This window comes from Oryzias latipes, chromosome 10 (genome assembly GCF_053564925.1).
Source record: "Oryzias latipes strain Hd-rR chromosome 10, Olatipes_Hd-rR_3.1".
Taxonomy (NCBI): Eukaryota; Metazoa; Chordata; class Actinopteri; order Beloniformes; family Adrianichthyidae; genus Oryzias; species Oryzias latipes.
The window spans coordinates 11,402,171-11,978,886 of record NC_136246.1 but is presented as its reverse complement, the minus strand read 5'-3'; the positions used below and the strand labels follow the sequence as shown (position 1 = coordinate 11,978,886).

The 576,716-nt window shown below is 38.7% G+C and overlaps 1 protein-coding gene and 2 long non-coding RNA genes across 14 annotated transcripts in view; all 3 read right to left on the bottom strand.

Moving 5' to 3' along the window:
• LOC144994853 (uncharacterized) overlaps positions 1 to 2,670 on the bottom strand; it is a 12,927-nt gene extending 10,257 nt beyond the window's left edge. Inside the window, exon 1 of the long non-coding RNA XR_013658509.1 lies at positions 2,488 to 2,670. This is a non-coding gene — a long non-coding RNA (uncharacterized LOC144994853). The remainder of the gene's footprint in view (positions 1 to 2,487) is intronic.
• A 114,955-nt stretch (positions 2,671 to 117,625) lies between these two features.
• Positions 117,626 to 119,841, bottom strand: LOC144994723 (uncharacterized). The gene is made up of 3 exons (XR_013658329.1): positions 119,777 to 119,841; positions 118,896 to 118,947; positions 117,626 to 118,827 (listed from the first exon to the last, which is right to left on the bottom strand). It is a non-coding gene; the product is annotated as an uncharacterized LOC144994723 (long non-coding RNA).
• A 23,449-nt stretch (positions 119,842 to 143,290) lies between these two features.
• diaph2 (diaphanous-related formin 2) lies at positions 143,291 to 569,761 on the bottom strand. 12 transcript variants are annotated; one of them, XM_078953946.1, is made up of 31 exons: positions 569,629 to 569,761; positions 568,612 to 568,991; positions 553,552 to 553,584; positions 552,374 to 552,550; positions 540,104 to 540,208; positions 535,320 to 535,340; positions 451,098 to 451,237; positions 437,305 to 437,379; positions 437,134 to 437,203; positions 436,107 to 436,243; positions 431,787 to 431,895; positions 429,174 to 429,284; positions 427,850 to 427,962; positions 422,629 to 422,745; positions 418,302 to 418,420; positions 414,951 to 415,015; positions 414,107 to 414,211; positions 408,396 to 408,458; positions 404,339 to 404,689; positions 398,096 to 398,210; positions 335,097 to 335,198; positions 332,067 to 332,161; positions 309,327 to 309,428; positions 305,476 to 305,715; positions 296,349 to 296,478; positions 265,457 to 265,580; positions 225,373 to 225,538; positions 217,132 to 217,267; positions 202,538 to 202,630; positions 200,495 to 200,560; positions 143,291 to 146,665 (listed from the first exon to the last, which is right to left on the bottom strand). In XM_078953946.1, exons 2-31 carry the CDS (start codon positions 568,693 to 568,695, stop codon positions 146,601 to 146,603), a joined length of 3,429 nt encoding a protein of 1,142 aa, XP_078810072.1. In that variant the 5' UTR covers positions 568,696 to 568,991; positions 569,629 to 569,761; the 3' UTR covers positions 143,291 to 146,600. The 12 variants fall into 12 exon arrangements, with proteins under 12 accessions (XP_078810072.1, XP_078810074.1, XP_078810073.1 ...); XM_078953948.1 differs by having other exon boundaries at positions 200,510 to 200,560; XM_078953947.1 differs by lacking the exon at positions 569,629 to 569,761 and adding an exon at positions 569,477 to 569,619.
• Positions 569,762 to 576,716: the final 6,955 nt, after the last annotated feature.

Sequence of the window (576,716 nt, the reverse complement as noted above, 5' to 3'; positions counted from 1 at the left end):
ACTGTATAAAATTAGAGATATTGCCATTATAGTCTCACTGAGGCTGTCTCATTCAGTCAGCATAACATGGAAACCACCCAAAATGCCAATTTATTAAAAGATTACACAAACATTTCAATGGATTATTGTTAGTTATGCCTTTTCATTCATAGTATTACGTATAACCATCCAAAATAAAATTTGGTACAAAGGTGACGCCAAACATTTAACATATTATTGTTGGAAGTGTTGTTCACTAACTACACGGCAAGTTTAAACAAATTTGACTGAAGAATATAAGAAAGTCAAGTTATAGACCACTTCACAGTCATAGTGTAATATTTAAACCTTACAAAATACCCTTTTTTCAAAGGTGACGCTAAACGTTCACTGGATTATTGTTAGTAATGGTGTCCATGATCATCACAGCAAGTTTGAAGAAGAATGACTGTAGAAAAGTAAAGATATTGACATAATAGACCAATTCAGGCCTCCTTATTCATAGTATAAAATGTTTATAAACCGGTTAAAGTGGCATTTTGGGTGGATCAAATGTTCTTTAACTATGAAGGCAGGATGCCTAGGAGAATTAAACTTTAATATCTGTAATTTTCTCCTGTCAATATTCTTCAAAATTGCTGAGATTATCATGAACATTATTACCAACAATAATCCAGTGACTTTTTTGTGTAATCTTTTAATAAATTGGCATTTTGGGTGGTTTCCATGTTATATGCTGACTGAAGGAGACAGCCTGAATGAGACTATAATATCAATATCTCTAATTTTATACAGTAAATCTTCTTCAGGCTTGCTGTTATATTAGTGAACATCATTAACAACAATAATCCACTGAAAGTTTTGTGTAATCTTGGACAGAAGCCACTTTAGAATGAATTGACATGACTGGACCAGATGTGTCATTTTACGTGGAGAATCTTTATTTCTGTTTCATTCCATGCCGTGCTCAACAACACACAAAACACTCTTGTTAGTGTTCAAACTCACTTTTACATTCTGTCTGATTGCATATATTTCAAACACACACATTCTTGGTAGTTGATTATAGAATGGTCAGACATGCAATAAAGGAATAAATCTGTACATCAAAAGACAATCTAGAGCTGCAATATCTCTCATTGATTTCTGAGCACAGTACATGTTATTTGATGAGTAACTGACATGGGTGATATTAACACTTTATACCGTCTTTTCAGCTCGCTGGCGGTGTGCACCGTAAACTATGATGTAAACTATGATGTAAACTATGATGTCAACGCGCATGCAAAAAGTCAGTGACGGCTAGCGAGACCGCACTTCCACAGATGTCGACCGCGGTGTTTAAAAAGTATTATGTGAACTGCTATATATTTGATCAATTAGAAAGGAGTTTCACTACTTAATGTGGTTTAAAAACTGTAAAAACTACGTTCGAATTCCAAGAACTATAAAGATGGCGGAATGACTACAAAAACCGATCTCTGAAACGGATAGAAAGTTGTTGTTTGTCGATCAGTATCGATTCTACGTGTCATTTTGTACATTTGTGTCCGTTAAAAAGAAAATTCGTCGGTTGGTTTGCTTTAAAAAGTATTTTAAAAATTACGTTCGAATCAAATTGCCATGACCACTTCCGGTTCAACGAAGGAAAAGTTCAAATCATTTACGTTCGTCCTATCGATTTTAAACTTGTACGGTTTTTATTCAAAAAAATTGTTTATCAGAGGGTGAGTAGTGTTGTCTTAAGGCCTGTTCACACCGGGACGAATTTCGCCGGCGATTTTCGCCGACGTTTAACGCCTCGTGACTAAACAAAGGCCACCAACGAGAGTGTGCACACCGACGCGAAAAAACGCCAGGCGTTAAAGCGTCAAAAAAAAAAAACGCCTCGGGTTCGTTTTTTTTTTCGACGCGTCGCGTCGAAATCTACTCGACCAATGAGAACGGCGCTTTTGCTCACGTGTCTGGAGCTTCTGAAGTTACAGTAAAACACAACTTGGGGGCGCTCAAACACAAAACTGCCTTGCTGAGCACACATACCAGCGAAGAAGATAGACGCCAAGTAGCGTCTACACAGCCGCGAAGCAATAATGACGGACATTCTAAAACATCCCCGAACCAAGCACCAGTTGGAGCTACTGGTGCTTGAAATATTCATGTTTTCTTTGTTTGATTCTGACAAGCGTGTAAATACTTGCTCTCTTCTTCTGAGGGAAAAGCGAGTTTAAGAAGCGTAAAGTTGCGCAGCGCCACCTTGTGTACAGGAGTATTTCTGTTTTACATTAAGCGCCATCTAATGTCAGGGAATGAAATTGCATGTTCACTCCACTCATCGTCAGCGAAAATCGCCTGGGTGTGAACACAAAAAACGTGGCGAAAAACGCTGGCGAATAACGCCTGGCGAATATTCGTCCCGGTGTGTACGGGCCTTTAGTGTGAAAAAGGTCGTTGATTTACAGTAACGGTCCTTTTAAAGTCGCGGGAAAATTCATAATGGTCGTGACTAACCTCGAGTAAAGTTGAAGACCTCCTCCTTCTTCTCACTGGGGGTCCGGTGGTCTTCCTTGCTGGTCAGGAGCGTCGAAGATCGAAGTGTAGTAGAAATGAGGAAAGCCCTTAAAAGAGCTGTTTTTGCTCTAGTTCGGCAACCTTGAGTGAAATTCTCCGTGGGGTGTGGTTCTCCAGTCGTCCAGCAGGGGTCGAGTAGAGGGAAGATTGATATGAAAATCCCCTGGGGTGATTGGCTTGACCAGCTGCTTGACTCAAGGTTTCCCTTTTCTCGTTCGTATTTGATGAAGTAGGTTGATTACATGTTATTTTTTCATGAAATAATAGAAGTTCTACTTAGTTTAGTTCCTTATGTATGTGTAGAACATTTTATAGTAATTATTGTATTGATCATTAATCCGTTGTTGAACATTCTAGCTATTGAGTTTGTTCTCATTTGCATGAGCTCTCCCATGGACCAATCAGACAGCTCCGTTTTTAGTTTGACTCCCAAGGGTTGAAATCTAATAAAATTACATTCCAATCCCAAAGTGGTGGTGTGCTGTCTTCTTTGTGTTATGTCTGTGTGTTTTGTGGGTGATTCTGTTAGATAATTCTCACAAGAAACGTGTGCTATTCCGGGGTCGTGACGTCATACTTCCCATGATGCTTTGCTGGTGGGGGAAATTTCAAAAGAACTCTCTTTTTAATCCCTTGGAGAGTTTGTTTCCAATAAGCAATAATTTTACAGTACTGTTGAGATGTGCTTTGTATGATGTGAAGGGTAGAGTTCCAAAATATTTTTTAACTTAAAAACCATAACTTTGGGTGGTGTTGCCAACAAAGGTGTTCCAAGATACAGGCTGGTTCAACTTAACGTCAGTTCATTCTGAATAGAGTCAGTCTCCTGCAAAACAGTTGATCATCAAGTGATCCTCAGAAGACTCAGACTTTGTCAGAATTCCTGTTCTCTCCTGTAACTCCTGGAAAGCCTTCAAAGATCGGCATCATGCAGTTCCCTGAATTTCATAACAATTTGGACACCCCGTGCTTTCTACTTTTCTATCTCAGGTGTTTACATAAAGCGCTTGACACGAAACAAAAGTGGCGCATTACCGCCACCACCTAGTCTGGAGGGGAACTACTACTATTTAACACGGAGAATGACACCTATTTGTCAAAGTACAAACATAATACATATGAACATTTTACAAAGACTATTTATGAATCTGCTATGTTTTGACCATGGAAAACGTGGCCGATTTTCTAAATAATAAAATTACAAACACTTTGGTGGCGATTTAATGTATTTGTTCAGAAATAAACCCTCAAGTCATTAGTCTATGGCAATATTTTTTTTTTTTGCCGCTGAACGATTTACAGGGTCTTGCGAGGAGGCTTTTTTTCAGTAGTTTTCTCTTCCGTCTTACTGAAAATAGCTTTGAATATGAATCTGACCCTGTTCCTGTTGGCAATAATTCAACCATTTCTTGTGAGATCAAACCGAAAACGAGCAGATATGCAGCATCACAGGACAGCAAGGAGGAGAAGTTGACGTCTCAGAAGATTTCCTCTGGATGGCCTGGCCAGACATGAACAACCTGTGAGTCAAACTTAAAGTTTTTTTTTTTTTTAGTTTAACTTTTTTAGTTAAAGCATTTGTCACTAATTGTTCTTAAGGTTACACAATCTGCTGGGTAAGAGTTTAACATTCTTTTTCAACATTGAGTTGTATAGTCTAACTACATGAAACACTTGACACCTGAGTTCAAAGTTTAGTATTTTTTATTCAGAGTCAAACCATATCACTTGTTTGAAAACAAAAATACTTTCATTTATTAAATACTTTCATTTTTCACCCAGTAAAAAAAAAACACAAGATTTTTCAGCATTTAAAAATACTTCATAAACTAAAATGTAAGACATCAAAAATAAATAGAAACATTCAAAAAATGAGATTTAATTTCCTCAATGAAATACATTAATGTTCCATTTTACAGAGTCTTCCACGTCTCTACTGCTTTGCCAACAGAATAGGGTGATTAAGGTGGTTAAATGTTTCTCGTAGACCCTATAGTGCTGCTTATCAAACGTGGAGCTTTGTTAGATGCATCTAACTCTGAAATCTCAGCTTCCTGAGACAAACAGCTGAAAGGTTTTTTATCAGAGTAAACTTATACCCTTGTGAGGATCTCCTGTTGTAATTTTGTGAACATCGGACAAAGCACAGAGAAAATACAGGGCAGAATGTGCCCCATGCAATAACTAGGTGGCGCTATAGAGCTCGTCCAAAGTTGTCATATCCATGGGTTAAGAATGGAAGCTTCATCATATCCATTGATTTTCAGTGAGATCGGACAAGGAATGTGCACGTGAGAGCAACATTTGGGCATGGCGAGACGCCCAACTTTGCCGCTCTGTCACGACCACACCCCCGCTTTGAAAGTTATGGTTTTTTATCAGAGTAAACTTCAATGGTTTTTCAACAGGTGGACGTCATTTTGAGGTGTGTTTGCTCATCCTACTTGGAGCAGTGATGCTCCAAGTAAAACATGTCATTTCCTGTTGCCAACAGGTGGCGCTACACCTTTTCCGGATTCTTCCACCTCTGATGTGTTCAGAGTCAGACTACAATCATGCACATAAACTTTGGATCAGATTGGATTATGCATGGCTGAGTAATGGCCATTTTTCTTTTCATGGCGTGTTTTCGAAATGACCTCCATTTTCGACGCGCGCCACGGTTACAAACAACCGTAAAAACTTAAAAGCTTCGCAATTTAACATCGGACATGTGTTTAGTTTACAAAACCAAAGTTTGGAGTAATTATTCACAAATCTCTAGGAGGAGTTCGTTCTAGAAGGAGGCCTGCGAATGACCAAAATACACCAAAAATGACATATTGACACCAATATAGCAGACTTCCTGTGCAACTGACAGCTTGGTCCCAAGAGACTTTTTTGTAGGTTTGCATCTGATGAACATGTCCTGTAAATATCAAGCTTGTATGTTAAAGAACATGGCGGGGCTCGCGAAAACAAACATTGTAGGTGGCGCTATCGAGCCGTTTTTGTGCACTTATGCAAGTGCTGTCTATATAAGTTGGAGATATGTAAGAGGCATCTCATTCTGAAATCTCAGCCTCGTGATACAAACGGCTGATTTTTTATGAATTTTTAATTATCTGACTGCAACGCAATCAACCACTTCCTGTTTGGCGGTGGCTTGCGCAGGCACCATCAGGTGTACACCCATGAAACTTTAAACGATGAGAGAAAACCCTTGTGAGTATCTCCTGTTGTAATTTTATGAACATCGGAAAAAGCACAGAGAAAAGATAGGTCAGAATGCGACAAAAACTGTGTTTTTCAATAACTAGGTGGCGCTATAGAGCTCGTCCAAGATTGTCATATCCATTGGTTCAAAATGGAAGCCTCATCACCTCCATCGAATTTCAGTGAGATTAGACAAGGAATGTGCACGTGAGAGCAACTCTTCTGTGCACGGCGAGACGCCCAACTTAGCCGCTCTGTCACGACCACACCCCTGCGTTGAAAGTTATGGTTTTTTATGAGAGTAAACTTCAATGGCTTTTCAACAGGTGGACGTCATTTTCAAGTGTGTCGGCTCATCCTACTTGGAGCAGTGATGCTCCAAGTCAAACATGTCATTTCCTTTTGCCAGCAGGTGGCGCTACACTTTTTCCAGATTCTTTCACTGCAGATGTGTTCAGAGTCAGACTACAATCATGCATATCAATTTTGGATCAGATTGGATTATGCATGGCTGAGTAATGGCCATTTGTCTTTTCATGGCGTGTTTTCGAAATGACCTTGAAATCCGACGCGCCGCCACGGTCACAAACATCCGTAAAAACTTAAAAGCTTCGCAATTTAACATCGGACATGTGTTTAGTTTACAAAACCAAAGTTTGGAGTAATTATTCACAAATCTCTAGGAGGAGTTCGTTCTAGAAGGAGGCCTACAAATGTCCAAAATAGAGCAAAAATGACATATTGACACCAATATAGCAGACTTCCTGTGCGACTGACAGCTTGGTACCAAGAGACTTTTTTGTAGGTTTCCATCTGATGAACATGTCCTGAAAAAATCAAGCTTGTATGTTAAAGCATATGCGGGGGCTCGGGACAAATGTCACTGTAGGTGGCGCTGTCGAGCCATTTTTGTGCGCCCATGCCAATCTCCTGTAAAATACGAAATTTTTCGCGACTCCTGAGGTGTGTGCCAAATTTGGTGAGTTTTGGGGTATGTTAAAGGCCTCAAAAAGGCGATTCTTCCGTCGGAAGAAAAAGAATAATAATAATAATAATAATAATAATAATTAAAGCTACAAGTAGCATTTAGCGGGCCCGAGCACGTGCGACCGCATGGCACGAGCGACCGCCCCGTGAGCAACGCCCTGCTCGAGCCATTCTCGTCGTTTTTTCTTGTCCATTCTGGAGCTCCAAGCTAATGTTAATACGACAGCAGCCTGGGGGGGGGGGGCTGTAATCTGTTGCCTTAAGGGACAAAGACTTTTGCATATAGCATGAAAAAAATTCAAGCAATGATGATAATTGCTATCACTGTCCCTAAGGATGAGAACAATAGAACTCATTCAATTTCCACTACAATGTCTAGATGAGTGTCAGCTGTGTCTGATAACTTGGCCAATTAGCTGGACCGGGATCTTGCAAAGTGCAGGTGGTTAACGTCCAGTGTGATGAGTCTGTGGACGGCAACAGTACAGCATAGCTTTTGGTTTCCACAAGAGAAGAACTCCTGACACATCTGCCCTAACAGACAACTACAAGAGGAGTTGAAATGTATAACACTGTGAAGGAGTTTTTGTGCAGAAAAAGGTACAATTAGAAAAGCTGGTAGCAGTGACTGCAGATGGGACTCCTGCTATGATCAATAGACAAACAGGTTTCATCACTCACTGTAAAGCTGACCCAGACTTTCCAAAATGTCTGCATTACTGCTGCGTCATTCACCAGCAGGCCTTATGTGCAGAAGTGATTGGCTCTGGACATATAATGACTCTTATTCTGAAAATCGTAAACAACCTCAGCTGCAAAGCTAAACAGCACAGGATTTTTAAGGTGCTATTGGAGGAGATGTCTGTTGAATATGGTGAATATGAACATTGTGAATCTGAACTTGCATTCTTGACTGACATTACTGGAAAACTAAACCACTTGATCTGCGAGCTTCAAGACATTGGTAAAACTATATTTTTTTATTGACCAGCCTGCCTGAGCCAGTGTTTTTCTTGTGGGGATCTTTTCTGCCAGGGCTTGTCAGCTTGGTCAGTGGATGTTGCTGCAGTTGTCTCCCTTGCTGGGACAGCTGGAGTTAAACATAGCAGCCTCACAGCTGTGAAGTGGACCCCGTTGCTGTCCCAGTCTGGATGGGCACTGTGGTGATGTTCCAATGTTCAGGCTGGCTCCTGGTATGAAGAGATTCCCAAGTACCATTTCCTAACCGCAGAGCCAAGGATGTGTTTACATGTTTAGGTCAAAAATGTGATGAACAGCTTCATGTTGTCTATTGATGTAAGTTTAAGCCTAAACATGTTTCCCTGTTACTAATCCAGTTGATATGGTTCTCCATCTGTGTCTAGGTGATAGAAAAGCATTTTTTTTATATTTAGAGCTCCAAGCAAACAAACAGTTGTCTATATAAGAGCTTTTACAATTGTGGACTTTTAGCAGGTCTCTGAATACATGTGACCAATGTATGGTGGATTTTCACAGACTTTGTGTAAAACTGAAGGTGACAGAGACTTTGGAGAAGTGGCTACATTGCTCTGGACTTCTTTGTTTCATCCACAGAAGAGTAAAATATGTGATTGATTTTGAAAAGCTGCTGAAAAATGTATCTTTTTAAAATTGCAATTTCTAATTTGGGTTTTACATTTTGTGTTCCATTTTTTGTGATTGTATTAGAAAAAAAAGATTATTTATTTGGTGTTTAAAGGTGGTACATAATGTATATACACAATCTTCTTAGAGACATTTGCTATATGTTGTGTTTGTTGTCGTTGTAGTTTAATTTCTTTGGATGTATTGAAAGGAAATGAAAAGAAGTTGCAGCATTGATTAAAAAAGCATAAAAGAGACATTTACTGTCTGATGTTACATCTGTAGGAGTGTACTGAGACTGGGTTTTGTTTTGGAGCACATTCATATATTTTGTTTGTAAAAAAAAAAAAAGATAAAATATAAAGTTAATTGTATTTTGGATGAATAAAAAAGCAATGATTAGTGCTAAGGATGTATAAAAGACAAACAAAACAAAGGAAATTGCTGTATTTTAGTGTTGAACCTGGCTTTCTAACTGTTCTACTTTCTGTCTGCCACTCCTGGCTAATTTACATGTGAGCACACAGCCGGGGGGGGGGGGGGGGGGGGCTAACTCCACTCCTGCAGCAGGGGAGACTGATGAAAAGCTTGAGGATGTAAGATTGAATAAATAAAATCCTAGAGTTGACCAGTTCATTTTATAAATGTAAATATTTTTTATTTTGGTGCTGATAAACTAAACAGACGTTATGATAAAAATATTTGCTCGAGTCAAAATGTCCAAAAATTTGCTTTCAGCACAATAGGGTGATTAAGGTGGTTAAATGTTTCTCGTACGTATAGTGCTGCTTTTCAAACGTGGAGCTTTGTAAGACGCATCTAATTCTGAAATCTCAGCTTCCTGAGACAAACGGCTGATTTCCTATGAAGCTTGATTATATGATCATGCTTCATGATCATTTATGAACATATATAGCTCGTCCAAAATTGTCATATCCATGGGTTCAGAATGGAAGTTTCATCAAATCTATTTAATTTCAGTGAGATCAGACAAGGAATGTGAACGTGAGAGCAACATTTGTGCATGGCGAGACGCCCAACTTCGCCGCTCTGTCACGACCACACCCCCGCGTTGAAAGATTTGTTTTTCATCAGAGTAAACTTCAGTGGTTTTTCAACAGGTGGACGTCATTTTGAGGTGTGTTTGCTCATCCTACTTGGAGCAGTGATGCTCCAAGTAAAACATGTCATTTCCTGTTGCCAACAGGTGGCGCTACACCTGTTTCGGATTTTTCCACTGCAGATGTGTTCAAAGTCAGACTACAATCATGCACAACAAATTTGGATCAGATTAGATTATTTATGGCTGAGTAATGGCCATTTTTCTTTTCACGGCGTGATTGCGAAACGACCTCAAATTTTGACGCGCCGCCACGGTCACAAACAACCGTAAAAACTTAAAAGCTTCGCAATTTAAGATCGGACATGTGTTTAGTTTACAAAACCAAAGTTTGGAGTCATTGTTCAAAAATCTCTAGGAGGAGTTCGTTCTAGAACGAGGCCTGCAAATGACCAAAATACAGCAAAAATGACATATTGACATCAATATAGCAGACTTCCTGTGCGACTGACAGCTTGGTCCCAAGAGACTTTTTTGTAGGTTTCCATCTGATGCACATGTCCTGTAAATATCAAGCTTGTATGTTAAAGAACATGGCGGGGCTCTCAAAAAAAAACATGGTAGGTGGCGCTATTGAGCCGTTTTTTGTTCACCCATGCAAGTGCTGTGTATCTAAGTTGGAGATATGTAAGAGGCCTCTCATTCTGAAATCTCAGCCTCGTGATACAAACGGCTGATTTTTTATGAATTTTTAATTATCTGACTGCAACGCAATCAACCACTTCCTGTTTGGTGGTGGCTTGCGCAGGCACCGTCAGGTGTACACCCATGAAACTTTAGACGATGAGAGAAGACCCTTATGAGTATCTCCTGTTGTAATTTTATGAATGTCGGACAAAGCACAGAGAAAAGATAGGTGAGAATGTGACATAAAATGTATTTGTCAATATCTAGGTGGCGCTATGGAGCTCGTCCAAGATTGTCATATCCATTGGTTCAGAATGGAAGCCTCATCACCTCTATTGAATTTCAGTGAGATTGGACAAGGAATGTGCACGTGAGAGCAACTTTTGTGTGCATGGCGAGACGCCCAACTTCGCCGCTCTGTCACGACCACACCCCCGCATTGAAAGTTATGGCTTTTTATCAGAGTAAACATCAATGGCTTTTCAACAGGTGGACATCATTTTGAGGTGTGTCGGCTCATCCTACTTGGAGCAGTGATGCTCCAAGTAAAACATGTCATTTCCTTTTACCAGCAGGTGGCGCTACACCTATTCCAGATTCTTCCACTGCAGATGTGTTCAAAGTCAGACTACAATCATGCATATCAACTTTGGATCATATTGGATTTTGCATGGCTGAGTAATGGCCATTTTTCTTTTCATGGCGTGTTTTCAAAATGACCTCCATTTTCGACGCGCCGCCACGGTCACAAACATCCGTAAAAACTTAAAAGCTTCGCAATTTAACATCGGACATGTGTCTAGTTTACAAAACCAAAGTTTGGAGTCATTATTCACAAATCTCTAGGAGGAGTTCGTTCTAGAGCGAGGCCTGCAAATGTCCAAAATGAAGCAAAAATGACATATTGACCTCAATATATCAGACTTCCTGTGCGAGTGACAGGTGGGTCCTTTCAGACTTTTTTGTAGGTCTCCATCTGAAGAACATGCCCTGTAAAAATCAAGCTTGTACGTTAAAGCGTATGCGGGGCGTCGGGACAAAAGTCACTGTAGGTGGCGCTGTCGAGCCATTTTTGCGCACCCATGCCAATTTCCAATAAAATACGAAATTTTTCGCGACTCCTGATGTGTGTGCCAAATTTGGTGAGTTTTGGGGTATGTTAAAGGCCTCAAAAAGGCGACTCTTCCGGTAGAATAATAATAATAATAATAATAATAATAAACATTCGAATTACAATAGGGTCCTTGCACTCCGTGCTCGGGCCCTAATAATAACTCTTACAGATACAATAGGGTCCTTGCACTCCGTGCTCGGGCCCTAATAACTCTTACAGATACAATAGGGTCCTTGCACTCCGTGCTCGGGCCCTAATAATAATAACTCTAACAGATACAATAGGGTCCTTGCACTCCGTGCTCGGGCCCTAATAATAATAATAATAATAATAACTCTAACAGATACAATAGGGTCCTTGCACTCCGTGCTCGGGCCCTAATAACTCTAACAGATACAATAGGGTCCTTGCACTCCGTGCTCGGGCCCTAATAATAATAACTCTAACAGATACAATAGGGTCCTTGCACTCCGTGCTCGGGCCCTAATAATAAACCTAACAGATACAATAGGGTCCTTGCACTCCGTGCTCGGGCCCTAATAATAAACCTAACAGATACAATAGGGTCCTTGCACTCCGTGCTCGGGCCCTAATAATAAACCTAACAGATACAATAGGGTCCTTGCACTCCGTGCTCGGGCCCTAATAAACCTAACAGATACAATAGGGTCCTTGCACTCCGTGCTCGGGCCCTAATAAACATTCGAATTACAATAGGGTCCTTGCACTCCGTGCTCGGGCCCTAATAATAAACCTAACAGATACAATAGGGTCCTTGCACTCCGTGCTCGGGCCCTAATAAACATTCGAATTACAATAGGGTCCTTGCACTCCGTGCTCGGGCCCTAATAATAACTCTAACAGATACAATAGGGTCCTTGCACTCCGTGCTCGGGCCCTAATAATGCAAAAGGAGCTCCGCTGTTGACAACACTGTTGTTGACATCCATTGTTAACGTCAGCTACTTCTGCAAACAAGAAGCAACTTCATTCACCGTTGAGTACTATTCTGCGCATGCGGGTCAATTCTTGGTCATTTAAAAAAAATCAGATTTTTTCAAGAACTCGGAATTGAGCATTATGCCCTGCAGTGTGAACGTAGCCTTATTTATGGGTACGCTGGGTTGCTGATTCCTCATTCTGTACCACTAGCTAAAATGCCAACTTTCTTCACAGCCAATCACAATCAAGTTCCTGACTTTAAATTCATTATGTTTGTTCATCAGCATTGCACACTTTTTCGCCAGCCCTCTTCCACCCTGTTCTTCTCCTGGCTCTATGCTTTGGCACAGTCTGTTCTCCATCACCATCAAAGTGTCTAGGCTCTGGTTTTTTTCACCATGGTCAGAGGTTTTCCCATGCATGCAAGACATCATCTGCCTAGAGTCTAACCGCCAAAGACTATAGACTTATTTTATGCACATTTTCTATCTACTAATAAGTCTTTCAGTCATATTACCAGGATCTCTTTTTATCAAAATATCTATATGAACTTTTTAAGCACCATTTTAGCTGTCATGCAGATTAGGAGAAAAGGTCAAACATGTTGACTTGCACTGGATCGCAGTTTTGATGCGGGACTCGGCTGACAAACCAGATTACACTAGAATTACAGAGTTCGTTGCACTGAGTGTCCTTATTCAAAGTAATTAAAGTGGTAGCGTGGGGAGGACGCAGAAGGGGGTTTTGAGTGATCTTATTGTCCACTGTTCCATCAGTGTGAGGTGCTGATGATTCCCTGCATTTGGTGGAATTGTTGCAGAAAACACTAATCAGCTTTGGCCACACTCCCTAACTTAACTCTCATTAAAGTTGGCAAGTGACATTTAACTGCGGCGCCAGGGACTTCACAATGCAAGTAAATGGCAACTTCAGTGTAAGAATTATAATGGCCCTCTTACTCTACTTTTAATGACCCATTTTCATTCTCAAAGTCACCTCCTCAAGAATCTGTAGCTTCTCTGCTCCTACAAGCCTTATTATTGGCTAATAGGGAGCAAACGATGTCAGCTTAACCGTTGAGGGATTCAGTGGGGGGAGGGGGAGGCTAAAAGCTCAATCAGTTTTTAACTCCTTCACTTTTCCCATCTCCAAACGTTGGCTTTACTCATTTGGATATTTTCATGCTACATTTCATACAGGGGTCTGTCTAATCCCCAGGTCCACTTAATGAGGAGGTAATGAAAAGTTAATCCACATATCTCGTCTCCACCTAGCCTTTAGCTAATGCAGCTTTTAACTCCAGTTCTCATTAACTTTTAAAACATAAGCCATTAACAACAGGTCTGTAGACTAACCACCATGCATTCACTCCACCCCACCCCAACCACTCACTGTGTATAAACTTTAACACACTCTTGGGTGAGCAAGAGACAGAAAGTCCCGCTGCAAATGGGCCTCATAATTAGGATACAGTGGGGATTTTCTGATGATCAACTGTCAGTTTATTGATTCCTCTACAGGATTCTAGTGCTCATGTAGCGCTTACCTTTGGCACAAACCCCCGCTGACATGAGTTTAGAAAATGCAAGTATGTTTGGCTATAATCCTTTGCTTTTTTCATGGGCGGGAACAAAAACCTAATTTCCCGCACCTGAAGGCTCTTCTTTAAACTGAATTTTAAAAATATTGATTAGTGCCATCTATTATCAGCGACAAAATATGAATTATTAAAGAGGATGATTAAAAATGAATCACATCATACACACATCATAGGCTTTAGGGGGAGGTCTAGGGAAATGAAAAAGACAACCCTCTTCAACACACCTCTCCATTTTCTCTCAAGAGTTTAATGTTGTCTCTAATAAGGACTGTCATCTCCCTGCCTTTATATGACAACATTCCATCATAAAACATCTCTAACTGAGGCAACCATAAATACTGATTTGATTACAAACGGTTAATGCAAGGGCAAACAAGTGCATACATTTTGCATTCCTGGGGCTTTCTTGACAGCTCTCAACTGATTACAGATTCATCATTTCTGCAGTGTGGTGACAGTTAGTTCTACGGCACTGTTGCTCTGGAGAATGAGAATGAGGTTAATGAATGTAGATCAGGCTAATTCCTCTGTCCTTGCCAGACCGCAGGACTATAAAATACCCATATATACAGGCCCGAAAGGGTGAGATGGTTTGTTGCAAATTAGAAATGCTCAGCAAACTCAAGGGACATTAATCCAGAATGAGGAAACAAAGATAAACACAAAGTGCTGTCAATGTACTTTCTGACTGAGATTATTTATTTAAGATGTAGAAAGAATAATGTTGCAAAAATGATATAAAAATTTGTTGTTGTTTTTTTTCTTTGTTTTTTCAAGCAAGAAAAGTTGCAGGACATCTAAGTAACGAAAGAAAAAAAACTTAGATGGCGTTAGGTAAAGGTTTAAATTTCCCAAATACAGAAAAGTTTCCATCAAAGTTTCCCTATGATCATATTTTGATGTAGTTCAAAGTGTTCCCAGTGGTCTTTTAATTATAATTATGCCATTTTTAGCCAAAATCCAAAAATTCTGCAGATTGGCAGCAGTTTATTAGAGATTAACTGAGTTGTGGGTAGAAATGGGTACCGAGCCCCGGTATTGCACGAGCCCTGGGGCAGCATTCTTCAAGACCACAGCATTGGTAAGTATCGGTACTGGAGAAGTCGAATCTTTTTAGTGTCCCACAAGATATAAACGTTATCTGCCATATTTAACTCACCAAGTCAGTCAATTTTACGTAAATTAATGATGATATTAATTTCGCTATTCTCGCTGAAGAGGAGAGGTCTGTCTGGCTATTTGTGTGCAAGGAGGGGTGGGGCTGTTGTTAAGACAGCACGTGGCGCACGAACACAGGAATGATACCTAAGATATACGATGGCGGAAAGAGCTAAAAGGTCCGAAATGCAGCTCTTTCCTCCCTTTGCTGCAGCTCTCTGTGTTTTTGTAAAATAACGATCATGTCCTCAGATTGTCGTGGTGCCTATAACCCTTGTGCTATCTTAGATGACCCCACCCTTGCATTGACGTGTTCTTCCTACCATGACAAAGGTGGATAAAGGTGGAAAGATTTCATGTAATCCATGGACACCAGTGAAGATTACAAATTATTGAAGAAAAAAGGTTCAGCGCACTGTCTAGTGGGTCTAGATGACCCAACTCCCAATGTTAAAGTGCCTAGGATAGCACAAGATTTAACACCGTCAGTTAGAGCAAGCAGGCACGAGGGATAATAGTGTGAGCTGCAGGAGGGGGTGTGTCTGCAGTTGTGTGCGCCGACCAGAGTCTGTTATGGGATTGAAAGTTTTTCTAAAAAGACAGTCAGGACACATGAGGACACATAAGCGCCTCCCCCCCAAAAAAAATCCTTTTATCCCCCTAGATTAAGACCACCCATTTCCGCATAAAATGAGTTAAATTTGCGTCAGGGCGCCCCTACCATCCTGTCACCTTGTTGCTACGATGATCGTATGTTGTGCTGTCTGTGTAGTCCACGCTGGAGGGGGGGTTGCACGCGGGGGGAAACAAAGGCAGGGCCAGGGGTTAGATTCCCTGCTTATCATTCCAGACAAACTAACAGCTGTTTCCTAATGAAAAATAGTTGTCATCCATAAAATTAATTTGATTTATTGGGTTTTACTGGATTTAAAGAAAAAAAAATAGAAAGGAGTCTGCATCAAAGTGAAATTGTTTCCATCATCTCACTCATCTTAACTATGGGTGTTTGACAGACAGAAAAGTCTATTCAAGGTTGTGGAAAATGGACAAAAGATCAAAGGAAACATTACGCTCATAAAAAATAACAATTATTAAATGAAATAATTAAATAAATATCCTGACAGCATTTTGAATCAATACAAGTGTTGCCAAATAAAGTATTGCGTATATCGGCAAAAAATTTTTTTAACACATCTAGTGTTGTGGCTCCCTGTGCTTTCGTCTCAGTGGGAAACTGATCCAAATGGCTCTTTGAGAGATACAGGTTAGACCCCTGGTCTAGCACATCCACGTGCATTTATTGTAACATTATCATGTATAAAGTAAAATGTTTTGTTTAAAAAACAATGTTGTTGCATAATGAGGAAATAAAACACTTCATGTTCTTAATTTGTTATATATTTATTTACAAAGACGTACATGGATCTAGTTGTCTGAAGTTGTCTGAGAGAGGGATGTAAGAGAGGGGGGGGGGTAGGAGGGTGGTCGGGGGGAGGTGGGTAAAACCATGAAGCAGCATAAAGCAACAAGCTACTGGATGTTTATCATTACGGTAAGGTACAGATAGAATACAAATCTCAATCTCTTTTTTAATGTATCAGTATATTTTTTCCTGAGTTTTTGTGTTTGAAAATCACAGTTATTTGGTCATTTTTTAATTTCATAAATAGTGTTATTTATTTTATTAAAATGAATTAGTAAAACTTCATTATAAAGCTTTACAATAAAAGAAAGATAAAAGAAGTTTAAAGAAAAAAGGTTATTGTGGTCCTCACAAGAAAAAGTTTGGGGACTCCGCTCTAGCATCCATGTGGTTTTGGAAGATTTGTTGTTTTTCATTCTTCCCATCATTCAAACACCACATGAATGCAGCATTTCTCTAAGTTTTACACGAGGTACATCAAGCCGTTGGTGCAATTGGCTCTAAATTGAGAACAAAAGTTTTAACCTAAAAACTCTAAAGTGCTCTGTTATAAAAGATCATTTTCAATCCAAATGTTTTCATCCAGATTCAATGTTATTTCTTTCTTACTCCACGCATCTGCTCCTGGTCCAGCCCTTCTATCCAATTTTAGAACCCTATGTGCCCCGCGTGTCAAAACAATTGCCCACCCCTGCCGTAACCCTTGTTCTATCCTAGGCACTTTAACATTGGGAGTTGGGTCATCTAGACCCACTAGACAGTGCTCTGAACCTTTTTTCTTCAATGATTTGTGATCTTCACTGGTGTCCATGGATTACATGAAATCTTTCCACCTTTATCCACCTTTGTCATGGTAGGGAGGACACGTCAATGTAAGGGTGGGGTCATCTAAGATAGCATAAGGGTTAAAAGATACTTTAATGCAGTTACCAAGTCCTCCAAACAGACTACATTTTGTAAATGTACAACAAATTATGTGCAATTGCAATTATGTGCAAAAATATAGCTTTAAAGACAAGAATCTCTTTCAGATATAGTGATGTTGATCAGAGCTGCAGTGGTTCCAGCTGTTGCAGGAAGGGTATTCGTCAGGATGTAGGGAATAGTTTTTGTCAAAATTTAAGCATACTTTATACTCTTGCTAACTAATTATGTGTCAGCACAGCGCAAAAACACAGTCTGTTTTCTATTTTTAGATAAATGGATATTTACTTTTACATCAAGACGGACTTGTTTTCAAGTACCAAAAAAGATGTAACAAAGATTTAAAATGAGATGCAATTAGTTTGCCTTAAATAAGTATTGTATAAAGCTGGTTGTCATGGCAATTATCAAACGTAGAAAACATTAACCACAAAAACATTTAAAAAAACATGTTTTGAATTGGCTTCAATAAGCCTCCCTTTTAAATTTCATTTACATGTTAAATTATACTTTCAAAAAAAAAAAAACATAACATCAGGGACCGGTCTAATTATGCAAAAGCACAAACTCCCCTTTAATCAATGCAACTATGTTCAATGACACAACCTTCACTGATGAATCGAAGCTTGTGTTGTAATAAAAAAAGGAACCAGGGGCTTGTGATGATAACCTGGATCCTACGTTAAGCATGAACAAAACTGGATGAGTTGTGTGAACAGAATCTGGCTGTGATGATTAGCAAAAGAGTTGCATAATCGTGTGAGCTGCTTCCTGTATGTGAACCACGTTTGCAACAAGTCATGAGGCAGAATAATATATAGACAGGGTGTTGGCAGGATGGCCTCTGGAGACGATAGAATACAATCCACCAAGGACTTTAAAGGGTGTTATAACCCTACAGCAAACGCTCCATTATATCTCCGAAAGAAAAGAGGGGAGGAAGCTATTCATGTGCATTATGTTGCCAGACAAAACCATTTGCTATGTGCACCATTTAAGAGACATGACCTCCATCAGACTGTTAGGTTATGTGGTAGCATCATTTAAATGCAGGAGGTCAGGAGTATTTTTCCCCATCAGTAATCAGAGCAATGACCAAACAGCTGCAGAGTAAACAGGACTCATTACAGACGGATGATCTCTATAGTTAGTGTGGAGGCCGGCTAGAAAGAATTACTGAAGGGCTAACAAAACTGGGTTTGTCTCGCACTCCATGATTAATTAATTATAATTTTTCTTCTTGATGGCTCTCTGAGTGCCATAGTGCATCGCCATTATACCGCCGTCAGCATTTGAAGCTTATTACTTTTGCCAACCCGTGTAAACTTTGTGAAACACCCGGCAAATTCATATCTCAATCCTTTTTTCACAGTGAAATGACTAATAGTACAATCCTACAAACTAGAACAGTTTATAAAACATATGCAGCTCCATAACTAAGGTTTATTTGATAGATTTCTGGTCTTTTCATGCATGCGTTTCATCCTTTTATTGTTCAGGTCTTGACAGTGTCTCTCAGAAGGCAGGACTTAGGACAATTCCCACAACTGTACGTCGAGCAGAGCAATTAATTTAGCTGAACATAATTTTTGAGTGAGAACAGATAATACATCGACAGGGATTTAACTTTAAAAACTGTAATTACTGAATAGAAAAGGGAGGGGGGAAAAGCAACAAAAAAAGAGACAGAAGCACATTTCATTTTCACTTTTGTTTTTTTACTGAACAGTCTCAGAGGAGTTAGATGTTCGTTCATTATAGCAGAAATCAGTTTGATCTTTCCAAAATGGATGTCTGAAACGCGACACATGGCGACACGGTGAAATCAGAGCTTTTTATAATTTTCTTATGAGATATTTGTCAGCACACATTTCATTTGTTACAGAGTTGTGAAATGAAGTCCTCTGTGAGCGTCTTGCCCATCTAACAGACTGGATGAAATATTGGAAAAGTTTCTTGTGGCCAGATTGAAAGCTGTGCTTGCACATGCGCTCATGCATGGCCTTTGGGGGCACTTTGGCACATAAAAGCTATTCTTCTAACAGCCTAATTTGGGTCATTTCACTAGACTGGTCTCCCAAACAAGCTAACAGGCCCACTGAGGTCTGCTCACAGCAGCTTCACTGTTTCCTCAAACTAAATTTGAAAGAATTTTCCTTCTTACATTTCATAGTATTTTTCGGAGACTCAGAAAGTCTACTTTCTGGTCTTTCTGATTGAAACTTTCTAACTAAAGTATTACACAAAATAAAGGTTTGAGCAGTTGTGACTACAAACTGGTCTATAAAAATTCTTTACTCTATGTAAAGAATTTCTTTAAAGTTTAAAAGTTTTAGGACAGCTAAATCTAACCATCCAAAAGGTTCAAGCAGTCACAAAGTGATACATCAAGTTGGTGTAAGGGGATGTTGTATTCAAACCAGGGGTGTCCAACTTTGTCTTAAATGTGATTTAATTATTTGCAGACAGTTTAGGGTGTTTATGGAGGCCTGATCTATGGTAGGGTTGATAAAAACAATTTATCGATCAGAATTGATCCAAGCTTAACATATCAATATTCGATCTATAAACACAGAGATAGATTTTTTTATGCCTTTCCTTTTCCAGTGCATAACAGCAGTAAAGCCAAAGTCTGCTATCTTAATGCTATCTCATTGATTTATTAATGTACTAATATTTTTAAAGTATGTAAACTGTTTCAGATTATTATGAATACCTTGAAAACATATACAGATTATTATTGTACTTTATACAAATATGTCTATATGTGTAAACCACGTAAATTCAAAATTAAATCGAATGGAGTGGATCGAAGGAATCACGAAAAATTTAAATCGATCCAGGCACTGCTGAATCGAATCAAATCTGGAAATTTTGGTGATACCCCGCCCTAGCTTGATCATGTCAGATGGTTGCTTCCCTAAGTCCATTAATTTCTGATAATTCACACCTTGAAGCGCATTTTCTCTCTTACACCATGGTCACTTACGAAAGAAATACATATGAAATTATTTTTTTAGTAATCTAATCTTGTTATTTTTTAGGATTAAATTGTTTTTCACAAGAAGCAGACTATTTAAAACACATTGCAACATGTCATGTTTACGGCTACAGTGTCTGCACCAACTCCACTCTGCAGTTCTTCTAAACATCATAAGTTATAATCAAACAATAAAAATAAGGCTTTTCACAACATTTATTAAGTCAATAAGGCAGATAGGTCAATAAAAAGCATGGGAGCATCAGAGAAACAAAGAGAATAGTCAGGATCCAGACGAGAGTTGGGGCAGGCGGCAGGCAACCAGAGTCAGAGACAAAACAAGGTCAGGAAACCAGAAAATCCAGTCTGGTTGTAACGCTCAGTAATGCAGACTGAGTAAGAAAAAACAACACTTCATAGTGAGTGAGTCGCAGTGCTTAAGGATACTGTGAGTGATTGCAAATGAAGGCAGGTGTGTGCCATCCAGAAACTGTGCACTGGGGTTGCTGGGAGATTTAGTGCATTTAGAACTCTGGAGAGGGTTCCAGCTGGTGACCAGAGGGGGAGACAGAGCTCTGACTACTGACAAGGTTAGAGTAAAAATTAATTAACTATTGGTCATAATTTATTAATCGCACAAAAAAAAATAATCAGACAGCACAAATTCAAGCAATAAGCAAAAATAAGGCTTACGGTTCCGGGTTACAGCACGGAAGTGTGTGGCTCACGGCGGCGAACAACTAACTTCAAGTGACTTAAAGGTTGATTTTGTCCAAAAAAAAGAAAGAAAGCTGACCATGGCCCCTAAGAAAAACCATTACTACGAAGACCTTAAAAAGATTCTTTATGATATCCAAGCAACGTAGTATCCTTTGATGGAGCATGTGACCGCTACGCTAGCTCCTCTCAGGGAACTAATGGAATACTTCCGAAGATTCCGAGCTCAAAACGTGCAAAGAGAAAACCGGGTCAACATTCTGGAGAAAAGACTGGACGATGTGGAACAACAAGCAAGGATGAATAATGTCGTTCTCACTGGACTACCAATTAAACCTCGGGCAAAGCTAAATGCAGCTGGAGTTAGCATTGCTAATACTAATAGCGCTAGCATTGCTAGCAGTTCTTCTGAAATGGGGAGCGATGGAGTGTCTCTGGAACACCACGTGGAATCATTTCTCACGTCTAAAGGGATTTCCCTGGATCTCAATACCATCGAGACCTGCCACCCGCTCCCCAGGAGAAAGGAGACGGATAAACCAGCGATCTTTATCAGATTTGTGAATCAAAAACACAAGCTAGCTCTGAAGAATCTGAAGGGATCTGCTACTTATCTGAACGACCATCTGACCAGAAGGAATGCTGAAATGGCCAAACATGCCAGGCTTCTCAGGAAGCGTAAGCAGATTGAGAACACTTGGGTTAAAGGCTGCAGGATTTACCTCAAACCACTCGGTCCACCGGACTGGTCCAAGGTTCTGGTTGTGAGCACCATGAAGGATCTTGGGAAGTGTTTGATGACGGTCGCCTGAACCAACATGCAGTAATAAATCAAAGAGTCAAATTTCATTTCAAGAAAAAAGGCGCCTGGATTCATCGCTTTCTACAAAAGTATGAAGTGACCCTGATTTTCAGCAAAGTTCTGACCTGCAGACAACTTGATGTCAACTTTCAGCGCCGCTGATATCAGCTTAAGAAGGATATGGACCTGAATCTAATGTCTGCAGACATAACATCGAAGCGAAACTCTGTTTAAACCCAGAACAACGACCGTTAATCAGCAGAAGAAGGAACACCAACCTTGGCCATTCTACAGATTATGGACCCTTTTTTTTATTTTATTTCACAGCATTAACTTATTATATAAAAAAAAATAATGTTAAAAAAAGCTTAATCAATTATTGAAAATGGTTAAATTGATTGATTTCTAATGATATTAATTCACTTGCTACAAAAATTGAAAAAATGATTCACAATTTTTCCTAATGTAAAATAATTTTGCACATATTTTAACTTTTGATACTTGGTCAGTTTTTGCTATGAAGACTTTTGAAACAGTGTTATGTCTATTTTACTGATATAGTATTATTTTTTTAATCATATTCATGACCTTTATAAATAATAATTATTATATATATTTTAGACAACTGATCTGCATTTGCCATGTTGATTTCTAAAATAGTTATTTTTTACATAATAATTAGAGTAATTCATATTTGTCATGTGCTTTATTGATACTTAATGATTCTTAATTCTGTCTGATAAAAGCTAGGAACCGAATAATGATAAATCATGTAATAAAATGGGTACAGTAGAACTGGGGTGGGATTAAATAAATTCGCTTCCTTCCACTCCCTTTCTAGCAATATTTATTGATATGTCAAATTATCTTAAGTTTGATTCGTCATTGTATGAATGTATAATCGAGGATTCTATTGTTTTTGTGTATTATTCTTATTTGATTGCTTGAAATAAACCATTTCAAATAATAAAATCAAATCAGAAAATTATCATAAACAAACCTCTTTAGATGCTGTTACGTCTGTGCTGAAATTATCTGATATTTGTGGATTGTGGTCAAATAAAGACTTCGGGCATTCCATTACTTTATGCAATTATTTACTTCATCAAGATGAACAGGGGAATAATGTGAGAATACTGAACACTCCAAAAATCAACATACTTTGTAACTTTCTCTTGAGCTGGAATTTCCAGTGAGACTTCCAAAGTATCTCAATCACTGACTTTCTTGAAATAGATTTTTAGTTTAAAGTCACTTTCATCTTATTCTTTGACTTTCAGCAACACTGGTTAAAGGCTGTGTCACACAGCTCACTACGTACATTCTGCACATTTTCTTCGCATTAAATTTTGGTCTTTCATGGTACATGCGTAATATATGTAATTAAATGTTTCTTGCGTTTGTCGTTCGTCGATGTGTGCAGATGTAGGTCAAGGGTTTCAGGAGTCGGGTCTTTATGTCAGTTTTACTCATGTCACCAATGTATAGCTTTTATATCATGTATACAGCGCACAACACATTAAAATTACGCAATTGACGCACAAATCACTAATGAATAGCAAATAAACATCACAATAATCATGCATTGTTCATGTTCCACATATGTTGCTTTATGTGTTTTGGCTGACTTATTTGTACTTCTGGGATTTTAACCACAACTTTTCTCACTTTTTCTCACATATATTCATGTATGACTAATTTGTGCAATATGCGCAAAATTTAAGTAGTGCCTGTGTGACATGGCCTTAAGGTCTTTGCAGTACTTTATCCTTTATGCAGTGTTTTAGAGTGCATATGATCATATGCATATGAAGTTTATTTCCAAACATAATTCTAGGTGGTAACTTTAGCAAACTCCTCTCTGGTTTGTTCTAACATATTTTAGCAAAGTTGAAATTATGTGTTCTTTTGAAATCTAAGAGACTCTCTTGAAACAGTTTCAAAATTGGGGCCCTTTTTTTCAAATGTAACAGAGTTTTACCTTAAGGTACATTTGGAGCAACATTATCTCCAGAGAAGATTGGTAGTTGTTCTGTGTTAGACATCTCCCTCACTGCAGAACAATGGATGCCAGGTTGCTTCCCAGCTTGATAAATGGAAACAATTTCTTCTTTTAAGACGATTGCTCGTCTTACACGTAGTTAAATGCCTCAAAACAACCCACTGGCCAATTGTTGCTTTTAAAGGGGTCTGCAAATATGCATGAAGATAAGAATAAAGGTACAGGTACTAATCAATGCAAGTGATGTGGCACAATAGTAGCTATTCTATTACACAGCTTCATGCTCCTTTAGTGAAACAGTTAACTAATTTGTAACAGTGACAGCACTGGAGACTCGTGTCCCAGTGGTCAGCTGGAAAAAGACAGCTTTACAAAATCATAAGTATCTGCTTTAAAGGTGCGGTAACGTGGCTCTGCAATGGACTGACAACTTATCCAGGATGTATTCTGGCCTCCTGCTTGATTGCAACTTAGTCTGACCCACCAGGCTGAAGGGACATTAGAAAATAAATGGAAGTGTTAAGAGATTTTATAGTTTTATTAGCTCTGGTACATTATCTTGTTTTCTTAGTTGCTGGCACATCTTGATCCCTTGACTTGGCAGGTTGTGTAGTGATAAAAAGATTTTAATCAGGCATGCACAATTTCTGTGCATGCAAGCGAAAGACAGAAGGTAAAGTGTGAAAGGGAGATTGCACCTAAAGAGAATCCAGGCAGCAGGTGAGGATTCTCTATTGACTGTTGAAAGGGGAAAAAAATCCATAATGCAATGAGCACCGAAATTTGTGAAGAGAGAATGTGCAAATGCATTTGGAATGCATTTCCGCCTGTTTTCAGCATTTTGAGAAACAAGACAGCAATCCTGGTTTTCCAGTTGGTGAAGAGTGTAGTCAACACTAGGAACTTTACTCGACTAAATTCGAAATCAATATTGCAATCTAATCTAAATAATCTCACATCCTGGCTTTCCTGGTTATTTCAGCTGGATCATAATGCTATTGAAGCAATGCTGTAGAAAACAAATGCAGATAAGTCTGATTTTATGAAGAACGTTCTAGAATGCATACATGTTATTCAGAGTAATAACATATTTGAAAGACACAGAGGTGCATATCTGACACTTTTTTTTTTAATTTAGTTGGCTATCTTAACAAAATAAAACTGCAGCTATTATTTCTCCACTCTGTATTTTTGAGCTATTTTCTGAACATTTCTCTGGAATATGAACAATACAAAATTGACATGGCTCCAATTTCAAAATAACTAAACCTACTTTGTGTATGTTGTTCTTGACTAAAACTCAAGTTTCGTTAAAATAAAAGTAAAATAAAATATAAAAGAAACAGCACCATCCCTTCTACACTCTGTGTTTTATAATTGTTTGGATTTTTAAAGTAAAGAAATGTCATCACCGTTCTCTGCTGTGAAAATTAGCTGGAAAATCTCAGGCTTAAGTCATTTTGCACTGATAAGAGGCATTGCTTTGGAGTTTTCATCTGCTAAAGTTTCAATCTTTCAATAAACAACAAACAAATAAAAAGGTAGTGACACAACAAAAAAACTCAAGTGCAGTGTCCCGTTCCAGCATGGGTGAGTAAGTCCAGGACTAAAGGGTTGGTGTGTCTGCATGTTTTCCAGATATCATTACCCTGATTACATGAATCAGGTGTGTCTGGCCAGCTAGAACATGGCAAAGCAGGATATGTTGGAAACTAAGCAGGAATATGGCCCTTGTGGGTACCGGATGTTCTCGGGTTGCCGTATGTTCTCGGGGTCCTTCGGGGTCCTTCGACCAATGATGACGTCACACTATTTGATTGGCTGTAAGTTGCCACGACCAATGAGTTAACGTCGCTAAGTTTTTTTAAAAACTTTATTGACAATTGCGGTATCATACATTAACAATGACATAAACGTTAACAACGAACAATAACGATGTAATCAATATTGCCTCGAAGATCAGTCACCATTGCCAAATATAACATATTGACATAGAAAATAAAGAATAGAGGGGAAAAAAAGAAACAATGAACATAACACACAAATAAATAAAAACATAAGTAAAATAAAATAAAGGAACATAGAAAAAATCTAAGTAGTCTAATACTAGTTAAGTTAGGGGTACTCGTGAAGTTTTTATTTCTGAACAAAACTAAGCAATTTCAAGCCATTCTTCTTTTTCATATAATGAAGTGATTGAAAGCAAAAACAGAGCTCTTTATTAAATGTTATAAAAGTGGTTTGGTCTTCAAAACTTGACCTCACCAAGATGGCGGTGCTCTCCTCCCATGAGGAACTACGTGATGTCTCCTCTAGTGATATAACTCATTGGAAGGACCCTGAAGGACCCCGAGAACATGCGGCAACCCGAGAACATCCGGTACCTACACCCTCAGTCGGAGGGGACTCAGGGCCCTGAGGGGAGGGGACTCAGAAAATTCTCACTACTATTTCATAGGAAAAGATTCAGTCTCTTCATGTTTTAGTGGCGAGTCTTCACATAGATAAGTGTCTATTGACAGGCTGGATGTTGTACTCTGCATAACACTAATGTGATGTCAATTAGCCATTAATACAAATGTCTTGCCCTTTTCTGTAAATGTCTGATTTGACTCAGCAGTTAATATGCAGCCGCTATGAGCCTGCACACAGAGAGCTTGTTGAGGACATTGACTTGTTCTGCATGACATTAACAGCAAGCCAATGGCCAAGCTAGAGGCACAACACACTTTTTTATTTCTTTTTTATTTTTTGCCTGACAATCAGTGATACCCGACTTTGTAAAAGGTGTTTTCACTATAAGCTAGCCATCTGCTAATGCCATAAATACACTGTCCATCTTTAAAAACACCACTCTATTGCCCAATAACATTGTTGTCCAAGAGCTTGTCAAATGCTTGTCACTTTTAGTTCTTGTGGTGTAAAAAAAAAGCCATTCCCATGCCAAAAACACTGTATGGAGGACAGGTGGCAGCTGTGCTCATAAAGTGCTGCACAATGGCGTGGAACAATGATAGAAGCAGAGTCATTGACCATTGGGGAGTGCCATGAAATAGCTACCATGTCATTGCACAAAGCCATTGGCCCATTCAGCCTTTATAGCACCAGGAAGGGCAATCAGCTTTTTACTTGCAAACAGAACCTGAACTCAAGAAACTACTACTCATAAAAAAGTCATTTGTTGTGTTATTTCTTTTAAAAATAATTGCTCTATGGTGTTAGCACTACTGAAACCAATACATTTTAAAATAGTTTGAAAATTCAAGACAATTATTTACCAACATAAGGTCATGTTTGGGATGTTTGCTATCAGCACATGGTAATGTGCCAGTTGGAATAAAGGTCAGGATTTGGAAAGAATGAATAAATTACCACCTCCTTTTATCTCCTTCTTGCCAGCTGTTTGTAAGATGACTCCAAAGGCTTTTCACTCCTTCAAAGGTATTTTATTCAGAAATATTTGACTTTACATATAGGTGGAGCATTAATTTCTGACAGATTGCCCTTCATTAAGGCCAATTAACCTTCACTGTACACACAATTAATTCCAAAAGTAGCTTGAAGCAGCAGGCTGTCAACATCTGCACTCTGATTAAGATATACAAAGCAATTAAAAAGTAATGCGGTTTTCTGGAGAACTCCGCTGTAAGTTTGAAAAGTTGAGGATGCTTGTCCAACCGAAGTGGTGTACAGTGAAGCAAATGGCCAAAAACACAGTCTGTGTAAGCTGAGCCTGCATCCCAAAAGACTCATGTGAAACACTGAAATGTTTACATCCACAAAACCTTTGGAAGCTTACAGTGTCATATTTTCCCTATCAAAGGCCAAGCACAACGAACCGCATCTTGACAATAATCAAAGACATGGCCTGTCTAAGTTGTTGCTAGAAACAAAGTCCAAAGTTCTTTAGAGCTATGTCTACATGGAATGATATGCTTTGCATTTCCAATAAACGTTTGCTTCTTACTTTCTAATAGAACACAATGTTGAGCAAAACTGTAGCTTCTGATGGAAGCTTAGGTCATAATAACAATAAAAAAACAAGTAGGCCATCTCATTAATCATAATCTTTTTCTGTCCAGACTGGGGTGCAATGATAGAGGAATATGCTGCTTTACATCAATGCATCAGTAACTCCAAATTGCAACTGAATTGGACATATCCCCCTTTGGTAGTGAACTTATTCACCCTAAAAGTGAAAACCCTCAAATCGCATGATTCATTCTGACAGTGGGATATAGTCACTGTCATAAGTCACATATTCCAGTTTCTCTCCACTTTCACTTTGTAGTTTAAAATGTGTCTCCCTTGTATTTTTGCCACTGCATTATACACCTCGTGCTGGTGTAATTTACTATCACAGGTCCAATCAAACATGTTGTTAAAGCATGTAAAATATTTATGCTAATAACATGATTAGTTGCTTTTAAACGCAGTTTTACAATAAAAAGACATTCTGGTTGGGGTCACTTCACTTTGAGGAACTGGGAAGGAATTCAGAATTGTTAGCATGTCAACGAAAAATTACAATCATTAAAACGTTTGAATCAAAGAACAAACCAGATACATAAAAATACAGTTTTGCTACCTTTAAAAAGAGGAAAAACCATGTTTCCTGCTGGTTACATAAGAAAGGAAATTATGTGAGAAAGCATAATCCAACTCGTTACATCATAAGTGCATGCATAAACACAATGTGTGAGGTTAGAAAGAATGGAAACCTGGTAACCTTTATAATTACTCCATTTATACATCTTCTACCCACTTTGTCCTTTGTTGGGTTATGGGGATGCTGGAGCCTAAGCTATTTTTAGGGGAAAGGTGGGTCCAACCTCAGGGTGCCAGACTTTTGCAGGGCTACACAATTCATACCTATGGAGCAGTTTAGAGCGACCAATCAATCTATGATTCATGTTAGCTTATTTTTTTCACAAAAAACAGACTTTCTCCAGGAAACCTTTTAAACCCAAGTGCATGGAATTCTACGTGGTGACTTTATGGTTTGGTCCAGGAGTTAATGGGACCTCAAATTTGAAAGCTTTAAAGGCCTATTTTAACTGGTTTAACCTTATCCATAAGCCTGAAAATCAAAACCTTTTTTTTACTGTCATCCCTTCCAAGTTAAAAAAGTAAGCTTCTATATGATTGAGTTCACACTAGACCACTGTGTCCACACAAGATTTTCTTTTCACAGAGTGTCAATACTGCACCAAAATCAGGATTTGTTTTAACTGCGTCACTTTCTCTGGTGGGTTGGTTGGCCAAAGTATAAAAATAAAAATAAATCAAGACAAGATTTTTTGACGTTTTTTAGCCACACACACTAAATTGACAGTAATGTTGTATTGTGAGAACTCCCTTAGAGGTCTCACATAAACCTATTCTTAGATTGCGCTCTTCGGATTAGAACACCTCCAAATATTAAACATGTATAATTTTTCTCAATTTGTTGAATAAGCAAAAACATTGATGCCTGTGTTTTACAATCTACCCGGAGGAGTACGTATTATGTATATGTATTTTATAATATGAGTATAACATAAAATGCCTTCCAGTCTGTAACAAAGCACAGGGTGTAAATGTTCAAATGCTTCAGCTTGGGGTTATGCAGCAGCTGTGCTGATATTATTCCGTTTGTGATTCAAGGCAAGCTCTTAACTTACACACTAAATTAGGGGCCATCAGTGAATTGCAAAGCACAACATGGCATAAGACACACTGCACATCCTGTGATGGGGATGTAAGGCCCTGACCAAATACTTCAAAGGAAACTTTTTTGAGAAATCTGAGGCTAATTAGGTGGCGGTAGAACTTGTGAGTCTTTTGACCACAAACCCGTGCCGAGAAACACTCTGGAAGGGGCTACACCTCAAAGAGAAGGCATTGTGATCCATTTCCTTGGAGTCATTTTTTTTTATTCTAATTTACTCCAAGTTTATGCTTCATTTTTGTATATAATAATAAAAATGATCTCAGACTATTATAGAAAGATTTGTTCATGTATTTGTTGCTTGAAGATTGTGCAACTTAAATTCCTTATATTCCAAACTATCAGGCTGTATAGAAAATGGTTGAACCATGAGTTCTGATGAGAATTGGTTGAAAAGATTGTGCTAGAACAATTTTAACTTCTTTGTATGTTAACTTGTCAAGTACAGACTAAAACTGTCTTGTCTTACTTACTTGAAATGCATATCCTTTATCATGTCTTACAAGAATTCACATTTATCGCATATTTTTTTACACTGTGCATGTCTTACTGAGTCTGCAGGGTTATTTATTGTCCCTAGAAGTTTTTAAATGTAGATTGGAAGGTAAAGCCTTCAGCTATTTGTCTCCTCTCTTCTGGAACCAAATTTCATCTTCTGTTCAAGAGACAAACTCCCCCTTAAGGTTCGATTTGAAACATGACTTTTTTTTGACAAAGCTCATAGTTGTGTGATGTCTGTGTTATTCACTTAAAAAAAATGCTTTAACCTCATGAAGCCTGGCGTCCACACATGAGGACATCACATTGTGGTTTTTTTTACCACTGTAGTTAACTCTGATTACCTGTGTCCCTGTGATGCATATCAAACAAGAGCTCGGTCTCAAGAGGTTAATGTTGTTTTTTTCACAATAGCTGAGGTTAAATAGTTAATGTATCAATTTAGTTTGATGTATTTCTGAGTATGACTTTGACATTTTTGTCCAATCCTAAAACAAAACAAAAAACTAATTTTAGAATCATCTTATTTCTTAGTTAACCCTTGTGCTATCCTAGGCACTTTACCATTGGGAGTTGGGTCATCTAGACCCACTAGACAGTGCACTGAACCTTTTTCTTCAATGATTTATGATCTTCACTGGTGTCCATGGATTACATGAAATCTTGCCACCTTTATCCACCTTTGTCTTGGTAGGGAGAACACGTCAATGAAAGGGTGGGGTCATCTAAGATAGCACAAGGGTTAAAGGACATTCTAAACCTCTGATGTCAAGGAATCCCAGACTCTAAGAGACAAGCAGGTCACATGGGGAGCGATGTAGCAGTGCACAATTAAAATTGCTTGTTGTGGCTATTGGCCGGTGAAATTTGAAAGAGTTTTTGCTGTGCTGTTTAGGAAAATAACATTTAACTAGGGCTGGGAGATGTAATTGCTATACCCAACAGATTTTGAAACCCTTGATATGAAGTGTATAAAATGAGAATATCGTAAGCTCTTTTCATACACTGTCACAATAGTGTTTTAAGATATCTCCTGTACATGTGATCTACATGTGATCTAGAACTTTTGTAACATGTTTCACGCTAGCCACGTCAGAAGCGTTGGTGTATTCACAATACCTGTTACTTCCAACCTTGTTTGCAACATGTAAAAAACAGACTGATGCAGGTAAAACAACGAACTGGCAACCTTTTCAAGTACAGTACATAAAAAACCACAGTCTGACACTATACACAACAAGTGTATTTTCAATAATACTGAATCTTATTTGAAGCAGAATTAATCCACATATAAGACGCTCCAGATCTTAAGGCGCACAGAGGTTTTTTGAAAAGAATTGGCTTTTTTGCCATGTAGAGGGGAAAATGAACAGTTCAAGGAATCAGCTCAAAGTAGAAGTTTATTGACATTATCTTGATTGTAATTTATCCCTATTGAGTCTTTTCGTACATAGTAAAGCTTACTAACGCTTTATTTTCTTAATGTAGAAAATACAAAACTACAAGAGAAAACGTGGGCTTAAAGTTTTTTGTTTTAGAACATTTGTTTTTTGTTGTGACATTGACTGTTTGTTTTTTTTCTTGGATCCATATCCTGTTTGTCATTTTATTTTCTTGGGCCTAAAGTTAAGCTCTCATAAGCTGTAAGCCAACTTCATTTTTGCCAACTTGACACTTCTGTATTTAATGCACTTTGCTGCATTCGTACTTTTTTATTCACATGAGATGAATTTTACAAACCTAACCACCAATAGACAGTTTTCTCAAACTTGACTGCCATTCTTTGTATTTATCTTTCATATTTGACTGGGGGTCAAAGCCTGGTATATTCTATTGAGAAATAAGAAATAAAAAAATCTTTTAAAGTTAAAAGAAACTTCTAACAGCACACAAATTGTCTGTGTTACACCTGACTGAAGTTAACAGCTTCTATCTAAAAAATGATGAGCCACAAACCTTTTGTTTAGAAAAGAACGAAGATGCACAGTGATTCTGCTGATGCCTCTAAATGGCTGTGGCAGAATTTCATCCAACTGCAGCACTGCAGGTCAAGGCAATGCAATAAAGAGTGAATGGACAGCCAGGCAGACAAAAAGGCAAAAGATCAAAGAAACTATACTTTAACAACAGAAGGTATTCAAATTTTTGACAGGCGGGTTGCAGTTCCACTGGTTGCAGCAATCTGGAAAACACCCCGTTTAAAAAAAATGACAGTGTAGTAATTGCTCCGAGAAGTCATGGCTAAGGTTTTGAACGGCATCAAAACACCAGCTACTTCCCCATCAGGCTCACCATCACACTTGGCAACCTGTCTATTTGTAGGGAAGCGCCATTTCCAACGTCTTTGGTTCACTCAACCATGAGGCTTTTTTGGAATTGTTCCACCGCAGTTTCTTTTTTTCTCTTTTTTTAGCAGGCCTTCAGATCACCTAAATCTTTTCTTTGTGTGTGTGTGTGTGGGGGGGGGGGTGGGGGGTGTTGGTGTGTGTAATCAGACACATAAGTGTGGTTATACTCACATCAATTTTCAAATATGATGTTTGATAAGCTCTGCCCAGTCTGTAAAAGCTGAGATAATTTCATTTTTCTCCAAATCCAAATCCAGTATTCAATCCTCTTAAAAAATGAGAATATTTTAAATTCCATATGGAATGTCACATTAAGCCTTTATCATTTGGCAAAGTAACTGATGCTATAAAAAGCCTTTTTGAGATTTGGTTTGTGTCCACAATAAACTTACCGGATGTAGCCTAGAAATAATTGTTGTAGAGAGTAAATAAATGTGTTTCTAAAGAAATGTCAATTAACGAAAAGCAGCCGCATGCAACATTAATGTTTATTTGTTGTAAAGAAAATGTTTGTGAGCAAAATAAGAATTTAAGAAGAGTTTTAGATATCAATCTCTGCTTAAGCATTTTTTGCAGTTCTGGGTCAATATTGTCCCAGAGAGCAAAACATAAAAGAAGGCTGTGTTTTTGTTTTTTTAAGTGTTTTTTGGAGTCTTGCATGAATGTCACAAAGCATAACTAAGATCAGATTCTCTATATCTGAAAGATCTCAGGTCTTGATACATTAGTTAAGCTGATGGCAGATGTCTAACCGCAAAAGAATTCTGTATCCTGCAACAGCTCATTTGAATGTAGTATATTTATAATAACATTTGTTGAGTTCTTTGAAAGTAATGAGGGCAAAGTATTCATCTGGTATACATCAGAAGTTTAACTAGGACACTCCCATATTTACATCCTTAATATTTCTCATTTCTCTAGAGAAATGTTGCAACTCTGCTGAGCTTCAAAACAAAGTTCATTTGCAGCCAGAGTGATGATCTCTGTCAGAGCACAGCAGAGGGCTGCCTGCAGAGAGCACATTAACCAGCAGACAAAGGTTCTTGTGTGGAAGTCACAGAACATAAATCAGGTTCAGCTCAACTAAACTAAACCAAAGCCGGGTAAAGTAACAATCTGTGCCACATAAACACATAAAACCCCAAAATTTTTAGGGGGTACAGAGGGAGTAAATATGTGCCTCAAGCTCTGTTAGTGTCAGAGCCACGGTCAAGACAACCAATCAAACCAATCTCAATTTAACTTAGTTTAATAACTACTAGTAATTTCTTGGTGTACAGACAATAAGAGGGAATCCCAATCTACCTGTAAATTGCTGTACAACAGTTAAAGGAACAAGGCTGTCTATTCTGGAAAAAAAGTTGGAGAAAAGCAGAAGGGCACTTCAGATGTAGAACTCTAAAGAACCAAAGGCATACAGTATAGTTTTCTTTAGAAATCAAAAATGCTGTTTGGTACTGTGCCGCCCACTTGAAAAATTATGTTATTTCTTATAATCATACAAAAAAAAAGTTAAACTATTCTCTTTAAAAAAAAAAGTATTCTTACAATCAATGAGAAAACCAGTCGTTGTACTGATTGTTTCATGTTTTTACAGAATCTTAAACACGAAGGCTTCAATGACCAGATTCAACTAAAGTCAAGAACGAACAAACCAACATAGGGCCTCTGGTCATTGGTACATGGTCTATTCTTTCATTCAGTCTCATACCTGACCATGTACAAGATTTTGTTTACCTTTTTTAAAAGATTGGAACATTTGCTAATGTTAGCATTTCAGGATAGGGAATTAGTTGTATTGGGGTAACAGACACACCTCATTTTGTTTTTTTCACAATGTTCTCACTGTGTACAGTAAGTCTTACTTATTAGGGATAAACAAAAACTTGTAAAAGAAAAGCCTTTTCAATCAATTTCAAATTTCTGTGGGTATAAAAAGCTGATTTTGTCAGTAAGTCATTAGAAGTTCACCATTCAAACATCCATGAACACACAACATCACGTAATGGACAGGCAGCGCCACCTGGCCACAGTGCTGTTGGGTTGGTAGTAGACAGTCAGACGTTGCAGGTGAACTTGGTGAGTCTCAAATTGTCATCAGCAGACCTGGACCAAGACACAGAACTACTGGCAGAGTTTTTGGCAGACCCAGGAGTTACAGACTATAACCATGACCAGTATCTAAGGACCTCTGCATTCAGACATGGTTTAGTGAATGTCGCACAGCTTCAGGCCCATTTACCAGATGTCAAGGGTACTAGGGTATCAAGACAAACCATTCACAACAACTTCCACCGCTTTGACTCAAATGCCAGACAACCATTGCAGGTGACTTTGCCGACACCAAGACACCGCTGTGAATGTTTACAGTGTGCACAAGCACATGTGACCTGTACAATCCAGTACAATTCTACCGTCTGTTCACTGATGAGTGTCGGGTCACTTTGCACAGAAATGATAGACATCCACGTTGCTGGAGAAGGCGAGGTGTGCGATATGCTGAGGTCAACATGGTCTCTAGCGTTGGCTTTCGAGGAGGTGCAACAGTCTGGGCAGGCATCGCCAGCCAATGCAAAACCAATTAGGTTATCATAGATGGTCCAGTCACTGTATCATAGAACCATCATCATCCCCCAGTTCTACCAGACCACCCCCAACTTTCTGTTCATGGATGATGATGCTCCACCGCATTCGGCCAGAATTTTCACAGCTGGACTTCAGCAAGTCGAAGTGTCCCATTTGGTATTTGGTATGACTAGCAATGTCCCCTGACCTGAACCCCGCAGAACACGTCTGGGACCAGCTTACACAAAGACTGAATGATCATACCTCACCCTCAAGTGACCTGCCAGAACTGCACTTGTTAAAGAGTAGAAGACATATCCTCAGAACAACATCATGAGGCTATTGAAGAGCATGAGATTGCAAATGGTTTTAAATTTGTGTTTTTATTATATATAAGTAATATCAAAGGGAACTTTTCTGTATTTCTTTAAAATTTAAACCAAAAAGGAAAAGCACTCATGTAAATAACAATACCCCTATCTTATTATAAGTACTATACTTTTAAATCAGGAAAGCCTGAAGGTGGATTCACTTCTGCAACAAAAAAGACTAAATCTGAACTTCTGGTCTTTACATTTCTAATTCTATATCAAGGACTAGTGTGTGTGTGTGCAATAGAGTTTATTTTTCGTAGAGACATTACCATCAGATATATAGAAATATGCCAAGCTAGACACTATCCAGATAAACATGCTATTTTTGACAATGAACGATTAAGCTTTTTAAAAGGACTAAATGCTTGAGCTGTGCACTACTTGTAAACTGATACTCAAATGACATTTTAAACATCAAACCACAGGGTGGACACCTGGAACGTTCAGTCCCCTTAAATGAGCTCACCTGCATCTCTTACTGATCTTGACCAGTACCTACAGTTCTTTAGAAACAAAGATTTTCCATCCCATCTGTCTTGGCAAACGAACTGCTAAACTATTTCATCACCTCTGCTAAGGAGGTTCTCTTGACCAGACAACCTGGGATCAGTACAGTTTCCTGCCCCTTACTTGTGCATGAGCATCTGTGACATGGGTTTTTGGAGCAAAAGATGAGTATAAAGGGACCATTAACATGACAGTACTGATGTAAAAAAAATTTGCATGTGTTTTTCATGTTTTATGGAGTCAAACATACCGCAATTTATTTCAATGTCCACAAGTTTCTCCTGTGTTGGTTAGGTTATGAAGTCTACTGAAATGACATATGATGGTGTCTATAAACAACCCTGAAACATTGGGATGGATGATGATATAGGAGAAGCTGGTGAGTTGACAGCCTACTTAAAAAAGAATAAGCCTAGAGGCTACAGACAACCATGTTGATATTCAGTGCTGTCAAACTGACTCATTTCTGTTCATGACACACAAAAAAAGAAAATAAAGTCAGAATTCTTCACTTCATCGCTTCATAATTTAGTCATTATTATAGCAATCTATTTTTCACTTGTACAACATGATGAAAAGTTAGACATAAAAGCTATAACTTGAATGAACTGCATGCTGCACTAAATTTTTGAGAACATAACAGTTTTTTTTTTTAAATAATGTTGGACTTTTCCTGTCCCGTTCTGTTTTTGTTTCATGCTAAACCCCTTACTTATTGGCATTTTGGTTCTTAATGTTTTTTTCCTAAACCTAGGTCACATATCCCTAAATGCCACCGTGAAGCAGATACATGCAAGTTTTTCTGCAAATTCGGCAGGTGGCCGCATGTCAACATTTTTAAACGCTGCGCGGCGGCTGCAGAGGTTTTAAGAAGAAGTTACAACCAAATGTCCACTGGGCAATTTTTTGTCATAGGTCAGTGGACACCCGAGTACATTTGGAGGTTGCCCGGTGGCAGTCCAGTAACAGCCAGCCCCGCAATAATTGACTGATAGGAAGGTCCCCAAGGTCCTCAAAATCATCGGATGTGTTCAAACTAGTGGAGTTTTCATGCTCAGGTTGTTTAGCTTAGTTCAGACTGCTTCTTTTAAAATTGTGTTCTGGCCCTTATGTTCTGTGTTAGTTTCATTGTCCGTCTGTGCTCACACCTGGTTTTTGTTAATTGCCTCAGCTGTGTCCTTTACTTAATTACTCCCTCAGTGTATACAGTAAATGGCGGTTTAGTTTAAGTTAGTTTTAGATGTTTGTTGTTTTCATCTTTCTGAGTTCTCTTGCATGTTGTCTTGTTGGTAAGGTTCAGAATTCCAAGTTTAGTTTCATATCTGTTAGGAAATAAACCAAAGGTGGTGTGCACACCCTGTCAGTTACTTTTAAAATATTTCAGTCTCCATCTGTCTGCCATTGAGGATGTCCCCCTGAACAACATTTCACATGTGTCTTGCTTGTATTTGTTTCCTTTGTTAGGCTGTAAGCTCTGTGGAGACACTGTGCAGGTGCTGATTCTGAGGAAGGGGACTTCTAGTTTTCCGCCCAGGGAAGTAGCTTGAAAACAATGGGGCTTCAAATAGTAAGCATTGTAGTCAGAGCACCACCAGCCACAATAGGGAGAGTCTCTGACACTCTGTGTCCTAGTACTTATAATTTGCTACAGTTCCCCTATACTATTTATATCATCTAACATGAATGTGAAAATTATAGGAGTAGCGATATTTTTAAACAAAAACAAAAAACACACACACACACAAGGACACACACATCTTAAACCATAAGATGCCACGTAATAAATGAGTTTAAATTTCAACTGACTACATGAAATTAATACATGTATGAAATAGTAATAAAATGTAAATGCAAAATGTAAATAAAATGTAAATAAATCGTATAAAATAACCATAATCGACTCAATCGAACAATCTGCCTTGGACAAGTTGTTAATCAAATCAACCTATACCATTATAAAATCATTTTAAAATGAAATCAAATATATCGATTCTGGAAAATACTATTTGGATAGAGGTATGGTAGGTTTATTTTACTATAACATAAAAACAACCAAGCGCATCACATTGGACAAGACACATGTGATGTAGAAAAAAAAATGATCAAGCCATCATTCAAGTCCAATTTTTGTTACTCACTTAGAATTTAGCCAAGTCATGTGACCATACAGTGTGGTAGAATGTTCTAATCATGTTCCCTTTGGATTATTTTGATGTGGATAAACAACAGTGGACTGAACTTTATGAAACTAAAATGTGAATGGGTTTACCATTAATAATAACGTATTTAATTTACACTTGACTATCTTGCAAGAAATAGAAGGAATCTGAAAAACCTCACCTGCACTGTGCAGTACCTAGGTTTTTATGTCTGAGTCACATGGTTGATTTTTTGGCTAAATAGGTCCAAGTCGAAGTTCAGTGAAATGGATGTTTGAGAATAACCAAAAACCAAGAATCATAATAATGAATCATATCATCAACCGTAAATTATGATATGAATTGAATCGTTGACACAAATCATCACACCCCAAATACACAATATACAAAATAACCACTCCCCAACTGCTGAGTTGAAGTCACCGTGAAGTCACATTAAAGTCGGCGTGTTTTTTTTTTCTACTGTTCTTATCTGCATTCTCGTGCAAGTTCAAGGGCCATCGTAATGATAAAAATACTAATAAGAAAAGAAAAAGATTAAGCTTTACATAGTCCCACTGAAGGTTGAACATTGTTGTCCTTTTGGAGATGGTCTCAGAGGACTTCAACAAATAGCATTCACTTTACATCTACACAACTTCAGTGGAACTGGGAGGTAAGGCCAAAATGTGAATAGGGGTTAGATTAAGGTTGCGTTGGCAAAAAACTAGTTGTGGTTTGTGTTTGGCTGTAAAATAAATCTAGTTGGCAAAATTATTACAAACAGTTTGTTTCTGTTCACAAGTTTGAGACACTTCCGTGGTGGTACAATTATTAAACGAGAAAAAGTGAAGTTTTTAATACACCAAAGTGATTAAAAGTATGAATGGGTTTTGATTGGCATGTATTTCCCAGAATTCTTTGGATGTAGCAATTTGCTTTTCTTGAGAGACATTATCAATGTAATTGCCTTATGAGTTGTTGAATTCTGGATATTTCTTTCACCCACTCATCTTTTCAGAAATTTCCTGTAAAAAGCAATCAGTTTACCTCATTTGATACAATCTTTTTTTTCTCTAATAACACTATGTGGATAAAAGTCCCTCTTTTTTCTGAAATGCTGGCGGTAGCAAATGTAATTAGATGGAGAGAATTCCTCCAGGTGTTAGATAGCTGCTCTCAAGGTCAGCACAGTCATGTTTAGGATGCCATTCATGCGTGAAGAGGAGGAGCGAGGCGCAGTTGACTACGGGTGTGAGCACTGCCGTCCCCTCAGGTGACATGAGTTCCAGCCTCTCCCCACTTTATTTATGTAAAGTTTGACAGAAAATCACAGGAGAATGTTCTGTCTGAAGGCATTACAGGTCCACAGTGCTGGTTACAAAGAAGATCTGCCTTTGTTCATTCCATAACACCGCCTGTGAGATATACGGTCAATTTTCAAGGCTTATGGGTGCATCCCGGCATGGACAACCACAGTGATTACCCTCGACGGTTGGGGGCTGAATTCTACTCTAGGTGAAAGAATGAAGAACAATGGTGTCAAAATGTAAATAAATCAGATCTGGTGAGGGGACCAGGAGAGGATCAGGTCTGTAAGTTGAATTTAGAGGGAATCTTATAGCAAGCAGTTTGGTTCGGCTTCATGGAAGTCACTCTTCCCATCTGTCCAATTCTCACCTTGGCCACTGTCTGCAAGCAGATCACATTTGAATTGTTGCCATGAGACTGGTCCACCGAGACCCTGTCAGAGACCACAGGGAACCAAGGCTCTATCATCAATCATACAACACACACTACTAGAATGTCTCTTTAACAGCCACCAAAGATCTGTGTCCCTATCACATGTATATGAATGCTGGGGAGAGAAATATTATTGTAACTAGTGAAAGAGGGGCCTCTTGTCATCTATTTGCTCATTGGAGAACATCATGCATCATGCAGGAAAGGCCTATATGTTGAGCCCAACTTTTTCTTTTTATTTGTTTTTTACAGAACAACAAACCTAAATGGCTCTGAAATGCCTCTGCATGACATTTTAAAGGTTGTCACAAACACCACCTCAAAGCTATATTAAATTAGAGCCACTATTCCACAGTTGTCAATCTTGAGTTTTGATCAACGTTCTTTGACCAGCAAATACACACATTGATGTTGTGATGTACAATACAAACCAAAAGTTTGGACACACCTTCCCATTCATTTGAATGAGAAGGTGAGTCCAAACTTATGGTATGGTTATGGTATGGACTGAAAGTATGTCAAAATATGATTAATCTGCCCTTGTCAAAAGCTACCTCAAACAAATTTGAGCTTATGACATATTTTTACATAATAATAGGAAGTTCAAATCAATGTTAAGGGAAGAAAAATCACTTCTTTCTGCTTATTTTAAGCAAATCCTTTTATTCAAGTAAAGAAATAAAATACAACACAAATTTACATATTAAACTCTATTATGTCACTATCCCAAATAAAAAGATCAGTTAAAATGATCCAATGTTGCTTCTTTTGCAGAAATTTGTTTCTTCAATTTGTGAATTCAGTGGTTTGGAGGCCAGAGGCCATGAACTAAAAACACAGTGTTCCAGCTATGGACTAATGGAACTCATGCTGAATCACCTGAGAGCATGGTGAGATAATTGCCATCTAGGAGTCACTAAGACCATGTAAAGATAATAAAATCTTGAGCTCGGAAGGTTTGCTACTCTGTGGTAATTGCAGAGCAAAATGCCACAGGACTTGGCCACGCATCAGGCAAAGAACCCAAAGATTTTATTCACAGGAACCATTACAGGAAGGTATGAGCTTGCTTGGTTTAACAGGAGGTCAATTACAATGGAGCAATGCTTAGGTTGTCTCTGCAAAGTGCATAATCAAGGGTTACCGCTGAGCTAACCTCTAATCCATAGCGGTGCACTTAAACGTGCAGGACTTGTAGCCATGTTTTGTTACTCAATGTGCAGCCATGGTTTTGGTCTACATAATAGAGCTCTGATTCCTCAAACTGTGGCTGCACAGATGTGCTTCTATGTATTAACGTGCAAGTTTTAAAGCATGCATATTGAACACCAGCAGTCGGTAAATCAGACTGTGAGCATAGTGTTGGCCTACAACAATTATCAACAATGACTAAAGAGCATTTACATTTAAAAAAAGCCATAAAAGTAGTTTCAGAGATAAGCTGAGTATAATTATGTAAACCTTTGTAAGAACCACTTAAAAAGATAGGATCAGCATTAATTTTGATACTAAAACATCTCTCTTAAAGATGCAATACGTCATTTTTTTTTAATTTAAGGTTTGCTTACGTAAAATATTTAAAACATCTTTTAGCAATAAAAGATGAAAATCTGTCATCTGAACATTGTCAGCTCTGAACTAAAATTCAATTGAAGCTGGAAGAATAAAAGCTGCTTTTGTGGTTGAATTTTTTAACGATTAATTACTAAATGTTCAAAGACCTCGTTGGTAAGAACTTTTTTTTTTGCTTTACATGTTATAAGCAATAAATTCTTTACAATTTGACACATAAACCAACAGATAAACTGAATTTATTATGACTTGTTCCGCTAGAAGTAATCAGTCTTACTTAAACACCATAGCAACAGTTTTCATCTTAATTGGATGCATCCATCAAGTAGGGATCAAACAAATTCAAAAACAAGTATCAACTTAAAAATATTGTGATTTTCTTTCTTTTCATGATTAAAAAATCTTACCATCAGAAACATTCCAACTTTATTGATTACACTACATAATATGACAGAGGTTAAAAGTACAGGTTTTGTGCCATCTCTCAGTGAAAAGGCTGCATTGTTTGTGTGTAGTTATTGAACTCTGTGCACACAGTTAAGCTTTTCTTTGAAAACTCTAAATGTTTAACGTTTTTTATGCTTGTACATGTTCCATCGGCTCATCTGGTTGTACGTCGGCCATGTAGGACTATGAAAGACAAAAAGGAAGCCTAAAACTACGTACACACCAGGCATGTGATGTGCGTTCAAGCACGCGTTGAACGCAGGTTCTTCAACACATTTTTGGCATACGGTGCTCGCACTTGACTGTCGCTACCCGATGCTAGCGGATGTACTCACAGTTGGACGAGGCTTGGTGCGACATGAAAAAGGAGTGCAAATCTGGTGAACCTTTCTCCAGGCTTTCTCTTTTACAGCTCCATTGTGATTTATGAAAGACTTAGTGTCAAAATTTTCAATTGGGCAAAACCACGATTATTAATTGCTTCTCCATCATCAATTTACAAACGGTTGGCACTTCTGTGTTTTTAAAAGGACACTACCCATATGTCACTACCAAATCAGGGTACTTTATTAAGCAAAGTTCAACTGGTTTACTTTTCAATGCACATTCAGAGGGCACGTGTTTTTTACATAGAGCCCAAAAACGAACTTAAAACCGTGTGCGGTGACACATGAACAGGAGGATTATGAATGCAGAAGCCTGAAACGCCAGTGTGATCACAGTATTAGGTAATAAGGGCAAATCAACAACTGTTTATCCAGCCTTAATAAATAACATAGCAAAATGGTGAAATTATATGGGATTAAGTGAGAGTTAACCAGAGTCGCCCATGGATTCAGTCAACCAACTGTGAAATAAAAGTAAATCTGTTAGCGCAAAAATAGGTCACACTGCTTAAGGAACCCTACGAATTGCTCTGGGTCTCTGTCAAACCAGTCCAGAAGCACCATTCCCAGTCCCAGTGCATGAGTGGGAGAGGTAGGCTAGGCGTGCCACTTTGGCGGTTGTTGACAGAGCAAGATGATGACAGAGCGATCGGAGGAGTCACGGCAGATGCGTCACTGACAAGCGGGTTGATTTGCAGGCGCAACATAATGGCATCAGTCGCAGAGGTTAGACGTTGGAGATGTCAACTGTGCTCCAGCAACAAAGAAGCAAACTTCGCCGGGGTATCAGAGACAAAACAGGATCAGAAAACAGAAGATCAGATCCAGATATAAGTGTACTGTGAGTGATTGCAAATGAAAGTCAGGTGTTTGACATCCAGAAACTCTGCGGTGGGGTTGCTGGGAGACGCAGTGCATTCAGTACTCTGAAGACGGTTCTCGCCGCTGACCAGAGGTCAGACTTTTAACACAAACTATGCAAACATTATTAATGACAAAAAAGTCAAATAGAGTTTTCTAAAAATAATAAGGAAAAATGGAAAATTTCAAAATCTACATATAAAAAACTGATGTGAAACAGTATGAATTTATTAAAGGAAGCCAACTAATTGGAGTGATTCTACATGAAGGGATTGCTGTGATGAGAGTGATCTGTACTGGTCTGCTGCACACACAACCCCTCCTGCAGTGCTGTCTCTTAAGTTGTGCATTGCATGCATCACCTTTTTGTGCACTCTGTTCCAGAGCAGTTATCTAAGACATCTCTTATTTCTTGCTTTAAAAAAATAATGGTACTGTGTCAATGAGGAAGACTTTTAAAAATATGTCAGATGTCCTTATTTTGGTTTTCTTTTTAATCAAAATGATTAAATATGCTTTCTTAACACCACATACAAAAGGGAAAAAAATGACTAAATAAAGTTTATTCAAAATATCTGACTGTGATAAATTTCTATTTCCTCACTTACGGTAAAAAAAGACTGTGCTTGAATTGTAGAATATAAATGATTTAAAGTGTTAATAGATCAAATCAACTTATTTTTAGTTCACTTTTGAAAATAATGCATGAAGGCATTCTAAACATTCTCAGATACATATATTTTTTTTCTAAATAGTAAAATAAAACTTTAATTGTTTTGTTTAATCAACCAGAAAGCAAGTTTTATTTCCAGTGTGAGCAAAAGCTGTCTTGGAGGACGCATCTGCATAATCCACACAGAAATTGCTCTGATCTTTCTCCATTTTCAATCTCCACCCTGCAGACTGGATTACAATCCAAGTCTGTGCTACATAACTTCCTATCTCTTACAGACTGGCCAAAAAGCCTAAGAATCCTAGATTTTGTACTTGTCTTTCTATTTTTACAGAAAATCTGTCTCGCTTTATCATCATCATCATCATCCTGCTCATGCTCACAAAGTCTCTCCCTAAATCTGACATACATAATACAGTCTAAATGGGTCACCACCCTGCCCGAGTTCAGGTTGTTCACGGTGATGATAGAAAAACACGAGTGTTTGAAGAATGTTTCTTAAAGGTTTTAAATATGTCTAAACACAAATGAGGTCAGCATTTTTATAGGATTGCATACTGAAAAGAAATTTCTCAAACCAGCTTTCCAAGGTCTCTATGTGAATGTGATGTTGCACAGATTTAGGTACGCTCTTCGAAATGCTTTCTTTTATTTACTGTTGTGTTTAGTCAGTAGCCTCCAGTGTTGCCTGAAAATATATTAATTTCATATACAGATTCTCCAGACATTACAAACTTGCTGGCCATGTTGCATCATCTGGATTAGGTAGCTAGAGGTTTGTGGCTGTCAACATATAACTTTTCACCAATTCCCTCTTTTTATGGCAGAACACAGTTTCTTGTGCTGCTGCTGAGTCCCATAAGGCATGGGTGTACTGGATATGTTGATTCCCCATGCTATTTTGACTCAGACACATCGTGACCTATTTCTTACCATGTCAACAGTATTGATTTTGCTGTTCACCCCAATGAGTAGGATTTGAGCATGTCGGAATTTGATTTGCAATTGCTGTGGTTTACTCTCAGCATTTGCGACTACATGAAAAAAAAACAAAAAACAACACTTATTATTATCAAGGGGAGCCGCAAATGTAAAATTGTGACTTCATAAGATAGACATGTGCAGAAACGACAGAACTGATGTAAAAATAAGGTGTTTGTGTATGAAATTGTGGAAAAAGTACTATACTTTTTGGACTACAAGTCAGTCTGGAGTATGGGTCACAGATGCCCAAAAAGGCAAAATAAAGAAGAAAATACAAGTCACACTTTTGGAAAAAAATTATTTAACAGAATATAGGACCAAGACCAAACATTTCATGTGCAAAGACAAATCATAATAAATTAATGGAGACTAATATTAGATGGATTATGTGAATGTTTTAATACCATCACCATACTTACGACAACATATGAACAATTATTCTGATAACCATAGTATAAAGAAATTGCAAGAGCCACAGTCCTGTCTGTTTTCCAGCTCTCCTTGATCATCTTTTTGCTGACTCAAGTGAGTTTACATCCTGATTGACTGAACACACCTTATGAAGGTGGTCAGCATTAAGCAATCCAGGGAGAGATGGAAACCAGGTAGGGTTGAGGCTCTTGATGACCAGGGTTGGCCAGCCTGTCCTGATCTCTTTAAATCATGTAATGTACATTTACGCTGGGCTCAGAAACATGCATTTGAGCAACCGCTTCCATTGAAAAGTCTATGCAAACGAGCACATATGCTTGTTATGGGCTTCCTGTTCAAAACTCTTATGTTCACGTGTTGCTACGCAAGTTTTTAAGTTTGTTTTCAAGCTCTACATACAAAATGTGCTGCTACTGAACGTGTGCTGAAAGTCAAACCAGTTGAACTTTGACCAGTCAGGGAAAGGTCAACCATTTGAAAATTGATCATGAAGGAGAAATTGTTATAATTGCAGTTTGTGTCTGGACGGATTTCTGTGACAACTAGTCTTTCATACAGTATATCAGAATAGAACTGTGAAAGAAAAAGCCTGGAGCAAGACTCACAAGATTTGCACCACTTCAACATTTTGAAGTGAGTGTGAGTACATTTTCTAGCATTGGGTAGCGACAGTCCATTGTGAACACCATATGAAAAAGCACATTCAAAACCAGGGCATGAACGTGCCAGACATGCCCAATGTGTACTTACTGTAGCTTAAGACTAAGTGGCGTTTCTTCTTCTTCTGTGTTGCTTTTAGAAGGAAATACTGACGCACACATCCACTTCTGCCCTAAAAAAAAGGGTCCTTGTTTTGTTGCCTTATGCAATTTGCCGGAGAGTATTAATTGCTACACAAAAAAATCTTTTTCTTTCCAAAGCACAACTCAAAAATATTTTTTGTGTGAATTCTGTTTGGCAAATTGTTTCCTTACACATATTTCTTTTTCGTACAAACTGTATTTTACTTTACAGTGTAACCTCAGCACCCCAACAAATAGCTTTATCACAGGTTGGGTTTTCTACTTATCCACCAATGAGACTGAACTGCTGCATGCTCTAAATTTGAGGAATATGGCAGTGAGTAGAAAGCTAAGCCAAAGCTGGTGTTAGTCTTCTGTCTTTCCTCTCCCGCGATGTGCTATTAAAATCTCAGACCCACAGATCTAGTAATCATTAGTTTCTACAGGTCTCGCTGTAGCACCTTATCAGATTAGCTGAACTATCTCTTGACCAATATGGGGTCTCAGTATCTCCAAAACCAATAATGAGAAAACCTAGATTGAATTGGAAACTCAGTGTGACCGGAAGGATTAGTGTGCTGCCCGAGACTTCTCCTGCCTCAAAGATGTCAGTTGAATTTGAGCTGGAGGGGGGTTGAAGGTTTGTCAGAGGTGGATTTCCCATGATGACCTACATTTTTCCTAAAGCACTCACTGCAACGGGACTTAGAATTTGGGCATTTCGACCGCCTTCAGAAATGAAACTACTCGTATTTGGTCAGCACTAATTTTCCACAGCTATAGGCAAGGAAACAATTACATTCTGTTATCAGCCTGTTTGGGTCAGCAGCAAAAACTTAATGCCACTTTGAGTGAAGTAGTTAAACCTAATTATACAACCAATTTGTAGAAACAAACTAATTATTAGAGCTGTAACGAACAATTCGATTCATGTCATAATTTGTGGTTGACAAAACGATTCATTATTGATATTTTAATTTTGAACGATCCGATTCGCTGACACAAAATCGAACCAGCTATAAAATTCAACCAGTGTGAGTCAGAGATAAATACTTAGGTACTGAACAGTGCAGGTGAAGTTTTCCAGCACCCTTGTATTTCTTGCAAGGCAATCAAGTGAAAAACTAAATATTTTGAATTTTTTTTTATAATGGTAAAGGTCGATTAGAAGAAAATCTAGCCTCAGACAGATCGATCTGGTTGAATCATAGGAATGTAAATTCATTAATTGATTGAGTCGATTAATTGTTACACCGCTATTAAATATGCAGATGCTCCCAGAGTGATAAATACCAGGTAACAACTACAGATGAAAAGATTATTTCATTTTTTAATTATTCATTACTTACTCAGGGTCTTTTTTGTGTCAGTGGTCAAAAAATGTCAAGGTAATCAACATCTTTACATTTCAAAAAGCAAATACCCTTCGTATGTACAAGGAAGACAAAAAGAATTGGATTGCCCCGCTATTCATTACTTCTCGGTCTGGCCTTGAGCTCTGTCAGCCTTGCAGCACATCTTTTTGAGAAGCACAAGAACGTTCCCATCAAACGTCCCCATCTCCTCCACAGAAAGAATATAAAAAATGGTTCATCTCCATCAGTAATTGAAAGTCTTCCATACAAACAAGCATTCTTCTTTATATTGAATAAATAATCAAGTAGTTAGTGTTGCCTAGCAATCAATATCATCAGTACCTGGATTGTTTTTTTTTTACAAACTGAATGGTAGATGACTGGAGTCTAAGCACATAGACTGTTGTAGATCGTGATTTTCAAGGCTTGTTAAAAACATTGTTGCCAGGTGTATTATTTTTCTTAGAAATATAAAAGTATGTGTTTGATTAACACTGTGATTAGCAGAAGCAGCAAATATGCCTTGATTATGTGGCTTTTGCCATCCACACTTGAGCATTATTGATTAGTAAGATCTCCAAGATTAAGACACATTAATCGGATAAAATTGAGAGGATTGCATCAGGAAGGGCATACGGCGTAAAACATTGCCAAGTTAATCATGCGACTCATCCTCGGAGGAGAGGTTGTTTCGCTGTGGCGACCCTTGATAGGATAAGCCGAAAGTGAAAGAAGAATCGGATAATAATTTGATAAGCAAATCTCTTATGGATTTCTGATTTTCACCTGCTTTTCCATGATGCCCAGTTCATTAGTACCAGACTAAATGATTGTGTTAATTTGCAGTACCATTGTTTTTTTGTGCGAACAGCAGCACAAGGAGAGGACCTTTGGCAGTGTCTCAAATACATCCTGTGCCCTTGGAAAATCAAGAATGGCCTACTCCCACAGCAACTTATCTCCCAAAGTGAGGCTGACGTCTAATCAACACCTGCAAGCCGCTCCTTTGCAGCGTGTCCAAGTGAGACTTCAAAACTTGTGCCAAGCATCAGGATCCCTGCTGCGTGCGAGGCAGCGGTGACGGGAAGGGAAAGGAAGAGCGAGATTTCTTATCAAAGCCTCCCAGAAGCTGATGTTATTTGCACAGAGTTCAGTGGATAGTACCTGTGATGTGATGCTGAAGCTTCGTGTTCTTTTGAATTGTTAGGTGGCCCTTCTCATGCCTTTCCCCCCCTGATTGATTGAGTCCCACACTGTGAGATGGCTCAGATTTAACACTGAAGGAATCTTTTTTATGCCTCTTATACAAGTAAAAGGGAAAGGTGTGCCTGTTACATGTCTGATCTGAACCTTCATTCATTTTTTTCATTGGCTTTACTGGAAAAAGACTCGCTTTAAGCTCAATTGACCACAATGAACTCCTGCTGTAATTCTGAGTCGATGTGTTATTCATCCAGACATATCAGCACAATCCTTTATGTGTGACTTGAGATTTCATAGTAAATACCTGCTGTCATACCATTTGAGGTGGCATTATTAATGGACTATACCTCTTTGGTCAGCAATCAACAGCAATCAACAATGAAGTGTGTTGAAATGAGGAAAATGGCTTATCAGCCTGGTTCTGCTCGCTTGTAATAATCAATTACAGATATAAGTGACCTTGAAACATACTGAATCTGCAGAAATACAATGAGAGGATTTGAATTGCACACACACTTGTGTAATGCCACCAAGGATTGTTGACACACTGTGCTGGAAGTGGACTCAATAGGATCTGTGTGGATTTGTTTTTTCCTCCTTACCAAACCTAATATCTTCCTGAAAAGCCTCGCCTCCCCGGGTGTTATCTCGCTCGTCTCTCTCCGCTGTAATTGTCAGTGAGATGCTTTTGGTGTTGCTGATCCACCAGCTATAGCATGCAGAACGTGTATCCATCAATCTGTTCAGTTCTCCCTGAGCAGCTCCCTCACTAAAATCCGTTTAGGGGTTTTTCATATTGAGTGGAGTGTAGTGGAGTCCTTCTGAGGCTTCAGCTCTCTAACCTCGTTCCCCCTGTCTCTTCAATGAACCCATTCCCACTTGTAAGGACATGTGGTTTCTACACAGAAACAGACCAGGGATAAAGGATATTATTAAATGTGAATATCCACTGTCACACACACTAGCTGTGATGTATACACAAGGGTTAATTTGGAATTTATTGCGCCTGTGTGTATGTTGGTCTAATAAGTGAGTAGGTGGGGATTTTATGTGGTTTTGGCTACATGTTTGTGCATGGACGGCAAAATCATTGTAACGTTATTTAAAAAAACTATAAAAATACTCCATACCTCCTTCCCACCATTCATTACTCTTATACATACATACCCTAGATTTAGGATTAATATTTAAACACATCTTAATATGCTCCTTTATTGACCTGTTGCATCAACTTCAGGTTTTTGAGGAGAACAAATGTATTGATACCACTTCATTATTATTGTTATTACAAAGTCCTGATAAATTACACATGTAGCTGTAATAAGAAAAATAAAGGGAAATAAATACAGAAAGGATCTAATTTATTTAAATTCCCAAAGTAAAGGTGTTTAGAAGTGTGCAGAAGCGGTCTCCTAAAGATCAATGCAACTATGTAGAAACAGCTAGTAGAAATATTATGCAAGTTATTATTCATCTGCCTTATGCTACATACACACCGCTCTCTGTAGCGTGCATTCAAGTGGCCACTTCCAGTGAAAAGTGGATCCAAACGTATGTAAATGCTTTAGATCGGCTTTCCTGTTCAAAACTCTCACATTCACACAAAACTACACAAGTTGTACAGGCATTTCTGGACTTTATGTACAAAACCAGAAGCCATTGGACCTGCGATGAAACTAGGTCAAACTTTCACCAATCAGAAATTAATCATTGTGGTTTGTGCTTGGCCAGAATTCTATGATACCACGTCTTTCATCTATCGGAACAGAGCTGTGAAAGAAAAAATTTGAAGCAAGATTCGTCATATCTGAACAACTCCGTGCTGTATTATTGGGCAGCCAAGTCAAAATACTACATGTTAAATGTGTTTTCAAGAACCCCTATCCAGCGTGTTCTCGAACACAGGCCCAGTGTAAGCTTAGCAGTATTGTTAAATGTTCATTCACACCGGCCTCAGCAATTCACGTTTAAGCCATCGCTTTCAATGAAAAGTCCATGTATAACCCTGTGAACCTACGTTTTGGGGTTCTGTGTTCAAAACTTACGCTACGCAAGTTTTTAAGTCTGTTCTCGGGCTCTATGTAAAAACTGGGCCTTCAATGAACGCACGTTGGAAGTTCATCCAGCTGAACTTAGGACTGCTTGAATGTCAAGCAGCTGAACTTTAACCAATGAGTCAGATTTAGTAGTGACGTTTGGAGAGTGTTTTTTTCTAAACACTGAAGTGCCAACCGGTTAAAACAGTGATCATGAAGGAGAAATTAATAATTGCGGTATGTGCCCGACCTGATTTCTTCAGAACAAAGCTGTGAAAGAAAGAGCCTGGAGCAAGATTCCTGAGATCCACATTGCTTTGACATTTCACACAAAGCCTGTTCTAACTGTAGGTAGCAGACAAGCGCTAGTAAACAGTAAAAAAAAAAGCCCTTCCGCTTGTCCGGTTCTGGTCCGGTATGAACACCACCAAATGAATGCACGTTAATAAAACCTCCTATAGCACGATTTCGATTGCACAACACATACCCGGTGTGAATGTAGCGTTAGACATGCAGTTTGCTCTGTATCTTCAGCACACAGCGAGAATCAAATGGTAGGGTTGTTTTTGCCTAACGTGCTAAAAACTTAAAGAAAGCATGCATGTAATTGACGATGTGTAAAGCTGAAATTCTATGAAGACAAGTATGATTGTACTTCCCTTAACTGGTATCACTTACTGTTATGGCTGTAAACAGGTTCAGAGTAGAGCCTAAAAACCCCTTGCATGCAGCAGCAGATAGCAGGGGTCTGATAATGCAATCATCACATTTATCTCTGGGAAATGCACAGAGATAACCCACACTTTGAACAACTCACAGCCCCTTATGTAACCATCATGCTCTAACCCACTCATTTGGGTATGATACCTGCATTTCTATTATTCATCTGAATTTATTCCCTGTTCTGTTGGGATATAATGTTAAAATATGAATGCCCTTGAATTTGGCACAGATTTGAAGTGTTTGTGAAAGTGCACAAGCTGTCCCAAGGAATTTAAAAGCACGGTAATCTTAAATAATTGAAAACATGGCAGGATAAACACGTGCTTGCCGAACACAAAGTTTGTGTTTATATTCATGGAAAATTAAGTTACTGTAAGTAGATTGATACACAACCTTTTGTAAAATAGATTGTTTTCGGTTTCTCATATGCAGGAAATACAACAATGGAGATTAGCTGTTTGCAAGGTAATGATGTTTAAAAGGAGATCATCAAAAAGGCTCCACCACTGAGGCAGAACTGCTGTAAGTCTTGTTTCAGTATAAGACTTTGATCCAATTAAATGCAATACCAGCAGGTAGAGTTGGGAGCTTTATTATTGATAATAATGTTATCTCTGTAAACTGAAAAAGATGAAAAACTGGATCCCAGTATTTGTATTTGTCTCAGTGTCTTTAATCAAAAGAAATGTTAGACATAGTCCCCATTTTTTAAAACCAATTAGTCAGACCTCTACCCACTTAGTCACATTTTCAAACCAAACTGGTCCTAAATATGAAGCCAACCCAACAATTTATTTGTGAATCATTTGTTTTGATTAGAGTTTGAGTTGGTTCTTAATTGGGTGTGGTTCATTTTCAAAAAGACAGGTTGCTGTCGTTTCTAGAAAAGATGGTAAACCAGGAGCTTTAAAATTGGATTTAAATGATACAAACCAGTCACCAACTGTAACATAACAATGGAATTTAAATGGGCCTAATTTACTTGAAGTGTAAATTGTGTGCATAAAAATTAATCGCAAAGGCAAAGAATCCTTAATTTGTCAACCGTGATCTATCTTTTTAAATTCCAAAATGGTCCATGCCTAGTGCTGGATAAAGACACACACAAATAAAGTATAACTTTCATATATACCCTTTTCATTTTCTAAATAAATTCAAAACAAATAGTGGATCATTTAAACAAATCTTTCTTTCATCTTGCAGTCTTTCTGTGTGGAAAACTAATTAAAACTTTAACATCTCACTGCCAAAAAGAGGTAGAACAGAGTCACTGCACTAGGTTTTTGCTGACATTTTGTTTTATAATTGATACAATTATTTCAAATTGAACTGAATTGAAATGAAGTCTTAACATAACAGTAAATTAATGTTGGGAAGGTTTCAAAATTTAGTACAATTTGACAGTTAGAAGAACAAGTTCATTGCAAAGATAGAACACTTGATCGAAAGAGCAGTATTTTGTTTTTATTCTGTTGCCTGTTTTTACCTTTAAAGCTTATGTTTAAAAAATTGCACAAATTTACTTTAAGTACAATAAGCTCTCCTCAAGAAAAAAAATTCTTACACATTACTGTTTCTGAAGTTTCACACCATATTTTGATATCTGTGAATTTTAATGCAGAAGTTTTAAAAAACAGTATGTCTGTGCAATTCTCTGACATAAAAGCAACAAAAAACCAAGAAATAATGGGATCATATTGGTTCACATTTCCATAGAAGGAAGAGCATTATGGGTAAAAGACTTTCATATGAAAAACAAATCAGGTTTACATGAAACAACGGCGCCTGCACATTTCAATGGCTCTCTGCTGAGGTGAAAGCGCATTCTGCTGAGTTTATGTGAGCAAGATTTGTTTTACAGGAGCGTATTCTGATATCTAAGCATACATCAGAAAATCTGTAATTTCGGAACAATTTAATTTCATGATTACCTAGCACCTGCATTTTTTCTAGTGTGTTGTGCATGTTTATTGTTTTGTGCTTATATTGCATTGTTCTATATTAAAGCTGAAAACTAGACAAGTACAAGTTGACTCATTAAGTTCATATCTGCAGCTGTTACAGTGGTGGACAAAATTGTTGTTACCCCTCAGTTAAAGAAAGAAAAGTCCACAATGCTCACTGAAATGACTTGAAACGTTCAAAAGTAACAATAAATTAAAATTAATTGAAAATTAAATAATCAAAATTAGCCATTACTTTTGAGTTGTTGATTAGCAGAATTATTTTTAAAAAAAAACTAATGAAATAGGGCTGGACAAAAATGATGGTACCCTTAACTTAATATTTTGTTGCACAACCTTTTGAGGTAATCACTGCAATGAAACGGTTTTTTGTATTTGTCAATGAGCCTTCTGCACCTGTCCACAGGTATTTTGGCCCACTCCTCATGAGCAAACTGCTCCAGTTGTCTCAGGTTTGACGGGTTTCTTCTCCAAATAGCATGTTTCAGCTCCTTCCACAGATGTTCAATGGGATTCAGATCTGGGCTCATAGAAGGCCACTTCAGAATAGTCCAATGCTTTTCTCTTAGCCATTCTTGGGGGTTTTTTGGCTGTGTGTTTTGGGTCGTTGTTCTTTTGGAAGACCCTACTTGCGACTGAGACCAAGCTTTCTGACACTAGGCAGCACATTTCTATCCAGAATGCCTTGATAATCTTGAGATTTCATCTTACTTTGCACAACTTCAAGACACCCTGTGCCAGATGCAGCAAAGCAGCCCCAAAACAGAACTGAGCCTCCTCCATGTTTCACAGTAGGGACAGTGTTCTTTTGGTTGCATGCTTCATTTTTGAGTCTACATAGAGCTAATGTGTCTTACCAAAAAGCTCCAGTTTTGTCTCATTTGTCCAAAGGACATTTTCCCAGAAGCTCAGTGGCTTGTCAACATGCATTTTTGCAAATTCCAGTCTGGCTTTTTTATGATTTCCTGTTGTTTTTTATTTTATGATTTTTTCTTTTCTTTTCAGGATCTTCTTGTCGCTTTTGGAAAACCTGCACACAAATTAATAACTTTTGGACCCTGATAACTATTTTTGCAAAGGAAAAAATCCAATTCAGCCAAACATTTAATCAGTTAGGTTTAATTGCCCAGTTAGTTTGTCAGATTTGACTTTTACACATTACCTTAAACTCTGGAAAAAAATATTTTTGCATACTGACGGTCACAAAATGCATCATTGGTTAAAATTACAATTATTATGATACACTAAATAATACAGCACTAATGTCAACCATGGAGGATTGGAGAGATGTTTAAGCACTTTGATATTTTCCTTTTTCAACCAACCTTAACATGAAGAAAAACTAAAGATCCATGCTTACAACACACAATGTTTGGCGTTACTATAAACTCATTAAACAGAACCAGCAGGAATGTATAAGTTGACTTTTTTTTAACAGGAGGGGTGTTGATTGTAATGACATTTTAGTCAAATGTGTCATTTGCAATAGAATAAGTATTTAAAACTGTTTAGTGGTTGACAGTAGTATTTGCAATTGAATTACATTTTTTGTCTACTGGAGAACTACTGGATTCTCCACCACATCAGACTCATTCTTGACACATTTCAAGTTGCTTGGTCATGTGTCCATCCAAATCCATATGCTTCCTTCTTAAAGTGGATGCGCCAACTACTAAATTGACCCCCCCCCCTCCCCATGCTAGCAAAGTTGACAAAAAACAAACATATTTGGAAAGTTTCTCCTAGCAGAAAAGAGCCAATGAGGAAAAAGAAGTAGAGCAAACGTTTTTTTTAAATCTGCATTTACCAGACAAAAACCGGGAGTCTTTACCCGGAATATGGATTTACTGTGACTGTCATTCCCACAGACCATGATAATAATGCATCATATTCAGCAATCTGCTGTCAATTGTAACAATGATGCTGCCAATAAAGTTTAGCAAACGGTGGATTCATGTATACCAGTTTTAGTAATTTTTGTTTTTTGTTAATCCTTCACACCATAAGAGTTGGACGAGGCTGAAGTTGGCGTCTGATTTTTTAGCTTTAACCCTTGTACTATCTTAGATGACCCCACCCTTACATTGACGTGTTCTCCCTACCATGACAAAGGTAGATAAAGGTGGAAAGATTTCATGTAATCCATGGACACCAGTGAAGATCACAAATCATTGAAGAAAAAAGGTTCAAAGCACTGTCTAGTGGGTCTAGATGACCCCACTACCAATGTTAAAGTGCCTATGATAGCACAAGGGTTAAGGAAGATTCCATATCACATTTTATTGGTTGATACACAAAACCTCGTGTTTGAATAAAGTTTAAACCAGCTGCAGATATTTCACGGAGAATGGACACTTTACCCTCAAACATCCTAGTTTTAACTTTTTGAGTTTTATAACTGACAAAATGCAATTGTACAGGCAATTTATCTGATGCAATGATGATAATAAGTTGGGTGGTGGTGGGGTGCTCGTCTGGGGCTGTGGGCGTCCTTCTCCGGTGGGGCCCTGCGTTGGGTTCTCCCGGCGCGGCGGGGGGGCTGCTCTCCTGGTTGGGCTGGGGCGGCGCCCTCTTTCCCTCCGTGCCTCCCTGCTCTCTGGCTCTGGGGGCCTTGCGGCGGCCCTGCTGGCCCTGGCCTGGGTGGCGGGCTTGGTCGCCCGGGCGGCGGTTGTTCCCTGCCGGTTCCCGTGTGGCGTTGGGGGGATTCCGGCTGCCGCTGCTGGTGCGGTGGGGGTCTTGGGGTGGGGATGGCTGGGCACTCTCCCTCCTTCTTTTCACGTTCCACCATCCATTTTAGAAGAACATAAACACTCACCTGAGCACAGGTGTTAGCTCAACAGACTGAATGACTGAAATATTTCACACTAGTTGGTTTTAAGGCATAAGTATGCGTGTGAACACTATCTGTTTTGTGTACATGTCGACAGGTGGACATTTTTGCAACTAACAGGTGTGTTTATAACATTTGAGTGTGTGTGTGGACAGGCTCCGCCCTTTTTTTTTTGTTTTTTTTTACATTTGAACCTTACCATAATGATTAACAACCAGTAAACTTGCTGCTTTATGCTGCTTCATGGTCTTATCCCCCTTCCCCTCCTATTATCACCCCCTACCCCCCCTCTCTCTAACGTCCCTCTCTCTTCTTCCCCTCTTTCCTTTTCCGTCCGGTCCAACACCAAAGATTTTCAGACATGTTTGAAATTAATAAAGTTTGGCCTCAATTACAAAAGGGGTTTATTCAGACATACCTTTGGTTTGTCTGAAGATTAATAACCCCTCTTGTTAAAGTAAAATATGTCCAACCCAAGAGGCCCTCAGCTCTCATCTGTCTGCCTAGCTGTTGGACAGGACAAGTTTAGAAAAAAAAAAAAAAAAAAAAAAAAAAAATGATGATAATAAGTTAAAGACAATCTAGTTTTGATTTTTTTTTAAAGTAATAAAATGTTAAAGTTTTTTCTTGTGTTTGCTATTTGATCAATACATTTTTTTTAGGGCTTAACCCTTGTGGTATCTTAGATGACCCCACCCTTACATTGACGTGTTCTCCCTACCATGACAAAGGTGGATAAAGGTGGAAAGATTTCATGTAATCCATGGACACCAGTGAAGATCACAAATCATTGAAGAAAAAAGGTTCAGCGCACTGTCTAGTGGGTCTAGATGACCCAACTCCCAATGTTAGAGTGCCTAGGATAGCACGAGGGTTACGGAACAAGACATGTATGTATCATTATAATGGACATTTCCTTCAGTTTTTCTTACAAAACACATACATTTATCCTAAAAAAAAACCCTGCAACTAAAATTGTTCCACTACATGGTGGGCGTAGATGACGGTCTAAGGTAAACTTTGAAAGTCACTTTCAGTCAAGGCTACCTTCAAATGTTATTTGAGGCTTGGCAGCAGACTTCCACGACAGGTTGTGCCCCTGCTGCCCTGGTTGCTACTTGGCCCTCCTTTACTCTGTGTGCTGAAATCACCGCTTGTTACTGGCATGCCTGCAGAGAGGCTATATGTGGGGGGTCATGGGAGGGTGCAGGCTGCTATGTTTGCTGTGGGTGGGTCAAAAACATCCAATCAAAAAACACTGTTTATGTTTTCTTTTTTCCAACTTAATAGTGAAGACATTTCAAATAGATGCGTTTGTTGGTGACAGCAACACCATGTTCAAACAGCAAAAAAAAAAAAAAAAAGTTCCACCACGTTTGTTGATCAATTGTGTAAATGAACTGTCTTTTTAAGGTTTTGTTTTTAGCTTCTAAACGCTTAAAAGGAAGTATTTTTAAATCCATTATAATGCACCCTCGCAATTTCTGCCCAACGGGGGATGACGGCACAGCCAGCGCCTGCCATTACTGCAAGACATTGCTGATACTGAGGCTATTAAGCCTCGTTCTGAAACCAAAATGAGGACTGACACTGTAACAGTGCTACATGCTACTGTATGACACACTGCATCTTCATCCGTCCTCTCTGAATGCCCGTTTCAGATAGGAAACCATAAGCCTAACAGACTTTGTCACTTCAGGGGTGGATTTAGGATGGGGAGGCATGCGGCCCCGTAGTCGTCTTCCGACACATAAAATTCACACCTATATGCTTGTCATGTGTGTGTGCACTTGCTGACAGGTTTGCATGGCAGAATGCATTGGCAACAGAACAGCAGAGACGGTGCCAAGTGTTTTTACCAAGACTCAGTTACGTTTTACTATTCTTGTGCCATCCTTACACCACAGCTTTTCTTAAACAGCTTAGATACACATTACATTTGATTCGTTTTATTTAACTTTTACTCAACCAAAGGAAAACTGGTTTTAAATTATTTTACAACAGCAGCAGAGCATTAAAATATAGTCATTATTCAAATAAAGGATTTTCAGTTTAGCACAAGGCAGGAAACGATAGCTAAGGCCTGAAGCACAGTGGGGGAGCTAGAACATTTTATACAGGGGGGTGGGAGGTGGCATTACAAATTAAAGGTTAAAAAAAGATGCATTCCAAACAGTTTTATTGTTATTGATATTAAAACAGCAGTTCTCTTAGCTTAGCTGATATTACTTATGTAAAGCAGTTGCAAAACCTAAAAAAGGTGTAGAAATTCTTGAAAGCCCAGATGGGTCAGCATACACAATACAGGGGAAAAGCAAATAATTTTAAAAATGTTGCTTTTATTTTTCTGTAATGCTTAAAGAAGCTTAAATTGATGATTTCTTAATTTTTGTCATTTATGATACTATTTCTGACCCCAAAATTGGGGGACAAGTGGACAGGCACAGCTTCCTGCAGGGGGCAGCTGTCCCCATGTTACCTCCATAGCTCTGCCCATGTTTAAGTGTATAACAACAGGAAACATATATATAAAAAACATAGAAAATGGTTTTCTTCTGGCTTCAACAAATAAAGTCAATTCAGTCACCATTTCTTTTGTGAGTGTGTGTGTGTGTGGGGGGGGGGGGGGGGGGTGTACAAACGCCGCCATGTTGGAGCCAGATGATAGCAGTGAGCACTGATTAGTTGAGTTGGTTTGAGTCAATGCTGCTCTGATTCTTGCCCTCGCCAATCAGGAATGAGCTTGTTGGAAGTCCACACCCCTCAGGCTCAACATAATCTGTCAATCAAACATTTCAACATTCGGGGTGGTGGCCAGTGGGCACCATATACTTTTATGGCATCTAATTGGTCAGTTTACAACTTTTATAACTAGAAATAAAGAAAAGTATTTTAAAAAATAGGATTGTCAAAAACATGTTAAAAAACCAAAATAGTCAGAATAGTCTGTAATAGATTTTGGCTTCTTAGAACCAGCAGGTACTTCCTGTTGAGAATGCGACGGGGGAGGAGTCACTCAGTCTAGTTCTTTTGTACATTTAATGGGTGAAACCGTCACTTTCGGAATTCACATATTTCCATATTGATAAATAACTTGTTAGCATGTACCAATTAAGGTTTGATCACTTTTATGGCATTCAGTTTCCTGTTTTGTTGTCAGACAAACTTCCACATGGAGAACTAAAGGCCTGAGATAAAAGCTCTTTGAATATAAATGCATAATGTGAAACGAACTAATGAAAACCAGCTGTGGTTAACACATTCATGCATATTTAAAGACTTGCCAACTTTAGTTGCTGACACAAAAACTGCACACGCAGTCGCTCACAGGGACAGAGTGAGCACCTGCTGGGGACGTCTGTGGGTCTGGACATGACCTTGTCAAAAGTCTGAGGAGATTAATTTTCCAGGCCTGTTTTCTTAGATAAAATATCGAAATTAAAGGCAGAAGACACAGGGAATAACTCGGAAAATGATACACTTTTCAGAGGGATTAAATAAATCGGCCCATTTCTCTCTCCCTTCATTTGCCCTTTGTTTCAAGCCCGTATTTTTTATGGAAATTAGACTGCTAGTCTTGTCGGAAGGTATGGCCGCCGCGAGAATATCCAGTAGGAGACACTTGGTGGAGGAAAAAAAGTCAATGCAAAGGTAATCAGGGCAAAAACAGGAAGCTATCTGAGTAATGTATCCTTCAAAGTAATTTCAGTATTTATGGGATTCACCTTCAAAATGTAATGTGGCGTGCAGGTAAAAAAACATGGGAAATGAGAAATCCACTGAGGACAAGCGTAGGGAAGAGAGACAGCGAGAGAAAAATCCAAGGAGGGAGTCATAAAGTAAGTCATCTCTGCAGCCCGTCACCCAGACAGGTCTCCCATGACCTCCAGCACCGCTGCCCTTCACATCTGACATAGCTAGGAGGACATGCTGGAAATAGGAGGCTGTTTCAGCGCTCTCCGCATTTGAATGCGCTTATAATGTCTCTGTCTGGATGAGAGCATCTGTTAAATGACTGAATAGTAAGTTGTGTGCTGAGGACAGCGCGGTAGCAGGGCAGATAAAGGAGCTTTGTCTTAGTTACATTTCAGCAGGTAGCAGCATGGCTTAGACTGCCAACAGGTTTTGCTACTGTGCAAGCCTAATGGTGGATGACTGAGGGGAGGAGAGAGAGTCGCCGGTGGAGGAGATGCGATTTTCCACTTGTCCAAACAGTTTTCTGTGAAATCATGACTTGCCTCTGATGTTTTCCAGCAAATGCATTTTCACATACAAAAATATGCATTATTTGTCAAATGGCAGTTATTCTTCTGATGACTAAAAATTCATGCTTTCTCACAATGACGGCTGTGTTTATGCTTTGTATGTACAATAATGCTTCTTTGTGCTTTTTCTCTCTAATATTATCTGACATAGTTTGGGAAGATGGATTTATTGTGCTGACAGAAAGACAGAAATGGAACACGTGTTAAATGTTTAGTTTAAAAGCAAAATGATGCCACCTGTCAAGTGAATGAATATGTCACTCTTCGTGGCAGGTGGAGAGGTAATTTTCTTTCAGCGTAAAAAAAGATTTCTGATAAGTGGCTGCTGAATGGTACTTACTTGAAATTTCTTGTAAACAGTAAAGAGGCAGGTTTACTTTGAGTGTCACCATTTCCACAAATCATCCTCAGCGCTTAGAACATTATGGTTACTTTTCATTTCTCAAATGTTCTTGCATTTGCTGTGCTGCTGAAATGTAAGTTGTTGTTCTTTCTAATTTCTGAAACCATCACTAAGCACTAAGTGCCTCTACTGATGTCCTAAATGATGGATCTTTGTTTTTAAGTGGATGGATCAGCTTTATAGCTACAATGTAAGCTTTTGAAAGCACTGTAATCCTCCTGCAATTTATTTGTCATTGTTTGTTCTGTAAGTGATCTGGGTCCCAAACTCTAGGTAACTCATATAAATGACATGTGGAGAGAAAAATTGGACATGAAGCTCTATCTGTGGACATAGAAAATTCTGCACTCACCAGAAATTCTTAATGCTTTTATCTTGCATGATTTGATTTATTGCAAAAACTTACCGAGTGTTTTTTTTTTTATATGAGTATGCTATTTTTAGCACAAACCAAAAAACCTGTGTAGTTTTCTAGGACATAGTTTCTGCAGAGCGCCAATAGTTGAAATTCAGTAGTAGTAGAAATTCACCTCTGAGTTGTGGGTGGGATTGTTTGCATGGAGTAACATTATTTCCTATCAGGCTGACAGCTATGTCTGGGAGACTCATTTCATTTTTGAAAATGCTGTTAGTTTAATTTTTGCAAAAAAAAAATGCACATAGGGGAATAGAGATGGAGATGAGCTTAAAAAGCTATAATTTTACATATTTGCATTTTTGAAAGATATCTTTATATAATCTCCCTGTCTAAAATAAACAAACAAACTATAAAGTGGTGTGTCTATGTTCATTACAAATTACTTAATAGTAGAAAATAGTACATTTGACATTTTCTAGTAAAAATGATCCATCCATCCATTCATTTTTCTAACCAGTTATATTCATGTAGGGTCACAGAGTGGCCAAAGCCTGCCCTGCTAATGTTGGGGGGGCGGCGGGGTACACCCTGGACAGATCAGTCTGTTGCGGAGCACACAATCACTCCCAGACATTCACACCTAGGGAAACTTAACCAATTAACATATGAAGCATGAGTTTGGACTGTGGGGGGAAGCTGGATTAAAAACCATACATGCATTAGAAGAACATGCAAAATCCACACAGAAAGGTCCTAGCCGGAATTTTAAACAGGGCCTTCTTGCTGCGAGGCAAGAATGCTAACCACTGCACCACGTGCAGCTCCCCAATATTTGTGCAGAAAAATTAAATGAAAAGTTTGCATTTTAATTAATGCTGCACCTTTTTCTAACCTCAAGTAATTAAAGTAAATTGATTTTTTTTCCCCTTAAATTTGTCTCAAATAGTTAAATCAAATGAAGAAAAGAAAAAACAAGTATATTTGTGATAAGTTGTATGCACCTAAACTGAACTACAAGAAAACCAAAAGTTCCAGGTGAGGATCAACAAGAGTTGTAAAAGGAAAATGAGATTTTGCTGTTTTTTTCTCTTTGGTACTACAGAGAATTTTGGGTTTGCATTGGAATGGCATCCAGAGCAGTTTTCTTGCAGCTGATCAGAATTCTTGGCTCGACTTTCCCACTTTTAAATCTGCTATTTAAGGATTGCACCCCCTCCAACCTATTGTACCAGTGCCACTGTACTAATCAATCATAGACTACACTGTGTGTGAGCGCCTGCGCATATGCATGCATGCACAATTTTGAATGGGTTTTTAGTTAATGCTAATCAAATGATTGTGAGTCCTTAAACATCAGACCTATTGCCAAATTGCCCTCGACACACACACACACAAAAAAAAATTGTTAGCAAAGATAATGTGCTGCCCATTATTTTAAACAGCAGTGGTTTGCCAGAATGCAGGATTATCTGCTTCTTGTGCAGCAGATGCACATCATAGAACAGGGTGAATCTTCACTTCTATGCTGCTAGTTATAGAGACAAGTCTTTGAACTATATATCAAACTTTAAAGCTGAACAAAATGTGCTTTCTTGATGCAATACACAATATTTTGACACATAAAAGCTAAACACCTCAAGATGGACTTTTTTTCATTCTGGTCCCACAATTTCTGTAAACCCTTAATATTGTAGATTTCTGGTATTACTATATTACTAACACAGATTTAATAATTGCCGTTCATGTTTTTTCATACATCCATTGGAAAATAATTATCTGTTTTGTTCTCTGTGTTTAGATGGATCTTTTTCTTTTAGTTATTCTTTTTTTAAAAAGCACTTAAAGAAAGTTTCATTTAAACACAATAATTCAATTAAGTGGAATTCATAGCTTATTTATTTAAATTAAAACACAATTTTTGCTACTTGACCTAAAAGGCTAAACCTGACAAGTAGAAACAACAAATTAATGGCTGAAAATGTTTTTATTCTTTTTTCGTATTTGGTTATTATGCTTCTGTTTTTAAAACATTAACTTTGCTTCTATTTTAGATGTTTTTAGTCATTCTGGTGCCTACATCCCTATGGACTAATTTGTCCATCTGAAAGGAAGCGTCCTTGCCTTTGGCAAACATAGATTTACTTTTTAATAGTAAAATTTGTAACAAGTAAAATCCAAATATGTGTAATACATATACATCTGATAATATGTATTATGGTACTTGCATTATTTAATTTATTTATTTATCATGTGTTAATGAGGTAATCTGTAATTTAGGCTTTTTGTGACACTATTTAAGTGTATTTAAATTAAGAAAGTTAATTTGAGGAAGTTCTGATAAGGGATGGAGAAAAAGCAGTTTGTGATCAAAATGTTTCAAAAATATCAGATCAGTTGAAATCTGTTGATTAGTGTCTCAGTTGTTTGACGTTTGGTTATTTTTGCACTGACATTATGCATGCCCAAAATAGAATAGCTTTAGAAATAAATTTAAACATCCTAAAAATTTGCATGCATCTGTTCTATAACTTTATGATGAGACTGTGGAATAAACTTGCTTTGAAGTGTCTCTCTATAAAGATGATTTGGACGGGCAGCTTGTTTTTCATTTCAAACACAAATTACACAGAGCAATCTGTTACATATCTGTTGTATAAAGCTGTAAAATGATCATAGTGCATCATCAGATGTGAAGGAACAGGCAGCGTTTGAAAAATGTATTGTTTTTATTCTAGCAGCCAAGCACTTTCAAGGCACCCCCACACAGCTGTTTTGAATGCCCCTCAGTTGCCAGATTTGAGAATAATTATCATGGCAAATGCACAGGTGCTGCAGAGACAGAAGAGGGTGAGCAAACTGGTTCAGTAGATGGCCTAACTGATTTTACTCGTCGGCATATTTCTTAGAAGGTCCGTAGCAAGAAACATTGTAAAACTAGGACAAGTCTTGGAAACGGTTTTTAAAACAGAAAGTTTTAGGAGTTGACTTGTTACCTGATTAGCCAAGTCAATTGAAAAATACAAAATAAAAGTCATTTAACTATTACTGGTTCAGTACGCTATGTCCAAGTGGTGAATAACAGGTGTTAGCATACAACTATTGTTGCAGTGTTATCTGACTGCTTGCATCACCCAAGTCTTTTCAATTTCTAGAGGAACAAAATTGAAAAAGATATATATATATATATATATATGAATTTATTTATTTTTTTGTAATTTTTTTGTAATTTGTGTTTGAAATGAAAAACAATAATATATATATATATATATATATATATATATATATATATATATATATACATGTCCAAACCTTTGGTCTGTACTATATATATATATATATATGGAATGGAATGGAATGGAAACAAGTTTATTTCGAATATATGTTAAAAAAACAAAACAAAATATATATATATATATATATATATATATATATATATATATATGTACATTTATATATATATATGTATATATATGTATGTGTATGAAAAAAAAAAAAAAACGCCCCTCTCACCCTCCGCGGGTGGTTTCTCCTCCAAGCTCGGGTCCTCTACCAGAGGCCTGGGAGCTTGAGGGTCCTGCGCAGTATCTTAGCTGTTCCTAGCACTGCGCTTTTCTGGACTGAGAGGTCTGAGGTCTTTCCAGGTATCTGTTGTAGCCACTCCTCCAGCTTGGGGGTTACTGCCCCGAGTGCTCCAATTACCACAGGCACCACTGTCTCCTTCACTTTCCAGGCTTTCTCCAGTTCTTCTCTGAGTCCCTGGTATTTCTCCAGTTTCTCATGTTCCTTCTTCCTGATGTTTCCATCGCTTGGCACTGCCACATCCACCACAACGGCTTTCCTCTGTTCTTTATCCACCACTACAATGTCTGGTTGGTTTGCCATTACCATTCAGTCTGGATCTGGAAGTCCCACAGGATCTTTACCCTCTCATTCTCTACCACCTTCGGAGGTGTTTCCCATTTTGACCGTGGGGTTTCCAGTTCATATTCTGCACACATGTTCCTGTATATTATTCCAGCCACTTGATTGTGGCGCTCCATGTATGCTTTACCTGCCAGCATCTTACATCCTGCAGTTATGTGCTGGATTGTTTCAGGGGCCTCTTTGCACAGCCTACACCTTGGGTCTTGTCTGGTGTGGTAGATCTGAGCCTCTATCGCTCTGGTGCTCAGGGCTTGTTCCTGAGCTGCCAGGATGAGCGCTTCAGTACTGTCCTGTAGGCCAGCCCTTTCTAGCCATTGGTAGGACTTCTTGATATCAGCCACTTCAGTTATGGTCCGGTGGTACATCCCATGCAGGGGTTTGTCCTCCCATGAGGATCTGTCCTCCAGCACTGTGTCCTCTGCTCTCCATTGCCTGAGACATTCACTGAGCACACTGTCATTTGGGGCCTTGAGCTTGATGTACTCATGCATCTTGGATGTTTCATCCTGGATAGTGGCTTCTACACTCACTAGTCCTCGGCCTCCTTCCTTGCGGCTAGCATACCGTCTCCGTGTGCTGGATTTGGGATGGAACCCTCCATGCATGGTGAGCAGCTTTTGTGTTTTAACATCCGTGCTCTGTATCTCTTCCTTTGGCCATCTTATTATTCCTGCAGGGTATCTGATAACTGGCAGTGCGTAGCTGTTTATTGCCCGGGTCTTATTTTTGCCATTGAGCTGGCTTCTCAGGACTTGCCTTACTCGTTGGAGGTATTTAGCTGTTGCAGCTTTCCTTGTTGCCTGCTCCAGGTTGCCATTTGCCTGGGGAATTCCAAGGTACTTGTAACTGTCCTCGATGTCTGCTATTGTTCCTTCTGGGAGTGAGACCCCTCCTGTGTGGACTACCTTGCCTCTCTTTGTCACCATCCGGCTGCATTTCTCGAGCCCGAATGACATCCCAATGTCAGTACTGTAGATCCTGGTGGTGTGGATCAGGGAGTCAATGTCACGCTCGCTCTTAGCATATAGCTTGATGTCATCCATGTAGAGGAGGTGACTGATGTTGGCCCCATTTCTGAGTCGGTATCCGTAGCCAGTCTTGTTGATTATTTGGCTGAGGGGGTTCAGACCTATGCAGAACAGCAGTGGGGACAGAGCATCACCTTGGTATATCCCCGATTTGATGGACACTTGTGCAAGTGGCTTCCCATTGGCTTCAAGGGTGGTTTTCCACAGCTTCATCGAGTTTCCTATGAAGGCTCTTAGAGTCCTGTTGATGTTGTACAGCTCCAAGCATTCAGTGATCCATGTGTGTGGCATTGAGTCATAGGCCTTCTTGTAATCAATCCAGGCTGTGCACAGGTTGGTGTGTCGTGACTTGCAGTCTTGGGCGACTGTTCTGTCGACCAGGAGTTGGTGTTTGGCTCCTCTGGAGTCTCTACCAATGCCCCTTCTGTGTGTTACTCATGAATTGATCCATGTGCCTGTTTATCTTGGTTGCAATGATGCCTGACATAGACCACTTCTCTTTACCTAAACACCGCTAGCCTTAGCTTAAAACCTAGCATGGCCACCACTCCTTCCGCCTCTCCTCCTCTCTCCTGCCCCATGTGCCATATGTTTAGTGATGATCCTGCCTCCTTTAGTGAAAATAGCGGTAGGTGTGTTAAGTGTAGTCTTGTGTTAGACTTGGAGGCCAGGCTGGAGCAGTTAGAAGCGCGGCTCCGCACAGTGGAAGCTAAGCCGGCTAGCCAGGTCGTTACTCGTAGCGCGGGCCGCGCTACCAGGGCTAACTTAGCTAGCACCCCAGCGCCCTCCCAACAGCCGGGAGACAGTCAGGGGTTTGTACCGGTTGGGAGGAAACATAGTGCTAAACGCAAAATCTTAGAGCACCCGAGACTCCACGTTAGTAATAGGTTCTCCCCCCTCGGCGACACACCCGCTGAACACTCAACTCTGGTTATAGGCTCTTCTGAAGTTAGAAACGTGGAGCTCCCAGCGGCTACAGTCAGGTGTTATCCGGGGGCCAGAGTTGGTGACATCGAGGGGAACCTTAGGATGTTAGCTCAGAATAAGTCCAGGTTCCGTCGAGTCGTGATTCACGCAGGCGGTAATGATGCCCGACGGAGACAGTCAGAGGTGGTTAAGTTAAACGTAACTTCGGTGTGTAAACTGGCTAAGACGATGTCCGACACTGTAATTTTCTCTGGTCCCCTGCCGAACTTAGTCAGTGATGAAATGTACAGCCGCTTTTCATCATTTAACCGCTGGCTTTCTAGATGGTGCCCAGAAAACGGCGTTGGTTTTGTGGATAACTGGAGCGCGTTTTGGGGGAAGCCCGGTCTCATGCGGAGAGACGGCGTCCATCCCACCCGGGACGGTGCCGCTCTTCTTTCTAGAAACATTTCTGCTAGCCTTAGTCTGTTAACCTGACAATCCAGAGACGAGACCCGGGCGCAGAGCAGCAGTGTAAAACGCTCCTCTGAGCCTCCCTTAGGGTTAGTGCCAGTGCAAAACCCATGCAGGGAAAGTCAAGCAGGTCCGAGCTTTAGCTTATGTGCTGAAAGACAAATGAAAGGAGCGCGTCTTAGAAACCTTAAAGTGACAGACAGCAGTTCTCACAAGCAGAATTATGATGTAATTAAATGCGGTTTATTAAACATTAGATCCATTTCCTCCAAGTCCCTCTTAGTCAACGAGTTAATTACTGATAAAAACCTTAGTCTTTTAGCCTTAACAGAAACTTGGCTCCATCAGGATGACTATGTTAGATTGAATGAAGCAACCCCCCCCCACTTATGCTAACTATCAGAAATCCAGGATTTCAGGTAAAGGAGGTGGTTTGGCAGTAATATCACAGTCTAGCTTACTTCTCAGCCCTAAAGTTAAAAATGCTTATAATTCATTTGAAAACATCATATGTCTTTAAGTCGCCCAAACAGGAAAACTCCAAAACCTGTTTTATAATTATTTATCGCCCCCCCGGCCCATATTCAGAATTTTTAACTGAGTTTTCCGACTTCCTATCGACTATTGTCTTAGATTCTGATCAAACTATAATATTAGGGGATTTTAATATTCATGTTGATGACCCCAGTGACTGCCTAGGAAAGGCTTTTGCAGCTTTACTAGATGATGTTGGTTTCACCCAAAGTTTGAATGAACCCACTCACTGTCATAAGCACACCCTGGACCTTGTTCTAACCCATGGTATAGAGATCAGCCAGCTGAGTGTCCTTCCTCTTAACCCCATCATTTCTGATCACTTTATGATTACCTTCCAGCTTACACTGGAACATCCTTCTGCACCAGTGAATAAGAAACAGCTTAGAAGAACCTTAACTGACCGTTCTGTGTCTGAGTTTAAACACACAGTTCAGCCAGTACTTAGTGATATTCTGAGAAAATACTCTGAGACCAGCTCCCATAGCATCAGTCCTAGTATAAATGACCACTTTGTTAATGATGCCTTACAAGCCCTCAGGAGTACACTCGATGTTGTTGCCCCCTTGAAACCTAAGTTCGTCAGACAAAACCGAGTAGCACCGTGGTTTAACGCTGAAACACGTTCTCTTAAACAAGAAACCCGTAAGTTGGAAAGAGAATGGCGCCGCTCCGGTTCAGAGCAGTCTCTGGATATCTGGAAACATAGCCTATTAAATTATAAAAAAGCTCTGCGTAGAGCTAGAAGCCAGTACTATTCAACCTTAATATCAGAGAATGGAAATAATCCAAGATTTCTTTTTAGCACTATAGCTAAATTAACTCGCAGTCAGAGCTCAGTAGAACCACATGTTCCTGTTTCTCTCAGCTCTGATGATTTTCTTACATTTTTCGACAGTAAAATCTCAAATATTAGACATAAGTTAAATCAAGTTATTCCTACTATCAGCCCAGAACAGGCTGAAGCAGTAGAAATGGAGGCATCCATAGAAACCTCTGTAACATTGGACTGCTTCACTGCTGTGGATCAAGCGGAAATAACATCAATTATTACGTCCTCCAAATCCTCAATGTGTCTGTTAGACCCAATTCCCACTAGACTTTTTAAAGAAACCTTTCCCCTAATTAATGATCCCATATTAACAATGATAAACGCCTCTCTGGAAACGGGTTACATGCCACAATCTTTTAAATATGCAGTTGTTAAACCTCTTCTGAAAAAGCCCAGTTTGGATCCTAGCATCTTGGCCAACTATAGACCGATATCAAACCTGCCCTTTATTTCTAAAATCCTAGAAAGAGTTGTAGTTAAGCAGCTTTACTGCCACCTACAGGACAACAGCCACTTTGAAGACTTTCAGTCGGCGTTTAGACCTTACCACAGTACGGAAACTGCACTAGTTAGAGTCTCTAATGACTTGTTATTGGCCTCAGAAAAGGGACTACTTTCTAGTCTGGTCCTGTTGGACCTCAGTGCAGCCTTTGACACTATCGACCACGGTATTTTACTCCATAGATTAGAGCAGGACATAGGGATCAGAGGATCTGCTCTCCAGTGGTTTAAATCCTATCTGTCCGATAGGTATCAGTTTGTTAATGTAAATGGCCATTGCTCTCAGTGCGCTCGAGTCAACTATGGAGTCCCACAGGGCTCAGTCTTGGGACCGATCCTGTTTACGCTTTATATGCTACGCCTAGGAAACATAATCAGGAAACACAGCATTAATTTTCATTGTTATGCCGACGATACGCAGTTGTATTTATCCATGAAGCCTGACCAGAAGGACCAGATAGAGAAACTGAACGCCTGCATCAGAGACATCAAGACCTGGATGACAATTAATTACCTCCTCTTGAACCCAGAAAAAACTGAGGTCATTATACTAGGTCCTAAAAACCTCAGAGATACTCTATCTGCTCAGATAGTCTCCCTGGATGGCATAAGTATAGCCCCCAATTCCACAGTTAGAAACCTTGGGGTTTTACTTGACCAGGATTTATCATTTAAGGCTCACATATCTCAGGCGTGCAGAACTGCCTTTTTTCACCTGCGGAATATTGCTAAGATCAGAAATATACTTTCTAAGAGTGATGCTGAAAAACTCATCCATGCATTTGTTACGTCGAGGCTGGATTACTGTAACTCCTTGTTAGCAGCGTGTCCTAAGAGTTCCTTAAGAAGTCTCCAGCTTGTTCAGAACGCAGCAGCTAGATTGTTAGCTGGAACTAGCAGAAGAGATCACATCACTCCTGTGTTAGTTCCGCTCCATTGGCTCCCAGTTGATTCCAGAATCAAGTTCAAGATCCTCCTGTTAACCTATAAGGCCTTACATGGAATGGCCCCGTCCTATATTAAGGACCTCATAGTCCCTTACCATCCAATGAGAACACTTCGCTCGCAAAATGCAGGACTGCTTGTGGTTCCTAGAATTAGTAAAAGTACGGTTGGAGGTAGAGCGTTTAGTCACCAAGCCCCTGTCTTATGGAATAAACTCCCAGCTCATGTAAGAGAGGCCGACTCAGTTTCTACATTCAAAGCTAGACTGAAAACATTCCTCTTTGGACAGGCTTATTGTCAGACTAGTTAGTATTCAGAGATTATTTAACTTAATGTTAATTTGTTTAAATTAAACTTAATAATAACTATTTCTTTTAAAAGGCTGCTAGAAGTTGAAGCTGGGGTAACTATGGTGCACTGGGGTTCTGTCCTCTTTCCTTTTTTTATCATTTAGTTCTCCATGCCTCTGTTTGGTGCAGTGCGATTCATGTATTGTCCCTCTTTTCCTCTCCCCTCCTGGGGAGTGGGAGTGCTTCCAGACTCCAGTTGGCTCATCCGTGCTCCAGTTCCTGACCGTTTACCTCGCCTTTGCTCCTGCTCCTACACCTGGCTGTGGATCCTGCCTCTGGCTCATCTCTGGCTCGTCTCTGCTCTGTACCTGACCGAGTACCTCGCCTCTGCTCCTGCTCCTACACCTGGCTGTGGTTCCTGTCTCCGGCTCGACTCGCGCCTTTGACTGTCCCCACAACCACAGCTGGATGAAGCTCGTCTGCTGGACTTTTATATATGTAGTTGTAGATTTAGATAAGTTAATTCTTCTCTAAGATTTCTGGTAAATCGCCTGTCCGTCCTGGGGGAGGATCCCTCCTTCATGTGGGCACCCCTGAGGTTTCTTCGTTTTTTCCGGAATCCGTTTTTTTTGGGAGTTTTTCCTTACCGCGAAGGGGGGTCTAAGGGCAGGGATGCCAGTATAGCTTAGTCAGTTTGTTAGTTCATTTTAGTATTTTTCTATTGAACTCTTGGTATTCGTGATCCTTTTGATTTCATGTTTTACTTCGAAGCCCATCGAGACGACTGTTGGGATTTTGGGCTATACAAATAAAATTGAATTGAATTGAATTAACATGAGCTTCCATGTTGTGGACAGACAGGTTATTGGCCGGTAGTTGGATGGGATTGCACCCTTTGAGGGATCCTTCTGGATCAGGATCGTTCGCCCTTCCGTTAGCCATTCGGGATGAGTCCCATCTCTAAGCAGCTGGTTCATTTGTGCTGCCAGGCGCTCGTGGAGTGCGGTAAGCTTCTTTAGCCAGTAGGCATGTATCATGTCAGGGCCCGGTGCTGTCCAGTTCTTCATACCTGAGACTCTTTCTTGGATGTCAGCCACTGTGATGGTTACTGGATTCTGTTCAGGGAGGTTGCTATGTTCTTTTCTCAGAGAGACCAGCCACTGGGCATTGCTGTTATGTGCTGTCTCTTTCTCCCATATACTTTTCCAGTACTCTTCAGTTTCCAGCCTTGGTGGGTCTGCTCGGCTGTTTTGACCCTGCCACTGAGCGTACACTTTTGCAGGTTGAGTTGCGAAGAGCCTGTTTATTCGTCTGGCTTCATTGTCTCTTGTGTACCTCTTTAGGCGGCTGCTCAAGGCTAGGAGCCTTTGTTTGGCAGTTTCCAGTGCTTCAGGTATGGACATCTGGCTGTATCTCTTAGGTACTTGCTTTCTCATTGTACCTCTTTGAGCCTCTGTCAGCTTACTCACATCCTTCCGAGTTGCCTTGATTTTGGCCTCTAACCGTTGCTTCCATGGTGGGTACAGTTTTCTTCCATGGTTGCTCTTATAGCCAAGCATCTCAAGGATCACTGCTGCTGAAGTGTAAACCAGTTCATTGGTTTCTGTGATGGTTGTGGTAGGAATTGCCCTCAATGCTTCATTCACAGTTTCCAGTAGACTTTCAGGCGGTACATCACTTAACCGTTGTAGCTGGTGTCGGGGTTGCCTAGTGTTCATTGTAGACATGATCTCGTCTTTCAGGTCAGTTGCTGCCTCGCTCAGTGTAATTGTGGTTGTTGGGGCTGTGTACCCAATCTCAGGGTGGGAGTGTGGTATAACCTCCTCTCGGACCTGTTGTTCTGGCTCTCCCGTGGCATTGTATTGTATTGCTTCAATCTCAAGTTGTGATAGGAGTTGCCGTTTGTGGATGTTAGAGCACTGGGCTACCAGTTGTTTGGCAGTTAGCCCTGATTGTGGGTTTCGAAGCATCCATTCATTCCACATTCTCTGCATGTAACCCCTCTGGGTGGGATTACTTGCATTACTAGCATTCTAACAGAACCTTGTTCTCACATCTAGTCCATTTCCGTCTTGTTCCAGTAGCCCACTTTCCATCAGGGTGCTCTGGTCCCTCAGCACCTGACGCAGACCTTGTTTGGCCGGGCGACGTCTGAGCCGGCATGACATGTGGTTCATTGTCTCTCATGTTGTGAGGTAGGCGGCCGAGGTGTGTGTATATATATATATATATATATATATATATATATATATATATATATATATATATATATATATATATATATATATCTCTATATATCATATTTTTCGGAGTGTAAGTTGTGTTTTTTGAGAATGCAATATATATTTAGATGCAACATTTTGGTGATTTCTTTTTACATTTATGTGGCTCATATGTTTGTTAATTTCAATTTCAATTTTTCAATTTATTTGTTTGAACGATAAGCCCCTTGAGATGCGTCATCATCTCGTTTTCAAGGGGGTCCTTGTTTGTTATTTTCCCAGTAACAACTGCTAGAGGGCGCTGTATGTGTGTGCTTCAGTATTTGGTACTGACTGCAATGCAGAAGAAGCGCTGCTTAGTCTGATCAGCTTAGTCCAAAACCAGCATGGAGGAGAATTTAATAGTTCTTGAACTTTAAGATATTTTTCTTATTATTTGTCTCAAAACGATAATAAAAAGGTCCTCGTTTTTTTTCCGTATTTTTCTATTTTCCTCCTCTGACTATTGCAGGACAGCAAGTCATCAGACTGAGTCACAGAGAGACGATTTTACCTCTAAAAGCGTTCATTGTTCAGATGCAGCTCCTCCAGTAGATGGTGAAAATCACCGTACTGGAGAGTCTCTGAATGATCATGAACCAAGACATGGAAACTTGATTACTGATGCTTTTTTAGAACCCTTCAAAATAAATACACCTGATCTCTTAACATCATGTGCTCCTTCTGTGCATTGTAAATGAGATACATAGTCAATAATTCCATGTAGCGATAAGGCTTAAAACTTTGGACAGTAACTCTTCCCACACACGGTGGGAACATCTAATTCATGAACACATTTTAGAAAAAAGTAAAGAGAATTTAAGACTGTGGACATGAGTTTAAAGCATGTCCAGTGTGAAGGCAGCATTACGCCGGGCTTGGCTGTTTAGCAGCATCACAATTTTCTCCCAAAAGCACAATTTATTTATGATTTTGTAATGCATTTTTTTGGGCTGCAATACTGACTTGTCAGAAAAATACAGTAAATACTGTACCTCTCAAATAGTTGTGAATACAAAAAAAACAACACTAAAAGAAATTAGAGCACTTTAAATTATGCTAAATGTGTTTTTTCTTTTAGGCAGGAGGTCAATGACCGACTTTGTAGTAGTTTCAGGCGACTTTCGGCCTTGTGTCTTGGACACTCGGGTGAAGAGAGGGGCAGAGCTGTCCACCGGTCACTACCTGGTGGTGAATTGGATTCGCTGGCGGAGAAGGAGGCCGGAAAGACTTGGAAGACCCAAACGTTCTGCGAAGGTTTGCTGGGAACGTCTGGGTGAGCCCTTCGTTAGGGAAGTCTTTAACTCCCACATCTGGGAGAACTTCAAACAGGTACCAAGGGAGGTTGGGGACATTGAGTCAGAGTGGACCATCTTTTCCACTTCCATTGTCTCTGCTGCTGCTCGGAGCTGTGGCCGCAAGGTCTCTGGTGCCTGTCGCGGAGATAACCCCTGAACCCGGTGGTGGACACCGGAAATGAGGGATGCCGTCAAGCTGAAGAAAGAGTCCTACCAGGCCTGGTAGGACTCTAACGGGACTCCAGAGGCAGCTGACAGGTACAGACAGTCTAAGTGAGCTGTGGCCCGGACTGCTGAGGAGGCAAAAACTCTGTCCTGGGAGGAGTTCGGTGAGGCCATGGAGAAAGACTATCGGTTGGCCTCAAAGAAATTCTGGCAAACCATCCTGGGCCTCAGAAGGGAAAGCAGTACTCCACAGGCACCGTTTTCAGTGCAGGTGGGAGGCTGTTGACTTCGACAGGGGACATTGTCGGGCGGTGGAAGGAATACTTCGAGGATCTCCTCAATCCCACTGACACGCCTTCTTTTGAAGAAGCAGAGAACGAGGACTTGGGGGTGGGGCTGTCTATTACCCGGGCTGAAGTCACTGAGGTAGTCAACGAGCTCCTCAGTGGCAGGGCCCCGGGAGTGGATGAAGTCCGCCCTGAGTACCGCAAGTCTCTGGATGCTGTGGGAGTGTCTTGGCTGACACGTCTCTGCAGCATCGCGTGGCAGTCGGGAACTGTACCACTGGACTGGCAGACAGGGGTGGTGGTTCCCCTTCTTTAAAAAGGGGGACCGAAAGGTGTGTTCCAACTACAGGGGAATTACACTCCTCAGCCTCCCTGGGAAAGTCTATGCCAGGGTACTGGAGAGGAGAGTCCGCCCGATAGTCAAACCTCGGATTCAGGAACAACAGTGGAGTTTCCGTCCTGGTCGTGGAACAGTGGACCCTCTTTAGGGTACTGGAGGCATTGTGGGAGTTCGCTTACCCAGTCCATATGTGTTTTGTGGATTTGGAGAAGGCGTTTGAACGCGTCCCCCATGGTATCCTATGGGGGGTGCTCTGGGAGTATGGGGTCCGTGGAGCCTTACTGAGGGCTGTCCGGTCTCTGTATGATCAGAGTAGGAGCATGGTTGAACTCCAGCAGTGCTGCCTTTATCACCGGTTCTGTTCATAGTTTTTAATGACAGAATTTCTAGGCGCAGCCAGGGGCCAGAGGGGATCTGGTTTGGGGAGCACAGGATTTCCTCTCTGCTTTTTGCAGATGATGTTTTCCTGTTGTCTTCATCGAGCCAGGACCTCCAGCATGCATTGGGACGGTTTGCGGCCAAGTTTGAAGCGGCTGGGATGAGGGTCAGCACCGCTAGATCCGAGGTCATGGTTCAGGACCGGAGAAAGGTAGTTTGCCATCTCTCTGTGGGTGGAGTGTCCCTGCCCCAGGTGGAAGAGTTGAATTATCTGGGGGTCTTGTTCACAAGTGAGGGAAGACCAGACAGTGAGATTGACAGGCGGATTGGAGCGGCGTCCGCAGTTATGCAGTCGCTGTATTGGTCCGTTGTGGTGAAGAGAAAGCTTAGCTGAAAAGCAAAGCTCTCAATTTACCGGTCGATCTTCGTTCCAATACTCACATATGGTCATGAGTTATGGGTCATGACCGAAAGAACGAGGTCCCGAATACAAGCAGCTGAAATTAGCTTCCTCCGTAGGGTTGCAGGGCGCTCCCTTAGAGATAGGGTGAGGAGCTCGGCCACCCACGGAGAGCTCGGAGTAGAACCGCTTCTCTTCCACATCGAAAGGAGCCAGTCGAGGTGGCTCGGCATCTAGTCCGGATGTCTCCTGGACGCCGCCCTGGAGAGGTGTTCCGGCACGTCCCACTGGGCGGAGGCCTCGGGAAAGACCCAGGACACGCTGGAGAGACTACGTCTCTCGGCTGGCCTGGGAACGCCTCGGGGTTCCCCCAGAGAAGCTGGAGGAAGTGGCTGGGTGGAAGGAAGTCTGGGCATCTCTGCTCAGTCTGCTGCCCCCGCGACCCGGTTCATCCTTGTTAGCGCAACGAACTGCAGACAAACACTTAGTGAAATGCTGCAAAATTGGAAAGAGAGCTCCAGAGCTGTTGATTGTTTAAGGTTGCCATAACTTGCTCTCTGCATTTTCTCCGCCCACATTAGAATCTTTAGTTAAAATCACAAGGTTTTTTCATTTTATTCATAATTCAAAGTTATTATATATATATATATATATATATATATATATATATATATATATATATATATATAGATAGATATAGATATAGATATATATATATATATATATATATATAGATATAGATATAGATATATATAGATATATATAGATATATATATATATATATATATATATATAGATATATATATATTTATATCTATATATAAATATACACACACACAAACACAGAGACTTTGTTAAAAAATTAAAGGTCATTCAAAAGTAATTTTGATGTGCTTAAGGTTTGGAACAAGCTAATCAAAACAAATTTTCTGTTTTTAATGACAACCATGCATTTTCACATCATACAAATTGGTTTATTCAAACATAATGTTAATGTGCAAATTTAGGCAATTCTTATTTTTCTATGAATTTAGTGTTGTTCAAAGTCAGTTCCAAACTGGCACTGACTGCAGGCTCCCTTACTGGAAAGCTGGTGGTGGCTGCAGTAATTAAACCAGTTTGTGTTTTGTGGGAAACTGCACAAATGAATTTCCAGAGATGACAATAAATAAATGTGAACAGACCAGCTGAGACCATTTCTGCATCAGAGGCTCTCCATGTTAAGACCAAACCAGCAGATGCGTTTTACACCACCTGGCTGTTGCTTTCCACAGCTCACATCATTTAATCACTGACCCTTTGGACTATACAGGGAAGCAGAAAGAAGGGGCTGGAGAGAAGACGATAGTAATAAATACTCAGAAACAAACTGGGAATCTATGAGATGTCACACAAAACTTTAATTTTAGTATCTTGGTGAAGGAAAGTTAACAAATTGATGTAATACTTTAAAACTTGAGGTAAATTCTTACTATTAACCCTTGTGCTGTCCTAGGCACTTTAACATTGGGGGGGGGGGTCATCTGGACCCCACAAGACAGTGCGCTAAACCTTTTTCTTCGATGATTTGTGATCTTCACTGGTGTCCATGGATTACATGAAATCCTCTCCACCTTTATCCACCTTTGTCATGGGATAACATGTCAATGGTCATCTTGACCCCAAAGGATAGCCCAAGGGTTAAGAAAGACTGTGTGCCTGCATACTGTACCTCTGTAGTCTATTTACTCTTTACCAGAAAAAAAACATTAAGAAAACAAAGGAGAGAGAAGGAGAGGACAATATCTCCCGATTTGTCTCTCTATGTGATTATCATTTCATTTTAAAGCAGAGTCCCGTTCATCTTATATGTTGCTCCTAATGAAGCAGAAAATAAGGAAAAAACCAGGTGTGAGCATTGTTGAATGTGAAAGAGAAAAGGAGAACCAAGTAAAACAATAAACATCAAGTAAATAGACAGCAAATGTAATGGGCTGTGCACAGCATTCTCCAGGATAATGTCAGTCATTTGTTTATAGCAGATAGTATCCTTATTGAATGACATTTCTGGTCTTATGTTGCGTATGTATCATGCTACAATGCTTCCTCAAACTTTCAAAGTTGTCTGAAATATTAGTGTTGTGACATGTTGAAAGCCAAATACATATTAAATACAAATAATGTCCAAAAAAATGATTATACCACAGTGCTTTAATGACTAAATAATTTTTGAATTTTAGTTTAGACTCAGAATCTTTAGCTGTAGTCTGTGATTGGCTGTGGTCTGTGGATTATTTTTGGGGCTGCTGGCTAAACTACTCCTTGCAGGCTTCATTTGTCGGACGGTCTTGTACTGTTCAATTTTTTAAAGAGCTCACATGTGCTTCATTCTAGCTACATCCATACAGCTTATGCTCCTTCAGATCACTGACTTTAATGAATGCTAAACAAAGCATAGTTTTACTACTCAGTTTTTGGGACTTCCATGCCTAATCCCGCGTTCACACCAAATATGTCAAATTTTCTGCTAGACGTGTGTCCAAAAATATGAGCATAAACTTGACGCTAATGATGCGTGTGGGAGGAGCTACTGTCCAATTTTTTTAGTTTTGGTACTGCATGGAAGCATTGACTGTTTATCTATATAGCCTCTCTTATTTATAATGTATGGAAGACAGGGTTTATGTTGAGAGATCAAGTTTATTTCTTTTGAAAAGCTCTACAAAAACATAGGTATTCACATCTGTCTGGGTTCTGGTAGCTTGATGTGATGCTTCTTCTTTGCCAAAGTTTCTATATTTTAACTGTGGACGCAACGTGACACCCAAGTTGTGCTGCAGTTCCCAAAATGCTCTGCTTCCAGCCCGACACACCGTGCCAACACTCAAAAGTCACTGCAGGACCTCCGATTACATCTGTACAATGACTTAACTTAGAAACCGGATTGTCCTTATGGGCAAATCGTGTTTGGTGGGAATATGGCTTTGCAATCGTCCCTTACGTTAATATGTCAACTTTTTTAGAGGAGGTGGAGTGGCATCGATAGGTTGGTTGTATATTACCTTCAGTTGCCTTCCCTTACATTACTTTATACAGCACCGACGGGGACAGTTTATCCCCGTCAATTGGCGTTGTAGAGCTAAAAAGGTGTGACCAGTCAGACCCCATCATGAACAAAATGTGTAAAGCCCCGGACCTACTGTATACAGATTTAGATTTCGGTTCAAAAGGGAAGGAGACTCATATATAGGACATTGTAATCAACCAAAGCAGTAACACTGTGACCAATTCAAGCTAAGTCTTTGGTTAGGATATCTACCAAACAGAGCGTTTGGTTAAGTCTGGAAAACCTTTCTGAACATCATCATGGTGTGAGCTCACTGACACACCTGCAGCTATGGAAAAACTAGAGACCAACTCTGAAAACCTGGTTTATGCTTACAATCACATTGTAGCTTTGTGCTGCACCAAGTAAGAAACCAATCTAGTAATGGAAGTGTTTTCTGTCAGTCTCTGTGAAGTCTTTTACCAGATCATGTGACACAGAGGGCACAAACACAAGGACACATGATTAAACAATGGATTCTGTCATGTTTCATTTTTTTAAATGACCCGCTCAGCCTGTGCTTTATTTAGTGAAAATATTTGAGCTACTGTTTACAAAGATGGCATTAAAAGAGTGTAAAATCTTTAACAGATGTGGGTTTTCTTAAGTCCCCTTTTATGTATTATGCTATATTTACCCATCTCCATTACAAATAAATAAAACAAAACCATTTAATTTTTACTACTTTTTACTTTTTACTAATTTTTGCTACCTTTTTTTTCAGCAGAGCTTCTTGTCCAAGCCGTTTTTAGTGTAAGCATGTACTTTACATTGGCTTACATGCTTAATGGTTGACAAGCCAACATCATTACATTTACCAAACAATGCAAACTTCAGGGCGAAGCGCAAAATGCTACTTTTGTATTAACCTTTTATGAAAAATTTTTGAGAAATTTAGCAACCTCCGAATAAAAAAAACAATTTTCGACATTTGGAATTTGATTAATAAAAAACTGAACAAGCTTCTAACTTACCTTTTGACATTTTACAGGCCACAAGTTTTTTAACTAGAGTGGATAGTGAACACAAACTTAAAGTAATACAAGAATGCCCTCCAAAGACTTTAGAAAGACTGGTGTGTAAAAGTTTTCTGACAAAAAACGTCCACTTTGCCTCTTACTCTATGTTGACACTGTCCTCGGCGACATGCGTTCAAGCTGTCCCTTCCATGAAAATGCAAATGTGCGTTTCAGGTTTCCACGTTCAAAACGCTTACATTCATGTGTAGCTACACAATTTTTCTTGTGACCCTTTTCAGTCATAAAATGACCACATGGCCATTGAAAGTGTGTTGAAAGTTAATCCTGGTCGATCTTTGACCAATCACAGACTCTCATTTAGAATTGGATGACATCCCTTTCAATTCACGGAAGTGCCAGCTGTTTGAAAACTGATCATGGAGGAGAAATTAATAATTGCGTTCAAGTATGCGGGTTTAGCACATGCAAAACGTGTCACATGCCCAGTGCTAACCTAGCCTGACAGTTTCATTGGACATAACACATTAATGCCAACAAGCTTAAGATAAATCCATCATATACACAAAGAACTTCTAGGCCAAGAGTGCAATGGTTGGAACCAAAATATATATAACAATAAAAATCAAGAGCAGGTTTAGGACTCTATACACAAGTTACCAAATGAAAGTCAAATAAATTTAATATTTCATCACACATTTTCACTTTTAATCTCATCAGCTGGGTGTGGTGTCTAAATCTATTTCCTTCTTTCTTTCTTTCTTTTTTCCGATGATGTTGCTTTTAGTCAAAGGAGGCCACTGCAATCAGCCCTGACAGATTTGGAGCATGTTACAAGCCCTGTTTGTCACAGGCTGTACCTGCCACTCAAATAGCAACTGAGAGAAAGAGAGCAGGAGGTGGGGAAAAAAAAAAGACCACGTTGTCATTTACCCTTAAATATCTTTAGGTAACCTGAAAAGAGGTAATTTTTAGGGCCCCCCTCCTGAGGCTTAAATAACATGCCTTGATTTTTCAGAAAAGGTCTGCAGCCCACACAGAAATACTGCTCTAATTCCATTCTTTCAGCTAATTGCCTATACTTGATAGAGGATACTTTACAAATAGTGGTTTGTGACTAAAATGAAAGACCAAGTCTTAAGGTAATTGTCAAAGAAGGTTTTTTTTTGTGTTCTGAAGTTATAATTAATACACTGAACTTAAATATAAATGTAACACTTTTGTTTTTGGTATCATTTGTCCTGAGATGAACTCTCATCTGATATGAAACATCTTTTAAAAATACAAAATAACCATGTTTCTAAAATCTTGTTTAAAAATCTGCCTAGATCTCTAAGAGTAAGCACAGAGATACTGAGGCGAGATCCTCGGGCCCATTGTTGTGCCACACCTCAAAGAACATCACCTCATGTTTCAGCATGATAAACATGCCCGTTTTTGCATATTCAGCGGACATGTCACCCATTGAACACGTTTGGGATTCCCTGAATCGGTGTATACAACACCGTGTTTCAATTCCTGCCAATATCCAGTAACTGGACACAGAGGAGTGGACCAGTATTCCACAGGCCACAATCAACAACTTGATCAACTCTATATGCACTGCATGACGCAAATGTTGGTCACACCAGCTCCTGACTGGTTGTCTGAGTTCCCAGAAACCCCAATAAGACATGTTTCAGAGTGGCCTTTTATTGTAGCCAGTCTAAGGCACACCTGTGCAATCACGCTGTCTAACCAGTGTCTTGACACTGGTTAGTCAGACACTGGTTGTGAGGTGGGATGGATTATCTCACAAAGGAGAAGTGCTCACTGTCACAGATTAAGGCAGATAGGGGCGACAGTGGCTCAGGTGGTTGAGCGGGTCGTCCAATGATCGAAGGGTTGGCGGTTCGATCCCCGCTCCCACCAGCCAAAATGTCATTGTGTCCTTGGGCAAGACACTTCACCCTCCTTGCCTCCAGTGTGGCTCCACTGGTTTGTGAATGTGTATGAATGATCCCGGTGATGGTCAGAGGGGCCGTAGGCGCGAACTGGCAGCCACGCCTCCGTCAGTCTGCCCCAGGGCAGCTGTGGCTACAACCATAGCTTACCATCACCAAGTATGAATGAGGAGTGAATGAATAATGGACACAATGTAAGCGCTTTGGGTGTCTTGAAAAGCGCAGATAAATCCAATCCATTATTATTATTATTTGTGAACAATATTTGACAGAAATGGTTATTTTGTGTTTGTAGAAAATGTTTTTTGAGTTCATCTCGTGACAAATGGTAGTAAAAACAAACGCTCATATTTTTGTTCAGTGTTCAGTTACTCTTTAACATAAGTCTGTATTGGCTTTGTCTCCAAGAGAAATGCCATGTTCACTTATTTGTGTCTAATCTCTTGATTGTCTTCTGGAAATGTCTAAAAGGGACTGCTAACATTTTAATTTACACATCTTTGGAAGCAAGTCCCTGCATGGCATTTTTGGGTCTTCGTGTTAAATAAGTCAGTTGATGAAAAAACTTTAAAGCAGTGATGCTTTGATCATCCTTTTACAGAATTTCCAAATCCAAATGTTAAAATTGTGACTTTGAATATTTCCTTCCTTAATGTATATTTTGTGAAGATGATGAAGAAATTATTTAACAGAAGAAAGTTGTTACGGGAATAATGGTTGAAGTAAATCACAAATACATCATGCAACAACTTGACAGAATTGATTTTCCCCCTTTTTTGTTCCTTTCGATTGAAGTATATTTCAAACGACATTGGTTCTATTAATGGGCACTTAGTCAAAAGGAATTCAAAGGGAAAAAAAAAACAGAGGATGCAATCTTTTGCTTATTTCTAAAATTCTATAAACAAAATCACCTGCAGCAGGATTAGTTTGGGGGCTTGGGGTCTGCCTCTTGGTGCTTAATATGTTTGCCAACAGCCCCAGCTGGCCTTCTCAATATTTGGACCAGGTACTTCAGGTCCCAAACCACCAAGATCAAGCCTTGCTTTCATTTTACTCTCTTTCCTTTCATGAATCCATCTGCCCATCAACAAAACTTGACTTTTCTCCGCTCTCCCTTCTCAGTGTTTGGTCACAAAAGAAAAGTATGCCCCTAAAGTAAAACTACTTTGCATTTAAATAGCTAGGACACACACTCCCGTTCACTTGTGTTGTATCCCACAAGCGAATGCAGCTTTACTGACTGCGCTCCAATCATATGACCGAGTTTGGTTTTCATACATTCTGCTTTTTGCAATGTAATCATTTCCTGATTGAAGACCTCAAAAGTGCAATTTTTCAGTATTTTTAAATGACTTAGCTCTGTTTGCAAACAGTAAGCACACTAGTTAAGCTGCAGGAGCTGCAAATGCAGCTAGAGGGTCTTTGTCAGCTTTGAATGCAGCACACGCAAGTAAAAAAAAAATTTAAAAAAGATAATTGCAATGGTAGTGTAACTTATGACCTACATTTTAATTCATTTTTTAACTGTATTTTTCTGTCAGCTTAATAATCATGCTACACAGCTCCAAAAAATAAAACATTTTTCAAAGTTTTGTGATCTGGATTTTAACCCTGTTTCCTGTTAACTAATGTCAACACATTAAAGTTCCTCTCCAATGTTTTAGTCATTAGAAGCAGCAACTCATTCTTCTGAATGTGTTTACTTACGTCAACCGCAAACACTGACTTTATCTGACACTATTTGCCTGTGCACTATTTATCATTATGCTTGTACAACACATCCTACAGCATTTAATATTCATTACTCCAAACTCTATAAAATAAACAAGTGGAGAGTAAGAGAACAGGCTAAAATGTTCTAACGTATTTACGCATACACTGTACATGCCTGGTAAGGATATGTTGGAACAATGAAAACCAGTTATATAATACCAAGCATATCAGATAACTTAGTCATATTTGCCTTTACAGGAGGATACAAGCTTTCTGCAGGCAAAAGAAAATGAACAAACCAGCGTGAGGCACGAGAGTCGCCCGCACAGAATTTCAAGGTTGTGGACCGCTCTGTGAGCCTGTACAGCGAAAGTTTTTTTTCTACAGGCTGCGGGCGACAGGTCGTAGCAAGCACTTGTACAACACGTAAGGTGAGTTAGAGTTAAGAAGGTGAGACACAGGCCCATTGCATGCATTTTTTCCCCAAGCCCCCTCAAATCCTGCACAAGGAGCCCATGGGTGCTGTTCATGCGATGACCACGCTCCTTGCTTTCAGCCTGAAAGAAATTAGGAAATTAGACAATAACATTGTAGTCTTTTTTTGGGTATCCTACGGCCATTCTACATGCACTTACATATTACCTGCACACCCAGTGGAAGCAGCATTTACAGGCACTAACAGGCTGTAACGAGTCAAACGTCTAGGTGTGATGAGGTTTCTGTTGTTGTTCTGTTGCTGTTTTTGCCTCTGAATGACGTTGAATTAGTTTCCTGTTCTTAAAGAATACTTGCAACAGTGGATGCAGTTTATATTGTCTGGTAAGAAATACAACTATAGAGCTTACTTTGCTCATTACTTTATGAAAGGCTGCTTTGTGAATCTAGATTAATATATAGCTACATTTTCTGTTTAGCTTTTTTATACATCAGGAAGGTTTTTTTTTAACTCTACTGAACAGTGTCTGCATTTAAAAAACTTAATTTTCACGTCTTTTCTGTTATTGCTGCAGTGTGAGTTAAATTCCATTTCAATGAAATAAGAATGCAGAGGTTAAGTGTGCTTTATATTAATACTATTCAATAAAAGTGATTGTTCTTTTAGAGGAGAAACAGAAATTAATGTAATATCTAATTTTCTTTCCATTTTTAGGCAGCAATAGAAAGTATCCTTGGCATACTTTTGAAAAATAAGCATAACTTCATTGTCAAAGGTTGGAAACTGATGCCTTGCTAAACACTGTCTTACTCTCTGTGTAAGTGGAATTCATCATTGCTTTGCTGTTAATGGGCAGGGGAAGGATGTGGTAGCAGGTTCTGTTGAATACCAGGTGGAATTTGTGAAGGTCACTGAAGCAAGAAGCTAGATTCTATGGCTTTCGCAGTAATTAGAAAATCTCTCCAACAACCTCTGTTTTCCTGTTTCTGTGAGCAAAACTGTTCTTGCCAGCAATCAAAACTGATAAGATCAACAGGGGTCATGCACATGGAAGCTTTTTGTCATGGTCACCAATCCAGCATCTATAAGATAACAAAAAAAAAAACAAAAAACACAACAGGTCCAACGCTCACTTAAGAGCAGGGTTGGAAACATTAACAAAACTGGGTCAGCAACATGCAGACGGCAAATTCTTGAATGTGGGGTAGATTGTAAAGCAGAGAAGCAACAAAAAACTGGTGAGGCCGTGCAGGAAAGCTGAAGCATATCCTAGAGCAGAAAAGTAGTAGGAGCAATGATTGCTTGAACATGTGGGAAAGTCACGAGATTTGACGTGACTGGTTCTGAACAATCATTTTTGTCCTATAAACTGTCTAGAGATCACCACAGAAACAGAATGACACCACCATAAAAGACCAAGTTTTCAAACATGCGTTTTTTAAAGAGTACCACACGACGGAAGCCACAGTTTTACAAGCCCACAAAAAAAAACCCAGAATTCTATGGTTATTGAGGAACTTTGAATCTCCATTTGTAAGTTGGTAATCTTATTTATGTGTTTTGTTTTTTTCTTAATGGAGATCTGCTGAGAGGACCATTTAGAATAGACAACCACGCCTTAGCACAACACGTGTGCTTTTTAAGTCCAAACATTTTCAAAAAGCAATTGCGTCCCATTCATTTTTCATTCTGTGCACCTGGTTGTCCTTTCTGGGAGTTATGGGATTACAAAACCAGACAGTAAACCAGAAGTTTACTATTTCATTTTTGGTACAGCCGTCTGAGCAAGTCAACACAGCAACTGCTGACTTTTTACACTCTTTACTTTATAAAAGAAATGTGTTTGATATTGTCTTCCTAAGAAGCTCATGAATGAAATATTTCAGAAAAACAGCAAGACATTTGACAAAAAAATGTTTATATTTGAAGATTTTTGTAAAAAGTCAGTTTTACAAAGATATTTCAGTATTTTGATTTTCTAGGCTTCTAAAACTCTGTTTCATTTGTGTCCAGAACTTTATTTTCTTATTTTTTTAGATTTTTCTTTTCACGAATGAGACACATTTGAACCTACCTAGTTTTGGAAATACAAAGAAAAAACTAAATTAAACTTAATTTAAGTTTTATTATTTATTGAAAATTACGTTTTGAAACAAAAGGAAGCTGAAAAGAAAAAAAGGCGAGCAATAGAAAAGCAGCTGCTGCAAATCATTAGCACTTGATGAATTATCCATTAGACTTCTGCACTCGTAAACCTCTATGAATGTAAAACTTTTGTCAGATCACTGCTCTGGTGCTTTCAGCTTCAACATGGTGTCAAGAGGTGAAGACGAAAAACAATGGTCTAAGAGAAGCAATTAGTGCTGCATATATGTTCGTCTACAATGAAAGCATTTCCTAATTCTTCTCGTGACAAAAAATATTTAAAAAGTAAGAGCTTACAGTAAAAATACTCAAATTTCCCCCAACTTTAGACTGCAAAAACATTAAAAATGAAAAGGTGTCATATATCAGACTCCACAGGCCTTACCAACCTGGCCAAACCTGTGGAAAGACCCTTAAAAAAGATGGAGCAATAATCGATTGTTCTAATAGGAAGAAGTGTATTACAAATAAGAAGAATGGAAGAATGACTAAAACAAACAAACCTGCATCTGGAAACAACAAGTCCTCTGAAACAATGACCCTTGGGCAGATAAGACCAAAGTAGGTTTTATCTGACTTTAGTGGCCATGTTTGTGCTCCATATGGAAAATGTATCTAATAAATGAATCTGAATTACTTGATGTTGTTGGGTTAAGTTAAAAATGCATCCATCTAGAATTTTTCAAAATCATCTGTCCTGAATGCGTAACCCTGCTCATAATTTTGAATAATTAAGGCCATGTCAGAATTCATGCACTACTCTTGAACCCCCAAAAAGACTATAAAGTGTGGGACATTCACATGCTCTGGATGTTAAAGCCATGCATGCTCACTACTTTTTTTTTTTAATTACAAAAAGGACATCACCTATTTGCCAAATGACCACTGTAACATTTGATGTTGGAAATTTTGACAAAATAGCCTTATATGGTGCACTAACTGGGGATTAGTGAAGTAATTCAGGTTAAGCCAAAGAGACAGTTTAAAAAAAATTAAATAAAAAAGAACAAAAAAAAAGGCCAGACCTCATCTAACATAAAGTGGTGCGGTGAGAACTTGAAACATCAGGGCCAGATTAATGCCCAAATCCACAAAACTTTAATATGAACTTGTGGCAGAAACTTAAAAATGTCTACTTCTTTTTTTATTTAAACAAACAATTCAACTGAACAAAGATAAAAAACCCAAATTGTGTCAAATCTAAGAAAATAAAATGGTGGCAAAACAGAGGACCTACTACTTTGGGCCACAAGCTGAAGCTCAGCTCCATTCCGATGCATCCACTTGCAGACAAATAGATCCATGGACATCTCAAAAGTGTACCGATGGATGGCGCCAATATTACTCACCAATATTGCACCGTTAATGTTAGGTTAGGGTTATGAGGGGCTGTAAGCTAGCAGGAGAGAGTGTAAACAAAATAATGGTGGGAAATGGGGTTACTCTGCGCTAATAGTTCCGCCTGCTACTCAGAGGCAAATTTGTAATGAACCCCTACTGCTCTGCAAAAACTATGTCAGAGAAAGCAACAGTTTTTTTTGTTTGTTTGATTTTAGCCTAAAAAACTGAATAATCATAATTAAAAGACGACTGGGAACACTTTGAAAATAGATTCAAAAAATGATCAGAGTGTGACTTCAAATAAGATGAAGAGCAACTAACTAAAACTGATCCTAAAACCTTTATTCTGCTTGTTAGTCTGAGACAGGTGGAAACAGAAAAAAGAACAGAACAAACTGGCATTTTTCCAACACAAAATGCAATAATTCATTCAGAATCAAATGAACCATAAAGGTGCGTGCCTGAAATGTCAGGCTCTTTTTTTGCCCTTTAGTTGAAATTGACCTCTTGCCATATATACATTCACCAGATTTTTATGTTTTTTGCTGAAAAATAAAGGAAGGGGAAAAACGGTTGCATGTCTCTGTACTTAGAAAGTTTTAGAAAACTCTTCTTTTCCCAAAACAAAAAACTTTTAACAAAATTGTAAATAAATCATCTGAAGAAAATGTCTTTCATAACTCCTTTCCTAGTGAGCATTTTACAAAGTGAAAGGATACAATTTGCCTGAAAGGGCAGCAACAGCTAACAACTAATCTTATTTACATCAATTTTAGGTCAAGCATGATGGATTGAGATTCACACAGTTTGTAGTGCTGATAATCTCTCCGTGCTCATCGGAATGGAAAGACTGGGGAAAGATGAGAGCATCCTGCTGTTGCTTATCCCTTCACAGTATGGTCCCCACACTGATCAGAGGCAATGGACACAGGTGGAGATCTGGAACAGAGTCAATATCAGTACTCAGACAGAAATGAAACACTTTGGACTGAGCATCAGGAGTTGGATTTAGCCAAGGCAGGAATTGCTGCCCAAATGTCTTTTCACTGTTTTTGATTCCATGATTTCCTCTCATAACGATATCAGGGACCATTCCATAGACAGAAGGAAGGCTAATATTGGACAGCCAGGCCAGACAAATAAAAGCACAGTGTACTTAGCCACCTGTGAACCAGCTGGGGAAGAGATGGCCAGAAGATGGCTTTAGGTCCACCGAGATTCTGTGATATAAACTAAATGAATTAAAAAAAAAACACAAGCACTGGACCGGCTGCCACACAGAAAATTATACAGATCCTTCTTGTGAATTACAAATGAAAGATCCGGCAGCACAATCTCGAAGCATCTGTGACTTAGTGAGTAAGTGTTCTGTGTTAAAGAGAATCTATTGGTCAAAATGAAACTGACCAGTGAGCTTCCACATGCAGACTAAACCAAGAATTTTCAGCTTTAATTAAAAGTGTTGCGACTAAATCTGTTATTAGAATTTCTGTCAAATTTCTTTGTTTACCTCTTGGATTTGATGCGTTTCAATTTGATTTCATTTGCATGCGTCCATGCAAAAGATGAGGACAGTCCTACCTAGAAAAAACAAAAACAAAAACTAAATGCTCAGGAACTGAAGGGAAGTTTTTGACAAACTAAAATATCTAAGAAAGACGTTTTGTTATTTTGTTAAATTTGAGTATTTTTATTTTATTTTATTTTTTTTAATTTTAATTTGAGTATTTTTATTGTGAAATAACAAAATTACTTGAACAGAACCGAAATGGTTTAAAAACTTGTTTAGAAGTCCTGCTTGACTATTTTATTGTAATTACAACTAACCAAACTCTAAGTAAGTTAATCCAAATGAAATTAAAGCCAACGGTATGACTATAATATTATAAATACAAATCTGGGGCATGATTTGTGTTTATCACGCCCCAGATTATCACTCAAATGCATTTGACTCTAAAACAAAAATTTTAATGAATGAGAAAAAGTTTAGTGAAAATCTAAAAAATCGATTTCCCAACCTTATTTCTAAATTAAGCTGCAGAAAAACGATCCAAGAGAATAATTATCTGGAATTAAAAGAATATTACAGTATATCACACAGAAAACTGACAGTTAAATAACTAATCCATTTGTGGCGTCTATGCATGTTACAGACCAAAAGCTTTACTTAATTACACTATTATCAGTTTTTTTTTTCCCCCGGAGAAAGTAATCCACATTTACTTTAGTTCTATGGAAACTTTTTTTTTTCAGGGTTTATATCAATTCATTCAGTGCCATTTGTTCCAGTCTAACAGGTTTAAAAGAATCCCAAAAGTTTTTTCCTGATTACCCTTATAACTATTTCAAAAGAGGCAATATTTAAAGAAAGAAGATAAATAGATTTGACTACTCTCCAAATAGGTGGCTTCAAAATCCATGGCCGAAGAAGATTGGAAACAAAGTCCAACGATTCAACCAGATCCATTTTTTTGAGCCAAGGTGTTAATCGAATTAACCTATACTATTCTATAATTGTTTCAAAACACAATTATAATTTTTTTTAACACAAAAACGACCAAGTTCCATCACAGCAAAATGATCACGCCATCATTACAGTCCAACGTGTGAAAACACTTTACAAAGACGTGTGACCATACAGTGTGGTAGAATGTTCTACTTTAGAACATTAGAAAACTAAAGTGTGAATAGATTTTCCATATTGTCTTGTTTACTTGTTGTACACGTATTTACTTTACACTTGATCAACTTGCAAAAAAAATACAAAGAATCTTGAAAACTTCACATGCTCTGTTCAGTATTTATCACTGAGTCACACTGTTTGAAATTTTGGCTAAAGATCAATTTTATATCTTTAGATAAATCTGATCGAATCGGATCGCTCAAAATGATCAATTAAGAATAATACAGTCAACCACAAATTATGATATGAATGAAATAGTAAAAATGAATCATTGCATCCCTATTTTCTTCATAAAATACTGCAAGTGCAATATGTTAATATTGTTTCCAGAGATTTAAAAAAAACTGATTGTTTTGCAAGGATCAACTCTGACAGCAAAAAGGGCCCAAAAGGAAAGACCGGATCAACTGTTGCTGTGCTGCTGGAGATAAACTCTACTTTCTGTGAACACTAAAGATGTGTTTCCAAGCAATTTTCAAAATCCTGATACAGTATTGATCCTGCTTTGATTTTAGTTGTTTTGCTTTTTTCCTTTCTCATGTATCATTTATTATATCAAGTCAGAACCTCAGCAAGCAATTTCACTTTCTATCTATCGCTGCTATTTTTAGTGTACCTTCACAGTTGTTGCGTCAATGCTAATGTGCCAACATTGGTTTTGTTCTTTTACTTTATTCTGTAAATTGGAACTGAATACTTAACTTGAAAAAGTTTGAAAATGTAACTTTAAAGTTCTGGTATTTTATACTTTCGTCTACTCACAATTATAATGGCTAACTTTAACCCCTTGATGCATATTGATGCAAATATACATCAATCCTCTTCGGCTCCAAAACTACATTAATTTAGGATCCACTTAAAAGCAAACATAGAAATGATTTTTTTTCATAGTTGTAAATTAATTCAAGTCTTAACCCTTGTGCTATCCTAGGCACTTTAACATTGGGAGTTGGGTCATCTAGACCCACTAGACAGTGCTCTGAACCTTTTTTCTTCGATGATTTGTGAACCTCACTGGTGTCCATGGATTACATCAAATCTTTCCACCTTTATCCACCTTTGTCATGGTAGGGAGAACACTTCAATGTAAGGGTGGGGTCATCTAAGATAGCACAAGGGTTAAGGGGTTCCAGAGATGGGTAACTCCTGGCCTCGAGGGCAACATTTCTGCATGTTTTCCAGCATACCCTGCTCTTAGATGTTCTAATTGGCTGGACACACCTGAACCAGGTAATCAGTCATGAGTAGGCTTGGATATCTGGAAGTCATGCAGACGCCCTGACCCTGAAGGCCTGGGGTTTTCCAAAATCCACCACTTTGCAATGTCAGAAAAGCCCTATCACACTATCATAGACACAAGTTAACAACTTACCTTGTATCCGGTAATCAAAATGGACCTGAGACAAGTCCACTGTGGTGAAGAGCATAAAACTGTCACGTGTCTGACTCTGTTGGAGGAGTTATTACATTTGGCCTCATTTGGTGACAGAACTTAAACATGATTAAAACAGATGACAAGTTTAAAATACATTCACACGCGTTGCTATAGAATTTTTTGTTGTAGTTATGGATTATGACCTCAGCACAAATGCAACCTAACAGCTAATTTTTGGATTAGGTAAACTGAATCGACATCAATTCAGAAGTCCGCTGTATTATTGGTGTGAGTATTAAATATTACTCAAACATTAGGTTTTCAAACTGTTTCTTATTTATTAAGAAGACACATTTTAAAAACAAAAGAAAGAAACATATCAAGTATCTGTGTTGAGTCAAGTCTTTCAAATAAGTCAAGATTTCATTCCCACCCCACCCTTAAATTGACGTGTTCTCCCTACTATGACAAAGGTGGATAAAGGTGGAAAGATTTCATTTAATCCATGGACACCAGTGAAGATCACAAATCATTGAAGAAAAAAGGTGCAGTGCACTGTCTAGTGGGTCTAGATGACCCAACTCCCAACGTTAAAGTGCCTAGGATAGCACAAGGGTTATAATGAATAATGGCTTATATAGGGGACCAACTGCAGGGGGCAACTTTTGGAAGGAAAACTACTTCTAAATGGAAGATTAGGAAGACACTTCCAGTAGCAACAGAATCAATGAGTACGACCATCTGCCATGACAAAGTTGCAGTCTGAGAGGACTGGAAAGAGACAGAAAAAAAGTCTTTGAACATCGGGTGCAAAACAAAAAAGGTGCTGTCAGACCAAGGCAGTCCAAAGGAAATGGTTTAGCTTACACTTTTACTTTGTTTTCTCTGCCTTTACACTGCACTTAAGACAGTGAATTGTAATTTACACTTGTGCAACATGTCTCTCTTGGGGCAGCATTTCCCAAACCAGCCCTTAAATATCATAAAAATATCATGACACATGTCTTTATTATAGCTTTTTATCGGTCCAGGTCATATTGATAAGCACCGATGTTGTATAGTTTGGCCTGTAAAATGTGAACATCCCTGAGTCTTCTTTTTTTTTGTTTTTTCTTCCCAGAATCGTTTTTTTTGGAGACTTTTTCCTCAAAGAGAAGAAGGGTCTAAGAGCAGGGATGCCCAGTGTAGCTTAATCTGTTTAGTTTAGTTTAGTTTAGATTAGAAATCAGCTATTGTATTTTATAACAGATTTGATGTTTTTTAATAATTATTGGTGTGAAGTCCGTTGAGACAACTGTGCTCTGATATTGGGCTCTATGAATCGAATTTAATTAAATATAACTCAATTGAATCGAATTGTTCCCACTTTCCCTCAAGTGATGCTTCTGAAGATTTTTGCTGTTTTAACTCCTGCTATTTGAAATACAGGTTGAATTAAAACAACAGATTTTATTTGTAGCTGATGCAGCCCTTTTTTTTGTAAACCAGGGTTTTAATGAATAATAGATTTCTGAAAAAGTTTTCCAATTGCCAAAAAAAACGTGCAAAAAACGGAGGAAGCAATGGTTCCAATTATGTTTAAGACACCCAAGATAGGGGTGGAAAACCCAGGAAGGGCTTTAAGAAATTTTGAAAGTTCCCCTTTTCACAATTTGCAGTAAGCTATCTCAGCCCACTGACATACTAACACTACTGATTAAGAAATGTAATGTCTTTGAAACAAAAGCTTCCATTTATCTGTGCTTTCTTCTTTTTTGCATCCCTTTGAGCCAGCAAATGAATGGGAAGAATCACTATAATTGGTACACTAAATGCAAATGTTCTTTCTTCTGCTTAGGATCATTGGAAAAGTCTTTAGGGAGAGTGACCCTAATTGATACTGAATGCAGCTGTAGCATCGCCATGTTTTTTACAGTCTGCGACTCCCCTGACCTTTAGATAGTAGTATAGAAATGAGCAAAAATTTAAAAAAAAATTGTATTGGAAACGAAACATTATTTTAACATTTTAAAACCACATACAAATCTAATAGAACAAACAAGCAGAATTAACTTTTTTTTTTCTGAAGAGAATTCATGAATGTCTCATTTATGTCTAAATCCTTTGATAACTGATAGCACATTCCCACTAACTTTCTTCACACTAACTTACTTTATTCAATTATCCAATCTAAACTGACTTCAGTCCACCCTGTGCTCGGCATTAACACTGATCAGTATTAATCTAATCAATTACAGAATCATTTGACAAGCCAAAGGGTACACAAATCTTGCACTAACTGAGCTCGCTAAAGCATGTCTTGCATTTATAATGACTACTTGAAAATATCCCTCAGCCAGAGCCATTTGTGTGGCAAGTAGGGCAGATGATTTCACATATAGAGCATTCTATTAGAAAAAACCAGCATGGCGTCATCGCTTATTATATGTTTCTGAAAGTACGAGGTTATGCTCCCCAGAGGGCTGACTTCCCCCAACCCCAGTGCACATGCTCAGTAACATCATATCCTTGGTAATATCGGCTGAGCTGTGATTGCATTCTGCATGATATTCTGCAGTTCATTAACCTATAGCTAAAAAACTCCCCAGACAGTTGATCTAATAGAGAGGACAGTGCTCTATCCCCTCCGCTCCAATAACTAAAGAGTAAAGATAATTAGAGCCCAGTTAACAAGAGGAGAGGCAAATTTTTCTTTCCATGATATAGTTCAATTATAATTTGCTCCCAGTGGCTTTAGCATTCTTGGGAATAGTCGGCATCTATACCCATGGGTCATCTAGATACATTTTTGTGCACTTCTATTGGATGACATTTCCACACTGTGGCAAAAGTGAAGCCTGATCCTTTGGTTATTGCATGTCAATAACCACATCTCAAATGGAATTCTTCATTTAGCTTACACCTAGAGCAGAGGCAGGAAAACTTGGCCTTTTTAATAAGGGGGTGGGGGAGTAAAGGGGAGTATAACAATGCCCATGCATAATGGATTAGCCCTGGATTGCAAGCTGAATATCAAGCAGGCTCTCCAGTACACACAGGCCACCTGAGCTTTGCTGCAACAGAGTTGTTAATCTGTGAAGAAGGCAGTGGTTGAACGCCCACCCTGACACGCACATCTGTATGAAAAAAAGATAAATAAAGCATGCTAATGAGCATTACAAACTAGTCCCAACAACAGGAAAGGATAAAAACTGGTTGAACTCTAGTCTGCTTAAAAATTTAGTTTTTAACAAGAAAAATCAAATCAAATGGGTTAATTCTTGCTTTGTTTTCGGTCTCAGACACAGAACGCTTGTTTTAGTATTAGTCTAAAGTAGTCCAAAATAACAGTTATAGGATGAAGTAGCTCATATGAGAAAAGAAGACCAATGCTGGCAAGTCTTCATTTATCTTGACTCAATTTGGGCACGTTCAGGCAAAGATGGCAGACTGATAACATGCTTGTGGGCATGGCTTCTTTTTGGATTCTCAATATTCTTATGACAACGTTATTCCATCACAAAATGCTCTTTTGTTACTTACACGTCCATTTTCTGAATGCACGAGTAAGAGGAAGGAGGAAGATTGAACTGAAATTAGTAGAGGAGAAGAAAAGGAAAAAGAAGGGGGCGCATTTCCTGCATTTATCAAGTTCTTTAGAACAATAATCGATTCAAATACTTTTCAGCAAAACCCTGTCTACATTTTTATTTATAGTCAAGATTTATTTTTAAATATTTTATATTAGTGATGTAACGATTCATTTAAGGATTCAAGTCATTGTGTGGTCTCTGAACTGTTTTCTAGTTATATGTGTTCATTGTGAACAATCCGCCTAGGGATTGTGCACATTTTAGTTAATAAAGTCCAGTCCACTGTTATTTTTCCAGATCAAAATAAAGGAAAATTTAGTGGGATATTTTACCACACTGTGTGGTCACATTTCTTTGCACCATTCAAAGTGTTTTCCCCGTTGGACTAGAATCATGGATTGATCATTTTTGGGTGTTATTGCATGCGTGATGTCCGCTGTGATGCCCTTGGTTTTTTTTATATTAAAGTAAAATAAACCTACCGTACCTCAATCCAAATGTTATTTTTTATCAATATCTATTATAATCGATTTATTTTATTTTGAAATGATTTTATAGTGGTATAGGTCGATTTGATTCAGTTGACATTTTGACTCATCAATCTGGTCTGAAGAATCAGTTATTCATTACACTCTAATCTGCATTAACTGCTATTAAAAAATGGATGTTGATGAAACCTGTTATTGTACCAGCATAAACAAAAATCTACTCTCCCCCTGCCCATAATCAAACATGCATCTTTTAAAGCTGAAATCTGAGCTCCCACAAAATCAAAACTATCTTTATTTTAAATTACATAATATTTTTGTTTTGTGTGATTTATAACATAATAGATTTGGATTTCTACCTTATTTTAGATCATTGTGTTTCTCTTGTTTCAAACCTATCTAAAAAGCTCTGCAGTTCTTCATAAACATTTATTCATATTTCAAATGATTCACCAGAATTTTAGATCTTTTTCAAAAATCCCTGTTACTATTATTTCATTTTGAGAGTAACCAATGCCTTCAACATGACACAGCCCATCAATTTGAACTGTATAAAAAACACTATGCTGTAATAAAAATGTCTGTTTTTTTTAAACCAGTATCAAATATCAAGAAAAAAACATTTATTCTGAAAAACGAAATTAATTTTAAATTTATTTATTTATGCATAGATTAAGTAATATTTGGAGTCTGTGGTTTCATCCTGAAAGTAGTAAAACTGGTTAAACAAATCACAATACTGGTACTTTTAATAACTGCAGCCAAGATTCTTACATAAACCCACAAATGTTGAGGATGTCAAAATGAAAAGTTGCTGCAGCTGCTGCCAAAATACACGGTGTTTGGAAATGGACGCAGGTACACATAGTCAGCGCAGCCACAAGGTACTGGCACACGTTGAAGGGGACTTGGCACTCAGGTTTGCGAACAGATGTTATTCCAGGACAGATAATTACATCAGTGAGTGAGCAGACATTTTTCCACTTAATTTACGTCTCTTAAAAGTGTGACTACTCCCTGGAGGCGATCTGCAATACAGATCGAGATGCCTCTGGACCTGATAGCTGAGAAAATGCCTGAAGCACCCCGCTGAGAGTCCTGATCATTGGACTTCAGCGTGACCTGCTCCTCAGTGGGAGTCCTGTCAGAGTGTCCATGTCACTTCCACAGATGTGCTAAATAGCGTGAGTGAGTGGATAAAATGAGTGAAGCTGTCAGCCTATTATTGCCTTTCTCTTCTGTTATTTATAGATGTGTTCAGAACACGGAAGCTCAGAAGTTACAAAAAGAGGTTTTGTGTTGCAAAAAGAAGCAATTGTTATATTTAAACAAATTAGCCTTTTGTTAGCAGCAGTCATAAAGGTTTTATGAACTCTGATGGAGGACATATGTTAGACTATTAGAATCAACATTTCATTTCTGGAAATGTCTTTATACAAATTGCTGTCAATCAGGAACAGATGAAAATAAAAGCTGTTTAAAAAAAGAGCGTATTTTCTTGCATAGAAAATTCATATATGACTAGATCCATGTACATCATTGTTGTCCTTGTCCAAGCTGGCATCTGGTTCAGAACTGTACAGCTGGATAGCTCCAATATAGTTCACTATTTTTGTGACTACAGAAATGTTGTGTTGAGGTTCTAGAAAACGACACATTTTTTTTTTTGGTTTTGCTAAAAAGATCATTATCCTAATTAAAAGACAGCTGGGAAAACTTTTACAATAGACCAAAAGACAATCAAAGTGGGACTTTAACTTGCAGCCTGAAGCAGAGCACAAAAAAAGTCCTCGATGGCTTTTGCATTGATAGCTTGATTGCAGAATGAAGGTTCAACTGCAACTTTACCTGCCATGTCGAGTTAATGAAAGCCTCCCATGTTGAAGAAATGTTGTCGGGGCACTTCCATTTATAACCTGGCCCCCGTGAGCATGTTTTGTCTAACACTTAGGCTTGATGGCGTGATAGCAAATGACTTTGGTATGCTCCACTTCAGCATCAAATGATTCTTCATTATTGTCTATCTGGGAAACAGTAAGTAGGTTAAGATGTGCACGGGGCAATTTATCAACGACTTTGGTTGTAATTTAGCAACCCAGATCCACAGAGTTGAACTCCATGACAGTGGTTCTGTGCCGATCAGGCCACAATAAATCTCACTTTAAATTAAGTTAGCATGTTCTGCTACATTGCTTAATGAGCTGCTCTAGTAAACAATATTGTGGTACTCTCACTGATGGATCGGTGACTGAAGCTTTACTGCTTCCACAAGGGCCTCAGAAGGACAAGAAGGGTTCTTGTGGCGGATGCTTTTTATCACTTACCACCAGTGAGCATGTGAGTACTGAGCCATCTCGGTTCTCATTAAAATTTAGGAAGTGGTCCTGCACAGGGCAGGTTCTGATGGTGTACATATGTGCTTGATTGTGTTTGTGTGCGCATGCATATATTTGTTGGTAGGTGTCGATGAAGGGCGCAAAACTGCATTAGGGAAATTTATGGTTCATAAGACATTAGATAATTCATGGCGTGGAACCATGCAATAAATAAAAGCACAAGCGTGAGTAAATAGTCTGCAGCAATGAGTGTCACACTTGAAAAAGACCTTCCAAAGACCTTCTTTGCAGTGACAAGCAATCGGATTTTATTAACTCCTTCCTACCTGCTCCTGGTCAAAGATATATTTTCCTCATGTTCACTCAAATCGGCAGATTATGAAGTTTCCTTCGTTTTGAGAACTTCATGAGCTTTAATTTGATCACCAAGTGTTAGAATATGCCCTTTGAAAAATTACTTTACTTTAGGAAATCAACATTTCTTATTTAAAGCAATGCCCTTCTGTCCTTTTCTCATTACCAGCTACTTTATGTAACTTTACAGTGTTGCAATTAAAGCCGCTCCACGAGGTATAATTAAATGTAGGAGCCTGTTTGGTGTGTGAAATTAAGTGTGCAGTATTGAGCAATGCTTATAACTGAAAAGCTTTTTCCCATCGATTCTGAGGGGAACTTAGTTTAATGTCCCTGGAAAAAGCGGCAGGTAATCCATTGAGTTATTAAACTGCGAAGGGCCTGGGAACGCCGAGACAAATTGTAAATCCTTTGGGAATTCTTTTAAACAAAACATTTGGCACATCCAAACTCCCCCTGGTGCATGTACATTGTTTCAGCATTATTAACCACTTTACCTCTGAACTTGACAATCTGAATGTTACACAGAGATGTCTTGGCATCCTAAGGGAATTAATTTGCTGTGCGTTGAGGGGTGCACATGATAGAGGGACATGCCACATTCTGGCAGCATGTTTAATATTTCCTGCTCTGGTTCCACAGAGAAACTTTTTGGATAACACTTGTAAAAGTGCAAAAGAAACCCTATGTGTCATTGCCTAAGAGCTTTCAGAAACAAGCATGAAGACACACATTGAAATTGTAGCATATGTGACACAGCCCGTCTGGTAATGTCAAATGAAGGTAGCACTCAGTGGGGCCGTTCCCTGGCCTTGAATATGGGGCAAACTCATTTTATGAACGATGCAGGTGGCAGATGAGGTGCTGCGATTGAGTTTGAGCACAGCCTTCTAAGAGGGCTGACAGGCTCTCACTGGGAATGCCAACATGCTAGACTATTTTAATCACTGATCAAGGAGCGGGGATGATACTAGGCCACATGTGGCACATTTTATAATAGGCTAACATGGTCTCTGTGCTCTGCAGTCAGGCAGAGAAGAGGAAATGACCCTTGCTGACAGAATGAGGAAGTTCAGTGAGATGGAAGAAGGCAGGGCTGGTAAAATTAAGGTATTTGTGTTGTAGATTGGGTCGCTTCGTCACCAGGGTTATCCTCGTGTTTTCCTGAAGTTTATCCCAGAAGAATACTCTCCTCAGCAACAATCTGACTCAATTGTTATGGACCCACTGCTCCCATAATACTCGAGTGACATACAAAGAGGATTAAAAGATATGATATCTGAGGAATTCCGTCGTTTGCAAGTTTTGTCTGAAAAACTAGCTAAAGGAAGTTGCTCTGTAAAATTGTGCGAACTGTCGGAACATCCTGCGCTTCAGGGGTAAGAAAAAAGAAAAAAGAAAGGATCTAAGAGCATTATCTTGTTCGCAGTACAAGATGTACTTCACAAATATGAAAAGGATTTGTGAACACAGGTGTGAAATGAGATGCTTGAGGATGTCATGACGTGAATGATGCTGCTAACTGCTATCGGGGAAAAGTTAATGAGGACACACGTCTGATATTTGGAGCGCAGTTCATCTTTTCAGGAAGGGAGGAAGCATCGTGTTTTTTTTGTAGCAGGAAATGCTCAGATGTTAACAAACATGGATAAAAAAGAAAGCACATCCAAGGCTTTATTCAAACATGGCGTACACAGGTGCATCTTTACACTGCAGACACATCTGCTGCCTGTTTTTGTCATATTACACATGTACACTGGCTGACCATATCACTTCCACAAGATGCTGATAAATGTCATACGCTGCCGATGTTTGTCCCTTAACAAATAATTGTGCCACCAGATAAGAGCACAATGCGAATTAGACCTGGGGCTCTAGAGTATTATAACAGAAGCTGTCATATCCAAGAATTAAATGCAAATCATGCACTATCGCAAAGCGCACTCCCTTTCTGTGAGAGTGATGCCTTTTATGCTGCAGCGGAAGGTGCTCGGCTGTCTGAGAGGGAGGGAAAAAAAAGACAGGAGAAAAACAGGCCTTTGACAGAAAACTGCACTCGTGACTGAAAGAGACTTGTCAATCGCCCAAACAATACCCGTCTTTCACCCTGTAATTATGGGTTTCATTACACAACCATGCACTTCTCTCATGCTGTCACCACACCTCCGTCTATCTCTGTGTACGTACGCACACACACACAGCAGGCGCATTCTGCCGCACACACCAGCGGTGGCACAGAGGGGGATCGGCTCTAACGCGAAATCTATGACAACATTTTTCATTCTTAATCTGCTTTTTGGAAAAGTACAAATAAATACAACATTTGGCATTTTGTCTATGAGATACAAAAATAATACATTTGAGTTTAAATAATGCAAAGATACTGCCACAAGGAAACAGAGAAGGCTGTACACAGTCAGATTTTAAACAGTTGTCAATGTATAAATAGTGTGAAGTCCACCCAATAACAGTGAAGGCCGTTTTCAAGTTGAAGGTCACAGTCAAATCACGAGAGTCCAGTAGAGTCAGTTCACTCAGACTCAATTCAACTCAACAGGTTGCCCTAAGGTGTACCAAACCAAATTGTCAGCATCCTGCAGTTACAACAGCTGCTGTTTGGGAGGAGTATCCTCCAAAATGACAATGTAAAAAAACAAAAAAAACAAAAAAAAATAATAATCATGCTTTTCAGCTGTCTTGTTCATTTCAGCTGTCTTGTTCATAGCTACAATATGTATTCTGATAAGCATTTGTCTAAAAGCACCATGCAGCACATCATATGACCTCCATTACTTTGGTGACTATTTTTTTGCCATTTTTGTTTTGTTTTTTGTATTTTTCCTATCAAAAGTTGATCTATTCATGTCATTTTCTTCCACAGGTCTGCTAGATTGTCCGTTTACATTCACACTAAAAGGAATCACATCAGGATTCACTTGCAAATGAACATTTACAGTTATTTCTTTTTGTCTTGTCCTGTCCAACAGCTGATTATTCACACAAGAGGAATATGTCCTCTTGTTGGATATATTTTACTGCAATAAGAGGGGGGTATGAATCTTCTGATTTACCAGGTGTATACTTGTATAAACCCCTTTTGTAATTTAAGCTAAACTTTATTTATTTGTATATTAGTTGCATTTCTAATTACTTTTTGTTGGACAGGACAGAAAAGAAAAGGGGGAAGAAGAGAAAGGGACGTTGGGGGAAGGGGGGAAGGGCACAGAAGACAGGGGTAAAAAAGGAGACTTAAGGAATTAGGATAATTATAGAAGTGGGGTCCACACACACACTAAAGTGTGACAAACATATCTGTTGACTCCAAAAATCTTCACATGCAAACATGTCAACAAGTACACAATAAAACTACAATTCACACGCACACATTTATGCATACAAACCAACAAATGTAAAGCATTTCATTTCACCTATACTATTTGTGCAAAGGTAAGCAAACACCTGTGCTCGAGTGAGTGTTTATGTTCTCCTGCTAGTTATCAGTCCTTCTAGCTCTTCTAGACTTACAATATCTCTTCTGGACCTTTTAGCCCTTCTGGACCGCATAGCTCTAATAGACCTACTCACTTTTCTAGACCTTGTTCTTCTAGACCCACTAGCTCTTCTAGATCTTCTAGCTAACACCAAGTAAATTAGAATAAGTGACCCAGATTGATCTGCTGTGAACTTACTTTTAAAAAAAAGAGCAAAATACAGGACTGAGTCCTATGGCATGAGATAATATTGAGCAAAGTCAACTATTATCTTCTGGATCCATCCACTTGAAGAAAATTCATGGAGCCACAATATGACCATGTTTTGATTTTACAACACAGTGGATCTTCAGAGCTGTTTTTAGCAAAGGATATTTCAGTAACAGGTTAGTCAAATAAGTTCCCATTATTATCTTGATATACAAGCTGCAAGGTTAGGTTGTCCACACATTAATTCATGGTCTTTAACTCACTTTATTCATGTTTTGGATGATTTGGATAGGGGTTGTCTTACCACAGCAACAATCAGCACTCATCATTGGCCCCCATCATTGCTTCGTCTTATTAATGTTACAAAACTGTAACAAAAAAAATATAAACACATAGTAGTATAACACATAGTGGTTTATGATAGGATAACATTTTACTGCGGACATGTACTTTAAAAGAAAAAAAGGACAAGAAAACTAAAATAAAAAGACATATCCAAATGGGAGTCGGAAGAAGTAAAAGCTTTGTAAATTCTCACACCCATGCCCCAGACCAAACCCTCTCTAATGAGTACAGATACCCATATACACACATATAATTACAGTGTTCCCTCCGTATTCGACGGGGTTACGGACCAGAGACACCCTTGAATACTAAGAACCAATTGACTGTACTGTAGCATACTTTAGAACTCACATTAGGGGTGTTACTGTCATGGTGCCTCTGTCAGCTCTCCTCCCCCTCCTCTCTCTGCTCTGTTCCTGACTTTACCAGCTGCTTCCACTCACCTCATCAGCCTGCAGCCTCTTAAGGAGAAGCTGCTTCCACTCACCTCATCAGCCTGCAGCCTCTTAAGGAGATCCAGTACCAGTTTTCCAAGCCAGTTCGTTGTTCCTCTATGGTGCATAGTTTGGCCGCCACTAGTATCTTGTTCATGTTTGTTAGCCTCTCGCTAATTTCTCCTACGCCTCGGCTACAGGATTATTCCACCACGAGTGCTCACCTGGTCACCGTCGTCATCTCTGGTTCCACATCTCACATCCTGCTCAAGCCCTGCTTTCCGGGACCTCAACTGCCCAACCCTCCAGCCACGCCTCGCATCCAAGTCAAGATCCACATAATTCCTGTTGTCATCTGAATCCATCCTTCAAGTTTGCTACCAAAATATCCGACTATAAATTAAATACCTCTTACTTACCTCACGACGTCTGGGTTTTTCTTCTGGGTTCCAGCACCTGGGTCTGCCAAGTTATATCATGACAGATACTATTGTTTCTCTGTGCCTTAAAACCACAGAGACCCTGCTTCCTCCTTCATCGGTTAAGTGCAAGAGGGCATCTTTTTCCAGAAGAGACTAGTTTCATCCATCATTTATTCATCCAGATGATAATTATTCCCTGTGATTATCTTCCGCAGTGTATCAGGATATGTTCTGAATCAGAGGATGCCATTTCTCCATGCAGGAGCACAAACTTCAGTTATAGCGATTCGGGAACTGGTGGCACCAGCTCTTCCTCGCTGTGAAATATTCTTGCCGGTGAGAAGGCCAACATGCTCTTCTTCTCCGATCTCCTCCTCAGAAATTCCTGCAGCACCTCCTTCAGGCACAAAAGTCTCATACAAGCGTCTTGTGTAGTCTGAGTTTTTGTGATGAACTAGAGGAGTCAAGTGAATTAAAAAAAAAAATCTGTAAGTTCTTGACCACGACTATTGAAACGCGAATAAGCAGGGTAACGCTGTACACGTAGAAAAGAAACCCACGCTCTATCCAACACTCATTTGTCATGTACAAACACTCCAATAAAATTGGTTACACATTTTATTTGGGCATTTGTTTTATGGCAGTTGTATTAAAAAAGGTTCAAACCTTAAATCTCATTTAAGGTTCACATTTAAAAAACATGTTTAAAACACAACAGTTAAAAGTCCAAAAGAGAGAAGATCAGAGGTTTTAAACTGATACTGACTATTTCCTGTGGGCCTGTGTTACATCAATACTTTTGCTGAGCAATGAAAGGAAGTTAATATGACAAAACCAACATAACTGGCCATTGTGGTGTCAACCATGCAACATGATCCTGTGACGCATGACAAAAGACATCCAATTTTTTTCATAAACTCCCCTCCAATGGAAATGAAGGCCAGTGATATTAAAGTAGTCTATGCAGTCTTTCTTTTTCTCTATTATTCTCATTTATGCGCTATAATGTATTGGTGAAGGCTATTCAGTGCTAATGAATGGATGTAATTGAGAGGCTGGGGTAATACACAATTGAGGTCTTTCACAAGTTTTATGGATCTGAGGCTAATTAATGAAAAATAGAGGCCTCATTGTCTCCCATCAAATCCGATTCTTAATTCACCAGGGTCCCAATCACCCATTCACTGGAGTCTAACATTTTAATCATCCTACCTCTTGAGCACAAGGCCAGTCCTCCAGTCGATTATTGCAATTCAATTTAGCATATTAATTATGCCACAGCCAAAAGGTACGCTCTTTCTCTGTACTGGAGGTGAACCTGGTCTGTGTTTTTCTTACTTTTTACAACTTTACTTTACTCCAGCCTTCTTCACTTCACACTGATACATGAGGAAAGTTATTTAACTTGCTGCAACCTCATCTGTGTAAAAGAGTGGGCAACTTGGCACAAGAGCCCTTGGTGTTCATCCATCAATAAAGGCGAGTAGAATCAATATTGTACCCTGTTTGAGGTCAGCGGCTTAGTTTCAAATGGCCTTGAACTTTCCAAAAGATCCGGATGTCACAAAGGAAAAGAGAACAGTACAGACTAAACTCACTTTTTGCCCCACATACACCAAGGCATTTGGGTTTATTATCAGGTTTATTTATCTTCTTTTTTTTTTTATTCTAACTTGTCCTGTCCAACAGCTGAGCAAGCTGATCAGAGCTGAGTGCTTCTTGTATTGGACAGATTTTATTTTTACAATTGGGGTTTAGGGATTTTCAGACAGAGTGTATATTTGTATAAACCCGTTTCGTATTTGAGGCTAAGCTTAATTTGTGAAAATTATATTCGTATGCATGTAAATGTATGGTGTGAGGGAAGAGTTATTCATCTTAAGGAAATCCTACCAGGCGGTTAACGTGGTTTGGATATTAATACTTTTAAAGAAAGTTTACCGCTTGATGGAGCTGCTAATAAAAGGAAGATCTTCACATGGTGACTGTAAAACCTTTGTAATCTTCAAAAGCCTCCAGACTCAATTAGTTCAATATTGGTAACAATCAAATTTTTTGTTTTTGGTTTTTATAAGTTGGCGGATAATAAAGCAAAAGAAAAGCTAGTTTTACCTGAGTGACGCCAACTTGTCAGCACAGCGGTTTTGCAGCACTTCCTGTTTACTCATGTGACATGAACGCCTCTGACATCCTCATCAGGTTTATCTTGAAGAGCTCTACAAAAGCATTGGTAATCTCGGTACCATGTCTGGTTTCATGGGATCATTCAGAAACTCTCCCGGTACGGGGAGGTTCCCCCTCTGCTGCAGGAGCTGCGTCTGAATGACGGTGCCTTTAGCGATACTTTTGTCTCTCTGTGACTCAGATTGATGGATTGGTGTCCCGCATCAGTCCGAGGACGGAAAAATCAAAAATAGAAATAAAATGAGAGGACCTTTTTATTATTGACTCGACGAAAAGAAGAACTATATTATAAAGTTCAGGAGAAGAACAATCAGCTTCTCCTCCATGTTGGTTTTGGACTCCCCCCCTCTGATCGCTTTACAGGCTAAAAGCAAAGTCCCCGATTGGTTGACTCGATGAGTCGGCTTTACCAAAGTTTAGATTTTTTAACTCTTAACCCCCTTAAAGCTCAAAACGTGCTGCTGCCAGACCTATGCGCCGCACCCGACATGCAAAACACGCCACAGGACTTCTGATAGTGTCTCTACATCGACATTGAAACCAGACGCCGCTGACATGTGAATCACGCTCTGTGTGAATGCAGCTTAAGGCATAATGCTTGAAAACCTGATTTTTATACATGGCAACCAAAGTGCATAAAGGCAAGTTGATTCCAACCACCGGCCTAAATGATCCAAGCATAAAAAAGTCCCTGCATCATGGGCCTCTCCTTGCTCATTGCAGAGGACTGCCTCCCTCCCCTTTCCTCCCCCTCATGTCCTCGCCTCATCTTTGCCTGGCTCTCCCTGGGCTCCTGGCATTCCATGCCAGACCCCTGTCAAATCCCTGAGAAGAGGCAGATGGGCCCAGCTTTTTATGTACTAATCAAGGGAGAATTTGCTCCCTTACAGACACGTCACCTTTGACCCTTGTGTCTAGTCAAATTCATTATTCATCCTTGCAGAGGTGAACTGTTGAGGTTGAGAGCAGAGTGGAGGATGAGCAGACTGAGGTAAGTAAGATGTTGGGAGAGTTGAGTGCCTGTTGTGCCCTGCTCCTGCAGACAGTTTATCCCTATACTGGAGCGTATCTCAGTTTCTCGTAGCAGAGAAAAATAACACAAAAAGTTGACCTTTAAAATCAAAAAGTTATGTTTTATTGGTGGTAATGCTGCTATCATGCCTGCACTCGCCACTGTCTTCAAATTCTGTACCTTCTTGATTGCAACAAAAGACTAAAGGAACAAAATCAACATCCAAACCCTTTTCAGGAACTAAAGATGAATCAGTCAATAAAAAATGTTTAAAGAATGCTGTTCTACAAAGGAATAAATGGATTTCTTGTGTTTCTTAAGCACTCACACCAACACATACTGGTGATTTGTTTGATTGTTGCTTATAAGCCCCACATCGACTGGGGAATCTTCAAAAATGTAAAAGGTTGATGTCAAATATCAAAGAATAATAGATTATTTCCACACGTAACCTGGTCAGTTGTTTAGTTAAGCAACATTTTAGTTGATTTGATTTAAAGAGACAAAAAATGATTCAAGTTTGACAAAAAAGCTTGAGTGAAGTTTTATAAATGTTTGATCTTTGCCATCAAACTTTTGCCCACATCATGTCTTTGCATTTACTCTTCCAACTCTTTCATTTGCTCTGCCTGGGTTTTGCCTGCAGTCGTTTTTCTCCTCACTCTGTGTGTGCAGACAACCATTGGTTAATGAGTTTTTGACTGACAGCTCAGAGTTTGATTTTTGCTCAGTATTTGCACTTTACCACTTGTTTGCCTTTCTTCAGGTATTTAAGTATTTGTGCTTTAATATCTTTGTGAATTAGTCATTAAATCAAGTCCTGTTAACCCATGAAGGGCTGGAGTGGATGTGAAAACAATAACCTGGAAATGGTAAAGCAGCTTTTTATGAGTTGGTAGTTTAACCAGCAGTTACTCTCTGATAAGTCAGTGCTCATCACCTCCAGGTTATGAAACACAATTAGCATGACATATTTTTCCAATTAAACATCACATTCCAAAAGCCTTTTTGTCAAAAAATGACAGAGCGCTTAATAATCCTAAGTGCCTTATGGACTCATTCTGGTTGTGCTTATTAATGTTGAAGTGATTTTGAGAAGTACATGATGGTCTGTCAAAATGTTTGGGTGCAAGTATGGCTAATATGGCAACACAGCTAACGTGGCTATCGTGCATCGTGCTACAAACAAGTTCTAGCGTTACTGTGAACACAGTTGATGAATTCTGACTGACTGATGGACTTATTTCTGACTCTTTTGTCTAGTTTAATGCACCTTTTAGTTCGATGTGTCTTATACGACATAAGTTTGTAAATAAACAATTCATTGATGGGGCATCTTAAAATCTGGTGCGCCTTATGTTGCAGAAAAAAAAGGTAATTTAAGTTTCATAGTCTGGCCTTGTGTCTGTTTGAAATCTGGTGATGACAGAATAATTGAAGCTTTAAAGTGTTGTTTGTGCTCTGTGATGTATAACCTTGGCTTTGCTGATGGCAGGATTGAGTTCTAAAGACCAAATAGGCACAAAGTAACCTAAAATAATAGATATTTATTTGCCTTTGGGAATTCTAGATAAAACAAACATATTGCAGAGGAGTACATGGAAAAATGTTTCATTTTGACTGGAGGATATATAAAAAAATGCCAAGAAATTAAAACCGCTTTCACATTAACTTTTTATAGCCTTGTTAGGAATAGCATAATGTACTTAGATTTTTAGCTTTTTTCCCTTTAATTTAACTGTGTTCCTAACATACCAAAAACAACTTTTGTTTCAATCATTTTCATGCAAATCCTAATGTTGTGGGCATTAAACGTGTTTATCAGAATCTTTAAAACAATGAAAAAAGGGGGGAAAAAAGTAGGTGGAATTTTTTTCTATAACCGAATGTCTTGTCCAGTTTTAGCAAAACAGAATGTTTTTATATATCTTACTTTTGCAGTTTTCTTTTTTCATGCATTTTATATGTACAGATTTTGAATTCTTAGTGTTTCTTGAAGGACTTAATACCATTTTATATAAATTGATCTCTTTGAATCTGTGTAGGTGGTAGGGGTGAGAGGCCTGCTGCTGTTTTCATTGCTTTATTGTTTTGATTCAATAAAGCACTGAATTAACAGGACTTTAAAAGAGTTTTTTTAATTAGGGTAGAAACATTTCATGAACTGTTTGCAGAACTTTGAGATCACGCAGAAAAAGACACCATCGGTTGTCTCAAAATCGTCAAGATTCTTCGTTAGGCTCCCACCTCCCTGAAGTGAGTGAAAGGGTTTTGGGTAAGGGATGGATAGATGGCATACACTATAAAGCGGTGGGCTGGGATATAATAAGGTCAGAGAGTCCCAGAAAAATGTGATCACACTTCTCAGAGGCTAATTCCATATTACATTCATGTTAGCACACTAATAAGTTTAGATTCACCCATCAAGCTTAGTCTGATCATTAGGATGCAATTTTCATATTGTCTGAGAGTCCATTAGTGGCTTGGGTAACATTGGATTCTAAATTGGTGCACTCAGATTGCATCTGGACTGATTTCAGAAAAATAACAAGTAGACGGAATTACATGTAAATGCATCATTAGATCTAAAAACACGCTGCAAGCTGCAGCCGCTGATGGTGCAGACACATCAAGCAAACATCTTCACATTACCGTAGACTTGCCAGTCATTGCAACTGCCTCTTTTACTGATGTGTTTATTAGCGCCCTTACTTCTTCACATCTCGATAGAGGGGAAACAGCAGCACGCACGCTCCACTGAGCATTACAGGAACTGACTTTCAGCTACCTTAGACAAGGTGGGCAAATCAGTGGGGTGCAAGCCATTATGGCAATGTTGTGGTTCATTTGAGTGTCGTGCACTGTTCGAGAAACATGATCTTTCCAAGTGGCCGGGGGATTCAGCACAGCAGGGTCGCTGGGTGGAAGTTGCCCTGTAAATTACAACTAATTACAGCTTCGATTGAGCTGAAATTTGGTCTGTTCAGGCCCACGTTTTCTCAAAGACACAGGAGGGATTTCATTCTTCTGCACTTTAAGCCTCGTATCCATGGGCAGCAAAGAGTGACTGAGCCCCATTAGCATAAGAAATTCAATTTGCTTTTAAATGTGCTTTTTTTAGCAGGAGGGGGGCTGGAAATCAAACAAATGATCTTAGTCACAACATCTAAAATTACTATTTGACTATATATTTACTATTGACTATATATTGGAATATTTCCAGAGGCCTTAAAAACTGCAGTCATTAAACCCCTCCTGAAAAAGAGCGGTCTTGATCCCACTGTACTGAATAATTACAGACCTATCTCTAATCTGCCATTTTTAGGAAAAGTCCTTGAAAAAGTTGTCTACCAACAGCTCACTGACTTTCTCTTATTAAACAATTCGTTTGATGTTTTCCAGTCAGGTTTTAGACCCCATCATAGCACAGAAACTGTTCTTATCAAGGTAACCAATGACATCCGCCTGAACACTGATGATGGAAAAGTCTCTGTCTTAATCCTGCTAGACCTGAGTGCTGCCTTTGATACTGTTGATCATGGGATCCTTTTGCACAGACTCCAAGACTGGGTTGGCATCTCTGGATCTGCCCTAAGTTGGCTCAAGTCTTATCTGGAAGACAGGAAATATTTTGTTGAAATTGGGAGTTGTGTCTCAGACTACATGGGCTTGAATTGTGGTGTGCCCCAGGGATCGATCCTGGGACCCCTTCTGTTCAACCTCTACATGCTGCCACTAGGGCAGTTAATACGCAGTAATAACATTTCTTATCACAACTATGCAGATGATACTCAGATCTATGTGTCACTGACAACAGGTGAATATGGGCCGGTGGATTCTCTCAACCACTGCCTCCAACAGATCAGCGCGTGGATGCAGAACAACTTTCTCCAGCTAAACTCAGACAAGACCGAAGTTATTGTTTTTGGCCCACAGAAACCAAGAGAAATTGTCAGCAGCTACCTTCATTCTCTGTCTCTTAAACCCTCAAATCAAGTCAGAAATCTAGGGGTAATCATGGACTCTGACCTGAACTTTAACAGCCATATCAAGTCAGTAACATCAGCGGCATTTTACCACCTGAAAAACATTGCCAAAATCAAAAACATAATCTCAAAGCGAGACCTGGAGATACTTATCCATGCATTTGTCTCCAGTAGGTTAGACTACTGTAACGGCCTGCTCACCGGCCTGTCCAAACGAGCTGTAAAACAGCTTCAGTACATCCAGAATGCTGCTGCTCGAGTCCTGACCAGAACCAGGAAGTATGATCACATTAGTCCTGTGCTCAGGTCTTTGCACTGGCTCCCTGTACCTCAAAGAATAGACTTCAAAGCAGCTCTGCTTGTGTACAAGTCTCTCCATGGCCACGCACCAAAGTACATCTCTGACATGTTAGTGCCATATGAACCATCTCGTACTCTGAGGACCTCAGGGACCGGCCTCCTGTTGATTCCCAGAGTCAGAACTAAACAAGGGGAATCAGCGTTTCAATATTCTGCAGCTAAAATCTGGAACAGCCTCCCTGAAGTCGTAAGACAGGCCTCTTCTGTGTTCATGTTCAAATCTAGACTTAAAACATTTCTGTTTAGCCGTGTATATGACTGAAAGGTCCTATCTGCACCTTTCTTTCCTTCCTTTCTTTTTAAATCTTTTTTTTTTTTTTTTTTTTCCTTTTCTTTTAAAGTAAATTTTATGTTGATTATTTCTATGATGTATTGTGATTTTAATGCATTTTTCTGTTTTGTGAAGCACCTTGAATTACTTTGTGTACGAATTGTGCTATACAAATAAACTTGCCTTGCCTTGCCTTGCCTTGCCTTGCCTTGCCTTGCCTATATTTAAACTTATGTAGCTTTTTTTCAATGGTCTGAAATGCTAATGAAATATGTACAGAAGTGTTATATCAACTATGACATAAGCATCTTTGCCTGGATTATGTTTTGTTCCTTTTTTGATAATGTAATGAAAAGCAATGCCATGAAACCTGCACCTTGGCTGTGACATTTTTCGTTGTACAAGATAAAAAAGCAATCTACTACTGTCTTAGGAGAGAAAAGTGCATGTTTTTATTTTTGTTGTGTCATCTTGAAAACTTCTACTGTGTGCAGCTAGACCACGGTCTTTCAATCTCACCGCAAAACAAGGCATAATGTGCACGAGACAAGCTACGGCCCACAGGATGCTGGCATGTGAATTGTGTTTACAGGGATCTTTTAGCAATGAAGAAAAAGCCCACAAGCAATATACACTCTAAGAGGGCGAGTGGTGTAGGGGGCATCAGATGATGGAGGCTCATAAAAGAGATACAGTCAAAGACAAACTGCTTTACTCTGAACAAGGAATATTGTTCACTAAGAAAGAACAGAAATTGTAGAATATATAGGAATGTCCCAATGAGGTTTTTTTTTCCCCCAATCAGATTTTGAGTCAATTGATTTTGAGAATCTGCCAATATCAAGTTTCGATCCGATACTTTTGTGTAACAAAAATGACAAAAAAATCATTATCAGATTCAGGTAGTCCCCTGATTTTTATTGTATTTACCTTATTTTATAATTTAACATCTATACAAAGAACTTCTGTGAAGTTGCTTCAACAATCAAGTAAAAATAGTGCAACTATCAACTAGGAAAAATGTGTTAACTAGTAGAAAATAGGTTTTCTTGTCCAACTGTGGGCGAGCCTGGTCTGGCCATGTTTACAACACCTCTTGTGGATCCCCTCTTCCCCTGGGTGTCCTCCTCCTGGTCGGGGATGGCTGGCCCCTGCCTTGCTCTCTCCTGGACCAACCGTGGGCCGGGTGGGTGGCTGCCTGGAGTGCGGGGCGGGTCTCCCTTGGGGGGTCCTGACTCGTACCAGGGGTTGGGGTGGGGGGATGCCCAGACCTCCTGGGTGTGGATGAGGTGCTCGTCTGGGGCTGAGGGCACTCTGCCTTCCGCGTTGGGTCCTCCCGGCGCAGCAGGGAGGGGCTGCTCTCCTGGTTGGGCTGGAGCTATCACTCTCTGTCCCCCCATACCTCCCTGCTCTTTGGCTTTGGGGGCCCCTGTGGCGGTCCTGCTGGCCCTGGCCTGGGTGGTGGATGTGATCGCCCGGAAGACGGTTGTTCTCTATCCGCTAATGTGGGGGTGTTGGGGGGTTCTGGCTGCCGCTGCTGCTGCGGCGGGGGTCTTGGTGTGGGGATGACTGGGCACGTTTTTTTTTGCTCACCGTTCTTGTGATCAGTTTGACCCCACTGGCTGAGATTGTGCTGTGAGATGGAGGAAGATAATCAGTAGTCTTGTGCGTCTTCCATTTCCTAATAATTGCTCCCACAGTTGATTTCTTTACACCAAGCTGCTTACCTATTGCAGAAACAGTCTCCTCAGCCTGGTACAGGTCAACACTTTTGTTTCTGGTGTCCTTAGATAGCTCTTTGGTCTTGGTCATAGTGGAGTTTGGAGTGTGACTGTTAGAGGTTGTGGACAGATGTCTTTTATTTAGATAACCCGTTCAAACAGGAGTCATTAATACAGGTATTGAGTGGAGGACAGAGGATCATCTACAGAAGAAGTTACAGGTCCGTGAGAGCCAGAAATCTTGCTTGTTTGTAGGTGAACAAATACTTATTTTCCACCATAATTTGCAAATAAATTCTTTAAAAAAATCAGAAAATGTGATTTTCTGGAATTTCTTCTCATTTTGTCTCGCATAGTTAAGGCAAACATATGATTAAAGTTACAGGCCTCTCTCATCTTTTTAAGTGAGAGAACTTGCACAATTGGTGGCTGACTGAATACTATTTTGCCCCACTGTATGTACTTTGTTTAACATGAACTTAGAGGAATCAATGATTTTATTGTTACCATGGGCATGAGAATAAAATACTAAACAGGACCGAGAAAGAAAGTCTGCACTCCTCCTAATAAAAGTGCATCACAAAAGGGAAAAACTACAACCAGAATGACTTGTCCAAGTCATGGCACACCAGCAGACTTGTCTTTCATGACACAGATGACACAGGTATGGTTCCCATCTTGCTGTCCTCTTTCGTCAGAATGGGAATAACTCACACGTCAACTGAAAGTGTTGACAGTGCTGTGAGTGGTAACTCTTGTGCCAGCCGCCGACTTGTTGAAAGTGAGTGAGTTGCCCACCTTTTCTCAGAGAGGGTGACAGACAGTGAGAGCATTGACACCTGCGAGACGCATAAGCCACTGCTTTGAAAACGCTTCTTTGCACGTGGCCTGTGTGATCTCTTTGATACAGCTCTTGTAGACAGACGTTTATACTCTGCACCCACTTAAACGACAGCTCTGCAAAGAGGTACATTTTCAATGCTCACCTTGTGAGTCTTTTTTTTGTTTTGTTTGTTTCAGGTAAATCAAGGTTTTCACACAAGTTCACTTCAAGAGAGACAAAGGAAAACTCTCAGCAGTTTTCAAATACTGGAAGGGCTGGATAAAAATCCAAATAATTTTCACTTGGAAAGGCCAAATTAGTTGGCTAAAATGAATTAATTTATTTTTTCCAGGTCACAAACAGCTTTTTTGTCGATTTTTAACAGGACCAACTGATGTTTTTATAATGAAATTCCTCATGTTGTATAATTTACAACATTGGTTTTATAAAAAACAGTATTTCCAAACCAAAAAACGAGGTCTTGTAATAGTAATTCATTAAACTACTATGTGAACTTGTAAATCAACATTAATGTGCTTTGCTGGTTTTGTAGTAATATCCAGCTCTATTCAGTTAGGAAAAAGGTTTAAAGTCTCACTTCATTCCTCTTTAATATATTGTCAAAGTGTTCCCATGGTCTTTTTATTTTGATTATGTTGTTTAAGCCTAAATCAAAAACCTGTGTTGTTTTCTAGGACATAGTTTCTGCAGAGTGGCTGTAGCTCATCAAAAACATTTAAAATGGGCGGAACCGTTGACACGGTGTGAGCCTGCCCCCATTTCCAATCATCTTTCTGTTTACGTGCTCTCCCGCTAGATATAGCCCCAGCGCATAGTTCTGAGCCAGATTCCAGCTTTGGACGAGGAAAACCAAGATGTACATGAATCTTCTTTGTTTACTGATTGCAGCATCTACGTCACATCTACAAACAGCATTTTTTGTCTGCTCCTGAGTCGCAACGATTTGAACGTGATTTTAGGTTTAGTTTTTCTTAAGATTTGTTCTCCATCATCAGAAAAATGCTTCAAGAACATGTTAAAAGACAAAACACTATTTTCCTTGAAGTGAGTCTTTAAGGTGGGAATGCTGTGGAAAAGTGGAAAAGGGCAACAAAGTGTTACACTAGATTTATTACTTTTTCATGTTGAGGTGGTTCTAAGCCTCGTAATTTGTAACGCACCTTTTGAAATATCAAACATTTTTGCTTACATTTTTGGTAAAATTGACCCCAACATGTGTATGTTCTTTCCCTGAGCTTCTCATTTTTGCAGGACACTGACGTTAATGAGCTTCTGCATGTCTCACTGACCTCCTCCCTTTAGCTGTGGACGACATCCTACAGTCTTCCAGAAGAGCAGCATTAGTTTAACTGAACAGTGAGGCTTTCCTGTGATGGCTGTGGAGTCTGCTCATGAAAGTTTCTAACATACCGCCTTGGCTTAGTCCACAATGATCATGCAAACAGCTCTCCACTTCAAGTGTTCAAGGACCTGACAATGCACAGAAGCAGCCTCAGCGTCGTGTACTCCCACAGCATCTCCTCCAATCTGAGGAAAACATGTTGACTGGATTGCATCCTCTGCATTCCGTGAGAGAGTAAAAAGCTGTGCTGTTGCACTACAGTCTGGACAGCAGCCATGTTCTTCCTCCTGGTGCTTGTGTGTCATTCCTAACCCCCTCCAGTACGCTGGCATATAATTTAGCCGACGGGCTGAGGACTGTGATACTCCAATGATATGCACACAGGCTCAGCTCTCCTGTCTTAAAAACTGGGGAGCGTCACCCAAGCCTTCCAGAGTCCCCAATGGTCCATGGTATGTAGTTCACGCCTGTCATCCACGGCCTCCTGAGATAGCCTTTAGCAGCTCAGGGTGAATCTCAAACACCCCCAGGTCCTGTCCATGCTGGTTTTTGAGTACCTCGGTTGCTCAGCGTCCTGTTACTTTTTCAATTTCTGAACAAGATGAATGGAGTGTTCCAGCAAAAAGTCCTTCAGCATGCAAATGCAAGAGTTCAATTGTTACATACATAAAAGTGTTTTGAACCGCTCGACCTCAAATTTACATCATACTTTTTTTTTTCTGTTCCTTTCTTTTGCCACGTCATTTAACTATAAAGCAGTACACCCACCGATATCAATGAAGTCCAATCTTATTAGCCCAATAGGAAAAAGTACAGAATGCTACACAAGTGAATGGACATCATTACTAAGTAGCACTTTCAGGGAAGCGCTCTGGATTTTTTTTTTTTTTCTGGCTGACATTAATGATTGGCTTCTTTGTCATGCCATGGCAGACTTGTCAGATAGAGCTGCTATGGTGATGAGATGTACCCCAGGCTAATTAATGTTATTAGGATTCACACACACACACTCACAAAAACATGTCTTACATATGTATTAAAGGTGCTCTCTGCTTGTTCTTCCCACAGTCATGCAGCTGCGTTTTATGGTGAAAGGCATTAAAACTATTTTTATATATTTTTCAAGTTCATCTCAAGATTTGCTCAGCTGATCTGTTGTAAATATGTTGATAAAAAAACATAAACTTTAAACATCTTTTAGGGAAAATTTAAAAAAGATTCCTGTTCAGACGAGGAAAACAAAGACGTTCATGGATCTATTTGTCTGCAAGTGGATGCATCAGAATATCAGAATGGAGCGCAGCTGGCGGCCTGTGGCTTGCCAAATGTAGCATCTGCGTCACAGCCACAGGCTTTTTCCCATAGCATTTTGTCAACTGCTTCTGATTCACAACAAATTGAATGAAGAAATACTCAAAAATGCTATTTTAATCTTAATTTTCTTTATATATTTCTTCCATTATCAGAAAAATGACATAAAAAACATGTCAAAAACACAATTTTCATCAGAGTGGGTCTTTATTGGATTGTAGTTTTAGATGTTAGACTTTAGACATTTTTTTTACTCGAACTAAGACACATTTTTCTCGATATCTATCAGCTACTGCTTGATGAAGACAAAAGGATGTCACCACTGTGCTGACAGCCCTCTGAATGCACGGGGGTGGAAAAACAACATTCATGATGAAGCGGGGAGGTCACAAAAAAGAGGTGATGGGGATATGACGGTGGGCACATCTGTGTTGAAGACGGACACACAGAAGGAGTACAGTGAGAGGCTCCTCTGGGAGGTGAAGTGGGCTGCAGCTTGTGCTACATCCCTGTTGAGTGGCCGCGGCGAGGAGTGCAGCTAAAAATGATCATTGCAATCAGTAAATCAAACGGACAGGTGGGCACTGTCAGGTAGAGGCTCAGCTCTTTCCAGTATCTGCGGGATTTGGGAGCAGTGTTGAGTCTTTGTCGGCAATTCTGCAAGACAAATGGCGGGGGCTCCTTGGGCACTTCCCCCTTTCACTGCAGCAGGCAGCCTGCACTAATTAGCAAGGGAGGTGTGAAGGAGAAATCATTACTTTATCCACATACTGTGTTCTACACAGTCTCTTTGCCCCCTGCAGACACAATTCTGGCCACCTCCCATCCATCGTCTCTGTGTGATGTATGCAAATATTCCAGCATTCAAAGTTGGTGCCCGGAAACCCTGATGGGCTAAAATGGGGACCAAATGGATGATCACGCACAAAGGTAAGGAGAAGAAATTGGATGGTTGCAAGTGAGGAAGGATCAGGATGATTGAGGTGCTGAAAGGAATTGAAAAGGGGGGGGGGGTCAGACTTGGCAAAAGAGGTGAAGGTAAAATTGAGGGAGAGGGCTTGTGTACAGCTCAGAGCCATGACTCCCCAGGTGTAATTACACCCGTAATTACAGTGAACTCTGATTGATTGTTTGAGTCAGGAGAACCTTTAAAGCACCTCTGTGGCCTAGATGAGCCTTTGTAGAGATACAAGTGAGACCCCCACCTCCTTTGTATTGCAAGGACTCCTCTTTCCAGCAGCATGATTCCTGAGGACTCCTCTGATGCTGGCAGGCTTGCCGTCCAAACCATCAGGTAGCAATGAAAACAGTTGGCTTTCCATATTTAATTAGTATTAAAAAAAGATTCAGGCAGCCATTGCTGCCTCCCACTCCAGTTTCAATCACAACTCTCACTATCAAAGATTACAGTCTGACAACAGGTAAAAATAACCCCACAGCATCAGTGCTAAAAGCACTGCTGTCTATATACTAACTAGCAGGAGTTCATAGTCAGAGTTGGGGGTCAGGAGCCATAGCTAAAGTGGTGTTCTTCAGGCTACAATCTCTTCAAGAGCATCTTGAATATTTAACCACGGCTCAATTTTACGTACATGCTTTTAAAATATGTGATATTTTTTTTATGGGGACAGAATGCATAAAAGCCAGGGTAATTGAACCCTGTTGCATCCTTCCTCCTTTCAGAAATCCACTTACTTCTGGCACTACTTATGACACAATGCACTCACCCGGTTGGTGCCTCTAGTTACATATAGTTCTCTGCCCCTAAAAAGAAAAAAGAAAGGATAAAAACGGAATGAATTGGGAAATGGATGTAGGGGAAAAGCAATGTCAGTGGAGGCCGGCAATTTCAAGACGATTTTAAGGCAATTTAGGTTTGCATGTGCAGACAGAAAAACATCTAGAAAGGTATTTTACTAAAACACAGTTGTCACCACCAGCAGCTAAAAAAAAGGATTGCCTTGGAATAAATAAAACAGTACTTTAAAGCACTGCATCAAAATCTAGCAGTCATGGGTGGCTCGAAAGAGCATCCAAGGCAAATGATTGCATTCCCCATAAACCTCAGTGAATGAGCCTCCCACTCAGTCCCCACCCTAAAAAAAAACGTCCTTTCAGCACATATTCATAAAGGTTCTCTAATGGCTTCCAGAGGGACAAGGGGGCCTCTCCTCAGACTGAGACATTTCACAGGCCCACAGGCAGAGCAGTGCAGAGCCTAGAGGAAAATATCAAGACTGAGAAAGACACTATGTGAGAAAGAGGGACAGGGAAGGAGAGAGCGGATGTCTTCATCATGAGTGGAATAGGAACAATGCCCCACTGGGGTCTATTAGTGCGCCTTTACATGCAATGGATGTCTCACTAGTTTTTAAGTGAGGCAACAACTCAAAGCCACCAGCTTTCTATGGCGTGGATATTGGAGTTTTTCAGCAAAACATACACAACTTTTTTACAGATCCAGCTCACTCCCATGTTGGGATGGACCACCTTGTCTTCAAATCAAGTCGGCAGAAAATTTGGTTGCAAAATTCAAATAAGATACTTTGTAGCATGATGCCATACAATTTTAAAACCAAATGAGCACCCTCCTTGCCTAGTCATCTTCCTCTAACCAAACAAGATGCACAAAATCAAGGAGCAGCTGCGAGATCTGGAGACCACCAACAAGGTTGAGCTGCAACATCCAACCAGCCTCATTTATTTGACCAAGCAAAAACTTATTTCAAAGTTATTAACAAGCAAACTTTTTGTTCTGTTTTGAAAACATATAAAATGTTTGCATTTTGTAGTAATACAAAAAATGAATCTCAAGAAAAAGTTTTTGTCATCCAGGTCTTGCTGTCTCCGATGCAGGCATTCAGTTTCTCTATATTGTCTCGTCTCTGCTCCTGGTCCTACACTTAGCTGGGGATTCTGTCTCCGGCTCGACTCACGCCCCCGACTGTCTCCCCAACTCCATCTGGATGAAGCTCGTCTGCTGGACTTTAAATATGTAGTTGTAGCGTTAGATAAGTTAATTCTACTCTAAGAGTTCTGGTAAATCACCTGTCCGTCTTGGGGGAGGATCCCTCCATTCACGTGGGCACCCGTGAGGTTTCTTCGTTTTTTCCGGAATCCAGTTTTTCCGGAGAAGAAAGAAAAATAAGAAATAAGAAATACTCAGAAATGAAATTGTAAGTTTAATTATCTAAAAGTATGTCCTCCAGCATGAGAAAAATTCTGATTTTTAAAACACTAAAAACATCATTGTTATTGGATTGGGTCTTTATGAAGCAAGCCACGCAGAAGAGAACAGATTGTGCGGAGAAATGCTCAAACTATAGCACAGGAAATTTTTCAAGCAGTGGCAGGTAGTCTAAAAAAAGACAGTTTTGAGGTGAAGATGTGGAGATTTACATGCAATCTAGGAATTTTTCTTAAACAGACAAACTGATGTTTTTTATCCTTCATCAAAAGTAGGTTTAACCTCTTTGATCCTTTGATTACAAATCTGTTTTTCAGCTTTGCAGTTTGCACAGTTGAGTGTCATTTTGCTTTTGCTTTCACTGCACTGTACTTAAGCTTCAAGGAAAAATAATTTGACTGAATATTGTAGTGACACAGTTGAGTTTATAGTCACATGCTTTCTTTTTCTAGAAGAAAAGCTGGACCACACATTGGCTTTGACTGGCCCTAACCCCTGTGCTATCTTAGATGCCCCCACCCTTGCATTGACGTGTTCTCCCTACCATGACAAAGGTGGATTAAGGTGGAAAGATTTCATGTAATCCATGGACACCAGTGAAGATCACAAATCATTGAAGAAAAACAGTTCAGCGCACTGTCTAGTGGGTCTAGATGACCCAACTCCCAATGTTAAAGGGCCTAGGATAGCACAAGGGTTAAATAGCAGCGGGGTTGCTCTCTTGACCTATAGGTGCACTGACCTCTCTCTTAGATAAAACTTCTCCAAATTTCTCCAAAGTGCAGGAAGAACAGAAAGAGGTTTCTGAAAACACACAAAAAATGAAATCCAATGATAAATATGCAGTAAATAATCCAGATGTCCTCAAAGATCCAAAGAAAAACTGGGTCCCTTTGGCAAGAGTCACTTAAACCGATACTTGAGTATGTCATGTTTTTTTTGAAGATTCTATCTGTTTTATGCTAAAATTCAACATTGTGTGTAAAAATAACTTTTTTAATCTTAGTTATTTTTAATATTTTTGTTGAAATTGATTATGCATTTTTCTATTTCAACATGGTAGTGGTTACTATCTCCGTCAGATCTAAGAGCTACAGAAGTTCTGATATTGACCAAAATATCTGTATTTCCTGGTTTTTGCTTTCCACTTGAGAAGCAGAACACATGTAGCTGTTACTATGATGACCTTCTACATGCTGCTAAGTGACGCCACGCATATGTTGGAAGGGATGATGTTTCCTGAGATGTGTCACTACACGTCTCACACTTTTCATTTCAGTAAAGGGCAGAATTAATCTTCCCTGCAGGACACCTCCCAGTGTTGTTCTACACTTTCTAATTTGTGGTTTTCTCACAGTTTTACTTTATACGGTAAGTTATTAGAGTTTGATTACATTTGGATTCGAACAACAAGTTTTTTTTTATTTGCAAACTAGATTATCCTTCAAGCCATTGTGGTTTTGTTTTCATGGACTGGGAATACTGTACTTTGGACTTTACGGTGCACCAGTTTTTGAGGCGCACCATCAATGAATGGTTTTATTTCAAACTTATGACATGGGACACACAGAAGTGAATTAATCAAGATAAATAGTGTCAGACATAAGTACATCAGTCTTTGTTTTTTAACTTGTCCTGTCCAGCTCAGATAAAAGCTAGAGGCCTCTTGTGTGTGACAGTGTGTTTACTGCTACAATATGGGGTTATGAATCTTCAGACACGTGAGGTGTATATTTGTATATACCACTTTTATTTTTTAGGCTAAACTTTATTTCTAATAATTATGTTGGAATAGATTTCTTGTTGAACTGGACAGCAAAAAAAAGGAGAGAGGAGAGTGTGGGATCTTAGCGATAAGGGGACAAAAAAGAAGGGTTAAAGTCAGTCAACTGCATTCACAGTAACTGTAGAACATGTTTGTAATGCTACATGTTAGCCATGTTAGCATATTCACAATACTTGTAAATCCTAACCTTGTTTGCCTGATACAAATAAATGTTACTGTGACTGCGCTTACTCCCAACCTTGGGATTAACGCGTAAAAAAACAAAAATACAGTCCAACAACTCTACATGTTAACTGCATTAGCATCATGTACCTGTCTAAATCACTTTGACGTGCGTAAACAACCAGAATTAATCCAAAAAACTGTTATTTTGACAAAAGTTGAGGCTTTTAAGAGCACCTTTTAGTGCGGAAAATACGGCACATTCAAATGAAATGGAGGTGCTTCCTAGAGCCCACATAACGGAGATTATTAGTGGACTGACTCTTTTAAAAATGAAATCATTAAACAAGCGGATACACAATTTAATTAAGGGGAGAATCTAATCCCAACCAAACTGAAACATGACAAAAGTGAAACATGATACAGGATCAAATAAAAGAAGAAACTGAGTCAGTTAATTGGTGAATGGGTGAGAGATGAATAAGAGACGATGAATAAAACCCAAACTACTCAACATTAGCTGAAAAGATGCTTTTCTAACAAAGGAAATTGTATACAATAAAACCAGGGCACAAATTGTTGTTTTCGTTGTTGCTTTTTTTTATACTTCAGCCCATGATTATAGAAATATCCCATAATCATACATTTTAATATTAAACATTTTATTTTTACTATTACTATCTCCGAAATTAGTTTTATTTCTGCAGGACATGCCTTGGCAAAATCATCACTTAATACGATAAAAAAGAAAAAGGTTACCAGTTTCAAGGCTGTTTAATCAGAGGAATTTTATTTTTGTGAAGACGGCCACACCATGCAGTTTTGAAATTACACCATGCAGTGACTGACATGCATGAGTTGGAAAAGCATCACACTTTTCTGCAAAACCTTGACATTGCTGAAATGTTTAGCTTGTTACTATTTTGAATAAAGTTCAAGTGTGTTTTACTAATTTTCCTCCCTCTGTTCGGGGATCAGGAAAAGTCCATTAAGAATTATTCATGAACAGAGTCCCCAGCTCAACATGGTGCTCATTAAAATGGCATTGAGAAGCTGTCATTTTCACTTATAAGTCTAATAGTGGGGTCATGTAGATGGGACAGATGAAAGGGAAGGTGTGGAATTCAGTCAGCTGCTGCTCCAGGTCATTCATTGTAGAGTACTCCACATATATGGAGCACATTAAACCATAGACAATTGAAACAAGCCTGCTCATAAATTATGTGACCGTGATGGGAGCACTTTATGTATCATATCCATAAGATTCAATTATCATGGAGCCATGGAGGACTGCAACTCTTTGTCTTCCCATCACCCAGCGTCTCCACTTCTTTTGGTTGGAAAAGCAGCAACTGAACATCTTCAAGCTTCAGAAGAAGCAAAGAATAGATTTCAATGCCCTTTTAAGGTTTAAAGGAAAAAAACAGTTTAAATGTAACTATGGAGATTTATTTTGTTATGTTTTTGGCTATTGCAGAATTATCTTTATGAAAACTAAATCAGTCAGATGTCACGCTGGGATTCCCTAACAATCGATGTGGGTTTCCTGTATAATTTTAGAAGGAAAATCCTATTGATTATGCACATCAGAATTGTTCATTTAAATCCCCCTTTATGTACAAAACATTAGGCATCTATTTGCATGCTTGGGGCGAATACAAATTGCTCCCCTCCCCCCCTGGCTCCTCCCTGGTGCTCCAGTTATCGAGGCATTTGAAGACATAGTGATGTCCGAAACTGATTTTATTTTAAGGACAAGCCGACTTAGGGCTGGGTATCCCTCTGACAGTTGTGGGTGGAAGAGAAACGCATTTCTTTACGGGGATGTGCACTGAAGCATAAAAGTTTACATTTACATGTAAATATCGAGTTTTTCTTTTTGCACAAATGGTTAAAGTTATAAAACCGATGTTGTGTCATTTCTGAGCTCTGGCAGCTACACGCTGACGATGCCGACTGGCGACTATTGATGATGTCAACAAGCAGGAGTAACATCTGAATTTGAAGACACTGTTTTTTTCCATAACTGTCTGGTTGAAAGGCATAGGTGAGAAACCATAGAGGTAGGGAAGCTGCTCGGATTCGACCTTAGAGCCAACGGCACCTGTTAACCCTTGTGCTATCCTAGGCACTTTAACATTGGGAGTTGGGTCATCTAGACCCACTAGACAGTGCGCTGAACCTTTTTTCTTCAATGATTTGTGATCTTCACTGGTGTCCATGGATTACATGAAATCTTTCCACCTTTATCCTCCTTTGTCATGGTAGGAATAACATGTCAATGCAAGGGTGGGGTCATCTAAGATAGCACAAGGGTTAATGCACATGCAGTTATGGAGGAAACCCCTGAAAAGGTCTACACCAGCTGGTTCATTTAACAAGCCAACAAAAACTAACTGATTAACTGCTGAAACCTTACTAAATTTAAATATTTACCGTGGTATAGCAAAATAACAATATAACCACTAGAAAAGACCATAAAAAGAGACAAAACTCTATGAGTGGCTTCTACAAGGCCCTCACTCTCCCCTCTTCCACCCTGGTCAGACCCTTTTCTTTTAAAGGTGGACTTTTCTTTTGTTTCTGTCTTTGTAGCAACCTTTCTCTTTGTTCACCTGAGGATGACAAAAAGGTATACGGAATTTTCGAAAGAATAGGAAAAACTACCCTGCAACAGACTGGCAACCTGTCCAGGTTGTCCCCTGCCTTCGCCCACAAGTGGCTGGGATAGGCTCCGGCAGCCCCGTGACCCCAAAAGGGATAAGCGGCAGAAGATGAATGAATGAATTAATTAATGAATGAATGAATGAATTAATAGGAAAAACTAAATTTTGGGGATTTTCTTGGCAATAGTGGTTTTTTATTAACCATGCCCACGTTGATAATATATGTCAATATCATATGTGATTTCGTTTCATTCAGATTAAGCCAACGACTAGCGTTTCAAAATTTCACAATATTTCACTAAATGTCCAAGATTTAAAACCAAAACTTTTCCCAAGTAGCTTCCCAATAAAGTTTGAGTAGATAATGGGATATAAGGAAATCCCTTGGAGGAGTTAAAATTGATAGAAATTACTTCAGAGGATTTTTCTATTTTTAATTCAAGGTGGCGGCCTCTTCCCAAGGTCAAAGGTTAACAAAACTGCATGTGTGGTTGTGACAAATGGGGGTGTGTGTGGCAAATGTTGTGAAGATCACTAGAAGAAGTTTTCTTTTCCCGGATTAAGTGAAAGGCCGCACAAAAAAATTTTGGTCCCATTCTTTATTTTCTTTTATAATGTTTCGCCTGTGACATTGCTCAAAATTCATTTTCACCAGGTACATTTTGGTGAGTTTTTGAGTGAAATTTTCACTCAACTCCGAAAGCAGAAAAAGACAATTGCAAAATCAAAATGCTCCTTGCAGTCCGGGACTGCTGTGGATCAAAAAAAAAAAGAAAGTGCAACAGCAGTGTCCACTGCCACACAATGAAGGCTATAATCTCCAGTCTCCACAACATTTTCCCATTTTCATATTTTTTTTAGTTACAACTATGGCACCTCACCCACACATCTATGAACAAATTGTTCATAGATGTTGAATTGACAATACAAGCTTTTCTTTTTGTAAAGAACAAATACTATTCCACAATCTGTAATATTAATTATTAAGTACTTTGATTTCATTTTCTTTCTGGTTCCTTACCTGTGGAGTTCTTCCTGGTCCAAAGGGGTGCCTAAGGGCGGAGCTGTTTTTTATGCAAAAGCTCATTGGAAGGACCGAACCACCATAACAGAGGAAGCGGGGGAGCTGAGATTGTTCATTTGTGTTTCTGTTAATTTCTGATGCCAAACTATAAGGTTAATTTCATTTGAGTAAAAATAGCCCTTGTTAAAATAATACATTGATTGTGTGCTTTTGCATAACCATGAACTATCTGGTGTTTATGGAATGGTGTTCATCATGGTGACCATCATTGTTGGTCACCATCAGTGGTGTTTCAAGCCAACATTGTAAATAAGAAATTGCTCTTAATGTTTTGCCTGGTGAAATAAAGGTTCCTCTCTCTCTCTCTCTCTGTTTCTGTCAATGGCTTGATCACCCAACATGACCCTAAATGTTCCAACCTGTGGCTTGTTCCTAATCACCACACAAGCAAAACAGAAACAGATTCTTTTGAATCTGGGGGAGGGGATTAATAACGTTTGCTGTTGCTTCCCTAAATTTTACTTTGGGGACCAGAAACAGCCCTGCAGTTCCACTCAGAAAAGCAGTCACTGGACAGAACACTGATACATTTGGTGTTACTCCTGAGTAGCACAGCAGACAAACACATTTCTATTCGCTATTTGACAGAGCAGATGCTGTTTTTTCCCTTTGAGGTCTACTTCAACACATATCAAGGGGTTCAAATTTTCCTCCAGAAGAAACAAAACAAGGTCATTTTAATACTAGTAGGGGTTGGCACATTTGCAAAATCAATCTTTGGAAGCAGTAAGTTCTTTAGTTTTGAGATAAAAACTAGATTTTTTGTTAAGATAAAATAGTACAACATGTTTCTAGCCAAAAAAACATGTTTTTTATTTCAAGTTGTTGGCTTTTCTCTCATACTATGTTGATTTGCACCACACTTTATTGGCAGACAACTGTCTTAATCATGTTGACTAACATTATCACCGTGCCTAATATGATTAAAAGCTCTGATTGAGTACCCGGCTTCAGAACACGCTCACAAATGACCATATCATGCAATCCTTTGCTTGAAACACAAAATCAATCTTGAAAATTGGTTCCACTCCCGGAGGCTCGAAAAAAAGAAAAAAAAAAAAGGAAGTGCCAAACGAGATGATTTATGTGAGAAGACAAAGCCTCAACCTGTCCAGGTATTGGCTTCTTTTGCATATGAGATATTCTCCTGCTCGTTGTGACCTTTAACCTGTGTTTTGGGGGTTACCAATTTCACCACATTACAACTCAAAGTGCATCCTTGAGTGAGACCGAAGTAAATCAAATATGCCTTGGTGTGCCCTAATCCCCCCAACACACATTATTCAGTTTACTCTGAGTCTCCTCATCACATGTGCAACCACACTTATCTAATTAAGAAAATGGGACATCTTTTTACAAATAATCTATTTTTATTTGCATCTCAAAGACTGTGACATTTAAAAAGGAAACCAGATCAAAAGCAGTAAAAAGTGGACTCAGGTGTCTGGAAAACAGGTAGAGTGATTAAACATTCAAATATTAAACTGGAGGTCACAAGCAGCAGCGAAACCCAGATGAGAAATATGAACGCATTCTACTTTTTGTACCGTATCAAAGAAAATGTGCAAAGACTGTTTGCATTTAATTAGGACCTATTTATGCGCAGCTTTGAATTCAGGAAGGACTTTTTTTTGCAGAACAAGAGTTGTACTCCATGCTTTGTTTAAACCTACACAATCCTTTTCCCACAAATATAAATGGGAAGAAGTGAGAGGGTTGTGCACAAAGCTTCTCAGGTGAACAGCTGGACTGTGGGTTACTGGGCGGGCAGAAAGTATGAGGCACAGCTGGCTTTTAAGAGGAAGAGCTCCCCCGGAGCCTCTGGGAGGTCACAGCCTGCTAAGCCGTGAAGCGTTGCTCTGCAGGAGCCGTGTGTAAAGGCAGAAGGCCTGTGCCACTGTGTGCAGATGTTCCCCCGGCTCTGCTGGCTGCCTCGAAACACACAAACCTTGGTGCTGGGATGATTTAACACGTAGAGCGTACAGCATATATCAGCACCAGGACACATTAAACTATGCACACATGGTCTCCATATCCTGTCAGTTGCTCCATAGCAACAAGAGCCACCTTACTGCTTATGAGTGATACAAAACTAGCTTCTAAATGAGCTCTCCAAGGTCTGAGTACAACAAAAATGTTAGAAGGTGCCCTTAGCATGCTTCAAAAATGAAGAGCTTCTATTCATTACCCCGAGGAAAAACAGAGGTACAGGACAAAGTACAGATAAAAAAACCTCAAGGCCCCAACCTTCATATAGCTCTGCATTGTACCTCGTTATTTATTTCCCTCACACAGTATCCCATTTGAATAGCACTCTGCAACAGACACAATCAATAAAACAAAAAAAGAGGGAAAAAAAAGTATTTAATTCCTGAGCTGTTTGCTTTTATCGACCCGAGTGCTCCTTTGGGATAAATTCACCAGGGATGGACAGCGCTGTCCATAGCAAACACATCTAATGTTTGCAGCGTCATTACAAAATAACTCATTGATTGTCAATCAAAGAGGTGGGAGACTGCAGGATATTTATTCCAGGTGAACCGCGCACCCAGGGAGATGGCTCCATTGGGAAAGGTATTGTCACCAGACACTAAAGCGTCAGCAGCCGACTGGCAGTGATGAACAAAGAAAAAGACAGAGTGACTGGCAGGCCACGGTGAAGGACAACACTCTTCCTGGCAATCTCCTCCGTCTGTCCACCTCGACAAACCCTTCCGAACCCCGGAGACCAATCCCACTGCTGACACCAATGGACAAGCACATCTGGCAACTAAGGTGCACCAAGGTCCACTGTGACAGCCCCAATCAGCCACTTGATATTCACTGTGCAGCCTTACTGTTCTCTCTCTCTGACACCAGGGGCAGAGAAAAGACGGGGGGAAAAAGATGGGATGGGGCGTTAAAGGGAAAATCAAATATTAATCAACCCAATCACAGACATGTCACCAGGACTGCAGGCTGACATTGATATTCAATCAATCAAAGGGCCTAAGTACGAAGAGATCACAATGAGGACGACAATAGAAGAATAGAAAGTTTAGAGTGAATGATGACATCCAAGCCATGAATAATCAGGGATCCATGGAGCGTTCATTTTTTTTCTAACCTTATTACACCAGTCTTTAATCTTTTTAGACAAATTTATTTATTGATGTTCACAGTCTCAGCAGGCAAATACTGCAGTACCTTTGGTTTCTACAAAACTACAACAATGTTGACACAATGGTTCAGGGTAGGAGAGATTTGATGAGGAAAACTCCAAAGTAGAAGAAGGAATACATGGAATAAGGCAGCAATATACTCACCAAGAAATAAATACTGTATAAATAAAATATGAACAAAATAAGGTTAGGGTAACATGTTAAGATGGACTTGAGGTCAGAATTAAGCAGAACAAAAGGGTGTTAGGACCAGAAACTGGGTTATAAACTCTGACACCACTCAGAGGATTTTAAATGATTAAAGTAAAGCCTGAAGTGGAACAGGCATATTCACTGGAGTTTGATCTGCCCTGCCCAAACCTTTAACCCTTGAGCTATCTTGTGGAGTCCAGATAACCCCACCCTTAAATTGATGTGCTATCCGTAGATTAAGGTGGAGAGGATTTCATGTAATCCATGGACACCAGTGAAGATCAAAAATCATTGAAGAAAAAAGGTTCAGCGCTTTGTCTTGTGGGGTCCAGATGACCCCACTCCCAATATTAAAGTGCCTTGGAGGCACGTTAACGTTGGGAGTTGGGTCATCTGGACCCCACATGATAGCACAAGGGTTAAAACCTGAAATGTCACTGGTGACGCCTAAAAACCAAAAACGGTCTTTCACATACAGCAACTCCTTGACCATTCGAGCAAACAGCTGATTCTGACACTGAGAAAAGTGGCTTTTCATTTTAGCTTTGCATTGACATGTGAAATATTACTAACGTAAAGTGTTGCATAATGGCAAAACTCCACTTTTTTCCAGACAGAATTAGCTAATTCACATTGACTGCACAAGCATTTCTCTAAAGCGGAATGCGGCATCGCAGCAAAAGGCTGTTTTTTTCAGCTTCAGAATCTGCTGGAATTACTTTAATTGCATAAACAGTTGAAGAGTTACGGTTGTCCAAAGACTGTCAACACTGAAGGTAAAGCTCCAGTGTTAGAGGGTTATAAAAAAGGCTAGAAAACTACCAAGCACCCGAATTTTGTACCTTAATTCCTAGAAAGCGAAAAAGTGTTGCAGTTCCACCACCGGAGACAGGTTGCAAAAAGGGAGCCAATCTTCATGAACTCCCACATTAAAAAATTAAGTAGACAACAATAAAAAAGGAGTAGAAAATTATGTATATTTTAAAAGCATTTTTTAAACCAGGCTTTTCATAAATTTAATTTTGGTATATAAAAATTTTCAACAATTTGACATTTTGAGAAACTGCTACCTTCTAAAATCTGTGCCTTTTGAGGATCAAACAGATAAATAAATAGACTCTTTTGACCAAAAAGACTAAAATGCCTGAAACTGTAGCTACTTATGGTTGATTAGAGCAGTGTTTTTCAACCTTTTCTGAGCCACGGCACACTTTAACCTTAAAAAAAATCCCGCGGCACACCAGCATCCAAAAATTAAAAAAAAAGAAGGAGAAACTCATAATATGTATTGATCTACAGCCCCTCCACAATCTCACATGCATTTTTGAGATTATTCTTGCAGAAAAAGCTGGAAACTGCAGCTTTTTTTTCCTGAAAGATTCAATAAAAGTTAAGTTAGAAGATTTAAAAATAGTTTGATGCGTGTTCGTTGGTTTCAAGACGTTTAACAACAGATCTCCGTATGTGCTGTCACTCTCACAACCCAATGCATCATGGGAGATGTAGTGCATAAAACGGCCGAAGATCAGTTTTCGGAGCTTCACTGTTTTGTTAACTTGTTCCACGGTCTGATACCGGATTCTGTGGAAAGCAACAGCGCAAAAGACGAGCTTTAGCTGATGTTTCTGGTAGAACTGAGCGACTTTACGAGCTAAATCGGGACAAGGAAGTGAAGACTTTAACCACTTCTGATTGGTCAGACTGATTACATGTGATTAAGCCCCTCAAGAATGATTGGTGGAGACAGTCAAAGGAACGGGACTTTTCCCAAACACAGCCGGAGCTGCAGCTGAATCGTGGTAGTGTCATTCTTATCAAAATGTCTTTAATAAAATAAAATAAACGCAAAGAAAAAGTATTTTACGATCTTTTATATTCCTAACTCCTGAGTGTTTTATCAGGGCCTGTTTGGATGAACACAGAGCTGAAATCCTGGAGATGGGAAATGTTTTTAGATCAGTTAATGAGGGCAATTTTCCACGGCACACTTGACCATCTCCCACGGCACACTAGTGTGCACACTGGTTGAAAAACACTGGATTAGAGTACAATCTGAAATAATTCCTGTATAACTGAGAACCAAACAGAACCCGGACAGTGGAAAGGATAACATGGAGCTAAGAAACAAAACTTGAAAAACAATTGGTAGCACAGGAATAGGTCCTACGTACAAGAGGCTGTATGGGCTGGGATCGACCACAGCAGACACAACCCTTGGTGCAGATTACACTCAAAAAGTGTTTCCAGCAGATTTCAGGAACAACATCTGATCTCTGAGCTCTGTCAGGACCCTCAAGCTCCAAGGCGTCTGGCAGATGACCTAAACTTGGTGGAGATGAATGATTGCAGGCAAGGGTGAGAACTATTTTTACTCTTCTTTTTCATACACCTAGTCATTTTATTTATCAATGCTAAATCAGAGATCCCAGTCACTCTTAAATATGTGGTAAATGTATTTTTCTAAACGTGAAAATATATATGTGACATATGTGGTTATTTCATTTTGCTGCTGTTCCATTAATAATAAAGTAACAACTGACCAAAACCCTTATTGTTATCTACAGTAAAATTAATAATTGATAAACACCGGATTTCACTCAAGACTCAACTGTGTTAACAAATATGTTTGTTTGCAGAACAATTTGAATTTAATAATTCATCAAAAAGAGGGGAGGCCATTATCATTCATAGAGAGCCCTGAGCAGCCTCCAGATGTCAGGGATCGTCTCTTCATGCTGACGATACAAGCAAAGTCAGTGCCCTCTTTTATACATTATTGAAAGCAAATTCTGGAGGTGGGGTTAGACACGGGCGCAGGGACGGATGCATAACATGTAGAAAGGTGACCTGAGGCCGGCTGTCAGAACAGAAATCGTGACGGAACTGCAAAGACGTGTTTATGGCCACATTCTGTGTGATCATTGAATTCATTATTTGTGCTTTTAGCACAGAGACATTTTCATGTGTTGAAGGAGAGCTTTTATACGGAACCCTGATAGACTGAATCCACAGAAGGAGAGAACAGAGTCTGCAAAAATGCTTTTTTCTCTGGTCTGAAATATATTGATCCCAAATGAACACAGAGCAAAAGGTTAAAAACACACAGACCCACAAATCCAGGCTTCATAGATAATGGCATCCCGGGGGTCTCCAGTGTTAGTCACCAGCTTCATGTTGGTCATAAATCTAACTTGCTTTAATCTTGATGTAGCCTTAGAACACAGATGTATCCTTCAATGGTGGAAGTATTCTTTATTCGTCATTATCGGCTAAAAAGTGGGTGAAACAGTGGTGATCACATCCTCCGCCTAAAACAACCAAACTATTGACCGCACTGTCAGCCTTCTGGAATCAAACCTTGACGTTGTCTTAGCGGCAGCGTGTGGGCTGCTGAACGATGGGAGCCGCTGCTTGATAAGCGTGACGGAGAGAAGAAAAAGAGCGAGAGAGGGGTATGCTTGTTTGGGATTTACAGCAGCGGTGCACTCACCGAGCAGCTGACCGTGCTGCTTTACAGGTCAGCCGTTCTAACTGGACTCCATTAATGCGCCAGTCCACCTTGTGGCACAGTTTGCGCTCCAATGCTTCCACCACCTTAGGGACAACTTCACCTGCACTCTAGTCTGGAGAAAGTAGGAGAGCGAGGAGGCCTGGGGTCTGGGAATAAAAAAATAAATAAATCTCCTGAAAATAGAAGAGGGGTAAAAGAAAAGTCACAAAGAAGTTTGAGGAGTATCTCTTCATGCTGGCTACTTATCCAGACTGTCCAGAGGTTTGAAGCTACACTCACACTCACACCGGCCTCGGCAATGCGCGTTCAAGCGAGCCCTTTCGATGAAAAAGTCTAAATGCCCACTTTCCGTTTCTTGGTTCAAAACTCTCATGTTCACGCGTTTTTGGGCCCTACGTAAAAAAAGCTCAGCCACTGAATTCACATTTGAAGTTCAACCAGGTTCAACTTTGACCAATCATGGACTCAGATTTAGTAGAGACGAATAGATTCCTTTATATTCATGGAAGTGCCAACCGTTCCAACATAAAGGAGAAATTAAAAAAAAGTGTTTTGTGCCCGGCTGGAATTCTATGACACCAAATCTTTCGTATTTCGGAGAAGAGCTTTGAAAGAAAAAGTCCAGAGAAGGATTAATAAGATTTGCATCGATTCAACATTTTCGCACCAAGCTTCTTCCAGCTGGAGGTGGCAGACATCTACTTGTCCAGTGTGAAAACATGGGCTTGACACCCGTTTAGTACGTTGTTGAATTTGCATCACATCCCCGTTGTGAACGTAGCTTTACAGTGAGAACACAGGGGGACCTGCTTTCTGTTAGTTAGATGAAAAGTATTTTGTTTTGTTCCTCAGAGTTGACTTATGTTCTTCTCATATACCAAGGTCTACTTTCTTGGCCTAGTGGCCTGAAGCAAACTTTAGGGACAGGCATGGACATTGTAATATAGATGTGTTTTATAGCCAGGCAGCTGCTGGGGGCAGGCTGTTTTTTATGCTTTCTGGCCGAGTAGAACATGGCCACCTGCTTGACATTAAAAACCCTTACTGCTATGCTGGCTTTATGGGTTCCCTCTTCATTGAAACAAAGATATACAAGGACGTGTGTGGGGAGAGCTGTCTGCTGCATATGGTGAGCGCTTAAGCAATTCATCTGTGCCATGAGCGTCGGAGGGAGAAAATCCTCTGCTCCAGAGTTCCATGGGACCTGCGGGATGCTTTTTGGTTCACAAACCTACTGATGAATTAGTTTCCTCCTCCAGTTGGAGTTTCCCTTAGGCATGGCTGTGCATGTCAGTTCTGACAACTCTGTTTGCCTAGCTCCAGAAGGCATATGATTATCCGGAGACGCTGCATGGAGGCACTGCAGCCTGGTGGGGATTCACAGATGATCACCTCTCAGACTCTCAACATGCATTGTGCCATTGGTGAACGGCACTAACCTACCTGGCCTTCTCATAAGCAAATACATGCATGAGGAATAGCAGAAAGGATGACTGGATGGACATCGGAGCGTCATTGGCCTTTCTTTGGTGTTAACTCCCTTTCTCTGGGAACAGCAGAACAAAATTACTCCCCACCAGTGAATAATAAGGAAGTTTATGAAACGTGACAAATGCGGCTGCGCTCGACATGAAATACCAATGAGGGAGGCGCCCCAGCGGAGCGAATGCTACATCCTTATATCAACAGTCACCTTGTGTTGCTTCCTCTACTCCTCAGAAGGACACATCTTGGGGTATGAACATCACAAGCGTGAGCACTCAGTGGTGTTGGCACGAGGGCACAGGCAGATGAGCAGCCACATGTCACTGACACAAGCTCGCTCCAAGATGGGAGGAAAGATGTCAGATTATGGATTTATGGTGTACTCAGTAACACTAGCTCCAATCAGAGATTAAACTGTGACTGGATTATCTGAACTCCATCCATTGTTGCATGTTATTACAGGTCAACTCCAGATGCTTCCTTAGAAATCATCCACTTGGGAGAATTAGCGGCTTACTCTTGATGGTAAACATTAGAACGGAATCTCGCAACTCCTTAAATGGTGCTGATTTGAGGCACTGCAGCATGGCACAGCAGTTTGAGTGTTAAAGCTTCTTTAAACTGACATAAGCGAAAAGCAAAACTTTCAACATAATGTCAAAAACATTGTTAAAAGAAAGCCTTACTCTAGTTAGCAGCTGTGGGATTTCTACAAAAGCATGATTGGACATTAAGCCTGCAAAATCCTAACTTGAAAGGCCACAGAAGCTCACCTAGTTCAAGGAGAGTTTCTCAGAAAACAGCCCAACTTTCTGACATAAGCAGACATCTGATCATTTTTTACCACCCACACAATTTCTGCTTATACATTCCAACCCCTAAATGGTTAGGAATGACTATAGACCGCCTGCTGCGTTTACTTGTGGTGCAGCGAAGGCACTCGTGGGTCTGATGTGATCTTCTTGTTTGTTTGTGAAGCCCAAAAGTGCAGAAAACAGTTATCACAACAAGAAGGAATATATCAAAAGGCAAAATTCAAACTGTGTTTTTGGGTAGAAGAAAACGACACGTGAAACTTTTCATTAACCAGCAACCTCGCATTTATACATCTCACATGGCAACAAATAATAAAAGAAAAACATTACCTTCAATGCATTATTTCTGCAATAAGCACATTATAGAGATGGGAATGGAATGTTTTAGTTTGTCTGTTTTGATGAGCATTTTTCTATATTTTTGCATAAAAGTAAAAAAAAAAAAGGCTATGGACACACCAAACTTCAACAAAGACATTTCTACTTTGCAACACGTCTTGTGTTTACCTGAATCATTTTTAATTAATTAATTAATGGCCTTTTTTGAAAATAGAAATGGAAAGAAGTGATTTAACCCTTGTGCTATCCTAGGCACCTTAACATTGGGAGTTGGGTCATCTAGACCCACTAGACAGTGCTCTGAACCTTTTTTCTTCAATGATTTGTGATCTTCACTGATGTCCATGGATTACATGAAATCTTTCCACCTTTATCCACCTTTGTTATGGTAGGAATAACACGTCAATGTAAGGGTGGGGTCATAGGTAGCACAAGGGTTAATTGGTTGTTGACATCTATGCCCAACATGCTACAGCTTCCTTCCTTATCTTAAAACATGCCTGTATGGTTTGTATGTCTGAGTCTTCAGGCATTAAAATATGATTCATTCTTTTTGCATCTTCCTTCTGTGTTTTGTAACTTTCTGTGATTTGATCAAATTCATGCAGTCTGCATCATCTATATCAGTAATGGAAACATTTAGGCAGATTTTTCTTTCTTACACTGAAAATGTTGTTGTTTTTACACATTTAGATGAAAGCTTTGCTTTCTATCTCTAAGCTGTCATTTTTGGGGGGATGTACTGATGCATATATGTAATGTTTGAACAACATGGCACATGGTTAGTCCATTCAAGAATCTGAATGGGGTTAAGTTAAAAGCCCAAAATGAAATAAAAAATAAATGAAATAAAATACATTGAAAATATCTACTTTTTTTTATCTTTAACTTTTCTGCCTTTTCCTCCCCAATTAAAACTTTTACGTGTTTCTTATACTGTCAAAGATATGGTAAGCTAACTTAAACACTATATACTGTTTAGTCTGGAATCACCAGAAGGCCTGTCCCTGATTTTATAAAAGTCAGAGGTTCATATGTGAATGACATGTTATGTACATTAGTGCTAACCTATGTTTCTTCCTACTAGTTCAACAGGGTGAACTGAAGAATTTTAAATACAGACTTGAGAAAAAAAAAACTTTTGAAAGACTTGTGGAATAAAACATTTTACATCTAAAAATTGATCTGAACCTAAAAACATCAAAGTTGGCCAAGAGCAAAAATAAGTCAAATCTTTAGAAACATATTAAGCAGCTATTTCTACATTGAGTGGAAGTGATGTTGTAAAACATATGATGATTTATTTCCTTTAGCCACATGCCCAGACCCACTTTTTCATATTTTATCAGCATTAAAACATCTCAGAGGTCTGCAAATTCTTTATTCTACTCCATAAAATCTATGAAGTGTTCACTTTTAAGCATCTTTTAACTTAAATCCAGAGCCTGGCAGGTAAGTAAGACAGCACTTCAAACCAATTATGTTAGTGTGGGGGTGTCCTGTAGGCTTTAACTGCTCATTTCCTGCATCAGTGCAGTAAACTATGTTTTTTTTTTTTAAAACTTCTCTGCCTGTTTGTGTGGCTTCAGCACTGACACTGCAGTTTTGTGTTCTGTGGATCCACGCTGCAGCAGCTCCTGTCCATCCTGTCAGTCTCACACTCCTCCATAGCTGAGTGGGAGAAAAGCCTGTCCTGAGTGAAGTCATGCATCAACCCCCTGAATCTTTATCTTTGATGCCCAGTCTTCTGGTTCCGTTATTTGCTGCCTGGTGCCACATAAATGAAATGTCCCCTTTGCTTGCTTACACATTTTTAAAGCTTTCAGTGCAAAACAGGTTGTTATTTTTCGACTATTACTAAATCTCAGGTTGGGATGTAGAGCAGGAAAAGACAAAAATCAAGGGTCTGAACGGAACGGCCTGTATTTTTCATGGGTGTTTGTATGTTACGCACGGACATGCCGGCACGCGCATCGGCACATTCTCGTCGGCGGGGTCAACCCTTTTATCATGCTCTTTCAGGACGGAGTGCTTGAGCGTTTGTGTGCTTTGGCGTTCTCCGCTGGGACTGTTTCAGTTGGGGGCAAAGAACACAGAGAAACTTTGAAAGGGCTTTTATGTACTTTTGAGTAAAATGATCCTAAGAAAGGGATTTCATAAGGAAAAAAAAAGACATCTTTTTATTCAGGCCTCTACGTCCAGAAGGGTACTTACTCAATTACCAAACTCCTTCCCTCTCTTTCTCCATCCATCAATCCCGCCTCTATTCTTAGGCTTGTGCATGTAGGCGCTGCTATGGGCAAAGAGCACAAGCACAGCTATGTAGGGCATGTCAACAAATGTGCACTGAGTCACTCTTTTCTAGTTTTTGGTCATATTGTGACATCAAAAATAAAAAAAAAGATGGCAGAGGCAGAAAATAAAACAACATATTGTCTTACTAATCTTACTTCTGTTGACTATTTTTAAATCAAAAGTTTTCCAGCCTTCTACTTTTATGTTATTTATTTATTTTCCCTTTGATATCACAGTGTGAATGAGGTAGAAAGTGGCACGTACAGTTCAGGCTGCTACTGTATGACAAGTTAACTAAATCAGAGGTAATCTCATTCTGTCGCCCTCACTTTCACATCTCAGCTCTCTTTAAAAGAGACTCTTGTCAACTCGATAGCCTAAGAGGCACGACCTCACACAGGTTTGACAGATGAAAGTCTCCTCACTTCATAGCTGTTCAACATTTTACCTCCAATAAAGGTTTCAGCCACTCTCCTGTCTTTCTTTCTCCCCCTCCCCGTCTCATAAACAACCATAAATATGCAATGCTCCTTGCAGTGTACGTCCATCATCTCTCCATCTGCCAGGCATAAAAGATGGCACCTGAAAAGAGATGGAGGCTAGCCCAATGATCTGAATCCAATGGCAAGAAGAGGGGAGACGGAAGGGGAAGAGGAAAGAGTGATGGGTGCCAACATGGGAGACATGAGAGACGGCGGAAATGCAAGAAAAAAGAGGGGAGGGGTGAGGGGGCTGGATGTGAAGTTTTCCTGACAGGTTGAAGCCTCCTCAAGCTGACCCTCTCTGGTGGGAGACGTGTCTCCTGGAAACGGGTGGGCTGAGTCACAAAGGAGAATAGGTAACACAGAAACATGCAGCTTAAAGACCCACTCCGATGAAAAACATGTCTTCTGACATTTTTCTCATGAAAATGAAGTCTAAAATTGTATTTAAACTGTAATTGGATTAATTCAAACTGTTCTGAATCAGGTATAGATGAATAATTGCTGTTTAAAAAAGCTTGTAGTTGTGACATAGAAGCTACAATCAGCAGACCTAAGCTCCCTGCTCCGCTCCATGGATGGAATTGTAAACAGATCCATGTACGTCTTTGCTTTCCTCCTCTGAGCTGGTATCTGGCTCAAAACTGTACGGCTGAATAGCACCAATATTGCTCACCATTTTTGTTTCACCGCTAATGTTAGCTTGGGGTTGTGAGGGGCTGTAAGCTAGTGGTACAGCATGTCAACAGATGGATGACAGGAAGTGGGGGAGGGCTTACGCTGCACCAAAAGTCTCGTCCACAACTCAGAGGTGAATTTCTAATGAACTACTGCCGCTCTGCAGAAACTATGCCCTGGAAAACGGCAAAGATCTTTTTATGTTGGCCAAAAATCATAACTAAAAGTTTTTTAAAATCAAAAGATGATCAGAGTGGAACTATAATGCAGCAGCTGCTATAATAATTAATAAATTGAATCTGTATTAATCCGATGTTGCACAAATAAACACTGAGTCATGTGTTTCTATTAAATGGCCAACATTAGAGGACAGCAGCACAAGTGTAGCACCAAAGAAAACACATGAATGAAATTCTTTACACTGAAAGGAAATATTGATTTGGAAGTAGTAACACTCAGGCCGAGCAGATTGGACAAATATGGTGACAAGTGATTTCCAGTGATCACAAGGCTGAGAAAGACACAGAGGGAGAAAAACTGGACAAAGAGGGCAGATCATTGGTTTGAGTGTCTGGGGAGCATGCTAGAGAAGCTGCAAGCAGGAACTAAAATGTGTCAGGCAGAGAGATTGATGCATGCAGCCGGTTCTTTAACAGAGCACTGCAAACTGGGGAGTAGATAGAAATCAGTGTGTGGAGTTTAACAGCATAATCATTAGTTTAAAGTGGATTCATTTAACAGCAAAAGTATTTGCCCTCCTTTGTTCTAAAACTTCTATGTTTCCACGTTTTTTGGTTCAGGGTTTTTGGCATTAAACCGAAAATAAAGCAGCTCTTTCATTTCATTTGTACTGGAAACAGATCCTTTACTGTGAAAGTCATTTTGAGAACAGAACAGTTTTGTTCCACTTTTCATTAAAATGAATAATAAAAAAAAGAATTGGGTGTTTGAGTGGCAGTGTATAGAAATATGAAAGCCCCTTTATTTTTTTTCTGCAAGGCATTATGCTGTCTTTTATTTAAACAATCCACAAAAGCCCCTTGTTTTTTTAGTGAAATCCTAACTTTGTTACAAAATGGGACAAGTTTGTTTTAGCTGGTGTTGAGAATTGATGTGCAGAGTCTTACACTTACGCCTGCCCTTTAACTTTAAGGGAAAAAAAAAGTGAAGAGCAAATAAATCTACAAGCTGCATTTATTGTATAAAAAGGCAGAGGTGCAGCTTATTGTGCTTGAAAGACTGACCTTTGGATAAATAGAAATTCCATGTTCTTTGTGCAGTTTGATCATTGACTGTTTGAGTAAAGCAGGCATCATATGTGATCTCATGACTTCCCCTTGTTTAATAAATTGGTAAAGTATTTAAAAAAAGGATTTAGTTAAAATATTTATTTATCTCAAAAGCTACAAGGAGGCCCAAGTCTGGGTCTCTGTGTGCCGGTCCCTAGCCCGGAGAGAATACAGGGTTGAGTCAGGAACGCAGAGAATCGCTGTGATGACGCCTGACGGGATATAACTGAAAGGTGAACAACATTTACTTGATCTGAAAATCGCCAATGTAACTTTAATGAGGTTCTTGAAGGAAAAAAACATTCACTTCACTTTAGAAAGTGTTTAAAAACCGTACATTTAAAGACACTCCCATTGCTGTGTAGATGTCAGGGTTCTGTCTGTGCACTAACAAACACCCCCAACCATGGGAGTGCCCATAGTTGCAGTTCCTCAAATGACCTCTGAGGGCTGGTGTCAGAGGAAAGCAATTTTCCATTAATACCTTCCAGATTAAAGATTTTACACTAAATGTAAACACATTAAAAAGGCTTTATTTTTGCAAATTAGCTTCCTGAGCAGCCAAGCAAGGCATTTTTAAGGTAGATGATTTGAATTCAAAGGACACACCCCTTTTTTGTCTGTCAATTTTGGAATAAAGCGAAAATGTAAATTAAAAATTAAGAACAAATAATATGAATTTATGACCAAAGCACAAGAAAAATACATATATGAACCCAGGTTATAAATATGTTTTTCATGTCATCAAAAATGACCTAAACAACGACTGAGTTTCTCGTTACAAGCCGCCTAGTGGTTACTTGGTGAACTGTGACTTACTTTAAACTTTTTCTTTTTTAATTTTATAATCGTACTTCAGTCAGAAAGTCTAAATATTATATATTATGGTATCATCTATAAGTATGCGCTGTCTGAAATGATTTGAGTTATGTCACCTGTTAGTCAAAAGTAAATAAAAACTGAGACTTCTAATGTTCCAATGACCTTCTCAAAGACGCGTGTCATTTTCAACCAAGGAGAAACTAACCAGTTAAATGATGAATCTTTAAGTCAAAATGTTTTGTGCTTGAATGTTTGTGTCAAGATTTTGAGAACGTGTGTTTTGAGTCCTTTACAAGTTTCCACAGACCGGCTAACAGGAACATGGACAAAGCAATTATTTCATGAGGGATAACAGAGAGAAAAAGATAAATATTTGAATGCAAAACAAAACAGAACAAAGATTAGTAGAAAAAGGAAAATTTAGATGACACTTAAAGCTATATGCTTACCGTTCTCGACAAGTGGCCATTTCCAATAAAAATGCACATTTCAAGCTTTAGTTTTCAGGCTTAATGAACAAAACATGCAGCCATTGAATGGCGTTTCAAGTTGAACTTTGACCAATCAGGTACTCAGATTTGAATGTGACATATGGATCAATTTACAAAAGTGCTAATCATTAGAAAATTGATCATGGAAAAGAAATTAATAATTGGCAGTTTGTACTCTGTCATAATTCTATGACACCAAGTCTTTTCATCTAGCAGGTTGAGCGTGTTGTTGAATGTGTTGCATATCTGGTGTGAACGTAGCCTCTGTGTCGATGTCTGCGCCCCTTTCCTTCACACACAAACACTAGCATAATAAATGTAGAGGTGCGGTTCCGCCAGAAACCCCACAGACATGGATTCACACCCCCCTCCAGTCATCAAACTCCTGTGTTTACTTCACTGAGCCGTTTGAATAGAGTCCCTCCTCTGACTGAATCGTGACGGTGAACTGCAACTGTCTCCTTCTTATTTCCATCCTGTTTGCATTTCTGTCGAGAATGCAAAATGAAGCATAATTGTGTTGTAGTGCAGGTGACAGCTAATCCGTTCCCAGGCGCATTGAAAACATGACCCGGTGCAGCATGGAGGAAAAAGGCGGAAGAAAACAGGACTTGTGTGGGTTTGGCTCATCTCTCAGTTTTTGACAGGGCTACCTACTTAAAAGAGGTGCTAAAACAAAAGACCCTGCACACATCCACAGTCCTAAACTCATTAGGGGGGAGAACCACATCCCATCGCAGCCAAGAGAGCTCTGCCTCATTGGTACAAACTGCAATTACAGCCGACCAGTCAAATAAACCGAGCAGGAATAATCTTTCAAAATCACCCAGAAAGATTTACAAAGAAAAGGTGCTCTTCTTTACAGCTGCAGCACGGGCGTCTTGCAAGGAACTAGGTTAACCTCTTTTGCATGTTTACTTGCAGCCAAAAACAAATTAACCTCCCAAGATCAACAATAAACCTAATTAGAGTTGTGTTCTGCTGCAGACATCTCTAAACACAGATCACAGCTTGTTGAGAGATGAACCTCCATCTGTCTTGCTGCACGCTGGGAGGAGGGACTCAAAGAAGATGCGTCCCATGATTCCCAGAATAGAGTTGTGTGTGTGTGTGTGTGTGTGTGTGTGTGAGCGAGCGGGGAGGGGGCAGGAGGCCCGACTGGCCAGGGGGTTACTTCCCTGTGTCAGTTCTTATTTTATGATGTCATGCTGCAGCGGGAAAGTGGGACATGGCACATGCAGGGAGAACATGCCAGTGGATTTGAGAATGCAAGGTGGTGATGGTGGGGGTTGCTGTCACGCTAAGGGGCTCGGACAGCAGCAGCTCTGCCCTGCAACTTGACACTCGGCGCTGTGGCTCAGATAAGCAGACGGGAGCGCACACAAAGGGGAGGAACCTGAGGGGCAGAACACGTTGAAACAGATCCACTATTATTTTACAAACTGAATGAAACATGAATATGCATTTCAGTTGAGGCTCAAATTAGAGTAGAAGGTCTCACTTTTACTTCTTATATCTCTTATACAATGAACAAACTTTTAAATATCAATCCGTGGGAATGAGATATATTTTAGTTTTTTAATGTCAGGACACGGGCTCCGTAGTTTTCAACAAACATCTGCAAGAAAACAATTGTTAGCAGTGAGTTCTAAATACGTTTGCGCAAGAATCAATGCATCTCCATTGAATTGTTACTGTTCTGTCACAGTGTTTAACGTCACATAAAACAGATTTGATTGATTCACTCAATATTGATCACTTTGGTGATGCTTTCAGCTCTGGTACGTACTCCAACAGCCATAAATATTCAACTTTGAACAGGCAAAAAAAAATTCTTTGTCCATCTTCTATTCCCTCACATAGAAAGCTTCTCACTGGAGCACGGAGCTTCTTTGGAGGAACAAACATCTGCTTTTCATCAGATCTCCTTGGGTTTTCCCTGCTGATCTGTGACAGCAGAACAACCTAAACCTTTCTGTTTATGTTAATGTTTTTTTAAAGCAAACACACACAAAAAACAATGAAAAATGTACATAATGGCTAATGAGATTAACACTTATACACCTATTGATGCCACTTCAACTCCACCGTTTCCTTAATTTAGCATTACTTTATAGGGCCTTTATCATGCACAATCACAGTTTTGAGCTTTTAAGTAAATTGTAATGTTCAATTCTCAAAAAAACATCCTCAAAGCAATATTTTGATCCATTCTCACATTCCTCTAAAAACCCACTCTATGATCACCAGCCCCTCCCATCCCACGAGAATGAGCGGGTTCTCACATTGTGACGTCGATAATTTATGGTGCCAAAGCTAATTTATTATTATATATAAGGATATAGTTTACTCTGAAAGGCTTATGAAAAGCACGATAAAGGCCCTATGGAGCATTGGTAATTTGATTCCGTCATAGTTGGAAATAAATTTAGGCTTTAAAGGGGTTAAAAAGAAGTTGCAGCTTTTCTATGAATCAGGTAAATCTATCTAAATTAGATGTAATCATCAGCCAATCCTTTTTTTAGTATTTCTTTGAAAGGTTGCATCTTGTAAAATTATACAAGTTTATGATTAAAAAAGAAGATCAATTTAAATAAAGACTAAATTGTATTAGTAAAATGTAGTAGGATTTCTATTTTTGACTGAAAAATGTTTGTTAAATACAACCTTTAACAATGTTCTATTTAAACTTTGTCAGAGGAAAATATAAAGTGTGAATTCTTGTCAATGACATCCTGTTTGTATCACATTGGCGTGTAAATATTCCATATTAACCTTTGTGCTGACCTATGACCCCACCCTTACGTTGACGTGTTCTCCCTACCATGACAAAGGTGGATAAAGATGGAAAGATTTCATGTAATCCATGGACACCAGTGAAGATCACAAATCAATGAAGAAAAAAGGTTCAGAGCACTGTATAGTGGGTCTAGATGACCCAACTCCCAATGTTAAAGTGCCTAGGATAGCACAAGGGTTATGAGAAAGAAACGACACATTTTTCAGAATCAGTTTATATAACAAAGAGGCTATTACTCAGTACCATATTACATTACATATATATTATGGAAGGAGAGTATGCATAACCATTTGTTGTTACCAATAATACAAATAAACTTAAAGTGTTACAAATATAAATGTTTTTTTTTTGACATTACAGTTTAAACAATGACAACATGGAAGGTAGGCAGGGACATGGCAGCTGACGGTCAGACGGGGTTTGTTGATAGAAATAAAACATCGCTGGTTAGTTCAGTTACAGTTCTTCCTCCTCAAATGAACAGTGAGGGCTGCAGAAGCAGGAAAGACCTGTTTACAGAAGAACAAACTGAAAGTATTTCACTCCGTTCGCGAGGAGAATTCCTTTGCAGTTTTAGAGCAAATCTTTTTATTGTCAAAATATGTTGGTGGGGTAAAAGTAGAGAACACGTTGCCCCCTCACCTGTCGCCAAAGGAACAGCATCTTTACCTTCATATCCCTACCTCCTCACTATGAGCACAAGCCACACAATCATTTGATGGGATTGAGCACAAACATGATGGGATGATTAAGTATTTTCCTATCAGATTTATTAAATAATCTCCTAATCCTAAAGAGGGAGATTGAATACAACCACATACAAAAACAACTAGGAATGTTTCAACTGATGTTTTATTTTGAAAAAACGTGATGTTACTAGGAAGCTTTGTAGGACTTTTATTTCCTTTTGTTGTATTTTTTAGCAGAGGAAGTCACTTCAGTGACAAGTTAATGACAGTTTTTAAATCTAATTTCTTAATTTGAATGAACGATTTCTCACAAATGACATAAAAAGAACCACCTCACAGCTATTAAGATGACATAAAATCTGCTACTTTTTTATGTCACTTGTTACTTTCTTTGAATATTTATCAAACATTGGCCAAAATGAAACAGTCTGCATACCGTGACAAACTTTTAGCAACCTAAAAAAAAAGATCTACAAAGGATTTCTTTAAAAAAATGACACATGCAAAAAAAAAAGGGGGGTTTAGTTAAATGATCTGGCAAGTCACTGTTGAGCACAGCCTTTTTTTTTTTGTTTGTTTGGAATGAAATATTAAAGTGATGAGAAGAAAACAAAGGTATTCTTCAGTGCTTGACATTGTACATGTGTGATGTAGCAGTGAAACAAAAGGATGAAAGCAAATGGAAAAACAGGAACCACTTCCTTTTGACAGCACGTCTGTGTTTCTGCAGCGCACAACAAGTTCTTCTAACTCCCATCACTGCAGAGTCCCTTCTGCAGAAAACTCATTCTCAATGCTTTCTCTCTGTGACTGCCAGAACCCCATATTCAGAGAGGAGTTATTGTCTCCTTAAATATGCAGACTTCTCCGAGCATTGTGGGTGCACCTTGAGCCGAGATGATGTGTAAAATTGCATTTTAGGAGCATGCGGGCTTAGAGAGGTGGCTTCGCGAGACAGACACATCACAAGCAGCACTGGCAGATTGTTTAAATGAAAAATCTCCATCTATTCAGCCCAGGAGTCAAGCACGCTGAATCCTATTTTTCCTGGGATTCTGTTCCGATTACTGAGCTGGCACGAGGCACGCACAAACACTCAGCCCACGGAGGAACACACAGACACACAAAGCTTGAAGCAGCGTTGTGGTTTTAACTGCAGTAACTCCTGTTATGGTTAAAAGGGTCACTTATGTTATCAGTGCTGGGTAATTGCAAGGCGTTTGCAGCAGCGTCCCGTCTGCTGTGTCTGTAACTGTGGTGGTTATTATGCTGATATAATGGCAGCTAACAGTTCAGGGCGGTGAGGGGACAGGCCCGCCCAGCACAAATATATGAATACCCCAAAAAAAAAAAAAAAAGGTTCCTGTCTTCCACACAAACATTTGTCGTCTCTTTTCCCGTCAGTTTGCAGCCGTTCAGCTGCAAGTTAGGATTTTCCTTCTTCAGGCTTCACATCTACTATGATGAAAGTTCAGTTATTTGAATGCAGTCCAACAGCATGACTTCCACATTTTTCTCTATGAGCTTAAGACTTCTTCAACAAAACTGGAGTAATGTTTTCACCCTAAGTTTAAACACCTTTAGTATCAGAGTTAACCAAAAGTTTTTAAATACTTGGTTCACACCAGGCTCGGAAAGACGCGTTTATGTGACTGCTTCAAATGAAATGTGCATGTAAGCGCGCTCAAATGTGTGCTGCGTGCTTCCGTGTTCAAAAATGTCCCGTTCACGTGTCGCTACACAAGTTTTTAAGCACGTTAATGGGTTCTTCCTACAAAATGCGTGGCAATTGAACGCACGTTGGAAGGTAAAGCAGTCAAACTCTGACCACTCGGGGTTTGGGATTCTGTAGTGACACGTGAGTAGCGACCTTTTCAAAAACCCGGAAGAACCAACTGTTGAAAATTGATCATGGGGGAGAAATTAATACTTGTGGTTTGTACTCGGCTGAAACTATTTGACACCAAGTCTTTTATATGTTGGAATAGAGCTGTGAAAGCTCTGTGAATGCTAAAAGCATGTTCAGAAGCCCATTAGAATGTGGTGCACATGCCTGGTGTGAACGTAGATTAAGAGTGGAACTTTGTGTGACACAAGCAATGAGCAGTTGTGTCCTGTAGTGACCCTCCATGGTGTGAGGAGCAAACAAACACCTCACTCTCTTGTGTTAACAGTCAATATAACTTCAAATATCTTAAAATGCACCGTGTTGAAGTGTTCACCGCTGTGAGTCCAGGAAAATAATTGCTACTGAAAAGTGTCTTGAGGAGAGAACAGGTGAAAAGCTCAAACGAAACTAGCGCTTCCTCTTCAGCGAAGAGTCGAGTCTTCCTGGAAGACGTCAGCAGGTCTCCCAATTAAGAAACGACTGCCGTCCTTTAATTAACAGTCTCTGGTTGCAAAATGTCTTCTTCAGTACAATGTCACGTCGAGTGATTCATGTCAAAACTGCGCGCTGAGTGTGGCACTATCCTTAAATCAAGATTAAGATGTCCGGAGGAGCAAGATAAAATGGAGTTTCATGCATTTCAAAGAGCAGAGTGTTAAATGTTTGCGTCTGTAAATCAACAGCACAAATGAGAAATAAATACGTAAGGCTGTGAATAAACACTGAATGTCTGCATCGCCACTTCAGTGACGTCTGTAGTCTATAGGCAGTTTTGTTCCATACTTGGTGCCTGTGGCTGAGTCTTTGAGTGTGTGTGTGTGTGTGTGGGTGCCACAGTGAAGGAGGTCTGTTTTTCCTCAGATCTCCTCCTGGTCTCCTCTTCGCAGGCCTCTTTGGCACTTGTCTAGCGTCTTGTGGTAGGCGCGGGTTATCATCGAGCTTGGTAGTTTGTGTTGTGGCGGGAACGGGACCTTTCCAGGACGGCACGCCGGTTGTCTGTTTGAGAAGAGGAAAAAAAAAAAAAAAGGAAAAAGAAAAAACAGATCAGATTAAAAAAATGAGAAACACCTTTCGACTGAGAAAGAGCAGGGAAAGTGTTGTATTGATCTCCTTTGGCAAAGGAGTGCTAACTGAAAGACTGTATGGAGAAAAAAAAACGACTAAAAGAAGAATAGAGGCAGAGGAGCAGCAATGTGAAGCAAATCCATGCTGATTGAGAGCGAAGCAGCAGGGGACGATGGAGAAACAGAGGAAGCTGCTGGAGTGGAGGGGCTTGTGTCTGGTGTCATAGTAACTCCGTTTAGCTTCTGATCCCAGCTTCCACTTAAGAGATCCTCGTCTATTCTCACTTCTCATGAGCCCAGCAGACAAAAGCAAATGCAAACATGGAGGAACTCACGAGCTATTGAAAACCACGCCTGCAGGGAGAAGGTACTAAACCTGTAATGAGTCTTCCTACAGACTAGGATGGTTTGTTTAGACTGCATTCACACCAGCGCAGTTTGGAGGACTCGGTTCAGTTTGGGCAAAGTAAACCATGAATTTTTACACTTTCAACATCTGAATGTTCAAAAATCCACAGAAAGAGAGAAAAAAGGCCAGAGAAACAAACAACTATTGGAATCAAACACATGCATATATTCAGTCAGCTGTTGGTGACACCTACCGTATTTTCTGCACTATAAGCCGCACTGAAAAGCCTAAAAACCACGGCGTTTCTTATAATCCACCTTCAACATGGATTACCTTGATGTTGAAGTGATTATAAGAGGCACAGGGTGCTCTGTCAAAATGTCAGCCTGTTGGTTTTTTTGGAAACACGGTTTGCAAAAAAAAAAAAGTGTTTGCATTATTATGATAAATAAACTATTATAAATACGCTAACACGGCTAACGTACCATGTTTTTTCTTCCATGTTACATCTTTACATGTCTTTACGTGTTGGCGTAGTCACGGTAGGGTTTGTTTTAGTGGTATCTGTCTGTTTTTTTACGTGTTGCAAACAAGGTTGCAGGTTTTGTGAATACTCTAACGTAGCTAATACTTATAGCCATATTTTTAATAGTCACAATTCTTTAAGATTTTAGCAGTATTGGTCATTTCCATCAGTTTGTTTTCTTAAAGTTTGCCAGCCCCAGCCATACAAAAGGCTTGCTTTGCACCCAAGTTGTGACAGTTTCTTCTGAGCTGTCTAAAGTGAAACAGACTGTTGCTTTTTCACTTCAAAAAGCCTCTCGTCAACCAACGGGATGCTTTTGTTGTGAGGAAGAACATATTGAGCCGATCAGCAGAGAGAATTTGTTTGTCAAAACCCATGAGCCAAAAAGATAATCCAAAGCAAGTCCCATAAGCTCAGCAACAAAAACAAAAATAAAAAACTGCCATAAAAAAGATGTTTTGTTGTTGCAAATTCTGCATTTCAATTTTTCATCATGAGCCGTTTATTCATGGCTGCCCAGAAATGCCCGTGACATCGTCCGGTCAGCCAGGTGGGCAGGTGGAGCTGGACGGAACCAGGAAGTGCAGCCGCAGAGATGACTGCGGGCGCACCCACACAGGACTCCTGGTGTTTGTGTGCGGATGCCAGTGCACCCATCACTCAGTGGCTGCTGCTGCGGGGTGCCAGGCGTCCGCGGCTGGGTGTTGTTTAATGGCACTCGTTCCATCCATCATGCCAGGTAATGAGCTGAGAGGGGGAGAGTGATGGCTTCGAGACATGCACAAACATATGCACACATAGAAGACATTAGAGTGGAGAGGAAAAGAAAAGGCTTCCTCCTCCGATTGGATACAAAGCATCATGCAGATGGTGAACAGGAGGAGGGAGGAGAAAGGAGGGAACAGAAGGAGCACCAGGAAAACAGATCAAGATTTGTTCAAGAAAAATGCAAAAGAAGAAAAAAAAGGTTATGTATTCTCTGCGTCCTACCGCCTAAGACACGTTTATGTGCTGTACGGGAGCGTGTATGCTAACGTGTTCTGGCAGGGGATCCAAACACATCATGACTACTTATCCACGCACTCATTTCTTCTGTCCACAGGTTGTGCTTCACTGTAAGTACAGCTTCCACAGGCTTTCAGCTTCCACAAAGAAACAGGGATTTAAAAAAAAAACTAACAATAATACAGGGCCAATTTTTATTCTCTATGAGAAAAAGTAGATCATCCACAATCTATAACTGCCAATCAAAAAAAAAATCCCAGTTTCTTCAACCTCATTTCTGGGCAAGTGGCTGCCTTTCACCTCTCAGAGGAACCAGAAACAGAGAGCGGAGAGGATGCAGAGCCGTCATCTACAGCTTTGGTCACTGTGGGCTCCATCTACCACAGAAAAGAGGCGGGGCTGCGAAGCATGGTGGAAATCCTCAAAAGGACAGAGAAAGGCCACATTTGCATTCAGGGCAAGAAAGAAAAACACTAACTGGAACAATCAACAACAAACTTTCACAAACACAACCACTTTGATTATTCATTAAGACTAACTTAAACTATTTATGGGCATGCATGTTTGACCAGACACATCGTTTTGATAAAAAAAAAAAAAAAAAAAAACTAACTTCGATAAAAAAAATAGACAGTTTTATGTGTTTGAGGAATCATTCAGCATGTTTAACACAGAGTTGGTTTTCTGTGTCTGCTTTATTTGACAGGTATGAAAGCTCACCTGTAGAATAGTGTGGACTAAACAAGCCAAGGCTGGACTCCCTGAAAACAGTGTTATTTTATTTTATTTTGTTTTGCAAACTATCTCTGGGTCCGTTACTGTAGTTATTCAGTCCAAGCACACAACAACTTTCCAGAGGACTGAAGAGCGCAGAGGAAGCAGGTGTTTAACCTTCATGGAAAAATAAGTAAACTAACTACAGGCAAAAGTCAAAAAAACTTTTAAAAATTTAGTATGGTCAATAAGGTCTTTTAAATGTCAAACACTAAGAAAAAAAAGGGACTAGTTCAGTTTTTTCTTCGTTCCGCATCAGAACTGGATTTCGGGATCAGCGCCCCCAAAAGACCAGCTGCTGGAGGAGTTAAATCTGTTTTTGCTGGCTATGTAGCTTTTAGTTTGCTCCTAAAATTCTCAAGTGTAAATAAAGACAAACTAAATGATGATGGGGAGTGATGTTCGTGTCATTCCTCTGCAATAAAAACAAGTCCTGAGAAAGCATGCTACGGTTAAGCAGGTCAAAACTCAAAGAAGAGTCGCGCAGGTACAGCAGCTGCTCATTTGGAGGCGGTGTTGTCCAAAACCAACGCAATTCGCAAGTGCTTTGATTATCATTTATTAATAAACTCCTTCATCTTCACATTATATCATAGTCACTGACATTTTCCACAGTTTTTGTGCCTCAAACTGAACACAATGGTTCCTCGCTACATCGTACTGTAGTTAACCTCGTAGTTTTTTTCAGTGTAATTTTGGGTGCACTGTGTTCTGCATCCTGATTGGCTGTTGACATGGTCAGTCCACCTCCATCTAAATCTACATAAATCTTGTTTTCATTCTATAAAACTGGATTTAATTTTCTGTGAAGGTTTGATCTTTGAGTTATGAAACGAGAGAGAAAAGTGTGAAAATGCTCATGTCTGTCTGAGAAAAGTGTGTAGCCAGGGGTTTTACAGCCTAAAAACATCTGCAATGCTTTCACCTGTGGCAGGTTACTTTAAGAACCTCACTCCCGTGATAAGTGACAGAAAACTAAATTGTGACTGTGCCCAAAAAAAAAAAAAAAATTAACTTTTTCCAGTTTTTAATTTTGATTTGATTGGATTTTTTGATTTGATTTGATATGGTTTATTTCAATCAATCAAATAAAAATAATACACAACAACAATACAATCATCAGTTATACATTCATACAATGACGAATCAATCTTAGGATATTTAGATTTAATGATTTAATCACATGGCATCACCAAAAATGCCAGTTTGTCAACAGCCCCTTCTACTTTTGTTACACACGCAGTGTAGTTAACACTAGTAGCAGAGAATAATGAGCAGACTCTGGTTTTGGTTGGTAAAAGAGGCAATTGCTTGGAAATGTTTTTAAAAAGGCTATTAGTGTTGCCACTTTTTGAATCTCTTGAAAAGCACTGTCTGTTACTAAGTAGTGTTTGACAAGTGACAAGTGCCCTCTAAGGGATTTGGTCTCCAGCCTAATAGTCCAAATATATTGGAAAGCCTTCGTCAAAGATGTTGCTAAGGGGGAAGGGAAATTTCAAGGAAATTGCATATCCCGTCTGACACTCTGGGAATGCAGAGCTTTTAGGTTCTCCAGAAGACTTTTCTGTTCTTCCTTCAGGTGCATGCAAGCCCATCTTTTCTCACCCCACATCAATTTATCACAACAATTGAACAAACAGCAGCCATTTCTACTGGGAGACAAACATTACTGCCAGACTGTACTAAACTGAGAGCTTCAAGTGCACACTCACACGGAAAAAAGTCGAAGGGGTGAGATGAGGGGAGAGGAGGAGAGATCCACACAAAAGAGATACTACAGGGTTTTTGTGCACTAATTGCACAACTCTTTCTACCCGCATCGGTTTTGATGGCTTCTTTACCTGCTTCTCCCACAGGCGACATCTTTTGGAGATACAGTGGCAGCAACGCAGAAGAGCACAAGAACAGGTGAAAGAAAAAAAAAAAGAAGAAGTGACAAAGAAGAGCAGGTATTCTATGTCACAGCAGGGGGATGTTGGCGTCCCAGCACTTAATTAAGTGCAGGCAGGCGGCGTTTCTCAAAACGCTGTTAAACGCACCGAGGGTTTTAAGTGAAGGCGCGCTGATATGCAGACATATACATCACATGCACACACATGCAAACACATTGTTCCTCAGGTTAAGTCTTACAGATAAATGGCTCAGTGCACCGCTTTGAGGAAAATCGCACATCTCCTCAGCTACCAACACACAGAAGCAAATCAGCGCATGTATATCGAGATGATCCAGGCCACCAGGGAGACGCTCTGAACGGGATAATAGAAGGAGAAGAGGACGCTCAGATTATTAAGCAACTGAAGCAAAAGCCAGAGCAGAACAGTTCTCTGACTTTGCGGGGCCTCCTGTGAGATGTCATCCACTGTTATGAAATTCCTCAAAAGAGATTACATATCATTACATCCTTTGTGTTCACATCGTCTTTGGCTAATTGCACAAGAATTACACGATCACAGCGCGCTGTGATCTGCAAAAGGAGGAAATCCAGCCGCTCATCAAACACTTTCAGCATGAGATGGTTTGAGGAATTACCTCTCAGTGGCCGGTCTTCACAGGAAGACTTCTGGGGGATTATGTTCTGCTAGTTGAATATCGTATGGGGAAAATCAAACTCTATAGCGGCATCTAAATATGGCGGCCATATTGATCTCGGTCTGCTTCACATAATCGCAAGTCTAAATGGTTTCGGAAGACAAGCAGAGTCGAGCAGCTTTTGTGGAGAACATTGATTCTCCTTTGTGTTCTTGTTTTGAGCGGTGACACAATGTCTCGGATGTGTTGTCGCCTTTGTGTAATCCTCGCCGCCTGAGTCACTCTGCGATTCATCTTTTGCGACGAGCTTCAGCATAATAAAGGTGATTAAATCTCAGCTTTCTGCACATCAACATGTTGTGTTTTCTTCCATGGAGAAGAGAGGAGCGTCTCCAGCAGCAGCAGCGGAGACGGAAACCTCTATCACCCGTTTTCATCTCACCCACTCCCCCCCCACCACCACCAGCCTCTAGGCCACTGACTAATGGAGCTCCCCACACAGAAACAAGATACGGCGTGGAAATTGATGTAGAGCGAGTGCAGCTTTTTCTTCTTTGGGAAAGTTATGAGCTGCAGTCATTCACTTGCATGCGCACACCAGGAAAAGTGCAGTTGAAGAAAAGGTTTCAGTATATACTGTATGCCCCAAAATGTGTCAAACCTGGGGTTAAATGTGTTGCTCATGGGCGCAATGACATATATCTTGTTAAGGCCAGGAGTGTTCAAACCTCTGGGACGGTGAAAATGTGTGAGAGCTAACCAATCAGCCTACATTTGTTAAACCCTTATAATAGCGATATGCAGAGGCTCAGGACAAATTGGGATACTTTTCACTTCTTCACAATGAAAAGAAATATATCTAAATACATTTTTACTAATATCTAAGTGAATTTCATATTTGAAGAGCAGAAATGAAATAAAGAAAAAGTCTGTCTGAAAGAAAAAAACTTTTATTAACATTAAATCTGGGTTTATATTAAATATTACACATTATTCAGTGTTAAATGCTCCCTGTAAAGATCTAAAAATTAACAATAACTCAAACAGTTATCCTATTTTGATCTAAGTAACAAATCCATCTGTTCCTGTCATTTGGCCCTTAAGGCTCTAAAGGTCAAGTAGCCACAGGTTTACAACAGTTTATAGAATAATTTAGCCAATCACAATCAAGAAGTTGTACACACAATTTAGAAATTGCTGGGGCCACAGATTATTGATTTTATGACGGGAGATTGCTGACCTGGAGAAATTTGACGTTGTGCTACATTTAGCCAACTAGCCGGACTTTGGACATACCTGATTTACACAATGTGAATTTAAATATTTAGAGGAGTTCAATTTAAAAAAAGGTTTTTCATTTCTATACATATCATTTTTAACTTATTTTACTATTGACAGCAGCAAATACAAGTTCCTTTCAAAATAAAATACTCCTGTGTCAAATAAGATCCTCCTGCTGCAGCAGATTTGCTTCAATTTAAAAATGTAAGAAAGCTAAGTCAAAACCTGGCATTTTTTTAATCACTATGACCTTGGGGCTCCTTTATCTTTTTTCTCTACTTTCTATGAAATATAAATGTGACAACATTGGTGTAAAATCCCCCCAAAAATGTTTTTCTCCTCAAATGTAAATTCAATTCTACACACTAAGAACTTTGCCTCTGTTGTGCAGCACAAGATAAGAATATGGGCTTTAAGGTAATTCTAATAATGAACCCCTCTGACAGTACAGATTAGACATTTTATCATCATTTTGCTCAAAATCTAAACTTTATTAACTCAAAACAAATTAACCAATTAGCCAAATTAATTACAAACCCATTATTTATTCAAATTGTTAGCATCATTAGCTGCAGCCAAAGAGCCACAATGAAGCAGTTTTTGTTCGTGGTCCACAGCATCTCTCTACCAAAAATACATTTCTATTTCTTGCAAAAACACTGCTTCTAACGTTTTTAGACCTTTGGTCAAATTCTAAAGTAGTAGTTGTTAAAATCGCCTATAAAATATACAAATTAACTGAAAAATATTTTGAATTATAAAAATGTTTTTGTAATGTCAAACTGTGGAGTTAAAGAAAGAAAAAGAAGTTAACATTTTTAACTCTCTGCCACCAAAGCTTCATTTAATTAGGGCTGGTTTGCTCACTGCCTCGATAGACAGGAAGATGCAAATTAACATTTTTTTAATACTTTCACTCTTCAAACCTTATCCCAGTAACCAGCAGCCAGGGGCTCATCCAAGCAGCAGTTCAAAACTCTGAAAATTAACATAACTAATGGGGTGGAAGAAGATGGAGGTTTGTCTTTAAGGTGCTTGTTTCTTCCAATTAGATTGAAAAAAATGATATGGACAGTTGGGTTTTGAAGGACGGGGAAACATCTACTTGTCCATGTGAAAGAAAAAAAAAAGAGTTTAAACAGTTGATTACATTCGAAAATGCTTTAGGAAAATTATCAAACTACAAAAATATTGCTATTTATGAACAAAACTTGAGGCGAAAGTATTTTTTGTACATTCACTAGAAAGTTCAGGGTCGGATGTTTGCATAAAAACACGTTAATTAGGCCCAAGGTTCTCTGAATATACATGTATTTTTAAAATCAATTAGATTTTAAGTCTGAACTCTTGTCAGTAATTTTTAAAGAAGTGTTTGAAAAAAGTAGAAAAGGGAATTCTGCTTATAGTTCAAGCTTTGTGTTAGGACTGATAATGTTACATGCAGCACTGAAAAAAGGCAAGAAAAATTTCAAAATCTATTGTAGCTGTTATCAAAACGTCTGAAGTACAAGGTGAAGAGGAAGGAACCATCCTTTGACAACAAGAGAATGGGTCTCATTCATGAACCATACTTGGAAACAACAACCTTACTTTCTACAGATTACTTACAGTTATTTGTTTACCAAATGCACCACAATGGAGTTCGTTCTTACCTGAAAGCACCATGGATCACACTAAAGCACATTTGTCGTTGTAGAAACATTAACAGCAGGATGAATTTAATGCGCTTCATTTGAAAACAACTTTTAAAAATATTTTACTGACTTTTTTGATAAAAATTAAAATAATAATAAAATATTACAATGTCAGTTTGCAGACAGGTTCTCTGTGAACAAATAACACAATCAACTGTGAGCTCATTTAGTCTCCTGCTTTTAATTTGCATAACAGATAAGTTCAAGCTCTGCGTTAAGGTGAGAAAACCAAAGACATCTTTTTTATGAAGCCAAAAAAGGATGAACATAAAATAACTATGACGCCTGACTGAGTCTTGAAAGAGTGCAGTTATTTATTTTTGTGCCTTGTCCAGCGTATGCTGACTGCTCCATGCTTATATGTGTCATTACAAAACATCAACGTGATGACTCTTGCAGCGATTCTTTTATTCTGTTTTTAAAATCCCAGTTTTCCTGTTTGTTTTTTTAATCTTTTTGGCCGTTTTGCTGTCTCGCTGTAAAACCTATGTCTCATGTCTGTAAGGGAATCAGCAGGGGGGTTTCTATGGCACTTTGATGTTAATTGGGAAAAAGCACAAACTTTGAAATAAGAAACACCTTGGATTCATCCATCTAATGAGCAAAGCTGTGAACATTTCTGCTGGATTGCTATGTTTCCTTGGAACATTTAAAAATACTTTTTGGAAAAATGTTGTCAATCAGACCCAATATATGTAAGAAACAAAAAAATTAAATAGCAAAGGAGGCAAAAAAAATAACAAATAAAAAAACAAATTCACATAAAGAACTGTTTTTTTTGTTGAAAATGAATTGGAAAGTAGACCTTAAAGACCCACTCTGATGAACATTTTTTTGTGTTTTTAGCACTTTCTTGTGTCATTTTTCTCATGATGGAGGAATATATAACGAAAATTTTGATTAAAACTGCATTTCTGAGTATTTCTTTATTCAAATTGTTTTCAATCGGTCGCAGAGGTAAAAAATACAGTTCCAGCTTTTAACAGTGATGTAGGTATCACAGTCGGTGGGCCACAATCATCCTGCTCCGCTCCATTCTGATCCACTTTCAGACAGATATATCCATGTGCGTCTTTGTTTTCCTCGTCGGAGCTGGACAGCTCCAGTATTGCTAACTGTTTTTCTTCCACCGCTAATGTTAGGTTGCAGGTGTGAGGAGCTGTAAGCTAGCAGGGCAGAGTGTGTGTGATGGGAAGTGGGGGCAGGTTTACTCTGCAGCAACCCTCACAATTCAGAGGTGATTTTATAATGAACTACAGCTGCTCTGCAGAAACTATGTCCTAGAAAACAGCACAGGTTTTTGGATTTTGGCATCATTATAATTAAAAAAGCCACAAGGAACACTTTTAAAGTAGATTAAAAGATGATTGGACTGCGTCTTTAAAACAATCTTCATGTTACACTTTTTTCCAGAATGCTGAACTATGCTGTCCTGTTATCTTGACCTTTTATGGTCACATGACCTTGCTTCTTACAGCCACTCACTTTGACAAGTCATTGCACTGCAGGCTTCATTTTTTTCCCTGTTGAAACACGTGAACCCGCTCACATTCGACATGCGGATGCATCCAGTCGCAGTCTTTCACAGACTCCTTTCAAGTGAAGCCCAACGTTAACCTGAAATGTGTCTGAGTTAAGCGTAAAGCACCTGCGGCCTGTGGAAAAGTGGAAGCTACAGTAAATGAGTAGGCTGCATGAATGTCAGAGGATCTGAAAGTGAGGGGGCAGCAATCCCCATGTTTTGGTGTTTTCATAGCCAGCATGTCATAGTAGGCTGAGGTGATCAGGCTGACAGAGGGAAATGCCTGAGACAGGCCTGGATAAACACGCTTAGGCAAGAGACTGAAATTCTCTTCTTTTCCTGCATTTCTCTCTGCTTCTCTAATCCACGCTATTACCGACATGAACTCAGATGTTTACAGCAAAAACTAGCCTCTTGTGGTTGCTCCACATTCGTGGAGCAATAGGAACATGATAAACATCATGTTTCGGCTTGAAATGGACACTGTGTACCACAGAATTTGGATTTTGCAAGCGGGTTTACAAACCTACATTCTTGGGTTGACAGTTTGTGTACAGATTTCAGAAACAACATCCCTTAAACTGACATTTAGTTGAGATGGATGGTAACAAGGAGATGCTAGTAGAGAGCAAGTGGTCATAACACCCACAATTAGCTTTGACAGCATAGACAGCATAGGGATGGGGTTAATATTTCCATGATTCAATCAGTGCTCCATCTCTGTAGGTACTGAAATGTGCATGGCTGCCTGCAGTGAACTCCTCCGTTTGGCTTAACCTAAAAGAATGTGGCACCTTTTTTTAGATTTTTCCTTCTTCCTTGTTACTTAAACCATCATCCTTTTGTGAGGCATACCCCACATAACAAAGGGACAACCCTTAACGCATGTCCCAGTCCGATCACGTGATTGGAAATCAGCCAAGATTACGTAGTTTCAGACTCAATCGGAATTGGATGTTGTATCCTGATCAAGGATCAGATATTCATTTATTAACTATTTTGATCAGTGTTATTATTATTTCAAACAAATGCTATGGTAAAAGGCTGGATATTGTGAATGGATCACGATATTTTTATTGTTGAAGGGTGCAGCAGAATACGGCAGCAGTTTAAGCAGAAAAACGCACACAAAAATAGTCGGTAAATTTAGCAAGATATTCATTGATTCAGACAACCAGGCTCAATAACTCTTAATAAACTTCTTAAACTAACAGCAAGTGTCTGCATCGATTTGTCTAGACTCAAACAACGACCTGCAAAGGCATTTCAACAGACAAACGATGGGGTTTTTGTTTCTTTTTAAAAAGAATTGCTCTCCCTTTGCTGCAGACAGAGAAGGCAGCCAAGGGACCATCTTTTCAGAGAAAATAACCCATAACCTCTAAAAAAAAGAATCAAAACAAATAATTAGCAACATTAATATTGGCTAGTCATGAATACTCATCATCACATTCATGATACAATTGGAGAAGAAAGTCATCATTACCTTTTTAAGACTTTTTAGTGAAGATATGAATCACATCTGATCAAAAATGTTCAGTAGTTCTGAAGATTACAGTCATCAAACTTTCTTACATGAATTATTATCACATATTTTTACAAGTTAATAGGTAATTATTTTTTCTAGTCGATAGTTGCACTATTGTTGAAGAAACTTCACAGAAGCTCTCTATTGAATAATTTGTTAATAAAACAAAAATTGGGACATTCCGGATCTGTTTATTAAATGAGTCCATTTTTTAAATGTGTTACAAAAGTATTGGTTTGGGACTCAATTCTCAAAATCAAATGAGTCACAATCAGGTCTGGGTCAAAAAACGCAAAAGGATCTGGCTGCAGACATCAACGGACAGAACTGGACGTCTTTGAAGAGAACCAGAAGTCACCCCATATCCTTCAAAAAACCCTAACAGTTACAGACTTTTTCTTTTTACCATCCTGGTGACGGTTAGGGTAAGTTGTATAATTTGTGCTACCAGGTAATGATGTCAGGCACCATCTTGTCTGCAGCCTTTTAACAAAACATCCTCCCTTACACTGTCACACGAAAGTCGCATGAACACAGCATTTAATGCCCCTCCATTGACTTACTACCCCACACTGCTTCCTTAATGCCAAGTGAAAAGAGCTTGGGCAGAGAGTAATGCCTCCTGACTGCTTGGCACAAAATCTGTTCCAGAATAGTGAGGAATCGCTGCACACGCTCCTACACAAATGCTTATTTTTCAAGAGTGATGAAAACTACTACTCTGCCTACTCAGTGGTGACACTTTGACAGTTCTCACCGGGGACAAAACAGCACGACATAAAACGTGTCTTCGCCACATGCACTTATTCGGCGTGTTTGTGTGCGTGCCAGTCTCAAAGAAAATCCCCCGTGTTCCTCCTGGAGCTTGGTTAATGTGTGCAATATTTTCTGATAGAAAACAGCAAAACCTGGCAGGCCACAGGTAGCACAGGCTTCTCATTTGGCCCCTCCGGTTACCAAATCTTCTTAAAATATCTCTGCTGGACTTTATTCCTCAGTCACGGCACAATGCCTCCTGGCATTCTGGGTTCCAGCACAGGCGCGCGCAGCCCAAATGAACAGTTATATGAAAACACTTTTTCAATCGATCAGCACCCGAGGCAGAACTCTCATTCATGATTGTCCTCCCAGCAGTCGAGTTTCAGGGGGCAAGCATAACCATAAAAGACAACAAATATGCTTGAGAGCGGAGCATTTCCCACCTCTGTTTGCCTAATGTTACAATTTAGTTAACACTTGTAACAATATCTCTCTGCTTTGCCTCCACACAGAAATTAACAGAACAGCCCACAATAATGTTTACTGAATTTTTAAATCATTAAAGTGTCGTTCCGATCATCCTTTAAACTATTATGAAAGCGTTCCCAGTGGTCTTTCAAAAAGGATACTGATGTTTTTAGCCAAAATGTAAAACAAAACCTGTGTTGTTTTCTATGACATAGCTTCTGCAGAGCAGCAGGAGTTCATTCGAAATTCACCTCTGAATATTGGGCGGGACTGTTGTCTTGGAGCAAGTCCCCCTCCATTTCCCGTCATCCTCTTGTTTACAGGCTCCCTCTAGCTTACAGCCCTCACATCCCAAAGCTAACACCATCAGTACAACAAAAAGGATGATCAGTTGTGGAGCTATCCAGCCGTATAGTTTTCAGTTAGATGACAGCTCAGATGAGGAAAACAAAGACGTCCATGGATCCATTTGTCTACTAGTGGATGCATCAGAACGGACTGGAGCAGGGAGCTTGTGGCCTGCCAAAGGTAGAACCTGCTTCACAGCTATAAGCTTTTTCTGACTGCATTTTTTCATCTGTTCCTGATTTACAACAATTTGAATGAAGACATACACAGAAATGCAGTTTTAAGCTTAATTTTCTTGATATAGGTCTTCCATCATGATGAAAATGCTACAAGAACATGTTAAAAAAAAACACCCAAAACACCATTGTCAATGGAGTGGGCCTTTAAACAGAAGCTTTATCAGTAAAGATTTAATTTGATTAAATAAAACATAAAAAAAACCCTGATTCTGAGAGTTTACTAACGTAACCCTGTTTTCCGACGCTATGCGTGAAAGGCTCTCATCATTGTCAAATGTGCAGAGTGAAGTAAAGCTTTTGATTGTGGGCTTCAGCAGCAGCCTGTGTCCGTGACCATAGGGCGTCCAGGAGCCATGGAGAGCACAGATGGGGCCTGTGGCAGAGGCCTGGGCTTCACAAGCCTGAGCCAGGAGAGAAAGTAATCCATCAGGCCAAAGCACTGTGATGCCCAGGGCCTTCAGTCACTGATCCTATAAGACTGGCTGGGTCTCTGCGGGGGGCCAGACCCCCTGACAGAGTGGACATCAGTGCCCAGCTCGCTCCACTGAGGCTTGATCTGAACGGGACTGAGCCAAAGTGGTGACCTGCTTCTATTTGGACTCTTTAGCGGCTCTATGTAGATCGAAGATACCAACCAGTCTGTGCTGAAGATGCTGTGCTATAGTAAAAAAGATTCCCCATTTACTTTGACCATTTAACCGCAGCAGTTTAACAAAATAACTACAAAACGTAGACACGTGTCATCCTGCCATAAATAATTCATAACCCGTGTTTAATTCATTGCCTTGACACAGGCATGTAACTGTAGCTGTAATGAAACGATACGGTGTAAAACTTAAGATGAAGCGATAGGAATGTAATTACTTTATCCGACTGTCTGATGAGCAGTCCAGGTCAGAGATTACATCAGGCTGACGTGCTGCAGGAACCAGCAGCCGCCAAGGCAGGCTGCATGACTGACAGGTGAATGAGTAGACAGAGAGATAGTTAGACAAATGGAGGCTAAGATATAGTTTGACAGACAGATGGGAGCGTAAATGGATGGTTTGGCAGCATGATAAGGTAAATAGGCTGATGGATCACCAAACAAATGTGGAAGGAAGAAAATCAAAAAAAGAAGAAAGGAGAAGAATGCCTGCCTGCAGACAACAATAGATAGGAAGCCAGATAGCCTGATAAACACAGATGGATTGTGTTGATACACGGGGAGGCGGGGCAAGATCGATAGATTGTTTTATTCTATTTGCTTGGCAAACTGGAGATTTGATGTGGCTGGCATCGAGACGATCTGTTTCTAGCCATGCCAGCCGTGACTGTTACAGATGGCGAGATAGCGACACGTCTCAATCTTTGGCTAGCCTGACTGCCGTCTATCTTAGATGGAGAGCTAACATTGTATCACCACTTCTTTTGCTGTTTCAAATGCCATTCGATGAGCCCTGAGCTTAGGCAGGGATTTCCTAGCATTGGCCGGTCTCAACAGTGACCGAGCATCAAAAAGTAAAACAGCTGAAGGACGGAACAAAGACTTTTGTGGCTCCTGAAAGGGGAAGGAAAACAAAATGGATGCCTTGACAACCCGACGCCTCATTACTGCGGCTTACGTTTATCGTGTCAGGAAGGAAGACAAGGATGTGCAAAGTTTAGAAGCAAGGGCTCTCCTAGTTAGAAAGGTGGCTTCTTTCTGTGGCTGCTTGAGGGACATGGGGGTGCAGTGCAACAACATTGATGAGTGCTCCAGGGCTTATAATAGACAGGAAAGGCCTAGAAAGCATGCCCTTTAGAGGTGCAGCATCTCTCACTATCTGACAGCTTACAGGCTCGAGGCTTCACAATGACACCTTCACAGTGCGCTCCGGATGACACACAAACACACATGCTCACAGGTACGGAAAAGTCTCAGAAACACAAATAAGTTCGGCACACAAGCACACAGCGCAGGAGCGGGCACGTGCGTGCGCTCACACTCCCTCCTTAATCCATTTGCCATTCGGAGATAATACCTGACGAGTGGAAATTCTGCATGGTGTTGACAGTAATAACACGTATAAAACAAGCCATGCTGTAAAAACATCCCGTATTCGCTACAAGAATGGGCTGCTGGAAACAAACATCTGCTTATGGCATGCCAAGGATGCAATGCAGCTCTCACTGTAAACAAAAATACAGCTAAAGCCCCATTTCTAGGGGGAGTCATGAATTTCTGTCAGAACATGGCAGCAGGAGAAGAAAGGAAGCAGCCAGTGGGGCTTTTATTGTCCAACAGAGAGCAGGATGTTCACCGGACCATTTGCACAACAAATGACAGCTCACTCCGCAGCAATGAATCTCCATTCTCATTATAGGTGTAGATAAACAACTTCTAATCCTGTTAAAATGGCAGTTTAGTAACTTATGAGCTCATTAGGAGAGATCTAGGCTTCCTTTATATTGAAATTACTCCACAGATCTGAGCCCTTTAACATCTGATGGCAAAAGCCTTTTTAGATTTGCGCAAAACAAATATTTGGTTCCACTTTTTTTTTTTTTATACCAAGTATTTGACTTTTCATATTTCATATTTTCTTTGGTCTATAATCATTTTTCAGAGACTGGTAATGAGTTTCTTTACCCCCTAAAAAAAGTTGAGTAAAAAGTAATAAGAAATCTACAAAGCTACAGATCCAACTGTGCATTAGAGGAACGTATAGGTTTTTGCTGGACATTTGGTAAAATTGCTAAACTGTGAGCCACAAAGTCACATTTCTGTCAAAGAAATAGAACTGCAACTGGCCGACCACTGTGGAGTTTTCCAGCAGCCGTGTCCTCTCAGAACTCTGCACATCTCCCCCATCACTGATGCCTTTCCAACTCAATAAAACATGGTGTTGTGTTATTTATTTATTAAACTCCCTTTTGATGTGTCCCAACTCACAGTGAGACTGGCCATGGAGATCACAGAAGTCTTTGGAAGTGAGCGGCGCTGCTCTTTCCTCCGTGCGATCACCATCAGACCCATTTGGCCACGCCGGAGATGCTCCCTCTGCTTCCCTCTGGGACGCAGGTTTCTCTGCTTCCAGAAACACTTTTCACTTTCTCTTTTAATATAAATCATTCATTCTGGGAGATGCTCCCTCATGTACACAAAACACCACAACCCTTCCTGTGATGGGCTACACTTTGCTACCTTCATGTTTTTGCTTTTGCATCACCCATGTCTGTGTCACTGAGGGTTTTAGGGCGCCAAACCACAGGTGAGGGGATGAAAGATGAACATGAAAGCAGACACGCTGAAGATGCAGAAGTACATCAACTTCTGTTTTAAATTGAATCCATAATTTTCTAAAAGAAAGAAAAGTTATTTTTATTTTTGGAGCCACAAACACCCAGAAGAAAGTGCTCATTCATTCACTTTGTAGATTTATCTGAGTCAGGCTTGGAGTTGCGATGTTGAGGTTGGTTAAAGCACTCCTTCATTCAAATTCCTCAGCTTTCTCAGTCAACATCGACCACTTGAATGAAAAAGGGCCATGTGTGAGTATCCACACTCCCTATTTGTGTCTGAGCTCCAAGCTGCAGGTTGACTTCATATACTCCCAGACCAGACATCGCAGGCGACAATGGATTCTGTGTGGATGAAAAATTCATCCGTCTCGTTCACTTATTCATCAAGGAGGAAGATTTTTCTGCAGGGACGCCCTCCAGAGATGTGGCACTCACATGTCAGGCGGCCCGCCGCCACTCTGCCCACGAGGTTTTCAATAAAACAAGCAAACAACACAATTCCAACACCTATAAATAAGTGATCATTCCTGAATAAAGTGCTGTACACAAACCTCCCTCTCTGAGGCCACTCATCACACTTTAATGGGAACCTGTACTGGCCAGAGTTATTTCTCTTCTTTTTCTCCCTCAATCCTTTCAGTCTTTGTAGGGAACAAAGTAAGTTACTGGGGCTGCAGAGCCAGAGGTGTGTACACATCTTCTTCATGCCATCACCTGGTTCAGATAAAGAACAGCACGTTTCATGATTTATTAGGCTATCAGTGTGTTCCACCCTTCCACTCTTCTCCTCACATCTCTCCTATGCAAACAAGTCTCAAACAAGCCAGCCGGCACAAACTCTTTTCATTAGTTGCGTCTCTTCTTCTAAAGACAGGTTGTTCACTGCAGTTTAAACTGCTGCAGCTTGCCAGATGCTTCGGTGCCTGTCAACGCGGTGCTATTGTTAGTTAGTTTTTGATGAGATTAACGTGGCAGAAAAGCCATCCAATAAGATATACTATTGAGAATATGAGAAGGGATCACGCCTAATCTGAGCACCTGCGTCTTGGCAGTGCACTCTGTTTTTTTTCCAGCCAGGCCAGCAGACAAGCACATACAAAAGAGCCGCCTACACACACCCACACAATCAAAAAAAAGAAACTTAAACATCCGCTTGGGTCTGATTTAGATGCATGTTTTCCTGGGGCTCAAAGGATCATAATTACCATACTTTAAAAAAAAAACCAAACACTGTTCAGTTTTAAAATATGAAAAACTCAGAGAGAAGGGAACAGAAATCCTTCTAGACAGTGTCACAACCTAAAGTTGCATTTTTCTTATTTTTCTACTTAGAAAGAATCTAACTGTGTTTCTACATTTTGCTGCCTCATAGAACAACCATATTTTCTGGAGTTTATGTCCGGAAAAAAAAAATCATATTAAAGAGGGAAAAAACAATTTATGTAGCTCTGGTTGAACGTTTGGGAGAAAAATGTAACCCTTCTGAACAAATCCATGAAACATGGCTTCATGCTGCATTCACACCAAACGCAATTCACGCGTCAAATTCGCACCTGTTGCCTTTTTTGATGAGTGTCAAAAAAGGGAGTGAAGACACAGATGACATCGAAAGATCAGGTTTATGTATTTTGAAAAGCTCTACAAAAGCGTTGGTAATAAAGTCTCCATGTCTGGGTTCATGGGATGATTCAGAGACTCTCACAGTACGATGAGGGTCACCATCTACTGCAGAAGCTGTCCCGCGTTAGTCCAAAGGAGGGAACAAATAAAAACAATAATATTGTCTTGATGCAAATAAGAAAAATAGGCAAGTTCAAGGGGAAAATGATCAGATTTGCCTCCATGCTTGGTTTGAGCGGCGCTTCATCTTCTGCATTGTTGTCAGTAGCAAGTCCTGCTCCATAACCCTACAGTGCCCTTTGGCGGTTGTTAGTGGGAAACAACCACTAGAGGGCATCTGGTTGTTCGTGGGAAAGTAAGAAATATATGAAACAAAATTTATTTAAAAAATAAAAAATCATCGGAGTATAAGTCGCACCCCTGGCCATACTATGCAAAAAAAAAGAAGAAAAAGTTACAAATACTCCATTTAGATTGAAGAGTTGTTATTTTAAAAACCCAAAAGGTTGCTGGTTAAACTTACAAATAGACTCTTTCTGTGTTGAGATTTTTCAATTGGCCTTTGTCTTCCTTTCGATTGCTGTAGCCCCCTCTTTGAGCATTAACACGATGCACAAAAATATTCTTAGTTTTAAGTCTTTGTCTGGGCACGACTTCTAGTATTTAACTATGTAGGTCTTTACTTTTTGGCCTATTATACCTTTTCCCTGTCTGACTTATAATGTCTGTGCACAACCAAACACACACAGAACACATCAGACATGTGCTAATTAAAAAGAACTGGGTCACAAGTGTCCTGGCTAGTCGCACTTCCTGCTCTGGCTCAGCAAGCCCCACAGTTACCCAAAATCCCTTGGCATCCATGTCAGAGCCAAGGCCTGCGGCAGCACACCTGTGTCCACACTACTTCTCTGGGATCAATTAGCATTAAAGTTTCAAAGCTGCTCTCCCGCGGTGTGGACATAGTGTACGCTTGAGGGGTACAGCTTAAGAACAGCGACAAACAAAGAAAAAAAAAGGGTGGCAGGGATGCGAACAGAGATATTTGTGGACACAAATCTAACTGGTGACAAATGTGGTCAGCTAGAACTAAACTTGTAAAAAGTGGCAGCGCAAGCAACTTCTCACGACACACTTCGACAACCTTGACAAGCCACTGAAGATTTATAAAAGTAGGACAACACCTGCTTTCAATGCCAGGTCTTGATATTGCTTTCTCTTTCTAAAAAAAAAATCAAATCTTCTGCATTTTGTTGCCGTTTAAGTAATACGAGCATGTGATTAGTATTTTTTTGTATCCGACAACTGGTATTGCAGTCAATAATGATCCTTTTATAGTGACTGAGCTTACCTTCTGTGTTATTCCATTTAGAGCAATACTGCATAAGTGGAGGATCCTAAGTTAAACACAAAGAGTCCACAATGTAGCATTCGGTTGAGCCCATGAAATTTCTGACGTTCCACTCTGCTGACATGGTAAGAAATTTGCTTATCTTTGCCGACCCCACTCTTAGCAGATGTTAGCTTTACTTACCATCAAAATTCCCCTTTGATTCCCGAAACTGAAAGCACCTGACCGCTGCCTGCCGCAGATAAGACACTAACTTCTCATAAGTCATTTATGTAACCTCTCTCTTCACGTTGTGCTCGAGTCCCTGTCAGCCACAATCTGCCATGGCTTCCATGTTTCCATTTAAATAAAGCATCACACGGCTCATCTCGAGCAGACAGTCAACATGTTGGCGGTGGTGTTTGTTTTGAAGGGACTCTTCAATCCTGGGGCTTTCACTATATGAATGGGAGTGGGGGGGTAGGGGGTTATCACCACCACCCCAACTCCACAGTGTCGATTTATAGGCAGCAATCATGTGTTTGGGCTTTACATTCCCGTCTATGAATGGATGAGTGTGTATGTGTGTGTCGCAGAAGAAAAAGAGCACTGGGGGCAGCTGTACCTGCATTGCCTCGTGGTTGTCTCTTGACAGTGCCCTTCACATCACAGCATGGGCGTGGATATGGGATCTGACAGAGCTGACCTCTATGCCACATCAGCCTCACAAGCACACCAGTGCCGACTGATCTATATACACACTCACACCTGATAACACATAGCATGTACAGTGATTATCTAAGAAATCAAAAAAACCTGCTGCTGCAAACACAAGACATGAAGGTATAAACAAAATAGCACTTGTTTTAAACGATTGGCATTACGCGGAAATACACACTGCATGCCACCCTACCCCTTCTGGGTAACTTAGCCACCTAGCCCCCCTGTCGGAGAGCTATCAATAGGGAATCCAGCAGAGCGTCTGCTAAACAAGATGGGTAAACAAAGAAGCCATGAGAAACAAAAAAAAAAAAGAAAAAAAAGAGAGAGACCAAAATCAAAGACAGAACAGGGACCCTGTTATTCTCTCTCCGAGCAGGAAATCATTTGCTGACAATTTGTGACTCATTTTCAGGCATTTGTGTGTGCACTTTCCTATGTATTTATGTTTGTGTTTATGTGTGGGGGGAGGTGGTTCATCAAAGACAAAGTGAGGAGGAGGTTGAGTGAAGGCAGCTAGTTTCAGTGGGAAAATCCTACTTATATATTGGAAAATGTCAAAAAATGTGTTCTTTACAGTGCTGCAATTTCCAGGGAATTGTTGGCTAATCAGAATTCTTGGTCCATGTGTCAAAGAGTGGGGAGTAATTGATGGGATTCATAGCCAGCACAGTTCAATGTGATTGATAGAGAGCAGAGCAAGCTTCGAGACTTGCATTTATTATTGTTTTTCCTCCCACAGTAAATGAAAAAGAACATACAGTGTTTGAAACCCTGTTTGGATCTTTGTAGAAAGATTTTCTTTGTCTGCCATGTGTCAGCTCCAATTGTTGACCTCTAACCTTGCAACACTAAACTAACAGCAATGTGAGATGAAAAAAATTAACAAATGGGCGTCTTTCTTGAGTTCTAAATCAACAGTATTGCTGCAACTATTGAGTCTGACTGACTGGACATATTTTAATCCTCGTGAAACACAATGTCCTTACAAGAAAAGCCATTTCTACAGCACTCTTTTCACCACTGACATATGTTACCAGTCCTCCCCAATGCCTAATTGAAATTAAGTTGGATGACCTTTGAGGTGCCTATTGGGACCTGATTGTTCCAATGGCCTCCTTCTATATTTCATTTGCTCAAACCCCATAAATCAGCCTGTTGAACTTGGCTGAGATGATTGTGTCGACCTTTCTTATGACATTTCCAAATGGCCACATCCTCCACCTAGGATCACGGCACCATGAAAAGCAACCGACCATGGTATATGAAGATGAGAAAGAGTCCACCACACAAAACGACGCTGTGGCATTGGGAAACGACATTGATTGCTGCAAGTGGCGTTTCCCTATGCGGTTTCATTGAAAGTGTTGCTCAATGACAACACGTTTTTACATGTTAGCACTACTTGAGGAATCCTTTAAACGGGTAAAAGGAACACACATGTACTTGAGCTTTGTAAGAAAATATCTGAAAATAGAGAAATATCTCAAAAAGCTACTGGTAGGAAACAAAAGCTTATTATTGAAGCTAAGTGGGTCTACGTGTTCTTCATTTTTCCATTGTTCAAAGATGTATCAAGTCAAATCTACACTAAACACCAGCTTGAGCTAGCACGTGTAGCACTATGGATAGTCTGCAGAGGAAATCCTGTAAATGTGTATGTGCTGCAAGGAGAGAAGTAAAGGTCCACGTCCGACAAGCCTGAAGGGAATAGGAACATCTGGTGGACCGGCTGCTCCTCTGGTTAACATGCTCCTCTTCAGCGGCCCCTGATGACACGCACCAAGGTACCATGTGCACACCGTTACACATAAATCTGAACACAATCAAAGCACCTGTACATGTGAAAACATTTCCTTTCATGGCTATAGCCAACACTAGCACTTAAAGCCCTCATTTTGTTTATCCCGTGTAAATAAATCTTTTTTTATGAAGCACCTTTCAAATCATTATAAATGATTATCTCAGTGGAAAGGGGTATAAATAGAAGGCCTATCATTCATGTAATGGTGTTGAAGAGCAACTATGTCCAATTTGCACCAGATGCTCCTCAGAGCAGCATTAATCCTGCATTATCGCTTGTGGAAAATGTCATGTTATTGGCAAGGTGAACCTTCTCCACTCCAATTCTGCTCTTGATGTAGCCATGCATGGATTTGTGCTGGCTTTCTCCCATATCCACCCGGTAATCAACTAAATACAGAGTCCTGCCATATTTTGTCACTATTTTCTGTCGTTCACGCACACACACAAAAACACACTTTTGATTAGTTACACTCATGCTGTCAGCATCGCTTTGGAAGAAACACCAACTTATATATTTCCTTTCCTTGTTAAACAAGTAATGTTAGGGGTGAAAGTCGCATTTCCATTGAGTTTGTGTAAACAACCGAGAGGTGATTTCAACAAACCTAGTGACAAACTAGAGATTTTTTTGTTGCAATACAGTTTATTGTTTATTGCAGGTGTAAAAATAACCCTTAACACACGGGATCTGCAATGTAAGATTATAGATGTGTTAAAACTGTATAACCCCTCAAAACACACTTAATACACTTTTTTCAGAAAGAAATGAACATTTTCACTCTTTTCTTTTTTGTTTACCCTCATAAATTTCAAACTGTTGAAAAAAAAAAGGTCCAGTATTATAGAACGAAAATAATCTGCATGTGATTAAAAATTTAAGTAACTCTAGCAAGCTGAACACATTCTATACAGGACATTAATTGACAAGGTCTACAGCCAATCAGGACGTATGCAAAATTGCACTGAAAAAATCCACGAAAACAGCAATACCACAAAATGTAAATAGAGATATATGGAGAAAACACTGGGATGATTTCTGGCCCTAATGATGAGAAAAAGTGTACAAGAACACAAACAGCTCGCTAATCTGCAGCTTGCCTGAAAAGCCTGATTTTGCTGCAAAAATAGTAGGAGGTTGAATGTGGCAAAAGCAGGGCTGCAGTTTCTGAATGACTCTGCCAGACTGAGCAACTCTGTGCTGGTCTGATGCCAGCGCCTCAGCCTTTTTCCTTTACCAATCTATGTAATGGAAGTGCTAATGACAGTAAAGCAGCCAGTACCTCATTGAACAGAAATTTAGACACAACGAACACTATTTGCCAGTGCGGTTATTCTATAGTGCTGATAAGCACCTTTCATTATTTCCCCAAATCCTGGCGCTTATCTCTGTTTTGAAAGCAATGTGGGGGCAAAAAACTGAAATAATTTAAAATGAAAGCATCCTCACACCTCCAGGAAGTTAGATGAAAAAAGAAATTGAATCAGAACATAAAATATCCTTCTAAATTTTTTTCTTTCCCAGCCGTTTCTCACGGCCGAGAAAGTGAGTATATTGATTTTTCTTTCTCAGGGAAGTTTGAGTGAAGAAAGGAGCGCAAATAAAATAAAAGAAAGAAACAAAGGAATGCTATGAAGAGGAGGAAGGAGAGGGGAAGAAGAGCCGATATTGCAAAACAGGAAATGCCTTTTAATGTGATTGGAAAGCAGCAGCAAACAATTTTACACTCAGCATGCTGTAAGGAAGCATTGAGTGATGAAGCTCCTGGATATGCATTGATTTCCTGAATATTAAACAACAAGGGTATCAAGTAAAAAACACTGGACGGTGAAGTCATCACAAACACCCAATTTCCATATCTGATCAATCTCACCAGGGCTTCATGCTCATGTCCATCTGTCATTCCCCATTTCCACAAGAAAGTGTGAACATAAGTGCAAAATGAGTGTAAAGTTCAACAAAACTACACACAAATTTGCATACTACTAATCTGTTTTTAACACCAATTTGTCAAAATAAATGTCTTTTGCCCACATTTAATTTTAAAAAGTGCTGTATTTCTTTGAGAGGATTCTTTTTTACATAAAAACTCAGCAAAAACAGTTATTAACAGTCTTTATTTAGTAGAGATTGAGAAAAGGAAATCGGTCTATTCATTGACTTTGATCTTAAATGTCTTCAAAAACGGAGAAAAACACATTTGTAAGGACCTTTGAAAAGATAACCGTGGTGCAGTGTGACAGTCCCAACCCCCTTTCTCTGTGAGCTGTTGTAAATCACTAGTCAGGCAGTGGAAACACCAGAAGCAGTGCATCCCAAAAGCAGCTATGATTTTGTAAATTTGCACAGAGCAGATCAGGCAGAAAATCAACACGGCAGCTTTCTGAATAAAATACTTTTACAGTAAACATCGCTGCACCAACATAACTTCATTTAAATGTAGTAAGGCCACAGGCTTATGTCCCAGATGGCCTGGGACGTAGTTTTAATAATATACAAATAATATAAAGTTTAAAAAAAAAAAAAAAAAAAAAAAAAAAAAAGACCCCATCTAAAATTTCTCCATAAACAAAGACTCTGCCAAAAAGGAGTGTGGAGAGTCAAAATACATCACAAACTTCCCTGAGATTGAGATGAGGAATGGAAAAACCAGCAGTGCATCTGGACTACAACACATCTGTGGGAGCAGTGGGTTACAGTGTTAAGATGTGGGTGTGGAACAGAAAAAATGTTCATCTTTCTGTTGTTTTGGACTTCAGCCATACTGAGATTTCAACAAGTGCTCTTTCAAATATAAATCTTGAATCAGAAGCATGAAAAAACCCTGATAATTACATGAAAAGCAGATTAAGCCTTCTTATCACCATAGCGCGCATAAAAAGTGATCAAATAAGAATGTTGTTTAAGTATAACAATTGTTACATTAAAAAAACTTAAATGTTTGTACCCGTCTTTGTTTTATTGGATTTTGAAGTTCAAACAGCTTCAAATAATTATTGTATTTTTCTGCACTAAGGCACACATAAAAGCCAGATTTTTTTTCAAATACTGATCCTGCACCTGATCACCCAGAGTATCTTGTGTATGGGTTAATTCTGGTTGTTTACTGATGGTTAAGCGATTTTGAGAAGTAAATGCCGCTCTGCCAGAAGGTCAGTCTGTTTTTTGTACAAGTTGCAAAAGAGGTCGGGTGTCTTTGTAACACCCGTCCTAACACAGCTAACATGTAGCGTTGTCGGATCGTGTATTTTTTTTACTTGTTACTAACAATGTTGGTACTTAGCGTAGTCACAGCAACACTTGTTCCAGCGGTCTCAGTCTGTTATTTTACGACGCAAAAACAAATTTGTAAATCTGCTAACGTGGCGTTTAACTGTGTTTTTTTTTTATTTTTACCTCTTCCCAACAATGTCGAGAGTTAGCATAGTCTCAGTCATGTTTGTTGCTTTTTCTAAGTGTTGCATACAATTTTGGGTGTTATTGTGACTACACTAACACAGCTAACGTGTAGCGTGCTGGACGGTGTTTTTTTAACATGTTACCAACAATGTTGGGGGTTTGCGTCATCACAGTAATGTTTATTATAGCGGTATCATTATGTTTTTTTGCAATCTAGCTTGGGAGTTACAGGTATTGTGAATACGCTAATGCTTATAACATGACAAACCCTTTCAACATGGCTAACGTGCAACGTGTTACAAACAAGTTCGACTGACAGACTCATTTCTGACCCTTTTTTCTCACTTAATGCATGTTATTGTTTGGTTTTCCTTTTATATGACATTGTTTAAAAAAAAAAGACAATTTATTGGTACGCACTATTGTACAAAAAATATAGTAATTAAGCATACATTTTAACAGATGCAGATGTAAATAAATGTGGTAAAAATAATGGTTTTCTATTATAAAGGAACACACTGATAAATGCTGAAGAGCCTGAAGCAAAGCTTGGGAAGGAAAAGTCACATTCCTTTATCTAAACTGACTTCCAGTTTGTTAAACTTGTCTGAAAACTCTGCGCTCTCATGTTGCCCTCATCAGCGGTCTATTCAACAGAGTCTTTGTGGGCAGCACTGAGGCTGATGATGCCATCAAGCTGTATTATGCTGTCTGATAAGTGGCAGAGGTATAACATTAGTCACAATAATGACTTCTGAGGTATCCTGATGCAGAAAAAGAAATAATGAAGTCAGTGGAGGAAACTTAATTGTAGAAAAACGTCTTTTGAAAATCACCATCTTGTTGATTTAAGAGCGAATTCTGTATGCAATGACTTACTGTTAGGAAATAAAAGCATGATTCTGTCAGCCAGAGCTTTGCGCTATAAAATATAGCAGTTTTCAAGCTAACTGCACCTCATTTGATTGGGATACATTTGAATAGAAAGAAATATAAATCTACTTAAAGTGAAATGCAGCACGATTGGAGAAATTAGCCATTACCCCACAGAGCAGGCATTACATGTTTATAAATGACACTTTTTTGAAAGTGCGGAGCTTAGGGAGCACACTGTCAGGGAACAGGGCACAGTCTTTACTTCATTTGGGAGGTGGAGAGGGAGACATGAGAGGAGTGAGACTGCAGTTAGGATGTGCATGAAGATGGGAGACAGTGAGCGACAGGGCGAGAGAGCTTAAAAGGCATGGTGTCTGCTGGCTGGCAGGACGGACGCGGCGAGTGAGGGAGGTACGCGACAGCAGAGCGTGGCAAGTGCGGCAGAACAAACCGGCGGTGACTCATGAGCTCCTTCATTCACCTCTGTGATCAGATCCAGCAGGACAGCCCACCATATGGGATGGCACAACTTATTCATCCAATCACTTGGACTACACACAAGAACAGAAGAGGAGAGGGATGGTGTGTGTCTGCTCCTTGAGGAGGAGACGCTGTCTGAATGTGACAGCAAATGAAAGTGTTGGAGAAGAGGAAGAGGCTACAACACAGCTCTCATTAAGCGACTGGAAAGTCATCTTAAGTAAACATAAGGAGGAGCTCTTTCTCATTTTGTAAAGTTTTAATTTATTCCTCTGTTTTAGAAAGTTTAAAACTGATCTCTTAAAGATCAACTTTAATAAAAACTGTGTTTTTACCATTTTCATGTGGCATTTTTCCCATGATGGAGGATATATATCAAGAAAATTAAGCTTAAAATTGAAATTCCCATGTCTCGTAAAACAACAATTTTGGCTAAACTGGCATCATCATAATTAAAAGAACACTGGGAACGGTTTTACAAAGATGACTGGAGGGATACTTTAAGAAAAAAAAAAGAATCAAGCATTTTCCTCTAAATTGAAATATATACATAAAAAAGAACACAAATACAACACAAGTTAATCTGGGAAGCCAAGATGTTTAAATTAGTAGTTTTCCTCTGACACTTCTTGTTTATCCTTTTACAGAGGAAAAAAAAAATGCTCCAGCTATGCCATGCAGATGACAAACTGGAAGAAGAAAAAACATTTTGGAACAAATTATTAAATAAATGCTCCTCTGCATATAAACTGTGATAATCACTCGTGTCTTTTCTGGGCCCACATAAAACGCAGATTAGAGCGGAGCTCTGCAAGGTGAAGGGCCTGGCAAATCGAGCCCCAAGAGGAGCAGGAATAGAAACAGACATAATCTAACCAAAGCCAAATATTTGTGCGAAGAAAAGAATGTTTCTACCCGCCTGGCAAGAAGCATCGTAAACCTTTTTATGAGGTACCTTAAACTACACTGCGTTTCAAAGGAGGCAGAACCAATTTGCTTAACTTTGCAGCATGCGGGGGCCAGCTGATAAACGTGTCTGTCCTCTGCTGCTGCAGTGCAAAGATGTTGTTATCCACTTTTTTTTCAGCACTTTTGCTTAGACTTAAACCCTTTTTGCAAAACAGATAGGAATCATTTATGGATTATACTGAAGTTGTTGTAATCGTGCACTTTTGTTGCAAAAAGGGACGAACTCAGTATTATAGAACAGTGTGAGTTTTTGTTTTTTTAAAGGGTTTAAAGAAATATTGATGCCAGTGGGCAGATTAAAAATGTGTGTTTTTAAAACTCCAGTATGAATTTTGCTCCAACTAATAAAGCATACTTGGTGTGAAATGAGGGTGGGGTGCGGCTTTCAAAGCACACAAATGTTGCAAGCTCTGGCGGGTAACATTTTCCTTTTTTTATTTTCAACACATGACAAATTTCTCTAGCATAAAATCATTGACCTAAAATACTTTAAAAAAAAGAAAAAGAAAAAAAAAAGCATCCCTCAAACAACCACACCAAATGTGTGGTTACTTCTTTAAAAAAAAACAAAAAACATTTAGGGAATGTGTTATGGCTCAGGGCCAGACATAAATGTTTTAATGGGGGACTTCACTGTTTTTTTTTGTTTCCCATTTAGCTAAAATGAAAATCTTATACTCTGCTTATACTTCTTTTTTTGTCTCATGCACAAATACTGTCCATTCTTGTTTCATCGTCTTTATTGATTGATTGATTTATTGATTATTTATTGATTATTTCATAGGATATATTAGTTATTTTCAGCTCAGATGACCTCTCTCGGCCTCAAGGTTAAGTGTGCCACTCAGGCATCAGAACACATATCTTAAAGGGCGTGTCACACAGTCACTACGTAAATATTGCGCATATTGCACGGATAAAAATTTGTCATATGTGAAAATATGTGGAAAAAGTAAGAAAATTTTCGTTTTTGAAATTTATACAGATGTACCACAAATGAACCACATAAGTACAAATAAATCACACAAAGAACCCATAAATCAACATAGGACATGAACCGCACATGATGTTGTGCAATTCACTAGTGATTTGTGCAGCAATTATGTCATTTAAACGTGATATCTGCACTGTATAAAAGTTATATATTGGTGGTACATGCGTGAAAAATCAATTAGACATAAGTGGAATGGTCGTGAAAAGCCACAAATTTTTGTATGAATCTTGCAAAAATCACACACAATTGTGTAAGATTTATGCTTATGAATTACGTGTAATACACATAGACTGCATAATTTCCAACTGCCCCAAAATTTTGAACAGCTCAAAACCAGATTTACGTTAAGACCCGTTGGCCTGCCCTAAACTCTTGACGTGCATCTGCGCATATTGATAAAAGACGAACGCAAGAAACACTTATAAATCACGTCACGCATGTATATCAAAAGACAGAAATTGAACGCATGGAAAATGCGTAAAATGCATGTAGTGGCTGTGTGACATGGCCTTTAACTGCTGCATTTCCAAAAGAATTTTTGCACAAATGCAGTTGTTCCTTCTATTAGAAGTTCAAGGAATCATTTTATTGTACTTTTTTAATCCATGTAAATATTTTTAAATGAGATTCTGTTGAATAAAGAGTCTTAGTCAATCTACTCACAACTTGAAGAATAAGTTCAGCATTTATATTATCATTAGACACAGAGAAGTAATTCAGTTCTATTCAATTGTATTTATAGAGCCCAAGATTACAACAATAGTCGTCTCAATGGGCTTCATAGCCGTAATTGTGTAATAAACATTTATTCATAAAGAACATGAAGTCATAGAATTTAATAAGTAATGGCTAAACTAAACCAAACAGACTAAGCTAAACTGGGTTAAACTGGCCTCTAGGAGGACTGCTATGTTGTTCATTATTTGTTTAATGAACAAACCAAATAGAACAAAGAAAGAAGAAACTAGAAAGTTAGAAGAAAGATAACGGTTATCATGAGAGCACAGCTCCATCTCAAGGCAAAGAGAACATTAGCAGCTCTTACATCTGACCGCTGCCTGAAGGCAATCGCTCCACACTTTTTTGCCTGTTGCCCTATCTGGGGCAGCTATATTTGATGAGAGCTGACAGCGGTAAAAGACGGTCTGCATCAAAAAGAAGACGGGGAAGAAAAAAAAAATCTCCAACTCTAGATAATAGATGTTGCCATTCTAAGCCAATAATAGTGTCTATAATGAAATCAGTGGTGCAGAAAAGAGGCACTCTTTCATTTTGTTATTTGGGGCCGTGCATTTTGTTCTTTCCATTATTTATCAGGTCTGAACGGCTGATAAACTGTCCTATTTGCATCTGAATCAAGAATGCATTAGAACACACACGCTAACAAAATCAACTCAATTCCTATTATTTTGACATAGCGGTAACCTAAAAAGGGAAACTGCTTTTAGGTCAACTATCAAGCCACTCATTAATTATTATTTCCATTTATCACATATTTCAATGTAATTCTATTGCAACAAACAATATTTACCTACAACATGACTGTTTAGGTCCAACCTGAGGAAGCGTCTGTGTTTTTGTTTGTATTCACATAAAATCCGTGCTGCATGTTTTTCTGGACATTTTTTTTTTTGCCACTTCCCTGGACAAAAGACAGGGACAACAACATGATGGAATACTGCCGATATCCTGGCTTTGCTATCCAGACATTGAGCGACTCCATCCAGTACAGGCTGCAGCTCAAAATATAAAAGACCTTTTTATTTCAAATCTTTCCTGCTAGTCAGGAACACACTCTTTGAGATTTGCGATCAATCATCACAATTGAAATATCAACGCAGGAAAAAAAAAAGTGTCCTGGCAGGTAATAATAGAAAAGATGCAATCCAGAAATAGGTGATCTTTTGAGGGATCAACTCCTTGGGGGGGAAAGTTTACCTGTGCCAGACAGGCTGTTCAAGTTCTCAGGAGATGGACGGAATAATAAACTAAACCTTCATATAAGGGCCGCCCCGAATAAAGCAGGGAACAATCCTCAGCTGTCAACATCAGTGTGAAGGTTTATATGCTGACAAGGGACAATCAATAACATCGGTCCAAAAACTCTTCCTGCATCTAAAGACCTCAAAAAACGACAAAAAAACAAAAAGACACTGAACGGCACATTAAGGAGAAAATAAGTAAACTGTTTCTCACACATAAACCACCGTGGGCACTCCTCGAAATGCCAGAGGGCAAATGGATACAAGAGGTGTGAGGGTCCTTTGTGCACCCAGAGTTCAGGCCGTAGCCATTAAATAAGCTGGCACTGCAGAGGTGAGCTGCACTGACAATGATGTATGGCAGAAATACAATGCATTGCTGTTATGAATTGGTTGTCTCTGGGGCGGACAATGTTCGCTCACATGTGCATGCGCAAAAATACTCAAAGGCCATCATGAGCGAGTGCTTAGAAACACACACACACAAACGAAGAGGCGGTGGTTGAGCCAATAATATCTTCCCGTCTTCCAGACAAATTCATTTTTTATCCAGGACATATGTAAGCAGATTAAAACGGCCAACAAAGACTGGAAAAACATGTTGCATGCGTCAGAACTGGACACAATATTGAGTACTGCTTTGGCAACAGCAGGCTACTCCTTCTCTGTCCTTTTCTATCAAAGTTGCTGCTCTTCTCTCTCCTGTCCTTTCTGCATCACCTGATGGTATCACACATCCCTTTCATCCCAGTCTGCATCACTTCCTCTTCCTTTCTTAATGCTTTGGCTTCCCTTCCCTGTGTCCTTGGAGGCAAACACATCATTTGAGATGGGCTATAAAAAGCACGTTAAGAGTTCATTCGTGTTTTTTTTTCCACTGAGCATTTTTAATGATTAAAACTATGGATTAGTAATGTGCTCCTGGCTAACAGCTAGCACGGAGCTATTTGTTTTATATATATATGAACTAGAATAAACAATCATTTGGAAGGGGTGTTAAAAAAAAAACAAGCAGTGCATGCAAGCAAGGGTACTATTTCTGTAAAATTGCACATTTTTAAGAACTGTTATGGCAGTTTTTGGCCAACAGGTGAAACAACAAATCATAAATTGACGTCTACAGAAACAGGAACTGCTTAGTAAGAGATATATCTGTACAAGTAAACCTGGTTTGTCAAAAATTATTTGTAAAAAGTTAAAGTAAGCAAGAAATTAGTAGCAGCTGCTTTCCTTGTTGCTCTTGTGGCTTAAATGGAGTGCTGCCAGTCAAAAGTATGTCATTACGCACACATTTCCTATGCACTAGTGGCACCACAATGCCTGTTTAGCCACCGCGGTAATGTCATATTACAGATAATGTGTGAAGAACGCATCTGAATTATGAATGGGGTAAGGTTAATTATGCATGGAAGAAGGGCAAAAACAATGCCTTAGACATTTCCCTGAAACACATGATTGGATTCATGGATGTGGACCAACTCTGCACTTCTTGGCATGAATCAAGTCATAGAGTCTCCCTAATTTATTAGTCAGTGCTCCTAATTAATGGTCCTTTTTGTATGTGAACGCATTCAGCTCCATTTTTGTTTGAGAATATGCTTCAAATGAGTGCGAGATGGACATGCTTAAGTCAAGACGACAAGGGAAAGTGTTCTCTTATTGGCAATAAAGCTGTGGAATTAGGACATGAAAGGCAATTATATGCAGCACTCGCCCCTTGTAGGATGATGAGGATAAAGAAGACAGACAAAAGAAATCCTGAAAAAGAGAGACGTAAGCATTGATGATTGCTTCTGTCAAAACATTCTTTAAAATGTACCACTTTCACTATTTTGTCTTTAATGCTATTAACAGAAAGCTACTTGACAAGTTTGATAATAGTGGTTTTTATATGTCTGGGATTCTTACATCTATTTTAGACAATGAAGTAAAAACATTTAGCCTGCAAGTTGCACCTGTGGCTCTGAATGGTTGTGATAGGCTGTCAGACACAAAACAAAGGCAGTGCTCTTTTATGAAAAGGGGGTCAAAGATTCGTTTTGATAGCAAGTAACCATGGGATGCATACTGAGGTGGTGGCACAGCTGAAGAAAGGCAAAGGAATTGGTGGTGGAACTAACATGGGGGCGGGGGTGGGGGTGCCGCGACTGGATGAGAAAAAAGACGACCATTTGGGAAGAATGAAACCCCAGACGGCCGTTGCAGTGGGAGCCTGTGACCCCTGCATGGAGGTGTCGAGGGATTAGTCAAATGACGGCAGTGCTTTGCAGCTTGTAGAGGCGACCAAACTTTTACTAAAATAGCGGTCCTCCCCCAGGAAGTTTTGTCTGACATCTGCAAGACTTCTGTTTAACAGTGAAACGAAGTTTTGCAAGACTGTCACAGATTTTTTTTTTTTTTGTTAAGAACAGTGCTACTCACTCAATATATGCCTTCAAGCTACATCTGTAACTGTCTGCCACCCTTGCTGGTTCAAAGATCAAACTAAAAAGTCTAGATATTTATAAAATTGCAGGTTTGTCATGTGAACAGATTACTACAGATAAGATGTTGTGACATGCTGATCGAAGCCTGCCCTGAATCATTCAATGAGTGCCTCACTTTCTTCTATTTCCAGCTGGAGTCTGACTGAAACTCCAAAAGCAAAGTGACATATATGAGAAAAGGGAAACCTTGGTGTTCAGTTCAAAGCTTAAGAACACATAAAGAGGAGAGCAATATGAGAGGACTTTGCTCTGACATTGTGGAACTCAATGGTAGCAATGCACAAGGCCCTGGATGATGACTCCTTGTTGGAATCCTCAAGACCAACGGCCTTGGGACATCCACATGACCCATTCACCCATCTCTGCTGAAACATTCAAAGCTTTGCCTCCAAAGGACTAAACTTTTGTTCCCTCACAAAAGGTCAGACCAGAGGTTCTCCTATAGAATAGAGTGCCGTACAAAATCAGATTATTTCCAGTGAAATCCTCCTTTCTCCACCTGCCAGTTAACTATGTCAATGCCATTGTGTCCTCCTTGATAAAGCTCTCCAGTTTGGCATAATGGAGGCTGGATGTGCATTATTGCTTTTCCTACATTTTATTCTATGAGGAAAGAGCCCCCCTCACCACCTCCTCCTTTCCTTGTATTTCCCTCTTTTTCTTTTGAAGCGAAAACTGGGCCACATGCCCACAGGAACTCAAAGTGCTTTAATTCATTCGCACCTTTTCTCTATGACTGCCATCTCTAAGGGCTCTCTTTATGCCCAGAAGTGATTTGTTCAGGCTGGACCATCAAAGCAATTATGAAAGCGGCCTGCCTCTCTATTATGAAGGGAGATGACTGACAACAGGAGGATGGTGTGGGGTGGAGGGCACTTTGCTTTAATTTGTTTGATCTGAAAACTGTTTTTCTCATTTGCCCGAGCAACAAAACACAAGCAAACCCTTCGGACTATCTCTTTGAATCTTTTTGTCCAATACGATCTTACATAATTTTCCTTGTGACCTTTTTCATAATTATCTTTTTCACCTTTTAGGGCAAAGTGATTGAAGAGCACAGTTTGGCGATGCAGCAGAGAATGCAGCCCATGTAACAAAATACTAAGAGGCATGGCAGCCAATGATGTGTAGCAATTAATGTAATGGACATGAGAGAGCACAATCTTTGGGCTAATGAGAGTGTCTTATATTACAGTGCAAATGCACGGGGTCGCCAAGAGTCCTATCATTACTGGGCTATAGGAAAACGGCTTGCCACAAAAAGGGATGCTACATAAACGGATAATGCGGATGGAACAAGCAGCGCATGGCGCCACTGAGCCGATGTGCAGTCCAAGAGCAATAACTCTGCCTGGAGTGACATGAAGCCAATCGGATGGATGGGACAGGATGCAAGAAGAAAAAAGGTATCTTAGAAAACAGGGCATAAAACTAAGGAGTGATACAGCAAGGAATTTGGCAAAGGGAAGTTGACGAGACAGAAACTGCATCTCTGGAAGGGTAAAAAGTGAGCAGAGCAGGAAACACAAGGAAAAAGGGAGATATAAGAACAATAACTGTACAGACCAATTTAAGGAGCATGGCAATAAAAGGGAGCATGGTATACAGGCAGCAATATGACACAGTGGCTTATCAGTCTGCTGTCATCTTGCCATCAAGTCATCAAGTCCTTGTGCCTCTCCCTCTCTCATTGACTGATTCTCCTCTTCAATTATTCAAGATTTATAAGCAAGAGCCATCTCTTTGACAGCAGAGAAGCCAGCAAAATAAGGGCAGGGCTGCTTCTTCCATCACACCGACTGTCATTAAAAGTTTTACAACTGACAAAAGAAAAGTCAATTCTTTGGCAGACTTCTGCCGGCACCATAAACATACTAATGGCGCCATCAGGCCTAAAGGAAGAGCCCAAACATGAAGGACTTTAAAAATGTAGATCATAAACAATTTACATGCTCTCTCTTTAATCATTAGGTGTTGCAACTGAATACTTACAAAGATGGAATGCTATATTTAGATAGAACAAAACATTTATATGTACGCATGTCGTGCATGTGTGCTGATGTGTGTAGAAAAAACCTAGATTTTTATTTCAAAATGGGATTCTGTCTTCTCTGGTTTCATTATTTAGATCTTTTGTGCAATGGAAATGTGGTCCACCGCAATCTATTCCTTACAAATGTCTATTATTTGTGCATGTCCAAAGAAAAGTCACATGGAAAAACACCCAGGACACATACTCCTTCCTTTACTTGTTGGAAATTTTAAATAGCATTCAAACTCCCATTTGTTGTAATCTGCCCCCAGGCAACAGTGACCTGAGAATCAGAATTCTCTGGAGTAGAAGGGGAAAAAATAATTGTTGAAGTAATGCAATGTGCAGCTCTATCCTTTACTTAGCCTCAAATGCCCTCAGGGTGGAGATGTCACAAAAACAGCATCCTCAGTTGGCTTTAAACTGAAGCATGACTCTCAAACTCTTACAGACATCATTCTGTCACTTGGTTTATTTACATCTTGTGAAGGAGAATTGCAAAGTTGAGCTAGTCTACTGAAAGCTAGGCTTTCAAAGTAAACCAAAACATAACTGTCTGACCATAATAGTGCCATAATTTAGCTTCAGGTAGCACACTAAAATAACAGGATTGGAAAGAAAAATAGCAGTCAAGATCAATCAATGGGGAATACCAAGGCTTTAAACTTAATTTAAGCTTAAAGCTATGTTCAGACTGCCATCTGCAACGCATGTTTAAGCAACCACTTCCAATGAAAAGCCTATGTAAACATGTGGAAAATCTGCATATCGGGCTGCAACTTTTAAATTATGCGTGTTTTTAAGATCTTTTTTGGGCTCTACAGGCGATCATTGAATGTGCATTGAAAGTTAAACCAATTGAACTCTGACCAATCAGGGACTTGGATCTGGTCATGATGTATGGGTAGAAACTTTTTGTTTTAATTGGGGAAGGGCCAGCTGTTTGAAAATTAATCATGAAGGAGACATTAATAATTGTGGTATGTGCCCAGCTAGAGATTTGCACCGCTTTAACATCTTGCACCAAGCCTCTTCCAATTCTAGATACATGTGCTAGTACCACGCAGCGACAGTAAAGTGTGAACACCATATGCTAAAAGTGCGTTCAAGAATCCTTGACACTTTGTGAACATAGTATAAGACATAGTGTAAGGTGTGTCTGAAGTCTCCTTGTGGCCTCTACACTGGTTGGACATACCAATAACACCTCACCAGGATGGTTGGGAAAGATACACCTGGCACCTGGCATTCTAGACAGGTGTCCAAACCATCTCAACTGGCTCCTCTCCAGATGGACAGGTAGTGTCTCTATGCTGAGTTCTTTCCAGATGGTAGAGCTTCTCCCCCTAACTCTAAAGGTAGATTCAAGCTGTCCTGCCAATGAAATTCATTTCTTCTGCTTGTGCCCAAGATCTTATCTGTTTTCAATTGATTAGTGGGCATAGGAACAGCAATTAGCAGGTAATTTCAGAGTCATTAAAATTAAAATGTACAGGAGAGACACATTTTAAAAAGCAGAAATTGCTTCAGGTTCTTTGCTCGACATGACAGGAATATGGATCTTCACAAATGTTTTTATCACTTTTTTTTTTAAAAGGTCATTGCATAAAATGCTGACATGCAGTTGTTGCAGATTTATATTATACTTGTGTTTGTATTTTCTACTTGGTGTCAGCCAATAAAAGTGATGACGATTATTATTCCTTGACCAATAAATCAATTTCCCTCTGCATGAAAAATGGCAAAAAGGACAGCTTTCCTATTTCACTGCCTCATGGAGCTATGATCTTCACTGCCTGGACACAAACAAACCACATGTTCCTGATATAGTTTTACTATGCAAACCTGTTCATAAGCTGCATAACTTTATCTACTTTGCAATAATAATTCAAACAATCATCCTACTTCTCAACACAAACTAAATCACAAATCTCTATCACATACTGTTTGTTTCATGCTAATCCACTGCAGGCAGAGGGGCGGTGCTGTGGCAAACGGTCTATTTTTAACTTGACATATTAGTCATCTCCTGAGAGATTAACACAGTAATTTGTGGAATTCATGAATACCAAAATGTTGTGTTGTCTTCTCCTTAATTTCTTTTTTCCTCCATCTTCATTCTGAGCATCCTTGAATATTAAGAATAGTCAGAATGGCTAATAAAAAAATGATAGCATTTACTTTGTAGAGTCAGTTGATTACAGTCAAGATGCTCTTTTTCCAATTGTCCTTTAAAAATATGCAGAGCATGAAGAAAATTGGACAGTGAGACAGTGGTCTGAAATGACCAAACTAAATTCCCAGGTATAGATTATAGGGGCTTTTCACAAAGAAATCTTGATTAGTGTACGCAGTAGAATGCTTATTGCTGTTGTAGTTTAATGAAATAGTTCTTATATTAATTTAGGTTGTCTAACGCTAAACATAAAATTTTTTCAAGCAATTAATTTATTAAAACATTCAATCCAGTCAGAACTCTCATTAGTTAACCATCTTCAATTAACCAAATTCTGCTTTTTTTACTTTCTGAGAAATTTTGTTCTGCTACAAAATAAAGTTTTGCAACAGAAGCTATTGCAAAGGACCAATATTGAGTGTATTATCCGAACAACAACCTGTTTGGTGTCAGTAGATGCTGTGATGATGTTGACATTTTAGCTAAAATGAAAGCCGTTTCGAAAAAAAAACATGTACATAATGCTATTGTAATGTGCTTCAGGCTTCAACTAAGCTTCATAGGTAAAATGGAAACCACTTTTTCTAGCATAGGTGTAGTAAGAGAGCAAAAATCATTTCACTTCACAAGAATTCTAATGCACGAAAAGCAAAATGATTTATAATTAAAGGCTAAAGTATTCCTGTAATCGTAATGAATCTTCTGTTCATTATTTTCTACCATGTTTTCCCTTCACATATTTCAGAAATGTTAATCTCCTCAAATTGTATAAACTGTCAACCTTAACACGTATACTACACTTCGTGTCACAAGTCCCTTAGATATCGTTGCCATGGCAACTATAGAAAGGTCAGGTCAAGTGATAAAGCAAAATGTGACTTTCATCTAAAGTCATAAAAATCTGTGGACATGTTTGCATCGAGACAGAAAAAAAAAAAACACCCTGATGATGACCTCTTGTGAATGCTACACATCTCTGTCTTAACTCAAAAGATTCCACCTACAGATTTGTGCCACGTTCAGCGTCATCTAGAAAAAAGGGCTGTGACAGGATTTCAAAAGTGTTCAAATATCCAACAGGAGATGACAGACCATACTATATCTTCACACATAATCTTAAAACTCCGTATCAAATCACTCATTGCAATCCTCTGTCATGTCATATAGGACTTCATAACTTTAACATTGAATACTGTTACTATAGTAACCACAAAAAGCTTAAATGAAATATTTTAGGTTGATACACACTTATTAAAATCCGAACAGGTGTTGGTCACACAAGGACACGAGCAAGTATTGGATTAAAGGGTTGCAAAATGGTCTTCCAGGTGGTGAGTCACCAATTCAGATCTTGATTATGGCGAGATTAAATCCTTGAGCAAGGTCTTTTATCCCAATTGGTCCAGCTGAAATGTCCAATGAGCACAGACAGATTTGTTTTTTTGTTTTTTGTATGAACCCTGAACTGAGGGGCTTTTTTTTATATCTGAAGAAAAACCTTTCATTGTGAACATTACCTTTACACAGCACTATCTAAAAATCAAATTAATATAGTTCAGCATAAGCAAACTTGTAATTACTGCATGTGCAATCAAGTCTACATGACCTCCTCCATGTCCAGACTGATTTGCTTCTGGACAGTTTATTGCCATAATTCATCTCAATAGCAACCAAACATCTACAAGCTCAGGTAAGTCTTGACTCATATGTTCCATCATGGTGTTTTAGCCATTTTATTTAAATAGGAAACAACATTATTGACATTTTATCAAACAGTGAGTGTCTGGTGGACAGTTTGTCTTCCTTCCACAGAGATGTTTACTGTTTCTGCTCAGGTGGGAGTTTCCGGTTGCGGCCTAAAGTGTAGAAACTGCAGGTTTGGCTAAACACATCGGTTGAGATAAGGGTCATTCAAGGCTGGTGGAATTATAATTACACTCTTTGCTCAACACTCCGGTTTTGCAGCATTATCTCTGACCTTCAAGAAAACAGCCCCCAAAACAGAATTTGTGTTTTAATATAACCATTTAACCTTTTTTTGAAAGCTAGAAAATGATTCCGAAGAAAAAATAAAAAGGAGAAAGAAAATATTTGTTAAACTTAACTTTGTTAAATTTGACAATTTACACATTAGAAAACTGAAAACAAAAATTTTGCCTACGGCAAACTAACAATGAAAGATGCATTACTCATTACATGGTGTGATAACTTATAAGTCAAGTATTGGTAAAATGCATATTGAAGCATGTTCCCCACACTGGGATTATTATTAAAGCGATACTAAGCACAATAAAGAAAAGTCGTTCCAGCTGTGCATTTGTTATCAGAGTTGTTTATTGTGCAAAACATGATATCCTGCAGACTTCTACATCTACACCTAGCAGCAGTGTGCAGACAGAGGCGTGGCTCAACGTAGGCGGGATTAAATGAGTTGCACTCCGCCCACTGTATGTGATCCTTCTTTGTCACTATATTTGCCGTATTTTCTTCGCCTTCAAACTCGGTCAGAGAGAGAACACAAATGCACAGAATACATTTGGGAGTTTAACTTTGAGTTAATTTTAACTACATGCGGCCAACAACAAAATCCAGCCTTGGACGCATCTAAAATCCGTGCGGGCAAAGCTGGAATGTGCCATCTTCTCTTCTCTCATACCTCAGCTGATGTGCACGCTGAGTGGGGCAGATCAGGGCGCTTGTGCAATGCACATGCGCTCCTGGGCCGTCGTGACTTCACAATGGCTCACTATTTGAAACCGAGCATCTTTGCGACAGTTTGATTGACAGCGATATAAAAGGAGAAATCTTCAGAAATGTAAAAAATGAAATTTTTCTTTAATTAAATTTGTTCTTTCATAAGAAAAATGCAACAGGTACATGTCAAAATAAAAACAAAAAACATGATTTTAATCGGAGGGGGACTTTAACTTTATCTAATTAAGGGTATTGTTTGCAAAACAAAAAAATGTTAGCTGTACTGACAGATTTTCCAGTTCTATGTGCTTTAAATATTTCTTTTTCTTAAAAACAATGTTGTGTATGTAATGTCCTACACAAATGAACCTGCTTTAGCTTATAAGTTGTGTTCAAATATTTGAAAAAATTCCGTTGCATTTAATTCCCAAAATTAAATGTTTAAGTCAATATTAATAATGCTCAAAAAACAACTACAAAAAACACAAAAACAATAGTACCAAAAAAAAACAAAAAAAAAAACGTGTAACACATATAATGTACCCCATCAAAATAAATGATAAAATAAGGAAACAGTCAGCTAAAGCTTTGGGATAAATACTTAGAGACTAAGCAGGCAAACTACATCTGTATCATGGGAAGGCAAAGCTTTTTTAAATAGCTTGAATCTAAATAAAGAGTTGAACTTTGTCATTCCTTGATCAGCCAAATGATGCTCGGCCAACAGAATTCTTAACTGCTCTATTTGGACAAATGGAGATGAGATGCCTTACAGTATTCCTTTAGTCCCATCAATAAATAAAGTTGGCGCAAATAAACAGATAAATAAATAAATGTGAAGAGCCTTGCAAATGGGCATCAGTCAGCATTAGTGATTGAACTATGTCAAGTAAAACCATGCTTGACTGGAGGGGGAAGTGCCTGAGTGCAGCCAACATTCTTGCTGATTGCACTATGCAGTATGTGAGTGTGTATTTGTTTGTGTGTATGAGTGGAACTAAGGGGGCGTCACTGTGGTTTTTGGCAGTGTGCCTTCACTTAACCCTCACAGGCTTTTTTTTGGTTTCTTAAGTCTTTATTACTGTCACTAGTGATACATCTTTCCATCACTGCACAATATATGCTCTTGCTTCTTTTACTGATAGATTCTTCTTTTTTAATTTTCTCCCCCTTGTGCACCTTTTTCTATGTGAACAGACAACTGTCTCAAAACTAACGCTTCATTTTCTCTGGTCAATGGTCTTGATAACTGCATTTACTGCTGAACACATCGTAATTAAAGTAACTGATGATTTTGTTCATGGAAATGCTTCTGTGTAGCCTGTGAGGTATATTTTTTTTGTAGTGTCTGAAAAGTTATTTGTTTGTGGATAAGTGTTTATTACTTTTTCATTCTGATTGAGAATATTGATGTGATTTACAATAAAACTAGTAGACATGTCCGTCGGTGGCTTTCTTGGTGGCTACTGAAATAACCAGCATTACAAAACATAGCAGTACATCAATATTAATAACAATTTCAGAAATGTAAATTATCTATTTTGATTTTGTCAAATACATCTAGGAAAAGAAACATAAAAACAAACATTGAAAAAAAAAGATAGGGAAACAATAAGTACACTGTCAGTTAACGCTAAAAGAAGTTTAGTTCCACTTTCATTTACTCAAATCTATTTTTTTAGGAACAGTAATGTAAATAGTCTGATGAAGGAGACAAAGACGTTTTACTTTTGCAAGAACATTGGAATTTGGATTTTAGAAATCAGTCTCCTTTAAGTCTAAAAAATTCCAGCAAATTAAAACTGACACAGGTATGGAAAAAGACAAAGTGGATATATTTTTTTTTGTCTCCAGAGAAAAAAAAACAATTTACCCCCTGACAATGAAATGAAAACCGTCATATCAAGGATTTACGTAATAAACGTCATTCCAACAGATTCTAAAGCGAAGAAAAGCGGCTATGCGCCTGTATGCCACTTTTTACGTTAGGAAAGCGTTTCATATGAGTGCAAAGCCGCTTTTTCTCAGCATCAGAATTAGCTGATTCCCATTGATGGTGTAAACAGTCGAATAGTTATAGTAGGTCAAAGACCATGTGTTATTTAGGTTTCACCGGCGACAGCACCAGTGTTAAAGGTTTAAATAGAAATTCTGCTAAGTTAAATTAAAGATGCAGAAAGCAAGTTGTATCAGGTTGTGCCAATTTAAAAAAAATATCAAAAGACATAAACCAAAAGGCAGTGGGTAAAAACATTAAGCACACACTTACTACTTTTAGGAGGAGCAACATGCTGCAAAGCAAATACCGAATTAACACATGTAGGGTATTTTAAAATGCATGTTTTGGAATAGTTAGGTAATCAGGAGCGTTACAGAACACTGTCAATACAGCCACACAAACGAGAGAAAAACAGCAAAGATCTTAGAGATCCTATTGTTGCAGCAGATCTGTCCGGCAATCCTTATACAGCCTTTTCCGAAGAGTTGAGAGTCTATTATTCCTTGTGAGATAGATTATACACAAACCTTCCAGAACCCTCCTAATAGACCATCAAGCACTTCAGCTTCTGAGTACATTTCTGTCTTGTTCACCGACTATAACCAGATCAGGTTTGTCAGGTCTTCCAGGTGTAAGTGCCTGTGTTCCTAGAAGTAAATCTTAACTTTACTGAGGATTCTTGCAGCATATATACATCAGCGCTTCCACAAAACGACCTAATATTGTTAGATATAGAGCCAACATTTATAGCTAATAGTAAAACATTTTTATTCTTGCAGATAGTTAATAGTTATGTGTTTGTCTGTGTGTACATAAACTGTGGTGGAACCTGTTGTCTACTGGAGGATGTTTTGGTGTTACTCTGTTTTTTTTATTTACCTCTGCTTTCACTTATAAGATCCTTGTACCTTACATAGTGTTTCACATTCTTTTTTTCCTTGCTTTCTTTTGTATTTTGTTATACATTTCTTTTAAATGCAGCTGAGATTTAATATATTACTGTGTAACAAATGTTAAAACTGCATTTTTTCAAGTAGTAGTTCTGCAGACGGAGCTTGGGCTTTTTTAGCTTTGAATCCAAATAGGTTAGAAAGTTGATGTTTGGGCTTTTCTGAATTTTTCCAAATTTCAGTGAAGATGATTTTATTTTTAAATATACATCTATATAAGTCTGTAAAACAGGAATCAAACGAAAGGAAAATTCACAAAAGTAAATGCATAACAAAATACTCCGAAATGATCCTTGTTACATCTCTTTAAAGTGTATTTTAGTATATACACACAGCTTCTACTGTCAGAGTGCATTTAGCATTTAACAAATCACTAACCTGCTACTGTTGTTGAGCTTGAACTATATTCACTCTTGGGGCAGAACACTGAGCTTCTAGACAAACAAAGCTTTCTTTTTACAAAGTTGCCCTTTGAATCTTCAGCTCACCCAACAAAAACATTTACAGCGGAAATCTTCAGTTAGTTGGCCTCAACTGAGTATTCTGTGGCCACCAGTGGTTAATGTAATTTATTCTAAAGTGCATTAGCCACACTAAACAACTTTTGCTTATGTGTTGCATCATCCAGGATGTTCAAAAAAAGTGTATCCAAACATGGTCGTCACCTCCCAAAGGCTTTATCTGGTAAATAACAAAAAAATAAATAAAAATAAAAATAATCAACCCATGTCCTAGTAAGGAAATAAAAAGGAGAAAAAAACAAAACAGGATCAACATTGAGCAGAAGTCTATTTAATTGTTGTGGTAGGACAATAATAAAATTGTGGTGATAGAAATCCACGCAAAAGCTAAACTACATAATGCTTACAAAAGGATTTGTTAAAAAAAGCATTATTCACATTGATGTGAAAGACTGAAAAACAAAGTGCTCACACAAAAACAAAGCACCAAACATCCATAAGGGAAGACAAAATTCTACTATAAGTTGAAAATAATTGTTGATACTTCAAACGCAAACTAGGTGATACATCTACTTCAACATTACAAGTTAATATAAGGGAAAACATAAAGGAGAGCTATAAATACATGAAGTGCTACAGAACAATTATATTTGTATTCAAAGCATTTGATTTTATCAATGTATCTTGTTGTCAGAGAACAATAACTAAGATGGGATCCTGTTCCGACCTACATCATTTGTCCTGTAAGTGATCATCGCTCAGTCCTGCTGTTTGTCTAATGAGTAATAAATACGGTTTCATTCAACCGACACAAGTTGCCCATTCCTCAGCACTAAGCATGATAGCTTAGGCGACATTCCATTGGAATTATATGAGGGTAATTTTTCAGCTGGTGGGATGGTCCGATTGCCTCTCTTATATTTGGCTTCCACTGGCACACTTGTCTTTAAGCTCTGCAAGTTTATAGGTCTATTAGGAATACATCACACAATGAGTGACATCAATCTTATTGTGTGAATGTGCGCTGGGTAAATATAAGATAAAACCCTCCATTATGGGGCTTCCAAAGCACATTTGCCCAGCAAAATTGATCTGGTATTGGCAATTTACACTTGGTGTGACCTTTCTAAACTGCCAAAATACTTCAAAGCTAATATTGTTTGGGAAGGGAGCAAGAAAAACACACGGTTCCATGAAATACTCCGGAAAGTGAGTGAATAGTTTAGGTTAACAGACTATTCAGATTGCAGTTATTCATTGATAATCCAACATGTGAAACGAGGTTTCATACAGCTAGGCATACTGGGCATATGTACTAAGTCTCCAACAAAGAACAAGGTCATTGACTTTATTAAAATGGATAAACAAACAAAAAACACTAAGACTGTTGGCTCCACATGATCAGAATTCTCCGATTGTAGGTTGTAAGAATGGAGGCCCATGTGGATACCCTGTCCTCTACTGTAATTCAAAAGGTCATGTTGTTTTTTATCATTTCTTTTGCTTTTTAATTGTTGTTGTGATCTTGAACATGTTCTTTCCTTGAGTGATTTGTTGGTGTTATCTGCACATCAGGGCCACCGTACTTAACAAAGAACAGGAGTGAGAGGCAACTTTTGTTCACTTATAGAAAGGGGGGTCTTTTACACAATTTAGTTTGGCCCCTAAACGTGGGATGTGACACTTAATTTACTTTACATAGTGTTTTAGCAGACTTAAGCAACAAACCAACGATGTGACAACGCTTTTTTAACAGTGCATCAAATCTTCATCAGATTTTTCAGGACGACTTTGGTTAAATTGGCGAGCAACGAGGTCCAAATAGGTCACATCTACCTTTAACTTTAGGTTTCTGATGGATATCTTCATTTATGAGGAACAGGTGAGAGACTTCAGGCCACATGTCTCTACAGAGCTCTCTTCTCATTTACTATATTGATATCTCACATCTACTAAGCCATCTGAGCTGTAGTTTGAGACCCTCTGGGTCTCTTTGCCCCTAATCATGTTAGCTCCATTTCCTGTAGGTATGCCTCAAGCATAGTCTAATGAATAACATCTATCAACACCCTGGAGTAGAGGCCGAAGGCCTGAGGAGGAAAAGTCATCAACTCTAAGGCACCCTGCAGCCCCAGTTTTTGTCTGGCAAGTTACACCATTTTAAATCTGTTTGCATAAGAAACTGCGGAAGACAAACTGCTTGGGAAGCTGGAAGTCAATAAAAAGACATAAAGTGATGGGTCCAACATATGTTGGAGCAAATTAATTGCTTGGGGAATTATAATCACCACTCCTTCCTCTGATGTCATTTCACCAGCAATCTCCTGACTTTTCTTATGACAGGGGGAAGACAACAACATCTTTGCCAGGCTAAGCACGAAACACTCTATAGGAAAAAGGCTTTGACAGCTCTAAACCAAAGTGAGTTACTAGCCGAACAGATATGGCCTCTTTTAAGGTTCCTTACTATTCTTTTAAGTTTCCTAGACTTTTACTCGTTGGTCTGACCAGCTAAAATAACTGCAGGGTGTCTAAGGTTTAGCAAAGCTTAACATTATCTAGCTCTGAGAAATCCGATATCATCCATTTAGTGTAAAATGTGTCTGACAAAATATGCATTTTGATTATTTCCAGACTAAGGCTTTGCTTCAAAAGCCTAAAAACAGAACCTTTAAATGACTGGTGCTTGTTTATCCTCCAGTCGGTGTTGCAGACTTCCCATAGAGCCCCTGCAGGCTGAAAGAAACAGATCGACGTTAGCGGGAAGCTCTTTGAGACGTCGTCACAGTCAACAGGCTTCCTAATAGCTATTTTGCACAAGCCTGTTGAACAAGGAGCTCTGTATATTTGTGAAAACTGGCTCCAAAAAAGTGAGAGACCTACTTTCTAGATTTGTTATACACACTCAGCAAAATAACATGGAAAGCATTTCATGTCTTGTTCCGTAAGCTTGCTTCTAAATGGGGCATAAAGAGGAACTTTTCCTGGACCAAATTGTGAAGGTGAAGCAGAAGACTGGTGGAGGGAGAAGTTCTGGTTCATAATGACATTGAAAAGACAGTAAATAAATAAGATAGGCCTGGTTCTCTTTGAAATCTGATTGATGTGTCTTTTGGGATGCCCCCCAGTATGAAAGACCTACTGAGCCTGTGGCTTTCATCCCTGACTGAAAATCGATGAGCCAGGATGTATGAGAGACTCCTGGTCTCTACCAACCAATCTCCTGACAGATTCCCAGGTAAGTGTCTCACAAAAAAGGGAATACACGATAAAGCAGTTGGGAAACACGCCGACTTTTTTTTCATTTTGAGCTATTTTTTTCTGCTTTTCAAAAACAAATCTTTTGAGTTTGCGGCTTAAATAAAATTTTGTCCACAGATGATGTTACTCTATTATTTAAAAGGGCTTATATCATGCAAAATCAACATCTGTGATCTTTCAAGTGCATTATAGTGTTCATTCCTCACAAAAAAGCAACCCCAAAGTGGTATTTTGATCCATTCAGACATTTCTGGGCATTTCTCTAAAAACCTGCTCTCTGATCACCAGCCCCCCCAATCCCCCAAAATGAGTGGGTCCTCACATTGTGCCAAAGACCAGTGTGGAAGAGCCCCTTCCAGGAAGAGCCTGCTTTGCCAGCACCGCCCCCAGACTAACACATACACCTACTTTCTCCACGAAGCAACGGTGATCGGCTAATACACGTCTATTTTATATGCACAATATGCACATTCATCTTAGCAAAAGTTTGGATATTGTTTGTCTTCATGAGGTAAAAGCAGACACGCCGTTAGGGCTGTGACGATAACCGCATCACCGCGGTGATGAGGTCATCACCGCGGTGATGAGGTCATCACCGCATCACCGCACTTTTTTTTTTTTTTGGAACTATAATAAACACATTCATCTTTGCTGATAATTTCCTTTTTCTGCTAGTCCTGTGTTCAGACTTTCTTTCTTTCAGACTGTTGTCTCCTTTTCTCCCACGCGCTCGTGCTCTCAGTGTCTGCCTTCGCGCTGCACGTGGCACGCGGCTCCGTTTACACAAACAGGCGCGCGCTTTCAGAAGCACACATCCTTATTCTACAACAGAAGTTTCCGTCTCGTGAGGAAATACGACAAATTTACTGCTTTCTAATTATTAATTTCCATTGTATTCATTTCCATTACAAGCTGGATGCGTTCCTAAGTGCGCGACACGGCCGCCCACCGGAGGATTTTGTGTTTTGGGGGGGTGTAACTGTCCTCCTTCAATCCGTAACACCCAACATGAACGCGCACTGTTAGATTTCCATGAAAATCACTACATGTGTTGTTTGGGAACTATTTTTTGCAGCGTAACGTTACGTTACGTGTCTGTATAAACAAAGGCGGAGCCTCCTGCCCCGCGTTCTTCATGGGTGTCAGGCTTCACGGCTACCGGAAAGGTGACAGCGTCTGCAGTCTGTTTATTACTGGGCAATATATAATATTCTGAGAAGATGTCTGTACCAGAGAGCACTGGTGAAACTTGCGTGCAGCTCCAGAGCGGTCCGCTGCAGAAGAATCAACACGCACCCCCAACACACATGTGCGCACCTTCCTACTATAACTACACAAGACGCTCCGCGCTCACACACAGAGTCAATCTACAACACCTATAGTTAGTTCACAAGTTAGATATGTAGTTGTTAGTTGTTGTCATTTGTTGTCATTGTGTTTTTTTTTTTTTGGGGGGGGGGGGCTGCGGTTAACCGCAACACCGCGCCCCCTGGTGGTTCATCACCGCGGTGATGAAAAATTCGACACCGTCACAGCTCTACACGCCGTAGAGGCTGGTTCTAGGTTGACGTCATCAAATGGGCGACAGCCACACAGAGCAAAAGCGGGTGCCTCGGGGATCAAGTCATTTAACTTTCAGGTTTCATGATAGCTTTTTCTAAAAAAAAATGTGATCAAACCTCTTTGTTCTTCTGACGCACCATTGGAAGATCGAAAGGATAAAAGAAAATGTGAGAAAACACCTAATATCAGCGGTCCCCAGTACAGTGGGTCATTTGGTACCGGACGGCACAGAAAAAATAAATAACTTAAATTACTTCCGTTTTATTTATTTCGGAAGATGAAAGATGTTTTATTTAGAAAAATTGCCCTATCCCTGTTACATTAGTCTATGTAACTAACTCCTTACGCAGGCCAAGACGCTCTTCTCGGTCACGTGATAGGATACCGCTAAAATAAAACCCAGGAGCTAGCAAAATGAGTAAAAAACAAACGTCTTTGGTAAGTTTCATTGCCAAGGGGAAAACACCCAGCCAGGAGACAGAAGAGAGCCTTCGACTTCCAAAAAAAGAAAGCTACAATTAATAGACATTAATTCTTTTTTGCACCATGAGTGTGGGAAGGGGAGAAGATGATCAAACCTGTGCGATGTACAATTTCATGCGTGTCAAAATAAAACCCCAGAGTTTGAGTTCTCACCTTTCTGTTCCTCCTTCATCGTAGTGGTGCTACAACAATTGCCTGCCATATATTAAAAATCAGTCCGTGAAAATCTTTTCTGAAGTCATACTGGTCTGTGGCATAAAAACATTGGGGATCACTGCCTTATAGGAAGTCAGGTTAAAAACTTGACATCGTAGAGCAACAAAAACAGATAAAGAATGGAAATAAAGCTTAGTCGACAGCCGACTCAAGGGCAGTCAAGTGGTGTGCGGAATTCAGGACGGAAAATGGAAGGTTTTTTTGAATTGCAACTTAAAAATTACAATGGCATAGAAAACTGGGTAAAAATCAAACAGACAACTTGTAAATAAACACTATGCTTGGTATACAGTATTTGGTACCCAGAACATTATCCAGATGAGTTTTAGATTTTTTTTCCCGGAAGTCAGCTTCAACGCAAATCATGGCTTCTCTGTTAACCACTGTGTTGAATTAGAAGTGACTTGTGTAATTATGTAAAACATGATCACTGCTGCTGGAGTTTCTATTCAAGGAAATTAGAAACAAGGAACAAAGAAAAACCTTTTGGAACTGGGTGTAATTTCCACAAGCAGCACCTTGGACTGGACTCTGTCTGACATTTGAGGAAGTCTAGGGAAGAGCAGTTTAGCCCAAAGGATGAAAAAGAATGCCATGTTGGATTTAAATGAACTTACTTTGGCGGTAAGTGGAGAATCTCTGTGTGACTGGCAGACTCTCTCTGGTGAATGCTGCTCGTTTAAGGATGACAGGAGGTTAATCAAGCTTTAAAGCACAAGATTACAACTGACATGACAAGCGGGATTGAATAGATTTGGCACACTGTCTGGTAAAACTGCAACAAGTTTCCCTCTTTAACCGGTAATTTTATGGAGTGAAATGCCGTCAGTTTCTTTAAGTCAGAAGGCTAACCATTAGTATGTCAAAAAATAATCAAGAAACAGTAGTGTCTGGATAGATTCTTAAACAAGGCTGTCGCACAAAAATATTGATCCCAAACAGATACAGTATGGGTTATCAACTCACTAAATATTAGTTTCATTGGTTTCAGTACAACTAGCACCAAAAACTATAGATATGTGCTTTTACAAAAACAACTTAATACATTTTTCTCTGTTTTCACAGCTAAACTCATTTCCAGATTCCATTAAAAAAAAAAAATCTATGGAGCAGCCATGTAAAAAGGATTTGACTCCTCTCATCACCACAGCGTTCCCAATCCATCAGCTGTTGATCAAACCATTGCTGAGCTCTACATCAATAAACAAGGAGGTGTCAGATGCTCACAAGGTGAAGTAAAAGTGTGCTGAGAAAAAAGCCATTCACAATGCAAGGGGGGTCAAAGGGCAGGGATGCCCAGTTTAGCCCTTAGATATTATATCTTATGATTTTATGTACTTTATGATTCATGTCTATTACACAATCCCTGGCATGACGCCCATTGAGATGACTATTGTTGTAAATATTGGGCTATATAAATCAAAATGAATTGAATTGAATGCTTTGGAGAAAACCATTACATCATTGTTGTCTCGGTGAAAAAAACAAATGCATTTGGTCTGTGTGTGTTACATTAAAAACCTGTTTAAAATTTCTTGATATATTAACAAATGGGTGGTAAAAAATAATTTTCCTTTCTAATCATAGCAGAGGAACTTGACTTTTATGGAGCACTCATCATCTAACCAAGTTTACATCCTACTGAAACAAAGTGGAAAAGTCTTTTTAGATTACAGTAAAATATATGCATTTGCAAGGCAGAAACACATCATTCTGACCCATTAACTCAACACTGTAACAAAAACACTTTGGGTAACAGAAACATGGCATACTAAACATCAACTAACACTTTGAAAACAGGTCCAATGCCTCCATATAGAGCCTTCTATAAGTTGTGTAATTTCACCTCTTAACCCTTTTGCTATCTTAGATGACCCCAGCCTTACATTGACGTGTTCTCCCTACCATGACAAAGGTGGATAAAGGTGGAAAGATGTCATGTAATCCATGGACACCAGTGAAGATCACAAATCATTGAAAAAAAAAAGGTTCAGCGGACTGTTTACTGAGTCTAGATGACCCAACTCCCAATGTTAAAGTGCCTAGGATAGCACAAGGGTTACGCCACTTCCAATTTACGGAAGTCTTCAACTCAAAATGTTGATGTTATATAAATTATTATGCTAAAGAGAAATAAATGCCGGATGTGGCTCCACTTTGATTTAGTCTGAAAACGTTAAATAAACAAATAAATAATTTGTATTTAAAAAAAAAAAACTAGTTGGAATTCTGGTGTCTGGCTTTTAGATTTTTGTTTTTTTGTAGTGGCCATAAAAAATAGTATATTTCCTGCACTGCAGAGGATACAACAAGGCAACGACCTTGACCTGTATTTCACACTTTCATAGAAAAGACAATCCATCACGTGGAACAACAACTTCCTTCCACTCTTTAACAAGCATTACACTGTTTTCAAGAGGGCTTTAACTAAAGAAAGCACAAGGCTCTTTTGAGGTGTTTAAACCAACCATGTGTGCCCCACAGTCTAACTCATTAAATATGTTGAACCATCATGTAAAGGTTTGTTTCCTCTCCAACACCCATTTGACCCACTGGAGGTTTAGTGATTCAAAATTTAAATTTATATCTAACAGTAATAGTAAAAGTCTGTCAGCATTTGTGGTTAGGAATATGTAATACAACAAGACAGGAAGTCATTGGCATGATGTCAGGTTCTACTCTTGGACATTCTTTTAGACATAAACTACATTCACACAGGTCTTGGTAATGTGTGTTCAAGCAACCACTATCAATGAACAGTCTATGTAAATGCGAGTTTCAGGATTTCGCAATCAAAACTCTCAGGTTCACATGTCACTTTGCAAATTGTACAACCGTTTTCAGGCTCCATGTGCAAAACGCGTGGCAATTAAACACACGTTAAAAGTTAATTCAGTTAAACTTTGACCAATCAGGGACTCGGATTTGGTTGTGACGTATGAATGCCGTCCCTTTAAATTCATGAAAGTGCCGACTGTTTGAAAATTGATCATGAAGTAGTTAATAATTGTGTTAATAATCTTATAGTAGACCTTGTCTTTCATATATTGGAGTAGAGCTGCGAAAGAAAAAGCCTTAAGCAAGATTTGGACTGCTTTGACTTTTCGCAATTAGCCTCTTCCAACTGCAGGTACATGTGATAGTCAACAGTTCAGTGTAAACACCATGTGCTAAACGCACGCTCAAGAACAAGCTTTTAGTGGATTCTTGAATGTGTGTCAAATGCCCAGTGTAAATGTAGCATCACAAGTATAGACAACAGCCCAACTCCAAAGTATTTGTACTATCCCATGACTGTGATAAACTTTACATCCAAACATGCAGTTCTTGTAACTAGATTTGATTCAACGGATTCCTCAATTTACAAGGTTTCTGTTGATGAAATTGCACATTTTTTAAAAGTGTGAGATTGTGATTTCTGGATTTTGCATTATAAAAAAACATTTTCATTTTACAATATACATGCTGATGAAATGCAAGTTCATCCACAAATAAAGGAGAAGACAGGAAACGACAGGGACTGGACATGCAGTCATAAAAAATGAAAAATACGCAACAGTGAGAGCATCTACAGTGCATATCTCAGTGTCAACCATCTTCCAGAAAAAGACATCTAGTGGGCTGTTTAATATCAGTTTGACATTTACCACTAACACATGGGGAAAGCAGAATAACACAGAATGGCCAAATCACTGAGGACCTCAGGCATGTCCAGCAGGATATTCACCAAACATTGCTACAAGACAGGAAGTGGCATCATGCTGTCAACGTGTAAACTAACAGAAAGAGTACGGAAGGAAGGTAAGTACTGCAGCTGTGCTACATTAGAGGAAGCGCGCTGAGTGAATCTCTTTCTCTTTTTATGCCCATTGTTCGGATTATATAAGCGTTTAAAGACGTAACACTTGGAATGAAGGCTTAAACTCAAGGGCAACTTACTTTCCACAATGATGTGCTTCAGAATATTGGATTTCAAAGGTATTTGGTGAAACATTTACACCATAGCACTCTGTGGCTGAAGCACTCATGTCCATTATGATGTTTCTAGTTGAGTTTTCTGCTGTATCCCTAAAGGTTTTACTGTATCATGATCAAATGACACAGCAATGAAAATGGGATCCAATTTCATTGTCCAGCTAATGAGGTTTTGTCTTTTTGTAGACGTTTGATACTGCTGTTGCTACAACTTGAGAGTATACCTAGTTATGACATTAGCTCTAATCTCTACTTGTAGTATACACAGGAAAGTATACTTATGTATGTTGAGAACACCAGTCTTTAGCCCTCTCTAGGTAAGTGTTGCAAATCTGCAACACATAACTTGTAATAGCATTATATTCTTTTAGCCCGTCCATTTAAGCCTATTTTCTTCTTAATAAAAACAATTAGTTTGGCCTAGAGAGGGTTAATGCTACTCTCTGAAAGCACAGTTTGTGTAAGGACTGTGCTTTAGATCCTGTGTATTGGCCGGCATCAATAATAACATCTCCTTTCCTTTTTCATTCGTTAGTTCAGCACATATATGAAAGAAGTAATACCTAACAGTAATTAAGACAGAGATCATTACTGACTAAAAGCAGCACTGATCATTTAAATCAGACTTTTTATAGGGATCTTGTAATGCGTTTTGGCAGCCAGGCCTTTAATGCACCATTGGAAAGTGTAGGTTTCAATGGAGAGTGATACAGATCTAACATTTAGCGTTTTGTAATTACGTAATTCATTATTATTTAAATGTATTATTCTACAGTTTACAGTAGTTCATTTTTGCATAAGTTAATTAATTCATGGCCAACCATAAAAATTTTAAATTGGCTAAAACATTTAGATTCAGTACAGGACTTTTCCTTCCTTTAGGCCAGCACAATCTCAGTGAGTGTCCAGACAGGGAGAGAGGGTGGGTTATGCATCCAAAAAGAAAGAGTTGTTAAGAAGTAACAATTGGGTTAAAAAGGCAGTTAGATAAAAAAACACACACACCTAGAGTTCTGTTACCATAGTTAGCACCCGGCCACCGAGAAGCTGGACTGGAAGGGCTTTGATCACCTGTAACAATGATGGAGGTATAAGGGGAAACCATGGTGGAAAAGAAGGGAAGGAAGAACAGGACAAGAGAAAATGCATCAGAGGAAACATGTTTAAAGTACTGTTGAAACCAGTGAAGGAAAACCTTTGGATTTACTGTCCCATATAAACAAAACGTTAGACAGAAAAGCATAGGATCAGAGGAAAGGCAAATGAGATTATTGATCACGTCAATGAGGAGCCGCATTACGGGGATTGAAACAAGAAAAAGGACATGAGTATTGTCATTCATCTGAGTGTGTTCAACCATACTGTGAACATTGTCAGTTACCTATTCCTTGATACATACAGAAATACAGCAAGCGTACTTATTCTCAAATTGACCAAAAAACGTTACTATTGTTGAATCTGAATTTCATCTCATAGCTGTATTCCTTAGTTTGTGCTTTGATGTGGAGAAATGTCTCAATTCTCTTGAAGTGGGGGGTTAATAAAGGGTCATACCGTGTTCCCTTGCTATATTCCAGTTCACTTTTCGTGGTTTTGTTGTTTCGCTGATTTCTTTCTGTATAATTTGCATGCTTTTTTGTTTTATTAACAATGCACTGTGTTCTGCATCCTGATTGGCTGGAGACTGTAATGTGTGCATCTCTACAAATCTACGTAACTCTTCAACCGTCATCAGATCTTTGTTTTCATTCTATAATACTGAATTTAATTTTCCAACAAGGTTTGAACTTTGAGAGTTTAAACAAGAGAGAAAAGTGTGAAAATGTTCATGTCTGTCTGAGAAAAGTGTATAAAGTGGAGGAGTTTTAGTGCCTCAAGAGCCTGTGATACGACTTCGCTGATTTCACCTATGGCAGGTTATATTATGTATGTAACCCCCATAAACAGGTAAGAGAAATGTAAGACTTTCCTCATAAGGTATGATTTAGAAACGTGGACCAACATTTACTGTTGGAAATGTCATTTATTGTTTTCTTTTATTATGTATCTGGTACTGTCCACTCCTGTAAACTTTTTAAAAGATTATAAAGTTTACTTCGACTGCTACTACTGCTGTTTTGCATATAGGAGTCTGGCATGTTCAGACAGTTAAACCCTGTCCTCTTTAATCATATCCCAATGTGATAAAAACAATAATGCTTTCAACATCCCATATGCTATATATCAACCAGAGATGCCAGACAGGATGACGGCTGATGTAGTTCAGGCCTAAACAATGAACAGTTGTTCAGATAGAGTTAAAGTAGCTCTGGAGTGCTGTTCCAAGTCTGTACTCTTTCCTTTAAACTCTTTATTCAAGGCCTGGTTGTAGAGGTAAAAAGCATATTGTGCAGATCTAGTTTTGAACAGTTAATAGATAGTAATAATTCTTCATGAAGACAAAAAAAAAAAAAACTACATTTCTATTTCATTGTATTTATTGTGTAATGTCATAAGAAGTGTCCCCTGAAGGGCTGGAGTTTCAGTTGCCAAAATATTTGAGTCCTGTGCAAAGACGAGACCTTGTTATGCTGTGTTTAACATGTCTGCAGCGTTCAATGCAGCCCTCTTTTTAAATAACAATTCTCGCTATGGGAATGACAGCACCTGTGGCTCCTCTGCAGAACTCTCACTTGCATATCAATTGACTCTGGCACTCCTGCTAGGTGGTACTCCCCTGGGCATGACCCATTCATCATGGTAGAATGGAAAATGTTAACACATGGATTACTCTAAACCATCGCCGATCCCGTTGCTGAGAGCTTCATTAATGACAAAATGACAATGCATTTTTCCAGCCTTCGATTGCGGCACCTGGTGATTGCTTCTGTGCGCTGTGCATATGCAATGATCTAAATGTGCTGTTTGTGATTTATACAAGCACATTATTGTGCTGAAGGCAGAGAAGAATGGACAGCATTTCTTTCTTGATATGCCTGTCACAACAAACTTTTAAGAAAACCTCTGAAAAGGAAGGAAATCAACACAGAAGCATTTCAATGGCCCTACCATTGCGGGGTGTCCGTTTCCGCCTGTCACGGAAGGCTGCTCCGGACTGTAGAGCCTCCATCAGGCAGTCCATCACACCGGTTTCATCTCCTTCTGCAAGAGAACCCATAATGAAGACAACATGTTTATGGAACATAATTACACGTACACCACCTTTAACACTTTAGGATCTAATCTAAAAAACTTGGACTTTTACTCCAACCGCATTACCAATCATTTTACAGCAGAAGACAAAGTCCTGTTATTCTAAAGAGCTTCGACCAGTCCTTGGAAGCGCTCACATGTCGAGACAGCCCTGTCAATCAGGACTGCCCATTTTCTTTAGTAATCAGTTGGGATGGAGTAAAATACACTTAACTTAGTTTGGACTTCAGTTTAGAGGAGACAGACAGGATCCTTTCTGGGGCTAAAGTAGGGGAGCTAAGTGCTCTTTACAAAGATTTAGTGTGGAGCCGCTCAATATCCGAGCTCTCCATCATCGCTCCGTCAATGATGCTGGGACCAGCCTTCAAAATGCTCCGCCCCTGCCCACTTCTCTAGCTGTCCTGCAAATGCATGATCCCACATAGGTGGAGGCAGACGGCATCACACCGGGCTAGAAGGGCGACAACACGACTTGTGTAGCTGCACCCACATGTGTACATGGAGCGTGCTGCTTGGTGGCGACAGGGTTCAAAAATAAGCTTAGGTTCTATATCTAGGTCATCTATCTTTGTGCCTTTATACTAATGAGTCAGAGGGCCAACCTTTTTATCATTGTGGTCTGGAGCAGGCATTATTTTAAACCGGGATCATTAGAGTGAGTTATTGCGGTGGAAGAGACTTGCCATCAATTCTTCTGCACATATGAGTGAATTGGCTCTTCCTATATATCTACCATGGTGTTTCTATGATGTGTTTACAGAGAGTAAACTTTCAAACGTAGCTGCAGACAACTCTCAGCACACACGACTAACTTACATAGGTCCTGGGGTGATCAATCTTTTGTTACTTGGGTGTGCTCAAAATGACTAAAGTCAGGTGAATTTAATCTACAAATAAAACACTTTGACAAAGTATGACACTCTGCATATGTTTGCTTCTCCTCCAGAAACCAACTAGCCCACCTGCAATCACTCACACACAAAAAATACATAATAACTAAGAATAGAAAGAATGTCTTTTGCAAATGTTGAAAAAAAAAAAAAAACTGCAATACTAACTATTAAGTTGCATCCACTAATTCTACATCTTATCTTCGTGGTTTTCTTTCTTCTTCAAGTTCTTCCCAAGGGCTACTTTGAAATCAAAGCAACTGTTCCGACTTTGTGCTGTGTTTAAAAGCAATTCTGATTAAATCAAGCTTAATTAGACCAGCTTTATCTGAACAAAACCAAAGCTGAGCCAAGTAGTGCTTATCTCAAATTGCAGTACTACACCTCAGATGGCAAGCTTATTGGTTTAAAGGAGGAGCACATGAGTTTCATCTCCTGTGGAAATGAGGAACAATATCGTGATTAACTTGCACTTCTCTAGCTCCCAACATGTTGAGACACTTTTTTTAAATCTGGGCTAAAAAGGACAAGTGCCAGGTAAACATTTATGCACAAACACTTTGCTACTTTTTGACAGCTCCTTTTTTTTTGCTACCTTTTCATGCAGACCTGAACATCACTGGGGGCACCTGACACTTAGCTCAATTTGTCCTACTTCTACCTTAACTGTGGCGCAATTCATCATTTGTAACGACCAGAACTTGGGAGCCCTGTTGCATGGGGGTTCAAGACAGCAGACACAAAAAGCCAAAATGACTAAAATGGGAAGCATACTCCCAAGTCACTTCACAGCGCTCAATTAACTATGTCCAGAGCTGTCCTGAGCTTAAAGTCGGGCACTAGAAAAGTCTAACAAATAGGCTTCCTGTGCATAAACTTCACAAAACTGTGCAATCTGTGTATTTGTTCAGTAAATCTGTTGAATACAAGGTAAGCACTTAGTCTGAAAAGATAAAAAAAGCACAACATTATTTGACTGTACTTATTCTTGAAATCCTCATGCAAACTTTCTCAGCTACTTCTGCCCACTTTAGCTGACATTTCTGCCTTGTTCCTGTAATTCGCACGTCTTTTTTTTTTGAGCTGTTAAACCTAAGCCAAATATTCATCTGCTTCTCATTAGCTGCCGTAGCACGCTGCATGGTGGAGAATTACAGAAAAGTTAACCTTTTATGCACAAAGATCCTTCTCAAGAGGAAAGATCTCTTCTGCTTACATCAAATTGCTTTTTGTGTGGGTTAAGATGGGTTAAAACCCGAGACACTAAAAACTCTTTCAGTGATGAAACACCTAAGTAGGCATCCTTTACTTACGGATTCTTAGGTCTGTTGATGATTAGAGCAAGTGTTGAACATGATTGCAGGTTTTGCACTTTTAAGTAGTTTCAGGAACAAGAGAAAGCTTAGTGAAACTCCCGGAAAAAAAGATTCACCAAGTTCATAACTTTCCTTGAATCCCTTATTTCCACAAATCGTATTCACCTTCTGCATCTTTTACCTGGGAAGCTAGTATCACTTGGACCTAGAGACCGTGCCTAGTGCGACAGTGAGACTTAGGGGTTGGCTCCGTCTGCAGTATATTTACGAGCTCACTAACACGTTTTTTAATTAGCAGGGGTAACGTGAGCAATCTGCTCCCTGCAGGATTGACAAAGAAATTTCACACCTCTGATTAGTTTTTCATGGAGAAAAATGAAAATATGTCAAGCATAGTAAGAAAAAAAAAAAGAGAAAAAGTTGCTGTGACGTCCTGCTCGCTGATCCCAGGAGCAGAACGCAAGACGGAATCTGACAGAAACATAGGAAGGAAAGGGAAGGATAACAAATGGGGACAGACACGCGTTGCCATCGAGGATAAAAAAAAATAAAATAACAAGTAGAAGGGGAAATGTTCAGACATATAGAAGACAAATGAACATTTCTGTGGCTGTAATGTTGAGTCAATTTCTGCTGTATTTAACTATACTTATCTATAGGGAGTAGCACATAATATATGGTGAGAACACACAATCTACAGCTAACCCTGAAAACCTTTTATCTACTGTCGTTTTAGACTTTAGGTCACTCTGGAGTATAAGTTGCAGATGCAAAAAAAAGCCTAATGAAGAAGTAAAAATCACAATGGCAGAATAAACAACTATAATAGACTGAATATTCAGTGATGCTTAATTAGCTTCATGAAATATAGGAGGAACCTGGCAAATTAGCACAGCATATGAAAAATTATTAGATAACCATATCATAAAGAACATGCTAACAAGTCAACCAAACTCTTGATATCACTTTAAATTGCTAAATCATTTGAATGTTCCTCCTCTGTTTTGCGTTGTAACAATTCCGCCCCTTCTTCGTCGGTTGGTTCTTGCTTACTGTTAGTTGTAAATACTAATACTGAGTACTAATACTGAGATCTACAGTGATCTCTAGCAGTTGTTGCTTTCCTTTTTCTTTTTTAATCCCATTAAAGTCGCATTTTAGTATAAATTGACCCACCGGCAAAAATTTGCAAAAGAACGCAAATTATAATCTGAAAAATAGGGCAACAAAATTAAAATTCTGCATCCTTTCTTATTTTTATTTTGTGCTTTTAATAAGATCCCAGACTGAACTTGTTTTTTAAACTCTCTGATAAGAAGAGGGAAAATAGTGAGTGACCTTTGGTCATGTTAGCATGGTGACCTTTACCTGTGAAGGTCTAGAGCCCAATGCAAAAGGATTTTAATATAAACTCTCAATACAAATTGAAAATTCAAGAAACATTTTTTTTTCCCTTTTATTCCTACCAGTTGGTTTATGCAAAGCACTAAACAAAGAACAGCTGACATTTAAAAGTTTTCATTTAATCTAACGGAGCACGAAAAAGCCAAAATGCCGAATGCTGGGCACCAAAGGCGCAGCATTTGTATAATTATCAAAGTGTCAACAAAGCCTGTTCATAAATTCAATTTGGTGTTGTCTGTCATCTCCTGGATGTGTTGCTGCAGTGCATGAAAACCCAGCAGATCCACAGAGAACCCGCAGCTCATCATCCATCGTGATTTATTGGGGAAAAGAGAGAGAAACTTCCAACCTGCAAATTATAGCTTGGTGATCCCTGACGTATCCCCTATGCTAAGAGTGACATCAATGGCAGGTTATCTGAAAGAATCAGGCCATATTCTTGATGAATGGCTTTTAATAAATCCCATTTTCCACTGAATGCATATAATGAGCCTTTTTTTTCAAATTAAATAGGTTTTGCAAAATCAGCCAATTCACTTCAAAGAAAATTATGTTTTTGGTGTTATTAACATGTTTTGTGGCATTTTCTCATGATGAAGGACATGTTTTAAAAAAGCTAAGCTTGAAATTGAACATCTGAGTAATTCTTTATTCAAATAGTTGTGAATCAGAAGCAGACAAAAAAAAAGTAGTTTGAAAAAGCTTATAGCAGTGACGTAGGTGCTACATTTGGCAGGCCACAAGCTCCGTGCTCCGCTCCATTCTAATGCATCCACTTGCAGACAAATAGATCTATGTACTTGTTTGTTTTCCTCATCTGAGCTGGAATCTCATTCAAAACTGTACACCTGGATAGCTCCAATATTGCTCGCCATTTTTGTTGCACCGGCAATGCGAGGTTAGGGGTGTGAGGGGCTGTAAGTTAGTGGGAGATTGTGTAAACAGATGGATGATGGGAAATGGGGTGGGCTTACTCTACCCCAACAGTTCCCCTCACAACTAAGATGAGAATTTCTGATTAACTCCTGCCGCTCTGCAGAAACTATGTCCTAGAAAATGACATATTTCAAAAGTGTACAAGACAACTAGGAACACTTTTAAAATAGATCACAAGATGATCAGAGAGGGACTCTGACGACTAGTATTCATCCACCCTCCATGACTTCGAATGGGGGTATGAGAAAAAAAGGAATTGTGCTGTGTGTTGTTGCAGACTGTTTTTGAACACATTTGAGCCCATCTGTTCCCCCACAGACAGTCACCTGTGCAATTAACCTGGACCATTAGCCGTGAAACAAAGGCCTGAGTGGAAGGAGGTGTGTGTGTGTGTGTGTGTGTGTGTGTGTGTGCTGTTTTATGACCAGGTGGAGAGGCAGCAACTGCACTTTCTTTTAATCTCAGCCCTTATCTCTGCTCTCTCTTGTGTGCACCTGGTTCTGTGTTATTTTCGCACCTGAATTCAACCTCGACGACCTAGATATACACAACCACCTGCATTACTCAACACCCACTTCCTCTTACTGCTCTGTTTCCTGGTCCCTAACTGTCTAGGCTTTTGAGCATAAAAACCTTCCACTCGCCCTCCTTCCCAGCTGCACCAGCAGCTCCTAAGATCCAGTCAGACAGACCCCATTACTGTCACAGAGAGAACACAAGTGCCCGAAGCACAGCAGTCATGCACCTGTTAGATATGTTTCCTTTGTTTTTCCCCTCTCTCCTCTCTTTTACCATCTCCCTGCTGTCCAACAACCCGATCCAAGCAGAAGCTTTGAAATATCTGTAACTTTCCAGTAATTCCCTATTTGGTGATTTTAATAGTAGGGGTGTAGACAGGTACTGGCTTCCTTCCATTAAAAAGAAGGGAAGGGGCGGGAAGGGTGAAATTGGAAAATAAAAAAGGCACTATGCGCTAGCCAACTCATGTCCTTCCAAACTCAATTATGAATGCAGCCACCACACTTCATTCCAGGGTGAATGGAGGTGTAGCTAATACTATTTCCACTTTTTGGCGCCAGGGTCAGAGAGGAAAAACGTCTGGGTATGGAGTGAGGGTGTGGGGAGTGGGAAGAAGGTTTCCAGAAGGGTTGAAGGTGGGTGAAAGGTGAAAGGTATGTCGCATTTCCCATGCATGAAGTAGATGCCAGTGGAGGAGGCTTGGCCGGCCTGGTCACTGCGGGCGTCGCCTCGCACACACAAACAGGGAGATGTCTTGACTGCAAGAGACCGGGAAGAACGTGTGGAGAAGCTGGATGTCCACAAGGGAGAGATGAAAGTGGATTAGCCGCCGTGGCGATTTGCATTCTGTGGTGGAGCAAAAGCCCCTGCGATGCCCCGAATAGCTGGATGCATGAATAAGTAAACAAACAAAAACAAAAATAAACCCTCCATCTGGATGGATGCTGCCAGGCCCCAAGTGAGAAACAGAGTAGGGAGGGGATGCTACGAGACAGAAAGATGGGGGAGATGAGAAATACTTGCAACGCTTTACTCTTTCCGCTGCTATCATTTACCTCTTCTGCCTGCAGGCTTCCTCATTTACCATACCATCTATCCATACACTGCTGTTGGCTAGTTTGCCCAGTAACACTACCAACACACATGGGAGAGCTCCAACCCAGCACAGGCAGATGTTAAAGTTGACACACTTTCCTCATGCCACATGGGGTCAGAGTCAGGATGCCAGACGGTCCATGGGATGCTGTCCTCACACCGCAGTGCAGCTCAACTTCCCCCTTTTTTCGTAAGTGAGATACCGCTAAAATTGACTACGACATACCCTGACCCAAATTTAGTTCCTCTGACCCCCCCCACCCCAACCCCCTTCCTCAACAGAGAATAAACTTTAATGGGGCTGATATAGTGATGGATTCAACTGGTGGTCTTTGACACAGATAGAATTGTTTACTTTAATTAGAGAAAGTTTAAAGACCCACTCCGAATTGTGTGTTGATATTTTTAACTTGTTCCTGTAGGATTTTTCTGATGATTGAGGAGATATATAAAGATAATTAAGCTCAAAATTAAATTTTTAATGCATTTTTTTAAATTAAAATTGTGGAAAATCAGAAGCAGACTTTGTTTTAATCAATCTCATAGCTGTGGCGTAGAGCCTACATTCTACGTGAATGGAGAACTGCTACATTCCGATGCATACACTTGGAGAGAAATAGATCCATGCAGGTCCTTGTTTTCCTTATTGTTTGGCTAAAAACTGTACACTTATGGTCACTTATACCATGGTCTGGGTAAATACTTGATTCTGATTGGCTGCTGTGTGTGGGTAAAAAAGTGATAACCGTACGCCCCAAAAAGAAGTTCCGGTCACCTATCTCAAATCTTCTGTATCACTGCGCCGGCTTCTTTAAAACAACCTTTAGCTTCATCATCTGGACAAAAACAACCGGTAAGAAGGGAACTTTCTCTCTGAACTGATGTTTTAATTTAACCCATAGGGATGATCAGCATATATACATGTATATATATATACATATACATATATATATATATATACATATATATATATATTGCTTTATATCGCCAAATCTTGACTGCAGCGGTGGTGCGCCGCCTTGTCACGTGACCATGAAAAGGCGCCGCACCACGTAACAAATACTCCGCTTTTCGTGAAAAAAGCAATCCAAATTGGGGGAAAAAAACAAGAATTAAGGACTAAAAACTGGTTAATATTTCTTTCGTTTGTAAATGACCATGGCATAAGCGCGGAAGCTTCGAGTCAGACCGTTCAGGTTTCCACAATTGCGGTAAAAAGTGATTATTAACCCTTATTTATGCAATGTTTAGTTAATTATAAAGGAAAGAAAAAGTCAGTTATTCTGGTGTGCTCTTTTTACTGTATCTTTGAAAAAAAAGTGGGGAAAGCTGCTTAAAAACTACTTTAAAAAGTGTGCTGTCAATGTCATTGAACACACTCTTTGTCTGCTAATATTTGTACTCATTTTGACAGCTTCCGCAGTCCATTTGATGATTCCAACCTGCCATTTTGGAGCCTCATATCTGAATCTTTCAAAATCAACACTTTACTCTGAACTGCCTTTTGCTGCTGTGTGTTTTTTTCTTAATGCGACCACTGGGAGTTGCTAAATCCTACATCTTTAATTGCTTTAATGTAATCCTCATCCTCTCTGTTGCTGCTTTGCATTGAAATACATTTACATACAAACCACTAAATGTTTTTTATTATGGAGGGGGGAAAAAAAGATCTGCATTGCTAGCTATTGCAAAAGAACCCTTAGTGTGGTTGGCTGATGGGCGTTTAGTATCACAGTGGTGTGATGAGAACATTGACATGACGGATAATTTATTGTTAAAGCTTAAATGAACACAGACCTTTAAAAAATTCCCTAAATGACACTGCTAATTACTTTACTAAGGAAATAAAACACATAAAGGTATTTGTAACAGATTTAAATAATAATAATAAAAGCACTCAAATAAAGTTTGAGTCGTTTATATTTTAATGAGGGGCACATTTGGACAGAGGGCACAGAATTTGGGAATCCAGATCAAGATAACATCTGAACTAAACCCCACACGGGCTGTTTGCATCAGTGAAAGGCGGAGCCTTCTGTGGAAACTAAATGGATTTGACAATGGGATGTGATGGTCTTTGTAGTGAGGGTAATTAGGTTTGATTGACTGTATAGTGACTCGTGTGGTCCAGATCTAGGAGAGGAAATGATGAGATACTTAAACCACCCACAAATGAATGAAATTCAGCTGTGCCTAAGCTGATTTTACCAGGGAAAAGAGGTAGCACAGTGATGAAAGAAATGACAGAACGAAAGGAATGAGGACAGATGAACACCCTGCTAGAAACTGAAAGCCAGAACGGTGCATTAAAGGAGGCATAATGGAAAGGGCAGGGGTGTCTGAATCCTGTCTCACTTCCCTAGATCAAGTAGAAACTTTAACTTAAAGCTACGTCCACACCGGGCATGTGATAGCATGCGTTAAGCCCACGGTGTTGACAATGAATTGTCACTACTCGATACTAGCCCGTGTCTGCCACCTACGGTTAGAAGAGGCTTGGTGGGAAGTGTCAAAGCGGTGCAAATCTGGCAAGTCTTTCTCAAGGCTTTTTTTTATATACAACTGTATTCCGATAAGTGAAAGGCTTGCTGTCATATAATTCCAGTCTGGCACATATTGCAATCATTCATTCCTCCTTCATTAACAATTCTCAAATGGTTGGCACTTCCATGAATTAAGTGGGGCGCCATCCGTATACGTCACTACTTAATCCAAGTCCCCGATTGGTCAAAGTTAGACCCGGTTAAACTTTCAAAGCATGTTCAATAGTGGGGCCTTTGTTCGTAGATACCGAAAAATTTAAATGCGGATACAAGCGTGTTTACATAGACCTTTCTTTGGCAGTGTTCACTTGAAATGCGTCTTGTCGAGGGCGGTGTGCACGTATCTTAACAGGGTTTTTGGTGCGTGCCCTCCTTTTAAACCAGGGCGGTTTTCCTGATCATTATGTTTATTTGCTGGGACTATTCTGCTCTTCGAAGGCAGTGGATAGCCATCATCTCTAGGAAAAAAATTATAGTCTGAAGTCAATAATCATATGTTTATTCCTATGTGACACAATTAGAACATTTTTTCCAACAAGTCTCATGTCACACTGCCTCGTCTTAGGGGACTAAGCCACATATGTCTATAGAATCTGCTGCCATAGGTCTGATTCTGATTCAGACTCCAGATACAGCGCATTCTAATATGCTAGTATTTATTAGAATGAGAGTATGACAGCAGATAATGCTGGTGCCCTTGTTCCTGTCTTTCAGGGTAATTATGGAATTCACCAATCCATACCCAGCACTTACAACGCATACCTTGCATTTTTTTCACCGGGGATCGAGACAGCTTAGATGCAAGGGCAAAGGAAACTTCACTGAAAGTTTGGCATTAAACTGTCGGGAATGAAATATATTTTTCGTAACCTTTCAAATGAAGCATATAAGCAGGCGTGAAGGGCCCCATTGAAGCAAGAATTACATTTTAGAGAATAAACTGCTGGCAAATACAGATCCATTGCAGTGTACATCATTGTGAAATTGTCTCCTTGTTTCATAACTTTCATATCAAACTAAAAGGTTAGATTTAGCTTCGATCTGTGGTTCATTTTCCAAGTTCAGCTGAGGAATATTGAGGTACTTCTTCGGTTTCTTTTGTCGGCACAGGTCTCTGACCTTCACATCTGTACAGCAATCTCCAGAGGTAATGTTGTTTTCCATGTCTGCTGGGCTTTGGAGACATTATGCAAACTTGGAGAGCCAACCTGTCCACACCACCGCCGCATGTCAGCACTCGTCTATGATCACCCAGATGGCATGGCTGCGATGCAGGTATGTGCTGGCCTACTGGCAGCTGTCAGTGTCACACAAAGCCATCACTCCACAGCTCCTCCACTGTCACTCTTGACAGGGCTCTGCCTGCCATGAGCAGTCAGCCAGCTGCACAGGAATGTGTCCTTTAAGTTTAGCCTATCACAATAATGGACATGTGAATTCTTAGATTTTATATATATATATATATATATATATATATATATATATATATATATATATATATATATATATATATATATATATATATATAGACATATATATAGACACACAATTTTGAAAAAAATAAAGTAAAATAACAACAAAACTCAGAGGAAAATATTTTAGCCCAGTTACTTTTTCCTTAAAGCTAACATATTTTCCGTACTGTAGGCCACACTGATTATAAGTCACACCGAACTATAAGGTGCATTAAGAATCAGAGATAAGTGTGTCAGTCAGCCAGAATCATGAACTGCGTTCGCAGTACCACCAGAACATGTTTGTAACACGCTACAAGTTAGCCACGTTGGAAGTGTTGGCATATTCACAAAACCGGTAATTATCAACTTTGTTTGCAACACGTTAAAAAAACAGACTGATATCACAAAACAAACATTATTGTAACTCCGCCAATTCCAACCCTTGTTAGTAACACTTAAAAAATAAAACAGTCGGAGACGGCTACACCTTAGCTCCATAAGCGTGCTAACACATAACGTGGTTTGCTACTTGCAAAAAAAAAAACGAAAAAAAAAAAGCAGACATTTTGCCAGAGTGCCGTATTCCTCTCAAAATTGCATCAACATGAGTGAGAACAACTACAGTCAGGACCATAAATATTTGGACAGAGACACATTTTTTCTAATTTATTTTCTGTACATTACCACAGTGAATTTTAAATAAAACAACTCAGATGCCATTGACGTGCAAACTTTCAGCTTTTATTCCATGGGTTGAACAAAAAGATTGCATAAAAATGTGGAAAAACGAAAGAATTTATTAAACACAATCTCTTCATTTCATGGGCTCGTAAGTAATTGGACAAATGAAATAACTGAAAACAAAATGGTCATTACTAATATTTGGTTGAAAACCCTAAGGCGCTTCGGATCACACTGTCATTTTTTGGAAAAAATGAAGGCTTTTTAGTGCGCCTTATTGTGCGGCAAACACAGTAACACATTTAGCAAGTGTGAAGCTTTTTTGAGCATCGGACAGTTTGTTTATGTAAACAGCATTTCATCCGCAACAAGTAAAAGGCTGACAAGAAGGATGCATAAATAAAGGCTGCTGGCCCGTGGCTGTCAACATGCCAACTACTCTCTGAAGAGAACCACAGAGACATGGAGACCTCATTCTAGCTGGCCTTATTGAAAAGAAGAATGCCCATAAGCAATCACTGTCTCACATGGGCCTTATGGTGGAAAAACAACACACCACGTTTTAGCTGCGCAGAAAGAATTTAGAGAGGGCACCGCTTTTTCTTGACCTTTAAATGAGAAAGGAATAATACCCAACTCTTTAATTGTTTTAATATATGCTGCTACTATACATCACCTTTGAGATGTTTATCCATTTTATCTAGTTTTTCTAAACACAGTTGTGTGCGTTTCCTTTAGCTGTTGTGCGAATAAAGATATTGTTAGAAAAATGTCTATAATATGTGCTAAAAAGCAAAACTGCCGCACCTGCTCTGTCAAATCCTGTTTATCACAAATTCTACTCTCACAAAGAAGGGTATTCATGCTGTTGGTGTCTGCAAGCTGTTGCAATAGATTGAGGCAGCTGGGTGGGGATCCGATTCAATGTGAAAAACATTCTGAGGACGACTTTACACACACAATAAAAAGGTTTTACTGAAACTTTTGAAGGTGATCGAAAAAGAACGGTTAAACTAACAGATAATTTTGTTAGATTAATTGTTCCAAAAAGTTTGGTCAGGTTTAATCATCGAGCGGCTAACAGGGCTATTAGTGGATACACAAGAGTATTAAAAAAAATGAATACAACTAAAATGCATTCTACTCATGGAGGGAAAACGCTTTCTGATTCCTGTATGTGAAGGAAAAATGAGACACTTGACACTTTGTGTGAACAGACCAAGGGATGCTGACCCCTCTGATCCCAGACCACCTAGTTCACCAAACCTCAAAGAAGAAAAATCCTTGAGATTTTATTCTTTTTCTGCTCAGCAGGCGGTTCAAGTTTAGTATTCAAAACGGAATTTAATATTCGTTCAGACATCTCTTTAGTGGATTTAGCTGCCCTTTCTGATGGTTTTACAAATGTGGAACAGCTGGTCAGTTCAAAACACCGCCAAAATCCCAAATAGAGCTAATTAACAGGAATGAAGTGACTGTGTAATGATTTCTGTCATTACCATTTCAAATACTTAGATTAACTGTATGGTGCTGCCGTTTCATGCTTCAAGCTTGAGTACACAGCTGAAAAAAAAGCAAATATAATGTTTTTTTATTTTCAAATCAGATTTCTAAAAGTGTCCCCTGCCTCTTCCTCCCATCCAGGCAAAAGCTAGATGAACTAAACTCTCATCAAATATGCATTTCATTGTTAATCATTCGCAAGTGAAGAGGATTAGGTTGCAATTTGTGAAATGACATAAAATCTATCCCCTTTCAAAAATAGACTCTTGAAATTGCATTAAACACTCCTACGATCCATCAAGCAGTCTTTCGAGCATTAAAATGGGTAAATCACTAAATCCCTAAAAAAGATGACACTGACCTGTGCATAATTCTGAAAATACAATAGGCATATGTTTGCCCCATCTGCTCAGCTAATGCATCTGCAAAGACGACGCATTTGCTTATGAGGTTCTGGTTTCTGATCAGCTCATCTGATGAGAGCAGGTATGTCAAGCTATCTATTTCAATGTTTCATTTAGCCTCTGAACCTTTTAATTCAAAATTCATGGAGAAAATGTTTGGACATGATTTATTAATGGTTAGAGGAATTAGACAGGTCTCTTTGTGTTGCACGCTAGTATATTTTCCCCAACCTTCGCAGAAAACCGTGCTGAAGCTCAGTATGAAATATTGATATGAGAATCTCCTCAAATACCTAACTCTGCAAATATGTGAAGCGCATGAGGAATTTTAGATCAGAAAGAGAAACAAGAGCCAAGCTTCTTAAGCCAAAGCTGTCAAGCCCCAAAAAAAAAGTGGAGGCAAGAAAAAACCCTAAATATCAAAGTGTGTCTGAACCAAAAATCCGAAACTCTAATATGAATACGGACCTGCTTTTGCTTCATCTTCCAATTCTCACAGTATTCCCGTCTTCATCTGATTCAATTTTACCAAGAAACAAGTTAGAACAAAAAAAAACGTTCAAGATTCAGTCCAAGCAGGTTAGCGCCTTGATGAAGAAAAAGCAGCCAAGACTTTGAACGTCTTGGGTTTGAAAGCTTTTATTTTGTAACGTCCAAGGTCAATGTCACTGCGACAGTCCAGCAATCCAGGTATTGGACAATCCCCACTATCTCCAAGGCTGCAGGCAATGTTGCCTGTGTCATCCTCATGTTTTATTCATACTGAAAGTCATATTACGGTATTCAAAAAAGCCAAGATCAAAATCTTCTCTGGCAGAAATATTTAATATTATTCCTATTTTTCTATCTGTCTCAATCTGGTTATGTGGAATGAGAGAGAGGCCTCCATTAGCCCAGCTGTGTTGGGTTTTTAAAAGTAAAGCTTTCAGAGAGGTAAGGAACAACAAAACGGAGGAACTTTAGCATGGATCAATTATTTCAGAGAGTTTTGGCGTACTGGAATCTGTCGCGTTAAATTTCCCAATGTGGCTGAGCTACAAAGGGCTCCTTGGCTGGCGCTGACATTTAGAAACTCATGAAATGTGGAAATCCCTGTCTGTTTGTCTGAAATATAAATAAATAATGGACAAAAGAGCCGTCTGATTGCTTGCAAAGCCCTTCCAGGCTTGACATTCCTTCTCAATGTCATTGGCAAAACTAGAAGCAGGCATTCAGCTCTGTCACCCTAATTTTTCCATGTGTGAACAACTACAACTTACAGAGATCAATACCAGACTTACTGGCATTGCTGGAGGACAATGGAGTCACTGCAGCAGTTTAGAACAATAAATCTAACACGCTGCCTGGAAACCGACTGAGATTTCTCTTGTGTTGCTTGAAAAAAACAACATGAAAAGCTAATGATGACACCAGAATCAGGGTGGGTATTTAATCAGCAGAGAGTCCCTCTTCCCCGCCTTTTCATAATCAAGCTTTAAAAACAGAATTTTTACAATGAACATGCTTTTTTTGGTTTGAATTTGATCAGCTTTGAGAGGCCTGTAAAACCAGGATCCTCCCCATTCCCTATCTGACTACACCGAGTTCAATTCTGGCAGAAGCCAAATGCCATAAAAACTCTCCTCTGCAGACATGTTGCCATCCCACCCCCACCTGTCTACCCATCTCCATCTCCGTGGTGGCACAGGGACAAATGACATACCTTTGTTCATGTCAATCAGCTGCTTCTTCTTCTGCTGGCGCTCCTGCTTCTCGCGCTCTGCTTTCTCTTTTGCCAGCTTGGCTCTCTTGATCTTCTCCTCCACCTCCCTTTTCTTGTGGTTCTCCTTCACAGCTTCCTGATGAGGCACACAAGACCCGATAAAATCAGAATATGGCACCTGTCACCTTGCCCCTCCTTTGTCATTGTTGCTATCACATCACAGATAAGCTATTAAATCAAAATATTTATAACCTAGTTTTTCTTTAAAGCTTTCTAGACTGTTTTTAAATCACACAAAGATTTGGTATGTATATGTGCCCTACTCAGAAGGGTTAGATGCGTATACAGTATTTCCATTGACATCATGGGGTAGCAATTATATGTGAAAAGTGCAACAGCAGTGTGCCTGTCTCAGAGGATGGAGAAAGCGGTATCGTGCCTCTCCGCCTTCGTGACCAGCTGAAATGTCAGGAAGGAGTCAGGGAAAGAGAAAGATTCAACAGCAGGTATTCAGGCTTCTACAAATGTGCCAGTTTGTTCTCCTGCCAACAGAGAATAAGACGCAACAGTGTGACCTTTGGAGACAACAAAATGTTCTCACATCCCAGGCCTGTAGTGGAGCCCTGGAAAGAGTCCATCACAGGTTAGCTCCAAATGTGTAAGAGGTCATGCCGCATGTTCTTACATGGGTGTGACTGCGTGTGCCGTGTGTTGGCGTCTATTAGCATCTTGCGCGTGTATTTGTGCGTCAGTAAGTGAAGGCACAGCCCCGTGTGTGCACTGATATGAAAAGTGGTGACAGAAGGCTGTCCCTCCTAACAAATGCCCCTGCGGTCCTGATGAATGTGCCGTGTTGGCAGCTAAAACAGATGGATTATGGGGATTGTGGAGGAAGGAAGAAGGAAAGAGCAGCTCATCATGCCTGTCAATAGCAGAGCCTTTCTCCATGAGCAAGGACATGCCTAATTGTCACCGTCTTCATGTCGTGCGGCAAAAGCAGCGGAGGTGGAAAGGAGGGAGAGGTCAACTAAAAACGGTGAAATACTCCGAAAAATGTATGTAAAATATAAAAATCCATTTTGAGGGTGAAAAAGAGAGTAAATGGAGATTGGTTTCCCGGGCAGCTTCAAGTGAGTGAACACTTACAAAGCGACCTGCATTTCACCACATCAAACCTGTGTAAATGATACCGCTGCCTCTGCAAGAAGTATTGATTACAAGCACTTTGAAATAGACGGGATGAGAGCGGTGCCATGCGTTCGGCTGTGAAACGGTTAACCAGCGGATTTTGTTTAAGTGATGGGCGGCTCTGACAGCATGGAATTTTCTGTTCTCGTCCGCTGACACCGTTCAGTTCATTCCAGTGCACGACTGCCGCATAAATTGAAAGATAAATTATGGAGATTACACATAAAAATCCTGTCGGCAAAACACACTTTAAACAAACAACTGATTTTGACTGTAAACATGAATATACAACTTAATTATAATACTCTGATCAAACAGCATAATTAATAATCGAAGCAGCAAGTATACATTGGAAGCTGTATTATTCTTTGTCCATTAGTCATTCTTTTTGAGAGCTCAGAACTAAAAAGTATAATAAATAAATGAAAACAGAATAAAACAATAAAAGTATAAACAGAATAAAACAATCCCCGTGTGATCTGCCACTAGGGGGAGCAAAGAAAAAGCAGAACAGGTGAAACAGCATATCTCTGCATGTGCCAAAGTGAAACCTTACAGCTCTGCGTCTGGGTAAGATGCAGTTAAGTTCCCCGCGAGCCCCACCGCTGTTATGTTGGTATGAGAATGATCATTAGCGTTTCATCGCTGCCATTAACTGAAGGAGCGCAAAGACAACTGAGTGGGTGGATTCAGGAACTGAGTGAGCGAACCTTACAACCGTGCAGGTACAATTCTAACTGAGCACGCAGACTGCGCGCAGTGTCAAGTGGGCGTTTTTGTCACTTGGGGCGGTAACTTTTCTGGTTGATCTGATTGGCCGAAATTTGCATGTCAAATCCGGCGAGGCAGCGGGGTGGGAAATTCATTTCTTAGAGTGTGCGTGTGTGAGTGTGTGTGTGTGTGTGTGTGTGTGGGGGGGGGGGCAGCTAACAGGCCGCTCCTTTTATCATAGTTTTTATATAGAGTACTTTCACAACCATAAGGCGAACATGAAAGTCTTAAATTTTCTCCAGAATGTACGGAGCGGTGTGTACAAGATGTGTTGTTGTGTGACTTCGGTAAAGAGGACCTAGGAGAGAACAGCATGAGAACAGTGCGAGGTGAGGACGTGAAAGAAGCTGGTAACAGTGGCATTCTGTTACGGCATTTTCTTGGGTCACCAACAGAGCAAACTTGATAGTATACCTCTGTAGCTTTTGACCAGGTCCAACTCTGCATGACTCTGTAGTGAACTCACATTTAGACAGGTACTTTAAATAGAATAATGCTGACACAAAAAAATACACTCAAAATGTCTCAGCAGTCACTGGTCCTCATTCCATCTCTTCTTTGTTCAGGACTAAACTGTATGAGGGAGCTGCACGCTAATGTACTAAGTCGACGAGAAGCCCTTTGTTTAAAACTCAACTGGGTCTTGTCTTTGTGGTGTGCATGCACTCTCTCTAGATGTGTGGCCTTCCTTGGAGCATGGCTTCCTTCCACAGCTCAAAAGCATGGCTTAACATGCAGTCAAAACCACTCCTTAAATATCAATGTCAATGTATCCATTCCATGGTTGAATGTAACCTTGCTATGGACTGGTTTAGGCCCTCGCCTTTCCCCTATGAAAGCTGGATAGGCTTCAGTACCCCCCATGGCTCCACAAAGCTCAAGGCCAGTATTGATTTTGGAAGGATGGCAAACCATCATAGTCTTGAATCTCTCACATTGTCTTCAAGCCATCCTACCTGTGCTGTCCTTTTGTTTAAATTATTCTTGATCTGTCCATTTTTACAAATATGTCAGTATCAACTCTGCCCCCTACTGCTCTGTCAAACCATCACATCAAAGTGGACCAAAATTTCTCAGACGTTTTTCATCAATTTAGCTTAATGCATGACATGAACAATTAAGTAAGCTCTAATGGCAATGTGTAATCCAATTTATCTAATTAAAGAATTGGTAAACGTAAAGTGTTTTAGATTTAAATCTAAGACTAAACTGCGTGTGTATGTTTTATAAAATATAAATGGTAAGTTGCATTGCCAGTGAGACTGCTGAAGTGTGAGATATTTTTAGGCTCAGAGAGGAGATGAAGCGGGCGGATGCTACACTCATGGCATGCAGTGTGACTAAGCTGAAGATTATGAGTTCTGCTGCATCCATACCTTACTGGAAACTTGAATTTTGTGTAACCCACGGGTTTAATCTCATAAGACGGACCAGGGCGATGTTTCCCTTTCTAGGTGCGTTCTTTCAATTATTCATGAAATGTTTTACTGTTCTTCCTTGACCTTACACATGACACTTCTCACCACTCAGCTCTGCTCTCGTGCACTGGAGTGTCCTGGTCCAATGAGAGAGCAATATATATTCCTACTGCTTAGCAGCACCAGTGATTTCACACAAGGAGCGTTATTGCTATGTCTCAACAACTTGGCTTTAAGCTGCAAATGTGTTTATAAGCCACCTGTAGCACTGATTGATAGAATGTAAGGAAAATAGCTTCAGGAAGTCAAAGGTTACACACTGAGATAACTCGGCTGTACGCAAGAATACACAACTTGATGCTAATCTGACAACTCAAGTGTAATGATAAATCTTTTTAAAAAGAACTTCACTGAGAAAAAAATGCCAAAAGTGTGCAAAGCAGTAGTCAAAGCAAAAGGTGGCTACTTTCAAAGAACCTACAATATGTCAAACTTTCCATTGTTTCACACGTTTTTGTTATGTATATAATTCCACATGTGTTAATTCACAGTTTTGATGCCTTCAGTGTGAATGTTAACAGTAGAACAGGGGTGGGATTATATAAGATCGGTTCCTTTCACTCCCTTTCAAGCAATCTTTGATTCAATATCTACTTATCTTAAGTTTGATATGTCTTTGAATGAATGTATTAATGCTTATTGTATTGTTTTGTGCATTATTCCTTTGATTGTTTGAAATAAACAATTTCAAATCAAATAAAAAAAATGATTTTTTTAAGCCATTCAGAATAAACTATATCTGTAGATATGATAATATATTACCTTTCGCACACCAAAGAACAATTTTTTAAAATGAAATATTAGGTATTTTCACAGTTCATTTTCCTACGCTGAAGTAAGAAGACTCGATCTACTGCCTTTTGCTTCATATGGATGTCGGACATTTCATGACGTCAACCTAGAGCCGACCTCAGCAGCCTGTCTGCATTTCGCCCACAAAAAACAAACAACCTCAGAAGTTTTGCAAAGATGGATGTTTTGCATATAGCTCCAAGGAGAAAGTGGGTGTTCGCCTGGGGGCAGTGCTACTAGGGCAGACTCTTCCTGGAAGGGGCTGTTCCTCACTGGTCTACGTCACAATGTGAGAACCTGCTCCTTTTCGTGGGTTGGGAGGGGCTGCTGCTCAGAATGCAGGTTTTCAGAGGAATACTCAGAGATGTGTGAATGGAGCAAAATAGCGCTTTGAAATTCTTTTTTGAGAGGAATGAACATTACAATACACTCAAAAGCTCAAAAAAGTTAATTTCACGTGATATAGGCCCTTTAATATCAAATGGCTACAGAAGAGGATGGATCCACACCCAAGGATGGATGGATGGATGGATGGATGGATGGATGGATGGATGGATGGATGGATGGATGGATGGATGGATGGATGGATGGATGGATGGATGGATGGATGGATGGATGGATGGATGGATGGATGGATGGATGGATGGATGGATGGATGGATGGATGGATGGATAGATAGATAGATAGATAGATAGATAGATAGATAGATAGATAGATAGATAGATAGATAGATAGATAGATAGATAGATAGATAGATAGATAGATAGATAGATAGATAGATAGATAGATAGATAGATAGATAGATAGATAGATAGATAGATTTGCTTTATTGTCATTGTCTGTTGTACAATGAAATGAAAAGGAACAGACACACCAGTGTAATCCCAATGCTAATCAATCTTGCTACTTTGTTGACTCAGTATGAGTCTTTTGGTGGTATTGGAAAATCACTTAATTAACAAGGAGGACTGTTGGCTCATTTCAGCACATCTGCTGAGCTTTGATAACTCGTTAGTGGGAAAAAAGGCCTCAAAATCCTCATCAATATGCTCCTGGTCAGGATTACAAACACTTTGTGACTAAATTTTCACTCGTACTCTGTTACAGAATACGGTTGAAGCATTAAATTAACAAATTGTTGGGGTTTTTAAGTAATGACTCTATGCACTGAAATCATATAATATTTCCCTGGCCAGAAGGGAAAAACTAACAGGGAGAGAAAAAGGACATGGGTGATGGAGAGACACAGAATGGAGCAGAAGGAAAATAAGAGTTAATGGATTCTCTTATCAGTTACATTCAGTTCTGTGAGTACTGCCGTCAATGGATTTCCTTAAATGTCTTATGTCGGCTGGGTGCATTAAGCTTGAGCTTTTTATGAGCTTTTTAGTAAAAGCAATTTATCGGTGACTATATTGCTATGGGATTATTTAATGCTACAGATGCCTCGTGCTGTAAATGCATTACACAGGGCACTGCAACAGAGACAGAAGTTAATGAGGATGTTTTGTCTGTGTCAAACAGCTCAATGTTTTACTAATGACAAAATAAAAATAAAAGTCTGAAGAAGACAAAGCCGAGCCAAGAAAGTGAATTACAGAGGCTAAATTTGGCTAAACTGTCACCTGACCACAAGTCAGTGCAGTCATTTGATTTGCAGTTTAGTGATATCTGCGATAACTGATGTAGGTCGATTGTGTCAAAGATAAAAACGCATCAAACCTGTCCACAAAGTTCCCATCACTTTCAGAAAAAGCTATATACAAGTTTTTTTCCCATTGTGTCGCAAAGGAGCTAGCCCATTTGCTTCACTGGGTACGACAACAAAAGCAACATTCAAATAGAAAGTGCCAATGATTCCTTGTGCTCTGCAATCAGAAGGGATTAGCCTTTCTGTCAGCAAACCTAAGATCCAAAAACTATAAATAATATCTGAGGAATATGGTGATTAAAGGATTGTTTTTGGATGGATATATTAGCAACACTATATTCCCCCTTACTTCCCTCCCCTTAACCAAAGCAGGAAAGTTTAAATAGGTAATAAAATATTCATATGCAGCTATTTGCTTGAGAGAATAATTTATTTTCTTGGGTGGATGCCTCTTTTAGAGATACGCCATTCTGGCATCCCGGAGGGAATGTTGTGTTGTGTGCATGTGCACTTTGATCAGTGGGAATGCAGAGTTGGTTTCATTCGGGGATCACAGTAAAGAGAGAAAGATTTAGACAGGGGGACCCTTGCTATTTACATTAATGTGGTGTAAAGAGTGAGACTCTGTTGCCTGGGCCCTGTGTCATCATCTTAACACTGCAAGGTTTTGGGGTAGTGCCAGCAGAGGTTGAAAGGAAGTAAAGGAGCAAAAGACACAGAGAAAGGCTTTAGAAACTGTTCAGCAATAAATCAACCCCCAGCAAGATATGATGTTTACCTTGGCATTTATTTTGCCTGTTTAATTTCTAATTGAATATTCCCTTTATAAATGCTTTATAAAGTAAAACTCACAGAAGGCGACCTCTTTAAAGCAAAAAGAGGCAACGTTGTTTGGTTAATTTTTTGAAATCCCCTTCAAGAACATTTATTTTTTATGTGAAACTGCCTCTGAATTCTCATTTTATCTCAGCTTGGCATACAGAAAACATTTTTACCAAAAGAAAAATACATTTCCTGTTATCCTTAGATGCAGATTCAAAAATGTCACAGCATAGAACTCTGCATTCAAATCCCTCAAAAGAATTATCTCAAGCAAAAAGAGACAGGACAAGCATAAAACTGACTAAACTGTGCTAAATGGCTTCGACAGGTTGTCCAAGGCCTATTTATCTACACTCTGTTACAGCTCAAAGTCATTTTTCTTGAGATAAACTTGAATTCACAACTTTTTGTACTGTGCAAACTCTTGTGTCAGGTTTTTAAATTGTACATTTATTTAAAAAAAAATTAAGTAATGTTTTCAACATACATGACTGGTTAATAGAGGAATAGCTGCTTTCATTCTTTAATTCTGAAAATTAATTTATTCATTTTACTACATTTAAACTTATTCTTTGGAGCACCACAGGGGTGTAGTGGTTAGCAATCTCGCCTCACAGTGAGAAGGCCTTTGTTCAAATCCCAGCTGGGACCTTTCTTTGTCGAGTTTTCACGTTCTCCTTGTGCATGCGTGGGCTTTTAGTGGGAACTCCAGCTTCTTTCCACAGTCCAAAAGCAGGCTTAATGGGTTGATAGGCATGCATGTGAGTGTGTGTGATTGTGTGGCCCTGCAACAGACAAGCGACCTGTTCAGGTTGTACCCCACCCTTATCTGACAGCTTGGTTGGCTCCAGCGACCTCATGGGTTCACAAGATGGTTAGAAGGATTTACATTGCATTAGTTAAAATGTAGTACCTAAATTGTGTTATGTCATAAATGTATTTGATATATATATATATATATATATATATATATATATATATATATATATATATATATATATATATATACATAAAATTAAGGAAAAAAACTACGTAGGAAAACCATTTCAATTATACATAAAATTAAGGAAAAAAACTACGTAGGAAAACCATTTCAATTATACCGAGCTAAAAAAGGAAGCAAAAAGAATATATATAAGAGTCATTTATACATAGACTAAAATACTGTAAATAGTGACAATAAATTCAATTGGCTTTTGCAATCAGAGAAATTTCAGGTGCAGTAATCTCATCTCTTGTTTTGGCTCAGTTTTTATTTGAATCTTTGAATGTGGCCTTTTATTTTTTTCATTAAGCTATTTCTGAGAAACCCACCAATGTAATCACCCAATGTTGTTACGATCTATCAAAATATACTGACAGAAATGTGTTTATGAGTAAGTGAAAAACCTTGTACCATCACCTTATTTGTAAGAGTATCAAGTGTAAAACATGCCTGTGTAAAAGGTGGTGCCCTCTGGAGTGCATTGTACATCTGCTTTGAAAATTAAAGCAACAACATGAATCAACCAGATGCATAAACAATAAATTCCCACTCACCATAAAGAGCATTCGGAAGTTGGCCAGCTCTCCGAAGAAATCTTCCACACTGACGGAGTGGGGGTCGAAGGCAAAGTAACTGCCAATGCTCTCGTAGAGCTTCTGCATGTTCTTGTGCATGGTGGACAGTTTTTCATACTGCTCCCGAGCATGCTTACTGAAGCCGTGAGAGGAATGCAGTCAAGGAAAAAAAAAAAAGATCAAGTGAAGCTCCAAACACAAATGGCAGACATCCAGGAATCATTTACCAAGAAATACAGCAAGACTTTTCACATTAATATGGATGCGCAAAAAGAAAGTCATCAACGTTGTTTAAAGGGCCTATAAACATCAACACCAACAAAATTGACCATATGCCTGAAAAAGGTTCAAGAAAATATAATGTGACATTGAAATAACCTATGTATCCTAGTATGGAGTCAATAGTACAGAGAGCTAATAGTTTCGGTTTTGGAGCAATGGAAAGGTGTTTTGTAGTCATCAGCATGACACAGTTGGTTGCTGCAAAAGCTGATTACAGTCATTGTTCTATTGTTTCACACAACAACGTTGGGGTCAGGTTGTTTTGAACCTTGGAGCTCACACGCACTCTGTAATTTACTGAACAGGCGGAGCACTTTTCTCCTGGTCAATGACTATTGACAGCAGACATCAGTTAAGCATTATCACAGCAGCCATTGACCTTATAGAAACTGCGCTTGGTACTACAGAGCTCACACTGTGGGTGGGAAGAGCACGATTCCATTAGAATATACATATCACCATGTAAAGGCACACTTGAACATGTTTGCCAAGTGACAGAAGAAGAAGAAAAAAAGAGGTGCAGCACGTATACCAGCGAAGTGCAGATACAAACCAAGCTCATAGTTAAAACAGGAACATGGGCAGTGGAAGATACCAGCTGTTGTGAGAGACGACTTGCCTTTATTCTTAGGGCATGCTCAATCTGCATCAAACCAGAGAGCAAGTGTTCACATAGTTCAACTTCTCCTTAGCAAACACCTACATAACCCTAATGATTCAAGGCATGGATACCACACATTTTGGAAGAAAACATACAGGAGGTATCAGTACACGTATTTTTGGTGGGATGGAAAGAAAGGTTCAAAGGCATGACATTTTTTTCCCAAAACCTGTCCAATAGTTGACACTGAAGATCAGAAAAGAGAAGAATAGTGACATGGGACTGGCATAATAGCTTTAGAGAATTGTGGCTAAGCACGTTTAGCAGTCACATCAGATATTTACTGTAACTGAGCCCACTAAACCACGTTCTGGTTAAGATGTGTAAACCATTTACAGCACTGTTTGTTTAATTGTGCCTAAATACTACTCACTTTGAGATGCAATCGACTTAGGCATAGTGGTGTGAATGCTACCTTCAAATGATAAATGGCATCTCCTTACATGTTTCCAGCTCAGTGGCCTTGTGGTTAGAATGTATGCCCTGTGACTGGAAGGTCGTGAGTTTAAATCCACAACAAAGACCCTAAAAATGGGAACCAGTACCTCCCTGCTTGACACTAAGGGGTTGGATAGGGGGGTTAAACCACCAAATGGTTCCCGAGCGCGGCTGTGTCTGCAGCTCACCGCTCCCCCAGGGGATGGGTCAAATGCGGAGAACAACTTTCACACACCTAGTTGTGTGACAGATAGTGGGACTTTTAACTTTAACTTTACATCACGTTTTCTTAGAAGCCTCAAAGCACTTTAGAGTCACAGTCCCATTCACCCACTGATGGCGGCTACACTGTCGAACAATAGCGTCAACCTGTAACCACCAGGAGCAATGCGGGGTACAGTGTCTTGCCCAAGGACATTTTGACACCCGGACGAGCAGGGCGGAAACCAAACCTGCAGTCTTCCGATCAGAGGTCCACCTCTCTGCACCACGGACGCCCAATGTGTATTCAATACATGTTGAATACATCCTTTAATGGAACAGAATATATTTTCTGAAGATTTAAGAAAAAATAAGAGTAAATATGCATATTATTTCGAATGAGTCAGGAAACCTGTCAGGAAAACAATGCTATTATCCCAACTTATCCCAATGCGCACAAGCCTTGCAGCTTGAACTAGTGTCAGATTTTTCTAATTCTTGACATAAATCAAACCAATATTCACCGCAGACATCCCACCATTCAAATCTATCTGTTGTCCCACAAGCCCCAACTATTATTTCTACCAGTTCATCCAACTCCAGCAGATGTTTTGAAAACTGGAGAATTGTTGAGACTGATGTAAGGTTACTGCTGCTGCCAGCCTATCCCACATTGGAATTGGAAGTTGAAGCACAGTGTGCAGCAACAGCCCCTCCAGGAGGTGTTCACTCTTCTGTTAAACAACTTTAAGCTTCATGTTTGTTTTTCAAAATGACAACTCAATTCAGTAAAATTAAATGGGCCATGAGGACAGAAAACATACACATTTGTAACTAAAAAAGTCTCACATATCATATCCTTAAAAAAATTAATCTAAAGTGTTTCAGTTCCTTTTGTCAAACCTCATATGATGGCCCTTTCTATTTTTTTTATTTGGTTAAGAACTTTAAATCTTGTTTTTATATTGAATGGGCAATGTGAGCTCTCTGACCACCTACAGATGAATTTATATTTTCCATCTTGAGAAACAATTATTTAGATGTAAACCTTTTTTCTAGAATATTGTGTAAATTAGCTTTTCTCTTCCCTCATTTATGCAGACATCCATGGTGAGGCACATAGATTATTCTCTGTCCCTAAGGAGGCTATTAATTCACAAATGAGGTTATAATTCACAAACGTGTGATGTTTCTGCACACAAATACACTTTTCTACATCAGTGGGTTTTTTTTTCAAAAGGTTCTGAGTGTTCTTTTGTCAGAGTGGGGGAAGCAGAAGAGCTTGGTTGGACGAGACTTGATGTGGGACAGTGTGCACAGAGGACAGAAGATGGACTCTCCCTTTGTCTTTCGCCTCCTTGTTTCTACATCATTGACTCCCTGAATCGGATTTACTCCCTCTGATTCTGTCCGGCTGCTGTTCTCTATTGCTTTGAAGGGCTCTTTCTTCTAAGTGAAAACTTAAAGGTCCCAGCAGACGTGGAGGTAAACCTTTGCCAAAGGAACAGAAAAACCCAAACCGTGCTTGAAAATATGAAAATGTCTCCTGCAGCTTCTGAAATAAATACGCTTGAAAACAAATCTAGATTTTAAATCTGTGTCTTCCCACTACCCTGTAAAGTCACTCTCCTACTTCCCACTTTGATCTGATATAAAATGTCGATTTCATTAAAAAGTTAAAGAAATTCGGCAGAACCCTCTTTCTCTATAAAAAAAAGTCATCCAAGTAATATTTTAAAGCCAAGTCTTGGATTCCTTTTCAATTTCTCATTTCAACAAAGCCTAATTAGTCATGATGCAAATAAGACTCCAAAGTATGAAATTGCTTTAGAATTATGGAAATTTAACCTACAAACCTAAAAGCAAGTATCATCAGCAAGATTATTCCAGAGAGCAGGCAAAACTGTGTGTTAACTCAGGCACAAAAACATGTTGATTTATTCCAGTACGGGCTCCACCATCGCTAATAACATTTACATATAGTGTTGACTCTGCAGTGCTGATCCGGCCTTTAGAAATGATGATCTTACAGCACTTGCAGAAAGGAAGCGACATCACACAGAGGCAGTGCCAACTTCCGGTGCTTGTTGTGGCTTTTGCTTTCTGAACTTCAATCTCTTTTTCTCACCCACTGAAAAACCCACAGATGCACTGTGGTATATGTTTCCCGCTGGGGAACAGACTGAAACCGGCCGGGCTTTTGCTCCTTGTATTTCCACATCAAAGACGTGTCATATTGATGGAGCCTGACGGACACTATCCTGCAGCACGACCTGTGTGGCAGAGCCTTCATCCAATATGCATACCAAAGTAGAAGGAAAAGGTGGAATATTCTTACAGACATATTTTCCACAAAAAAAAGAAAAGAAGGGTCCGTCTATCATTCTTCAGCTGTCTTTCAGTCTGGTTTTCTGCTTCTCAATGACTGAAGCTTGTTTCTTTTACTTTTGTTTTGTTCTCCAGTAACGTTTCCTTCTACATGGCTACTTTTTATTTCGTCCATAAAATGTCTTCACGCTTTACTTCAGAAAAAGTTTTTAGAAATTGTTTTTTTTTCCTGCCTGGTCTTCATATCACCTGAGATTTTATTAGAGCAGGAAGTGGAAGCAATGACTCTCGGTGTAACAGATCAGGCAGACTGTGGTCACCCCCAGCCCTTATTGGCAGTCTGTTCTTTTCTCATCTGCTTGTCTTCACAGTGGGGCTGACACTCCCTGTGCACTAAACCTTACCAACACAGAGCAAGACCAAAGCCTCGGAGCTGAGCGTTGGAAACCTTGATGCTACTAAAGACATTTTTGAAGGGCATAACTTTTTTTCATAGAAAAAAAAAACACACTGTGAAAAGCAGTCACTTTTTTTGATTTACTTTCTGCCAGTGAGTGATGAGGTTTCCTTAACTATCTGACAAAGACTGTACTCAAGAGCTGGTTTAGACAATTTGAGATGAGTAGACATGTCAGTGAAAATCTCTGCTGCAGCTTCTGAAATAAATACACTTGAAAAAAATCTAGATTTTAAATCTTTGTCTTCCCTCTACCCTGATTACTGTGTTTAATCAGTCACATTTTTTCAGTTTGACATGCTAGAAAGGCTAGATTTAAGATGAGATTAAGGGGACTCATTTCTAACATGGAAAAATGACATGAAAATTACATCCAAGTCAGATTTACAGACTTTTTTTTAAATACACTTCAATCAGTGTTTCAAATGAGAAAAAAAAAAAAAAAAGAATACATTTATTGTTAAAAAAAAATGAAAACAGACTTTACAATGGCCACCATTGAAGATGGCAATCATTTACCTGGTTTATTTACTTGTGTGCATGAGAGAGTTATTAAAATACTGCTTAAAACCCTACAGTGGGTGTCCAAAAAGCTTCCCTAATAAATCTCCTGTAACCTAGTTCCATTAATGTTTATTTAATGCTACTCCTATGTGTAGCATGGCTCGCCTCTCCATCCGGGGCCCATCACTAAGCCTGCTTTGCTCCAGACCCCACCATTCCGGCTCTGTTTATCCCCATACCAACTGCCAGAAGCCCCTGCAGGCCAAATTACACCAAAGCTGCCCACTGACTGGACATAACCCACTATGTTGACACAGAGAGAGAGGAGGACAGAGTACAGAGTCACAGAATGGAAAAAGCCCTGCATGGTTGATAAGAAAAGTTATATTGCCCTTTTTAAGTCAATACAGGCATTATTATTATTTTTTCTTTTTTTTTACTTGTCCTGTCCAACAGCTGAGCAAACAGATGAGAGCTGAAACCCTCTTGTGTTGGAAAGTTTTGACTGTTACAACATGGGGTTATGAATCTTCTGACACAAAAGGTGTATATTTATATAAACCCCTTTTGTAATGTAGGCTAAACTTTATTTAATTCGATTATATTTGTGTCCGTTTTTTTGGGACCGGATGGAAAAGAACCCCAACCCCAGCCTCAAAACCACGGCAGATGGACAAGAAGCAGCGACACCCAGGAACCCCCCTAAGTCGTGAATTTAGTAATGGGAGACCAGACAGACGGAATACTTTCAAAGTTACTGGAACTCTTGGCTGACATTTTTTCCAAGCAGCAGATTCCTGTATTGACGAACATTCATATTTTTCTTATTTTCCAGTTTAGTAAAAGTTTTTGCAATACAAAGAGTTAAAAGTGTTAATTGTAGATACTAATCCTCCATCTGTATCGATGGCACTCATGTCACCAAGCACCCAAAGTGACGGTGAAGCCGTGATTAAAACATTAAGCCAGACTGATAGATCGGCACATACCTGCTGCCAGAGAGCCTGGACAGGTGTGCAGAACCACAGTACATGCAGGTAACCGTCGGTTAGATTACTGTCACAGTGCTCACACATGTCTGAGTTACTGAGACCCATCTTGAACATCCTCTGTCCAGTGTAGTAAATTCTGTGGAGATTTTTTGAATTGGACTGGTTGCAAGTTTGGACTTCTTTCAGTTTAAAGGTGTTTAGACAAAATTATGACCAGAAGCTTTCATCTGTGCTGCTGCTCAAGTCTGCATCTCATTTTGTTATCAGAATGAAATGTTATTATCTAGGTTGGATAAGAGTTTGTATATTTTGGAGAAAGTTTTATTCCTTGAAAAATGTATCAAAGAGGTGTAACTAGTTCTGTTAGTTTAAGATTATTTTTGTTGTATTTAAACATTTTAGTAGTTATAGATTTAAGTTGTTATTAAATGATTTATTTATTTATTGTTAAAGACATTATTTCTAAGAGACAAAACTTCTACATATAAAAAAAGAACTGCTAACATATTTTTTGACAAAATTGTATATCTTATAATGTTTGTAAACTCCAACTAAGTACTAGTAGAGTAAAAAGTCCAACAAAATAACTTAACAAATCAGTTATGTTGCTTAGGCTATGAAGAATGAAGTAAAGATACCTCAAGTAAATATACTGATCAGGACCTTATTTTGTGTCATGGGGACCTCCATTTCCTGGCAAAAAAAGCATTAAAAAAAGAAATTAGTAACCTTTCCTGCAGGAAATAAGCAAATATACAAAACAAAAATCTATCGAGTCCATTGCTCTAAAGAAAAAGAAACACTTGAATCGTCACTCTAATACAAAGATGGAGGCTCTATGGGTGGTTTGTTGCTGAGCTACTTCTCCTTTTCATCCCTGTAGGTAATTCAGCACAACACTGGCTATGTGCTCACCTTGCAAACCAGCTGGATTTCTCAATCATTAATCCAGGCTTCAAGATATTCATTTGTGCCTGAAATGCACAAGCATGCATCAATATGACGGTTGGTAGTTCTTTACTGAAGGTTTACTCATGCTGACAGGTTAATAACTTGCCAAGGATTCCTTTGAAGGTTCTTTACCAAAAAGTTTCAGCCAAAAGCTTCCCAGATGGTTCTACATAAGCACCATCTGGCATGCCAACATTGACATAAAGTAGGTGTTTTTGTCATGTTGCGAAATACAAAACACTTAAATGTGACTGTTTATAGTTTTGTCAAAGTTAGGACTGTTTGTAGAATCCCAATGCACTAGTGACTTCAGTATGGAATGTATTTTCCATTTGTCAGAAACTTAGTAAGTCATATTTCCACTTAGAGACAGGAGACATGACCTTTACTCTAACGATAGTCTCCTCCATCATCTCACCTACAGCTTTTACTTCCTCATGCTCTGGAAATTAAAAGCTAGATTTAATGTCAATTTTACTGCCAATTTATTCAGCCCATCTGTCCCTGAAATATTTATACGTGCAGAGAGGAAGGTTGCTTCTGCTTAGCCATTCAAAGCTCTTCACTACAGCATCCAGCTGGTGTTATAGCAACTTAGTGAAGGGGGGCCCGGAGGATGTAATGACAAAATCTGATAAAAGGGAAGGAACGAACATAAATTAGAAATGAGAGGATTAGGTCCTTGGGAATGACCTATTGAATCATGGATAGGCTATCAATAAGAGTGCAGGAATGAAGAATGCAAGAAATGATTTGCTCAAATGGTGATGATGGGTAAATGTGAACACAACACAGTCTGTGTGCAAACGATCAAACACACACATGTAAAATATCATGCTTCATAACCTTCATTGTTTTTTTGCAGCCGTTGAAAGTGATGGTAAGTCAAACCAAAGCCTTTGTGAAATTCTTCCACAGCAGCAACAGGACAATGCAAATCCATCGTGTTTACAACGCTCGCACTTGTCAATTTGTAAAAAGGTCAAGTCTCCTGTTATATTTGATCTAATCGGCAAACATCAATCTGGTCCTACAGTTACAACAACTCATGAGACACACCGTGAAGAGGGTAGTGTGGATGGAAATACATCCAGGGAGCTTGTGCACAACATTGCACGGTTACTCCTACAGGAAAATCAAATGAGGCAACATTTATAAGATGTATATTAGGTTTGGAGCATATTTTGTAGTTTTTCTTTTTTTAGTTGGCTGGGGTTCTTTGTGGAGCCAGTGTTGCATATTTATGGCTCTGATTTTCCAAGAATCCCACCACTCTTCTTACAGCAGGGAAGATGAGGCTGAACACAACAATAAACTGCCTGCTGTCTTTTCTTTATAATAGTTATTCATGTTTTCCATGGAATTAACTACTACATATTCGTTCACCAGTGTGTTTCCTGCAGCACACTATTTCATCTAAATATCTTCCTGATCCTACAGCAAAGCCACCACAGACTACAAACATTCTGTCAGGTGGCAAGAGTAGGTTGTTACATTTCTCTGAAAGACCATCAACTTAAAAAGCATTTATTTTATGATTGTACAGGACTTCTGCCATTCCAACATTTAACTTTTTTTTTTTTTTTTTTTTGCATTTGTCTCATCTATAGAGCTTTACGAAACATTAGCAATGATTGATTGTAAAAAAAAAAATAGTCTCTATTTCTCTTCAGCATTTGCTATTCTAAACTATTGGTGCAACATCAATACTGATAGGGTTTGATTAGGGCAGAATAAGTGACATCAGATGTAGTAGGTATGAAAACTAACCAAATCCGTCTGGAGCAAGATTTTCTAGTACTGTTAAGAGACAGACAAATCAGTAAATCAGAGAAAGAATGCTATGTGTGAGTGTGTGTGACAAGTCAAGAACCGAAGAAGTCACATGAATAGACTGCAAAACATCTTCTAGATGAACCTTTAAAGTCCAGTTACTCTGAAAAACAGAAGTCTAGTGATTCTAAGTGAAATAAAAATCTGTTCAGTGCTCCCTTTCGCAACCAATATAACACTGAAATTTAAAATTGGATCAGAGGTTGCTCACATCTTTCCCAGATAACATCTGTTGGAAAACAGACCTCATAGGTAGCCACTTTATGCAAGCCTTCTGAACTCCGAAACCGAAAAGGACTTCATGTGGCGCTGTCTTTCATGTGTGCTTTCACTGCTGGAGAGTGTCTCTAAAGTCATTGGGTTCGGCTTACTTTGTGGCTGTTTTCAAACTCGTACAAACAAAACGTAGATTTGTTGAATGGCTTGAAATCATAATTAAAGCTTAACCAAATCATGTCCGGTTTTGATCTAATGTAAGAAGAAAAAACAAAGGTGTGCTGTTGCATGTGCAGCAAATAATTTCACATTTCACTACAAAGCCCAAGTTTGCTGTAGGAGCGAAGATGCAAGATACAGCATTTTTTCACTGCGCACATGTACCAATTGATCATTGATCAATAAAAGAAAATAATTTAATCAGTCCAAATTTGTTCTGTCTTTTTGTCTTATTGTTTTTTGTCTTTTGTCTTATTGTTTTTGTCTTAATGTTCTAGTCGAATGAAAGAATGGCAGTTAAGGCAACAGAAGATAAGTAAGATGGAAAAAGAGACCACCGATCACATTTCTGGGGCCAAATCACCAACCCAGCAGCCAGCGTGACAGTGTAAGTTTTTATTTAATAGTGGTATTATTACCACAGGACAAACACATTCATCAGGTAGGCCTGTTTGAGCCCTGTGTCACTTTAGACGGCAGCGTGCATGCAGAAATAAGGAGAGCAAAGAAAAGAGGGTAAATGTAGGTTTTAAGGCAAATTAGTTCTACCATAAACTCGTCTTTGTGCAGAGTTCTGTCAGCTACAAGTCTTGAAAAAAACAAAAGATCCATAGAGTCATGAAGATGCTTAATCATTGATGCTGCTACAGTTAAGAGCCAAATATGTTAACATGGATAAGAGAAATTATACTGATTAGATGTCAAAAGTTGTGCAATTTCACCTTCCTTCTTCACACAGCGTGTAAGTGCTTTGTGAGTGACACATTGTGAATTGCTCCCTATTGTCAGACAGATGATGACAAACACAACAAGACATTCAGAAAATCGTTGAAAGTCTGCAGAATTATTGGGTCCACACTGTGACCACAGAGCCCTTTATTAAATTACAGTCAGTTATGAGTGGCATAAGTAGCTGTCAGAAGCATGGAGCTGAAGAAAAAGAGAGAAAGAGAAATGGGGAAAAAAAGAAAATAATGAAGCTTCCAGTCTCCATTGGCAACACAGAGGCACCAGGCCTATTTTTAGCAAATTAATTTAAGGCTCTAAATAATTAACTGATAATTATCTGGCAATCAAGAGTAAGATAAAATGATCTTCCCAGGAGTTTTAATGTCATGTGCCTCAGCAGGAGGCCTAAGGAGCTTTGTGTGAGTCTGCAGTCAAAGCAGAAGAGCAAAAAAAACACTGTCACAATGAAGAAAAAGAAAAAAATAATTGACAAGGAACATCATACTCTGGATACTGGAAGGCAAGAGGATTTGTCAATGATCAGTGTCTAATGAGTGACAGGAAACTCGCTCTTGAAATGTATTTGTTTGGGGAATAATAGAGGCGTTAACCAGCTGTCTCCCATGAGCTTTTACTTTCGTCTTCGTACCCACTAAGATGAGTAAATTAATATGTAAATAACCTCACTTATGGAAGGCATATAGTCATTGCCAAAGAAATTAAATACATAGAGAGTATTTACAAATATTCCTTACAGCTAAAATGAAGAGCAATGTTTAAGTGCAGTGGTGTGCATACAGGAGAACTTTCCTTTAATGAGATGACGATGGTGCAAAACCTCCAATGTTTAGCCCAAGAAGAGTGGTGGGTGTGGCCTCTGTAGAGGTTCCCTATTGATAATATGTGATTTATGTCCTGATAGTGTCGTATCTGTCATGGTTGGATACAAGGTCGTCAAACCCAGGCCTTTGTGATTCTGAGTAGCAAAAAAGCCTGTCAATTGTTGGAAAATGCCTAGTAAGGCTACTGTAGAGGAAAGGAATGAATAATCACCCGTCTATATTGTATAGACCACAGACTTGTTTGGACCCAGCTTCAAGGTCACGTTCAAAATTCAATTAAAACTGCAAGTAGCATTAAGTTGCCCTCACAACCTGCCGTCTTGGCCCCGCCCCTGGCCAGCTTGCTCGGCCCATACAACAGTTTTAGTACAACAGCCTTTTTTGTTCTGCATCTCTCTCCTGTGCTCAGTCCCCCTCTCTGGCTCCTTCCTCCATGACACTGTTATGGAGTGCTAACACAGTATAGGGCTGTGGCTGTGGTGCAGAGGTAGAGTGCTTGACCTTTGTTCAGAAGGTCAGAGGTTGGGTTCAATATTATCTCTGAGTAAGACACTGAAGCCCACATTGCTCCTGGTTGTCTGGCTGTCCCATTGCATAGCAGCTCTGTCACGATCAGTCTGTAAATGTTGGTTTGCATGGTTGAATGGGACTTGTGATTGCAAAAAAGTGCTTTGGGCCTTGTTAAAGGTTAGCATATATGACATGTAAAATTTTTCACAGTACACTCTTTACTCTACTTTACCCTTCCCATGGTGCTCGGGAGCAGCCCAGGGCAGCGTATTGCTAAACAAATAACTTCAGCAACTCTTTTCCGTATTGGTACCCAGGGAGCACTGGAAACCCTCCTTTCCACTGAGTGGTACGGTCCGGACCAGATTAGAATGGTCCAGACAATTCACGTGAGTATCAGGGAAAGTCAACCACCAGCTCATTTTTTCCTGCTTGGCTTTTTGTACTTCGTGAATACAAGTCCTTTAATGTTGTCTAACAGAAGATTGCGGATGGCGAAGAGGAATACAGATGCTTTCTTGGCGCTTTCTTTTGTCATACTGACATACCTTCAGGCAATCAATGAGTTTCAATAGTAGCTCCGCCCTGTCTGGTCTGTTCCATTTTGTAATAGACCTACAACCCACGGGGAACCAAAAATGGTACGCATAATGGAGATGCTCAAAATACCAGACTGGTCAGGACCGCACCGTATCGCTCAGTGGAAACGAGACAGAAGAGTAACCAGTCTTCAACAAACCAAATGAGCCATCGTGCAGTCCAAGAAGAATATTTCCATACCAATTACCAGTGTATTGAAACAATTCTCCATTTGTAGGATGTAGTTGAGTGCCAGTGATTCGACTTTGAATGACCTTTGGAGATAACATGGCTGCTAGAGCAAAGGTGCATGGAAATAGGAAACACTTAAAAATAGATTAAAAAAAAGCTTTTTCAAAAGTTTGTGTTTTATTGTCCAAATGAGAATTTAGAGATTTGCTTGACAAAAGAGCCCCTCAGAAAACATGCCCACGTTGTTGAAAAAGTTATCCCACATGTGTGACATTTCAATTAGGTTCAGCTTAAGCTTCAGTGAATGCACTTTCACATAGCTCGAGTCAGTTATTGTGGAAGCATCCGTGTACATGTAACCTTGGAGAAGACGCCATTGCCCCCGTGTTTTTTGTTAAAAACAAAAATTAATAAGCAAATAATCTGCGATGAAGCAGAAGGGGGCTCAAAGCTGCAGGCATAAAGATCCATGGTCAGTTAATTTTACTACAGCTCTGCTCTCATTGGAAAAAAAAGATTCACATCATGTATTGTGTCATTTTTTTAGGATCCAACCAAGGCTTCCATGTGTGCAAATTCATATAGTTTACTGCAAAATTCACTCTTTTTAAAAAATAAACATGTCGATATGTTCAGGTGGGGACATAATTGGAGCTTTCCAACTGTCAGTTCAGCAGTGGAAAACACTGATGGTGTCTTCTTAAGATCACTTGATACCATGTTTCTAAAAGCGTGGTGATAGTACACCGTCACAGTAGATTGTAGGCTGATCCCATTAAGTTAATCAGATCTTAAAAACCTTGACCTTCAACAACACTCAATGGCAGCAAATCCTCCTTAATCAGTTTGCAAGTATTTGTGTTATATTTGTCTTGTAAACATACCCAACCTTTCGGATTTATTTAATTGAAATTTATTTAATTGGAATTCAAAATGGCCCTATTCAACACTTGCTCTTATGTTTAAAAGCTGCAAGTGTGGTTGAGCTACCTTTCTGTTTCTATGGCAGCACTGCCACGATTTTGTTTAAGAAACAAATTAGTAGAACAGCAGCGCTCCTTAATGATTCAGGTAAAACCGTAAATTCAGTAAATCACGACAGAACAAAAACTTGTTGAAATCCAGAAATTCCAAACTATCAATGTTTCCTTTTAAAAAAAAGGTCCATAACAGTGCCCATCCCTAGTCATGAAACGGCAAAGCATTGTTAAAAAGCAAACATAAAGATGTTGAAAACATACAGATAGAAATCAAAGAGTTATGGAACACTACCTGATATTTTGTTACATCTTTCCTTTTCAACCCTTAGTAGCCACAGATTTATGTGGCAGAAAGAACAGCATGTGTTTGCATATTGTGTGCCTCTTATGGTTTTAGAACTACAATGAAGGAGCAATTAGTTTGATTGTGTGACGTTCTTTGGTGAGAGCTAAGGTTGACAGGTCTATGCAGCCTCCCCACTGAGCAACTTTTTATAAAATCAATGCCAGCCCTGAACACAACACTCAGCTGTAGAGCAGGGTTCTATAACAGCCTCCTTGCCCTTCTAGTGTTTGGGTGGGGGGAAACATGGACAAACAGATAAATTAGAGTCGCTGCGGTTGCTTGTCTCGTCCCTCCATTCTTCCTGCTTTTATGAAGTGACAACAATACACAGAGCAAGATTCATACACAAAAAAAGACTTGATTTTGAAAGCATTTAAACTTCACTTTCAAAATCCAAAGATGCTTTTTTTTTTAACAGAAACTATTCGGTGAAGAAGAAAAAAAAATTGAAATTATTTCCTGTTGATGGCTTATAAAGCAACACATTTGTAGGCTTGGTTTACATCCAGCGAAATATTGGGAGACTATAGAATCATTGAACCACATTATTTTACGAAAAACTTGAAAAAAAAAAGGCAATAAAGTATTGGTATACATAGCAAACTACAACAAATAGTAGTTTCTGAAAATGATGTTTTTAAAACATCGAATAAACTTTGATTCCATAACAGTTGTCATTTATTTATTCTGTTTATGTCAAACATTTAAGTGTTTGTGTGAGGTCTGAGTGGAGTCCTGGCTGTTACCTGCTAACAGAGCTCCATAGCAGCATCACTGCACTCGTCTGGCTGTATGTTGCTCTAATTTGCATCAGATTACATGCCCACAGAGCCAAACTCTCCAACTCTCCTTAATGGGAGGCATCATTCTCTGCAGGTGGCAGCGAAGGAATCGTGGGTTGGGAACCCAGCAACCATGCGTCTGCTTGAACGATCACTTGTCAGAGGCTGATTGCTGCTCTGATGACATTCATTTGTGCGTTGAGATACTTTCATTTGCTCAATCTCTCTCCATAAACATTAACTGCACAATTCCACAATGTGAATACATTAACCCAGTTATTAGGCTAATTACCATATTAGGACTGTCATAGAAGCTGACAGGCCACGATGCTCCATCTTGAAATCTAATCAGTCTTCTGTGATCACGCTACAACTGCATTTTAATTGTCCCTTCTGCTTTTCTGTGCAAGGCCGTGTTGCCTTGTAGGTGGCTGTAACTGGACTATTTGCAGCTCAGCTCCCATCAAAGGAAGCAGGGGTGGGCTGTGGGTAGCTGGTGATATTGAGCAGAGAACAATCTATATCAGTCATTAAAATGCAAATGTGTTTACCAAGTCTAGCTTTGATGCAACAATAATAACAAGAAGTGTTGAACAATTGTGAATCAAACTTGCGTAGCGACCTATTGAACACACACCATGGCAACGTAATGAAACAAGAACTGAAATGGGAGCAGTTTCAATCATCAACACAAAATCCTGTCCTTATCTAAGAACCTAAAACCGAGAACTGAGCGGCACAAAATTAAGCTGGCGTGAGTCCAAAGCTGCAATTCAAATGAAAAGCTCAATCCTGCACTCCAAATTAAGGAGGAGACACAGATGAGATGCATACAACAGGCTGTTGCACTTTGAAAGTAAACAGGGATAAGAACAAGGAACCTGTCCAGGCATTGTAAATCCAATGCAGCTGGATAAACTCCTTGGAATGACATCCTCAGTGTGTCAAGTCAAGCACTTGGTTTCTAATGTGAAAACTAAGTATAATTCCAAGATTTTTTTTTCTAATTCCCTCTTACCCAGCTGGAATTCGTTTAAACTAGAGTTCCATTTAGTTTTCTTTGTCTTAAAGTTCAATGAACAAGAAAAGTCATGTCATTGTGTAGGGGAGATTTTCTTAAGACAAGGATTTGAAAATGTTATGGATGCCTCAACAGGTCATCAAAATCATAGAGCTTTCATTTCTAATAGAAAAAACCCAATACTTATTTTAGAATTAATTCTGTTTAAAAAAAAAAGGAAACTTTGAGTTCCCCACTATCCATATTTAAATTAAGACATACATGGATTTTTTTGGGAAGCTTTGTAAAACACCATTTCCTGCGATCACCTCCTGAAAGAGCCAGCAACCAGTGTTAGAGCTTAGCCAGACTGCGTGGAAAGGAGTTACAGAAGAAAAAAGATAACGCAAGAGGATAAGCTCAAGGAAACAAAAGAGGAGACTAGCTTGGATTGAAAAGAGGAGAATACATCGTTCACAAATCATCTGATCTCTCTATGAAGGTAGAAAGAATGGCAAACTAATCCAACCAGCAACACCAAGAGATGTCAGACTTACATTTGCCACTTGGAGTTCTTCCTTTTGTGAACTTTGAAAGTGACAAACCCAGTCAAAGGACCGATTACTGTGCATTAGTGTCTTCTATTACAGCGAGTGTTAAATCCTTTAAAAAAAAAAGTAATGAATTAAATAAACTGAAAATAAAATGAAACAAACTTCATCTGCATTGCCAATAATTAATATGAACACAAATTTTGATAAAAAGGATCCAACAATCAACAATAACAGAATATACATATCTCACAAAATTAGGGCAATCAGCAGACAGAGTAATTAAAAAGAGGTTATTGTCTTTGATCTGTCTGCCATCAGGGAGTATACCTGATACTGTTCTGTTTTAGATCAAATCTAATAAGCTTAAAGGTAAGTATAAGGCTTAGTATTCATTTGTGGATAGGAAAGCCTGTTCTGTGCATAGTTCACTTGTAATATGATAAGAAGATATTGTTAGGGGATTAAAATATCTCCCAGGAGATCCATTAGTGGATAAGGGCTGCTGACTTTCTCGCGAACCATTATCTTCCTGGTTACTGCATTATCTTCGGTACATGTACTAACTAAACTACCAACCCATGTGCTCAGAATTCAATCACACATATGTATGGTATGATAAAGAGAAAAAAAAATAGAAAAAAGCAATCAAAAGTGCAGGTAGATGCACTTTGAAAACCCTGCTATGAAACTCAGCATGGAGTCCCGCCAAGGCAGCCACTTAGGGATTCACAGAGTTTGAGGAAGAAGGATAAAGAGATGGAGAAGCAGTGGGTTACAGGCTGGTGTCCACAGCGCTGCAGGACATATCTACTTCCCTGTGTGGGATGATAACCAGAAAGGTAAGAAACAGATGCTGCGTCAGTTTTCTTATAAAGGCCAATGTGACATTAAATGACACAGGTGCCAATCATCTTCATGGCGAAAACAGCTTCAGACAAACCGACTGTAGCCAAAAGCTTTCTGGCCTGATGCCGCCAGGTCTAATACCTTTATAAACTAGTTGGTGCTATGGTTTATCAGTCTTTTACAGTCAGCTCCAGCATTGTCTGGTGACAAAGTCTTGAAACACATTAGAAATCTATTAGAGGCCAATAATGATGCAGAAGGGAGAAAGTCTGAGATATTTCAGGTCAGCCTTGGAGGTTAATTGGCGAGTCATTGTTGGTCAGCGAGTGAGTGTGGTCAGTGAGAAAATCACTGTCTGACACCACTCTTGCAGAGACCGGGGTGGTCAAGGGTGTGGGAAGGCATTTGCGCGGTTACAAGAGCAAAAACGTAGCATAAGAGGGAGTGTGTTGGAATAAGCAGAATCAAACAGAGAAGGGATAAAAAAGAAAAACTAATGCTTAAAACCACTCTTCCAGGAAACTGCCAATGCTAAGTAGTTTTGAAAAAAACAGAGTGCTCGACGCTACGTCCACAAGGACATGTGACGCATGTTCAAAATGTGCTAAACAGGCATTTTTGAATGAATTTTAGCATTTGGTGTTCACACTGGACTGTAACTACCTGCTGTATGCATGTACCTACAGTTGGAAAAAGCTTAGTGTCGAATGTTGAAGCGGTTAAAATCTGGTGATTTGGATTTTTCTTTCCCATCTCTATTCTGATATGAGAAAGACTTGATATCATAATTCCAACCGGTCACAAACCACGAATTTTTTAATTTCTCCTTCATAATCAATTTTCAAACGGTCTGTACTTCTCTGATGTGAAAAGGTTGTTACCCACAGGTCACTATCGAATCCTTGTCCCTAAATGGTTCAGCTGGTTTAACTTTTAACACGCATTCGATGGCCATGTGTTTTGTATATGTAGAGCCCGAAAACTGACTTAAATTGTACATAGCGATGCGCGGACACAAACGTTTTGACAGGGAAGCTAGAAACGAGCATATAGACACTTTTACATAGTCTTTTCATCAGAAGTGGCCGCTTGGTCGCGCGTTTCCAAGCCCGGTGTGAACGTAGCATGAGAGGTAGTTTGTATAACCAACCAGCCCACCATGACCAACATGGTTTACAATAAAGGCATTGAGAGGGTTTTAACCTTTGGATAGAGAATAAAGTTAATGCAAATGTCGGAAGTGTCAAAAATGACAACTCTTCCCACCTATCTGATCCAGTGAGATGAAATTGGAAAAAGAGACACACAAACCAGCAGACTCCACACACAGCCCTCCTGTCAGAACTAATTAAACTACATTTGCTGAACAAAAGACAGAATGATTCAAGTTTAGATTATCCACTGCCATAAAAAAGTTACAAAACTTAAATACAAAGCTTTCATTTGGAGCTCTCCACTGAAAGAAGCATGAAACATCGAACAGACACTCAGGTATTGTTTACTTTATGTGATAGAGGTCAAATAAAAGCAGAATTACAGAGTGTGGGTGGAGGTGGGGGAGATTATACCAGATGGATAGACATGTTCATCCTGTGGGCATCGGCCCACGTCCCTCAGGACGCCTCTGTGCCAGTCCAAGATCACAGCTCTTTCTGTGTGTTCTGTGCACCCTCACTAATACATGACTCCATGGGGGCTCTTTCTCTCAGACTCGCTCACGTTCATTGTCCCCCATCACCTTGCTCAAAGATGAATGGGTTTGCTGCTGTCCTAAATCATTTTAATCACTTGAATGGAAAACGCCTCATTCCTGCTAGCGTTCTGCTCTGCCTTGTAGCTATCTCACGGGTGCAGATTCCTGCTGTCCCCCAAACTCCTGCCTCATAAAGACTCCCATTCTCTGATGGTACAACTTTCATTCAACATGTGCAGCATAAAGTCCTCTGCATGTTTAGGGCAATAAAAGTAAACCATTAAAAAATCTATGCACTTTGACACCTAACATATACACACTTACGAGTACAGTAATAAAAAAAAAAGATGTTTTTCATCTCATAACAACCATCGCTGGCACTCCATGTTTATTGTTCACCTTTGAGTCACACTTAAATATATTATACTGTGCAAAGATTTTCTTCCACCCAAAACAGATCAATATGCCAATGTGAGGTTTACCTACTGCAGGTAAACTCAGTTTTATCAAAATGTTAGCAGGAAGAATCTTTCAAGAACTTTTGCTTTGATAAGAAGCTGAACCTTAAAGAACAAATGTTAATTCTACTTGAGTAGTCTGACTCTGAAGTTCCAAACAGCTGGTGAACAATGGTTTTTAAGTCAAAAATACTTAAACTGTGCTTTAAAATGTGGCCAAGAAAACCTGAATGTCTGTAGAATTTCATATTTAAGATATATCAATGAAACATAATTTACAAATAAGTGAGCTTAGAAATAAAAACTGGCCCAAAATAAATCAGTGGACTCAATTTTGGTCCTTTTTACAGAATGATAATATTATAAAAGACAAGAATGTTTTTTTAAGAGCTTTTAGATTTGAAAGTCTGAAAACAATACTCTAAAAGCTTAAATGTAATCCAGTTTGCTCATTCACCTTTAATGACTGAATGTGGAAATGCAAAAAATAGAATTTTACAATATCAATCATCAAAATAACGTCCCAAAAGTATTGGATTGAAAACTAAATTGATATGCAATTTTTATTGATACAAGTTTTGTATCTTACAGAATTTTAAACAACGCACTACAAATCTGAAAACTCATCTAAAATACAGTTTTCTCTTTCCTGCAGTGGGTAAATACAAACGGTTGCCATCGGTTTTGGTTTATCTCGAGGAAATTGGTTTTTAAAATATATGGACCTCTAAGCTCATAAACCAACATCAGACATGACAATTGACAGCCAATAATGACTGATCACCATGTCAATAATTATGCTCATCCATTGTTTGGTTGACATTAGCTTAAAAATTCCTACTATTCAACCAACAACAAAAAAGCAACAAAGTCTAATAATATGCATAAATATACTATTTTAAACGTTTTCTATTGTATTTAAAGTGATGTCAAGTGATGCTAATGATAGTAATGCTGCAATAAGACTTAAAAAGGTTTGACCTCATTGTTTCAAAGTACATAAGCTTTACTTGTAGCCATTATAATCCATGCCATGACAGAGCTAAAGTTAGAATATTAGATCACATATTTACTTTTTTCTCCTTACGCTTGTAAAACCATAAAAAAACATGTTATTTTTGCTTAGATTTAGGAAAACAAGACAGGACAATTGACTGTTAGAAATGAAGATTTGTTGTTAAGTGATATTTATCACTTTCTGTGACGAAGACGGTCTTCTTAAAAAAGAAGCTGTTCTCCAGCCTTGGTTTTTTTCCATGTCAGTTTCCAAACTGCCAGCTCTAGTTTGAATTCCAGTGCCTCACATTATTCCTAATGCTTGCTGTTTGGTATTTTTTTTAGACTTCGAAGCTGTCGAACAAATGATAAATATCCCTTTAACTGGATCCCCAAATGCAACAAAAATTACAGAAGACCTCTGACTAATGTTTAAGAGCAACATATTTAGAAAACTGCCAGATTAAAGGGACTGGATGTAAAAATACCTTGATACATTAAAAACTAAAATGAGACAATTGATTTATCGCAAAAAATGTTTCATCTCACTGGCTAAATATTTATGAGTGTTAGAAATGGAGCACTTTTAAAGGCTGACTGTGTCATGAGAAGACCTGTTGAGCTATATAAACTATATAAAAATCTTGTAATTAAAAGGTTTGATTTTTCCCTATTTCATTTAATTAAATAATCTTTCAAACAATCAAAATTATGACAACACATTGACTCTGGAAAGAGGAAGTATTGACTTTGAAATGGTCTGCTATGCCTCTAAAGTGCAGCACCCTTCATTTTGGCTGCACACTTTTTTATTTATGGGTTTTTACCAAGCAGAACTTTTAAAGTAAAAGCTAAGCATAGATGCAAATGTTTCAGAAATGAAAAATGAGCACAGTCTTGGGCACCATTTTTAACTCAATAAAACAACAAAGCTAGGTTATAAGCACAAGATATTATTAAACAGTTAAGACGAGGCCCTATAGGCATTACAGAGACCCACAATATAAAAACGCACTTGCATTATACATAGAAATGTATATAGAATAGTTTTAATAAATTATATGTCACCATCCAAATTGCAAAAGCGGATCAATTGAGCACGCACACAGAAATATATCTCAGATGGAGCATCACGACCTTGCTCACAAAGCCTTTAAGTGTACGACCACTACATAAGCTCGAAGGATGATAACTCCTAATGCACCATCTATCACAAATGAGCCTGCATTTGTGCACATTCCACCACCAGAGCAAATGAAACTGTAGTCAGTCATTTAAATGGCTCCATTATTCTCTATTTGCTACATCATGTTTTATCTTGCCTCCAGAAACAATATGGAAGCCTTTCCAGCTAGATTTCAATCACAATTATGTATACCACGATCTGCTCCACTGAGCTGCAAATCTCTGCTGACTGCATTTTCACACGTAAAAAAAGAAGGAACACCTCCAGCTGGTTGATGGTTCGATAATGGCAAACATGCAGTGGTGATGAGCAGCGACACCTCGTCCCTATTGAGCTGTGGAGGCCCCAACCAACACATGCATTCAGTTAACGCCAAGTCCTGCTAACACTAAATGTGTGTTCCTCGCACCCCCTCCTTTCCTGGAATGAGATGTGTACCATCAAACAGAAGCTACTCTTTAGGGTGTGACACTTTTGATTTGTTGAACAAACTTAAACAGGACAAGAAGAAGTAATGTTTTTTTTACAGTTTACATGTTTTGCAGACCGCATGTTTTTTACTCTTTTGCAGCTGTATTTATTTAATATTTATTTCTTTATTTAATAAGAATCTCATTTTTGATAATAATTTTTCATAATAATTTTAGTAATATTTTTAATTATCTAATATAAATGTCATTTGTGATGTCCTTTATTGATGTTATATTATATAGATTATTTCTGAATGTCGTGTTGCTGCCACAGAAATGAAATTTCCCATTGTGGGAATAATAAAGTCATCTATCTATCTATCTAGCAATTCACTTGGGTGTATTTTAAAACAGCACAGGTCTTTTGAAAATACTGAATGAAAAAGACAAAGAATCTCTACCCAAAAGTGTTTCATGAAACATTTCAACCCAATTCACTTAAAATTTGCTTCTTCCAATATCAATCTTGTCTAATCAAAGACCAAATGAGTTTAGCTGTACTTTAACTTAAGTAGCCGACAGGTGACAGTAAAGATTTTCTGACAGTTGAAGATGTTTTGAACATGTTCGATTTTTTAATGCAGCTGAACATTTTTGATGAATGAAGTCCCGGGTCATGAACACTCAGCTCAAGGCTGCAGCAACACACTTGTCTTGTACAGCCTCTTTCCTAAGTGCTTTCCTTTCAGTCAGATGCCTCCATCAGATGAGCATCAATAAATTGTGCCATACAGATCTTTGAGATCTAAAAGGAACCAGTTTTGCTATGATTTCCTAAAAGGTTGATGAGTACAAACGAGGATTAGGGCCATTGAGAAAGACAAAAGGGGCATAGAAAATTCTGATTGTAATCTTAGAATTCTGACTTTTTTCTCAGAATTTTGACTTTTTCCTCAGAATTCTGACTTTAAATTCAGAATTATGCGCTACTGGTGCTTGTGAGCCACATCCTTCAGCACTGAAGGAGGTGGAAGTCACGTGACACCTTAGAGTAGCGTTGTGTATCCACGGCAACCACTGTTTCTTCTTCGTGGAACCGAGAACCGCAGCAATGTGTTTACTATTTTCAAATCACATTTAGCACCCACATTAGCGAAGCTATCGGCACCACAACAAACTTTACAGGGTACAGTTTATTATTTTTTTACAAGGTGGGGTTTTTGAAGCACCCGAACGCTTGAACATTACGTCATTATGTACGTAGTTCCGCAGAATCAGATGATTGATTCTTTTGTAGTCTACTATTTTCTCTACGCTGCATTTTCATAGTCCGTTCGGAGTCTCCTGATTTATCGCAGTTGTCCAGTTTTAGTGGGCTTATAAACGGCCACCAAGTACATTTATATCAAATGTTTGCACACAGCAAGAAAGAAAGAAGCTCCATTTATCACTTTTTTATTTAAGCTTCTGAAAATACTACTGGACTTGTTTTTTTTCCTAAATGTTCCCTGTGACATCAAATAAAACTCTTTTAGTATTTTTTAAAACTGACAGTGATGTCATCGATTTGGAGGATCCAGAAATGACACTTCACATCCCTTCCTGTGGAGTCTGCAACACATCATTGGAGAAAAGAAGTCCTTTTGCTGAGATTTCTTCCCATCAGACTCTAGACTTTACATTGCCTCTTAGACACTAGATACTTGTTCTTGTTATTATTTTGTGTATTTTTTTTTATTTTTATTTATCTTTTGTTTTTATTGGAGCTATGGTAACAAGATAATTTAACTGTTATGGAATCAATCAAGTTTTATTTAATTCTGTTCTATTTTATCTAACTTTTTTGTTTACTATCACTGCTGTCAAGTGATCTTGATTTTTTTTTTATTTTGTCTTTTTTTTCTTATTTATATGTGCGATAGTACATATCTGAGAATACCTGCAGATAACTGACATACCTTTTCCTTCTAATTTGACTTTATTTCTAGTTTTTTATTAATCTTCTGAACCCGTTTTGTGCCTTTTGGGGTCACGAGGCTGCTGGAGCCTATCCCTGCCTCTTATTTCTTCTGTGAAATTGAAAGAAATATGTATAATTAAACACATTTATCTCATCATTTTGTTACCTACTTTTAGTTTTCATTATTCCCATAACAGATGGATCAAATGATTGTGACCTAATATCACAAGTATTAAATCAACTCAATTTTCAATATATGATTTATTTGTATCCTTTTGAAATATTCAGTCACTTGCATTACATGTGTGAGTTCTGCCTTTGTAAATAATGTTGGCAACTCCTCTTTAACTCACCCATGTGGTAAAAAAGGTTTTATGGTTCCAATAAATTCATGCAAAAAATATTTTAGAAGAAAAAACGTATTCGTACATTTTACAAAAAAATGTACGTTTATAATTTATAACATAGCAACCACTTATCATTGTTAAGTTATGCATTTTATAATAGGGAAGAGATTAAATAGGCTTCCCTCTTCCCTTCCCGTTTCAAGCATTAACTGTTCAGTTTGTATTATGAAAAGTAAAATATAAGGATGTATACTCATATTGTGACTTATTTTTGTTTCTTTATAAATGTGATGTTCCTGTGTTGAAGGAAGCATGTTCCAATTGACCATGCTTGAAAAAATAAACTCAAATTAATATTGTTTCTAATAACTGCTTTTAACTTAGAATGGTCTTATTTTCAAAATAAACACATCACAGCTGCACAGTGATGTACTGGTTAGCAGGCGTGCCTCATAGCAAAAGGGCCCTGGTTCAAATCCCAAAAGGGTCCTTTCTGTGTGGAGTTGGCATACTTTGGAAAATGACCTTGTAGAAGAACTTCTGATCTTTTAAAATACATTTAGAGATTGTAAATCGGATCTTTCCTCTGATGTCCAGTCTGTAAGGAAAAGGAACCGTTTTTTGTAATCATTTCAGAATCCTGAGAATCAAGGAGCTCATTTTGTAGAATCACAATGGAAGACTGTGAAAAGGACAAACCCTTTAAAGAACTGTCATTATTGTCAGCAGAACCAGGCATAATTAGCATCTCTTCATTTTTTATGCCTTGTTTTGTTCTTCTAAATGGTGAATACTTACAGGGTAGTAGTTTTCTACTTTGATCTGGAGTCCCCGTTTGTCTAAGTAGACACAGATTCACACAATAAAGGCAGCTTTAACTTGTAACCACCAAGAGCAATGTGGGGTTGCCCAAGTACACTTTGGCATTTCGCAAAATTAATAATCATTGATAATCGTGGTTTGTTCTAGACTGCATTATATGAAACAACGTTTTTCATGTATTGGAATAGAGCTGTGAAAGAAAAATCCTGGAGCAAGATTCATCACTTTGACATTTCATACCAAGTAATTCCCAACTGTGCAACAGTCCTGTATGAACACCAAATCCTAAAAGTGTATTCACCGCTTTCTTGAACCTGCATCACATGCCCGGTGTGTAAATAGCATCAAAGGACAACTCAGATGTGTATCTGCATCCTTTTAAGAGAGAAGGATTTTTTTTTTGCGTTAGGCTTTCTAGGAATCAACTGAGTACTCAAACATTCACATACAAAAGGGTAAAAACGTGAATCAAAATAATGTACATTTTTGGAATATGTAAAGAAAAAGTGCAAAATTGTAATGTAATGTAGGTTAATTTGAAAACAAATTAACAAAATTTGAACTTGACTCAGCAGATTTGTGATGCGATATAGAAAAAACAAGGCTTGCTTTGATGCATAGGGGTGTTCTCATCTGAACAGCTCTGTATAGAATAAATTTCATGTACTGTATGTCTTTTAACAGCTGTCTCCATTTACATTTACACCACCTCTATGGAAATCCTCATTACAAATAAGACAAAAAGACTAAGCAGAGCAATGGTGTATATGCTGCATACATTTCCTACCTATGAAGAAAATCTCCCAGATATCAAAGTAGAAAAGCTCAGGGATAAACCCTAAGTCATCAAAGGACATGAGTTCAAGGTCAGATGGCAGTTTCAGGTTTTACCCCTCCTAGTTGCTGTTAAATTGCATAGCTTTGGATCCACCAGCAGAATGCTGTGTGAGCGGGCGACAGTGAACAAAAGCTAGCAAAAAGGTATGGGGGTGGTGCTGGTGGTGACCCACTTATGTGACTGATCCATTATAATTTTAATGCCCTTGTTATAGCTGCACAAAGCAACAACTAAAATGCTTCTCTGCACCAGCAAGAAGGTCTCCTTAACAGAAAACTGGCCCATCCACTGTAATGTGACTCACCAATGAGACATGACCAAGAAAAAGCAGATTCACATCCTGGGGTCACCCCTGCCTATCCATGCTGCTAATTAGAAGTTAATAAAAACTCCCAAAAAGCATGGATTTTGTTTTGACTTGCAGACATTTCCCTGCTGATAAAAGACATAAAGACAGATGTGATTACTTTATTTTCTGTGACAAGCCTGTCACATTACGGATTTAATGCACTGGAAAAAAAAAGTAATGAGCATATCAACATGCAATACCAGCACACATTATGTGAGAAAACAGCCCCAGTGGCAATGGAAGCCCGTGCCTTGGAGATATAACGAAAAAAAAAGAGAAAAAAATTGACGCACAAATGAAGCAGAAACGCAACATAGAGCAATAATGATTTGAAGTCTTGCCAGCGAAATAGAGACTAGAAGAAGCCCATTGATTGGTGCGATTGACGAAGCATTCAGTCATGTAATGAGCTGTAGGCAGACACGTCATGTTACCCCACATTACAGACATCTCAGCCTGGATTGGTAGGCATGAAAGACATGAATGCCACATGCCCTTGTCAAGACTGTGCAAAATCCATCTCTTAGTTCTAAAAAATAAGAATTTTAACTACAAAACCACAAAAACAAATTTAATGTACCAGCTAAGATGAACCTGGGTTTGACTGTCAGTTAAAAGAAAAACAGTAATTCTTGATATAAAAGTTGAAAAATTCTCGTAGGCAGGAAATGAAATGAATATTAGCCGTCTTGGAACTGTATAGAGTTACAACCCTCTCTGCATATGTCCTCAGTGAAGAGTATCTACTGAAAGCTGCAATGTAAGTATGTTTTGACAATTTCCCCTCTACCATGACTGGCAGAGAATGACAGCCAATCCACATTTGACATGCAACACGGAAAAACAAAGCCTGTCAGACTGAGTCGGAGCGATTTCTACTGAGAGCCACATGTGGTGAAAACAGTCAAGGGGGTGGGGGGTTGGGGGGGGGGGGGGGGTATAGAGGAGAAACTGTTACTCCTCCACTCAACTGTGTCCCTCAGACAAACAACACGCTCCCCTCCCAAAAACAACCGCCCTCAGTGGGTGACTCTGAAAGGATGCTGTCTTTGCAGCACTCCCCGTCTGCGTGATTGATGAGCCACATTTCGCCAATTAATGGAGAATCCCCTTTTGACTGCCATCAGATTGCCGTTTGTAACTGTTAGTGTTTCTGACCGTCATAGATTCATTTTAATTAGAGATCTCTCATGCCTTTAAATGTCCTATACCGCTAAAATGTTGCAGAACTGAGAGCACAGAGACATGCTGGCAACGTTGGCACATATTCAATTAAAAAATGTATAGACTCAATTCCTCAGGGCCAAATCAACCCCATTTTTTTTCAAGCCAATGCTAATGTCAACCATAAAAAGTATCGTAAAAGCAATTTGCAAATGTGAAACAGTTAGTGCACTTTACTTGCATAATGAAGTACCTAATTGCACTAAAGCAGGCAAATTCAGTCAACAGGTTCGGGTAATCACTTGACAGGCTGTGTTTAGGGCAGCCTGGAGATCGCCTGAAGTCATGTACACACAAGGATGTGTGGTTTTTGTCAAAGCTGGAGAAGGGCAGTTACAGAGGAGTGAAGTTGGACATGATCAGGCAGCTCACTTGCAATCCCACCAACTATTAACACGTTTGAATTCTATCTAATAACAATAACAATTAACCATCGGTAGGCTGCCAGAAGTGAAAAGCTCAGGAAAGTATGGTGCACTGGGGTTCGGTCCTCTATTTTCATCTGCCTCTCTTCTCCTTTATCCCTTGTGCTATCCTAGGCACTTTAACATTGGGAGTTGGGTCATCTAGACCCACTAGACAGTGTGCTAAACCTTTTTTCTTCAATGATTTGTGATCTTCACTGGTGTCCATGGATTACATGAAATCTTTCCACCTTTATCCACCTTTGTCATGGTAGGGATAACACGTCAATGTTAGGGTAGGTTCATCTAAGATAGCACAAGGGTTACTCTTGATAATTTATTCATCATTTAGTTCTCCATGCCTCTGTTTGGTGGCATGGGATTCATGTATTTTCCCTCTTTCTTCTTCTTTCCTGGGGAGCAGAAGTGATTCCAGATTCCAGTTGGCTCATCCATTTAAGTCTTTGCTTTCTTCGTGAGCTGCCATCTGGTTTAACCCTTTGATGTGCAACATATCTCAGCGACAGTGGCTCAGGTGGTTGAGCGGGTCGTCCAATGATCGAAGGGTTGGCGGTTCGATCCCAGCTCCCACCAGCCAAAATGTCATTGTGTCCTTGGGCAAGACACTTCCCCCTCCTTGCCTCCAGTGTGGCTCCACTGGTGTGTGAATGTCCATGAATGTTCCCGGTGATGGTCAGAGGGGCCGTAGGCGCGAACTGGCAGCCACGCCTCTGTCAGTCTGCCCCAGGGCCGCTGTGGCTACAACAGTAGCTACCATCACCAAGTATGAATGAGGAGTGAATGAATAATGGACACTGTAAGCGCTTTGAGTGTCTTGAAAAGCGCAGATAAATCCAACCCATTATTATTATTATTATTATATCCACACCCCCTCTAATGCGCAAAATGGGTCTAAAATGACCCGCATTCATTTTCTATGTAATCTTTTGATGGCTGAGTTTTTATTTTGTATATCGTTTAAAATATATATTTTTTATTGATGAATATTCCAAGTATCCTCTACATATCTTGTTTTTTATTAACCCAAAATATCATTTACATTTTTCCTTTCATACTTAATGGATAATAATGTTTTTTACAAGAAATGGATCAAACGACCCAGTCATTCAAGTGTGATTTTGATCAAATTACCTGATACTATAATAATAACATTCGTTTTGAAGTAATATTTAGCAATGAGTTGGGGCCAAACATTTATTTCTTTAATTAAAACATGGTTATTTTCATTTTGTAATACATACCTCTATCAGTATTTTAACAACTTTGAACTGGTGTGGCACATCTGTTTAACCAATTGCGACCTTCGTTTTAACATTCTCACAAATTATAATGTGATATTTGTTCTCTGCACACAGGTCTGGTGCAGAGAAAACACCATCTTTTGACTTTTCTGTCTTAGGAAACTTGGCAGATCGCACACCTCTTCCTCTTCTTTTGGCCCTCCTGTCTGATGCTCTCTTCAGGCTGGATGTTGGCTATGTTTGTTATTTTAAATCTACATTTTCCCACTGCCTGAAAATAATAATAATGGATTGGATTCATCTGCACTTTTCCAGATGGTCACAGTACTTACAATGTGTCCACTATTGATTCATTCTTCATTCATGTAGCTACTGTTGTAGCCCCAGCTGCCCTGGGGAAGACTGACAGAGGCGTGGCTGTCAGTTGGCCCCTACGGTCCCTCTGACCATCACCAGGACATTCATGCACATTCACGAATTCTGGATTCTTCTTCTGACTATTGTCATCCACTGCTTTGTTATCATGCATGGTGCTCAAGAGACACAGAAAACAAGATATTTTGAACACATATGGAGGAATAAATGATTACATGTAATTTATTTCAAAATTATGCTGTGTAAATACTGAGCCATATGAGAAATACCATAGAAAATGAATGTGGGTCATTTTGGACCCATGTTACGCATTAGAGGGGTAGTGATACAAAAACAGTTTTTATACAAAAAGTTAGAAATGAAAAAATAAAATAATCATGTGTGATGGTCTAAAACAAGTTAATTGAGGAAAACCTTAAATGCTGAATGATAATATTAATTTATTGCAAAAATATAAAAAATAAAAACTCAGCCGGGTCCTTTTTGACCCATGTTGCGCATCAAAGGGTTTTAAACTGTTCCAATATTGCTCGCTATTGTTGTTGCACTACTAATGTTAGGTTGGAGTAATGAGGAACTGTAAGCTAGCGGAAGAGAGTGTGAACAGATGGATGATGGGAAAGGGGCAGGCTTACTCCAGGTCGAGATATGGGTTGTAACGGCACAGTGCTAGCCAGTTAAATATCAATCATGACATCCTCTTTAGTATTTCAGATAAACTGCTTGTCTTTTTTTTATTTTTTTTAAAGACAGAGCCAACAAAAGGCCTTTAATGTGGTAGATGAGACACCAGTTAGATAGTGCATATAAGGTTGACCTTTTGTGCAACCTGACTAACCTTATGGGACGGCTAATGAGTCATGTGATTATAGGCAGAATCTCAAGTGCTTACAAGCTCTGGCCTGTTGGCTATTAGAATAATGCTAATGAAGTGTAGGTGCCCCCAACCTTGATCTATCTACAGCATCTGTTTGATGCAAACATTCGTTAGAATACTCCTACTGAGGTTGTCCACAGCAAGCTGGTTAGGGAACAATATTGAATGATGCAGGAGTTACAAATCTCTCAAGCACAATAGTGTGGAATGAAGTACACTTGCTTGGGATAAACCTTCCTGCTGTTTGAATAGTATTCGTCAAACTTAAATATTTCTTATTTCAAGAAATTAGGTTTAATGTGGGGTTAGCCATCTTTCTCTGACAAAATGATAAATGATAAGTTGCACACCTAACATTCAAATATGGACCATTTGTCTGTTGTAAATGCAGCAGCCTGGTCGCAGTAACAGGTGGGAGAGCCTATAGAGGTTCTAAAACACACAACTTTAAGGTTATAAACTACTGAGTGGATTAGAGCATAATTAATACAATAATATAAGGACTGTCCTTAACCTAATGTAAATATTTTTCAATAAATACTGATTGATTTCCCATCCACCCAACCCCCTTTTTAATAGACATATTAGGAAAAAAGACCCGTTATAGAACAAGTGCAGTGATTTCTACAGAAAACAGACATTAGTGTATCTAAAATTGTTATTTTTACAATCTCTGTGACTGTGCTTGTTAGGAAACCACAGGGCTAAGACACTTACATGAATTTAATGATTCATGAAGTTGCCTGTATGCCTGAGTATAGAGGAAAACCTGTAGGTCACTTAAGGTACTAATCAAAAACAGGCCATATTCTATATCAGGGGTGCTCATTACGTCGATCGAGATCGACCGGTCGATCTTTAAGGAGATGAAGGTAGATCGCAGGCCAGCAAAGATAAAAAATCAAACAAAATAAAAATATACTTCTAAAAAACCTTTCAGCGAATTAAAATCCTCACCGAGAAGTATGTGACTTGATTGACATGCAGAACGGCCAATCGAACATCCTATGATACATATGTCACTGCACATGCGTGTTTACATACACTGAGTGCAAATTCTGTCTGTCATCAGAAAGTCGCTTACGGCACGTCAAGTCCCCGGCAGAAGACCACTCCGGCCCACTGGAGTGTTTATTGAGGCGCGATCGGATCGCCCAGCGTGCCTCCTTGATTTGGAGTCCTCCCTTCTGACACAGCTGTCCTGCCACGGTGGATTCTGCTGGCCAATTCCCGCCCGATGGATCCAAGCCCACTAAGGCAGCAGTGTTTTCCAGTAGCACGTGCTTCTCGAGCGTTGCCCACGGAGCCAGCAGCGAAATGCCGTGCTCCCCATTGCGCGGTTAACAGCAGAGCATGAAATACAATAGTCGCTGCTTTTTTATAAAAAACATCTCATCTGTTAATACTAAAATATCAAGTATAATATAATAATACATATAATACAATACAAGTAGATATTTAGTTGATATACATATATATTTGTGTACTGTAATAATTCATAATACCATTATTAAACTTCATATCTGGCTGTCTGTCTGTCTGTCTATAGGTAGATCTTTTGGACATTGTCGTCTCAAAGTAGCTCACGTGCCAAAAAAGTTTGGACATCCCTATTCTATATAGTCACAGCAAATCTATATTTTATTTGTTAAACGTGAACAGTTTTATCAGCTGAGAGTTTTCTGATGTCAGCACCACACTTCCTCCAGACCTGTGTGACACCTGACCTTTTCAGATTAAGAGGTTTAACTTTGATATACTTTTGTGCAATAGAAAAGAGATTTATACATTACTGACTAGATGTCAAGTCCCCCCAAATGTGGCAGGGCCTTAAAAAGCTATAAAAATAGTTCTTCCCCAACAATATGAAAAAACATACAGCAAATAATCCAAGTTGTTGCAGTGTGTGCTTTTCATTAAAGAAGACTTACTTGAACCATCATTCATTGTGAATTCAAAGAGTGAAAACAGGGAAATCTATGTTTCTCTTATTTATTTGCAAAGTAACTCCAGTCACGTTCCCTCCCCACTTGAATTTGACAGAATAATTTGCCATCAATGGGCACACTGTTCACCTGAGTCACAGGGTTTTCATTTAAACATCAAATGAAAGTGAAATCATGAGCCATGACGCCACTGACTGGGAATGGCTAAGCAGAGTAGCGTGGCTGGTGTCTACTGCAGGATTAGAGCCCAGCAACAAGTGCTCTAGGGGGGCTTTGCATCAGACCCAGGAGCCCATGACAAATGAGGGCAGCTGGGCCTCTGTCTATTACCCTGCACTAAGCCTGGGCCTTTTGGGAAAGTAATGAGGTGCAGATTGGAACCTCTGCCACTGGGACCTTAGCCTGACTTTCAGCAGAGCAGAAATAATCAGCAGAGACCTGGGTCAATAGTGGAAAGGCTTTACAGCTGCTAAACTACACAAGGAAACACCAAGATAAAACAGATTAACTGATAAATAAAGCATGCTAAATATAAAGGCAATATGTACTCCTTTCAAGACAAACTATTTTCTAAGGACAAAAGTACATTTTCATGTTTGCCATGAGAATCAAACATTCTATGTTAATTAAAAACATGACTTTGGGGCCAATAGCTCTGACATCTAGCTTTGTTCATGATATATGTTTGTATATATATATATATATATATATATATATATATATATATATATATATATATATATATATATATATATATATATATATATATATAATTTTTTAAGATTAGATTTAGATTTTAAGCACCAGAAAAGTTTCCAGGGGCTAAAGACAAAAGGGGGAAATGAAAATGTCTTAAAGTGTAGAGTTAAACTTACACATGTAGTCATGAGATTTTCAAACAAAGGTGGCAAAAGTAGGCACATTTATATCTAAGGATGAGCAATCTGAATCCCTACTGGACATAGAAGATCCCAGAGGACGTACTACATGACTGCTAGGTCACGGAGGGCTAAACAGTCAAGTCCAACTGTTGTTCAACCAGGAGCAAAGGCATCTAGAGTACATCCTGGATGAACCCCCTCTGCCCCTGTGCCAGGCCTCCAGAGGATTCAGTCCTTGCAGTGTGCAAGCTTGCTCTACTGGTTAACAGAACTCCCACATGGGGCCAAGTGTCACAGCCTAACAAGATATTGACCAGCAAACTTCTAGGACAATCTCTCTCACATGACCCGGGGGCACAGAAATGGACTGTCTGGCAGGAAGATGTTAGGAAATGCAGGACAATGGCAACTTAGGTCTTGTCCTGACAAAAGCAGTTAACTAGAATATTTGGGAAATGAACTTATTGCTGATCTGTGTCTCATGTGAATTAGGGTTAGCTCCAAGGAAAGCTGCAATATTTAAGCAAGAAGCCAGTAAACATTATATCAATATGGTGCGCCATTGAGTGCAATCCTATTTTTTTTTGTTTTGTTGTAAACTACCATAGTGTTACAAAAAAAACTGTATTTTTATCAGAGTAGTAGGGTTTCTTGTGTCTTCACCCTAAAACACTATACTCTTATACTTGTATATTGAGACATGCAGTAGTCCCTCACTTTATCGCAAATCACCTTGATCCTTTTTCGCAGCTCGTCTATTTCACTGCAATTTTTCATGCTTTTTTAATTAATCAGTGGTTCTGCATATTCTGCATCCTGATTAGCTGTTGGCCTTGTCAATCAGTCTCCTTTTTGCTATGTCTTCCTGTACAAAATACGTTCAATAGCCAAATTTATATAAATCTTTGATCATGAGCAGATCTTTATTTTCATTCTATACTATTGTACTTATATTTCTATGAAGGTTGGAACTTTGACAGTTTAAACAAGAGGGAAAAGTGTGAAAATGTTCATGTCTGTCTGAGAAAACTGTAGGAAGTGTGTAGTGAGGGGTTTTAAGGCCTTCAAACCTTTGTAATACTACCTTTTGGATTTATTTTATTCTATGTTTAGAACATAACCCCTGCTGTAAAGAAAGGACCTATATATAGAATTTAGAGCATTTTTGGTCTAAATGTACCTTCTTGAATTGATACTTGTTACCCCTTAAGTTGTTAATTTAACCCTTTTTTTCTTACTAAAGTATTTCAAAATTACATCTGCGCTACATTTAAAATGAAAATACATATTTCCTGTCTACTTTACTGCATAAACAGTTTAAAGTGCATCATATAACAGAAGAAAACACACTTGGTTGAAGTTGGTGCTAGAGAACTGGGAAGCTTGCAGAAAGATAGCAATTGAGATAAAAAACATACATGGATCAAGGGGCAGTAAGTGTCTGCGTATCACAGCTTAAGGAAATAAATGCATAAATGAATAACTTGGGAGGCTTCTGTACTTGCTTCACTAAGGGTCTTTTTATATGACCTGAAGTGCTTGGTGCTGACACAAAAGATTGCTAGCGCTGTACACAAACATCCCCTGAAGCCAGTGGTCTACACTCTAGCTGTTTGACAAGGGCCATCTATAAACACTCTGCTGTGAACTTCTTTCTTTGAAGAGCAAGCTAAATCAGGTTGAAGAATCTGGAACAACAAAAAAATAGTACCTGTGTAAATGTCTCTGCCAATTTCTAACCCATGAAGGGGGCATTAAAAGATGTCCCTGGAGCAGGTAAGAATAAGTGTGACCTAAACCTGTGTGCGTGGGAGGCGCTGGTGCTCAAAACTGGCAGTGTGGGGAAAGTTGGGTGAAACCAAAGAAAATAAGGCTCATTAAAAAACCCAATAGTTTGCAAAGTAAATGAGTAAAATATGTGGTGTTCCTTCAAAACATGGGTTTATGGTAAGAAATTCTTAGGGAATGTAAGAGTTACGGTAATGTAAGTTGCGTTACTTAAAGGTATTACTTAGAAAATAACACTGTTTGTACTAAAAGTGTCTTTTGCACCTAATCATACTAGTCATGTAGTTGAATCCACCACAGTATGGTGGGATAAGTTATTGCATGACTAAGCTGCAGTCTGCTCCAGAACTCAGTCAACCTCATTCAGTCTTGACAGTACCCTAAAGAGCTATGCATAAATGAATGCGTACAAATTTAATGAACTAAAACGGCAATATAAAGAAGACATTTCTCTGCAAAAATGTTTTCACAAGAGATTCAAAGCCTGAGACTTTTTCTTTTTTTTTCACATTATACTAAGGTTATGTTTTTATTGAAACTGTCTACTGTACAAAGTTATGTTAACCTAAAGGTTTCCTCCTCACCACATTTTGTTTTCTTGGACGCTTGTTTCATTTACCAAGTTGTGTTTTGGTCACCTAAACCTTGTTGTGGATCAAACAAACAAAAGTGGGTCTTTTGTCAATGGCAGATTCATTTTCCTGCAGTTCTTTTCAGTGTGAATTCCTCACTGGCTGTCCAGTGGAGCAAACAGCTGAGGCCAACTAAAGGGAGCAAATGAGCTCATTTACATGCAGACCAAATATTCGATCATTATTTGATTGTTCAAGTTATGGAATTGTTCAAGTAACATGTAGACAGAATTTAATTTTCTTTGTTTGATAATTACAGACATCTAATAAAAATATCAGACTTAAATGTAGATTTTTCCATTAATTCCTAGCAAATATTCACCTTTATCCTTATATACATAATTGAGATATTTTATTTAATGCACTCAAACTGAAGCGGTATTATGTGTATCATTGCCAAATGGGATGTAATGTAAGGTGCAGGTTTGGACATCAGCGACGAGGGATATGTCATTGGGATATGTTGGGTTATGGAATATGTCAAAGTTAAAAGAAGAATTTTATTTCATTTGTCACTTTTTTCACATTTTTTAAGTTTAACGATGGCAAAGATGGACATATATAAATAGATTTGCTTAAAAAAAGTGCAGAAGATATATGCGGGGGTGAGGAGTTAGAAGAAACTGATTATCTTATTTGTTTTTACACCTTTCAGGGAAGCGCTTGTTTTTTGACAATACCGTTCCTAAAAGAGCAGTAGTGGGATTTGCGTGACTTTTACAGGGGGTTTGGTCCACTTCTATCCTAGAGTTCCGAATATTAAAGCAAATTTAACAAATTTAAACTATCAAATGAAGTGTAAAATTAATCAAGATTACCAAACAATTCATTCAGCGTCTACAGTACAAGTATGTGTAAGACACTAGACAAGAGAGACGGTGGTTACAATGGTACCCTATTCCTTCTAATAATCCACTTGGAGTGAAAAACATAATCACAAAGCTGTTAGACCTACTCTCTGGGTAAAGAAAAGACTATTTTCAAACCGAATATTCAATCAATTTATTCAAGAAAGTCTTGAATAAAATTACCATCGCAATGGCAAAACTATATGACTATCAAAGCGTGAAACACAAAGCGATACATTTTTCAAGGACAAAAGTGTCATCATTATACAGACACCTGTAAGCAAACACAAAGGACACTATTGGTTTCCGCGCACTGGGTGGTGAAGGTAATGTCAATTGAATAAGGTAATTATTGATATTAATATCTTCATTGCCTGTCCTACCCCTACTTCACACAGTCAGCAAGTATGTGTAAGGAAACACTGCTTGAAGAGGTACAAGTAAGTCATGTTTTGTTTGGAAAAATTAGAAAAAAAAATAAAACACAATAAAATGTAAACTTAGTGCATTGGGAATTTAAACATCAACACATGGACAAGGTACATTTTGTATTTACTGTATTTTCTACACCAGAGGGTACAACGGATTATAGGGTGCACCCTCAATGAATGGTCTACAAGGCGTACGAACTATCAGGCGAGACACTATCAGACTCAAAGATAAGTCCATTTTTTAGGCTTTAATAACTGCCTCAACAGCAACTCTAGAACTTGTTTGTAAGATGTTAAACATTAGTTACGTTAGAAGTGTTAGTACCATTGGTGTACTCACAATACCTGCAACTCTCAACCTTGTTTGCAACACATAAAAACCAGACTGATACCAGCAAAACAAAATTACTGTGAACTTGTTAACTCCAAATTTTGTTAGTAATGCAAAAGTAAAAAAACAAAGTCCTACACCGCTACAAGTTAGCCAGGATAGCATATTTACAATAACACCCAACTTTGTTAGCGACTGAAAAAAGAAAAAAAGGAAATTGTAACTCATCTTATGAAGTAATTACAAAAGAAAATCCATTGGGATTCTTTTTTATACAACTTTTTATACCTGTATACGATGCTTCTAAAGATTTAGAATGATCCATTGATTGACCCCTGCAGTTACATACTGGACTAAAGTCACTTATTGCTACTGCTGAGAGTATCGTTATCAAGAAGACCAAAAATTAAAAGTGCAATAATCCACAAACTAAGACAATTTGAAGATTTACACCTGCAGTTCATGTCATGCATGGGGATGATTAAAACAGAATTGATGAGAAACAACAGTTCTTAAGTCAGAACTTATAGTCTGCCATCACCAATGGCGGCACAAAGGTTCTTAACAATTCCTATAGATCGAAATAAATCTTTTATCTGGTTGCAGATCACCAGAAATAGGCCAACTCTTAAAAATGATGGATTTTTACTATGCTTTATATAAAATAAAAATTAACAAGCTTTAAAATGATAGAATAAAACTGGAATAAGATTTAGCATAGCGGCATCATACAGTTTCATTCTGAATCAGTGTGTGAATTAATGGAGAAAATGACGTGCTCTCACTCAGGCATCAAGAAAAAATAAAAGGTTAAGCAGAATATCTCAATTTTTGGTGAGGTCATTAACCTAATACAATGAAACTGCTCAGGGAGGGGTCCTTATCAAGCCACCTCACTAGATCAGTATTCCAGTGTGCAGAGTCCCACTCTGTTCCATTTCATCATTTCCTGCAGCAGTTCTATAATTCTGTCTGTAAGTGAGCATACAAGTGTGTGTGTGTTTTCATGTGTGTGAGGGAGGCACAGTTAGTGATTGTGAAAGTGATAGCAAATAGCCTCTTTGGTGAAATAAGGCTCTCTGGGGGCCTGTGCCTCAACTCTACAGCCTTTGTGGGCCCCCATTATTTGTGACAGATAGAGCTCACTAAACTGATGTGCCTACCCCCCATTCAGTAATTTGCATATATTACAGTAATGGAAGGAGAAAATATGGCTAAATAAAATCAAATGAAGCACTTCAGTAAAGTCTTTCCTTCGTTTGTCATCACATGTTCATCTAAGCTACATTTGTAGAACTACAATTAGATGATGACAATTTCATCAACATTTTAAAATATGCAACAAGTAAAATAAAATAAGAAACATTGACATACAGGGACACATAGAAGTAGAACAAATATTTTGCTAATTGGTCAAAATAAAAAGTGGTGCTGAGGAAAATATTTTGTGAATTGGGAGTAAAAGAAAGACTCATCTGACAAGACTCATTTATTTAAAGTATACTCATAGTAGAACTTCAAGTTATGATTTCCCTATATTTATATGAAAAGCACCCCCAACTACTACCACCACACGCACTTTCAAGTAAAGACTGACTCATTCGTCACAGGAAACGACAGTCAAGACAACAGAGCTCCATTTAACTTTTTCAGGGTTGCTCAAGCATCAAATGCATGACTTTTAGCTGTGCTTGTTCTCCCATCTGTCATGCTTCAAAGAGCCAACATTGTTTCTCCCTCCTTTAATCCCAGGATAAGGTGTAAGGAAGGTAGAGTTGCCTTAACTCTTCTATCTTGTGTGTAGCAATGAAAGTGTCAACCCAAAAATACAGCACCATATTTGACGCTCGTTTCAGCGCTCAGAAGCCAAACACCAAAGCTCACTGCAAACGTTTGTACCAGAAAGCCAAGTAAACCAAGCAGTTTGTGCTTTTCTTTTCTCCCAATCTCTGTGTTTACTCCATACGAATGTAAATCTGTTTCATCGTGATGCACAAGAGAAGCTAAACATCTGATGTCTTTGGAGGTTTAAAGTGGTGGAAAAATGTTTTGAGTGACAAAATTTATACAAGTGGGCTAAGGGAAATACACTTTCATAGACACTTATTTACCAGTAATGTCCAAATGCTATGCCAAAAAGCTTAGATTCCTTAAATTTCTTTTATTAAATGGTGAGAATTTTCTCATATAATCTGTATGCATCCAAAAATTTGTGATAGATGAAATGGGCATTAGATTGGTGTTGCCAACTCCAAATATTCAATAGGAAATTAGCACTCTTTTAGCAAAATAATAAGCCATTTGAACAACACAAAAGACAATTTCTTTTTTTTAGCTCACTATTTTTCTTTTCACATACTTACCAATCAATCATTTGAATAAATTATTAACATTGAACCACCAACCCTAGCTAAAAAAATAACTTCAAGTGCTTCTTTCATTTGATTTATTAGCAACTATGCTGAGGAAAATCGTATCAAAGATTTATAATAAAATATAGATGATAAAACATGAGCCATGCTTTCAAGTCAGTCTAGGCATATATTCAGTCACTAACACTTGATCATGTAAGCTGACTGGAGGAGGGGAGAGGACAGGTTTGGGTGTTTCTGGTCACAACTACTGTACAGTCTCCTAGAGAGGAATACCTCCCAGTGAAAGAGTGCAGAACAGCAGATTTTCTACATGTCCTTTTACCCAAGTCTCTAGTTCTTCAAAAAGCCTAAGAATACCAGCCTTGGAGAGAAGAGCAGCTTTACCACCTGCTTTGCTTCTGAACCAGAAGCAGGAACAAGTTTTTTTTATAGGAATGTAAACAGATATTTTTGGCTTTCAACAAACAATGTGAATGTCAAACCAAGAAAAAAAAAAAGTTTTAATCTATTGAATATAAACTTACAATTTTATTGTAATTTTCAAAGAACTGAAAAATGACAGAACAGTTCTCTTAGTGCTTTTGTCAAATTCCATATGAACCTTAGGGTGTTGACGGTTAACCCAATTCTTAACACTGATGCCACTTACAGAGTCAGAGCTGACCTCTCTCTAAGATTACATTAAAGAAACAGGGAAGGACATGACTAATTCAATTTAGGAGCAGAGATCCTGGGTTTAAGTGAAGCCCTCTGTTATCAAAACAGGAGAAGTGCCAGGAGAAAAGATGGCTACTTGTGTGACCGGTCAGGAGATAAAATCAGGGCAAGGCGATAAAATGGTGTGAGGGGCTGGAGCCCCTATTAGAGTCCCCCAAGGGGACAGTCAGCCATGGCACAAAGCAGTGAAAAAATAGCCAGGAGCATGATTTTGCTCTTGGGACACAGGCAGGAGTGAAGAGGGAGATCTGATCAACATTTCACACCAAGGCAGCAAGATCCATTCCCTGAGTTCCCCAGGGTGCCACCTATTGTACCATGTGACTGCAACTGCTTACCACCGCCAGGCAAAACACAAACAGCACACGTTTGACATTGCTTTGACAAAATACAATGGAGCTTTAACGCATCAGTGCGGCCAAACTAACAAACGGTGTTAACTGTGGACATCACAGGGGCAAAAAGGATATGGACATTTTATCCACAAACTTATCTTGCTCGTCATCTGTTTTTGGGAAGTTTTCTATGTCGTTCTCGAGTCTCTGGATGTGGCGTTCCATGGAAGTCAAACTTCCCTTCAAGATCTCAGCAGACACTGCAGGAAAAAAAAAGTGCATTATTACAGAGAATCAACCATTTAATAAACATGAACCTCTTCAAAATGTTTGTTATAGTTATATATTTGTTATAAACCAACGTATCCTGAAAGGTAGGCATGTGTAAGGACAGTTTTGCACATAATTGGTGTCTGTGTGTGCTCATTAATCAGTCTGTAATCACTGTTTGCAGAGTTGCTGTGGAATCCACAGTATTCAAATCAGGTCTTTCAAGTACAAACTTCAAACACCGAGCAACGTCTTACGGGATCTGACGGGATACAGTCCCATGTTTAGATTTCCTCAAAGAGGTTTAGATTCATCAATGCACATAACCATATGCATGCCACTTAACATCACTGAGAAAAATATGCGTTTACTCTCAAAGGAAACAATGCAGGTAATAAAGCATATGTACAAATTTCACGATTGGGCTTTCTCAGCAAAACTATTTATTGAAAAAATAGCATATTGCAGAGACCTCTTGACATTCCTCTCTTGACAAAGTTGGCTATAAAACATCAAAGTGTGTAAGTCATCATATTACACAGATGTATTTGGTTCTTTTGTATTGCTTAAGCATGTCGCATTAGTACGGGGGGTTGGCCTGTACTGGTGCTGCGGGTTCTTGGGTTGTCGAACCAGTAGAAGGTAAGTGTATTAAGAGCGCACAACACTTGAACAGCACAACAGCAGTAGGCAGGATTAGGCGGGGGGAAAAAACAAATCCCTTCTACGGGCTCATTGAGTGGTCTACGACCGTTTGCCAATGTTTTGCCTGCAGACAACTCGCATAACTAAGGCACAAAAAAAGAAAGTTTGGGTAACTGGTCCACATAAACTCTTACATTAAATCCATATAAAGACCAAGGAAGTCATGCAACCAGGACCGTAAAGAGTCAGTCTGATTTATTTCCATTAGGGTGTGAACAGCAAAAAGTCCTGGACAGCTAATGCAAGTCAACACCATCAACAAGGTTGGTCTGAACTTGGTGGTTATAAGGACAGCGTTTTCGTCATTCTGGTCTCCCAGCTCATATCTTATTACCGCTTTAAAGAACAATAAAATGAAACAATGTTTATATATATGAACCGTTTATTCTTATATATTAACCGTTAATTCTTATTTTTGCTGAAAAAGCATTAAAATTTACAATATCAAAGTATTTTTTAAGTAAAAATTTTTTTCGAAATGCACTTTTCTTTCCAAGTCAAAACCACTTCTTTTGACATTTTTTCTCTGATCCACAGTCCAATCCATTTCTCTGATTGTATGGAACGCAGTTATTTTAGCCATTTAATGATTTTCTGCCACTGCATTTGTTTCAGTTGGAAAAGAAAGAACATATAGAAGGTCTAAAGCATTGAAAAGAGAAATATTTTAAGCTTGACTAATTTGTACAACCCCAAGAGCAGCATCGTTTTATTTTCACTGTCATTTGCAGTCAGAGGGTCAAAGGCATTCAATATTTTCCAAAAAAAAAAAAAAAAAGAGAATGATTTTAAAGTCACAGATGGTGAAAAATAACATCGTATTAAAACCCTTAGAAACATCCAAAACTAAGTCTAATAAAACGTTTGTCCTTTTTCTGAGAAAATGATAAATAAAAACTGTTGAAAATTTTTAGCACAAAAATACAAGTTCCTGAGGATGAACAGGTCCACAAAATTCCAAACTCTGGTGAGTCAAGGAGCCTTTAAGTGCGAGTTAAATCAGTGGGTGTGCGGAGGCCGGGTTCTGTCATTACTGAACTTCAAAGCCAACAGTTTGAGTGAATAGACTGGCGGATGTTCATAATCCTTTCTTCCCGGTTCGTCTACAGCTGATATCTGGGTATGACAAAAAGCATGTATTCAAACATACACTTAAATTGTTTCTTCACTGATGGGGCTTCTGGGAGTCGTATGCTCCTGTCACTGTGATCTTAGCCTCACTGATGGTGGAAAAGGAGAGTGAACAGTGAGGGAGGTGGGCGAATGATGCCAGACAAGAGACAATTACATTCACATCAAGCCATGGGGAGGTCTTTGTCAGCCATTGTTGTTTCTGACAAAAAGTATTGTAGTTGCTTGAGGGCTGACTGATAGTACTGGGTAATGGTTTGGCACTGATTATAGTAACTACAGTAGCCAAGATATGGGGGCTCAAGCTGACTGTAACAGTGTTTCAGGGGAGCTGTTAACAGGATCAGCGAGAAGTCACGGGACTTCAAAAGAGACTATATGGGAATGGCTCGCTGTGGAGACACACTGACACAAATATGCTGGCTCAATTATTTACACTATTAATTCATCCGAACATGTTCTATCCTGTCTCATCCAGCAAATGCTCAAAGGGGGCTGCCTCTGTCGCCACTGGGCAAGGGGAGGTTTAAAACCCAGGCATGTATGCAGTTTTTCAGTTCATTTTAGAGCCACACAGAAACAAATATCTATGCGCTCCCACACCCACACATAGTTCCAAATAACAGACCGAACTGCAAGTTCTTCCCAAAAAACGAACAAACCAAAAAAAGCAGTAATACAAAGAGGAAACCCACACACTTACAGACAGATCACACAAACGTCACACAAAGAGAAGCCAGCCAGGATTGTGCAAACCGCCACACCACTGTGGTGACAGCAAACTCATGTATTTATTCTTTTTATAGACCGCATGCATACACTTAATCATCATGCTTCTTTCTCTGAATAATAAAGAGCCAACAAACATCATGGGATATCATTAGTAAAATTACCACAAAAATAACAGTAATTTCCAAGGGACAAAATAAGGCAACATAAATGCCTACTGCAGGCATTCCAAGTGAAGCATAGAGGAGGAAGATAGAGGGGGGGGGGGGGGGGTGTATTGAACACTCATAATAGCTGAAAAGGACCTGTATGTGTTTGTGGAAGACATACTTCATATAATCTCCAAAGAAATAACTATCAAGATGGGGTTATGTATGTGGAGCACAGGGACTATAGTGAACACAGAGGCTATTAGAAATAAGATAAGATAATGACAGTATTACCAGCTGATGGTTTAGTCCAATAAAATCAAATGGGATAAAATACAATAAACTATAGGATATATTTTAAAAGTGTTTCCTTTTCAATTCAAATAAACAGTTTGGGGTACATAAAATCTGTATCGCTCAACCAAATCAACTGCTGTGATATGTCATCTTTCATTTCCTGAATGAAAAACAATAAAAAAAAAACTATCCTCATTCCAGTAAAACTGCATCAACACATTTGTATTTTCACATCACCATTAAAGTAGAGTTAATATTGATACTTAATGAAGTATTGCTTTCATCTATTTTGATTAAATTGTGTATATTTAAACCATAATTATAGGTCTAAACTTTGAATTTGCCGGATTTCTGCAAAGTAACCTTAAGAGACGCACTCTGATATAAACAGTGTTTGGTGCTTTTGGTGTGGTATTTTGCTGATGATGGAGGACATGTATAAAAAATGATGCTTAGAATTTCATGTCTGAGTATTTCTTCAAAAAAAATCATGGTAAATCAGCAGCCAATGAAAATATGCTGTTGGAAAAAGCTTTCAAGTGTGACGTAGGAGCTGCTAAGGCACGAGTATTTAAGTACAAAATGAAGGCTTAGAGTGCATTAACTCTTTAACTAACTAAAATTTAAGCTGAACACAAACACAACATGTTTTTGACCAAGTTTGTTTCCCTATTTATAAATTTCCTCCCCATATATTTGTTTGGAAGACTACGAAAAAAAGCCAGCCAGCTAAGAAAAACTTTAGATGCCATATTACCGTACTACTTATTAAGAGATTGGCCTCAATTGACCCAAAATTGCTAATGAAAGAAAAAGAGAAAGTGTTTGGGGAAAAAAATGATAGTTTTTAATACAGAAAAAAGAAAAATAAATCTGATTCTTGTTTTTAAAAAATGTCAAGGCCGAGATTAAAAGTAATAAAATGACAGTATGTTCTCTTTGATGCAGCCTTTACACTTTGTAAAGACAAATCATAAAGTAAATAGAACTATATTATGTCAAAAACATAGCTGGTGTTCTAAAAAATGTTTGCACCAAGAAAAATGCCTTTTGTTAAAACAAATAGTATTCAGCTTCTATTTACAATGACTCCCTTATATATTATTCATTTGCTCTTTCTCCGTAACAGTTAGTAATAGTAAGAGGGAATAAGAAACAACTAAAATACAGAAAAAGGAGGAAAAAAAGAAAACAAGAGGATTTTGTTCTCCCTTGAGGATAAATCAAAGCATCTCAACTTGCAACAGCAGCAATGATCCTGTTGCTGTGACACAGCAGTCACAGTTGTCTCTGATTACCTGATGTTAGGAGACATTTAACCCACAACTTCCACTTTTGAAGCCAAATGGAACTTTATCTACACATATTATCTTAGCCTTTCAGCACAAAGAACTGCACAGAATAAAGTCTACGAAATTCGAATACGTTTTTTTTTAAGTATACTAAAAATGTGCACTTCTAAATATGATGACAAACATTTCTTTAGGCATAACTATTTTGGAATACAATTTTACCATTGAAATAAATCCATAGAAATAAAAGCATGTACACTAAAGTCTAAACCCATGTTGGCCTTGCTCTATTTTCCATTTTGTTGGATTTTTTTACTAAAACCCTTAATGCTCCACAAGATTTATTGTAAAGAATTTCTTTGCTGCTGTTGAATACATGCTATGCATATGTCACTCCAGGGAATTTCTCACTCATTCCGCCGCAGTTAATAATATTAGAACATCTTTGTTTTACTTAAAAACAAAATAATTACGTCTTTAAAAGATGCTAATCCTTTATTTTTAACATTATAAGCAACTGCAACATCTGCCCCAGAAAAAAACAAAAAACAAAGCAATGTGCAACCAAGAGATAATTAAACTACATCAAAATAGCAAAATAAATAAAAATTATACACACACACATACACACCAAAAAGTTTGGTACATTTTGCCCTCTGGAGTGAGGGCTTGTTTACAATGGGGGTCATGTCTGAGAGACTTTATTGCTTTTGGCAGCAATCAGAGCTACAGCCCAGAACCAGATCTCTGGAGGAATTACAAATAGAGTCAATTACAATATATTTTGATGCATGGGAGAGTTTAGACATTGACCCGGGGTGATGACAATTCCCCAGGAAGTGCTGAGGACATCAGCCAGGGGTGCTGGTGGTGTTTGTCCTCAGCAATAAAAAGAAGAAGGAATCACCTGCGCAGACTGGTTTAACTCCCTTCTATTGACAGCCACTCACCTGAATGCCCAGTGCTGTTATTTCTCCTTGCTACAGCATTTTGTCTTGTAATTTTGTTATGTTTCTGGTGTCATGTGAACAGTAATACAGTTTGAGTGCAGTACCTGTTTTTTTTTGGTTATTTTAGTTTTGGCAAACAGCTTTCAGAGATAAATAAAGGAGTGATAAGCAACAACAAAAAAAGAAGAATTGTCGTTTTTTTAATGCGTGTTTGAGTTGATGGTGATCTAGTTGTTGATTTGGCCCTGAAATGAACAGATACAAAGGTCAGATATTCTGAGGACAACCATGCAAACACAGCTGATGATTAATTTAAGTGTACTAATGGTTTATATGTGGTTAAATAATGAAAACCTTATTTGTGATTGCTTTACTTCATCTTACTGATAAGAAAAAATACAAATTGATACCCTGACTGTTAAAACTGTGACACCCCAGATGAAGAAAAATTGCAAACAAAAATAGGCGCGCTTGTGTGGTAGAAAGGTTTTCAGCGATGGGGGGTGTGGCAGTCATAAAAGCCTGCAGTGGTTGACTCATGCCTCTAACCTCATTTACAGCTTCAAAGTTGGTCCTTATCACATAGCTGAAGCTATTTCACCTGACACCTCTAGGTTCACACTTCACTTGACATTTCTACATCCAAGAAACTCACCGCCTTACTTGACTTAGTGACTGTTCTGACATCAGGGAAGCACAAAAAAAAATCTAGAAGTTGTATTTTTGTGTGCACTCTGTCAAACACAGAAATAAAACACAAGTATGTATCAGTTCAATCCTATGTATACAATGTAAAAAAACATTTAAAAATGACAGTTCTGGCAATTTTGGGAAACAAAACAAGACTCATTATTATTTAACGCCCATTGATTTGCGGGAGTCGTCCTAGTCTGATTGTATCAAGCAGGCAATCCTTATTTAAAATAACTCTGTTTCAGTGTTACACGCACACTGGGAAATAGAGTAGTAAGATTAAAATTGGAAAACATCTTTAATTGATCTTTCTAGATCAATTAAATCCACACTAAAATAGTCATTTTGGACTGACAGATGATTTATCATCAGAAACCATTTTGCTGTGTGGAAAGTAATAAAGATGCAGCATATCTGAGATTAATCCATCAGCATGAGCTCTGTTAGAAATGATCAAGTATTTGGAAGTTACAAGACCTCGATCTCACCTAAATACAGCCCCAGTGTTAGAAAGCATTAGGTCTATTCCACTTTTCCTTTAGCTGTTATACGTGGTAGGTGAATTATTTTTTAGAATTTTAGACTCCCAAATTGTGCCTTTAGTAAAATTAGCATTAGACAATGGTGTACAGAAAGGATAACATTAACATTAGTTCTTAAGAAGCCCGAAACTCCACACCCAACAGCCCTGTGATGGGGCGATGGGGAATACCAGAAGAAAGATGTTTGACTCCCTTATATGAACCATTCACAATTGCAGGAATGTGGGTGTTCCACAAATGTGGACTGAACCCTACACCACTCAGACTGATGAGGAGACTTGGATGAGCATTAAAACATTTCAAGAAAGAAGATGTCAAGACAAGGTCTTTGTAAACTTTTTTATAACCACAAGAAAATAAATGCCCTACACTAACAGCACTTTAAAAAGTCCTGAACAAATATGATGGCAAGGCTTCCATATTGCACTTCATTTAGGTTAAGGGTGGCAGTTTAGCTCAGGTTGTAAAGCAGGTTGTCCAACAAGCGAAGGGTTGGCGGATTGATCCCCGCTCTCCCCAGCCAGCTGTCGCCCCCCCGAGTGCGGCCAGTCTCCAGCTCACCACTCAGGGGATGGGACAAAATGTGGAAAAGAATTTCCCCATTATGGGATAAATAAAATATCAACTTATTTGTTTATTTATTTAAGGCCAGTTCACACAGGCACTATGCACATTTTGTGCGTATTGGTCATATATACGTGGAAAAGTTGTGGTCATTACGTGGAATTCACAAATATATTACAAATGAACCAAGTCAAAAACACGTAAATCAATGTATTGCGCTGTTCACATGCCAATAATTAGTGATTTGTGCATCAATAACGCATGCAACTCTCAAAGATTACGCACAATTGTGCAATATATCCGTAATGACTGCATATAAACTGCATAAAATACGAATAAACTGGATAAGTTTCCACTGACCAAAAGAGTTGAACAACTCATAACTGAATTCATGCAAAGACCCGTCAGCTGAAACCCTTGACGGACATCTGCACACATCAATAAATGACAAACTCAAACAAAACTCATGATTTCTGTCTATCACGCATGTATCACAAAAAAAAAATAACATCCATTCATTCATGGAAAATGCGCAAAAAATACATAGTGGCTGTTTGACATAGTCTTTAGAAACAAATATTGAAAAAAAGACAAAACACTTACAGTAAAGCTAGCTTTTACAGTAACCATCAAAAACAACCTTAACTGTGGTTTTTTAGGTAATTGTCTTGGTAGTCTGACTAAAACAGATAAGAATTGCCTCTCAAAAACAATGAGGGTGGTTATATATTAACAGCAGTTTCAAGATAAGTTTCCTCGCCATGGGGTTTGACAGTGTGTTGACTGTCTGCAAAAGTTTGAACTACTTCTTGTTGCATTTTGGTTTCCAAAAAACTTGTTAAGTTTCATTGTCATTAGCTCACCTTATGTCCGAGTGACTTTGACCTCTCATATTTACTCACTCTATCTAACCTCTCCTTCCTGTCTATTGGCTAACTCCTATATTCCAATTTGTAGCACAGAAGCTCCCTCTGTGAGTGATCTTGATGCCAGAAGAAACTACATCTGTGCATTCACAATAGCCCCACTAAAGTTCACAGGCAAATGTCAACAGATTAACATAAACAGATTTGTTTCCCCACAGAAGACACTCTAAACACAAAAAGGAATTAAAAAAAGGGGGTTCAATACAGAATACAGCAGCCAGGTTCTCTTCACAAATGTGGTAATTCATGATTCTCATAAGGAGTGTGACGGTGGAAGATGATTCAAACACAAAAAATGTTTTTGATAAAGCAACAGGAAGAACAGTTTTCCTCTATCACACATGTTTTTGATCATTTTTTACTCTGACTACTACGACTACAATGTCTATTCCAGTGATGGGAAAAGCCTTGCACTGAGATTACTCAGCGTTTGTCACTGATGTGTCAGAAATACATTTGGATAAAGATAATTTTTTATACCTCTGAAGCACTGTTGAAGGTAAAAATTGGTTTTTAGAGAGCACAATGCTTTGGATGTTCCTTTTTTTCTGTCAACACCAAAGAAGGTAAAATCAAAAATATCCACAGACTTCAAGGAGAAAAGGAACTTTTAAGCAGATGTGATAAAGGTAATTTAGTATATGGCTGTGTCTGAATGAGTGTGATGGTTGGATCAAAAAACAACAAAAATAAATTCAGGGTGACAGACAGTTGACACGAACAAAGTTTGTCTTAAAAACGAATGCCACTTAAAAAGACACGAGAAGAAAAACAACAATGAATTCAATTTTTCTAGGTCTTCTAAGTTGATAATCAAACTTTCAAGACATATTAGGTCATTTTCCATATAAAGCTCAATCATAGTTCTGTGCAAGGACAGCATCATGGGTCTCCTAAATGGCAACTTCATTGTTAAGAGAAAATGTTTTTGTAAAACAATTTCCCAATTATCTTAAGTGCATCTTTTTTATTTTTATATTGTATTACATTTTATTCAAGATATTTGTCAAAGTGCCCTGCAACAGACTGGCGAACTGTCCAGGATGTCCCCTGCCTTTGCCCACAAGTGGCCGGGATAGGCTCCGGCCCTGTGACCCCGAAAGGGAATAAATGGAAGAAGATGGATGGATGGATGAATGAATGAATGAATGAATGAATGAATGAATGAATGAATGAATGAATGAATGAATGAATGAATGAATGAATGAATGAATGAATATTTGTCAAATTTTCAGTATTAGATTCCCAATCAAGTTCATTTTTAGGTTGCAAAATACAATGGAATTGCCAAAAAAAATGTAATAAACTGAGTAGTTATCAACTATGTGTTTGAAAGGGTTATTAGAGATAAATAAGTTATTGCACTGAGTTAAAAAATATACCATATTTTCCACTATCCAGTTAGACAGATATTAGGTATGAAAAAAATAATTTAATTCAATATGAAATTTCAAAAATGAATGGTAACACAATAGACAAAGACCAGGTTCTCTGTAATGGAAGTTTAAGATTTAACTGGATGCACATTTGTGGCAACTTTCTCTAAAAAAAAAGTGACATCAATGATTAATTCAGTAAATGAGCTACGAAAAGTTATTCAAATCGCTAGAGAATGAGGAGTACCAAGGCCTGTAGGCCTGCTTAGTTTGCTTGATAAAAAAATTAGAGATGGTGGGCTGAATCCTTTCAGCATATGCAGAGTCCCATAAATGCAAAAAATTAAATACGTTTATGACTCAAATTAAGGGAAGACAAAACCTCAGAGCAAAGTTTTACACCTTCCAGCTCTGTTTGTCCCACATATAACTATCCAAGTTGGAACTCTTTTCGTCCCTATTTCTCGCTAGTGAAGAAGATGTCAAAAACATGTCCCTGAAAAGGTCAGTTCAATTTTTCTTAACACCCCATATGTCTTCATTTAGGAGCAACTTCAAAAAGTAGACATCCCCCCCATTCCGGTTAAAAATGTAGTTTGAAAAAAAGCATTCAATCATGAAGCGTTTAAGTTTGGAAGTGTTTAGTATTGATCTGGTTGGAGAGTTAACATATCTTTTGTTTGCCATACAAACACTTGGTATGCAAGATTGCCAAGACATAAACACAGCCTCTTTGAAAACACAACCCCTTCCACCCCAGGCGAACCTTAATGAGGCTTTTAAGTGGAGAGATGAATTAACTCGCTGAGCTCCCCCATATCAATCCCAATCCCTCCCCCACCCACCCTCACAGGGTGGTTTTCTATTGCGTTGGGAGCAGTCCAGGACTGCGATGCGTGAGGTGTGACCAGCACACACAGAAACATAGCATTGATGGAGAAAATTGATTAGCTTTAGTTGGAACGGAATAAGGCAGTAAGGCTCTGGCTTTAATCAATGGAAGGGAAAAAGCAATTTGAGAGTCACCTCTGCAATGAAACATATTATGTAAGGAATGCACGCACACAAACAAATATAAACAAAAGGAAGGAAGCAATTATATTATAATAAAATATCAAATCAATACCTGCACTCAGTGCAGAGATTATCTCGGTGCACTTCATCTGGACTGGACATGGTGGGGCCTTTTTTAGCCCAATGATATCGATGCTGGACTTGCTACATGTTGCTATTTTCCTTTGTATGTTTTCTGGAGAGTGGCAAGGTCACAAAAACATTACACTGTAAGATATGTCTACCTTGTTAATGCTTTTAAATGAAAAAAGACTAAAGAGAAAAGTCAGCTAAAGAGAATTAGTGACACAAAAATTCAAGCTGGTTGCATTTGAGGGTTTAAATCTACAAAGTCATTAAAAATACCATGTGACTTGCAAAGGACACTTCCAATGGTTAATTGACCAGTTGTATGACATGTTCTGACATATACGCTGGCCTTATGAAAGTGGAGCTTACAGATTCAAATGCCAGGTTCAAAGTCAAAACTCTGAAACGCTAATGTAGTTAAAACATGTGTGGGTGTATTACAAGTATACACTCACTGCCCACTTTATAATGCACCTCTGTCCAATGGCTCAATAATGCAAATTTCTAAACAGCCAATCACATGACAGCAACTCAATGTATTAAGGCATGTAGACATGGTCAAGATGATCCGCCACAGTTCAAACCGAGCATCAGAATTGGGAGGAAAGGTAATGGTGCCAGACGGGCTAGGGTTTACAGAAAATGGTCTGAAAAAGAAAAAGAAAAAAATGTCCAGTGAGCGGCAGTTATGTGGGAGGAAATTATGCCAGAGCATAGAGGAGAATGGCCAGACTCGCTTCAGCTGATAGAAAGGTAAGAGTAACTCAAATAACCACTAGTTACAGCCAAAGTCTGCAGAAGAACATCTTTAAATGCACAACAAGTCCAACATTGAGGCAGATGGGCTAAAGAAGAAAAAGACCAACCGGGTGCCATTCCTTTCAGCTAAGAACTTGAAACTGAGGCTACAATTCACACAGACTGACAAAAATTGGAAAAAAGAAGATTGGAAAAACTTTGTCTGGTCTGATGAGTCTCCATTTCTGCTGTGACATTCGTATGGTACGGTCAGAATTTGGCATCAACAACATGTAACAATGGATTCATCTTGTCTTGTAATAATGGTTCAGGCTGGTAGTGGGGGTGCAATGGTGTGGTGTAAATTGTTTTGCCACTCTTACTGCCAATGAACGCCATAGCCTACCTGAGTATTATTGCTGACCATGTCCATCCCTTTATGACCACAGAGTATCATCTTCTGATGGCTACATCCAGCAGGATAAGGCTGCATGTCATAAAGCTGGAATCATCTTAGACCTGATCACCAGATCTCAACCCAATAGAGCACCTTTGGGATGTGGGGGAACAGGAGATTGGCATCATGTATGAGCAGCTGACAAACCTTTGAAAAACACTATTTCAATTTTGCACATTTTCTCAGTAAAAAAAAAATCAATTGCAATATTTTTAAAATTGGTTTGATTTAGTTTGAATTCATTTGTGTTAAGTTCATTTTGTGTTCGTGTTGAGTACATTGGGTCCATGTTCCTGAACGCCACAGTTAAGTTGATAAGTTTCACCAAAGTTACTGATCTGTCATGTTTTAGTTTTGTCACATTTACTTTATTATACCCCTTTTTGTAAGATCAAGAAGCACACAACATCAGGGTTTGATGCAGAATGACATGACCTGAATAATCTTTCTGAATCAACCACCTTGCTACCTTATGCTCTTGATGTGCATTAAACCAGAATCTTTTTTTTTCTTCTTTGTACAAAACATTGCTCCATCTTAGTCTACCAATAGCATTATTGCTGTCAAGTCAACAACTTTGATATGCTATCATTATTTACTGTAATTTAAAGCAAATCTTACTTTACCACAAAAGAATGTCAAATAAATAAATAACAATACCATAAAAAGAGACAAAAATGTAGATAATAACTAGCTAAAAACAGAATAGACAAAAAGCACCAGTTTGCTTGTACTACTACCATATAGCCCCAGCAGCTTGACATTCAGTCCTTACTTAGAAAGAAGTTGTAGCTCTGAGCAAGTCAACCTACTGAATGAACAAACAGCTTTAAGTTTTGCTTAAAGCCATTCTTCATTAATGTGGGCGAGAAAAAAAAACACAAGTTGCAGTCATAATGGAATGTGTCTGTAGAACAGAATCATTTTAAACTATTAACAGATATTTTCTATATAAAAGGTGGTTAAAGACATTAAAAAAAAATTGTTAACCTACATTTACTATGTTAATGTGATTTGAAGCACAACTTAAATGTAAACAACTTTGCAAAAGGGGCTGAAAAGAAATAATGTTATAAGAATCCTCAAGTTCAACACATATTTACAAAGATTAACCTCCAACACAACAGCTTTTAAGTAACTAATAAATATAAAAAAAGGAAGAAAAAAGTAGAAGACTAACTGAAGAATAATACATTTGGTTTGGCAGTGTTAAATCCCCGCAAGAAGAATGACATTACAGTTCAAGGCAAAGGTATTTTCAACTGAAAGGCAGTATCATGCAAAAAATCCAGTAAATGGGACAGAACTGAAGCATTTTATAACAAACAAATGGGAAAAGTTTATCATTAATCTCTTTTGAACTTGCACTTTTTTTCCCTTCACACTTGAAGGAGGTTATTTTTAAATCCTTCATTCTTCAATTAATTCATTCCTTTTAAAATTTTTGAATTCTAAAATATTTTTATCGAAATCTGTAAGAAAAAAAGGAAAAAAAATATATCATATTTTAAACCTAAATTTAGGGATAAATCACAATACAACTGTGGTTATTATAACCAACTTACGCCAATTGTTGCACTTTATAAAGCAATTTGCTTAAATTCTAATCAAACCTTTAAACATAGTTCTGCTCCATAAAACATGTACCATTAGGAGGTAAGCCTTCCCCTTTGAGAAGATGGCCCTGTGGGTAATCTGGTAATCTGTGGGAAAGTAGCAAGAGTGAGTAATGGCTGGTGTTTTATTGGATAACCCAGGGGTATGCTGCAGAGCAGAATATCAATGCAGCTGTTAAACACATTCTGACAGATGCAACTGGATTACTCATAATTAAACAAGCCAAATTAAACACATTCTGTACTCTTCTTATCTATATATGAGAAAAGAAAAAAGGGGGGTAATAAGCAAAATGTCTGTCCCTCCTCGTTACTGCAGACATTTTCTGATGCTTGCTAAGGATATATATATAAACTGCTGCAAGCCAGGCTAGGGTGGGACACCTAACTATAGTCAGGGGGGAGAAATGGGTGAGTAATGAGCACGTTTTTCATTTTCTATTTTCTCCTGATTTATGGGGCAGTCGCCATCAAGCATTGTGGATTATTATCTATGTCATCTGAAACATGTGGATCAAGAAAGTCATTAAACACGAACTATGTAAATTAATGTATTTGCATTAAAATGAGTATTAATAAAAGCTCAATTGTTATAAATATATAAGTAAATATATAAGTATTATTTTAAAGTTTAAATTGATTTGGACCCAACTATTGTGTCAAAGTCTTCTATAGGAATGTCTATAATGGACACAGAGCCAAAGAGATGGCACAGGCACCTTTTTCAGTTTGTAATAAAAATCATGTTTTTTCATTCTGTTGTGTTCTCAGTCAGTCTTTATCTGGTGTTTTAGAAAACTATCCCAGTCTCCTACCATTCAAACAGAATAAACCAGTCTAAAAAAAGATTGACAACATCTTGATTTTCTCCTGCACCAACTGCTCACTTGTGTAATTGCTTCACTCTGCTGCGGGGTGTGTAGAAGTCAGACCCAATAAGTGAGCAGATGAGCCTGCTTACAAACATTTAAACCAAACTAGTCAATATTCTGTGGAGAGAGTGAATGAATGGAGCCCAACATTGGCATGTAAACCCTCTAAAGTGCACTGCATTGGGATGTTTCTTTTATAAAAGAAGCATAAATCAAGACAAATTCAGAAGAATAGCATTTTAAGCAAAAGCTAAATAACAAAAAGAGGTTTCTGGTGAAAAAAAAATGCCCACAGTGGACGCTGAAAAAACACAAACATGGGATGACATGAAGCATAATTCCCTCTGTCTGTGATTTTTATTGGCAGCTTCTGTAAAGAACGGTGGCTCTCCCATTATGACTTAACACATCAAAATCACAGCACAGCACACATAGAAAAGGCCACCTGATGATAAACAAAGCAGGCAGAGTCAGAGGTTTTTATCTTTTCAGGCTGCAGCTCGACAAACGTTCAATTTGGCCTCCGACAATCGATCCTATCCCTCCTTACCACTGCTTCAGTTGGTGGAATAAAAACAGACCTTTCAATAAAGAGCAGGTCTCAGCTGGTATGTCAAGACAAAGAGGAGGAAGCCAGCGACAGTGAGACACGCAGATAGCGGTGACTGTTAAATCCCTCTGACTGCTCTCACTGCAACAGCAATTTGATCATAATTGCAAAGAAATGAATAAATTCAAAAAAATGATACTTGTAATTTTACCTGCAATACTGAGCTAACAAAAAAAAAAGTAAATCAACCCCTTTTTAAAACATTTTCAGTGTAACTTGATAAGAAAGCAAATTACTGCTAGAAAATACAATCTAAAGAATGTAAATGTGTGTATTTTTAATTCAAAAGACAAAATGAGTAAAACAAATTCCAGATGTTTGGGGTGTATGTAAATGGTAAAAGGCGTATACTTATATATCGCTTTTCTACCTTTCTAGAAAGCCCAAAGCGCTTTATAGCCACAGACCCATTCACGCATGCACACACTGATGGTGGCTCCACCGCCGAACACTGCCGCCAACCTTTCACCAGAGGCAAGGTGGGGTTCAGTGTCTTGCCCAAGGACACTTTGACACATGGGCGGGCAAGGCGGGAATCGAACCTGCAATCTTCCGATCAGAGTTCAACCGCCCTTCCACTGCACCACAGCCGTCCGTGTGGAGGATTGATTAAATTTCCAAAGTGTTTGTGCGTGGTCCCCATTTCAAGCCATCCATCCATCTTCTGGACCCACTGAATCCCTTTTGGGATCACAAGGTTGTTAGAGCCAACCCAGGCGAAGGTGGGGTACACCCTAAACAGGTTGCTAGTCTGTCGCAGGGCCCATTTTAAACCGTTTCCCATTACGTTTTTTTTGGCAGGTTGGGGGTGCAACAACTGTTAGTAGAAACTCGGACTGTTTTGTACTTTCATGTTGTTTTCAAAACCTTAGGTTCATGATTGCACTACAAGAAGGGGATTGGGGAAATAAAAAAGGCCTGCATCGATAGTTTCCAAGAGAAATACTTCCATTAGGTAAACAAATAAACAATTTAGATTAAAGTTTAGCTCAGTTTATTTGTTCCTTTTTTTTCTAGCAAACAAGTTGATGAAACCATCAAGAATTAAGTCCTCAATAATGCCGTCATTTAAAATGTCATGTTGTCTTTTGTGACAAATAAATAAATAAACTCAAAATTCTCAAATATTGTGTGACAAGGATTGAAACAAAAAGGAATCCTGGGGAAGACTAACTTCTTATCCTAATTGTTTTCTCCAGCCAACAGATAGCGTGTCTCTTTTGTTGATATATTTTTTAAATTATTATTATTTATTTCTATTGCATTTATATTTATATAGATTCTGTGATGTACCTATTGAGCTAAATGGGTGTACATTTGTATAAAGCACTTTTTTGTATTTTAACTTAACTAGATTTTATGAATTGTTACCCTTTTAAGAATTCAGGCAGACTGTGAGAACAGTGAGGAAAAACCTGGTTGTGAAGAAAGGAAGAAGATACATTTAGGAAGGGGAAGAGAGGATGGAGGACCGGATAACAAAAAGGCTGGACATGGAGAGAAAACATCAAAGTAGTCAACAACGTTTGCTTAGGGCTGAACGTTATCAATGTTATAAATATTTGTTTACAGAAGGCCTGAATTTTTGTGCATAATCACACACTCCAATATCCACACATATAAAGGCACATATTCACCGTCTGCACATACACACATTTTATTAAGATCTACGAGATACTCAAACATACTACACATGCAAGCTAACACAAACATTCACAGACAAATGCACACTTACTTTATATATCAGTTATAGCTGCCTGCATAAAAACATCTGTGTTTGTGCAGAGGCGAGCAGGCAGATGTGTTCAGATGAGTGTGTTTACTAAAATGCAAATGTTGTTGCATATATAAAGGAGGGTGTCTGGTGGTGTTGCATAGACCCAACGCTAGGCAGCACAGCCAGTCAGGGTACTCCAGAAACTTTATGGAGAAGTTGTTTGAAAACTTTCATCCCACAGACTACTTGACATCACATGAGCATCAGCACAAACCCTGGATGCTAGGGTTTTGGTGTAAGACCCCACCTGCCCAAAGACCTCAGAAGCCCTGGATTAAAGGCCTAAATGTCCTAAATATCCCCCATCACTGCACTTAGATGTGGTCAAGAGAACATAAAGGCAGGGAGCTAAAGTTGGCCATACTTCCAGCTCAAATGTGATTTAATTCCTGATTCTTAAATCAGATGAATTACATTCACTGCATGGACAAGGGGCCGTCAAACCCATGCAGCCAATGCACCATCGATACACAGTCACAACCCCACCAACACCTACTGCCCCCTCCCATTTGGACAGGGAGAGGGGATGGAGGATCACCAATGACCACTCTCCTTGTGTAACGTGTAGATGGATACATGTGTATTGTGTAATGGGATTGAGAGTGAGGAGGGTTAGCTATCAGCTCTATCCTAAAAACATAAAATGACATGAGAAAAATGTACTATATTTTTCCGGACCACAAGGCACACTTAAGAACCATCATTTTCTTTAAAAAAAGATGATACAATTTATAATTCAAAGCATCTTATATATGTTTATTTTAGTTTTGTTTACTGATGTTGGAGCGATTTTGAGAGGTACAATGTTTAGTTGGGCGTAATTGTAACTACACTAAAGAGGCTAGCATGTACTAGTGTTGGATTGTGTTGTTTTTTATGCTTGTTGCAAACAAGGTTGGGGGTTACAGGTATTGTGTATCCACTAACATGGCTAACATGTAGCGTGTTACAATCAACTCGCCTAATGTGCCTTTTAGTTTGGTGTGCCGTATAGTGTGGAAAACCCGGTAATTCTAATATAAGTACTACTGCTTGAACATGACGTAGCAATTTTTTTTTAATCCTCCATCAAACTATGGATAAAATTGGTCAAATTAGCTTAAGAAAATGAAAAGTCTTATAATCCTGTCTGAAGACAACAAAAACATTTCTGCAGCTGGAATAAAATACATTCTGAATGCAGCACAGTATGGAGCTCTGACAAATCTCCGTACATTTGTAATACCAGCCCTATTTCTGACGATGGTTGTCGCTCAGATCAGCATGCAGGCTACCTCGCTCAAAAATCTTAATTTCACATGCAAATGTGATCCAACTGATTTAAATAATATTTGAATATGGATCACACAGTGTGACTCCATATCACAGAGCTGTTAAAAAAAAGGGTGGAAAATGCAAATCATCAGCATGTAAGAGAAAGGTCATAGTCAGGACCTGTTGGACTTATTTTGCAAACAGAGGGCTAGCTGCTAAATTAAACTCATTCCATAAAGCCGGAGGACAAAATTAGAGGAGACCGTAGTGATTTACATCATAAAGGCAAACAAACAAAAATGGCTTGAGCAGCACAACACAGGCTGCATTTGATAAAAAGCAAGAAAATCTAAAGAATTAAAAAATGAAAGAAAAAAAAAATACATTTATTGTTTTGTTGATTTGATGTGCCTCTCTTTCACTACAATAAAAACTCAGCTCATGACACCAAAGGAAGTAAAAAGATTAGAACACTATCAATTTTAAGTTATCCAGACAAGCAACTGGTGGTTTTGAGAAGGTACAAGAAGAAAAATGGCTTTCTGGAATACAAAAAAAAGAACAGAAGGTGACAGAAAGAAAAACTGAAAAAGGCTTTTGACAAAAGAGGCAATATGTATAGACAGTAAATCTAAACATTCCGTTATATTTGTTCTCTTTTTTTAAAGTATTACTCAAGAATGACTGTGGAATCTTCACAATTGTTGAATGCTTGGAATTGTTTAAAAGCTACTTTAAACAAGAATAGAAAAAACTCCAAATCCTTGAGTTGATAAAGGAACAGTGTTATAAGTATACCAATGACAGTGCATTATAAAGAATCATAAAACCAAATGTTTTATGTACAGTGGTGGACAAAATTGTTGGTACCCCTCAGTTAAAGAAATAAAGTCCACAAAGCTCAAACTTTCAAAAGTAACAATAAATTAAAAAAAATTAGAAAACGAAATAATCAAAATCAGCCATTACTTTTGAGTTGTTGATTAACAGAATTATTAAAAAAAAAAAACGAATGAAATAGGGCTGGACAAAAATGATGTTACCCATAACTTAATATTTTGTTGCACAACCTTTTGAGGTAATCACTGCAATGAAACGGTTTCTGTATTTGTCAATGAGCCTTCTGCACCTGTCCACAGGTATTTTGGCCCACTCCTCATGAGCAAACTGCTCCAGTTGTCTCAGGTTTGACGGGTGTCTTCTCCAAATGGCATGTTTCAGCTCCTTCCACAGATGTTCAATGGGATTCAGATCTGTACTCATAGAAGGCCACTTCAGAATAGTCCAACGCTTTTCTCTTAGCCATTCTGGGGGGTTTTTTGGCTGTGTGTTTTGGATCGTTGTCCTGTTGGAAGACCCTACTTGCGACTGAGACCAAGCTTTCTGACACTAAGCAGCACATTTCTATCCAGAATGCCTTGATAATCTTGAGATTTTTATTTTAGCTTGCATAACTTCAAGACACCCTGTGCCAGATGCAGCAAAGCAGCCCCAAAACAGAACTGAGCCTCCTCCATGTTTCACAGTAGGGACAGTGTTCTTTTGGTTGCATGCTTCATTTTTGAGTCTACATAGAGCTAATGTGTCTTACCAAAAAGCTCCAGTTTTGTCTCATTTGTCCAAAGGACATTTTCCCAGAAGCTCAGTGGCTTGTCAACATGCATTTTTGCACATGCACAGTGGTGTCCTCCTTGGTCGTCTCCCATGAAGTCCACTCTGGTTCAAACAACGACGAATGGTGCGATCTGACACTGATGTACCTTGATCTAGGAGTTCACCTTTAATGTCTAATTATTAATTGGGTAACACTTTATATTAGGTTCCTTAACAAGCTTTGGTAACACATTAACAAGCATTATAAATTAATTTATAGGGTGTTAGTAAGACATTTATTAGTACAATAAGTCTAATAAGGTTTATTAAATTACTTAGTTAACACATTTACAAGCATTATTATTAGGATGTTTTCAAGATGCTAATGATGCATTTACTGATATTATAAGATATAATAAGGATAACCTGCCCATCTTTGATTATGAATCAAAGATGGGCAGGTTAACTAATGTCACCATTGGCTAATGAATCTGTCAATCAAACTCATCGACAAAGCAGGCGTGCTCGATTTCAGCCAATTGAATGGCCTCTTAGACTTTGCTTTCACACAGGTGACGAAAAAAGCCCCGCCCATCTTTGATTCTGTACCGGTCGGTCGTTAGCGTGTTAGCTTTAGCATGGCTCCTGTAGGTTTATTGTCCTCGTTCTTCAAAAATTACTGGCTTGTGCAACTTACTTTCTTGTGGACTTTCAAGCAAGGCAACAGTGGTTGAATGCTGTTGGCATTGAATGCAGAGGATTGTCTCCTGGTGATGGGATTTGCCCATGAATGTTTGACTCAGGATAGATGCTAATACTTTATCCTTATTATTAGCTATGATGCTAGTTATTCCAACACCAGTATATATGTTTTAAAAAAAAATTATTTGTCTGAATTAAATTTTTATATATCTTTTACAGAACGATTTGTGTATGTTTAGTCTGTTTTAATGTCATAAAGTTCTTTTTACAATCTTTATGATTTGTGGTTGTTTGTGGTAAAAAACGTCCACATTTTAGATGAGGTGCTGCAAAACAATTAATAAACTATTAACAAAGTTAATTAATACATTTGTAAAGCTTATAGGCAGTTTAGTAATATGGATTTAGAAGACAATGGTCTGACTTTAGATGTTAATAAATCTTATTAACACTTTCAGGTATTTGCAAGACATCTATAATGCTAATAAATATCTTACTAGCATCTGACACATTAATAAAGCCTATTAATTGGTTAGGTTAGTTAATAAAACTTATTAAGCTTATGAACACTTCGGCTTGTGTGAGACATCTATAATGCTAATAAATATCTTACTAGAACCCCAAACAATAATAATACTTCTTAATTTGTTAACAAAGGTTGTTAATAAATCTTATTAAGCTTATTAACACTGACACATTTGTTAGGCACCTATAATATCAGTAAATGCATCATTAGCATCTTGAAAACATCCTAATAATAATGCTTGTAAATGTGTTAACTAAGTAATTTAATAAACCTTATTAGACTTATTGTACTTATAAATGTCTTACTAACACCCTATAAATGAATTTATAATGCTTGTTAATGTGTTAACAAAGCTTGTTAAGGAATCTTAATATAAAGTGTTACCATTAATTGTTCTGGGCTCTTTGGATACAGTTCCAACTATCCGTCTCCTCAATTGGTCATCAATTCTCCTCTTCCGGCCACGTCCAGGGAGGTTGGCTACTGTCCCGTGGGTCTTAAACTTCTGAATAATATGTGCCACTGTCGTCATAGGAACTTCAAGCTTAGAGATGGTTTTAAAGCCTTTGCCTTTACCATGTTTGTCTATGATTTTGTTTCTAATGTCCTGGGACAATTCTCTCCTTCACTTTCTGTTGTCAGTGTTCAGTGTGGTACACACCTTTTCACCAAACAGCAACGTGACTATTTGTCTCCCTTTAAATAGGCAGACTGACTGATTGTGGGTTTGAAACCAGCTGTGATGTCAATTAAAGGACATACCTGAGTTCATCATGACCCCCTGGGCAATTAGTTCTCCGTCTTTTATGGAGGTACTATGTTTTTTGTCAAGTCCCATTTCATTAGTTTGTTTTTTTAAATAATTCTGTTAATTAACAACTCAAAAGTAATGGCTGATTTTGATTATTTAACTTATTGTTACTTTTGAACGTTTCAAGTCATTTCAGTGAGCATTGTGGACTTTCTTTCTTTAACTGAGGGGTACCAACAATTTTTTTCCATCACTTTATAAATACAAAGGTTACATAAAACCTGGGCTTTTTTTTTACAAAGAAAAAAAACAGTGTAAAGAATTATCCTAAGTTTGTTACTTTTTTGTATGAATGCATAACTGCTGATTGTAATTTTTTTTAGTATTATTTTTACTTGATTGCTTGAAATAAACCATTTCAAATAAAAATAATAAGAAAAAAATGAGATGATCAGATGGAGTATTAACACTTGTAAAAGGGCCTATTTAAGTATCAATTTTCAAACATACAGTATAAAACCACAAACTGTTTTTCCTTAGCTACACTTATTATCTGGTGATACTGTTATGGAGAATTTCACCAACAAACTTTCTGGTTTTAAAACCAGATTTGGCAAAGTGCGAAACAAAGTTGCAGCCTAACGGCCATGTTGGAGCACACACCGAGCCGTTTTTGGTGTCCAAGTCTTCCACTTTTATTTTTGAAATGGTCAAACAACCAGTGGTCCCTTATCTAGTGGGTGCAAGGATCACTTCAGCAAAACTCAATTTCCTATGTGTTCCACAAACTACTATCACTATTATCTGAGAGAACAGAACAGCCTGGGAGATAATAGCACACCTCTCCATGACTCACTAAACTATCTAATCCATGCTTTATCAGCTTCGTTGGCCAAAGAACACTGACTTGGCCAAAGGAAGTGTGTGTGCCTAAGTAATGCTATGTTCACACCAAGCATGTGACGCGTGTTCAAGAATGCACATTTAGCATATGATGCTCACATGGGACTGTCATTACCTGAAACTAGAGCATGAAACTAGCATAACTAGCACTAGAACATGCATCGTCAAGGCTGGTGTGAACATAGCTCAACACTTTCACCACTGCATTGTGGATTTTCCAAATCAACTTTTCTTATCAGGTCAAGCTAAAATATTTTGGAATTGTGTATTAATGGTTTCACTAGTACATTTCTCAGACTGATAAAGTTAAGACACAGCTGCCAATTGAATGCAACAGGTAAATCTGTAGTCATCCTGAAGACGAGTGTAGAAAATGAAAGTAGTCTGGCAGTAAAAATGTAAAGGTTAAAAAAAATCTATCTACTAATAAATGCTTATGATTATTTTATAATAATTTACCTATTTATAGATTTAGAAAAAGAAAAAAAAAATTTATTCATAATAATCTAACTTGTGGAATGGAAATGTCCAAGGTAGCTTAAAAAAAAAAAAAAACAAGCATGGAAATTGGTATACTGTGACAGGCGAAATTTCTAGGCTGGCAAAAAGCATTATTCCAACTCCTGTCCCATTGTCAGGCTTCATTGAAATCTACTGTCACCAACTGGAGCTTGATGCTAAGCAGGGCTGCTGGCCTCCCTGCATGTGTCTATCTCTGTCTACATTCATATTGGCTGGCCAAAGTCATGATGCAGGGAATCAGAGGTGGAGGGAAAGTGAGATGGGCAGCAAGAACAGAAAAAAAGAGAGGAGAGTTGTTATGGTCTTACAATGACTACTCATCCACCATGAGGTGAGCGTAAAAAAAAAGAAAAAAAGAAAATAAAAAAAAGTAAAACAAAGAGGAAGACTCTCCAGAGCCCATCACTCATTCTGCACTGCTGCTGGTAGACGGGTCTGTTTCCTATTCCTAATATTCGTTGTGACAGACTGTCCATTTACACTGCTGGCCTGGCTGAACCTGTGCTATTACTTTCGGGTGCAGGCTCGAGTTTACCTTAAGCAACCAGTAAAAAAAAAAAAAAAAAAAAAAAGAAGAAAACTTTCAATGTCTTGCATTGGAGTCACAGTCTGAATAACTTTTGGCCAATTTACATGCATATGCCTGTGTATATATATACACTGAACAAAAATATAAACACAACACTTTTGTTATTGCACCCATTTTTTATGGTATGAACTCAAAGATGTGAAACATTTTCCACATACACAAAATAATTATTTGATAAATGATTATTGCACAGGTGTGCCTTAGACTGGCCACAGGAAAAGGCCACTCAGAAATCTTCAGTTTTGTTTTATTGAGGGGGTCAGGGGACTTAGACAACCAGTCAGTATCTTGTGTGACCACCATTTGCCTCATGAAGTGCGACACATCTCCTTCGCATAGAGTTGATCAGGTTGTCTGTTTTGGCCTGTGGAATGTTGGTCCACTCTTCTTCAATGGCTGTGCGAAGTTGCTGGATATTGGCAGGAACTGGAACACGCTGTCGTATACGCCGATCAAGAGCATCCCAAACATGCATCCCAAACATGTCCGGTGAGTATGCTGGCCATGCAAGAACTGGGATGTTTTCAGCTTCCAAGAATTGTGTACAGATCCTTGCAACATGGGGCTGTGCATTATCATGCTGCAACATGAGGTGATGTTGTTGGATGTACGGCACACAATGGGCCCCAGGATCTCGTCACGGTATCTCTGTGCATTCAAAAGGCCATCAATCAAATGCACCTGTGTTCTTCGCCCATAACAGATGCCTGCCTATACCATAACCCCACCACCACAATAGACAACCTGATCAACTCTATGCGAAGGAGATGTGTCGCACTTCATAAGGCAAATGGTGGTCACACCAGATACTGACTGGTTGTCTGAAACCCCTGACCCCCTCAATAAAACAAAACTGAAGATTTCTGAGTGGCCTTTTCTTGTGGCCAGTTTAAGGCACACCTGTGCAATAATTATGCTGTCTAATCAGCATCTTGATATGGCACACCTGTGAGGTGGGATGGATTGTCTTGGCAAAGGAGAAGTGCTCACTATCACAGATTTAGACAGATTTGTGAACAATATTTCAGAGAACTGGTTATTTGGTGTATGTGGAAAATGTTTCACATCTTTGAGTTCATACCATAAAAAATGGGTGCAATAACAAAAGTGTTGCGTTTATATTTTTGTTCAGTGTATATATATATATATATATATATATATATATATATATATATATATATATATATATATATATATATATATATATATATATATATATATATATATATACACTGAACAAAAGGTGTCAGTGGTGCCTGTGGTAATTGGAGCACTCGGGGCAGTAACCCCCAAGCTGGAGGAGTGGCTACAACAGATACCTGGAAAGACCTCAGACCTCTCAGTCCAGAAAAGTGCAGTGCTAGGAACAGCTAAGATACTGCGCAGGACCCTCAAGCTCCCAGGCCTCTGGTAGAGGACCCGAGCTTGGAGGAGAAACCACTCACGGAGGATGAGAGGGGCGGTTTTTTTTAGTGTTTTTTTTTATATGACCTGATCTATAATCTACTTTTTTCCTTCTAGCTACCTACAAGGCACATTTTAGCCACATGTGTAAACCCAAAAAAGAAAGGTTGGGAGCATTCCATAAGGACACATCAACATATAAACAGTAAAGTAGAAATTAAATCACTATCTCTTATAGACAGCTCAACAGTGAATGGTTTAGATCCAAGAATGACCATGTCTTGTCTGTTACCAGGCTGCTTTGGGTCTGACAATCACACAGAAACCACAGCTCACTGTCAAACATGTGGGGAATTTGCAGATTTTGAAGCAAAAGGTGATAGTAATTTCTTGCTTGGCAGTGGTGAAAATAATGAAAAAAAATGCTAAGCCCCAACCGCATAGAGTATTAGACAACAAAATAATTTTCTAAATTACTTTGTCATCTGTACGGCAGCAACAAAGATGCTAAAGTGATTGGCTTAAAAAAGCATCCATCTATCCAGCTGTTGCTGCTGACTTCAGAGATGCCCTCCTTCCCCTTGCTAGCATTGGGGAATATATCCTCAACCCCATGATTCCATGCAATTCCACTGAGAACAGAAGACAAATGATCCCCACAGTGTTCCACCCCATCCAGAGAACCATTTTGTCTACATAATCCAGAGCGAAGTACTGCTTCAGACTTTAAATGGGGAATGGATACTGCTTCATTATGCTGCAGTGCCTTGAAATGAATGTGGATAATAGATATATTCACAGCGGTATTAATATCCTCAGAGTTCATCTTTTTTTTTTTTTCTTCTTTGCTCATTTTCCATTTTCTCTCTCTCTGGCTCCAAAGTACTTTGCCCTTGGCTACGCCTTATACTAAATGGATTTATGAGAACATTTGTGTCATATTTCCTCCTTTCCTGGATTGTCAAGACAGATTGTCAGTGAGCCACTGATTGAGTGGAATCACCACGCAGACTTAGTACCCACTGTCAGGCCCCACATGCTCATCTCTGGGGGGAATTTGGCAAGGAAAAATTGCCCAATGACACCTCTTTCAAGGCTGTGTTACCTCTACTACGGATGAGGTCAAGGGGAAAGGAAAATGGTTTAATGCATTCCCAAGATGTAAATAAGCTTAACATCTAATCAAACTGTTGTGACTTAATTCATGCTAAGTGGTCACATGACAATGGAATGGACAGACCCCAAAACAAAACCATGTATAAATAAACAGCACAGAAACTGTGTGAGAGTCCACTGCCGTAAGACAAGGTTTGTTAAAAATAAAACAACTTTATTATCTGCCTAGAGAAGGAGCTGCTTAAAGCTTAGCAAAGATGCAGCTTCTTAACTTTATTAAAAGTCAAGTTGGCACCTTTGCTGATGGAACAGATGCATATTCCCGAGATTGCCAAATTGTTGTTGGTTGATTAGAAAACACTCTAAAACCAACCAGAAAATAAATAAAAATAATTATGCATGCAAACTAAAAGGAACTACTAAACTGTTGGGAGCTCAGTACTGAGTATGGAGTAAGCAGATATGTGTGATGGCAATATTTTACTAAAACTTTAACACCAAGGGGGATTAAAAGATAATTTTTATTCATCTTGATTACATGTACGTTTATAAAAAGAAAAAAGGAAAAAAACAGGTTAGGAACATTTCTGTAAGAGATAATGCCCAGAGAGGAAGCAAATGTCCTCCACTTCATGTCGGATGATTCATGCTTTCACGTCATCCATTCATTTCTGATAAGGGAAACCTTAAAGGACATTATCCCGTTATACCATAGTCACTTAGAAAAAAAAATCCATTATTAGTACTTTAATCTTGTTATTTTTTAAGTTTAAATAGTTTTTCACAGGAAGCGGGCTATTTGGTGTGCAGTTGTCATGGTAACAACTACAAATTCTGCACCAAACTAACTCAGCTTCAGTGGAGGAAAGTGGTATAAATGCTAAACGTCACACTAAGTGATACAAAGCATCATCCACTTGTTATTGTCTAGATTATAGAGCAAACGTTTCTTTCAAAGAAACAAAGTCAATAAGTAATTTCCTAGATTCCTTTTGATGCAAAAAATATCCACCATTAATAATAATAAAATTAATTATCAACACTTCTTTATTCTACATCAAGCAATAAGATAAATAAGACAAAAAAGGCTGCCAAAAACTATTGAACTTATTTTTAAGGTGTCCATTATCACTTTTTAATGAACTTCCTGCAGCTAAGGAGAATTCACCCAGACTATGGTATAACAACATAATAGTTAACTGTGATGCGTTATGGATATTAAATAATCCAAAAAGTTATCTTCAAAAAATCTCCAGATGTCCTCAGATATACATTCTTCTGTTTTTATTAAGCCTTTACAAATCCAACCATTCTGTAGGAGTCGTGGTTGACTCATCAGGCCAGAGCACTTTATTTCTTCTCAGCTCATTTTTCTGCACTGTAGTTTTTGCGTCTGCACACATGAGCGAACGGTTTCAGAGAAGGAGCTATTTTGATGGCAAATCTTCCTTCACGTCCACTTTTCAACAGACTTTGCTGAACTGAAGCTGGGCGTAGTGAAATCCCACTGCTTTTTGTTATTGATAAAGCAGCGAGCCATCTTTCAAATCCAAAGGGAAGTCAGCTTGGTGCTTTTTTTGCTGCATTGAATTTTCAGGGTCTACCAGTCTGTTTCAGTTCATTTCTCTATGATTCTTCTGAGAAGCCTGGCAAGCCCGTCTTTAAGTGCTTGTTTGCCAGAGACAGGAAGTGTAGGGGAGAGACAGAAACCTCTGATGTGGGATGAGAACCATGTTAACTTTTTCTTCTTTTTTTAAAAAAAATCTTGTTATGGTTTAAAACTTTTTGAAGAATCTGTCACTTCTTCACAAACCTTTTTTTTTTTTTGTTAATATGGTTTAACTACCCTTTAGTTTATGACACTAGTTTAAATTTGCTCTAATGGTTTAGTCATGGAAAACAGATGGATGATTTCATGAACTACATAAACATTTCACTGGAAAACTTTGGAAAGTTGGAAGACTTGGGGGGGGGGGGGGGGGGCGCTCAAGCTATGTTCTCTATATTTTTAAAGGCACTTGACAAACAGTTATTTTAAAAACTTTCTAAAAACTTTAAAACATTTGCACATTACTGTGCAATCCATACTCAGGAATAAGGCATCAACAGTTGAAAAAAAGCATCTATATTCTATGGGAAAACAAAGTGTAAAGGATTTAAAAACTTATTTTAAGAATAGTTTCAGCTAGTAAACCTGAAAAAGATGTACCATGTGTAACTGAGGCTCACAAGTGCCAATTTCTATATTGTATATGTTTTTCCAAGGCAAAATTTGTGGAAAATAGAGTATTTTCCTACAAAGTTTCAAACCAGGATAAAAAATGAATGAAATATGAAACTATACTGTCTGACTGGGTGAGAATATGGTCTTCTCTTCATTTTACTAAAAATGTTGTGTCAAAAAACTGGGCCAGTTTTCAAACAAAAGCCCAGTTAGTTACAAGCCTTCTCATTTCTATGGAAAACTGAAGGAAACACAAATGTAAAAGAATCCAGGGTATCACTGATCTGAAAAATATTAGTAATCAAATATTATAAGAATTGACAGGTCAGTTTTCACTTTAAAATATTTTTCATGCTTGTCATTATAATTTACTGTGATGTTTCCTTTCCAAAATGATTCAGATACAGATACTTACTTTTTCCACACAAAAAATCCTGCCAGCTCTCCGCTAACCGTTACAACACTGAACACCCCTTTTCCCATTCAGGTACTAAAGATTCAGAGAACAAGGAAGATGGCCTTCTAGGAGCAAAGTGCTCTGGTGGGGTAATATAAAATAATGAGATCTTTAAAATAGGATGGGGCTATCCCATTAAGGGCTAATGATATGGAGTTAAAATTCTATTCAAAATTTTAATGGGGGCCACTGTTGAGAGACTAAAACAGGAAGAGTGTGAACTCCCTTGGCAGTACCAATCGGTACTTTTGTCACAACTGAAAGAACTTCAGGTAATTATCTGGACATCCAGCTAATGGGGTATTACAGGGCTCTAACTTGGATGAGATAAATATATGGATCAATCTCATACTATCTGAGAGAAGATCTCTGGAAAAATGGTAGATAGGCAAAGTTTACTTCTAAAGACTGTCATTAAAGACCCACTCCAATGAAAATTGTGTTTTTTGTGTTTTTAACATGTTCTTGTGGCATTTGTCTTGTGATAGAGGACAAGTATAAAGAAAATTAAGCTTAAAATTGCATTTCTGAGTAGTTCTGGTTGTGAAAAGGTAGTAAGTGTGACATACTATGCCGGCAAGCCACAAGCTCCCTGCTCTGCTCCATTCCGATGCTTCCACCTGTAGACGACTAGATCCATGTACGTAGAAAAACAAAAAACTGCTGTTTGATAAAGATTGTATTAGTTAGTTAGAAAATAAGCTGGGCAAACCACAAACTCACTGCTCTGCTCCATTCTGATGCATTCACTTGTAGAAAAAAAGATCCACGTATGTCTTTGTTTTCCTCGTCTGAGCTGGAATCTGGATCTAAATTGTACAGCTGGATAGCTCCGATATTGCTCGCCATTTTTGTTACACTGGTAATGTTAGGTTGGGGTTGTGAGGGGCTGTAAGCTAGAGGGAGAGCACGAAAACAAAGGAATGATGGGAAATGGGAGCATGCTCACTCTGCCACAACGGTGCCGCTCACAACCTGGAGGCAAATTTCTAATGAACTATTGCAGTTCTATTGGAACTTTGTCCTAGAAAAGGGAGCAGTGTTTTTTTTAATTTTGGCTAAAACGGCAAAATAATAATTTAAAGACCAATGGGAAGGCTTTGAAAATAGACCAAAAGATGATTGGAGTGGGACTTTAATGTTCTTCTCTTGCACTGGAATCCACTCTACCATATAGATATTTTAAAAAAAAGTGAGAACTTGATGGAAAATTCACTACTTTAACGGAAATAATAAAGGAATAAAAGATGCCCCAAACATTTATGTATAAATGTATGTGCTTCATAGGTAAAAACCTCCATCAGCAAATGAAACATTTCTTCAATTTAAAAGCCCCAACTAAAAATAAATATTTATATCTCAATAACTATAAAGAAACTATAACAAGTTCCACTTGATACATGTAAATTCAACAAATCCCAAACTTTGATACCAAGTAAATAACAAGAAATACTCTGCAACAACATCACCTTGAAAATCCACATCCACAAGTGAACCCGGCGATCAATTAAGCAGCACTATGTTGGAGTGCAGCATGATTTAAGTGGACTGTCTCAGTGCTTTTAAATAGGTCCAGAGGTTTTCAATTTATTTTGCAAGAAGTATTTATTTATTGTCTCAGTTGAGTAAGTGGCTTCTCCTTGAATAACTTATTTCCGCGGAGCAACGGAACTCAGGGAAAGTCCAAATTTATGTACACAGGCATCTTGAAAGGCAACATGTAAACACTTTTCAGTCCACTTTAACAATGCCTGGCAATCTCAGTCAAGTGCATAATTAGTCGAATTAGATTAAATGACCAATTAAGAGACTAACAAAGTAAATAGGTCTGAGGGGAATACACCCAGTGCTTGAAAACAAAATGAAAGTTGAACTGGATTTATGACAGGCTGATTGACAGGATGGTCAGAAAAAAAACAATTCCATTCTAGCGTAGAGGCAGAGTGATCGTTGTTGTCGTCAATCTGCAAGTTTCAAACTAAAAAGTGTATCCAAGGGTATTGAAAAATGTACACAGAAAAAAATCAACTATGCAGTGGAGATGTCTCCCTTTGGCTTCAAAGCAGAGATACTTGTTTGTTTTTTTTAAAATAGTGTTTGTTTTGTCATTTGGCAAATGAAAAGGACACATACGTGTGAAATTGACATACCTTTACTGGCACTTTCCACGTGCTCAAGTTCATCGGGAAATCTCATGATCTCTGGGTAACTGTCTTCACACTTCTCTGCCAGGAAATGAAGAAGTGTTGTGCTGTGACTGATGGATTTAGTGTCCCGTAGCTAGACAGAAAGCAAACGAAAACATGATTGAAGTTAGATATTTTCTTTCCACCTTGTTTTTCTTTTTTTTTAACTGTGTTGAAGCAAAAAAATGTATGAAAGGAGACCTAGAACCAATAAAAAAAAAAAAAAAAAATACATAGGAAATTTAGATTTTATTGCTCTTTAATGGAATTTTCAATGCCAACTGCAAAAGGCATTGTTCTCATGGTACTTGGGATTCTTAACTGATAAGAATCTAAACCCAGCTTTTCTTAAAATTTAAATTATGTGCAATGTATCACAAACCAAGTTGACCACAGAACACATTTTCTGTTACACTGACGTCACCAGGGGTTCTTATAGGATTTTTAAGCTGGGTTCACACAATTCGCGCTTCAGGGGCTCATAGTTTCAATGTTAACTTAATGTGCAGACGCGATTGGAGGTTCTTTGACGCGTTTTGACAGCCACACACAGCACGTCAGTCTGGCAGCAGTGTGTTTTGGGTATGACCAAAGTTAAAATACCTGAACTTTGGCAAAAAAGAACTGTCGCTTCAATCTATCAGGGCCTGTGATGTGTGGATGTCTTGATCAGCGGGTAGAGTATAAAACCAACATGGAGGATAATTTGATCGTTCTCCTGAAGTTTGATATTTCTCTTATTTACATCAGAGACAATAATAAAAAGTTCCTTGAATTTCGCACGCGTTTTTATTGTTTTCCTTCTTAGACTAATGCGGGACAGCAAATCATCAGACTGGGTAATAGAGAGATGGAAGTACCGCTGAAAGCTCAGTCAAATCAGACTTGGCTTCAGCAGTAGCTGGTGAAGATCACCATACTGAGAGAATCTCTGTATGGAAACATACAGACATGGAAACTTGTTTATTGAAGCTTTTGTAGAGATCAACAAAATCCATAAACCTGATCCACCTCAACATCAACCATGTCTTCCATGCTGCAATGGGGCTAAAAACTCTAGACAGTAGCTCCTCTGACACACATTTGAAGTTTTGGACAAAAGCAGTAAATTATCTTTCCACTCATGTTGAAAGGTAGGCTTCATGTGAACGCAAACTTGACATGCTAATTGCGTTCCATGTGAACGCAGCATTAGATTGAATGTTGAAAAAACTAAATAAAAGGAGTATTTTTGAAAAAAAGTACTCAGTGTTCCAAAAATAAAAGTAAAATTCTGGGGAAAAGCATATGATACCTACTGTATAACAATACATTCATTCTGAAAATGACAAGGAACATTGAACATCTGAATTCAAGGTCAAATTCATTGATGAAGTTAGATATTCTGCCAAAATGGAAATTTTGAACATTAAAGTCGTTTCTCAGAAGTGTCAGGCTGAACTTAGACGACAGCAAAAACATTCATAATAATATTAATTGTGTGTGCAAACATGTTTATAAAGCTTGTGCAGATGGAAAATATAGTCCTGAAAAAAATGGTATTAAAAATAATTTTTTCAGGACAAAGTCGCTCAGTTTTATTTTTACTTTTTCATTTTATCTTTTCATGTTTGGAAGATGTGAAGGACAGGAGTTTACATCCAATGTTCGCAAACACCATACAATGGCAACACTGTCGTGGATAAAAACAAAAACTAAAAAAAACCTAATACGGGCCAAAAAATACAGCATACAAGAAGCATATAACATTTTTTTTCCTGTATGCTTTTGCCCATGCACCAAAGATGACATTCTTCACGTCAGCACAAACGGGAAAAAAAAGCTGTTTCATATTCATCCCTCCGTGTGATTGCCATGTTGTTCGAACAGCATGCTGGAAAAGCTAATTAGCACAACATACCTCTGTGTACTTTCACTGACAATATCTGAGCTGTCAACAGCTTGCAGTCAGCCGTCCCACATGTGTGGATACAAACACGTTTGGCGTTTCTCATAGGCACACACTTGGCTCACATCGCAACAAGTTCAGTAATTATGTTGGGAAGTCACTAATACGTCCATAATAATCAATCCTACTTTCCCATCTTCTTTTTTTAATTATTTCTTAGTTTTATTTTGAAAATATTCTTTGCTTGTTTAAAAAAAAAAAAACACTCGTTATCGCTCACGGAAGCACTTTCTGACACACTCATTCCAGCTGATAACTTGCAAGAAGCTGAAGTGTAAAAGCAATCATTTGTGCATGGAATGTTAACAAACGCAAAACTTTTGGAGACAGGCGTAGCTTATAAAATACTTCCAGTTTGCTGCATTTGCCATGAGCCTCATTAACACAATGTATATATGCTTTAGAACAGGATTCTAGACTGGTAGACAGCCCACAAATAACCCATTAGAAAAGATATGGGCTTTATTAAGAACACCAACGATACGAAATAAGGCTTCATTAGTTATAAAACGGATCTGGAAACATAGAAAGGGCTTCCATAAGAATACTGAGGCCTTCATTGAATTTTTTTCTGATTACCCAAAAGTTTATCCATCTGTTCATAACTTTACTAATCCAATGAAGTGCTACAGACGTCAGATGTTTTGATAATTGAGGAATTCAAACATCAATAAATCTGCACCACTTTAGCTGCCTTAACACCAAATGCGATTCACGCGTCAAATTCGCGTTGACCGCCCCTCTTTCGCTGCCTGTCGTGAGTGGGAGGGGCCTGTTCGCTACATGGAACTTTGCCTGTGTATATCTGACTTATGATGCCTGAAAGACATGGAGGATGTTTAGAGATCACAATTAGTTATTTAAAAAAGCTCTACAAAAGCATCGGTATTCACATGTCCATATCTGGGTTCATGAGGTCATTCAGAGACTCTCCCAATACACTCCTGCTGCAGGAGCTGCATCTGATTAAAAGCCGGTTTCTGTGATGTTTTCGTCTCTCTGTGACTCAGTTTGAGGACATACAGTCCCCCATTAACCAGAGAGGGGAAAAATAAAAATGAAAATAGAAGACATTTTTTTATTATTAGCTCAATGAAAATAAGAAAGATAAAATAATAAAGCTCAGGAGACGTGAGCAGGCTGCCTCCCCAATGCCGCTGCTCCTCCCCTGTTTTTCTGCCCGCCAGCCAGCCTCCCAGGGGGTAGCGTAGCTATTCACGTCACATGTCCAAAGATGAGTCCCTGATTGGAAGATGCAACGCACCATCCTCGCCAAAGTTCAGATATTTGAACTCTGGCCACGCGGCTCAAATTGTTCTGATGCAGGACCGACACACTGTACCTCTATGTTAAAATTGCGTCGCAGGACCTCAGATTGCGGATTTATCTCTCGACTGATGCACCTTATAGTTTATTGCGCTGTAAATATGATAAAATAAAAAAAAATAGACCATTGATGGTGCTCCTATATTCCGGTGCACCCTACAGTTCAGAGAAAACGGTTTAGCTTTGGCTGAGCTTGATCACAAAAATATCTAAAGAATTTATCTATAAGAATAGGTGATCAATATATTTTCAAAGCAAGCCCGTTATATTCCCCAAAAGTGAATATTTGTTTATTTTTTGATTAAAGGGTGATATGTTTAGGTAACATATAACATGAAAATCCTTGTATTTTGCAACAATTTTATATTTGGCTAAATTTATTTTTGTGAAAAAGGAGAGGATGATGATAAAAAGAAGAGGATGGTGAGTATGAATGCAAGTTGAAGGTCAGAAAAATGTAGTTAAGGATTTAAACAACACTTTTTTTTCAAAACTGTGCTGCAGTTGAATCTATTACCCTCTGAGGTTTTATGTGGTTTTTGTGAACATTGTGTTCATCTCTTGAAATTCGTTTGTGTATTTTGCTTACAAAAAGGCTCCTTTCTGGCTGTTGGAGGGTTTTTCAGCTCATTGCTGTTTGTTCTTTGTGACTTCGTATAGAGTGAAAGATGAAAATGGTTAAAAGAAAGACAAAACGACCAACGTTCAGCAAAAAAAAAAAGAAAGATAAAAAAAAAAACATCATTGTGAGGCTATTGATTAAACAACAATCCTACCAGTAATGTATTTTACTATTTGGAAGCGGTCTCATTTACTTTTTTTCTGCACACCCACCTAACATCCAGAAATGGATGAGTGAAGGGGATGGAGGTAGAAATAAAAATCCTAAAATGTAAAAATAATATAAATAATAAATAATATAAAAAAAATATTAATAAGTCTAAAGTTGTGGATATCGATAAGTTATTTTAAAAAGTAAGCACAAATGCAATGTACCAAGTACATTCAACTTTATGAGGTCAAAGAGTCGATGAATGAACAAGTATACTTATGTAACCCATCTCTTTTTGCTATAGTGGAATTCAGATGGTATGTGTGGATTTTAAAATGTCACAAAAATAATTTATTAAAATGTAAATGAAACAATAACAGAAGAAGTGGAAGTTGGAAAACAAAGCATGATCACTGCCAGCTCAATTTAACCTCAGCAGATGGAGCTGCACCAACGTAAACAAAGACAAACAAAAACGTACAAACACATTATGAATGCTCATAAGTTGCATAATATGATAAATGAATAAAAAATGTAGTCTCATTGAAAAATAATTAGATGGGTAAAAGTGCATGCATAAGGGAACGCCTAAAAATAGGTTCTGCACAAACAAGATACATAAAGATGCAAAGGTAACAGAGGCCCAATACAAATGCGAATGCTTTGGTAATGATGTGTTTAATGACACTTGATCATGATGGTAACAGATGTTTGGAATGTAGAGGTATTTTAGTTTGAACCAAATGCCACAATTCTTCAAATATATTTCAAAGAAATGACCTCGGTTTTCAACAAAGCAGTAGCATTAAATTGGCTTCCAGGCACTGCTGCAATTTCCCACATGCTGTTCCTGGACAGATGTGGTTTAGCACTGCATTGATGTGCCCTTATACACTGGAAGCGCAAGGCCATTGAACACGCTAGGTTAACTAACCCAGGTCAAACTTTGACCAATTACGGACTAAAAACACACCAAACTCAGAGTGTAGCTGGTTCATCTGGTGAACCCAGACATGACGTTGAGCCTGACGATCTTTGCATTTGTTTTTGAAATAAACCAAGGCCACTCTCCTGACATGATGGTAACCCATATCTGCCATTACAAGGACGCAATGAACCAAACTGTTTCTGTTTCATGACCGATTTGTGATACTTGCACCGCTTCGACATTTCGCATCAGGTCTCTTCCAACTGTCGGTGGCAGACATGCACTAGTAGGTCGCTAAAAATAAAAAGAAGAAGCTCCTCCCTGCTTGCTCAGTGTGAACATTAAAGGCCCTGCCAAAAACATGTTTATGAAATGTGTGTCAAATGCCCGGAGCTGCTGTAGCTTCAGTTATTATCCATTAGACAAGCTACTTTGAAATCTCCTAGAGCTGATAAGGAGAGTTGAGGGTAACTACTCAGCCTAGCTTTAACAAACTATGACAAAAATATCAGTAAACATTCATTGCTTGCACATAACATACGTTTATAGGGGAAAAAATGCTGAATGGAAATGCTAAAAGTAGGAGGTAAAGGTGAGTCAGAATGTGCCCTTCCCTCCCACTTATTCCAATCATCAACCTCCTCTCTGATGAACCAATTAGGTATACTAGATCTGCCTCCCAGGGGGTCATTTGCGTGATTGACTAAAGTGAGAAAGATTGTTTTTTTTTTTTTTTTTTGGCCCATCAATAATGGCCCAATCAGCCCCCTGAGGGGTTTCCAGGCTCCGCACTGACACTCAAAACTAATTCAGTCAGCTTGCATGCACAGAAAAGAACTCCGCATTCATCCAAGCAAAAATAGTAATACAGCAAATAAGAGGTTTAATATAATATTATTTGTATGCCATCTATGAGTTTTTCCTCTTTTTTTCCCATTTTACTAACTTTAACTGAGGTACTAATAGACATTTAAGAGAGCGATTTAAACCATTTTCAGATCAAACCAACAGGAGAGTGAATTGACAGTGAATGGAAAGGATACATCACTAAAGATTAGAAGCAGGTGTTTTGTTTTGTGTAATAAAGGTCGTACTGTACAAGCCAGTGGAAATTACCTTGATGGGTTTGTATATTTTACTGCTTTTAGAAAAATTCTAAACTCATTTAAGAAAATTAAAAACACACGTATTACTGTTATCATTTCATCCTTGGTTAACAGTCAGGGAAGGAGTTTTTCCTTACCGCGAAGGGGGGTCTAAGGGCAGGGATGTCCAGTTTAGCTTAGTCAGTTTGTTAGTTCAATTTAGTATTTTCCTATAGAATCCTATGTATTCATGATCCTTTTGATTTCATGTTTAACATTTTCAATTACAGATACAAAGCCCATCGAGACGACTGTGGTTGTGAATTTGGGCTATACAAATAAAATTGAATTTGAATTGAATTGAATCAAGTGACAGTATTTTACTTCCTTCCACTTATCCAACGTGATCCAGAGAGTGACTTTTATGTTATTCACTGACTGACTGACAAATGTTTGTGCAGCATTTAGTCTTAAAATGATTTCCAAAGGCCTTTCATAACGTTAAAAATGAAAAGATTTCACCTGTAGGTCACAAAACACAGCTGCTTCTGTTAATGTCCATTCTCTTCTACAGAGACATGCTACAAAGATGAATGGTACTCGTCATTTTTTGCATTAATTTTTTTTTTTTTTTTCTGGCAGAATTACAAATATGCTAAAATCAGTAAAACAATTTTTAATACTTCCGGTTACAGATAGTAAAGAAATTTCTATCAAGTCCAAATTACTTTCTTAACCACAGGTTGATGCAGTGAAATGTATGTTTATTAAACTGTTTTTACTACAGGAAGTTTACCTCCTGACAGATTGGGTCTACATAGATGCGCGTTTCATACCTGGACAGAAAATCTTCCAGACATTTTAGAATTAAAACTATATTACAGAAAGTATATTAATATTTTAAGACTTTGAGGGGGAAAAATATCACAGAGTCCAAATGTTAAAAATCTAAGATTAAAACAAATCAAAACTATGCATCAAGTTATAAAGTTGGCTTTACTCTGTTTTTTTTTTTTTTTTTTTTTGGTGTAGACTCTTGTTTTACATTTAATTGTTTTGAGCAATTTATTCTTGACAGTCGTGAAATTTGCCATTTCAAATTTAAATAATTGCACCCTGCAAGATTTAGGATTTACCAATTTCACCACGGAGCCGTCTCTGGCAACAGAGAATAAATAACTAACTCTTCAAGTCTTTGTAAACAGTCAAAGAGTTATGGTAGTTCAATGATCACGTCTTATTTTTCTTGCTAGCAGTGGTTCCATTGTTAAAGGGTTATTAACCTTTTAACACCATAGATGTCGCTGGAGACACCTAAATGACACGTTCTTTAAACTACTGTGACTCTTCAACCATTTACACAGTAAATGTGAATCAGCAGATTCTGATGCAGAGAAAAGCGGCTTTCCATATATTTATTGCACCAATTTGCGATACAGCTTTTCTGATTGGCTGTTTTTTTTTTGATTGCACAAACACTTCACTATTGTAAGGTGTTGCATATCAATGCAAACCTGCTTTTTCTCTGCTTCAGAATCTACTGGAATAACATTAATTGTGTAAATGGTTAAGGAGTTACAGTAGTTGACTGAATGTCAATACTGGAGCTAAAGCTCTGGTTTAAAATGGTTAAACCAGATCCAGGTACGGTGAGAGCCCACTGAGTTCCCCTTTGTAAACAGTCATGGTTTTCCTCATTTTACCAGATCAAGATCTGTATATGTCCACCTGTTTGGCTTCAAACCATGATGCAATGGAAGTAGTTTAGACAATAAGACAACTATGAACAAACACACAAAAGTAAACTTCAAACCAAGCAACACCAAACAAATCGATCAAAAGGGAAGAGGTAGTTTATCACCAGAAAGGAAAACCGTGTTACAAGAAACTTCTTATTCCATCATCTGCTGTTCAAGAAATACACTGAAGCAAGGCAAGAGTGCAGTTGCTCCAGCAGAAAACAATTTCACGCACTTTAAATTACAGACTCATAAGTTCGACTCCAAGCTGTTCATTTGTGATGCAATTGTGGTTTACTTGTGCCGTGAGTGTTTTTTTGTCTAAATGGTAGGAAACATTGGTAAAGTAACAGACAGCAGGGAACCGCAAATTAGTGGGATGAATTTAGTTTGGCCTTTGATCAGTAGCATGTATAGCTTTAAAATAAAGCCAGTGTGACTTTAAAATTAGCATTAGGGTTTTAAACAGACTTCAATAACCCAACCTTTTTTTTGCTATTTACACATTTCAGTACCACTTCCTGTAAAATGTTCATAAGTTGTGCATGGACTTATTACCAAACTCACATTTAAAGCTACGCTTACACCGCTTTCACCAATTGCATTGAAAAGGTGCACTTTGGGCTTCTGCGTTCAAAACTCTCACGTTCAAGCGTAACTACTCAAATTTATACAACAGCGTTTGGGCTCTACATACAAAACGAGTGGCCATTGAGTGCACCCTGAAAGTTATACCAGATCAACCTTTGATCAATCAGGGACTCAGATTTGGTAGCACTGTATGGATGGCATCCCTTATCATTTGCGGAAGTGCCAACCTTTTGAAAATTGATCATGAAGAAGATATTAATGATTGTGGTTTCTGTCTGGCCGGATATGCGGCACCAAGTCTTTCATAAATGGGAGTAGAGTTGTGAAAGTAAAAGCCTGGAGCAATATTTGCGAGATAGTCCACTTTTTTAACATTTTGCACCAAGCCTATTCTAACTGTGGTTGGCGGACATGCGCTGGAAAACAGTAAAAAAAAGAAGACCCTCCCTGCTTGTCCAATGTGATCACCATGAGATAAATGCACGTTAAAGTATGACTTCTTGAATATCTGCCGGTACAGATTTACATGCATCTTTATGACTTGAAGCTATGTAATTCAATGAATCATTCATGTTCAAGGATTTTTTTTTTTTGCGAAAAAGATATTGGATTTTAACTTTTATTTAGTTAGCATTTCTAATTGTTTTTTTTGGCATTTTCAAAACAACCTAACAAGTGCTGTGTGCTTTAACAATGTGTTACCTTGCAAAGGAAGCTGACGTTGAAACCGAACGTCTGGGCGTTTCTTGATCCAGCATTCATGTAATTACCAACCAGAAGCACTAATTCCAGGAACTTGCTGAAGCTGTCACTCTTCTTAACCTCCTCGCAGGCGAACGTCACGTTCATGATGTCAGGCCGGATGTTGCTCACCTGTTCCTCAAAGGTTAGCTTAAACAAAATGCCGTTGAGACGGGGTCGTAGCAGCTTCACTGAGCTCATCTGAGGGTTGAGGAAAAGATAGAAACACATTTTTTATTTTAGTTGAACACGTAGGAAATTCACTTACACACATTTACAGGACAAGATTTAGTGGCCCCCATCCTAAAAATGCAGGCATTAAGTTAACTTTCCGATGTAAAAATGACTTAGTTAAGGATAAACTATATTAAATAATTAAGCTGCTATAACTGACTAACATTTTGAATCCCAAAATCCCCCAAAAAGTCAGAAATTATAGTGTGAACAATCATTTCTTGTGTAAGCAAGCAAAGACACAGAAGAAATCCAGTGTTATATCCCAAGCGTAATTACTGCAGTAACTAATGAACTGAAACTCTTCTACCGCCTTCAGCAAATGGGATTTACCCATTTACTTTAATTTTCCTCTTATGGAGTTTCCCATTTAACACATTTGTTAGAAATGATATAACAGCCCCAAACCATATTTGCAGGCCTCGGATTAGAGTCACTGAAGGCCGGCAGAGAGGGATGGCGGGTAGATGAATAAATCAGAATTAGAAAAAATAATACACAGCGAATGGAAGACACACAAACATTCACCCAAAATCGTTTTACCTCTAATCAACTTTAAACATTCAAAGTTTGCACACAAACAGACAAGCATTCCACCCATCCCACCCTTTCCCTCTCATTTGTTTACAATGAGAGGAAATTATGTTTAAAGTAAGCACGCTGGTGACAGCTTGGGCAGAGAAGAGCTCGTTTATTTCCCGTGGGAGACAAGTATCTGCAATGACGAGCTCCTACATCAATAGGGAGGAATGAGATCAAAACATCAGTGGGATCGAGACAGAAACTGCCACCTTTGCTTCATTACATCCTTTATAAGACAAACAGTGGAACGCACAGATACATAAAGTGAAATAAAGGCAGGACTGAGCATGTCTCAAACCCTTGAGTGTGACTGAACATGTACTTTTACAAAAACGTAACATCTGCCTCTATGATCTTGTTTTCATCTGTAATGGGAACATTTGATCTCGAGGTTGCCTGGAGAGAAGACGATTTACTCTGTAAGGAGTTGGCAGGAGCTGTTAATAAGGAGTTAATTAAAGCTGTAACAAAAGGCTGGAGCAGCTTGCTTATGTAGTTCTCCTGTCTAACAACAGATTACCAGTGAAAAAGTTTCACTGTGCCGATTCATTCAGCCTCATTAGTATGTGTACCCCCAGTAGAAGCAGAGTGGAGCAAAAAACGGTTAATTTCACCATTTTAACATACTTGCAATACATGTAAAAAAAAAAAAAAAAACAATTGTGGTGAATAAGAAAGTAGTTGGAAGTCTTAATTAAAAATGACTATGCACTAAAAAAATCATTACTCATGTAAATTAGCCTAATGTTTCAAGAAAAAAACTTCACAAACTGGGTCTTACTGCATATATTTTAGTATAAATTTGGTTATTTTAAAGACCTACTCTGATGAGAATCATGTTTTTGATGTTTTTAACATGTTCTTGTGGCATTTTTCTCATGATAAAGAACATTTACATTATATTACCAAAGTATTAGCTCATCTGCCTTGATTCACATATGAACATAAGTGCCATCCCATTCCTAATTCATAGAGTTCAGTATGATGTCAGTCCATCTTCTGCAGCTTTTACAGCTTCAACTTTTCTGGGAAGACTGTCCCAGGAGTGTCTATAGGAATTTTGACCATTCTTCCAAAAGTCACACACTGATGTTGGTGGAGAAGGCCTGGATCTCAGTCTCTGCTCTAATTTATCTCAACGGTGTTCTATCGGACTCAGGTCAGGACTCTGTGCAGGCCAGTTCAGTTAATCCAAACCAGACTCTGTCATCCATGTCTTTATGGACCCTGCTTTGTCCTGACAACCTCCAAACCCAGACTGGTCCATCAGATTACCAGATGGAAAAGCGTGATTCATCACTTTAGAGAAGGTGTCTCCACTGCTCTGAAGTTCAGAGGCGGCATGCTTTACTCCACTGCATCCAACGCTTTGCACTCGGTGATGTGTGGCTTGGATGCAGCTGCTCGGCCATTGAAACCCATTATATGAATCTCTCTGCGTACTGTACTTGGGCTAATCTGAAGGTCACATGAAGTTTGGAGTTCTCAGCAATTGACAATAGAAAGTGGGTGACCTCTTTGCACTCTGCTCTTCAGCATCCGCTGACCCCTCTCCGTCACTTTACCTGGTCTACCACTTGGTGGCTGAGTTGCTGTTGTTCCCAAACTCTTCCATTTGTTATGATAGAGCTGATAATTGAATATCAGAGTGTGTATACTAGTGGAATATGTAGGTGTGAGGACATTTCCCGGCTGGATTTGTTGCACAGGTGTCATCCTATGACAGTTGTACGCTGGAATTCATTGAGCTCCTGAGAGCTGCCCATTTTTTCAAGAATGTTTGTTAAAACATTCTGCATGCCTGAGTGCTTAATTTTTTACACCTGTGGCCAGGCCAAGTGATTAGGACGCCTGATTCTGATCATTTGGACAGGTGAGCCAATACTTTTGGTCGTCTGGTGCATGTCATTAAGCTCAATAATTGCATTTCTGAAGTTGTCTTTTATTTAAAATGTTATGAATCAGAAAAACTGCTGCATGATCAAGATTGTATTAGTGGCATAGAAAATAAGCTGGATGGGCCACAAACTCTCACCCATCCGCTCCATTCTGATGCCTCCACTCGTAGACAAATAGATCCATGTAAGTCTTTGTTTTCCTTATCTCAGCTGGAATCTGACTTAAATCTATATGGCTGAAAAGCTCCATTATTGCTCGCTATTTTTTGTTGCACCGCTAATGTTATGTTGGGGTTGTGAGGGGCAGTAAGACAGTGGGAGAGCGTGTAAATAGATGCATGATGGGAAGAATCCCACCTACAACTATAATGCTGACACTATGGCCAAGAAAATGACTGTTTGTGTTTTACTTTTTTGACTTCAATTGAAAAAAAAATAGAATTTAGTTTAAAACACGTGTTACTAAGATGTAGAAATCAAGCTGTGGAAATGAGGCCAAGTGAGAACATCTTTTCAAAGTTTACAATATGATATTTTGAGCTAAATTTATTCCAAAAGTGCAGAAGACAAAACTTTGGATCTTCATGACAAATTGATTAGAGAACTGGGATATATCACAAGGCTGGATGAGTACAGCCGCATACTTTTTCAAAGACCTATAATACACACAGCATTCAGTGCCTTAGGCCATGATTTTATTATGAGACAACGTTGACAGCTCATGTCAAAGTGCAGCATGGACTTGATGTTCTTGATGCAGAGTCCTCATCAAAACTGCTAAATATCCGTTGCTCAAGATAAATCCTTTCTCTTTGAGAGCAAACTTTCAAATCTGAAATATATCCAATTTTCTACTTCCTTTGTTGAAGTGAGAACATTTTTTATTGCTTTTCTATAAATATTTTATCTAAAGAATAAATGCAAATGCTTTTCTTTAACAGTGTAAAAATATTTGCATCTCTTTGAGGTACTTGACGGAATAAACTAGCATGAACTAAAGGAGGAAATAAAGTAACTGCTTGAAGGTGCTTGACCAAGACAGATTGAAGTACGCTTGAGAGTAATCGGAAAATTCAGTGAGTGGCCAATTATACTCACCACAATGCCAAACTGCTCTGACTCCACCAGTTCTTCATATTCACTCTTTAGTTCCGCAAGAGCGTTCAGTTCTTTCTGCTCAGGCAGGTTTTTAATCAGGTTCTACAAATGGAGAGAAAAACAACAAGCAGGAGCTAGTGTTAATGCAAATCTGTCTTTTTATGCATGTCAGCATATCAACAAAAAGAAAACAAAAACAGGAGGGAGAGAGAAAAAGAACGTCTAATGGAATAGGATGGCCGCCCAGATCGATTATTGACTGTAAAATAAAGAGAAAACACAGATATTGAGTATGTTAATCAGTGTATCTGGGCCAAAAAAAAACAATATTTGAAAAAAACACATTATAGAAATGAAATGTATTCATCCTAAAAATAAGTCTTGTCATCTTTGTTCAAATCAACCTTTCTTGCAGAAAGACTGAAAACACCTCTGGATTTAAAAAAATAGATCCAGTAAATAATCCCAATCTTATGCAAATCGTAATGGTCACTCATGAGCTTTAACACCTACCGAGACTCTAGATGAGATTATCACATGTGATGTTTTTCAAGACTTTATTTTTCTTTCTTCACCCGAGCTCAAATCGCTTTCTAATAGCTACACAGCTCTACCTACCTAAAAATGTCTGTCAAAATATGTGAATGATGCAATTCAGGGTTTCAGTGTGTCTACTGACATTTCAAAAAATGCATACGCACTCTTCTGGAAACATTGATGCTCATATGTAGAGCAACATGTTGCAGTAAACATCTCTCTGCAAACACATACTCTTTGTTAGAGAACAGATCATAGTGTAAAAGTGTCTATTTGATGCATGGCATTATGTTTAGGTGTTCCAAAAAAGATCCCACTATGGCGTATACCATAAAAGTAAAAAGAAAATCGACTAAATCGACTCTAATTTGATATTTTTCCACTAGGTGGGGTACCACAATGAGGCTTTTTTTTTTTCTGTAAGTACGTCTTCCTTTGCATTTCAAAACAAACAGATATCACAATTTACAGACACCAACCAGTGGACCAGTAGACTAGGTTCTGCCTTGGTGGAAACAGCAGATAACAATGATACATATGAACGCTTTGCCTTCCCAACTACAATGAGGTGAGGTGATACTCAGGTGTATTTCAAGTGCATTGAAAAACATCTACTTTATTGGAACAAAGGCTAATGGAATTATGACTAATGGAATAATGGCTAATGGAAATGTGGTTAAAATGTCTTCACCCTCTGTGGAGCAAAAACCTAGTACCCAACATGGTAATGGTAGATATTGGAAAGTGTAGTTCTTCCACTGCTGAGTGCCCTCTCTTATTGGCACAGAAAATCACAAAACAACATGTCATCAAAATAATAGAAATGTAGTATAAGAAGGATAAAATGTTCATTTTGTTAAACAAATAAATGGTTTTGCAACAGAATCGAGCCAAAGTATCAGAAGAAGCAATATAATCGAAACCCCAACTTCCGATGCCTCAGCTCCACTGTGAAAACATTTAGGGATTTATACGTTTCAGTCAAAGCTTTTAAGATTTAACTAAGCCTTCCACAGGGTCTTTCCAAGACTAATCAAGACTGACTAAATGATTGTTGGTCCATCCATCCATCCATCCATCCATCCATCCATCCATCCATCCATCCATCCATCTCATAACCAATCATTTATATTATAAAAAAACAACTAAACATATCTTTACTTAACCACCAGCTAATAATAAAGAAACTGCTTATAAAGTCAAAACTGTTGTTGGAGTTGGCGTGTGGTTTGTCAGCAACTCAGTACGGGACAGTGTGAAGCAACAGAGCAGTAAATGCTACAGCGCAGCAGTCACTAGTTTGTCTTTTGGCTGCTCCAATTTGGTGTCACCACAGAGTATCAATGGCCTCCATCTAACCAGGGTTGGGAGTAACTCATTATAGAAGCCGTGCATTATTGAAACATATTACTATTTGAACTAAAAAAGTATTGAAAGACATTATTCATTTCCTTTTGTAATATCTTACTCAGTTTACTTACTAAGTTACCTCAGCTCCCATTTAAAATGTGTTGGTTAAAACAAGCAAGACCATGTGGCATTAACAAACGGAAAAAAAAAAAAAAAAATCCATTTAATGCTTGCGGCCAGTGACTGTTTTTTTAAATAGATTTTCACCTAAAATTACTGAGCCACATTTGCTGTTACCTTTCTTAGATATACCGTATTTCCCACACTATAAGGCATACCATATAAGTTGTACTGTTAATGAATGGTCTGCTTTCAAAGTTAGTGTTTGTCCTATACAAGGCACACCAAGCTGTACTGGGCATTAAGTGTCAGTCAGACATTATTAACTTTAAAAAACACTCCAACACCGGTACATGTTAGTGTGTTCACAACAACAGCCAACCAAACATCCTGACAGAGCGTGTGTACCTCGCAAAATCGCTTTGGCCTCATTAAGCACAACCAGAAATGATCTTTATAGGACCGACTGTCGTTTTCTGGGGAAAGTAAAAAAATAAGGCTTTTAAGTTTGCCTTACAATGTGGAAAATACAGTATTCACGTTTGTCTTTTGTGTTGCTAGTTGGTGTCCAGTCCAGTATTGAACATAACAAAAAGATCTTTGTCTTGTTGTTGAAGGAGGCACATAGGTCTCAGCTTATTTATTTGATCTTAATTTCAAAAGATCAAATAGAGGATTTTATGTTTTCTCCAAAGTAAATTAAATGTATGTGAACAGTATAAACTAACTAAAGCTAAGGGTTGGCAGTATAATTGTGTTTCCTGTGCTTTTTCTGCTTTGCAGTAAATGTTTCATTGAGAATGTTAAGCTCTTTTTCTGTAGGTGTTTTGAAGCTAGTATCTTGGAAGTATTAAAGGTGTCATTTAATGCATTACAATGCTGGGACAGTGACATTGGGAAGTAAGAGTTTACTTTAAAAAAACATCAATCACAAATAATCTGTATTCCATTGCAGTTTGGAAAGTGAAGTGAAGTTGACCAACAGAGCTTCTAACCCTTTCCTCCTCACTCATATCAACCACCCTCAGGTCCTTCATCACTGCATCCATGAAGCCCCTGTTTGGTCTTCCTCCAGGCTACAGCACAGCTGCCACTAATCAGTAATTATCCCTGCCTTTATCTGTAGTCATATGCTGAGGCCCTGGAGACCTCTCAGAAGCATGGAGCCAGCTGGAAAGCCACTCCATGATTTGTTAATAACAACTTGATGAAAACAATATTTACTAGAAAAAATTGCATATCCTGCTAAGCTAAATAAGTGAATGCTAACAGGTACAGCTGGTCACTGACGATACCAAAGTGCCACAGGAATGAGAAAATGTAAAAGAATAAACCAATTGGTAGAATTGTAAAAATAACTCCCTGAAGTAGTTAAAAATATTGAGGAAAGCTAGAGAATGAATAAATCTGGTAACTAGAAAAGCTGCTACGATATGTGGTAAAAGAAATGCTAATAAAAATAATAATAATAATTAGTTTAATCAACTTTGATCAGTGTCTGATGCTTTGACTGAAGGCCTTTGGGGTGGGGTAAAAAATGGCAGACCTATGAAAAGTCACAATAATATGAATATTGAAAAAAGAAAAGTGTGGTCTAAATGGTCAAAAGCAACTAAAGAAAACTGCTCAAAGTTCCACCAAAATCACTGGGTTTACACTTCTCCCTACCATTTTTAATCATACCAGTCCGAAATTTTTTCTGTCAGGCTTTTAGCCTCTTTTATCTATTTTCTCTTTGAGGCAAGTTTCTAACTTTTACATTTTTTACTTTAATATATTGTATAATAAGGTTTGTGTGTGCTTTTGAAACACTATTACATCAGTTTTGTATTTTCAGTGTCAGCTTCAGAAGTCTTAAACACCAAGTGAAAAAAATAAGAAAATCTTCCATCTTGTCAGAAGAAACACTAAAGGAACAGTAGTTTTTTTTTTTTTTTTGTCTTTTTTGTAAAGTCTCTACATTTCATCCAACAAAGCCCAAAGGAAAGACCTTGGTCTAAGCCAAAAGCAGTGGTTGTAATCAGACTTTGGGCAAAAGTGACCCAGATATGCTTTTTTTTTTCTTTTATTCTTTTTATACTACATCAAATAGCGTAATTTTAGTATTGTTTTGACCAAAAAGTACACATTGGACACATTTTCCATTAAGGGTGAAGCAACCTGAGTCTCTATACACAAATCTTATTTACAACACTTATTTGCCATTTTTTGAGGACTGCTATGCCTGTGCTAGTGCCATTTTATGAAAAACAACAAAAATTGTAAATAGGACAAACACAATGACATTCTATTCAAGTCAAGATTTCACAGTTGCATTAAAGTCAGACTACAATTATCTTTCAGCCATTTGTAAAAGCGTTCCCGGTGCTCTTTTAATTATGATTATGCTTTTTTTTAGCCAAAATCCAAAAAACCTGTGTCAATTTCTAAAGAACATAGTTTCTGCAGAGCAGCAGGAGTTCATCAGATATTCCCCCCTGAGTTGTGGGTGGAACTGTTGATGATAACTGTTGACTCCCACTCCCATCATCCATCTGTTTACACAGTCTCCCACTAGCTTACAGCCCCTCACAACCTCAACCTAACATTACCGAGCAATATCAGAGCTGACAAGCCGTACAGTTTTGAGTCAGATTCCAGCTCTGACGAGGAAAACAAAGACGTACATGGATCCATTTGTCTAAGAGTTGATGCATCAGAATGAAGCCGAGGAAGGAGCTATAGAGGCCCGACCAGTGTAGCTTCTACATCACAATTACAAGCGTTTTCAACTGTATTTTTTCATCTCCTCCTGATTCACAACAATTTAAACAAAGAAATACTCAGAAATGTAATTTTAAGCTTAATTTTCTTTTTTTTATGTCCTTCATCATGAGAAAAATGCCACAAGAACGTGTTAAAAACACCAAATGCATAATTTTATTGAGAACCACATTAAATCCCAAATACAACTTTAAGTTCCTCTTTCAAAGACGGCAGTCGTTGAAGGCACACTGTTTGTGCTAATAGTTTGTTCCTTATTGTGAAATTTGCGTTTCGAGGCCAATTACAAGAGATGTTAGGTACCTAAAGATAGCTGACCTTATGCTGCATAATGCATGTCACCTTGCAATTACCTAAGAAATACATAGAGCAGATTTGCCATTAATTTGCCAATCCCTGATGAATTTCTTTTGTAGAAGCAGAAGAAAAAACAACACATGACGCAGCTGGTGGTTGTGAGGTTGAAGATTAAGATGGAGATGAAGGAGATAATGGAAGAGGCTGTGTTTTCTGTAAATGTTAATTGTTTGTATGAAGGTCACCAAAGTTAATAACATTGACCACAGTAACTCCCCCTCCCCTCTTCGTTTTCTTAGAGGAAGTTAAAAGCCATCCTACTTTGCCTGGGATAAAGCCAATACATCAAATTATTCTTATCTTCCAGAAATCCCAATTAGGGTCTACAATTTTGGGAACTTCATAATCAAAGCTTTAGATCATATAAGCAAAAGTATAAATAAAGTACAGGAGTTTTTAAAAGTCCACTCAGGCTAAATCACAGTACAAATTCTTTATCACCTTATTCCTGTTTGCTGCTCTGGTGTGGTTAATTATTCAAGACTTTCACTAAATAAACCGTGACAGTCGGTGTTTAAACACGTTAAAAATCAACATAAATCTGGTGATCTGAGAGAAAGAACCTTTTAAATTCTTTGAAATATTGGCTTTCAAAGCATTTGGAGTTGTAATATCCTAAAGTCAGCTTGCAAAAAGTGTGGTTTATATCTAACTGACGGGCTCAGCTTTTAAAGTTTTACATTTGTGCAAGCAGCATTTAAAAACAGCCAATGGCAAGATATTAGTAGAAAAAAGAAAAGAAAAAAAGGAGTGTGTTTTTATTTATTTTCTTAATTTAAACTGCAGAAAAATAGAAAAAAATGCTTTGATAGTTGGGTGTATATTTATAGATTTCTTAAAGAAGTAAGCTTTTTTTTATACATGTATGTGCATCAAATGGGAATTCTTTAGTTGAATCAATAGAAACAGCAGGTAAAAGAAGATGCTCAGTGCCACTAAAAACAAGGGAAAACAAAATGAAAAAGACTAAGTGATACAAAATCAAAAGCCTCTTCTCCTAATCCTTCCATTTGTCTGTCATCTTGTGAATAATCCACAGCAGCATAGAAACTCACACAAATACAGTGTGCAGTGATGTGAGAGAGTGAGTGATGATGATGCTGGGATGATGCTCAAAACACAAGATTAGACAGACTAAGCAATTTGGCAAAGATTACTTAAAATATGATGGAACTACACACCAATTATCTCAAAGGGAAAAATTTCAGGTTTTAAAGTCTCAAAAATGTGTCAAAATGATAAAAAAATAAACAACATTTCATTGTTTAGACTGTTAGATTAATAAAGCTGAAGCGTGTCATACTAAGCTGCTCTTTAGCATCTTAATGTTATCTTTTATTAAAGCAAATAGTTTTAAGTACATGCAAATTCAAACATGTAATGAATTCTGTGAGGTTGAGTGTAAAACTGTAGCACCAATCCGTTTTTCCAAAAGTATTTTACATTTGTTTTAATTTCTAGATCTTTTTTGTGACACACCATATGTTAGCTATTAGAAGCGTTAGCTGCATTAGTGTTTCCACAATACGTGTACCGTAATTTACGGATTATAAGCTGCTACTTTTGTCACACGTTTTCAACCCTGCGGCTTATTCAAGGATGCGGCTAATTTATGCCATTTTTCTAACGGCCACTAGGGGAGCTCCAGCAGAAAAGGTAAGCGTGGGATAGGGGGACAGCAAGTTTAATGTAAATTCCCGTTTTGAGAATGAATAGCACGAACAGATACTCACGGGAAATTCAAAAAGAAAAGCAGATGGTTCTAGCTGTCAGTCATCTGAGCTGTCACTTTAACAACTGACTGCAATTAATAACTATCCATGAACCATTCACCTCTCGACTCCGAACAGTCTCAGGAGGAGGCTATGAGAGAAGCTGAATGCGTACCCTGATTCCCTGTAACAAGCCCATTCATTTTGACACACCCACAAGCAGCCAAACAGCGGACGTCACTTCTGCTTAGGGGTGTGACGATAACCGCATCACCGCATGCATTGTGATTGGAACTATAATCAACACATTAAACACATTCATCTTTGCTGATAATTTACTTTTTCTGCTAGTCCTGTGTCCAGACTTTAAGGGTTTCTGGGAGAAACCTTTCATTCATGTGAGACTGCTAGAGGTGTGCAGAACGTAATTTTAAATGTGTGCACATGTGGCTAAAATGCAGGCACGGCTTTGTGTGTGTATAAAATGGTTTATCCTTTAAAAATGAAAAGGGTCCGGCTTCTAATCAGGGGCGCTCTGTAGCCCCGAATTTACGGTAACTCCTAACCCGGTTTGCAACACGTAAAAAAACAGACAGATGCCAAAAAAAAACGCTACTGTGGCCACGCTTTTTGGAGAAAAAAAAAGGCTTTAAGTGTGTTTTATAGTGTGGAAAATATGGTAAACAAGTTGACCTGAAAGTTGTGGTTTTCCAGTTGTTCCATTATTACCGAAGAAAAAAAGAGTCCAGTATGTGAAGAAGAGGAGCAGTTAAGAGGGTAAAAGAGTGTCAATGTAATACAGAGGTCCAGGTTATGGTTGAGAAAACATTTGTACAGGATGACAGTATCTGCAGGGTTTTTACTTCCGTACTTTGATCTCCTCTGCTGTCAGCCAGGTTCCTGTGAATCAAGTTCCCAGTATCAAAGCCTTCAGGAAGACAGGCCAAGGTAACACTGGCTGGTGTTGGGCAGGCATGCAGCATCCGCTTCATAAACCATCAGCAGCACTGGAAATCAGACGGACTGGGTGTGGTGCTTCAATTTTGGTTTAGTTTAAAGCTCTTTCACGCTGCATGGAAATATTATGTATGAAAAAATAGATTTGATGACCAAATATAACACTTTGTCACAACTCCTCTCCAATCAAATGTTCAGGCAGAGTGGAGAAATGAATTCCCCACAGAGATGTTCAAACAGAAGAAAAAACATAGCTTAACACTAAAAATATAGCCTGAAACATGCAGTTTATAAAAAGCTCAAACAATAAAGTCTTACATTAAATGGGTTAAATAAAGCAGAAATAACAAAGGATTACCTGATCCCTAAAGAAGACCTAAGTAAACTGCTGTAATGTGAACAGAAACAAATATAAATCTGCAATGTGTATCTTGTAATATTTTCTCCTAACTGCTTTGTTTTTACAGGCTTTGAATGCTCATAAATCTGTTCTAACCTCAATTTGAATGAATAACAATGACAACACCTTCTGACATTCTATATGTTCTATTTATTTTATGATAAAGTTAAAAAAATAATAATTTCAAAAATTGATTGGTTTTCTTTTTTTTCTTGTTGTTACAACACAAGACTTGAAGCCCTTTTGAAAGCCAAACTGAAGCCAGGGGCAGTTCCCAAAGTTCCCACTAAGAGTTTGTTCTGCCATCAGGTCCACCACTTTCGCTCAAATTAGATGTATTTCAGTTTTTCAACTGAAATACGTGTTTTTACAGTCCATCTAAAAAAAAGGAAACATTTTTTCTCTGCAGATAACTTTTACATTCATGACAACTGCACTGAGGGTGAATGTGATGCTTTGATTGGGATTTATTCATAAAATCATCACCTCTACATTGGCCCTACAAATTTCTTTAAGAAACAGTCATAGGGGCAGTTTTCTCCATTTACCCATTTTTGGGGGGACATTACATAATTGTACACTGTAAACGATTTGATACTTACAAAGATTCAAAACTTAGATTTTAGACATTCAAGATATTTCACCAGGTTACAAGTTGTTTCAACTCATCTTATCTCTCTAATTTTTGAAGCTTTTCTAAGTTGAGAATTTTGTCTCATTTGGATCTAGAAGGTAAGACATTATTAAAAATGAGTGAAAATCCTTTTGATCTAAACTCTACAATAGTAAAACTTTTTTTAAGACAAAAAAATACACAAAAAAAAAACTCATAGCTTTTTTTTGTAATTTTTGATTCAATTATAAGGACGTTCAATACATGTTGACAAGTTAGATTGGCATTTATTGTCATTTTTTGAACCCAAAAAACTGATTTATGTTCTAAGAATAAGTTTTAGATATTATGAGGATTTATTAAGACAGGCCAGATGGTATTCTCATTTGTTCACATTTTGTTCTAAAATGATTCATTTCAACCTAATACACTAGTTTCTTTTTGTCACTAATCAAAAAGAACCACTATTAGGTACATAAAAACTCAAATAATACAAATGATTTGCAGAAAATGGATTGAATCACTTCATACTGTGTAACAGTTAGCTTTTTTTTTTCCTTTCGAACACCTTTGTGGAATCCTTGTTTCTAAATTTCGAAATCTTATTGTAATATTTTTTGTTAAGTAAAATTTACTTGCTGTATGGACAGATCCGTTTACTACTTTCCACTGATTTTCCTCTTACGATTACTATTTGGCAGCCGTGGTGCAGAAGTACAGCGGTCAACCTCTGATTGGATGATTGCACCAACCATGTGACGACATCTGTCAACTAATCTACAGTCAATGCTATAAAACAAAGTGTAGGTCGATGTAAAGGCGGAAATGAAACGAAAAAAGAAATAACAGGACATACCTTTACATTAGTGTTTGTCTATAAAAAAAAACTATAGAAATTAGGAAAAATCCTATAGGAATTATTATTTAAAAACAAAATAGTTTGTTTCGAAGGTAAGAAATATAAGTCAAACTAGCTGAAATTCAAACCTTGTTAAACCACAAACCACCTCAAATCTCAGTGTGAGCAAAGCTCTGGTGACAGATTGACAGGCGACAAACTGACTGTGACAGATTCTAAAATCGCATTAAACTAAATGAGGAATGTAAACTGAGAGAAAGACACCGGTACCGACACGGGGGAAACAGACTGACAGAAGGATGGGAGGGGGGGATTAATTTGAGTGTTGGGGCTGGAAAACCTGACAGACTTAGTGTGACATTGAATTTTCCATTTCAGAAATAAAATATGGATGACTTGGGTTTTTTTTTTTTTTTTTTCCAAGGTGCACACCTGAGCTGGTGAATTTACTGTGGAACGTGTAAAGTGAGATTAAGGACAGTACTAATAAAACAAATACACCTGCAAACGCACAAAGCAAGTACACACATCCAGTGTAGGGGATAGACAAGTGCACACTAAAAAAAATAAAGCTTTTGCAGAGAAATAGCAGAAGCTTCAGAAGCAGAATACATGAAGTCAAAAACATTTAAAAAGAAAGAAAACACCTCAATAAATACCTTACTACCTCGTGGTTTCTATGTTTTGGAAGGGATTTTAACCAACATATAAGGGTAAACTTTAAACGTGTGTCAAATTTTAAAGTAAACAATATATCTACACCCCTCACTGTAATTATCCTTTATTTCTGAACAATCCCCCTGTGCAATATTCTCATACAGCCAGCATAGGATGAGAATGTCAATCAAACAAGAAGTGAGCAAGCATGCAAAACTGTAATAGAAATTAATTTGTTTGTGGAGTCTGCTGGATGACAGTGCCTCTTTGAGTGATGTTCCATCTGTCGCTGCAATAAAGACGCAGAATTGGACAATGAAAACAGAAAAGTCTTTTTTTTTTTTCTTCTTTACTTCACATAACCGAGTTGTGAAAACACAGCACCCAGAATGCCAGAGAAAGAGCTGAGAAGGTTGTAAATAATCAAACTTTAGCTGCTTTGCTGTATGTGCCTGTGTGCACACATTTGACTGTGCACTGTGGATATTTCTGCCATGGTGAATACTTTTAATCAATATTCAACCCGGGGACCGAGGACCTGGCCAAACCCTCTGGGTGGATATCAACAGCTTGTTGATAATCAGTAAGAAATACATTTAGTACTTTGTATCCAAGCCATCAGTTTATAATGCATATTTGATGCTACACTCAAATGACTGTCTTTTTGTTTTTGCCTGCCTTTACCTCGTTTATTAAACACGTACCCCCATTTCCTGTCTTATGCTTCCTGCCCTGCAAATCCTCATAATACATTTCCGTTTTCTTAGTTAAATTAGCATTTGATGCAGAAGTGGTGTGTTCTGCGTGGCAAAGTAAACCGCAATTAAGCCCATGGGGAACTCGTTTTGCCTGGTTTAGCTCTAATCCAACATGCCCATGCTTATCACCTTATCCCACATGTGCACTCCTACACTGTGAAAACGATGCTCAACAATGTGCCAGTCTATTACAATCACCTGTTACAGCAGTGAACAAAGACTGGCATCACCATTGCCAGGCCCTGGAGTCAATGAGCAACCACATGTAATGCTGGGCCCATGAATATTGATGAGCATGGTAGTGATGGGGATGATTGACAAGAGAGATAAATAATAATAACAAGCAGTGCTAGGCTGAAAGACTCCTGTGAGACCCACCAGAAAGGTTGTTGCCATGGCGAGCTGAAGAAAAGGAGTGAAACATTTGTGCTTGCAGGGAGAAGCTCACCACTCTATCTCTGGATTGTATGTCACAAATATATCATTTCTTAAGAAAACACCAGGCTTTATTATTAAAATATAGCTTGTAATTCAATTTTTTCCAAATACTTTAAAGACTAAAAAGAAAAGATATTAAATAATTGGGTGTATCAGAAGTTGAAGTTGCTGGTTATTTTGTCCAACAACTGGTACTCAAAAACATGAAGCCTTAGTCACATCTGGCTTTATGGGTGGATATGGCCTGTCTGCACACAAAAAAACGGGCAAAATTGTACGGGGCCGGAAGGACATTGCAAGGTTGCAGACCGCTTAGCGAGCCTGCAAAGCAAAAATGTTCATGCACATTTTTGTATGGGCATGCTGCAAGCGACAGGTCATATGGAACAGTTTTAGCCATTTTGAACTCTAACCATCCTTTAAGTAAGGAAGATTTAAGTCTGATGCAGAGATAGTTCAGAAAGGTACTTTTCACACTACAAAGAAATGGTGGTGGTAAGTGTTTGGCCTTTGTCTTGCTATTTCTAATACATTGGAAGAAGAAGAGTTTCCAAGCTCATTTTGGACTTTTTGCTTACTTAACTATGCAGAGTAAATGGTAAGAATTGTTGCCAGATAAATAATCAGAAAAGGTTTTATAGTGCAATTTAAAAATAGACTAAATGGATCAAAATGTTTTTTGAAAAAAGGGCAGATGGCATATTTATTACTGCTGTGTCACTTTGACTTCATATTCACATACCATTTCCCTCACGGATTCTACATTGAATATTCAACCTAAATTAAAGGATTAATTTAAATATTTCCCAGCACTTGCTTAAAGCACGAGCTTTTATAATATTATGCGCCAGCTGATTCATTAGAATATGCCTATTTTAAATACAAAAATTTGCTTTGCCCTTCTTTCCAACTTTGTCTTTACATATTGCATTTGCACACAACATAGGGAAATAGTAATTAGCACCATAAAGCAGCAGCGAAGTGTTGGTCATTAGACTTTCTTTTTGAAAAGACGATCGGGCCATATAAAATACATTGGCAGACATTAAACATTTAGAAGCTACTCTGATATTCTGCAAAACAAGCCCAGAGGGCTTTATCGTCCGCTGACGAGCAATAACTTACCACACACACCAAAATGTGAAGTCTAAGCGATGATTCTCTCATTTTAAGAAGCTGGATCACATGGTGGATTTTTTTGAGGGGTGGGGAAAGGATGGGATTCACTGCAGTTTTTATCATTCTTTATTTACTTTAGTTCAAGTTAACTGTACTTTTAATGTAACCCACATAACCCACAAAATGGAAACTACCGTGGATTAATTGCTTGAGTTAATATTAGCACCAAATAGCAATCTTTTTGTGTTCGGGTCTGAACTTTGATTTGACAACATCTATTTCAAATGTTGCATTTTATTTATTGATTTGATGATGTGTGTTAGACTATTATTCTGATGTACTACCCAGTTTTACTTAAGTTTTAAATTTTATTCAGCCATTGGACAGAAGACTTCAAATACATGAAACCCATTTAAATTGAAAGGACACTAGGATTGCATTGATTGCTGGACTTTCCATTTCCTTTCCATTTCTGCTTTTTCACAATTCTGCAATTGTGAAAATGTAAACAAAGATTTCTACTGAAGTTTCCTTTATTTTTTCAAATATATCTCCTTAGGGTTTGGTTAAAGACCTGTGCTGGGGACAATAATCCATGAGTCTTTTAGTTTGTCTAACTCTTCTGGTTAAACAAAGTTTTTTTTTTTGGTTGCGAATCAAAAAGACACCAAAACTGAGGCTTAAGTGTTTTTTTTGGGTTGTTCTATTGTTTTAAAGTTGAGTCATGGCAACTGGACTTAAATTTTGCTTCATCTATTTAGCTCAAACGGGTACCATATGGTCGGAAGCTAATGCAACATTTACAATGTTAGCTCATTGTATAAAAAGTATAATGAGTACAATATGAGCATAAATCTAAAAACAAACAAACGTGGCATTGTTTCCAAAGGCTTCTTTTGTGTGTAATTGTTTTTTAATGTAATTGTTTTTTAATGTAGGGTAAAATACTTTTAGAATTTAAAACCATACCACAACAAATTTAAATAAATTCTGCATTGAAAAAAAGAGAAAAGAAAATCAAATCACATAAGTCCTACCTTAAGTTAGTCAAAATGTATCAGTTCTTCCAGTATCTTTTTTAAATTGTAACTTCCTTTTTTTCTTTTCATTTAGCTATATTTTCTATACATTTTTTTCTCATTTATTTTATAATGTATTACATTAAAATTTCTATCTTATCCCATACAATGGAGAAAACAAGTATTTGTTAGTCAATGATTTAGCAAGTAGTGTCAGGAACTGGAGGTTTAGGACCCAAGGTGCAAGAAACTGGGCTTAGTGGTAGAAACTGAAACATTCAATAAATAAACTACAACATGACAAAAAACCCTTGAAGCAACAAAAAGGTGAACTGAAAACCAGACACTTGTACAGGCCTACACTGAAGACAGGCAATTACACTATTTGTTTTAAAGAATTTATTTGTACATTGGTTCAGGAAATATGCAATCTCCCAAGCAATAACTCTGTGTTCTTTAAGAAGCTCTTCTATACTCCATTTGTTATCGGTGCTAATGTCACCTGTTTGAACTAGTTATCTGTATAAAATACACCTGTCTACACCTTTAAGCAGTCAGACTGTAACCTCTTCATCATGACCAAAGAGCTCTTGAAAAACACCAGGGATAAGATTGAAGACCTGAACAAGACTGGGATGAACCAATCTGCATCAAGGAAACATCTTGAGAAGAGATCAATTGTTGAAGCAATTATTAGAAAAAGAAATACAAGAAATAAAATCTCCCTCTACCTGGAGCACTATGCTACATCTCACTTAGTGATGTGCAAATGATCTTGAGAACTAAAAGAACAAACTAACCAATGACCTGAAAAGAGCTGGAACCACAATAAAAATAGTAGTAAGAGTTCTCTTCTCTGAAGGTGAAATGAAAACCAAACAAAATGGAATGTCTACTTTGCTGTCAACAAAGACAATCAATGACTATAATCAATAAAAGCCAAATAATGAGCATCCTCATGTTACGATTTAAGCTATACCAGTGAATGAATAGACACCCAGTCTAGGTTCAACTGGAATAATACTAGGTGACTCGTTTGTCTTTCATAAAAAATTACACGATGCAGCAAAGGCTCTAAAGCCTAAAGCACATGGGCATGATTCTTTTCTCGCACAAACAAGGTCTATAGGACCTTTCCCTCGCTGATTCTGCTGCTCACAAACAATAGCAATGAATAGCTTTGTCAAGCTGTCAGCCATTTAAAAGCAGACCTTTGCCAGGCTTTCTGAGGCTCTGCCTGTTTTCACAAAGCCAACACTCTGTGTTTTTCATTGTCCTCTTTATCTCATTGTTATACAGACAACGATAGCGGGGTGACTGAAGTCTTTCTAAAGCTGACCTGAGATATATAAAAAAACTGACCTCTGTTTACTGGTACCACCAAATTAAAACCAAATGAGAAAGAGACAAGAGATGCAATGCATGTAAATGTGAGTTTTCTTCTGCATATGAAAGACAGCAGTTATTGTTTGAATGATAAATGGAACAACTGTACAGAGACTAAAAGCCAGGGGGATAACTGATGGTGTCTATCCACATCTTTGTACGATGTGTATGTTTGCATGACAGGTGCATGGAGATGAAAAAGTGTGGAATTGTGAAGAATCACATGGAGCTTGGATGAATGGGAAGAGCCAAGAGTGTCAAGCAACATTCAGAGATGTGTACATCATTGCAGAGGTGCTGATGGGCCCTAATACAGAATAAGGAGAGCCAATCAACGTCTATCTATCCTCTCTGCCAGGTTGACACATCGTAGGGATACTTCAAGGCCAGCGCACGGCTGCATTCTGCTGACAACTCATTACTTGAGGCATGTCGACGAATGGGTAAGATAACAAGATTGAGTTACAGAGTTCCGTACACATTATGAACACAGCTCTCTTCCTCTGGCCCTTTCATTTTCACCAATCCCTCCATTTATCAGTTTCTTGCTTAACCGACATTGACTAAATTTTACAAAGGATGTTTTCTTGTGGTTGATTTTTCTAAAGCTTTCAAAGTCTTAAAATTCAGAAGAAAAAGTAAAACAGAGCCATTAATGACGGAACTAATGTTGTCAATTGGTGGCTACCTCTCAATTTCCGAGTGTTTATTATTACCAACAGCTGATACACAGTGAAAAGAAAACCAAGTGTTTTACTGAAATAGTTTGTTAGTTTGTTTGATGCTATGCAAATGAAAATGCATAACACCAGGAGTCGCTGTTTTGCAATTTGATTTGAAATTTGACAAAAAAACAGCATGGCAATTTACAATGGAAGAGATTTAAATTTACTTTAAAATGAATTTAAAGCAAACCATGTATTAAAATGTCATTTTTTTAATTGTAAATTGCAAAATGCATTGTCATTTGAACTATGACATCAAAAACCTGTGACAATTTAAATTGCAACTGATTATGTTTTCATTTAATATTATATTTTTGAATAGTTATATTGAATTCTAAATTGCAAAAAAAACACACACACATTTAAAAAAATGTATTTTCATATTCTAAGCCTGAATTGTAAATTGAATTGTCAATTTATAATTGGACATTACTTTGAATTGTGACTTAAAAGATCTTCTATATTTCTACCTCAAAAAATGCCAGGGTGAGGTTGCTTGCCCCTTCTGACTCCTCTCTGGCTTGTGCTCATTTGGAGCTTAAAGGCCCGTACACACCGGGACGAATATTCGCCAGCCGTTTTTCACCAGCGTTTTTAGCCACATTTTTTGTGTTCACACCCAGGCGATTTTCGCTGACGATGAGCCGAGCGAACATGCAATTTCATTCCCTGACATTAGATGGCGCTTAATGTAAAACAGAAATACTCCTGTACACCAGGTGGCGCTGCGCATCTTTACGCTTCTTAAAGTCGCTTTTCACTCAGAAGAAGAGAGCAAGTATTTACGCGCTTGTCAGAATCATACAAAGAAAACATGAATATTTCAAGCACCAGTTGGAGCAACTGGTGCTTGGTTCGGGGATATTTTAGAAAGTCCGTCATTATTTCTTCGCGGCTGTGTAGATGCAACTCGGCGTCTATCTTCTTCGCTGGTATGTGTGCTCAGCAAGGCAGTTTTGTGTTTGAGCGCCCCCAAGTTGTGTTTTACTGTAACTTCAGAGGCTCCAGACACGTGTGCAAAAGCACCGTTCTCATTGGTCAAATAGATTTCGATTCGACGCGTCAAACCAAAAAAACTAACGTTTTTTTGCGTCGGTGTGTACACTCACATTGGTGCCCTTTGTTTAGTCACGAGGCGTTAAACGTCGGCGTAAATCGCGGGCGAAATTCGTCCCGGTGTGTACAGGCCTTAAGGTTTCTGATTTGGCTTACGCTGAGGAGTTATGACTAAGCTAACACTGAACTGGGAATGTCATACATAAGTCCCTGCTCAGATATATTTAGCAAACACACAATGCCTCCATTGTGTTCAGGACGGTTTTACAGGGATGGTCTGATTTAAATGAGCACAACCTAATGGGTGGCAAGTGTTTGGAATGATTCATAGATGGTCACCAATGCAGAAACCAAATGACAATCCAAATTTGGTAAAAAGATGCTTTCAGATGGTAATATAGATTAATCAGCTTGGAAAACTGAAAATCAAGGCAGGGGCAGTCTTTGAGCTAGTCTGTTAAATTGTAGAGGCACACATTGTGCCAGACATGGCATTGGACCCAGAACTGGGTCTGAGGGCGGACCATTACAATCACAATAGTCAAACAAACCAGATGTTGGTGATTCTTAACCACAATACACAGAACAGTTCTGTCTACGTTTTTGGTGAAAGGTATAATATTCTTTGTAGTCATCTTTTCGGACACCAAGAATTTCAAAGAAAACAGACAATCTCATAAAGAAGGCTGGTCCCTGAGCATTAAAAACTTCGGAAGCTGACTGTGCACTGGTGTCATTCCAAACACAAGAGGGAGTTGCATCAAATTTTCATTTATTCTTTATCTGTTTACTGTACTTTGCAAGAAGTAAGCCTAAACATAATAACTCTCCCTGTCTTGAGAACTTGTTGCTGAAAAATGTCAGGGCATAATGCATCTTTGTTATTCTGTCACCAGTTAAATTTAATTATTTACTCGGTCATATTTGGGGGGTTGACAATCACCCACTCATTCCAACATTAGCAAGAGAGTAAATTCATTTCCTTTTATTATTTGCCAACCCATATGCATCCGACGTCTTTGTATGTGTGAGCATCTGTCTGTGTGGATTAATGGTGATTGGCGTGAGGGTGAAAGTGGGTGGTGTGGAGTGATTAATCAGCATAATGAGTGGAGATGAGCACTGTGCAGATGGAGCCCACACTCAGGACTGTGTCACCCAGCAGGCGGTCTCTTTGCTCCCCTTCAATGCCTCTGCATTGTTTTAAGTACGGCTCGAGCAGCATTCCTCTGGCTTTTGTTGCTTCCTTCCCCACTTTATCTGGGAAGCCAAATTCCAATGAAATTGCTTCCCATCAAACTCGTTTTTCTTTTTCAGTGATGGTTAACTAAAGATTACAATCAGTGATATTTCTCTCCAAATAAATATGAAAAATATTTCGTTTTGCTTATTTTTTTGACAAACAGAGCCTGGCCAGTGTGTATGTAGCCAGCAGATTTTTATATCATTAAGTTGTTTAGATTTTGAATAAAGCACATATTTGGCTAGTAAAGCTAAATCAGTAATTTCGTTTTTACACTATAAGGCACACTCAAAAGCCTTAATTTATTTAAAAAAAATAACAATGTGCCTTATAATCCGGTGTGCTTTATTTAGGGATTAGTTCTGGTTGTACTTATTGATGTCAAAGTGATCTTGAGAGGTACACAACACTTTGTCTTTTGTTTGGTTCAATTTCTTCGTGAACACACCAACATGGCTGACATGTAGTTTGAACTGTTTTGTTTTTCTTCCTTTTACTAAAAAGGTAGTCACAGTACAGTTTGTTTTGGTCTGTTTTTTTTTACGTTTTTTTTCTATGTGTTGCAAACACAAGGTTGTTAGTTACAGATAATGTGACTATGGTAGCGGGGCTAACACTTTTAACATGGTTAACATGTTGCCTGTTTCAAAAAGGTTCTGGAGTTACCCTGAACGCAGTTAATAAAGTCTGACTAACTGTTGGATTTATCTTTGACTCTTCTCGTCTTACTTAATGTGCCTTATAGTTCGGTCCGACTCATATGTAACATAAGTTCAAAAATAGACTATTCATTGACGGTGCGCCTTGTAATTCTATGCACTGTACAGTTTAGAAAATACATTTTACCTATGAACAAAAAAACTTGATTTCAGTTTTTTCCTCACTAAAATGTCCTATCAAATCAATTTGAACAAATAGAGCACTTAAAATAATGTGTACTGGCAAAATGATGAACTATTTCAATGAAATGCAATAACATTCTAACATGAGCTTGAGTTAAATAAAAAAAATATTCCCATAAAGAATGTCTAAGTTTTATTAGGCTTCAAAATCCAGTGTTCTAACTATGCTTTGTTTTAAAAACACACTGGATGTATTTATGGAATACATGATTTGTGCAAGGAAAAAAACAAAAGAAACTCTATTCTTTGTTCCACCTGGGGTTTTAGTTTGACAGAGACAAATTTGCCAGATGTGGGATCTTTCTGCATTTATAAGTTAACTCTGTTGGTCCTCCCACCTCCCTCTAGACTTTATGACATTAGCTTCATTCCCAAATGGTTGTGCTGAGTCACACACTTGTTCTCCTGAGCATTACTAAGCCTGGCTCTTTGTAGGAAGCCACCCTGCACTGCTTCACATGCATAAAAGAGAAATCTGGGGGAGGCGAAGCCAACAATGGAAAGTCTTTCAAAGAGAGTGACTAGCTGGTTGTATTTGAAAGCATTGTTTTGTTTTTGTGAATGACTAACCTTAGCTGACAGTCATATCGCTAAGACTCATGACAGACACAGTTTTGCACATGTAATAATATGAGTTTTAGAGTTTTGACTGCTTAAAAAAATGAAAAAGGAGAAAGTCATGCAATACATCTAAGAATTGCCACATTTAGAGAATAATATTAAAACAAATTAGGTGTATGTGTGACCTTAATGGTTTAAAGCTTGTTCAGTTTAACGTCTATATGACAAAATAAATAAGTGCCATGAAGACTCGTTGCTGTCAGGTTTGACATTATCAGTAGTCACATCAAGGTCATCTTATTGGCGGTTGGCAGGAGGGAGAGCTTCCTCTGTCTGTGACTCAAAAGTCCACTTCACACCAAAGTCCAGCCGTTTGACTGATGTTTTGAGCAACAAGGACTTGGTGGCGATTGGCTGAGGACACAACTGTCCTGATGGCAAACACAAAACTCAAGGTGGAAAAGGTCATCCCTTTGACTTCTTTTTTTATTTTCTCAAAGCAAGACAAGGACTGTAGGTGTGGTTTAATCTCTCAATAAATAGTGCATTCTTAGAGCCCGAACTATAGCTTAATAAAGGTTATCGGAGTTCAAATAATTTTGTTGAAAGGCAGAGTTTTGGATGGACCCCAGTTAAAAAGAAGGAAGCCTACTGCCCATGTTCCGCAGGCTGGTGAGTGGAAGCAGAGATAAATGGAGTATAAATGGAATATGAAGTATTTGCTCATAAGTATTGCTGGATAAATACACTGCTTAAAAAAAATAAAGGGAACACCAAAACAACTCAATATAACTCCAAGGCAGTCACAGCGCTGTGTAATTACACCATCCAATTAGGAAGTAACATCGACTGAAAATCAACTTCACATGTTTTTGTGCAGAGGAATAGGCAACAGGTGGCATTACTAGGCCATCAGCAAGACACCTTTAACAAAGGAGTGGTTCTGCAAGTGGTGACCACTGTCTTTGAGTTTCGTGGCAGATTTTTTTGATGACTTTTGAATGCCGACAGTGTTGTCACTCTCGTGCTACCATGAGATGGTGTCACACAAGTGGCCCAGGCAGTGCAACTCATCCAGGACGGCACATCAATACGGTTTTGCCGCCTGTTACCGTAGTATCCAGAGCCTGGAGGCGCTACCAGGAGACAGGCCAGTACAACAGGAGATGTGGAGGAGGCTGTAGGAGGGCAACAACCCTGCAGCAGAACTGCTACCTCCTCCTTTGTGCAAGGAGAAACAGGAGGAGCACTGCCAGAGGCCTGCAAAATGACATCCAGCAGACCACAAATGTGCGCATTTCTGCTCAAACTGTTAGACACAGACTCCATGAGGGAGGTATGAAGGCCCCATGTCCACAGGTGGGAGTTGTGCTTGCAGTCCAACACCAGGCAAGACGTTTGGCATTTGCTAGTGAACACCAAGATTGGTAAATTCACAACTGGTGCCCTGTGCTCTTCAGAGATGAAAGCAAGTTTACACTGAGCACATCTGACAGATATGACAGAGTCTGGAGATGCCGTGGAGAAGGTTTTGCTGCCTAAACAGTATTATCTAACATGACCAGTTTGGCAGTGACTCACTAATTGTTTAGGGTGGCATTTCATTGGAGTGACGCACAGCTCTACATCTGCTCACCAGAGGTAGCCTGACTGCCATTAGGTACCGAGATGAGATTCTCAGACCCCTTGTGACACTATGTGCTGGTGCGATTGGCCCTGGGTTCCTTTTAATGCAAACCCACGCTAGATCTATTGTGGTTGGAGTGTGTCAGCAGTTTCTGCTATATGAAAGTTTTGATGTAATGGACTGAGCCGCCTTCTCCAGACCTGAATCTAATTGGGATCATCTGGGACATCATGACTCGGTCCGGTCAGGTTGCACCACAGACTGTCCAGGAATGGGCGGATGCTTTGCAGGTGTGGAAGGAGATCCCCCGGGAGACCTGTCGCCGCCTCATCAAAAGCATACCCAAGCGTTGCAGGAATGCCATACTGGCACGTAGAGGCCACACCCATTGCGGAACCTCATATTGACTTTTCTCAAAGACATTACATCGAAGTTGAATCAGCCTGTAGTGTTTTTCCACCTTCATTTGAGTACGATTCCACATCCAGACCTCCATAGACTAAAACATTTAATGTACATGAATCATTGTGTGTGGTTGTGTTGTCAGCACATGCAACTATGTAAAGAATAAAGCAATTAAAAACAATGTTTCGTTCATTTGGGTGCATGATGTGTTTTTATAGAGTCCCCTTTCTATTTTTGAGCAGTGTATATGACATAAGTCCAAAAGTAGACTATTCATTGACAGTGCACCTTAGAATCCGAAGTCCCCTGTAGTGCGAAAAACATGGTTAAAAAAAGATGCACCCTTAATTGGTTGAAATCACAAAGTATGTTTTTAGGCTTCTAAAAGCTAATTTAAAATATATATGTATATATATTGTTAGAATGGATTAGGGTTTAGATCAAATTGAATCAAAGTGATAACCTTCTTTTAAGTTATGAAGCCAAGTCTTTGGAAAACACAATAATTAGAAATATTATTTTTTTCTGTATTTTCTCTGTTTGTTGTGTAGACTAGACAACACTGCAGGATACAGTCATGCAAACAGCACGATGCATCACTGCCAACATTTTACTGCAATCTAATCTTCTATTTGCAAGTAACCCTTGAGCCACACACACCCTACTGATGAAATCAAACACAAATATGAGTCAACGTGACTGTTTTAGTCACAAGGACAGAGCAAGAATTATTAGTGAAAAGTGAGTGCAATGCTGCCACCAGATTGATCTTCACCTCAGATGCGCCTGCCCTGTTTTTAATTAATGCTTTTGGAGACAAGGGATTATAAATAAATAAAAGAGGAACAAAAACAAGTAGCCTTTAGGAAGCTCATCAATCATGGTTTAAGACAAAGGCAAGAGCGAAGAAGGGAGGAGTCGAGGAGACTTTGCCAAGCCGTGTCCTTCATCATCCTTTATAATAGGATGAATGAGGGGTTCCTGCAGTCTATGTGAGAGTAAAAAAGACTGACTTGTGCCAAAATAAACACTGTTGGTTTAAAATAGGGTCACCAAACTATCCGCCAGACACATGTGTTCTAAATTAACCTACGCTCGTGAATGATACTGTTTTGACAGACATGTGTAAGCTGAAAAATGTTAAACTGGTAAACATTGTTTTTCTGTTTTTTTTACCTGGATGAGTGACTCGCTCAGCCTCTCTTCGTCTACTTGCAGCACGATGTCCCGGATCTCTTCATAAGGCAGGCGGAACGAGCCCAAAAAGATAGCTGTTGTCCGGAAAAACACAACAAAACACAACTGTTAAAACTAAATAACCATAGAGCTTCCTACTAAAACATCTTTAAAGCATTACAATTTACCTCAAGAGTTCCCGAAAAGAAATGATACATTTTATTTTCAAAATGTAAAATCTGAACAAACAAAAGTAGGAAAAGCAACATGTTTTATGTTTTCATTTTTGTTTTTTTTGGCCTGTGGGGAACTCGAAGAGACTCGCAGAATTTGCCTGAGGGGGGATCTTTGTGAAAGTTTCATAAACCAGGTGGGGTGGCTACCTTGGAAATTGGAGCTGATGGTGTATCCAGGTGGAAGTCACAGGTGGAGTTTTGGTAATGAGTTGGAGGAGAGTTACTCAACAGCTGTTATACGACAGCAGCAGTGGGGCCTGATATCTGTATTGGACGTGCAACAGACAAAGAGATGGGGGCCCTCGTGTTTTTTTTTTGGACAAGGAAGATCCCTCACATTCTGATTTTGTTCATTAGAACTCATCACATTCATTCACTCTGTCACTACATAACCAACAAACAAAACTCACTTAGTCTCTTGCATGGTTTACTACACATATTATGTTAGTACAATACACTTTAGTATTTCAAAGTGTAATACTGTTTTTGTGAAATACAAAAATCTATGCCAAAAACGGCAAAATGACTTTTCAATTTTAGGTCTCCAACGCAAAGTAATTTAGAGAAGTGCTTACCTTATTAAAACAAATAAGTGCTGGGAGCTCAAATCAAACTTTTCCTTTTTGTTGTTGTTGTTTTTTTTTTTTTTTTTTTTTTTTTTTTTTTTGGGGGGTGGGGGGATAATGCAATCATTTTAGCCACTGCTGTTCTTATGCCAAGCTTTATGATACTTAAACAAAATGCTGTTTAATTCTGCAGAATGCAATCTTATTTACAGGCTGTTGCAGCAGGCAGCCCTCAGACTGTTGCAGGCTCATTACGATTCAGCTAACAGTGGGAGTTTCATAGCCAAACTTTTCAAATTGAAGAAAAGTGTGAAATTCCTACTGAGACGTAAATTTGCTGAACTTCTGGGTTTGCTGGGAGCAAACCATTATTGCCGTTAGCTCCCTTTGAACATTTTTTTCATTAAATGTTATCTAGAATGCATTATGTTTTAACTATAATCAAACTCTGTTTGCATGACTGTGTCTAGCCCGAGAACACTTCGACATGTGGGCAGGCAAAGGTCGACCGCCCTAACACTGTGGTCCCTTGCTCTTCGTAAACTTTGTAAACTTGATCATGTTTAAATGTACAGGAGGCATTTTAAACTCTATTGTGTTACCGTACTTTAGCATGGACAATGTATTTGTGTCACACTCGTGACGATCAAAATGTATTTTTTGATCTCAGAAAAGTCAAAAAGTGGCCTTTGTGTGGTTTGTGGCTCCACCAAGCCACCAGCCACCTGTAGCTGGATAAAGGAGTTGGGGGGGGGGGGGGTGTTTAAAAGACAAGCAGGCGCAATCTATCAGATAGAGGTATGCATAATCATTATACCAAGATACATAAAATGGCACTGACATAACAATCCCTCATGTCACTCTCCTCCCCATTCCTGTCAGCGAAGCTTCACATGAGGATTGAAAAGGCAGCTTGGTGGGTTCAGCGGCAGGCGCCTAAGATGATCTATGGTGTTGTAGTGAGTGTCAAGGCGACTCAGGAGACCTGTGTAGTTGTGTACGACAACCTGCCCCCCCCCCCACCACCACCACCAACAACTTTCCTTGAGGAAGGTAAGGTTGGCAAATTCATTTTTTCCCCCCCAATTCCTGTCAAATTCACAACCTATTATTGGCTTTTGTAATTCGACATGTTGGTGACACCTATCAACATCCTAACAGTTCACGCACATGTGTGGTGATAGGATTTGCACATCATAAACCAGTGACGTGCAGTCAGGAGAGGCAGGTGAGGCTGTGCCTCACCTGTCATGGGAAGAAAAGAGAAAAATAAATTCAATTATTATTATATTTAAGTTCAGTAATTTGTGCTTTGCAGTCATTTTCCATTTAAATGTATCATTTTTGGGTGTTTTTTCTTTTCAAAATCGCTGAATTTCCGCATTTGCCGTTCAGATACTAAGAAGTGACGTGCGATGAGGCAGCAGCCCGCTGAGCCTCACCTTGGATTGCGCAATACCTATGCAGTCAGACGGTACTGCTGTCTCTCTGTATGTCGGTTCAATCACTTGTACTCTATGAGCTGAGTTTACATAATTTAACAGAGGTATATGATGTACAGTGTTTGTTTTTATAAATAACTGAGGGACGTGTTTCTTGTGCTGAGCGCTAAACGCCGGCAAAAAAGCAACTGGGTGAGGCCAGAAGTTCCCGTGCCTCAAGTTAGGGGGCGCCGGTGAGCCCTGAGATTATGACGCTAAAAATAATAGAAGAAGTGATAGCAAGCGGCAAGTCATTTTCTTCAGAAGGAGCGGCATATGGGCTTTATTTACAAGTAAAGGTAAGACGATAATAAGGTTTGTGCTTTTTTCTATGCTGCAGTTTGTATATGAAAAAACATGTTGAAATGATATTTTAAACAAAACACGTTAACTGTTGTCAATTAAATGGTGAATAAGTTACTCAGTATGGTTCATATGTTTGTAAATATGATTGATGACGTCAGTGCCTCACCATCCATTAACCTCACCGCACGTCACTGTCATAAACAGATGCAAACATAAACAAATTGTCATTTGGATGCCATCTTCCATTCTGATAGCGGCCCCAAAAAGGTGACAATTGCCCAGAAGTTTTGGTAGACTTCATCAGTTACATGAAATTAGGCTCATTTGAATTATAAATGCATACAAAATGCTGCATAGAACAAAAATAACCCTCGTGTAAGTGACAAAGCTCAAAGTATTGGTGTCAAACACAGCCAAAATACGGAAACGTTATATACTTACAAAGATTTTGCGCTGTCTTGGCATCCAAGATTCGTAGTTCTTTCGCCTTTTTCTTGAATTGCGGTACTTTGTCGTCTGTTTCATCACTAAAATCTTTCTTTGCTGCAGAAAAACAACAGAAAATCCATTTTAGAGTGATAGCTTTTCCAATCCAACTGATGATTTGTATTCTACATATTTTAATGTGAGCTCAAATTTCTTTTTTTTTGTATTAATTGATATTGCAATATGCAATGTATAAAACTTCATTGGTGCACAACCATAAGGTCAATATTTTTAAAGCAAAACTGCACTACAGAAGAAATAACTGATTTTTTGTTCCTCCATAAAGTAGCGGCAATATGAGAAAGAAGATTCTTTAGATCTTTCTCTCTCCCCCGGGGCTTTATGAGAAGAGGCACACTTTGTTGCTAATCATCACAACGGCTCTGTTCAAGCCCAAGGTGGGAGTCTCATAGGAAATGGAGAACAAACAACCCGCTCCCTTAGTGCTATCTTGCATATTTGAAGAAAGAATCAAAGAGGTAAAATCTCCTGGGCAGCCAGAAGAAGCAATGCTTAAGGCTTCTACCTCACTCTACTGCATGCTGTCAACAGAACACATCAAGGATGTACTTGTTTACTGTGTAAAGCAGAGCTAAATTGGTGTAAGTTTAAAATAATGTCACATAGTATTGGGGCTTGATTTTCAGTCAAAACATGAAATTGTTCCTTTAGGAGGATTACACGAATCAACATTTTGACTATAACCCAATACTGTTGAAAACACAAGGAAGCCATAGAAAAACGTGACCACAGAGGGAAGAAGCACCAACATCCAAACGATTACCGTATTTAGAAATTAAAAAAGAAAAAAAAAAAAAAAAAGAAAAAATAAAAACAGGGAGAGAGAGTTTTTTGAATATCTTTCATTCGTTTCTTAGTTAACATTTTGCCTGTACCTACTGTTCCTAAAGTCGATGGTAAATACCGGTACACAGGTACCAAACACTGCAGTTCCATTAAAAACCACTGGAGGCTGGATGCAGAGGGGAACAATTCTCTCAGACTCTGAATGTTAGTCAGATTTTACACCACATATATGTTTGTGCAATGTGGTAACAAGGGTATGTATAGTGAATTTCTCACAAACATTTTCCACCAAACATTATCCCAGAAACTGCAGGTTTTCTCCCTCTGAAACTGCTTTACAGCTCTGGTCTGCTGTAAATTCATAAAACATTGTAAAAGTTCATTGAAGCTGTTTTATATCTTTGTAAGTTTGACAAGCACGTGGAATTGTTTTATATGTTGAAAGCAGGTGTCAATCCAGAGCCAGTAATTCAAAGAGACCCAAACCCAAAAAATCCCACTGACAACAACTGTTCATCGAGGATATCCAGTCACACTCACAGCGAGTCAGTAAGAGGTGAGGCTCCAGGAATTTGTTTGTCTTATGTAACAAGAGAATTGGACAAAGAAATTAGGGAGCCAAAGAAAATAAAAAAACATGTGGAAACACTGATATCCCTCAGAGATTGCCCTACAGACAAAGAGCGGCTTAAGCTAAGACAGGAAATGTGGTTGTCTTTTGTACAAAAATTGCTCTCTAAAAATGGTCTTTTTCTTCTTTCCCCTTTGTATTGTGGCTTTAATTTCCCACAGTATTAAATTACACTCTCTACACAGAGCTCTCAACACTCTGGTCAGCTGTCTTGAACCTTGCTTCCAGGCAACTGTGCTTTCCAAAGTTAAATAGAAAACAGTGTCCTTAAAATTCTGGGGGGAAAAAAGGACTTTTTCTGATGCCATTCTAAGCATCTCGCAGCTCTCCTGCTGGGGATTGAAGGGGTTGATTTCTGTTAGTGTTCGCTGGCTGACTTAATTATGCCACAAGTCACATGTTTCCACTGAGCTTCATGTGGACTGATGGGCCCTGGAGGGCTCGCACACTTTCAAGCTGCCACACTAGTGGCAGTCCCAGGTGTGGAGAGGATGAGTGTGTGTGTGGCACACACCCAGATGGTTGGCCACAACAACAAAGCACCATTTATAAATGAACCCATAATGCAGCAGTTGTCAGATAGTTTCAGAAAAAAATACCCTGCATTTGACTTGAGACTTCTTTTGTTTTGTTTGCTTGTGGCCTTTTCTTCTTATTAAAATCAGGCTATTTTTTTTTTTTATTTGTTCGTTCAGCTGCTCTTCAGCCAAGAAAGCTCAACTTGTCCAACAGTGTAGGTCCACAACAGCTGATCAAAGTCCATGCCAAAATTTCAACGTGTTTTATTAGCTGCCCAGTGGCTAAAATATAATACTGTGACAACAATGGCAGCCCTCATGCAAAGAATTATATTTGTTAGTGAAATCTCTCACGCAATAAAGCAGTGGCGAGTCATTTATGACAGGAATAATGTGGGTGGATTTTTTGGCAGCTCATTGGTTTTCTTGAAGCCCTTGTGCACAATGGAGTCCTTTCACATGGAAAGATAATTTCAGTGCCAGGCTGTCAGATGAAAACCCAGCGATAACCAAATCTTAATTACAAGTGAATGCAAGCGGCATAATCACATATGGATTGTTGTTGAGAGGGATAACATAAGAGGCTGTGGCTAAAGCATAATTTGAATTAAAAAAAACAATGTTTCAGAAGCTCCACACCCCGCTATGCTATGTAGAACCAGGCCTCCGTACAGCTGATTGTTGGGGGTGGAGGATTCTCAACGGGGAAATAACAGGTCATACAAATAAAAAATGACAGTGATTTTAAAAATATCCTACTTTTGCATAGATTTATTGCTTACAAGAAGAATATCAAGAAGAAAACGTTTCAACTGGAAATTTCACTGCCAGAAGTCTGCCAAAGGAAAACATGAAGAAAAGCCTCTGGTGAGCCTTACTGGTACACATTACATTCACTGATGGGAGGTAAAGATCACCCTGTGCTAAGGGGAGTCACAAAATTGTTAGGTTTCAATGAAAACACATATGAATGTTTGAGGAAAAAACAACTCTGGCACAACTAAGACGACTTGGCAACCGTGTCTGTGGGCCTTGGACTGAGGTATTCCCTTGGGAAGCTCTGTGATAACAAGAGTTCTCCAGCACTTGGACTTCTCAGTCTGTTTGCTGGCTCCGAATCACTGTCCTGGTTGTCTTCCATTTGATAGATCCCCGAAGACATCCATAAAACCCAGGGCATTACAAAGCTAAATACGACCACATGTTCACTTCCGGACACCGACCATCCAACTGAGATACGCCAGCATGCACCAGAAAACAAGCCGGCGCTGAAAAGAAACAACCAGACTGCGAATGACAGATCTTCAACAAATGTACTTAAAAGCAAAGGAATATAGACAAGAAGAGACAATGTGGAGTCTGGTTGTCTACGTGGCAATTCCTTCAAATGTGCAATCTGCTTGCAAACAGCGGTCGCATACCCCTTTTCAGGGTCTCGCACAGAAGATTTAGCTACTGGAAGGCTGCCAGTTTGTCTAAAGGAATGGATCCTGAGGAAAAGTCATTGGCCACAGCTACAGAAACAATAGTTGTGCAGAGTTTGTGGGTAAAACATGGACAAAAAGCGTACAAAAAACACTAAGGTCCAAATAAAATCAGCTAGAAATGTTTAAAGAACACAGAAACAACAGTGTTTTAGTGATGACTAAAGAAAACATGAGTGAAACATGGAAAATAACCGGTTAACAAATGTAGATGTATTTGTATTGAGTAACTGAATCCTTGTGTGAAACAAAGGCTGAGGGGAGTGAGATCTCGGCCCCCCAAAGTGCAATGGGTCACAAAATGACTTTTTACACAAGAAAAATGCTTCAAACAAAGGCCCCTGCTCTCAACCTGACATCAATCTGCTGTGTGGACACACAGCTGTACCCAATCCTCCCACTGTCAAGGATCTCAGAGACATGGTTTTACTTAAAAAAGCAACCCCCTTCCAACTGACTGAGATCTAAAATCCTCTCTTTCCCATCCAGCTTAACAAACCAGAGACAATTAAACTGAATACCAAAAATCTATGAATAGCAAATGAGACTTCTTGCCTTGAACCGTTTTTTTATTTGACTGGATTACTATTGCTACTCGAGCTGTTTACAATACCATAGATTTGTGTCAAATCTCGGAACTGGCAAATATGTGTTCACCCTAAGATGAACTGAGCTTTAAAAGGTTTTCATTTGCAACTGTTATCAGTCTTCCTCGCATTTTGGTTCCGTTTCATCCAAGATTAATGAGAAGTTGAAAAGTTGAGTTTACAAGAGGCAGCACAAGCCCTGCAGAGCGATACTTTGACCTGTGGCCAAATATCCTCAGTATGCAGGGAGAGGCTCAGCCCACAGTGGAAGGTACACAGCTGGGCCTGGAGCGGAGCCCACAGAGAAAAATGCCTCCTCTTCTCATTGAGATAACACAGATCTCTCCGAGTGCCTCAACAGTTTCTATCCCCTAAAAGAAGGGGATGAATTCCAAAGCACCCTTATTGCTTTATGGGAAAACTGTGTTTCTTTCAAAGAGGATGATTCCCAGCAGAACTTGATTTACTTTTTTTGTAATTCTCAATCTGGGTTTGTTACTGCAAAAAAAAGGGTGATAAAGCCAATGCCAAAAAATATATATCATAAACCCAGTCATGTTTTAAATGCATCAACCCAAACCTCAAATATGCAGCGAACTGGGATGTAGTTCTTGTTTCTGTGTTGAAATAGACCATCTCTTCAGTGCCAGATTTCCTCTTGCAATCCTTTTGTAATCTTGTACAGCAATTTGTTTAAAGTTTAAAGTCCCCCAACAGAAAGTGAATGAAAAACATCAAGCACAACTCTGTCTTTTAATAATCACATTTAATCTAACACACATCCGCATATAACTGCTGTCGTCTCCAGCCAAAGCATGGAGTGTGGGAAGGCTCTGACTCTTAAATTGGTCATGGAGACATGCTCTAGGGGCAGCCAATGGATGGAGCCTGACAGCCACTCAGTTTTAGAGCCATTGTTTGGTTGTTCCAAAGCAGCCTGTTGTGACCCAATGCACTTGAGTGTTGGGGTGAAGCTACTAACTGATGGTCCAATCGGCTGTGTCTGCTTTGACACGGCCATTCCCACAAACCCTGAGTGCTGAGGAAAACCAGTCTGGGCTGTCTTCCTGTCAGCTGATGCAGACTTGAACCTCAAGATTTGCCCTGAATAACTGACAAGATTGTCATAGCCATTAATGCCATTACTGTTACTATGGAATGTCCAGTATGTTTACCAGACAAGGAGGACAGACTAAGCGTTCAAGAGTTACCGTAATTTACTGTTTGTTCTTACTGATGTTAAAGCGATTTTTATTGTTGTTTTTTTTATGAGCTACGATCAAAGTCTAGAGTTAGCATAGTAACCCTTTCAGTGGAATTGGTATGTTTTTTTTTAGGTGTTTTTCTAAAAAAGGAAGGGAGTTACAGGTATTGTCAAAACACTAACATGGCTAAAATGCCACAGACAAGTTCTAGAGTTACTGTGAACGCAGTTCATAAAGTTTGACTGACAGACTTCTCTCTGACTCTTTTGTCTTGCTTAATGCACCTTCTAGTTCGGTGCATCTTATTTATGACATAAGTTGGAAAATAGACCATTCAGTGACGTGCATCTTTTGCTATGATTAGTGCAGAGTAGCAGAATTGCCCCCTCCTCCTTCTGTGCTTACACCTGATTCCAGAGCTGCTTACATTTTAAAATTAGCATTTCAGGCATTTAAGGAGTGGTCTTTTAGTTTTTCTTTGTCGCAGAGTCCTGTCTAGCCCTGACGTCTTGTTGATGTGTTTGAGTCCTTTTGACCCACGCTGGTGGTGAGTTTTTGTTATTAAACATTTTGGTTCTCCAACCATTTGGATTCGAGTCCCTCCTGCTCTTGGGTTCCCTCTTGTCTCAAGCCATTACATCTTCCATCCTGTGCGCCGTATAGTGCAGAAAGTACGGCACAACTCTAGCTCCAACGATCTCTTTCACACATATACAGACAAACAAGTCTAGCAAGCAGGTGCGTTTAGCAAAACTCCTGTCTGAAAGGGTGTCAAACAAGGAAAATACATCCCAGCTTATGTTTTATTTTTTTTAAGAAATGTGCTCAAGTATTATCTCTTCTTTCTGTGAAGGTTAACCGATAGGTTGATCCAATTTGTCTACTGAGCCGTGAAAGGACTTAAGAAATACTTCACATTTATGTGCTGGAAAATGTCAAGGTTTGCTGAGAGACGAGGACAAGAGGAGGAGAAGTGACTTTTTCTCTTGCTGGCAGCTTGAAATCATGCTTGTTAGCAGCAATCGGTTTATCCTTGGCAATCGAGACGAGGACAAAAATCTCCTGCTTAATTGCAGGTACAGAATGGCTTGAAAGACAGGTGCTGGTACATCTGCCACAAAAAAAAATTATATATATATATCTGTATATATATATATATATATATATATATATATATATATATATATATATATATATATATATATATATATATATATATATATATATATATATGCACTGTCCTTGTCACACATGACTGAACCCACAAAAATATTAAAGCTATATTAAAAGTGAGGGTCTGGATCAGTGTCAAACTAAAAAGCTTCCATTCATTTACCCAGCAAGTGAGAAGCTTGTTCTAGAGAGGTAGAGGTGCAGAAGCAGACATGACCTGATGGAAGATACAACATAACTCCATCAACAGATGAAATCAAAGTAAGAAAAGGAGAACATGAGTCTTTAGACATCTACTCACAGCCATGAACCAAACCATAGAAGACTGTGAGCTCCTCAAATGACAGAATGCCTCTTTCAGTCTTCTTTCTTTTATGTCTTTGCACACGCCTCACATGGTCACAGTCTTCAACCAACAATCAATAGAGTATGATTTTTCTGCCATATCGAGCACATAAACAGAAGATAACACATCAGAGTCATCAAACCAGCCAAATGGCATGATGAGATTAACAACATTGTTGCTACAGTTTGTGCAGGATCATTTTAAAACAACAACTTGGCAGTTAAATGTGTACATAAAATTTTAATATAGATTACTGCCAGAATGGCATTGCTTGTTTCGAAGGGCTGCATTTGTAAGTTTAAACTAATACTTTATACTCTTTTTAAATTCCCTTCTTAAAAGCAATCTGTCATTATTGGATACTGAGGAAATCATAAAAAGAAAGTGTTTAAGGTGATGTTGTTCCAGAAAAGTTAAACTAGAGGCAGCTGAACTTATTCCTCACTTCCTGCAGACACACAGCCTTTTAAGGTCATTGTTGATGGTGGGCAACACGTGGGTGTTCAGGTCAGAACAACACTGACCAGAGTGAACAATGAACCGCTCGAAGGGTGTGTGGGTCAGGGTCACGAGTGGCTTAGTGCGAAAGATCCAGTCGGTCATGCAGCCTGGAAATCCTCACAAGTCAGTTGGAGCTTAAGAGGGATTTTAGATAAAAAGGTGAATTTAAAGAGAGAAATTAGGCACAACTGCCTCCAATTTAAACCCTATGGGTTATCATTATCAGGTCCAAATTAAGACGTTCAAAAGAAGAAAAGTGTTTGAGGAATTAAAAAACGCACAACCTTTGGAGGAACATAGATAAGGGTTGTAAAAACCCGTCCAAGTTTTCTTTCTTTTTTTTATTAGGGCCCGAGCACGGAGTGCAAGGACCCTATTGTAATTCGAATGTTTATTATTATTATTATTATTATTAGGGCCCGAGCACGGAGTGCAAGGACCCTATTGTAATTCGAATGTTTATTATTATTATTATTATTATTCTACCGGAAGAGTCGCCTTTTTGAGGCCTTTAACATACCCCAAAACTCACCAAATTTGGCACACACATCAGGAGTCGCGAAAAATTTCGTATTTTATAGGAGATTGGCATGGGCGCACAAAAACGGCTCGATAGCGCCACCTACAGTGACGTTTGTCCCGACGCCCCGCATACGCTTTAACGTACAAGCTTGATTTTTACAGGGCATGTTCTTCAGATGAAGACTTACAAAAAAGTCTGAAAGGACCCACCTGTCACTCGCACAGGAAGTCTGATATATTGAGGTCAATATGTCATTTTTGCTCTATTTTGGACATTTGCAGGCCTCGCTCTAGAACGAACTCCTCCTAGAGATTTGTGAATAATGACTACAAACTTTGGTTTTGTAAACTAGACACATGTCCGATGTTAAATTGCGAAGCTTTTAAGTTTTTATGGTTGTTTGTGACCGTGGCGGCGCGTAGAAATTCGACGTTGTTTCGAAAACACGCCATGAAAAGAAAAATGGCCATTACTCAGCCATGCATAATCCAATCTGATCCAAAATTGATATGCATGATTGTAGTCTGAATCTGAACACATCTGCAGTGAAAGAATCTGGAAAAAGTGTAGCGCCACCTGCTGGCAAGAGGAAATGACATGTTAGACTTGGAGCATCACTGCTCCAAGTAGGATGAGCCGACACACCTGAAAATGACGTCCACCTGTTGAAAAGCCATTGAAGTTTACTCTGACAAAAAACCATAACTTTCAATGCGGGGGTGTGGTCGTGACAGAGCGGCAAAGTTGGGCATCTCGCTATGCACACAAAAGTTGCTCTCACGTGCACATTCCTTGTCCAATCTCACTGAAATTCAATGGATATGATGAAGCTTCTATTCTGAACCCATGGATATGACAATCTTGGACGAGCTCTATAGCGCCACCTAGTTATTGCATTGGGCACATTCTGCCCTGTATTTTCTCTTTGCTTTGTCCGATGTGCATGAAATTAAAACTGGAGATACTCAGAAGGGTCCTCTCTCATCATGTAAAGTTTCATGGGTGTACACCTGACGGTGCCTGCGTAACAGGAAGTGGTCGATTATGTGCACCCAAATAATAGAAATTTATTATAAATCAGCCGTTTGTCTCAGGAAGCTGAGATTTCAGAATTAGATGCCTTTAATAACCTCCAGCTTTGATATGTAACACTATAGGGTCTACGAGAAACTTCATCACTTGATTTTTTTAATGAAATTTTGGACTGAACAAAGATTTTTAGCATAAATTCTGTTTAGGTTATCAGCACCAAGAATTCAACTTTCATAGGCATTTATGTGCTACTGCTTCCTAAAAAAATTCAGAATGATTGAAGTTACAGGTGAACTTTTAGAGAACATTTAATCCAAAAAGGTCCGAAAACGTCTTTTTAGGCAAAACTACAAACACCTATTTTTTTTCATAACTTAATCATCATATATCAACACCATTTATTTTTTTAAATGTAGGGATCTGTGTTTGCTGCCTTCCATATTTTTTTCAGAAGTCCAGGTGAAACAGATGATTTTAAAAAAATCCTTTTTCATCCCAAAACCTGTGCTTTTTCCGTCTGGACTCCAAACAAGTGTGTTTTAAAATTACTTATGCTTCAAATATCCACACCAAGTTTAACACGCATATAGCTGAACATGTCTAAATGCTTCTTGAATATTCTTTACAGATATAAAATGAACTGGTCAACTGTAGGATGTCATTTCCTCTTACATGGTTCAGTCTTTTCCTCATGCTGCAGCCTGCTCCTCAATCTTTCCTGTTGCTGGAGTCAAATTTCACCCCCCCCCTCCCCCCCCCACACACACACACCAGCTGCCTGTTTATATGCTAACTAACCCAGAAGTGAGGTGACAATAGTTTAGACACAAGAGGGAGGGCAGACTTCTTTTTCATTTGTTTTGTATGTCTTTCATAGATTTTTATGAATAATCATTGCTTTTCTAGTCATGTAAAATGCAATTAACTTAATATTTTATCTTTTTTTTTTTACAAACAAAACATATGAATGTGCTCCAAAACAAAACCCAACTCTCAGTACAGTTCTACAGATGTAACATAAGACTTAGACAGTAAATGTCTCTTTTATCCTTTTTTAATCAATGCTGCAACTTCTTTTCCTTAATATAAATCCAATGAAATTAAACTACAAAACCAAAAAACACAACCTATAGAAAATTTCTCTAAATAAATTATGTGTATATACAATATGTAGCACTTTTAAACAAAATAATAACAAATCCTTCCAATACAAGCACAGAAAAATGGAACACAAATTTTAAAACCCAAATTTGAAATGGCAATTTTAAAAAGATAATTTTTTCAGCCTGCTAAAAGTGCACAATTGTAAAAGCTCTTTTATATAGACAACTGTTTGGTTGCTTAGAGCTCTAAATATAAAAACAATGCCTTTATGGACGTGGCACGGATGGCACGGATGTTCAGCAGGGTAAACCCCAGGAAAGCGGCGGGACCTGATGGAGTTCCCGGAAAGGTTCTGCGGGCCTGCGCCGATCAACTCTCCCAGGTCTTCACAAAAATCTTCAACCTGTCGCTAGCTCAGGCTTTCATCCCTGCTTGCCTGAAGTCATCCCCTATCATCCCGATACTCAAAAAGTCCTCATCCACAGCCTTCCTCACGGACTTCCGCCCAGTTGCACTCACTGCTGTAATCACAAAGTGTCTGGAGCGGCTGCTCCTGGGACACATCAAAGACTCCCTCCCTCCAATCTTCGTCCCCCACCAGTTTGCAGAACAGAACAGATCCACCCCCACTCTACATCGATGGAAACTGTGTGGAGAGGGTCCACAGCTTCACCCTCCTGGGCACCACCATCTCTGCTGACCTCACATGGTCTAACAACACCATGACTGTCATCAGGAAGGCCCAGCAACGCCTGCACTTCCTGAGAAAACTTAGGAGGAACGACGTCAGCCAGGAGCTGCTGGTAACGTTCTACCGCTCAACCATTGAGAGCATTCTGTCCTATGGCATCACAGTGTGGTTTTCCCACTGCACTGAAGCAGAACGGCAGAGTCTCCAGAGAGTGGTAAAGACAGCGCAGAGGATCATCGGCTGCCCCCTCCCCTCACTGAAGGACATTTACCAGTCTCGCTGTATCAGCAGAGTGACTAGCATCACCACTAACTCCACCCATTCTGCTTTCCCTCTGTTTGAACTGCTGCCCTCTGGAAGGAGGTACAGGTCCATCAGAACCAGGACAAACAGACTAAGAAACAGCTTTTTTCCATAGGCAATTATCATACGGAATGCACATACGTCCACCAACCACACCTCACTCTAATTTTACTACAATGCGTGCAATATCCTGACTGTCTAACCGGGTCACTGTGCAATAACTTGATATTTATTAAGCTGTGCTCACAGCAACTCATGTAATTCCTTTCTATTTTATTCACAAATATTTAATATTTAACAGTTTCTGTCCATATTGTTCATTTTTTGTTAAGAGTTGTAAATACAGTATTTCTTTTTCTATTCTATTTTTATTTTTATTTTATGTAACTCCTTCACTCCAAGGCTGCTGCAATTTCATTGTATCCCCATGTACAATGACAATAAACGATTCTGATTCTGATTATATCACTTAGACACAGATGGAGAACCATATCAACTGGATTGGTAACAGCAACAACCACCGACCAAGCCGGCAAGCCCTGGCAGAAAAGATCCCCACAAGAAACACTGCAGGCTGTTCCATAAAAAATATAGTTTTACCATTGCCTTGCAGATCACAGTTGAAGTGGTTTAGTTTTCCTAAAAAAATTCAGAATGATTGAAGTTACAGGTGAACTTTTAGACAACATTTGATCCAAAAAGGTCCGAAAACGTCTTTTTAGGCAAAACTGCAAACACCTATTTTTTTGCATAACTTATCTTTCAAATATCAGCACAAAAAAATTAAAAACGGTAGAGATCTGTGTTTGCTGCCTTCCATATTTTTTTCAGACTTAAAAGTGTAACAGATGATTTATAAAAAATCCTTTTTCATCCAAAAACCTGTGTTAAATCTGTCTAGACTCCAAACAAACATTTTTTTATGGTAACTTATGTTTCAACAATCGACACCAATTTTCACACACCTATAGCTGAACATGTCCCATAGCTCCCTGAATATTTTCATAGATATACAATGAACTGGTCATTCTAACATCTAGCATTCTAACATCTAACATCTTACATGTCAAAGCCTCTCTCAGCCTGGCTCTGCTGAAGGAGTCGTGTTACAACCCCGCCCCCTCCTGCTGGGACCCCTGCTATGTAAATTAGCAAGCAGTGAACAGAGAGATGAGGAGTAAGAATGGCCATTACTCAGGCATGCATAATCCAAAGACAGCCAGTTAAACACTGAAAGACATATTTTTCGGTATGTCTTTCATACATCTTTAGTATTAAAAACTCTCCAAGATGAATGTGCCTGACTCCACCTGCAGGTGGATCACAGACTTCCTGACGGACAGACAGCAGTATGTGAGGCTGGGGAAGCTCGTCTCAGATACTCGGACCACAAGCACCGGATACCCCCAGGGCTGTGTCCTTTCACCCCTGTTACTCTCCCTGTACACAAACAGCTGCACAGCTGGTCACCTGTCTGTCAAACTCCTGAAGTTTGCTGACGACACCACACTCATCGGCCTCATCTCTGACGGAGATGAGTTGGCCTACAGGAGTGAAATAGCCAGGCTGGTGTCATAGTGCAGCGCTAACAACCTGGAGCTTAATGCTCTGAAGACAGTGGAGATGACAGTGGACTTCAGGAAGGCCCCAGCCCCCCTCCCCCCTGTCATCCTCTGTGACTCCCCGTTGACCTCTGTGGAGTCCTTCTGCTTCCTGGGAACCATCATCAGCCAGGACCTCAAGTGGGAGCAGAACATCAGCTCCATCACTAAGAAGGTCCAGCAGAGGATGTACTTCCTGAGGCAGCTGAAGAAGTTTCACCTCCCTGAAAAGATGCTGGTAGACTTCTACGATGCCATCATCGAATCCACCCTCACGTCCTCCATCACAGTCTGGTTCGCTGCGGCCACGGCCAGAGACAAGGCCAAGCTGCAACGCGTCATCCACTCAGCAGAGAAGGTGATCGGCTGCCACCTCCCGTCTCTCCAGGAGCTGCACATCTCCAGGACCTGGAGGCGGGCAGCCAGGATTGTAGCCAACCCCTCTCATCCAGGACATAATCTCTTTCGGCCCCTCCCTTCTGGCAAGAGGCTCCGGTCCATCAGGACCAGGACCTCGCGCCACAAGAACAGCTTCTTCCCCACTGCAGTCAGCCTGCTGAACAGTACCCCAACTCCCCCAGGTGACCCCCCCTCCCCCCCCGCCCACCAAAGGACTGTCGGTGCCACTTACAGGCCCCACCATCCCAGCCCATCTGTGCTCCCACTTTAATTCACCTTACTCTACTGTATATAGTGTGTTGTTGTTGTTAACTTAATTTTTAACTTATTCTTAATTGCACTATACACCAAGTCAAATTCCTCGTTTTGTAAAGTGCGCTCTACTGAACCTGGCAATAAAACTTTTTCTGATTTCTGATTCTGATTCTGATTCTATTAATCATTGTTTTTTATTCATTCAAAATGCAATTAAATCAATATTTTATCTTTTTTCTTTTCCTTTTTCTTTTTTTTTATCTCTTATATCCTTTTTTATAATCAATGTTTGAACTTCTTTTCCTTTCTATTGTCATGGTTTCAGTTTGTTGTCTTGTTTTTCGCTTTAGTTCTTGTTCTGTCTTGTTTGGTTCTGTTTCCTGTTTTATTTTGAAAGGTTTCCTGTCTTGTCATGTTTCTTGAGTTTTACTTCCTTTGGTCCCCATCTGCCCTAATCGTGTTCACCTGTGTCTTGTCTGCCCTGTCTGTATATAAGTCTTGTCTCTCCCTTCCTCCTGTGCTGGTCCATTAACTTCTGCTCATGTTGATCACGTCTTCTTGTCTGGCGTCCATGTCCCTTGCCATGCCACAGTAAGTTTTTGTTTTTAGTTTTGTCATCCTGCTCTGCAGCGCTTTTTGCTAGTTAAATAAACCCACTTGCCCTGAACCCGTTTGCCTCCCGTCTCTGCGCCTGGGTCCTACCTGCTCTCGAGCCTCCCCCCCACACGACATCTATACATCCAATGAAATTAAACTACAAATCAACAAACACAACTGATAACAAATGTCTCTAAAAAATGATGTGTATATTTGCAAAACCTTAAAAACACCAAACAAATAACAAATGCTTCCCAATTAAAGCACAAAAAATGGAACACAAAATGTAAAACCCAAGTTAGAAATTGCAATTTTAAAAAGATACTATTTCAGCAGCTTTTCAAAATCAATCACCAATTCTACTCTTCTGTGGATGAAACAAAGAACTCCAGAACAATGAAGCCATTTCTCTAAGTCTCTCTCACCTTCAGTTTTAAACAAGGTCTGTGAAAATCCACCATACATTGGTCACATGAACTCAGAGACCTGCTAAAAGTGCACAATTGTAAAAGCTCTTTTATATAGACAACTGTTTGTTTGCTTAGAGCTCTAAATATAAAAAAAAATGCTTTTCTATCACCTAGACACAGATGGAGAACCATATCAACTGGATTAATAACAGGGTGGCATGTTTAGGTTTAAACTTACATCAAAAGACAACATGAAGCTGTCCATCACATTTTTGACCTAAACATGTAAACACATCCTTGGCTCTGCGGTTAGGAAATGGTATTTGGGAATCTCTTTATACCAGGAGCCAGCCTGGCCATTGGAACATCGCCACAGTGCCCATCCAGACTGGGACAGCAACGGGGTCCACTTCAGAGCCGTGAGCTGCTGTGTTTAACTCCAGCTGTCCCAGCAAGGGAAACAACTGCAGCAACATCCACTGACCAAGCTGACAAGCCCTGGCAGAAAAGATCCCCACAAGAAAAACACTGGCTCAGGCAGGCTGGTCAAAAAAAAATAGTTTTGCCATTGTCTTGCAGCTCGCAGATCAAGTGGTTTAGTTTTCCAGTAATGTCAGTCAAGAATGCAAGTTCAGATTCACAATGTTCATATTCACCATATTCAACAGACATCTCCTCCAATAGCACCTTAAAAATCCTGTGCTGTTTTGCTTTGCAGCTGAGGTTGTTTACGATTTTCAGAATAAGAGTCATTATATGTCCAGAGCCAATCACTTCTGCACATAAGGCCTGCTGGTGAATGACGCAGCAGTAATGCAGACATTTTGGAAAGTCTGGGTCAGCTTTACAGTGAGTGATGAAACCTGTTTGTCTATTGATCATAGCAGGAGTCCCATCTGCAGTCACTGCTACCAGCTTTTCTAATTGTACCTTTTTCTGCACAAAAACTCCTTCACCGTGTTATACATTTCAACTCCTCTTGTAGTTGTCTGTTAGGGCAGATGTGTCAGGAGTTCTTCTCTTGTGGAAACCAAAAGCTATGCTGTACTGTTGCCGTCCACAGACTCATCACACTGGACGTTAACCACCTGCACTTTGCAAGATCCCGGTCCAGCTAATTGGCCAAGTTATCAGACATAGCTGACACTCATCTAGACATTGTAGTGGAAATTGAATGAGTTCTATTGTTCTCATCCTTAGGGACAGTGATAGCAATTATCATCATTGCTTGAATTTTTTTCATGCTATATGCAAAAGTCTTTGTCCCTTAAGGCAACAGATTACAGCCCCCCCCCCCCCCCCCCCCCCCCCAGGCTGCTGTCGTATTAACATTAGCTTGGAGCTCCAGAATGGACAAGAAAAAACGACGAGAATGGCTCGAGCAGGGCGTTGCTCACGGGGCGGTCGCTCGTGCCATGCGGTCGCACGTGCTCGGGCCCGCTAAATGCTACTTGTAGCTTTAATTATTATTATTATTCTACCGGAAGAGTCGCCTTTTTGAGGCCTTTAACATACCCCAAAACTCACCAAATTTGGCACACACATCAGGAGTCGCGAAAAATTTCGTATTTTATAGGAGATTGGCATGGGCGCAGAAAAACGGCTCGATAGCGCCACCTACAGTGACTTTTGTCCCGACGCCCCGCATACGCTTTAACGTACAAGCTTGATTTTTGCAGGGCATGTTCTTCAGATGGAGACCTACAAAAAAGTCTGAAAGGACCCACCTGTCACTCGCACAGGAAGTCTGATATATTGAGGTCAATATGTCATTTTTGCTTCATTTTGGACATTTGCAGGCCTCACTCTAGAGCGAACTCCTCCTAGAGATTTGTGAATAATGACTCCAAACTTTGGTTTTGTAAACTAAACACATGTCCGATGTTAAATTGCGAAGCTTTTAAGTTTTTACGGATGTTTGTGACCGTGGCGGCGCGTCGAAAATGGAGGTCATTTTGAAAACACGCCATGAAAAGAAAAATGGCCATTACTCAGCCATGCAAAATCCAATATGATCCAAAGTTGATATGCATGATTGTAGTCTGACTTTGAACACATCTGCAGTGGAAGAATCTGGAATAGGTGTAGCGCCACCTGCTGGTAAAAGGAAATGACATGTTTTACTTGGAGCATCACTGCTCCAAGTAGGATGAGCCGACACACCTAAAAATGATGTCCACCTGTTGAAAAGCCATTGATGTTTACTCTGATAAAAAGCCATAACTTTCAATGCGGGGGTGTGGTCGTGACAGAGCGGCGAAGTTGGGCGTCTCGCCATGCACACAAAAGTTGCTCTCACGTGCACATTCCTTGTCCAATCTCACTGAAATTCAATAGAGGTGATGAGGCTTCCATTCTGAACCCATGGATATGACAATCTTGGACGAGCTCCATAGCGCCACCTAGATATTGACAAATACATTTTATGTCACATTCTGACCTATCTTTTCTCTGTGCTTTGTCCGACATTCATAAAATTACAACAGGAGATACTCATAAGGGTCTTCTCTCATCGTCTAAAGTTTCATGGGTGTACACCTGACGGTGCCTGCGCAAGCCACCACCAAACAGGAAGTGGTTGATTGCGTTGCAGTCAGATAATTAAAAATTCATAAAAAATCAGCCGTTTGTATCACCAGGCTGAGATTTCAGAATGAGAGGCCTCTTACATATCTCCAACTTAGATACACAGCACTTGCATGGGTGAACAAAAAACGGCTCAATAGCGCCACCTACCATGTTTGTTTTTGAGAGCCCCGCCATGTTCTTTAACATACAAGCTTGATATTTACAGGACATGTTCATCAGATGGAAACCTACAAAAAAGTCTCTTGGGACCAAGCTGTCAGTCGCACAGGAAGTCTGCTATATTGATGTCAATATGTCAGTTTTGCTCTATTTTGGTCATTTCCAGGCCTCGTTCTAGAACGAACTCCTCCTAGAGATTTTTGAACAATGACTCCAAACTTTGGTTTTGTAAACTAAACACATGTCCGATCTTAAATTGCGAAGCTTTTAAGTTTTTACGGTTGTTTGTGACCGTGGCGGCGCGTCAAAATTTGAGGTCGTTTCGAAATCACGCCATGAAAAGAAAAATGGCCATTACTCAGCCATAAATAATCTAATCTGATCCAAATTTGTTGTGCATGATTGTAGTCTGACTTTGAACACATCTGCAGTGGAAAAATCCGAAACAGGTGTAGCGCCACCTGTTGGCAACAGGAAATGACATGTTTTACTTGGAGCATCACTGCTCCAAGTAGGATGAGCAAACACACCTCAAAATGACGTCCACCTGTTGAAAAACCATTGAAGTTTACTCTGATGAAAAACAAATCTTTCAACGCGGGGGTGTGGTCGTGACAGAGCGGCGAAGTTGGGTATCTCGCCATGCACAAATGTTGCTCTCACGTTCACATTCCTTGTCTGATCTCACTGAAATTAAATAGATTTGATGAAACTTCTATTCTGAACCCATGGATATGACAATTTTGGACGAGCTATATATGTTCATAAATGATCATGAAGCATGATCATATAATCAAGCTTCATAGGAAATCAGCCGTTTGTCTCAGGAAGCTGAGATTTCAGAATTAAATGCGTCTTACAAAGCTCCACGTTTGAAAAGCAGCACTATACATACGAGAAACATTTAACCACCTTAATCACCCTATTGTGCTGAAAGCAAATTTTTGGACATTTTGACTCAAGCAAATATTTTTATCATAACTTCTGTTTAGTTTATCAGTACCAAAATAAAAAATATTTACATTTATAAAATGAACTGGTCAACTCTAGGATTTTATTTATTCAATCTTACATCCTCAAGCTTTTCATCAATCTCCCCTGCTGCAGGAGTGGAGTTAGCCCCCCACCCCACCCCCCGGCTGTGTGCTCACATGTAAATTAGCCAGGAGTGGCAGACAGAAAGTAGAACAGTTAGAAAGCCTAGTTCAACACTAAAATACAGCAATTTCCTTTGTTTTGTTTGTCTTTTATACATCCTTAGCACTAATCATTGCTTTTTTATTCATCCAAAATACAATTAACTTTATATTTTATCTTTTTTTTTTACAAACAAAATATATGAATGTGCTCCAAAACAAAACCCAGCCTCAGTACACTCCTACAGATGTAACATCAGACAGTAAATGTCTCTTTTATGCTTTTTTAATCAATGCTGCAACTTCTTTTCATTTCCTTTCAATACATCCAAAGAAATTAAACTACAACGACAACAAACACAACATATAGCAAATGTCTCTAAGACGATTGTGTATATACATTATGTACCACCTTTAAACACCAAATAAATAACAAATCTTTCTAATACAATCACAAAAAATGGAACACAAAATGTAAAACCCAAATTAGAAATTGCAATTTTAAAAAGATACATTTTTCAGCAGCTTTTCAAAATCAATCACATATTTTACTCTTCTGTGGATGAAACAAAGAAGTCCAGAGCAATGTAGCCACTTCTCCAAAGTCTCTGTCACCTTCAGTTTTACACAAAGTCTGTGAAAATCCACCATACATTGGTCATATGTATTCAGAGACCTGCTAAAAGTCCACAATTGTAAAAGCTCTTATATAGACAACTGTTTGTTTGCTTGGAGCTCTAAATATAAAAAAATGCTTTTCTATCACCTAGACACAGATGGAGAACCATATCAACTGGATTAGTAACAGGGAAACATGTTTAGGTTTAAACTTACATCAATAGACAACATGAAGCTGTTCATCACATTTTTGACCTAAACATGTAAACACATCCTTGGCTCTGCGGTTAGGAAAAGGTACTTGGGAATCTCTTCATACCAGGAGCCAGCCTGAACATTGGAACATCACCACAGTGCCCATCCAGACTGGGACAGCAACGGGGTCCACTTCACAGCCGTGAGGCTGCTGTGTTTAACTCCAGCTGTCCCAGCAAGGGAGACAACTGCAGCAACATCCACTGACCAAGCTGGCAAGCCCTGGCAGAAAAGATCCCCACAAGAAAAACACTGGCTCAGGCAGGCTGGTCAATAAAAAAATATAGTTTTGCCAATGTCTTGCAGCTCGCAGATCAAGTGGTTTAGTTTTCCAGTAATGTCAGTCAAGAATACAAGTTCAGATTCACCATATTCATATTCACCATATTCAGCAGATATCTCCACCAATAGCACCTTAAAAATCCTGTTCTGTTTTGCTTTGCAGCTGAGGTTTTTTATGATTTTCACAATAGGAGTCATTATGTGTCCAGAGCCAATCACTTCTGCACATAAGGCCTACTGGTGAAAGAAGCAGCAGTAATGCAGACATTTTGGAAAGTCTTGGTCAGCTTTACAGTGAGTGATGAAACCTGTTTGTCGGTCAATCATAGCAGGAGCCCCGTCTGCAGGTATGGCTACCAGCTTTTCTAATGGTACCTTTTTCTGCACAAAAACTCCTTCACCGTGTTATACATTTCAACTCCTCTTGTAGTTGTCTGTTAGGGCAGATGTGTCAGGAATTCTTCTCTTGTGGAAACCAAAAGCTATGCTGTACTGTTGCCGTCCACAGACTCATCACACTGGACGTTAAACCACCTGCACGTTGTAAGATCCCGGTCCAGCTAATTGGCCAAGTTATCAGACATAGCTGACACTCATCTAGACATTGTAGTGAAAATTGAATGAGTTCTATTGTTCTCATCCTTAGGGACAGTGATAGCAATTATCATCATTGCTTGTTTCTTAATCTGATAAAAACCTTCTTCTACTTGATGAGAAAATGAGCAGGTCTAAACGAGGCTTAGATTTAAGAATTTTTTTCATGCTATATGCAAAAGTCTTTGTCCTTTAAGGCAACAGATTATAGTCTCTTTCCCCCCCCCCCCCCCCCCACAGGCTGCTGTCATATTAACATTAGCTTGGAGCTCCAGAATGGACAAGAAAAAACGACGAGAATGGCTCGAACAGGGCGTTGCTCACGGGGCGGTCGCTCGTGCCAGGCGGTGGCACGTGCTCGGGCCCGCTAAATGCTACTTGTAGCTTTAATTTCTCTTGTGTTCGTTCTAAACAAAAACAAATGTAAAGAGTAGAAAATGTGAAGTACAGATTGTGTTCTGAGTCAGTGCTGCAACGTTGCAGCTTTCTTTTTTTTTTTTTGTCTTTGCCGGTAGAGAAATTTGGACTACCCGCAGTTTTGGGGGCACAAATCGTTTAAGTGTAGCCCACCTCACAGTGTGTTGATTATGATGTGTTAAACTCCTGCTGTTATCTGTTCTCCAGATGATTATCATTTTTTTTTTCTGTTTTACCCTGGACAGATGAGGCAAACCGCTCATATGCAGTAGCTGCTGTACTTGGTTTGGTATCTTTGATGAAGAAAAAAAAAAGAAAAAGGAAACTCAGAATATTTCGGATGGATGTGATGGATTCAAAAACAAAAAAATTAAGAATAAAAAACAAAGCAGCTCACAAACATTGACTTAACAAGATCCAGCAGTTGTATGGCTGAATTACTTCTGAGCTCTTTATTTGTAAATCCAAATGGTTTTTCTCTCAGCCCTTTATCTGTCTCCCATTCCAAAAATAAAACCCTAAGGTCTACTGACAATTACATATTTCAGCAATATTATTCTGCTTTCACGTTTGCTTTACTATTACGGAGAATATTCATTAGCAGTTAAATAAATTACCTAAATTAAAAAGAAATTAGTAAAAAAATGCACAACCAGTTCTTTGTTTAATGTTTAATACGGCTGCAAGGAAGTCAGACTTCTAATTAGTGTCATTTAACTCTAATAATGTTTTTTTTTTCCAATTTGCTACTGAATGCACCATTAGAAGCAACAGCACTTTTGTGGGTAAACATTGTTGAAAGGTGTAGAAACAGAGAAAAAGACCAACAGCTGATGCAGAGGGGAGGACCAACTGTCTGCTAAGTATTTGACAACACATTGTTTGAGCTTGGTTTGGGAGGGGGAAGGGGGACAACAGATTTTCTGCTCTGTGATACATAACTTGAAAATTCCTAATGCTTTAAACAAGAAACCACAAGCGGTAATCATAATTAGAAAATACTGTCAATTCATTTGAAGGCCTTCCATGCTTTCCTTGACAGCAGACAAAGAGCTGCTTTAACTGCTGCGTTTAACTACGCTACATAAAATGCTGTCATTGCAGCTCTCAGAGGCACAGCTTATGGTACTATTAGAGCTCCAATTAAAAAATGTAATGCTGTAAGTAGTGTATTCTTATTAGCTGTTATTATTATAGTCTATGGGCTGCACTGATCAGTTAATTTATAGGAAAACATACTAAAACACCGACCTATAATCATATGAATATGAACAAATATAAAAATGACAGTGCCATGTCGCTATTCCAAACCCCTGCTTTACTGGATTCACACTGATCTGTGCTACAGAGCTGGAACTACAGGTTAGAACAGGTTCCCAGATCCCACAGCACAGGGTGTACTTTCCTTCGGCAGAAGGTGGAGGTAACACGGAAGGTATCATCCTCCTGTCAGACTCTCAAAGGCCATGTCTATCAGAGCTATGTGTGCACAAAGCACACACCCATCCTCTTCTCAAAAACCTTTAAAAAAAAGAAAACTGCAAACAAGCTGCACCTTATTTTCTGGATAAAAATAATTGCAAATCAGCCCATTTCAGAAAAGCAGGTGCAGTGTGTACCTTACACTTGTATGACTTTCCATGCCACCCATAGCCAACGGCATCTAGAGCACATGTTCTCCAAGCCCACTGCTCCCAGTGTTCTTTGGGGGCAAGAGCGGCTGGCCAAGGGAGCTTCACATTCCTCTCAAGTGTACCTCTGCGGAATTGCCAATTGCACCAGCCTCATATGCATGCATGTTAAGTTCTGTATTGGCATTCTAGTTTTTAAACTATTGAGAAATTTCAATGTCATTCTGGGGTTTCTGTAAAGAAAACCCAACTGATTAAATTACAACAAAGAAAACTGACAATGATTTAATGTCCCAGTAGCACAAAGGTCAAAAGGTCAGCCTTCAGTCAGACCACACACTGTCATAATGCACCCTCTCTGATTTATTTTCTAATTAAAAAGATAAGACACATCTATAAGTAAAAAATATAAAGCACCTATATATTCATTTTAAGGAATAAAGGATCTGGGTTCTTATGACCATGAAAAATACAGGAATCTTCATTTACATAAACATACAAACAAATATACATAAATCCCAGTTTGTGGGAAAATACCATAAACTGAGTTTAAAACAGAAAGGTTTGATTGAGTGAAACACCTAAAGTATTCTTTATATGATCATTGATACCTAATTTAAGGCAATGACTAAAGAAATGCTATATGCTGCAGAAAAATCTACAATTTAAGAAAAATACAGTGATCCTTTGCTATAACGCGGTTTACTTTTCACGGTTTCGCTACTTCACGGATTTGCATCATGCATTGTGTTCTGCATTCTGATTGGCTAAAAAGTCACTCCGCTTCTTCTCTACCTGTGCGTCAATAACATTGCAGTTTAAAGTGTACAGGTACGTAAAACAGCTTGCCAAATTAACATTACGTAAGTGAAAATTCTCTTGCAATTTTGAGTTTCTCAAAAACCCATAGAAAAAAAGAGCGACAACAACTAACCATCACTACGTTCTTCTCCCGAACAAACACAGCTGCACCGCGGGCTTCTTAGGGAGAAAACACTGCAGAGCGGAGTCAGGATGCAGCGGCTCAGTCTGAAGAGCAGTAAATACACCCGAGTCACTATTTGTCCCACTGTATTTTGTATTTTTTTCATAATCATTTTACATTTTCTCTTGTTTAATCCAATTACTCGGGTCGCAGTGGGCGGGGCTAATCTCCGCAATTTGAAGCCTTATGTTCACATCGATGATTAAAATTATTATTTGACAGTACAGTACAGAAGTTATTTGTCGAAAAAAAAACGTTTCTAAAGTACTTTTATTTGTGAAACAAAAGCTTGAGCCTGTAAAATGGTCTGTTCTTTCTTTGCAATGTATAATAGAGTATTTAATTGTATAATAATAGTTTAAAAAAATAAAGGTTTTTACTTCACGGATTTTGCCTATCACGGGGTCTTTTTGGAACGTAACCCCCGCGAAAAACAAGGGTTTACTGTACATCAAAAAACACATGTCAAAGTTTCCTAAAGAGATAAAAAATGTGTTAAAAAAAAACAAAACAATGGTTCATATTTCTCCTAACATAGCCCCATCCTTAAAGACATGCTTTGTAAGAACTAGGTCAAAAATGTCCAGTAGATATGAACCATTTGTTTGCTTTTCCTTAGTAGTAATGTTCTAAGACCAGACAGCACATTTACCTCATCATGAAAAACAGGCACACTGAACAGATGCCACGCTACTTTAAAATGTTACACGTGTAAACCATGTAATGGGAATGATTGCACTTCCTCAAATAATGTAATTCTAGCAGCGCCTCTCCTTGACACGGCTGCTCCTCAGACTTCCCTTCTCCTGTCCATCACATGAAACATCTGGATTCATTTTAGAAGGTCAGGGCTAGTGAAGCAAAAACTGTCAGTGGAAGTTTTCTTGATGTATGTCATGAAATGGAGCAAAGAAATGCCACCCTGAGACAGACCAAGAAATACCATTTCTGCTGATAATATAAGGACTGAGAAACTGTCTGCTGGATAAAGGTTTAGAGAACTTCTATAGACACCCAGACAAATTAAATGGATATCGGGGATAACACAGATGTGGCCAACAAAATGAATTATTTTTTTAAGTGAACAGCAGTGACTGGCCAATTTCTTGAAAATCACAGAAGTAAGGAAAAAAAAAAGAAAAGACAGCAGCATTAATCCTTAAAATGCAATGGACGAGAGAACTAATCTAATACCAAAGATTTAATCAAAAACGGAAAATGAATCTTGATAATCTCAATTAAATCGGTACAGACAGTGACAGGAACTCTAGCTTTTCTCTGCGCGTGTATCTCCTTTCATGGAAGGAAGCCACTGCACGGGTTAAAAACACTTTTAAAATATGACCATATTATGAATATCTTTATTAGGTGTGTGCTTTTGGGTTCTTGCTCATTTCTTTAGGGGCAAACAAAAGTAAATGAAGCAGCAGCTCCATAGTCCCTCCCACCTGTCTCCTGATGGCAATACTTTCTTCTTAACTTCTATTTTTTTTTTTCTTTTTGCTCTGCTCTCAAATCGTTCCTCGTGGATTAGGAGCTCTTAATTCCACTAATTACACAAACTCATTTGTTTTTCTTCATGTCTCTGCATTTCCCCCTGTTTACCTCACCAAGAGGCTCATAAACACATTGTAAAATGGGGTTTAATAAGACTGCCCTGTGAGGGTTTAGGGCCTTTAATGGACACGGAGCTTGTTTGATAAGTCTCCACTTCATCACGCACTTTATTAATTAAAATTTATATTGCATTAGAAACAAAGTTACAGCCATTTGCTCCCCAATAATGGTTCCATGTTGCTGCATATCTATGGATAATTAATTGGAATCCTACCTTTCATTTGTATTTTACACGTGTTTAAAGGACACAGAAAAAGAGTGACACAATATCCTTTGAAATACACACTGTGTATTTTTTTTTTTACTCTTAATGAAAAGTGATAACATAATGATCAGATGTAGAAAAAGGTTTTTCTCCAACGTTTTCATTGTTTTTTTTTGTTTTTTTTATTTGAAATGGTTTATTTCAAGCAATCAAAAAATGATTAGTTAATTATCCTAATTAACTTAGGATAATTAGACATATTAATCAATTGTATCTAGTTAAAACAAAGATTACTGGCGGGCTACATCCAGCTTTTATAGATGGTGAATTTATTTAAAATAAGAAAAATATTTTTTTTTTTCAGAATTGTTTTTATTTATAGTGTTAGCTGTCTTTAAATTAATGAAGCTTGAGATTCTTTCTACAACAGTCATGCAGTTAAATATTTTATGACATTTATTCATCTTTACTGTACCTAATATTGATATTTTTATTATCTGGTACCAAAACATTTCTTTATTTTACAAAGATCATAATGTGTCATCATAATCAACTAAGTCAAATGTAAAAAGGCAGAAACATGATGTCACATTCAGTGGAACTATAGATCAATTGAATAGCATTCACAGACTACTGCAAGGAAATGAGTTTATTTGGAAAAAATTTGAGGTGTTTCCTTGCTGTATGTATCGCTATTTCCACCTTTCGCAGTCACTGATATTTTTACGTGAAATTTTGCATCCGTTATTTGTTTGTAGCAGACTTTGTTGTGCATCCTCATTGGCTGTTGACCTTGTTCATCAACGTCTTCTGTGGCATGTCTCTTGTACAGAATGTGTTCAGATGACTACATTTACATAAATCTTTGATCACGAGCTGATCTTTGTTTTCATTCTATAATACATACATTCCATCCTTGGATTTTTCTATGAAGGTCTGAACTTTGAGAGTTCGAACAAGAGAGAAGAGTGTGGAAATGTTCATGTCTGTCTGAGAAAAGTGCATTAAGTGTGTAGTGAGGGATTTTAGCCTTAAAACATCTGTAACTCTACTCTCTATGATTTCATCTATCGCAGGCTACTTTTAGGATGTAAGTCACGATAAACAAGTTCACACTGTTTAGTTTTAAAATAATCATTAAAAGTAGAACACCTAGAAGATAATCTTAATTTTGAAATGCTGGTTTGTTCATTTCCAGTGAACGTATGGGCTATGACAAAGTCTAACTATTAAATCTTTGAGTTCTTTGTTGTCAGCATTATTTCCCGTCTTGCTGATGGTGTTGTACCACCAGCCTAGTACTGTTATGTCCTCTCTGTCCACCCACTCCCCACCTGGTCAAGGCAGATGGCCACCCTTCCTGATCCTGCTCCTGCTGGAAGATTTATCCACTTTAAAGGGACTGGGAACTGAATTGATATAAAGGTTTGTTATTAGCTGTTGATTTACTTAACTTGTCCACACTTTACTGTGATTATCATTGTATTTAAAGGAAACTGCATTGGATAACTTCAGTAGGGTTATTTTTAGAATGTCCCCTGCTTTTAGCTTGCTGACAGTTAGCATTGAGTTTAAGCTATTCCAAGTGACCCTCATAACAATGAAGGAGCTTTAGAAAATGAATACAATGAATAGTATCATTTATAGCTAGTTATATTGTAATACAAAAAAAAAACAATTTTCAGACTGTAAGGAACTTTTTGGTCAGTTGGAAACGATGAACTATTAATGAATAATGAGGCAACCAAAAGCTGCACATCTGTACAGCTACACCAACATCAGTCTCGGTAAGGCGCGTTCAAGCGAACACTTTCAATGAAAACTTTATGTAAATACACGTAAATGGGGGTTTGGGCTTCCATGTTCAAAACTCTTGCATTCATGCGTAGCAACGCAACTATCTTCGGGGTCTACGTTCAAAACTCGTTGAGAGTTAAACCAGGCAAAATTTTTACCAAGCAGGGACTTGGATAGTGGCATATGGATGACACGCCTTTTAATGCACAGATGAAAAGGCGTTAATGGACGAAAAATTAATAATTGCCACATGTGACGAGCCAGAATTAGTCTTTGATGTATCAGAATAGAACTATGCCAGATTCCCAATATTTGGCCTCGACATTTTCACACCAAGCCTTTTCCAACTGCAGGTTGAGGACATGTGTTAGTAACAGTAGAAAAAGACAAAGAAGAAGCCTCTTCCTGCTTGCCCACTGTGGGCTCAAAGTCCTAAACCCAGATTCTTGACCGCATGTCACAAGTCCGGTGGGAACGTAGCTTCAGGTAGATCAAAGTTACTCATTGCCAGTGTGTTTAGAAAAAGAAAAAAAATCTGCAGAGCAATACAACATCCTAAAAAAAGATGACCACATTTCACCCGTTGGTTTTTAATATTGTTGTTGTTTATTTAGTTATTTAGTATCAGAGGTGCAGATAGAGAATGCTTCATGCAAGAACATGCAGAAGTGTTTTCTGCACAACACAATGTGAGTCTAAAAAGACTTTACCGCAATGGATATGGGGAGGAAAAGGCAAACTGACAACCTGTGCGATTTTCTGAAGCTCTGAATAGATGGACACTGCCCCACATCCCACAGCTGTCTACCCACACACTCGCCAGGCTCATTTTATTTGTGTTTGCACTGAGAAAGCAGATAATGTAGGAGGCAATGCACAGGAGACAGCAGGAGAGCAGAAGTGCTGTGGCCTGTCAGACATAATGAGTAAGCAACGATACACACAGTAATTGTGGCCAACTCCAGGGACCCCCCTCTGTGTGTGGTTGTGGAGACATTGGTGTTTGTGTCTGCAAGCATCCGTGTGCATGTTTGCATACACACATCTCAGACACAAAAAGAAAGCAATATGATGAAAGAAGAGGGGGCACACTCAGGGCAGCAACACAGAGTTGGACTACAAAAAGACTCATAAACACTTTGTGTTGCATGTTCATTGCATAATTTTAAGCTGGTATTTTTAGGCATATTTGGTTCGAGAAGAGAAATGAAAAAGTTCAGTGAGTATTGCAATCTACATTTAACACAAAAAACAACTTTAAAATGTTCCTTGATGTTGTTTTTTAGCTCGACTTTTGTATGCATCGCCCTGATGTGGAATTTGATATGTCATTTTACTTAGGTTGATCTGGAGCATTATTTATGAAATAACCATATAAACTATGTTGAAAATCAAGTAAAATAAGCAAAAAGAGTTATTAAATCCCACTTTAGTAAGATATAATTATTTAAAATGAAAATATACATTTTTTTGTATTTTCATGTGATTTTTTTCTTTTTTTTGTGTGTGGAATAAATTCTAATAACACAGCCTTAATTGAAGTTCAGAGAATGACTTGTGTTTATAAAACCTGCATGTCTCTATGTCTGTACTGCAACTATTTCCCTTGTTGTGTCTGCCTCTTTTTTTATTTAACACCATATTTTACCATTTCCTTTTGATTAAGGACAACAATTGATGCAGTTGCACTAAAACAGGCTTTTCAATAACTTACAGGGTGACTGTCTGGTTTGTGCTTTTTATGATGTGTCAAACATTTTCTGCTGGAGACAGATCTGGGCTGGAGGCAGGTCAGTTAGGTATGAAGCCACACTTGTACTGTGTGCAGACTCAGCTCTGTCTGCAGCCGGAAAAAATAACTACAGAAGTCTGAAGGAAAAAAGGATGGTGGCATCTGTCACCCCAAAACTCCAATGTATGCTTCTAAATAAATGATCTTGTACCTGCTAACCTGTGTAAATATGTAATGGCCCTTCTAATGCAGACGCTGGCTTTAGCAACTAATGAGCAAATGAATGGAATTTATTTCGTCTAAGTTTCATTTTTCTGATGATAAAACAAGGACTGATCAGACACGTATCATCAGGGTATCTGTTTGTCCGGGATGAGCTAATATCAAGAACTGTGAGTGATGTTTTGAATGATATAAAACCTAGGGCTTTTGAAATACAGGTTTTAGGAACATTCAGGAATAAACCAAAGAGAAGAGTGAACAAAACAGTGGTTAACTGAAACCAACATACCGGTATTTGGCTCCTGCTGAAGTTTTTTAAGGGTGAATTCAGACTGGACATATTTGGTCCGCTTACATGTGGACCAGAGTTCATTTACTGCTGGTTGCTGTAGTCTGCTGGTGTGGAGGAATTAATGATAGGGGCAAAAAGAAACTGGACAAGCTAGTGAAGAGAGCTAGCTCTATGCTGGGCTGTCCCCTGGACTCAGTGGACTCTATATGTGAGAGGAGGATGCTGACCAAGCTATCCAGCATCTGGTACAACCCCTCCCACCCTCAGTATGCGAAGGTGAGGACCATAAGTAGCTCGTCCACAAAAAAAGTTTGTGACTGAAAACCAGTGGAAGATTTTCCAAACACAATAAATATGTGCCTTTGTACTGATGTCTGTTAAGTGTAAGTTTTTTTTTGTCTTTTGGAAACGGATCAGCTGTATTGTACGCATGAATGAAAATAGGTTAGGTGAGAGGACAAAGTAGTTAGATTATACTTGCTCACTTGCATTTAAATAAAAAGCCAGAAAAAAAGAGAATTAAATGGTTAAAAAGAAAGTGGACAAAACAAGTATAAGAGAAATACTGTTTGTACAAACTTCAGTTCACACTGACATGCTAAATACATTTCTAATAATGTTCCCAGTCGGGAACACTTGAGACTTTTATTAGCCACACATTGACCAATAGGGTTACTGGGATTTGGCAGGGGTGGCGAGGTCTTAGTGGCCAAACTGAGCTGCTTAATACCCAGAATAAAGTGGGGTGGAAGGTTGGATCAGAGGTTTACTCCATGTAAGACAACAAATGTAGCGCCAAAGAAGGCCTAAAATGTTCCTCCATTGTGTGTCCATCTTCCTTTGTGGGTCTGACAAATGAAGAGTATATGGATACCGGGCGGGTGGCAAGAGAGGGAGAATTCGACAATGGCAGCAGGTGCAGCAGGACGGCCAATATTTGCACAGCGGCTTCTGTGGCAAACAAGCTACTCCCACCGAAGAAAGAGTGCAACTGTCTTCTTATAAATGACTCTGTTACTGACACACAGATCTGGGGTTCACTCCACCACCCCATCCGTTCACCCTTTCCCATTTCCCTCCATCTACCCACAAATCCCTTTGTTGCGGGACAATTGCCAAGTCGCGTCTCGGTAACAAGTGACATTGTGGAGGTCAAGCTGAAGGTTCTTGAGTGAATTTACAGAGTCTGGCTGATCTTTTACCAGCAGTGCGGCAGAAAAACCTATCCACTCCTGCCACCCCTTCAGCTTGACAAACATGGATAAACATTCAGTTGTGAGTAGTGCTCACACTGCCAACATCCTAACCAATATTATGGAATTTTTTAAAAACACAGTTCCCCTTTAGTGACCAGAGTTTGTGTGCATTTTTGGTGCACTTTTTGCCCTCATGAGTGCTAAATGGGTTTAAAGGATGGAAACATAATAATAATGGAAACATTATAGATTTATTTGCAGTTCTACTGGTTGGCCCTTAAATATGGAGTATTGTATTTATTTTGGCACAAGAAATGTTGAATCCTCTGAGAAATGATGTTGGCAGATCTTGACAAAAAAAAAACATATCACTGTGGAGGAACTTTGCCAACTCTTACTAGCTTAGACAAACTGGAGGATTAGAAATAGCTCGATATATAGACAGTTGTTACAAAACATATACACATCAGCACATTGCTGTATTGTGCAATAATGTGTAAAATTTGAAATATTTCTGAGACAGTGTTGCACAGAAAACTCTTGCTAGTTTTTTTTAGATTAAAAAATCTTTTAGAAAATCTTGTCTATTGCTTTGTTTGCCTACATTTTGGATCTGAATATTTCAATAAAAACATGGGCTCATTTAAGAGAATCATGCAGTGGTTCTGTACATGCAATGTCTCCACACTGTAGAAACTCCACTGACCCGCCATGTAAATAAAGACAAAGAATAAGGTATCAATGCAGTCTAAATACAAATTAGGTGACTAAACGTAAAAAACATTTAATGCTCTGTTTTTTTTTGTTTTTTTTATGTTACATACAAACAACTTGAAAACAGTACTTATGTGGAATAGTGCTATTGCATTGGATAGACTCCACTGAGTTCAAAAAATAAACGTGTTCCATCTTTACACAAAAACCCTGCACTACTTAATCATTTTGAGAGTTTGCAGAATGGTTCCTCACTGGTCTCTATGGCAGAAATAGCTGTTGCTGGTTCTTACAAGTAATAACCACTGAGTCACTATTATCCATAACAATAGTAAACGGGCCGACGTCACCCCTTCCTTTCAACAATCTTCAATCAAACTGTGGAGCTCATTGCAAATATTGGAAGTGATGGCTGCACTGTGGCACAGTGGTGGCCTCACAGTGAAAAAGCCCTGGTTCAAATCCTAGCTGGGACCTTTCTGGGTTGATTTTCATGTTCTCGTTGCGCATGTGTGGGTTTTCTCCAGGCACTCCAGCTTCCTCCCACTGTCCAAAAACATGTTTCATATGTTAATTAGTGTCTCTACATTGCCCCTAGGTGTGCATGTGAATGAGTGTGTGTGTGTGTGTGGCCCTGCACACAGACTGGAGAGGTGTTCAGGGTGTACCCCACCTTCGCCCAGCAGTTGTTGGGTTCGTTCCAGCAGCCTGTGACCCCAAAAGGGATTCAGCTGGTTCTGAAATTGGATGGATAAATTGTCACTTGTTCACCTACCGGTTCTAACAATAAAAAGTCAGCATGTTTTAGTGTGAAGTGGTGTGATGTATGCATGTGCTGGCATACATCTACGTGCATGTGAGCACAGATAAACGACAACCACTGTTACCAGTGTATTTTCAAAATGCAGTCATGTGTGGAGAATAGACGAGCGTACCCCACCAGGGAATAATTTAAAAAAGTTTGTGATTGACAAGTAAAATGTGTATTTTAGCACACACAACCACAGTAGCAGATGTTGCTATATTGACAGTAAGATCTCAATTAAAGGGTGTCCTTTCCTCTTGCTTGGTCAGAAGATTGATGTGGATTAAAATATGAGTAATCCCAGATTGAGGGTGACTGACAGTATGGTCCTGCTTCTTTGTGATGAGAGATAAAACAGATCCAGCCTTAAATCTGCAGTGGAGGACGAGTTGAAACAGGGGGAAAAGGAGAAGGCAGCATCTTGCGGACTAAAAAGGTGAACAATTAGATCAATACCACATGGGTCTTTGTCAAGACTTGGCACGGTCCACAGAAAATCCATGAGTAGCAAAGATTGAGAGGGTGAGGGGTACCAGGTTGGTCAATAAACCGGTCCCTGGCCCAAGGCAACAAGCTGAATCCAGCTGTGAGACAAGACCGCAGGCCAGTGTTTAAGTTTCGTTCTGTCAGCCCATGGCTCTCCCACTGCTCCCCCTCCACTTGCCACTCAGCACGACATTCACCTCTTCCGCATAGCACACTCCTGCCCCCTTGATGAAAAGGCAATCGGTGAGTCTGCACAGCAGCCTAAGGCAAGACAAACAATTCTGCAGTCAAGAGTTCTCAATGTGAGATGGCACGAGGGGTAGGAAATTGCAGACTGTGTTGAAAAAAGTAATGGTCTGGACACGAAAACTAGCACAGCTTCACCTGATGCATCGGTTGAGTCAGTACAAACAAAAAGGATATTCACACACAATATATATATATATATATATATATATATACATACAAAATGCAGTGTTGAGAGAACAGTATTTTTACTTTTACATTCATTTAAAAATTGTCCTAGAGAGGTGTTTAGCTCACTATAGGGAGATGAGCAGAGAGAGTCATTATTTGACCATTCCTTCCTGGCCTGAAAGTGACAAAAGACAAATCTAGAGTTGCAAATTAGCCCCAGAATAATAAATGAGGGAAAGAGCCCAGAGGTCTTAATTGAATACTTGCTGTAGTCATTTTGTTGACAATGATGAATGTCTGCAAGAAAGAAAGTCTTAGCAAACTCATAATTCATTTTTCATCATCTCTACATCTGACTTCAGCTATACAGATTTATTGATCGGTGAATGATTAGTTTTCATTGTGCCCCAAAAATGAATGAAGTCTGACATGTTCCAGTGAGGTTTGATGAATAGGTTCTATCTGAACTTTGAAAGGATAAACTTTGGTGTCTCGTGGATCCTATTCAACAGAGCACTGGAACCTTAAAAAACTCGGACTGAAGAGCTGAATTTTTTGGCCTCTGGGTTATAGAAAACTTGATTGTGTAGGAATCTCAAAGGCAAGCTACTTACATTTTCAGTAACTGTGGGTGGCACCAAAAATGTATAGTTTGTATTTTCCTTAACAAACTATAACCTTTTCTAATACTTTTCTTGATCCAGTGCTAGCAAAGAGAAGATATGTAGAACAACTTGTACATTTAATGAAAAGAGAGGTAAATTGTGATCATAATTAATTGGCAAGTGGTAAATTGGGTATATGTGGGTTTTCTATCTTCCTTGAAGGCCCAAAGCATTTTTCAGTCTTACTCCCATTCACACATTGATGGTGGTGGCTTCACTGCCTTACGCTAGCACTAAGCTATAACCACTAGAAGCAATGTAAGGTTCAGGGTCTTTCCCAAGGACAGTTCGAACCATAGAACCAAACCTGTCACCTTCCCATCAGAGGTCGACCGCTCAGCCACGGCTGCCTCAATGTAGTACCCTTAAAGTCGCCTTCCGGTCATCTTTTGATCTATTTAAAAACGTTCCCAGTGTTCTTTTAATTATGAGTGTGCCATTTTGGGGCAAAATTTTAAAAAACGGTGTCGTATTCTAGGACATAGTTTCTCCAGAGCAGAAGTAGTTCATCTGAAATTTTCCTTCTGAGCTGTGGGTGGGACTGTTCCCACAAAGTAAGCCTTCCGTGACTTCCCATCACCCCTCTGTTTACACTCTCTCCCGCTAGCTTACAGCCCCTCACAACCCAAACCTAACATTACAGGTGCAACACAAATGTCGAACAATATTGAAGCTATCCAGCCGTGCAGTTATGATTCAGATGCCAGTTCAGACAAGGAATATGAAGACATACATGGATCTATTTGCCTTCAAGTAGATGCACCGATATGTAGCGGAACAGAGAGTTTGTGACTCTGTGACTGTAGTACCTACATCACAGCTAGTAGCTGTCTCCAACGCGTTTTTTTGTCTCCTCCTGTTTCACAACAATTTGAATAAAGAAAACCTCAGAAATGCAATTTTAAGGTGACTTTTCTTCATATATGTCCTGAGAGAAACGCCACAGTTTTGATCAAAGTGGGTCTTTACATAAAAGCATATTAAACATGCAAATGTCTGTGCCAATATTCTAAAATGTTTGTACTGTACTTAGGAGCAAAAGTGTATGACTTTAGAATAACAAATTTCCACCCATACAAGAGTCTCTGTGTTCAAACAATACAGTTCACCTTGAAGGCAGGTGAAGTGGCAGTGCTTCTAAAAGACAGCCCTATCAACACATCCAAGGGAGGTAAAAATGATAGACCGTGAATAAATATTTTCCCAGATGATTAAACTGTGAGGAGACGATAGAAGTGAAGGAAAAAGCAGCTGTGAGTTCAGGCTGAGCGAGTAAGTCTGCGTACAGATGGTTAGACAGGAGAAAGGGATAAAAATGCAGCTATCTGAGGCACACAATGTGGTGGGAAGCTTAAAAAAATAAAAATAAAAGCAGCCCAGCCCTAACACTCCCAACCAAGAGAAAAAGCTGAGGAATGTCTCCCACAAGTAAGGGGGTCGCAAGAACCTGTTTCACAAGACTCAACTGGGAGTATTTTCCAAAAATAATAACCACATGCACCAAATCAAGGGTGTATTCAAAGAGAAAAGTCACTCAGGGTCATCAAAAAGTCTACTAAAAACAGAAGAAATCCATCATTCCTTTTGTAGTTTTGAGTAAAAATGTTGATCTATGTTTGTAAGAAAACATGGTTGTTTGTACTCCCAAATGCTGGCAGTGAAACAAGAAAAGAAATGCACACTTTTTGAGAAGTTGCCTGTGATCGGTCAAGCATCCATGTAAAGTGAGAAAAGTAGTTTAGTTTTACATCAATTATAAATAATCTTGCAAACTGGACACTTTCTTTCAAGCATGAACTGCAAACAAATGGGTTTTAAGCAAGATGACTTAGATTTACAAATAAAAAGCCTTCATAGCTAGCCAAATACACAGACTCCTTCCAGTATATCCGCCTGCTTCATGATGCTGACAGAGCTAAATCCATGAGGCTATTTTTGATGTGTGGCACGACTTTATCTGTTTTAATGGTTTTCAAAGTCTGCCTTTCATGTGTGTCTGCCAACAGGAAAAAGCATTTCCAGATATGTCGGAGTAAATATGCGAACATCAATGACATAACACTGCTAAAGTACCTTCCTGCAGCGATTTATGCTGGCCAAAAGATTTTTGTCTGTTCATACTCTAACACCAAACTGCAGAGCTTTGTCTCCCCTTAGAGCCAGATGGAAAAAAAAGGTGGAAAAATACCTGAAAGGATTATTAATGCAACAGTTTAGCCCAAACTACAGCAGCGTGGATGTAAATGTTGGTGAATACCTGCTGAAGACTGCAGCTCTGTGAGCAGCCACAAACTCTCACTGCAACACTTGATCTGATCATTAAACGGCATACACACCAGATGGAACTTGAAAGTGAATATAATATTATAACTGATATATATACTTCCTCAAAAAGAGGAGGAAACACAACCATTGAACCCACAACTAATCACATCAAATTTTTGACAGTTGAGGGAAAACCAGAGAAGTTAAGGATATCCAAGTTCAGATGGTCACTGCTGTAGGGGGATGACGTTAAGTGCAAATAGAAGACTATGCTACTGCCATAATTACAGAACATGTCTACGTCCGAGGCAGGAGCTTCAGACTGTTGTCTGGTGCCTTTTAATCACAAAAAGTGGATCAAACCCCAATTGCTATTTTTATGGGAGAAAACCCTGAATTACAAAAAAATAAAAAAGACATTCCTGGCAAAACCATTGTCACTGAGTCTTACTCCACAAAGATGTTTGCTGCTTCTTCTATGTTAACCCCAAAAGAACACACCAATCTCAGTGAAAAAAGTTATCTCTTCTAAATATGTTATTCCACATCACCAAAACATGTTTGTAGGTTTTTCTGGTGTTTCACAAATAATCAAACTCAAAATGATTAAGCTCTGCCCAAATAATGTTCTGTTGATCAGAAATAAAGAATGATTTGACAAATATTGGACTCAGTTTTTTTCCAGCTTTAGAAGCACCAAGATGTGACTCAGAGTTTTGTAAACTAATGTTCTGCAAAGGATCCTAACACATTTTTTGTAAATAACACTGTAATTTACTGCTGATCTGGCAATATTTCAAGTTACAACTTGAAAAACCCTTTTAAAAAAGAAAAAGTAAATTCCTTGATTATATTCAATGTGAACTAGTAAAGGTTTTACCTGATCTAAATATTCCAGCAAGGGAAAAAAAGCATTGTTTATAAATTGTAATGTCCATTGCTGCACAAAGACAAGTATTACCAACCTGTCAAAAAACTCTGTTTATCAGTCTGGATGCACTCTTTCTTCATCTAATCAAAAATATACTGCTTTATTTATGACAAACATGTAATTAATAAAACATCTACTATATCATAACCATGACTGAGTGATGCTGCATGACCAGACAAACAGATGGCCTCAGCTGGGGTTCTCAAAGTAATAGAAGAGCAGACTGTAACTGTCAGGCCCTGAATTTTGGATCCCACGGCTTTCTGCTACACTGATCACAATCATATTACACCTGCTCTCCATCTTTCCAATTTCCCAACTCCACTTGTAGGACAGACCTAAAGATTTGAGGGGGATGTGGAAATGGGAAATTGCCATCCTTAGCGTTGAAGCCCCAAATTCAGACTAAAAGTGAAAGCTGATCCAAGAGCGCTGTATGTCAACTACCTTCTTCTGCTTTTTACACTGAATACAGACAGTTGACACTGAAGATTTGTTGAGGTTGCAGTCAAACCGGAGGCTATCTGCCTACTCATGCTGGACTGTGCTTATGGGCCATTGGACTCCGAAGGCGAAGTTAATTAAAAACACCTTAATAAAATGCCTGCTGTTTCCCAGACTGAAATCTTTTTTTATTCTTGTATATAAACTTTTTAGCTAGTTTCTCTGTTTTATCAAATTGATCCTTGATTCAACCATATAATACAAATACAGCGCATGAAGCAATCAGGTTATAATACCCAAAAGTTCCAAAGACATTGTCTGTTTAACATGTTTGTTTATTTACATAAAAAAAAATAATGCAAATGACTTAATAAGTCTATGACAGTATTATTTAATATCTTAAGAAAATATACTATATTTTCCGCACTATTAGGCACCCGTAACCCTTGTGCTATCCCAGGCACTTAAACATTGGGAGTTGGGTCATCTAGACCCACTAGACAGTGCGCTGAACCTTTTTTCTTCAATGATTTGTGATGTTCACTGGTGTCCATGGATTACATGAAATCTTTCCACCTTTATCCACCTTTGTCATGGTAGGGAGAACACGTCAATGTAAGGGTGGGGTCATCTAAGATAGCACAAGGGTTAAAACGCTTGATTGTTGATGCCTCATAATCCAGAGGAACAGCTGAATGGCTCAGTTGGCTCAATGTAGGACTGCCGCACAGGAAACCTGGGTTTGGTTTTCAATGAATCCCAAACCCAAATCTAGTGTGGGTCCTTAGCCAAAACCCTTTGTCTGCTGCCAATCTGGGTTTCTCTGTACCATGACAATATAGAGTTGTGTCAGGAAGGGCATCCGGCATACAAACTCTCTGCCAAACCACCTGTGTGCTGTGGCGACTCCTGACGGGATATGCCCAAAGGTGAACAACAACAATGCCTTATAAATGGATACTAACATTGAAGCAATTCTAAGAGGTACGTGGTGCTCTTCAAAATGCCAGTCTGTTTTTTACGAGTTAAAAACAAGGTTGAATGTAAAAAGATATGTAAAGCTGTGTCAGGCTGTGTTTTTTTTTCTTTCTAATAACAAAATGAAGAGTTAGTGTGGTCACAGTAATATCTATTTGAGTGGTATAAGTCTGTTTTCTTTTAAGTGCTGCAAACAGGGTTGGCTGTTACAATTATTGTGAATACATACCAACGTGGCAACCGTCTAGCGCAGGGGTGGGCAATTCCAGGGCCGGTGTGTCTGCATGATTCCAAATAGTCTTGCCCTACTATTGCCTTCTTACCTGGTTCAGGTGTGTCCAGCCAAATAAGAACATGCCAGAGCATGGTATGTTGGAAAACATGCAGGAATGCGGCCCTTAGTGCCCACCTCTGGTCTAGCGTGATACAAACTAGTTCTAGAATTTCTGTGTACCCAATTAGTGAAGCCTGACTAACTGACGGACTCAGCTCTGACTCCTGTCTCGGTTAAAGAACCTTTTAGAATGAAACGCCTTATTTATCATTTATGTTTGAAGATAGACGATTCATCTACAGAGTACAATGAAGTGCAGAAAATACGACATATGGAAATAAAAACAAAAATGTATTTTAAAAGATTTAGTAAAAAAATTACTGTGGATAATCAACTTAAAAATGTAATTCCATTCAATTTAGAATGGAAAAATAACACCTTAACAGTTTTTTCCTCCCATATAGGTCATTTTATGTAAACTCTAAAAAGGACAAAAAAGTCAAATCCTGCAGATCTACAACCACTATGAGCTTAACGGCTTTTATCACATTTTAAATTTTAGACTTGTACATGTGTGTATAGAAATATGTTCTACATTTGTAATTTTCTTTACTCGTTTTGTCGCAGCTCTTACAGATGTGTTTTCCATTTGAGGAAATGATTTGCAGGGCCTCACAAATTCCCCTCAATTTTAAAGACAGAGGTTAAGGGAAAAACGAGGCCCCAAAAGGGGGCACATTCCCTGCTGCTCCCATACCTGAAGGGCAGCCACAGGAGCTCCCCTGCTAACACTAATAAGGAGGGAATGGCGTGCATTTTGCATGTGTGTTAACATTGTAGATGATGGATCATACAATTTTTGGCTTGACAAAAACATGGGTATTGTATCAAATATTAAAAAAAAGGAGTATATGGGATCAACATGTGCCTTTGTGCTGCCTCTATATCACATTATTTCTCCCACTCACCACTCCAATTCTTTGGGATCAATTTGGAGGATTGTAATTGCCTTGAAACTATTGCTGCATCATTAGACTGGAGTTCTAAAATGGCATTTGCAGGGATAAAAAGGGCATTGCAAACAGCTTCTCCATAACTCTAAAGGTTACTTTTAATCACCCAAGTAAGAATACTCCTCTATTGCTCCATTGCTGCTTTTTTTCTTTCTTTTTTTCAATTTGTAGCCAAGGGTCCACATCTACCACACAACAGTGAAGTTGGCAGGCAGCTCCACTAATTAAGTGATGTGTTGATTTGTTGCAGAGGGATTCTGACTTCTGACACGGGAGCTTTCAGTTGGACTCAAACTTTGAAGCTAAATATAAAAACACTTAGATAATCATCCTAAAGAGATGTTGTTAAATTGAGATCATCCAGATGAAATATAGCTTCCAATGATGCACAAATGACCCCAATGTTAATTATTCAAATGCTGGTGAGAAAGGGGAGTAAGAGAAACACAGAAATGATCAGACTACACTGCTTCACTAAAGCTTCCATCATTCTAAATGGCTTTATTCTGCCAGAGAGGTACCTTTGTTCATTGGGTAACAAAACACAGAGGCTGGAGGAGAACTGTTGAATGATAAAATTAAATAAAGACAGCTATAATTCTGCTCTAACCCTTTGAGCACAGACAGAAGGCCCTGGCGTGATTGTCAGATGAATACCCTTCATTTTTCGACTTCAGTCTGGCTTGAAAAATGCTCCTTTTTCAAAATAAACTAAAGGAGATTCAAAACCGCATGGGTGTACCTAACAAACTAGTCATTCTCAATACTCATTTTTTTAATGTACTCTCACATACAAATTCATGTTTCTAGAGTTTGTTTGTTTTTTTCCCTGTTTTTTTTTAAAGAGTAATTCCTTAATTTAAACACTACGCCTTTGGAGCGCTCCATCATGGTCAAAAGTGTTTGACCACTAATGCAGAGAATGTTTGCTGCTTGGATACTTCATTTATCAAAGGGGTTGTGGGTTTGACCTTGAAGAAGCTTCAAAAAAGATGAACTGAAAACCAGATTTTAAAATCTACAGGATAGACTTCCAAAGTAATTACTCATGTATTTACAGAAGATGATTTAAAAAAGAATAGACCCTTTTTCCTTCCCGATACAGTTTGAAGTTAATAGGGGTGTAACTTAATTAATGAATCAAATCATCGACTTATATTCCTACGATCCAACCAGATCGATCTGTCTGAGGAAAGTTGTTAATCTAATCGACCTACACAACTTCAAATTTTTTCAAAATGAAATAAATTGATTATAATCAACATTGGAAAATACCATTTGGATTGAGGCATGGTAGGTTTATTTGACTATGAATGAAAATGACCAGGGGCATCACAGCGGGCAACACACATGTGATGGCCATCCTTCCAGACCAATGTGTGGAGACACTTTGAATTTTGCTAAGACGTGACCATACAGTGTGATAGAACCTTCCAAAAATGTTCTGTTTGTATTATTTTGATGTGGAAAAACTGCAGTGGGCTATTAAATTTACACTTTATTATGCTTCCAAGAAATACAAGGAATCTGAAAAACTTAACCTGCACTGTAGGCAGGCTAAGATGTCCCAGATCGATTTTAGGTCAGCAAATCAGATTTTTTCCAAATGAATCAAAATAACAATGATTTGCATCAGCAACCAAAAATTACACTATAAATACAATTGTTGTTGAAATGAATCATTAAACCCCTGAAAGTTAACGATAACCCTAAAATCCAACCAAATAAAATCTGAACCACAAACAAAAAACAAATAAAAACTGAGGAGTATTGGTCATGACAAGGGGAACTGCTGCATTTGAAGGCCGAGGTTACAAGGAAAGAAACAGTTTGGCTTCAAAGCAGCCTAAGATATTTTCTTGTTCCAGACTGAGCTAAAAGTCATGCAAACAAAAACAGGTATAGAGCAGAATTAAATATATGTTTTTGTTTTAAAACACTGACATCTTTTTTTTTAGTTTGACTGTTATTAAATAAAGAAAGCTTGATGGATATAAAAGAAAATCCTATCCAAGCATAATCCTGTATGAAACTTCAACAGCACCTACTTACCTAAAGTATCTGAACAAATGTGAATGCAGTCTGAAGTAAGACATCACACTTACAAGCATGTATTGTCTCTGTGAATAAAAGAGCGATACTGAAAAAGACAATAAAACTGATTTAGTATAAAACTAAGAGCTTTCAGAGGCTTGAGGGAGGTATCTGAAGTGATTTGTAAAGTTGCCAACAAACGAGAATGTTTCATATAGAAAAAGCTGCTGTGGGAGAGTAGTCGCAGCAAAGATTCAGGTCATTCAAAAGACAACTCATATCAGACTGAGAAGTACAAAGAAAAAAAAATGTTCTCAATGGAAATGTGTTTTATTTACAGCAGAATCTCCCTCGTCTATATGTAAAGGTCAAGAAAACCTGAGCTAAAAGCTTTACTGATTGTACATTATAAAAAATATGTACAAACTCAATGGTCACAGTAAGGGCGCTGTGATAAAAAGCACATGATGCAGTACATCAACCCTACAACATTTTGGGTGCATGATCCAAAAGGACAACTTGCTAATTTGATTATTAATCTTAAAATAAAATTAAAAAAACAAGTCCATTAAAGATGACGATTAACTGGTAATGAGTGGCATGCAGAAGATGCACAGATGTTAACACCATTAAAGAAATGGAAAAGACCATGGAGAAATGGTCTTCCACTTTAGAACAAAACACACATCTCACCGTACACTAAAGCAAAACAAATTCAGTGAAACCACAAAAAGTGGGAAGGCATCAGCGCGCCATCACAACCTTTCACACACCAAACTCTCAAAGCAATATGCAGATTAGTTTTCAACGCCTGCATTTACTGACAGTGCATCTCCAACTGACAAGTCATTCTTTAAACCACCATCGCACCGTATCCATCATGTGGAACACTGTTATTAAAATCACTTAATTACAACACTTCTCCAAGACAAGCAAAGGCAATAAATAAATTATATATATAAATAAGAATTGATGTGTCACAATTTGAATAATGACTCACTTTTCATTCCAAGTAAAACACTTGATGGTGACATTTGAAAAACTGTCAAATTCAGGAGCAACTCCCAGTGGGTGCTGTCTAAGCCTAATTAAAGTACCACTCCTCTGAACTATTTGGAGCTGGCACATATGTTTGGATAAATGTGAGTGAATATGTGTGTATTCTGTCACTTGTTCATTTGCTGGGATGAGTGAGGACTTATTAATTTTTTTGGTTGGGACATTGTACATAGTCGAAAATGGCTGAAAGTGGTTAGTCGACCTAGCCCATAATTCCACATTTCTGTGGGGGTATCTGCCTCCAAAGATCCTTAAATGATTGTTACCCTGATAAATATCTGCATTGCATTAGAACTATTTAAAGTTAAAATTAGAAAAACAAATCATCAATATAAGCTCTGCAAATAAACTATTCCACTCACCCACGTGAAAACTGAAAATGCATAAAATCAACATGTATTTAAAGGATTTTGGTATATGGAGTCTAAAAATAAAAAAAAATAAAGTGAAATTGGAGAAAAGCTGTCTTTGTTCCCATTGCATCTCATTTCTATAACTGTTTCACACACATACCCTACACTCTTTTTCATATTCTAATTGGCTCCAAGAAGTAATGAAGGTCATCAATGTTTTTCTTTCAATGATAGCCTTTGTGGCTGATTGGGTTCAGCAAAGTCTTAATTATAAAGGAAGAACACATGAGCTCCGGCCCACAATGGCCTCTCATGATGTATGTAGCTACTTTTGTGTACACTCATACAAAGGCAGACATTGATTTTAGATGAAAAGAAGCGTACAAGCATCGCAAAATGCTTCCAACCCATGCACTTAGCTGGCATTGACCCATTACACACCAGAAAGACAGTAGCCCTGACACATTCCTTATTAACAGCATAACAACCTGCATGGGGACATAATTGGCCAAGTAAGCAGGTATTGGCAGCACATCAGATAGGTGGCCTTGATGGTTATTTCAAGTGGTCTGATATAAATTCCAGGGGGTCCCCCTCTGACTTTGTTGTGCTTATTACACGTCTGAACAGATAACAGATTATATCTTAATTGGAAATCCCACAAGTAGCCTTGGTAACCATATTGTAAAATGATCTGTGCCTTTTAGATTTTTTTTTATTTCCCAGGGTCCTTTGTGAATGAATGGTAAGAGATTACAAAAGATGGCTTTTTACAATGAAAGAAAAATAAAAATTCCATGTGTTCTTGAATTGGGCATTATAGTAGCACAAAATACCAGCAATATTTTCATTAGTATAGTATATTCATAAGTTACAAATATTGAGTGTAAAAAGTGGTCTTACAAAAATGAAAATGGATGTATTATTTCTTTTTTTTGCACATATATTGCATTTTTAAATACTATTGGGTAAATAACATTGGTTATTTTTTTCAAGAAAAAAAATACTTGTTTTATGAATTATTTAATTGCTATCATTATCTAGTTCTGAATAGACTACTACAAGGTAATAACTCAAACAATTTGGCAAAAGTCTAAGCCTTAAAATGACTATTAATTATTAATAATCATTGTTATTTTTAAGTGTATTGCTACAGTAACAAGGCTATTTCCCTTTGTGAGATGAATAGTTCTATTCTATCCACTTTTTCCCCACATCCTTTAATGAAGAAGTGAAGTTCTTGCCCCTTTTACTGCAGCAGTGGCATTGACTATCAGAAATATATGTATTAGCCTGTTTTAGCTGTCTACAGCTGCAGTATCAGTTAACAGTAAGAACGTTTGTTGATATAGTGCTTTTACCCCCCAGAAAGAAAGAAAAAAGATCCTAAAGGGCTTAATAACACAGGTTAAAATTGCATAAAGAAGGAATAGAACTATAAATAAAATGTGTTAAAGGTAAAACAGAAATAAAATGTAAAATTTTGCCAAAATAAAACCACATTTAACTAAAATTATGTCTACAATTCCCCCAATACTTTTGGATTAACTTAACAAAAAAGGAACTGAAAGATTGTTAGCCTCTGAAGAACATCTGCTTAGGGGAATTTTGTGTTTAAGATCTGGAAGGTTATGGGATAGCGTAAGCATTAACAGTTCCAAACTCTAAGGCGCACAGTCCATAAATGTAAAGTTATCAGTGATATAGTGTACTTTTATCAACGATTTCACTTTAAATTGGTGTAAAAAACAATCAAAGCCGAGAACTCAGCTCTCATTCTGTAATGTCCTGTATTTTCCTATTCACTCTTATCCTGCCAATAATAGGGAAGGCTAAATGCTAAATGCTAAACAACATTGATTGTGTCTGATGGTTATGACCATGTCCCTAACATCTATTTACATTATACTTATCAAATGTAATGACAATGAAAGAGAGGTCCAAATGAAAAAAAAACAAAACACATTTGTTGAATGTTGGAATGACTAGACCTGTTCAATCTGACCATAAATGCCCACATCCCTGGTTAGATGTAGTTCAAAACCAGAAAAACAAAACAAAAAAACAAAGTCTTTCCTGACCAAAAAAAACAGGATAACTGGGGAGGTATCCTGCTTGAGGTTTTGTGACAGCGTTCACTACAGCATGACTTATGCCAACATGAAGAGAGACCTCAAGAAGGCCATGATGAAATACTGGATGGAGATTAAAGACCACCTTTGTGGTCATAGACCATTTTAACTGCAATAAAGGTCAACAGGTTTATTAACATTTCACCAATCACAGGTCAGGCTCTAAAAGGTAATGTGTCATAGAAGGAACTTAAGATCATTTTTGACAAACTTAGTAACGACTCAACAGTGGCAGCTTTGTCACACCTCACAATAAAAGGGAACTTATACTAAATGTGCTTGTCATTGTTGGGTGTATGTGTGTGTGTGTGTGTGTGTGTGTGGGTGTGGGTGTGTGTGTGTGTGTACTGATTGATTTCTAAGACACATAGCTCAGGCTATTTTGCAATGATTTTTAATTAGTTCGTGTTGCATTCTACAATCCTGTCTGAAGAACTCCAAGCATACACTGCTGCGCAGAAAATCCATCATCGCCTACATTGATAAGAAATTACTTCTTTAGTGATGAAAAGCTGCAATAGACTTTTGTGGGAGATCACAAATTTTACCCCATAATTCAACACTTAACAGTGAAGGTTTATCTGGCTAGAACAACTGACGACCCCACTACGATGGTGAGATGGCTCACCCTGGCTTTACTTCTTTTGGTAGAGTTCATTTGACACCACCTTCCACAAAGCACAGTGTGCAAACTGTTCAGCCTGAGACTGGCAAACTATATATGCATTGAGATGAAAGTAACCCTCAACGGTCATAGTAGACCACCAAAGCTTCACAGTGTACCTAAGCACTTGCTGCTGCAGAACTGTGCAATTAGCCCTGAGCTGAATAGTGTCTAAGCCCACCGCTGCACCCCTTCTCACCCCAGTAATACCATCATCACATGTCCTGATGATTACGCAACAGAGGGGCTTATCTTAAGAAGGATAAGGAAAATTACTGAAAAGTAGCGTATCAGGTCTCTGTAAGGAGCTGGTGGCCGTAGACAAAAAAGTTAATAAAAAGTTTCCAGGCAAAATCAAACGACTGAACATCGGTAGGAATCAATTGAATAAGGTGGCAAGTGTTGGCCTCCTGATAATTGACATAGCTGAGGAACTCAAACAGGGAGCCAGGCTGGTGAGAGAAGGCTCAGCAGAAGTTTTACTTTCTGAGTTATCTCAGGAAGCACCACGTAGCCCAAAGTCTGCTGGGGTCCTTCTACCAGAGATCCAACAAAAGCCTCAACACTTCCTGCATGTGTGTGCAATTTGCCAGCTGCACAGCGACAGACAAGAAGGCACTCCAAAGAGTCATCGTAACTGTATCAAAGATTGTGAAAATCCCTCTTCCATCACTGGTAAAGCTTTACAGTTCCCACTGCTTAAAAGGAGTCCTGCAATGTCCTCATGGTTTAACGTTTTCTCTGAAAGGATGAGGAGGACAATACAGTACAGTAAAATGTGTGCTTAGAGAAAAACTGCATCTATGAGCAATTGCTGAACTAAATAATGATATCAACCTCCAGTGAATAATTCCTACAGATATTTTGTATTCTTTTAGGACATTTTATAAAGTTTAATACCTAAATCCGCCCACATTTTTATGGAACAAGAGGTGCAGCATCCCGTCCATCCATTCACACATTCCTATTGAGTTCAACATCTTGAGTGAGCAATTTAGGCATGTAATTTCTTTTTACCAAATATTAGTCCTGAGTGGTGCTGATGATCAAATCTTAATTGTCTTAATTATTATCCTTGATGTGGACCACCGCAATTAACAGCGTTAACCTTTGTATTGTTAAAGTACCAGTGCAGAACTGAATTTAATTTTACATCGGACGTTAATCTGAACTGACTGCGTGAATTTGACGCATCCACACAGAACACGAGAACTAGAAAATGCATGGGGTAGTTTTCATGAAGCAAAAACGACATTGTTTTAAAAGATAAAAAAATCACGTGTTTTATGCTGAAAGGAGCAAACATCTCCAGATACAATAAATCATGGTAAGTCAAAAAAAGAGCAGTCAGTTCTATGACATTTCATTGTGTTCTAACACAAGCAGTTAATTCAAGTTAAGCTTTTTTTTATCCTTTTTTTTTCTTTTTTTGCTCAAAGAAAAGGGAGTGAGCATTCCTTTGCCAAACACTTCTTATCTTTTCAGTAACACGTAACTCTGAACTCATAGCCTTCCAAACACACACTCTTGACAGATAAGATTCAACTTGACTTGACAGAAACCATGACCAAATAGTGAAAAAGTCAAGATTGTCTGTAGTATTGAAATACAGGTTTTCTTTAGGGAGAAGAAACATATGAAAGTTAATACTGTGGCATTCCCTCAGAAAATGACTTCTCCTCTCCCGGCTGAACTATCCACAACATACAGAAACCCATCAATGTGTGTTTTGATAGCAGGGATACTGTGATGGATACATGTAAAACTATGATGAAGAAGAACCCCTGAGATAGACTGAGCCTGGAATGGGATGTGTTCTCTCCCCTTGTCAGAGAGGTTTTGTTTGTGGCCTATATCACAGTGCCCCCTTCTGGCAGGAAGATTTGTTTTTATTTTTTTAAATTAGCCTCTGAGTCTGAACATGTGTTAATCGATTACTAGATATGCTTATGAGGGGAAGGAGTTCATGAACTCACATTAAACAGTCCTTAGAAATATTGTTTTGTCACAAATTATTCATTCTTAACAATATACTTTAAAAATGACCTGACATTTGCTTAACTTTTTGGTCTATGGATAAAAGTTATAGTTAAAGGATTTTACTTTTCTCTAGTTGTTGACACATTTTGGTATAAAATGATGATAGACATTTCAAATATTAACTTTTCTGTAAGTAAAAATGAAACAAAAATATTTAAACTAGATCATTTAAAAGTATAAATATAACTTTAAAAATATGTTTAATTTACCACATAAGTATAAGTCTTTTAATGTTATTAACTGTTCTGCTCCAGTGTGCTAAGAATAGCATCATTAAATATTTTGCTTTTTTGTTTTTTGCTCTTTTTATTTTTGGAAACTGCCTGAAGATGCCAGTTTCATTTGAGAATTGCAATTTAAGCGGTTCAGTGAAAATGTATCTAGTGACACAGCTTCCTCTTTGTTTGGGTTTCCCTTTTAACAGTTTCCTCTTTATTGGAGACCTTTGCAAAAGGGCTGCTGGGGTAACTTGATGCACTGCAGTAAAGGTGGCATACACTTTTAACCAGCCACTTTACTCTGTTCAAATGCACTCTGACACAAGTATGCCATCAGTCAGGCGAAGCTAAGGGCATTCAAGCACACCAACATGGTCAAGTTAACCTGCAGAAGTTCAAACCATTGCAACACAGGACAATTTAAATGTTTTTAAAGAGCTATTAGCTATTGTTTTTAACATCTGTGGGGTTCACAAAAAATATTCCAAAAAAAAAAGTCACAGAATTTTTATAGTCTCCTGCAGGATCATTGGAACGAGCAGCAAATTCCAGATTTAGACCAGGGAAGAAGCACAACTCCTCCTATTGTTTTTGCTTTATTTTTAATTGAGAGAGAAAAAGCGGAAAGACTGCAAATGAAGTAACTAAAAAGTTCATGAAGTTCTCCAAAAAGCTACATTGAGAGTGACAAACATGATGTAACTTCAAAATGATTGAGAAATAGCATCCATTATGCCAGTATTAGAAGTTTTGTACAGGTTGTTTAGATGCATGTTGTAAGAACAAATATTGAGAGAAGGCATTGAATTGAGCTTTATGAAATATCTGAAAGGTTTTCTTTTGCCCTCGTGTCAAACGCGATTGCAGGGTTACACAGCTCTACCTCTGCGTACTGAATAGTAGCAACGCCGCTCATTCATCTGAACAAACAAGAACAGCGACCATGCACGCAAAAATTAAAGCTTGTGTCTCTTTTTAAGGCAGACGGGAAGTTTGTTCGGCTAATTAGTGGGTGAAGGCTTTAAGGGCATCAGCAATGAGCGTTTCTTTAAACGATTCTGCAGTGGTGTCAAACATAAAACTGAAAGAAGTAGCCTCATCAGAATGAGGATGTCATGGGTGACGGTAGTAAATACAACAAAATGAGAGAGAATTAAGACTATATCTGATCCTACAGCTGTGAACTACCACGCTACTATGTCTGCTTCTCAGCCACTGGAGCACCGACGCGTCAGTAATGTGCTATTAGTGAAAACAATGCGCCAGAAGTTTCTTTTGACAGTGAAATATGATTGGAGTCTGCTGTAGCTGCCCTGCTGGTATCAGCACCCACCTGTGTCTAAGCATGTTTAAGAATACTGCGGGGGGAGGCTGCATCGGATTGTATGAGGCAGAACTACGATGGGAGCACAATGGTGTGCTAGATGCTCCGCTGTGGGGCCTTCAATACTTTTCTAATAATCTACCCAGCATGTGTTTATCTTTGTTGGACCAGTCTGTGCGAGCGAGACTGTCGGGGAAAGGAAGGCAGGCGGAATCCTGCCAGCTTGCATGTGAGGCGCCTGCACATCTAGAGGGACTGCTGGCTTTGTGTGAGTGTGTGTTCATGTGTGTCTGCCTGAGAGACAGAGATGGCAGCAATAAAACTATGCCAACGCGAGCAACGGTCTGACGTATGCACACACACACAAAAAACTTCAAAAAAAAGTCTCTCATGAGCTTTTTTTATATGTCTGTGCTCATTGGTAATCTTAGCCTTTGGGGACATTTGTTGTGTTAATTGTGCGCCACCAGGAGCCCTCATTACCACAACATGCGTGCATTTGCATGAGGACACAAACGCACTACACAGTTTAGGGGGAGGAAACCAATAGATAGATTAAATAAGAAGGTTCAGAATGATGCAAACGAAGCTTATGGAGCATGACAAAGAGTCCGGTCAATCCTGATTCATTTATGGTCCAAATATCTTCTGCACCTTTGACAAACAAACCCCCACCCCATTGCATATGCTACAGGACACACCCCATAGTGGCTGCAGCATCACACACAGATGTCTAAGACAAATAAATAAAACAACAAAACTATACTTTTGTTTTTGATTTTTTTTTATTGTCCCTCTTCTAGAGGCAGGACCACAGGGGTCATGACCAAAGTAATGGGCTACAAGGTGACCGGAGTGCACTGTCACACCTTTACCTTCAGCAAACAGCAGGACACCTAATAGATTTTACAAGCTATTACTGAGGAGATTTCCCCTTGAATATTTTGTTTGAATAATCTCCAGACACGGGAAAGCTCACAATCCATATGACTGGCATAAGTTTGGGCAAAAACTAGCACAAAATAATCAAATATACGTCTTTGTGTTGCGAATTACTTCACGATGAATAATATTCACAAGATTACTGGTGAATATACAAGATGGCTAGAAAGCTAGTGGACCGGTGCAAGAGCATTCTCCCTACACCTGGGAGATTGTCGGTTTGAAACCTCAATCAGGTCATATTAAAGACGAAAGAATGCCTTTCCGGCTGGACACTCCACGTCAAGGGTTGGATTGGAGGGTTAAACCATCAAATGGTTCCCGAGAGCCACACAATTGGTTGTGGGACATGTGATCAAAATGTATAGTGACATTTAAAAAAAAATGTAATGAATGATTGAAAAATATTGGGAGTAATGAGAGTAAAGAAAGATGAAAGCCTAAAAAAAAGTCATTCAACCCCATTGAGGAAATCCTTAAAGATTCAAAACTCAACTCAATTTCAAGTACATGCAGTCAATAACTTGGATGGAACAGCAGCCTAAGCATATTACAGAGCAACAGGAATAATAAAAACATACTGCTTTATTTGCTACTTGTTATATGACTTATGCATTTCCTGTCAACCCCATTTTCTATTCGAATGTAATAGCGATAAAAGATGAGAAAGATACAGAAAGACTGCATTTCCCCAATAAAGCATGAGTAAAAATAGACATAGTAGAATAGCATTACTTGTCAACATTCATCCACCAGTTAGTGTTTGGTTTTCTTTATAATGAGCATTTTACACCTGGTAGCACAGCAAAAAGTGTAATACATTTGTGTTTAACAAGGAATAACTAACAATCTACTGATAGAGAACTGACAGCTGTGTTCAGGAGTAATGAGATGAGGGGGAGGCTGAGCTACAATGTCCCACTAAGTTGACCAATTCTGATTATTTCTAGAACATCCTAACTACTAAAAACCCAGCGGGAACAATTATTGCAGGGATAACCAAAAGTGTAGCTCGCCATGATACATTCTTAATTTATTTCCCTAAACTTTTGACTCAATTTCAGTAGGAAAGTAACTTTAGACGTCAAATGTCTAATGTATTTGACTTCATAGTGTGATTAAAATGAAGATGAACGTGTCGCCGTCCTCGATGGTTAATTTTTCCAACTCTGTCTGTGTGTAATATCTTCCAACCCAAAGGATGCCTTTGGCCTCTGAGAGGTTAATAAGCTGCTTTACCTTTGCTGGAGCAGGATTGGATGAAAGTTGGTAAAGGTAAGCGAGGCGAGGGGAGCCGAAACACCTCAATGCAAATCCCTGCAGTCAAAGTAATCTTTGAAAGTCTTTAAACCACAAGCTCCCCTACTTAACAGTTTCCAACCATGCTTGGAGTTGTACTCTCCATGCGGCATAAAAATCTATACAAAGGCCAGACTCTAGTCAGCCAAAACATAGTGCTGACTTCATAAGATGCTGAGACGATGAAACAGCTACCAGAAAACCACAGTGGGTTTGGATGTTAACCGAGTCAGTGTTTTCCAGTAATGTGCTTCATTCGGCATGTATTCTGGGCTTTGCACTGCCTTTGAAAGCTAATGCTCGTTTCCCATAGCACTGCCTCAAGTCTGACACTTTTACGGATGCAGTTTTCTTTTACATGATAGTTTAGGTTGGGCAAAGGTGCAGCAGCAGTGCAAAGCTAACAAAAGACCTGGAGTTCAGCGTGTTTAAAGCCTAAGTGCAGCAGCACAGCAGGAGCCGGCTTCCTCAGACTTAAGGAACACACTACATAAAAGGCAAAAAAAAACATCAAGACAAAGCCAACACTTGCACAATACTTGAAATTTGCAGGAGTCTATGTAGACATCTGCACATGAAGAGGTTTTTACTTATGTGAACCAAATAAACAGTGAAAGATGAAAAAAAAAAAAAAGGTTTGATGTAGGATCCAATCTTGTTGCCATCCCTAAGCATTTTATAATTTATTGCTTCTTTATTTATTTATTTGTATTCTTTAACATACATTATATATATATATATATATATTTGAAATATTTTAATTATTACAGCATTTAGATTTTCAGATAAGAAACTGGATCCATTTGGAAAATTATTTTTTCCTTTAAAAACACAGCGACTTGCAGACAAACACAAACATAGACAGTGAAACAGACACATGTGAAATATGAATGGTGTGGACACTGAGGTAAGAAAACGATGAAAGAAAAAAAATGCAGGAAGTTTCTGACTCGAGGTTCAAGGGAGATGACAGGGAGTGGGAACTGGAGGAGAGCACAGAAAGGGAAGAAGAGGGAGGATGTGGAAGGAAGCACCAAGGGAAGATAAATAAAAGAACGAGGAAAAGCAAAGGTTAACTACTAATATGCGCATCCTACAGGGAAGCAGAGGAAAAGTGTGATGGACGGTATCTGTGCTTGAGAGATGGTGCACAACATTTTTAGGTGGTAAAAAAAAGAAGACAAAAACATCAAACCTATGTGCAATGTTTCTTAACTGACAGTTTGTGCGCATATGTGAATTATGTGTTTCTATTTATTTATTTTTAATTGGTTAGCATGTTTCATTGAAGGAAAACACATTAATGCAAAGGAAAACAGTCAGGCTATTTTTTATTTTATCTTTTTGCAAGTAAATGCAGATCCATCTTTATTGTCCTCCCCTTAGCTCCTTCATGATAAAGTTTGGGTCTATTCCATATTGTTACATGATATCCTCAGGTTATCTATTTATTTATTTTTACGTTTTTTTTGAACAAAATTGACCAAAAAGACTTGCCTCACTGCAAAACAAACAATTGATGTATTTCTTTGAAACTTGGAGCCTTTTGGAAAATGATACTAAAATATGCAAACTAAAGTGTCAAGGGTAATAACTCAGTTAAAAAAAATATATGTATATATATATATGCAAACCCCCTGGAATAAACACAGTTATAACAGCTGCCCAGTTGGTTGCAGTATTCCCCAAAACAAACTCTGTCCAAGAAAATAACTAAATAAACAAAACGCTAAGATAACCTTTAGAATTATACATTAATACCCGGAGCAGTGTTTGTCTTGTTGGATCACTGGTGAGGTTTTACACCCGCCAAACAAAGTAAACTATTCCAGTAGACAGACTCTGCTCTGAAATAAACCCTCTGTGGGGTCTACTGGTGTAACCCCACTGGGATTCCAAGTTTGGTCAAAGCTCCGAAAGTACAAAAAGAATATTACGATATCTTGTGATTTGGTAGCAAAAGTTAGAAAACAAATACAAATAATTCCAGCAGTTATTTGCCAAAAGTTACAAGACAAAGGGAGCGTAAAGGCTGTAAAATGTTGGTTTCTGACTTAAAACTGAACTTCAGTGGGTGAGCTTCAACAACACAAAGTAGTTCTTCTCCTTTAAAAGTTGAGCGCCAGAAGCTTTTGCAATGCAAAAGAGTTCGTAGAGGAAGCCAGTTTTTCCTATCAGAAATGTACTTTAGAAAATCAGGTTTGCAGGTGTACCTGTCATAAGGAAAAGCAGGTTTCTTAAGAAAGCTATGCACTGTTCAATTTTCCTCATATCTTTACAAACACGTATAGTATGATTGGTGCTTTTCCATTTGTTTTCCACATAGTGAACAATTAAAGTTCTGAGCTGGACATGGTAAGCCCTCCATATTCTCCCATTAAGTTAATGAAGTTCCACAGGAGATTTTCCTGTTATGCTGACTGTCCCTTTTTTTCTTTTCTTAAAGCAAAACATTTTAATAACCACTTGGACACAAAAGAATCTTATCCCACAATTAGGCAAGCTGGCAGCCACGGCTCAATGTGACGGACACAGACAGCACTAACAGAGCTCTTTATGACCATATAGACCGTCTTTAATCAGTAAACAATAATGGCAGTAAATTAAATTATTTTTTATTTAAAAAGAACAACAACAAAAATTACAATTTATTTATCTTGAAGTTGAATCCTGACATCTGGAAAACACAATAAGTGCAGATGCCATTTTAAAAACAGAATCTTCATTGATATACAGCCCATTTACTCATTTTGTTACAGTCCAAAAGAGCTCTGTAGGTGTGTGCATCAGTATCTGCTACTGACCGCAACGCAGAAGAAGCAGCCCCATCCCTAAATCAGGAGGAGGATCTGATTCTTCTCCTCCTGAACTTTATGATATTTTTCTTATTCGCATCGAGGCATTATTACATTATCGGACTAATACGGGAAAGCAAGAGCTGAAACCGTCAGCTCCTACATCTGGAGGTAAATCCCCCCCAAAAAAAGAAAAGGCTGAATGAACTCATGAACCCACCCATGGAGACGTGCTCACTCATCATTTTTAGAGCTTTTTAAAATAAAGAGACCTCATCTCTCAACACCATCCATGTCTTCAATGCATTGTAAATGATATATACAGTTAATGTAACCATGCAGCAATGAGGCAAACGATGGCGTCTCCCACACTCCACGGGAGCGTCTAGTTTATGAACACATTTTTGGACACATCATTTGCGTTTGGTGTGAACGCCTCACTTGGCGGATTTGTTCAGAAACGATGCACTTTCTCCCAGAAGTGCGACTTATATATGATTTTTTTTCCTAATTATGCTTTCGTTTTGGCTGCTGCGATATATATTCTGGAGCGACTTATGATCCAAAGGACAAAGCAATCGATGAACATTGTTAAAATAGATCAAAAACTGATTGTAGTGGGTGTTTCAATAGAAGGTTTGGCTGAATCATACTTCAAGACACATAAAAGTTAGCAGGGTTTGCCGTGGCAAGGCTGCAAGCGGCAGGTATCAAAGTCAGCTACCATTCAGGGGGCGAAAGTTAAAGTGCACTGTGATAGCAAGAATGGCTCTCATCTGAGAAGAGAAGATTAAAATCAGTGGGACATCACAGCAAGGCGAGCTGAGGTGGGAATGAGAGGAAATCTGTCTCTCGTGCTTCCGAGTTGCACACTTAAATGTAACACCCTACAATAAACCAATTACTCATTATTAATATTTAAGATCTTCATTTTCATCCGTGAGTAATACGTTAAAAGCAAGCAGGAATGATCCGAGAAAAGGGCTGACCTGGGAGATGCACAGTGAGCCAACTGCCCCAAACTGGGAGAAAAAGAACATTAGGGGGGGTTGTGTTTTATGTTTTATTGAGACAAAGGTCTCCTGCCTGCACTAACAATTAATGACCAGCCTTTCTTTCAGGCTGAGCAAAATGCTGCAGTTTCAGTTTTCTTTTTCTTTTATCAGAAAAAGATAACAGTATTTCTGCTTTGTTTTTTACCCAAAAATAAATACATAAATAAAATAATTTCAATCCAGTATTTAAGACTGAAGAATTGAGACAAGAAAAAGGTCACCGTAATGTTAGCTTTATCCCAAATGCCGATAGCTTGTGTGGTAAAAAGAAGTCGACAAGAGAATGGCTGATACCCGGAATATAAGCCCAGGAGTGAGATAAGCAGAGGAAGTCGCCTGGCGTAGGCTCTACTCTCTCAATTAACACAGTCAACAATAAACAGCTTCATTCTACAGGGAAAATAAGAAAAAGAAATAAATAAACTCCACCAAGGCCAACGTGCTGACATAAAGAATATCTAAAGCTTGTTATCGTGCACGCGCCAAGAAAATGAGCCCATCCCAGTGCGGGCGGAAGAGCCTGAAATCCTTAAATTAAGCCTCTTACATTGCAAAGGAAAAAAAAAGTCTTTTTTTTAAGTATTTGAATATTTTTATTTAAATCAATAGAACATTTTGTAAGTTCATAAAAGCCTATTAGAATGCACATAGAAGCATTTGTGTTGCAGCATTTGCTTTGACGCTTTAAGAATTAACACCAGTGGATCAGCACTGTGGGGGTCAAAATGCACAGGTTGCAGGTCAGCACGAGTTTTTTGACGGAGACTCGGCGAGTGCGTTTGATCCGGTCACCCCTGATGTTAACCGAGTTATTAGGGGACTTATTAGGGAGTCGGAGAGACAGTTATACCCCCCACTGATTCCATCATTACAGTCATAGTGGCTGGGTCATTACCCCCCCGCTGCCGAGGCTTTGTAGCGGGGATTGGGAATCTGTCGCCCTTGCCACAATGGCTGATTGGGGAGGGCGCACGTCTGAGGCAGAAGTGCGGGGACAGTGGGTAAGTGAAGGGACAAAAGGTGTCAGAGTGGAGAAAAGTGCAGAAGGATTTGATCAAATCCTCTGGAATGAAGGAGAAGACGAGTGTGCGGGCAACACTTAAGAGGCAGGATTTACAACAGGGTGAATTCCCACAGATGACCTTTCTGGCTAATGCACAACAAAAAAACAACGCTAAAAAAAAGACAGATACCCACATTGTGGTTCATTGCTATGTAAAGAATAAATTGGGATTTGCGAGAGAGTTGTAAAATACCTCCTCGGAGGTTACATTATTTTATTTTATTATATTTTCTCAAGGCTGTATCATAAAAAATAAACAAAAAATCTTTATTGCATATTCAATAACCCCAGTGTAAAAACATAATTATACGCTGTCTAAAGCTTTAAAATAATTACATCAATGGACCAAAAATAATAAAAAATTACAATGATAAGAACAGAAAAAAGTGATTATTAATTTAGTATGAAGTGGTTATTGTGGATTCTCCTTTATCAAGCACGTTTAATTATTTATTACTACAACCCCACTGCAGTAATAATATATCACCAACTTTTTGTAAATGACAACAAATTCAGACTGAATGCAGATACTGAACAGTGCACCACTGCTTACAAGGATTCACTTAACCCCAACAACTTTGGATTTGTCGCTCCTACATTTTATATGGTTTTCAGGTAGATATTTCACAATAAAAGTATCTCGAATAAAGGCTTTTATTTCTTATTATTGCAGAAAAAAATTATCCTGGTTCTTTATAAAATAGGCGGGATCTTAATGGAAAATGTAGTCTGTCTTAAATATCTTAAGTTAAACTCTTACTGAAAACTCGAAAACAAAAAAAAAGAAAATTTGATACAAAGAAATAAAAAATAAGGTTTTTTGTCCCCCTTTTTACACCGGTGCTTATGCAATCAATGTAAATCAATTTATTATGTAATAGATATAGCGTCTTTGGGCCGGTATGTAACACTGTACTTTAGGCAATTGTTGAACATTAGTGCAAAGTCGATATGAAAAGCTGCTTTACTTAAAACTGCAGATTCACGATTGTAGAAAGCGTCAAAGATTTTACGTTGTGTTAAAGAGTTTGTGTTATTTACCGTGTTTTCCCGACTATAGGGTGCATTGGATTAAAAGGTGCACCGGTCAATGCATGGTCTATTTTCTACTATTAATGTCACATATGAGGCGCACCAAACTAGGCACATTAACCCAGACAAGAATCACAGATAAATCTGTCAGTCAGTGAGATTTTATGACTGTGTTCACAGGAACTCTAGTAACACACTGCAATTTAACACATTAGATTCGTTAGCCACAATAGTTTCTAGACAATACCTTTAATTCCCCACCTTGTTTGCAACACGTAAAAAAAACAGATTGATCCCGCTAAAGCAAACATTACTGACAATTCTAGCTCCTAAATTTATTCCAAAGTTAATAACACGTTAAAAAAAACACAGCTACACGTCAGCCATGGTAGTATATTTACAATAATATCCATCTTTTTTTTTTTCCAACCTTTTTTGAGAGCCGTTTACCTCTCAAAAATAATGTACATTAGTAAGCTCGACAGTATTAAAAAGTTAAAAATAACACCATGGACATTAAAATAGAGCTTTATCCCAAAGCAGAAAAATAAAAAAAAATAAAAAAAAAAATCCCACAAATAATATTTTAAATAATGATGGACTGCCCAATTTTGAGACTTCCGGCAGGTAAAGTCAATCAAAAAGAAAGCCTCTATTTGAGGAAACATTTGGGGAGAAACAGAGAATCGCTTCTGATTCTCCGAGTTGTTTCTGTGGAGAAGCCCAGACATCACCATTACAAAGTGGCATATGCCCTTTGTGTGTCAGCAATTGATGCGGCCAATGGAGGAAACATTTTGGAAGAGAGGCGGTGTGAAGTTTGCCAACATCAATCTTGTTTCAAATTGAACTGCAAAGTTCCAGTTGAATGAATTGGCTTTCAAATGCAGGATGCCATGGCTACACACATTCAATCCCAGAGTGAATCTGATTTGATCCCAAGTGGCACAACCCACTGATTGATAAAGCCAACTGTGGGGAGATGAGAGAAAAAGAAAAAAAAAGGCCCCAGAGTCAATGGAGAGGAGTGTATAGAAAGAGGGGACACGGCAAAGGCAGAGAAAAGAGCAAAAAGAGACCAAGAAGTCCATGTTTTAAACACATTGGTGTGCGTGTGTGTGTGTGTTTGTGTGTGTGTTTAAACCTATAATAATATGTTATTGTTGGCTGCCTTCCACACTAATAGGGATAGTGTCAGAAGAAAATGGAGGGATCTCTCTGCAATAACAGATTATCATCTTTGTGTGTGGGCGGTGACAAATTTATGATCACAAAATACCAAGCAGCTCTACAGCTAAACCTGAGTTGTCGTTAGTAGCTGAGGTGAACCTTTTCTACTCATTTTCAACTTTTATTCCCCCACATAAACACTGAATGAAAAGGATCCACACCAACGCTGTAACGACTATCCGAATACTTGGATATTGTTCCCGAAAATTCAAGGATTCATATTTGCTACATTCAAGATCGCTGATTTGAAATCTTTATAAATCTTGTAGAATGTAGTAAAATTACACTTGAGGTGATGTAATTGTTGCATGAAAATTAATAATATTGTTGAATTTAAAGTAAATAAACTAAAGAAACTGAATGTGCTACCATCAATGGAAGTAAATTGTGTCAATAGTTTCTCATTTATAAATTTAGACTTATAACATTCCTGTTTAGCCGTGTTTACAACGGCTAAACACCTCTTTTCATTTTCTTTTCCCTTTCCTTTCTTTTAAAGTCCATTTTATAATGATTATGTATGTTTTTAATCTTTGTACTGTTCTGTATTGTGATTTTAAAGCATTTTTCTGTTTTGTAAAAAACTTTAAATTACTTTTTGTACGAATTGTGCTATATAAATAAACCTGTCTTGCCGTTTATAAAGTAAAGCTATTGAGATATTTTTCATAAATTAAAATAAAAAGATCAGAAGTTCAGCTCACTGAAATAAGTTCAGAAAAAAAAACAAGTGTTTTAAATATATAAAAAAAACAATATAATACAATAAAATGAAATAGAAAAACAGACTTAAAAAATATGATGAATATGAATTTAAGAATATAACAAAGATCTTGTGATCATTTCCTCTAAAGATGCAAACAAGTCTGTCACTTTAGTTTAAAGTAGGGGTTGCTGTGTCTTCATTCAGGCTCTTCTTCTCATCTATCTACTCGAACTGTAGTCACCTAAACTTTGAGGATGGAAAAACTGTGGAGGACATTTTCAGGATTTGTTGTAAAATGATGCAAAGTAAAAGTGATATTTTTGTTTTATTTACTGCTCAAGTTAACAGAAAAAATGACGGTTTAAAGTGATGAATATAATGTATTTCAAAATATGTGTATTTTTATCTGCTATGTGTTGTTGATTCTGCTCTTCTGTTCTAAAGAAAAGGTAAAAAGTATGGTACTAAAAACACATTAGTTTCCTTTGAATTTGTGTAGTAAAAATACACACATTTAGCAACCATTCTGATATTTTTAGAATAAATAGTAAGAATTGATCCACTGTCCTAATCTACACAATGTAACAGACAGAAACATTGGTCCAGCTGTTGAGGAAACAAAAATGAGAAGAAGAAAAAAGAAAGAAAAGAAAAACAGAGAGCCATTCTGATAACATGTAAAGTCAGGATCTATTTCAGAAGTGCACTCCTCCAATTTTTTTAACGCACTTAAAATGCAGATGTCCATGTAACACAGACGAGACTTTTTGCAGCATTTACCCATTAAAGCCACTACTATAAAGCTGTAATGAAAATATCCAGAGGAGCTCATGTGTGAACAGAGCAGTTAGTACTCTGGAAGATGCAAAGCAATTGAATGAGTGCACTGATAGCCTATTCTCAGCCTCCTTCATTTTTTTCCCCCCTTTCCCCTTGTTGGCCTTTATGTTGCCTTTAAACACAGTCATTTTGAACGAGTCCGTCCATTTCTGCATGCTTTCCATCCTGAGTGAACCTTTTCTATCTGCAACTAGGGAACAGTTGCAGGCTATTTTGATTAGTCGACGTCATTTATTGTAGACAATATTACCAATCCTGTCATAAAGATGAGTATTATGGATTTTTATCAGCAATTCTTGCAGTTTTCTAACAAAAAACACCTGGTGCTGCCTTGGTTTCTGAACCTTCGACACACAGCTCTGATGTCTTTCTGGTGTCCCATCAAGTCACATAATAAAAAAAAGGGTGAAGTTGAACTTAAAATCTGTCTTGATTATTTCTTTTCTTGGTAAAACTCATTAAACAGCGAGACCCATAAAAGCAACAGGGGAGATGACAGTCAGTTGTTTTAGAAAGCTCTGAAAGCAACGAGCAGCTGAAAATTGGTAGATGTTAAAGTGATTTCTTTCTTTTTTTCTTCCCCCATTTACTGGCAAAAGTGTTCCTCGACGATGCAAGCAACAAGCAATAATCCCAAGGAAGGTAGAGATAACAGGAGCCTTTTTGGAACCATGTTGTTTGGGCAGCTCTGCAGGGAAAGCATTTACACCTTCTTGCCTCATCTTTCACAATACACTAGGTACCAAAAGTGCGCTTTACAGACAAACAACCACATCTTGTGACAAAGATTGACCATAAAAAAAAAAAAAAAGCAGCAAAGTAAAAGTCCTCAAGTGGTGTTTGTGTGCGCTTTACATAAAAGGGTGATTTTCACCAGCAATTTCTATGTCAAATCAGCACAAAGGACACATGGTGTGTTGCTACAATGAGAATTTGAGAAATTATCACTTCAGCTTCAGACACGCTGGATAAACCCCCAAAATCAACTCAAGACTGCCCTACTTTAGCTTAAACAAAGTAACTTCAGTTCAAGCACAAATATACACAAAAATATGTTTTATGATATTTAAAAAAAAGGACGCCGTTGACAAAATGTTTAACTACAACAACTGTGTACATTCATATTTGATCACGGCAAAAAGAACAAATGAACCAGAACATCATTATAAGAAAATCTATTCTAGTATACTTTCTGCATTGCAAGCTACATCAAAGTTTTCTCACATTGACTTTCAACTCCACTGTGTGTGCATGTGTGTGTGCGTGTGGGTGGGTGTTTGTGTGTGTGTGTGGGAGCGCGGGGGGGTTGGTGGATATCAAACATTAAACAGCATTTTTCATTCATGAGAAAATCATGCTCCATTCCAACAATAGAGGAAAAAGAGCTGATTCAGTGAAGCCACTGCAGGGGTAATTGATAGGGATCCTGAAAGGGACAACTCCAGGGGGAAATGCTGGATCAGGAATTTCTACCATGCCAGCGGGAACGTGCACTATCTATAGAGATTTTTTCTGAATCCCACAGGGTGAAAAGGGGAATTTCATGTAGTATTTAAAAATGGCTTTTTGGATCTCAACTACAAATAAGCATGCTAAACAGGAAAGATGTAGTTTATATCAAAATCCAAACACTGAAATCTTTAAAATATCATCTTTTTATCTACTGGAAAAGCGTTCCCAGTGGTCTTTTAATAATGATTACCAGTATGCTGTTTTCTAAGACACCCCCACCCCCCTTTCCCCTCAACTTTGCTGAGACATTTTTGTTTACACGCTCACAGCCCCTCACAACTCAACCCAACAATACCGGTGCAACGGAAAAAGCGAGCAATATTGGATCTATCCAGCTGTGAAGTTTTAACACAGATGTCAGCTGGGATGAGAAAACGAAGAAGTACGTAGATCTAGTCGTCTATGAGTCGATGCATAACAAAAAGGCAGAGCAGGGAGGTTGTAGCCTGCTCACTCTGCCCAGTTACATTTGTCCTCTATCGTCATAAAAATAACACAAGAACATGTTAAAAACACCAAAAACCCATTTTTTATTGGAGTGGGTCTTCAAATAAAATGCATGATAAATCTGAAAAGATTTCACTCATTCGATTGCTTAAGTCTTCGGTTCCATCTGCAATGTTTCTGAGGATGTTCATATATGACGGTGCACTGCAGACGCCGACTACAGAGACTACCATCACTATCCATGTCACTTCATTACACTTTGCAACAACTGTTCTTTACAACGCCCATCCGTCTTCCATCTGTACTCTGCAGGCAAATCACCTTGCAGCAGCCTGGAGAAAATTGCTATTTATTCCGCAGCACAGAAAAAAGAAAAAAAAAGAGATGAATCTAGTTTGCAGACTTGAGGGTTGTGAGAAGTACAGAGCCTTAAAGTGCTGGTAGGCTGACGGGCGTCCAAACAGACGGCGGGTGTGAGGGAAAAACTTGGAGGGTTCTGAATAGTTATGTTCACACATGCTGCTGACAGAGCTACGATTTGACTGTTTTTGTGCTTAACAGCACGGAAGCGCTGACTTCTCCTGTCCCACTGCTGCAGGAATCGGAGGGGTGAGCTACACACACACACACACACACAAATGCACGACTCCACTGACAAGAAAGCAGAAAACAATCAAACTGTCATGGGGGATACATCAAGTGCTTTCATATATCCTCTTCCACCAACCAAAAAAAAAAAAAAGAGAAGAAAACAAACACTTGCACTGCACCACTTTTGTTATTTATCAGCAAGTTAGGCTCCGAGGTTGTGTATCTGAAAGACAAACTGTCCACGACAACTAAACTCTTAGAGCTTCCTTCACAAAACCCTCGGATCTCCCCCGATGGGGGGCTGGTCCACTCAAGTGGAAAAGGCAAAAAGCAAATCAAGCGTAGCTGCAATGGCTTCACACATTCATGTGCAAGTTCAACATTGTGCACTCGTACACATCTAAGTACATAAAAAAGGAGATTTAGAACTATTCAATGGGCACAAAAAACCAAATGTAATGTGCAGCGGTGAGGCTTTTTGACAAACATAACTGCACCACAGCAAGAACACTGTAGCCCTAATTGGCAGAGAGACTTGAACTGAGAAGATACAGAAGAGGTGTGCAAATGCATTGAAAGAAACGCTTGGTTCTAAGATAATTAACATTTCAGTGAGAAAAAATTGCTGTCACAAGATGAAAGTGTCTTAGTAACTGTTGCCCCAGAGGCTAAATGAAGCATGTGTGTGAACATTAATTAAGGCTGGAATGGAAAAAGATGACACCTCTTTACCTTTACTCTGTGAGGAAAAGCAGAGGGAAAGCTGAGCAAATAGGTCAGGATTCTCAAACTTCTCCTCTTTGACTTTGATCCAGAAGCAGTTCTCTGACATTTCCTGAGGCACTATCTGCAATGACACAAGGATTCCATTATCAGCACAATCAGAAACCGTCGCTCCATCAGCCCGCCACTCAAACGTTCTTCTGGCTGGAAGAAGGGGGTTTGTGTCATGACCTTGTGAGGCATACTTTGCAGCCGAGTGGCAAATGAGACGGTAATAAAAGAAAAGAACAAAACATAAAAGTGAGACAGAAGGTCTTTATGTGATGACAAACCACGTGAATATGGCAGCACCCAATAAAAAGGGAGAGTGATTAGACACATCAAAGCTCCACATCTTCGTCCCCCCCACCCCCACCTACCCACCCACCACGGTTCAAATTGAGGATGAGACAGCAAAGACTCTGAGATGCAGCCTTGCACCTACATAGTAAGACAGGCCAAAGATTTTAAACTCTGAAAGAAGCAGCAGGACTGTGAAAAGGTGACCTAAGCATAAACAAACCCATCTAGCATTTGGTAGTTACTGCTATGGGTGTGACGATAACTGCAGAAAGAAAGAAAGAAAAAAATATTTGATAAAAAAAGAAGAAAGAAAATATTTGATTAAAAAAAATCCAACTGAGTTAGAAAGTTATGTATTGCAGCATTAGTCATCTTGTCTGTTGTTGTTGATGAGGTCATCACATTATCACCGCACTGTATTATTTTTTGAAGGTTTGTTTTTTCTTTTTTTTTTTTAAGTTCTGCATATGGTGCGTGGTTGGAACTATAATCAACACATTAAACACATTCATCTTTGCTGATAATTTAATTTTTCTGCTAGTCCTGTGTTCAGACTTCAAGGGTTTCTGGGGGAAACCTTTTATTTCTGTTCTCCTTCACTCCCTGCGCCGCACCTCTCACCTCTTACCGGCGCACAGCTGTCACTCCCTCTATTCACACACACACACAGACACGCGAGCGGTTTCAGAAACAAATCCTCATTGATTCTACAACAGAAGTTTCCGTCTCGCAAGGAAATACAACAAATTTACTGCGTTCTAATTATTAATTTCTATTGTATTCATTTCCATTACAAGCTGCGTGCGTTTTTAAGTGCCCCGCGTTCTTCATGGGTGTCAGGCTTCATGGCTACCGCAAAGGTGACAAAGTGTCTGCAGTCTCGTTTATTACTGGAGAATATATAATATTCTGAGAAGATGTCTGTACCAGAGAGCATAGGTGAAGCCTCGCGTGCAGCTCGAGAGCGGTCCACTGCAGAAGAATCAACACGTACCCCCAACACACTCGTGTGTACTCCTTCCTCCTACACACACAGCGCGCTGACACACATACGCATAGGGATTCTACAACACCTATATAGTTAGTTCATTAGTTAGATAGGTAGTAGTTATTTGTTACTCTTATTTGTTAATAAAGAATATTGTGTGAACAAATTCTCAGTCAATAGGGCATCTTTCTTTTCTTTCTTTTTTTCAAACCACCAAACCTAATTGGAGGTTGGGACTACAAGGCAGCTGCTCTATCTCTAAGCCACATACATTATTTTTGTTTGCATCCCCGTTTTTACCAAAACAAGTGGCATCGGTGCACTTGAATTTAAAGACATACATTTTAAGAACACTTTTTCTTTTTTTATTTATGGTGTTTTGAGTTGACTGGTTAAAATGTTGATTCTTGAACAAAAACCTACAGCTCAAGAAGCACAGAAGAGTCTCTGAATTTTAAAAAAGCTTATCCCAAAGTTATCCCTGAGTCTAGACAGACATCATTAAAAATGTCCATCTTATTAGTAGTTTTCTTTTGCAACAGTTGTTTATCTGGGTCACCTAAATCATAGTGAGACTGGTAATATATTCATCTGGCAGTGGTTTAAACCAAAGGATTTTGTTCAATAATTTTCTTAACAGCTTGTAACTGAACTTTCAGTCCATTGAGTGGATGTGGGATTTTCCTGTGAAGCCTGAGCAGAATGAAAATGGCCTTTTCATGTCTGGGGGAAGGCGGTTCAAACTTGATCTAATGAGCTACCAGTGAGCTTTAACTGTGCAACTGAACTTGTTTTCTACATCTCAATGCATCCTTGTTTCCCTTCATTCTGTCAATCTAATAGGCTTAGGCACAATTTGATGCAAAAAACCTACATAAACATTGTATCAACAGATTTCAAGATGTTAAAGTTAAGACATTTTCAAATCAAATTAAGACCATGTCTATAGAAAATGGACACCATGTGTGGTTGGGTGAGCACATATTTACATATACACAGGGGGAAAGTACATTTTTGTTTATGCTGGTACTATTTACTTCATTCATTTTGTTTCCCAACTAATGACTAATCCGCGATGATCCAGTATAAACTGAGGGAAGTGACTTTAACAAAAAAATTAAAAAATTACAAACAAAATAGAAAAGTAGAAGTCCGCTCCTACACTTGATAAGTCAAGTGGACCGGTGGACGGAGCAACCGTGTCTCTAAGCAGAGCAGTCGGACTTTGTGTTTGAGTGGAAGGGAGGATGCTTTGTTACGTGTGCGCAATGTGTGAGAGACTTCGGACTGTGATCCGTCCCGCAGCTCAAGGTGAACGAGCTACCGAACTCAGGAGAACCGGGTCGTCCGGTAAAAGAGTGTGTCCGGGCACAACCACCACATAGCGGCTTTGGGGCAGTGTGTGAGCTTTTCAAAGCAGAAATGTCGCTCAGTCCTTAGAAACCATTCAAACAATCAAGTGAATTTGTGTTTCCAGTCGTGTCCTGACAAAATAAAGGCTGATGTTATTCCCACATATTTACATGCAGCCAAGCTGCAGATTGCAGCATTTCCCGCATGGATTTTATGTTCATCAAAGGCTAAATGTTGTTAGCGTGTTAGCCTCTCTTAGCCCTGGCTTCTTCCGGCTCCAATCTTCAACAGAAAAAGCACTGACCACACGGATTAAAAATAAAACGATGAGCGAACAGGCGCTTCATAATAACTGTAACATTGATGAAAGCAGGTTTAGCAGATCATCTAGGATATTACGGAGCTGCCAGATATCTATGTATGTAGCCTCACAGCGGAACTCATTTCCTCTTCCAGTATTTTTAAACACTACTGCGCATGTGCAAATGATTTATTCCGACCGAAAGTGTGACCCCATGTGAACGTTTGTTATAATCGGAAAAATATTTTCTGGGCCCATGTAAAAGGTTGAATTCTAATCCGACCATTGATGCGATCAAGATATTTTGCACATGTAACCGCGGCTTATGGTGTCCACTCGCAGCGTGGCGGGGGCGTGGCATCACGATGGTGTCTCTCCATCGTGATGTCAGTCAGCAATCACGATGGACGATGGTATCGTCCATTTTGGACGATGGTATCGTCCATTTTGGACGATGGTATCGGCCATCGGCACAACCCTAGCAACCACTAATTACGATAAGAATTGTAAAAGGAAGCGTTACAGCACTACAGATAAATGCAGTTAAGGATAAATGTAGGAAATGCACCTCTTTCTGTCTCATTTTCCATTTTCCCTGCATTTTTTTTCAATGGCTTTTTCAAACATAATTTTTTTCCCCCGCATGTTTTACTTCTACCCTTGCATTGAGGTTTATCTTGAACTATCAATCACAATAGTGTTCAGGAATTGTAAGAATCATTTATTGTTTTTCTTGCCCCATTGCAAACTAACCAACCTCCAGCCTGCACATAAATATGCCTCCTTGACCGTGAATGAATTAAGTGTCCCCACACAACAAATCAAACGTACCCTGTAAGACACGCATGCTCAATGTGTTGGTTTAGGGAAGTGAGAGAATTATTGGATAGTGAGAGGAGAGAGGGACGTAAATCCCATTTTTTAGTGATGATAAGACGCTAAAAACCACAGACGCTGAAAGAATGAGAAAGAACGCTGCCTGGTTCGCAGTTTTGGTGGCATTAGGAGCAATTTTAGCCCCCAGATTTGAATGAGTGCTAAAGCAGCAAAGAGCAGCGATGTTTTAGCCGGTACAGCATACCCCTGCCAGATCTTAGAACATTACGCAGTACTGGACCGGACCGGCTAACTTTCAGCCCTGAATATCCATATAATAAAAGGTTTAAAAAAGAAAATGGCACAATGATATTATACTGAATGTCTAATCTCTCATTCAAGTGACTAAGGCAGAAAAACATCACAAATGTTAGCATCTTCATTCTTTAATTAACAAATGTATTAAGTTGAATGATCCAACAACATTTGTAACTGTATCTATTGAAGCTGCATTTATAGCTACACATTTGTGGCTGTAAATATAGTATGATTTCTCACACATTCAGTTGGCAAGTGCTAACAAGCTTCATGAAATGTCAAAATATCCACCTAATTGTTTTCATTTGTTCAAAGTGTATTTTTACTTTACCATTCAGATGTCTTATACTGCTGCACCTGCTAGTGGCAATTTAATTATATATTACATATCACTTTGCAGACGCATGCTTAAGAGGAATTTTAATTCAAATATTGATAATAATAATAAACTGAATATTAATTTGAATTGTCAGCTCTGACTTCAAATTCCGTTTTTTCTTTTCTTTAACTTATTACTTCCTAGTTTGTTGTTGAATAAATGTTATATCAGTGGCTTTTGCAGCGAGAAAGCCCTTGTCCAAATCGCAGCTGGGACCTTTTTGTGTGTAGAGTTTGCATGTTCTCTCTGTGCATGCGTGGGTTTTCTCCGGCTTCCTCCCACAGTCGAAGAACATACTTCCAAGACTCTAACTTTTCCCAGGTGTGTATGAGTGTGTGACTGTGTGGCCCTGCAACAGGCTGACCTGTCTAGGGTGTAACCGGCCGTCGCCCAACAGTAGCCAGGTTAGGCACTGGCACCCAGCCACCCCAAAAGGGATGAAGCAGGTTAAGAAAATGTATGGATGGAAGTTCAGACAAATATAAAGCTGCCGTGTACATTTTTCCAGGTTAATCCATTTTCAAGGATGCAGCAACCCATATATTCAGCTAGACTGCTATTCACACAAATAGATGTTAACTTCCAATGTGTTTGAATTTAAAAGGTTCATTCACTGTTGCAGTTGAAGTCAGGTGACTAAATGTGCTCGGCCTTCTTGAGCTTCTTGATCAAGTGCGTTTCTTCTGGAGTCTATAGGTACTCTTTTTTTTCTGTGAAACTTTTATCTTTGCTTTCCTAAAAGTAAAATTGACTGTAGCTTCTGAGGAAAATGTCCTCTCTTTTCTCATTTATTTGATTGATTGAAAAAGTGGCATGGGGGTCATACTTTTTAAATACATCGCAACCAACTTCTCTCTGGATCAGTGCTGCAGCATCTGTTGACCGTCACCTTGCTGAAAATGACATTCAGAATAAATAAAAAGCATAATTATAAGATTTTACCAGATGCTTGAGTCACAGATAAGACAGATGTTGGTTGATTTCCTATTTTAAACTTTGTGAGCACTACATATATTTCCTACAGTATGTAATAGCTGGTATTGCACCAGATTTGTTCAATTATTTTAATATTAGAAAAATGAAGCAAAATAAAACTAACGCAGTTTAAGGAAAATTAAATTTTAAATCCACCAAAGCGATTTGAAATGACTCGCTTCACCAACAGAACCTCAAAAGAATTGTTTTTACATTTTGTTTTTGAAGACTAAAGAGTCACACAAGTTGCAGTAAATAACTACAACATTAATGCTACAAATTTCTGGGGCAAGTGGTAAATTATCTATTGCATGGGTAATGGCACGTTACACAACCAAGTCATCCTCCAATTATTCAAAGAAAGTGTTCATTCAAGCACATTTAAGCTTTAGAAATTGTTTAATGTTTTATAAAATGAGTGCATAGATTCATATAGTGTAGCCTATGGCCAATAAATAGCTGATGCAAACTAGTGAGTGTCATTTTCCTCAATAGTTTAAATAACAGCAAAAACAAGTCCCCTAGAAATAAGTCAAAATTGTGTAAAATTGTAATCTTTTTACTTTAAATGAAATTCAAAAAATGTACCAATGGGGTAAGAAAAAAATGCCTTTCCAAGAATTCATTAATACATTAAAACATATTTCTTAAGATTATTTTACAATTAAAAAAATGTCTTTAAAAATGTATTTTTCCTGCAAAACAGAAAATAGGATAATTTTTCTCAAAACAAGGCTCTTTCATGAGAAAAAGGTTTCATTTAATCCAAGAAAACCATACCTTTGTCCAATTGACCCTCTTCATCACATTTTCTGGCTTGTAGGTCTTCTTCGGCTCCAGTCCATAAGGAAGTTTGACGACAGGTGCTGAAGGGGGGGGCGGAGGCCCGCCGAGGCCTCCAAAAGGAGGAGGAGGAGGTGGCGGCCCACATCCTGGAGGAGGTGGGGGCCCTCCACCTGGTGGCGGAGGAGGCGGCGGTGGCGGGGGAATGCTGGCCTGGCCGGGGAGAGGCGGAGGAGGTGGAGGGGGGCATCCACCAGGTGGGGGAGGAGGCGGAGGAGGGGGAGGGGCTGCAGCCCCAGGTAAAGGTGGAGGAGGCGGGGCTCCAGCTGCCGCTGGGCCTGCAGCGATCTGCAGCAGAAGACGAGTGGTGTTACAGACGCAGAAGCAGTGAGGAAGACTCCGGTTTGATTCGAGTCTCATGTTGGAAAGAAATTAACCACAATTTCATAGAGAAGAATTTTCTTGCTTTGCTGACATGATAACAACTATATAGATGTTATATCTAACGTTATAACATGCAGCCAGATTCTACATTACTCATTTATAATGTCATGATAATGTAATAATCCCAATTTTGACAACTGAAGTTGTTTTTTAACAGCAGATTCCAGATGAGGGACAACAAAGCAAGTCTTCACTGTGTCCTTTTCCAAATAAGCCTCATTCATTTTAAAGCTTTTTAGTCAAAGCTAACAAAAATCAGCTGAAGGTGTAGTTTGTTGTAATCAGAGCTTATAGTACATTGGATGCTACATTTCACCTGGGTCCAAATTACCTCACTACCCCCCTGTTAGTGCACGATAAAGGCCATTCGCTATGTTGTAGGGAGGGGTGCACAAAGCATCATTTCAAGAATCCAGTGGCCTGGAAATTTTTCAGAAGTCTCAGCTAAAAAAGCAGTGTGCATCGATGCTGAATAGATTGGCAAATTTAGACCACAATGCATTGCACTTTTACTTTGGCAAATGGGTGATGCTGAACTTGGCATTTAAATTAAACATTTTTTTTTAAGTATTCAAATCCAGGACAATGGATAGTCTTGTGCTGTCTTTTGGGGGTTTGGGAGTAGTGAGTGAATTTGGAAAATAGCCACAGTTCAGGAAGATTGAATGTAAAAAATGTTTATTTGGTTCTTCAAACATAACATTTTTACTACTTTTAAACAATAAACAAAATTAAATAAAGAGTGAGCTGAAGCATCATGCTAATCAAAGCCCACCCAAAAAAGGACAAAATGAAGAAAAAGTAACTTGCCTTAACTTTAACTGGTGAAGGAAAAATGCTTTAGCTCAGATTTAATAATATCAACTACTTTTTATCCTTTTATAGAAAGAAATGATTTTGCTTTGTAGTAAAGTCTTTAAACAAGAGCCGTACATTGGTGGGCAATCATACTAACAGTATTTCTAACTAATCTGACTCTAATAAAACCACACAGTCACTGCAGAACAATCCCAACATGAACAAGTATCAGAAAGCAGATGATAATTCACAGTAAGTCTGAAAGCAAAATGTGCAGCGATAAAAAAAATATAAAAAAGTTATGCAAATTCTACAATTACAGGCTCTATTGTTCCATCAGGGTTCAGATTGGAAGTCAGCTTTAAACAAAAGTCTTTCCATTTGCACTCTTTATTTCCAGAACCAATTTTCCAGCCTGCATTTTACCCACTCACTTGATTTTGTGTTTAAATGAAATTGGCTTCAAATTTAAAGACATTACATAGTGTTTTATTACATAATGATATTGGCAGATGGTTTATTAGAGCCAAAATTAAAAAGGTGTTGTACGAGGAGCACCTCAGACTGATTGCTCTGAGCCCCTCGTTGAAGCCTGCATGCACTGATTACACGTCTGTCAATCTTTTAAGATTAATATGAGAGAAAGGAAGCAAATGAGATGCTGAATCAAAGCAAATTTGTTTCCATACCAAGGGCCCTCCATCTCTCTATTTACCTGTATGCAAACCAATCATAGAGCCAGTGCTGCAAATAAACATGGTGTAGCACATTGTTGCATTCAAGAATCCCTCTGAAGAATGATTAGAGAAGAGACAAGCTTCAAGGTTTTCTATAACATCCACATACAGCTAGATATAGTTATTCAAATTCAGAATTGCATTTGATTAGGGGGGCATACTTAGATTTGCTCACCTCTAGAAGCAGAGCTTGTTGGTGTTTGCTATAAAAACTAAACGATATTAAAGCCTCAAGTTGGCTGTACCTTCAACAGGCAAGGGAACCTTCAACAATTCTAATTTATTATTTTACCACTGTCCGGTGGAATTAAAATTTAAATTTTGGTTTTGTGAAAAAACACTGAGGTGTGATTTGTTTTATTTTTTTGTTTACCACTGAGAAGTTTTTAGATTTTTATTTATTTTTTTGCATTTTTGCTGACTTTGCATAGAACACAAGAAGTCTGTTTTTATTGAGTGGCATTTAAGGTTGTGACCAATGCCATGGCATATCCAAGCATCGATCACACTGAACTAATCCTGAGGGGTCAAACAGCCTTAAAGTCCCCCTCCAATCATCTTTTGATATATTGTAAAAATGTTCCTACTGTTTTTTTGTTTTTTATTGTGATTATACCAAAATCTAAAAACCTGGATCATTTTCTAGGACAGTTTGTTCAGTGGTTCAGTAGAACTTCCCCTCTGAGTTATTGGCAGGACTGTCAAGCCCACCCCCACTTCCCATCATCCATGTGCTTACACACTCTCCCGCTGACTTGCAGACCCTCACAACCCTAACCTAACATTACCAGTGTAACACAAACGGTGAGCAATATTGCAGCATACAGTTTTAGGTCAGATGTCAGCTCAGACGAGGAAAACAAAGACGTACGTGGATCTATGTGTCTGCATGTGGACACATCAGAACAAAGTAGGACAGGGAGCTTGTTGCTTGCTGTAGTAGGTTCTACATCAAGGCTCCAAGCTTTTCCCCATGGTATTTTTTATCTGTTTCTGATTCATAAATAAAGAAGAAATCAAAGAAATGTCCAGAAATGCACAATTTTAAGTTTACTTTTCTTTATATATGTTCTCCATCATCAGAAAAAAGCCACAATGTTAAAAACCCCAAACACTGGGTTTTTATTGGAGTGGGTCTGCAAAATGAGTCAAAACACAAGAGTGCTTTCAACCATTATCCTGTCTAATGAGCAGGTTTCAGACACTTAGCAGCAGTAAGACAAATGTTTTTGACATTTCCGCTTCATTTTAGTCCTAATGGAGATGAGGTCTTGCTTTGGTGGTCCATCAAACAATATTTAACGTTTCTCTGTTTTTATGAATCAATTTAATATTTAACTACCAAGTTGCAGAGTTTAAAATATAGAAACCATTTATTTCTTTCAAATGTTACCCATCATCCTCTAATTTCAAATTTGATATTTGTTAGCTGCTGTTGTTTTAATACACCTGGAACCAACAATGTGTTGAAACCCCTGCTTTCATAGAGGTGATGCAAACAGCCAATGACCTGATGCTTTTTTTGTTTGTTTGTTTTTATTAAAACTGAGCGAATAGGAACCTTTTTTTAAGGTGCTATTTTGTTGTCCAAAGCGTATTAAACCAAAAGGTTAATAATGGGATAAACTTGTAAATTGTGTTACATTAGTATGCCCCATCTTTGGCTATAAACGAAAGGAAAATCTGACAAATCCAGTTCAGATATAAACTCCTCTGGACTTAATATAGAGGTCAGCAGAACAGCTAATTACGGCTGAAAGAGATGTGGTTAAATTGTTGTGCCCGACTTATGCCTAATTAAAAATAAAAACAAACTAACAAATAAATAAAAGAACCCACAAACTGTTTATTCATGGAAATTGGATCACATATATAATTGGAATGTAGGATTAGGAAAAGTGTTTCTGTAAAATGCAAAGCATGACAAGACGAGTGGTGAGCATGCAGAAAAAGATAAATCAGACCTATAATCACAGAAACTATTTGACACAATTCAATCCGTCTTCATTATGAAGGACGTTTGATTGGAGGTGAGGTTTTGAAGTGGTATGCATGCAAAACAAAATGAAACCCACCTTGGCTTCAGATTCCCAGATGAGTCTCTGAGCCTCTTTAAGCTTGACTTTCTCAATAGTTAACTGTGCACACACACACACACATACACACACAGGATGACCAACACACACATCACAACACACAAAGCGAGTAGTAAAGAGGCACAAATGGGGTGTGTTAGAAAGACAGAAGAGGAACACTAGTACATTTCATACAAAACCCACACCAAGCACAATAAACTGAAGAAGAGGTGAAGAAAAGGAGGAGGGGGTCTTTTACACTGTTAATGACAATTACAATGACGTGGGAGAGGACGTAGGGCAGACTGTCCTGTTCTTCTGCACCTAAAACAAGATGCAATCTCTCTCCAAGTCGGTGGAGTGCAATGGCTGCATGAAAGGAACGCGGGCTGTGCCACTGACAGACAGCTGGTCTACCTTCAAACCCCTTCTTTCATCCGACTTTCTTCTCGTTCTGGCATTGCAAAAAAACCATTTCAACTCTAAACTCTGTGATGTGAGATGAACACTGATTCCAGTGTGTAGTCTTTGTTTTAGAATTGTACCCATCATGCTTTGATATTTCACTCCGTGCAGCCCTGCCTGCATAAAGACGATGGGAACATTTTCCACAGCAACTGAGCTGTTTTTATGGAGTCAGTCCCACTGAACACTTTGGGCTGTGGAGACCTAAATATTTAATGCATATTAGAGAGGGGGGAAAATAGATGGAAAATTGGTACTAAAGTGCAATATTTGAACCTGGAAGAGTTGTTAGTATATATGTCAACCTTGGGGATTAGTTCCATCCCAAAAAAAGGAAATTTTGTTATCCCTGCTCTCCAAGGTCTTTTAAGCATTATTAAAGACCAAATTGGAAACGTTGCTATAGATGGGAAATGCGTTTGAGCGACAGTGTTTTTGGCTTAACAAGTAACGTGGCCCCACCTCACCACATCACAGTTACTTCATTATTAATTTTGCTGTCATTGCCAGTCAAATCCTATTATCAGTCAGGTTAGAAAACAGTTTGGCACTAACAGATAGAGTGGTCTACCCCCCCTGCTCCCCCCATCTCCTATGGGGGCCATGCTAGGTCAGCTAAGAGAAGGCCAAGTTGTTAAAACCTATTAATGGGATAGCCAGCATGTAGTTCCAGCACACCACTGCAGTGCTACATAATTCATCTCATCCAGAGCTGATTCAGTGAATAGCTACGTTTTCCCCTGGAAGGGTTTCAAGCAAAGGTTTGGGCAAAGGAGTTTTTTTTTTTTTTTCTCTGATTTGGTGGTTCTTTGTTGATGTTTACAAGCAGAAACTCCACTTTACTTGATTGGGAGATAATCAAACAGTCGCATGAAGCACGCTGCATGCTACAATGCCAAAAGTTCTAGAAAAAGACTCATTAAGTGTGCTGGTTCACAAACACAGTGGAAAGAAATGACAGAAGCACACTTGAGCTTTCCGAAAAGAAATCACTCTGGCAGATGAAAGGTTAGGTTTGGATCTCACTTCATTTATATGCAGCAAAATGACAAGTGATGCTTTGATAGACAAACTGAGTGTGTGCTCTCACACAGGTTTGAAGTTTCCATGCTCTCATGCTTAATGACTTCTCTGAAACACCAGGCCAAATGTGGAGAAGTCTGCAGAACGCACAGTTGCAACCTTGTCTGAAGATAAAGGAAGGAAGAGAATCTGATGGAAAAAAACATCAGAGTTCCCTGCTTGAGGTGAAGATTCAACTGTTTGTACTTTTTATTACTAAATGTATAATTTCTCCACCTGGGAGGGATTTCCCAGAAACCAGTCAGTGCAAAGCCCACTTTCTGTACTACAAGGCAAACTTAAAAGCCTTATTTTATTTTTATTTTCAAACTACAGTGCACCTTGTAATCCGGACAGTATAGATGGATTCATTCTGGTTTTGCTTACTGATTTTGAGAGGCACATGGTGCTCCGTCAAAATATTTGGTAGGGTGTTATTGTGAATCCGCTTATGCGGCTAACGTGTAGTGGTGTCAGACTTTTTTTATGTGTTACTAACAAGGTTAAGAGTTACGTAGTCAGAGTTACATGCATTGTTTATACACTAATGCTTCTAACATGTAGAATGTCACAAACAAGTTCTAGAGCACATGTGTCAAATCAAGGCCTGCGGGTCAAATCCGGTCCGCCAAGTAATTATATCCTGCCAGCCAGATGGTTTTGCATTATTATAATTAATGGCCCAGCAACGTGTCGTACTGGTAATATATTTTAGTAATGTTAGATTGAGGAGACTGGAATATCAGTTATCATGAAAAGCGACGTTACTTTTGGGTCACACAACGTTGTCAACGTATCTATTCTCTCCCTCCCTCTCACTCATGGTGCAGAAAGAAACAAATATAACAGGATAAAAGAACTAAGGGCAAAATAGTGTAAAACAGCCGGACAACAAAACACAGACAAAAACTCAAACTTTAACCCCAAAGGAATAATATCCCACAATTCCCTGCACTGTCAGTAGGCCCAATCCCAGTGTGTCTGTGACCTTCACTACACCCTATTAGCTACAAAGCCCATCAAGCAGTACCTTGCCGAACACCACTTTTGCCAGAATGGGTGATTTCCTGCCCATTGGGGGGGGGGGTTAGATTCTACATTTGTGGGCAAAAATTGCTATTGAGGGGTGGACATCATTTGGGTTGGGTTGGTTCCTTATTGAAACAGGTCTCAGCAGAGACGTGCGGTATGGGGATGGAAAAAGGTCAAGGAGCTCCTCACCTGTAATTTATCCTCTCCACTGTGAAGAACTAAGAAAAAAACTGAAATGTGTCCACTTAATCTATTCTCTAAATATAATCTAAATTATTGACTCTTAATATGTTTTAGCCTCAAACTCACTGTATTTTGTATTTTTCCTTTACAATTACGCCGCAGAATGTGAAGTGAAACAGCACACAGAGCACAGCCTTGATTGTGCAATCCCTAATAAACTTGGGTCATCGTGTGCCTTTAGTTTATCCTACTTATGCTAATAATGTCTTTAGTGACTATTTATACATTGTCAATATTTTTATGACATGTCTTTTTTTTCATAAAATATCTATTTTACGTTTGTCTGTGTTTTTTTTGGTATTTGCATCTGACATGAAAGCTGCACTGAAAAGACAGATGGAGGCAGTAAAACAGCTGCACTATTTCATTATTAAATAAACAATAGATCATTTAATTTTGAATGTATGTGAATGTTTTGGGGAGGATTTTTGCTGTTGGTGCTGCACAAAAGTAGGAAAACTCAAAATATTTTTGGGGTAACCCCAAGTTATTAGGTTTCGTTTTGTTTTTTGAAAAGCGAAGTCACTCTGATACGTTTCACAAAGACACAGGACCTCACAAACCGAACAGAAAAAAACTAAATGCCAGGAGTCCAGCTCTGGCAAAACGACACAAGAGCAAAGAAAACGGATTTGATTTGATTTGTTTTTGCAATAAAGCAATCGTTTTATTTTTATTTGTTTTGTTCTGCAGCACGTTCATATTTGTACAACCTTGACAGGATCTACTGTATTTTTATGGAGAGCAACATCTCTTGGGATATTTATAAGTTTATTTTTTGTATATAAAATGACACACAAGTAAAGAAATCTGAGCGTCTTTTCTTTAAACGTGCCATTAATCAGTTTATGGAACTTTTATCATTTTGACAGAATCTTTATTATTTAAGGTTTACGTAGAATAATATTCCTGTCTGTTTTTATTTATATTTATGTTAAAATAAGACACGTTTTAAAAGTTTACAGGTTTAAAAATGTAGTTTTAGTGTGTTAAAAAAATGTTTTTCCTGTTCGTCCCGCAACTTAAAATGTGTTTTGTATTTTGACCCCTGTGTGACTGAGTTTGACATCCCTGTTTTAGGGTTACTGTGAACACAGTTTATAAAGTCCAACTGACTGATGGACTTATCTCTCACTCTTTTGTCTCCCTTAATGCGCCTTATATGTGACATAAGTTTAAAAGTAGACCATTCATTGAATGGGTCTACTTTTCTATAATCCAGTGTGACCTACAGTCTAGTGCAGAAAATATGTTATATCATTCTATATAAAATGCCATCATTATGTGACACAAAGTAATACCTTAGAGTGATTTGGTACTCATGAAGTTTAAAATGCCATCAAAACAATTCAATTCAAACTCAACAGCAGCTACACTGAACTCCTAATAGTTATTTACTTGCTGAGAAATGTAGAAGGTAATGAAGGGCCTATAGCTTTAATGCCCCTGCATTGAGAGTGATGATCATCTTTGGCAAAGCCCAGTCTTTGAAGGAGCATTAAGACAAACAAGCAAAACACGCTCCAACTCTGTTGGACACCTCTGCTCTACACTAATTACTGAACACTGGCTCTGGAAACGGGCCAGTCGATTGTTTGCAAAAAAAGAGGAAAGGAAGGAAACCAGGGATGTTTGTAAAAGTTGAAAAGGGTGTCACAATTAGGAGAAAAAGACAAGTGAGATCAAGATTTTAGCTCTAAACAGATGGTAGGAGGAAGATATTACATGATGACGTGATACATGATGATAATAGTGAGGATTTTGTGATTAATAAGACCTTTAAAATAATCACACCGTTAATGAATGGTCTATTTTCAAACTTGTGTCTTTTATAAGGCGCACTGAACTATGGGCCGCATTAAGAGAGACAAAAGAGTTAGAGATGAGTCTGTCTTTCAGTCACACTTTGGTCACGCCGTTCACACTAATTCCAATTCTTGTTTGTGACACGCTACATATTTGCATATTCACAATACCTGTAACTCCAGACCTTGTTTGCAACACAAAAAAACAGACTGATCCCACGAAAAACAATTGTTACTGTGACTACGCTATCTCTTAAGCGTTGTACTGGTAAATAAAAACACAGTGCAATGCCGCTAGGTTAGCAAATTCATAAAACATGTAACTCCCAACTTTATTTGCAACAGGTTAAAAAAACAGACACATACCGCTAAAACAGATGTAACTGTGACTACGCTACGCCAAACTTTCTGCTCCAAAAACAGCTTTTAAACTGGCTTTGCAGGTAAAGTTATTCAGACGGTTAAGTGCAAACACACAATATAGGAAATTTAATTTTGAAAAGAAAGAAAGAAGCCATTTCTTGTGTAGCTAAACCATCTTTCAATGCTAGTTTATATTAAATTCCCTTTGCAGATAGGCAAACTGCTTTTTCATCCCAAGGTAGTACTAAAGTGTTTAAAATTGGGTTAAGGGGGAAATAGCAGTCATTTTCTGTGCTTAAAATGGAGGGTTTTGCCTGGGAAGAAAATACGTGGAAGCCTGGAAAAGAAATGCAATCCATCTCTGTGATGATAGAATTTCACAGGAAAAGCTTCAATAGAGCAATTTGCTTGTACGATGAGCTACAACTTAGGCAGGAGATTGACCCTTTATTAAATCAGATGTTCTCGCATGGATAATAACTCCCACTTACAGGAGCTTCACATCTGTGAGTGGACTGGAAAGGCATCCTTCTGACCAAATCAAACCTTTTCTAGGCACCATTACTCATCTGCGACGAGACTTTTAAGACAAAACGTTTCATTTTGTAGGGATTTCAGGATGAAAGGGAATGCCGATCAAACTGATTAAAAGCACTTAGGAAACCTATGACTGACGTCTTTGTTCATATGTTATGAGGTAATAAAGACAGTATTAGAGGGGCTTGTTTTTCCTGCATTTACCTGGGCCTCCAAGGCTTGCATCTTCGTCTGAAACTCTTTGATTTTCTCTTCCAACTTTTGACATTCAGCCTGGGCCTCCTGTCGTGCACTGAACTCCTCATCAAACTGTGAGAAAGGAGGACACAGATACATGTGTGTGAGCAGTGCAAAGACATGTCAACACATACACACATGCAGGTGGGCGGCGGGGGGTCTCATGAGCGTGGCCACGAGGCGTCAGCAGACAGAGGAACGCACTTTTTTTACGCTCTTCGGCCTTTTTCTATTCATAGCTCCACCGGCCCAGGAGCCATGTTGTCTTCTGTCTTGGTTCCAGGCTTTGTGTACTTGCATGTGATAGATCTAACCTTTACAGACACCAAGCCGTGTCGCAGCAATGACTTCACTGGCCTAGCAGGGTGCAAGGTGGCGATGGTGGGGCGTTTTTCTTAAGAAAAAACACCCACAGGACCCCTGACGGTCAAGATTCCAGATATTTATTTTTTTTTAATTTGGCTTTACACATTTCCAACATCAAACTTTTTTAGGTACTGCAAAAAAAAAACAAGTTCAGATTTTTTTTCCCCTCTTAAAATTTAAAATATGCGAAGAGAGAGAAAATGACCATTATGAAAAGCTGAATTGCAAAAAAAAAGCTGCACATAACTTCACTCTCCCTGGCACTATGCACAGATAAGTGTACATCTTCTTGTAATGCTGATACGGATCATGTAGCGTCACAGCCAGGTATTGATCAGGGCATGGAAAATCAATAGCTTGTCTGGGGGGTCTGGCGAAAAAACAAACATTGCTGATGGGAGCTGGCCAACCAAAAGGGGGGCTGTTGGAGTGATGAATGCCTCACCTTTTTGGAGTATTCTGCAGCCTTCTGTTCGCTCTCTTCAACTTTGGCTTTATCCACACACTGATCTGCAAGACAGTCACAGTTATGAAAGGATTCTCCAAATGCTAATACTGTCAAAGACGTCACAGCAGGTTAACTTTTGAGAAACTCTTGTGGCTTGTTTCAAAGCCAACAGGGCGTGTAATTGCAATTCAAATCTTTTTGGCGTGTTTGGAGGATGACAGTATGTTACAATAATTCATAAGCTTTTCTAAAGCCAATGACACTTTCTACAACCTGGATTTACTTTTAATATTCAATCATTTCAAGTATAAAATCAATTGATTTAATGTGTACAATAGATGTGTGTGTACACATGCACAATTAAATACACATATTACCAAAAAAAATTAAATTAATAACAAACAAAACAAGTAAAAATACCTTACACACATGCCCTAGCACAGGGGTTTGCAACCTGAGGCTCTGGAACTACATGCCACTCTTTTATCTTTGCATTGCAGCTCTTTGGCTTAAAAGTAATGCTAATGCTTTGAATAAAAAATAGGTTCATTAGTGAAGTTAAGCACATATTTGTATCATGTGTAGCACAACTTGCTGTTCAAAAATTCTTCAAGTATATGTTTTATTTACATGTATAGAATTGTTCTTATTAGATTCTACACTGGTGTTGATGTTGTCATACTGATCTTTGGCATTAAGAGAAAAAGAAGGAAGGCAAATTAAAGTCATAATGATAGAAAACCCCATGTTTGTTTTGGCTTTCTTGCATTTTAATTCAAGCACATTTGCTGCACCAGAAGGATCGTATTTGACACGGTGTATTTTATGTTGAGAAGAACTTGTATGTGCAGCTGTAAAAAGCATAACATTTGAAATTGTTAAATATAGAAAAATTTAACACTGCTAGAATTCAATTATTGTAAATACATAAAAGCTACATTTAGAAAATGAATGGTCACGAAAAACAAGAATAAAGGGGAGCTTTGTGGCTCTCACTGGGTTTTGCTCAGTAGAAAACCGTAGTTCTTTTAGCGTTAAATGTTCCAGACCGCTGCTCTAAAAGAACCACCAAGAAGAGCAGAAATGTTCATTTTATTCAGGAAAACTTAAGATTTGGTTAGTAATTGCCCCTATGTTTATCCATTTACTAAACAACTCCTCCAGAAAATAAAAATATAAAGAAAATGTCGGGTACAAGGGGTCAGGGCGGTTAGAATTGTTTTCATTTTCACTTCCGGTTTTATTTTGACAACTTCCGGTTGCGTTCCTTGTTATGTTTGCTGTCTTTACTTCTGTGATTTATCGCACCTGGTTCGCACCTGTTTTCACTTCTCTGTGGTGTATATAGTCTGTTTGGCCGATACTTGTCACCGGATCGTTTTGGTTGCTCGCCTTCTTGGTTCTAGTCGTATGATTAAATCCTTCTTACCTACCTTCTGGTGTCCCGCGCTTGTGTCTACCTCTCCAGTCCTGACAGAAACACTAGTGCATAACTTTCCATCTGAATTTCATTGACTCCAACTTCAGACTGATTAAGTTTAAGCAAAAATGTAAAAGTTCGTCTTTACTGTTCGAGCCACATGGCTTATAAGGTGAGAGCTTTTTTTCTGAAATTGTGACCCGCCCACCGTTCAAATAGACATCTAATAAATATGTGTGAGCAGTAGATTATTCTGCTTTAAATGGGATTGAGAATGCCCCACAGCAACTTTGTCTTCATAAAAATTGGTATTATCCATATTTCCTGGCCTGTAAACAATCATTATTAGGGTCTCTGGCAAGATTGTCATGTGGTTGCTGACTCAATCTTCTACACCATTGATATTTGGCCAAACTGTGGAACAGTATTTTATTTTATTTTTTATTATAAAATGGAGAGACTTGCAATTTTGCTTTTCTTTAAATATTAGTAGAAAACCTTTTGAAATGTTGGTTGTAAAATGTGGGGTTTCCAAATGATGTGATCATCTGTTGTGACCTCTAAAGGTTTGATCACATTCATTTCCTGGTATATTTGACTCTATGTTGCGCAATTATTTTGCGATTTCCTAACAGCATTTTTCTGGCAATTTGTTTTTTTCTCTGATTTAAAAAAGATAGAAAGGGATTTTCTGGATTTTTTTCTGTCTCTCACAATTAAACAATAACCATGATGAACATTAAAGATGTCTCATCTTTTTAAATGGGACAACCTGTTAAATCTGTGACTGACAGTTACGTTTTTGCATCACTGAACTTGTACATTTTTTAATCATTGAAAACTGTTTGGAGATTAAACTGATTCATGGCACAAACAGGCAAAAATAAATGCAAAGACATAGAAACATCTGTAAAATTAGAAAAACACATATGAGACTACTACTAAAATGTGAAGTGAATGAAGCTGTGGACAAGGATGGGGAATGTTATCATGATGTGTTCATTAAAAACAGCACACCAGAGGAAAAACAGCCAAGATCTGCTGTGGGATCATTAATGCACATCATAGCCTCTTGTCTTTACCCTCACTTTATTCGCACGACTGTTTTCCAATAAAAAGAATCTCAACATGCACAGTTATTTGCTACTTAAGCATACAACAAAGTTGGATCAGCATGTTTGTTTGGAGAAATTCCATTTTATCTACTACACCCTTTCACTGTAACCATTTTATGCTTTCCAAGCTTTATTTGACAAACTTAGTATTTTTAATTACATTATTTAAGTTTTTTAATCAAATTTTAATGTAGATTTAGAGATAAAAAGCACAAAAAGCTGAAAGACTGAGTCTCCAACATGTCCTGTTCTTCTGCCACAGTTAAAGTTAAATGCAGTACCTGGTGGAGAACCGTCAAAAAAATAACAAAAGTGAGGATTTGCCTTAAGAAATAACAAAAAAAAAAGAATAAAAATGTTGAAAAAGATCAATTCTAAAGCCACACAAGTTATTTTTTACTCTCTAGCTCATTAAAAAGTCAGAGCTTTTTTAAAGATCATGAGTTTTTCAGACACATTTGGAAACTTTTAATGACCTTTTGTTAGATAAGAAAAAAGCTGTTGTTGAGTTAGACCAGTAAGTGTTATTTTTTATTATATTGTGCTACATTAAATATACCCATTATTGATGTATAACTTATTGCTTTCTGATTCTTCAATACTATAAAAGTAAAATTCAAGTTATTAGTGACTCTAGTTCGGAAATATTGTATTTTTGATGGTGATTTAGACAGGTCTAATGAAATACACATTATATGTACATATAAATTTGACAATGTAACGGATAATAAAAACTCAACTTTATTGACAAAAGTTTCAATGCTTAAAGTTATGATTTTTTCCAAAGTGTCAAAATGTTCAGAGCAAAGTTACCAATCAGGTGTGTGAAGTCCATCTCCAGTCTTCTACTGTAGCCAAAGTCAGGGTCCATCCCACTGCGATGCAGAACTATCTGAGCCACACTTTCCTCTATCACCTTGTAGTACTGAGGCCTAAAGGGTCACAGAGCAAAGCGGAAAAATCAGACGGGCCACAAAAGATCTGAGTGACACAAACCCGTACAAGGCCAATTAGCCAAAAACGATTCGCTCATTGAAAGCAAGAGGTCACAAAATGCCATGTCAAAAAGGCTGCTGCTGCAGAAAATAGGAACGCCATTAAATTTGATCACTTGCTTCACCCCGTTCATGAAATTAGCAGATTAATGGCGGCACAAAGCCCAAAATGGGATGGAGCTACTATTTCAAGGTGACGGAGGTTAGTCGAGGTCACGCTTGCCCTCTTGGATAATTTGCAATCATCTCTGCCAATTAAAACCGAGGTAAAGACTCAGATGTAAATCTAATCAGTGTAATGTGTGTAACTGAAAGCACAATGAGCAGGAAAACACGGGAGTGTGACTGAGGGAATCAGCCTGAGAGTCCGGTGCCATCGCAGGGGTTGATATCTGACCTTTTCCCTGTAACATTATCAACTTTAATTGCAAGTGACATTTAGCAAACACAATGCCATCTTAAACGAAGCCGCAAACTGAGAAATACCAATTTTCTAAGCATGACATGGAGCTCAAGATGATATTTAACATTATCACACCAACAAATACTTTTCCCCCCTTCTTTTTTTGTTTTTCTAAAGGCTCCATTGCTTGTAATCTGCGATTTTAAGTTCTGCATTAAGGTAGTTTTTCTCGCCATTTAACAAACTGAGATAAAAAAGGAAAACGACAACAGCAGACGGATAAAAGGACGCAAACATTCAAGTACTTGTGGCTAATTACTTTATAAAATATGTAATTTATTGAATACAAATTTCTGGTTGAAGAAAAGAACATTGATACGATATGGTTACAGGAAGACAGTCAGAGCGTCAGGAAATCAGACAGACCTCTGATTCAATCCCCACATCAACGTCATCCGTCTCTTCTGTAAATACTAGTTCAAAATGGGTCCAGAATGAAAGCTGGGCTCTTTCATCAGCGGCACAGTACAAACAGACCCCAAACAAGCTTTTAGAGGCAGATCGTGTTCCTTTAATATACATAAACTCTATTCCTTTTTTTAGAAAACATCTCTGTCTTTGCAGACTCCTTGTCTGGTCTGTAATCGTACACTGAGAGGATGACAAAGAGTTCACCATTTGATCCAAAAATCCCTGATATATAAATATGCTTGAATGCATTATTCTACTCTTTATGATTTATATAACGAAGGAACCAGAGAAGCCCAACGACGGGAGGTTGCAAGAAGTCAGTCAGATCAAAGCCCAGCGGTTTGTTGGTCTGCCATGAAAGGATGAACTCAGAGGAAGCTTCACTGTTGCTTAAATGTGATAATTGATTGTAGCAGGCAGAGCTGTGAGCAAAGTGCCTGTTGCTGGGTGGGATCGTTTTATAGACCGGAAACATAAAAAAAAAAAGAGAGAACATGTTTTGGAAAGAAAAAAAAAAAGAATGTGTGATAACGAGCACTTTGTGACTGACAAACAGCAAATAGAAAGAAGTTTCTATTTATTCAATATACAGTCTGTCTTTTTAAGACACTTTGTGGGTGGACAGACCATATCGGGTTATAAGCTGAAGTGCCAAATGGTAGAAATATTGGAGCCAAAGTAAATAAGAAAAAAAATAGCATTTAGGTGTGCTGTTTTGAAAAGCAGAAAGAGCCATAAATTAAACCTGAGCTGTTGAATTCACCCACTCGTGACTGGCACAAGCTGGTGAAAGCTCACACGTCGCCCTGCATGGCTTAAACACTGTGGCACTCGGCTTACAGCTGTCACCAATGCACACCACATTATTATCTCAATGAGCCACCCTATTTTCCCTCCCTCCCTTATTCTCCTCCACCAGCGAGCAGATACAGGCTAGGTGGAGATAACTAGAGACGGGAAGCGAGACCCAGAACTGTCAGGCCCTTGAGCAGTGGGCAGGGCTGGGTTCCCATATGTCCCCAGTATCATCCCCCCAACCTCTTCTTTTACTTTGGCACCTTCATTTCTTCCACTGATAGCACGCAGTTCGGCACAGCCCCAGCCAATTGAACCAGCTCCACTCCACATAAACCAGTGTAATCCCCATATCACCAGGCTCCAAAAGAGCAGATCTGCTCTATATTTACTGGGTGGGTTTCATGTGCTCCCATTCATTAGGCTTGCAAGGAGAGATTAATTATCAAACATAATCCAAGCCCCAGAGGCAAGAAAAACAACTAATGTTTTGTTAGGTAGAATTAAAGTAGACAGAGCAGTTTACACACGGTAGACAATGTTATGATTGGAATACTAATTTGAATATTTAATGAATTACTGGCAAATGAAGTAAAACAGACAGTTTTTTCCTACAATAATAAAAAAAATGACAGCAAATCTTGAGTCAAACCTTCACACCATGCTTTCAGTCGTTGGGCATGGCTGGACTGGAAGGATTTCACCCAGTCATGCTCAATAATTGCTGGAGAAACCAACTTTCGTGGAAATGGTTCATCTCAACAATGATAGTTTCTCTTCACAAAGTGAAAACTTGCTAACTTTAAAGGTGAAGGCTTAAAAGAGACGGATGGCACAAATTGGAAATCGCTGTATGCACTGCAGTGCTGCATCTTCCATCATCCTAACTGCACAGCTGTGATGTATGGGGAGTAAAATGCTTCACTCAAAGCTGATCTGTTGTTAATGTTCGTGTGCAGGAATTTCTCCCTGCATTTGTTACAACAGCTGGAAGGGGAAAGAAAATCAAAAACATATCTTTAAAATAGGTTGTCTTTTTTTTTTCTTTTCCCCCAGGATCACGGATCCAGGTTTGCACTGATTTTTGTCAGAGGGATGTAAATGAACACTGGGGGAGAGATGGACACAGGGATACTGAATGGTTAATGTGAAATCCATCCCTTATGTCCTTTAAAGTGATGAGGGATACATAATTCACAACTCTGAGGGGACAGACAGCAAATGGTTTTGTTACATTCATCCTCCTTTTATTCTGCTTTAATCTTCTATGTTATATTTTATGTCTTATTTCTCCAAAAAAAAGTTCTGACACAGCATGTTATTCATCTGTGCCGCTCTGACCACATTAGCACTTCTTTTTTTAAAACATAAAAAGATCCCTTTTTCCACTTCCACACTATTCTGGCACTTTTTTTTAACCAAACAAACAGTGCTTTGAAAAGAGGAAGCACTGTTTTTATCTCACTACACTTCATCAACTGTTTCTTGAACGTGGATTGGATCGTACAGGCGTCTGTTGATGAAATAACTGTTTTCTTGTCTCTATGTTTTTATATTTACTATATGATTATCAGCAGAGCACTGGTAAACAACGATGTCAACAACAAGTTCAAAATGTAATTGCCAACTGTGTTGTTCTATTAAACAGTCGCTCTGCAGTTAAATAAACTGTACAACGCTAGCTGATTACTTGTTATGGATGTGAGCTGTTATCAGAAGAGTTCGGTAAATACGCCAGGCTTTTGTGGAGCTCTTCTGGATAATAACTCTAGAAGAGAGTGCTATCAACACTGATGAAAAATGGTAAAAGTGTGGATCATTTTTATGGCATAGAAAGACTTTTGAATGGTCTTTTTAAAATTACATTTGGATTAATGAGATTAAAGAGCGAGTCGATTTTTTTTTTTTTGTAAATGATTTGCTCGGACAGTTTGAAGAGAATAGTGTGAATGTAAGATGTTGATTTAAAAAAAAAAGTGTTTTATAATTTAAAAATATTGGTGTGGGTGGAGCCACCATGGCTGTGTAAACGAAATCACTTTTTGCCACAAATCTAAGAGAGTCAGCACCGGAATAATCTGGATTTCTCCTTAACAGGTATAATTCAGAGGAACATAATCTACTGCTAACATGGTCTGGATGATGGAGAATCTTCACAGATTACTTACAAATTTCAATGAAACCTCACTGTTTTCTTTTCTCTAAAACTTTGAACTTCCTACCAAATCCAACTACTAAAGATTAAACTGATCAAAGTTACAGGTTTATGCAGTTCAACCTATTTTTTTTCCATTTAATTTCAATGACATCATCACTTTGAGTTTCTACGTACTTAAACATAAGAAGATGAAAGTTTGAAGGACACAAACAATCAGCACGATTCCCCCAAGAAAGGTTAATTTTGCCTAGAGAACTAGCCCCGCCAGGTCGATGGTGAATGGAAGTCAGCAGTAAGTAAAAACCAAACAGAGCTTACCTGATGTAATAGTCATTTCTGATGAGCAATAGGTGCTGAAGGACTGACAGGAGGTAGGGCTCCGAGGCAGTGTCTTTCACCATGTTGGACAGGAGATGGTACACTTCATTCATATCAGTGCAGGGAAGAACAAAGGTTAAGGAAAAACAACACATTGGGGAATTTTCTTGTTTATTTCAGTCCAGAATGAATTCATTAAGATGTCAAGGCTAAATCCTTGATATGAAACCCAGATTGGCATCAATCAACCTCTGTGAACCTTTTTCTTCTTTTATTCCATCGCTACTTCTTTTGTGAATATTTATTTTCTTGTCTTCCTCAGCTCAGCTTTTCTGACAGCTATCATTGTGCACAAGGGAACAGAGATGTAATTTCTATTATCTCTCAGGGGACCTGCTTCAGAGTATAAAGCCAAGATGAGAGGAGGGCTTTCCATAAAGAGCTCTCCCACAGATTGACTTTGTTACTTAAAACCTTTGCACAAAAGAGAAACAAACGACACAAAACTAAAATGTGTTGTAGATGGGATCACTTGGTGTACAGCTAAGGTTCTGGCTTCTTATTAAAAAAAAAAAGAGGAAAACACATGAAAAAGCTGATTGGTAATTTTCTGCCCTTGACTCAAACATTTCACCCCCACCACATACTCAAAGTCACCAAAAATGTTCCCACAATATGGAAATACAAAACTTGCTCCAACAATCTTCATGAAATTTCACAGACATGCCGCCAGGTTAGCTTTACAACCACAACTAATGACTTGTTGACCTTTGACCTCAGAAAGAGGCCACTGTCTTGAATTTTCAAAAGAAAAAAAAATCAATTTTGGTACAAATTGAAACTTCTCCTAGGGATTTGGCCTCGTAATTCCACGAGTAAAATTGTGGTTCTAAGGATTGTAGATTTTGAACGGAGTCAGACACATTTTGTGCGAATACATTAGGAATGTGGGTGTGGTTAACAAAAAAGCAAACATCTGTTGTCAAGAAAACAAAAAAATTACTTTAGCTGATTCTTCTAAAGACTACAAAGACCTGTTCATCCCCCCCAGGTGCCCAAAAAATAAAATAGTTGCTATGGAGATCAAAATCAACAGAAAAGCCAACGTATTGAAAAAAGTGGGTTAAAAAAAAAAAAGATTTGTCGCATGCAGCTCTGGCCAGTGTGGCAGGGAAGAAGGGGAGAGGGAGGGTCATGTAGCACCTGCTCACCCATTGGGGGCGTGTCAAAAGGGGTGACAAGGGTGGGGGCAGGTAGCACCTGTGGGCCATATAACGCAACTCGCTGCTTTAATTTAATATCAAAACCAGTCGATAAAACAGTAAGTATTTTTTTATTTCTAAGTTCTTTATCAGAATGGAAATATTACAGGAAAAAGTTAGGCACCTAACTTATTGACTCAAGCACAGTGCAAGAATAAGATTTATACAAAAACAGTCATTAACAGTCCAACGAAACCCTTTTTTGAACATTATATGGGCTAATAAGGGATTAGCATAACTGCCAAATTTGTGTTTCTCATAAAGTTAACGCAACACAATAACTCTACCTCTAACAAGGAGAGAACTGAGGAAAACGAGTGATTTGGAGGTTAATTTGTTTGCCTCAGAACGGAACATTTCCCTGTGGAGGGCAACTGTGTGTCTGAAGAAGTTGATAAGCCTCTCAGATATGTGCACGCATGCAGAAAAAGGTAGCCTGGGGAGACAGTAGCTTGTTATTCTTGCAGAGATGAAAACCTGCTTGCCATCTTAACATCAAGTGTTTATCCTGACACCCAACGTTCACATTTTCCACAGAGCAACGTACAGGTTTGGCCTCCATCATGTGACATTTCCCTCTTACTGTGGCACCATTTGCTGCGGCTCCCCTTTTGCTTAGAAGTGATTTAGAAAATGATGCAGCAGAGATTTACCCTCCTTTAGGGAGTGAGTTTACTACATCCTATAAGGTCTAAAAAAAGAATGCAATTGAGCATCTTCTTTTTTAAATTGTTTTAATACTGGTTAGCATTTCTCATATATGTGTTTCATATGTCTTTAAACTCGTATTCCACTTTTTTTTCATCCAACAGAAGCAGAAATGGGGTTTAAAGCTCCTCCGAAGTATCATCTCCTTCCCTGCATTAGCCACATATGAAGCCTGGCAGAATTACCAACCCTGTGAGATTCAATTACAGCCTCACCAGAGCTGCATTAGAGAAGACTGGAGAAGGAGCTCACACTGGGAAAGTATCCAACTAGTCATCGCCAACGTCATCCATCACTAAACTGCAGACATAAACCTCATGTAAAACGCATATGTGTCCAGTAGCAAAGCCCCGTCTCAGCTTGTTTTCTCAGTCTCTGCCTCGGTCTACACTTTCTCTCTGAACGGTGAATAAACATGAGTGGCAGTCAAGTGTGATGCGGGCTTGTCGGTGGAGGGGTCAATCAATCACCATCCCACAGTTCATTAATATTTATTATGGGCCTGGAGTCACCTCCTCAGCACCTGGACTTGAGGCCGGACAAAGACGGGGTCTGGCTCTTCGGGTTAATATGCAGGGAACGGCTGACAAAACCAAGACACACAAGCAGGTAGAGGAGCACGGCCATTGTGAGCTCACGTGTTTTCTGAGCGTGTTCAGGAAGGGAGGGGTATGCAGACAAAGGGACAAAGGGTAACCTAGGCATTCCAATCATGCCCATAGCTCACAGATCAATACCACATTGTCCTTGGAAACAAACATTAGGCCTTCTCATTTGTGAACCCGTTCAAGCACATCATTAATCCAGGTGAACCTTTTCTCTCTCTCCATCTTGTCTGTGGGCACACATACGCCACCTCCTCCCCCCCGCTTACATGTGTCAACAGAAACTGTCACTCACGGGGTACTTTTGTGTTCGAGCAAGAACTGTGGGATTTGATGGGAAAAAAGGATGCAGGATTGTACATTTGCATAACAATGTCAGAGTCTGGTTTGTCTGCTGGAAATGTCAGCCGTTCATACACGGCCTTACAGTATTTTTGAATTATTAAAAGGTTTTTCTGGGAAACTTTCCACCAGGGAACTAAATTACTCCTCGTCTTGTTAACTTTTACACTGAGTGTTGGGAGCAAAAAAGATTTGTTCTTTTTTTTTTCTTAGCAGGGTCACAGGTCAGAAGTCATCTTCCAAAAAAAGGAGAAACTAGAAAAAAAAATCTGATGCATATTAAATACTAGCTAAAGAGAAAAGCTAAACTACTTGACACTTTCTCTTTTTAGTTTATACTTTTACCCAAACTATTGCAGAATGGAAAAAAAACTAAAAAAGGATGAGTAAGGAGGATGCAAATCCACTGGAAGTGGCCGGTAATTAACCAGAGAGGAATTTAAATATTGGGTTATGTTTCATCATTTTTCATATTAAACAAAAATTACAGAGAACTACCGGTATATCCTACAAATCAGTAGTTTACATTTAACCCTTTAAAGCAGTGTTTTTCAACCAGTGTGCCACGGCACACTAGTGTGCCGTGTGAGATGGTCAAGTGTGCCGTGGAAAATTTCCCTCATTATCTGATCTAAAAACATTTCCCATCTCCAGGATTTCAGCTCTGTGTTCATCCAAACAGGCCCTGATAAAACACTGAGGAGTTAAGAATATAAAAGATCGTAAAATACTTTTTATTTGCGTTTATTTTATTTTATTAAAGACATTTTGCAGCTTCGGCTGTATTTTGGAAAAGTCCCGTCCCTTTAACTGTCTCCACCAATCATTCTTGGGGAGCTTAATCACATGTCATCAGTCTGACCAATCAGAAGTGGTTAAAGTCTTCACTTCCTTGACCCGATTTAGCTCATAAAGTCGCTCAGTTCTAACAGAAACACCAGCTAAAGCTCGTCTTTAGCGGTGTAGCTTTCCACAGAATCCGGTATCAGACCGTGGAACAAGTGAACAAAACAATGAAGCTCCGAAAAGCGATCTTCGGCCGTTTTATGCACTACATCTCCCATGATGCATTGGGTTGTGAGAGTGACAGCGCACAAGGAGATCTGTTGTTAAACGTCTTGAAACCAACGAACACACATCAGACTGTTTTTAAATCTTCTAACTTAACCTTTATTGCATCTTTTAGAAAAAAAAAAAACAGCTGCAGTTTCCAGCTTTTTCTGCAACAATTATCTCAAAAATGCATGTGAGATTGTGGAGGGAGTGTAGATCAATACAGACTATGAGTTTCTCCTTTTTTTTTTGGATGCTGGTGTGCCGCGGGATTTTTTTTAAGGTTAAAGTGTGCCGTGGCTCAGAAAAGGTTGAAAAACACTGCTTTAAAGCTACGTTCACACCAGACTTGAATGAGTGTTCAGCATACGATGTCCACACTGGACTGTCGCTGGTCGATACTAGACCATGTGGAAGCGATACAAATCTGGTGAATCTTGCTCCAGGCTTTTCCTTTCACAGCTCTATTCTGATATATGAAAGACATGGTGTCATCGAATTCTAGCCGGTAACAAACCACAATTATTAAATTCTCCTCCGTGATCAGTTTTCATTTCTGTGAATTGAAAGAGATGCCATCCAATACATCACTACCATGTCTGAGTTCCTCATTGGTCAAAATTGAACTGGTTTAACTTTCAATGCATGTCCAATGGACGAGAATTTTGTACGTAGAGCCCGAAAACAGACTTGGGTATGCATGAAGAGTTTTGAAGGTGGCAGCCCAAAACGCGCACTTGCGCACATTTACATCGAGTTATCATTGGAAGTGTTTTCATTAGAACAAATGCTCATTGCAGAGGCCGGTGTGAATGTAGCTTTCAGCAGAGCTTAAGCTCCAGTGTTTACATTCTTTCAACCACCCCAACTCTTCAACCATTAATACAATTAACATAATTCCAGCAGAATCTGAGGGAGAAAAAAGCGACAATGCGCTGATGTGCAACAATGCACATCAGTGCAGTGTTTATCCAATCAACGTGAATCTATTGATTCTGTTGCGGAGAAAAGTGGCTTCACACCGATATTCAACACTTTACGTTAGCAATGTGCTGCATACTGTTAGAAAAGCTGATATGAAAAGCCGTTTCTTCACATCAGAATCAACTGATTTATGGTTATGACATGTCAAAGAGGGCGTATATTTAGGCATCGCCGGCGATATCTCCAGTGTTAAAGGGTTAAACATCACTGCTCCTCTTTAGGATGGTGTGTAGTGTGCATTCAACCAAAACAAATGCCAAAGGATATTCCATCTCAGCCCGGATGTCCTCAAGGCGATGGGAGAGTTCGATGGAGTCCTCCTCCTTGTTCTCATTGAACACCTTCAGCTGGATGTCTAGCTCCTCTGTCTCTTTCAGTTCCTAGAATGAACAAAGACGGGCGCACCATATTGTTGAGAACAAAAAAATGTCTGTTAACTAGATCTGCTCTGAAAATCCACAGAAATAGAACAAAGCTAAATAGATGTGTGGGATGCCCCAAACACGCACACTAAATATTTCACACCTGCACACCTGTGTCAGCCACAAGGGGCTGCAGGGGGCGTTTATGTCACTTCTCTATGAATCACCAGACAAGGAGTTTAGGAACTGAGACAAGGCCACATGTAACCCAATTTCTGTACGTATCAATCACCCTGCACCGTTTCTGGGTGCACCATCTGTCTTCAGCAAGAAACACAGATTCAGTGGGAGGTTCACAATGACACACACATGAAAAAAAATGAAAAAAAAAGTAGAGAAAAGGAAAAAGGGAAGACTATCAGACAGGACTATCAGAACAAAGCAAAACATGTTTTCTTTTCCAGCGGCGTTCACTCTTTCATTGCCAACAGCCACAATGACTCCTGAGTATAACTCATGATTAGATGAAGGAGTGACAGTCTGAATGCAGGCAATACAAGCGGTAAATGTAGGATTCATAAATGACTGTACAAGGAGATTCTTTCATATCAGGGAGTAAAATTGAAGATAATTAAAGTAATGACTGCAATAATCAACAGGAGCAGCTGGGATGACTTATTAACAACTGGCTCCGTGACACGTTCACCCCACTTGCAACAAATGAGAGTTTGAGTGATGAGATGGAGCTGGCTTGCCTTTGGCTCATGTGAAGATGTGTACACTGTGGTTGTGGATAATGATGCCTGTGTGTAGAGGTGCTAACTCTTCACACTCTCAGCAAGGCTCTGCTGCGACTAATCAAACTGTGGCAGGACTCTCCACTCTGAATTTACATAGCAGCTGACCTCAGATGTCAAAAATCCTTAATGAAATGCACCGCTACACTTAAATCAATGGGTCTGATATCCTGCTGCATAAATAATAATGACAAAAATGTGTTCAGGACTTCATTTTTGTGGGAAATAATGCTTTAAATAGGACGCTGGGCTTTCCAGACATACATTTTGATGTGAAATACAGAGTTAAAGAAGCCGTCTATTAAAACAAATAAGGAAATTGAAGAATCGGATCAGTTCTTAAGGCAACTAAATAAAAATGTAGTCAGTACTTAAGCTGCTTTTACAAAACCCAAATTAAAAGATTGCGTTAAGTAATTTCTTGCAACTCACAGGCAGGATCTTTTTGAGGCCACATCTTAAAAACTCGTTGCGTAGATGTATCCGGAAGTCCAGGTCATCAGGAGAGGTGACCAGGGCGTTGATCAGCTGCATGCAAGCGACCTGTGAAAAACCCATTAGGAGGAAAAGAATGAATAATAGTAATTATAATATATGAACATATGACTCAAGGAAATATAAACAAATCAATTAATTGCTGTAAAAATTATTGTATTATTTATGTAGCCTTAGATTTCAGTTTGAGTTTTTTTTGGCGTCTTTAAATTTATACAACATGAAGAAAAAGAGAAACAGAAATCACAGGTCTGCTGCGTCTATTGACCACCTGTGCAGTTATTATAGATTTATTGATAATGCAAGATTTGTGGGAATATTTGTGTGTTTTTGAGTGTGTGTAAGTCCTCGGTGGTTGACTTGGGGTAAGGAGGAAATGGCAAATGAATTATAATGAGCGGTAAAGTGTTTCAAGGGAGCACGCCAGGGATAAGATGGTTCACCTCAGACAGACGATCAATAGCAGGCTGACGGATCTCCTTGGACAATGCAAAACGCTGTTTTCTGAAACTGACCCAGCACATGCCTGGTATGGAGTATTAAAGTCCCACTCCGATCATCTTTTGAACTATTTTTAAAGTGTTTCCAGTGGTCATTTTGCAGTTTTGGCCAAAATTAAAAAAGAACTGTCTTTTTCTAGGACATAGTTTCTGCAGACCAGCAGGAGTTCTTTAGAAAATCCCCTCTGAGCTGCGGGCAGAACTGTTTGCGGATAGCAACCCCACCCTCCCCCACCAGACACCCATCTATTTCCACGCTTCCCCGCTATCGTATAGCCCCTCACAACCCCCTTCTTACCTGATTCACAACAATGTGAATAGGAAAATACTCAAAAAATCCAATTTTGAGCATAATTGTCTTTATATATGTCCTTTATCATCAGAATATGCCATAGAATTCAGGGTTTGAGCTTCAGGGGTTTTTACATGCACTTTTGGAGCTTGGATGTTGTTTTCTGTAACTGCCATTTCACATTCTAGCATCTAGTCAGATATTCAGCTTTTCTGCAGCATGGAGCAAGCTCAGTGAAATCTTTCAGCTTTTTAAAGCTTAATTTGCTTTCCCCAAAGTATCAGACCAAGATATGTCGTTTTTTTCAAGTACACTTAAAAGTAACTTTTTCAGGCCTCTGCTCGTACCAGAAATTCCAGGAAATCAGAGACATGGCAGACTTATGTTCACTGTAAGGACATTCACTGAAACCTGACATTTTATTGTATCCCCCAGAGGCTGGATACATGAAAGACATTCAAAGCTTCACAGTGTGAAACAAACCCATGCAGCTCATGAAAGATTCCTTCTTTTCTCTTGTATATTTACATCAAGCAGCTCAAACATGCTTCAGTTACATTTTGAGGAGTGGGAAGTGTCAGGGTTGGGGGTGGGAGCGTCATCTGTCTTGAGTAAGGCTGACTCCGAGGGGGAACTCAGAGCATTAAAATTAAAAGGGGCGTGGCCGGTTCCGTTCTCAAAGTTGAAACTTTCTCACATGCTCAGAGGAGAAGTCTACCCTGATCTGAAACACATTTTAATCACATTAGCAAAGTCTAGCTCTATAGACCGTCACAGGCTTTGGATTGGAAGTCTATTAATTTCCCTGAAACCCCGGCATCAGCAAAGTATTTTAATTTACTCCACAATTAGGAGAGCTTCATTTCATTAACAGCAAAATTTAGCAGAAAAACAAGAAGCTCCTAATAAAAGAATATCTAGTCTCTCTTCCACCAGCCACCTCATTAGTTCTCCTCATGACTTTTCCTTCTCAAGCCCTGCAGCTAAACTAATTCCTGAAGTAATTCCCAGCTTTAGACTTCCAAAAAAATGTGTCTTAAGTGGTGTTGTTGTTGCCAGAACATATATTTTCCTGCTGCCGAAGAACACAAGTGAAAATGAGGAGAGGCATGGTGCTTTGTTGCCCTTTCTCATCGAGTCCTCCGAGACTCAACTTGACAGCTACATGGAAAAAAGCATGGAGACGTGTTTGTAGAATGTGAGAAAGAAAAAAAAAACAAGTAAAAGCTTTGAGACGAGGAGGAAATGTGAGGACAGATAGAAAAGAAAATGATAGAAGAAAAACACAAATATATTTTTTCTAGTCCAATTTCCTTGTGTTTCCAAAGAGAGCGGAGAAATTCAGGAGAGGGGCTAAGTGCACTTGTTGTTTTTGATTAAAGCTGCAGCATGAAGGGTATTTCAGTAACCCCATTTTAATATTGCATCCTGTCATGTGTGAGAAGGGCTGCAATATGGACAAGTCAACATGAAGACAGAAGCCATGAAAAATGTGAAATGACAGTTGAGGCTAAAGCACAATGGGTCACGAAGCGCGCAATAGCTCCAAAATTGCTATTTTCGGTTTTGCCTGTACCCAAAGGGGCCGTCATGGCAAAAAAGAGTGGCGTGAATGACGCTTTCATTGGACTGTGCGTGGCAAAACCTGTGTTCGACATTGCCTCAGTTTGAGGGGTTTTTGATTTTTTTCAATCAGAACGCATGAAGTAGCAGGACATCCACATGGCGTCATTGGACGCTGTCTCTCTTATTGCTCACCTGGAGCTGCTGTGCCTCGTGGTTCTCCAGCCCTTCCACAATTGGAGCAAACCTCTCCTTACTGTTCCTCTCTGCAGCAATCGTCATCGCAGCCAGAATCTTATCTAGGCTAGAGGAAGGAGAAGAACAGGGAGAAAGCAAAGCCAAACATCAGCACTTTTATGGCCTCACTGACAGGACATTTACTCACAATTTCCAACTCAAACTGCATGCATCTGACCCTCCTGTGAGTGCTGGCGTGGACATCTACTTAGCCAGCTTTTAGTTACTGACAAACACAACAACTTTGATGCTGGATGTGTGTAAGTTGTCTGCAATAATCAAAATTCTGCTGCAAATGCATTCAGCAAACAAAAAGACTGAAGTGAGAAAAGGCCAAAATAACTGCTTCTACATAACATTTTAAAAGCATCTATACACAGGAAGACGCTTTATTATCATATGACATCCAGAAATTATTATTATATCATGATTAGATAGTACACATCTATCTATAAGAGATAAAAATGCTTCATCTAAACAGTTTTAAACCTTTTTAGTGTCCCAAACAGGTCAAACTGTAGAACATCTAACAAAATGAATTTTGTGCAAATGCATTTAACCTGACCTCTAATACTTTATAACTGCTTGACTCAAATCTCCTTTAAATCTTTAGGAAAATGCAAGCATTCCAATTTTTAATTACAAGCTGCCCTTTTTTCTTCCTACACCACATGAATGCAGAATAACAAAGGTCAATGTTTTTGTATTGCACCATCTATGGAGGTAAAATAAAACCTAAATTAGGATTATCAACTTCATTTATTCCAGTTTGGTATGCCAGAATAAATAGTTAAATAGCATTTGGTTTGCCCAGCCCTGGTCTAAAACGACACTACGTTGCAGAGTACTAAGCTTAAACCAGAGTGGAAGGAAGAGCCCTTTTCTGACATGATGTCACAAAGTCACAGCCAATCACCCGGAACCGTCGCGTACCGAGCGCCTTTAAAACCAGTTCAGACGGAGCTAAAAGTGACGAGAGAAAAACATGCCTAATTCGTCGTGTGCTCTTTTGATGCTGTAAGTCAAAGTTGGTGCTGAACATAAGTTGAAGTAACAGCATCGGAGAACTTTCTGAGCAGGAAAAGTGACACAAGAGCAGCTTTGGCTGTCATTTACACACGATTCCTACATTTTAATCCAAGGCTATGATCATAGCAGCACTCTGATCTTATGAGTGAGAGAGAGAGAAAAATAAATATAAAAAAGAGGCTTTGGCATGATCCAAAACACCTCACATATGCTGAATATAGTAGCAGTGAGTTGGGTTTGGTGGCTTGTTGCTCATTTACTGCATCAGTGCTTTGATTAGAAAATGACTCGAGTACATCTCCCTAAAAAAGTCTTGATTCAGTTGAAAGCTTCTCTACATCCCATTTGTGAGCAGCTGCTGGTCCTTTAATTTTCTGCAAAAATAAAAAAAAGGTAATAAATAATCAAAGTTGTATTGTGTCAACCTGAAAACCTGGAACTCAGTCCTTTCATTGAAGCTTAAAAAAATAACGTAAAACATCGTATCCATTTTTTTTTTAGAGGTTACAGAGGTCGCTGTGTCCATGCTAGAGTTGGCACCATGGCAGCAGCAGCAGACATAATGACATGCCACAGGAAAAGTCCCGCTGTAATTAAGAACATCTAATTAAGAACAATAATGAAAGCAAGACCTGCTACACTCATTATGGTCAGCCCCAGTGTCCAGCTTTCAACAAGACACACTGAATACTTTAATGGAGCAACTAATTGTTGTCACTAACCTTTTCCTGTAACGACTAATTTGGTCCCAAAGAAAACCTACCGGGCAACAAACTACACTGACACAAACAAGGGATGATTTTACACCTATTCACAATCAGAGCTGACACTATACAAATAAAAGGTTATGAAAACTTTTAGGCAGACATGTCCAAAGTCCGGCACCGTGGGCCGAATGTGGCCCGCATCAACATTTCCAGGTTCCATCATAAAAACCAATAAGTTGCGTCTTTAGAAATTATTAGCTAAATTCTATAATATGCCGCTGTATTAGTGAAATACAAAACAACTGCTCGGTGGTTTATACTTTTGAATAAGAAGCCATTTATTTCTTGTTCAAATGATTTAAATTTGGAATTATACATTTAACAATGAAAAATATGTAACATTTTATGTGAACCAAGATTTCCGTGTTTTTTCCCCCAGACAAGCTTTTTCTCTCTGGTCTTTAAATATGACATTCACAGTAAAAAGACACATTTAAACGCGTTTCTGTTCTATGTGAAGAAACAAAAAGTAATTAATTGCAAAGGCTTATCTTAAATGTTACTATTAAAGTTGAATGTATGCAGGCTGATTCATTGGCCCTTACACATTTTTACCACATCAAATCTGGCCCTCTTCTCAAACACTTTGGACACCTCTGCTTTAAAGTAACATAACAAAAGAAGCTTTAATTGTCCTCTGTAAAAGTAAGCTTTTTTCTGTTGCAGGTAATTGCCCCTCAGTATTTTCAGGTCACAGTTTAGTTGCTCATCGTCAGATAACCGGTTTTATCCCCGCTTTTGCTGTTTTTTTCTTTGTTTTTTAGTCCCCCATCACATGTCTCTTTGCTGCAACAAAAAAGCACCTGAGGACAAATCATTTCATTTCAACCTCCTTGATGGCGCACGCCAAAAAAAGAGAGCCGTTTCCTGAACGTGCGCTAAGTAAATGACAGAACTGTGACACTTATTTGAATGGTCAATGATAAGAGATGCGTTGCAGAGCTTCGTTCCCCCATCAGAATTTGTATGTTTGCCTATTTCGCCGTCTGCAAACTGACTTGACATTGTTATTTTAATGTTTCCCCATGGGAAACAACAGGAGCGGGGGGAAAAAAATAAAGAAATAAATATCTAACATCCAATTTATAGGTTGTCAACCAAGCTGCTGTCTTGAGAGGCAACTGCACTGGCTGCTCCATGAAATATCGAAAGACTAAACTGCAATGCAGCGTTTGATTTCTACAGGTCATCTGTTGATGGGAGGGCATGCAGCACCAATTGTAAAAGCTTTGAGGCATGTTATAAAAAGGTTAGGTTTCTTCTCGTGTCTTCATTTACATTTTTTACATGCGGTAAAAAAATAAATAAATAAAAAATAAATGAAAAAAAAAATAATTGTAGAGACTCATGTTTTTCCTAAACTGTAAATATTGGTCTCAACAGGATAATTAGGGGCAATCTATTTATTTCACCAACCAGGGAACTGAGGAAAACGGCAGAGTTCAGTGAGAACTGCTGCATTTTTGACTGAGGCTGATTTGTATTAACAAAGATAAATGAAAGCAGCCTTAGGGCACCAGATCCCATCTGAGCCATTAATCTCATTTTTACAGAAAAGTGCTGAATAATTTTGGACAATTTTAGCTTGATATTGGTGTATGCGCTTAACTTTTCTTTGTTTACACATGCTTAAATGCCTTTGTATTGAAGCATAGGAGTGTAGGAACGTGTCTTTTTGCCATCAGAACCCGCTATCAGAATCCTTTTGCGGATAGTTAAGTTTTAATTACTGACTAACACCCCAAAATATTGGCTTCAAATGGAATTTTTTAGGGGAATCAAAAAATACTTTGTCAAAAGAAAAGTATTCTTGTCTTTGCTTTGTCATTACTGTAAGTGCTAATTTATAGCAACAAAGACAATTGACTTTTTTTTCTTTCAAATGTCATGTATGTGTTCTTGTTTAATTGTGATTTGTGTGTTTTTAAGCGTCCTAATGATGCATTTACACTGAATGTGATTCGTGGATCAAACTTGTGTCTGCTGCCTTGCTTTCCATGCCCGTCAAATTCACTGCTTGACGCTAGTCTAAAAATGTGTTCGTGAAGTTAATGCTTCTAAACACATGTGGGAGGAGCTAGTAACAACGTTTTTAGCCTCGTCGCTGCATGGAACCATTGACTGTATAAAAATAGGAAAAATGTCATTCAGTTTAGGAGAAGAGCAATCAGATTCTCCTCCATGTTGGTTTTGGACTTCACCCGCTGATCGCTTCATTAACATGGGCCAAAGCTGACTCCCTGATTGGTTGACACAGTGCATCTGCTTTGCCAACAAAAAAATCCACAGCAGGACCTCTGATCGCGTCTGTACAATGACTTAACATTGAAACAGGGCGCCCCTGAACGCAGCTTCAGACTGTAACTAGCCCTTTTACATTATCGTTTGTGTGTGTGTGTTTGTGTGTGTGTGTTTGTGTGGGGGGCGGCTCCTGTGGTGAGTCAGATCAAGTTATGAGTCAGAAATGTGGTTTTTGACTTACATGTTTTCCTCTCCTATAATGCAGACGGCTGAGAGGATTTTGACGATCTCCGTCATCATGCTGGTTTGTTTGGGATCGATTGCTCGCGCCAACAGCAACAAGCTCCGCTCGTCTCCCAAAATCTTTTGCAGTCCATCCTGTCATTGAGCACATGGGTTAGAATTGGAAAAAAAAGGTAATTTAAAAAAGAATAGATAAATGATAAATAAAGACGAAAAAACATAATTGTAATTAAAAAAAAAACAATTAGATGATTTTCAAACTGTTTCCCAGGAGTTGTGCCTTTGTTAGAGAAGAACAATGAGGGCAAAAGGAGAACATATAAAGATGATGAATTAATTTAATTTAGGACCGGACCACAGGGATACATCACCCTGTCTCCCTGTAGCATTTGGCTTCCTCACACCTGAAGTCTTGGGTCAAAATGACCACCTGAAAGGGTTCGCTCTATGAGATACAATACGGACGGTTCATTTGTCTTTGGAGTGCCACTTTGGAGAAATGAGCCAGACCCTCCACAAAAAGATAATTAAAAGGTCTCAGACGGTGGGCTTGGAATGGTAAATTTAGGTCCCTTTTCCTGTTTCATCTTCAAAGACTTGTCAACTGCCAGATAGAATTATAGCTACTTGAGCTAATAATAAACATCATTTATAAAATACGGAATATCAATGAACAAACAAATTCTTGTTTGTTTATTTAGGATTTTTATACCAATGTGTGCATGTAGTTTACCTAATTAGAAACAAATCTAAAAAGAAATGTATTGGATGTCTTGAATAGGGAGGGATGGCTGTGATCCTGCTTTTTTTCCAGTTTCTTTAGCCCGAAGTGCTGCAGGTAAGATGGGTCAAATGATCCCAGATTCCAACTGAATAAACACACCTGATCCAGGTAATCATTCAATAATCACGAAAATAATAGCAGGAAAGCAAAGCAGGGTTGGTAGAATTTAAGGACCAGGGTTGTCCAGCAGATCTAAAGAATCAATTAAATGATTTTCTCTTCAACTCTAATTCATACAAACCTTATTATTCATAAACGCCTTGAGGCACTGGATCAGTTTATGCTGGTTCCGCTTATCAATACTCTCTTGCCTGAATACAAAGAAAAAGAAACAAAGTAATTGAAAGTGCTGTGATCGCATGGTACAAAACAAACAAATAAATAAATGAGATATGATGATGAGTTAACTCACTGTTTTTTGTCCAGGAGCTTCTCCAGAGCATCCAGAAGAAGGCCAAGTCCCTCATGACCAAAGTTATTAACCCAGCTGGAAGAAATAAAATAAGAGATTGACACAAACATTAGATCGAACAATATCCAGTGGGTATGATTTCCCTGTTTGTTCAGGGCTAATCGTGGGGAGAAAACACACACAATGCCATGTTGGCCTGAAGAAGCTAATTCAGACTGATTTGGAGCTTCAGCACTCAGCTGGATCCTCCATTCTTTTATTGCTTCCAAACAAAAGGCAGAGTGACTCAAAAGCCATCCTGCCCTCTTCTTGGTAATGAATACAGTTTACGTTAAGACCTAACTGTACCCATTTACACATAAATGAACACCAATCCATTTTAGCAAACCTTCTCATCGCAGAGCGTTTGGTATCAGGACCCCCCTGTGAGCGGCGATGTTACTGCGCCGAAAGATTAAGCAATGCAAGTAAGATAACACTGTAATCGATAATGGATAGTGGGAGATAATTGGCTATAAAACACAGCGTATCAGGAGATGGCAAATGATCCAGTGAAGATCGTCCTGTTTGTCTGAGGCAGGGGGGAGAGAGTGAGAGGGGATGGAGAAGGCTGGGGGGGTGGGGGGTGGGGGGGTGGACAGAGCCAGATTATAGCATTAGCATTTCTCGCATTTGGTCCAGTCAGTGACGCAAAATACATGAAGCAATTTTCCTGCATAAACGGAACATAAGTCAATAATTTATCCGGCCCTTTTGACAATGATTTGAAATAATAATAGTTTGAGTTTTAAAGCTGTTTGTATTGACTCAGTGAGTCGGAAGAGACCCTCCATTAGCACTAAGATGCATTTGCCTGAGGCGGCAGGCAAAACTGAGGTGAGATATTTCTTTAATCTGTTCCTAAATTAGAGCTCAACAGCAGCTCCCCAGTCCCCATTACTCAGATTTCCCTCATAGACAAAGTCAATTTATAAGATGGTAATATAGATTGCTGTGAATAGCCATGATCCATTTCTTTTATTAAAACAAAACACAATCATATTGACAAATAATATTTATAAATAGCAATTTAAAAAGAGTATGATTGTTTTTCATTAAAGCATTTATTTTACATATGCTAAAGGCAGAGGATGAATATAAAGAACAAGTTGTGTCCTTTTAATCTAGAAATAACAGTATAGCTTGATACAATTAAAATATACACAAAAAAAAGAAAACGAGGGACCAAGATTCTGAGGGAGCATTGATCAACATTGCTAACATGAGTCTTCAGAGAAGACAAAATAAGATCCTTGTGCAAAAAATCAATTATTTTAAAAAGTATAACATCAATAAAGGATTCAAGGATGTTCTGTGACACCTGCAAGGTGTGTGGGAACAGCTAAGAGAACAATGCGCCGTCCTCTGCCCTAGGACAACTTGGGGTTTTACATAATTACAGTTTCCTGCTTTGAGATGAATTAAAGCTGGTTATCACCATAAACCAGGTGCATAATAACCTGCTTTCTCCATGCAGTGAGCTGTAAATGTATTTTTCTGGTACTTTTTTGACCTGACAAAAGCTTATTTCGTGGGCACCCCCGATGGTTGTAAAGACGCACACCAAAAAGGTAGATTGAAACGTAACAAACCAATTTTATATATATATATATATATATATATATATATATATATATGTACACCGTATTTTCCGGACTATAAGTCGCTCCGGAGTATAAGTCGCACCAGCCCAGAAATGTATTATAAAGTAGAAAAAAACACATATAAGTCGCACTGGCCTATAAGTCGCATTTTGACGGGAAATTTATTTGACAAGAACTAATAACTTTCACAACCTCATATGACACAATCATAGCAGACTGTTTATCTCAAAATTTCACAGTAATTCTTTCTCATACTTATTTATTCCTTTCATGAAGCATCATTAAAGGCATCAACCAACTAATACTCTGTTTTCATCCTGTATTTGTAGAAACAGTTGTCATTTCTATTGCATTTCTGAAACTATGAAATCATTGGAAAATAGAATATTATGTTTTTAGCCTTCAAAATCTTACTGTAAAAAAAAGTTTGCTGATTCTCTGAGTCACTTAACATACTCTTAACACTTAACATACCTCATACATCAAATTTAGCCAGGAACATCATCTCTGTTCCTCACAAATGAACATAACAGGAGGGTTAACAATGTATTTATTTCAATTTATTTCTAATATATTAGAAATAAATGTATTTCTAATATAAGTCACCCTTTGCCAAACTATGAAAAAAACGGCGACTTATAGTCCGGAAAATACGGGTATACATATATACATATACACATATACATTTTTTTCTTCAGAAATGTGTTTTATTTCAGAATCTGAATATTCCAACTAACTTTTTGATCACATATGCCTCGAGTCTGACGACTATAAAGCAGCAACACATATAACGTGAATTGAATTAAGCTTGTGTTTGGTCAAACAAAGCACTCCAGCTCTTCAAGGAAGATGAGATTAAACACTCTTTTTTCCCTTATTTTTTTCCCTCTAATGGGGGGCTACATAAAAAGATTTCATTAACCACAGGAATAACTTGTTCATACAATATTGATGGCTTTAATCCTCTGGTTAAGTGCCACCAAATTGCACTACTCTACGCAATCATCTATAGTCCTGGGGCAAAATGTACAAAATGTAAGTCAAAGAAAAGTAATTCCTTATTTTTTTAGTTTTATGGGAATTTTTAAGGTTATCTAAAACAAATCAAATTTGCTTATGTCACATAAATAGCACAACATGTAAACAAATATTGTTTCAATTTATTTTCATAAATATACCTGTGTAAAGATGCATATTTGACATATTTATTAAGAACCATCATCTGAAGTTGGCTAGACAGGAAGAAGCTAAACTGTAGTTTGTCTTTTTTTTTTTTAAGTGATCTGCAATAGGCCTGAATTTATTACCAAAAAAAATTTAAGGCAAAAGCAAAAGGTAACCATTGTTGTCAGGGAGAACTTGAATATGGTTTACTGTTGGAATATGTGCAAATAGGAATGCAGTACCGAAACCAGTACCATTTGGTACCAGTGCCACGTAATCAACTCTTACCAGAACGATACGTTTCAGCCTTAATGGTATTGCTTAATCGTACCAGCGTAGTGGTGCGGCAACAGCACGGACAAGGCACTCTTTTGCATCTTTACTGTCAATGGCAAGAATCCTAAATATGATCATGTTTTTAGGCTGCTTTTGTTATGATTTCATGTAAAAATGAAAATCTGTCCTTGTTTTTTTCGCAGCAGGTCTGAATTTGACTTTCCAGTTGGTTCAGACTTCAGGTGACTGACTGAAACCCTTCTTCTTATGGATGCGTTTTTCAGCAAGAAAACAGAAACGACCCATTTGGGATTGAAAATCAAACATTTCATAGACGGCGTGAAAACGCCAAAAGCAGGGAGCAAAGATTAATTAGAAATCAATTCAGGATTTCCTTAGAAAAAAGAAAAAAAACTGTTGATTTTATCTGATGTTTTTATGATGTTGTGACTTTCCCTCTGGTTGCATTTGCAAATGGGAAGAATGACCCCAAAGACCAACACCACTCAAATGGTAAACTGTTTTGATAAATTAGATAACCTGTAACTTTGACATCTCAAAAAAAGTAAATGACATATGCAAAATGTCATCATTTGCTCATAAAGCAAGGTGCAACTCTTGGCTGTGTTGTTATGCATTCTGTTGCTCCTAATTAGTTAAAAGACAAATATCATCAATGGAATAAGTACACCAAGCGAAAAGAAAAGAAAAAAGAAGAAAAAAACTTATATTGCAGAACAAAAATAGATGTAAAGTAAACAAGAGAATAGAAATAAAGTATATGAGCAGAGAGCATGGTGTTAAACAATCTAAAGCAACAGAATCATTGAGACACCATCTTTTCTCACATGCTGACTGATCACTGCTCTCATTTTGGGTTGGCTTGTGCAAACTCTCATTTCAGTCAATAAACCGGTTTTATTACTTCATGCAGGCCAGGTGCGGGGCCCTGTCACTGATGGCTCCTGTGCAAATACAATATGTTTCAGACTGAATAACACACCAACGTTTTCTACTGTCCCTCTGTGAGTTTACCGACCCATTTAGGCTAGAAAATTTCCAGCTGAGGCACCATGTGCAATCCAACAAATGGATCTAACCCCAAACAACCTGAAACCAACACAGTCCACTCAGTAATTCACCAAGCTAAACATGAGTCTTACTCAGGTCAACTGAACTGGCAGCCAAACAGTTTGAGGAGCAATACATGAAAAATTTGTCTTTGTTAGAGTAATACTTTATCCCGTATTTAGTTCTTTTTTATTTACGGCGTTTTATTTAAAAGTCAACTGTATTACAGCATAAATGAGCAGCCAATTGGAAAGCTCTTAAGTGCAGTCGTGGGTATAGTTAGTGGGTATTATTCAGTTCTTTGACAACCAGGATCTGATATTTTTCCCGCTATTTTAGCAGTTTTTCCTTTTCTTAGAATACAAATTAAAAATAAACGTCTGAGGCTTCTTAAACTTAAGCTTCAGTATAGTGCTAACCACTTAGGCATGGGATTGAAATTATAAGATCTAAACTGTAATGCGAGCAAATATGTTCATTTAATAAATAACACTAATGTTTGCATTTACAGTTATATTAACTAAGACTGGCCATCTGAGCATTTTCAGCCTAAGAGCAAGACATTATATTAGAAAAAAGAAATGTCTACAAAAAAAAACCAAAATTTTAAAAGGTAAACAGCTAGTTTATTAGTAGCCAGTGATAATTAGGGGCAGAGAGTTGACCTCAAGTGTCTGTACACTCAGAAAACTTTCAAGGTTTTAACCTAAAATGCAGTTTTGCTCTTTTATATTAATATCATAACAGCCCCTGATAGTCATTGGTTACAAGCCCTACTCTGAACAGGTTGTTGCAACTCAATTTCAGTTTCTACAGTTTCATGGGCACTGTTGTCCATCATACAGTATTTACAGTATACTTAAGTCAGAGGAGGATTTACCATTAGGCAAAGGCATGCGATCGCCTGGGTCCCCCAACTCTCTAGGGGCCCTGAGCTGAACACTTAATAAAAATGTTTTAAATAAATTTTACGTCCATCATTATTTAACTTGGTCATTAAGAAAAAAACACCCCAAATCACTGAACTGGCATAGCATTTCTCATGTATGGTATTTGGTCATTAGCCACGGTTACATGTGCAAAATATTTTGATCGGATCAAAGATCGGTTTAGAATTCAACCGTGTACATGGGCCCAGAAAAGCTTTTTCAGATTAAACAAACGTTTTCACAACGCATTTTTCTTCCCATCAGGCGTTCATTCCGATTACTTTTGTCCATGTAAACGCAGCTAGTGTTTGGTCTTCCCCCGTCCTTCTGAAGAATTGGGATATTCCAGTCAACAGCAAGTCCAGAGAATCGCAAGTTAAGGAGCAGCAGCAGCATTGCCAGATTGGGCAGTTTCCCGCTCAATAGGGCTTCTGACTATGCGGGGCGGGTAAAAATTGCTTTAGGTGGATAGAAATAATTTGGGCGGGTTTGGGATCGGTTCGGGAACTTTTAGTTCCTGGTTGAAACACGTTTCAAGCAGGGAAGTGCGGTCTGAGGAGAGGCAGTGCTTCACCTGTCGTCTTCATCACATGAGATGTAAAGCCTACTCATAATAACATAAATGTGTTTGCACAAATCTGTTCTATAAATGCAATTTATAAGTTGGATTCCAATCATTTTTATCCTAAAAAAAAAATAGATCGCTGTGTTTTACGCATTTCCTGTTTAATTTCAGCGCAGGCTGTGAGCTCTGCCGCACGAGGGATTACGCAATCCTGAGAGATGTCCGGTTGATTGTCCCTTTAGTTTACTCAGCGTATGCTAATAGTGTGAAGATTATTATGTTTTTTACATTCTAGACATTTTTATTTTATGTTCTTCCTTTGTACATAATACATACCCTAGTACTTCCTGTATTTAGTGTTCAGATTTGACGTGAAGCTGCGCTGTAAAAATAGAATGAGGCAGGAAAACAACTGTGCTTTTTGTGATATTAATATAAACAATTAATCATTTCTTTTATGAATGCATATATACGTTTTTGGGAGGATTTTTACTGTTGATGTTGCGCAAAATTCCTTTTAATACAAAATAAGAAAAACAAAAAGTACTTTTAGGAGTACCGTAATCAAATGTTGGAATAATGTATATAAGTTATCTCATATTTGTTTTTTATGCATTACCTAGCTATATAGGTGTTATAATCATGTTTGCAGAAGTGTGTGTGTGTCCAACTCTGTTTCACAGGAAGGTGGAGGTGAAACCCTTGGAGGAAACCGACTATCTTTGCATCTTTCCAGCATCCTCCTGAGAACCTGTGTGTTAGCTGTGTCTAGAATGAATCGAAGGACGCTCTGTGTCAGTTATCCGTGAGAAAAGGCTTTGCAGGTCCGAAGATGATGTGGGAAGGCTGTGAAAGATAGACATGTCGCAATTAAAGTTTGCTGATAGCGCTGCAGCTGTGTTCCGTTTCCCCTCCTTAGAGCTCAGCACATTTGTAAATTAGGGTATACCCAACAAAGTAATAAAAGAGGATGCGGCAGAATATGCGCCAGAGTGGAGAGAGATTGTTGCTGGGTATGATCTCTGTTCGTTTCTCCTCGTAAAAAGGTACCTTGGTCTGTTCTTATCTTTCTAATTTCTCTAGTCACTGTGCTGCTTTTTCCTTTTTCCTATATGTATGTCAACCAGTGCTGTATGCGATGGAGATGTCAATTTCCATGCGGGAACCTCCCAAATGGATAAATAAAGTTGTCTATCTATAATAGGCTAATAATTTAAACTATAACTTCTATAGTGTTGATTTTTTTTATTTTTTTTATTGTTCTTAATATTTGAGCAAAATATCAGTGGTTGTTAGTAAAGGTCAATAGGAGTACATTATTTCATGTTTTGCTTTGACTGCATTAATGGTGGCTGTGATATCATTAAAAATGTGTTAAATCTGGACTTTCAGTCAAATGAGGAAGTAACATATTGGATGATGAATTGCTGCTAATTAATAACTGACTCATATTCTGGGTTTTTTTTTTTTTTTTTATTGGGTCTGGTGGTTATTAAATGACGTTTGGTACGGAAAACCATAACTCTATCCAGCAACAGTGGCAGAGATTAAATGGTCAAATGAAAACAAAGTGATCTGAATGGCTAAAACAGTAATTAATACAACTGCTGCAGAGGGCCCCATGTTATTGTTCGCCTGGGGCCCTCAAACTGCTAAATTTTTAGTATGAACTTGACAAGAACTGGTTTAAAAACTCTTAGGTATATGTTGGCACCTAAAATTCTTGCTGGTTTAGATACCCTTGATGTAAAATCCCCCTCTGCTTCTGAAGTTATGTATAATTCAGGTCCTCTGTGGTATTGACTGTGGTATTAGCTATGCAAGACATCAGGATGTCTAGTGTCACAAGTCAAAGTCAAGCCAAAGTCAAAGCTGCCATGACAAGGACAAGTTCCTTTTGACTTGTCCAACACCGTATGGCGATTTTTTGTTTTTGTTTTTCTGTGACCGCTACTGGTAGATACACAACACTGTAGAATAGAAGCATCTCAAACACTTTGGCCTTTTATAAGGCTCTCAATACAGTTTTCTGACACCCTGGCTTTGCAAGGACTCATTAACCTATTTTTCTTTTATCTGTTGTGTTATATGTTGTAAGAGAACAACAGGCGACTTTCTTATGAGATAACCAACTCCGGCTGACACACCCTCCCCATCTAACTGCATCTGGCTCCACTTTTAGAATGTGAGGTTTGAGGCTGCAGCTGGCTATAACAGCACTTATCTAATCCATTGACCATGGATTGGTATGCTGTTGAAAAAGATGCTCTCATCTGAATCCAGCCAAAAACTATTTACTAACCCTAATAAACGGTGTTGCTACATGTTGTAAATTATGTCAGCTAAAAAATTGGTGTCAACACTATTTGTTTCTTTGTCTGCGATTGTGGGGCTCTTGTAGTGATAGTTTTATTCCAAAATATGACTTTACCAAGGCATTTTAAAATGAATAAATGATGTTGGATGTGTGTGAAAGCATTTTGAAACACTGAGGTGTGCATATCTCTGTTAGAGTTATAATAACAATAAAGGTGTTTTTAATATGTTATCCTTTAACTTAATTTATCAGAGACTTGCCCTTCTATCTTGCCCATTTTAAGATGTAAACTTTTTTGTTGATTTTTTGTTTTAATGGACCTACCAAAGGTATAACTTGTACATGTCATGTCTTTCTTTGGGTTAAAACCAAGGAATTGCACAAAAATAAAACAAGGGGGAAAAAATCAGATCATAAAAAATGTGTTACTTGATCATCAAGAGCTTCAAAAAAGTGGGATTGATTTATTTTTCATGGTCATTTCAAGAAAAGATTTCCAGTGAGACTCAGCCACAATGTTTAGAGACACATCTGCCTCAAGTCCTAAGACAACTCGTTCTTTTGATCTTTCTGAAGGGGATCTTTTGAAATGTATACTTGTGAAAACATTAAAATTGGCAAGGACTATGATAAATCTAATCCAGGACAAAGTGTGATATGAGGATCAATCATGAACAAATTACAGATGGATGATAAAAAATGAAAAGTGTGAAGAGGTATCATTCATTGGCAGAGATTCAATTATTTTAAAATCCCTTGTGGGCAACTTCTCACTTTCTTTGTCCTTTTCAAACACAATTTCCAGCTCTAGCTATCAAGGGTGAACACTAGATCCAAGATGTGAGTTCATAATAGCCTTTACAATAGACATATACGCACTGGACCAATATTATCTGACATCACCGTTTAGATTCTGAATGGCGAAATTGAAGCCTAAGGTGGGAGTGCTCACTATTTACTCTGTCCTACTTAACGATTTAAAGACAAAAATTGGGGAGGCCACTGTAAAGCTTAAAGCTCTGTGGAGTCATTCTATTATTCCTTCCATCTAATAAAAAAAGGCCATAAATAGATGAGCTTCAAGTTAATAGAAAGTAAATAGAAGTTATTAGAAAATTGTTCCTTTCTAAGACTTGCTATAGTGGTCTTTTAAGGAACTGCAATATTTTGTACCTGCTTTTTGTGTCAAATTTAGATTGTTGCATGAGGTTAAAGGTGTCCCAAAAAAAAGGCTTTTTGTTTCAAAGTAAGTTTAGGTTTTCAAAAATAGCTAAAAGCAAAATATGTCTTATGAACCAAAATGTGTAATCAGGGCTGAAAACGTGTTTTTGCAAACTGCCAGAAATACATTAAATATTAAAACTTGTATCCATCTATTTTTTATACTTGCGTTTTAACAGCTATATTATTTTGCCTACTTTGTCGTGAATTTCACAGAACCCTAAAAAAAAAAAAAAAACATGAAAGAAACATCTGAATTTGACTGAAATTAAAAATGCAGAATACAGAGTATACAAATAAGGGGGTCAGTTTAGCTTGTGCTGGTTTGCGGCGCCTTCCATCCGTGAAACCCGGGTTCGACTCCAGGCTGCTCCCTGTTCCCTTCTCTACCTCTGCCGGTTCCAAGCCCGGTTAGAGAAGGTTGCGTCAGGAAGGGCATCCGGCGTAAAACATTGCCAAAATTTACCATGCGACTTGTTCGCTGTGGCGACCCCTGATGGGAGAAGCCGAAAGTGGAAGAAGACAGAGTATACAAATAAGCAAAAAATGAATATAAGAAGTATTTTACTTTAACATTGTCAATACTTAATTTAAGAACTGTTTATAGGATTGGGGATAAAATAAATACCCATTCATTCATCTTCAGAACCCACTGAATCCCTTTGGGGGTTGCGGGAGTTAAGTTACTGTTGGGTGAAAGAGTGGTACATCCTAAGACAGGTGGCCAGTTGGTCACAGGGTCACACAACTACACCCACTCACATTCACACCAATTTAGAATCTACCACGGTGCATGTTCTGCTCTATGGGATGCCTGGATAAAACTCACACATGAGCATGAAAACTCCACACAGAAAGGTCCCAGCTGGGATTCAAACAAGGGCCTATACTCGCTCTGAGGCAAGAGTGCCAACCACTACACCATGCAGCTTCACTATGGATGTGAGCATATCAGATTTTAAGGTGATTTTGCAGTGGGATGCAATAGATGGAGAGAATCAAAAACAACAAAAACTGTTACATATGAAACATTCTTGACAAAGCGTCTGTTCAGTTAAATCTGGAAAGGTTTATTAACTTTTTTTTTTTTAAGTTTGGTTTTAAGGTAAATCTATTTACATTTATATTCAAGGCAGAGGCAAATGAGTGTGAATGAAAATTAAGAAGAGCAACAATGCATAACACAGTGGGGCAAAAAAAATATTTGTCAGTCCCAGATTCTGCAAGTTGTCCCACTCAAAAAGATAATTGAGGTCTGTAACGGTAGGTAACTTGCAGAATCTGTGACAGCCAAATACTTTTCACTTACCCCACTGTATATTAAAAGATAACAGGTCATTGTGGCACTTTTAACTTACTGGCAAAACATCCAAATCAAAGTGGAAGAATGAAGCTGAGGGTTGGAAAAGAACTTGCCTTCACTTCAAGAGAAGTGCAAATCATTGCAGATGAGTTGAAGGGGGGTGGGGGAAAAAAAGCCAGTGGATGCTCCAGGCAATGCCATCTGTGGGTGGATCTGCAAAGGCTGTATGCCACACACCTGTGTGGGATTGCCTGGAAGATAAGGCCCTAAGCACAATGGCCCAATGGCCACCTGTGCAGCCAAACAGGTGCACAGCCCAGCCAATTAAACTATTAGACAAACACGGGCCTTTGGGAGCAAATTAGCAAGTAGCACAAACATCAGAAGAAACACAAAGCGGAGGTATATACCCACAAACAACAACAACACTTTGTTGGGAAAACTTTAGCTTGAAAACAAAGGTGTGCTCAGAAGTTCACATACTTGAGTGGAATGTAGGAAACACGAAAAACTTGTTTTTTAAGGCGTGGTGGTTTTCTGAAAGAATTACGAATATCATTTACTATAGGTCTACGCAACCCACATTTTTTTAGGTTTTTTATCCTTGGTTGTGCCATGGTTCAGGTAATATTTGATTCTGATTGGCTCCAGGGCTTCCTTTAAATCATGGACAGCAAAAAAAAAAAAAAAAAGTATAGAAGAAGTTCCGGTCACATAGCCTTATTGCTCTATATTATTGTTCTGAGGCTTCAGAGGCTTCAAATGGTTTCACAAGCATTGGTCAGGATTCAAATAAAAAAATCCCAAATATTTATGCTGAAAACGGCCTTAAAGGCAAAAAAGCAGAGTGACTGAATACGTACAGTAGAAGATATGAGGACTGTCAGGTTGCCAGGTTGTTTTTTTGTTTACAGCAAGTTTATTATCTGGATGATCATTAGACATTTCACAACCACATGGTCTAAAAAAAGTAAACTTGCACTTACAAATATGAACATTTTGTTCATTATACACAAATGGCAGACTAAATATAAATACAATCACAGAAATAAAAGGTTTAATAGTCTCAACTTTAAGTTTAATACAATTAATCCCCTCTAGCAGTTCTGCTACTGCAGCATCCAGCAGGGTTGGTTGTCTTAGGTTAGTCTTGTTAGGTTTGCTCTGCTGCTTCGATGGTAAAGCTCCACAACATTTTGGATTTATAAAGATGCAAAGGAGAATGTCACATTTTTCATCTCCAAAGAATATTTTTAAAAGGCAGCAGTGGACTCTGATGTTTTTTTTTTGTTTTTCTGGGCAAATATGTTTTATAGACTGTAACTGAATTTGTTTTCACCAGATAAAAAAACATGTTTTTTCCAAAGATATTCAGAATCATCTCTTATGTAAATCCCATATAAAATGACAACAGTTCTTAATTATACTAAACTCATGAAGATACATGACTGTTGTAAATACTGAGTGCTATAAGAGCATCTTTTTATCTTTTATTCTCTTGACCCGAGGCGACGTGCTGACGTTTTAGTTGTTTTAGCTAGTAAAAATGTGCTCTTTGATTTAAAGTAGTTATTAGCTTGGATGCTCATCAGAATTTCTAACTGATCTTACAAATGGGACACCTGTGACCATTGTCTGTTGCAGGTTCTCATACATACACAATTTCAAAAATTTAAATATGGAAATTCAATTGATGGAAAATCTTTTTGTGCACAATGCAGCTGTGCGGCATTGAACACAGCTATTAGTAAATCTTTGAACATAAGCTGTAAAATATGCAACCTGTACAACATACACACAAATGTGCATTTTATTGAATGTGATAACATAAAATTGAGTTGAATATTTATTGAAGTGGTGTATAGTAGATGAAAATAGTGTTTGTGGTGTTTTAAACATTCTATTGTGGCTTTTTTCCCCCCGATGAATGACATATAGCTGTGATGTAGAAGCTACAATCAGCAGGTCAAAAGGTCCCTGCTCCACTTCATTCTGATGCATCCACTTGTAAACGATGAGATCCATGTACGTGGGAATATTTCAATTTGCTTCCTCTCATTCCTTTTCAAGTAATTAATAAAAACATTAACATGACAAGGAGGGAATATATAGGTTTGTTGACAGAAGCAAAGCAAATATCATGAAACAGAAAGAAAGTGAATATTCACACGTAATTTTCTAAATACGTGCGGCCAGTACTGAACTGACCCAGAGGAAGGGTTCAGTTTAAGATTACAGGTTACAGTTAAGCTTCGCTCACACCAAACGCCGTATGCGCGGTAGAGGCGGACAGTTTTACTTTTAAGTCAATGGTACAGACGCAATCTGAGGTCCAGCGGCACGATTTGAGCGACGGGTGCAGCCCATAGGTCTGGCAGCAGCGCGATTTGAGCAGCCTGGACAGTCTGTCGCAGGGCCGATGGTGCTGGAGCGATCCCGATCACTACGGCGGCTCTCGGAAAACAAACTGGCAGAGACCCAATGCGGGATGGGGAGCCAGCCTGCTTAGGCCTCCTGAACTTTAAAATATTTCCTATTTTCTTATTTTCATCGAGGTTGTTGTTGTTGTTTCTCTTTCGGCTTTTCCCATCAGGGGTCGCCACAGCGAACAAGTCGCATGGGAAACTTGGCAATGTTTTACGCCGGATGCCCTTCCTGACGCAACCTTCTCAAACTAATACAAATTTTATTTTTCTTGTTTTTATTTTACCCTCTCTGGTTAATGCGAGACGGCAAGCCTTCGAACTCATTCGGAGCGAGAACACAAATTTGAAACAGTACGATTGACAGCGATTTAAAAGGAGAAATACTCAGAAATGCAAAAATGAATTGATTTTTGGTTGTAATCTTTTTGAATCTTATTACATTTGTTCTCTTTCATAAGAAAAATGCCGCACGTACATGACCAAATCTCAAAAAACATGATTTCCATCGGAGGGGAACTTTCAGTTTAATATGTTTGTGTAGACATATATTTCTGTTGTTTGTCTTCTTTACTTTTATTTTTGCTTTGTTTTTCTCGTTCGATACTGCTCACCATCTTTGCTGCCCCGGTAATGTTAGGTTGTGAGGGGCTGTAAGCTAGTGGGAGAGAGTTCAGACAGATGCAGGAATACAGGGAAATGAAGGCAGGTTTGGATGAACTACTGCCACTCTGCAGAAACTCTGTCCTAGAAAACGAAGCAGCTTTTTTTGTTTTACTTTGGCTAAAATGGGCATACTCATAGTTAAAAGACCACTGGGAACGCTTTTACAACGTCAAAAGATGATCAGACTGAGTGTGCAACAGGCTTCAGTAACTTACCTGACGGGATTACTGGTGAGAGACACTCTGAGGGACTCCAGGCAGTTGAGCAGTTTTTCCTCACTGATGCCAGAGCGAAGTTCGTGGACATATTCTTGAGAAGAAAGTGTGCACTCATGCTTGCTGTTTCTCAGTCCACCCTAAAAACACACATGTGACATTTTTAGATAAAATCCAAACAAGCACAGCATTGGCGTACCACTGACAGACACTAATGAAGCATTTAAGTCTCTAAAAGCCGTGTTTGTACACGTTTGTGCTAAAAGGCAAATTCGGTTTCATGAATGCTACAAAAACAATGTGAGGGGAAGTGTAAGCAGATCTACAGCCGTTTTAAATTACTTGCAACTAAAGTGTTTTAGATAGATTAAAGAAAACGCTGCCAAAATCTTTTCTTTTCTTTTGCTGCATCTCTAATGAAGGGCTGTAGTCACGGAGCCAAATGCCGGCTCCACATGCTATCCGCCGCAGCTCATGCTGGAAGTAAATGGATTCTTGTGTTTAATCTCCACTGGGATATGTTGTTACACTGATGCTTACACAATGAGACTATCTCCTAGCAGCATTACACAAACTTTCAGCTGAACAAGATAATGCCTTCACACTCGCTCTACAGGCCCATAATGAAGTTAGCATTGTGCTATACGCTGAGTTATGGTTTGATCTCACAGATGGTCAGTGATTGAGTTTATTGTTCGCTTAATACCGTTTCTAAGGAGCTCAACCCCCAAGAAAAAGCCTTGTATGGAAGTTGATGAATTCTTTTTTTTCCAATTGCAGCTCTATTAAGGGAAATGTCATTGACTGCAAAAACTACGAAGAAATACAAGAGAAATGCATTATAAAAGACTGCATCGCATAGGACTAAACCAGACTGCATGGCAAAGGAAACAACTGTGTTAATCCCTGGACTGCTGGTTTCCCACAAAGTGAGGTGTGCTAATGGGCAATTTGGAAAGAAATAAGCTTGCTCATTTATCTGGAGAAAAGAGAAGCCTGCTGCTCTGCAGCAATGCAAAGTCAACATGAATGAACCTTTTTTGGGGGGTACAAACCAGAAGCGTTCAAACAGCAGGCCGCCATTAATATGCTTCTTTCCATGTAAGCTCAGCTTTGAGTTTGATTTGTGAAATAATTCAATAGAAAGATCCCACTTGTATTGGCAGGGCTCGACATAGCCATTTGTCCGCTGGCCCGGTCCTGTTTTTCGAGCAGTACGGACCACAAGACTTTATTTTTTACTTGTCCACTCGGGCCACTAAAATATCTAACAATTCATACATTTTTCACCTTTTACAATAAAGTATATTTTGCGAAAACGTGTAGATTTACCTCGTCTTTATAATTCACCTTTTCTGCTAGTCCTGTGTTCAGACTTCAAGGGTTTCTATGGGAAACCTTTTATCACTCTTCTCCTCCTCTCCCGCCTGCGCGCGCGGCTGTCACTGCCGAGCACCACGCGGCACGCGCTCACTCAATTTTTTTTTCAAACTTTATTGAATGTAACAATTCAATACTAAACAATGTTAAACTGCAACAACGAAGGAACAAGCCAGTGGGTTATTATTACATCTTATGCAGATATATTTAAGCTGACACACATATCAGCGCGCCCCCTGGTGGTTTTTCACCGCGATGATCATAAATCCAACACCGTCACTGAAGAGAGACTGAAGCATGTCAGAGATGTGGAAGACATGGCAGGAATAGATAGGAATATGTTAGATGGAGTGACGGGTGGAATTAGTGCTATGGACAGCAAGATATTTAATGAATGCATTGAAGATGAAACTGTATGCACTAAGCTTTAAGCTGAATGTCAAAGAATCAAAGGCAACTCAAAATACCTGAATCTCAGACTCAAATGGAGTACAAGGTCAAACTACTTAATTTTGTTTTTCTTTACAACACTGTAAGCAGTAAGTATTTCTAGTTAGCTGAATGATCTCAGTAATTTAATTGTATTTAATTTTTCAATTATTTAATTTAATTAGGTAACTAAAGTAACTAAAAAGTAAATGTAACTTTGCAACAGTAACAAAAAGCAGAACCTTAAGGCAGTCAGGGCAAAAAAGTCAATAAAACTTCTTAACTATTGATTAGGAACAAATGTGAAATAGCAGTGATTAGAAGCAGCATGAAAACTTCTGAACTAGTGTTAACTACTACACTGCAGTGCTCTCTTCAAAACATCTGAAACAGACTAGAGCAGATTTAAGTTTGATATTCTCTATTTTTAGTCATTGAAAAGTGTATAAATAAGTGCTAGATGTCACCAGAATGCACCAAATTGCACCATATTAAAATTTTCCGGGGGGGCATGCCCCCGGACCCCCCTAAAGTTGCAAGCACCTGCGGAGCGGCGGGTCTCGCTGTGCGCGGTGTCGGGCCAGTAACTTTCAAAAACTACTGGCCCTGTGGACCAGTGCAAATTTCAGGGCTATGTCAACCCCTGATTGGTAAAAGGTTGTATGTTTTTTATTTATATTTTTAAACAAAAAATGTTTAAATATAATTGACTAAAAGTAGGTATCTGTGCCTGGATTCTGTAAAAGGTAACAATTTTAGGACTATCATTTGACAGGGATTGTGAACCTAAACATGGCAACCGGGTTTTAACAATATGAAAAACAACCTAAAATCTATATTGTGTCATGATTGTCAGTAAATGTATGGCTACCTCTAAATGTTTCACCTGGAATCAAAAGAGAAGCTAAGGACCTGTTAAACAGCCATGCACCAACGGCTCTTAAATGTGTGATTCATGTGTCCACTACAAAAGGCATGGACGACTGTTAGAGCAGAGTGGAAAGCAGTTTGTGATCCAAAAAGCTGCTTCTTTGGTTAGACTAATATAAAACTGAGTAAATAAACTATAAATCAGCACAAAACTGATAGTGACTGTTGGAAGCCTAACTGAAAGGTCTGCAGCAAAAGATAAATATTGTTAGGTTAGGAATAAGGGAAATCCACTAAATTAATAGGGTAGATATATTTTACTCAGTTATGTAAATCTGAATTATTTCTCTGTTTATTTGTAAACGTTTGTTTTTTAAAAGTTTCTTAAAAAGTATTCTAAAGGAAAGGTGGGGGGCCACATTATAACTAGGCCAGTAGTAAAATCTCAAATAGAGTAGCAGTCTTCAGCACTTGATAATATATATATTGGCCCACAAATAACTCATAATATATTTTAATGTTTAAAAATGTTTTTAAATTCAGATGACATTACTTTCTATTTTAAATACATTTATTCTAATTATTTTGTTGTTTTGGATCTTATGACTGTGGGTATTGTGATATTGTAAAGCTCTAACCCAACAAATAGCGGAACATTTTCAATACCAAAAGTCAACATTAGCAATGTGTACAATTTTCTGGCAACATGAATATATATTTTTTTTAAACCCTCAATCTGAGATACTGTGTGACCAAGCAAGTGGTGACAAAGTTAAACATATTAAAGCTAATATAATTTGAAAAGTTATTGTTATTTAAAGCCTAAAAAAGGTTTTAAGTCCTTTACTAAAAGGACAAATCCAAAGTGTTCATTATTCAACAAAGTCAATATTACCGGATGGAAATGTAGCAAAGACAAGTGACTTGAGAGATTTAAACAAACATTTAGGATAGTCTTTCACCTGGGTTTGATCCAATAATGCCAGGAATGTAACACTAGAACAAAATCGATAGAAAGGTACGATCAATCAACGAAAGAAGAAAAAAAAATAGACTACTGCCGAATGGAAGCAGTAAATGAAAATCTTGACTATTGTCAATGTGTTTTGATGTTGAGCATGGTGGGAAGTAGTTATTATGCAGTCAATGCAATCTACAAGTCAACAACTCGTACCCAAATTACCAGTCAAGTACTTGTTTTTCCCCCCACTTATTTTAAAAGCACAGTCACATTTTTTGTGCATTTAAAAAAAATAAAAATGTTTCAGTGTTTAAAATGAGAACTTTTGATTTCTTTCTTTTTCATAAAGTAGAATGTGTAAAAATGATTTAAGACCAATCTGGCATTTTGTCTTTTTTTTTTCCAATATTCCATTTTAATGTATGTTATAAATGAAAACGTTTTTTTTTTCTTTTTCAAAAAAATGTATATGTTTGTATGACTGACACCCTCTGCCTCATTAATTTTAATTTTTAAGCATTTCAGCTGTATTATGCATACACTGAGTCCCTTATTTTATTATTATTACTATTTTTGTGGAAAGTTCTTTGCAGGTCTACATGCTACATTGAGAAAAAACCTCTGCATTTTTACGTTTATGACATTGTGTTTTTAGACATTGCATTATTGGTGACTAATACAGACCAAAGGCTCATGATAAGGTCACATGAAGTAACATGAGGGAGAAACCCTAACCTTATTTTTCCTTACACAAAAGCACTGAACCTGTTTCAGAGCAATGCAATTAATGTGGCCATGCATGAAGTGCCTGAATATTCTGCCTTCATAAGAACAGCTGTTTTGTTATGTGTTTACCTTAATTAGTGACCTTAAAAAGTCAAATGCTGTTGTTCACCTTACGGCATATCCCTTCAGGGGTCGCCACAGCTTTCACTGATTTGCATAGGTGATTTGGCAGAGATTTTTATGCAGATGACCTCCCTGACACAAACCCTGTGTTTTATCTGGACTGGGGACCAGCATGGGGAGACCCAGACTTCGGTCCCCTTGTGGCTACATAGTCTGGCAGTGGCGCAAAGGGTCTTAGGATCCACACTGGATGAAGCTTATTGTGCCCTCTAGGAAAAGAACCCAGATTTCCCATGTGCCAACCAATTCAGCCAAAAGGTCCACTAAACAAACGAGTTACATATCTCGTAGCTTTGAAATGGTAGCCTTAACTTTAGCTTCCTCTCAGACCTTTAGGTTGTCTTCCCACTGATGATATATGTTGTATGTTATAGAGATAAAATGATGGCCTCAAATGTAAAAGAAAAAAGCTCAGCTACTTTTTTTACAGGGTAAATGGAAATTGTAAATAAACAGATACATACAGATCTTTTTTTTTCTCCACACAAGTGCTAATTTGATAACTTTTGGCTACAAAAGTTTTGGTTATAGAACCCAATTCTTTGTTGAAAAGTTTCTTTCACCTGATGGACCTTCAAATGCCTGTTCAGAACACAAGAAACTCGTCACACAGGTACTCAAAAGTTCACTGGGACAAAGTCCGATCCAAATAGAATTGCAATACTGACAGTTTAATCATCTGGAGACAAGATGGCTGGGCTCTGTAGCCATTCCATTACAGAGCAACAAGAGATTACAAAAAAAAAGTACAAAGTTACTCCTGCAGAGAGTTCAGAATCACCAGCCAACCCAACATCTATGTCACGTGACTGTGTGAGAAAATGTGAGCATTTGAACAGAACCCCTGCAGGCACAAGGAAAACAACCAGGATTAAGATCCAGATATCAAACCAGAAGTCAACAAACTCTTGGTTGACGTGATGATATGCCATAACATATGACTTTGATGTGTGGGTGGACGTTTATAGTAAAGTTTATAGTCTGTTCATCTTAAAATCATGCAAAATACATCTCCTTACAGCACATATTATATGAGTATATCAATTAAAATAATACTGATTAAAGTGTCATATTGAAAACTGGCAACACCACAAAACAAACAAAATACTTTTAAATATTGATATTTCCATTTTCTAAACATGGCTATTTAAGCAGCATCCTTTGAAAATGTGTTCTTCTTGCATGAAGGCCAGTTAGATTAAAGGGGGGAAAAAATGTTAGCCTCTTTTTCCATTCATCACCAGACTTGTCAGCAATTCCCAACAATCATCCCATCAAGTCCAAAAAAGTTAGAGCTCTAGTTTCCACCCATGTTCTGACCTCTGGAAACCAAAGACACTGACCAATAACTGCTTTTTCATGACCCCGGACCAAATCAATACAATCCTTTGGGATAATATCAGGATTACAGTTCATTACTGGCAGCTGAGGACTCAGGAGCAGAAGGGAGCTGGTGGATTTTTTTGCAAATGTTCTCAATGTTTTAGTAATTAAACTATATTGTAGTAAAGTAATAGGGCTGGCTTTACTTTACCATATGAAAATGATAACTATAACTCTATAATCACAAAAGGAAAAGGGCAAAACAAAAACCTATTTCTAGAAAAGGAAAAGAATATAGCAAAAATTATAAATAAAATAATGTAATCTATAATGTTAGAAGGTACAGAGTGTTTATGGCTTTTTTTAAGGGAACTGAATCTTTTGGTCCACTTCATTTTAAAGAGCCGTTCAAAAGTCTGGCTCTTTATATATATATTCATTTTTAAGTAGCCAGCCTGTTGTTTATTCATTTAATCCTGGAAATAATCACGGGGGGGATTGATGGGCTCAGATCTGGATCAGAATAGTTGAAATTCAGATTTTCCATTAAGTTCACATTATTTTTCTCTCCTCTTTTGTTTTATCATGGAGGGACTTGTGTGAATTGGGTTTTCACGACTCAAGTGATATTTGCATCAGAAATGAGAAGGATGAGCTTATTTCAGCATTTAGGTGAACATATAAAAATCAAGGTAGGGAGGAAAAAAACAAAATTAAGAACAGTTCCCAGCTGACCGTGAATCTATTCTCGTCATGTCAATGAGCCGTTCAAAAGATTTGATTCGTTCACAAACGTCATCACTACTACCTTCACACCCCCCTCAGACATGCATGTTGAAGCGGGCTATTTTTATTAAAAGTCTATGTAAAAGCCTATAAATGTGCGGTTTGGGCTTCCACTTTCCAAACTCTTGGGTTCACATGTAGCTACGCACATTTCCAAGATGTTTTTGGGATCTGTGTACAAAACTAGTGGCCATTGAATGGGCGTTGAAAGTTAAACCAGTTAGAAGTTGACCAATCAGGGACTTAGATTTGGTAGTGATGTATGGATGGCATCCCCTTTAATTCACAGAAAAGCCAACCATTTGAAAATTCCTCATGTAAAAAATAAATTGATCAAATCAGTTTGTGCCCAGACAGAATTACATGACACCAAATCGTTCATATATCGGAACAGAGCTATGGAAAAAAACAAAAACAAAAAAACCTTGGAGCAAGATTCACAAGATTTACGCCGCTTCAATATTTCGCACCAAAACTTTTCCAACTGTAGGTGGCGGACAAGAGTTGGTAAACATTGGGGGGGAAAAAAAAGACGCCCCAGCCTAGGTGCCCAGTATGAACACCATGGCCAATACTAGCGTCCAAGAAAGTGTGGTGCCCTGTGTGTACATAGTTTTAGAGATTGAGTGGGGAATAACAGAAAAGACAATTTAAAAAAAAAATTGGACTGTAACAGAGAGATGCCCGGACAAAGAGAAGCCACAGCAGCAACAACAGCTCATTGAATCCACTACCTATTGATAATAGTATTGCCTTCAAAACATTTTTTTAGGAGAGGGAAGGTTTGGGAAGCCTTGGGGATTCTTCTCCTCTGCTCTCAACTCTTCCTCCCTCTCTGTATGCCATGGGGAGTGACGGAGAGTCGTGCCATCTATCTAGGAAAGAACACGGAGACAATGCCAAAGTGGCTGCACCTCTACATGTCATCTTCACCTGTAATGAGCCTGTAACAAGCTGGCACCTTTTTTTGTGCCTATATACTCTGGCAGACTAATAAATACATAGTTCTTTTTTTGTCAGGTTACTGGAAAAGTCATAAGCAGTAGCATTTCTGACCTGGAAACTTGGAAACTACAAGACCTTGAATATTTTTTATTTTACTTTTTATAATTTCCCTCATATTCTGATACAGAAACAGACATATGTTATCCTTAAGATAAAAAAAAAACCCATCCATTTAACATTTTTGATTTTCAGAGAGAGTAATTATAGTTTACTCATATACATAAACAGATCCACCCTGATAAAAATTGTGTTTTTGGTGTTTTTAACTTGTTTTTATGGCATTTTTCTCACGCTGAAGGACAAATATAAAGAAAACTAATCTTAAAATTGCATGTGTGAGTATTTATTTGTCTAAATCATTGTAGAGCGTGTTAACAGATGAATGACGGGGTGCAAGGGCAGGCTTACTCCACGCTAACTCTCCTGCTCATAACTCAGAGGTGAATTTTCTAATGACCTAGTGCCGCTCTGCAGGAACTATGTCCTTGAAAATGACAGGTTTTTGGGTTTTAGCTATTCCTAATTAAAAAACCACTGGGATCACTTAAAATAACTCAAAAAATGATCCGAGTGGGACTACAACTCAACAACCCGATACTTATTGCATCTCTTTTAGATCAATATTTTCCATTTCATAATTACCCATCAAAAATTTTGGTCTTAACCTTCTTATATAAAGAAAGCAGATAAAAAGTAAGAATTGTCTGTTTAAACTTGGTCAAATTTAATCTGTCTAATTAATAAAGAATACAAAAGAAGCCCCAGTTTAGTGCAAAAGACAAATAATTTAGATAAAATCTCACCAATTTAAGCTGCTTGATAACCAAGTTATTTCTTAATTTCCTGTTCATTAAGGAATTGATAGATGAGTTGATTGCAGACATAGCACAAGACAGGAAACAAGGTCTATTAAAGGCAAAGGAGATCAAATGTCACACATCTCACATTTTAAAAACAAACCTAAAAATGATTTCAAATGGAGATGTTTGTGAAAATAAAATAATCAGAAAATAGACTAAAGTTAAAGATGGTACACAAGCAGTCCCACATTTACACAATCTTCAGGTGGATATGTAAGCGTGACAGCAGTGACGGTAAAGGTCAACGGGAACACGGATCAGTTGAGATGCTGCTTGGCTGGACAATGACTTTTCCTGAGCCCCCCCCCCTTTAAGGATAGAGTTCTGCTGCAGGCAGATAAGGCATTTCATCTTGCCACCAGCGTGCAAGGCTACCAGCACAGTGGGGGATTTCCCACCAGACCATGTGGCAAAGCATTTCATCTCCTCCTCTCATCATCCATCTACAATTCAGCCTTTTTACTTCTTCCTTAATTCATTCTTTTTTCTATTCTCCCTGTCACTTCATCCATAGTGAGGCGGTTTTTGAACCTTGGATGACAGGTACAAAGAAATATGCGTTTATCTGTATACACCAGAAGCTTCATTTCCCCCCCCCCCCCCCCCCATCTTTTTCTTCTTTCAATATCTTCTCACTGTTGTGGGTAAAAAAAAAAAAAAACTCTACAGACAGCTTTATTGCCCTGTGTCTGGGTAACTACAACATGCTGATAACAGACACAATTAGACTTCTGAATAACCCTGCAGTCCCATCATAGCTTCTGTCTCAATGCAACACGGGGGACAAACAGGAAACAAAACAAAAACAACTGAGATTTGAGCTGGCTGAAAATAATACTTCTGGGGTCAGTTGGTTACAAACACTCAGTGGTGGCCAAAACATTGCAGCTTTTGTCTGTGTTGTACACTGATCCCTTTTGGTTCAGAGGAAAAGCTGGAAGTGCAACAACAACCACAGAAAAAGCATATTCTAATGACTCATAAAGTAAAAACCATTTATAGTTGCGGTGGGAGTATACGCACATTCATTAAATTCTGCAAGGACGTTGTTTTATTAAACAGGAAGCAGCTTCTGTAGAATTTATTGGAAACTGTCAAACAAAAAGAGAAGAAGAGAGCTTCCTTTTTGTCAAGCTTTTTACATACTGTGTGAGAATGAAACATGCTTTGATGCTCACAGAAAGAGTCTGACATGAGTTTAGATGTCTGCACAGTCAAAGGCAATTAAAAACAAACAACAAAAAAATCCATTATTGCAGCCAGTATCAGGACGTACTACATTTGTAGAGATTAATACGATTAAACTTATGTCAGAGACATCACGAGTAATTGCCTTTGTTTCATAAAAAACAAGTTAGGTGACAAAAAGACCCAATGTAATTGCTTTTCAAATAATTCGAAAGGCAGACGTTTACATTTTAAGTCACATCAAGTTGTCAACATTACACAAAGATTGTGTTCTCCTGCTTTTAGTCCCCACAGCCATCTTCTTTCATCCTCTACCATAGAGTGTAATTCCTGAAAGTTCATGCAAAAGAAAGAAGTCATTCACATACAGCAAACATATCTCTCCCACTGGCCGGGCAGAGGTGAGAGTGGTCAGAGCTTAGCAAGAGGCTCAGTCAGCAAACTTCTCTGGCTTTCATCCCACTGGAAGTTGGTCTGCAACTTTCAATTCTTAGTTCAACAAATAATTGGGAAAGGCCAGCACCCCCAGAAAAAAGGAAATACTGACTCTCATAACCACACAATCCAGACATCAAGCAATTTTTAGATTTCCCCATATTGATACAAAGCAAGTATTTACTAGCACGTAATAAGTACAGGGTAGTTTTGCTAATGCATTTAGTGCATACTAAAATTCATATCATATCGGACCGGACCAGACCGCAGTGGACCAGACCGGACTGGACCAGACCAGTCCAGACAGACAGACAGACAGACAGGCCGACAGATAGTAGGAAAGCTTAAAAAAAGAATGGCTTACTGTAAAGATTTAAACCTTACTAAGTGGTTATTTAGTAAAATACTATTCCATGCCTGAGTACTATTGGTCTTGCTGTACCATCATCTTACAATATAGGGTAACCTTCCGGCACGTGTATCTGTGTTCTTTTGACCATTACTGGATGAAGTTATGACATGAAGTTAGCAGAATATGGAAACAAGGAAAGGTTTGCTAAAAATCATAAATAAATTTTGGAGGATTACAAAAAAAGATTGTTTGGCTTGTTGAGAGCCAGCCAGCACAAATGTGCTCTCAGACATGGAAATTCATGGTTGGCCTTCCATAATCTTGCATTTTAGTTCCTAAAACATTGGTGTATAAATCCACTTAGGTCAGAATGTTGGCCTTGCTGTATCGATTTCCTCAAGCTGTCCTGCAACAGTTAGCATATCCAAGATAATCAGCTACAAATACAGAGAAATTTACACTGAAGAGAATGCACCTACATTTTGAGATTGTTTTAGTGTTTGAAACACGGTTGCTCTTGGGGCATCACTTCAGGCAGAGCTTTGTTAATATAATGGTTTCATAAACTAACCTGGACCTAAACCTACCTTGTTATAGCCAGCCCTGGTATGATTATCGACTTCACAGAGATCTTTAGGCTTTATGTGATCATTTCATCTATCACAATGCTGAAAAATACCATTTCTATGCTGCTAGTTAGGATCAGGTCTATGAGATGACAAGAGGCTAGAATAACATAGGCTTGGGCATTAGCTAAATATAGGTAAAGTTAAAGTTCAGGGGGAAAAAAACCTGTAGAAGTCAATAAAAAGCTCTAATAAGAATAGCTGTACAAACTTGGGAGTGTGTGTGAGGGTATGCGCAGTAGAGAGTAAGTATGTGTACATGAACATTTCTTGGGCTCCTTTTAGTGTGTGGTGCAGAATATTCCCTGAAGCACTTCTCCCTTTACTTTACAGGACTTGTGTCTGCACTGAATTTCAATGATGCTTCTGTAAAGATGGGAGCAGATGTCATCCAACTCACAGAAAGTCATGAAGAGGAGCGTGAGTGGATTCCAGCAAACTGACTTGACATATACACACAGATGAAACTTATATGTGTATTTGCAGGAGGGGGAGGGAGGGGCTGTATTATGTACTGAATAAAAAAAAGAAACATTAGAACTTCCAGTCTTAAAAAAAAAAACAAGCAAGAGAACACTAAAACCCCGTCTTGAGATTCTGTGCAATGACTCTCTAAAACTTACCAACGGGGAGAGCATCCCGTAAGGACACTTCACAGCATTACACATGCATCATAAATGCATGTAACTTACATTATCCTTACAAATAATTCATGATACAATTACTACACAGATGACAATTACACCAGCATTTTTATGACTTCCCTTAAGGTGGCCCTACCATCCTCAAGGCAACTGCAGGACTCACCTGCGTTCCTCTTAAGATGCAGTCGCTCCTCTCTACAAACCTCTGTGGGCCCTGACAACCCAAAAATCTGCGGCATCATTGGGGATAAACCCACCATATTGGTGTATGTGACTGAGGCCTAACACAAAATTAGTCATCCAAATTTAAAGACTGGTTGATTGTGCATTTGAAGACAAGCAATGCTATTTAGAGGACATACAGTTCTTGATCATGTCCAAATAAAAAATTCATGATTGTGTTTGAAAGGTAGAAATAAGATCAGATTTGAATTTTTATTGACAAATTTCAGTAAAAATTGATTGATTGTTACTTTTGTCAATTTCATTTCATTTCAGAGACAGGGTAGCAGCAACAACCTTGTCCAAGTGTGTAGATGAATGACACAACTGGGTTCAAAGAAACGCTGGAAAGGGGTGGCAGATAAATTTGCTATCTTGCTGTATGACAAAGAAAGCTTGTGAAATGAGATTGGGCATACTGACAAAGGTTGTATGGGATACAGGTGCATCTTCTAGAGTCTGCTCCTTCCACACCTCACACTTCAAAAACTATTCAACATGATAGATGTATAATTGTGGGCTCCAACTTTGACTCAAGACGAATGAAACGGTTCTCCAATATACAGCTTTGTCAGCAGCGTTCCAGAACTGCCTTAGGCTGGCAGATGAGGCAGAAAAACTTGTTTTAATAATGTCGAACATAACATTTTCATATATATTAGAACCTTACAACAAGGCTGAGAACAAGTCAGACCAAGTAGGCTGGTATGTTCTGTGACACATTCTCCGTCTTTACATACATCTTCTAGCATGTTATTGATGAGAAAACCATGTAACAAGACACTGCTGTGTTAAAGGGAAAGATCTAAAAGATTTTTGATGGACAGACTTTGGTGAGTTCAAATACAAACATTAAAATAACTAAAGACAGTTATGGATTTTTTTTCTTCCATCAAGACCTTGCAGTGAGTCATTCAAAGTGCTTTTAAGATAATGTACCCTCCAACCACTCACCAGTCAGCTCAAGGCCAGCAAGTAGAGCTGTTCTGTCCCAAATTTTCCCAAAAAGCACACAGATAAAGTCTTATATGTTGATATATATTAGGATAAAACAATCATTTGATTACAATAAATATTTATGCTAAGACAGTTGATAAGTTAGACAAATATCTCCTACATGAGTTTAAAAGACAGAAGAAGCCTTGCCTGCATTTCCTTTTCCCTCTCTTTCTACCCAGTGATGTGACAGAGGGGGTTAACAAGTGAACTGTTAAGGAGGTAAAGTCACACAGGATCTAATTTAAGTTTTTACTGTGGTCTCTGCAGCATTGATTGCATTGTGAGGGCCTAATGAACTATGTACTCTGCACTCCTTTTTTTTCAGCTCAGGGAGCTTGGGTATACAGCTGCAACAACTGACGAAAAAGTTTGTAGAGTGACTATGAATAAGAAAGGTCTAAAGATAGGGAAAGAAAGCTGAAACAATGAATAAATGAGAAAGAGTGCTGCTGTTGCTTTCTAATATGTGTCCTGTGTCGTTTGCACTCTCATCCTTTTTCACACACGCTTCACATAAAAGACTGAACTTAATAAATCATACATAGGGCAAACACGGAATGGGGCAAAAGGTCCATGCTAGTCTGACCTTATTTTTCTCTATTGCTTTCCCCAGTGATTCACTGAATATCAATACTAGATCTGTAAACAACGCTTCAATTATCTTTTGTTGACCAAGAAGCTACAGATGATTCAGAGTGTAGACAAACAGTGAAGAAACGACAGACCCTGAACCTATTCAGAGTAGAAGGTTAAAGGTGGCTTTGCAAAGTGTCAATCTCCAAAAGAAGTTTATTTAGAGTTGGATCTGGAGTACCATATTTATCAGAGTGTAATTTGCAGGTTTTTTTTGCAAAGTTTGGCCAGAGGTGAGACCTGTATTCACTTATATGATGTGTGATTTTTCAACATAAATAGGCTCATTTATTTCTTATTTTCCCACTAACAACTGGTTGCCCTCTAGCAGTTGTTTCCTACAAACAGCCACTATGGCACTGTAGGTGTGAGTATCAGTATTTGATACTGACAGCAACACAGAAGAAAAAACATTCAAATAAAAAAAAGATGAAGGAGAATCTGATCGTCCTCTTAAAAAAAGAGATTTTATCTCAATGGGACTTCATGCTTGAATGAGGAAAAACTATATGATATTTTTCTTATTTGCATAGAGACATTTTTTGTCTTCCTTCTTTGGAGTATTGCGGGGACAGCAAGTCATCAAACTGGGTTACAGAGACACAGAAGTACCCCTGATAGTGCTGTCATTCAGGCCCAGCTCCTGCAGTAGAAGGGAAACTTCATTCAAAAAAAAAAAAAGACTGAAAGATCTCATGAATGCATACATGTTAACCGATGCTTTTAAAGAACTCTTCAAAATAAATACACCTGATCTCTTGAAATCATTCTTGTCTTCCATTTATTGTAAATGATATACAGACAATGCTTCTATAGCAATGAAGCTTACAGTAGCATCCCCTACTTGCATCTGGAGGATCAAGTTTATGAACACATTTTTGTGCAGCAAATTTGACGTGGGTCAAAAAAAAAGGCAACGAACACGATTGTGATGTTTGTTTAGTGTGAACACAGGTTTTTTTGCTGCAAAAACTAAGGAGCAAGTTATAGTCCGAAAAATATTGTAGTTTATATACACATATGGAATAAAGGCTTTTGTAGTTAGAAAAGTTTCTCATAGTGATTGCCAAATTCCACTCAGTACAAGTTGCTGATTTTTTTAGCCCAGTGTCCAACCTGTAAGTTTGACATCCCTCACATGGTTGCAGACTTTGCTGTATGCTTTTTTTTTTTCTAGTGGGTGCCACAGAAAGGCTCCAAATCTAGTACGGCCCATGGTCATAGATGGTAGTGTTGACTGTTCCAGATTTATATTAAAACATAACATTTTTGGTTAGGCGCAAAGCAACAATCTAAAACCTATCATTTCTCCAATTATTTTGCCTGAAGGAAAAACCTTTATAGTAATTAACAAAGCAGGAAATGGGTAAGATAAAGGTGCAAAAACCTGACTGAGGTGAAAAAAAAGGATTTGGCAGAGACATTCACCTCCACACAGGTTCTGTGGACAGAATTCAGATGAAGCGGACAAGGATGATTTATGACAATGACAGTGGAGGGAAAATGGTGACAAGCCATGCCAAAAGCAGAAGCCGGTGCATGCAGATGTGTTTGTATCTGTGAACAAGCTCTTATTTGCAGTACTGACCCTACATTTGGATGTAATCCTGATCAAGTAAAAGTACGGCAATACATGCACACACACTCAAATATGAGCACACGTTTAGACTGGCAAAGCACGAAAAAGCTTTGCATTTTCTCAAAGTTAAAGCTGTGGGTTGGGTACACGGAATTCTGTTATTATTTCAAGAGCATTCAGCTTTGATCTCCTTTCTCGTGTCGGCAACAAGGTTGTCTCATCTCTAATAACCACAGATATGTTTCCTCTCCCTCTCCCTGTTAGCTAGATAAATAGGATTTCAAATTGTCTGCTGCTAGCCCATCAGAAGAAAAAAACATGGTATATGAAATATCTTCCCATGAAAAACCTAGACTCAGAGATCATCTTCTCATCACACAGACAGCACATCTAACAGATAAGGGTGAGAAAGGTGAGATCTAAGAGGAACACTGCATGTACGTGTAAAGAAGGTGAACATACGTGTGCTGGGTAAAAAATTAGCTTTTCAAAATGGGAATTTTTCTGTCAAAAACGGAAAACTGTTTCAATTTGCCAGCAGCCTGATAAGGTATTTAAACAGTCACTTCATCTTTTAATATATGTAGGGTCAAGGGAGATGCTGAAGTCTACTTCAGCTTCTTTGGGGTGAAAGAGGGTTACACCCTGGACACTTTGCCAGTCCAATGCCACATACAGACACATGCACTCTGAGCCAATCCTAAGGGATATTTTAGGGTTATCAATGGACCTATGAAACATGTTTTTGGACTGTGGGAAGAAGTTGGAGTGCTATTTTTGTGTAAATAAAAATTAACATAAAATGATATTCCAAATGGCCCTCGTCTATAGAAGGTGGGCATCTAACATACAAGAACGCCATTTAATTGGTTAACGATGTGAAAGGGATCAACAGAATTAGTCAAATATGTAGAGGGCTTTATGTATTTTGTTAAATACTTCAAGCTATAATGAGATTGCATTAGCATAGGTGCAAACATTTAAGGTAAGCATTTATTAGGCCTGCACAATATACCGCAAATTTATCGTTATCGCGACATCAAGCTGTGCAATATGCATACCGCAAAAGACGGCAAAAATCACAATAAATGGTTACCTCAAATGTGCTAATACAAACTCATGGCAGCCTGAAATAGTGAACAAATGAAATGAATCCCTTTATGCATTTAACCAATTGGAAGGACCCGTTTAACTTGTTGATCAATCAGATGGAGCCCTTTTATGTTTGATGTTTGCCTCCTACGTTGACAAGGGTCATTTGGAGTATAATTTTTAAACTGTTGCAGTGAAATGTAAATGATGTTTTTGGTTGTTTTGCTATTTGTTTATTTACCGCAAATTATATCGTTATCGCGATATTAATCACCAATATCGCATATCGCGAGTTTTCCTCACATCGTGCAGCCCTACCATTTATCATACAATATCAGCCTTTTACATGCTGATATTGCAGGGACAATACATTTCCGATTTACTGTGCAGGCCTACTCCACATCCAGAAAGGACCCAGCTGGGATTTAAACCAGGAATTTCCCACTATGAGGTGTATTTTTTTTGTTTGTTTGTTTGTTTATTGTTGTTTTTCAAACTCTAATTTACCTGAAAGTTTGAGGAAATCAGAACATTATTTTCTAAAATTCACACAATAACTTTGTCTCTGTAAGGAGGCATGCCAACTCAAGGCTAATGAAAATACCTATTCATCAAATCATCTGTGTCTAGGCTCCAGGTAATAACAGATGGAGAGATCTTCAACAGTCCATAAAAAAGTCCACAAGCTCATGAGAAAATACTTACATCAGCACAGCAACAGCTAAACGAACTCTCTCCAAGGTTAGGCTTGACTACTCCAACAAAGCAAGATTAATTTGACTGTTGAATTGAGGCCGAAGCCCTGGCATGGAATTCTGCCTAGCTGATGTCGAGGTGCAGCGGTGCCTCTTATGCACTAGGATCATTGGTAAATGTCAACAGTGCGGCACTACACAGTATTTCAGGGAAATTCAATGGTTAAGTGAGAAAAACATTTGTCTTTAGTCTTTTGGACCAGACATAAACACAAACACCCTACAGCACATCAGACAAGACATCTGCATCTCTAAACTACTGTGTGCTAACTATCAAAATTACGATAAGGTTGAGTATTATAAGAACAAAACCAATTAAAGATGAGTTCTATTTTGTTGGATACAGAGACAATTCGATTTTACAAAGCAATTTAATATTATCAGTGAATGGACTAAAGTGAATCCATTAGCAGAAGCGTAATTAAATAGAGATGGGAAAAACAGCATCATTGAACTTTATCAATATTGGAATTAATAAAACCAAGGAAGTCTTTGGGAAAATGAAACTCAGACATACAGGAAACGATGTGTGACCAGGGGTGAATTAATTAAAAAAAATCTCCATCTAATTAAAATGTGGCATAATAAGCATAACTAGCAATGTTTTTTTTATTATATTTCCATGAGATTTAGATGCAAAAAATTTTTTCTTTAACCCATAATTGACAATCAACAAAGCTTGAACAGGCAGGTAGACCTGGTGTCACTAATTACACTAATCTGGTTTTAAATCTGGTATCATTCACTTAAATAGCAAGGCAAAAAAAGTCTACAGGTTAAAATATTTTTTGTAACTCAATTTTCGATAAAGGTAGCAGAGCAGAATCCATCCACTTATCACTTTAATGCAAAGGAGCTCTGACAACTTCAAGGACAAGTGCCATCAAACCTTCAGACACTGCATCTTTGTGCGTCTGTGAGGCTTTCTGAAAGTTCAACTATTAGAGACATTAAGAAGCTTCACCATTTAAGCAAAGGCCATTACAGTACCCACAACCGTCATTGACAGGTGTGACCTTTTGACTCTGCTGGTGGAAGCCATGTTTTACCCCCTCCCAAAGACAGTGGGGCTGGATTAGTCGCCATCTCTGACGATTGACGTGCCCTGCACGAATGCGCATACAAGGCCCAAACGCTCTCCAGCATAGCCAGAGGCCCTGCTATGAAAAATAGAACACCTAATGCCTGGAGAAAGAGACATTCATCAAAGACCAGGGCCCCCGCCTGCCTGCTTTGTGTGCAACCATCCCTCCCTACTCCCTGTTCACTACAAGAAACAACTTAAACACGTTTTTATTTCATTTATTAAAGGGATATTGTAAATGTTGACACGACTTTTAGACTGTTATTTGCAATTATTGTTCCCTTAAATTCAATTTACTGTTGTTTTTTTTTTGTTTGTTTTTTTAAGTTGTGCTACTTCAGTATTTTTCCTGTTTATACAGTGAGAAGAAAACCTGAGATCCATTTAAAAAGCTAACTATCCAATCAGGTTTCATTTAAACATTTTTGTCAGTCTAAAGACATTTTGGCAGCCATGTGAAGACGAATATGACGTCGAATATGATGTAATTGATTTCACAATTTGAAAATCTCATTGATACGAGCGTTTTGAGACGAACATTTATGAATACATTTAAATACATTTTCTTTAGAAAATGTGTTCAAACGCAATGCATTGTGGTCTATATTCGACAATCTAGTGAGCATAGATGCACACTGGTTTTTCACAGAGACTTCTGGGAAATTTCTAAGGCACTCAGTTTTGGAATTGTAGATTCGGACAGAACTACAAAATAGCAAACGCACTATATAGTGCATTATTAAGTGAGTAGTGAAGGAATTTGGACATAGCCTAGGAGTATTAAGGGGAGTGGTAGCCAGGCCAACTAACATGAAGCCACCACAAAGGATCTCCGGTGAACTACTAAACCCTGGGGTATAGTTTGGTAATGACATCTCCTCCTGCACATCTCCCTGTGTTGATCCTAGTGAGTCACAGAGGAATACTATGGTTAAAGATGTTGCACAAACTGCATGCATTGTCATACATAATAGAGCACAAGGATAGGTTTCTCCATAGTTTATACAAATTGAACTCCACCAACAAAAGGTTAGAATTGTATTCTGCCTTGCCAGGAGGCAACGACTTTGCAAGTTAGCTTTCACAATGCACACTTCAAAATCCCATGAAGTTCACACAGAGATCAGCAAAAATGATCATCTTGCCAGGCTGATGCAACCAACACATTCCCTGCAAATCAATAGCATTTAAATCTCATTTACTTCTGAACCTACAGCTTTTGGGGTAGCATATCTATGCAGACATGCAATGGCCCAAAAATACTGGGCTTCCTTCCAAAGGTGAAGGTGAAACTTCACACAGAGTCTTTCTAAAACAAACTTAGTAGACTATGCCAAAGGCTAGCCAGCAGGATTTAGATGCACACACCATAATTCTCAGCACCAGGTGCCTCGTGGGGCCACTGCCTTTCTTCATCCCTCCATCCATCCCCCCATACTCACTGTGTGTCTCATCTTTCTGACTCAGAAGCTTAAGTTTAAATGGGGCTTCAGAGAAAGAAACACACAACTCTTCAAAGAAAAAAAACAGAAAAATGGGGATAGCAGTTGGATGGAACAATTCAATGCTATTTGGGTGTTCACATTTTTGGTTCACTCCAGGAGAAACAGTGAGTGTTAAGGCATAGTTTCACCAATAAAAGAAGACATGCTGCAGTGCTATTTCATGTATCCAAACATGTTTGTTTGCTCAACTGACTGAACATTGCATCAGGCATGCAGATTGTGTTTGTCTGTGAGCCTTTCTTTGCTCCGGTGTGTGTTCGCTGCCAATGCCACGGGGCTCTTAGACGTGGGGGGTATAACACTCTTTAAGAATAGGATTTAGTAACACATAGGCAATTCTGGCATGGCAGCTTCAAAGCAGGAGCAGGAGGAAATCCCTTCTGTACACAAGCATCTCTTTTCCTGTATGCACATGTGTATGTGTGATGTACATTTTCTCAGGGATAAATCAATTGGCTTCTTAAATGACATACGTTTGGAAAGCTTCATATTATCATGACACACAGCCTCACCAAGAGGAAAAAAACTACTTAAACATTCTGTGTACATCAGAAAATATAGGAAAAAAAACAGTACAACTTCTTCTCACATCCTAGCAGATGTGAGAAGATTTTATATAGGCACTATCTGTTTTGTGTACATGTCGACAGGTGGACATTTTTGCAGCTAGCAGGTGTGTTTATAACATTTGAGTGTGTGTGTGTGGATGGGCCCCGCCCTTTTTGTACTGCATTTGAACCTTACCATAATGATTAACAACCAGTAAACTTGTTGCTGTATGCTGCTTCATGGTCTTATCCCCCTTCCCCTCCTATTATCACCCCCTACCCCCCCTCTCTCTAACGTCCCTCTCTCTTCTTCCCCTCTTTCCTTTTCCGTCCGGTCCAACACCAAAGATTTTCAGACATGATTGAAATTAATAAAGTTTGGCCTCAATTACAAAAGGGGTTTATTCAGACATACCTTTGGTTTGTCAGAAGATTAATAACCCCTCTTGTTAAAGCAAAATATGTCCAACACAAGAGGCCCTCAGCTCTCGTCTGTTTGCCCAGCTGTTGGACAGGACAAGTTAGAAAAAAAAAAAAAAAAAAAGAAGATTTTATATAGGCACAGCTAAGATACTGCCCAGGACCCTCAAGCTCCCAGGCCTCTGGTAAAGGACCCGGGCTTAGGTGAGAAACCACCTGTGGAAGGATGAGAGGGGCGGGTTTTTTTTTTTTGTTTTTTTATATTAGGGCTGCACGATATAAGGAAAACTCGTGACTTGTGTTGTTATTGATCAAAATTGCGATGACGATATAACTTTCGATAACTGAACAAATAGCCAAACAACGAAAAACCTCATTTCCATTTCACTGCAACTGTTTAATTCAAATAAGAGTCAACATACCTTAAATTACACTCAAAATGACCCTAGTCTACATAGTAGGTGAGCATCTGACATAAAAGGGCTCCATTCGATAGGTCAAAAACATGAAGGGGTCCATCCAATTGGTCAAATGCATAAAGGGATTTATTTGATTCATTAAATACTTCAAGCTGCCATAAGATTGTTTAGCACATTTATCGCAATTTTCACCAGCTTTTTTGATATGCATACGGCTTGATATCGCGATAACAATACATTTGTGATTTATTGTGTGTAAATATATACCTATATATAAGGATGTGTGCATATTACAGTGTATGCGTTTTCAGTTGTATAGTAGCATTTAATGAGACTGATAAATTTGCATATGTTTTCCATGTGAGACCACCATTTCTTCAGCGAAACATCAAGACAAGCTGCAGAGACTACAAGTCCACTGGTATCTGACTTATAATCATACCAGTGTGTAATAGAACATGAAGATATTACTCGCCCCAGATTCACTCAGCGTTTCATCTCATTCCATTTGATTTAGCTAACCGTGACTCTGTCTGGTAACACTGCCCCCACCAGACGCCACACACTGATATGTCTCCCCCAAGGAATGATGAGTAGGAAAAGATTGCTCAAACTTGTGCTCTGTTGGCTATTCTCTGTCAGCCAGTCAGCCAGCCAGCCAGCCAAGTTAAAAGATTCATAATTTGATCTGAAAATTAGTTATCTAAATTTGCCTGGTGGCAGGAACATGATTTCATGATTTTTTTTTTCTCTGTGCAGACATCATTCGGGACTGCTGCTGTCTGACAAGGATGAAATGAAATAGTCTGCCAAGAAACCAAATATAAAATTCCATCAGCAAAAAAACTCTATGGCTTTGGACCCATGCCCAATGAGTAACAGGAGATGGAGAGCGTGAAGGGGTTACAGTCTCACGAAGAGGAAACAGATGGGAAACGGAAAAGGATATACAATAGGTGACACTTCCCTTTTAACCCCAATATTTGCTAAGAGGAAAAGGGATGGTGAAATTACATTACTGTGTCTACGATCAATATAAAACCACAAATATTAAACAGCCCCGAAGTCCTTCTACTTATACCAATGGCTTTATTTGAAGCAACACCATTCAAACCTAATAATAAGTGATCAAGTCCAGATAAACTTGGTCCTGATGCAATCACGGCTTGCTTTCCATCATACCCTAGCCTAGCCTCAACTTTATATCACATAGGTAATTGTTAAGATGCAACAAAACGGATCCGTATAGTCAATAATAATAAGAGAAGACATATTCCAAGTGGAACTGGTGAAAGCAAGTGTATCAGCACCCTTTCCCACAACTATCTGCCTATCAGAGGGTGAACAAGGCCATGCTGGAGATTAGGTTTCAAGAGAAATCTGTTGAGTGAATATGACTTCCCTGTCACTGTATCTACAAACACCCTCAGAGAGTTGTCACAATAATGGAATTTTTGTTTGGAGGAGCGGTGGTAGAAGAGCTGAGAGATAAACAAGAATATAAGCTATGTTGTCAGTGGAGGTGTGACTAGGGACACTAGATTATCAAATCTGATTCAACATCAGTGGGAAAAATATCAGTACAAAAGTTTGTGTGAATATGATGAGCAGGTACAAAGCAGTCCTGATCATAAAAAGAATTTTGCTGCCAGGATTTTTGTTTTTGGCTACAACATGACAGTTCAAGTCTGTTTTTTTATGTATTTTTTAACTGATACAAAGAGCAAGTACAGAAAATGGACAAATGCAGATGATTTTTAAACCCCATTGTTGCATTTATATCTGCTTAATCCAAATTCACAGTCATTAGTTAAAGGTTTTTTTGTGTGTACGAAATAAAATAACCAGTTTTGCTAGAATATAACTATTGCACGGATTCTATGTTTCCTTTAACTAAAAATAGACCCCAAAATTTAAAATATCACTTATGTCTAAGGGTTTATAAACCAATTGAATTTTTTTGTGTGGCTTAATTGGCATTATTATATTGAAAAAAACTTGACCTTATTGCATTATGAACAGAACTACAATATTGTATGTTTTGTTTTTTTTAAGCTTTCTAACCAAAATATTTCCGTCAAGCAAGTAGAAAAACAAGACTTGATGATTAACATGCAGTAAGGTGCACTCAACTTGCTACGCACCATTGACGGCAATAATGTCCCACCATGGACTCAAAATCCCCAGGGTTTAATCACCTTAATACGTTAGCTCTGAGGGAGCAGAGCATCCTAAATCTGAGCAGGAGTGACATTAGCTCAGTCAGGCTAAGACAAGCATCACATTCACAGACAAACAATGGAGTCAAGTGCTGTGATAAATTGGTCCTGTATAAGCCCTATACACCAATTCAGATAATGCATAGCAGGTTAGTGGGCAGAAATAATAAGGTTTTATTGCATTGTAAGTTCACACACTTGGTCTTGTTTTGTAAAATAAAATAAATACTCATGTTAACTGGGGTGTGAACCTGTTAAAGCTTGCCTAAAAATGGATTGGGGTGAGGCTGATGTCTGCCTCAGATAATAGGCTCTCATAATACAAGGGAGATGGATTTAAAAGCTTTAATGATCGGTAAATTATCATCAGTACATGCTCCAGTCAACAGTCAAACCCAAAACATCTTTATCTTTGTGTTTTGTGTTTGTCTATACAACATTTGGCATTTTTAGTGAACACTTTCTGATTTCCTAGGAGGTGGGGGGGAGCTTTACACATTTCCTCAGGTAAGGGATCAGCGTCAGCATGACTGAATGCTGCTTTCCAAGCGGCTCCCTGAGAGGGCACATAGACTGCATAATGGAGACACCCACACTAAAACAATGAAGTTAATGACAACTATACCTTACAGTTTTTCCACTGGGGCTCTGTTTAAATGTGATGACAAAGATAACTAGGAAAAAAAAGGTTGGGGTAAACCCGGAAAGTAACAAACGATGAAATTTTAACATTGCTCTTAGCAAGATGTGTGCCCTTACAACATTACAAAAAAACACTCAAGCCAATTAATTAAACAACAGAACTTGACCTTCAAGGTGAATCCACTGCAGTTGTTTGTTGATAGGAAACAGAAACAAATGTGCTCATCTGAGATTAGAAGAACACTAGGTACAATTAATGAGTTTTAACACAGGATGACATCAGAATACATCTATTTAAATAAAATAAAAAACAGTGAAATCAGCCTGAATAAAAAATAGGAAAATGTAGAGTAGCTTAGTGGGTTGATGTGCACAGAACGTTCAGCAAGTGCATGAGATTCCAGTGGGGTGCACATTATGTAAAATGTCATCATCAGAGGGAGTGCAGCAGGCTCTCTGCGGACAACCATGTACTCAGCAAGCTTGTCTGCCGGCTTCATTTGCGATGCACATGAGAAAAATACCTCCTTTAGTGCACGCCAGTCAACTGGCACAGGGTTACGGAAACCAACACTATAATAGGAACAACTATGAATGAGCACCGCATGCAGTTAATGAAAGTAATAAAAGAAGTAAGAAGAGAAATGTACTGTGCTCAAAGGATTGCCCTTAAAGTCCCACTCCGATTCTTTTTTTTGATATTAGTAAAAGTGTTGTCATTGGTCTTTTCACTATGATTTTGCAGTTTTAGCAAAAACAGCAAAATTAGTCCTTTTCTAGGACATAATTTCTGCAAAGCGGCAGTAGTTCAATAGAAATTTGCCTGTGAGTTGTGAGCAGTCGGCTGTTGGTATGTCCCCCATTTCCCATCATCCATCTGTTCAGACGCTCTTGCACTAGCTTACAGCCCCTCACAACCACAACCTAACATTAGTATGCAACAAAAATGGCGAGCGATATTGCAGCTATCCAGCCGTACAGCTTTTAGCCAGATGACAGCTCAGACGTGGAAAACAAAGACGTACATGGATCTATTTGTCTACAAGTGGAAGCATGGGAATGGAGTGGAGAAGGGAGCTTGTGGTCCACTCTTTGTAGCTTCTACGTCACAACTACAAGCTTTTTCCAACTGCATTTTTTTGTCTGCTCCTGATTTACAAATATTTGGATAAAAAAATACTCTTGCTAAGCCTTATTTTTTTCATTTATGTCCTTCATGGTGAGAAAAATGCCACAAGAACATGTTAAAAACACAATTTCCACTGGAGTGGGTCTTTAAGGCCCACATGAACTAGACATTGCATGCCATAAGGTACCATTTAATGGTTGTCATTAAATACTAACCAACATCAAGAGTGGTGTAATTATAGAGCTGCTAACTAGTTAAAACCAGTTTACCTGGGGAGGTAATATCTCCAGCAGCTGGTAGCGCAAATGGGATAATCTACGTATGACTGGAGAATCAGCTGATACTTGAGATTTATTTGTACTTCACATTTGACTCTGGAATTCAATAATGAATCCAGAAAACTTGTTGGTTTTGTCACTACTCATCTACTGGTAGTTGATTTTAGGTAAAAGCTCATTATTCTAATGTAAAACAACTTCAGGAAGCAAGATGGGAATCTTATTTCACTTTCGGCTTCTCCCATCAGGGGTCGCCACAGCGAAACAACCCTCCCTCGAGGATGAGTCGCATGGTTAACGTGGCAATGTCTTTACGCCGGATGCCCTTCCTGACGCAACCCTCTCAATCCAACCGGGCTTGGGACCGGCACAGCAGCAGAGAAGGGAATAGGGAGCAGGCCGGATTCGAAACCTGGTTTCACGGACGGAAGCAGCAAACCAGCACGAGCTAAACCGGCCCCCTGGGAAGCAAGATGGGAATATGGTGGCCAAAATAAAAAAGACAAGGGTTCAAACTGATGCAACTTTAGAATCTATCCATGCAAAATGAATGAACTTGCTCAATAAAATCAATCAGGTGTTTTTTCCTATACCTATCGTTTTATTTGAAAAAGAATTAACTTACCAAATGGGAACAAAAATTAAACTAGTGATTCAAAGTTAAGATGTGACACAAAGAATCAAGCCTGTTAAGGTGAAAATGAATGTTTTCATGCATCTTGATTAACTCTGACAGAACTTAAAAACTAATTTTGTAAGCCATTGATTTTTATGTCAGCATAGTTACAATGAAACCCTCACATGCCTGCACATTAATAAGAGAGATCAATCAGTTGTATCGCCCCAGCTCAGCTATACTTTACGTTTGTGAAAAAAATCCATACTTTCAGATATGTGAAAGGACGTAGAAGATTTTAGCTTTTGCTCATAGCTAGTTATCATTCAAAACACACGGGCCGGCCCCCGCTCAAATCATGACGGGAACTGTTCTGCCAGCATGCAGCGCCTATTCTCGTCTTTTATGTTGCTGCAGTTTTTCACAGAAAAACTGACGTGTGAATTTGTTGGTACAAGAGCAGATTTACTTTTATGTATTTGCACCTGCGCACTTTCAGGTTTAAATGGGAACATGATGTTGTGTGTACTGTACGCAGCAGAAAAAGTGGCAGTAGGGGAGGGTGGTAAATCTTTAGAGACTTGTCAATGTGTTCCGCTTTATGAGGCGACGACGGGGGAAACACACCCATCCACATCAAAGTTTATAACACTTCATCACCTCCCCACCTGCAGAGTAATGACATTTAGCCAATTCTATAAAAAACTAGGAAACCTGTGGGGATAAATCAATGCTTTTGCACCATTTTAGCTTCTGCTCTTAAGCATTATTAAAGCTTCTATGTAATTTTCAGTACCAGTGCTCTTAATACAAGCATCTGTACAGTGCCTCGAATTTGTCTTAGAAGAAAAAACTAGCACACATTAGTGGACAAAATACACACATACAACACAAAATACAGTATGCTATGTTGTTTGCACTCCATACACCACAAGCTCGGTGGAAAAAAGGATCAGTTTGTATCTTTGCTGACAAGCAGTTTACATAAAATCCCATTCGTTTCAAATAAGCAACTCTATTAAGTGTATGGTCTGCTGCAACCTGATAGAATGCTACACAAGATCCACCTGTCTGGGAACAGGGGTTTATCGTTTCTGTTCCTTTTACCCTCTTCACATCTGGCACGTGTTTTCACTGCTCCCACACCTATCTGCCCGCCTAACCATACACAGGTGGAGACTTTAAAATGCAGCCCAAAATATGGTGTAGTAACAAGCGGGTTTGCATCTTTGTCAACATCTTGCATGTTCATCTGCACACTGCGAGGCTTTACATTAAGGGTGTGTGAAATGCAGACTCTGGTGTGTGCTTCTCAATGCAGTCAGTGACTACCCTCTGCAGGCAGGTGTGCTGAACTTCATTCCTGGCAGAAAGAAAGATGAAGCAAAACAGCAAAGGAGAGGAGGGTCTGCATGCAATAGAAAAAAAAGAAACAAAGTGGGAGAACGATGCTAGGAACTGTTGCAGCAACACAATCGTCCAAAAAGAAATGAATACAACTTGAGCGTGTGACTTGATTATGTGCATTCATTTATCGAGCACAATAAGTGCAATGCTGAATGTCTGCACAAAGCACAAATTTTTAGAATCATTTGCCACTGATGAGCTTCATGCTGCTTTTTGACTACTTACCAACAGCCATTATTTATAATGAGCCATTATGACAGACAAAAAACATTATCTAAAGAGAATTATGCTTTCACTGTTGCAATATTGCACACATTTATGTTGTCACAAGTAAAATTGTTTTCTTGTGGCAACCCGAGTTTCAACTACAGACCATTTTTCAATTACAGCACATTCTTATGCTAATATTAGAGCCTTTAAAATAAAGCAGACATGTTGGGGGGGGGGGGATTTTAATATCTCCCATTACAATCAATACCATTTGTATAATATACATAATAACAATCTCTTGGAACACATAAAAATATAGGAAATGACTTAGTCTTCATTCATTGATATTTTTTCTGACAGTTTTAATGGCAAACTGCTGAGTATAACAAATTCAAAGCACACTGCGGGCCTCACACATTGAAAGAATAACTCGATTTTCCACAGAAGCACATAAAAACACGCACAAAAGAAAACCATCAACAAGCCAGGAAGTTAACCTTTCAATACCATTAAAGACATGCGCACAACCACGATGATTTAATTTCCATTTCTGTGAAGATGTGAGTTACATCAAGCTCTATTCCCAACTGATTACACTGTAGCAGCTGAAGTACCCCATTACTGCACATCAAACAATGCACCACACAAGTCTTTGAACGAGCGGTTGAAAGACAATCAGTTTCCTGTCAAGGTGAACGTCCTGAAATGATTAACATTATTTACAACACTGATGCACTGCAGTGGAGATGAAGGCAGGAGGCAAAAGTACTCTGAGTTTGAGTTAGAAAGTTGGATGAAACTCCCAGGGATGGTACAAAGCTGCATCTTGATTTACTTAAAATAAAGTGTTTAAGTAACTGATTTTTTTGTCTAAAGCTACGTTCACACCATGTTCAAGTGACCACTTCCATTGAAAAGTCTATGTAAACGTGCATAGGTGCTTGTTTTGGGCCTCCACCTTCAAAACTCTTGCGTTAATGCGTAGCTATGCACATTTTTAAGAGCATTGTTAAGCTCTGTGTACCAAACACCTGTCCACTGAACGTGCGTTGAAAGTTAAACCAGTTGACCTTTGACCAATCAGGGACTCAGATTTGGTAGTGACATCCTTTTTAATTGACAGAAGTCCTGAGCGTTTGAAAATTTGTCATGGAGGAGAAATCATTAATTGCGGGTTGTGCCCGTATGAAATGATATGACACCAACTCTTCCTTATATTGGAATAGAGCTGTGAAAGAAAAAATCCTGAGGCCAGATTTATGAGATTAGCACTGCAGGGACACTCAACATCCAATTCTTCTAACTGTAGGTGGTAGACATGTGCTAGTATTGGCTACTGACAATCCAGTGTGAACACTATATATTAAATGCATGCTCCAGAACGTGCGTTCTAGTACTGGCATCACATGCCCGTAGTAAAAATGTAGCATAAGAGGCTTTGGTGTATGTGCCAACCTGTCTTAATTCTGTCTCTTTCACACGAACACACACTTTTCCCCTTCCCTCACAGCCTGACTACCCCTGCCCTGGCTCTTAACACGTTAAGTATGGAGGTCAGCTGGATGCTAGAGGTCTCTCAGCTCTGTTAAAAAGAAGAATCAGCTTATTAAAAACTGAGCTCTAAAGGAGGCATTCATGCCTCACTCTCCAATGCACACCAACACTTTACTAAGCTAATTAGCTACTTGGGCCAGTAGCTGTTGTCAGTGGGGGGAAACAACATATTTCACCCCGTCAGCTTCCACTTGTGACCCCATTTGATCTTTCAATACAGTATTAAAGGAGACGCTGCTCAGCAAATTCAGCTCATCTTAATAAATTTCTACAAGCCAATAGCATTGATTACCTTAGAGGTGTCTGATCCTACAAATTAAGGTGAATAGTTTTCTTTTTATCTTCTCCTTACCAAGTGCTCTTTTAATGTGGACTAATACTGACTTTGCAGACACTTCTTTTTTACAGGAATGTACCAATTGGCTCAATAAATGAGGTGGGACTGTTTGATAGTTCTCTACAATAAAGGGTGAATAACTTGAATACAAACGTACTTCATTTAATGCTGAAGAATTCTGACTTTTCTACTGTCTAGTCTCCAATAATCACAAAACTTTTGCTGGTGATAGTCGTGATTGAAAGAAAATGTCCTGGATGTTTTCAGTGTGTCTCCTTAAAACATCTCTTCCTGATTACTCCCCCCCATGCTGCTTTCTGGCATGGCAGTCTACATCTTTGATTAGAAGAGACTTCCCATAATCACAAGTGTATGATTATGACATTAGGCCGGATTCTTCACATCAAAATTTGCAATCAAGAAATTGGCGTCAGGAATCGATGCGGTGCAGCACCTCATCCGACGGTAAAGACGAATGTGGGCGGAGGAAGCTTAGGATCAATTAGGAAGCAGCTGGCACATAGAGACATTACTTTTAATCTTCTAATGTATCAGCACAAAGAAGCGGGGCTGAGCGTTTGTTGGCTTCCAAGAGGGACGAATCGATCCTTTCTGCACGTCTTGACGCCAGTTCGCTCTAGGTCGTTTCAACAGCATTCAGGACCTAATCAAAGGAGAGAGCCTAAACCGCTTACCCTCCCTAAGTGTGGGAACTGTATTTTAGTGTCACACTTTAGATGAGACTGAAACATCCTAATCCTTTGAAATAGTTTCTAATACATTTGAGTACCTGGTTAATCTCTGAGATGTACTGTAGTCTACTTTAGCACTGCAGGCTCACCTGCTGTGCTGACATCCTATTTCATCATACTGATACTTCAAGAGCATGCAGAGCCCTTGATAGAGTTCTATTACCAGATAAAGGCTTTGCTTTTGTAATACAATAAAAGTCAAAACCAATTTATACATTTGTGAAGCCAATACTCAAAGAATAAAAAACAACATTTTTTTTTGCATAATGAGAGGGGTCTTTTGCAGATTTAAAATGCTTATGCTGTGGAAAAAATAAATCTGTCTCGATGTGTTACAGAATCATTGTGGGTCATTTTAGTTCTTGTGGAGCGGGTGGCTCTTTTAATTAATCGGGCATCATTTAAACCAGCCGGCTTGGTGACAAGGGACCCAATCACTGGTGGGGAAAAAAAAAAAAAAAGTCATTCCCAACATCCGTACTCCACGTCCCACTACACTAATGCACTGTGGCAACCCTCTAACTATCCAATTCCAGACTCCGACCCCCACAGTTTCCACAGTCCCTTAGCTTCTTCCCACTCCCCATCACTTCACATTCATTAGACCCCACACCTCTATCAAAGAACCAAGCAAAGCTGCAGCACCAACACAATTTTTACAACTTGCCTCAGAGGAAAAGAAAGCTGGAAAAAAAAAGAGTTAAGACTGAGTAGTGAGAGAATAGAGAGTGATGAGGGTGAAAGAAGAACCCAAACCCTCAATGAGCATTTTAAGGGGGTTTAGCCAAAGTGGTACAACTGGGGGGGGGGGGGGGGGGCATTGTAGTGCGGCCGTATGCTGTATACATTCACAAGTACTAATGGGCAAATTTGTGCAATAAAGACACTTGATGACTATGTATATGTTCTTGGAATGGACAAACAGTCTTATAACAACTAAGAAAAGACTATTAAAAGATTTACCATAACTACCAAACTGAAAACCAAGAACAGCAACAAGACACAAAGACAAAATGTTTCTTTCTTTTAATTCACACAAACTACTCAGAGTAATCTAAAGTTGATACCGAACAGTCATAGATATTTTCTTTTTCAGAAATATCAGAAATATTTAGTTTAAAACAATTTATATTTCATCAAACGTGTTTCATTTGACAAAGCATGAAGCACAAAAAGCAAAGAAAGGTAATTTTATCAACAAATATATATTTTTGGAAACTCCTGAACTACTAATAGTTCTCAATCCATAAAACAATTGTGTCAAATCATTGACTTTTAAAAGATGATTAAGTGATGTAAGGAAAACCAATGCAAACAGAAAATATGGGATACATGCTACTGAATCTAGAAGTCCTTTGTCTAGCAGACAATAGCATGAATTACAAAAAGAAAAAGAAAAGAAGTCGATCTGTTCTCACTTCTCTCAACAAAAATGTTCACTAACTGAATGGCTGCACTCAAAGAAAGAAAAAAAAATCTCTTAAGTGGATAGCTTTATATATTCTTATACTTTTGTACAATAAACTTGAAATTTGTGTGCACCCAACAGTGAAAGGAAAACTAATCCCACTGACAGACTATAAACCTGACCTGAACAGTGACCCCAAACAGCAGCAGCCCATGTAGAGAAAGACTGACAAGTTGGCAGGTTGCCTGAGCATGCCAACATCTTCTCTTTTCCGAGCACTCTCAAGGACCCACAAAGACGATGCTGAGATTCGGAGAGCAGTAGCACAGAACCAACACCCCCACAAAGAGCTGAAGATGTAATGTTCGGTTCCACAGACGGATAACGTTATAACTCCCAGATTTTCAACAGGGGGATGATTAAAGAGGTGGAGCAAAAGAGAGAATGATTGAAGGAAAATTGGAAAATGTTCACTGAGAGTGTGTAACTGTTAACTTATTATGAGTGCATCATGTTGTGGGTGTGTGTGCATATATGTAGCAGAAATAGGAAAACATGACTTAAAATGATGTCTACACAAAACTATGGTGGATAAAGCTAGACAAAAAGAAGTGGGGGCAACATAAGTGGTATAGACATGGCACGGCATTTCAGACCGTGCTTCAGGTCATGTGATAGAAATGACAACGAGACTTTATATATGTGTGTCTGTTTGTTTGCTTTTAACTGAAGAAAAAAAAAAACAGTTCCAGATATAAACTTATACTATGAAATATGATCAGCTTTAAGAACTTGATATATTTTCTGTAAGCTTAACCCACTTTTTAAAGAAAGGGGAAACTTTTTGTCAAAAAGCATGGCAGAGAGTGACAGGTAATACGAGCAAAACAACTCAAACATGACCTACTTTGTTTGCCAACATATACTGAAATGTAAAAATGCTGCTACATTTGTTGGTTTGAAAGGAAACAGAGAAACAGGAGAGATATATGGGTGCTCCCCCCCCCCCCCCACACACTGTGTATCTAAACATAACTGGTTAGTTTGGTTGTCAACTTGAAAGTCAACTGAGCAAAGGATTTGGATAGAAATGGGGTGCTCCTTTGGGTTCAGTCAACCCTGGTCTCCTCTGCAGCTCCCCAATTAGGAGTTGCAAAGGAGGTTCATCAGCTGGCCTGAAAAAAGTATGGCACAAACACCCACCCCCACCCCCCTCCCCTCTGAGAGGGACGCCTAGGCTCCAAAACTGCTTTGACTTTGCGGCCATATCAAGGGAAACAGCAAAAGCTCAAAGCTGCTCGGCAGGAAAAAAAATTCCAAAGATATTTTTTCCTCCCACAGTTTGAAAAAACACATTTTGTGACTAATATGTAATTTAATTAATACTGTATTCAATCTACTTAACAGACATGTTTGGTCCACCTTTATTAAGGACTTTGTAAAAAACAGTTAAATTTGTTTTATTTTATTCATTTATTTAATTAATTTTTTTATTTATTTTTAATTTTCTTTCCACAAACTGTTCTTGTAATCTGTTGGTGTTGTCTATTTGTAAAATATGTTAAAAACTCAATAAAAAGAAATAAAAAAACAAACGAAAAAATAATATTATTCTTTTGTTGTCTTTATAGGTGATATAAAAAGTTTAGTCAACTTGTTAGCATGTTCTTTTTGCTATACTTGTCTGAATAATTGTGCATTTGCTGTACTAATATACTAGATACTTATTCGTTTCCTCCCATGTTTCATGAAGCTAAATACATGGTAGAGAAGCGCGCATATATTAGGTCTATTATTGTTATCTATTCAGTTATTATCATTTGCTTGTTAAGATAACATACCCATTCTTGGCTCTGAATTTTGTTAAATAAATATTTCCCAAAAGTGCGACTTATACTCCAGAGAGTAACATATAATTGTTTTATTCTTTATCATGCATTTTTTGGCGTCTGCGACTTATACTTCAGAGTGACTTATAGTGAGAAAAATACGGTATCAAAATATTGCACTGTTTGAAGAATGTATGCTATATGACACATATGTCAAGATAAGATAGAGTAACAGACTTTTACCACCTAGATTACTAGGTTACTCAAAGAACCAGAACCTATTGGTACACCATGCAAAGTAACCAAAGAAAACTTTAATTCCAAAACCAGAACATAAAGAGATCCTTCCTTTTTTCAGTGAGCATCATTTTTGTATTACTTTGAAGTTTTGTGAGGTTTCGTCATTGGTTTTTAGATTTTGTCTTAATTTTACACCATATGCCACCAATTGCTAGGAAAAAAATTTAAAAATTGTTGATATGACTAAAAACTTTGTCAGTTGTATACTAAATACAATTACTGTGAGAAAACAACACAGCTAATACAAAAGCTGAGCAAAGTAGGCCATCATTTTGTCTGTCAGTTTTAAGAAAGTTATTTTCAACAAAACTGTGAACTACTTGCATGCACTGTGTGCATGATATGACATATTTGAGTGCCACTGTTGTTTAAACAGGACTGAAGCATTCAATTCAAAACGGAGTAATCAATTGGCTGTCAAGCTAGTTTGTTACACTGTTCCCTTCATCCCACGACTGGTACAGTTGCTCTGTGAAATCCACAGAAAAAGCTATTGTTTCCATAAAGATATGTTTTCCTGGAGGCGTACACTCAGATATGCACTGTTCCAGATTATATTCGAAAGATTGAAAACGAAGCACAAATAAAAAAGATCACAAACATTGCTGGTAAACACAGGAAATATGAATCCTGCTACTGTAAAAATCTGAATTAGTGAAAAATTAATTAAACCTTTTATGCAAGTCATGCATTGTAAAAACGCAAACTTATTGATAAATCACCATGAATGGAAAAGACTAAAATCCTTTGGAAACAGGCTTCAAATAGATTTGGCCTGTTGCCTTAGTTAATATTAATTAATAATATTAATTATTTTCTTTCTTTTTCTCTAATTTATAAGCGGCTACAAAAGAACAATCATTACTTTCTACCTGACATTTTTTTTAGACCTAATGAAAGTGTCCTTCTCTAATAGGCTGTGAAACCCAGGGGTGCCCAAAGTAGGGCCTTTGGGCCAAAGCTGGCCTGCTGACCCAGTTATATCAGCCCACCCAGGAAACAGATGATAAACATATGCTGCCCTAACTCCTGATGCTCACCACTGGAAGCTTACATTCAGGTCAGTGTTTGGGTTTTCTAAATCAAAAGTAAATGATCTAATGGGAGGTCAGATTTGTGTATGTATTTTTGATTGTACATAAATACACAGATATTTAATTTATTTTTTTTTCAAAAACTACTGTAGCAGTAAGATTCGGGGTCCATAAGTATTTTAAGATTTTAGCAGAATTTGCCTGGTTAATTTGGAACAGTACATCGTCTGTTAGGCGCACTGACAAAAGGGAATTTTTCAAAATATGGGAATATGTTAGGTTTTTTTTTATTTACTGAAATGAAACCTAGAGCTGTCTGCCTAATTTGTAATAAACCAGCTAATGTTCTTGGAGGGCATGTTGAACACTGCCCCAATGAAAAAACTTGCAGGATTTTCCAAGTGCATGGGTAAGGCCTGAAGGGAATAAACAGGCAAAATGAACAGTCTTTCACAGCCGTTGGCACCACAACATGAACCTGTTATGAGATTTCAGCAGTATTTGTGAGGAGCGGAGGCTCTTTTTTTTTTTTACACATTTTCTAAAACATGCAGAAGTTGTTGCATTTGGCCTCCAAGTCACTGAAAAGGATTCTGCTTTGGCCCTTTGAGGGTACAAAGTTTTGGCATTTCTGGTGTAACCATTAATCCCTAGAAATAAATACAGGGTTGGTTTTTCTTTCTGGCTTTTCAGCTAGTAGTGCTGTCTGACTGTGGGCTCACGCTTGCACATGTAGAATACATGTACTATAAATTCAGCTTTAACTATAGTTTTTATAGTTTTATTTCAAGTATTCTTTAAAGTTTAGTTAACAGCGGCTAACAAAACAAATGTGAAATCCTTTGGCATGTATTTAGTGTAAGAATGTGTAGATGCCTTTCGATCAGTTTTGAGGCACAGAACAGCTTTAGCTTTAAAATATTGTTAATGGACAAATCTTTTTTCCTATTTTATTTATAATAATACTACAATCAATGGAGTTTGTTGAGCAATGACCTCGAAGGTAAAAAAAAAAGCTTCTTTGCATATTTTTCAGGAGAAAAAAGCTAAACATCTTTCTTTAATAAACGGCGAATGAAGACTTCAAATGGTTATGCCGCTAAATGCTAATTTAGTGTTATGATTTCAGTTCATAGTGTTAAAAGATAAATTTAAAATCACATTTGGCAATGATACACAAATTGAATATTTAATGTGAGTGCATGACACAAAATCTGATCGTGTTTAATGTCACTAAACTCCATCTGTCAAGTTTCTCTTTATTTTTAAAAATAAAGCTTGCCATCATTTGTATTTTTACAAATGATGGCAAGCTTTATGTGGCAATTTTTGCAGTTGTAAAAATAAAATTTAATGCTCTTTTTATAAAACAATGTTTATTTCACAGAGAAATACACAATCTATTTTCTTCATCATTTGTGCTTTTGTGTACATTTAAAAGCAGTCAAAACTGACTGTTGGTCTGTTAGTGGCTTAGAGTTTGGACGCAGCACCACCACTCCCTTACTGGTAGTTGTGGGCAGATGAGTAAATAGGCTGATCAGTGCCTTTCTGTACTTGATTACATGTTCAAAGACACGGTCTGGGCTGGTGGTGCAAATACATTTTGGTGGTAGCAGCTGACAGCAACTTTTCTTTGCAAAGAAAACCCTGCAGTAGCTTTAAAAATCTCTGGCTGTCTTATCTTTACTTTCTTTATAAATTCAAATGGTGGTATTAAAATTCATACCCCAGAAAGTTGTTCTCTCAATAGAGCTTTAAAGACAAAGATTTACAAAAGAACTTGGCTAACAAAAGGACACATCAAAGAACAAAAAATTGTCTTCGCTGGACTCTAACAAAGATCTGTTAAAGAAAAGAAAAAACTTCTGTCTCAGCGCCGTTTGCCTTTTATGTTACTAAACTGACAAAAGTCACATGTTTACAAGAATCCTGTAAGAATTGACAAGTAAATGTGTCAGCCCCCAAGATACAGCCAATTTCTTTTTCATTTTCAATTGTTACAGTTGTGCTCTTTATTTATTTTTTACATAAAATAGTTTTAACTTTAGCAAACTGAGGCGTCATTTCAAACCAAATCTCCCAGTTGTGTAGCCTTTTAACAGTAAAGAAAATCATCAAGGAAATAAATAAATGCATTAACCCTTGTGCTATCTTAGATGACCCCACCCTTACATTGACGTGTTATCCCTACCATGACAAAGGTGGATAAAGGTGGAAAGGTTTCATGTAATCCATGGACACCAGTGAAAATCACAAATCATTGAAGAAAAAAGGTTCAGCGCTCCGTCTAGTGGGTCTACATGACCCCACTCCCAATGTTAAAGTGCCTAGGATAGCACAAGGGTTACAACTGCTATAAAATGTTACACAATATTCAAATGGATGCAAACAAAACTTACCATTTTACTGTACCGGCAGTGCTCTATATTTGGAAATACTGTTAAAGTTTTGGTTTAATTTGATGAAGTCACATAAAGACTGACGAATGATCACAGACACACATTATTATTGGGCGGGCTTTAGCTCAGTCTTGAGAATTGCAGCCACAATAGTCGGACAAACCATACACATCCATGGATATGGTACTTGCCAACACAGATGTGTAGAAAGGCTACTTAACTGTGTGTCAAACTGTATTAGGGCAAAAGCAAATGCAGCCTCTCGTGGGAACGAGGTTGCTGACCAGAAGATGTGTGTGCTTGTCTGACTTGATTTTCCCCCACTGCCAACAACAGGACGGCAGAGTTGATGAGGTTGTTTCAGAGACCTATCGCTACCAAACCTGGTGTCCTCTAACATTCGGGATTCTCACTTCCTACAGTGCCACCATTAATTCTTCATCTTCTTGCTTTATTTTTTTCTAGAAAGACAATGCCTCCATATAGCTGGTGAATTGAAATCTAGGGCATTTTTTCTTCATGGCACACAATGTGAACCGAGAGACACAGCATTCATATATTAAGAGTGTTGAAGAGATGAATGAACTAAAAAAGCAAGAGTCATGAAGTGTGTCATGAAGACAATGCATTAAACATGTACTTCTAAATGATAGGTAGGGAACTGGCAACAATGACTTCTGAAATGTGACCAAAAGACAGTCGTCTCTACAAGGTGAGAATGAAGACAAACTGGAGATACGTGACGAAACAACCCAAAACAAGGCAATCCAACAAACCTATAATTATCAGGTGAACCACAACATAAAAATGTTGTGAGCTGAATAAATCAGTTGCAAAGATTGCTCAGATCAGCAGCTTTAAAGCAGACCGACTAAAGGTAAAGACCTTTCTTTGTATGATTTTTCAGCAAAACATACAGTTTTTCTACACATGTGGGGGACCAAAAGAAGTACTCACCTTCCCCATGCAATTATTACTGTAGTAATGAAATCTGTAAATTATTAAATTGCCGTTACAATGGCCTAACCTCATCCAATCATGCTTGTGTGATCTATAATTCAACAACGGCTGCCGTGGTTCCCTTATTATTACCAACACACTGGAATTCCAAATGAGCTCACCCTCTTTCTTTGTCACTTCAGTCAGACTTTCCCTCTTTGCTGCTGTCTTCCTTGTCCGTCTTTGTGACAAGCCTCTTTCTGAAATTAACAGCCCATATTCCAGCAGCCATCACAGCTGTGCATCAAAGTCATTATTAGTAATTACTTTTTTGACTTTTTTATTTTTATTACCTTTTCCCTTTCGCTCCGAGAGGAGATTCGGCAGTCGTATTAATGTAACTCCAAACAGCATGACGGGGAGTCAGGGAATGAACGTCGCAAAAAAAGGCCTGTTTGATCATCGTCCTAATTATCTCTGTAACAATACCCAAGATGTTTTGCACTAAATCAGCTAGAGAATATGCAAATGCACAATGCAGCATTGCTCTTCCATGTGGAGCTTGGGCAAAGGAAAAAAGTGCTTTGTGGTGCTTTTTTGTTTTGAAATTCAAAGGGAAAGTTTAAAAAAAATGGCCAAGAACTCTCTTTATAACCCCAGGCATTAATTCTGCATATTACAACCAATTACAGAGATCTGAATCTCAGATCTGTAGAGAGAACATCTGGAGACTACTTCAATAAGACTATTGTATCAAAAAACGACTCCTCTGTGGAACTGAAATCTTACGCCACAGCCAACGTCGGAAATAAAAAAGAGACAGGGTTAGGAGTGCAATTAGGACAGAGGAGACAGCCGACAACTCCCAGACTAATTCTGCTGCATATTCAGTCCTTCAAACACAGGAAGTCATGGACGGTCACTCAAACCACCACATAAACATTTAAAATATACTCTCAAAGACAAACTCACAAGAGCAAACAGAATGTCAAGAAAGTAGCACAGTAAATTGTTCTCTACCTTTGCCAATTTCTGCCAAACAATTGAGCACAAGCAACCTAAAACAATAGTGAAAGGAATTGTCTGGGAATCTTGATTTATCCTTCCAATCACATTTGGTTGTAAACAAAGCAAAATTTAAGGTTACAGAGACTTCTCCAAATAATATTGTTAGCATCAAGAAGAAAATTGGGGGCAATGACTTTACTCTTTCCTCTCTCTTTCAAAAAATAATTGTTGCACGTTAGCGCTCTTTATTCATTTAACTATTCTCAAAAATAATAAAAAAAATATATCCACAAAACAGTATGTGTGTTTTTCCCCTCTCCTTTTTAAATGTCCTCAAGAGAGAAAAGAGATGTCACTGACAGTTTGCGCTGTGTAAGGCTTTCTATTTTCATATTCTTTATGATTCTCTTATCAATTATTAAAATGACAGGGTTGAGTCAGTCATTAAGTGGGACATACATCATGGATCTAGCAAGAAAATCCACAGAGACAAAGACGTATGGTCTAAATAATGCTAAAATGTAAAGAAAGAACCAAATCTTAATCCAAAACAGAAGAGAAGACCGAATGCACTGTTTTGCTCATTTAGACAGATCTGGCATCGCTGCAGCTAAACCTGCTAAATGACTCTCCTCTTAACATGTCAGATCTCTAGAGGTGAAGATGCTGGTTAGTAAACTAAGTTCAAAGAGGTGTGATGGGGTGCTTGTGAACTTCAGGAAAAGTGTCGAGGGACTTGGAAAAAAAAACAACTTCATTTGATCCTTAAATGCAGCTGCCATATACATAAATGTTAATGTACCAGGAGGATATGTCAAAAGAGCTACTCATCTCTTCTTTAAAAAATTCAAATGTGAATAAAAAGCTCCAGTTTGTATAAAAAAAAAAAAACATGAGATCTCTCCTGCTTTGTGCATACAAATATTTCTTTGGTTATTTAAAGTCATAACCAACCCAAAAACTTTGCCTTTTTATCACTTTCCTTGTAGAGGCTTAGGTGCAAAAATTATTTATTTAGTGGGTGTTTGGATATATTATGTAACAGTAACAGCTTAGATATAAATTATGGAGATCCATCTTCTTTATCTCCAGGCATCAACTTTAAAAGTTTAAAGCCCTGAAGAAAAGACCTAACAGTAGAGTTTATGGAGCCTAAAGTTACTGGTATTTGTTCAATAAATGGATACCTGGCCTAGAACGGGTATCCATTCTTTAACTGCACGCCCTACAGTCAGGAAAATACAGAAAATATTGTGTGCCCTAAGTATTTTGAACAAAACAAATGATCTACCATGGACACTGTCTTTTACATAGATTCAGACCAATCAGAGTTTGCCTAGGTTATAAATAACTGTTACTTTAAAGAAAAACAAAGTTTGTTGAGAGTGGTTGACTTAAAACCCTTTTTTTAAGTTGTGTTAATACTATGTTGAAAACAATGTCTCACACGGAAAATTTTTACGTTTGAATTTAAAATAATTGAATCTTGAATTGCAGACAAACATCTGCTGGTGAACCCAAAGAAAAAACAAACCTCTATGTACACAAACAACATACAATAGTGTTACGCAGGATTGGAGGCATCAAGAAATACACAAATGCCAAAGTCAGCTAACCATTTCTCTGCGGACAGGAGGAACACTCCCGCCACATCATTTCAGAGTGCTTTTCATCACAGTGTGACAACATGTCAGCTCCAGTCTCTGTCACTACGCCACACTGCATTGATATTCACCAAATGTGCAGCAGCTTGGGACATAGTACAACCATGCCAAAAATATGACACTGGAAGAATAACTTTTCTGCATTTACTTGGCAACAAACACCGCTGTATACTTATACTGCTGGATCCTTGCAGAGGCGTGCGCTTGCATAGCACTCTAAACCAATGTATTCCTAAAGCAAAGCAACCATCCACTCATAGCCGTCATCCATATGTTGCGAGTCAAAAGAACTTTGGCCCATTTACATTCCCAGTACTTTGATTTTATTTTAGTTTTTTGGCTAGAGTAGCTCTGATCATTTCTGTACATGTTATCAAGAATCCCTGCCAGACCACCTGTCAGCAAGACTGACAGACTGACGTATTGACTGACTGACTGAGCCAATTCGGCCTATATTCCCTCCAAATTCATCTCACACGTAACACACAAACATTACCTTTCAAACCCACTGACATTTGCACCCCTGAGGCAAAGAAAAGAAGACCTGGGGGGAACAAACTGAAAAGGGGAGAAGGTAGGTCTGAGCGGACGTATTTGCATTTTTCCCCGTGTTGCCTGAGTATCACGATGAGATTTAATACAATTATTTTTATCTGTATTTTCAAAATACTGTAATAAAACAATTAACTGAGATTTAACACAAACACAAAGGAAAAAAAATGCATTTTTATTACACCACCCTATCATGTGAATATTAGGAATATTTCAAATGCATTTAAATTGCTTAGAGCTGCAATATAATAATTATATAAATATAATATAAATGCATTAATATACATAATTGATGCTCTCTGTAGATACGAAGGTATCAAATTGATGAGAAATCAAATAGGCAGCCAAGTCAATCTTCTCTGCAAATATTGCATGCTCTGGAACACCAGCTAAGCATGTAATGAAAATTCAAGTGTAGTGTACTTGTGCTCAAGAGTGTGATTATGCTTTCTCTCTTTTGACTGCTCTGTTTCCACCATGCAAATGTGGCCCAGGGTGTGAATACAAACACAAAAGCTGGGGAGATGCATTCCATGAAGCAATTAAACATCCCTGTGCGTCTGCATACAAACTATTAGCCAAATACAGACTACAGGTATCCTCTTTGGAGAGGAGGCGCTGTGGATTAATCCACCCCTGCGTGTCCGAGCTGCATGGCTGCCTCACCAACCAGGTCTGCTGGGCTTGTTAAAGTTGATTTATTAGGCCTCTGTTTACTTTGGCTTTTCCAGGTAAGGCAAGGTCAACAATAATGGTCCTGTGAATGGGAATACATTTCGACACGGTCAACACATTTTCCTTTTTTTTTTTTTCATACCAACCTTTTAAAGCCTGTTGAGATGAACTCTCCTCTCCCTTTCATTCTCTTACACACACCTACACCTTTCCTTTATTCGAGTAACCATTACATGAACTAAGGCTGTAACTTACATTAGAATAGACATGAAGATAAAGCATGTATTCAAAAGGTTGAAAGAACACAAGGCTTAACATGGTGAATCACTAAATAATACAAATTAGTAAAATAACAGCACATCTTTGAAGGCTGACAAGATGGTAGGTAACTTTTAAAAGCAACATGAAACTAGAATGGCAAAACACCCCCTACCCGCCAATTTTAACCGCACCTTAGACATTTAGGGCCCCTTGGTGGGGAGGGTGAGGGGACGTCACTGTGAGTAATCAGGAGATGTCCCCTTAGTGCCCTACCCGCCAATTTTAACTGCACCCCCGTTAGTACACACACCCCTCCCCCCTCAATATATACATCCCAACATAAACACACACACATGCACACACACACCCTCTCCAACACACATACACGCACACACATTTTGCAAGGAAGGTGGGACCTGGGTCCATCTGTCCCCTGCCTCTTCCCTGGTGGGGGGTACGGGCCCCTTCGCAACAGCGGCCGTGTCCCCGGGGTGCCGGCTTCCTGGGCCCGGCGGTGCTCTCTCCGCGCGGTGGGGGGGTTCACATTACATCTGAGCCGGGGGTGTCTGGTCCCTGGGGGGTGGGTTCTGGTGCTTGCTCCTGGGTGCTGGGCCCCACCAAATTTCCAACTGTGGCCGAGCCTGGTCGGGCCATATTTACAACACCCCTTGTGGGCCCTCTTTTTTCCCCGGGGTTCCCCCCTCCTGGGCGGGGGCGGCGGGCCCCTGTCTCACTCCTCCCTGGACCAACCGTGGGCCGGGCGGATGGCTGCCTGGAGTGCGGAGCGGGTCTCCCTTGGGGGGTCCTGGCTCGTACCTGGGGTTGGGGCGGGGGGATGCCCGGAACTCCTGGGTGGTGGTGGGGTGCTCGTTTGGGGCTGTGGGCGTCCTTCTCCGGTGGGGCCCTGCGTTGGGTTCTCCCGGCGTGGCGGGGGGGCTGCTCTCCTGGTTGGGCTGGGGCGGCGCTCTCTTTCCCTCCGTGCCTCCCTGGCCTCTGGCTCTGGGGGCCTTGCGGCGGCCCTGCTGGCCCTGGCCTGGGTGGCGGGCTTGGTCGCCCGGGCGGCGGTTGTTCCCTGCCGGTTCCCGTGTGGCGTTGGGGGGATTCCGGCTGCCGCTGCTGCGGTGGGGGTCTTGGGGTGGGGATGGCTGGGCACTCTCCCTCCTTCTTTTCACGTTCCACCATCCATTTTAGAAGAACATAAACACTCACCTGAGCACAGGTGTTAGCTCACCTTTGCACTAACAGTTTGCATGATTGAATGACTGAAATATTTCACACTAGTTGGTTTTAAGGCATAAGCATGCGTGTGAACACTATCTGTTTTGTGTACATGTCGACAGGTGGACATTTTTGCAGCTAGCAGGTGTGTTTATAACATTTGAGTGTGTGTGTGGACAGGCTCCGCCCTTTTTTTCTTTTTTTTTTACTACATTTGAACCTTACCATAATGATTAACAACCAGTAAACTTGTTGCTTTATGCTGCTTCATGGTCTTATCCCCCTTCCCCTCCTATTATCACCCCCTACCCCCCCTCTCTCTAACGTCCCTCTCTCTTCTTCCCCTCTTTCCTTTTCCGTCCGGTCCAACACCAAAGATTTTCAGACATGATTGAAATTAATAAAGTTTGGCCTCAATTACAAAGGGGTTTATTCAGACATACCTTTGGTTTGTCTGAAGATTAATAACCCCTCTTGTTAAAGTAAAATATGTCCAACACAAGAGGCCCTCAGCTCTCATCTGTCTGCCCAGCTGTTGGACAGGACAAGTTGAAGAAAAAAAAAAAAAAAAAAAAAAATAGAATGGCAAAACAGCTTTCTCTCAATGTCTATAATGTATTCTTTTATATACCACGGTCCGGGTGAATACTCGACTCTGATTGGCTGCTGGGTGTGAATTACAAAGTGATAATGGACAGTGATAATGTACACCTAAAAAAGAAGTTCCAGTCCCAGGCTTAAATGTTTTATATCACTTCGCTGGCTTCTTTCAAACAAACTTTAGCTTCATCATTTGGACTAAAACAAGGTGTAAGAGATTAACTTTCTCTCTGAACTGATGCTTTATTTAACCCATCTGGATGATCAGTATATATCAGATCGTTTTCCTTTGCCGCTGCAGTCGAGGTCTGTGCCGACTCAGCACGTTGTCACAACGCGCCACACCACGTAACAAATAATCCGCTTTTTGTGGAAAAAAAGCGTTCTAACCGAAAAAATTATTAGTATAAAGCTCTAAAGACTGATTAAATATTTATTTGGTTTGTTAGTGAACATAATATAAGCAGGTTAATGGCCTTCGAAGTGTATATTATAAGAAATTAATGCAATTTGCGGAGCAACCAGGCTTCCACAGCGTGCGTTAATTTCAATTATGCACACTTCGTCTGCCATTATCCCTTACTTAGCCATGTCTACCAGTGGGAGTTGAACAGGACTCACATGCAAGTAAAAATTTCCAAAAGGAGTTTACTAGGGGTGTAATGACTCACTATAACCATTCATTATTTGTGGTTGCTGGTTCAATTCATTATCAATATTGGTCCATTTTGAACGATAATGGACATCTTCCCTGGTACTGAACAGTGCCGCTGAAGTTTTCTAGATTCCTTGGATTTCTTGCAAGGGAATACTATTAGAACATTCTCCTGTATGGTCACACGTCTTTGCTTAATTCAAAGTGTTTCCACACATTGGACTTGAATGATGGACTGACCAGTTTTTGCTGCCATCACACGTGTGTTTTTTGCTGTGATGCACTTGGTCATTTTTAGGTTACAGGGAAATAAATCTACTATGCCTCAATCCAAATGATATTTTTTTAGTATCAATATAATCCATTTATTTCGCTTTATTTCTAAACCAAAGATTTGCACTAGTTATGCAGACTGTTTGTCTTAGTGCACCAACACAAAAGTGAAGTGCTACCACATTTTCAAATGCATAACATTTAACACTGCAGATTACAGGGTCACTTTTTGTCCTTAGATTACTGTCCATTTGCCACTGAAAGGGAGAAGGGAGACTCATACAGTGCCTTTATCCCAGCATGAAATGTGTTTCATAGATGCTTAGAGCTTTTTCAGTGCTTCAACTCAAAAAGTATTTGAATCTGATCTTCTTTCCACATTCTTAAAAAAGAAAAAAATGAGGGGCTTCAATATATCTGAGGGACGGCAATTAGTCAAGCAACTCTTTTCCAACTGTTTATACCAGAGGAGATTTTAGGGTAACACTCCTCCCAGCCACCAAATGCGTCCCAGTAGTTTTGGAAATTATCAGCCAAATGTAAGATTTTTGTTTTATCATCAGCTTCACTAGGATTCTTCTTTTTTCTCTAAAGTTTGAATCTGTCTTTTCTTCTCTTGTCTTTTCTATCTCTCACTCTCAAAGCCAACATTTTTCCTAGAACAAAGACTTTTTTATCCGTTTTACTTTAATTAAAAAAAAATGAATTTATTACATCATAAACTACATTATCTAGCCCCTCAAAGTGCATTCTCAGCCTCTTCCTTCTCTCTTTCTTTTCAACGTCTTCTCCTTGTGCTGTCAAAAACAGATAGTCACCAGATGTAAAATCACTGCACACTGGGTGTTCTATTCTTAAAAGTTGTCTATCTTTGTCACCCTAAAAAGTGAAAGATTCTCACTTGTAGGAGGGAAAAAAGTTCTGAAGATACTTCAATCCACCAACCATACTTGGAATTCTGTTTGGCTATCAAAAAGCTTACATTTAAGACAAATTTGGAGAAAAAAAAAGGTGAACCGTCCCTGTGCTTTATTAATGATCAAATACGACATTTCGAAAATAAAACTCTCATATCACATCATTGTGCTCAGCTGCCTCCCACATGTGAAGCAGCACGTTTTCTCCATGCTGTGTGCAGGACCACTGACAGCGCTTCATTGGGTCGGTGTTCAGCGCTATTCCACCTACGCCTTCCATCTTGCAATAACCACGAAAATTACATGACAATAAAGATGTTGGGAAAAAACAGAGCTGACAGATTGCGCAATGATTCAGTTGGCTGCCTCTGGGTGGCGCTGTGGGGCTTTCAGAATACCTGCTCTGACCATGACTATGAGTTCACGCCACTGTGCAATTGGAGTAAAACTTGTTAACCAAATGTTAATAATAGCTTCTTTTTTTTTTTAAAGTCAGGCCTTAACGTTTCTAATGTGAACTGGTCAAGCTCTCATTTAATCTGCTCTCATCAACTAAGGTTATATCTAGCCTACTTATATAGCACAGCTAGCTACTCAACTCCCTCTGATCACAGCATTTGCTAATTTATTTTTTATAATTTGAACAGCAAGGTACACTGGTGCAACATGGGCTTTTTACTGGTCACACCATTCAGAAATTGGGTAGCACATACCATCATAAGGGTCGCACTTTAGAGCCCTGTTTAACTGCTATAGAGTCTTTAATGTGTTCTCTATAGGCAATTTTAAAACTTTTTAAACTTGAAAAAAAAACAGATATATTGTCACTAAAGACAAATGATGTTATGTTCCTTCTCGCAGGTCGAGTAATTACAGTCTATTCTGTCACCTCATTCTGGCGGCAATGCTTAAGGATTTAAAGCTGAGGCATTCTTGCTGCAGGGCAGAAGTGTTAATATTGCAGTGCTATTCTAATAATATTTTTTATTTAATATATATGTCTTGTACATGCTTGTAATAAAAATCCAGATTCTTTTTTAAACTGGATGCCATAAGACACCACTCCTGTCTTTACAAGTGTGCATATTAAAATTATTTAAAAAAATAAATAATAATAATAATAATATCAACTGCTTCATTTAAGCTGTCCAATAAATTAGAGTATAAAGAATACATTTTCTTGGGTTCACCTATCTATGTGGATGGTACTTTGACAAAACTACCTATTTGAGCATTAGTCATTAGTATAGACCTGGGGTGTCCAGATCCAGGCCTTGGTTGGAAAACATGTAGGTAAGCAGCCTTGAGGCCTGTAATTGGACACCCCTAGAGTAGACCATGACTTCCAATCAAAAATAATATTACAGTGTTGACCAGTAGCGGTTTTAGGCACGGGCCATACGGGCGATCGCCCGGGGCGGAAAAATGACGGAGGGGCGGCGCCAGCGGCTCAGCCCTTGTAAAATACTTTATGCACCACTATTGGTTTACTTATATCACAGAGTTTGTAACAGCCTGAAACCTGGCGGAGCCCCCGCCCCGCAGCTGCGCTCCCTCCTGTCTTTGAGAAGTAGACGCAAATGTGTGTGAGAAGGAGAAGGGAGGGGGCGCGGGGTGAAGAAGGAGAAGGGAGGGGGCGCGGGGTGAAGGTTGCAGGCTGAGAGGTGAGCACGGAGCGCAAAACGCATGCGCAAATCTGGCTGGATCTTCTTCCAGGGGGGCAACGGTCGCGGGCCGCGGCTCAGTGCTTGATGAAAAAATAAAAATTGCGCCGCCATGTAGCGAATTGGCGCCCCTGGGTGCAGCTGCACGCGCTCCTTCTGGAAATGTTTGACGAACGGGGGGGGGGGGGGGGGCGCTGCGGGTATAAAAAGGTATAAAAAAATCATGCTTTTTTGGTTATTTTGGTGTGAAATGCCCAAATAAAAAATGGAAAAACAAAAAAAATTCTTCACTTAGATGAGAGTTGGTTTAGTCGACAGACTTGATACCTATGTCAGGACATTTATGCTAAATGCAAAAACATCTGAAATATGGAGAAAAAAGGTCAAAGCTGGTGCCCAATTTAGAAAGAAAAGAGAAGAAGAGGAGAAAAGAGACAAAGAAAAGGGTATTATCGCATAGCTAGATGCACGTTTTCTAAATTCGAATGCTACCTGCCCTACAACAACAACAACGTTGTAGAGGAAAAATCTCTTGTTTGGTCTATCATGACCAAAACTGAAGTAGGCCCAAATATTGCAAATAACGTCATTTTTAAGATATTTATTCTTAAATGTTTGCTCTGCCTTAACTTGTAACATTAGTTATGATTCGTGTGTCTGTCTGCTCTGCTGTAACACAAAGTTTGTGTTGTGTTTTATTGTTGTATATTAGTTCATAATGTTAAATAAGCTGTGATGGTAGCATGCTGCTGCTGCTGCTGCTGCTGCTGCTGCTGCTGCTGCTGCTGCTGCTGCTGCTGCTGCTGCTGCTGCTGCTGCTGCTGCTGCTGCTGCTGCTGCTAGCTTTTCAAAACTCCAGTTGATCAAGTCATACCTGAGGTCACCAATGTCTCAGGAGCAACTCACTAACCTGCTGTTGTTAGTATCAATCATTCAGGGGGGGGGGGGCAGATTTCATATGATGACGTTATTGACAAGCTTGCATCAGGAAGGCCACAAAGGTTAGGTTTAGTTAGTGTTTTCTGTTCTTAGTGCCTCAGTTACATTTATTCTAGTGTGTTATTAGTGTGATTTGTAGTTTATAATATTTATTTTAGATTATTTATTTGTGTTTGATTAAATATTTCCCACTGTACTTTCAGTTACAATAAATGGACAAAGTGACTCTATTGGGGGGGGGTGGGGGGGTGGGGGCGCCAGAGGAGGGTATCGCCCGGGGAGTAATTCAGGGTAGAACCGCCACTGGTGTTGACTTTGCCTTAGAATTCCATGGGTCTAAATAATCTTTGTACTGTGGAATATGTCCAATCCAGGCCTATTTGGAGTCTATGCCTTGGCAGATGAGAAACCAAAGGGGAATAAGAAATATTAGGCAAAGAGGCTGTTATGATATGCCTGACTGGTGTATGTACAAATGTAATTTAGAAATAATCAATGAACATAAATCAATAATCCAGATTTTAGGACAATTTGTTCAATCATAGATAAGATAGTTTCAAAGTAAAAGAGTTTTTTTTTTTGGGTAAGAGTGAAAAGTTTGATGAATCCCCCAACCAGGCAGGTTAAAATAAATGTTCTACTGATTCCACATTTAAGGGCAGGTTCTAAACTACACTAACACTTCCCTCTTTTCTTTTCTTTTGGAACCCTCTTCCACATGAATCAACCATTTGAACTCTAACAGCCAATGTCATGTGTAACTTCAAGCACTGGGTGATTTTAAATGAGCATTATTCTAGTTACTAGTTAATGCTTAACCAAAACTCTCAAAGCAGAGAGCTCCAACATCCCCATAAATGCTCCAAAATGTCATTGGCTTTGATATCTTTGCTCCACTAAGTAGCCAAGAGGAATATATTAGCACATATAAAAAGAAATAAGGGTCGACTTAATCTAAATCATGCAATATCCTCAAACTACAAAGAGCCTTACCTATCAGAATGATGGTACCGTCACAGTGAGGTTTTTTGATGTGCATAATATAATAGCATCAGTTTAAATGGGCTCAAACTGCAGAAAAGCTTTGCCAAAGGTTTCGTTTGTTAAACTGTGATGACATAAGAATTTTGAGGCAGTGTTTAGACGCTGCTGGCATTCATTTAAAGCTGATGCCACTACTTGAATAGTCAATAGTTAATCTGTCTCAGAAATGAATGCTCAGATTAGTCTAGCCTAGACCTATATTAAACTATTATCCTATCAAATTCAAAAGAATAATGTGAAATTTTAAGAATATCATAGTTATTTATTGACTGATGTACTAGTCCATCTCTTGAATACCTTTGTTTGTTTGAGAGTGTGCAATTATATACCTGTTAGTTATTTGTATGACCATTTCTAACATGTCAGACCACATGAGGAGTAGTAAACCGGTCCTCATCTGGAAGCATGAAATTTGTAAATTTTCCGTCTGGTTTAGCACTAAAGTGAGAACAAAGGTTAGGTTCAGCAGGGTACAAATCTATTAGATAGGGTTAAGGTCAGGGTTAAGGTTAGTCTGTACAAAATCAATGGTGGTCAATACAGTCACCTCTCAGGGGTCAGCAGAACTAATTTGCTATATATGCATGTGTGAGTGCGTGTGCACAATATTTCCAGCTGGCACAGCCAAAAGTATTATATCTCAAGTATACATAAAATACTGCAATAAGTTCTACAAACCTTTCAGATTTAATCAGAATAAGACAATGGCAAAATGTCAACAAATAATAAATAATCTCGTTTTTGCACATTAATACAAGTTAGCTGCAGTCGCCTACTTGGAATCGCAACTGCAAGCAGAAAAACTTTTTACGAACCATGACTTTACTGTTGTACTTAAAACATGAAAAAACACCAACAATGAATACACAATTGATAAGTTTGACAAAGAAAACTGAAGAAGCAAAACGAAAAGGGACTTAAATGAAACAAAGCTGGGTTAAAAGCAACATGGTTCAAGTCACAGGCACAAGAAAAGATAAATGCAAGAACTGTCAGACTGAAAAAAAAAAAACACAGAAAGCTCATTATATCTAGTGACAGTAACTTTAGAACTGATCCAGACCCAAACTCAAAGACATGCATTTTTTCCAAATAAAGTGTTCAACACTAACTAAATAATCCCAACGCAAAGCACAGATTTCTGTAGTTTGTCAGAGCTGGATCCGATCACAGGTAACAATCTTGATAATGCATCAATAATGGGATTATTTTCAGTTTTAGATCTTATCAGCTATCAAGGAAACACAAAAAGTAAGGCACATTTTGTGCATTTTGAAAACAATATTTAAAGACTCTCAATTTAAAAAAAAAAAAGTCTTAAATGTCATCCTGAATATTGTGTATTTTACCAGATACATTTTTAGAATGTTCAGTTAAATTTACCTTAAGAAATAAAAAATTATTCCTTTATAAATGCACACACAAACACTGTTGAGACAACATGGTGTTGAAAAAGAACAAGATAGGAAACAACATATCCAGCAATACAAATGAGCAAAATCCCTTATAGTTCCAGAGAAACATGGGTTCTCAGAACAGCTCGGATGGGCCGCACTTCAGTGAACTACTGCAGCAAAGCCCCAATCAAGGGTTGGGTTTTATACATGTTTATTCCTTTTCAACGGACCACTTTCTTTTTAATTGGTTCTAATTTTTATTTCAATTTTACTGTTCTATTTCATGCACAACCCTGTGCCACAGTGGACATGCCTGATGACCTATCACGTGACCGAGAAGAGCGCCTTGGCCTGCGTCAAGAGTGACATAGACGGACGTAACAGAGAATCGGGCAATTTTTCAAAATAAAACTTCTTTCAGATTCCGAAATAAATAAAACGGATGTAATGTGAATTATTTATTCTTTCTGTGCGGCCCGGTACCATATGACCCACGGACCGGTACCGGTCTGCGGCCGGGGGTTGGGGACCGCTGACTTACGTCATTCTAGGGACTGTATATTTGTTATCTTGATTCAATCATAAACATGATCATTACGGGTTCATATGTTCATGTTATTTTCTTATCTCATGGGGGAGAAGCAGTTCATGGTCTTACTCTTCATTCTGATTATGCAAATTATTTTATCTCATTTTATGAGGTGAACAAAATGTATTGACTTCCAAATATCACACTCTCCCTGATTATCCTCGTGATTTTATCATTTCTTTAAGTAATCCATAAGTAAAAAGACAATGGCGTTCACACAACAGTTTGGTAAATGACTGAGGGATGTTAGTAGTATTACCTTGGTTTCTTAATTTACTTTTTGCTACTGAGAAATTAGTCTTTATTCCAGATCTAGCATTTTTTTCTACTTTTAATAAAATTTATTTAGGCGGAAACATTCCTTAAAAAAATGTGCATTTAATCCTGACAGATTAATATAAATGCCGGAGCAAAGTAGGTTATTTTAACCTTGGTCGTGCTCAGCTGTTAATTCAGGAACACAAACCTAATTTTCCCTGTTAGTTCGAACCACAACACTTTTCAGTCTTAGCGTCGTTCCCAAGAAAAATAAAACAACTAAACCCCTTCCTATTGCTAAATATGTCCTTACTTTAAATCATTCAATTTTTCCAGAGAGGATGTGCAAAGAAACACACACAGGCACACACACAAACACAAATCTCCTCGGGTTCACAGTAAATAATTAGCAGAGCCTTCTGCCACACGGATTCCTACTTTAATCTACAGAAAGAACACAGGGCATGTGATTATTGGAACCATCCAGATATGATCATTTACAAAAAAAAAAGATAAAAGAGATGCTATTCTTATTATCTAATTATTCTGGCCACTGCCTTGAAATTATTTCATTTGTTGAAAGACCATTTAAATCCCTGCATTCAGTGATTTAAAAATAATGAGGATCTTTATTTGCCCTAATTCAGCACGGCAGGCCATAAACAAGAGCAAGCAATATCAGGGCCTGCAGACAGGCCAAAGTACTTATAAAATTAAGCAAATGCTACTAGAACTTGGAGAAATTTAACACATCTGACAGCTGTGACAATAATTTAGTCATTTTGCCTCCACGCTGCCTCATAAACAGGAAAACAAAGCATTACCTTGTCACAGAGAAAGGATGTCTATTTAAGTGAGTCGGTGCTGAAGCTGGGCTAACTTTTTATTTCAGAAATTGATGCGACTAATATAGCAAAAGGGGAAGACAACAAAATAAATCAAGAGGAGATTAAAGGTGTCGGCTCGTCAGTTATTGCATATTAGAGGACAAACCAAACTCTCTAAGGAACAGACTACCAAAGATAGTGTGTTTTTGTCCCTTTTTTTATTCAAAGACTGTACAGTTTAGAAAGAGTTCAACTGCATGATGAAAATAAAGGAAATTAGAATAAACAACAAAAGCGTCGTCTCCTTTCTAATGCTGACAGCAGTATTTCTCCGTTTTAAATGTAAGTATCATTCAAAGTACTCTAAATGAAATTTGTGTGAGGTCTTTATAAGACCCTGAATGCTGTTCTAAAAAAACAGAGCTAAGCTGAGTCGGAGCTGTCTGGGGTAAATAACTGGAAATCTGCTCCTGGTGCAATTCTCCTTTGTATTTTGTATTTTAACTTTAGAAAACATCGACCCATTGAACTCCCTTATCACTTGTTTGATAATCAGACAAAATAATGAGTAAAACACTGTTTAAATAAATGAGAACAAAAGTACCCAATCAGAGAGAACCTTCAAGATACTGAGCCAAATTCATAAGCCACTAAAAGTGCACGGCTTGCTCACGTGGATATTAACAATTCCCTCACAGATCCACATCCATTCTTCTGAAAATCATTAGATAAAATCAAAAAACAATCGCAGACTGCTTTGTGATTCAAATACGCCACTTTTTACAAAATAAACTAATGTAGGGCTACATCTGCTTGTGGTGGTTGCTAACATGTATGCACAGATTGCTGTAATTTTCAGATCATCTTCACTCACAGCCATCCACATGAAAAACACGTCTTTTATTCCAGCTTACAACCATTGTTTTAAACCATTTTGTCAAGGTGGTGCTGAAGTGTTTCCATTCTAATACTAGAACTGTTTTTCTTATGTAGCTTCATAAAACATTGGAAGAATATAATAAATGAGCGCAACATAAGAAAGATTATTTAGATAACCATGGCATTAATAACAGGCAAACCATTAAATGAAACTCTTTATCGTTTTAAAACATAAAATCCATTGAAATCTCCATCGTCTTTGTCGCTTTGGAACAACACCACCAGGCCCAGTGAAAGATTGAGAGCTGCGCTCTTCCTCTGCATTGCCGTCAGTAGCACTGATGCATACATCTACAGTTATCTCTAGAAGTTTTTGCTATTTATGTTTAAAAAAACACAAAAGTCACACCCGAGTATAAGTTGCACCCCCTACCAAGCTATGCAATAAAACACCAAAAGAATACTATACATTCCTTTCCACATTTTACAGCAAGGAAGTGCTTAAGCAAGCAACGTAAATCAGCTGATTCTGTTGCAGAGAAACGCGGCTTTGCGCCGACTCGGATTCTCCGCATCAGAATCAGCTAATTCATGTGGATTTCGTAAACGATGAAGAGTTATGGTTGGTTAAAGAGCGTGTGTTTTTTAGGTGTCGCCAGCGACATCTCCGGTAAAGAAGGGTTACCTATCCGTTACAGAGAAATTTCTAAATTCAAAGGAGCTGAAAATCCCCAGCCAGTGTCACTTTCGTTTAAAGCCTAAATGACCACTGTGGCTTTTCTGACCATCATACTAGGAAAGCCTCGTTTAATGTTAGTATTTCTCAGAGGAGTAGGAAATTCACTTGACAAATGGCGTCTCTAGAATGGAATGTCCCAAGATCCTGCCATCATTTTCCCTTCTTTTTCCTCCTCTCATTCTTCAGCAATTCGATCAGCCCAAATCCTTTTGTGTCTGTATACACTGAGCACGTACTGATCTCCGCGAGGCACAAACTGCATTCCTCCAGCTTTCTTTAGCTTTGTGCAAAAAACTAATAAATCTAAAATGCTGCCGCTTTGCCATGCTGCGGATTAAGCCTCGATGGTTTTACATGGGGAGAGGATAATACCATAGAAATGGAACCCAGCTTTGCTACATCTTGACTGACTGAGAAGAAAAAAGTGCTGAAAGGCTGCTGTAGCCAAGGATTTCTCTTAAAGTGAAGACTAGAAACTAAAATTTAGAGGAAAATTGTTGTTAGGGACTTTTAGTAGCTTAACCTGCTCCTGTCATGAACTGTTATTACAAAAAACTGATATTAAAGCTGCATATTAGAGATTCCCCCTAGCTAATCCTATCATATAACTGAATAGCATAGCTATTGAAAACAGATTTTATTTTGAAGGACGCGTGTGCCAAGGCAAGTGGAACATAAGTGGAACAGTCCATATTTGTATTAATAAATATGGAGAGGAAGGGGAAAAAAAGCTATTGTGCTTTTTTTGGCCAGACAGATCATTAGTACATTTTAGATAAAGAATAGTTTGACTCTTATAATTGACCACAAACACATACATTTTATTAAAAAAAAAAAAAAAAAAAGGTAAAAACATCCAATGCACCGTTAAACTGCAATGTCCCACCAGGTGAACACATCTTTCAGTCCAAAGACTATGTCCAGACATACTGGAAGGTAAGACGCAACCTCAGAGATGTTTCTTAACAGGCCTCCACAGCTCAGCTCACATGCAAGTGTTTACAGTGCTGCAGCCCTAACAGACATTCAACATTCAAGCCAAGATATTTAAAATAATAATTACAGTGATGATCTAGAATATCTAACAAAAAAAGTACAATTTTTGGCACAAATCTCCCAAAGACACGTTTTATTCTTAGACTTTGGTGGCTAGCGCTTAAGAAGTGTGAATTCAAAGAAATGTAACACGTTTTTATCAGCCAGTAAATCTACTGATAAAACAACACACATGTTGAACATGTTCATATTTGACAAATCCAGTCTTTTCGTTTCCATGCCTCTTACTGTGCGACTTAGGTTAGCCTATAAATAAGGTACTGACTGAGCTCCATCTGGACCAAACTGCAATAGTAGTGTCAGTATGTGGAGAGAAAAATACAATACATACTTTCGACTACCGTAAATCTTCAACCATTTGTTCAGTAAATGTGTTGAACACCACTGATCACCTTTTTTGGGACCCTTAAAAAACATCTAACAAGGGAAACATTAAAAAAGAAAAGCTGTAAAAATGAACCCTGTCCTACATGTGAAAGCATTTATCAAAAAAACAAAAAGGTCTGTACAGTTTTAAGCAGGTCTGCAATGAAAGTCCACATTTTCTTTGAGCAAACACCCCCCTTGTTTGAACACTGCAAGGTTATAAATAGACCTGCTATGAGTCACTTAACCTCTGATAAGCCAACTATGCTGTTTAGCTCTGAATCAGACTGCTCAACAGCAAACCATTCTGCTTTCATCAACAAATCCATCTTTCCAGATTACCCTGACTTAAAATGCGCTTAGTCAGCTCAAGCCTAGGATTTCTATTAAGCGCATCTCTTAACCAGACAATTCTTGTTTTCCTTATATAGTTTTTTTTAATGATACAATTCAAAAGTTTTACAACAATGATCATATCCTTCTAAATATAAGTCACAGTTTTTCTGCATAGTTTGCTGGGGGTGTGAATTATACTCCGGTGCAAATTGGGTGATTTTTAAAAAAATATTGATTTTTTTGATTGATATTATTTATTTAAGTGTCATGCACTAATGTGAGCCCACACGGGCTTATGTGACACTGAAAGACAAAATACATAAAACATATAGAAACATACCCATCACAACAATCCAATAACCCCCCTAATCAGAGTCTAACAGAATACAAAGTGTCCATTCTTATCGTCCATGCCTTTGACACAAAACAAAAAATTTCATTTTCAAAAAGCCAGCGTAAAATTTTATCTTCAGATAACCAAAAATTAATCAGGACATTTCTTTTCTATTAGCTCATAAATACAAAGTCTCTGTTTTTCGTACAAAGGACAATAAAACAAAAACTGAATTCATCCTCCACTACTTGCAGTTCACAGACCTCACAGTCTTTCCTCCTGAGAGACGCCTTTAAAGCGCCCTACTTCCACCTGTAGGGGGAGCACTCCTGCACTAAGTTGAGCACATAAGGATCTTTGTCCTCTTTTTAAGTTATACATAGCATATGGCTCAGCAGAAAATGTGTCCTTAACTTGCAAATAAATTCGTAATTTTGGTATGGTAGCAGTTTCATTTTCCATGCTTTTTCATAATAACCAACTAAAGTTTCCTTAACATCATCTATCTTACATTTCAAAAAATTTAAAAATAATGATTGTAGGTTCACAGAGGACAGAATGTTCAACACGTCTTTACACCAGGGAAAAATGTGAGCTCTATCCCAATCAAATATTTTAGGTGTAAGTCTCTCTGCAGGTAAGAGTCACCAACCGGTTCCATAATCTGAGAACTTCTGCTCTTTGTTTGATCAGACATGGTTCCCACCCCATATCCCCCTCTATGGCGGCTTTAGTGGTGAATCTGTGTACACCCAGAAAATATCTCATTGCTCTGTTTTGAACCTTATCACACTCAGGAGCGTCTTCATAACCCCAGACTCCTGCAGAATAAAATAACACAGATCCCACCATGGCATCGTACAATTTATCAAACGTGTCAAAACTCAACTCAGGACAGACCTTCATCTTATTTATCACTGCACCAAGTGCCCTCCCAGCAGAATCTGATAACTTAGGCTCTGTAAGGCTGTTCAACAGTGACACAAATGGTTAAGAATTCAATGGCTTTAGTGATTTTAAGTGATATAAACTGCTTAGTTGTCGTTCTTGGTCCCATATGGTCTTGAATAAATGTCTCCCAAAAGTACAATCGTCTATGATTTTTTTTTCTTCATTATGCATTTACATCTACTGTAATTTATAATCCAGGACAACTACGGTACTTATTCTTGTATAGTCAAAGCCCCTACACTACAAATTTAGAGTGATTTTCTTTCTACTTTAAATTGTGCTATACTTTCAAGAAACATTTAAAGCAGTTGTGCAACATGTCAAAAAAAACTATTTCATTTTTATGATGAGAGACTTGCATTGCACACAAACATCTCTTTTCTTACAGAGAAGACCCTAACCCTCCACATTATTCACAGTCTGATGCACAAGGTTCTGAGAAAACTTGGGTACAAAGGTGAACCTGTTTCCTCCTCCTTCCACTTCTTCACCGTGATGTCTGTATGCTCACCATGCCACACTGAAACAGAAATCTTACAGCGTTTTTCTCTTTTTAAACGCTAAAGATCGGCCCCACCATTCAGTACCACTTACAGACTTCAAGGTGATGCAAAAGCCAAGACGTTAACTCTACAAAGTACATAAGTTTCCGACAGAGACACATTCTCTAGATAGAGAGCTTGGAAGAAAGTGTTAGTGGAGGAGGGAAGAGGTGACAGGCATGTGAGGAACACCTTGTGAAGTGTCAAAAGATGGGCTCATCTGATGAAAGAGGATAAGAAAAAGGAAAAGAGGAAAGCGGGAGGGGGAGGGCAGAAGACAGAATGAGCTGATGTCACATCTAAAGCACTAGAGAGGCTTTTAAGTCAGGAGCTTTGGCTCTGCATTTCATGCAGAGGCTTCTCTAAATTTATTTTTTAAGACTTGTGTGAAGGTTTATTAATTTGTCTTTGATAAAAAAATCTATATAGCAAGTACATAAGTGTGTAGAGGTTGCTCTACTTGTGTACAGCGATGACAGACTATGTAAGGAAAAAGGACAGAGGTTGGTTCCACATCAACCTCTGCATGCATGAGTGAATTAATAGAATGAGGTTTAGAGTGCATGCAGACAAACATACTAAAATAACATTCATTGGCGCATTTTTTTAAGCATTAGCAAGTTTGCACCAAGGTTATCAATTAATGAACTTCGGCCCCACTCATCAGTACTTGAGAGGAAAACAGGAGAGTAACGATTAACCGTAATGTACACATAAGACTTCCACTCCTGAAACCAAAAAAAAAAAATCAATTGACGCCCCGGTCTTGCATAGAAAAATGCTGCAGAACAATCAATCCCTCTTAGGTATTGTGAATCCAGCCGAGTAGCTTAGCTCAAAAAAGCCTTGACACAGGCTCCAACACACAGGAGATAGAGCAGAGGCAAATTCCTGTCGATAGTACTTTGCTTTCCATCAAGTCTGTCCCTTAATCACACCAGTGGTAATGTGGGTTTTTATCCAACAGGCCCACTCGTATTCCAATACATCCAGCCTAAGCTAGACCTAAACAAACATCTACCTGCTTATTGCTATATCACAGTCAAAAGTGCAGTCCTTATCCTTCCAATAGTAAAGGTTTTTCAGTACAGAGTATAAGCTAAAAGGATTGAGGATTGTTTGGCAAGATTAATGGAGTCTTCATTGTCTTCACTTGAAAAAATAAGAAAAATGTGAACGTAATTGCCTTCTCTGACCTTTAAGGTTAGATCATTTTTACTTTAAGTTTGTCCAAAGACAAAACGAAGGAGAAAAACAAATCAGTCACAAAGTTCTGTCTAAAGATAATTAGAAGGTAATTAGAAAAAAGTGAATCCATGTGTGAAATACTTATTCATAGTGATTTCAATGGACAGGTAGATTTTACTCATACTCAAAAGTAAAGCGGTAAAAGAATACAGGCACACCTGAGCACTATTTAAAACAACCATGGTAAAAATAAAAAAACTCACTGCCATTAAGTTAATTAGCATGGCTCCACAGTCAGCATATTAGAGTGGGAAGGAGTACCTCAGGGACAGCAGCCTGACTGTGTGTGTCAAGGTGGGAAACCGGTCAGCCTCCCCGATGAGCTCCTATCACCCCTTTGAGAGTTCCACCATCACCTTCTACATAAGCAGTAATAATGGGAAGCCAATTCAATTTCATTGTCGAGATTTGGGAGTTGACCGACTTTTGAGTCGACTTTTACAAACTATCATCATTTATAAACTACAATAATCACTTGAAATTGAAAAGAGTGGATTTATTTAAAAAGGAATGTTTGTGTGAACGACACCAAGGAACGTATTTATTCAGTAATGATGCCGGTGCCAGTATGACTGCTTGAAAGAGAGAATGCTGCTGTTACACAATGTACAAAAAATGATGGGAGGAGGAGAGAAAGACAGAAGGACTGAAAACAGGAAAGGAGTACAAAGCCTTAAGGATTTACACCACACGATGGCTTTTAGTTATAGTGGGACTGAGTCTATTCTTAGCGTCACTGGAGAGTCAAAAAATAAAATATATCTATACTATACTTATAGAACAAAAATGTTAGAACAGATATATATTTTTCTTCATTTCGTTTTGCTATTGCACAATTCATTTGTTAAATTAATTTGTCCTATTTTTCAATACAACTAATTATTAAAATTACTTAAATTCTGCTGATAAATATGGTCAATTTAGCATAAAAAAAGAAATTAACTAGCCCAAACAAAATCCCATTAAGCTCTAAGGGTTTCCTTCTGAGAACAGATTTAAATCTTTAAAGGCTTCAATCTAAAAGACACCTGATGGTCGAATGAAGCAACAAACAGAGCAGGACTAACTGTAAAGCATTTGACTACAAGTCAATAAGAAAAGTTTTGAATCAATGGTGTGAGTATTCCACACTGCTAATCTGTATTCAAAATATTAGTTCATTTAAACAAATTACTGATAATTTATCCAATTGAATGATCTCCTTGTTGTCTGATGAGTTTTAGAACCTAAATTTGAAGTACCGTACATCAAAGGTTTGTAAAATAAATTAAATCATATATAACAAAGGCCTACTGAAGCAGAAACTCATCCACTCTCAAAGATGTTCAAATTAAAACTGAGCATAAATACAAATGACAGAATACAAAAGAATATGTAGGTTCAGGTTAATTTACAGACCATTTCTGAACACTCAAGCAAATATCTGCCCTTGATGATTTACGGTTAATAAAGAAACATTTTCTTAAGGAGCATCAGAAAAATAAAAATAAAAAAAAAGTGATGCCAAAATAATTGTGACAAACTGATTTATTAACAAAAAATGAATGGATTAATGTTTGAAGGAAAATATGTGAAAGTCCCCCGAGTATGTAAAAGAAAAACCCACTCACCCCTCTATTTATCACGATTCAGTCTTTTCCAAATCTAAAAATTACTACTGAAATTCAAATGCCAGCCATGGCACTTCTGCTGTAAGCCAACACAAGTGCAACATGCGCTAACACACAACCTTGATACCAGCGAGGATGGAGTGAGTTAAGAGGTTTAGCACCACAGGCATGTCCACCTAACACAACCCTGCTGCTATCCCTGGGCCCAGCCCATGCCCTCGTTGCCCTTTTGACTTCCAAAACTACAACCTCTTATTCTCCTCCAGCAGTGAAACTAAGTCAGTCTGAAGAAGTACAGCTGAAATTTGACAGACATTTTTTTCTGACAGCTACACCAAAAACAAAAAAACAAAAGTGTGGGAGAGGGCACCTGCATTGTACACAAAACATCTGCGTAAAGACTGCTCTAACCTGAAACACTAGCTTGGTATTTTTCCAACCAAGTGCAGCATATCTTTGATGGCAAAGTACCGGTATGCTTCCTGCATGGAAATCTGTGTTTTTAAATGCTGTCAGTTACAATAAGGGATGCATCACAGAGTGGTTAACATGATGTTACTGAAAAACAAATTATCCTAAACAAGATGTGATCCCTGCTGTAATTGGAGGGGGGGGGGGGGGTTGCTTTTTTTTGTCATTTTTCATTCATTTCTCGAAAATACATTGAACTATAATTAGGCCTGGGTGAAAAATCGATGGAATTAATTAATTAAAATTTTTTGTTACGGGCGATTTAAAAAAAAACTAAATCGAGTTTTTGTGTAATGGCGCATTTTTGGCTCCCCAGAGCTTCCGTAGTGTTAGTTTCACACACGAAACAGCAAGCGACAACAATGCTACCGGTGAGACTGGGAAGTTTGTTCCCAAGATATGAATAAAATCATCTGTTGTTTGGAACTGGTATGGTTTTACTGCCACAGACGTGGAGGAAGAGACCCCATGCTGCAACATTTGCTTAAGGCCCATCGCAGTCAACGGCTCTCACTCGCGCTAGGCTAGCGTGGCACACGCTCAGTCCTCTTACACATGCAGCGCCCCGACACACATACACATTCTCATTCTTCAATGCCTATATAGTTGGTTCATTAGTTAGATAGTTAGTTGTTACTGTTATTTGTTAATAAAGAATACTGCGTTGTAATTTTTACTTGTATTGGTATTCATTTGCGACGCGGCCGCCAGAGGATTTTTTGTTCGGAGGCGGCGGCGGGGTTGACCGCGACTCCTGCTGCTTCATCATCTTCTCCGTGGAGAAAACAGGGTTTCTTAATTTAATTAAAACCTTAGACCCCAGATTTGAGCTGTTTTGTTAATCCTACTAGCTACTCTCAAGGTGAATGTCTGTCTCCTTTTAGAGTAGACTACAAAGTGTGACTTAAAACACAGCTGGGACTTTAAGTAAGTTAAGTAAGTAACCTTTTTATTTTGGACAAGTGAAAACAAGTGTAGAATAACAAAATAAGACAAAAACAAATTATATAAAACAAGAAAATGATATAAAACAAAATTATATAAATAACACAAGTCCAAAAGGGAGTGAGAAGAAGAAAAATCTTATACTTAACTTTGATTTCAAGAGTGTGTTCATTTATTTATTATTCATCCCAGAAATGGGGGTTACATTTGTCTTGCATTTGATTAAATAAAAGAAAAATTTGCTTTAAGTTGTCTGCCGTTTATACTTATTGCTTTCCTTAAGTAGGGAGGGGGGATCGGGAAAAAATCGGATATCAAATTTAAAAAAATAAAATCTGAGATTTTATTTTTAGGCCATATCGCCCAGCCCTAACTATAATATATACATATATTAGAAGAGGAGAATGGCTATAACTTTGTATTTAAATTTAAGCTTCTCATCTTCCGTTCGCATAGCCTGAAAATGGTCGTAGAAACTTGTGTAGCTATGCATGAATACAAGAGTTTTAAACGTGGAAACCTGAAACGCACGTTTACGTAGACTTCTCATTGGAAGTGGTCACTTTAATACGCATTGCAGACGGGGGTGTCAATGTAATTTTACCCCAAACATACGTTCAGCAGCTAGCAACAAGTTTTGATTGATGAAGATTAAACTATTTTTATTAAAATCAATCAGAAAGTGAGCCGTCTGTTTAAATCAGAAGTTAATTGATTGATTCCAGTTTACAAAGTCATAAAACTAGTGATCAAGTTCTTCAATAGTGACATGCAATAGACTCTCGGAATATTTATAAAACTAAAACAAACATTCTTAATTATAGCATTTGCATAATCCTGTAAAATAAGTTTAAAGGGGTGTCAAGTCAAAAGTCATATTTAGCCCTAATCAACAGTAAAAGAGAAGCAACATCAAACTGTTCCCTGCCTATACCATCATAAATTATTGCATTTCTATTAATGTAATAGCACATAAAATGTGCATTTATGAATGATATGTTACATAAAGCTAATCAAGCCAGCAATGTCTTCTGAAGAACAAACCATAATTAGCTCATTCATTCATCTTCTAAACCTGTTTTGTTCCTTTCGGGGTCACGGGGCTGCTGGAGCCTATCTCGGCTATTCATGGGCGAGGGCAGGGTACACCCTGGACAGGTCGCCACTCTGACGAAGGGCCACAAACGTGCAAACTCACATTCACACCTAGGGGCAATTCAGAGAAACCAATTAACCTATGAAGCATTTTTTTGGACGGTTGGAGGAAGCTGGAGTCCCCAGAGAAAACCCATAATTAGCAAATTCTATTTATAGGACTTTGTAAAAAAGAAAAACAAACAAGAGGGTCATAAAAATCACAAACAGTACTTCTGATTTCCGAGAGGCAGATTTTTTTAGGCCAAAAAATGTCAATAAATTGAAGAAGTGCTTCTCTGTTTATTCCCACATGTATTTTCACTAAGTTATTTGTCTGTCAATGGAAGCTGAAACTCTTGTCCATCAGGGGAAACAAAGCCATGTAATTGCCGGCTTTCCCACTCGAGCCTCATATACCACAATGTTAATAACAAACTGATGAGAAATTCATTAAGGTTCCAAATAAAAACAACCTCTCCATGATAAAGTGCAAGTGCATTATAATTAAACTGAGCTGTAGCAGCTTTCATTAGGCCACTGAGCCTGAAAAGTTGAACCAATGAGATGAATGTAGCTGAGAATGATGGGTTTTACTGCACATCAGAGTCTGTAGTGTAAAACTGATAAAATGCAATTCATGCAGGACTTCTCCAAGCCTCAAGAACACACCTTTAAATAATAACAGAAGCTGGCTGTTAAAAAAAAAAAATGGTGGCACAATTCGTCTAAAGGTGTCGAACTTTAGGCCTTGAGGGCCAGGTTTTCCAACTAACCTGCCATTGGACCTCCTTACTGTCTGTGAATGTGAACGGGTGGATGAGTTTGTGACTGTAAAGCGCTTTGGGGCTTCGAAGAAGGTAGAAAGCGCTATACAAGTTTATGCCATTTACCATTTTACCGTTTATTGACTGAACACACAGGATCCAGGTTATCAGCAGCAGATAAGGCAGAATTTCTTAAAAGGATGCCACCCCTCAAGGCCTGCATTCTGACATCCTGGTCTTAAGCCTTTTTCACCCATACAGGGGTTGACCTGTATGAGCACTGCAGGTTTTTGAGTTGTACAGGCCTGTGGTGGTTCAGAGAGAACAACATGAAACATCTAAAAGGAAGAGGAAGTCTGCTGTAAATAGTTCCCTTGAGGCTCGTATGGCCACCTCAGGGGGCATCATGAAACTGGAACGTACCATTGTCATGCATGTGGTAGGTTTATTGTGAAGTATTTGTAAGGCAAATGTAAGTTGCACATACTTATGACGAATGGGTGATGCAGCTGTATACAATGGCCAGACTGCGCATAAATGCACATGCAGTGTGTGCAAATAATAAGTGCCCATAGGACGCCCTTAAAATGTCTACACAAATTATGCCCTGATTGTCTGATTTCTAACAGTCAGGCTGCATGCAAGGAGCCACACATATCAAGTGAACAGTACTGAGGGGGTACTTGCGCAGTTCAGGCGATTTGTGGGGATTGAAAAAAGGAAACCCATACGACACACCTGCGTCTCATCTGCTTCCCTGTGCATGTTGTATAAGTGTTAGCTATGACTTGTCACTGGCACCAGGCTGCACGGTGACGCCTGCAGTGGTTAGTGCTCTTGCCTCACAGCAAGAAGGCCCCCCAAGTCCTAGTCCCAGCTGGGGGACCTGAAACAGAACATCAACGGGATCTTTCTGTGTGGAGTTTGCATGTTCTCCCTGTGCATGCGTGGGTTTCCTCTGGGGACTCCGGCTTCCTCCCACTGTCCAAAAACATGCTTCTTAGGTTAATTGGTTTCTCTAAATTGTCCCTAGGTATGAATGTGTGCGTTTGTGGCCCTGCGACAGACTGGGGACCTGTCCAGGATGTCCCGTGCCTTCGCCAATGAGTGGTTGGAACAGGCTCCGGCAGCCCCGTGACCCAGAAAGGGACAAAACGGGTTAAGAAGATGATTGAATGAGGAAAAAATGTCACTCGCAGCATGGCCGTAGAGAAAGATGCAAAGGAACATTTTCGCTCTACATGCCCACCGAGCGGACAACGGCCACTTAGGTGTGGTTTGCTCATTTTTTGCCTGTATTCATCCATGGGGGCAGTTGTGACTAAGGCTTGAAGTCTGTGGGAGGTTAGAATACCAGCAGGAAAATGGGTCAAACGGGAAAATATTCTTGTCACTGTTTTACCTCCTTACCATCACTTTTCTTGAGAGCTCCATTCTTTCCCTCCTTTCTTTTCTATCTAGCTAACCTTCCACCTGTCCCTCCATCCATCTTTTCTCCCAGCACCACTTTGCTTTACCTTTACACTTTGAAAAATACCTCAGTGGCTCCCCACAAAAGGCAAGTTTCATGAAAGGTAGCAAGGGAAGGAAAAGAGATAAAACACAGAGATATTGGTATTTTTTGCCTCGTGCATGTTGTGGTGGGAGAAAAAACTGCTTGCTTTTAAACTGTGAGCTTTGAACTGGCCAAACCCTTTCTCTTCACTAAGTGTTGCACACACACACAGAGGAAAAAAGAAAAAGGTAAAGCAGAAATCCAAACAGCACATGCACATTAAGATATACCAGCAAAAGCATGTAAAAGCATAATATAATGGTCGCGATAATCACCATTTCCTCCAACCACTTTTTTTACATTTCTTTTCTTCTTAAGAGCGTAAATTAATTATTACTTTAAATTCTTTCTTCAGAAAATAATTTTTAGAAAAATGCCAACAAAGCTGAAGAAATAAGAAAACAAAAATAAACAGAAACATGCAAACCAACAGACATAACTAAAAATACAAACCACTAATAACACTAATGTTAAAAAATAGCACTCTACAACAAACAATACTGATTGAAGACCATTCCGTTTCCTAATGGTGAGTGAAAACGTCCAAAATATTTTAGAAATCAGCTGAACATATGCATGACCCCAGGCTGCAGTTGGGTAGGAGGGGTTTTTACTAATGTGAACCAATAATCTTTTCTGGAGCCATTAGGATGATCAATGCCTTTCTAATGAAATAACATCTGGAACAAAAGATTCTAATAGCAGACAGCTGCTGGGCAAACTGAGCTAATTAGCAGAACGTTCAGTGTTGCTAACTAATGCGGTGGCAATTGTGCCCAGCTTTTGGACCTCATCCTGTTAACAATCAAACGACAACATGTTGAATATTTCACCTCTTCTCTAATAAATAATTATAGTAATGTATCAGCAATGAAGGAAGGAAGGGTGAGAATGAGAGGCAGAGCCGACTTAACATCTCGGTTTTACATGAATGCTTATCGAGCCAAACTAAATTGGTCAATTATGGAGAAAAACTGTTTTGAGGTAACCTTTCGGCTCATTAAATAAGGTATGAATCAATCTGTAGAGCAGAATAAGTGTCTGCCTTTTATGACCAAGCTTGTGAAGTATCTGTTTCTCTATTCTTACTGTGCATGTATATTTGTAAATATTTCAACAAATCTCATTCTTATTTTTCTTCTATTTTTCAGATAAATGCACATTTGCAGTTTGGAACCATTGACCTACACATTACAGTGTCTAGCTTAATCAGAACTTTAATCATAACTTTCCAGCAAACCATAAAGTTTCCATCTTCAAAACAAAGTATTAATTAGTTATATCTATAAACAACACCATTTACATATATTACTATAGGTCTTAATGCACATTTCTAATCTGCAAGTCATAATATTTTTAGATAATTGTTCATGCTTTCTTCCAATACCTGGCTTGTGTTAGAACCCAGCGTGAATGGAGTAGAACCGTGAAGCAATCCACTGTAGTATAATCATGTTAAGCATGCTCACAACACAGAACACGCACACGTCACTTTCCAAGAGGAGTAAAACTGTACGTGGAATGTTCTGGAATTTGTATTCATTTTGTGGAAGAAGAATATAAAGAAAACTGTTTACAAGACACCACTACCTCGTTTATCATGGCGGTTAGATTCTAAAAATAACCCACGATGGGTGAAATCTGGAAAGTAGAGTAACAGATGTTTTTAGGGTGTAAAAATCCCTCCATACACACTTTCTCAGACATACAATAACATTTTCACAGTTGTCCCTCTTCTTTAAACACTCCCAAAGTTAGTAAAAAAATAAGACTAGTATTATAGAATGAAAATAAAGATCTGTTTGTGATCGAAAATTTATGGTGATTTTGCATTCTGTACAGGAGTTGCTGCAGAGAAGATTGATTGAAAAGGTCAACAGCCAATCAGGGAGCATTGAACAGTGTGCTGTAGAGAAATAACAGGCAAAATTTCACAGAAAAGAAAAAAAACTTAGCAAGACCACAAAAGGTGAACTGCGATATAGCGAGGGACTGCTGTAGATAGCACTGTAGATAGCATGCACTGATGTAGTTACACATGTGTGGCTTAATGTAGCCATAAAGAGTTAAAACAAACAATGATCTAATTATCTTTTATGGATTAGCAACCTGCGGGATGAAGTCAGGAGTTGCTACACAGACAAAATGTAATGAATCAGACTCAGTGACCAAGAGATAATGAGAGTCAATGTTTCCAAAGCCAGTAAAGTATGAAGTCCTACGGGTTTCGATACCTAACATTAACACAGCCATACCACAGAGCTAAGGATTTGAGGGCTCAAAAGTGTCTAGGCCATAAATGTATAACAAAGTTTTTATGGCAGTTTGCATTTATTGTTGCTTTCTATAAGCCAAAAAAAGCTCACGTGCTTACGCGCCCACGGTTTTGCCTTGGAGGGTCCATTGACAGAGGATCATCACTCTCATAGCCCAAAAAGAAAAATTCTGAAAATGCTGTTAAGAGGGTGTGTGTCTTGCTTAGAACCCAGTGTACAAGTGGCAAGTCGTTTATATAATTAATCAATTATTTAGTTTCAGTAATGTCTATAGGTGTCTAGTTACTTTCCATCCTGTAAACAAAAATGAGGTGATCAACTACGCAAACATAGTCAGCTTATGACTCGACCCACTAACTGCTGACGAAACTTTTGCTACAGAGTGAAGCGTACCAAAAAGATGTGCAGTCTTTATGGTTGATTGTCATAATCCACAGAATTCTCATCTCGTGTTTAGCCAAAGCAGCAGGTATCCAGTAAAAGTCTATTATCATGTGATCCAATGTGTCATGTAATCCAGCTGCACAACATGAATTAACCTCAGTTTATATCAGTTTACTCCCATCAGATTTATTATTAACATTAGAGAAGACTGACAGAGGATAAAAAGATTGATAAAAAAGGTGAAAAATATCAGATCATGTGTATCTGATCTAGGATCAGGCTTTCAAATAACTCAAAACCACATCACTTAGACTTCTAAAGTTCCGTGTACACTGGGCATTTCACACATTTCCCTGTTTGCATTTCTAAACAAGCACTGGAGCTGTAATGAATTCTATTTCATCACAAAAACGTGCTAAATGTTCTTGAACAAGCTTTGTCCCATGATGTTCACACTGGACAACCAAGAAAAAAAATTTTTGAACATGAAGACTGACTTTCCGTTGATAGTGGCCACTTGAACAAGAGTTGCTAAGGGCGGTGGGAACGTAGCTTTTGCCTCTCCTAAAATATTCTAATATGGTCAAAAATGTATGATTTATTGTTTGGATTTTAGAAGAAAATGTTTTGGTGTTTTTACTTAAATGTTGGATGAAAAAGAAGCTTCTTTTGCATAAATGTTGTACTAATAAAACTGTACAGGTCATTACTATTTACAAATGCTGTATTTGCATCTAAATTGCAGTGTACCGTTGAATTATAATCTTTTGTTATGTAAAAGCATCACGTATTGTGATACTATAGGAATACTGATTTTCTAAGCATTTCAGTGACAGGTCTGTTTGGTGGCGTTCCCTTCAATTAAAGCGCAGTACTACATACAACTTTTACTTTTCCCCAACTTTGCAATATTTTCACACAACTGCCTTCAGGCATGAGCTGAGTGTTGTGGCCTCTGCCATGGTAGTTTTTCCCCCCTCTATACTTTATTCCACTTCTAAGGAGCGTCAGTCTTCCCAGAGGTCCCATGGGATTCCATAACAAGAGTCCTATTATAGGAATATGAGATACTGTATAAAAATAAAATTGGCCAACGATTTTTAAGAAATTGATGCCTAATTTTGATGATGCTTATTGATTTGAATAGAAGGAAAGAAAAGACATTTTCAACAGAGCTCTATTAAAGAATATAAAGTCAAGAATTTGAATGAAAACACACCCTAATATAAACTCAGTCAGTGCTTATAGAAAAACACGATTTAATGACAATACAGTGTTCCCCCGCTTATTCACGTTTCAATATTCGGAGTTTCACATATTTGCTGATTTTTTTTTTCAGTCAAGTGAGTCTTAAGGTTCATCACAAACGCTCAGACAACTCAAGGCGTTCATATGAGACTTTTGCGTCTGACGGAGTTGCTGCACAAATTTCTGAGGAAGGGAGCGAAGATGAAGAGCACGCTGTCCCATCGCCTTTCTTGCGAATACGAATATTTCCCAGCGAGGAACAGCTGGTTCCACCAGTTCCTGAATCGTTACCAACCGCAGTTTGTGACCCGGCATGGAGAAATGGCATTCTCTGACTCAGAAGCGGCCAAAGAATATCTGGAAAATATCCTAAGCTGAGGAAGATAATCGCGGAGAATAATTATCATCTGGAGCAGGTGTTTAATATGGATGAAAGTTGCCTCTTTTGAAAGAAGATGGCCTCTCTCACTTAACTGATGAAGGAAGAAGTACAGGCTCCTGGTTTTAAGGCCCCGAGTGACGGAGTTACACTCCTAAAGTGCATTGTGCAGTATGCAATGGTACAGTCAATTGCTCTGAAAAAACAAAACAAACTCTTTTATTTTGAACAATATTCCAATGTTCTCTAAAAAAAAATATTTTACAAAGCATTAGAAATGGTTCAGAAGGGTTTTTGCTGAGTACGGATCGGTGACGGACTTTCTCGGGGATGGGGGGGGGGGGTGTCTCTATATTAACGTACTGTGCATCTTCGCGGGTGTCTCTGGTCCCTAACCCCCGCAAATTTAGGGGGGAATACTGTATTTTATGAAAATGGTCGTATTAGCTACAGCTAAGAATATTTTCAAGTTTCACAAAGTCTGGCGTTTGGTCCCAGGCTCATTGATAATCTGAACAATGTGAAAGAGACATAGAAATCAATCAGATTGATAGAAAAACTGACATATGCAGGAGGGATGGTTATCATGAGTATTCATGGAATTCTAGAAACAAACCATAGCTCTTACCATAATAAGTTAATGACCCAATTTTATTCCTTTTAGAGACAATATTGTCTATTTTATTCCATAGCATTTCAAGTCAGGACAGGCTGTGGCAACGTGCTTACTTAGAAAAGAACACGAGTTAAGAAAATCGATGAATGGATAATTTCACAATTCCATTTATTATGAATTCACAAAATAAAAATAAATAAATGACCAAACAAGAACTTACTGTACAATTTTATACATGCTTAGCATAAAAATGCTTGATGCAAAAAAGTTTGATTTTTTATTACACACATGGAACTAATCCTGTAAACGGGGAGCTTCATTGGCATTAGTGGTGAGAGAATTCCAAAGAAGCATATCAGGGATTGAGAGCAGAAAAGCCAGCTCTATTTCATCCTCAGAGAATACAACAGTAACTGTGGGGGGGGGGGGGGGGAATCCCAACTAACAGTAATTGGTTTGAAAATAATAGAATTCATTACAGCTCCAGTGCTTGTTTAGAAATGCAAACAGGGAAAGAAATAAGATTCACCAGAGATTTGGGCTGAGCTGCTTCACTAAAAACTATGGGGAGATAATAGGCATAATTCAAATGACAATTTTAGAACCTTTAGTTCATTTATATCAAAGGCTCAGAAGATGTTACCAGGATAATAACATCAAGATTTTTTTTTGTTCTAGTTGAAGAGCTTGGAAAGAACTTTTCCCCTCTCAGTTTCATTCTTTTGTGGTGGCAAATTCCTCCCTGCACAGACACAAGTGAGGTGACACACAAACACCATCGCAAACAACTCCCGTCGACAGCAGAGACGGTTAACGTGGGATATTTTGACAAGATATAAACAACACTTCAAATAAAACACTGAAATTTGCTGCTTGTCCTATTAAGTGGTTCTGTAATTATAGACGCTGGGGCTTTTGCTGTAAAAATTTTTGTGTTTGTGTTGTAACCAGCTGTCATTCAAGATGAGATTTTCAGGTGTGAAAAAAAAAAATCCTTCACCAAATCAGCATTAAACACATAATTTCTCTGCTGGGTTCAGGACTTGAAGAGACAGGTCAACCATCTAAACATGATTGGATGTCAGCTCTCATGCTGGGTCCACAGCTGACATCAAAGGACATCACCATTTGGGAGACTATACGTTTGCCATTAAATCAGCCTCAGGCCAATATAATGTAATTGGTTCCCTTTTTACAGTGCTTGAAGCACTCTGACTACTAACTGCAACAGCCAAAAGCCTTTCACAATAAATGTGAAAATAACAGTAAAGTTGGATGTTATTACTATTTTGGCTTCATCTTTCTCATATTATTTGCCAAACTACTTGACAAAGAGAAACACCCTAGTGGAGTGTAAAAAAACAACATTTTTGCTGTGATAGAACCTGAGACAAATTACAACATGGACTAAGTTGAAATGGAGCGCACAGCATGTGTTAGGTAGGGAGTGAGGGGTTGCTTCTGCTATTTTTGGTCACAAACATTGAAGACTGAAAAACAACTTGGGCTGTAATTGAAAGCCATACCCAGTCTGCTTTTTACATCCTAGCTATCAGAGATGTGTCTTCTCCAGGGATCCGTGTGTCTATGATCGAATAAGACAGTTGGGGGATAAGAAGACTAATGGGGTTTCAAGTTCATATTTAAGAATGAAAGAAATGCAAAGAATGAGGTGTTAAAAGTGTGTCAACAACTAGCTATTATTGGGTGGTGTAAAAAAAAAAAAACAGTAAAAAACGTTTTATAAAAACAAAGTTTAAAAGAAATGTTATGGGGTGTAACAATTCACTTCAATGATGATTCGATTCATATCATAACTTGTGGTTGACGATTACATTTATAGTCGATACTAGTTCATTTTGAACGATCTGATTCAACGATTTACAGTTTTTCTCAGTCGCTTTAGTACAATTCTCAGATCAGAATTGAAGTTTGCAAATACGTGTGTGCATTTCTCAAAACACTTTGTACAAACAGCAAAACACTGTGGATTTCTTGCAAAAGCCTGTAACTTGCTCAAAATCTTTAGTTCATCTCCTAAAACTAAGTCTTTGTGTCATTGAACATGTCAGTGCCATCAGAATGTCAAGTCCTTGTGTCATTGTCTACGAACAAGACAGTCAAATGACTTAGTCATGTTGTCAATATAACTGTGTACTTTAGAGGGAGGTTCTGATGGAAACTATGGCTAAAGTTTGGATGACAATTATTTTAAAAAATGGAAGTTACACCTTTTCTGTTTGATTACAAGAGACTGGACAAGATTCACATTTACACTTTCATTGTTCATATTGTCATTTGTTGACAGACCATGTCATACCAACATAGAAAAAACCCTCTGCAAACAGTAACACAAAGGGAAAAAAAGATAGGACAATATTCTGTACAACAGTACAGGCAGTGCAGTAGGAATTGGTGTGGTCTTCCTACACCTCTTGTCGTTCCTGTATGTTAGGTCACAAATTCTCATCCACATCTCAGCGAATATCCTCTCTTGCAATGCGGCGAAATATGTTTGTCACATTATGACAACTTGGTCAACCATTTTGCAGTTAATGACTTATACGATGAACTAATGACTAGGTGTTTTGAGGAGTAAGACTATTGCACAGTGAACCATATAATACATTTTGATCAACATCACATAAACAATTGATAATGTAGCAAAGAGCAGAGAATTGTACATAATCATTTGCATGGATGTACCAAAGCAATTGCAACTTCTTCAAAGAAGTAAGAAACTGCTTATATGATGTGCACAAGTGACATGAAGATTGAACAAATAGTTTTGGGAATTTCATTCTGATCTGAAAACCTAAAGCAACAGAGAAAAACTGTAAAATCAATCCAGGACATTTGTAGCCAAAACTTCAACCGGTGTGACAGAGATAAACAGCTGGTACTGAACAGTGCAGGTCAAGGTTTCCAGAGTCCTCGTATTTCTTGCAAGACAATCAAGTGTAAACTAAATATGTGTACAAAAAAAAAAAAAGAAAACAAGAATAAATGGCAAATCCATTCACATTTTAGTTTCCAAAAGTTCAGCCAACTGTTGTTTTTCCACATCCAAATAATCCAGGGGGAATATTATTAGAACATTCTACCACACTGTATGGTCACATGTCTTAACTAAACTCATTGTGTTTCCTCACATTAGACTGGAATGATGGACAAATCAAATTTTTATTGCCATGACGTGTTTTGTTCAATGTGATTGTACTTGGTTGCTTTTACCTTACAGTAAAACAAACCTATTATTTTCCAATATTGATCATAATTAAAAAATAATATAATATGCTTTGATTCAATTAAGAACTTGCCTCAGACAGATCAATCTGGTTGGATTGTAGCAATATAAATCGATTCATCGATTAATTGTTACAAACCCAATCTTTAAGTAACATGTATCTATTGGTTTGGGACAAATCCAATGTTTTATATATTTTTTTTGTTTGTTAGGTTTTTACAAATAAACTACAGTACTATGCTCATTACAAGCTAAAGTAAGGAAAAAGAAAGCTCTAGCTCAGATGATGGAGCAGTCATTTGTGTGCTGGGCGGGGGGCAGTGCAGGCAGAGACTTGAAGAGGCTTAACAAACTGGTTAGGAGGGCCGGCTCTGTCCTGGGCTGCACACTTGAGTCCATCGAGGAGGTGGCGGACAGAAGGATGTTAGCTAAGCTGACATCCATCATGGATAACCCCTCCCACCCCCTACACCAAACTGTAGAGGCGCTGACCAGCTCCTTCAGCACAAGACTGTTGCACCCTCAGTGTAAGAAGGAGCGCTACCGCAGGTCATTCCTCCCCACAGCCATCAGACTGTACAACACCGTGTCAAAGTGTTTTTTTACAGTTTACATGTTTTGCAGACCGCATGCTTTTTACACTTTTGCAGCTGTATTTATTTAATATTTATTTCTTTATTTAATAAGAATCTCATTTTTGATAATAATTTTTCATAATAATTTTAGTAATATTTTTAATTATCTAATATAAATGTAATTTGTGATGTCCTTTATTGATGTTATATTATATAGATTATTTCTGAATGTCGTGTTGCTGCTACAGATAAATGAAATTTCCCCATTGTGGGATTAATAAAGTCATCTATCTATCTATCTATCTATCTATCTATCTATCTGCCAATGACTGTACTTCACAAACAGTCCATTTGTCTCTGGATGCCTATATCTACTCGACTCCTCAGACACTTTAGACAGAATCATCAGCTAAATAACTGCCTTTGACATATCTGACATAACATTTTCATATATTTCACAGACATACTAATTATAGATCCAGTATCCTTTCCATCTCTATAGTCACAGAATCAAAGAATAACTGTCAACCATCAAAAGGGTATCTACTTAAGCATTATTGAGCTTTTACACTTTCCCTGCCTGAAAAATCTGATGACATTTTTTAGATACATACTGCTGTTATGCGTAAGCTGAGAGAAGCCTTTTAGCTCAATTCCTTAGCAACAATGCCTTATTCGGGACTGTGTGCAACAGCAAGTCTTAGTAGCCATCCACTGCCACCCAGTGTTGGCCTTCAGAACTACATAGGTGTCCACTGAAAAGCATCTGTTGCAGTCTGCAATAACTGCAGAGTCAGAACAAAGAAAGCACAGTTGGGGAAAAAAGGTCATAATCAGTGCAGATAAGCAAGTGCATTTCGATCATATCCAACTCCATCAGAACTGATATGCAAATCCATCTCAATATTTTGCTCCATTTCACACAACATCTGCATAGAGCAGTATAAAGACAGACAATAGCCTATGTTATTAGCAAAAATCTGTTACCATCTCACTTTGGCTATGAGAAACTGTGCTAGTGAACAGCCAACGCAGCCTTAGTTGAGTTAAGACCTAAGGAAAAACCATGGTAACCATTGTCTTTTTATCCTTTAAATGATGACTAAATTCATAAGCAATCTAAGAAGAAAGACGAAATGGATTCACAGATCAAGTTGCTATGGTATTTTAAAACAATGAAAAAAGTATTTAAAGCAATCATATAACAGAAAAAAAACACTGACATGGGATTTGATAAGGTCACTTTTTCTCAGAAAAAGATTCCGGGGGATTATGTGAATCTGGCAGCTGAAGAAGAGAATGTCTGTTTTTTGGTGTCCAAATTTGATGGGACAATGTCAACACTCACTGATGACAGAAAGCCCTCTCTTGTTATCCCTCAGATGTGCCAAGTTACAGTGGAGTCTAGCAGGCTGAGCAGTGGGGTGCCCTGTGCTCCCACTGCTTCTTGTAGGCTCACCACAAAAGTAGAGGACATTTGAAGCATTTGATCAAACTAACCTTTTCTAGACCATCTTTTCAGACATCTTTCGTGTCCCCTATAGGCAGCTGTGTCTTTTTTTTTTCTTTTCGTTTTAGCCATGAAACATCCAGTTATGAAAGAACATCAGAGGTCAGTGGGACTTTTTCTTTCTTTAAACAAACACACGTCAGAGTAGTGTGCATTTGAAATGAACACAAATGCGTTTGAAGATCCTGTCACACAACCCATTACAGCGATTTCTCCGTGTTTACCTCGACAAACTGTGACAGAGCCCACCTTTCGTAAAGATCACATCTATAAATAGTGCTAAAAGTATCACCCAAAGCAAATAATGTACTAAACATACACAAATGTAGAAGATATCAAAAAGATAAAGAAGCCAATAAAGAAATCGGGTGTGACTGAAAGACCAAGTAACCATAAAACCTGGGGATACACAGAATTTCACAGCTGTGTGAACGGTTAAAGCAGATGTGATGGGATGTGGTAGTGGATGCATACAGAGAGAAAGGTTGTAAAAATATGCTATAAAGTTTATGGAGCCTAATGCGGCCCTGCAGGAGTCTCCTGCAGAGCTGAGCATGCCCGCAGTGCTGTTGAGTGTGTAACAGAGCTGTGGGGGAGAAACGTACAACAGAGAATAGATAGTATCCACAAGCGCCGTCACGTGCGTGAGGGTGTGCATAGAGTACATAAAATTCACAGAAAAGCAATCATTCCTGTCACTCTCTAAATAGTCAGTCTGTCTCCCCCACGCAATATCAACATTAAAGCTGCAACATCCGTGCAGGAAAACGCCAATGCTCAGGTCACACGCTGATACGTGCACAGGTCAACAAAAATATGAACGATTAAAAAAAAACTGTTGATTCCAGTTTCAGAATACTGCAACGACTTGAGACTTTCATGTTTTCCTTGAAAACAAGCAGATCCAGCTTCCCTATTCTTTTTGAAGAGAAGTGATTGTTTCTCCTTTTAAGAGGGCATGCTGTCCAGAGAAGAGATGTGTGCAAAATAGAAGAAGAAAAGACATAAGATGGCCGGGAAGGAAAGTAACAGTATGAAACGAAAATTAAAAAAAAGACAAATGCTAATGGAAAAGTAATCTCGTTTTCTACATCCCCAGTGGGTGCTGTTGCTGACTTAATCCCTCCCACACAGCCCACCCTCTGTCACAACTAAACTGTGGCTTCTTTTAAAACCTGCAAAGGTCAATCCAGCAATGAATGCCTGGAGCCAAGGCACGTAGCTAAAAAAAGAGAGTAAAAAAACATTACAATGTCATTATAAAAGCATAAAGTCCAAAATTATATGGCACCTGTGACATAAGGAACCATCCTGTGTTTAAGAGCAAAATGGCATTAATCATAATAATAATAAGGATTTTTGTGTTGTTTTTTCAAATTTAAAACAATATGACTGACTAGAGCACAACTATCTAAACAGTTACATATGTTATACTTTTGAAGCTATACTTTCATCAGCATGTTCACTTTTTTATAATAATGTAATCTAAAGTACCAGGCCTTAGTCAAAATTCTATTCGGTTTGTGTTATGGTGAAAAAAAAAAAGATTGGTCAGTCCTTTTTAACACATTCTGGCTGCTTCTCAATTTGGGAACTACAGATTTCTAAAGCTGCAGTCTACAGAAAAAGTGCCCTTTAGAAACCATGAGGCCAAATCAAACAAATCAGAAGGTCCTGTTTTCAGGCAGAGGAAAGAATGATAACTTATTGATAAGGAGAGATCTTTTATTATTAAAACTGGAACCATCAGGTAGTTGAAAAAGACCGTAAGTATAATTCTTACGTTTATTTGATCTTCTTACAATTTGCGGGGGCTTTAATTGTGTATACAAATAAATCTGAATTACCTTAAAATTTGTACTCGTAAAAGAACACATAGCAAAAAACTTTATGCTGTTACCTAAAATGTTTGTAAACACCTGGATATGGTGAAACTAAAATGCAGAATATTAACCAAGAAATTTTGCCTTCCATTACTGGATAAGACCTCCAAACAATTAAATCAAAGTGTGCGTCAGATATGTTCAACAGAATGGAATTGTAATTTTTGTGGAACTGCACTTCATAGGCAGCCCACGGTATTTTTCATTTCAATTCATCCAAAAGTCCAAAGATTTCCTTCTTGCACTCCGACCTGTTGCATTTTAGAGAGGAAAGTTCATAAGATCTAAATGCCAGCAATGTCAAATTTGTTTTTTTTTAAATGAATAAAAATTTAAAATTGCAGACATTTAAAGTTAGGTTTGATTAAATTAGCAGCAAAAAGATCTGCAGTTTCTACATAAAATATTTCTGCCATTTGTAAACATTTAAGAGAGAATATGAAAGGCAACTTAATCTTTAACTCTTTCTTAATATCACCCACAAATCCATGTACCATACATTAGTTTGTAAGACTAGTTACATCAAAACTTTGCTTTAAATCTTCTGGATTCAATATGATATTTCTCTTCTTTTCCTTGGTCTTCAATCCATGGTTTTCAGATTATGAACACACATTTTATTCAAATTGTCACATAAAAGCTTCAGATTTAAAACCATTTTCTTTCAATTATTCCTCGCGTGAGAAAGTTAAATCCCTAGAAACAACCAAGACATACTTCACATAAACTACAAATCTTATTTTTTACAGTACTAAGGCTCCTTCTAGGCTGGGTAGACTTGGTCAGATTAGGCAGGGAATGCCAAATTATTTCACATTTTCACTGTTGAAAATCAAATTGCACTGTTGAGAGGACCAAAGACTTACCGGTAGGTAAACCAAACTGCCTTGAAACACTTGGGTGCAATAAGCTTATGTTATTTACTCCTTTTTTTTTCCACTTCTGCTCAATGATCCACTGACGGTTTGTCGGTATTTACATTGACAATGATGTATATTTACAAGAGAGATGAGATCTTCGTTTTGATACAGACTTCAATCTGTTAACCTGGTTCAAACTAATGTTTATCCAAGGAAAATTAACTCTGGAGGATACCAAGCATCCCAGAATAAAAAAAATTCATGAAGGTACGTCAATACGTTGGTACTCTGCACCCAAATTTATTTTTTAATCATCTATCATCTAGTTTTTTGTTTATTCAAAGCTGTTTATTCAAAGAAAATTGTAACCATTATTTAATTATTTGAGTCAAAGAGACAAAAATGTTTTAGATTTTTATTTAGTTAAACATAGCAGCAAAGTTCAAATCTATAAATGTATTTTCTGTCATTTATAGGATGAATGCGTCCTCACATCATCCTCAGACAATGCTTGTGTCAGTCAGATAAACCCTACAATAAGCTTTTAAGCAATCAAAGATGCTTCCTATTCAGAACATCCCCCTTCAGAGCATGTTTCCTTGATCTTGATTTAAAACAAATTCTAAGGTAAACACTGGCTCAGGGCATAGAAGGCCCGTACTATTGAAAAATGTTTCATTGCCGTTCTTTTAAAGTACCAAGGACATATGCCACATCAAATCTGCTCAACTCAAAGTACCCACTTTAATAGCTAGCTCAAAAACAAAGCCTTTTGAGGCATGTGGTCATAAAAGGTAAGGAGCAGAACAAAAGAGAGATGCCTTTCCTTTTAGACTCACCATGTAACCAAGCAAAAAAGGTCATGTGGCCTTCAATGTTTATTGGACAAATATGGAAGAAAACAAACTTGTTTGGTCTGTACGAGGCAAAAAAAAAAAAAGAGTTAAATTTAAGTTCATATGACCAAGACACAACATGACCTAGATTCCTTTCTTTCACAGTCATTCTGTCTAAAGTTGCATAAACTGCATGACCCATTTTTAAGGTTTTCAGGCTTTAGTTGTCAGTCACACAGCGTGACATTTGACCAAAAGATTATGTGGTACAAAGTGGAGCTTATGGTGGACTTAACAAATTCAAAGCCTTCCAGCTAAGAAAAATCATCTTCATTTTATCACTGTGCCTGAGAGTTGATTTAAGATTTTTACCTATACAGGATTTGCAGTTGGTTTTGTCCAAATGTGCCGTTGTGTTATACAAGTCGGCTGTGGATGCGTCTGGTTAAACCACTTTCTTAACCTGATTGTTTTTTCCTCTGAGCATCTTCCTTCCAGGGTTGCCATGGCAAATCATCCCACAATTCAAACATTTGATTTAGTTTTATGGGGGATGTGGTCCCAGGTGGTCTCCCATCCAGGAACTAAGGAGGTTCAAACCCTTCTAGGAGCCAAGATAAGACCCGTCCAGGGTGACCCAGCCATACATATTTCTAGAAGTACTATAGGTCATTCAGATGCATTTTTTACAATAACTACTTAAAAGAAACTATAATTTTTTCTGCTCAACTGTAGGTCAAGGCGGTAAAATAAGACTTACTGCCCTGTAGGCCTGCACAATATACCGCAAATTTATCGTTATCGCAATATCCAGCTCTGCAATATGCATATCGCAAAAGACGGCGAATATCGCAATAAATCGCAAACCCAAAATGTGTTAAAACAATCTTCTAGCAGCTTGAAGCATTTAACGAATCAAATAAATCCCTTTATGCTTTGACCAATCAGATGGACGCCTTCCCATTGTTGACCACTCGGATGGAGGCCTATTATGTTAACCCTGGTCCTGAAGAGCCTCAACCCTGCCTGTTTTCCAGCTCTCCTTAACCAGCTTGCTGTTGATTGGCTGACTCAAGTGATTTCACATCCTGATTGACTGAACACACCTGATTTTGGTTATCATTATCGAGCAGTCTAGGGAGAATTGGAAAACAGACAGGGTTGAGGCTCTTGAGGACCAGGGTTAGCCACCCTGACGTTTGTCCCCCATGTCGATGAGGGTCATTTGGAGTATAATTTTTAAACTGTTGCAATGAAATGGGAATGATGTTTTTGTTTATTTTTCTATTTGTTTATTTACCGCAAATTTATCGTTATCGCAATATTGATCACTAATATCGCATATCGCAAGTTTTCCTCATATCGTGCAGCCCTACTGCCCTGCTTGGTTTTGAGATACCCAAGCACTGCATACTGTTGATTACCTGGATTGGATAGGTTCAGTCAATCAGAACTTAAAAAAGAAACATTATACCACTAAGTCCGGTATCTTAAAGAATAAACATAAGTGAATTTCTTAATGTGCTTTAAAAACCAGGTTTCCAGCACACTTCTGCTTCCCATCATGAAACTGTTTTTTTTTCAGACACACATTTACCTCCAAACTCGGAAAAACAAGCGGAGGTTGCAAGAGGTGGTTTTAACAGTTTTTCTTATTCTTCACAGTTTTCTCTACAATAAGATGACTCCAAAAAGCAAAATTAAAAGGAAGCACGATCGACCTTTCATGCTGAGATACAAATTAAAGCAGATGTGAGCTACAAGTGGAACAGAGCTGAGACGGCTGTCATTTCCGCAGTCTTGAAATTTCATTTGTTTTTCACTAAATGAAGCTTTTTATAGTCTTTAATTTTTAGAATATGCTGAAGTCATTTTCTTACCATAGACATGGAGCAATATGAGATTTTTTTCCCCTTTTTTTAAAGTTTTATTTACAATAAAAAAATAATAGGGGTTTGCTGAACTTTTTCTATTACTGGCAAAGAATATAATAGCTTCAGTCAGAGTTGTAATCATATCCATTTGTTTAGTAAAAATCCCCATCTCTAGCCAATACTTACATTAATAATAGAGAATAACCTCTAACTTTTGGATCCTGCAAAGCTCAATTTTTGGTAATATTAGCAGACCAAAATTCACCAAATTTAATATTCAAGTTTGACCAAATGTTGAAGTTGGACCATACCATCAGCTACACAACATTTTTTTTATATAACAGCTGCTTTGTTTGTCAGCTTTTAGCCAGGTTATCTCATTTAAATGACACATTAATTAGTAGTCAGCTATTGGTCAAACACAACCTGATGACAAACACGAGTGATAACATTTTTCATGGTTTATCTGTTGTGAAGTTAAGGAATTGTTTTGTTCTATTGTTTTGTATTTTTCAACTTTTTTTGTTTGTGATTGATGTAAATAAGAAGCCTTTTTTAATAATGAAAAAAACGGCAACTCAAGCTACAATTTGCGACAAAGTACTTGAGACTAACTTGCTCAATACTTCAGGATTTAAAAGTTTACACACCCACAAACACAAAAATGTATCTGCAAAGAACTGAGAAAACTTGGAAGATTTGATTAGTAGGAGCAGCTGGTAGGGTCTATCGACCTTTAGGTCAAATCTGTAAACAAAAAATGAAACACAAACAGTAGTTGTTTGCACCACACTAACCATCACCACCTGTAAGCTTTCTGATCATACCCTGTGGTTTGAAGAATACAGTCTTCTTGACAGGTGGATCATGATTTATTTCAGTTTCAGTTTCAACACCATCTGGAGTTTCGTCCGTTTGCAGATGAAAAGAACATCTACTTTTGCAGTATTGCAACATCCACTGATCCTTTAAGGTTGTGCTGGTAAACATGCAGCTGCAGCAAACTCTCTGAAGAGGTCAGGCCTGTATAGATTGTCTTGGTTTACCCTACAGGCCATGCCACTCTCTAAACATTGTTGGTCACATTCTCCTCAATTCTGCTTTGACATTTCAAGTGAGAAAATGAAACTTAGCAGTGTTGCACACTTCCACAATGGTCAGAGTGGAGTAAAATCAATTCGCACAGTGTTCTATTCCAAACACAATCCTTCCTAAAGAGAATGGGAAGTGCCAGAGAGATTTCGTGCCTGAGGAAGAAAGGCTGCTCTTGTGCTCTCCCTATGGACATTCCTAACACTTTCCTTCAAGCATATATCTTAGAGCACTCTGTCCCATCAATGCATGCTGGCACCATAAAAATGGGAATCTACCATTTAGGCAGGCCTCACTGTAAACCAACATCAGTTTAACCAGGCTAAACGCTCTTTGTTTGCCTCTTCTCTTGCTTGAAGAATGAAAGCTAATAGCTTTTGGTAGCAGGATTCTGTGAGACTGCTCTGATTTTTGTTGGTGTTGCACAAAGGTGAAACACACTGGGTCAGAGATGTCAGTCAGCTCTTCACTTGGAAGGAACGTACTGACAATCAGGATTTTGTAGGCCCTGGCATCTTTTGACATGGCTTGTGGAAATTTTGAACTAAGTCTCCACATCTCAGATGAGTGGTCATGATTGAAGCCAAAGTCATTTTGTCCTTTTCTATTTACTGAACAAAAGTAGCCATTACTGCTGATTGAGAGCTACTCCATTCCCATCTACACAGGCCAAGCTGAAAAATCCACTACTCCCACAGAAATAGCCAAGCACAAAGAAACAGGTTAACAAAGACAGGAAAAAAATGCAATCAATAAAAATGTCTCGGTAAAACGTCTCAAAGAGCAAAGTGTGTCTGAGAACATGGGCAGAAAGAAGTTAGGTCACAGTGCACTGCTTTACCTCGTCTCTGCCTCGGTTTGGCGTAAAAGCCTCCTTAATCCTTATGAAGGTTTTCAAAAAGCAAAGAAATGCAATTTAAAGTGACAATGCCACACTTTGCAAACGAATGTGACCTTTTTTTTTTAATCTGGCAATGGTCTTCAGAAAAATCAACAAAAACCCATTTTATGGAAAAGAATAAAGCAATTCAAAAGCTACTCTACGTGGAAGTTAATGCAAAATGGCTTTATAATTTCTATTAATTTATCAACAAGAACGCACCCTTTTGTAAGGAAACAATATTAAATTTAATAGAATGAAAATGTTTATCAATACAGATTTTAGCGAAATACTTGCAACAGTAGGGTTTAATGTGCACATTTGTCTAGAGAGTGTAATGGCTGTGTTTTATAAAGACTTATGATTTCCGTCCATCATGCATTCAACTTGATTTGTTTCCATTCAAGTTCAAAGAGACTTCAAGAGGGCAAAGACGGTGTACAAGCTGGACAGTTCAACAAACCACCCCTGGGCCATACAGAGACCACACTCACACCCAAGGGACAACTTTAATACCCCCAGTTAATCAATAAAGCATGGGGGGGGGGGCTTTGGGAGGAATCCAAAAAACCTGTAGAAAACCCACACATGCAAAGAACGTGCACACAGAAAGGACCAAGCTGGGATTTGAACCAATGCCTTCTCACTGTGAGCAGCCCCAGACTTATGACCTTTATTCAAAACGTACTGCAATACTTAATACAAAGATGAACATGAGTTTTGCAGCAGCAGTGAGTCAAAAACTCACTGCTGAACTTTGTCCCCCGTTAATTGAGAACTTAACTGTCAACATAACTTTTTTTTTTCTAATAAAACCAACAGAAACACAAAGCCAAGCCATAAAAGTTACTCAAGGTTTACAGTACATAAAATACACATAATCATGTCTTCAGCATCCTTCTTAAAGCTGAATAGCGCATGAGTGTGATATGTTTATTTGTGTATTTAAGCTGTCAAAGCACATACATGATAAACATTTGTAAGCCAAGTAAATAATGTGATACTTACCGCAACTTTGCTTCCAGTTATCTGCATGCAGCGATCGGCAGGAAGGTTAATGTGCAAAAAGACACAAACAGCACAATCATTAGTAGGCCAGACAATCGGCAACAACATGTTGAGGCTTTTGCGCATCTTGCGTGACATTACAATAGTCGTTGACAAGTCTATGACATGTATGCATATCATTTCTGTATTTATGATAGCCATAAAGGGAAGCCTCATTACTACTGTTGCATAAGATGATGTCTGTTTTTGGTAGCGGCATTTTTTTTTTCCTTAAGTAAAACTGCCAAATATCAATGCATATAAATATTAAAAACAAAAACGTTCACACTGTACGCAAAAAAAGAAAAAAAGTTTTGGAGTATGTGTTTTGACATTTTTGGCCTAAAATGAGAGTTGACTAGTTTTGGTAGAAAAGCTATATGGGTTCTGAGCTGAAATCAGTCTCCTCCAATTAATTTAGTGTTTAGGGTTTCAAATATGATTGATGCTTCAACTACAATCTCCTTCACTCTAGCAAAGGTTTATAACAACCATGAAATCTATTTTTAATCTACCACCTCTTGCGCTTCAGCAAAAGGAACATACCACCGTGACAAAAACAACAAGCATTGTTTTAAAATTTTTAGGCCTAGTCTTACTTCACCGGCTGGACAGTGCAGACATCTCAAAACCAAGGGGTGTGATCGCTCGCTGTCCCTGGCTCCACTCAAGCTCTTCTTACCGTCAATGCCCATTCACGGATAAGACGACAATACAGCAGGGGGTGGCATTTACTCCTACTTCCCACAAGATCCGTCACGGCTCAAGGTCACAACCCCAATACAGTATTCCCGTATCCCCGTCTGAATTGCAGATGCCGCAGCACAACTCTGAAGGGTGGGCCGGTGGACATTGATGGCGAACAGCACCAGAGTGATCACAGCTACCTAAAAAGCCATTCTTTGTGACCGTATGGATTCTGGCAAGGCCCAACTGGTGTGCTTGGGAGTAAGGCCTTAAAATTCTTTGAAAAGATCAATGCTGGCAGTTATAAAAACGATTTATTTTTTACGCCACATGTTCGAAACTTGCTTTTAGGCAGCTTTACCATAAAAACAGACACCATCTTGAGAACGGTTGATAAGCAATAGTTTTGCTGGCAAATGTGCGACACTGAATTCTTAGGATCTAGACGTATAAAAATTAAAAAATAATATCTTTGCTTGAACAAATTCCTACATTGTTGTAATTCAGTGTGCTTAACTAAAAGTTTGCATTTAGACACAAAGGTGTACACTTGGAAAAAATATTTCAATAATGACAATCCCCTTTACAGGAGCCTTTAATCACTACTTTCCTTAGCAAGGAAGGCAAAGTTTAAAATAAACAAGTTTTAGTCTTATTAGTAAAACAACAACTTGGTGTTAATGGGTTACATGTCATACATTTGTAGACCACAATGAGAACAAACCAAATAAATGCGAGTGTAAAGGCAAAGCAGAACATGAAGGACATGAACAGCCACAGTTGTGAAAGCAGAGCAGCATTCGTCCAGCACACTGGTAATATTTACAGTAGAGAGACACCTGAGTACATCTCGTAAAAACAACAATTGATCATTGTGAGATGGACTCTCCCAGTGTGTGCAATACGTGTGTTACTGCAGCCCCACCTGGCTACAGACCAGTCAGACAGGTGAAAATAAACAAGTTTTTAATCTGTTTTTACCCATTTTTCTTTCAATGCTTATGGCTAAGTTTACTTCACCACTGTATTTTGTAGCAAAACAGTCCTAGGGGCTGGGTAGCGCGGTTGGTAAGGTGAAAGGCTACCATCCAAGAATCCAGAGTTCCATTAACAATGGCAAGCAATTAACATCTCAGTGAGCAAGGCCCTTAACGCTGCCTACAAGCGTCAATGTGCATGAATGATCCTGGTGACGGTCAGAGGGGCCGTAGGCAGCCACGCCTCTGTCAGTCTCATACCGTCACCATGTATGGATGAGACGCTTTCAGCTTCTGGAAAAGCGCAGATAATTCGAATGCAATATTATTATTACACCATATTCCAAATAAATCTTAAAGAGGGATTGATTATGTGTGTGGAAAGGTTTCTTTAATACATGCCAACAAACTGTAACCCCACTGCTAAAATAAATCTACCAATAAGTGAATAATCTTATAATGTATTTGACATAAGCTACTAGTCTTGCTTTGTCAATATCATTTAAAGTAAAGCATTAAATACAAAAGAAACCAAAGTAATTCAGTTTTGTTAACTTAAAACTGTTTTTTTTAAATAAATGTGCATTTGGAAAGGTCACACGTCTTATGAAAACACCAAAGTGTAACAGAAAACCCCCATGTTCATAAGAAATATTACCCAAATTCATAAAACCAATCAGATTTAATTAAATTGTATGTTACATTAGGCCCAGCATGCATGATCCCTTCACTGTGTGAAAGAAGAGGTCATTTACACCAACGGTTTTCAAGCACATATTCCTGTTCACTGAAAGGTCAAACAATCGCAAAATGATTCCCAGAAGCGTTCTCCAAAAATGTGGACATTAAGTGTAAATACATCAGGTATGGTTAAGGTATCTCTTGCTTCAAAGGAGACATGTCACCTTCTGACATCGTCATACTCAAAAGCAAATATACACCTACTTATTAGGTTGAAAAATAAAAATAAATAACATTATGTACTCTTAGTATGAGAAATAATTAATTGATGAGCAGCAGGTCTGGGTTGTAACTGAAAGCGCACTTGTCTGACTCTCCATGAACTACTTTATCACTGACATTCAACCAACCCCCCTCCATCAGCCCTATTAAATGTGATAACAGAGTGCAGACAGACATCACATTTTGTCCTCCGTCCTTTCACGGCAGAGATTACATTATTCATTTGAATAAAATATCTGTGTTCACAAAACATAATGGGCCCAGTGAGGAATTCAATCATCTCAGATAATCATCATTATCAATAATGCCAGTTAATTAGCATAACAATGAGAAAGGTAATAAATGATGATGTCAAGAGGGGAGCTAACATGTTTGGAAATAATAGGAATTAAAAGATACTTCTCTTTTTGCTCTTTTCGTGCCAAATTGTGTGACTATTGCCTGGCAAAAACTGTCTGAATAATGTTCAAAAACAAACAACTTCGTCACAGATTGATGAATTAATGCCAAAATTATATACATGGAAGCTCTTATTATTTAAAATAAAGCTTTTCAATGACCAAACACAAACTGTTGATGTTTATAACGTTTTCAAAAAATTGAATGTGGCCAAATCTTGTTTTTAAAGCAAAGCTGTCGTGGTTGAACTTTAAAGCGTCCCCAGAGGTCTTTTCATCATGTTTATGCCTTTTTTAGCCAAAATCAAAATCTGTTGTTTTGTGGGACACAGTTTCTGCAGGGTAGCAGTAATTCCTCAAAAATTCGCCTATGGGCGGGACTGTTGGTGCGGAGTAAGCCCAACACCATTTCCCATTATCAATCTTCTGTTCGCTTACAGCCCCTCACACCCCCAACCCAACCTTAACAGGTGCAACAAAAATGGCAAGCAATATTGAAGCTATCCAGCAGTACAGTTTTTAGCCAGATAGTAGCTCAGACGAGGAAAATAAAGACGTACGAGGATCTATTTATGCTGCTATAAGCTTTTTTCCAACCGCTTTTTTTTGTCTATTCCTGATTCGCAACAATTCCAATAAAGAAATACTCAACAATGCTATTTGAAGCTTAATTTCCTTTATATATGTCCTCCATCATCAGAAAAATGTCACAAGAACATGTTGAAATACCATTTTCCTCAAAGTGGGTCTTTAATAGCAGTTTAAAATCAGATTTCTGCTTTTTACCTTTAAGGAGATGCAGCTTTTCAGGTTTTTCTTATCCCTTTATAATATTATGCATCATAAATGATGGAATCAGTAAATTCTTGGTGCTAACATTTCTCTTCATAACAAGCTGTGTCAAAATATTTGTTATAGACTTCCCTTAGAGTGGGTTGAAAAACAGATATTTTGCTTTTGTATTCACTTTCTAAAACATTATTTGAAATAATCCTGTCAGGTTAGTAAACTGTTGCTATTAAAAGTAAATTTAGCTCTGAGATTTTGAGGTTTTTTTGTTGGTTGTCTTTTTTCCCCCCACCACTTTCACTCCATATCTTGTCGTTTATAATTTTTCAAAATTGAATAATTTTGCTTCAAGAAGCAATACCACCTTTCAGTTAAAAAATTTATAATGTTGTGTTGTAAGCTACATTTCTAAAATGATTGCAAGTCGATAAAATTAGTAAAACATCCAAATGCTATTGACACATCTGACAAGTATTCTATACTGCACCTTGAAAAGGCTTATGTTCTTGATAACCAAACACTGAGACACCATCACCAACAAGCAAAATTCACATGCAAGTGTACATTTACCAACAGTGCCATGCACATATATGACTGGACAAAGACTGGCAATCGCGTAGTCACTCACGCACCCAGTGAATGACTACAACGAAATCCAATGTGGGACAACCAGGGGAACAGTGAAGAAAATAATCAACATTGCAATCAACGTTGTTGTGCCTGAAGCACAAAGAGTGAGGACAAAAACTGTAAAAGAGCGTGAGCAAGAATGGATGACAAAGCAAGCCATGAAGCAGAGTATTAGGTTTCATTCATTATGGAGATGAGTAAAAGGTGATTTTTTTTAAAACAACCCAATCACTAACTTTTTTAAAGAATCATCTTTAATGAATACAAAATATTCATTGAACTGATTTGTTTTCTGACTTACAGATTTTGCAGTGGCTGAGATGTACTGGACAACCATTTCCCGCTTGGTGCTCAGGTCCTTTCCACGCAGAGGAGCTTTGCGTTCCTCATTCAGGTTCATGTCCTCCTGAAAACAGAGCCAGTCATATGCAGTTTTAGGTTGAACACTGAGGACCACTTTAAATTCAGAAAAACCTACAGTTTGAAAGAAAAACAAAAACAAATTTCATGGATATAGCAATAACTGTATGGAATTTAATAAGACATGCACTGGACTAAAGAAAGTATAAAGCTACATTCACACCACCCTCAGCAATGTGTGTTCAAGCAGCTAATTTTAACAAAACGTCTATGTTAACGCATGTATATGTGTGTTACGGGCTTCCAGGTTCCAAATTCTAGCAAGTTTCTAAGTCCATTGTCAGGCTTTATGTTCAAAACCTGCAGCCATTGAACGCGCTTTGAAAGTCAGACAAGTTTGACTAATAAGGGGCTTGGATTTGGTAGTAAAGTATGGATGGCGTACTCTTTATTTCACAAAAGTGCAAGTGAAATTATATGACATCAAGTCTTTCATGTATTGGAATAGAGCTGTGCCTGGAGCAAGATTCATGAGATTATCGCTGTTTTGACATTTTGCACCAAGCCTCTTCCAACTGTAGGTGGCAGACATGCGCTACTATCGAATAGTATTAGTCCAGTAGTCCAGTGTGAACACCATTTACTAAACACACACTCAAGAAGGCACTTTTATCACATTCTTAAACGCGTGTCACATGCCCAGTGTGAATGTAGCAAAAACCTATCTGCACAAGAAACTCAAAACGTCTGGAATCAAACCTTGTCTCAAAGATAAGTCTTTCAAAATGTAAAACTTTGAACAATTCCTTGTTTTACAGCACTGAGAGACACATTGTAAATCAACAGCTATTCTTCTTGTTTTTACAGCAACAACCCACTGGTTTGAGATTCGGTGCTTTGCTTAAATGAATATCAGACAATGTCTTTATAAAGGACACAGGGTACAGCAGAACAATATAATTGGAGTCATAATTAGTCCTTGAAATGAAATAGCAAGGCTCCACCGAAAAAAGAAAAAAAAATCCACATAGAACCCCCAACTCAGAGAGCAAAATCAAACAACACTGCCTTTATTGAGGCCAGGCAATCACATCTGATAGGCTGGATAGGAAGTATCTGTGTGTTATTGGGAGTGTTATCTTCATGCTACTTTAATTCAGCATCACAAAGAGGTCTTTCATGTGAGAGACATCAGGGGATAGAGTGAAGGCCGGACACAGCACTAAAAGCTAGGGAATGACATGATGATTAGAATGGAGGAGGATGTTTATCAGAAGCACTCTCTTACAAAGAGATGACTAGAATAAAGAGAGAAAGAACTAAAAGTCCTCCTCAGGGTTTTTGGAAAAAGTGGGACTGAAGATGTGGAAGCATGCTGCCATCTGGTGGGAAGGAAATCAAACCGTGTTTTTCTACATCCGATACAACCACCAAAATAAAACTTTTGTCATGATGGTATAATCTTTATCATGCATAATCGTTTAAAACTTTGATTTCCCTTTAGGATCTAATAACTTTTGATCGGGGAGGAAATTAGAAACTGTAGTAATGAGTTTCAAGCTGTTTTGCTTCATCTGCCAGTGAAAGCATGGGCAGGAATCCCATCCAGGAAAACTCTGACCTGAGTTCCTTCAGCTACATTTCCTCTACTATATACCCTTTGAGCCAAAAATCTATTAACACCTCTTGTGGAACGCGGAGAGAGAAATGCATCTGAAATTTTGCAACTCCCCCAGGGAAACCAGCAGGTTTTTTCTAATTAATCTTTGAACCCTGCTAATTTATGTGCTTAATTGGCATTCAGTTAAAGAGGCAAAATGCAGAAGAGTGAGGATCTTGTGGAGGATAGAGGTTGGCGGAGAGCGGGGGATGGGAAGGCAAGTGGGTATTGAACCTGCGGGATGCTTGCGAGCAGCATAACTTAGGGGAGCCCTCCACGTTCAGCCTACAAAATGATTAATGCTTTTTATTAATTATACCCTCACAGGCAACATCAAAAACATGTGAGGACAGGACTAGAATGCTGGTGTAGCTGAAATGTAGAGATTTAAGTTTCTGCTGATGTCAGTGAACTTGCAAAAATTAAAAAAAATTAAAAGGAAAAATGTGCTGAAGTTTGTCGTCTCATGCTGATCAAGCAAGCTCTGGTAGGCATTTTTAAATCTTTGTGGGAGTGCAACTGCCATATTCAGATTTAAGATAACAGATTTCTTTAATATATTTAGTGCTAAATGTGTGTCTTCTACATGCAGACTTGATTTTGAATGCAGATCAAGTACACACTAACAGGTATTTCTGTCAGTGATGAGCAGCCTCAGGACAAGCTCAAAGAGATCATCAGGAAAGTCCCAGATATCTGCAGAGGACTGTGCTATCTGAATTTTCAGGGAGTCTAAGGAAGCTTTTACACTAGAATCTTCTGGCAGAGTTGGTTTGGCTGTGCAGGAAATGTTCAAAAATGTCATTAAATTACGTTTCAGGTTTTGGTTTCACAGTTTAAACCAGTAACCATCATTTAGTTACAGTGGTGATACAGTTCAAAACAAACACCAAGACAGTCATGCAATCATTTTGGTTAACATTTATTGACAAGAATGTACTTCAATAAAATATTGTAACTCCTGCTTTGAGCATTTTTTTAAGATTTGATCTGCATGAGTTTTCATAGTTAAACAAACAAAAAAAAACAGGTGTGAGCCAAACATCCCTCTATTAAAAAAAACCAGATCATTGTGACTACTTAAAGTTGATCACTGTCATGTATTTTTGATTAGTTTGTCTGAAATTTGAGAAATCAGAAAGGGATTAATAGGAGCCAAAACAACAGCTGGCACGTGTCTTTCGTAAAATAAACAACTCAAATTGTATATCCATCACTGAAGTCCAGAATAAAAAAGCCATCACCTTCTTTGAAACAGGAGGAACACAAACTGTAAAATAATCCAGTTTACAAAAGGGCTGCACGGTAGTAGTTAACAGTCTGGCCTCACAGCAATAAGGCACTGGTTCAAATCCTGGGCAGGTCCTTTCTGTGTGAAGTTTGCATGTTCTTCCAGTGCATGTGTGGTAGGTTCTTTTGCGACTTTTAATTGTCCCTAGGTGTGAGAGACTGGTTATATCTCTGTCTGGCCTGTGAAGTATTGGTGAAATACCCAGGTTGTACTCCACTCAGGCCCAATAGTGGCATGACTCTGAAAGGGACATTGTGCGTTTAGAAAATGGATGGATTGACAGCTTACCGGTGAGAATTACAGGCACTGACATAGCTGTTGTTCTGGCACATGAGAATTTCATAAATGATTCAACATAAAATATTTGACACTAAGATAGGTAACAGCACCAGTCACAGCACCTCATTCATCCAACCATTATCTTCCCTCTTTCCAAGGTTTGAGTCACAATGCCAGCCGTCTCAGTAAGGAAGTTGAGACTACACTCTTCCCAGCCACTTCTTCCAGTTCTTCAGGAGGACATAATGCATTTCCAAACCAGCTGAGAGATGTGTTCTCTTTAGTGTGTCCTGAATCAACTGTTTACTCATTTGAGAGGAACTCGGAGAAGAGTTGCTACTCCTCCACATCGAGAACAGCCAGCTGAGGTGATTTAGTCATCCGGTGAGAATGCCACCCAGATGCTCTACTCGTAAGCCACAGGCATGTCTAATCACCAAACAATAGGATATGAGGATTCTGTGAGCAAAACAGCAATATACACTAAGTATTTTTCCATGACTTTATAGCATGTCTCCCAAATGTCAGGCACTAGTTTTGTTATTGGACAGTTGTACATAAATAATCCTGCACAAAGTAAACTGGGAGCACCTGTTATATAAGAATATAAGCATGTAATCAGGCCTGGACTAGTAATAAAAAAGCAAAAAGATGATGAAGGAACATGCTGTCAACATGAAATCTTTGATTGAATGACTAACCTTTCCTTTTGTGATATGACACGCCATTGCTTCAGCAGTATCACTCTTCTCCTTATCTTTTCTGTCATAAGGCACGGCACGGAGTATGTGTTCAGCACACTGATTCGTTTGGGGCAGGAAACTTTTAAGACTTCACAGTCACAGCAGTGGCAGCACAATTTATCACACTATTCAAACTGCTCTCTTTACAGTGTCGTCTTCAGTGGGGGATTTTTTTATTCTGCTTGGAATTTGTTTTGCTGGGCTGATAAACTGTTTGCCTAAAAAAAATAAAATCCATGGATTATTGCAAGTAAGCTTCATATACAGCTGTGATGTTTTGAGTTTTTCTGAGATGAAACTGCTTGTTGTCCATGTCCAGCTCAGTCATTCTTGATATCGTGAGTTGCAGGCAGATGATGCAAGAGACAGACAGGCAGTGAGGGTGTCTTTGTTTTACACATAGAGGGAGAGAAATAAATAAGAATTGTATAAAAAAAATATGTTCTTTAGTGTGCCACAGGTAATATATTATTATATATATGGAGATAGATTATTTTGAAAGGCTTAAGAAGAGCATCATATACGCCCTTTAAGTCTTGCCCCCCCCCCCCCCCCCGTGTCTGTTGCAAGGCTTACATGCTTGTACGTTTTATGTAATTATCCAACACTTAGTGAAACATTGTTGATTTGTGTCTCTTAGTACGGTACAAATGATTAAATTAAAAAAATATATATGATTGCCTGAAAGTGAGTACAAAATAGTGACTTTTTTTAACTTCTTTCCTTTGGATCTTGTGTTCCACTTAAAAAAAAAGTCAAACTTCTCCAGAATCTGGCTTTAGTTGAAGGAGGAACTTCAGTCAGAAGTTTCTCTATACCTGTTACATCACAGATCCCTGCAGCCCTCACAATCCACAATGACCCATCGCTAATTCCATGACTTGAAATTGGCTAAAAAATCTTACTGCGAGTCTCAGTTTCACTGATGAAACACTGCAATTTGTGTGAAATCCTTTGGTAAAATTCATTCTCCAAATTAACTCAGCTGCGCTAAAACTAATTAAAGCACTTCAACTTTCAATTTATTTCGTAAACATACTACTGCTCTCACAACTTCAAAACATTTCACAAAGTACAAATGTTCTTTTCCTTGCCACTGACTATTTCATCCTATACTTTTGATGATCCCTTTGATGGTCCGACTTTGTGCTATTTAGGATCAGACATACACACCACTGGACGGAAAAATAACACACTTTTTATGGCCATTAAAACCCAGTGGGTGGTCTCACTAATGTGGCATGGGTCGGCCTTTCATTTGAAGACTGCTAGATATCTAAGGCTACCACATGTAACACCATAACAACCACATGTAGCAGAATATGAGTTAAGACAAAAAAAAAAAAACTAAGATCTCTAGGGGAGAAAAAAGGTAAAATACAAGAGACAACAAAGATGGAGAGATGCTGAAGAGAAACTTCAAAAACAGGGACCTACCAACCACAACACTATTTAGAAAAGTTTACCATCTAGGAAAATAAATAGTGGTGGCAAAAAAAGTACATAAGTAAATACATTTTTTGTTTGATTTTATTACCGTAATTATCCTTCCCAACCGAAGTATCAATGGTCGTCAAATGTCAGACCAGCAGACATGCCTTCTGTGTCATCTGTCACTGAGCAAATTGAAGCCTGAGTTTAATGTCACGCTGCTGTGAGCACAAACATAGTAATTGAGAGGTGAACTGACTGACAGGGATGAGTGCCCAGCCAAGAAGACACTGAAAAGGGCCTGATGAAAACCAGGAGCACTGATCACATATCTTTGGCCCAAGCAGTAACCACTATTGTATAAGAAAAAGGCAAAAATAAATACCACACCGCACACACTTAGGGTCTCGAAAATATTTTTCCACAAAAGTACACACAACCTGTGTAATGATGAATCCAGAGTAATTCAGCTCCCGACTTCAAAGACATGGGCTGAAAGCTTTTTGTTAGATTCCAATGCTGCACCACACAAGGATGAAAACAAGGGTCTAAGGTGTGACGGGACACTGACCCCACAGTTTGACAGAAAACAAATATGAAACACCCATGGTGGGTCCAACTGATATGTGGAGTTCTACTTTACAAAATCCTAAATTAGAATCAAAATCTGATAGCTAAGTATATTGTCTATTGTTAATACTAATCTTGAAAACACTGAAGAAAATTCCACAAAAGACAAAAAACAAAAACCACTGTGAGGTACACTTCAGGTTAGGGGACCCAGGCACAGTTAGGTATTTGCAGCAATGGCTTTTCTTGCATTTCCTGTGCCATATCTGCAATATCTGTTGCACAATAAGCATGAAATCATACCCACATGAGATCAAGTTGCCTTGAGAACAAAGTAAACAAAGATCAACAATACAAAATTTGCAGCAATTCCTTTTTTTCCTCTGTGTAGCAGTCTCTGCAGAAAACAGAGCTCTCACAAAAAAGCAGCAGGTTCTACAAAAGAAAAATGATCAGATACTAGAGATAAAGCTTTTACACAGAACCAAAAAGAGCACCAACAAACTCACGTGTTAGATTCCACCATCAGCCCTTATCAATCATGCATATTTAGTATTTTATCATGCCAACTTTCTCTACCACACTATGATGACCTACATTAACCCTTCATAGTCAGACATTACACTGTCCCGAATTGGCATAGTTTTTGTGTGACAGCAGGTTCACAAAAGATAAACTTTCAAACTAGTTTGATTAGAAGAATTTGGGTAGGTCACGGTCATGAAAAACTAAACCTATAGAACCAAGCTTATTGCCTTCGGTGCAGTTTGTCCAATTGAAGTAGTGTGCAGAACTCGCAGCCTGGCCAGTTTAGGTAACTGCTAAAGTTTTCAATAAAAAGTGTTTGTGAAGCCTAAATATAACTGTTAAGTGAAAAAAGGGAGGCTGTAACTCACTCAAATGAGCAACTTTTTGGCAGTTGGTTGGTCAGGTGTTCACATCCAAGTCTTAACAGTTATTTTGTCCTTAATCAACATATTTAACCCACCCATAGCTTTTAAATGTAATAAATCGTGAAGTACTTTGGTTAAAATCATTAGCTAAATGACCAAAGCATAAATGTTTTAGAAATATGAAGAAAAGCTACTAAAGGACGTACCCGCCTCAAACTTCATTAATTAAAAACTAAAAAGCCATGTAAAGTAATAATAACCATGTTTCCAAGGGACAACAGTGGTTTAACTACTCTCTAGACATCGGTAAATAATAGTGGCTATTAGCATATGGGGTGTTCAGTGAATACACAGTGGTGCCCATATATGCTTTAGAAAAAGATAGCCATTGCAAATGAGTAGATAATGGTGGTGCTCTGTGGCTGTGAATAACACACTAAATCAAGCTTAGGACACACAAAGGGCTTGCTCAGCGCAGCATTCAGAGTACTGCATCCAAAATAACAATACGATGCAAGAATGTCCACAACCTCACTTATTTGAAGACATCATGAAATAATGTTTGGCCAAAATAGGAAGCCATGCATACAGTTTTTAACGTTTGAAAGAAATACTAAAAGACAAACAAGCCTTATGAATCCAGAGATACTATTGTGAGCTTCTTTCCTGCTTTTTGAAAAAAGGTTATGTTTGCTTACACTGTTCCATCTCTTAGTAACACATACAACTAAATCTGACTGATATAGGGGCATGTGTGCTGTAAGGCCCGGCCATCTACACCTACAACTCTGTATAAAGCAAGCTATAGTTTGGATTTCTAAAAATGTCAACCAAGCAGAATACTTGAAGCTATTTGGCACCATCAACTGCCTTTGCTTGGTACAGCAAACACATCCCACGCTGCAAGGAGAAACCACACCAGCCTGGTCCATTCTAGCATCAACTATGAACTCACCTGTGTTGTGGGTAAACATAGAATTAAGACCAAATCTGAAGGGAGCAAAAAGGTTGCTTTGTCTTTATGACGTAACAATTGAGGCATCACAAAGCTGCAGCCCTATGTAGAAGCTTAGACTGCTGGAAAAATATTACTCGTGTCCTTTTGTTTAAGAAAACAGTCTGTCATATTTTTTATTCATCTAAAAGCTTACTGTACATAGGTACAGGTGGATGGATAAAAATGTTTTTATTATAAAAACAATGCTGGGGAAAATGGACGAAAACTTACAAGTTTCCGTGTAAACAACTAGACATGGACATGTGGTATTAAGATGTCTAAAGAAAGATAGTGAAGACATCGCGGGGGTTCAAAAACATTGGTTTCTTTTTTGAAGAGGAAATTACATTGGGCTGAGACAACCAGATTGCTTGCTACAGAACTGTTTAATCTCAAGAACCAATCCCAAATCAACTCTAGGTTGGTGAATTTCATTGGTATTCACTAAATGATGGAAAATCTGCAACTATCAGAAATTTACAATAAACTTGGAATAGTGTTCCACGGTTTATCGCAGGGGTTACGTTCTAAAAATAACACAATGGTGAAATCCCCAAAGTAGGATTACAGATGTTTTAAATGTAAAACCCCTTAGTACACACTTTATACAGACATGATAGTTTAAACTCTAAAAGTTTAAACCTTTATCGAAAACTAAGTCCAGATCTGATCACAATTGAAGAAATACGTAAATGTGGACAGCTGAAAACATTTTGTATAGGACACACGACACGGAGGAGATTTATCGACAAGGTCAAAAGCCAATCAGGACGCAGCACACAGTACGCTGTAAAAAAAAAAAACACAAAAAAAAAACAGCAAGCAAAGTCGTGCTGAAAACAATTTGCGAAACAGCAACACCATGAAATGGCGAAGGGAGATTGTACTCCTAATAGTAATGTGCAAAATCTCTAAACTAAGAGTATTCTAGAAGAAAAATCTGTTTGCAAATATTCCCATTACACCTCAAAATTGCTTTTTATTACTATAAAACAGCTATAAACAAATACTGAGGTTCCATCATTTTAAAATCTTGTTTCCCCTCAGTCTAAATAAAATAAAAGAAAAACTGAAGAAAAAGTAAACAACCCTTTTTATACCATCTGATTAACATTCAAGATTTTTAGCCCTTAAAGTGTGTGTGGAGTTGAGTTAAATGAGCTCCTCACTTTAAAGTATAAGGCTATGTACGTCAATTACCAACTTTTACACAAAAGTGTTCAAGCAGGACTTGGTTATACAACAAAACATTTTCGTACATGTTTTTCTAGTTTATGCAGCAAAGTTTTCTCAAATTATCTCACTGAGTATTAACTATTGCTTTTTAAACAGGTTTAAACACAAATGTTTGTGAAAGCGATATAAACACTGCAAACAGATACAAATAAATGGAATTTTGTCAAGAAACTCGAAAACAATGTTTAAAAGGAAGTTTTGAAAATGCTCTAACTAACCTTCATTACTTTTCTTTCCAGAGTCACCTCTGTAGATCTGCCTCTACCTGCTGCCCACTCTCACTACAGATGACAATTTCATCTGCAAACATCATATTCCATGAAGATTTAAGTCTACCCCGTCTGTCAATCAACACAGCAAACAAGAAGAAGCTTGAGACCTAAACCTTGAACCCTTCTGTCACGCCTACAGCACACAGATCTTAAACATGTCCTCCAGCACCAGAACATTCATCCCTGCTAAATTAGATTTTGAGCAGGAAGTACCCACGTTCCGATCAGAGAGGCATCTCCATTCTTTTCAAACAAAGTTTAGAAAGATGTTCCTTCTCTGAATACCACTTTCCCATCTCCTCCGTTTCCTTTAACAAGTCCTCACCAATCATCACTCACATCTCTAGAGACCGTCTGCATCACTTCCTCTATCTCCCTCCAGAATTTCACTAAATCTAACTCTGTTTACCTTTGGTTCGTAATTACTACAGGATCACACCTTCATCTTCCAGCAGTAAAGTGGTAAAAAGACTGAAAAAAACAAATAAACTAAAGTCTCCTGTTTGTGAACTGGTAAGCTAGAGGAGGAACTTCTCCTCAACATCCAAAATAACTGAACGTGAAACCTCACCTTACTAATTCTTTCAAGAAGACCATCATCAAACAATTCAACAAGAAGCGACTACTTTTTAAAAATAGAATCACCATTTTTCTACAAAAACTGCCCTATTTTGGGGGGAGAAGAGTATGCTGAAACCTTTCCATCAGTGAGGCAGATACTTCACAAGGCCAACGAGAAATAAACACACTTATACCATATAACCTCACACTTTAGAAAAAAATTTGGAGCCCCAGATCAGATTCAACAAACACACACTGATGTGTAGCAACTGTGTTATTGTGTGTCTATTTTTTTTAACTGATTAATCGTTTATCACCAATTGATTAATGAATAATTAATAAACAAGTGAAAATAGGTTTGCATATTTCTATTTAACAACTGTATCAAATCTTTATGCTGACTTTTTGCACAATACATTTAAAATTGTTCCCAAGAATTTTTTGGTTTAATAGTTTAGGTTGGTTTTGATTTTAAAATATGCATGTAAACTAAAACAATTGAAAATTGACAACAAACTGAAAAAGAAATAATGAAAAAGTCAAAAGTCACCTATATCAACTCAGATGCTGCCTATCAAAATGAAATGGATTATAAGTGAGTGGTGGAAAAGTTTACTGTGCTAATATGATCCAGCCTGCATTACCTGAGCGAGGCATCAACTAGATATCAATTAGCAGGGAATTAACCTGTCGTTTTACACATGGCTGCACTCCACAAGCCACAAATAAACAAAATAAAGATGACAAAGAAAATGAAAACATCATTTTCCCCGTCACACCTCCAGATCTCAGACTCTACGCTGATTACGGCTCAGTGTGCTTCTGGTTTCCAATTTTATGCTGTCACATATTGTTCATTTCTAACAGGTGTAAAGCATCATTTCTCAACAGGGCAATTTTATCCAGACAAAGTATTGAGTGCAACAATAAACAATTTGAAGGTGCGGCATAAATTAAGAAGAGCTTTTACAAAGAAAAAACATTAAAAATTTCCCTTTTTTTATCCTTATGCACCCAATCCAATTAACAGTGAAACAAGAACGCATGGATGAGTGTTGATTAGAGCTGTGACGGTGTCGAATTTTTCATCACCGCGGTAATGAACCACCAGGGGGCGCGGTGTCGCGGTTAACCGCAGCCCCCCCCCCCCCCCCCCCCCAAAAAAAAAAACGAAAAAAAACACAAAATCCCGCATCGGAAATAAATACAATTACAACGTACTAATCTTTATTAACACACATCAGTAACAACTAACAACTACATATCTAACTGGTGAACTAACTATAGGCGTTGTAGATTGACTGTGTGTGTGAGCGCGGAGAGTCTTGTGTAGGTAAAGGAGGAAGGTGCGCACACGTGTGTTAGGCGTGCGTGTTGATTCTTCTGCAGCGGACCGCTCTGGAGCTGCACGCAAGTTTCACCAGTGCTCTCTGGTACCTTCTCAGAATATTATATATTGCCCAGTAATAAGCAGACTGCAGACACTGTCCCCTTTCCGGTAGCCGTGAAGCCTGACACCCATGAAGAACGCGCGGCAGGAGGCTCCGCCTTTGTTTATACAGAAACGTAACGTTACGCTGCAAAAAATAGTTCCCAAACAAAACATGTAGTGATTTTCATGGAAATCTAACAGCGCGCGTTCATGTTTGGTGTTACGGAGTGAAGGAGGACAGTAATATCCCCCCCCCCCCTCCAACACAAAATCCTCCGGTGGGCGGCCGTGTCCCGCACTTAAGAACGCACGCAGCTTATAACGGTAATGAATACAATGGAAATTAACAATTAGAAAGCAATGAATTTATCGAATTTCCTTGCGAGACGGAAACTTCTGTTGTAGAATGAGGATGTGTGCTTCTGAAAGCGCGCGCCTGTTTGTGTAACTGTAAAGGGAGCCGCGTGCCACGTGCAGCGCAGAGGCAGACAGTGAGAGCACGCGCGGTGGGAGAAAAGGAGACAACAATCTGAAAGAATGAAAGAAAGTCTGAACACAGGACTAGCAGAAAAAGTAAATTATAAGCAAAGATGAATGCGTTTAATGTGTTTATTATAGTTCCAAACACGCACCATATGCAAAAAGTAAAAAAATTGCGTAAAAAAAAGTGCGGTGATGCGGTGATGAGGTGATGCGGTTATCGTCACAGCCCTAGTGTTGATACATAGCAAAACCTGTTTTTAGACTTAACTATGAAAGCATCTTGATGAGACTTGAAGTTTTGACTGGCATCACAGTTTGAAGTAAAGGCAAAACTGTAGACTGGATTAAAAACACAACGCTTACCATCATTTTCTCAAACAGGTCGTTGATTTCTTTTTCCGAGAGGTTCATGGATCGGTCGTCAAATAGAGGCTGAGGAATGGGCAGTTCAGTCTGAGGAGAGAGGGGATCTGTCGGGTGCTGAATGAGGGGCTTTTCCTTCTTCATCCCTGTTTTTCTGAAACTTGTTATGCGATCACGCTGAAAGAAAACAGAGTGTAAAAATGGTTTGAGTACTGCACAAACCAATAATTTATTGATTTGATATCAAATGATCCACTGAAAAAAACAACATGTGAATTCCAATGAGTTAAAACTGTTCCTAAAGGATAAAAATAAGATTACAAAGGGATTGACAAAGACATTTTGAGCTCATGTGTCCCTTTTTCTTGTTTTTAACAAGTAACTCAAAGTACAACTTTTTCTAATAGTACAATGAACCCAATCAAAATAGACTTACCATCAGATCCTCAGAGTTACCTGGTTTTTGTAGATTTTTTGTTGTTGTTGTTGTTATTTAAATACACAATACCAACCTCAACTTGGAGGATTAGTAAAAGCCTTTTTTTTTTTTGTTAACTGAATGTGCTCACAAAACTGTGATGAATGCTTGTTTTCAAGTTTAGTGTGAAAGCAGACAAAAAGTGCATGAACATCACATGCAGGGGGTGAGTTAGTTTATTTTGGCAATATGGAGGGGTTTGCATGCTGGGTGATTAAACACTTAAAAAACCTGAGAAAAATTCACAGTATAAGACATAAGTATATATGGGAACTAATATTAGTTTACAGAAATATAACTTGATGGATCAAACATACTGTAAAACTAGACTTGCCATGTATTTTATCATCTAAAATTGTATAGATATTTTCAGAAACAAAAATCCTGCAGTATGATCGTAATGGAAATTAAGCTAAGGTAAACTAAGCTAAGAGGCAACAAGTAATAAATAGAAATCTATTAATGGTCCAGTGACGGATCATAATCTTCTAGATGTTTAATTTCACAATGGCTGTATTGCGCTACAGCACTCAATGCAAGTTTTTTTCAGCTTTTTTGTGTCATTTCCATGTTATCTGTTCATGGCAGGTTTGATCCATCTCTATATTTCAGTCAAAAATATCATGCATGCAAGATGAAAACAAAACTTAGGATGATGTGAAACAAGCTAGCCACACTAAAATTCAACCAAGCACCTTACCATATCATCAGCCAACGTTTTAATGTGTATATTCTGTCGGAAAGAGGGTACAGTGTGAAGAACAACATCCAACACAAGATGGAAAAGAAAAAAAACGTCCCACTGATTCACATGTACAGCAAATTGGATGTATTCTTCCTTATTTTAGGACACTTTTTTATCCTAAGTACTGTAAACGTGAACGATGTGCTGACACACATAAATCTTTGATAAGAAAGTAAATATTTGAAAATATTTACCTTGAACATACAAAGTAAACATTTTCAAAAACAGATGACTTAATTGGAGTAAATACACATTCAGATGAACAACAAAGAATGATACAATCTGCCATGCTTTTTAAACATTCAACCAAAATGCAAAAGTGTGAGAACTACCCCAAGATGCAACACACTAAATCTTTTATGGAAGCAACAACATAAAAGTATTAAACCCTGTTTACTGTTAAAGTATTAGGTTAAGAGAAAAACTGGTTTATAATTGCAAGCATTGAGCCCCAAAACTCATTTGAGTTTTTTCCCCTTATCATTTTTTCCCCATCTTGCATTGTAGCTTTTTCTTTGCCCTTTCATGTCATGTTGTGTGCAGTCAAAAATATAGGTTTATATATAAATATTATTGGCGAAATGTTTGACGTAATTTTCTTATTGAGACTCCAAAAAGAAACGAGTTTCAAACCTGAAGGTTCAAGAAACTTTCAGAAAAAGTTTGAAGGAGAAGAGCTAAAACAAGAAAAGAAGATGTTTGTCTAAACAGATGTGTCTATGAAAGAAGAAAAAATGGCAAATTGTTTTAGATGAAACAAAGCAAATGTGTATAAAAGCCAGAAAACATCAATTCATAATTTTGAGGCATACAATAAATTACCATAATGAAAACCTCCTTTAAACTTGAAGTTTTCTTTAACTTTAGGAGCTCATTGGGTCAATGATGCCATCCGTCTCCCACAAAGCTGTCCTAGAATTTGGGCCCAGTCTACTTTACAGCACTGCTGGGGCTTAGAGAGGTTTTCCAGGATAGATGTATGCACAGCATCTCAATCAGGATCAGGCCTCCACTCAATTGTAATAATTGCTTGTGTGCTCAGGGTATTAGAATTGCAGCAAGACCAATTTATAGCATCTATGTATTCAACACAGAATCACATTTGACTTCAGTCAGAGGAAACAGGGATTTTATTTTTTGCCATGCTTTTGTACATCCTTCCCCACTTTCCTACACCAAAGTAGACAAAAGGAATGTTTAAAGCCTAAGGAGTGTCCTTTTTGGTAAGAAGGCCTTTTGACGTAAGCCTGGTTCACACACTCAGTCTTCTCTCAGTGAACTCTTTTTTTCTTTTCTTTTTTCCACTGTGAAGAGTGAGCTGCACCATAGCAGTAACAACCGTCCCATAAGGGAATAGCAGAGGATGCTGCAGTGTGAATTCTTACAAACTAAATAGGGAGAAACACATTGTAAAAACCATAAATAAAAAATGTGTTTTTGGTGTTTTTAACATGTTCTTGTTGCTATTTTTTTATTGTGGGGGACATATATACAGAATTAGATTTCTGTGTATTCCTTTATTCAAATCGTTGAAATCAGGACCAGACGAAAAAATGCAGTTTGAAAAATAGCTTGTTTGTGATACACAATACACTGGGCGGCTTCAAGCTCTCAGCAACGGGAAAGGGAGGCGGGGTTGCTCCGTGCCAACGGTCTAGCCGTTTATTTAGGCTAAAAAGCATAATCATAATTTAAAGACCACTAGGAACATAAAAATAATTCAAAAGATCATTGGAGTGGGTCTTTAAAATACAGTTTACTTGATATTTTACATAGTTTTTTTGGTTGTTTTAAATTCCCACAGTAACCCAATTTCAAACACTGCCGATGCATGCATCCCAAAAATAACCTACCCTCAAACAAAATCACCTGGCTGTAAAATGTGTTTTAAAGTGCAGATTTTGTACGAGAAGGGCCCAAAAAGATTTACACCCCCACTTCCACTAATGCAGATGTTTATCTTAATCTCAAACACAAAAAGAAGTGCTACTGCCACAGGGTTGGAGCTCAGCAAGGAATGGCCATTTGCAACACACCTCAAATGGGAATCAGGAACAGCTCTGCCATATGCTACGATGCTAGTCTGTAAAGTGCTAATGAGTCTTGAGATGTGGCATTGTGAGGCTATAAAACCTGCCTCCAGCGATGGATTTCTGCACTATTCTAATCAGGAAACTACTGATATTGGATTGAACAAACCAACTGGATAACCAGCATCTCCTTTTATTTTACCATAAGCTGTTGCTTCGGGCAACAAAGAGTAAAAGTGCAGACAACCGAGTCTGACAATAGCTTTCTTTGTATGCAGCAACTAGTCAAAAACTAGGAAAACAAAGCGGTACATAGCAGAAAACACTTTCAATATTACTATACATTTACGATTATAAATCATGCAGATTTCCATATTTTTGGTGCATATGTCATGTGAAGACACAATAACACGTTTAAAAAGAATCAAATAAAAAAATGATCCAGAGAATCGAATTTTTCATTAATCTTATAAGACCAGGTCACCGAACCTGCCACCAAACATCAGTGACAATTCATTTATTTATACAATAGAAGACCCACATTTGTAGAAGTACTAATCTGACCTGAGCAACAACTTTTCTCATTACCAACTCGGAGTCTATGTGTCATTAAGCCCAGCATTCTCCAACAGTCTGAAACTGTGTGAAACAATAGCTAATTTTCCGATGTAGTACTTAAACATTTTCTAATCAATTTAACAACAATCAAACCACTGTTTGGTTAATTGCCTTGACTTTAGGGCCTTTCCTTGCCCATTATCTTGGCAACATCGCAACACTGCAATTAAACACCTAACAATTAAGCTTGCATGTCCTCTGGGCTTTTTTGGCTTATTGAAGTAAACTTTTTCATCATAATAAATGTTTATTGCCAAATACGTATTTCTCAAAATAATTTAATCTAATTAGCTCTGGGTCCCTCCTTAATCAAAAAAATGATCATGACTTCATGCAGATCCTTATAAATTAAAACACCAAGCAATATCGTACAACTTGAGAGCCAATTTGGGGACACAAAATCACACCACTATGCATATTTCCACACAATCTTTTCTAAATTTAATATAACAAAGCATTATTATTGTGAAAAATTTATTGTTAATGCTCTTTCGTTTTATTAGAAAATGTTCACTGGCGGCATATGAAGTAGTTTGTTTTCCAGAGTGGACGGAACACAGCGGGAACGCTTGACTAATACAAATAAAGCATCTGTGTGGTGTCATTTGAACACACTCACTGGAACTGTTGATATAAAAACCTGGGCCTTGATGTCTTCGAAGTTAGTTTACAGGGAAATTAAAATTTAAAGTTAAATTAGTTTTATCAATAAGAAAGAAGATAGAAATGGCTAGCAATAAGGACGGTTTCCAAATACAGCTTCACTTTTTTTACTTAAGAGTTCTATTCCAGAGCTTTTCAACCTTTTTTGAGTCAAGGCACACTTTATCTTTGACAAAAATCCCGCAGCACACCAGCATCCAAAAATTGTACAGTGTCCCTTTGCAATGTTTTTTCTAAAAGATGGAATAAAAGTTACGTTTGTTTTCAGTAATAATTTTCAACTAAATTATTTGACATTTTACCCTGGTAGTTGTTTTTCCCTTCAGTTTTTTAACATGCAATTTTATGTAACCTCACAAAAAAACAAATATATTCTTTCTAAATGGTGACATTTATTTTTATATATATTTTCAATGGTGGTGCAATGGCAACTGTAATTTTAGACCAATTAGGTGATCACAATATGTTTGATAAATTTCACACAAAAAGACTACCATTATATTTATGTTTTCTGTTGCTACACAAAAAGTGAAAATGTTGAAGTTTTATTAGTTTTTCTTTTGTCTTAATCAAAGATAAAGTCTTTGAAAACTTTTACAATAATGTTTTGTTTCTTTTTAGATGATTCAATTGTTTCAATTCAGTTTAATTGTGTCTGTTGGCCACTTCACCTTAATCCTCTTTCTTAAATTTTATTACTTCTTCTTAAATTTAACATACAAAATAATCCTGACCTAATTAAAAAGTGTTTCAGTTAGAAAGATGACTTGGACCAAAAACTGGGATGTTTGGCTGTTAATAAACACAAACCTTGAAGGAGAATTCAACTGTTGACCTCCGATTTCATCAAGAAGATTAAAAAACTGTGTGTTCGTTGTGGTTTCATGACATTTAACAGGGAAGACTCATTGTACGCTGAGACGCTGTCACTTTATCCCAATGCATCATGGGAGAGATAGTGCAAAACTGCCGCCGATTGCAGACATTGTTTTGTTCACTTGTTCCACGATCTGACACCGGATTCTGTGGAAAGCTACACCGCTAAAGACGAGCTTTAGCTGGTATTTTTGTTGGAACAGAGACTTTATGAGCAGAATCGGAACAAGGAAGTGAAGACTTTAACCACTTCTGATTGGTCAGACTGATGACGTTTGATTAAGCCTCCAAGAATGATTGGTGGAGACAGTTGAAGGGACGTGACTTTTACGAAAACAGAGCTGACGCTAAGGCTAAATCGCGGTACCGTCATTCTTATCAAAGTGTCTTTAATAGAATCAAATAAACACAAACAAAAAAGTATTTTACGATCTTTCATATTCCTACTTACTCTGTGTTTTATCAGGGCCTGTTTGGATGAACAAAGAGCTGATATCCTGGAGATGGAAAATGTTTTTAGATCAGTGAAAATGGATAATTTCACACGGCACACCTGGTCATCTCCCACTGCACACTAGTGTGCTGCGGCACACTGGTTGAAAAACACTGTTCTATTCAGTCAACTTGTCTGTCTAAATGACAGAATTGCAACACCACAGATCATTCATTGTGGAGAAGAAAGTAACAGCGATCTTTCTTTTTCTCTTTCGGCTTTTCCCATCAGGGGTCGCCACAGCGAATCATCCTTTTCCACCTCACTCTATCATGAACATCTTCTACCCTAACATTAGCCAACTTCATGTCCTCTGTTAAGACATCCATGTATCTCCTCTTTGGCCGTCCTCTTGCCCTCCTGCCAGGCAGCTCCATCTCCAACATCCTTCTACCAATATATCCACTATATATATATAAGAAAGTAACAGCGATAATTAACAAAAAAAAGTTTTTACTTGTATACAATTAGCCTATTGGAAACCTATGAAATGACAAATTCTTCCAGCAAAAAACTGAAAAAAACAATCCCTTTGGAGTTCTTAAACTTGATGCTTTTATTGCAACCAATAAGGGTGCTGCATTTTTAACCATAAAAATGAATTAACAACAGAGTAATAGAGGTGGTTAAAAAAGATGTCAATGAAAAAGAGACATTCAACAGTGGACTTTCATGCCTGTGTGGTCTTCTACAGATTCTTCAAAATCATAAACCACCGTTTGAACCACATGTGTCAAACTCAAGGTTTTTAATTTCTTAAAATAAAAAATAAAAATTGGTGTGTATTTATTCATATCTAGGGGAAATCTGACTTGAAATTTCGGATTGGGCAACTATACATTAGGACTTAAACACTGTCCATATAACCAAACCTGACAGAATCAAATTAAAAGGATTTATGCTAGAATAACAAGCAAACATATGTTTTCTATGCAACTGTAATCGTCACTTTAAAAAGTTATAGTAAATAAATAATGAGTTATTTAACATTAAGGAGTAGTTATGTTTATTTTTCATTACATTTAGTTACGTGTATAAGTTATATCCGGCCCTTTGAGGACTACCACTATGCTGATGTGGCCCTCGGTGAAAATGAAGTTGACACCCCTGTTTTAAACCATTACTCTAAAGCAATAATTTTTAACATAAATTGTTTGACATGTTTCCATGCAGGTTTAGCGATCTTACAATACACATAACTGCAACTGAGTGCGATCAGAATCATCCTGAACAGTCAGACCAATATAAATTTAGCAGTAGTAAACTAACTACATTTAATCAAATATAGAAATCAATAAAATAATTTAAGGACAAAGGAATACATATGTTTTAAATTAAACACTAAAACTTAAGACCATGTAGTCATTGGTAAAGTTCCTACACTAAGACAATTCTCTAAGATAAAAAAATAAAATAAAATAAAAAATTTATTAACTTTATATATTTCTATATCCCCACACACACTCTAGTGCAGTGTTTTTCAACCTTTTTTGAGCCACGGCACACTTTAACCTTGACAAAAATCCCGCGGCACACCAGCATCCCAAAAAAAAAAAAAAAAAAAAGCAGAAACTCATAGTCTGTTTTGATCTACAGCCCCCCCCCCCCACCCCCGGCAATCTGACGTGCATTTTTGTGATAATTGTGGCAGAAAAAGCAGGAAGTTGCAGATGTTTTTCTAAAAGATGTAATAAAAGTTAAGTTACATACAAACTGTATGTTCGTTGTGTTTTCAAGACGCTGTCCCTTTAAGCCAATGCATCATGGGAGATGTAGTGTGAAAACTGCGAGAAAACGGCAGAAAGACTCGCGTCTCTGAGCTTCATGGTTTTGTTCACTTGTTCCACGGTCTGATACTGGATTCTGTGGAAAGTTACACCGCTAAAGACGAGCTTTAGCTGGTGTTTTTGTCGGAACTGACTGAGTTATGAGCTAAATTGGAACAAGGAAGTGGAGACTTTAACCACTTCTGATTGGTCAGACTGATGACATGTGATTAAGCCTTCAAGAATGATTGGTGGAGTCGTGGAGACAGTAAAAGCTGCGGGACTTTTCCTTACACAGTTATAGCTGCAGGTAAATCGCGTTACCGTCATTCTTATCAAAATGTCTTTAATAGAATAAACACAACGAAAAAAGTATTTTATGATCGTTTATATTCCTAACTACTCAGTGTTTTATCAGGACCTGTTTGGATGAACAAAGAGCTGATTTCCTGGAGATGGTTAATGTTTTTAGATCAGTTAATGAGGGCAATTTTCCACGGCACACTTGACCATCTCCCACGGCACACTAGTGTGCCGCGGCACACTGGTTGAAAAACACTGCTCTAGTGGATTGAAAAAGCTTGGGAGTCTGCAATGATTCTTTGGAGAAAAGTACCTTTCCTATTTAGTTTCTTAAAACAACGCCTGAAAAGGAGACGTGCACAAAACAAAAAACAGTGAAGCTACGACTTGAATGGCCCTACACTGGATGGGCTGGCCATGTGACAGAAGAACCAGCACAGAAGTGCCCTTGGGTCATCGCCATCTCTGATGAAGGCAAATACCAGGCACGGTTTTTTTTCTACATTTATATAAGGCCAGAGCAAGAAAAGGCTTTAGTGTCATCTGTTGAGAATGTTCATAAATTCTACTCAAATACAATATTTTCACGAACTATTAAATATTACAGCATAGGCCTAAATAATGACAGTTTACTTTTGTACTTTTCTAAGAGATGTTTGGATACGTTCTTTTAACATTTACGTCATAAATGATTTTAGAAATTTAGAATAAATTATGATTGAACATTAGTTTATATAAATTGCCTTACTGAGTTATCAAGCCTGCCCCAATTGTACTCCGTTAACAGGTTAGGAAGGAATCAATGAATTAAATTTGGTAAAGAAAAGTATTTAAAATGAATTTTAAAAAGGTTAAATTATGATAGTTACACTCAGGGATTCTCATATGCAGAGATTAAAATAAACTACCAAATTTGATCGTTTCTAACAAATGTTAATGAATTTTACAGGGAGGCATACCAACACTTGCAATCTCCAGCAATTACTGCAGGGGAAAAAAAACTTTAACTTAGCAGTACTTTGACACATGTTTAGGTCAAAGGACCTAGTGGGAAAACCCTTCATCCTGACCTCCCACAGGCCGTGAGTCTGAGCACAAACCACATCTAGATGTCGTCACAATGATCTACATCTATTTCAATCTAAGTTTATGTATATCCACATAAAAAAGACATGCATTGTGAGTAAAGCCTCACATTTTTAGAATAACTAAGACAGGGCAGTAAGTGCCTTATTTCCTGTCTGAACAGGGACTCTAAGGAAGAGCAGTGAGGCCGTTTTTTTTATCCCCCCCCCCACCCCACCGCATTCTGTCCCGCTTCCTCTCTTCAACTTCCTGAACGTTATAATGACTCCAGCATTTGGTCCGTTTCCCACTGTTTGTCACCGGTTGCTTTAACAAAACTATCATTCAGTTACACACAATTAGATCAGAGTACCACATCTTAAAAAGATCAAGCATTGTATGACAAACTTCTTACTTAGGATAACCCAATAGGAATTAAGCATTTAAAAACGGATGTGAAGAGTGCAATAAATTAACAGGCTGTGCAAAAACCCCAAGTTTACACAACCTGGGGTGACTGGGGCTTCCTTAAACCTCACATCAATCATCAAAACCTTTAAATGCCAAAACCTTCACCAACAGACCAAAACTGAGTCATTAAATATGATTCACAATGTGATATTGTCAAAACTGACACACACAAAATCTTACACTTTTCAAAAACATTAAATTCAAGCAAACCAACATATTTAGATTAAGTTTAAATGTATAGTACACTGGTATTAGTTTGAGTGTTTTATAAAGTTTAACTGGCGCTTTAAAGAATCATTTATAAAAACGTTCCCTGTGGTGTTTTAATTATGATTATGAAGTTTTTAACAAAATCCCACAACCTAAATGTCTTAAAAAGCCATATTTCATGTTTATCTGAAGTCTCTGTTTCCCAAATTTCCCTCTATGTGGGTGTGGCCGTTTGTTGCTAAACTGAGTAGCCCCGCCCTTGCTCCCCCCTTTCTGCAAGCTGCGTCTTGGCTGAGTGAAGAGCTTGACACAAGGGGGGCGGGGGCACAAACGACGCCGACTGACAGTCTTTATTCTCCAAAGTTTCTCTTTAGCGATAAAGAAACAGTAAAAAGTGGCATATTTGTAGATCAAAATCGACACTTTTTGAACAATGTGTGGAATGACAAAACAACTGTGTGTGCCAGACCCTGCTGTTTATTAAATTTACACAAAAAAGAACCTACAGCCAATACTGTATGTAAGCAAGCTGGAAAAGCTGGATTCAGTTGTTAACAGCTACAGGAAATAACACATGCAGATATGTATGATAGAACGGTCTAATTCCAATCCATTTGTGAGTCAAAAAAAGTTAAACCATGCTAGCAGTCATGGTCATGTTTTCTCAATCCCTCTGTCATGGTGTGAGTTTGAAACGACTGCTCTCATAGCAACAGATTGACATCACCTTTCACTCTGGTATAGAGAAAAGGAAGGTTTCTTCTACTCTATCAAACCAACTCTCCTGAATTCCAGCCAAAGACCTTGTTCCACCTACACGCTCCAGTCAACCTCGTGCTTCCACAGTATCCAATCAAGACACCAGAAAACAGAAAGAAAGAAAAAAGAATCACAACAAACCACCAAAAAGATTGTGGTTGTGTTTTTCTGACAGGCCTTTAGAGTTCTTCAAATATGGTTATGCTGAGTAACTACACCATTGGCCCACAGCACAAATAGCATTGCTCTGATGTAATCCTACCCACTAATGGCATAAACAAACACACAGCTTTCAGTGTTTCTCCTCCAAGTCTATCTGTACTTAACTTAAAAGGCAACTCTAGATGTTAGTGCCCATCAGGAGACTTGAGTCTTCAAGGAATCGAAAAATACACATTTGTAGTGTGATGCAAGTAAAAGAAAAATGTGTTTTATATTGAAATTATTTGAATAATGGTTTTGCTGTTGAAATTACCCTTAGCAAAAAGTAGTACACCTGAAGTTTATTTTGTAAAGTATAAATGTGTATAAGTATAGCATGTACACTACAGACCATAAATGTGTAGTGCAGGAAGTATAGTAATTGAATACTTCTTCAGACTAGAATATTTTAAGTTTACAACATTATTTAGTATATAAAAGTAAGCTTCAAGTATACTGCCTCACCTTAAGTTTGTGCTATGTATAGTTCTAGTACACTTAGATTACTTTTTGCTAAGGAACAATCCTGTAACTAAAACTATCATATGAAACATTATTTTTTACTTATGCTATAAAAAAATTCTGTTTATGCTTCCAAGTTTTAGATCATTACATTTCTACTTAGTAATGTCAACCTAACACAGTGAAAAAACAAAAAGGACAAACCAAGGCCCCACCCAGGGATGAATAATCACTTCCTCTCTCTGAGAGTTGAGCTGAGCTTTTTTAAACAGGCTTTGCTTCATTGCTCTGCTTGGGAGATTGAGCAACATCCAACAAGTCTGGCCACGAGACAAGTTCAACAGAAAAAGAAACAAGGAATCTGTCCTCATCTTACTTGATTTTTCAGTAATTTGGTATCAACATTCAGTGAGGGTTTTTTTCCGGCAGCAGGGACAGGTCCTCCAAGAAATAGTTTCAGTGTAAAGACACTAAATCGAAGATATCGCTGTTACAAACTACTGATTGGCCAGTTGAAATTGCATTTTTCAAGGCTAAGATAGTAAAACTAATAATGAAATAAATAATATAAACTAAATTAAATAACATACGCAATAAAATAATTATTCCCTTATGGAGACTCAGTGGTAGAGTCCAGAAGACTGAAAATTTCTGGATTTTTGGTAGAACATCTTCCATGCTCTGTTGTATTGAAATTCTTTAACATGTGGCTGTTTATGCTCAGCAACAAACAGGCAGCAAGGTGATCCCCTGCAGCCTGTTTCTCAAATCAGTCAACTTCACTGTGTTACATTGTTTCTCCATGTCTAATGTTACTTAAACATTATATTTAACATCAATGGTAGATAATTTACACGTCACATCTGACTGCAAGCATAAACGCAGGTTTTTACGAAAATATTAATTAGTAAAAGGTTAATGATAGCTCCCTAACATCATCTTCATCAGATGTCTTTCTCTGTCAGTCAGTGAATACACCTTGACGTGTAGAAATGGGCTTAATGGTGTCCGTTATTTTTCTCAAGTTACCAACACTGACTTCACACTGGGACCAAATGATTTCAACTACAGATACCGTATGTTGCGTAACGTCAGCTGACCATCAATAACTTTGGATGTCAATTTCACTTGTAAAATCTATTAGGACTTGCAACAGTGGTGTAATTGCCACACACAAAAAAACTAAATTTCAAGGAGCGGCAGCTAGGATTTAGGAATGGCGGCTAAATCCTAAATGAATGCCGATCCTAAATGACTGTAGAAGAAACGCTGACATTACTTTAAGCCAGAAAGACCTAATGTTCCTTATAAGGCCTCATCTAGAGCCCAAAAAACAACATTTGCTGCCTAAGAACATCAGAGACCTAAAGAGCAGAGGAATTTCTCACAGACATGATGAACAGTTTTTCCCATTTCTTAACCTGCACTCTTTATAAGCTATTGTGAGTTCACAATCCCACCCAGCAACAGTCTTTCCTTTTATGCTACGATTTTTAAAGAACATTTAAAGACCCACTCCGAAGAGAATTGTGTTTTGAACATGTCCTTGTGGCCTTTTTCTGATGATGGGGGGCATATAATAAGAAAATTAAGCTCAAAGTGTATCTGAGTATTTCTTTATTCAAATAGTTGTGAATCGTGAGCAGATGAAAAAATGCTGTTTAAAAAAAGATCCTATTTGTGACGTTGAAAATACGCTGGGCAGGCCACAAGCTCCCTGCTACGCTCTACTGTGATGCATCCACTCGCAGACAAATAGATCCATGGACGTCTTTGTTTCCCTCGTCTGACCTGGAATCTGACTCAAAACTGTTCGGCTGGTTAGCTCCAATATTGCTTGCCATTTTTGTTTAACTGATAATGTTAGGTTACGGTTGTGAGGGGCTATAAACAAGGGCACGTAAACACGAGCGCTTAGTTATGGGTGATGGGAAGGGGGGGTTGCTTAGCACCAATGGTCCCTGTCCACAACTTAGAGCCAAATTTATGATGAACTCGTGCCGGCCTGCAGAAACTATCTCCTAGTTTTTTGACACAGGTTTTTTGATTTTGGCTAAAAAGGGCATAATCATAATTCAAAGACCACTTGAAACACTTTGAAAATAGCTCAAAAGATGATCGGAGTGGGACTAACACAAGCATCTAAGTAAAATACATAACCAGTTTGCTATTGTCAGTTCTTACATTTGCAATCCACCCAAATGTCTCCTTTATGTAAAGGTAAACTTGAAGATTACTTCCATTTATAGGTTTATCTTTCATAGGGTTCACTCTCCACACCAATGAATGTTCAAATAAGAACCCATGGTATAAAACAGCTAGAGACAGCCTCTTTCTGCACCGTCAACACATTCAAACAGTAAAAATACACTTTAAAGTGTATATGGCAACTATTACATACAATCAATTTCTTCATAAGTCAAGACAAGAACACATTTAACAAGCAACAGCTTGAGATTTTAGACAGACCACAAGAGAAAAGCTCCATCCAAACACACATCTCTCTGTAGCTTAGTGACAGTAGAAATCCACTGAGTCACAAAAAGGGTTGGTCCTCTTTCCCAGGATCCTGCCACTCCCTCCCCATCAGCGTATGTAGCCACTCAAACCGGTGTGTGCGATTTAAATGTAATAATTTCTGTTGGTTTCAGTTGTTATCGCATTGACAATGCCCCCGCTGCTGAATAAGGTCTCTCTTATCAAGTTCACAACACTGAAAGAGTTCAAGTAATCAACACAACAGCATGGACATCACTGTATTGTGAGTAAGGGTGTTTCCAAGTTTTAGGAACCAGGCGTCAAAACGTAGCCAGGGTCCCTCTTCAAACCACCCAGTAATTAGTCTGCAGACATAACTGGGAACTCAGTGTCACACCCAAACATGACGCAACACATAAGACCTAAAAATATGATTTTTTTTTGTATCAATTGAATTTTAAATAAATAAATGTGGGAATTAAAACATTAAAAGGACACATTTTGAAACAGATATTAAGTTACTCAACTAAACAAGCCAAATGTTTTTAACAGCAGACAGGTGTGTACAGTAAATAGTTTCACATGTGTTAACAAAGGTTGACTGATAGTTCAATTTATGGGGATTATGACTTCTGCTGTCCAGATGGTGGATTTCAGGTTGCTCTATTTGCAGATTTAATAATTAATTAGCCTCCAACCAAATGCAACTCACAATCGTTGACCTCTTCTTTTATTACGTCTTGTGATTCCATCTCTGGTCTAAAGCTGATCATCAAATAAGGAGGTTCATCTAATTTGCATATCAAACCCTACTGTTGACTATGGAATCCGGCAACTGAGTCCACCTTATCTCAAGCAAGGAAGTTGCCTCACTAGATGTGATCCCTTGGCCTCTAAAGTTATTCAATAACTTTTTTTTTTCTGTGTTCATACGGAAGCATAAAAATTGACCCAGCAGTAAGAGGAAGATTGCTCTTTAGAAAATCTTTAAGAAATGCTTTTTGATCACATGATCCACTGAGTGCCTTGAAAATGGACCTACTTAAAGAAATTGTATCTCTTAAGGTGAACTCCAGCTGCTATTAGCTGGGGATACATTAAATAGTAATACTAACACATCAACAATTGTGTTTTGTACTTCAGTAAACAGCAACAGTATCTTGACAACACTTTGTTAAGTAATTACTGTGGGATCATACAGGAGAGGTTAAGGAAATAAAGTTTTTGAAACTTTTGCGGGCTCACTAGCGTTGACTTTGCAGAGGGTAGTATTTATACGCTAGGAATGCCACAATTCTAGGCTTAAACTGAACCATTGAACCGAATTCTGGGTAAAGTTAAATGTAAACCATTAGCTTTACATTTACATAGGTTTACATTGAAAGTGTCCGACAAATGTTGAGCTACACCAGGCTGAGTGTACAGCAACATTCACACCACCCTCTACAGAGCAGCCAATTCTAATGAAAATTCTATGTAACCACTGGTTTTAAGCTTCCACATTCAAAACTCTTGTGTTAGCGTGTAGCCATGCCAGTTTTATGAGCATTTTTGGGCTCTATGTAAAAAAGTAAACGGCCACTGAACATGTGGCGAAAGTTAAACCAGGACAAACTTTAACCAATCAGGGACTTGGATTTGGTCTATGTGGCGAACCCAAACACGGCGACGAACCAGACGACGAACCAAGCCCACTCTCCTGACATGATAGTAATCCATATCCTAACTGCAAGGATGCAATGAACTAACCAGTTTGTGTTTCATGCCTAAATCGTGAGATTTGCACCGCTTTGACATTTTGCACAAAGCCTCTTTAAACTGTAGGTGGCAGACATGTGCTAATAAACAGCAGAAAAAGGAAAAGATGAAGAAGCCCCTCCCTGCTTGTCTACTGTGAACAGTAGGTGTCAAACACATGTTCAGAAATGCGTGTTTAGCGCCCAGTGTGTACGTAGCTTTAAAGATGTCAGTGTTTATACACAAGGGACGCCACAAGTGTTAGCTTAAAATTAAACTGTATGTACACCATTGAACCCAATTGTGGGGGAAGTAAATCGCTGCATGCATTAGAATTAGTATAATACTAGTATAATGGGCGGCCGTGGTGCAGCGGTAGGGCGGTCGACCCATGATCGTAAGATTGCCGGTTCGATTCTCGCCTTGCACGCCCATGAGTCCAAGTGTCCTTGGGCAAGACACTGAACCCCACCTTGCCTCTGGTGGTAGGCGGGCGCCTGTGTTTGGCAGCGGAGCCGCCACCAGTGTGTGAATGTGTGAGTGACTGTGTGTGTGACTGGGTGAATGGGTCTGTGACTGTAAAGCGCTTTGTCCTTGTAGGAAGAAAGGCGCTATATAAGTAAACGCCATTTACCATTTACAACTGAAAGTTTTTTGGGGTTTTTTTAATTGTTGCTTTCTAAAATCAAATTGGGGGGGGGGGGGGGGGGGGGTTCTAAATAACTGTGGGGTTTGCTTTGTTGTTGCTTTAAGACACAAATCATACATCAAATTAAAACCAAACCCAAAAATCGAGGTTTGAACCGAATTGTGAAGAAGGTGTATTGTAGCATTCCTATCAGGCACTCTTTGATCCTTTTTGCAACATTCCCAAAAAACCTACCAGTTTTTTATTTTTGCCCTCATCCTCGCTGGACTTCTTTTTTGAGGGTTTACTTGGATCCTCCCCACCGCTGGCTTGATCCATTTTTTGTCTTCAAATTAGTTCCCCTTCAAAAAAAAAAAAAAAGGGGGGGGGGGGGGCAAAGTGCCTTCTCCTTAAGTGTTGGGTTACTTCCACCAATGAGGCAAAAAAAAATCCAGATTATGTTTTGTGAAAATCCATTCAATCCCAAAATTGAAAAAGTTGGGCGAGTCCCAATAGTTGCAAAGAAGCATCAGATCCTGAGGAAGCAGCTGGAAGAACTTAAGAGGTGTGGCGGTGTGAGAAACAAGACCCTGGTGGTGACGGCTCAGCAGTAAGTCAACTCAAACGGAGGCTTTCTGAAAGTGACAAAAGGGGACAAACAATGAGTTTCTCGCCGGCCTTAGTTAAAATGGTCAAAATGTTTATCACACTTGTTTCCCGGCGCTGCTTTAAAATAAAAAAAAACAGCATTCGGGTCGCTGGGATATTTATGAGGACTATAAACTATAAGATAACCGGCAAAAAGTCGTATAAAACATTTTGACAGCGACAACTCCCTTACAGAACTTCAAATTGGTGTATACTTGTTTGTTTACCTTAAAAAAAAAGCTAAAAATCTCAAAGAAAGGAACGTACTACTACCCTTAGTTTAAAGTTGGTCATAACAACGAGGTAACGGATTAAATAAGTCTGGTAACTCTGACATTTTGCAGCTATAAAAGGTTTTTGTCTATTCTCTTACAGTTTATAAATGTATTGCTATAATAACGGCGACTTGTGATGTTTAGAAAATCACCGTTGTTCTCTGACTGGACTACACTTTGCAGTGCTGTGGACTCACTCAAGCGAGCTACGGGACCGCCGTCACCCAGCAAGCATTGCTCAGTTTACCCGACATAAAACACGCCGCCAATTACAACCTCACTGCATAAAAAACAATGTAAAAATGTCAATAATGTCAAAGAAAACTCAAAATTAGTTCCCGGAGCTTACCTTTGGCAACCAAGCATGAAAACCAGGCCCACTGAAGACCAGCCCCTCCTACAAGCTGATTGGTGTAGGAGAAACGTCATGGATGGTGAACCCTTCAACCATTGGTCACATGTGCTGACAGTCTCCTCGTTGCTGTGGCGTCCAATGGGCGGAGTCTAGTGACGAAAAGGTTTGTCTGATTTCACAGCAAGCGGATGGGATTCAAATTAGATGTAAGAATAAACAGGGGAGGAAGGGATGAGAGAGACGCTGACCTTGAGTCTGTTTTAAGACCAAACAGTAGTAGTAGTAAAATTTAAAATTTTTTGTAACACATTCTATTTCACTTTCATGTATATCTTAAAGAAAACGATCAAAATAATAACCAAATAGTAACAATTCCTATTCTAAATTTATTCATTGTTTGTAGTTTTGTCAAAGGAAGCACTCAAGCTTTTTGTTTCCTGTCATTTCGTTTGTTTTACTAAAAACATTATTTTATATGTGGGAGATTTCAATTCATATGGGAGGTTTTAATTAGGTTTTTTGTTCTGTTTTTCAAATCCTTTAAATATAATCAGTATCATAAGTACGTGCTTCTATTTTTCAAGAAACTTTTTATAAAGGTTTAGATGTATGATCAATCCCCAGTTTGAAAAATAATATCTGTATACCAATTGCCCAATCCAATTGTTAGAGACGAAACACTGAAAATGTTCATAAAACATCAGTATTGAATATTAAAAAATGTTTCTTTTACACATTTTATCACTTTTAGAGTGTATTGTGTGAATCACTGCTTCTTACCAGCAGTGGATGTATAGGCTTACAATAAAAAGAGGTCTGATATATTACTATAATGTAAAATATTATCATTATCATCTTTATTTATTTCTATTTATTTATTTACTCTATTTACTTTGTTAGTGTTTGTATATTTGGTGATTTGTAATTTTTGTTACTTGTTCTTTTCATTTAGTTTCCAAGATGAGTTAACTTTTCACTTTAAGATAAGTAAAAGTTCAGTTTAATTCAATTTATGGTGAACTGAGTGAAAATAAAGGCAAAAGTCTAGTTGGCACAGGAACCAATCAAAACATTTCTGCATCTTTAAAGAAATAATTGTGGTCTTAAGATGTTCAAAAATACATTAAGTTTAACAAAAGGCTAATCACAGATTGCAGAGCTTCATATCCTTAAACATTAAGTGGTTAGTGCACACATACAAACATGCTCACACACTTTTATGCACTTACGGTAGATAAGCTGCACTACTTTATCTAAAAGCACTACATCCAGGATACAGCCTTCTGTGATGACTGACAAACTGATGACTGGCGATCCTTGGAAGATGTTTTGCAGCTTCAAGAAGATCTAAACTTTACTCTTAGTATCGGCTCCAACGTCTTGAAATGTTCAGGCCTGATTGTACTGTTGTTAGCCCGTATTACACAAACCTAATCTCACACAGAACTCTGCTTTCAGTGTTAACTTTAAACGTCCAATATTTGTTATCCAACATACAAGGTTAGTCTGGTTTGATGTGTTAAAAAACAAATTGAAAGTATACCATTTTGGGGGCTGTAACATAAAATGAATGTCTTGTTTGTAGTACCCAGTAATGAAAAAAATAAATAAAAAAGAATTCAGTTGATTGACCAACCAGCTAATGAAATAGGCAATGTCAAAGAGACTCCTTGGATTAGCATCTGGACAGACATCAGGAATCTTCATGTCTTAAAAATTCTCTCCAATAATCTATCGATCTTTTTTAAAAGCATTCCCACTTTAATTATGATTGTGTCATTTTTAGCCAAAATTAAAATACAGTTGTTTCCTAGGGCTTATAGCTTCTCACACAATTAACCTAACGTAACCCGCACAGGAAAAATGGTGAGCAATATCAGAGCTATTTAGCCGTACAGTTCTGAGCCAGATACCAGCTCAGAGGAGGAAAACAGACGCCCATGAATCGAGTTGGCTACCACTGGATTCATCATAATTGAGCAGAGCAGGAAGCTTGTGCCCCACCCAATCTTTATCAAACAAAATTATTTTGTCTGCACCTGATTCACTATGATTTGAATAAAGAAATACTCAGAAATGCAATTTTAAGCCAAATTTTCATTAAATATATCCTCCATCATATATATAAAAATTCTAAAAGAAAATTTTATAAACTCTTCCCCGTGAACCGCCACCTTAACGTGGTGGGGGAGTTTGAGAGCTCGGGTGATCCCAGGAGCTAAGCTGTCTGGGGCTTAAGCCCCTGGTAGGGTCTCCCATGGCAGACAGGTCCTGGGTGACGAGCCAGACAAAGAGCGGTTCAGAAACCCCTGATGAAAAGAAACAACGAGGACCCGATTACGTCGCCCGGATTGGCGTCACCGGGGCCCCACTCTGGAGCCAGGCCCAGGGTCGGGGCTCGGAGGCGAGCGCCTGGTGGCCGGGGCTCTTCCCACGGGTCCCGGTCGGGCACAGCCCGAAGGAGCGACGTGGGACCACTCTCCCATGGGCCCACCACCCGTAGGAGACCTCAAAAGGGGCCGGTGCAATGTGGTTTGGGTGGCAGTCGAGGGCGGGTGCCTCGGCGGCCCAAACCCCGATCATGGAACCTGGCTTTTGGGACATGATCTGAACCCGAGTGGTGTTTTGTTATTGGACTTCTGTGCTCGTCATAGTTTGTCCATAACGAACACCATGTTCGAGCACAAGGGTGTCCATCAGTACACCTGGCATCAGGACGCCCTAGGCAGGAGGTCAATGATCGACTTTGTAGTTGTTTCAGGTGACCTTCGGCCCTGTGTCTTGGACACTCGGGTGAAGAGAGGGGCGGAGCTGTCCACCGATCACTACCTGGTGGTGAGTTGGATTCGCTGGCGGGGAAGGAGGCCGGAAAGACTTGGAAGACCCAAACGTACTGTGAGGGTCTGCTGGGAACGTCTGGCTGAGCCCTCCGTCAGGGAAGTCTTTAACTCCCACATCCGGGAGAACTTCAAACAGGTACCGGGGGAGGTTGGGGACATTGAGTCCGAGTGGACCATGTTTTCCACCTCCATTGTCTCTGCTGCTGCTCGGAGCTGTGGTCGCAAGGTCTCTGGTGCCTGTCGCGGCGGTAACCCCAGAACCCGGTGGTGGACACCGGAAGTAAGGGATGCCGTCAAGCTGAAGAAGGAGTCCTACCAGGCCTGGCTGGCCTGCGGGACTCCAGAGGCAGCTGACAGGTACCGGCAGTCTAAGCGAGCTGCGGCCCGGACTGTTGCGGAGGCGAAAACTCGGTCCTGGGAGGAGTTCGGTGAGGCCATGGAGAAGGACTATCGGTTGGCCTCGAAGAAATTCTGGCAAACCATCCGACGACTCAGGAGGGGAAAGCAGTTCTCCACAGGCACCGTTTTCAGTGCAGGTGGGGAGCTGTTGACTTCGACTGGGGACATTGTCGGGCGGTGGAAGGAGTACTTCGAGGATCTCCTCAATCCCACTGACACGCCTTCTTTTGAAGAAGTGGAGAGTGAGGATTTTGGGGTGGGGCTGTCCATTACCCGGGCTGAAGTCACTGAGGTAGTCAACGAGCTCCTCGGTGGCAAGGCCCCGGGGGTGGATGAAGTCCGCCCTGAGCACCTCAAGTCTCTGGATGCTGTGGGAGTGTCTTGGCTGACACGTCTCTGCAGCATCGCGTGGCGGTCGGGAACCGTACCACTGGACTGGCAGACAGGGGTGGTGGTTCCCCTCTTTAAGAAGGGGGACCGGAGGGTGTGTTCCAACCATAGGGGAATTACACTCCTCAGCCTCCCTGGGAAAGTCTATGCCAGGGTACTGGAGAGGAGAGTCCGTCCGATAGTCGAACCTCGGATTCAGGAACAACAGTGCGGTTTCCGTCCTGGTCGTGGAACAGTGGACCAGCTCTACACCCTATCTAGGGTGCTGGAGGGTTTGTGGGAGTTCGCCCATCCAGTCCATATGTGTTTTGTGGATTTGGAGAAGGCGTTCGACCGCGTCCCCCGTGGCATCCTGTGGGGGGTGCTCTGGGAGTATGGGGTCCGGGGAGCCTTACTGAGGGCTGTCCGGTCTCTGTATGACCGGAGTAGGAGCTTGGTCCGCATAGCCGGCAGTAAGTCAGACCTGTTCCCGGTCCACGTTGGACTCCGGCAGGGCTGCCCTCTATCACCGGTTCTGTTCATAGTTTTTATGGACAGAATTTCTAGGCGCAGCCAGGGGCCGGAAGGGATCTGGTTTGGGGACCACAGGATTTCCTCTCTGCTTTTTGCAGATGATGTTGTCCTGTTGGCTTCATCGAACCGGGACCTCCAGCGTGCATTGGGGCGGTTTGCGGCCGAGTGTGAAGCGGCTGGGATGAGGGTCAGCACCGCTAAATCTGAGGCCATGGTCCTTGACCGGAGAAAGGTAGTTTGCCATCTCTCGGTCGGTGGAGTGTCCTTGCCCCAGGTGGAGGAGTTTAAATATCTTGGGGTCTTGTTCACGAGTGAGGGAAAATCGGAGCGTGAGATTGACAGGCGGATCGGAGCAGCGTCCGTAGTTATGCGGTCGCTCTATCGGTCCGTCGTGGTGAAGAGAGAGCTGAGCCGAAAAGCAAAGCTCTCAATTTACCGGTCGATCTACGTTCCAGTACTCACCTATGGTCATGAGCTATGGGTCATGACCGAAAGAACGAGGTCCCGAATACAAGCGGCTGAAATGAGCTTCCTCCGCAGGGTGGCTGGGCGCTCCCTTAGAGATAGGGTGAGAAGCTCGGTCACCCGCGGAGAGCTCGGAGTAGAACCGCTTCTCCTCCACATCGAAAGGAGCCAGTTGAGGTGGCTCGGGCATCTAGTTCGGATGCCTCCTGGACGCCTCCCTGGAGAGGTGTTCCGGGCATGTCCCACTGGGCGGAGGCCCCGGGGAAGACCCAGGACACGCTGGAGAGACTACGTCTCTCGGCTGGCCTGGGAACGTCTCGGGGTCCCCCCAGAGGAGCTGGAGGAAGTGGCTGGGGTGAGGGAAGTCTGGGCATCTCTGCTCAGTCTGCTGCCCCCGCGACCCGGTCCCGGATAAGCGGAGGAAGATGGATGGATGGAATTTTATAAACTAAAACACTATTTTTATTTGAGTGGGTATTTAAGTTTTAGTTTACCTTGAACAGGCTGTTTCACTTTAGCCTTCCCTGCTATAAAACTGTTTAGAAAGCTGTAGAGCTTGGAATTTAGCTGTTATCTGTCAATCATGAACACCTTCCCCCTTTTTAATCAAGTCACAATGTTCATGAACAAATAGGATCATATTTAATATCTGCTGTAACAGCCTGTCGTTTAGGGGCAGTTTTGCCAGAGTTCTGACTTGTGAAATTAAAAAAAAAGCACAAATTTGAGAAAAACTCAGCCACCTCTCGGAGCTAGTACACAGAGATCTGATCATTGTGTACTGTTCAGGTTGCTTTTATGCTGGGATAGTATTACATGTTACGTTTACATAGATAAACCAAAGCCAATCAAAATGTAAGTTTTTTGGGTTTGCTTTGCTATTACTCATGGTATCATCAAGAGCAAAAAAAGACAAAAGCCGACCATATCACAAGGAAAAATCATGCAGTTCCAACAACTGCTTATTCATTGCTCAACCTCCAATTAAAGAGAAGTTTCAATATTTTCGGTTTCACGTATTCACAGATTTTTTTTTCAGTCACGTGATTCATCACAAAAACTCAGTCAAATCAAGACGGTCGTATGAGACTCTTGTGTCTGAAGGAGGTGCTGGAGGATTTTCTGAAGAAGGGAGCAGAGATGAAGAGCACGCCGGCCCGTTGGTTTCCTCACCGGCTGCTAAACAAGTGCAGAAATGCCATCAGCTGACACAGAAGCGGCCTGAAAATATCCTGAAACGCTGAGGAAGATAATAGCGGATGAATGAATGATGGATGAAACTGGCCTCTTCTGGAAGAAGGTTCCCGTCTCGCACTTAACTGATGAAGGAGGAAGCCATGGCTCCTGGTTTTAAGGCACAGAGAGACAGAGTGACACTCAAAGTCAAAGTCAGCTTTATCGTCAAATATGCTGCATAAGAATGACATACAGCACAGATGAAATTAGTTTCCTCTCACCCCACAGTGCAAGCAGCTTATAAAATAACCATAATAAGAATAACAACAGTTTAAATAGTGTAAAAGAGCAATGAGATGGTTAAAGTGACAGTTTAAAGTGACAACAGTGCTAAGAACAGCAAGTAGATGAGTCAGTGACTGCAGTCTTTGGTGAAGATGATGTTCTGAAGCTAATGTGTGTTATAAAGTTCGCTACTGTACAGTCAATTGTCATGAATAAAAAAAATCTACTTTCATGGCTAGCTTAGTGAGGCAGACCCAGATGCTGGAACCTGGAAGGAAAACACAGGTGAGTGTTGAGGTAAGTAGAAGATTTATTTTTGTCCGGCGTGGTTTGTAGTGGTGAAGAGGCAGATGGCTGGTTCGTGGTTCGTGGTTCGTGGCTCGTGGCGTGGCTGGAGGTAGCAGTGGCTCATGGTGTGGCTGGTGGTTAGTAATGGCTTGAGGCTTGGCAGAGGGATCCAAGAGATCCTGTGAAGAACTTTTGTTCAGGAAGACTGGAGACTCAGGTGACCACTCGTGGTAAGAATGTCCTGGGAACGAGGCATAAAACGAAGTTAGGCGAGAGCAAAGATACATGGCCTAAGAATAAACTTAGTGACCAGACTATGCACTATCAGGGGCAACGAACTGGCGATGAATACTGGATCTGGATCTCCTTAAGTACGTCTGGAGGTTGATGAGTTGAGTGGTCACAGCTGGGTCGAGTCAGGAGCAGAGCAAAGAGGGGAGGGTGAAGAGAGCTGCCAGAGGCACCATGACAACAACTGTACATTGATCAGTAGTCTAATGTTCTTTAATAAATGTTATACAAAGCATCAGAAATGTTTCACAAGGCTTTTTGATGAGTAAGGATCAGCAATGTACATTCTATAGCCGCAGGGGGTGGGGGGGTTCTCTGTATTCATGGATTCTGCCTATTTGCGGGGGTCCCTGGTCCATTACCCCAGCGAATACGGGGGGAATACTGTATAGAATAATTAGTTAGTCACACCAGTCTTCTGACCATCACATATCT

Excerpts from the sequence above, each read along its gene's own strand:
- diaph2 (XM_078953946.1), bottom strand. The coding sequence starts at position 568,695 with ATGGATCAAGCCAGCGGTGGGGAGGATCCAAGTAAACCCTCAAAAAAG. Across the intron at positions 429,285-431,786 it reads ACGAGGCACAGCAGCTCCAG|GTCGCTTGCATGCAGCTGAT; the intron begins GTGAGCAATAAG and ends GGTTTTTCACAG. Across the intron at positions 427,963-429,173 it reads GCCTCAAAAAGATCCTGCCT|GAACTGAAAGAGACAGAGGA; the intron begins GTGAGTTGCAAG and ends TGTTCATTCTAG.